The 571,983-nt window shown below is 43.3% G+C and overlaps 7 protein-coding genes, 2 long non-coding RNA genes and 2 other non-coding genes across 29 annotated transcripts; 8 read left to right on the top strand and 3 right to left on the bottom strand.

The window, feature by feature from the left end:
* The first annotated feature begins 33,899 nt into the window (after nucleotides 1-33,899).
* RGS10 (regulator of G protein signaling 10) lies at nucleotides 33,900-61,216 on the top strand. 3 transcript variants are annotated; one of them, XM_039482070.1, is made up of 5 exons: nucleotides 33,900-34,574; nucleotides 42,559-42,677; nucleotides 44,174-44,260; nucleotides 54,879-55,022; nucleotides 59,412-61,216. In XM_039482070.1, exons 1-5 carry the CDS (start codon nucleotides 34,526-34,528, stop codon nucleotides 59,556-59,558), a joined length of 546 nt encoding a protein of 181 aa, XP_039338004.1. In that variant the 5' UTR covers nucleotides 33,900-34,525; the 3' UTR covers nucleotides 59,559-61,216. The 3 variants fall into 3 exon arrangements, with proteins under 3 accessions (XP_039338004.1, XP_039338005.1, XP_039338006.1); XM_039482071.1 differs by lacking the exon at nucleotides 33,900-34,574 and adding an exon at nucleotides 35,001-35,025; XM_039482072.1 differs by lacking the exon at nucleotides 33,900-34,574 and adding an exon at nucleotides 36,803-36,824.
* A 40,763-nt stretch (nucleotides 61,217-101,979) lies between these two features.
* GRK5 (G protein-coupled receptor kinase 5) lies at nucleotides 101,980-330,468 on the bottom strand. Of its 3 annotated transcripts, XM_039547923.1 has the most exons (17): nucleotides 329,297-330,468; nucleotides 236,626-236,721; nucleotides 182,063-182,175; nucleotides 168,985-169,062; nucleotides 144,586-144,686; nucleotides 141,200-141,292; nucleotides 137,468-137,531; nucleotides 136,140-136,280; nucleotides 134,251-134,441; nucleotides 125,814-125,851; nucleotides 124,050-124,139; nucleotides 122,225-122,433; nucleotides 116,195-116,332; nucleotides 113,108-113,245; nucleotides 111,638-111,769; nucleotides 109,802-109,870; nucleotides 101,980-102,851 (listed from the first exon to the last, which is right to left on the bottom strand). In XM_039547923.1, exons 1-17 carry the CDS (start codon nucleotides 329,346-329,348, stop codon nucleotides 102,756-102,758), a joined length of 1,839 nt encoding a protein of 612 aa, XP_039403857.1. In that variant the 5' UTR covers nucleotides 329,349-330,468; the 3' UTR covers nucleotides 101,980-102,755. The 3 variants fall into 3 exon arrangements, with proteins under 3 accessions (XP_039403857.1, XP_039403855.1, XP_039403856.1); XM_039547921.1 differs by lacking the exon at nucleotides 101,980-102,851 and having other exon boundaries at nucleotides 107,713-109,870; XM_039547922.1 differs by lacking the exons at nucleotides 101,980-102,851; nucleotides 236,626-236,721; nucleotides 329,297-330,468 and having other exon boundaries at nucleotides 107,713-109,870; nucleotides 141,200-141,296; nucleotides 182,063-182,115.
* Nucleotides 330,469-343,062: 12,594 nt separating this feature from the next.
* PRDX3 (peroxiredoxin 3) lies at nucleotides 343,063-353,087 on the top strand. The gene is made up of 7 exons (XM_039482803.1): nucleotides 343,063-343,206; nucleotides 343,432-343,567; nucleotides 344,703-344,844; nucleotides 345,735-345,870; nucleotides 348,149-348,252; nucleotides 349,413-349,578; nucleotides 352,096-353,087. The coding sequence occupies exons 1-7, from the start codon at nucleotides 343,171-343,173 to the stop codon at nucleotides 352,147-352,149; spliced, it is 774 nt and encodes a 257-aa protein (XP_039338737.1). The 5' UTR covers nucleotides 343,063-343,170; the 3' UTR covers nucleotides 352,150-353,087.
* Nucleotides 353,088-357,802: 4,715 nt separating this feature from the next.
* SFXN4 (sideroflexin 4) lies at nucleotides 357,803-374,909 on the top strand. Its single transcript, XM_039482516.1, has 14 exons — nucleotides 357,803-358,050; nucleotides 358,981-359,046; nucleotides 362,328-362,402; nucleotides 364,346-364,372; nucleotides 364,465-364,519; nucleotides 365,307-365,332; nucleotides 366,473-366,526; nucleotides 366,612-366,677; nucleotides 366,784-366,864; nucleotides 367,947-368,034; nucleotides 369,579-369,694; nucleotides 370,439-370,524; nucleotides 372,416-372,533; nucleotides 374,459-374,909. Exons 1-14 carry the CDS (start codon nucleotides 358,012-358,014, stop codon nucleotides 374,534-374,536), a joined length of 975 nt encoding a protein of 324 aa, XP_039338450.1. The 5' UTR covers nucleotides 357,803-358,011; the 3' UTR covers nucleotides 374,537-374,909.
* A 5,455-nt stretch (nucleotides 374,910-380,364) lies between these two features.
* DENND10 (DENN domain containing 10) lies at nucleotides 380,365-395,496 on the bottom strand. Of its 4 annotated transcripts, none has more exons than XM_039482308.1 (9): nucleotides 395,016-395,496; nucleotides 391,955-392,151; nucleotides 389,552-389,631; nucleotides 388,261-388,397; nucleotides 387,885-387,996; nucleotides 387,421-387,521; nucleotides 384,478-384,585; nucleotides 382,933-383,027; nucleotides 380,365-382,176 (listed from the first exon to the last, which is right to left on the bottom strand). In XM_039482308.1, the coding sequence occupies exons 1-9, from the start codon at nucleotides 395,269-395,271 to the stop codon at nucleotides 382,000-382,002; spliced, it is 1,263 nt and encodes a 420-aa protein (XP_039338242.1). In that variant the 5' UTR covers nucleotides 395,272-395,496; the 3' UTR covers nucleotides 380,365-381,999. The 4 variants fall into 4 exon arrangements, with proteins under 4 accessions (XP_039338242.1, XP_039338241.1, XP_039338243.1 ...); XM_039482307.1 differs by having other exon boundaries at nucleotides 388,249-388,397; nucleotides 395,016-395,491; XM_039482309.1 differs by having other exon boundaries at nucleotides 388,249-388,397; nucleotides 391,955-392,171; nucleotides 395,016-395,490.
* Nucleotides 395,497-401,655: 6,159 nt separating this feature from the next.
* Nucleotides 401,656-454,874, top strand: EIF3A (eukaryotic translation initiation factor 3 subunit A). Of its 11 annotated transcripts, XM_039547727.1 has the most exons (24): nucleotides 401,656-401,804; nucleotides 416,708-416,898; nucleotides 417,292-417,428; nucleotides 419,056-419,219; nucleotides 420,675-420,874; nucleotides 422,555-422,763; nucleotides 423,938-424,109; nucleotides 425,279-425,383; nucleotides 425,920-426,018; nucleotides 426,749-426,865; nucleotides 428,639-428,824; nucleotides 433,279-433,626; nucleotides 434,455-434,559; nucleotides 434,959-435,072; nucleotides 435,413-435,535; nucleotides 437,224-437,377; nucleotides 438,481-438,665; nucleotides 441,682-441,770; nucleotides 447,792-448,232; nucleotides 448,263-448,315; nucleotides 448,346-448,810; nucleotides 449,550-449,724; nucleotides 450,956-451,143; nucleotides 453,591-454,874. In XM_039547727.1, exons 1-24 carry the CDS (start codon nucleotides 401,756-401,758, stop codon nucleotides 453,848-453,850), a joined length of 4,329 nt encoding a protein of 1,442 aa, XP_039403661.1. In that variant the 5' UTR covers nucleotides 401,656-401,755; the 3' UTR covers nucleotides 453,851-454,874. The 11 variants fall into 11 exon arrangements, with proteins under 11 accessions (XP_039403661.1, XP_039403655.1, XP_039403665.1 ...); XM_039547721.1 differs by having other exon boundaries at nucleotides 447,792-448,133; nucleotides 448,164-448,810; XM_039547731.1 differs by lacking the exon at nucleotides 448,263-448,315 and having other exon boundaries at nucleotides 448,473-448,810.
* Nucleotides 426,394-426,524, top strand: LOC120369590. Its single transcript, XR_005583262.1, has one exon. It is a non-coding gene; the product is annotated as a small nucleolar RNA SNORA19 (small nucleolar RNA).
* On the top strand, nucleotides 428,934-429,065 carry LOC120369588. Its single transcript, XR_005583261.1, has one exon. It is a non-coding gene; the product is annotated as a small nucleolar RNA SNORA19 (small nucleolar RNA).
* Nucleotides 454,875-457,812: 2,938 nt separating the features above from the next.
* NANOS1 (nanos C2HC-type zinc finger 1) lies at nucleotides 457,813-461,580 on the bottom strand. Its single transcript, XM_039546031.1, has one exon. It carries the CDS (start codon nucleotides 461,303-461,305, stop codon nucleotides 460,538-460,540), a length of 768 nt encoding a protein of 255 aa, XP_039401965.1. The 5' UTR covers nucleotides 461,306-461,580; the 3' UTR covers nucleotides 457,813-460,537.
* Nucleotides 461,581-463,907: 2,327 nt separating this feature from the next.
* On the top strand, nucleotides 463,908-480,315 carry LOC120368918. Of its 2 annotated transcripts, none has more exons than XR_005582846.1 (4): nucleotides 463,908-463,953; nucleotides 474,878-475,016; nucleotides 475,760-475,839; nucleotides 478,958-480,315. It is a non-coding gene; the product is annotated as an uncharacterized LOC120368918 (long non-coding RNA). The 2 variants fall into 2 exon arrangements; XR_005582845.1 differs by having other exon boundaries at nucleotides 478,900-480,315.
* Nucleotides 480,316-498,646: 18,331 nt separating this feature from the next.
* On the top strand, nucleotides 498,647-507,732 carry LOC120368919. Its single transcript, XR_005582847.1, has 3 exons — nucleotides 498,647-498,834; nucleotides 499,837-499,945; nucleotides 506,893-507,732. It is a non-coding gene; the product is annotated as an uncharacterized LOC120368919 (long non-coding RNA).
* The last annotated feature ends 64,251 nt before the right edge of the window (nucleotides 507,733-571,983 follow it).

Here is a 571,983-nt window from a genome sequence, read left to right as displayed (position 1 = left end):
GCCTCCTTGAGCATATGAATTCCAATAGTCTTCAGTTACTGTCTTTTTCTGCAGGACCAGCCATTCCTCGTTCGTTGTGAAAGATTGATGAGATCGTTGTGTTGAAACCACTTCACTCATTTCATATATCAACTAACTTTTGCAGTGAATGAAGCTGGGTCCTGCATAAAAAGTAGTATGATTGACTAATAAAAGGCTGTCCTGTGTCTACATAAGGGGCAGAGTTAAGATTCAGTGGGGAACATAACCTTCTGGCATTTTGAGTTTTCAGTGCTTCATGTGTTAACAGTGATAAATTTCTTTTATCATGTAGAACTGTTTTGTGGATAGCATTGAAATGCTCTGTCCTGCACAGTATGTGTATTCCAATGAAGCAAATAAGGGCTCTCTGTTCGCTGTAATTTATTTTACAGTAGATTAGACAAGGTTCTTTCAAAACCCTGCTTCATGCCATTTGAACCTTCACAAATCTCCCTGCATCTACATAGGATATAAATTATAGTTTCCTGCTAGTATGACATCAGTAGGAAGCTATTACATTGTAAGTTGACTGCAAATTTATACCATGTTTATATTCATGTGCAGTACCTTTCCAACATTAGCAGATTGTTACTGTTTTTACTGCATAACTGTGCTCATATACACGTCTTTTTTAAACCTTCTTCTCAGCCAAATCAAAACAGATTATTCCCAGATTGCTGAAAGTCACATTTAAAACCTAGAGATTTAGGTCCTGTCAAATTTCACATCAACCAATTCCTGGTGAACCTAATCAATCAGTTCCAAAAAGAAGACTTGATTTTTTTTTAATTGCAAGTGTTTTTTCACCACACATCAAAATGATGGAACCATTTTTCCTTTGACTTCTCAAAAAAATCACTTAGAACCTGAAAACAAATGTAGAAAATTTCATCCTCAAAGGTAAGTTTGACAAATAAATAAGCGACTGAAGAAGACCCTCCAGAATGGAAATACTTGTGTATTCCTAACTACTTCTTCAAGTAGTGCCCCTGTGGTGCTCCACTGTAGGTGTGTCTGTGTCCCTGCACCTCTGATCGGAGATTTTAGGTAGCAGTATCTGTCCCACACATGTGCTTTGCCTCAAGGCTAACTAGCATTGTGCAGGCAAACCCCTCTTAGGCTGGGGCGGTCAAGAAGGAACTGAGACCAAATAACAGTCTTTCTCTTTACCTTACAGTATAGAGTTAGCTTGATTTTTTTTTTTTAGTTGTGTTTCCGTTTTTTTCACCATGTTTAAATTTTTTTCCCCTCTTATCCCTGTTCTCCCCCCCCCTCCCTTCTTCCTGCCTGGGGATCGCCCCCAGTAAGGGGTATGCTTGGCTCCCCCAGGTTTAAATGGTGCCTCTCCTGCAGTGAGGACACTCCTGCTGCATCTGGTCCCTTGGAGAGGCTCACATTCTGCAGAAGAGTACCCTTTGCCAACAATTGAAGGTTGGATCCTGAAAGAACCGGGAGTTAAAAATGAAACTTCTCTTCATGGAGGGGGGTACTCTTAAACCGGTGTCCAACCCCGGTCCTGAATCCCATCCATAGCAAAGATCATCCCAGATCCTTCCACTTTTAAGGAGGGAGAGCCAAGGAGGAAATCAAACTGACCCCTGACCAGCCAGAGGAGATTGCCATTGCAATTGGTCATCTTTGGACCGATGACTCCAAAACATAGTACCCACAGGATGTATCGCTCCCCCAGTGCAGACACTGCATGTAAGCATAAAGACCTGAAGGGTTCAGGCTCTGAGGTGGTGGCACCAGCTGTCAAAGGCAAGAGCAAAGACCATACTATCTCTGCGAAGGTGGTACTGACAGGGAAACTTTTGGAACCAACTACTTCCAAACAATCCTTGTCGGACCAACCATTTCACGTAAGATCTCTACTGATTTCCTTGGTACTGGCAAGTCTGCACCAACAAGCCCTGATGGTACTGATCACCACGGTACCACAGGACTTCAGTTTTTCCTGAGATCTCATAGTGAATGAGACACCAGAGTCCCTGTTGCTTGGTACCAGCACATCTTGATCCCCAGAATCACCACGGGCACTGTGGTGTATGCCTCCAGTCTCCTTGTCAGCTCCACCACTATCCAACAAGAACTCAGATAGTGACAAGGATGATATCTTCTCACTACATTCACACCATGGTCTATCTCTACATCAACCAGGGCCCTCCTAGTCGCATGCTCAGTCTGAGCCTCAACCTTCTTGGTATGACCACCTGTGGGTACCACCACCCATGCCCTTTCCCCCACCCCAGTGGCCATACTGGGACCCGTGGGAAGCCTACAGGCACCATAATTCTTGGGCATTTAGTGTCTTCTACCGAGACTCAATAAGATGGTCTCCTTAAGCCTCTCTATTTAGAGCCCCAGAACCTCAAGAGGAAACTCTTGAGGAAGAGGAGGCCAGACTAGAAGAGGAGGCTATACCACCAATGAATATTGCCCCCCGGCGAGGCGGTGATGCTCCCTCTGCCACCCAGGGTGGATGATTTTAAACTGTTTTCAGGATCTCACAAAAAGGGTGGCAGATACAGTACAAATTCCTCTTGAGGTGAAAGAAGCCCACCACAAGTTGATAGATATATTGCACACCTCCTCTGCCACCTCCTCGAGAATTGCTCTCCCTGTCAACAAGGTACTTCTGGATCCCGCTAAGGTCTTTTGGCAAACGCCAACCTCTATCACTCCAACATGTAAAAAGGTTGATTAAAAAGTACTATGTGCCCTCCAAGGATGCAAATTTCCTTTTTTCGCATCCTCCACATAACTCCATCGTTATGGACGCTGTGAATTCCTATGGCCAATGCCCTTATGGCAGAAATTGGAAGAGACATGATTTATTTGATAGGAAGGCATACTCCTTGGTGACTTTTCAATTCAGGATTGCTAATTACGAAGCATTAATGGTGACGTACGACCACATGAACTGTGCTAAATGTAATGCATTTATTGTTCATCTGCCAGAAGCACAACAGGAAGTTTCAAGCCATCATACAAGAGGGACAGTTAGTAGCGAGAACAGCACTCCAGACCACACTAGATGTCATGGATACAGCAGCCCACTCACTATCTCTGATAGTGATGCAACAGGTGTTGGTTACATGTCTCAGGACTGCTGAAGGAGGTGCCAATGACAGTCGTAGACCTCCTTTTTGAGGACTCCAAACTTTTTGCAGACTAGACCAACTCATCACTCCATACTTAAGGACTCCAGGGCCACACTACGCTTGCTAGGGATCGACACACCAGGACAGAAAAGGAAATTCAGTCCTCAGTCATCCCATTGATCCCAACCACCCCAGTACCCACCACCATCGTGTTAATATGAGCCATAGCAAAAGAGGCCTAGGATTCAAAAGTGAAAATTATCAGACCCTCAGTCCTCAATATCTCAGCCCTCGTCCTCGAAATACCAGTTTTGATGCCTTGGTCGAGGCCCCAGGGGCCACTCCTCACAACTTCAAATACGACCTACAGATCTTCTACATCCCTTTTGGATGTCACCTCACTCTTTTCCTCCAAAATTGGGAAAATGTAACTTCCAACAGATGGATCTTGGAGATCATTTCCAATGGGTACTCTATCTACTTCACTACCCTCCCTCTTCAGGTACCCTTCTCATGAGAGACTTAAGACAAGAAATGGATCACCTGCTATGCATAGAACTTGTTCCTGTATACCTTGGAGGCAACCACTTTTATTTCCAATATTTTCCAATTCCCAAGAAAAAAGGTTGGAGACCCATACTAGATCTAAGAGCACTGAGCAAATACATGAAGGCACAAAAATATCACACTAGTAGTGATTATTCCATTTCTTGAGCAGGGATATTGGTTGTGAGCCCTGGACCTCCAGGATGCCTACTTCCATATATCAATCTAGCCATCCCACAGTCAATTCCTCAGGTTTGCCTTCAGTCAGGACCATTACCAGTACAGAATACTTCTCTTCAGACTCTCATCCGCACCCAGATTATTCTCCAGGGTCCTCTGTAGAAGTTGCTCATCTGTGTATATCAGGGATCATGGTTTACCCTTACTTGGACGACTGTCTCCCGAGAGCCCACTCCTTCAGCGATGCCCTACAGACCACCCAAAGGACTATGGATCTATTCACACAATTGGCTTTGCAAATCAATGCCTAAAAATCTACCTTGATTCCAGTAGAGTGCTTGGAGTTTATAGGGGCCAATTTCAACTCAGTACAAGCTAGAGCACTCCTCGGGTGACACAGATTTCACACCTTCATAGAGACGGTTCAAGCCAACTATGCCTATGCATGGATCAGGTTGGTCTACACTCCAGATAAGCAGACTAGACAAATCTCTGTTGATACTCTCCAGGGTTAAACACTCCCAGAAATGGTGGAAAGACCCTATGAACATCTGTGCAATGGTCTCATTCACACAGCACCATCCTCCCCACATTGCTTCTAACAATGGATGCATCCCTAATAAGCTGGGGAGCCTCACAGGTTCAGGGCAAATGGTCCCCCCACAGTTGACTCTTCATATCAACCTCTTAGAATTAAGAGCAGTCGGAAATCCTAGTGCACACTTTCTTCCACTAATCAAGGACACTCATACGAAAATCATGACAGACAAGATAGTGTGCATGTTTTATATAAATCAACAAGGTGGCGCCAGATCATCCTCTCTGTGCACAGAGCCGCTAAAGTTATGGAATTGGTGTATTTGCCACAATGTTCTCATATCAGCCACTTATTTGCTGGGAGTACAGAATATAAGTAGCAGACAGTTTTAGCTGCAAGTTCTCACATGGTCATGAATGGGAAATAAACCCAGCAGTGCTTCACTGCATATTTTATCACTGGGGAACCCTAGTGATAGCCTTGTTTGCCATTTACCTGAACAGGAAACGCCCACTCTATTGCTGCAGAGCCAGCCTCGGGAAACACTCATTAGGCGATGCTCTCCTTCTCCCATGGGACAGAAGCCTTTTCTGCGCTTTTCCTCTGTTCCTTCCGATGCTGAAGGTTCTGATAAAAATAGAGAAAAAGCAAAAATTATACTAATTTCTTCCACCTGGCTGAGACAGACTGTGGCACCCATACCTGTCACAGCAATCAATGTGTCCATCAGTCCCTCTTCAGCCCACTCCTCACCTCCTCTCTCAGAATGACAGACAAACCCTCCATCCCAACCTACAGATCCTCCAGCTCAAGGCTTGGCTCCTTCATGGTTCCAGCACAGAAAGCTGCTGCTCCAAATAGGTGCAAGAAGTATTATTACATTGTAGAAAATCAGCCACCGACCGCACTTACCTGAAAAAATGGAAAAGATTCCAGGTTTGTTGTAATTCCAAACTAATTCCACCGGTATCTTCCTCCGTCCCCTTCATGCTAGACTACATACTAGACCTGAAGAGGACGGGGATATCTCTTAGCTCCCTCAAGGTACATCTTGTGGCCATAACAGTCTTCTGCCAAGTGATAGAGGGATATTCTATTTTTACCCATCCACCAACAGAGATTCCTCAAGGGCATAGAAAACCTCTTTCCATAAACCAGGAACCCTGCTCCAACCTAAATGGGCCCTAAATCTGGTTCTAAAGAGCCTAACTAGAACGTATGGTCACTCAGTTCTCTTAGCATCTATCAATGAAGACCATGTTCTTAGTAGCCCTCACCTTGGCACAAAGACTAGAGGAAATAGCGGTATTAATGGCGCACACCCCTTCACAATTTTCTTTAAAGAGAAAGTCACTCGGAGGTTGCACCCAAAGTTCATTCCCAAAGTGACCTTGTCTTTTCACATGACCAGCACATTCACCTTCCCACCTAAAGTCTCATCATGGCAACAGGGAGACTATATACTACATATGCTTGATGTTAGGAGAGCCTTGGTCTTTTATTTGGACAGGACAAAGCTCTTTAGGCAATCTGCTAAGCTCTTCCTCTGTGTTGCAGACAGGTCAAAAGGTACAGCAATATCCATTCAGAGATTTTTCCAAATAGATCTCCAGTGATATTAACTGGTTTCAGAGTAGCAGCCGTGTTAGTCTGTATCCGCAAAAAAAACAGGAGTACTTGTGGCACCTTAAAGACTAACAAATTTATTTAAGCATGAGCTTTCGTGAGCTAAAGCTCACTTCTTCGGATGATATTAACTATTACTCTCATGCTTGTAATTTGCTACCTGCATTCAGAATCAGTATACATGCCATGAGATTGGTTTCCACCTCACTAAAAATGTTCCCATACTAGAAATCTGTCTGACAGTGACTTGAGTGTCTGCTCATACTTTCGCAGAATACTATGCGATTACTAGAGACTCAGCTTCTGGTGCTATCTTTGGCTTATTGTCATCAATAACGGACTTGACTCCAAAGTCCCAATCCTCCATTGGGGATACTGCTCGGGAGTCACCTACAGTGGAGCACCCATAGGGACACTACTCAAAGAAGAGGAAATTACTCACTTTGTGCAGTAACCATGGTTCTTTGAGATGTGTGTCCCTATGGGTGCTCCACAACCCACCCTCCTCCCCTCTACTTCAGAGTTCTCAATAGGGGCTCTGCAGTAGAGAAGGAACTGAGGGTGGTTTGCCAATGCAGCACTAGTAAGCCTTGACAAAGAGCATGAGGGAGGAATAGTGTATGTGTAGGCCGAACTGATACTGCTAGGTAAAATCTCCAATCAGGCGCAGGGACGCAGAAACACCTACACTGGAGCACCGATAGGGGGACATCTTGAAGAACCATTATTATTGCACAAGGTAAGTAGCTCCCTCTTGCAGTCATTACTAAGCATTTTTCCTGTAATAAAATAGGTACAGCTCTTGTACTATTCCTTGTGTCTACAGGCAATCTCTGCTGTAGCTGCTCAGTTTGAGCTCAAATTGTGTAAAGAGATGCCTACAATTTCCATCAGCTGAAACATAAATATAGAATTCAGCTTGTCTAAAGAGTAAGTTGAATTTCTCGTCATTTTAACTATGCATCCGGCAATTGATCTCCTAAGTACACAGGCATTAAAGCAGCAGTCTACAAACGATTATGCAAAAATGAATAATTAAACACAATGGAAAAATTAACTGATGCTTTGGTTATAAATTGTGAAATGGAAAGGCATTGTTTACATTTGGAAACAGTAACTGCAGCTATGATGCTGTTTTAAGATTAATTCTGCACTTCCCCGCTTTAAATAGCTTATGGTAGTGCATGTTTGTTTCTTTGTTTTTTAAAAAGAGTTCAGATATGGTTAGTACCATGAGCAGGGCCCCATGCGTTCCACAATCTTGTGCTGTAATGAGTTTTCATTTAAAACAAATTCTCTAGTTATTGAGTGTAAACTGATGGCAGATTCAGAAAGAGAGCACTAGCAATCTCAGATGATGACTCTGGGAGGCTTACTCTGCCTCATTTCACTTTGATAACCCTGAAGTCTAATGATGGCAACTTTAATGTCAGTATTAACTATTTGACAACTGATCACTTTAGCTACATTATCCAGCAAATGAGTTTACTCATCCACCACCTACCTAGCACATTGTGGGGTTTTTTGTTTTGTTTTTGTTTTTTAAAGACCTTTATGTGTACGTAGCATGGGAAGAAAGGTTACTGCATCAGTCTACCAGGGTTCTGCCTGTATTCATAAACACTTAAAATTCCACTAAAACTTCTTATTCTTGTGTATCAGAGTAAACATAAAAAGTTTTGCAGTAGGGTGGCTTTAAAGGATTAGAAGTTAGTATTGATCTGATTGGATTGATAGATTTCAAATAGAAATTTTTATCCATATCTTGCAGACATTTTAAAAACAAAACTAATTAAACATTACAAAAGAAATCCAAGATTAAATTTCACTAGCAGCTAACTATAGATTCTTTGGGTTTTTTTCTTCTGGAAAAATTTGTAACTAATGTTTGGAAGCCAAGCTGGAATGCCTGAGGAGTTAATGAAACATGAAAGAAACAAATGCTTTTGGACAGCTGTTTTTAAAAACAAACAAACATGGTATTAAGTGGTCATGGTAGTAGATCCAGCTGCAGTTGTGTGTTGGTGTCTGTGTGCCTTCTTGCACCTATCTCTTATGTTCCTAGTCACTGGTAGAAGTTTGAAATATACAGGAATGTCTATTTGTTGAAGCAACAAAGAATCCTGTGGCACCTTATAGACTAACAGACGTTCTGCAGCATGAGCTTTCGTGGGTGAATACCCACTTCTTCAGATGCAAGAGCATCTATTTGTTGAATGCCTCAGAGCAGGATTCTTATAAAATATAGCATTCTCTTTGGAGCAGAGTAGGGGTAAAGTCATGTAAAATAACCAGAGCAGCACCACTGCTAACCTGTTTGGTTTTTTGGAGGGTGTAAGAGAGGCGGGGGGAGGCGAAGTAAGGGATGAAGCTGGCATCTTCTAGATGAAAACTGGCCTGTTAATGCCACATGTACAGCTGTTTAAATAGCACACAGAGATGTTACTTACAAGCTGTTGTATAAACATATAGCTTATGTTCCTGTGGCTAGTTCTTGGTTCCCACAAGGAGAAAGCTAGTTTCTAGGAGCTCTGCTCCCTTGTATCTATTCATGCTTCTCTATTTCTTTTTTTATTGTAGCTCATCTTTAAAATGGGTGAAGTTTTAATCTCCCGTAAATTAAGCCCTTTGTCTAACTAGAGTATTAAAGGGCCAAATTAAAGTAATTGGTTGTGGGCCAAAGCTCCATATACCGGCCACAATCTGTAATTGATATCCTACACCTGAAAGGAGGAGGTTGTAGACTGATCCTTTCTGTAGTAACTAGACTTTTAGTTGTGAAAGATATTGTTACATTCAGCATCACTCAGCGGGGTATGCACTTCTGAGTGCATTTTGCCATTTTTGGCTGCATTTTGCATATGAAAGTACTAGATGTGGGTACACAATTGCCCCTGATGCTGTCAACACTAATCTTAGGAGTCAGCCATTTCTCTGAGGCCATGTCTACAGCACCAGAGCTATGGTGGCATAACTCTGTAGTGTAGACTTAGCCTACAGTGATGGAAGGGGTTTTTCCATGAGCAACTCTAGTTAGATCAGTCTAGCTGTATTAACACATGGGTTTAGGATTTTTCACACCTTTGAGTACCATAGCAATGTTAACTGAAATTTTAAGCATGTACCAGGCCTGAGCTGGTGAAGACCACTGCAGTGGTTCCTATTCAGACATTTATCTTTGCAATCATAAGGGCCATAAGTTTGGTATTTTAATGAAACACAGCATTCTGCAGAATGCTATGAAGGGTGTGTAAATACATATAGGGGATAGATGTTTAGGAGTTAGAAAAGTGGTGTCAAATATATAAGTTTCAGTTAAGGATAGGGAGAAGGCAGAAATCAAAAGCCATGCTTCTGTAGAGGAAACCCCTTCTACAGGTAAATAAAAGGTCAATGAAACCTTTTCAGGCCTGTTAGAAGACTTCGTAGCTATTTTCAAATAGACATTATAAAAAATATGAACAAGTCTAGTTAAGTTCTCTTAAAACTTCCACTTGAAAACACCAGTTTTTTAAAGTCAAGTCCTTTTGGCAAAACTAGGCACTATTTTGATATCCATAATACATTACAGGTCCCTGTTTCCACCACAATAGATAACAGCACCAACGGCTGGTGGTTGTAACAGTGTGATAGCATTATATTTGCGATTTTTGTATTTTAGCTTTCAATTTTTAAGGACAGAGAAACTTTTTGTCGAGGAATTTGAGGACGGTATGAAAAATGACATTTTTATAGCAGCCCATTCAATATTTGGCCATATGGTGTTAAAATAACTGCAGAGCCTGTTGATGAGAAGGCATGTACTTGATTGCTCAGGGCCACCAAATGTGGATAGCTGCAGAACTTTAACCTCATATTGAACTTATTTTACAAGGTCCAAGCATTTTACAACAGATCTAGTGTATCGTTATTTCTGTCTTTTTCTGACAATGTACATGTGGTCAATGTATTGAGGAATCTTATTCAGATGTTTGTGCAGTTATCCTCCCAATTGTCACATCCTCCTGTATTCACTTCTGTCCTGTATTAAGTGACTTTTCGAATTCGATCACTTTTCTTTTTTTTAACAACAATTGAAAAGGCAATATACCATATTAGATACAAGTATAATAGCTGTCATTTTTAATCTTCAATTTGCACATTGTGTATTAAAAGACCAGAGCTTAGAATTTTACAAATACCACTTAATCCATTACCAACCAAGTAAATTTCCCTTTATAGGGAATTTTTGCTGATATTTTCTTGATTAGCATTCTAATAAATGTGAACACTTATGCTTGCATGGCTCCCTTGGCTATAATTCAATGAGAAATTTCTCACTATAGTTTACCAGATAGTATATAGCCTATTCCATTTATACTATATTGTTCCCAGGGGCGGCTCCAGGCCCCAGCACGCCAAGCGCGTGCTTGGGGTGGCATGCTGCGGGGGGCACTCTGCCGGTTACCGGGAGGGCGGCAGGCAGGGCTCCGGTGGACCTCGGCTTTGGTGGAGCCGCGGGACCGGCGACTGGCAGAGCGCCCCCCGCAGCATGCCGCCGTGCTTGGGGCAGCAAAACGTCTAGAGTTGCCCCTGATTGTTCCTCTTCATTACTAATATATTTCCCAACACAGTTAAACTTAACATTTGTCCACAAAAAAGGACAGTCTTGATGCACTAATATGTCCTTAGCAGCCATTATTGACTGCTTGTGTTGAGATATCATTTGTAATGTTTCCAGTATAGGCCTAGGGCAAGTGAAGACCATGCTGTCCCTTCCACCCTGGCCCACAAATATATGCATTCCTATCCCTATGGCTGCTCTGTATGCATGTAAATTTATTTTAAAAGGGGAAGTGGAATGCCTCATGTCTTCAGCTTTGAATCAGTCTGGATATGATTAATCCATGAATTCTGAAACACATTTGAGATGGTTCTGTCATCAGTCCTATAGCTAATTGAAAGGCCTTTAGAGTGTGTGTAAGCATTTAAAGTAATTCATTTACAGTTGACTCACTGTTGCACTGAGGTTTCTGTTGACTCTTTGAAGCGTTATCAATACTATGAAAATAGCTGATTAGCAAAGCTCTCCGCTATCCCTTCGTTCTTCCCCACCCTGTTTGTAGTGCATTGTGCTACTTTGAGTTTTTTAAAAGGTTGCTTTGAAGTCTTGCAGGTATGTTGGAGGAGATGAAACAGACCAGCCTTGCAAGGACATTGTTGATCCTTGGAGAGATGTCTAATATTACTCCATCTGTAATTCAAAAGTAATGGAAAAGAAACACAAAGCGCTTTCCTCTCAACCTTTTTCCCTCTGTTTAGTCAGGATATAGATGAAGGCCCATTGGTGTTAATGAGAGAAGCTACGGAAAAGTAAAGGTTGCTGTTATTTTTAGTAGTGAAGCATTTAATGAGCATGACTAATTAGTATTTAACTAGCCAATAGAGGTTTTTCATTTCCCTCATTGGCAGGCACAAAAAAGAGCCACCAAACTTTGCTCTAAAAAATGCTTGTTCCTCCCATTATTATTCATAATGATAAGCATGTTTATGGAATTGTCTGTTACCCAAACCAGATGTGTGCTGAAAGTAAACGCAAAATTAAAATGAGTGGAGGGTGCTTTTTATCAAACTGTGTCTGACAACTTATACATGTGGATTTGAATAACTTTTCAAAACCATTCTGCACGCAAAGGATTTTCAGACTGGCAGGCCATGTAGTACTCTAGGTGCTTCTGCAGGCTACTGCTGCATCTGAGGGGAAGGCACAAGAACCTTATAAAAAACTAAAGCCAAAAAGAGGGACTAGCTTTGCCAGCCACTAGTGGGATTTGCCAGAAAAGGGTCCAGGAACGGGTGGAATACAAGTGGAGGAAGAGATGGATGGTTAAAGTAGTTAGTTTACAAGAACAGGTAAAGGATCGAAGCAACAAGGGTTCTGGGCAAGGAAATGAGGAAAAACAAGAGTACTGTACCATCTGCAGGGGAATGAAGAGTTAGCTCGCAAGGAAGCATTTGGAGGAGAGCAAAACTAGATGGCAGGGAACTGTGCTAAGGAGCAGGGGCAGAAAGTGGGGAACAAAACTGCTGCAGTATGATTTTTGTTTTGGAAAGGACAAAATCTGTATCATTAAATACTTTCCTCATATTTTACTTTTCTCTGTAAACAGTGATGTATGCTTGTGAATGAATGCTGGAGGGAGTGGGGGCACAGTTCACGTGATCAGAGAGGAGAAAGGGCCGGACAACAATCTCTGCTCCACACTGGAAAAAATCCAGACACTTTCTGAACTAGAGATTCCTAGAACCTTGAGCATGTTCAGTGTGAGTTAAGTGCTGATAGAGTGAATAGTAATCCTGTGCCTGCTCCCTATCATGCTGCTCTCATGAGGGCAAAACCAAGTATTTATTGTTTGAGAATTTGAGCCTCATAGTCATTAGAAAGATCGTTTCCCTTCAGTTTGCCATGAGGTTGATCTCTATGTGGGCATAAGATGCAGGCTGTGACTGGGGTCCCCAGGGGGAGCCAGCCGAGGTCACTCACTTAAGGTGAACTGCAAAGAATGGGGCAGACAAATCCCAAAGCTGGTGGATATTCAATACTTAGATTTACCAAGCCAGCACTAAACAGCTTCTATTATACCTTACTCGTTACTCAGAAGTGCAAACAGTTTCCTCGGAGTAACCCAGCCTCCATCCAGGTACCCAAGTCAAATATGATGAAGATTTGAAATCTTATTTCATCATATAAAAGAAAAGGCTCTACCAGTCCCAAAGGATCGGGCACATTACCTTACAGGTAATACATGCATACAGCCAATTCTTATTAACTAAACTAAAATTTATTTAAAAAGAAAAGGGAGGAGAGTATGATTTAAAAGATCAATATACATAGACATGAGTTCAATTTGTGAGGTTCGGATACATAGCCGAAAGGGTGAGCTTTGTAGTTGCAAAGAGTTCCTTTAGAATTTAGTCCATAGGTTATAGTCCAATGTTTATATTTTAGGCAGTAGAGTCAGAACTGGGATCTCGGTCCTTGTGGATTAGGCTTCCCCTGCATGAAACCTCAAGCAAATTTGAGATAAACAGGATCAAGACCCAAGGGTCTTTTTATATGGTGTTCTTGCATCCACTTGACTTGACAGTCCTGGGTAAACAATAGGCTTTTGATGTAACCGTCTCTTTTCTAAACACCACCAGTAATTTGTTACACAAATTAACATAGGACAATTTATCCATTAGGCAGTCTATCACAACTTCAAAGAGACATATAGACAATGACATTATTTTACCCAAGATTCATCTAAATGTTAATATTAGTAGCTATAGTGACAGACAGGAACTGTCTCTTTACAGGAGTAGTATCTTAGATACACACAGTTACTATCACTTCTAACAATATAGGTTTACATTTCAAAGTTCTAGCCTACCTAGCCATGGAATGGCTTTAATTACCATTTCTAACATGTCTTTAAAGGCCAACTTTGGATTAGTTAGCCAGCAAACTGTTTAACCCTTTCTGGCCATGAGTTATATTTTGTATAAGATTCGTTGCAATTCTATAACAGTGGTAGCAATAATAATTTGTATGGTTATATTTTAATTAGACCATGTCACACAGGCCAAACAAATGTGCGTGTAATTTCTGTAACTTTATCAGTATACCAGGATAAACTCTGTGGCCCAGCATACTCACTTATAAAAGTAATTTACTAACATTGCAAACTCAGTTTTCAAACGTGTGTTTGAGGGCAAGTACACAGTCCTTCCAACACCAGCACAATGCTAAAATGATCAAGCTTTGTGGGGAACGCCTGTAGGGATTAGATCCCTACCCCAAGCTACAGGATCTGTATCAAGATGTCTTCACTGCCCCCCCCCAAGAAAATGTTAGCTAAGCTAATTCGGGTTAAAATAGCAGTGAAGACCCAGGAACTCGGGTGAGCAGCATGAGTTAAAGCCTATAGGGGAGGCTGGAGTTGAACTCGAGCTGCTAACCTAAGTTAAAGGTTGAGTTGCCATGTCTTCTGCTATTTTAACCTGAGTTAAGAACACTCCCTCCCCTTCCCCCTCACCCCTGTAAAGCCATACTTCGTGTGGCTCTGAACAAGTAAGCTCTTCTCAACCGTGTTCTGAGCAGCCCTGTCAGTCAGCCTGTTTGATATTGGTGTGACTCGCCCCTTCTCATTGCCCAAACTCTTGCATGGTAGAACTATCATCGTGTTGCTCTCCTAGGAGCCTTGTCTGACTCATATTACCCTGCCTGAATTTCACCCACTGTGTAGGTGGCTTCACGTTGCAAACAGGGAACTCTCTCAGACTCAGGTCAGGGTGTTTTGCATTTTTGCCCATACCCCTGCAAATACTTGAAGCACACAAGTAGCCCTCTTAACTTCAAGGAGATTCTTCCATGTTTAAGATTGCTTAAGTGTTTGCAGAAGCTGCACCTTTGTCTTGATACCCAGTTGTGGAGGTCTTTGAAATATATAAACAGCCGTGTCCAATGGGTATAAGCAGAGAAGGAAAATGGAGAAAGGAAAGAAGGGTAAGCATGAACAGAACTCCTTTTAGATGCCTCAAGCAGGGTATGGAGGAAAAGCAGCAAGGGAGTGAGTGCAGTTCTTTTTCTAACCCATGTGTTGTGTAGAGGGAGGGCTGCCAAAAACAAAGGGGAAGGAAGGGAAACAAATGAGCAACATTTCTAACTAGCCCCTGAGCTGTGCTCTTCCGCGGGGGAAGGAAGATCCCCATAGCAGCTCCTTCCCAGCCCCGCCTTCTGTGACCGGAGCCCAGGGTCTCCCTGGGGCTGAGTTCCGTGCTGTGCAGAGTCACATTCCCCACATAATTCAGAATTGACAGCCCCAAGCATTCAAAAAATCATCGTGAGGCAGGTCTCCATAAATCATGAATTTGACTAAATTTGAAAATTGATTAATGGAATTTTTAAAATAAGTGATTGTTTTTCTTTGTCTTCTGGGTTCTAAAACTTTTAGGGTGCATGTGGATCACACATTAAAGCTTTCTTCCACAACCCTGGGGGCTGGAAAGTCTTAAAAAATGAAATGTGAGCATTTTCCATGATGGTTTGATTCCTGGAGCTGGGACCTTCTGCAAAACACCAAATATTGCCATGGTTTGCAATGTTGATGTCTCCTTGTCCTCTGCCTCCCTAGTCCCACTGCATGGGGAACTTCCACACCCTCAGGAGAAGGGATTGACCCCCCCCAAGAATAATTTAGAGTATCCCAAGGAGGGCCCTGAAATCCTAGGCACTGGTCCTACAAAACCCTCTGTGTACTGCTCTCCCATTTGAGTCACTGGGAGCTGAACACCAAGCACTTGCAAAATTAGGCTCTTAATGACCCCATAGAGAAGAGGGAGTTCACAACAACTATCCCCCATTTTCCAGCCACCTTTTTTTGTCCTTTTGCAAGTGGGACTCCTGACTAACTTCTCAGTAGCAGATTCGGTCACCACCATTTGTATGGTACAGTACAGGAAGAAGGACAGCTTTGTGGTTAAGGCTCTGGACTATGACTGGAGATCTAGGTTGCAATTCTCAGCTCTGCTACAGTCCTCCTGTGTGACCTTGGGCAAGTCACTTAATCTCTGTGCCTCAGTCTCCAGTCTTCTCTGTTATGACCCTTTCCCCTCATCCTTTGCCTGTCTAGTTAGATTGTAAGCTCTTCAGGACGGGGACTGTCTCTCATGCTGTGTGTTTGCACAGTATCAAGCACAATAGAGTCCTGATCTTGGCTGCAGTCAGGGCCAGCTTTAGGAAGCGTGGGGCCCAATTCGAACAGTTTTGACGGGGCCCCAGCAAGGATGATTTAAAAAAAAAAAAAACATGTAAAAAAAACACGTGGGGCTTGTACTCACCAGGCAGTGATCTGAATCTTCGGCACCACTTTGGCGGTGGGTCCTTCACTTGCTCCGGGTCTTTGGCGACACTGAAGGACCTGCTGCCGAAGTGCCGCCGAAGACCCGGAGTGCTGCCAGGTGAGTAAAAATTAAAAAGGCGCCTCTAGCCAGGGAAGGGATTCTCACTGGGTGTGGGGCCCTCTTAGGCACGGGGCCTGATTCAGGGGAATTGGTGGAATAGGCCTAAAGCCGGCCCTGGCTGCAGTCTAGGCACTTCTATAATACAAACCATAAACAATACTAAAACCTGCTTAAACTGTAATTAAATTCCTGCAAATTAACATTTCATTTAGTTTTATATCACATATTTAGTATATGTAACGTCATTAAAGTATGAAGTGAATATAATTTTATGCCTCAAACCCATATGACAAGTCCAACTGTAATGATAGTGTAGTGGATAAGATAATGCTGTTCATCTTTAAGACTGTTTTAAAATTAAGAAATTTTGTATCAACTACTCCTTTTCTGTTATAGTTTTGTGTATAACTACATAAGCATCTCAAAGGAGTGGATGTATTTAACTGAGACCTACAATATGAAACTGTTACCATCAGAGGTTAACATTTCCAAAGAATGGCTCTTGGGCCTTGAACATTGATACTTGAAAATGAGCAACGCACAGGGTTGTGGCATATGCTGCTTTCTTCAAGAGGAGTAGGCTTTACAAACCCACACTCTATAGTGTATTCAAACCATGAGCCAGCAGTGATCTGTCACTGATTCCTCTGTGTGTAAACTGAGAATATACAGGAGGGATTTTTTACTCTAAATATTTTTAAAGTCTCACTGGATACAGGGACTCTATGTATATATTTCAAGATTTACTTTCCTGGAAGACAAAATGTTTTAAAGGATGTTTGCCAAAACAACAATAAATAGAAAGATACATTTGATGCTTTGAAGCAAGCCAATAAAAATAACATGTCTAGATTTAGGGCCAGAAGCATATTTGATATAACTAAACCTTTATGTCTCCAAGATCTAATTATGCTGTGATATCAGTGTTTTGGTTAAATAAAACAAATACTAAGATTGTTCTTTTATATCATGGATTAAAATGACATTAATCTCTGGTCAAGATATATATATATTTGGTACCACATAAACTGATTATCGTACCCCTTCTCTCTTTTTGGTGACCAGTAATCATATCGGTTATGACACAATTGCTGTTTCACTTTACCTCTCTGTAAAATGGGTGTAAATGGTATCTAGTTTGCATATTAATTCAAGTTCAGCAGTTTCTCCTTGGAGTCTGTTTCTGAAGCTTTTGAAAAACTGCTGAACTTGAATTAGATACCATCAATTTAGGTATCAATGGAACCTAAAACTAGATACCATCAATTTAGGTTTGAATAGAGACTGGGAACGGCTGAGCCATTACACACACTTAATCTATTTCCCCATGTTAAGTATCCTCATATCTTCTCGTCAAACTCTGAAATGGGCCATCTTGATTATCACTACAAAAGTTTTTTTTCTCCTGCTGATAATTGCTCATCTTAATTAACCTCTTAGAGTTAGTAGGATAACTCCCACCTTTTAATGTTCTCTGTATGTGTATATATATCTCCTTGCTATATGCTCCATTCTATGCATCTGATGAAGTGGGCTGTAGCCCATGAAAGCTTATGCTCAAATAAATTTGTTAGTCTCTAAGGTGCCACAAGTACTCTTGTTCCTTTTGTGGATACAGACTAACACGGCTGCTAGTCTGAAACCTGTCATAGGCCCCGGCAGTGAAAGCGGTGCCAGGGGACAAGCTGTCAAGGGACAGTTCCAGCTGGGAAGGTAGTATGGCAAAGCAGCCAGAAAATGTGCTGATTCAGCAGCTTCTGTCAAGGGTGCTCTGGTGGGAGTTAAAGCAACCTTCCCTGGCAGGCACCTGAAGGAAAGTTGGCATCAGAAACACCTACTGGTATGAGCATCTCCTGCAGAACAGATAACGTAGGTGTAATACAAACCAGTTAATGCTCCTATCGTGCATTCCATCCTGTGTTCTCAGCGTGCTGTACAAACCCATAGGGTGTGCCATGTGTGTCTTCAAACCCACTTCTCATTTACCCACTAGAGTCCCTGTTCCATGTCACAGCAGAATTTGGCTCTAAAGGATTTTCTATATAGTCTAGAAAGGAAGTCTTTATCTCAGGACTCGTTGTGCCACAATGCGATTCCAGCCCTTGTCTGGGGAGCTGGAATGGTGCTCCACTATTTCTGGTACTATCACTGTAATAGGGAGGTGGCAGGTCATGGACGGGATGGTTTACACCTGCCTCTCCCCCACCTCAGTGGGTCTTGGAGCCATTTCCCACCCCCAAGCCAAGAGCTCCCTGCTTTGAACCAGCTGCCAGGAGCTGCTGGCTGTGAGCGTGGTTCCTGCTGGCTCTGGCCAGAGACTTCTGGCAGCTCACCAAGGGGGGGTGCCTCTCGCTCACTTGCTCTGTCCCAAGCCGAAGGAAGGAGAGGGTGCTTCAAGCTGCTGGGACACACTGCTGCCAGTGCTAGAAGGGAGCCTGAGTGGGTGTTGGATTGTGATGTAGGCCAGGGGCTGGCTCCAGGCCCCAGCAAAGGAAGCCCATGCCTGGGGCGGCCAATAGAAAGGGGCGGCAGTCTGTCCGTTATTGGGGTGGCACGTCCGGGTCTTCAGGGGAAATTCGGCAGTGGGCCCTTCACTCCCTCTCTTCCTCTTCAGAGGCACTTCGGCAGCAGCTCAATTGTTTTTGTTGTTTTTTTTGCTGCTTGGGGCAGCAAAAAAGCTGTAGCCAGCCCTGTGTAGGCCCCTTTTGGTGGCGGGAGGGTGCCATGTGGAACCCAGTGCCTTGGGCTTCTTTGGCCTGAGCAAGCTGCCCTAGTCTGCATTATTATCACTTATGAGAAGGGTGTTCTGGCATGCTTTTTTTTATTTTAAAGGACTCAAGCACTGGGCTACTGAATCCTTTCAAAGACCTGTTTTCATTTGAAAAGAAAACCAAACTGTTTCTGACTCTAAATGTAGGTCCTGATTCTGCTCTCACACTGGTGTAAATCAGGGCGTAGCTTCACAGAAACCAATGGTGTTACATTGGTGTAATACATGTATAATTGAGATCAGGCCCTTAAACCGACATCTCCAATCGCTGATATTACATGTTGCTCCAGTTGCCACTGAATCCTATAAAATTTTCTGAATCCTCCAGTTGGAATTTGGCCTTTAAATCAACCATCAACCATCTGCTGTTATGTAAATTTTATGTAAGTTTACTCATGGTAAATATTGCCACAATAGATTTTATATGAAAGACAACTAAGCAGAAGTACTTTTATTTCTTTCCAATAAAGAAAGTATTTAAACTCAAATCCAGGACACGAGTAGCATTTTTAAATAATAAAATCTGCTTACATGATAGCACAAATGAACTGAACACATGCCCTATCTTGTGGATGTTTTGCACATTTTCATTTTTTCTCTTTGTTAGTAGAGAAGCTATATTTTTATTGTTCAGATTATGTACTTCATTTTGATTTGAGAACCTTGGAGCCACTCAGGAGTGCTGGCAGTCTTTTTGGCACCCTAGGCAGCAGAAGGTCCCGCCCCCAAAATGGCTCCCCCGACAGAGGCGGCGGAAGGTCCTGCCCCCGAAATACCACCGACGATCGCGGTGGCCGGATGTTTGGCCGCTGCAGTCGCCGTCCCCCAAATGTCAGCACTCTAGGCGACCGCCTAGGTCACCTAATGGGTTGCGCCGGCCCTGGAGCCACTGCCTGGTCTCATTGATGTCAATAGGAATTTTGGCATTGATGTCAGTGAGACAAGGAATGGGTCCAAGGTTTCATGTCTTACAATATTTTCATGTACTGTATTGGTTCAATGGATGCTGTCAAGTACTCTATACCCAAAATGTGGGGGGGAATTTGGTTTACAAAACCTAATACAAATATACAGTTTTAAATGAAATAGTAAAATGCGAACAATCCTAAGGAGTGGGTGTTTATTTTTTTAGATCATTTGTAAACATTCCCCAGGAGTGCTGCAAATGTACATTGTACATGATAAAAGAAATTCAGACCAACTGGTCTGATTTCACTGTGTAAGCTGAGTTAAGTGCAGAAAATTAAATTTTCATGCTTTGTTTTAATCATCTGCAATGCTTCCAGTAGCATAAGGAAAGAAGGATAATGACTTAAATATGGGGCCAGCTCCTCACGTGGTGTAAATTGGAACAGATGTGCTCATGAAACAGAGAAGCAATAAAGGAGAAAGAAAGGGCACAACACTCCAGCCAACTGCTGTCTCCTTCAAGATCACACCTGTCACTTCTGTAGGGAAAATCTGCAGGGCAAGAATTGGGCTCCTCAGCCACTTAAAACCTCACCAGTGAACCCCCTTGGCAGACATCCTCGCATCAAGGGCTAGCCGAAGAAGAAGAAACAGGCATAGTAGCTCCATTGACTTCAATGGAGCTAGGTTTAGCTATGTTTTTGTTGTTGTTGTAGCTATGAGGGTCTGATCTTGCGAACACAGACGTGATATTCTTTCATTAGTAGTTCTGTTGGCTTCAGTGAGACCACTTACAGGAGTAAAGTTGCTTCTGTGCATTTGTGTGTTCAGGACAAGGCCCTAAATTTTTAATCTGTAAAATCCATAGCACAAAGATGCACCTATCAAGTTGTTTTGTCAATGGCAGTTGAGATTTCTCAGTGTAAAATTGGGAAATCCTGGCTGCTGGAGTCCAGAGGGTCTGTGAAGACTAGCTCCATTTCAGTTTGACAGCTGAGGATTATCAAACATATTGCTTTGGGATTGCTTTAGCTTGGTTTTTGTTTGTTTGTTTGTTTGGGGTTTTTTAGGGGTGAGTTCAGCACTACAAAACTTAGTGAGGGGGCTTGAGAGGATTTATTATCTGCACTCGGAAAAAATGTGATTGATTTAACTTAAAAATGTGTGAACTCTGTTAATGTACTGTAAGCTAAAGCACATGTAAAACGGAACATAGACAATATAATTCCATTATACTTTTATATGTACACAAGTGCCAGATTGTAAGGACCAAGTACCTCAGCACTTTAGTCCCAAAACACTGGCAGAATAAGGCACAAACTGACATGAGTTTTGTAAATACTGATCAGAATGGCACCGAATGTCTGCCTGGATTGTTTTCCCAGCATTGTCACTGACTGTTTGCCTTGTGCAACGTTGGAGCCTGATTCTCAAAGGGGCTGAGCATTCACTTCTGGAAATCAGTAATTCACAAATGTGAAAAATGGGCATACCGATGCTTATCCATGTAAAGTGCTTCGAGATCTACAACTGAAAAGTGCTGTATTTAGATGGTGGTGTGTCCATAACTCACCTGAAATCTCTGTACATAATTTAGAATACAGTACAATTAAGCTACAGGCTTCTACAGCTTTACATTGTGTAGCGTGACTACAGCATATTGCTACAGGAAAAGAAGTAAAAATTAGAACCTGGATTATTTTAAGTGAACTTAAGTTGCTGCACTGCAACAAAATATTTACAAAAGTCTTCAGATGTGCTATTTTTCTCAAGAATTTAGAAGATTTTTTAAATAAAACTTGCCCTTCTGTACTTTTTCAGTATCTTCATGTGCTTTACATAAACTTAATTAAACCTCACAACCCTACCATTGAGAAAGACGATGATATACCTGTTTTACAGATAGAAGATCAAACAAAAATACAGCAAGTAATGAACTGTAATATGAAAAAAACCTTATAAATTAGGTGTATGTTTATTGCAAACATATAAATATATTATACAACCTCCCTGCCTCCCTTTTCCTCTTCTTTTTGGTTGAACAGCACTGCATCTGACTCTCCTCTCTCGGTTCATGTTGCTGTCATCTACAATCTGACCAATGCTTCCCTATCAGCCACCTTCTCTGATTTCAGTTCCTCCCTCTTTTCCTCCCCTCCCCTCTTCATTCGCCCGGTGACACTGGGTGAACTCTCCTACTCACCAAAAGAGCTGTTCACTGGACTTGGTCTTCACCAAGTCCTGCTCTCTCTCTCTCTTCCTCTGTGTTACAGAGTTTCCCTTCTCAGACTGTCACCTGGTTTCTTTCAGCATTGCCCATCACCCGCCCCACCCCCTTTCCACTCATGTCCTGTTACTCAGCATTTCTGTGACTTCTAATCCATCAGCATTGATGACTTCTCTGCTCTCAGTCCATTCCTTCCTGCTCTCTTCCCATTCTTTCATCTATATGGTTGTTTCTCTCCATCCTTCACTCTCCTCCACCCTTGACTCTTTTGCCTCTCTCCAACTGCAAGGTCCACTGGCTCACCCAGCCCTGGCTCACCCCCAACATCTGCTTCCTCCACTCCACCTCTTACTCTCTAGCAAAAGTCCTGTGCCCAGACTGCCTTCCTCCACTACAAATTCAGTCTCCTCTCCTTCACTTCTGCCATTTTTTGAACTACACAACTCTACATTTCCAATTTAATTAAATCCCATGCCCTCAATCCCAGCCACCTTTTTGCCATATTTCACTCACTCCTCAGCCTTTCCCCTCCTCCTGCCTCCACACCTCTCTCTGCAAAGGATCTCACAATTTCTTCCATGAGAGAACAAACTATATGACCTTCCCCCTCCCCACCCACCACTCTCTCCTTTCTCCCATCACAGACAAGTCTCTTGTCAGTTGTCCTGCTCTAAACCCTCCAATTGGCCCAGTGACCCCCATCCCATCCTGATCTCCCTTGTGTCCACTCTCATGCCCTCCCTCTTCTCCTCAACCTCTCATTCTCCTCTGGTTCTTCCCCCCTCATAAACATGATCTAACCTCTCCCATCTTAAAAAAACTCAGCCCTCTACCACACTTGCCTCTCCCACTACTGCTCTGTCTCCCTTCTCACTTCCTTTTCTGAGCTCACTGAACATGCTGTTTACAATTGCTGTCTGGAGGTCCTCTTTTCCAGTTCCATCCTGGACCCTCTTCAATCTGTATTCCGACCCTTGTCTCACTAAAGTCACTAATGATCTCTTCCTAGCCAAAGCTCAGAACCAGTACTCCGTGCTCAGCCTCCTTGAGCTGTTAGCCACCTTTTACATCACTGTCCATGTTTTTCTTCTTGAAATCTTGTCCTCACTTGGCTTCCATGACTCTGTCCTCTCCTAGTTTTCCTTCTACCTCTCTAATCACTCCTTCAGTGTGGCCTTCAGAGGGTTTTCCTCACCTCCCTCTAACTTTCTCTGGGGGTTCCACAGGGCTCTGTCCTTGGTCCCCTTCCCTTCTCCCTCTACATCATATCACTGAGTAATCTCATTTGCATACACATTCAACAATCTCTGCCCTAGCAATTCAGTTATTTACCTCTCTGCTCCAGAGCTGTCTTGTTGTGTCCAACTAAAATCTCTGCCTGTCTCTCTGACATCTGCTTGCGGATGTCTAGCTGTCAGCTCAAGCTTGATATGGCTAAAACACAGCTCCTGCTCACCATCCCCAACCCCTCCCATCTCCAATTTCTTCCTACTACCTTCTTTCCCAGTCGCTGTGGATAACACCACCATCCTGTCTGTGTCACGGAAGCCTGTAACCTGGGCATTGTCTTTGACTCACCCCTCTCCATATCCTCACATCCAGGTTCTGTCTAAATCTTTCTGCATAGCATCTGTTAAAATGCGGCCTTGCCTATCTATCAACACAGCTGAGACTCATCTAAGCTCTCATAACCTCATGTCTTGATTAGTGCAACATCCTTTTCTCTGGCCTTTATAAATAGTCTTGCCCTGCTCATATCCATTCCCAATGCTGCTGCAAAGATCATATTTCTATCTCAATACTTTGACTGCCTCACCCCTCTATTTGTGTCCCTGCATTGTCTCCCCCTTCACTATTGCATCACATATAAGCTACTTATCTTCACTTTCAAGGCCTTTCACAGCCTATTCCCACCCTACCTATCATCTCTCATTCACAATCATGATGTTGACTCTTGCCTTTGACTGTCCAATGATGCAGCCTCCATTGCCCGCTTGTTAAATTTTCCAACAAGCACTTTTGTGTTTTCTCCCATGCTGCTCCCCATGCTTGGGAGGCACTCCTCATTAACAGTACAGAGGATCCTAATTATCTTCCTCCTAAACCCTCCTTAAAATTCTCCTTTGCCATGATGCCTATAAGCAATTTGACCATGCTTCGGTTGCTGGAGTGCTCAGATCACTGCTGATCATGCTAATCAATATTGAATCATTGTTTCCTTGTACTCTCCAGTCACTGTCCATCTGTCTCTTATTTTATACTTAGATTGCAAGCTCCTTGGGGCAGGAATCATCTTTTTGTTCTGTGTTTGCCCAGCACCTAGCACAGTGGAGTCCTGGTCCATGACTGGGGCTCCTAGGCACTACATTAAGACAAGTAATAAATATGATTGTATTCGGTTTATGGAGACATGTATTAACCCCTCTTCACTCTTAGGGCTTGTCTTCACTATGGGGCTAAATTGGCACCATTGTGATCGATGCAGCAGTGTCAATTTAGTGGGTCTGGTGGTGGTGAAGATGCGATAAGTCAGTGGGAGAGTGCTTTCCTGTTGACTTCAGTACACCACCTCAATGAGAGGCAGAAGCTATGTCGATGGGAGCACAGTGTAGACACTGCGTTAAATCAATGTAAGTTACTTCGCTCAGGGGGGTGGGGTTTTTTACACCCCGGAGTGATGTAACTTATATTGACTTAAGTGGTAGTGTAGACAAGCATACATCTATAAAGCCAGTAGAAACCCTTGTTAAAACTACTGACCTTTCATACTGTTTGATGTAGTTAATGCTATGCATACACAATTAACATGTACAACCCTAAAAATTAAACCTTCTTACAGTCCTGTTTGTCACATTGATTATAAGAATACTCCCCGGCTCTTATTGAGTGCTTCTCAAAAGTAGGTCTCAAAGTGCTTTGCCAAGGAGGTCAGTATGATTATCAATAAATTGGGGAAACTGAGGCACAGAAGTGACATGATGAGATTCAATGTTACAAAAATGACATTTCTAATGATCCTCTTTCAACAGTCACAGATGCTATCCTTAGCACTCTCATTTTTAATTATACTGCAAGGGGGCAGAAGTATGTCCTCAAAACCACGTAAACTAAATCCTTTGTTCAAAATCAAAGCTGTATGAAAGTTAGGCCCTCAAATCTGTGTTTAGGCACCTATACAGAAGGCCTGGTTTTCAAAAAGCTCCCGTTGATTTCAGTGGGAACTGCAGATGCACTGTCATTCTGCATTTAGAGGCACAGAGGCACAAGTTCCAATCTTGCAAGATCAGCATATGGATTGTGAACATGTTCTAGACCTGTGGAAGGTCTAAACTATCATTGTTTTCTTTGTTAAAAACTATAAATGTTAAAAATATTTTAAAATTAGCTTTGTCTTTTTAACTACTCTTTTTTTTATTACTGAAGCTTTAAAAAATTCCTGGACTATGTCTATTTCTGTACTGGCTCTTGCCCAAGCACAAAAGATTGCGCAATAACTAGCTGTGATATGGTACACCACTGAAATGCTGACCTAGGGAAATAAAACACAAAAGGAGATTTCTCTAAACCATAAGATTTCTCTAAACCCATAAAGGGAAGATCTTGGAGGCAAGGTGGTACAATGTATTAGTACACAAAGCTTTTTGTTCCATAGACTTTAGTTCAATTTTGACATTAGACCATATCTAAAATATGTTTTACAGCCTCAAACTAGTTTCTAATGCATGCAGCACCAGTTCCATGCCACTGCCAGTCTCTATTCAGGAAAGATGTAGGGCTGGAAATTACAAGAGTTGCATGCTCAGTTTACAAGAAAATGATTTTTTGTAACTGCTCATCCTGCAAAACCCATCTGTGCTCTGGAAATCAAGCTATGTTCATTCTTAATCATCATCACTAAAAGGAAAGTTTCTGCTGGCATAAAACTGCCATCAGTTACAGCGGAGCAACCTGGTGCACCTCAGAGGGTTTGCAGAGTTGTCAAGGATGATGGAATTTGGACCTGCATTCTGATCAGGGGACGTAAGACTGCTTGACTACTGACTACAAAGGGAATGAGATTGTGTTCTTAGTTGATATTTCTGCTGAATCCAATGCCCAAATATCTCCATTGATTACAATGGACTTTGTTCCTGCTCAAGGGCCAGATCCATAATCAAGCTCGCTCTTTGATAACTGTGTTGGCTCTGAATGCTCACAGGAGTAAAAAGTAGTAAGATACTCCCCCACCCTTTTTTTTTTTTTTTTTTTTTTTTGGTAACTCAAGTGGATCAGATGTGTGATGTGATGAGTAAGAAAGTGCTATTGATATATGGTCACTTTTCTAAGTAGAGTTTCACTTTATGGCTATGAATATCTTACAAGAGGAAAGTTTTTAATGGACGAAAAGAGTGCTTCATTGTTGAGATGATGTGCCAGGCAAGTGCTGAGGCAAAGCATTTGGGTTTTGCCACCTGAATTGTTTAGAAAAATACCATCAGAGCTGATAGGCAGGAAGCAAGGCCCTTGGTGTTTTGGACCATAGACTATCAGGGTTGGAAGGGACCTCAGAAGTCATCTAGTCCAACCCCCTGCTTAAAGCAGGATCAATCCCCAGACAGATTTTTATCCCAGTTCCCTAAATGGCCCCTTCAAGGACTGAACTCACAACCCTGGGTTTAGTAGGCCAATGCTCAAACCACTGAGCTATCCCCCCCTCCATCTGGCATATCTTTAGGGATAGATATAGCTGGAAAATGCCCCAGGCCATGTCTCCAAATGGTTGGCTCCTAAACATTGGTACGATGCACATTTCCTCTTCCTTTTTTCTCCTCTGGATGTAACTCTACTCTGGGCCTACGGGCACTGTTTGTACCTTATTGTTCTGGGTAAGTACCCGTCTCACACAGTAGGCTGACAGTTGCACAGAAGCTGCAATTATATTCTAATTATATGTGCCAGGGTCAATCTTACATCTGCTTGGAAATGCCGCTGTGTAGCTCTTCTGCAGTTGTACATAGCTGTTTGTTCATATTCCTCTCCCCCCGCAATTTGTTTTCAATCCATTTTGAGGGGCTAAGAAATCACCAGTACTGCTGTTGGACCTGGTACTCAAGGCAAAAGTCCAGTATTGTACAGGCAAATCATTTCAGATAGCAGGCAAAGTGCTATGATTTGTGTGGCCAAAGAGAGACATAAAATATAATCTATTTACGGAGTCAGCATTCTGGTATCTCCAAACTCCCAGGGTGACATTCCTGCCCCAATCAAGTCGATGGAAAAACTGTCATTGATTTCAGTGGGACGAGGATTTCACCTCCAATGCTCATGCTGAATGGAAACTGTCCATTAATTATTACATTTTGAAGGTAGGGTTTGAAATTTGGCCGGGGGGCTGCCCTGGTACCAGCTTTTTGCGATTCCCATGAAAAATTGCTGAAATTTGGCCAAATCATAATCCTCCAAAAAGTCTCAGCTTATACGTGCTTAGTAGAGACTTTAAGTAGAGTCTGGCAGGTGAATTCTCTGAAGAGTCTGGCCGTGCTAAGAATGCTCCAGCCATGCACTCAGTGCTCCTCCTGTTCGTGCAGAAGCAATGTCAAGGAGGAAGTTGCCTGACTCAAATGCAGAGGGAACAAGAGCTGGACAGGGGCAGGGCGGGGCTGGGGCAGTAGAGTGGGACAAGGAGCCTAAAGGACTGAGTCCAGTGGGAGGGAGATGGGGTTGGAGATAAATTGGATGAGGAGCCTGGGGGTGAGAGACTGGGACCGCTTGGGCAAAAAGACTGGGATGGAAGAGCAAGGGGGGAGACTGGGCAGAGACAGGCTGTAGAGGACAGGGGCAGAAGGGTTAGGCGTGGGAGGGAACCGGGACAGAAGGGGGACGACTAGATACACTCTTCCAGAGCCTGACATGGAACCCAAGATTTTGGTGTCTTACCCATTCCTGTGCTGTCAACAAATATCTGTGAAACCCATGGGCAAACTGTGTGTCTCATCCCCCCCCTCTAGCTCCTGGTCTGCATAAAGGATGGCAACATACTACTGCTATCAGTTACTCCATTAGCTAAGATGGCAGAGGTCTGTGCAGTGGATTTAAAGGTTCCAACTGTTGTGCCGATGCCCCTTGTGGGTGTCCGTATGGTTCCATGTGTTGAATATGTTTTTTTCAGTTTGCTTTTTAAAAAAAAAACATAGGAAATTACATACACAAATGTCATTAAATGAATTTTAAAATTGCAAAGTCAAGCACTCAGAAGTTAGGCAATACCAGAATTAAGGCTGCCTGTGCAACCTTAATTGGCCCCCTTTGCGTGTATGCATTGTGATAGTTTAATTACATGCTATTTTCCCCACAGAACCCTGCTTCATTCAGTGCCCAGGGTGGATGGTGCTCTGGGGTGAATCCGTGTATGAAGGAGGCTATTGGCTGTAGGACTCTGCTGAAGTTGGAAGGTGTGTAGTGAATGAGGCAAGGGACAGCAGGAAGACAAAGGAGGGTGTCACAGTTAAGGCAGTTAAATGCTCTCCTGGGAAACTGGATTCTATCCTTGCTGCTGCCACATAGTCCCTGTGAGAGGCTGGGCAAAGTCATTTAAACCAAACCTTTCATAGGTGGACATTAATCCTGTGTTCCTTATTTTCTGGGTACTTGATCTAAGACCCTAGCATCTGAGCTGCAGAAGTGCAGAGAACTCACAACTATGGTCAATGGGAGCTGTGCTTTGAACATGTAAAGTGATCATAAGCTAAGTCCTCTGAAAAACCAGGCCCCAGGTGTCTCAAATTTGGCTCCCAAAATTAGTGGACACTTGTGACCTTAATGTCTCCGTGTCTCAATTTCCGAGGTGTAAAATGGGATAAAAATATCAACTGATCTCACAGGGCTGTTGTGTAAATAAAATCATTAGTGTTTGTGAACCACTCAGGCATGATAGTGATGAGCACCACAGGAAAGCCCACGAGGAAATGAATCATTCCGGCTTGGGGATAGTGTGCTGTAACGAAGGCATGGGGCTGCACACTGAACAACAGGGACAACACAGAATACTGAACAACTGCTTGCTCAGTGAGCACCATCCAGCCTGTGCACTGAATGAGGGTGAGGACCAGTGGAAAAAACAGTATGTGATCATGTATTTAAAGACTGTCATCGTGCATACACACAAAGGAGCTGGATTAAGGCCTCACAGGCAACCTTAATTATGGCATTTCCTAATTGACACATGCAAGACTTTGCAACCTGAACATTCTTTGAACATAGTTTCTGTGTATAATTATAGTTAAGCCAATAGAGACTTTTTGTTCTTTCTCTGCCCTATATTACACACAGAGGTAATGAAGACTGGGTGCAGGCAGGGTCAAATCTGTCCTGAAAGTACTGCTGGTTAGCATGGGCTAGAAAATGAATTTGTCTTGACTGTTTCTGCAACAGCAGCATGCACCATCAAGGAGGGTTTTCAGACTCCCCCTCTGCAGCCTGAGCCCAGACAACATATGACTCAAATCCAAACTGCCACAGACTGTGATCTAAAATGTGCGAGGGTGAAACAGCTTAGCAGTTCCAAAGTTTGCAGGGACAAGGAGACAACGAGGGAGAGGGGAAAAAAAGAGGAAGTGTGGGAGAGATGAGCAGAATGATTCAGTAACATGCGGTAAGCATCCCGGGCAGGCCTGGCGCTCAGAGAGCTGATGGGGGCAGGGGAGGGTGGTTATAGCTTGGGATAGCGCTGTGATAAATGAAATGCTGTGACACAGGCACATTTTCTGTGGGTTGTAAGTAATCGTGGCTGCAACTGGGCTGGATCCATCGGGGCTGAACGTAGACGAGCTTTTCTCAGCCTCTTGCAGAATCGTGCCCATTTTATTAGATTTAACTCATGTTTTTAAATCATCACACAAATTAAAGTTGGCTATACAAGCCTACTATGAAGCACTATATCTACATTCTTCTTGGTTTCTTGTAATTTTGCTGTTAATGAACTTCTCGAATGCAGTACATTCATTTTTGGTGGCTTCTCATGTGTCTGGTACCTCCAGTCCTTCATGATATGCTCATGGTCACGCAGAAGGCAACTTCTTTCAGAACTCAAAATTCTATTCAATGAGAAAAAAGAATGCTCAACTATAGCTGTTGTGACTGGGACTAGAAAGAGATGAATTCCTCCTTTCATCCCAGGAAACATAGCACAAAAATTGGGTCGAACCTCCGGTGATGATAAAGAAGAAGTTGAAGTTAAATCTTCATTTGTTCATAGTATGATATTCCACTCTGTGTTCTAATTCTCTATTCTGTCCTGACCACAAGGCAACTCCATTGCAGGTAGTGCCTCACTCACTTTATAAGACAGGCATCTGTAAAAGCTATGTAGAGGCTGATAGAATCCAGAAGTTGGTGGTGTAGAGATGTAAGAATCAAGTCCGTGTACTTTACTTTTTCAGCTGGCTTAACAAACACTTTTTGTACTCTTAATTTAAGGAGTCAATATAAGTGCCCTAATTAGTCAGCCTCTGGACTGAAGTCTTTGCTTCTTCCAGTACTTTTTCAATGGATATCTCTCTGATTGATCCAAGTGTAGCTTCTATTGCTGGACAAAGACCTACTACTGTTGTAGCAGATGCCTGGATGGCATTGTTTAATGACCCAAGTGGTTTCAAAGGTAGACTTACAAGAAAGAATGGCAATAGTCTTTTCTGATCTTAGTAACAAAAGTAGTCCACTAGCCTCACTACTTAGATCCATCCCATCTCAGTAGATACTTTTCAAAGCCAGTAATAATGGTTGTAGTAATTTTAAGACAACAGCCAAGGATCACTCATGAGAAAGCGAGTGGGTTTTCCCAGGTTGGAATAATTTGAACTTCAGTCCCGGTGTATCTTCAACTTGTTTCCAAGACGTTCAGTCCCTTTGGACTCTTGCTGAAAAAAAAAAAGAGTATAACAAGCCATTAAATTTATAGCTTGTTAAATGCTTTTGGAGATTCTGCAGCTCGTTCTAGTGCTAGTTGGAGTAGATGGCATCTGCATTGTGTACAGGAGAATTTAGAGTTACACTTTTCTCTGAGCAAAGATTGTACTTTACTATGTCTCCCAGAGAAGTTTGCAGTGCCATCAAATGCACAAGCAGCCATCTCTTTGGGGTTCAATTTACAAACATTTAATTCTTCTAAGATGCAGCTGATGTGTCTTCTATAAACTGAACATCTAGAAATGCATCTACTAGCTTTCCACTGACATCAGGGTAATGTAAGCAGTGACTTAATACTTGACACCCATTTTCATCGGTGCATTCATCAGCCATGTATGCACATTTTCTGAATATGGTGAGAGAATTCTTCACTTTTTCAACTGCTGAGTTCACTGTTGCACTGCATGCTTCTAACCAGTCAGTTGAGTTTCTTGCAGAAAGACAGTGAGCATTTGCTGGTCTTAGTCAGCACCAGTGTCCAACTTCAGGATTAACAAATGACAATGCACTTAACATTGGCCTCCAGTTTGTAGTGTTGTAGTGGTATCTCTTGCTTAAAGAGAAAGTATGATGTGACAGTCATGGTTGTTCGAATAAACTGTCTCCAGCATTTTTAACAGCCTTGGTTAGTACTTCTAAAATTGGCTTTGACAACAACTGGCTTATAAAGCTTTCTGCATGTCGATGCAGTCCAGAGGATTGGTGTTTTGTAGCCTTTTCACATAGTTTGTCAGCTTTGGCTTTTCAGCTCAGTCTGGTAAACCAAGCTTCTCCACTTTTATTATATAAATCCATAGTATGCTCACATCTTGTATACTGCATGCAGTTCTGATTGCCCCATCTCAAAAAAGATATATTGGAACTGGAAAAGGTACAGAGTAGGGAAACTAAAATGGTTAAGGGTATGGAACGGTTTCCATATGAGGAGAGATTAAAAAGACTGGGACTTTTCAGCTTGGAAAAGAAAGGACTAAGACAGGATATGACTCGACTGGTGTGGAGAAAGTAAATAATAGGCAGCAGGTTTAAATCAAACAAAAGGAAGTACTTCTTCACACAACACACAGTCAACCTGTGGAACTTTTTGCCAGAGGATGTTGTGAAGGCCAAACCTATAACATGGTTCAAAAAAGAACTAGAAAAGTTCATGGAGGATAGGTCCAGCAATGGTTATTAGCCAGGATGGGCAGGGATGCAACACCATGCTCTGAGAGCCTCTGCTTTTCAGAAGCTGGGAGTGGACTACAGAGGATGGATCACTCAATAATTGCCCTGTTCTGTTAATTCCATTTGAAGCACCTGACACTGGCCACTGTCAGAAGACAGGGTACTGGGCTAGATGGACCATTGGTCTGACCCAGTATATCCATTCTTATGTTCATATGTAAAATTAATTATAATATAATAAAAATGTTAAGTACAGAAATTCCCCAAGACAATGACCTCTCAAGATAGCAACAATGTAAGATAATGACCTTGGTAAATAATGTATTTTTTAAAAAATCTTGGCCTACTAGGAAATGTATATTTATATAAGTTTCTTAGTCACAAATCTAGCATTCTGGAGCAAAGTCACTAAAACGTAGTCCAACAAACAAATGTTCCTTTAGCATGCCCCTCCCTTCTCCCTCTACTGCACCCCACTCATGGTTGTTGTCCTTAGTCAGTGAAGACCCAGAATATAGAGGTGCTTTCGCATGAGTTCACCTCCGACCCTGGGAGGGTTTGGGGGAGAAGCCACCTTGCTTGTTCCTCTAGCTGCTCACCACTCGCTCCGGCCACTCACTCTGGCCACTGTTGTTGGTCATGCACCATTCACGCCACTACTCCATTGTCAATAGCCATGTGCCATCACCTTCTGCCGCCACCTGCCACTGTGGCCTCTGCAAGTTGGTCTCTTCAGCTTCCACCCAGCTCTCTGTGATTTCAGCTCTCAGTGGGGGAACCTCACAGCAAGTGCAGGCTGAGCTGTTTTTTCCACAGAAAAGGTGTCCTGCAGCAGGTCTAAGCACTTAGATGTGATTATTAGTGATTTCAGCTCTAGTGACCACATAACAAAACCAAAAAGACTCTCTATGGAGCCTAATAAGCTCTATCTTTAAATAGGGGAGAGAGGCAATTCAAATAATGCCTGTGACTCTTAGGCAGAGCCCACACCACCAAGCATAACCGCTGTCCCCTCCTTTCCTCCACTGGGATCTGCTATCCAAACCCTTTGCTTAGCGAGTGAAGTTCAGCTGAGGGTGACCAGTGCTTAATTTATAATTAAGAGGTGCCAGGGCTCAAGCAAGTTTTTTACTTTCATAATTGATGTGGCAAGTCCGGGGCTATGAACTGCCAAGCCCTGGCAAAAATTAAGCATTGAGTGTGACCCCCCTCCTTCAGGCAGGCTAAGCACAGTTCTGCTGCCCTTTACTCAGACAATAAGGATAAGGTCATTTTATGACCCCCACATGGAATATTAAAGTGATTTGTAACCCAGGACCAGCCAAAACGGATCACTTGGGCAGCACAGCTCTGTCTGCCGGATACCTAGGTAGAGTAGGTGAGTTCATGTAACTACCATCTGGTCCTGAAGCCTCCCCTTCCCGGGTTCATCACTAGCTGGCAGGCAGAGATCATTCACCCCTTGCTTACCAATCATAACTATAAATTATTCTGCTGGCCAACATTGCTGAAACAAATGTGCCGACATTGTCAGAAAAAACAACAGCTGTGTGAAGACGTTTGTCTTTGTTCATACTTTTCAAACCGATTATACTTTTCCAGGTACAAGTATTTTATCATACACTGTATATGCTTTTAAAGTGCGTATTAATGTTGCAATTTCAATTCAAATTTCCAACCAATGACTACCTTGGCAACACTGATGTAACTAGTTGACCACTGGGGGTGGTGAGGAGGGTGTTGGGGAAATTCAGGAGGGGTGTAGGGAAATCCCTGATTGGTCCCCATCACCCAGCTCAGGCTCCTTGGAGGAGGAGGGGGGAGGCGTCTGGAGGGGTGGGTGCCCGCTGCACAGCTGGGGAGCCGGGAAGGGGGCCCCGCTTGCAGACGCCCCTGGCGGCTCCTTGGTGCTTTTCCTGCCCTTGCTCAACCCCTTTGCTGGGCTCGATTTTTTTTTTTTTTTTGAAACTGGAGGAGGAAAAGGCGGCAGCTGCGCTTCGCATGCGGCTCCTAACCGCAGGGAGCCCGGCGGCAGCGGCTGTGCGCGGGCGGAGGGAGGAGGATGCGCCCAGCCCCTGAGTCAGCGCCCAGAGTCCGCCGGGCAACTGCAGAGCGCGGGCGCCCGGGCCGCGCGCGCCAGGGCGCCTCCTAGGGCAGCTGGGGGGAGCGCACGGGGGGCGCAGGAGCCTGGCAGCCCGAGGCGGAGGGCGCGGAGCGAACGCACCTCAGGCGCTTCCGCGGGATGGCCGCGCACGGGGCGCGCGCCCCGCCGGAGGTCTCCTAGGAGCAGCGGGGAGCGGCCACGTGGGGCGCCTCCTAGGGGTGTCCCAGCCAAGGGAGGGCGCTCACCGCAGGCCCGTCTCATTTGGCTGGGGACGTGCCGGGAGCGCCCGGCCCCCGCCGCGGGACCAGAGGGCGCGCAACCGGAGGCGCCTCCTGGGGCGCAGGGAGCTCCCGTCGCGGGCACCTCCTCCCGCTCCCGGCCGGCCGGAGCCGGGCAGCCCCCGGCGATGTTCACCCGGGCGGTGAGCAGGCTCAGCAGGAAGCGGCCGCCGTCAGGTAAGGGGAGCTTCGGGCGGGCGAGCCGGGGTCCGGAGCGGGACCGCGCGCTGGGGGCTCGGGGCGAGCGAACCCCGGGACGGGAACCCACACCCCCAGCCTCCTGCCGCTGGGGCCAGACTGGAGGGGAAGCTCCCCCGGCACCTTTGGCTCGGTCCCGATTATAGGATTTGCCCTCGGAGGTGTTTTTTAAACCAACGATTAACCCAAAGCAGGAGCCAGAGGTGCTGATGCCTCTCCAGACTCTTCTGGTTTGCAGGCGCCTTTCGGCCCAGGAAGCTTTGGCTTGGTGTTGAGAAGATACAACCACTTCTCGCTTGCGGCCGCAAGCGGCTTCAAGACGAAGAGGAAGTTTAGCTGAAAGAGGAAGGATGGAGTTTTCTTTTTAGTGTGTCTGAAAAATAAAGCACGCCGAAGTGGAATCCGGAGCCCAGCTTCCAGATGTGCTTTGGTTTGTTAACTGTCTTTTCTTTCTCTGCACATGAGTCATAGCTGCTGTGTGACAGAGGGGAGGCTACATTATAAGAAACTGTAACAAACACCAGTGAAAGTAACAGTGCCAAATGACATTAGGTTCAAATAGGGCCTGAGTCTCGGAAGTGATGAACCCCCACAGCTCCACTGAGTTCAACTGGAGTTGTGGGTGCGCAGCACCTCTACAAATCAAGTAGATAAAGTCTCATTCAGGTGCTTTAACTAGCTGGATGGTACAGAGGAATAGAAAGAAGGTATGCATGTATGGGTTCATTGTATCAACCTGCAGATTTTACTGCCTTTCCTCTGAGTTATGCATGAACTACAGCTTTTTATGAGGTTTAGTATGATTGTAAAAGTCCACTATAATTTCTCAAAGTATGCAATTGTGCAGGGCTGCCCGGGGTGGGGGGACGCTGGTCCTGCAGGGCCCCCCACAAGAATATAGTATTCTATAGTATTGCAACTTTTTTTTATGGAAGGGGCCCCCAAAATTGCTTTGCCCCAGGCCCCCTGAATCCTCTGGGCAGCCCTGCAATTGTGCAGTTCTAAAATAGCAAATACATAGCTTTAGCTATCTAATTCTCATGTAATGGACTTGGTAATAGTTATAAAGCGAATCAAAATATGCAGTGGCCGAAAGCAGTGGTGGCAAGTTTCAGACCTGAAACATCAGTGTATCTGGATTTTTACAATATTCAGATATAATGATGTTAATTAGATGCAAACTAACTGAGTACAGGGCATTATTGATGATTCATATGGCTGTAGAGCTGTCCATTGCTTTTAAGATGCTTAAAGTGAACTTTGGTGGGAGGGGGGCAGACATACTTCTGACGCTTGTGTTTGCCTTCACTGATGCAGATGGACACAGTCCATGTAGCATTTTCTGTCTTTATGCACCTTTTAATGCTTTGTATGCTTCTGGGGCTATAATATAAAACTGGTAGGTTATGTTTTAAGCACAAGATTCAGAAACTATAATTTAGGTGTAGCATAGTTTTTTCCATTGTAGAGGCTCTACAGGAGGGAGCTGGATTCTGTTGTAGCTCATACATCAACTAAAATTTTAATTAAATTCTGATTAGATAATCTGTGTTACTGGTGGTGACTTCCTAACTAGAAAGAACCTAGTTTGACTTTCAGATCCCAAATTGACTTTGGAGAGCTGTCATCTAGAAAGACCATCTTCTTACATTTGATATGGACGTCATTGACATGGAACCCCAGAATGTCATTTTTAAAGACACTTTTAGAATATTACAGCACTTCAATACAGAACATTTTACAACAGAATTTCACTGACCCAGCAGGTGCAGTGGCTCGAGGAAACTAACATAACATATATTATTCTTTGTGAAATAATTTGGATAAAAATAACAAACTAAGAATCCTCAGTAGCAGCATTACTTCTGGAATGTACAATAAGATTACGAATTTGCAAGTTCCTCATTAAAGCCTTCCAAAGAAAAATTGAGCGTGGCTTTTAGTCTAGGGTTTGTTTGTTTTTTTTTTTTAGTTATGTGCTTGGTGAATGCTTCCAGAGATGCTACAAATGCAGAACATACTTTTAATTTCCTTCCGTATAGTTAAAACTAGAATCCCGTTGCCATCTGTTGTTGGAGACACTCAAAAGAGGATGTTAAGGCTTATGCTTTGAACAAACCAAAACGGCAAAGGACAACTCTTTGTAGCCCATAGATCCTTTAAAATACAGCAGCTACTAGAAAAAGTTGATCTATTGGACTCATCAAGTGGCACTTGGATATATGGAAAGTAAGGGGATTTTCCCTTGTTAAGGAGAACAGTTAAGAACAATTTCTCATTGTTTCATAACCTTGGTTTATTAATTCAGGACTGTTGCTTGTGAGTGGAATGGCATTCTTATGATCACAGAGAAATGCAATGGGCTAAGTGCACTTTTAAAAATAAAAAGCCCATCTGTCAGTATTCACAGCTTTCCAAAGGACTCAGGCCTGATTCAGGGTGAAGAAGGAGCAAATGCATGTGGTGCAATTAAAGTTCTCTCAAGATAAGTTTATAGGAGAAGGGGAAGGATTTTGTTAATTGTTCTGTGAATTGATGCTATTTGTTTAAACACTGGGAACAAAGGAAAAAATGCTATATCGGTACATACTTGGCTGATTAACTGGTCATGTCTGTTGTCTTTTGTTAATAACTTTGCAGAAAACATATATGGAAAAGGATAAGCAAAGAACAGGCATTAAATGGCTGATGTAACAAAGTTTTGTAAGATGCATGAATTTTTGCTGTGTGATATGTTGCCGCAAGGCACAGTTTATTAAAAATTTGTTATATGTCTGTAGTTGCAATGCTTCAGAATTATGGGTAGGGTATTCCAAAGTGCCTATCTAACAGGTGCACAAGTTTCCACTGAAATTCAAAGCGGACTTGTGCTGCTAAATCACTTAGGAGTGTGTGAACATCTCACCCCAGGTACTGAATCGCCTGATTATTTGAAACAGTAAGCATGTAATGCTAACGTTTGGTGGTTTCGTCTGTTTTTTAACACTATTCTTTCAAAGCAAGGTCCGGAGCCCGGAGTTCTGATTTGCTAGTTAATGTTAGCATGGAACTTCTTGTTTGTATAATACAGATATTTGCTGTTTCAGATACTGATAGTGTCAAGTGTGGTAGTTAGAACATTTTAAAAAATTACCGTTGCCTTTTCATTTATCACTTTTATAAAAATATTTATTTACAAGGTGTTTTTGTGTCTTGTGTAATAGTATTTTGTGATGGTCAAAAACAGATAATATAGGATTGCTCCCTAAAATAATGCTGCAACTAGTGTAAGTGCCAAACATTAGCTTTGTTTGTACAAGCAACTGGCCACTGCACATAATATAAGAAAATGTACTGTGATCCTGTAGTCAGTGGAAGTTTTGTTGAAGTAAAGACTGTATGGTGGGGTCCCGTGTACAACTATGTTGTGAATGTTTATAATAGTATTTTCTCCACTTATTGGTTTCCTTGTCTGTTGATAAGATAGTGAGTGTTTTTCCACCAAAACAAGAAAGATCCGTTATTTTACATCTTTATCTACTACTGTACATTTTTATCTTCTACAAAAGTTCAGATAGAAAAGCTCCCTTTTTCTGTAGTTCCTTTGCATTCTTCTTATTGGTGCACATAATTATCTGCTGTTTAAAAAAGAAATGAATTACTCTATCATTTGGATATTAGGTATTGCTGGCACTGGCAAGCATGCAGTTTGTATGTAAACTACATGTCAACATAATTGCAGGGCTTCTGATGGAATAAGATGATCTTATTAATGACAAGAAGAGGGATAGCTAAGGATCAGAGAGCATATTTCATATACTAAAATAAACTTCACCGTTACATTCTAAAAATAAATTAGTTGTGAAGAATTGTATATAAATTCCATTATAAGTGTGATTTTTTTTCAAGAGAGTTCAGTAGAACTTTAATAGATAGAAATGTAGAGATTAGTTCCTTGAGTAAGGTCCAGGCAAACCTTTTGCCTATTTTAAGACATAAAGAACTATTCTCTGTATGGAACACATGAACCTGTTGAATCAGACGGATTTAAGCAATTGTGCATAGAGTGGAGAGCTATGATCCTATTGGGGGCAATTCTTATACTAGAAATATGTATGTGAGTGCTCAGTAACTGAGATGAGGGGTGCCTCAGAACTGTATATAGTGAAAATGCAGAGCTACAACGATGTTAATATTATCAGAAGTATTTTGGGCCTGTTTCCCCACGGCCTTGTACCTTGTGTAGACGTTTACACTTGTGCAGAAGGGGAAAGGGCCTATTATTTATTATGTGTATTATGGAAGTGACCATCTGAAAATGGGGCCCCATTGTGCTAAACTCTGTGCAACACAGTATTGGATCGCTCCTGCCCCGAAGAGTTTCTGTGGAAGTAGACAGGAAAGACAAAAGGTAGGGGGAAAGGGAAGTAACATGCAAGCAGAGTGAACAGTGGTGGTCTGCAAACATCCTGTTAGTGCCACAGTATTTTTGGGAGAGGTGGGGGGAATGGAGAAGTGGGTATATCTCATTTACATTTTTAAAATTCTTTGAGTATGGTTTAAGGAGGAGGAGAATAGCTAAATGAAAAGACAAGAGAGGGGCTAGTGAAGGGTAGGGCAGGGGAAAAGGAGGAGGGTAGGAAGCAGGGGAACTTAGGGGATAAATAGAGTAAGACTGAAATGAAGAGACTGTGAAGGAGGGGTTGGAGTGAATGGCCAGTGAGCACAGGGGAGAGAAATTGTAGAAAGCAGTCTGATGATATTGCCTGTGCGTGCTGCAGTTGCTCCTTCTGGCTAGATAATTTCTCTGGCCCGGGCGGGCTGGGTCCTCCCTTGAATTTCTTTTTGCCCAAGCCCTCGAGGCTTGTTGGGGAAGGTGGCTGCCACATCGGACCATAGCCCTACCACTCCATGACCACTTGGGGGAAGTTAGCATTGCCAGTGTCACCCGACCGGCATGATCCTTGTGCCCTGTCCTTGCAGAGAGGCATCAGGTGGGGAGGAAGCTCTTTGCCCTTCCTCATCCCCAAGGCAGGCCACAACGTGGTCTGTCGTCTAGTGTTCTAGAGATATCATGGAAAAAAGAAAAGCACAGGTCTATCTTGGGATTCTAAAGTCAGTCTGCTTCAGAGTCCTCTCCGAAGTAAATATCCATATTGCCACTCATCTCTCAAGTTATGTGCTTCTGCCATGCTTTTTAAAAAACAACGGATGAGTAACCATTACAATCCATTTTGCTTGGTAGAGCAAAAGAAGACTAGACATAAAATCCAACTCCCGTAAAGGGTATATCTAATAGGTCTGGTTCGCCACTGCTCTGCCCATGGGGTAGTTGTTTACACTTGTGGGTGGAAAACACTGCCATTCTGATTTGGTCACTGTGTACAGACAGTGGATATTTGCAGAACATGAGAATCTGACTCTATACAAGTAACAATATTTTGCACATTCTACCTCAGGATCCCAACATGCCTTGTAGACACATTAATTAAACCTCACAACTCCCTTTTGAGGAGAGAAGGGGAAACTGAGGCATGGAGCAGTTAAAGTGCCGTGTTCAAGTTCACACATCAAGTCAGTGGCAGCTGCCAGGAAACAATCTAAATGTTCTGATTCCCAGTCCTGTGCTTTCACCACTAGACCACAGTTCATCTCAGGGGAAACTTTTTTCTTTTTATTTATATGTACAACATCATAGATGTTCCTGGTGCTTTACAGACAAATAAGTTACAGTCCTGGTCTGAAGAAGTTACAAGGTCCAGATCCTTCTTATGCATGGACTTCTGCATCTCTATGAAAGAAGTGCAGGATTGGGGGCTTACTTAGAGATGACAAAAAGAGAGATCACAACAGATGAAGGAGGGACATGCTAATGAAATGGCTTGTGTATTATAGTATACTCTTAGTATGTGTCCCATTTGCTTGTTAATTTAAAATATCTTCCTTTTATTCTCTTTATATTTGATTGATTTGGTGCATGAGGGTGAGTGTCTCCTCCTTACGCAGCGATACGTGAATGGAGTCTATGCAACTTGAGATGCTTTGACCCTCTTGCCGAGTTTTATTCCCCATGGAAAGAGGAACTCCTATGAAAGATGTCCATCTGACTGTTATCAGAGAAAACTCATCAAAAGACCTCAAAAAAGCCTCCAACAACCAAAAGCTACTTAGCACAATAGGCTTTTCTGGAATGCCAGTTTTCCATAGGTTTTCAGTTTTGGCATTTATCATTCTAGCTATCTGCTGATGTTTGAATCTCTACTCTGTATAATGCTTTTTCATTTTCTTCTTCTTTTTTTCTTTTTGGACAACTGCTATAATAGTTTTAGCTCCACACTTGAGGAAGAGCCCTAACCTGGGTCCAAATATGTATTGAGAAGATCCATATTTTTGAACAGTGGCTTTGTTAAGGTGAAATGAAGGACTTATAAAAATAAACATGCCAATAAATAGAAATGAGATACCAAACTGTTAATAGAATAGGGGTCTGATCCTGTTCAAATTCCTTACATGAATAGTCCCATTGACTTCAATGGACTACTTTGGTGAGAAAAGTGAGCAGGATTGGTCGCTACTTGCGTAGCTTTCAATTACAAATGCCCTTTTGTATTTATTATTAATAAGGTGACCTAAGTAAGAGCGTTATTGATTACAGTGGGGTTTTGAGTGTGCAAGGAATGTGTAATTAGACTCCCAGTCTTATAATGTCTAGCAATCTTAGATAGGATTTTAGGCCTGACCCTGAATGGCCAAGACTCCCGCTGTTTTTATTGGAAGTTTTGGGCATGCAGCGAATGGAAGATCACACTCGCTCTGTGTTTATTATAAAGCTTTTCAATTCAGCAGTAAAATACTCGGAGCCCTTCCAAGAAGAAGGACTGCAGAATGGTAGCCAGTGAAGAATTTGTTTCTATCTGGCCTCAGCAGCCTGCGGTTTAATAAACCCATCTCTTGTTAGTCAGTCAGATGTAGATTCAGCAGTTAGACCATCTCTTCCTTCTCCTCAGACTTCGGAACATTTGTGAGAATGCTGTCTGGCATATTAGTCGGATACAACCCTGCACTCTTTATTCAGGCAAAACTCCAGTTGACTTTAGAAAATCAAAAGTAAACTGCCCAATAGTATGTGTCTTCCAAGACTGCACGAGACAATTCCACTACCTGTCTAGCTGCCCTCCCAGTAAAATGGTTTGATCTGTAGGCCTCATCACCTCCTAAACAAATCATCACTTTTCTTTCTCCATCTGTGGCCCCCACTCTATCATGAGAGTGTTCATTTCTAAAAGAAATCTCATCTAGGCAGCTTACCAAGATTTGTCTCATAACTTCGGTGTGGGTGATCTAAACCAGCCAATAGCACTGACAGTGCCAGAAACAAGCTCACAGCCCTTTTACAACTGAGGCCCTGGTAGTAATGTTCCATGTCCATAAGGCAAATTAACTCAGATAAGACAATGACATTATCTGCTCTTGAGTTCCCTGATTGTAAAGCAGCTTTTACATTTCTTAGGCTTTGCCTTCACTGCAGGGTTAGCTTGAGGTTTTGCCCCCAGCCCGACCCTCATCCACACAAAACAATTTCTATTCTAGCTCATTAACTGGGTTGTCAGGGTGGGCTGAACCTTGACTGCTGCTGATGCTTGAACTTGTAAAGCTGTGGGGATGCCGCAGCAGGAGTTACAAGAGCGCATCAGCTGCTAATCAAATCACTCTTTTTAGCCTGAGTGTTGTTTGCAGTGTGGTCGCTCCACTCGAATCAGGTTGGTGTGAGTGGAGTAACTGGATTGTACTAACTCTGAGCAAACTGTAGCAGCGAAGACAAGCTCTTCGAGACGATGCAGAATGGAAAAATACATGTTTCTTTTCAGTGCTATCACATCTCCTTTTAAGAAAGCAGCTATGACTTGAAGGGGTTGAGGAGGGTAGTGATGGGATCAGAGAAATGCATGTTCATTATTTTAAAGCTGGTGTATTTATTTTTCAGAGATAAATGACAGCGATGGCAAACCAGGCAGCAGCCAACAAACCCTAAAAGGAACCTCAAGATGGACTACATCACTAGAGAACCTCCTAGAAGATCCAGAAGGAGTGAAACGATTTAGGGTTGTTATCTTAACTATTAATGTTTGCTTAGACTTTAAACAGCATTTGAAGCTTAATATGTATCTGCATTAAATAATGGTGGTGTACCAATGGCATAAGGGTATACATTTGTATATAACTAGATGTGTGAATTAAGCACTGGTGACAGAATAGTTGAGTTGGGGCATTTGCTATGCTTTTCACATGGTATCCTCTGCCAACAGCCTATCCTTGGGCACAGGGAAAAAGATTGGTTGAACCTTTCTAACCAGAGAACAGATGACAGGCAATTTCATGGGTACGACAGGAGTAAGGGTTAGAAAGCCACAGTGGGCTAAATAATGGAGCAGAAGGAAACTTGGTCTTTTCTGAAATATTACTGTCTCCTGTCATGTAATATCCACTACTGGGGCCTGATCCTGTAACCCTTATCCATATAAAATATTCCAATGACTGCAACTGAGCAAGAGTAATTGAGTACGGGCCCGATCCTGCATTGTGACCCGGGCAGGTGAACTGAGCAGAGCTCCTTTAATTTCAGTAGGGCTCCATGTGGGAGCAGCAGTCTGCCCACACCGATCACAATGCAGAATTGTGACTCAAGTATGTTGGGGGTGGCCTATCAGCCCTCAGTCTTGCAAGCCTTTTATCATGCTAGTAATCAGTGTAACAGTTTTTATTTATGCAGATAATTTGCTTGAGTAATGATTTGCACAATCAAACCCAGGGGCTGCGGTGAAGTGATTTTATACATGACCACTGTGGAAAGTGCTACTACTATTACTAGACTGATCCAAATGCTTTTAGAATTCCCGGTGCCAGCAAATAATTTAATCTTCCTTTTTTCACATTTGACAGTGAAAATTGAACATCCCAGAACTATAAATATTTCAGTCGTTGTTTTTATACACATGTTAAATATATATATATATTTTCCATTTTAAAAAATGCTTTGCTTTAGGAGGAATGTGGTTTGTTTAAACACTGTCTGGCAAGTGCAAATACATCTTTTGATTTAATTTACTTTAAGATAATTTATTGTTACTGATGATCATGTTTAGAAGCACTTTCATTTGCAGTTTTTGCCGGTAAAGAATGTCAAATGAAAATAGACTAGAATCCCAAGTGATCTATGAAGCTCATTAAAACAGATCTTTATGCTTATTAGTTTGTGTATTTCCTGTGTTCTTTCTGAATAACAATTTTAAATTGATCAGGTTATTTAATGATGATAGATACATTCCTCTCATTAGCTGATTGACAGAATTTAAGACTAGAATTTAGCTAGGCTAGTTCTTATGGATTGTATTTTTTAAAACATTGAATATGTTGTTTGTTTATAATCCAGTAGCACCTGTTGCTCCCTAGGTGGTGGCTTCATTTTGTGCTGTACAAAAAATAATAAAAGACAATCCTGGGCCCAAAGAGCATCTAGTTTCTACAGACTAATAGTGGGAGGGGAAATAAACATCTGAAAAATCAGACCCTAACATTTTACTTTTTTTTTCTTTCCCCAGGAATTTTTAAAGAAAGAATTTAGTGAAGAAAATGTTTTGTTCTGGTTAGCATGTGAAGAATTTAAGAAAACGCAAGACAAGAAACAGGTATTTCCTTCAAAATTAAACTTTACCTGTCAAAAAAGATTCCATGGTAGCATTAGGGGTTATAACCTGTCTCCTACTTACATAGTTAGCTGTATTTCATGTACGTGCAAACAAATATATTGAAGGAATGTATCAGAAATCATCAAAACTAGATCTCGTTGTAGCTAGCTAGTAAAACAAATTTTATTCTGAATCAGAATGAAAAGCCAAAATTGATATTTCCTGTGAAATCAAAATTCCAAAAGAATTCAATTTGGAACTACTGAAATGTTTTGTTTTAATAATGTCTAATCATTGTTCTTTGATAAAGCTAAACATGTTTTGTTTCAATAATGGTGTAACTTTACAATATAGACTCTATTATAATATATTTAATATTTGATATATAATACATATAATTAATTATTTTACCAAATACAAATTTAAATAAAATGAATAAAAACAAGAAAGTTGAAACATTTTTACTGTATCAAAATGAGATGTTTTGACATTATGGAACCAAAACAGTGGAAATCATTTATTTAGACTTTTCCCCCTCTCAAAAATTTCTTCAAAATTAGCATATTCCTGTGATTTGTTTAGATTTTGACTGAATTACATTTTCGACAGAAAACTGTTCTGTTGAATATATTTTGGTCAGCTCTAATCATGACCTCTTTATGCTGCATAGGTGCCAATCCTGCAATTGGATTCACATGAGCACAGGGGTCTAATTGCATTTTCTGATTGTGAGATCAGAAGCATGTTATGTGGAATCAGGCCTGAAATGTTTACTGGTTTTCTGTTTGTTTGCTCCTGCAAATATTGGAGAATGTTTCGACAATTAACACATGTAATTTGATTAATGTTTTAGGCTGAGACGTCCAAAGGAAGTTAAATGCCAAAATGCTATTGAATGTCAGTGGGAGGTGGGTGACTAATTCCCCTAGGCCTCTTTGAGAATCCCAGCTTTAGACTTTCTATGTGGACATCAAGGGCTAAATTATGGCCTTTGTTGCTGGATGAGCACTTTGCAGCTGGATAGTCCAAGTGATGGTACTCTGCGGGGAGATAGCGCTAGGGAGTTTGCTGAGCAGAACTCTTTACACCTGCTCTAGAAAGGTGCATTGTACACTCCCCAGTGTGCCGGCAACCATCAGAAATAGGAGGGATGGTACCCTTAGTACCATTAAATTGTTAGCCTTCAGAGGGAGTCTTGCAGGTGTAAGTCAAGGTTGGATCTAGACTATGATGTTCGCTCCCACAAGACACAGGAATGACTATGGATCAAGGCTGGTTGAAAATTTTCCCTTAGAACTGTTTTTAGAGGAAAATTGGGTTTTCAGCAAAATTAAGTGTTTTGTGCAAACTTTTTCTGTTTGCCAGAAGCTGGGAATGGGTGACCGGGGATGGATCACTTGATGATTACCTGTTCTGTTCATTCCCTCTGGGGCACCTGGCACTGGCCACTGTTGGAAGACAGGGTACTGGGCTAGATGGACCTTTGGTCTGACCCAGTATGGCTGTTCTTATGTCTGCTTTCCACAGGAAATTTTGATTTGTCATAAAAAGAAAAAATTTACAACTGAAAACCAAAATATTTTTAAGTATTCAAATTTCTGCCAACAAAAATTCTGCAGCAAAGGAAACACATTTTTCAACCAACTCAACAACAAACCTCACTATGCCTAGAACTACACAGAAGTAATGTCTTGGGCTTGGTTTTCCCTCAGTAAGGTCTATGCATACACATATAGATGGACATACTCAAAATGGAAACAACTAATCAGGTTGTTTTTCCTACCGTCTGGAAAGGAGAGAGATTGGGATGAGGGGGGAATGATTTTTGTTTCTATTTTAAATATTTCTGTTCTGTATTTGGGGAAAAACAGATGATATAGTCTCATCATATGGTGATGATAACACTCTTTCCATTCTGCTAGTATCTCTGCAGGATGTGAAACAAGCTACTAAAGTTTGACATTGTAAAATCAGAAGGTCCCAAAAACTTGCATCCAAGAGCTTGCTGGATCATTAATGTTGATCTTCAGTAAGTCTTGGAGCACTGGGAAGTTCCAGAAGACTGGGAAAAAACTAATGTTGTGCTAATTTTTAAAAAGAGTCAGTGGTAATTATATGCCTGTTAGTCTGACCAAGATAAAGGAGTGGTTGATATGGGACTTGATTAATAAAGAATTAAAGGAGGGCAATGTAATTAATGCAAATCAACATGGGTTTATGGAAAATATATCCTACCAAACTAACTTGATATCTTTCTTTGATGAGATTATAAGTTTGTTAAAGTAATAGTGTTGATGTTATATTTAGACTTCTGCAAAGGATTTGACCTAATACTGCACAACATTTTGATTAAAAAACTACACTAATATAAAATTAACATGGTACGTGTTAAATGGATTAAAAACTGACTGATAGGACTCAAAATTTAACTGTAAAAAGAGACTCATCATCATGTGGGTGTGTTTCCAGTGGGGTCCACGGGTATTGGTTTTTGGCCCTATGCTATTTAACATTTTTATCAATGACCTGGAAGAAAACATAAAATAATCATTGATAAAGTTTGCAGATGATACAAAAATAGGGGGAGAGGCAAATAATGAAGAGGACAGGTCACTTAGCAAACTGTTTGCAACCAAACGATATGCAGTTTAAGATGGCTAAATGTATACATCTAGGAACAAAGAATGTAGGTCAGACTTACAGGATGGGGGACACTATCCTGGGAAGCAGTGACCCTGAAAAAGATTTGGAGGTGGTGGTGGATAATGAGCCGAACATGAGCTCTCAATGTGACACTGTGAAGAAAAGAGCTAATGCTGTCCCAGGAAGGATGCATAAACAGGAGAATCTCAAGAAGGAGTAGAAAGGTTATTTTACCTCTTCGTTTGGCACTGGTGCAACTGCTGCTGTTTTACCATGTCCAGTTCTAGGGTCCACAATTCAAGAAGGATGTTGATAAATTGGAGAGGGTTCAGAGAAGGGCAATCAGAATGATTAAAGGATAAGAAAACATACGTAGCCATAGACTCAAAGAGCTCCATCTATTTAGCTTAACAAAGAGAAAGTTAAGGAGTGATTTGATTATAGTTTATAAATACTTACATGGAGAACAAATATTGAATAATGGACTCTTCAGTCTTTCGGAAAGATATACAGGCGAGTCTCATCTTACGCCCATTTAACGTGCACGAATTCAGCTTTGTGCGGTCGGCAAAAACAAAAACAAAAAAAAAGAGAGAAAAATAACAATTTTAATACTGTTCCTGTAGTGTGGGCGATTCCGCCCATCATTACACTCAGTGTAATTTTGACTAGAAGCGATTTTCGCTTTATGCGCTGACAGCGGAACGTAGCCCCAGCGTAAGATGAGACTCGCTTGTAACACCATACAATGGCTGTAAGTTGAAACTAGACAAATTCAGAATGGAAATAAGGTGTACATTTTTGATAGTGAGAATAATTAACCATTAGAACAATTTAGCAGGGGTCGTGGTGGAGTCTCCATTACTGACAACTTTGAAATAACGATTGGTTGTGTTTCTAACAGATCTGCTCTAGGAATTATTTTGGGGAAGTTCTCTGTGTTATACAGGAGACCAGACTAGATGACCACAATGATCTCTTCAGGACTTGGAAGCTATGAATATATAGGAGCTGCTCAGATATTACCATGATGGCAGCTGTTTAAGTTAGATAGACTGGCACTGGGTACATTAATTAGCTCTCACTTCAAGCCCTCCTAACACAAGTGGCAGCATTCTGCCTGGCTGTTGTCCACATGGTTGAGAAGCTGTCTGTGCCCTGTCTTCATCTCAGCATGTTAACTGCAAGACAAGACTCACGGGGCCTAATTTAGCCTTGGCACAAAAGCCATTACACATAGCACCTGTTCAGTCCTTGTTATTACAAATCACTGCTGAAAGTAACCCACTGTGCACAATATCACCTTGGTATGGTATGTGCAGTATGTAAGGCCTGGTGTCTAGATATGCCTGTTCCCTTCCCTCTTCTTCCAAGAGAACTTACTTTCTTCACTGGTGGATGTGGATCTGGCATTGCAGCTGGTTCGCAAATAGGGAGTATCTTTTTCGTCACACAGGCTAGATGTTTTCTGTCTGTATGATGCACAGTGGCCCAGGCCCTGCTCGGGAGTTAGATAGCCTCCATTGTTGCTTAAACAGGTACCAAATTGTATTCTAAGATGGATACTGCACGAAAAGTCCTTCTGTAGGATTGTGCAGTGGGATGATGACACTTTTTTCCTTTATAAAATAATCTGCATAGTTTTTTCATTGTTTCTATTTTAGGATTGTGCACACAGACACAGGAAATGGTAAACAGACATACAGAGATAATAGTGCAATGAATCCTCAGATGAATTGCCATATTGAATGGACAATGATTAACTAGTTCCCATTTACCTTCAATTATTCAGTACCAGTTTTTATGTAATATATGCAGTCAGCAGTCTAACACTAACAAAGCTTCTGGAGGCTAGAAGAATTATAATACATTATGGATTTTCAGTAGGGTTTAAAAGTTATTGCGGATCTATCTATCTATCTGCTTTACAGAATTAAACAGAAACTTTAAAGATAGAAATCATTCTGTACAGTATTTATTATAGCATGAAACACTAATTTGTCTCCTGAAGGTTATTTCTGCAGCAATCACTGAAATTCTACATCAGTGAGGGAGTTAATTTGTATATTATGCTAACGTGATGCTTCCCAGGGATACCCAGGGTTGTGAGGCACCTTGCAACAATGTGGCCTTAGTGTGAGGAGGCCTTATCTGTCTCTGCTGGGGCCCTCACTGTCACTCTGCAGGTTAGCAATAGGCCCACTCCAACCCTGAGCCCTCCGAGTGCCTCCCTGGAGTGTCAAGGCCTTGGTATTCACAGATTTGCTGCTTCCAAGAAGCAGTACACCCAGCTTACCAGTTCGCCTCAGATCACCACTCCGCTTAACACACAACACTTAGGGTATGTGTACACATTCCGTGCTGTAGGGCCACAGCTGTGCTGTTACAGCGTGTCTGGTGAAGACGCTCTAAGCTGATCGGAGAGAGGGCAGAAACTATCTTGGTGGGAGAAGCTCTCTCACCGACATAGCACTGTGCACACAAGCGCTTATGTCGGTGTAACATATGTCACTCAGGGGTGATTTATTCACACCCCTGTGTGACATAAGTTATGCCGACATAGGCTGTAGGGTAGCCGTAGGCTGTGTTGTGTTTACAGTGAAATCAAACATAGGGTTATTTAACAAGGCATACAGATTCAAGTAACAGTAAGTAGAACTATTGGAAATAAATTGTTACATATGAAATAAAATCATAACATGCATTCTAGAACTTAGGTTTAATTAACAAGATACTCTCATGTCTAATAAAATATTGCAGATCAGTGCTTTACTGTCGGGCTGTGACTCTCTTTTCACGAGACAGCCACACCATCAGCTTGCTTCCTCAGTGGAGGATAAAATCTTGTCCCTCCTGCTGTTTTTTTTTTTAACACAGTTGCAGACTATTGTCTCTTACCCAAGGAGGTCTCCTCTTCACAGAATTATTTTAGGTTTCTTTTTAATTTGTAAATCCTTAGGCCAACACCTGGCCCATACAGTAAACACACCCGGTTTCCATGGATGTCCATTATTCTATATGCTGATTGAGGTAGCCCTGAGTCCTAAGCCTTTTGGGCCTATTTTCTTGTTAAATGGGGCCTGTCCTGCGGTCCTAGGGGTCAGAGGCAGGTTTGAGGAGGTGTACTGCCTTACTAGCAACAGCTACTGGAGACATTATGCCTGCAGAGACCAGGAGCCGGCATGGTACCTCCAGGCATACTGTGGAAAGTATGCTCACGAGCAACAGTTACTACCATCTATAACAAATACTATACATGCTCCTGCATCGTAACCTTGCCTATTCTTATCAGTGTGTCTAGTGGGCGAGGACAGTGTGTCTAGCTGGCAATACCGGAGCCTCCTATCCTGTACCGGAAGGATGCCAGCTGCTAAATTAGTGCACAGCAGTGTCTTTTGCCTTCCTCTTCTAGTGCCCTGCCACAGACACTGGAGCAGCCATAATTTGACCCTGTATAATTTGCAGTGTTTTCTCTCACAACAAATACTATTCACAGGCAAAAACGTTTAGGACAGAATGAAAGTTGCAAATAAGTGCCACTGGCTTACAATGTTAAAATTCGAAGAGAACACAACAAGCTGGTGGCAGAACCAGGAACAGGACTCCTGGCACTCAGCCCAGGGCTTTAACTGCTAGCCTGATCTGCTCCTTCATGTGGATTAAAATGCCTGATGTGGCAGGATGGTACCTTGCATTCTCTACCCCTTGGGCAGTAGTTTTCACTATAAATTCAGAAGTCCAGTTCACACTCTTATAGGGCCGGATCCAGAGCCCATTAGTGAGAAGGGGAAAGACTTCCATGGGCTTTGGATCAGTCCCACATCTGTTAAAAAAAATCAAAGAATGAGACTTTCCTGCTCTTTCCTTCTTTAGCCACCTAAGTCTTTTGTCCCTATTTTTCTATATCTGTGTATTCAAAATTTATTAAAGTAATCTCCCACCACATTTTACATATTTGTCTTTTCCGACGGCTTCTCTACACACACCTGCACTGATTTAACTTATGGTGTCATTTTTAAACCAGTTTAAACTGGCACAGAAGGCTGTGTGGACACTCTTATTTTGGTTTAAACCAGACTTATTTCGATTTAGATTAAACCCATTCTTTATCAAATTAAGCTAAAGCGGAATAATGGTTGGGTTTTTTTGTTTTGTTTTTTGTTTTGGTTAAAGAGTTCACACACACAGGCTGGTTAACAAAACTGTTGCAAATTCGTGCACAGACACCCTCCAGGTGAGTTCAGACCCCCCTAGTAGCCTAAATGGCTTAAAAGCATCTCTCTATGACACAATATTATTGTGACCTCTTGTGTCAATCTGTAGCATAATTTGGCTTTGCACAAGTCTGAATAACGTCAGGATGAGGATTACATAAATGTGCTGGTAAAAAGTTTTTTAAATACCTTTACTGCTTATATTCATTAATTGAGGGTCATGCTACCTCTCCCCAGCTTGTCACCATCAGTGCCCTCCACAATTGGGCTGATGACTCATGCAATGTCATTTTCAGTACCTCTTCCACATTAACTCTTTTTTTTTTATAGTCACCCCTCTGTTAATTAGTTAATGTCAGTAAAGCTGATCACCGGACGTACTATGTAAATGCTGATTAGTGTTCTTAAGTAGAAGTATTGTTATGTTCAGTAGCCAGCTTTCAAACAACTCAACAGTTTTAAAAATATGTTTAAAACAATAACAAAAAGCCCCACCACTAGTGCCTGGTACACTTCTTCTAGCACCTGGACACTATTATTTTATAGAGCAAAACTGATTCTTGTTTAATTAACAACATGGTTTTTTTTAATTAAAAATAATGGTGAGCATTTCATTAGAATTGGTTGTGTGCAGTTGCTGTGTGTTCATGATTTAAAAACAAACAAACATCAAGACCTTTTGTATCTGCTCATAACGTTAAAATATTTCTTCCTTTTCAAATGCACTTTAAAACTAAACACAGATAGGGACTAAGAACTATCCAATCATATGGAATCTTTTTTACTTTTCAATCATGGGAAAAATTTAGGAAAATGCTACAGTGAAGATTCTCCTGTTGCATATGGTAGCAGAAATATATATAGTACCTTTCATTTCAATATAGCACTTTTCATTTCAAAGGATCTCAAAGCACCTTGCAAACTTCATATGTTCAGGAATTTCTGCTGCCACTTCTAGGCTGGAACGTGCCAATGGTTAAACAGAGCTCAGCAATGCTAAATAACAGTTTAAATACCAGAGTCTAGCTTCTGATGAACATCTGGGGTTCCCCAGTTTTTTCTTCTGGGAACCGTTTATGTGTCTGAGAGCAGAACTTGACTCTGGGAAAGGAAGTAAAGAGGAATATTATATCCATTTGAAACAGCAAGGGGGATTTCTGTAGACAGAACCTTATTGTCCAAATTGGAATTTGGCCAGGACAGTGGGGCGAGCACATGTATACTAATGAAAAGTTCCAAGGGATCTTTAATGACCACACATGAGTAAGATCTCAGTTTTAAATCTTATTTATAAGAAAACACAGTCCTTTTTTATCACCCAGCTGACACAGAAGGAAGGAAGAGTGCCATCTACTGAATCACTGACATGGCTTCCCTACTTCCTGCTCAGCAGTGGGTTTTCCTGGAAGGTCTCTGAGGGCATGTCTGCAGCTGGGTGCTGTGATTCTCAGCCCAGATAGACAGACTCACAGTAACTTTACTCGAGCTTGCATGCTAAAAATAGCAGTGTAGGTGTTGCAGTTGGGCTAGCCACCTAAGCTGGGATCCAAGGAGTCAGGTGAGCTTGGACTTGGATGGCTAGCCTGGATTGCTGCCTGTGCCACAACATCCACACTGCCATTTTAGTGCACTAGATCAAGTGAAGGTAGCCTGAATCTGTCTACTCGCACTGGGAATCACACCTCCCAGCTGCAGCGTAGGTATACCCTGAAGCAGGGGGTCGTCAATAGGCAGACCATGGGTCAAATCCGGATCACCAGACACTTCTCAACGGACTCTGAAATCTTTTTAGTTACTTATTATCACCATTATTGTTATTTATTATTATTATTTTCTCCGGAGTCTGGACCTTGACTATACCTTGACTAAGAAATTTGGACTTTGATAAAAAATAATTGACTGCCCCTGTCTTGAAGGCTCCTCTACATTAGAAAATATTGCTGATTTAACTATACCGATATTATTAAAGTTATCTACCCTTCTTGCCCCAGTGTGGATGAGGTTTTACTGATATAAAAGTGCTTATATTGGTATAGCTTATTCTGGTTGAGGAAGTGAAATAAGTATTTATCCTCATAAAAGGCACCTTTATACCAGTATAACTGCATTTCCAGTAGGGTTTGTATCAATATAATTGTATTGATTAAAAAACCACATCTAATGGACATAGTTATATCAGTAAAAGCAATGAGGAGTCCAGTGGCACCTTAAAAACTAACAGATTTATTTGGGCATAAGCTTTCGTGGGTAAAAAACCCACTTCTTCAGATGCATGGAAAGCAGGCCTGAGTGACCCTACCCTCTTTAGTGTGAAATTGACAAAGATCACAGCCCTGGGCAGTATGGGTCCCAAAAATACTCCTTCAGTATGAGTTACTGTATCTGTTATATCCTAATGTTTCGTGCTCCTGAATGAATATTCTCTTTTAAAAAGAAATGCTGCCGCATAACATGTGTGTGCTATCAGCTGTGAGAGGGTTAATTCTTTAGACCTTAGGAATACACTAATATAGTCAGACTTGTATAGGTTTTTTTTTTAATTATCCCCACATGTCTATTCTGAACTGTAAAACATAAAAGTATTTCTGTGATTTGTTCCTGGCCAAGGGTTTAAGTGCTTTCCTCTTCAGTCTCACTTCCCATCACAGATGCAGTCTTCTGGCTTGTGCTGCTCTGTGAATACTGTTCCTCATTAAATATACAATACAGAATATTTATGGTTACCCATTGCTAATTATCTAAATATCTGGTATGCAGCTCTAAGCATGAAACATTTAGAACACCAGTTTGAGATTTACATCTCAGGTGGCTTTAAAATAAATATAGTCTCCCACTGTGCTCATTCTTTTATCTGCTTCCATGAACTTCCTAAGCAAGGAGAGTTTTGTAATTGATTTCAGTGGAAGCAGGATTGGGGTCCTTAATAAAGTGCTTTGAAGTTGAAGAGTGCTGTATGAGTGCTAAGCATTATAATTATTATTCCTGCGTTATGAAGAGAAAGGCCACTGAAACAGAACATACGTTGCAGTCAGAGCAAATGATGAAAAATAAATTACCTCAAATAAGCCACAACTAACCTCTTCAGCTACAGTGATAAGCCCTCTCTGTGCAGTTACATAATTGCATGATCAGGGGCTGACTTCTTGAATGAAGTGCTGAGCTCTGTCAGCCCCCATTAAAGTCAATGAATACTCAGCATGTTGCAGGATTGGGCCTTTCATTAAGGAGTATCTCTTTCCTAAATGATGAATGAAATGATGTATATGTCAGTATTAGATATAGTGTGGCCACAAGTACTGTATATGATTTCTGTTTGGTTGCTCTCTTTGCCTGTTTGTTTCTACAATACAAAAGAGGAAAGAGAATTTACTGCATGATGTAGCATTCTGGGGCCTGATTGTCCTCTCCTGCCAGTTTTATTCCTGATTTACACCTGTGTAAGTGAGAGGAGAATCCAGTCCTTTGTATTTAATCATAAATGTTTCAGAACAGAAGTCAGGAGCTGGGATAGTCAAAGGAACCTAAAGGAGTTAGGTCCCCAAATACGATCTGGGTAACTAACTCCCTTGTGACCCTTTGGAAATCCCAGCCAGAATGTACATGAAAAGACTGACTTACTGCACACTTTCCTTCTTCTGACTAAATACCTTATTTCTAAGATGTTGCCCCTGATAGAGGCATCTCCCATGCTGTTAGCATGTCTTGAAGGAGGACTCTGGCAAAGTTACATGTTCCCATTGTAAATATTTGACCTTTCACAGATGCAAGAAAAAGCTAAAGAAATTTACATGACTTTCCTGTCCAGTAAAGCTTCTTGCCAAGTCAATGTTGAAGGGCAATCCCGTTTGAATGAGACAATATTGGAAGTACCTCACCCACTAATGTTTCAAAAGCTGCAGGACCAGGTAAAGTTATTACATTTACCCTGCTCACTTGAGGACATATTTTATGGTTGGTGTGGAAGGATGCAATGAAGGTGGCAGGGATAGGGAGGTGGCGGGACTATAGGGCCTGGGCTGTTGTTGTATATAGTGTTGGTTCTGCCAGAGCATGCACGTTGCCAGCTAACTGGTAAAATGAGCTCCCATGTATGTATGAAAGCAAATGATCTTACAAGATACACAGTGATGCACGCTCGCTGGACTTAGGGCAGAATGAAGGGTTGGATGCCATGTGCTGTGCTCTGTGGTGGCTTGCTGAGTTGGGCACTTCAAAGGACAGAATTGAATCTGAGGGAAGGTGAATTAGGCAAAGTGGGGCAGAGGACCCTAAAGGGAACATTATACATTGTGCACTCTTTACAGAGTGCCTGCTGCTGCAACCCTCGCTCAGGGAAAACTCATAAGCCATCTGTGATAGCATAAGGTTCCTTAATAAAGTTGGGAGCTGGTGACTGCATGCCACTCTGCATTTGTTATGGATCAAATCCTCAGTCCAGCTCCTGGGCTGGGCACTTAGCAGATGCATGGAAGGTGGAAGTGGAGGAGTCCCATCCCCATCAGGCATGGAGAGGTGCTTCCGTGGAGGTTACTTCTGCTGAAATAATTATCATGCAGGAGTGAGTATCTGAGGATGTGTGAAGTGTCACATCCTTTCTCCCCACCTCTGCCACAGACCCCTAATGTGATGCCCCCACCTGTTCCGCTGAAGGGGCTTTCAGTGGAAACTCAGTAGGATTTGCCTCTGTGTTTTTTGTCAGTATCTGGAGAACCCATCAGTTGACTGATTTCATGCCCATGTTTTGCTGTGCACTCACTTGGACTGAGACACTAGTGATGCTGATTTCAGTAACACTGAATTCTGTTACTGGCTGCCTTGTGGTCGCTGGAGTCTGCTTCAGGACTTTTCTCCTTGGTTGATTTCAGCTGCTCATTGACTCAAAATGGGACAGATGTCCTGGAATACCCCCTCTCATCTCCTTGTGCTTTAGAGAGGGGGGCTGAGCTGGGAAGTGAGCCTCTATATCCCAATCCAAAAATCTCTATAGCTCGAGGAAGGGTTTGGATCTGCTAGTGCAGATTTGAACTTCCTCAGAGCTTGAGAGGGCTCGTTCCTAGGATTCCAATCCCAGCTCATCTGGCAATGCAAAACTTTGGGTTGAATTTTGTAGATGTCCACTTTGGAGACAGGTTCTCTTCATTTTTTAACCTACTTTGCTATCATAGACTATGGAGTCACTGACTCTCATCTGCAGCTTCCAAAGAGTATGGCCATTGCCACTTCCAGTTGCACCCTCCTCAGGACTTTAGAGTATTTGTATTTTCCCCTTGGCTCATGTCTTTTACAGCAAAGCAGTTCTTTGATTTAAACAGCATATTTAACAGAGTTAACATCACATGCTGAATGCATCTGTCAGATATTGAAGTGGGCTGATGAGCAAAGGTTCAGCTCCCCTTGAAGTGGATTCCAAATGATTAACAGTGGAAATGTCTAAAGCCCAATTTCAATGTGACAAAGCAAAATCTTTCATGGAAGAATCTGTTTGACTTGGGGGAGATGGGAAAGAAAATGTCCTTGTAAACCCCGACGTTACTATACATAGTAGGTGATTACATGACTGTAACAATGAAATTGGAGAGAGTACAAAAGACTTTAACTGTTCTCCATTTCAGCAGAGGGATCCATGCATAGATGGGAACAGCCAAAGAAGTATGAATTAGAGACATATACTAAACCAGTTCGAGGAGAGTCCCATTAATGTGCTACTCAAGAATGTCTGTAAATGTTTTAAAACTAAACATGGGACATCTGGGGATTGCTGCAGATTTCCGCTGTATGGAATGCAGCCTTTGTCTGATCCTGCTACGTAGTATTCCAGCAGCAATTATGCTCTTCTCTGTCTTGAATCCTTATTAAGACACAAGGAGTGGTATAATTTGCTCCCACAAGGACAATCTGAGATATGACTGTGTTTATAAAGTATAAAAGGGCATAGCTTGAAGGCCAGATTCTGAAGCCTATTCATGGCAAGTAGCAATTTACTTCTCAAGTAGATCGATTGATTTCACTGGGACTTCTTGTGGGGGTAAGGTTTTATTAAATATTAGTAAGAGTATCAGTATTTGGCCCTGTGTATGTAGTTATTTGGATACAGCTTCAGCACAAAGGCTGCTATTCAGTATGGGGAAGTGGGACTTCAGTGGTTCATAGAACCCTTGTGAATTTCAAACTCTTTGCCCAGGTACATGCACCTGTACTGTGCAGAGATGCCAACGAATCTCATCCATTCAGTTTAAAGAGAGAGAAAACTCCCTTTCTGCACGTCTATAAAAAAACCTCAGCAATCTGCGTAGTTGTCATATTCCAGGACTGTTACCAACTTGGTTTTGATCTTTACAATATTTGCCCACCATGAGAGGTGCCCTGTTGTCACCATGAAAAGGAGGGGTCTGTTAATGTAAGTCCCAAACTATGGCTCATGAACCTCTGATGGGCTGTGTCTTCACTGCAAAAAAAAAAAAGGTGTATTTTACATTCAGATTGCTCTCTCGATGTAGAATGCTAGTGGACACGCGACACAGGTAATTTTTATCTTGATGTAGCTAGTCAAGGTCAACTGCAGGTGGGAGGTATAGGGTTAACCTCAACTAGCCACATCAAAATAAAAACTACCTTGTCACTGCTAGCATTCTACCTTGAGGTAGCTAACTTGAGTTAAAATTCATTTAAATCCATTTAGCATTTAAATTAAAGCAGAGAGGTTTCATATGGTTTACATATAAAAATGAACAACAGTTAGTATGAAAGCCCCTGTGTCATTTATTTTACAAGCAGGATATTACAGCTCATACACACACATGTTTTATGTGATTGAGGGTTTTAAGTAGCTAAGATTACTGCAGAGGTGAAAAGAACAAGCTTTCTCTCTACAAGGCAGTAAGCTACAGTTGCACTAACAGTTTGAAACATTTTAGAAATGAGACCCATAAAGCTACAGTTTCAATTATCCACACATGGAATTTGTAACCCTACTTATTGAAGCAGCTGAGAATCCAAAAATTCCTCTTGGAAGCTTAACTTAGTGACTTTGGGCACCATCAAATGTAATCAGTCACAAAGCGTGACTCAGAGAGGCTACTCTGGTGCACTCATTGCCAGAGGGTGATGTATGCTTTTGTTTTGTTTCAATTATGGTTTGCAGTTATGGTTTGCAGTATTTTTTTCCTCCCCTAGCTTTTCTAGCCCAAGCAAAATAGTCACGACCTAGACAATTGAGAACACTAGAGACTTTTTGGGGGTGGTGGTAAAAATCCAAGTAAGTTGTAGGAGTTTGCTTAGAAATAGATGGAAATAGGAAGGGAGAAAACAACGGAGTTGGAGGATGAAGCTGAGTTCAAGAGCGGCAGGGAACTAGAAGTCCTGGAAGAGAAAAGACAATGTGACCAGCTCCCAAAAATAGCTAAAAAAGGGTAGTGGGGAAACAAAAAGCATGAAGAATTTTCAGGTGAAATATTTTTTATTATATAGTGCCTTGTGCCCCTGTACACACTGTGGGTCAAATCTTGGTCTCCCTGAAGTCAATGGCAAAATTCTATTGTCTTGAATGGAACCAGGGAATCATCCCTCGTGTGAGTAACAAGTGTTGGCTAAGCCAGTTATAAGTGTGCGCTAAGCTACAGGAGTGTTGGACAAGCCAGCTATTTCAATCAGTGACACATTTGCACCTGCAACCATTTGTCTGCTTAAATTATTTAGAGGCTCTTTTGTTAATATCTCAGTGCTGTGTGTGTGCACTCAGGCTCTACTGTGATATTCAAGTGTGGTTATGATCAGAAAGGTGAATGTATCCAGTTCTGCCCCCTCTGTGCATTCTGAGTCACATCTTTTTACTGTACCGACCGAATGCCATCTTCATTACGTTTTCTCTCCTGGGGGCCCTGCAGAACCGACCTTGCTATGGGTGGGAGCTGGGTTACGTTCTCACTTGTACATAATATACAATTAGTAACTAAGTGCCAGCTGCAGACCCTTTACTACAGGTGGTGATGTAAGAGTCCAGCTTTCAAATGTCAGGTTACATTTGCCGTGTTCTCAGGCAGGAAAACCATCATTTGGCCCATAGGCTGATCAAATTTGATATGGACATTAATGAACACGGAACCTTATAATACTGTTTGTTATACACAATCACTTTTAGAGTCTATAAGATTTATTTTAATGTCATGCTTTCTAGCCAATACATTTTAGTGTATGCATTTGCTGACAGAACAAAATTTTAGAACTTTCCTATTATCTTTCTGGTTTAGGATCTATTTTATTTGAGTCATTGTTTTTGTTTCATTTCCCTCTCCCAGATATTCAATCTCATGAAGTACGACAGCTACAGCCGTTTCTTAAAGTCAGACATATTTTTAAAACATAAGAGGGCCGAGGAACAAGAAGAGAATTCATCGGAAGCTCAATCCGTAGCTAAAAGAGCTTCAAGGATTTACAACACATGATCCAAAGAAACCCATTTAGACAAGCAACAAAAAATAACCTAACTCTCAGGAACAGACTTTCAGTCTATAACTGTTGCATTTAAGGCTTGAAAAGCACAAAACCCTTTTAGGGGATATTTACCTTCTTAATTGCTTGAACAACTAATTGTTTTTGCATGATGGCTAATACCAAACACTCTTGAAAAGACCATTTCCTAGGCTAAAATGCTGAGGTATCCATATGTAGCATGAATTACATTCCATATTTCACAAATTAAAATGTTTTCCAATCACTGTATTTGTGAGGCATCATGTACATGAGAAAAGGAAGATAGGGTTGCTTTTGCCTTCTGTTTTTATAGCTATCCTGTGTGTACATTTGTGAATTGTTATGAGCCAATGCAGAGTAGCATTTCCGATAACTGTGGATGAGTCATACATTGATTACCATTAGGGGGCAGTATCTTGTAGGGTTAATCCTAATAAAACCCAGTTTCAGTCCTGCCAAACGTAAATCTCTTCTTTGAAACTAATCTGTCTGTGAGACTTTGAAAGGCAATTTCAATTTTGACTTTGAGAAGTGTGGGTTTGCCTTTATTATTGAAGCAGAAGGCTGGTTTTTTTTCCCTTTGGTTTCACAATGTTTCCCACAACAGCCAATTAGCTTCTTCAGATGACAGAGGCTAATCGCCAGCTTTGACAGAAACATGTCAACTTTAAAAATGCAATAAAACCTCTTGGGCTTTCATAGCACCTAAACTATAATGGAACAAAAGCACCAAAATAGGAAGGAGCCCTTCAAAGCACTCAAAAAGCCATAGGAGAACTGACACCCGTTGCCCACTTCTGGGCATCACATCTTCAGGTGGGCTGAGCACTTCAGCCAGCTAGCACACTTATTCCGAAGTCACATGCAAGTACTAGTAAGCATTAGGTCTTCCTCAGGCTTCCTGAGGAATTGTGCCCTGGCTGCCAGGAGTCCTTCTGCAGAGGCACAAAACAACAGTTTTCATTTTCAGGCTGGCTTTGCTAAAATCGATTGGTCACATACTACCTGATTTTGTTTTCCCCCAAGAAGTGTTTCAGGGTTTCCTATGCACAGATGTTGGGAAGTCCAACAGAGCTGTGAATTCGCATTGTGATTTTAGCCATTCCCACTCCATGCTTGAGATGAAGGGCAGTTTATGTCTGCCCTGAGAAGATCAATGTGCAGTGATGAAATGTTAGGATAATAAAGGAACATGCTGGTGGAAATCTCCACCAAAGAGTTCTCTTTGTCTGTCTGGAACGGTTTTGGAATGAAAAGCATTTTTGGCATAAATGTTTAATGTGTTTATATTTTTTGAATTCATTAATTCAATGCCAAACTAAATTGCCGTTTAGAATTGGGAGAACATATTGGCTGGCATATTTTATTTACAAGCTTCACCATGTGTAGGCTAGCTCTGACTCACATTCACTCACTATTTACTCTTTTTTTCGTGTTAGTGCAGGCTTTTCTTGAGTTTGTATTTATGGGCTGTCTAGTCAGATTGCACAATTAGCTTTTGATTATTTTAAAATTCTCTTTCTCAGGAAGGTCAGTTATATATTATACATTACTGTTGCTATCAACATCTTAAAAGCCAGGACTAGGTTGTAATTTTCTAGGAGGAAAACTCTCTATATAGCCTTATGACATATGACACTGTCTTTCTCTAAGCCACCTTTACAGCCTATGACTAAAGAAAATGGCTGCTGTGGTCTCTTCTCCCACTTAATCCATTCATATAATGGTAGTGGGAGTTCTGAAAACTTATCAAGGGATAAAGAGATTTGTTAATTTTTAGGGAATTGAGCAGGAGGGCAGTCTTTCAATTTGCACTTTCTGAGCTGTAGGTCAGATGCACTGAGTACATTTTCCCATCATATTTACAAAGGAGTAAATGGCAGAACCAAAGGTTTAGGACCATGATTCATCAGTTTTCAGTGGGACGTGGGCACATGCTGACAGTAAAGCACGTATTTAAATGCTTTGTTGAATAAGAATTCACTTAAGCACATGCTTAAATGCTTGGCTGCATTGGGGATTGGGTGAGTAGTTATAATCCCCCTCTGCAGCCAGTTGTTATCATATTAGATCTTTTAATTAAAATCATTTTGGTTATGTAACCACCACATCCTGTCAAATCTTTTGAGTGATGGGCCCAAACCAAGCCCCTGGAACTCAGGAAAGATGAAATCTGCCAACATTTACAGTTTGGACTTTGGTTTATAATTCTCGTTATTATTATTATTATTTACATTAGAGTAGTGCTGAAAGGTCCCAAGTTGGGGGGAACCCCTCCCATCATGCTAAGTGGTACAAAGTCCCTGCCCCAAGAGCTTGCAGTCTAGAAGACAAGACAGATAAGTAATAATAGACAACAAAGAAGCAAAACATTAAAGGTGATGTTAGATACATCTCTTGGGAATAGCTAAGTTAGGCCCTGATCCTACAAACATTTATGCACAGCTGTAACTTTAGTCATGTGAAATTTCCATCAATAGAACTTTTCACGTGAGGAAAGTTACAGATGCAACATCCAGGCTACCCTGGCTACATTGCTATATTTAGGCCACTAGCTCAAGCATTGCAGAGCGGGTGTCTGTCTTCCCACACTTGTGGGGCCTTGTCTTCATTACGGGGTAAGTCGATCTAAGTACGCTACTCCAGCTATGTGAATAACATAGCTGGAGTCAACAGCTTAGGTTGACTTACCCAGAGTCTTCACTGCGCTGCATCGTTGGGAGACGCTCTCCAGTCGACTTCCCTTACTCTTCTTGGAGAGCTGGAGTACCGGGGTTGATGGGAGAGCGCTCTGCCATTGATTTAGCGGATCTTCCCTAGACCCCTGCTGGTGCTGGAAAGGGGGTTGGCGGGGCCAGCAGGCTCCCTACCTGGCTCCGTGCCTCCCTGGACAATCCCCCTCACTCAGCTCCTAGGCAGAGATGTGGCCAGGCAGCTCTGCATGCTGCCTCCGCCCACAGCGCTGGCTTCACAGCTCCCATTGCTCGGGAACTGCAGCCAATGGGAGCTGCACGGGTGGTGCCTGCAGGCAGAGGCAGCACACAGAGCTGCCTGGCTATGCCTCTGCCTGGGAGCTGAGCAAGGGGGATGTCGGTGCTTCCAGCAAGCCCCCCGAGATAAGCATCCCCCAGAGCTCACCTTACCCTGTCCCGTGCCCCTGCCCCCTCCCACACCCAAACTCCTGCTGCTGCTGGGGAGAGGGTGCAATGGCCTGAGACTGCCCCAGCAGCAGCTGGTGTGACTGGTGCAGGGACTGCCTGAGGTGCCCCCGAGCCAGGCGCACTGGCTGCTGCAGAAGTCATGGAGCTCATGGAAACTCACGGAATCCATGACCTCCATGACAAACTCACAACCTTAATAATTACACATATGTGATATATTTATGATTACTCATATAGTTTTCAAATAGATGGGCAAGGTAGAGAAGTCTTCAACTACAGTTTTTCTTAAAATGAAAGAAAAAAAATTCAAGTAGAAAACTTAAATATGAATCTAGGCATTATGAGAAGAAGTCAGAGTAGTAGAAATGTATTTATTTGTGTCTAATTTTTTTAAAAAAAGTAACATATCTAAAACTTCACAGTTCTGTTGTCTTAAAAATATCTTTCTCCATTCTACCTTTGAAGTTTGTGGTCCTGTTCTCTGTCTCATCAAGGTCTGAAAGATTCCAAAATCTTTGCAAGATTCAGAACTCGAGCTTTTTCACCTCTAAGAGAACCTGTAATTAGCCCAGGAGTAATCAAAGTGCAGCATTGCAAACAGGTGAATATTAGCAGGGATGTGGATTCAGGAGGGGTTATCTTGTTTGGGTTAGTGCTGCGTATTACTTACCATATTAATTTTGTAACATGTACAGATCCCTTCTATTCAGTAAGAGGCTGATACAAATTGCATGGATCTAAAACAACGTAAATTTCCATTTGCATAAAACCTTAATTCTGACTGACTGCAAGCTTCACATCTCCATCCCAATTCTCTAAGTGACACACTTTGAAATACATGGGAATCATAAGAGCTAACTCTTTCCAACCTGCCCAGTGGCTACCCTCACCTATGTTTCTGAACTAAAAATGAGACTCATTTACAAATAAGCAAGAGCTGTGTGTTGAAACTTGTTTGATGTTTTAAATACCAGTTGGGAGGATGCTGCAGTGTATGATGTGCCCCTCTGCCCATTTTCTAGATTCAGGCCTTCAGAGCCTGTGTCCTCTCACTTTCCCCTCACCAACATTTCTGTGATGGAGGAGGACTGGGGCCAAGATACTACTGTGATGGGGACATTTTAGATTTGCAGATAGCTAGATTGGGACTCCCCTCAGAGGTAGTGAACACTTTTCATTAAATAGCAATAGGGGTCACTGATGAACCCCACGAGGCACTTCTTGCGCCTCACCTTCTTTGTCTCTGTTCCTTTCCTTGATTCCACTGCATTCCTCCTGCATCCTTTTGTTTCAAACACACTACCTGGCTACCACATTAAACTGGGGAATTGGGGGTGAGAGGCAGGGACCATTTTGTTTATGTGCTTTTAAAGCAACTAGCATGATGGGGCCTTGTCCATAACTGGGACTCCTCTGTGCTACAGTAATACTACTAATAATTAATACAATGTCTTGACAGCAGGTTCAGGAATGTTCATTGCTGCAGCATAGAAACTATAACTATTTTATTAAGATAAAGTCAAAGAGCCTTTAAATCAGAGGTGGGCAAACTATGTCCTGCGGGCCACATCTGGCCCATGGGACGGTCCTGCTGGCCCCCGAGCTCCTGGCCCAAACTAGCCCCTAGCCCCTCCCCTGATTTCCCCCCTCCGCTGCAGCCTCAGCTCGCTCACTCTGCCGCCGGCACAATGCTCTGGGCGGTGGGGCTGTGAGCTCCTGGGTAGCGCAGCTGCAGAGCCAGGCCTGACCTGAGGGGTGGGAACAGGGGGTTGAATGGGGGCAGAGGTTCCAGGGGGCCGTCAGGAATGAGAGGAGAGGTTGGATGGGGCAGCGAGGGTCCGGGGGCAGTCAGGAGACAGGGAGTGGGGGTGTGTGGAAAGGGCAGAGATCCCGGGGAGGCCATCAGGGAACAGCAGGGGTTGGATGGGGCAGGAGTCCTGGGGGGGGGGCAGATAGAAGGGTGGGGGCCGGGCCATGACTCCCCTCCCCTAACCGGCCCTCTATACAATGTATGAAACCCGATGCAGCCCTCAGGCCAAAAAGTTTGCCCACCCCTGCTTTAAATCAATAGTAGATAATACTTTTGTTTCCGCTGACCTTGCAGATGAGCAGCTGCCATGTCAAAGCTAGAAGTTGCAGATTAGCTCAAATCCCATGCCCTTTAGGGTATGAGGGAAGAAATAGAGAGAGGTATATTGCAGGGTTTGTTTGGCCTCTGGGAAAGGAAATCATTGCCAAATTTAACACCCCCCTCTACTGGCTGCTGAAAGAATAAAATAGATAACTTTGGGGAATATTGATAAGGTTATAGCACATGAAGAGAGATCATAGCTGTGTTTTGTTTGTTTCTTAAAGGTGATGAAAATATCAATATATTTATTGCTTAGTTAGAATTCACCTTGTCCAGGTACAATAAGGCTGCTCAGTTCATTATTGAAAGGTAATGGATAATAATAATAATAATAACATGTACATTGGGTTGACATTTTTCTGTACTTTGCTATTTCCAGTGTATCTCCTAATATATGAAAACTGAAATAAAAACTTTTTTTTGAAGCTGACAATGTAACGTGTATAATTTAGACCTACATAGAATACTATAGAACAAATGCCAACCCAAGTCTAAGGTTAGACTTGGGTTGGCATTTGTTTTTCCACTGTTGTTCTCTCCTTGCCTGTGTTTGTGTGTTTATATTTGACATTATCTATGAATGACAGTACATTTCCTAAAGTAAAGAGTGACTGGCATGCTGATTTCTGTTAACCACAGAAATTATACAATTAACCCGTTAAATGCTATTAAATACTTATTTCTCCTAGCTGCACTTTTTCATTGCTTTCCCTGTTTTGGATGTAAAATATTTAAGAGCGAAAATATAGCTATCTGCATGTTTGTGATCCAATCTGGTCTCCGGAGGCTTTTTTAATTGGCTGTCTAATCATGATAATCAGAATTTTATGTTACAAAAATCTAGCTGAGAAATGTAACTCCATGTTGGTAAGAAATAGGGAAGTATTACCCAGTAATGTGTACTGAATTGAATCTATTTCAAAGAGACTCTATTATGGAAATTTATGTGACCAATAGGGATGTACCAGGGCCACAAAACTTCTGCTCCTCTCTAATGAATATGAATGATCCTGATGCTCTATATGCTGAAGGTGTAAATGGAATGTCATAAGATCAGATGTCCCTTTATTTAAAAAAAGGCACCTGTTCATTTCTGGAATAAATTTCCTGCAGCATCAGGATGGTCATTTACTCCAGCATTACTTGCAGAACTGTAGCGATCTCTCTGCACGTGTGACCCAGCGTTAAGACCACAGTCTAAAGATGTTTCTACAATAGCAAATGTAATCCCCACTTTTCAGCACGAGTGCCGCTGGAGTGAATTACCAGCCTATACACTGTAGGAGTGTGCTATGCAATCCATGGAATGTAGGGACATTCTGATGAACAAGGTTTTTCACTGTTCACTTTCTATGCTTTTAACTTTTACTTTTTGCAAGGTGTGGATGCTGTGTTTAGACAATCAACAGACAATGGTCAGCATTACATATACCAGCTATTTTTGGTCAGCAAAATTCGAGGAATTAGTTTTGTGTATTTCTGAAATGCTTTCGAGGTATGCAAGATAATAAATGGGGTAACTGAGAAGGGAAATTGGGTGCTCCTATTTTCCCTCTCACTTAATACACAAAACAAGGGGACATTAAATGAAATCGAAAAGCAGCATATTTAAAAGTGCAAAAGGAAATGGTTTGTACACAGCATACATTAACCTGTGGAACTCATTGCCACAAGATATCATTGAGACCAAGAGCTCAGCAGGATAAACCCTTATACGTTAAAGTACGAACAACCCATTTCGTGACAGGGTTAGGAAGAAACTTCCCCTGTGGGCAAGTCATTCCATAATGGTCCACTACAGCATTTCTTGTGCCCTTCTCTGATACATTTCATTACTGGCCACTGTCAAGAAACAGCATACTGGGCTAGCTAGACCACTGGTCTGATCAAAAATGGCAAATCCTATATTCTTATCTCTAAAGTCACTTTTTACCTATGAAGGCAATCAGCAGCTGTCTCACTCTGAAAGGAAGTGCAATTCTTTCACCCCTGAAACTGAAACAGCATGCATTGTATGTTTCTTTCTTCCTTTCTTTCTCGTCCCCATCTCCCTTCACATTTCCTAGTCTATTAGAGAGAAATCAATGAACTGTCTGTGATCTGTGCTTTCATAGAATTCCATCTCCCAAGTTAGTCATAGATTATCAGTGAAGTCTTTGCAAAGAGCTGCCTGAAAATGACAGCAGCACTGCAAAGAATTAAGTAAATTATTTCCATCTTAGTGTTGGTCTTGTTCACTACCTCATGTTTAAACCTTTTAAGTGTTTTCCATTCACTTGGATGAATATTTGTGTATCGTTTACAAAAACGCGAACAAAATCCCTCTGAACTGAAGTTTCCAGCCTCAGGGAGTTTTGTTATTTTTGGAGTCAGCATTAGGCCCTGGGCAAATGCTTAAGGGAAAGTTTATCCTTTGTAGTTGGGCCAATAATGCTTTAAACTTAAAGATGTCTTTCTCTGAGTCCAAGATTAGGCAATGAACCAAGATCTCACTAGGCCATACACACGAGTCACATAAACTACTGTATGTGCCATCATTTTTTATTGTTTGTGTTTGTTATTTTGACTCTGCTCTGGATTGCTAAAAATCCCTTTAATGTGAAGGCGAGGAATGCTATTCTGTGAGAGGAGAGATGCTTATGACTAAATCGGTCTTTTTTCTAGTTTGGAAGGGGAGCAAATAGCTGGAAAAATGGAAATTGGAAGTGGTGAGCTTTTTAAGGTTTCAACATTCTAGAACAGGGATGCCTGTGGCGTTCTTGCATCCCATCATGCAGAAGTGGAATGCCAGGGAAGGGGATTCTGAGTGAATGACCACAGCTGAACCCTGCCAACAATAGAGTTTGTTTAAAGTGTTATACTGTTAAACGCTCAATTGCCTTTGCACTGCTTCATGGGGTGGGGAGGGAAAAAATCAGCCGATATATAAAAAGTTTCAAGATCCATCACATGGTACTGAGACAGCTTTTGCAGTGGGGTATGTGATCTTGTACTTCCTGCAGATCTGAGTTCAAATGTCACGAGTGAAATAAAAATTGGTGGGATTCCACTGGGATCTGTGACTTCAGTGTAAAAGCCGCTACTCAATTGGGCATTGTTGGTGGCTTTGGCTGATGATGCAGGTGATTTGGGAACTGAAGCCTCATTGCAAAGGGGAGCTTTAAAATAAAATAAGAGACCCTTTCTAGCTAGTGTCCTCAGTACAGTTGGGACCATGGCTGTCATGCTTAGCTCTGAAGCCAAGGACTGAATAGGCACGGAGACTGCACCTAATCCTAGAGCTGGCTTGCCTTGATGCAAGGCCGCGTGGAGGAGGCTTGCACCACTATACCTCACAACTTGCCAAGGCCTGGGAACCGGTTGCAATGTGTGACAGAGACACACAGTGAGGAGGCTCAAAACTGATTCAGGTAAGAGACTAATGCTGTGGGCTTCATTCCTTTAGTATAAATAACTCAGTACACTCGTTATATGAGTGCAATTTGGAGGTAAATCATTTTCATCAGTCTAAGTGCTGGGAACTTTGTGATTAGAATGAGTGAGGTGCCACCAGATGGTTGAGAGGTATATGTACTGCTCGGTCCCGTGCTATTTCTTTTCTGTGGGGAGAGGACTTCGGTCTCCAGGCCTGTCAAGAAGGTACCGTTCATTAGCAGTAGAGTCATGAAAAAATCCTATATTTAGAAAGCTGCTTTTCTGTGCTCTTCAAAGACATGAGAGGAGGATAAGGTGTGATCAAGCCTGAGGACTTGAAGGTGTCCCTCCTTCCCCATAATTTCAGGGCCAAATTTTTTCCCTAGTAGTAACTCCCTCCTTCCTGCCTCACAGAGACCATCTTCCATCAAACTGGGCCATGCTGAACCTTAGTCATCCCTGAGAGAATCACTGAAACAGAGGGAGGGCACCAAGCTACCTCCTGGCTAAGCCTACCCCTGGGAGACAGAGGCACCATTAAACAGGCCTCTGGTCAATCTCCAGCTTCACATCACAACACAAGAGGAACACTGTCTGTTCCACAGAGCGGAAGACACTAGTCACAGTTTCAACAACAAGGGAGGTTTTACAGAGTATGTGTGATTCATTATTTGTGTTGGTGAGCTTCTCTGGAACATTAAGGGAGTGAGGACAGAGCAAACGCTGGGGACTGATAAAGTGATTTGCCTCTGAGAAGAGAGTTTCTCTGAATAAGAGAGGCCTTTGCTTGTGCTTTTTTTTTTTTTATTTTCTAGGGTGGTTGGAGACTGAAGGTTGAATTTACTCCTGGCATAACTGTGTTGACTTTGATGGAATTACAGCAGAGATACATTTTCCCTTAGCTTGCATGTCAGTTATCCTGCTGTGAATCATGCATGCAGAAAACTGATCTGCACACTGATAAACACTGCCATTTCTAAATTCACTATGAATGGATTCTAAATACCTTCTCTACTGAGGTGAGTACTATATTTAGTCCCATAAACAACTGCTCAGATTTTAATTTGATTTTTGAGTGGTTAATGGGCTTTTTTCAGTTGTGTGTTTTATTACATTAACACTTCTACCAGCCATTGCCCTATGGAAACAAAAGGATCCAGATTCACATTCCAGTGGCTTGAGAAGCCCTTTTCATGATGCAATGGGTTTGAATTTCCAGGGCCTAGGTATACAACTTCCATCATTACACTGAAGCTGGGATTTTCAGAGGTGTCTAAGGGACAGATTTTCAAAGGTATTTAGGAGCCTAATGATTCAGATAGGCACCTAGTAAGATTTTCAAAAGCCCTTAGGTCCCTAACGCCATTAACTTTGGTGGGAGTTAGGCACTGCAGAGCTTTTCAAAATCACATGAGGTGCCTATCTGTATCTATAGGTGCCTAAAAAATCTTTGACAATCTGGTCTTAAGGGACGTAGGTGCCCTCATCTCATCCAAATTCAATGGGAGCTGGGTGCCTAACTCTCTTCAGCTCCTTTGACAATCCAGCCTGGTTGACAGGCAATGAAAGAAAGTAACAAATCACTCACTTTTTAATGTCCTTCCTACAGGTCCCTAGGGCTGACAGATGAAATCAGTGGAGTATTGGATTTCCTTGCTGCTGTTTCTTCAGTGAATCCTGCTTCACCTATTAATAACTGCAACAAATTTCAAGGCTGGAAGCAGCCACTGAAAGGAGATTAAAAAGCTGGAGTAGACTCATAGACTTTAAAGCCAAAAGAGTCCACCAAAACATCTAGTCTGACTTCCTGTGTATCACAGGCCTGCACCACCACCCAGCATCCCCACACTAAACCCAGCAACTGAAATTAGACTGAAGTGTCACAGCCTACAGGTGACGAGACTATTCTGTGCCACAGGCAGAGAACAGGAAGGCCTGAGGTGCACCAACACCTGATGACAGGGGAATGATTAAGTGAGAAATAGCCAGGTAATCCTGGCAAGTGACCTACACCCACATGCTGCAGAAGAAGGTAAAAAGCCCCCAAAGTCACTGCCAATCTGACCTGGGGAAAAATTCCTTCCTGACCTCACATGTGGGAAGCTGTTAGACCCTGAGGAAGAACCAGCCAGCCAAGCACCTCAGAGAGAGAATGCTCAGTGCCACCTCAGAGCCCACTCAATGTTGGCGCACTGCTCGGGCTCCAGCTCTGGCCCTCGCTCATGCTTCAGAGGAAGGAGAAAGGGGAAAAAAACAACCCATCTCAGAATACAGTGGGGTAGGGGTAGGGGAATCTCTTCCTGAGCCCTGCAGGTGGCTGACTGAAATCCTGAAGCATGAGCTTTCAGAACATCAGATATAAACTAGAAGTGAGTCCAGGTCTGTAGGGCTCTACCCCGCCACCCCCGCCATCATAAGCAATCCTGTAATGCAACTGAGATTATGGTTAAACTGTCCGAAAGTGCCCTGTAGGAGAAAATCTTCACACCTAAAAAGTCTAGTCAAAAAGACAAGTGAAACAACATTTTACAAGTACCATCCGATTTTTAACTGATAAGTAACTAAATAAAACTTCTCTACTTAGGTTAAACACTAGTTTGAATGTCTAGTCTTTTCGGTATGGAGTGGAATATCTAACACTTGAGGAGAAGGATGATCTTGGGATAAAGTCTAGCACTCAGGAGAATTGGGTTCTATTTTTGGCTCTGACAATTTACCGTGTGACCTTTGGCAAGTCACTTGGACTGGAAATTTCAGAGCTTAAGGAAACTAAGTACCCAAATCTTAATGCTATTAAATGGGAGTTGGATGTCAAACTCCCTTACACCTCTTTGGAAATACCAGACTTAGTATCTTTGTGCCTCAATTCCCCATCTGTAAAATGGGGATAATAATACTTCCTGCCAGCCTGGTCTGTCATGTCTATTTGAACTGTGAGCTCTTCAAGGCAGGGGCTGTCTATCAGTATTTGTTTGTACAATGCTTAATAAAATGTGGCCCCAATCTTTGCTGGCACCTGTAGACATCACTGCAATGCAAATAACAACATGCCTGGCCAGTGTCTAGGGTAGAGCAGCTGTGTATGAGACTGTACTCTCATAAGCAGAACTTGTAGTTTTATACTACGGCACAAACTGCATTAATAGAGGGCATTTAGGATGGGTAATAGCAATAGATATTGGTTTCCGGATGGTCTGCTAGTCAAGGAAGGAGTGTTGATAAAGCTATTAGTCACCAGTAATGTCAAAGGAAGCCGGTAAAGTTTATTCATTTAACTGGGCTAAATTAATTTACTCTATCTTGGATCTTATGCAGTTTCTGTTGCATGAGGACTGATGATAAAATGCTGGGCTTGGGCAGAAGAAAGGTTTAAAGGGAGATGCAGACTTTATTAGCGCCATGGTAGGGGAAGCACAGGTACCATTTTTGTTAAAGATGCCAGATTGATTGTGAGATTCCTGTTAAGCAAAATGAAGTAGTTTTGCACAAGCCTTAATCACTGCCTCTGATTCAACCTCCAGCACAGAAAAGGTTTATTCATGGCAGTCTCTTGGCGCCTCCTATAGTTTTTCCTCCATCTGCTTTGCTTTTCTCCTGTTCTATTACTCAGCACCTCAGAGGAATGAGTCTCCTGATCCTGCCTCACAAGTTCAGGCTCCTGCTCCCCTCCCCGAGCCTCCCCAGTTCTCACCCTCAGGCTATAGTAGCACTTGATAACACTAAGGTGTTATCTTGTTTCCTTTTCCCTATGAAAGTGCTCTTGCCTTGAAGTTATTCCCTGCATCGTCCTGAGGGCATTGTATTGGCAAGGCAGAGTGAAGGACAACTAGCCAGTAGTAAAAGTTAGCAAAGGCCTGAGGTGAGGATTTGCTGGGAGCTGGACAGCCAGGAGTTTCAGGTGCTCCAAAGTGCAATTGGAATCATTTCCTTGGCTCTTTTACTGCCCTGACAAACGTGAACTGGTTTGGCCATTTTTACGAAATCCTTTTCCAAGCTCCCATACAATACATTTAGCCCAAAGAGCTTCACTATCAGCTCAGACTTTTACAGGTACTTACCTGGTGTCTATTGTCTTAGACTGTAACCTTGCAGGGGCAAGGGCTGTCTTTTTGTTTTGTGTTTGTACCATGCTGAGCACAACGGGGTCCTGGCCCATAACGTGGGCTCCTAGGCAGTTACTGCAATACAAATAAAAGAATAGACTTATGCTATTATATAGATTGAAAAACCCCCCAACACCCCAGCATACATAGGATGGCAGCATGGTCCAACAGATGTAACCAACTGGACTGGGGTCAGGAGACCTGAATTATGTCCTGGTCTCTTCCACGGATGTGCCACGTAACCATGGGCAAATAATTTCACCACTCCTGGATTCTCTTCCCCTTTATCTCTCTTGTCTAATACTGGACCGTTTTCAAGGTGGAGTCTGGCTGTTACTATGTGTTTATGCAGTGCCTAGCACAACAGTGTCTTGGTCTTGGTAGGGGCCAGCCGCAAGGGAATGATAATACACAAACAAGAATTTGGATTGCAGCTATCAAAGCTACTGCCATGCTTTAGCAGAGGCAGCACTGCAGTCAGCAGGTGGCACTCTAGTCCCGTACAGTCAGCAAAGATTTGCAATACTACTCATGACATGCTGTCAACTGACCTTGGGAAAAGGGGGTACTTGACTATATTTGGATCTCTGCAACTTGTGTTGCCTTGACGTGTTCTTAGTCAACAGTCAATGCAGGGTATGATATAGAGCTGTTTGGCTACTGGTTGTGTATTAAATTCACGCTGGGAATTGTAAGTGCATTTCTTAGCAGCTGAAAGTTCTTGCATTTTTTTTCAGGGTGGTCCTGGGTTTATTTCAAGGGGACTACATCATAGGCACACATGTTGAGTCAACTACCACGTTAGTTATCCTTCCCTGCACTCAGAATTGCATAGCCTGGTGTCAGCTGGATCACTGCTAGCCCTACGTGCTCGTAGCAGGGTGGCGTTCTGATTAAGGCACTGCGCTAGGTTTCAATTCCTGGGCAGTGTGGTGGATGACTGCCTGCCTGCCTGCCTGCCTGCCTAGAGGAAGACCTGGCTTGAATTCCTGCTTCAAACTCCCTTTGTGACCTTGGACAAGTCATTTAATGTGCTTCATTTCCTCCTCTGTAAAATGGGGATAATTGTACTTCCCTTGTCTGTGTTGTCGCTTTCGATGGTAAGCTTTCTAAGTCAGGCACTGCCTTGGACAATATTTTTGCACAGTGCCTACTGCAAATGAGTTAGCCTTTGCTGGGGCCTTTAGGTGATACTCTAGTCAAAATAATAAATAATAATAAACTGAGGCTGGTAACACTTCCAGAGCCCAGTGTTAGGTAACTAGCATTAAATGCAAGAAGCTCTACTAATTACTAACATTAGGGGCTAGGAGTGTTCCCAGCATTAGATATCTAACACACGTCCTGAGAACAATTATCCGGATAGGACAGTGTACTGTGCAACTGAAAGGGGAGAGGGATAAACATCATGTGATAGCTGCTTGACCTTGTGCACTCATCATGCAGTCTCATGGCCAGCATCTGCCCCAACACTGATGCCATGTCTAGTATTAGAGAGTAGCTCATTTGCTATCATCTAATGTTAGAAGCTCAGCCAGAGGAAGGCTCAGAGCATTTTAGTGGCTCAGACCTGTTCAGACTGGCTCTCAGCAAGCCAGTTGCAGTGCATGACACCTACAAACTTATGAGCAATGCTACATATTTGTATAAGGCAGCAGATGATCTTTGTTATCTATCAACATACACATATATTCAGAGATACATATCCTTCATATCGACCTCATGTAATAAACATGCTATTTATTCAATGATGCTGTGGCAGGGCCCACTTGCTCCTGCCTCTGCTCAAGTTCACAAACAGCTCAGAGACCTTTACGTTGGTAAAACACCCAATGCAGTTTATTTACAACGTTGGTTGCCACCAATGCAGCCTGAGTCCTATAGTCTTGGGGAGCTCTCAGCTCCTGAGGCAAGAGCAATCAAGCAAGCTAGCGTGCTTGCGTTCTTGCTCACTCACTCTCCCCCTGCTTCCTCCCCCAACCTCCTTCCTGTGCCTTTTAATATTCTCTGCCTAATGGCTTACTTAGCCTTCCAATTCACCTCCATTCACCAATTAGGCACAGCTCTTCCGTTCTGCAGTGTTGAATTGGAGCTGCAGTAACCAGAGTGCTGGCTCAGCTAGTGTTGCCCAGCACTCTGTCACAGTGCCTCTCATGTGGAGTGTCCTGAAATCCCAGTGACTACCCATCACATTCAGTCCCACAAGATTCCTGAGCCACCTGACCAGAAAAACCCCTGTACAACCAGAAGCAGAGCCATACTGCAGGTCACCCATTAATGCTGTTTTGTAGGTCTGCCATGCATTTTTGTCATAGACGCCAGAGGCCTGATGTTTCAGACATGCTGGACACCCATGACTCCAGTTGAAGTTAATGGGCACTCAGCACCTCTGAAAACTGGGCCCCGTGATCATAAATTAGTGCCTGCAGTGCCACAGTGCTTGGGGACCAAAGAGTCCAGAAGGAACCATTGGCTAGCAGTGAGAAATAGAACTAAATGAGTCTCCAGCCAGGGTCCACCCCTGCCTCTGGCTGTCCTGTGGGGAGGTGGGGCTACGCAGGCTGTTGGTCAGGACAGGAGCAGAACGGTATGAATTTAGTAGCTCCATTGCCACCAGAAGCAGAGAAGCATGTCACTTGCTCCCCACCTCCAGCTGTTCCCTGGGAACTGACTGTGGGAGCCAGGCCTGACACCAGCATGGGGCATGGCTGGATGGGGCAAAACAAGAAAGCAGATGCCTCGTGTAGTGGAGCAGTATGGTGGATGACTGCCTGCCTGGAGGAAGAGCGAGGCAGAGGTGCTGGAACTAGGGGTGGTGGGGGTGCTGCTGCAGCCCCTGGTTTGAAGTGGCTTCCATTATATACAGGGTTTGCAGTTCAGTTCAATGGCTCTCAGCGCTCCTACTATAAAAATTGTACCCGCATCCCTGGAGCGAGGTGCTAAAACCGACTATTTTTGATGGCTCCTCTGTGTTAAAATGCTACTAACAGAGCCTCACAGGCTTCTCAGTAGAGATGTGCGGCCCTGTAAAGCCACTTGACTTTAATGGTAGCTCCCTTACAAACTTCAACTCAGCATGCTCAGTACTACTGACACCCCCTGCCCTAGGTAAAGGATCTGGTGGCATTGAAGACAATAGGAATTTGCCTGCAGTAGTCATGGAGGACTGCACCCATCATGAAAAGGGAGAGAGCTAACAATTCTGTTGCCTTTCCTCCTACCTCTTCTGAGCCACACCAGCCAGAGGAAGCAAACTTTTTAAATGTCCTTTCAGGATGATTGTGAGGCTCCTACATCTAGTTCTATAAGGCCAGTGATGGAATTGTTCTGAATGCAGAGAGCAATGGCCCAGGGAACAAGAACTTGGGCTTTACCTCTCTGCTAATCCTCTCTTGCCCCGGTATCTCTGCCAATGATCTCTTCAGTAGCACTCATAAAGGTGCCATCATTGAGGGGGTGTTTCAAAAACTGCTTTGATACTGTAGATCACAATGTGTTCGTTTCTATGTAGGGAAAAATACCATCACTGTGGTATGAAGATGATTGGAATCCCAGTCACCCACTGGGCTTGGCATTGGCAGGCCCGCCGACAGCAATTCCGGGCCCCAGGACAGAACAGTCAATGATCTGCCTGACATTTGGGGGGTGCTGCGCCTGTGCTGGCTGGGTGCAGGCTCTGGGATGGAGTTTGGGTGTGGGAGAGGGTGAGGTATCAGGCTTTAGGAGGGAGTTTGGGTAGAGGAGAGGGTGCGGGCTCTGGGATGGAGTTTGGGTGTGGGAGGGGGTGAGGGATCAAGCTCTGGGAGGGAGTTTGGGTGGAGGGAGTGCAGGGTGCAGGCTCTGGGAGGGAATTTGGGTGGAGGGAGTGCAGGGTGCAGGCTCTGGGATGGAGTTTGGGTGTGGGAGGGGGTGAGGGATCAGGCTCTGGGAGGGAGTTTGGGTGAAGGGAGTGCAGGGTGCAGGCTCTGGGAGGGAGTTTGGGTGGAGGGAGTGCAGGGTGCAGGCTCTGGGAGGGAGTTTGGGCGGAGGAGAGGGTGCAGGCTCTGGGAGGGAGTTTGGGTGGGGGTGGGGGGAGGGATCAAGCTCTGGGAGGGAGTTTGGGCGGAGGAGAGGGTGCAGGCTCTGGGAGGGAGTTTGGGTGGAGGGAGTGCAGGGTGCAGGCTCTGGGAGGGAGTTTGGGTGGGGGAGGGGGGAGGGCTCCAGCTCTGGGAGGGAGTTTGGGTGGAGGGAGTGCAGGGTGCAGGCTCTGGGAGGGTGTTTGGGTGGAGGGAGTGCAGGGTGCGGGCTCTGGGAAGGAGTTTGGGTGCAGGGTGGGGGCGGGCTCCGGGAGTAAGGTTGGGTGCGGGCTCTAGGCTGGGGCAGGGGGTGAGGGATGCAGGAGGGTGTGCGTGGGGGGGGTGCAGTGCTTACATCGGGCAGCTCCCAAAAGCGACCAGCACACCCCTCTGGCAGCAGCTCCTAGGTGGAGGGCCTGGGGGGGTGTCTCCGCACACCGCTGCCCACAGGTATTGCCGCCGCAGCTCCCATTGGCTGCAGTTGCTGACCAATGGGAGCTGCAGAGTTGGCGCTCAGGGTGGGGCCAGCACCACACGCAGGGACATGCCAGCCACTTCCAGGAGTGGCGCAGAGCGAGGGCAGGCAGGAAGCCTGCCTTAGTCCTGCTGTGATGGCGGCAGCGGCCGGGGCCCCCTGGGCAATTGCCCCTTCCCCCCCCATCAGTGGGCCTGGGTGTTGAAGCAGAGAACAGTCTATTATCATGGAGATAACCAAGAATCCACGCGTGGTTCCATTGGTTTCCCCTCTTTACAAGCAACTTCTGGTGAAAGTCACTCGAGCAGCAGTTCACAAGTTGTGGCCACAGGGAGCTGGCCAGCCCCACGGTGTTGCCTCCTTTTCCCTGGGAACGACTTCTACAGGTGTCTGGACGCCTCAGTGCAAGGACAAGCATGGACGGTTGCAAAAGCAGCTGGCAACAAGGAAGAGCAGCCAGCCCCGCTGCCTCCACTCAGGGCTGTTACTGCATAACAGGAGAGGGAAAAAGGGCCATGTGCAAGGACCAGCAGGGGAGGAGCCAGGAGCAGCAGAACTGCAAGTGGGAAGAGAACGTCGCGCCTAGCAGGGGAGAAGAGAACCTGTCACCAGGGGAACAGGTGCAGGGCAACAGGTGAGAAGGGAACTAGGTGACACCAAAAGAAAAGGCAGAGAGAGCAACAGACCTGATGTGAGAGGAGAACAACCAAAGAGCAAAAGTAAGCTGTGTAATCCCGGGTTTCTGGTTTCAAGAGGAAAAATACAGCTAAGAATACATAGATACTTGCAAGTAGATTTTGCTTGTCTCCTTTATAGTTCACTTGGCTCAGTTTAAATATACACTGTTTTCCCCCCTGCCCCCACCTTGATTGTATACAGCTGACAGCTGCTCTTTGAAGGGCCGATAAGTTTGTCAAGGCAACATTGCTTTTCGATGTTACCGGCAGCTTCATTTGTCCCTGGGAAGCAGCATAGTCTATGGGTGAATGCAAGGGATTGGAAGTCAGGGGACTTGACTCTGCTACTGCTTCTTGTATCACTGTGGGAAAGTCACTTGGCAGTTCAATGCTGCAGTTACTGTGGTGGAGCAGGAGGGAAATGCTGGGGTGGCTTCATTTCAGTTAGATCCTAGAGGTTTTAATTAATATAATTTAATTAAATAGAAACATGAATACTACAATCAGTACAGTAGCCCCATGTTAGCTATTTTGAGAGAAAATGAATTTTCTCTACATTTTCATTTTTAATATGCCACAGAGTTCATCCTAGAAGTTGTTGGAATAGTTGGGGGCAGCTGGCGATGGGTGGGAGGCAATTTGGGATTGTGGAATAAGCATATTACCTGGCTGCTTCTGTTAAACTGACCAGCAGTCAAAGCACTGACATTTCAATTGTCACCTTTTCGTTTTCAGGGTTAAAACCCGATTGAGTGAATAGGGCCACTTGTACCTTTCAGTGCCATTTGCCTGCTGAGTCAGGGGCCAGCAGTAAAACACCCGCTGCTATGGACAGGTGCAGCTGAACTAGTTCTGAACACAGGTTAGCAGCAAACACAGACAAGGACAACCCATGTCCAGCACCATTGCAGAAGCCACAGTCCAGCTGCACCTGTTGTCAGCAAGGGGTAATTTTATGCGGAATAGAAAAGAGGAAATACATGTCAGTGCACGCTCGCGTCATGTTTTTCAGGGGCCTCTTCCCAGTCAGGAGGTCTAGAAACATATATTAAAAAAACAAAAAAACCAAATCCAAGCATCATTCTGGCACAAAGGTCAGATTCTGTGGCAAATGTCACAGCTGTGGAATCCCAGGATAGCTAGATCCCAGCTAAGCCTACTCACCTCATCATTTGACATGCTCAGAGGGCAGGTTCTATAGATGTATTAATAACTAATATTCATAGACTGGAGACAAACAGTCTCATACCATGGTGAAAATGTCACTTGTATCTCTTCAGGGATTGTATCACTCACAGCCCCTTTGAGTACAGAGGACTGTGGCTTGAAGAGCCTTCTCTCAGTGTAAAGAAATTCCATATAAAAGTATAAACCTGCGATGGGTCCTGTTTTTAAAGGCAGCAAAGGCAGGTATCATCTGTACCAAGAGATGCATCTCTTCTCCCCTGGTATCGCTAGTGCTCCTGTGGTGTAGCTCCTTTCCCAGGAAAGCAGAGATTAAGGGTGGGATCCACGAAAGTACCTAGGCACCTAAATCCCAATTATGGCTCCACTGCAAGCCACAAAACTCCAGCTGTAGGTACCTAAACTCACTTGGCTTCTAAGATTTCAGGGTAAAAGTTCCCTCTTTGCCTAAATTTCTGCCTCTAGGCATCAGGCTCGGCTGCCTATCTCCCTGCCTAAGCCCCAGAATGATTCACAACCTGGGACAAGACAGGCATCTGGATGCTTATCTTGCAGGTGGGACCCACTGCTGAAGGCGGCCTTGGCGCATGCCCCCCAGATCGGGTGCCATTCAAAACGTGGCTGAAGAAGGAGGACGTGGTGGTGGTAGTGATTTCCGCCTCATAACTTTTGGCTCAATCGTTAGCTCACTTACCTGGGATGTAGGAGATGCAGCTTCAATTCCCCCTTCTCTGCCTGTGGAGCTTTAGCCACTGGACTACAGAGTTGTTCCTATTCTCTCTCTCTCTTGCCCAATGACTGCTTAGTGTTGTCTCCACCTTGGAACAGCTTCCCCAGGCGAGGCTTGAGGAAGCCCCACCCCAGAATGTCCCTAGCTCAGTGATTTGAGCATGCTCCTGAGAGGTGGGGATGGGGCCCTGTTCAAAAATCCTTTCTCCCCCTCTGGCAGCAAGGGGAGAATTGAACTTTAGCTGAAAGTTATAAGGTGTGGGGCTCACTCTCCCCTGGTTTGAAGGGAGCAAGGCAGACACCTAACTGTGTGGTGGGTCGCTTAGCCTCCCCCCGCACCCACGACATCTTAGGCAGCTCCCCATCTAGAGTGCTGGCTTTTGTGAATCAGAGTCTTAGGTACCTATTTCTCCCCATATGTTGTATAGGGAGCCTAGGCACCAAACTCAGGCTTTGGGGATTGCAGTGTTGTTCCTATGATTTTCTAGGAGCCTAAAAAAGTTAGGCGCCATGACACACAGCATTGCGATGCCTAAGTCCCTTTGTGGCTCCCACCCCACGATTCTCTTCCTTGCTGGTGCTTTATTTAACATCCTTACTGGATGTTACAGTACTTACTGGACTGTAAGCATCTCTAATCCCTTTCCTGTACTCCAGTGTACGAGCTTTTCAAAACACACAAACACTGAGAAATATAAGCGATAGTGTGGCTCATTGTGATCAGTGAATGTTTGCTTCAGTTTTTCAGCAGGTGATTACAGCAGAGGTATAACCTTCTGGGCTCAGACTCTCCAGTGGAAATCCAGTAGTAAACATGCCACGTGAGATGTGTTCTCGACATTGGCAAATAAGTGCCATCTGTTTCTCCCCGTAAGACTATTAGCAGTCTAATAAAGGCAAAGCGATGCATGAAAGTTGGTATGAGGTAAAAAAGAGTCTGAGATTAAAGGTTTGATTGCAAAGTGAGATGCTTGTGTGTGTGTGTGTGTGTGTGTGTAAGTAAATCCCTTTCCCTAAAAGCACACTTTCATGCACAGGAGAAAGGACAATTCCACTGGAGAGAGGAATGAAGCAAAAGCGCCCCAGACTTTTCAGAAGTTTGGACACAGAACCCACTGATGTAAACAGGGGCGGCTCCAGGCCCCAGCACGCCAAGGACCAAAGCCGCGGGTCCTGCGGACCGCGGGACCAGCGGACCCTCCGCAGGCACGCCTGCAGGAGGTCCACCGGAGCCGCCTGCCGCCCTCCTGGCAGCCAGCATAGTGCCCCCTGCGGCATGCCGCCGTGCTTGGGGCGCTGAAATGTCTAGAGCCGCCCCTGGATGTAAAATACATACAACTAGATCAAAACCTCACAATCTGCCCTGAATGAGGGGCAGCACAAAGCTACACAGGATCAGGAGCAGACCAGAGGATGACTTTTGACTCAGAGTCATTCCTCCCATGCGTCCCTCATTGCTTTGGATAGGGAATAAATTACGGCGCCACTTTGAGTTCCTGTTCCATTACTGTGGCTGGTAAGGGGGGGCGGGAACTGGACCCATAGGTCTTATTACTCCCAGCCTCTCTTCACCGGTATGCCCACTTGCTTGCAAGGGAAGTTTCACGTGAGTAGCACTTCGTCATCCTCTTGCAGCCGGAGCAAGGCCCAGCATGGAAGTGAGGGGGGAGCCTTGCTTCCTTTCGTGGCCAAGTAAGCTGTGACTGTAACAGCTGTGACAGAGAAAAGCTCAGCCAGTTTTTGATACTTTGTCACTCTTCCTGCACTCCCAAACGACTGCAGCTTAGCTCCATTATATAGCATTCAAAGCCCGATTATGGGTTTCTCATCACATATTGTAAAAGATTCTAAATCAATATCTCACTTCTCCATGGAAAGAAGAAAACATCCAACTTAAAAAGCTATCTAGCCAAGCGAAGGGTTTTATATGGCCACCTGTCGCCAAGGTGTTCGATCACCTTCCATGTAAAATCAGTAGCAGTAGCAGAGGCCCCAGTAGGCTTCTTGGAGTATCTGGGATTTCTCCCTTTTCAGGGCAAAAACTGTTTGGGGTAAGTTGTTTGGTTTTGAGGTTTATATTTTATTCATTTCCTCTTCTCCTCCCCTCCCTTTTTTTTTGGTTAGTTGGCGTTTATTGGGTAGCAGGGGTACCAGTACTGTGCGTGTCACTCTGAGCATGGACAGGCTTTTCCAAAGAGAGAGGGTCGGATCACCTCGACAGCGAATATTTTGTGCCCGCAGCCCGCCTCTCCCATGCGTCACCCGAGCTTTGCACTCTGGACTGTCCCAGGGGGGCGCAGCTGTCATGGAGGTTCATAGATTGAAATTCAGTCCTTGGTGTAGCTGAGGCTTGGTCTGTTAAAATTAGGACCCAGGGCTTAAACGGGCAACAGCAGCTATCTGGAGCCAGAAGAGAGACTTGAGCTCTGACGTGGTGTGCTCAGGGTAGCCTAAGTCATGGAGAAGGCAGGCAGGCAGCCACACTCTGTACCTGCTGGAGCCTGTGCATCAGCTTCAGATACAGCAATTTACAGCAATCCAGTCCAGAGGCAATGGATCAGTGTGCCTCAGCCCTCATCATAGAGGAAAGGACAACATTTCCTAGCAAGCTGGAGGTAAAACAAGGTAGTTTTAGATACTGATGCTACCTGGTCAGCCAAGCTTAGTGAAGGATCGAACAGGACCCCAAGGCTTTGCATCATTTCTGAATGCAGGCTGTATGCCTTTGATGGAAGGTAGGGATGTCTTCAGAGCATTTCCTCTTTCCACCAGCATCACCTGGGTTCAGCATGAGCCAGCTTAAAAATACAAGCAGCCTGATTTTCCCAGGTGATGAGCAGCCTCTCCCCCTGAGCCGCCCATTGAAATCATTGACACCTGTGGCAGCTGCAAATCGTTGAAAATCAGGCCACTTATTTAGGTGGATGTAGAGGCCTAACCTGAAGCATCCAAGTTTGAACATTTTGGCCTAAGAAAAAGGACATATACTTCATCCCAAATCTCATGCTTTATCTTACCCCCTTGGTACACTTCCCTTCCCCCTCAATAACAAATTTCTTTAAAGGTGCAATGACAAAAGGAACCAGCAGGACATCCTTCAGCGCTACTGAGGCCAGGGCACATTTGTCTCAAGGCCTGTTCCACAGTTCTGCAGCAAACAGAAGTGGTGTCAGTTTCCTAGCCACAAGTGAGCTAAGAAAGAATACTATACCATCGTACGAGGATATGGCAGAGCCCTAGCTGGAGTACTGGTTAGGGCTCCTTACCGCTACAGGGCTATATATTCTGGATCTGACACAGAGAGAAGCGCTGAAATGCTCAGAGATATAAAGGGCCTTCACTATGGGCTTGAAAAGCTTCTGTCACATTGATCATGGCCTTGATCCTAGGCAGGGGAAAAGGGTTTGGTCTGAAGGGCAAAGTATGAAGTAGTGAGGGGACTGCAGGGGACTGTGGCCTGGCATTAGTGAGTGCCATTACTCTGCCAATAGATTACTCTTGCCTAGTAGCAGAAATAAGGCCGGAGGAAGAGGCATAGCTGTGCATTTCGTTGTCATGATGATGAGTGCAGTTAAGCTGCTATTTCCTCAGACTTGCACTTTGTCTGCCCACATCAAACCCTAGCCTCTTTTCTAGCTAGTCCGCCTCTAATTTTTTTTCCCAGAGGCACCTCCCGCTATGTTGTTTTGAAAGTAAGAGGACTGACGCGGAAGGTGCTTGACACTTAGTACCACTCAGTCATGTTGCTTGTGCCCACTTATTAAGTTAACTTGTGCTCACAAATTCGCTGCAGAGCAACAACAGTATTGATCACTCTCATGATTTCATTGCAAGTCTAACAATATTTGGTGTTTTTCCTTAAAGCCCCAGGTCCAGGATTCACAGCATTAGGAGACCCTCAGCTTTCATTAAAAAAAAAATAGTATATTGCTGGTCCTCATGGTTGCTGAAAGAAGCAGGAAAATGTGAACCATAAGGGCTGCAACACCAAAATGTATTAATTTTAAAATCTCAAGATGTTTTAGGACCTGACATGATTTTTGAACCTTTGGAGGTTGGCAACACACAACCGCCCTTTATTTTAAGAGACATTTGGGGCCCCAAACTCCCTATGTTCCACACTCCCTGTTGTCCCTTTGCTTTTATTGTTGGAAATGATTTACATTGGACATATAGAATCATGAAATGGAGGTTACAGAAAGATGTTGAGGAAGGAAGCCCATAGCCTTTAACACAGCTGCATGAAAAATATTTTGCTGCCCCCTAATCTGGGTTTTTGTCACACTACACAGCCCACATTCAGGTATGGCAAAGTGAATGATATGGCAACAGCCTTGTCCTCCCTGCTGTGTGCCAGGCAAAGAGGAGCAGAAATCTAAGCCAGGTGTTGAATGTTGTGTGCTGTTGAGCGTTGTGTCCTCTCCTGTTGTTACATAGACTTGACTCTCCCACACTGTCAGTCCAGTGCCTGTCACAACCACTAAATTAACTTAAAGAGTTTAAAACACCCCCAAAAGACCCCTACTAATAAAAGGTCACCTTTCCCAGCACTGTAACACAAATGTCTAGGAACAGCAGGATAGCCTGATATACAGGGTTTTCTCAATGTCACATTGTGCCTGACATTGGGCACTATTTGGATTTCCTTGCTTCAGTACCGCCTTACCATTCTCTATGCTTCCCCAAGACTAGGCTCTGTCATTATAGGCTCCTGATGAATTAATTCACCCCAGCATTGCAAGATCTGGTTTGAGAAACAAACATCTGGCATAAGCAGATAGTGGTTGTGACTGATGGTTTCAGCCTAAGACACTGGAGAAAGCATGCAGGAACAGTTCAGTCTTACAGGAAGCTCATCCCTCTGGTGCTGCCAAGGACAATGTCAAGTCAGGATACTGGCTGCATTAATGTTGGATGTACGGGCAAAAGGTGCATTGAAGCATCTCAGATTCACTCACAATCTGCAGGTTGAAATGGAAAGAGGAAAAACTCTTCACAATTGTTACTATAAGTTGTTAAGCACAAGGGAGGTGCTTGGTGCTGCACAAGATGCAAAAGGACTGCAGGCTTTGCTCACTCTTACAATCTAACAGCTAGAAACAGAAAAGAAAGTGCAACGGGAAACCCAAAGACATGAGTAAAAGATTGGGAAAGGCGGAAAGGGGTCGCCCTCATACTTCCCTCTCCTCTCCATGCCCTGTTGCCCCAGAATTCAACACATGAAATTGGTCATGCTTCATTTCCAAGTCCCCCTATCTTCCATGCTGGCAGAATAGTATGGGAATCTCGTTGTAGCCACACATTGTTACCCCCGCTACTGTCGGGAACACTTGCCCTTGGGTGACATGAGGCCCTCTCTGTACAGTAGAAGCTGAGTGCTGTGTGCTGTCTTTGTGAAATATGTTTTTAAATGTTGATCCAGCTTTAGGGCAGGTCTACACTAAGGGCGGGGGTTGAACTAGGGTACGCAAGTTCAGCTATGTGAATAGCGTAGCTGAACTCGAAGTACCCTAGTTCGAACTACTTACCCGTCCAGACGCCGCGGGATCGAAGTCCGCGGCTCCAAGGTCGACTCCGCCACCGCCGTTTGCAGTGGTGGAGTACCGGAGTCGACCGGAGCGCGCAGGGAGTTCAAACGATCGCATCCAGATTAGACGCGATAGTTCGAACTCCGAGAAGTCGACCCGGCAGGTAAGTGTAGACTAGCCCTGAGATACACATTGCTCATTTACGCCCCTTTTTTAGACTTGCACCATTTCCTGTCTCCTGTGCCCTGGCGACAAGTTCTACGGCATGGTTCATTGCATCTACAATAGGGTGGTGACCACCGGTGACGCTGACATTGACTAGGAAGGCCATGTCTTCTTGATTTTGTGTGCAAACTGCATAAATACTGACCTGTATTTGATGTAGGTCTGCACTGAATCTAGTCCCTAGCCCAGGTGCCTTCAACCTGTAAAGGGAGACATGTCTTATTCTGCTCAGCATCAGCTGAGAGTGGTGTGAGAGGAAGCCAGGAACTCCTCCCTCTGTTCTCATGCTGGTTCTGCCATAGACCCCTGTGGGTTTTAGGCAAGTCATTTGACATTTCTGGACACCAGTTTCTTGATCTTCAAAATAGGGGAGTTGCAAATGTTACCTAATGGGTTAAATGAGTGGTAGGGTGGTCCACTGGTTAGGAAGCTATCCAGGGTCCTAAGAAACTCAGGTCAAGTCTCTCTTTGGCCACAGATTTCCTGTGTGACGTTGGGCAAGTCATTTAGTCTCTCTGAGCCTTAGTTCTCCCTCTGTAAAATGAGGAAAATAGCCCTTACTTTGCAGGCCTATTGGGAAGATAAATACATTAGAGGTTGTGCTGAGGTACTCAGATACTGTGGTAATGGTGGATAGGAAAGCACCTGAGAGAGATAGTCACCTCTGGGTTGCTGATGGTGGAAGCCAAATGGCAGAAAGTCTGCTAGAAGTTGGGTAAAGTGCCTTCAATCTCTACTTTTCCAGCCCTAGAGCTGGCTAGTGCAACTAACAAATTACTACCCCCTGCATGCGTAGGAGTTAATCCGACCCTTTGTTTCCAGTGCTTTGAAGATGAAAAATGCGGTATAAACTAAGCACATGCTACTTAGCGATGTGACAAACATCTTACCTGGATTTGATTTGTACATGAATCTGCCTCCATGTCAAAAATGGACTGTTTACTGTGCCCTGAGAGCCAGATTCTGCTCACACCTACACTGGTGTAAATCAGGCATAATTCTACTGAAGTTATGGGAGCTGCACTGGTGTAAATGATAAAAGAATCAGTCTTTTCCTGGTTTATTGCACTACTAGACTAAAATAATTAGTCTTGATAGCTTAACACTGCTGGCATTTTAAAAATGAAACGGTACCTTCATAATACTGTATGGAAATATCTAACCAGTAAATATTTATCACAGCTGTGGTGTGCAATGGTCTGTTAAATAAATATTGCTCTGAGTTTGCTTTTCTTATCACTAATCTGAGCTTTTATACAAATTACGTGACATGGTTTACCTGTTTCAGATTTGGTACTGAAACATTTTTATTAACATATTTGGCATCCAGTGATTCCATAAAAAGTAAATAACTCACTGCTCTAGCGCAGAGTATGATTTATTATTAATTATAATCACGGTTATTACAATCCTTCTCTCTGATTGAGTGGTGATATCAAAAAGCTCCAACATGTTCTTATGGCTCAGAAGGATAGTGGAGGTAACACAGACTTTTAAAGGGATGGGAACCTGAAATGTTTTGTTTATTTCTTTATATTGCTTTTTACTGCTGTTTAAAAGGCAAAAATAAGGAGACAGGTCAAATCTTGCTTGCCTCATTCCTGGTACTAGGGCTATTGACAATTAAGTGCAACTCATACAAGTAAGGAAATAAGAACATGGTGCTCTGTTTGGGGGGAAAAAAACCTTTCTTGTTAATAAAGTGCAGAAGTTGAAATATAAGTAAACTAACTAATGAGGCCTACACATTGCAGAAATCCATGTGTCTTTTCACCTGAGGACAAAAGAATAATAGAAAACTTCATATTAAATCGGATTGAGAGCTACTGTAGAGGGAGGTACATTGGCCCCTCTGTATGCAGTAATGATATGGTACAGGAAAGAGCATGAGATTAAAGGAGAACAGTCAGTGTGGGCTTGGGTTTTAATCTACAGGGAGCAGAATCAGAACCTCAGATTAAAAGGGGAATTTGTAATTTTTTTTAAGCCCCATGCAAGTGACACAGTGTGTGTGGCTCTATCATATTCATTAAGTACAGTGAGCAATTACAGATAAAAGCTGCTGGTGTCTCACTAACAGCCAGGCAAATGCTTTTGGTGAAGGATGGGGAATGAATTTTGATGATAAAATGCTTTCAGGCTGCAGGTTGAAATGGAAAGAGGAAAAACTCTTTTCTATGTCTACAGTAACTGTTACATTTGTGGAGGCTCCTTTGAAGCCTCTAGACTTACAATAGGACACCATTCATATAGCATCTCTGTCAACTACTGCTATTTTGTATAGCAATTAATTATTCCTGGGAAACAGATGACAACTGTGAGCAGTATCATTAGTACCACAAGCTCCTGCTTTACAGTGGAGAAATAACAACTCCCCGTGTCACATGTGTAAGTAGCTCCTGCTGCTCCTCTTTTTTTCACCTTTGCTGCGTAAAGCACCTTCTGTCACGAAAGAGATTTCACTCGACTTGTCCCTAGTGGCTGATGCAATTCAGATGTGTTTGTTGTGACCCAGCACGAAGCCTCCTGCCCACCCACATAGATATGGTCAATCCTGGTCTGGCTGGAACATATTCAGAGAATTACATGGGCTCTGAAAATGTATAAATACAAAGCTTAGAGTAGATATGGGGAGGCGAGGAGAAAAATAAGGACACATTTCGTAAGTGAGTTGAACTAGGAGAGACTTATGCAAGGATAATTGTCCAAAAGAAATTCAGTGCTAGGAGGCCTTCATTAATGCACTCTTAAGGTTCCGACTGTAATTCTAATGAGGTCACAGTGTATTTATATATGAAGGCACACCTTGCAGCACACAACAATAATACAGAATACTAGCTATGCACCAGAGATGAGTCATGATTATATCACTTTCTTTGAACATCCTGGGGACGTCTGCACAGTGATAAAAGACCCCTGGCCTGGCCGCGGCTGGCCGAGGTCAGCTGACTCAGGCTCGGGCTGCAGGGCTCTACAATTGCAATGTAGGTGTTCAGGCTTGGGCTGGAGCCCGACTCTGACACCCCGCAAGGGGGGGCGGGTCTCCAATCCCAGGCTCCAACCCGAGCCCGAACGTCTACCTGCAGTTTTTAGCCCCAGAACCCAAGCCCTGGGAACCCGAGTAAGCACAAGCTCTGAGACTCAGTACTGCTGGTCTTTTTAATCACAGTGTAGATGTATGTACCCCCCAACTTCTGTAAATGTAAATTGTTAATTCATATAGTCTTTGCCAATGATTTCCTGTGTGCCTCAAACACAGATACAGAGCCAGACCCTCAGCTGGACTAAACCAGACCATGCTGATTTACCCCAGCTGAGGACCTGTCTCATCTTTTTTCTCTATATTAAATGTACATTTCTAACAAGCCTTAAGTGCATGAACTTATTTAAAATACCAAACCTAAATACACACCCAACCTGAGGTAGCTAGGTAATCACATTCCCCCAAAGCAAAAACCCGAGGGCTAGAAACCTTAGCTGGTGTAAAACGGTGTAGCTTCACTGACTTTTGACATTGAGGTGCTGGCCACAAGCGTTCAGAGGAGACTGGAAGGTCCAACATGGGCTCTGACCAACAGTGAGATTGAATTTCATTGTTCAGGGCTCTCCAAGGAGACTGCTGGGCCTTTAGCTACCAAACGCCAAGCTGAACTCAACTAGCGCCTGTGCCATGGGAGCAAGACGGTCTTTCAGGGGGTTTATTATAGAGCAAGATCAACACCTTGCGTTGAACAGGTGCACATACATATCCACAGCTACAGTGTATGTATCCACACACACACATATAGGCACAGTTCTACAGGAGGCTATTAACATGCAAATTTGTTGGGGGTTTAATCAAACCGAAATCCCAGATCTGTTTCCTCTCCTGCTTTTTGTCTATTTAGATTGTAAATTCTTCAGGGAAAGGACTATCGGTTACTATGAGTATGGACAGGGCCCAGCTTCACGGGCCTCCATCTTGCTTGAGGGCTCTAGCTACTAGTGTAATAATGCTAATTTATTGGCACTCTTTCCCTCCATGCACGCACAGTGATCCAGCCCCACAAACAATGGGGAAGTTTGGATTCAGATCAGAATTCTAGGACCTACGTCTACTCTTAATGAGGAGCCCCAATGGCCCTTGATTTCTTGGGAGGAACTTTACATTACAACTATTTATACTCTACTTCTTGACCTCTTGGTTAATAGGACTCCCATTCTTGCATGATCTCTCTTAGCAAAAGCTCTTAATGTTTTGCTAATCTGGAGGTAAAGAGTCCAAAAGGCAGCGATCTGTCTGCACTGATGTCATGCAAGTGCATCAGCACCCTCCTTGCGCGTGCTGTCTGTTGAGTCCCTCTAATTGCTCTCACGTCCGCAGTCACATCAGGTTATATGATGTGACAGCAAGGGGACTTTAATGCCAGAAGGCAGAGCTTTCATAATCCCTGCAAATTCCCCAACACCTAAACCCCTCCTGCATTGGTTTTACTGACCTACCACGGACAGCTTTCAGCTGATAAATACAGCATCTGCGGCTGGGGTGGGTTTCAAAGCTCAGAGAGCACCAAAGACACTGCTTGTCTGTGACCTCTAAGAGTTCAGTCCAGCGAATGCTCTACTACTTCACTTTAGCCATTCACTGGAGCTCAGCATTACAGCTTGTCAGGGACTTATCAGTGCTTTTAAATGATTACGAGTTAGGTGAACGCTAGGGAAATAATTTATTTCAGAATACAAACCAGGGCAAGCTGAAATGGCGCTGTCTGACTCAGGAACATGCCTGAGATCTTGTCCAGTTAAAGACTGCAGAGTATTACATTTCAGTGAAAAGCCACCCGATCCAGGACAATTCCATCTGTCCAGGAGCCGCTCTCGAAGGATGATGGCACGGAGACGCTCTAATAGTATCAGCATGTGCACCTTACCCAGTATTCCAGAGTACCCCGGCTTCCAGGACACTAAGGTCTGTATGCAACAAGTCTTTTTGCAATATACAGTACCTATTGTTAAGAAGCCAGCTATGTTTCTATTACAATTGCTTTTGAACATGCTGGGGAGTTTATATTATACTGTGATCTGGGATGAATCTTGATATGGAAGTGCTGAACCTGCAAGGTTTCCCCCCCATATCTCATACTCCAGTTAGCCATTTTTAAAAAGTCAGAATGAGGGGGAAAGATGTCATGTGCTTTTAAACATTCTCATTTGAGACCTAATGTGATCCATGCAGGCATCATTATTTCGATTGCCCTCTTCCAGAAAAAAAATGGTGAATTATTAGCTGTCAAAAACTGGCTGACTTGCATAGACCACAAGTATTTCCCCCTATATTTCAGTTTGCATTACATAATGCTGAATACACTTCACCCATCACCATACATTGGGATGACTCCAAAGAGCAATAAGCCACATATGGAGGCAGAAAGTGCAGCAAAGAGAGCCTTACAACAGGGGGTAATGTAATGATTCCTGAATTCTGGTCTCAACTCAGACACTGACTTCCTGTGCAATCTTGCACAAGTCACTTAACCTCTCTGTGCCCTTTTTGCACCACTGTAAGATGGGTTTAAATAATATGTTCCTAGACCACAGGGATGTTGCAAAGCCTAATTCACAATTGCAAAATACTTTGTCATCCTTGACAGAAAGGGTGATTTTACCTGTATAATGGTCACATTATTAGTAGTCAGATTGGTTAAAAGCTATAGCATTCTGCCGTGCAATTCAAACCAGTGAGGAGCTGTGTCACCACTTGCCCTGCAACCTGAGGCACCTCCCAATACTTTGTGAGTAGCCCAGATTCGGAGCTATAGCCGCAAACAGGTCACACCTTGACTGTCTGTCCATAGCCACAGCCCAGGTACAACACCTGTGACTCCAACAGCCTGTCAGCAACCCACCAGCCACACTGTCATGTCCAGCAGCCTTTGTTACTATTTGCAAAGTGACCCCAACACACTCCCAGTCCTGAATTTCCCCCATAAAACTTGTTTTGAACTATCTAGTCCTCACCTGAACAGTCCAGATATATTAGGTCCTGTGCACCTCTAAGGGGATCAATAAACCACAGTGCTACCTTAAATGCAGTTACCCAAACAATTCACAACACTGGATGAGTTTTAATTAAAGAATAAAACACATTTGTTTAGATATAAAGAGAGAGCTTTTAAGTGAGTACAAGTAATGAGGCATTAAAATCAGAAAAATTACAAGAAAAATAAAGATAAAACACTTTCTAAACTTAACAAACTAGAGTTGGTTCAAGGTGAAGTTTTTACCACCTGTTTTCAGTACATTGCTGACCAAAATCTCAGGCCACACTCTGCTCCCAAAGCCCATATGCTGTTTCTTTTGGCTTCTGAGGTTAAAAAGAGAGATGGAAAAGGAGAGATAACTTGGGGTGTTTTCTAGTTGAGATAAAGTGGGTTTTAGCCCATAAAAGCTCATGCCCAAATAAATTTGTTAGTTTCTAAGGTGCCACAAGTACGCCTCGTTCATTTTTCTGAGAGTGATCCCTAGATAAAGCTCTTTGCAGCTGAGAGCAAAGAGGCATGGAGTCTGGTGCGGGAGAGGTGTTATGCTATTGCTTGCTGAGATGCAGAGCTGTTTGTTTCTGTCCTGGTTTCTTGCCAAAGAGTGGCCACTTGATCGGTGATGGCCCATCAGCTTTGATGACACCTGGCTAGAGGTGTCAACTTGTCCTTTGGTTACCAGCTGCTTGACCAGTTTTGCCTAAATGGGGCTATATTAGTTTGAACATGTGCCACCCACATCATCCAGGTGGGGTGGAATTCATAACTTTACGTATAATGTTGCTACATACATTTTATTATGACATTATTGACCAGCAAGTTATTATTTTTCAAATGTATACCTTCCGAGGCATATTTTGTACAAAGATTATTACAATAGTCCATGGATATGAATGCAGGGTTCATTCCATCACAAAAGCAAAACTCAATAAAGAAACCAAAGAAAAATAAAGTTCTCTGTTCAAGCCAAACGGCAAAGCTACTTACCAGAAAAAGCTCAACCAAATGCTAATTTGATCAATTAAAGGAGCTAGTGCTCTATGCTGGGCTGGTGCATGCTAGGATGTCTTGGGGCTGATGGCAGGAAGTTAGCAATTGCAGAGCAGTAACTTTGGGAACCCACGATACAATAAATAAGTAAATGACACATTAAACATTGGTGAAATCTCAGCTAATACTCTTTGGCCCTAATCCAGTTCCCGCTAAATCAATAGAAAGACTCCCACTAAAGTCAACGGGGGTTGGATCAGGCCCTTTGTTTGTCTATTCAGCAGCTCAGATAGCAAATTGTTTAGTTACCAAGGTGATAGGCACCTTAGAAATACCTATGATAGGGAAGGAAGAAAAAGCTCCATGCACAACTATGAGGCTATATAAAATAATAATAATTAACATGGTAGTTTTGGATCATGTAATTAAATTGCAACGTGCAAACTGTAATTCTTGTTATAATAAACCTCAATTCATTGCTAAGGTACTTTGTGAAAAATAATAAAAAAAGAGTTCTTAGACGAGGCATCCATTTTACTGCAGTCATGGAAAACTGCAGCAGCTATAAGCTATGGACATGTGAACAAGGTAAAACTGATGGAGCTAGATTGGTACAAGAAGGAAAAGGGTAAAAAAAAATAAAAAAATTAGGAATGGATGTAATGAATGTCATCGATGGATAAAGAATCATTGCCAAAACTAAAGCATCTTTTGTGATTCTTTTCATATCTTGTACTGTTTTATAAAATATCTAACTTACAAATAGTCAACCAGCTGTTAGAGAGAAAAGGGAGGGAAGAGGATGACAATGACTAAGTAAAAGTATTACAGCTAACCCAATACGATTCAGAATCCCTTCACCCTTTCTCATTCTACAATGTGATATTTAAAGGATTCATGTAGAACAGGTATACACAGATATAAATAGCTTTTGATCCGTAGTGGCCTGCTTTTCAAAGGAAGCCAATGACTGTGATTTCCAATGTCACTTAGGAGATTTAGATGCTCAAATCCCATTAAAGGGGAATTGTGCATCTAAATCACAACCCACGGGAGGCACAGATGCTCAGTACTTCCAAACTTCAGACAAATAGACAAGTTCTAGGTGTGGACCTGACCAAAAAGCCTAGATCCAAACAACCCTGATCTTTAGGGAAACCACCATTTCTGTTGTAGGCTGAACCAAAACCCCAGAACCAAGCACCCTTGGAACTTAGGAGTCCTCAGGGTAGTTTGGATCAGGCCTACCTGTGCTATATTATTTCATATTTGTTTTTCAATAGCATCCAGAGGTCCCAGTCAGAATCACGGCCCCATTGTGCCAGTTGTTGTAGAAATATGAAGACATAGACCCTGCCACAAAAAGACTGTTCCCAAGTATTTATGTTGTTGACATTTTGAAATGCGTATTGCTTTTGCTGGCATGGTTTTAATTCAGATTTTATTTGCCCATGTTTTAAATAGTTATCCAGGAGCTATTCTAGAACTTCGGATTTCAGCATGGCTTTCCAGGATCTAGGAAAAAAGAGAAATAGCTCAGTGCTAAGGCTTGAAAACCCTACAAATATAAAATCTTTGGGACAAAACAGCTTCCAGGTCCACGGCATGGGCAACTCTTCAGGAAACTACTGCATCAAAGGTTACCGCAAAACCAACAGCAGTTCCTATGACAAGACTTTGCAAGAGTACTTCAATGAGAGGCTCATGGAGCTCAGGAACTATGAAACCAAGAGGTCTAATAGACTGGCAAAAGGCTATCCTGATGAGAATGAGCAACCCAACATCAGCAACAGAGGATTACGGCGTAGAAGTAGCTGCAGTGCGGTGATACTGACCAGTCACATGAAGGAGATTGAAGAATCCTGCAATTTGGCAAATCAAGCCAATGAACCAGTGATAGAGTGTGAGGACCAGGGGAAAACCCAGAATGTCCTGGATTTCTACAAGAGTGACTACTTGGATATTTTGACTATGACTATTAATGCTCCGCTAGAAATGTTTGTGCGGAGGAAGTGACATTGGAGCTGATAGCAGCTACTACTGCAACAGTGAAAAGCAAAAAGAATTTCTATTGTTCATCACTACTCTGATCAGCGTAGCTTTCTTGTACCAATCAGTACCCTGAATATGTTTGTTTGTAGATAAGTGTTATACTGTATTGTGTTTTTGCTCGATCTTGTATGTCTTCACTGTCAGTTACTGGCGGCAGGGGGCTAGGAGGACTACAAGAGGCTCAGCAGCCCCCCCCTTCTCCTCATGCACCGGGGCTGCTTCTGCCTCCCCCCTCCCACCCGAGTGATGCCCCTTTGGTAACCAGAGCACGTTAGGGGAAGGAGCCAGGGACCCTCAGGCCAACCATGCACCCCCCTCCACAAGTCAGACTCATGCCCCATCTGGGGGCCAGGGATCCAGTGTCCCAGGCTACCGGGCTGTCCCCATCCTCTACATGGACCTGGGTGAGTGCTGGCAAGAGTGCCATGTCCTGCTGGGTCTATTAGCACCAGCCCCACTTGGACAGCTCCCCAGAGCTGACCAAACTGGGGAGGGTCCCTGGCACCGCGGAGCAGAGGGTGGGTCTCCTGCACCACTCCCTGCTAGACCAGGAGGTCGGTGGCCCAGCTCCTGAGGAGGAGCACAGGGTTGGAGGCCCAGGCCTGCGCCAAAGGGGGCTGGATAGAGCGATTGCAATATTGCTGCCCATGGATGGGGCCCAGCAGGAGCAGAGCAGGGTCCCTGCATCCAGCAGGGTGCAGCTCCACCCGCTCTGCCCTTCCTGGTGTGCTCCCTTGTCACTAAAGGAGAAAGTGGGGGAGGAAATCCAGGGAGTTCGGGCTTCCTAGGGAAACCCTGAGGAGAGGCCTGGCCAACCCATGCCCAGTGCCCAGCTGGTGGCCCCTTTACTCCTGTCTCCCTCTCTCTCCACGAGGCCATCAGGCTGCAGGGACCTGCCCCAGCGCTGTCCCTGGCCGCAGGCCTCAGCACACTGGGCTGATCCCCGTTACCGTAGCATATTGTTTATATTAGTTAACTGTATAAAAACAGCAACAGTCAAATTTTTTTGGTTATGCAAAACTTCAATAACGTTTTCTATGATGCACTGAACAAGTGTCCCATCCAAAAGCAAAGTAATTATTGCAGACCTACAATATGTATGTCTGATTTTGGTGACTCTGGCAATAAATTTCTTATTACACTTTTGATTTGGTTCAGTGTTTCTCTGCTTTCTTTTTATCTTTTGAATGTTGCAGTGAATTTACAAGTAAGTGGAACTGGTGGAATTAAATAACGACAGGACCAAAATGAAAATTTACCTTTGAGAAAAGATCAGTAGTTAGACTAGCCTACATCTTCGGCCAAAACCCCTGCACAGACATGTGTGTGTATTTACATCACCTGGAATTTGAGCATTTGCTGATGGTTTTCATATTATAACATGGAGGAGAAAAAGGAGGGAAATTGGCCTGGTGAAAAGACAGGGGGCAGGCTAGGCCAGAAGCAGAAAGAGAAGCTGGAGTGGGAAATGGTGAGAGAGTTCTAGGTGCGAGAGATTGTGGGGAAGGAGGAAGGAGCAAGTTCTTCTCTCTTTATCACGCTCCCATATCTGTCTCGCCTTCTCCCTCCATCACCCCAATCAGCACTGCTTAATTCTGCTGCACCAAACAGTAATAATGCCCCCTCCCCTGCACTCCTGATGATTCCTGCCCTGTCTCTGCCCCAATCCCACCCACCCCCATATCCCAATAAATCCTGCCCCCCAATGAATCCACCCTTCATACTCCAGTGAAGCCTACCCTACCTCCCACTGAAGGCCTCCTTTCATAGCCCAGTGACCCCTGCCCCAGTCTAGGCTTCCCGTCCCAGCCACACACCTGTCTGACGACTTGCTGCCCCGGTCTTGTTGCTTTCTGGGCACTGGGCCTTGGTGATCCAGCTGCGGCTGCTCTGCTCCCTCACACCGCCGCTGAGGCTGACTGAGGTCAGAGGGGGTAAGGGATGGTGCAGGAGGTTAGTCCCCTTCCTCCTGCCAGCACAGCATGGGGACAACCAGAGGCTATTCTTCCCCCACAGCTCAGGCTTGTGGAGGGGAAGCAGCCACAAAGTCTCACCTCACCCCATGGCAAAGCTGGGAGACGCGCTGCCCAGTCAGTGCTAATCTTCCCCTCCGTTCTTGCTATCCCAGTTCCAGGCTCCCCCAACTCCCTCGGCCTGCCCAGTCACAGGCTTGTTGCCCAACCAATCCCAGTTCCACGCCAAGTTCTTGTCTCCAGTCTCTTTGGCCATCCAGTCCCAGGTCTTCCCATCCAACTCCTTCTATCTAAACTTCCCCTCCCCACCCACTAGTGTCCAGCCCTGGTCTCCCTGGCAGGCTTCCCATCTAACCTGAGTCTCTCTCAACCACTCCCTGGTTTCTTGTCCAAATCTCTTTACTCAGCTGGTCTCAGTTTGTCCCTTGCACCCCACGTCCATGTCGACTCCATAGCCCCTCTCCCTCACCGTGGTCCAGCCAGGCCCCAGTTTCCCCTGGCTCCTGGTCTGATTTCACTGTTCCCCCTCCTTGTCAAGTGGCTTCCATGCCTTTCCCTTTACTGGCTCCCAGTATCCTTGCCCAAATAGTCCCCCAACCTCCTGCCTACTTCCCACTCCCAGTTTCTTTGCCAAGCAGTCCCAGCCTCCCCTCCAGCTCAAAGTCTCCTTGCACAGAAGGTTACAGCTTAGCCCCCATTTTCCCCACCCCTGAAGTCCCAGTCTCATCAGTCTCCTTTTTTTCCAAGTCTGTGCCTTTTCCTTTCCTTTGTCTGGCTCGTCTCCCCGCTGCATTTGACTGAGCTCTCCTCCTCCATGCACCGGGGGTGCTAGCATAGGGCTCTAGACCAGACATGACAGGGAAAGCTTGGCGTCCATTGTCCTGAGTGGGCACATGCTCAGTCACTCGGTGAGGCTGGTGCATTTGCAGCCTGGGCAGCTTTAGGAGCGATGATGGCTGGAATATGCTCCATGCGGATGGACACTGGCTATTTTAGCTATTAAAAGCAAAGGTGGCTCTGCTGCACATGTACCAACTATGATTGTTCAAAGGCATATAACTTGGCAAAATGTAGGTGGATTTTCATGGGAGAAGCAAAAAGCACATGCCTGACACAAAGCCTGCCCCCTGCCAAGTTTAAAGTCCCTGTGCCAAAGCATGGAGGGGACTAGAACGGTTCAAAGAAAAAGTCACCAGAATTTTTTAACATGGGACCAATTACATTATTTTGTCATAGCCTCAGTCTCAGAAACAACAGAGCCATTTTGGACTGAAATTTTTCCAGTGTGTGATGTGGTTTCTACCCTTCACAGGTGAGCAAAGGGGGTAACAGGCATTAGGGAGGTCAATTAGCGTACCTGGCTGCACCTGCTGGGAGACTCAGGCCCAAGTAATGATGAAACCTGGCTGGGAAGGGGCTTGGTGGTGTTACAAACAGAGGACATTTGGAGCAAAAGGAGGTGGTTCTGCAATCACTCTTGTGGTAGCGACAAGCCTTGTAAGGAACAGGTGGGCTCTTGCAGGGTGAGGCAACAGCCCAGGGAAGGGCTGCATAGGAAGAAGTTCAGAGAGGTATTAATAAGGCATCTAGTGAAGTGAATCTTGGCAACATCTCCTAGGATCACTGGACTGGAACCCAATGTAGTGGCTGGGCTTGGGTTCCTTTACTAGCCACTAGTAAAGGGGCGTGAAGACCCTGAGAAGGGGTTATGGACTACTGGAAGCTCTGCGATAATATGAGATCATGCCCAGCTGGGGGTGGGGAAGGGACTCCACTGCACACCTTCTCCACTGGCATCTGGTGTGGAAAACTTCAGCCTGAAAGGTTAACGATTGGCCAAGTTTAGACACTATTTTCAGGCATATATATATATATGGGGTGTGTCAGGCAACCGTAATAGTGTACAGTACTACCAGCCCTGTCTATAATATGCAGGTCTTTATTGTGTTCTTCATCAATAGATCGCAAAGTGCTTTACAAAGCGGTGCAGTATCATCACCCCCATTTTACACATGAGGAAACTATTTGCTCAGCTCCTTCTTAGAATCCAGTAGTTCGCTCAAGGGCCACCTGCACCAGTGACTACATATTGTGTGAAGAGATATTTCCTTTTCTTTGTTCTAAATTTATTGGCCATTTCTCTCACTGAATGACTCGCCGAGTGAGCTGAACACTAGCATACCTTTGCAGCAGGCACTGACTACCACTACTTCTCTTGAATTTGAAATGTAATTTCCTAGTGTTTTGCTTGAATTAAAAAGCAGAAATTCTGCAAAGGTCAAAAAAGTTTTTAAAAAAACCCATAATTTGCAAGGAAGCACTGTTATTTTGCGGACTGGATCAATTCTGCAGGCTTACTTCACCATCTTTAGCCTATTGAATGCTTCCAAGCTAAGACTTGTGGCATTTCTCTTTCGAGTTTGTCAGGTAAAGCATAGTACAATGGTGAATGTTACTAATAAATATTATTCTCGTGAGGGGAAAATGAGTTAAAACCCTTAGGCCATTAAAAATTATTTTGAACTTACTCATGTGCCACCTATAAAAAAAAATAAGCAGAATAATGTAGTCTCCAAGCTTGTGACTGACTCCATCTGGGCAGCCCCTTGTGCCTGCACAGAGCCCCATGGATTTCGGATGCAGGAGCTGGGCCTTATGTAATACTTTCCGCCTCCAAAGCTCTTTCTGGGCATTAAACATTTTAATTTAATTCTTTTTAAATCATGTGAGTGATGAGGGTATTCTGCCAATGGTCTGTACATAACTTGAGAGAAACTTGCCTGGTATATTAGGAAAATTCCAGGAAAGGTTAACAGAGGGAAAACAAAACAACCCAAGGAATTTACTGAAAAGATCAAATGACACATGACCTGTAAACTTTTTATAATTGCAGGAAAATTGGTTGAATGTATGTTAGCAGGTCAGTGTCAATGTAAATCGGCCGGACCTGAATTCACACAGATGAGCACCTTAAATTTTACTGAGCTTGGCAGTTTGACAAGGCTGCCACTTTTACCCAGTTTCATAGACTCCAAGGCCAGAAGGGACCACTGTGATCATCTAGCGTGACCTCTTGTACAACACAGGCCACAGAACGTCTCCAAAATCTGTCCTAGAGCAGGGCTTTTTTTAAAATAGCTTCCAATCTTGATTAAAAATTTGTCTGTAATGGAGACTCCGCCACGCCCACTGGTAAATTGTTTCAGTGGTTACTTAATCTCACTGTTCATATGCGTCTTATTTCCAATGTGAATGTATCTAGCTTCACCGTCTGGCCATGGGATCATGTTATACTTTTCTCTGCTAGATAAACTGCTCTTGAGGAGTTCTTTCCTGGTATTTGGTGCAAACACTGTTTGCCATCAGCAGGCTCTCAGTTTTTCCTTTACACCTTTTTACAATTTTTTTTTTTTGGTTAAGAAAAGAAGTTGGAAAATACAAGAAAAAAACCACTCTGCTGGGTGGCAACGTGTTTGCAAAGTTTACTGGTAAAGATGCAGCTGAATGCAAAATTCCACTTTAGATGCACGACGTGCATGCCAGTGAAGTGTATTTTGATTTTTCTGCCTGCAAACAATCTCTCCCCAATCAATGGGCATTTAAGCAAGGCCAGAGATTTGTAGGTCTCATAAAACACATCATGATGAAGCTTAAATAAAATTTTTCTCTGTGGGCCCCTTTATCACCCACACTGTCCCCTCCTCTGGGAACTACCATGCCCATTTTAAGGTCCCCTAAGCCTGTGAGGTTGCAGCAGTGGTGTTTGCTGGGAGTTTGTATTGCAGCATACATCAAGAGGGATAGCTCAGTGTTTTGAGCATTGGCCTACTTAACCCAGGGTTGTGAGTTCAATCCTTGAGGGCACCACTTAGGGCTCTGGGGCAAAAATCTGTTTGGGATTGGTGCTGCTTTGAGCAGGGGGTTGGACTAGATGACCTCCTGAGGTCCCTTCCAACCTGCCTATTATATGAAAAGGAAGTGGGTATCATGGGAAACAAATTTGGCCAGCTCTCTCTGTGAGAGTGGGAAATTTCATGAAGCAAATCAGAATGTCCCTTCATTTTTGAACGCAACCACTGTCCTTTTTGTATCTTTGGCCAGTCATGCAATTTAACGTGGGCTCTTGTTCCATGACAGGGTGACCAGATGTCCCGATTTTATAGGGACAGTCCTGATTTTGGGGTCTTTTTTCTTATATAGGCTCCTCTTACCCCCCACCCCATCGCAATTTTTCACACTTGCTGTCTGGTCGCCCTATTCCACGATCCTTTTCCTTTTAAACCTTTTAGTACCATAGAGCATCTGGTAGTTTTTATATTTCACCTCAGAAAGTGTGTATGAGATGTACTGTGGGGAGAATGAGGTCAGTTTTTGTCATCTTCGCAGTAGACTATAAAGGGCCAGTTTTTCCGCCTTGTGTAGGTTACACCAGTGCAAAGTTGATATTAATTGCAGACCATTCTGATAGCGTGTTCCACCCACTTTGCAGTCAGTTGGGACAGTTGCAATTGACTACACAAGGTGTAAAGCAGTGGTGAATCAGCACAAGAGGGTCTGAATCTTTTCTCACTCACAAAAGAGTAAATCAGAAAGTGAGAGTACAATCAAGTCCAGAAAATTCTCTTGAAAAAGCACTTGCAGCAAAGGTTGTCAAGGTAACAGCTTTTCAGGGTGCTTAATAATATAAAATAATAAGCACTCACTCAACTCTTTGCAGCTCCAAAGCACATTAATTCTCACAATATTCCTATGAGATATGTGAATAGCATCATGCCCATCTCACAAATATGGTGAACCCAGAGTAGAGAGGTTAAATGACTTGTCCATGGCCACACAGTGAGCCAGTGTCAGAACTGATAGGGGAATTTAAGAATTCCTGGCTCCTGATCTGATTTAAGAATCCTGGTTCCATCCAGAGGGAGATTCATTTGGAGGGCAGACTTTTCTTCACTGCAGTGTAGCTGGAGGGATAGCTTGAGATTTGGCCCTAACCTGATGCCTGTGTTCAAGTGCTGCTGATGCTTAAGCTACTCAAGAGGAGTTAACTCAAGTGTTGATACCCTGAGCTAACACTGCAGTGAAGAAAAGCTCTTGATGACTGTCATGATGCCTTCTCTAAAGTCTTTGAATCTAGTCTCCTGCCTTGTTACACGCTGGCCGTGTCACTGTAATTGTTTGGAGGCTTTGTGAATACGAGCCTGATTGAGGAGTTGTTAGTCACTGGGTAGCAACACTGGCCTTGCCAGACCAGTGCAAACCTCTAGTACAGACATGCCCCACTTGTTCAAGCCCTGGTTTACACCATGGGGTCAGTTGAACTAGTGCAAGTCATGGTTCAATCAGTGCTGCATGGTCACACTGATGCAGCTGCCCATGGCTAATAACCTCAGTGTAGACAAGGCCTAAGATTCTGACCTATGGTAGATCTACTGGCTGGAGAGGTGATGTGACAGAAAAATATGATAATAAAACATAAAGGCAGCAGATGTCCCAGCAATGTCTGAACTTGATTCTTCTCCCATTGAAAGCAATGATAACACTCCCATGGACTTCAGCTGAAGCATTATCTGGCGCAATATGGGCTTATGTCCAATAAAAAAAAAGAGGAAAAATGGATCAGAATGAGTAATTTTAATGTATTTAAATTAAAGATTTTATTTTTCTAAAAAAATCCCCAAACAAAACCAAAACAAAACAGTGGTTTGATCTAGATACAGCAGCACTGTGACATTATTAGACATTATGTACGAAGAATTCAAGCAGCCATAGAACACAGAAGCCATTATCCTCAGTAACAACCTCAAAATGAAACTAGTTTCATAAAGCAATGTTAGAATCTCCCTGTAATAAAACAACAAAAAACCCTTTGGATACTAGGATGATTTTTTGTGTGTACACAATGCCAACAGCCACTAGTTCTTCTAATTGAGAACATTTGCTTTAATTTATTACAAAACTGATTTGTTGACTGAATTATGAAAGACAACTTTAACATTTCTTTAGAAGGGTCTGTTCCTCTTAGAGAGACTACAGTATTAGCAGTGCTTAAAAACATTTACTTCTGGATACGCTTTTCAAATTAGATCAGAAGAATACTGTGTGTGTGTTAATACCAAATGTGAATTTTAATTTTCAAAGCAAGTGAATAGACTAGTCTTAATATGAAACTCTGCAGTTTTACAATTTAATCATTAGTCAGATATGAGCAAATACAAGATGAAATTTTTAGATCTATCTACATTGCTTGGAAATGCAAAATGAAGTTTTTACATCCTCCACCTTCAAAGTAAAGGCAAAAAGTTGAGTCTTTTAGACGAGTGTCCAGTATTTAAAAGAAGTGCAATCAAAGGAGATTGCACTCAACACATACAATATAACTCACATGGACTGGTTAATAAACACACGGAACAGCTGTGGAATGACAAGAATGGAAAATACATTTATAATCCAGGCACTATCTGACATGTTTCTTCTTTCCTGGTAGTGATGGATCCTTGGGGGCCATTTGATTTCCAGAAGGCCTGGGATTCCCTTTTGAAGTCCTTTGATCCTAGAAATGTGATAATCTCTTTAGTTTTCATAGATGGGCCAGTGAGTTTTCCCAAGGTTTGTCCAACATGCATCATTCTGACGTAACACAGCATTTCAATTATTCAGTATCTAGGAATTCTGTCACATGTGGAACAACTGTTCAGCAGGCAAAGAGAGATTTTGAAGTTTAACTGGTGATTATTTTTTGTCCTCTCCTTCATAGATATTTGTTTTTAATATAAAAAGAGGAGGATCCTGAATGATTGCTAGTACTGATTAGCTCTGAAACAAGGAAACGAACACTTCAAAGTCTATACTGTTAGCTCTGCAGGAGGTCTCGCTGCTAAAGCGAAGTGCATAAAATCTCAGCATCTCAAAGGAACTAGGACAAACTATTCAAAAAAACATGAACCCTTATTTACGTGAGTTGTCTCATTGAAGTTACATAGGTAAGAACTGCTGGATGAGGCTCAATTCATTCAAATAAAAAACAATTAATATTGATACTTTGCTTTTTTTTTTTGTCTAGAGACTTCCAAGTGCTTTACAAAGGTGGCTATGTTTCATCACTCCTTTTATAAGCCCAGGGAAACTGAGATGCACATAGGTTAATTTTTTTGCCACGGGCAAGTCAGAGAATCAATGGCCAAGCTAGGGATAGAATCCAGCACTCCTGACTCCAAATATAAACAAACAAACAGGGGAAACCTGAGCTAGACACAAGGAGATCATCTGAAATCAAAAATCACCCTGCCACTGCCAATGTAAGTAATACACTGTCTCAGCGTATGGCTCTTCCCTCATAAAAACATTTGACAGTATTCTGCCGTAACAGACCCCAACATGGCAGCTGATATTTGTATTACTGCAGAGTAGAAGGGGCTATTAGTACAGAATGCTGTTGGGTGGCAGACTCCTTTTTTTTTAAGCATCTTCTCTCAGCACTGCATAAAAGCTATTAGTTGTTATCTCTAAAGGAGGTTGCAGTCCTCCTGACACCTGGAAGCTGGGAATCTGGAATGAACAGGATTTAAGCCTGTTTGCTCAGCTTTACCCTAAGGACACTCATCGCTATCATTATTTTTTAAAGGATATGTGGAGTTAGTGCCAGCTCTGGAAAAGGGTGTTCTCTGTTTAGCCACAGCTTCTCTTGCGCTTCCCCGCTAATGGTTCTCAACCCAGCCTGGGATAGACCAGGACCACCTCCCAGGATGAGGGCAGGTCAATCTCTGCATCCATTCACCCCTTGGCCTCCCAGTTTTAACTGCCTTCAACTGTGCCAGTGATGTTTTGGTGAAATGGGCACCTGTGCACTAGGCACTTATTAATGTTGTTATTTAAAGTAGCAGCCCAAGGCCCCAGTCAGGACCGGGTCCCATTGTGCTAGGTGCGGTTCAAACACACACGAAGACATGATCCCTGCCTGGAAAAGCAGACTAGCCCCAAGCATTCTTTCAAAGCAAAGAGAACTCCAACTTTTCCAGTGCTGTTTAGAGAATGCTCAGGAGCAGCTGATGAGCCATCTCATTTTGATCAATATATTTAACATGTGGAAGGGGGCCTTACAAACTTTGAACAACAAGAATTTGTGAACTTAAAGAAGAGAACCTTTCACATGTACACACCCACACACTAACCTCAAACTGTACTTGCGAGTTCATAGATACTGTATCTCCCTGTGTCTGCTTATTTTGTTTGTACTACAGAAGTTTGTTTATCTGAGGCTTCTCTACTGAAAAGAATAATAGCAACTGGCTTTGAAATGTGAGACTTGGGTGGAAAAAGTAAAGATGCCAGTTGGATCTAGCTTGGAAACATGAAAGTTGGCTTAACAAAAATAGTCCCTGCTGAATTTTGTGTGTTCTATTCTACGTATACTCTGAAGAAGAAAAAAAACACATCTATATCCGGTAAGACACCAATCAATCAGCAAAGTTTGGCTACATGTTTCTTACAATGAAATTGGACATAGTTACCCAGGGAGGGGAATGATCACAAGTGACTTCAAATATTTCTTAAAGACATTCCAAATTTTCTATGAAAAAGAGTGTCAATTGAACAAATTCCTCTTAATATCTATATTAAGTAGATCTGATTCAGTACTGCAAGAACAGTGTTCACTAACGTTCATTTGCTTGGTTTGACCAGCTTTGTGCGTTTTTTCATTTGCATGAACAGGTTCCTGTTCACACATGTCTTAGGAATGTCTGTTTGTGCAGAAACACCCTTATTTTCACACGAACAAGGTTATATGTGCAGACTCAAAAAATATTTATTTGCTATTATTTTCATGTTTTAGAAGTTTCAATCATCCAAGCAGAAAGCAGAAAAAATGCCATGTGACTCCTTCACACACCACTCAAAGAATCATTGAACTGGGAAATTAATGAAGAACCCATAGACTGATGAATAATTTTCAGTCTATCTGGAGAAGACTTAAAAATGTATCCAGTTGCAGAATTCAGAATCAGTTTGTAAATGATTTCCAAACATTTAAAGAGCTCAATTTGCTCAACAGTCTATTCATACAAATAATTCAGCCAGCTCTAACTTGTGCACTTCCCAAAAGGATCTTTGCTCTAACTGGAAAGCTAATAGATTAAATGAATCTTGTGCTGGAAAACTATGAAATAACTATTTCTTTCTACTCTTTTTTCCATGTGCAAACCCATCTCAAAACTATTCATTATGATTCAGAGTACTAAACAGTCTCTTGCTAGCAGTATGCTCTCTCCAAAGTAGTATAAAGAAATTATAGGCCTGGTTTTCAGAGGTGCTGAACACCCACCGCTCCCATTGACTTCAGATTGAATTGTGAGTATTCACCACCTCTGAGAATCAGGCTCCATGTGTCTGGGGGAGTTAGGTTGTGCAACACATTGATTCACTAGAGTTCCACCCATAGCAATCTGTGTTCCAATTTTTACTGGATCACACAAGTGAATGTGAGCACAATGTGTTCTTAGCCTCGCCTCCAGTGGGATATATAACAAAAAATACTGCTCAGTTTAACATAGTAGGCAAGCCCTGTTCAGGAGAATCCCAGGACTGGCAGTCAAGACTGGTATTGACTGGCAGTGTTGTGGCTACCCATGATGTTCCTTCTAGCCAGGGTTATCAATTGGTCATTTAGCCTTAAACAGCCTTCAAGGGAGGATTCACTGTAATTAGGTTTTTCATATCTAATCTAAATGTGAAGTGTTAAAACAACAAAAAAAGAGAACAGAGTCTTCATGGACCAAATGGTTAAAAATGTAGGGAATGAGCTCCTCATGCATACGTTCTGCACTCCCCCACATTTAATGATGAATATTAATATGTGACTCTTATTATGACTTTTATCCAACAACCTCATCACACTTTACAAACATTCCTGATTTAAGCCTCACAACCCCACCTCCCCACCCCCCAAGCCTGGGCGACAGGCAAACATTATTATACACATTATTCTAATGGGAGGTAGGTGCCTCTATAATGCCACAAAGTGAGGAAGTGGCAGAATTGAAAACACAACCTAGGACCATGCTCAATCTACCACTCAGTGCTCCCTTTGCTTTGCATTTGTGCTTATGAATTAACCGGTTTGAGAGAGCACTGACATACTGTGCACGCAGATGAATCTGAGTGTTGTTCTGGCACGTGGACATCAGCCTCTCTCTTTGAAAAAATGTGTCCCGTAAGGATATTCTAGGCAAAGCAAGTAAAGTTCTACATACGAAGCCTCTCATACACACTGGTACTGAAATACTGAGCCCTCCATTAAGCCCCAAAGATACTGAGGTTCCCCTTAGAGCTGCACTTCGAATTGTCACCTACATTTCTTGAAATCTGGGTGAAATCCACCCTGATGCAGAGGGCCCATGCAAGGCCATCCACAGAATGCAAACTTTGCATTAAGGGCCTAACACAAGCCCCCTACAGTCAGCGCATAGATCCCTGCTGACTTCAGTGGGCTTGCATCAGAACAGAAATGGAGAATTTCACTCACACAGTACTTCTCTCTTCTCATGTCTCATGCCTACTCGCGAGTTGGAACGATTCCAACTAAACTGGAGACATCATTAGTCCAAATTCTCAGCAGTCACTTCTCCACATTCTTTCACCTCTGCTCAAATCTGCAGTGGCATCGCTGACACAGGTGAAAGTGCTGGCACTCTGCCTGTTCGATCTTTGCATTGATAAAGTGAGGGATAAACACCCTCTGCACCACCATGTCTTCCCGGAACATCAGTCAGAAGGAAAAGGGAGACAAATTTTCATTGCTGTTTTGGATTGTCTTAGTTACCTGTATCTCTACAAGTGATCGGGAGAGCCCACAACCTTATTAGTTGCCCTACGGGGTGTCTTGGCTTCTTGCCATACTGTACTCCATGACAAACGCACGTCAGCCCAATACATACATACATAGCCCAATATTTCCATCAGCTAATTTACAAAAACACTGACTCTGGTCTGTCCCTTACTGACTTTAAGTTGTTCTAGAACTTACTTTATTTTGAGTCCTTATCATTCATGACTTTGCCTGGAAAAAACTCATACATTCTCTTGCTCTTTCTGTGTTGGCCACGGAAACCAGTTTCACACCAGCATAGGTGCTGACTTCACGGGTGCTCCGGGGCTGGAGCACCCACAGGGAAAAAATGGTGGGTGCTGAGCATCTACCGGCAGGCCCCCATCAGCCCCTGGCCCCCTGCCCCCCGTGTTTGCTGCACATCGGCAGGCCTCACTGATCAGTCCCTCCCCAGTCCTTCCTGTGCCTCCCGCCCACCGCGATCAGCTATTTCGCAGTGTGCAGGAGGCTGGGGGGACAGGGAGGAGGAGTGAGGGTGCGGCGCACTGGGGGGAAGGAGGTGGAAAGGGGCAGGAAGAGGTGGGGTGGGGGTAGCAGAGGGGCAGGAAGAGGCAGGACAGGGCCTTGGAGGAAGGGGTGGACTAGGGGCAGGGCCTGGGGGGTCAAACACCCCCGGCACATTAGAAAGTCGGCTCCTGTGCACACCAGTCTAATCATAGAAATGCAGGGCTGGAAGGGACTTCAAGAAGTCATCTAGTTTATCCTCCCATACTGAGACAGGATTCAATATATCTAGGCCATCCCTGACAGGTGTTTGTCTCACCTGTTCTTAAAAGCCTCCAATGATGCGGATTCCAGAACCCCCTTAAGTAACCTGTTCCTTGTGATTAATTAAACATACATGTAGTTCTTGCAAGAAAGACGCTAACCCAGTTTCCCTGGGCAGCACAGACATGGCCTAACCTTAGTGTAATCGTTTAATTCTTAGACATGACATGTCGGACATCAGTTCTCCCAAAAGTTTAGGAAAACTCAATCAATTCAGCAAGTGTTGTAAAAAAGCATGGTCAACCAAACTATTTTACAGCAAATGTTGAATGCAGCAGATTCTGGGGCAAATGTTTCCCAACATCAGTTGAAATGGGGTGAAGCTGTGTTTGGCACCTGATGTCCTACATGGCATGTTTGAGAACAGATACACTCCTAGCACATAGTATGCTTTTGTTAACTGGTTCATAGTATGGATATTGAACCTGACTGAGCCCATCTATACCAGTGGGACGATTGTTTTAAACAATGCTATGGAGTACCTGAGATGAAGCATTGTGAAATCAAAAAAGGCAAACTATACTGTTTTACAATGGGCACTGAACTCAGCTAACTGTACTGGAACAGCTATTTCATCACTGGTTCAGGGGGCCAGAAAAGAAGCCATGCAGCCCAAGGGCTCTAGAACAGCTCACTTGAAAGTAGACACGGGCCGGAATGGATATAATGGATGTAGAAAAGTTGAGATCCAGAGCCGAACCTTCCTGGCTTGGTTCTGTCCCCTATAGCTTCCCTGGCCAGCACAGACAGGGCTATTGAGTCAATCTCCTGGTAGCTGTGTGACATAAGCAACTGCCATAAAAGCCTCTCACTTGTGGCCTGATCCTGTATCACTGAAATCAATGGGAGCTTTGCTGTTAATTTCAATGGGTAAAGGATTTCAGGTCTTTGAAGAACTGATGACAACTTGTCTTTCTTATCTCCCCTTGCTAACATTTGTTCTCTCTCTCATTAGCAATAGTAAAAAAAAGTTTGAAAAGGAGGAGGACTTAAAACAGGGTTCCATTAAAAACAATAAATATTGTGATGATCTAACAACAAAAATAAGTGCAAATCTTAACAGTGCTGGTCCCATGACATTACGAACCTCAGACATAGCAAATAGTATTCTTAGATGCGGCAAAGTCTTGACTACGTATTATAGCATTTAATACAAGACTTTACAAACCAACAAAGAGGAAAAATGTATGCAGTGTTGCTGTAAGCCAAATATACACATGTAAAATAATTAAGAATAAACTGTGCCATAAAAATGCATGTCAGTAAAACCAACTTGATAAAGTGAAATATGAATAATTTTCTACACTTACTAAAAAGAATGATTTCTCATTTGAGGCTCTGGAAGTCTTGAGTCACATTTCTTTTAAAAAAAAGTCTTAAAACACATGGCTTTACAGCTGCTGCTCAGAAAATATACACCCCAAAGTCTGACTTTCATTTAAATACAAATGTACAAAATGTAAACTGAGACAATAGAGAAATTTACAAAACTTTTCTTTAAAAATAATAAAGACAAAATTCAGTTCTAGTATGATGCTATTTAAATACGTGCAAGTAGTCATGTTCGTTGAATTTCTATTGCAATGTTCTAAATAGACAAATCTGATTCACACCATCTTGAGTGCCACCTCCAAAAACAGACCTGAGTGGAAATTTCTTCATAAAATGTGAGGCTCCACTGGAAGGAATGGATAGAATATCTCCATTGCTGGGAGATCATTTATTTTTTAACTCAACGGTGGATGCTCTCTCATCCTTAGAAGCTCCATAGATTATAGTGGAAGGATGCAACACGTTGTTTCATGAAAGTTGAGTTCCAACTAGCTGCTTCCGGTGGAGTTTGAACTTACATGGTTTGAATTTATGTGGTGATTTAAACTCGCCTTTGAATTCGGTGAACTCTTTGAATTGTTTTGATGCTGGAGAAAGGAGAAAACAATTATATTTATATCCCCATAACATCCCATACCTCCTCTAAACTTATTTAGCATGCTTGTCCTTATTTTCCATGGGTCAGAAGAACCATGGGAGCTCTCCAGAGCAACAGAGAAGAGGATACAGATTAGAGGAGTCAATTCAATACAGCACAAACAGTTCTGGCCTCCTAGGCTTTGCCTTCCTCAGAGCATACCTGCTATCATTTAGGGAGACATGCCTTGTAACTCCAGTGTAATATGCTGGGTTTGAAATGTTATGTGGAAAAATGGTCAATATTTTTCTAAAAAATAAGGCCTGTCAGTCTTAAATAGGGATGGTGGGTAGGTATGTCAGAGCTAACACAGCAAGGAGTGTTAGGAATAGCACATGGGGACCCAGCATACACCAGTGCAAAGAGGACACAGTGCTGTGCATGCAACACAGTAAAATAAGAAAACCATATCTCAGTCGTGAGCACCACTCATGCAGTAGGGAGGCCAGGTGGAGAGAGACAGAGGAGGTGCTTGTTTTGGGAGGGAGGCAGCAGGGTTTGGGTTCATTAGCATGACTAGTTCTTCCAGCCTGGCAGCCAGCATTGCTAATGTATCATTCCTAGCACGTGTTCTTTTCATGGACAGTCCCCAGTAGCCCTGGACACAAAGGAATCATTAGGGGTGGCAGAGCGGCCCTTCGTCGGATATAGGTGCTGGGCCAGGGGTTACTAAGAGCCTCTGAGGGTGGGACTTAGACCAGTGTCCGGAGTAGAAGGTGCCCTTGCAAAATTCCAGCCTAAACTACTTGCAGCTTGTTCAGGGGAACACGATAAATAACAGAGCTGGTCAGGAAATGGGATTATTTTCTGCAGAAAATTCAGATTTTTCAGCAAAATATCAAAAACTGAAGTATTTCAGCCAAATCCCAAAATACTTTGATTTGGAAATGTTGCTGTGGTGCCTCTTGTGAGAGTCACATTTCAGATGCCTCATGCTCCCATTCTCCTCTATGGGCCGGACTCCCTGGTCGGACAACATCTCCTATGTTTTGGGCGTTCGTTTATTTAATGAAAAATTGATGTTTTCCATGAAAAGCAGACAATTTTCTCTCTCATCCACAAAATCATGCAACTTACAAACTCAATTTCCCATTAAGAAACAGCTTAGATGGAACCATTTCAACCAGCCCTGATAAATATGAGACTAGTGATGGCCAGGTCTTGGAATGTTGAAAGTACTGAATCAAATAAGAACTCCTAGGTGCAGACACTTATTTGAACCACCTGAACATACAGAATCTGCAACACCAAGCAGAAACTCACAAGGAAACTGTGAGAACAAACCCTGCCTGATATTTCATGTCTCTCTCATGATGGACATACCATAAGGGTAGCATACATATCATACAGGAAAGTTCATTGGGACTCAGAGACACAGGTGCCGACTTTCCAAAGTGCCAGTGGGTGCTCGACTCCCGGCTCTGCCCCAAACCCCACCCCTGCCCCACCTCTTCCCGCGCACTTCCGCCCCCTCCTCTGAGTGCGCCGTGTCCTCGCTCCTCCCGCTCACCGTGAAATAGCTAATTGCGGTGGGCGGGAGGAGATGATCAGCAGGGCCTGTTGGTGGGCAGGAGGGATGGAGGAGAGGTTGATAGGGGGCTGCCGGTGGATGCGCAGCACCCACCATTTTTTCCCCATGGGTGCTTCAGCCCCGGAGCACCCACGGAGTCAGCGCCTATGCTCAGAGAGGCTGTGTGTGTTACATTTAAGGTCTCACCTGACGTTTAAATATTCTATGTAGTAATCCTTTCTTGGGTGGCTCTGGGGGGTAGCTTTTGTTTAGGTCCGGTGAAATAGTACCATTTGGTCCAAACACATTTAGCTCTTTAAAACACTCTGTTTCTATCATCTGTTAAAACACAGAAGGAATAAAAAGAGATGATGCATTATTACTATTGTTTATTAATATTACAAGAGACTCCAGATGCCCCAATCAGGATCAGGGGCCCCATTATACGAAGTGTTGTATAAACATGAAATAAAAGACAGTTCCTTCCTTAAAGAGCTTATAGACGAGAGAGGGACAAGATGTGACAGGAGGGTGTAGGACGCAACAAGGGCCAATCAGCAGCAGGACACGTCTCTGGCTATTATTGTTAGGCAGTTTACTGTGGATGTAGTAGCAGAGATCGGTCTGAAGATGTACAGTCTTCTGATGGCTTTTTAAATTGAACTGAATAACTCTCAGGCCCTAGAGTGGGAAAATCAGAGTTAACGTCCCAACCTAAACACCAGATTCAGTTTCACTGGGAGCTTCCGTAATGAAGCAGTTCTGACCGCTGATGCTGTCAGCCCAAGACGACCTGACCTTAGCCACCTCGAGGAAAAGTCTCGCTGTTCAAAACAGCCAGGCAGTTTAGTCAGTTTTCCCACCATATTCATCACCGCCCATGAGGTGCTGTCAGCATGCCAAGGAATCAATACAGTGTAAAAAGCATCTTTCGCCATCAAGGGTTTGAATGGGGAAAGTATATTGTGTTAGAACAATAGCTGAGCCCCTACCTGTACTGGCAGTATAACCTAACAGATGGCTTCAATTTCTAATGTATATGATTCTGCACTATTCCAGTAAGTCTTATTAAGGGAATGCCCCATTAAATTTTGCATTGTTTTTCTTTTCTATGTTGGAGAATACAGAATACGGATTGGCCTGAACCCAAAAGGCCAGTTATCAGGCCCCCCCCCTAAACTATGGGGAAGTTTATACTTGGATCTGAACTTTACTGCTGGCTCTGTTTCTACAGCAGGCAGAACAAATCCCCCAATCAAAAACCCTGGCACTTCAGAAAAGTTCAGATCCAAATTCAAATGCCGCAGCTGGGGCCCATCAGATACAAAATAATGAATGAGAGGAGTGTCACAAATAGAGCGTCACATTAAGGCAGCAATCCATTCTGCGGAAGTTCTTTAAAGCCGTTATCAGAACATCTCTATGGAGACCAGCAGGAGGAAGTACAGGAGGACCCTTGCCAATTTACACAAATATGCAGAATCAGCAGAAACAGTCACCTGAACCTGAACATCCATGGTACTTTATAGATCTTGAAAGAGTGCATTTGTAACTTATGAATGCATTAGAGTCTGGCACGTTACCCAGTGGGTATATATTACTGGAAGCGTACAACTGCTCTTAAGCAGCCTGGGTTAGAGATTGCATTGGGGCGATATGATCATTATGTACCCTTACCTCATTCTGCCATGGAATAGATACGGATCCTGTGGAAAACTTGGAATAGAAATCATCATCTGTTTGGTCCAGATTAACCCCTTTCACTGTGGAGAATTGCTCGATGTCCAACACATCCTTGCAGTACACTGCTCTGGGCTGTCTCGGCAGAAAAAGCAGGAGAGAAAATATCTTTGAGTCTGGACACGTGACTTGATTCTCACACTCATTCAAGTGAGAATGTCTGACCACAAATGACTAGCTACATCCTGCCTTCCTATACTTGCTCTGCCCATGTGTTTATCGTCAAAGGCTGACTTGCTTTAAGCATTTAAAGCTTCCACTTTGAAGTTCTTACAGCATCGGCAGAACCACCGTGGGTTTTAGTCATCCATGTAGCACATGGCTAAGAGGTGAGGTGAGAAGGACAGAAAAAATAAGATAAGATAAAAAGAGGATAAAAAAGTAGAAGCACTGCTTTCTTTTAGAGAGGGACAAACACACAAGCCATTCAAAGACTAAAAAATCTGTACAAAATGCACATCTGGGATGGCTCTGTCTGCCCCAAATGGAAGTCTCATTCTGCTCAGCCAGCTGTGGTGTTTGCAAGCTTGAAGCTTTAAAGGAATTTGTACTAAATGCTAAAGAACACAGAAGAGGTTTGGTGTTTTTCCGTTGTTTGTATTAATAGCTCAGGTCTTTCTCAGCCGTTGGAAACTCTCTGGAGCCATTCCTATTAACTGCTACAATTTCCACTTCTGTATTTCTACAGATGCAAAGTCACATACCTTTAACTATTTTAATATAGTTCTTAGCTCTCTGGAACGACTGCTACGTCACTTTGAAGAGACATTTTCCTCAGCTAACAGACCAATAGTCAGCCATATTGAACAGCAAACAGAAATACTCCCTAGTGGTTACTTAACATGGACTCAAAGTTACCCTTTAACACAGACATTACCAAGATGCAGCTTGCAGGACTAGTGTAGCCCACAGAATTCTACAACATGATCCACTTCCATATTAAGGAAGATAGTGTAAGTGTGGCTTGCAAAGCCTAGAGATCCCAGAATGCAATGAGTTATCTAGAACTGAGCAGTCTGGTGCTACATGCTAGAATCTATATTCTGTGTGTGCTGTGCCTTCTTATTAAAGATGAGGACTGCGATAGTCTATTTAATTCTCTGTGGAGATAGTGTGGTCCAGTGGCAGACTGGGAGACATGGGTTCTCTTCCCACCATCATTCCTGACGGTGTGACTTTGAGCAAGTCAATTAACCTCTCTGTGCTTCAGTTACCCTCTCTGTCAAATGGCTATAGCAATACTATACCTCTCTTTGTAAAGTGCTTTGAGATCTACGAATGAAGAGACTTCTGTGAGTGCTGAATTATCTAGCTTAGGTGCAGCTCTTGAGTTACCAATAAATTGCCAGGCTGCCCTTAATGGGGCAAAAAATTATGTGCCTCTACTTTAGCAAACACATGGATAATAGATGCCCTCTAGCCATTACAGACCACAATTAAGCTTTTAGTAGGCTCGAGCTGATCCCATATTTGAGTCCAGAATTTTCTAATTTTCTTCATGAGAAAGAAACACTAGTTTGTCTCCTATTTCTTCCCACTGCAGCAGGTCATAACACCCGGGGCTAATTGGAAGGAATAACGAGGCTACATAGTAAATTGCAAAGCCAACCAGAGCAGCTAAAGTAAACTTTTGTAGCTTTTAAACCACTTTGGTTTGATTGAGTTTGCAGCAATGCAAACCAGAGCTGCCAAACTGTTACTTTCCCCAATATGTTAAAACTTCAGTGTTTACTTAGAGCCATATGGGGACTTTAAGGCTAGAAGGCTAGCCAGACAGGCTTGGAAGAGGAAAATAACCCTGGAACTCTGTGCATGGGGAAGGAGATATATACTGCAAAGGGCTTTGAAACTTTTATTACTGTCACTGCAATACTGACCTTCAGTATGTGCAATAGTGATGGGCAAACCTCAAGGGGAGGGTCAGAGTTGGGATCTATTTCAAATAAGCACTAGAGAAACACAGTCCTTGGGGGAGGGGGGGGGAGGGTGTTTGATACCTGAACCTGAATTTTTTCAAACAACAGATTTTTTTTTATAATGGGCCAGACTTATTCCCCTGTTTGAATTCCGGATCCAGATTTTGTGGTTTAAGCTAAAAGCGTATCTAGGTAAGGTACTTAAATAGCCTTCATTACTGTCATATCTGAGCAGCTCACAATCTAGAATATATTTATCCTCACATCACCCCTCTGATGTAGGGCAGAGCTACTATTCCCATTTTACAGGTGGAAACAGAGGCCCACAGAATATAAGTGACCTGCCCCAGGTCAACCTGGAAGTCTCTGGCGGAGTAGAGCAGCGGTTCTCAAACTGTGGGTTGAAACCCCAAAATGGGTTGTGACCCTGTTTTAATGGGGTCACCAGGGCTGTTAAACTTGCTGGGGCCCAGGGCTGAAGCCAAAGCCCCACTGCCAGGGGCCGAAGCTGAAGCCCGAGGGCAGCGGGGTTCAGTTTACAGGCCCCCTGCCTGGGGCTGAAGCGCTTGGGTTTCAGCTTTGACCCCCTCCGGGGGTCATGTAGTAATTTTTGTTATCTGAAGAGGGCAGCAGTGCAATGAAGTTTGAGAACCCCTGGAGTAGAGCATTGAACTTACCTCGCCTAAGACTGGACCATTCTCCCTCTCTGTACAAATATACATACATGCTTGGCTGAGCTCTCAATCTCTTCCGTCTCCAAAAATGGAGTGGGAATTCTGTGAAAATATGCTTCCCTATGAACTGACCGCTACTTGCAGGAGGCCTGGTGCCAGTTGGATGAGCTCACAAGGCACAAAAACAGGGGAGAAATAAAAGGAGTTCTTTTGGAACCTGAGAAAAGGTTGAGTTTAAGTTTAGGGCTCGGGAAAGGGTTTTATTTAAACCCAGTTCACCATCCTTATCCAAAAAAGAAATGAAACCAGGCATTGCCAGCTATGGGAAATATAAGGGAGCAGCCATTTTAGAAAGACATCTAAAGAAGGGGTGTGTGCAATATATTCTCTCTAGATCCAGTCAGGCGGGGTTTTCGCTACCATATGCTACTCACATCAGGGACAAAGGGGGGGTCCAACATTCCTGCCTCTAATCGTTTGAAGTTCATGCTCTTGAAGAATGGGTGCTTCTTCACTTCCACTGCACCTTCCCCCTGACATCCGAGCCTCTGCTTCACGTCTTTGGTTAGTAGCTGAAACAGACCAAGAAAGATTGTAAGAAAGCCTGAAAAGCAATAGTCCTATGATATTTTTCCTCCTGTTTGTGCTTGAATAGGGGCATGGGAACAGGAGAATTATCATCATGACTTAACATTTACATTGTGGTAGAGCCTAGAGGCTAAACAGGTCAGGACTCCATTGTTCTAGGCATTATTCAAACCTATAGACAAAGATCTGCCCCAAAGAGCTTACAATCTGAATAGTGTTGTCCTCTATCCCATAGGCTCCTCCCATTTATTTTCAATGGGTAGCTGAGAGAAGAGGAGGTTTGACATATGTTCTATAGTCCCACATGTTCTCTGAACACTCGTTCTCAAGCTACTGTTGTCGGAATGATGCTCCTTTGTCACTTTGGCCTATTTACCCCTGCCCAGTGTAATACTTTCCAGCATAGCATGTAATACTGAACTTTTAAATCACATTTTTTTCTTTACTAAGCCTACTGGGCCCATTCCTGCTCCCGCTGAAGTCAACAGGAGTTTTGTCAACAGAGCTACATTGATTCACACCAGCTGAAGATCCAATATGCGTCAGTATCAGCAATGTATCCAACCTCCATCAGCCCAAGCCTAGATTTTCACAGGGCACCAGAAGACACCGTCTCTGCACTGCTACATCTGTTCCTAGATCCTGAATTCAGGTGTCTTGTGATGGGCTGAGGAAAGCTCACTTGCAGCTTTGGAGGAGATCTGGAGAAGTCGACAGAAGAATCAGTTTGACTGCAGAGATTTCCTCTCGCTCACAGGGATCCTTTATAGGGCAATGGGGATTAACTGAACTCAGCATAATTGATAAATTAGATAAACACACAGGAAGATAACCACAGAGAGATGTGTGTTAGAACCGGAGCCCATTGGGAGGCCTCTATGTTTCTGATAATTGGTCTGGGAGAGCCCAGTTAGTTCAATGAGTGAGATATTTTGGTGCCTAATCCTTTTAAATCAAGTACCCGTAATCAATTAGAACAAGCCAATGACTTATTACATGGTGTTTACTCAGTCTAATTATTATTTTTTTTAGCACTGAAAGAAAGGCAGAGCTATGTATGTAATGACTACCTTTGTGCATCAGCCTATGCCAGTTACAGGTGGCCTTTTTTATATGTCGCTGCTGCATCACAAATTTCTGACATTCTCCCGAACCGTGAAACTGACAGTGGCCTGAAAGGTTTGTGGGGGAGGGGTTGTCTTCATTCAGTTTAAGTGGCTTTTTTGTGCATGCATTTTTAGCCAAAGCAGTGAAACATGAGCCTCAATTCAAAAACTGACTCTGCCTAGGAAACTGCAGTTGTCTAACATAGTGAAAAATACTTCCACTTGATAAGTCAGAGGCAAATAAATATGCAATAAAAGCAACTGATTCTACAAAAAGATGAAAGTTAGCTCTGTTAGCGTATCCTCTCTAGCGAATGCTGACTTCTAATGCTGAAAGACTGCGAAGAGAATAAAAAACCTACTTACTAGAGTCAGGGGAATACCATATGGGGAATATCCGACAGGAGAGTTTTAACTAAAGACTCTCCTGTGGCACTCTGATTCCAAAAAGGCAGCCAAAGACATATGCTACACGGACAAGTCAGGCTAGCAAAAACCTTAGGTTAAAAAGGACTTAATCATGCATTGGCAGCAAGACGTATAAGGGGTAGTCCCTCCTTCTCTCCAAGCATTGAGAAAAGGAAGAAAAAACGTAAGATGCGGGAGAAAAAAATACTGCTTCATTCTCAATCTAGAGGGAAATCATTACACAGGAGGGTACAGCTGATAGTTCACACAGCTCAGCTGTTTTTTACTTACAACATCTCAATCCACCAGGAGGCAGCAGAGGAAAAGCTAATTGCAGCAACTACATTGCAAACATCTAGTATTTGAGCGGCATTACACTTTCAAAAGCATCAGAAAAACATGGCTGAGTAAGTAGACCACCTCCCCCAGACAAACAGATGCACTAGCACCATGTGATTTATTTGCCTCTTCTGAGTATTCAAGCTGACCATTCCTAGTGGGTTCTGCCCCTTGCGGAAGCAGATAATCAGCAGGGACAACAAGGCTCCTTGTTTGAGAACCTCTCTGGGGAGACTGCTTCCAAAGATGAAACAAGGAGTAGTTTCACCTGGAAAATGTTTTACTGATGTCCAGAAGCTTTCAGAGCCAGCGCTGCTGACAACTGAGATGCAGTGGGCAGGGGTGGACTTGGAGCAGCCTGTGTTAGATAGAAGATGCCTGCAGCTCTTGCTCAGGATGGAAGGAAGACAAACGGACCCCACTGCCTTGTTATAGTTTCCAATAGTCCTTGCAGAGCTTCGAGCTGTGGGCCGGCTGGGGATATTAACTCAATCTGGGAATTGATCCTTGTCTGGCTGAAAATGCTGGCTGCTGTTTGGTACCTGCGGTCACAGGGTGTGGTGGTTGAGGCTGGGTGGGGCTGGCAGGGGAGACCTGAGTCCCTCAGCGGTGTCCAGCAGCCAAATTGCAACCACCTTTGATGCAGAAACCAGTCTTTGGAGCATGAATGGAGTTGGCCACTGGTGTATTGCTGCTTCTGGCTGCAGAGGCATAGGTGGAGCAGGCAGCTGGGAGTTGGCTGAAACCACTGGTCACTGCACAACTGTCTGGCCACTGCTGAGACGCTGCCTCAAAAGACCCACTGAGCCTGGATCCAAAGTGCCAACAATTGTTCCTCCAGCTGGGGCCACTGCCTGGAAGCTGCTCCTGCTGGTGCAGTGGGGTCTGTTTGAGAGGAGAGCGCGCTTGCTGGGGGAAACTCCACCTGAACACAGAAAAGGCAAGATTCTCCTGCCGGGCACAGCTACAGGGAACCAGCACTCATCTCTCTGCCTTTGCCTGAGGCAGTAAAGAAAAGCTGCTATATGCTGCTGAGCAATCTCCTTAAAGAGGCCGCGAGTCCCAGCAGGGACAAACCTGGAGCCATATGGAAGTTCTATAAGGACTTCCCAATGCTCTGTAGCTCAGGCGAGGTAGGAGACTGCTTATCTGCTGCTGCTGGCAGGAAGCAGAGTGGACTGGGGAGTTTTGTAGAAGGAGGTGGCCCACCAATCCACAGGCATTGACGGGTCCTCCTGCTTGCTGAAGCTCCAGAGGGCGTTAGCAATAGTCATGGATACGAGACTGAAATGTCCATCCCATGTAGACATGACCAGGAACAGAGATGACGATTGTGTATTTTGAGCTGTCTCTATAGTTTGCAGAGGGTTTTCTTTTTAAATGTTAAATTTGCAAAAGAGGCATTTAATATGAATAAAGGTACAACAAAAGCAAATGCATCACTACTGATGGCAAGGCCTCTTGGGGTATTAGCCAAATGACCGGAGCAATCGTACTTTAATATAGTTCAGAGTCTATAGTCTACGAATAGAGCCATAAATCAGAAGATCTCCTAGAGACCCTAACGCCAACCAGTGAAGTTGATCCTAAGCAGCAATACTTTCCATCAGGATGACACAAGCACAAAGTGGGATGGCAAGGGTATAAGTGAGGGCAGAATTTAATCCACAGTGATTTACAATCACCAGCATAGGGCTATCACAAAATGGTCTGAAATGGCAATGTCACACTAATGCTAATGCTCTATACTTTGGTACAAAGGATTCTCTGATCCTTTGATGTCACAAATTCAGATCTCAGGAGGGGATTCCAACTCTGTAATGTCAGAGACATTTTCTGTGTAGTTTTCTCCCTCTACAGGAAAAGAAACAACTGGAGCAGGGATTGTTAAATAAATCAATCCACAATCCTCTTATACATTTATAGATTAAATATGTGTTAGGAGATTCAGTCTGTCAGATTCATATCATACGATATGACAAAAAAAGCCTTTCAATTCTAAAATGATAGGAATAAGGGAAGCAATTTTTGGGGTAATATGGAAAATGCTGGGCAGGGGGAAAAAACAGCATAAGGAGAGTCACAACACCCGTTAAGTCAATTAATATAAGGGGGCCCATTAGATTAATTCTGCTCTCAAAATAGAAACAAGCACCCAAAGGAGAGACTTTGTTTTAACTAACTTTTTTAAGGTTAGAAAAATAAGACCCCATGTGCATGGTCAACAGTCAGTGAATGAACCATAATGATACTGAATGAGTTAGGTAACAAAAAGGCAGGAATAAAATAAAACATTGGATATTACACTAACCGATGTGCATGACGTCCCAGGTCCCATCAACCTGCAGGAGAGTCAAAAGTCTCTCTGACAGAGTTAAAGGGGAGGTTTTGTGATATCTGAGAGTTCAAGATCTCATTGTTAGGTATTATTATTAATTTTGAAGAGTGCCCTAAAATGTGTGAGTTGCTTCCCCTGATGGATAAAAGAGATTATCACTGACACTTGCTATGTCCAACTTTGACCTATTCTAGATTTATTGGCTGATTTCTGATCGGCATGACATCAGGGATGGGACAATTCCACCACCATTCCACTAACCCTCACCTAGCTCTCCTCAGCTTTAACTTTTCATGGACAGTGGATACATTATTTTACTCTGAATGACACTTTTCCCCACCATGCTTCCAGCCCTATAAATAGGTGCAGAAACAGAAGTAAAAATCATGTTTGTCTCCTGTCCATTTCTTTATAACATGCTGGAGGTTTCCGTTTGGTGTGTAATGCAAACTTAATGCTGGCATGGCTCATGAACACCAAGTTGCCACCAGAAGGCTTTCCCCCGGGCCTGTCATTAGTTGAAATGGGGCTTGTCAGGAGAATCAGGCTGTTTGAGTGCATGAAACCATCATTAAGAAACCGCATACTGTTCTTTATCCTTGCATTCAACTCCCGCTGACATCAGTGGGGAGTTCTACATGCAGACCAAGAACAGCATATGGCCTAAAGAATCTATCAGGAATGATGCCAGTTAATTACCACTCCATGAGATGTGGCATTGGGTTAGTGTACTGTGTGTTAATGACTTGCACTCATGATGCTTGGCGGTGATGCTGTTCTTCGTTTGCTAAGAGACCTCAGTAGCTCCTATCCAGTCCACCAACCAGAACGATATTAATATGCCGCTTGCCTGTGTGTTGCGCGAGGTATTGGTGAAGCTCGCGCTATTTATTCACTAACCTTTCCTTTTCCTTCTGTTTCTCTGCTAGTTTGCAGTACCCCGCAGGACACCACACTAGAAAAATCAAGACTCAGACAACACCCCTTTCCAAATTAAAATTTGGCCTTTCAAAAACATATGCTGGAATGGCATTGATTAACTCTTACATGGTTTGGGGACTTCCTGTGTGGTATGGGGATTTCCCTTACCAGCAATGGCCATGGTTTTAGAAAAGAGCACTCCCAGCTGAAAGGGTAACAGAAGACATTTTAAAGGACAGCCCAACAGTGATTTAACAAGCCGGTCAGCATAGCAGACCTGGGAATAAGTGATAGTAAAGGTAGCAGGTTGGGGGGCGGGGAGAAGGGGTTTACAACACTTTCATAATGTAATCTAGGTCTTGGGTACTCTCAACTCCCATGGAAGACAATGGCAGTGAAGAGTGCTCAGGTCTTACATGAGACACTCAAGAGTCCTACAGCATCAGGCCTTTCTTCCCACAAGGTTAATAAAAGCCACAAGGTGCATTTTTGGCTAAAATCTGCTGTTCAAAGTCTCCTGAATCCAGGAAAATATAGATACTGCTCCCCCATCCAAAAAAGGTTAGATAAAATCAAGCTGATCATCAAGAAACTCAGACCAGTCCAGATAAAGCCACTCAACACAATCTGGACACACAGTGGATGCAAATCTCCTGGTAATGGACTAGTGACGTTAACCCTGGGTTCTGCAGCCCTCTGAATTGTAGTTTGTGGTCTACAGCCTGATAATGAATCTACCACAGTAAGTTGTCAAATCCCCTTACCATTTTACAGACAGACTTGGCCTCCTCAGAAAATTTATGGGAGTACACCTCTTCTGTCTCCAGGACTCTCCTGTCCACCTCTTCTCTCTTTACCTTCTCTTTCCTGCCACGAAATGGTGATTGTCCAGCAATCATTTCATAAATGAGGCAACCTAACCCCCAGTAGTCAGGGCTGAGGGTGTATCTCTGATTGTTCAAGACTTCTGGAGCTGTGAAGGACAAAGACACATCTTGTGAAAACACTTAACATTTCTACAGAAAAATAACTAAAATCCCTAACCCTCTTATTTCAATGACTGAATACACAGCTGCAGAGAACTGTGGGAAAAATACGAGAGTCCCTCCTGGCTTCTACTAGCTGAGCTACAGAAAATACAGAATGCAGCTATTCATGCAGAAGCATATATAAAAACACAGCTGGGATTAAAAAACAACAACAAAAATCAGTGGAAGCCAAACATTTTTGACTGGCCCAATCTTGAAAGTTTGTCAAGACTTTAAATTTAAAAAAGAAATGACAAACAAACAATTATTTAAACAAAAATGAAATTTCCTAAAAAGCAAATTCTGTCCTTTGGATCAGTTTGTGTAGATATTTTTATTTAAAAAACAAACATCTACTGTGTGCTGTATATACACTCACTCTACATACAGTCACTTTCCAACATGCATGTTTACTCTCTGAACACAAACACATGGTCCTGATCTACACACACATTTGCACCAGGATAGCTAAAGATGTGCTTTATAACTTATTCAGTTACATGCAAGTCTACATAGGGAAGAAAAGTGGCTAAAGTCAGTTTGTTATCAACTTTAGCCCAAACATTTTAAACCACTTTTATTCCAAAATGAGTGTCCGCCTACAGGTTTACATTGAAAGAACTCAGTTGGTTTTAGGACACTGGGTTAGTTATATCAGTGCATGTTTGTGTGTAGACTAGCACACCGACTCTCTCCTTTTCACACAAAGTCTCTCTCTGTCTGAAACACACAGAGATACACAAAGACTTGCTCACTATCACAAACAGAGAGAAAACCTCTCTCTCTCTCACACACACACTTTTTCTAACAGATACACACAGAGTCTCACAGTGTAAGTCTGTACTCAGTGGATATGTGATTGTAGCAAGGGCAGGCACACGCATGCTAATTTTAATCCAGCTGGCACAGGTAACAATAGTAGCGAGAGGTGGTGGAATAGGCTTCAGCACAAGCTAGCAAGCCACGTACAAGCCCACTAGGGATCCTGGGTATGTACTTTGGTTGCTAGCCTGTGCTGACATGTCTTCATGACCATGGATATGCCTACTCATGCTACAATCACACCTTCACTTGCAGGGTAGATGTCCCCTCACACTCTAATACACACACATACAGTTCTCCCCCCTCTAGTACACATAAGCACACACATACACACACACACGGTAGTTAACACTAGCATAACGCCACTGACTGCAAGGTTCAATTTAACCCACTCACACTTTTGAAGAGTTCTGCATTTGTAACATGCTAACTGAATTCTGACTTGTTTTGTGTTCTAAAATAGGAGAGAATTAATACCACACTCATTTGAAGAGCATTGCAAAACTTGAAACCCCTCTGGCAATCACCAGGAACTGGACTCAAGCTGGAGGAAGAAACAGCCATCCCTTAATACAGCCCCTTAAAAGTACCGGAAAGCTCACAGACATCTCTTCTGGTTTGATGCTCTGGTCTTGTAGAACAGTTTCCTATAGATTTAGTTAATCTGCACTCCAGACAGAACTCCAAAGTCACAATAATAGAGTAAACTATCAATAAAATGAGCTACTGAGGTACTTACCCATATACCCTACTGTTCCTACCCTTCCACGGATTGAGTCACCCTCTGGGATTTTAACAGCTAGACCCAGGTCAGATATTCTAATATGGCCTAAGGGGCGGAAAAGCAAATATTAAAGTGCAATCCTCAAATGGCTAAAAACACAAAAGTTATACTCAATGGACCACTTTTGAAATTCATCTAAAATACTGTGAGAAGAAAAATGCCACTAGCACTGAATTTGAAAAAATATCATCATTCAGGAAGGGAGAAATGATTTGGGGTAATACTAGGGGTTTTACCGAAGAGTAATGCAATGAAATTTTAAAAAGGAAGGTTTAGGCTGAATGGCAGTGAAAAAATCCAAACAGTGAGGTCTAGTACACTGTGGACTAGTCTTCATTGCTTGACATATTTAAAACTGGACTGGAAAAAAGCAATGGTAGGTATATTGTCAGGAAATAGCTTGCATTGACCTAAGTGGATGGCCAGGTTGACCTAATTGGTCTTTTCTATCTCTAACTTGTATCACTTTGTGATAGTTCACCTTGTAAAAGTAACGAAATATGGTCCTGAATCTATAACTAAAGCTCAACTTTCAGGTCTTGTTTGCAACGTAAGGGTCGGTTCCTTGAGAAATACTATTTAAGAGCCCTAAAAACCTGAAGGTTATTACTACTTATATCCAGATTTTGGAAAGTCAAAAACTGGGGAGCATGTGAGTAAAGGAACAGATTCTGAAATTATATGAGCCCACCTCCCCCACACCCCGACCATATTTTTAACTTAAATCAAATTATCTCAGAAAGGAAACCACTCAACAACTCTGGAGCGTATTTAACATAGAAATCAGCTCAAGTACACTGCATTCCACAACAGTGTTTTCATTAAAATGTCCAATAACTTTACAGATCCCGAGTCTATTGTGTATCATTCCTTTAGAAAGGTGGGAGAGTCAAGACTGAGATAACTTGGGCAACTTAATCTATTCTGTCCATTTTGGTCCCTACTGCAATCCCATCTCTGTGGTATCAGAGGACCCATGTAGGTAGCAATTTGATAGTTCACTAAATTATAAATGGCCTAATGATTTAGCAATGGTCCAAAGGCTGCTCACGCTTGAAAGCCCCAGTTCAAATGGAAACACATCATATATGTGATAGTTGTCACTCATGTCCTGCACCAGGAAACCTGGCACTGGCATGGTCAGTGCTGAGCCAGAGTCATAGGAACACAGGATTTGCCATAGACTTGCTGCCTCAAAGAAAGATATACCTGCCCTTTGACCAATTCTGGACTGCTGTAAATGGGGGTGGGGTGGGGTTGGGTGGGGTTCCTTCCCGACCATAGCAGTGATTAGTTTATGCACTGAAGCATGAGAGTTGATCATGGCAGGTTGTAGCTAGCAATGGGCTCACCAGTGTGAATAAAATGACAGCTGACAAACAGGGGGTAAGGTACCTCTGAAAAGGGAGTTGGGGGCATAGATTTCACAACTTCCTTCCTATTGTGGAAGTAATGTAGAGAAGACAGTGGAAAAGGCAGACCTATTGCTAGGTAAGCAACTGTCCAAAGGAACATACTCTGCTATTCAGCCTAGTTTCCTCAGCTGTGTAGCAGCCCTTGTGTAAAGTTCTATCACTTTATTCATCCCAAGACACAAGCATTAGTATATGATGAGCCCCTTATTCACTTCAGAGCATTATCTGCTTTATTACAATGTGTCCTAAAACTAACTTAAGCTACTTTACTGTGAAAAAATCTCTCTAAACCTCTGAGACTTACCATAATCATCTAACAAGATATTTTCTGGCTTCAAATCTCTGAAAATGAAAGATAGCAGTTATTTGTGTGAAAGCGGTTGACAAGTCCAGTGCAGGTTATGAATACATAGCCTACTGGCGATAAACCAGTTGGGAGTCAACTGAAACAGTAAAGAACTTGTAAAACCAATATAAGACTCTAGTACTTATTGCACAGCAAGACTGGCTCCAGATATGTCTTTTTCTTAACTGTAGTTAAATTGTTTCCCCAAGCAAAGACATCACTTCATAATTTGCTTTCTAATGGATTCACCCTGCCTTCTGATAGTTGGCCTGGCACATGTTGTAGGCGGAGATGGCAGCTACCCCGCCTGTAGTTAAGGTTGCCTGACAATTCCCATTATAAAATCCCATTTTCAGTTGCTTATAACTGTGGTCAATTATAACCATTCGGGCTGAAACTTTCCAAGCCTGGGGTCTGCATCAGCCTGATTTTTTTTTTTAAAGAAAGTTTCAGCAAAAATGGTTCAGAACAAAATTAGGGAAAAATATGTTGTTTTACCCATGGTAAAATTTTTCTTACAACCATGTCATTGAGAAGCTCTAGTACCTCCATGGTTGGGAGCAAGGGCTTGAAAGTTGACAAAAAGGCTGCCCTGATGTCAGAGACGAGTCTTTTGCTCTTCCTGTTATAAAATGCCCAAAGATATAAGCCTTTGAAAAACCTTGGTTCACACAAACGCAGTAGAGACTTGTTAGAATTTGTCATCTTAATTTTCTGAGCAGTGGTTCTCAACCAGGAGTCCAGAGCCTCCTGTGGGGCCACAAGCAGGTTTCAGGGAGTCCGCCAAGCATGGCTGGCACTAGACTCTCTAGGGCCCAGGGCAGAAAGCTGAAGTTCCGCCTTGTGGGACTGCAGCCCCAAGCCCCACCACCCAGGACTGAAGCTGAAGCCAGAGCAAAACCCTCTGTGGTGTGGGATCCCAGGCAATGGCTACCCCCTAACAACAGCCCTGGCTTTTATATGCAGAAAAACAGTTGTTGTGGCACAGCTGGTTCATGGAATTTTTATAGCATGTTGAGGGGTCTCAGAAAGAAAAAGTTTGAGGACCCCTCTCTTAGAGGATTCCATCTGCACTGAGCATGCACCATCCCGCACAGCTCCTATATGCTGACCAGACTCATTCCAGGGCTGCAGGGGCTGAGCAGAATTTTTCCTGCAATGCTGCTTCCAGCGGCAATGGGCTGCTCTCATGCCAGGCTCTAGAAATGAGAGTAGGGAGACTGTCTCCTGTATTTCTAATCTCCTTGCTGATGCCCAGGCATAAAGAAGAAGGAAAAGCCTGAGTCAAATGCAGAGGGCACATAGGATGGACTTGAATGGAGAGGAAGGAAGTAAATTGGGACAAAAAGAGTCTGGGCATACGTGCAGAGGCTGGGCTTGGGAGCAATGGGGATGTGACTGGGACTGGTTGGGCAAGGAGCCTGGGATGGGGAGCAGTGGCCGGCAGGATGACTGAGATTGGATGAGGATCCTGAGGATGAGGGAGACTGGGACTATCTGGGGAATACAGGTTTGGGAAGAGGCACCATATTGCTTGCAATAGACCAAGTTCTTCCCCCTGTAACTCTGTTAAAGTAATGGGGTTAAACAGAGTGTAAATTAAGGTAGAATTTGGATCACTGTTTTTTACAGGCCACCTGGATTTATGAATGTATTAGATTCCCTAGTAAGAAAGATTTCTTTTCAAAGTGTGTGCGTGCGCACGCACATTGTGTGTGTGGGCAGTGGGTGTTAGGAGAGAAATCTGCATTGCAGGAGGCCCACCCAGCATACAGAGTACATGCAGGAGTGCTCCCTGATATTTCAAACTGTGCTACTGGAATATTTGCTATCATTGGATAGGGGTATTTTATAATCTGACAGTGCCGAGGGCACATTTTCAAAACCTATCTTGCTCTTGTTTTATTATTTTAAGCAGAAACACACGGTGCCACACACATTCTTCTCCTCCTTTTGCTAGTTTAAAACCCTCTTGACCTCACAAGATAAACTTCACTGAGTGCCCAGTGGTACCAAGCCTACTTTTCAAACAAACAGCACTCAAATATGTGAAGGGGAGAAGAATGCTGTGGAGAAAGTATGACTTTATTTTACATACTACTGTGTGCTTCTCTCTCAATGTTAACAAAAGGCTCCCGGTGTTGGAGTCATGTAATAAAGGTCATTTCCCACATATTTTTTTCAATCTAATTTTAAACTCTTAGGAGTAGGGTGACCAGATGTCCCGATTTTATAGGGACAGTACAGATTTTTGGGTCTTTTTCTTATATGGGCTCCTATTACCCCCCAACCCCTATCCCGATTTTTCACACTTGCTGTCTGGTCACCCTACTTAGGAGCCATTTCCTTGAGGAGCCTAGATTCCATCCTTTACTTTCATTTTCAGTGCTGTCAGCAATCAGTCACATTTCATGCTGCAGCAACAGCCAAGTGAAGTAAGAAAAAATAATTCCGGCATGTCCAGGCGAATTCAGAAATTAATTTTGATTTGAATAGGAGCAAAGATGGTGTTGTGATTTACACTCTGGGCTGGGACTCAGGAGAAAGTGATTCAAGTCTCAGCTCTGTCATTAGCTCCATGTATGTCAAGGCACATCATCTTTTGGTGCCCCAGTGCCCTATATGTAAAATAGAGGTAAAAATACTTCTGTTCTCCCGGCCTTTATTTGCCTTTTAGATTGTAAGCACCTCCAGGGCAGAGACCGTCTCTTATGCATGGTCTAAACATGAATATTTTAATGGTATAACTATGAATTTTTAGAGTGGTGTCATTTTTTACTGAAATAGTAATACTAATAAAAGCCCTACTGTGTATGCAGTTATAGAATCATAGAAATGTAGAACTGGAAGGGACCTCGATAGGTCATTTAGTCCAGTCCCCTGCACTCATGGCAGGACTATGTATTATCTAGACCGGGGGGTGGGGGGGCAAAATTTTTGGCGTGAGGGCCACATGGGGGTTCCAAAACTGTATGGAGGGCTGGGTAGGGAAGGCTGCGCCTCCCCAAACAGCCTGGCTCCCATGCCCTGACTGCCCCCCTCAGAGCCCCACCATCCAACCCCCCCGCTACTTGTCCCCTAACCACCCCCTACCGGGAACCCCCACCCCTGACTGCCCCTTCCCAGGACCTCACCCCCATCCAATCCCCCCTGCTCCGTGTCCCCTGACTGTCCCAACCCCTATCGACACCCCCACCCCCCTGACAGGTCTCCTGGGACTCCCACCCTATCCAACCTGCCCTGTTCCTTGTCCCCTGACTGCTCCCCCATCATGACCTCTGCCCCATCCAACTGCCCCCTGCTCCCTGTCCCCTGACTGCTCCCGGGACCTCCTGCCCCTTACCCAACCCCCCTCTCCCTGCCCCCTTACCATGCCACTCAGAGCAGCAGGACTGGCAGCCGTGCCGCCCCACCAGAGCCAGCCATGCCGCCACGCTGCCCAGCAGGAGATCGCAGTGCTGCCGCCCAGAGCGCTGGCGGCACGGCGAGCTGAGGCTGTGGGGGAGGGGGGACAGCCTCCCAGGGCAGGAACTCAAGGGCCGGGCAGGACGGTCCCACTGGCTGGATGTGGCCCACAGGCTGTAGTTTGCCCACCTCTGATCTAGACCATCCCTGACATGCGTCTGTCTAACCTGTTCTTAAAAATCTCCAATGATGGAGATTCCGCAAGCTCCCTAGGTCATTTGTTCTGGTGCTTAACTACCCTGACAGTTAGGACGTTTTTCCTAATGTCTAACCTAAATCTCCCTTGCTGCAATTTAAGCCCATTGCTCCTTGTCCTGTCCTCAGTGGTTAAGGAGGACAACTTATCACCCTCCTCCTTATAACAACCTTTTACATACTTGAAGACTGTTATGTCCCCCCTCAGCCTTCTCTTCTCCAGACTAAATAAACCCAAGTTTTTCAATATTTCATCCAGGTCATGTTTTCTAGACCAAGGGCGGCCAACCTGAGCCTGAGAAGGAGCCAGAGTTTACCAATGTACATTGCCAAAGAGCCACAGATATATGTCAGCATCCCCACATCAGCTCCCCCACCCCCGCTCCCAGCACCTCCCGCCCACTGGCAGCCCCACCGATCAGCACCTCCCCCTCCTCCTGATCAGCTGTTTTGTGGCATGCAGGAGGCTCGGACAGGGAGGAGCGAGGGCATGGCAGGCTCAGGAGGGGGCGGGAAGGGGTGGAGTGGGGGCAGGACCTGTGGCAGAGCCAGGGTTTGAGTAGTGAGCACCCCCCCAGCAAATTGGAAAGTTGGCGCCTGTAGCTCCAGACCTGGAGTCGGTGCCTATACAAGGAGACGCACATTAACTTCTGAAGAGCTGCATGTGGCTCCGGAGCCACAGGTTGGCCACCCCTGTTCTAGACCGTTAATAATTTTTGTTGCTCTCCTCTAGACTTCCTCCAGTTTGTCTACGTTTTTCTCTAAGTGTGGTGCCCAGAACCAGACACAGTATTCCAGTTGAGGCCTTATCAGGGCTCAGTAAAGTGGAAGAATTACTTCTTGTGTCTTGCTTACAACACCCCTACTAATACATCCCAGAATGACGCTAGCTTTTCTTGCAACAGTATTACATTGTTGACTCATATTTAGTTTGTGATCCATTATTAACCCCAGATCCTTTTCTGCAGTACTCCTCCGCAGGCAGTCATCTACCATTTTGTATTTGTGCAACTGATTATTCCTTCCTAAGTGTAGTGCTTTGCACTTCTCTTTATTGAATTTTATCCTATTTATTTCAGATCATTTCTCCATTTTGTCAAGATTATTTTGAATTCTAATGCTGTTCTCCAAAGCACTTGTAACTCCTCCAAGCCTGGTATCATCTGCAAACTTTATAAGTGTACTCTCTATGCCATTATCTAAATCATTTATGGAGATATTGAATAGAAATGGACCCCGGACAGATCCCTACAGACTCCACTCAATATGCCCTTCCAGCTTGACTGTGAACCATTGATAACTACTCTCTGAATATGGTTTTCCAACCAGTTGTGCGCCCACCTTATAATAGGTTTGTCTAGACTATGTTTCCCTAGTTTATTTATGAAAAGGTCACGTGAGACAGTATTAAAAGCCTTATTAAAGTTGAGATATATCACAGTGGCTGCTTCTCCCCCATCCATGAGGCTTGTTACCCAGTCAAAGAAGGATATTAGGTTGGTTTGACATGACAAATCCATGTTGACTATTATTTATCACCTTATTATCTTCTACGTCCCTACAAATTAATTGTTTAATTATTTGCTCCACAACCTTTCTGGATACAGAAGTTAAGATGACTGGTCTATAATTCTCTGGGTTGTCCTTATTCCCCTTTTTATAGATAGGTGCAATATTTGCCCTTTTCCAGTCCCCTGGGATCTCGCCCCATTGTGACACTGCACCCCATATTCTTCATAGATATATTATTATATGATATGATTATGGCATAATTATGATGTATTTTATGCAAGATAAGTCAAGTGAAGTGTCATTGGAAAAGTTATGATTTACTGAATATGATTATCCTGTTTGTATGTATGTATTATATTTGTATCTGAAGTTGGGGATATTGACTATACATCTATATTACAAATCTGTTTACACCTGGAGAATGCCCACTAAGCAAAAGGCTCTCAGTATAGATGGTTGGCTGAGAAGGGCTCATTCAGGTTAATGAGCCATTAGCAGGGGCGGCTCTAGGCACCAGCAAAACAAGCTGGTGCCTAGGGCAAAAAAATCTGGGCGCCCCTGCGGCGGGGGGGCGCTGGGCTGCTGACCTGCCGCAGTCATGGCTGGCTGAGAGGTCCAGGAGAGCCCGGGGAGGAGGACCCGACCGCAGCATGAGGCGCGGGGGCGGGCGGCTCTGCGCTCGGCTGGACCTCGCGCGCATGACGCACGCGGCGCTCAGGCGGAGCTGCGGCTGCCGGAACCGCCGCCGCGGGCGCGGGCGAGCCGCAGCAGCCAGCGCCAGCGTCCTCTGCAGTCATGCCGCCATTAGCAGAGAACAGGCCTTAGAATAAGCTTCTCTCTCACCCAGGAGCCTTCCTGAGGACCCTACAGACAGTCTCCGAGTTATGGCTGCTGTGACACTAAAGGTACATGTGACCAGGTCACTTGGTGCTGGACTCCATCTTGGGATATCAGTGTTTTTCCACTGACTGGTGTGGGAACCAAGCTTTGAAACAAAGGGTTCCTGCCATATACAAAATCTATTTAAGGCAGGGGAGAGACATCATCATGGTTCTTCACTGACTCCCCACCCAAAGAGACTCCTGGATATACCTGAGGAACAAAGGCTGAATTGGGGGAAGTGCTGGATCCAGGCTAAAGGGATTTTTAGCTTGTGAATGAAACACCTGCGGATGCCAAGCTGTAAGCCAGTGCAGCTTGCCACTTAAGAATCTGCAGTCTGCTTGTATCATCACTAACACGGCTACCCCCTGATACTTGATGTGTAGGAATGTAATGTCACCCATCACCATCATTCCTCTTGGAAGTGTCGGAGAAACTTAAAATACAAAGTGTTTAAATAAAAAAAATGTAATATACTAAAGTCTAATACATTTGCTTAAGTCCCAGATGAGTCCCCAAATTGTCGGAGAAAAACTTAGTTTTTCTCCGACAGAGGTTTCCTCTTCCAAAATACTCCCTGACCCTTCTTGTGAGAGCTAACAAGATCAGAGCCACAGCTGGTATAAAATTGCAATGAATGCTCCATTCCTTATGGCCTATTCCTCACAATAAAGATAGCACCAGAAGCGGCATGATATGTATGGCCACATTAATGATTTAAATTGCGGTTTCATGTCAAAACACATTATTTTCCTGGAAGTAATGCCCCTTGGATGGTACCTTATCAATACACAGGACCTCTGCAGTATAGAATGCCAGTAATAATGATTTCACAAGCCAGGCACAGGAAAACAAACATCATATATTATTTTAAACTATATTAGAGCGCCATTTGAAAAAAAAATTCCTGGCATCCATGGAAATTGACTCTGCATCCAGCTTGCTGATTCAGCAAGAAATCCTTGAGCTCTCCTGCAAAAGCATTTGTACATGGTGTCCTGGTGCAATGAGATGCTCAACCAATATGGAGGTGGAGAGCTCACACACATTATCTGTCCTTCTGCTCTGCACCCAATGTGCTATAAAGGAGTGTTTAACCCCCATCAAGAACCGCATGCTGAGTTTTTTCAGACTTGGGGTCTTTTTTTGCCTACTAGCTGCACATTCGACATCCATTCAACTTGAAGCTGCACACATGGATCAAGGTTATGACATGGGTTATAGCGTGCCTCACTTGCATGACTTCTCTGAAGCTCAAATCAGTGCCCTTTCATTCAGACACCTATTGTTTTATTCACCCTACTGGAAGGAAGAGGAATAAATCCCTCACCTACTGAAGGACCACATGCCTTCTAATGTCATTATTCTTTTCTTTTCCCTGCTTATAAATCTCCCTGTTGACTCACCTATCCATTTCCAACAACAATGTTGCTTCTTGAGGGAAAGAAAGAGAAAGAAAGCGAACGAGAAACCCACAGAGAATGCCTAATGTGTCATTCTGTAGGAGCCAAAGAGGGGAAGGTTGGATGGGGAAGGGAATTTAGTCTGTAATTATCTCATGTTGCTGCACATTCTGAGTACACCTGTGGTGTTGCTGAAGACAGCGTGAGGGGAGTGAAATACACAGATTCTCATGTCTCACCGTGTTTAAACCCCTCTGGTTGTTAAGAAAAAAAACCTATTTGGCTACCATGATGGAAGGAAGAGGGATGATCCCCCTATCCACAACTCCTTTTGACTTTAGTAGAGTTACTCCTGAGTTACACCAGCATTCATGCAGGAGAATTACGCCCAGTGTGTTAACTTAAAAAACAACAATAAGCTCAACCATGTAGTTAACAAACTATGTGTCCACAATCACGCTGATCATTTTGCTTGTATGTAATATCCCTTCCCATCATCCTTTGCCTTTGTATTTTTAATCTGTACCCTTCTGTCTTCCTTTCTGTCTGGGGAATACATAGCACATTACAGTCACTACCACAATCTAACTAGTAAAAACGGAAGTTTCATGTCCTAGGATGATCTCTGTGTAACACTGACTAAGAAGTAGCTTAGGAGAAATAACTCCTAAAGAATTGATCTAGGTTTTATACATGCAAGTTGAGACAGGATTTTGGGAGCTTTAGTCAGTTCTATATAGTACGTTTTATATCATCTAGACAGAATGTGTTCAGTAAAGCTATTGCTTCCTTCCATTATTACTGAGTCTTATTGTATTCCTCCAAAGCTCTGAGAAATCGGAGACACCGCATAAGCTTCTGGGATGTATTGCACTGAAATAGGCCCTACAATTCAAGCTTCACCTGATGAATATCCCAAGACACTGAGGAAACCTTACCTGTATACAGTGTTTTCTCTATGCAGGTCTTCCAAGCCACAAAGAATCTCTGCTGCATAAAACAAAGCTCTCTCCTCCTCAAAGCCTGGGTTTCCCATGTTGTAGATGTGGAACTTCAAGTCACCCCCATTCATTATGGTCAGAACTAAACACAGTGCATCCTTTGTTTCATAGGCATAGGCTAAGTTAACCTAGAAAGATATTTAAATAGTACTCGCAGTTCTGTCATAAGGTGTGTTGAAGTCATTGCTAACTTTTGTACATTAAAAGTGACAAAATTTGACAACAGTGTGTCATAAGCAAAGCAAAGTGAGGAGAAGATATGAGCCTTCTTGCAACATCAGGATTGTTTTACAAAACCACAAAAAAACCCCAGCAATTAGAATATGATGGACTGATGTTTTGAATCCTCTGGGGCTAAAGCTGGTGCTTTAAAAATAGCTGTGTAGGCCGTACTTTGCAGTTGTGGCTCTGGCTGGAGCTCTGGCTCTGAGGCCCAATTCCCTCCTTACGGTTCAGAGCCTTAGTCACAACTTCAAAACACTGTCTCTACAGCTAATTTTAGAGCACTAGCAAGAGCCCTGCTGGCCTGAGTCTGTCAACCCATGCTGGGAGGCTTGCTCCAAAATCTAGGTAGACATACCTCAGTCACAGGATGGTAGGGTTGCTGACTGTTGAATCGCACAAACTCAAACACCCTTGCCCCTCCCCCTCCCCGAGGCCACGCCCTAGTCCCACTACTTATCCGAGGCCCCGACTCTGCTCACTCCATCCCCCCTCCCTCTGTCGCTGACTCTCCCCCAGCCTCACTCACTTTCACCGGGCTGGGGCAGGGGGTTGAGGTGCGGGAGGGGGTGTGGGCTCTGGGCTGGGGCCGAGGGGTTCAGAGTGTGGGAGGGGACTCCAGGCAGAGCCTGGGGCAGGGGGTTGGGGTGCAGGAGGACATTTAGGGTTTGGGATCTGGGAGGGAGTTTGGGTGCGAGAGGGGGCTCAGGGCTGGAGCATGGGGTTGGGATGTGGGAGGGGGTGAGGGCTCTGGCGGTGCTCACCTCAGGCGGCTCCTTGAAGTGGCAGCATGTCCCTGCAGCTCCTAGGCTCAGGGGCGGCCAAGTGGCTCTGTGTGCTTCCCCTCCCTTCAGGCACCGCCCCTGCAGCTCCCATTGGTTGCGGTTCCCAAGTGGCTGGGAACCGCAACCAATGGGAGCTGCAGAGCTGGCACGTGGGATGAGGGCAGCGCACAGAGACCTCCTGGCTGCCCCTGAGCCTAGGAGCCAGACATGCTGGCCGTTTCTGGGAGCTGTGTGGAGCCAGGGCAGGTAGGGAGCTTGCCTAAGCCTCACTGCACTGCTGACCAGACTTTTGGCCTATTAAAATCTCCCGGATTGCTTTCAATAGCAACCGGGAGATTGAGGCCGATTCCGGGAGACTCCTGGCCAATCTGGGAGGGTTGGCAACCCTACAGAACACACCAGGCCCATCATATTGACTAGATGCTTCCTGCTAATCAAGCCCCATCATCTCAGTCTTACTGGGTTGAGCCTCAGCCAGCTCGTTCTCATCCAAATCCCTCTCTCACCCAGGTACTGGGAAATCAGGTAATCACTGGGGATAAAAATAGCTCAGCCTGACGCAACCCCAAATCAACTGGAGGCTGCAAAGAGTAAACATTTTAAATTCCCTAAATAGAAGTAGCCACCACATTTGGCGCACACCTTTCACATACTGCAACTAAATCTGGAGTCAGTTGAATGGAAAAGAGAAGGGCTCAGGTAAACTGAGTAAGCATTATACAGTGGGCCAGCTTCCACTGCCACTACATGTACCATGAAGCCAATTGGAGGTACTGAAGTCAACAAGAATTATGCACAGGGACTCAATTCAATACTCACTACAAATTGACTATTGACTTTTTCTAAAATCTGCTTTTCATTTAATGCCATGGATTCGCCTTTCCTCTTTTTTATTCTCTTCTTCTCTAATCTTTTGCAGGCATACATTTTCCCTGTTGCTCGGACTTGGCAAGCACAGACCTAAAAATTAAAGAGAAGGGAAAAATGATTACTTGGGTAGCTTAAAGAAAATACCCTTTATCTATAAAGTTTAGTACCTCGCTGTCTGATTTGTCTGCAGGCTTTTTTAAGGGCTTGCTAATGGTGTGAGAGGCAGTGTGGAGCACTGCGTAGGGCACAGGTCAGGGCATCCAGAGTTGGGTATGGGTTCTCGCTCTGATTCTGAAAATGACCTGCTGGGTAAATTTAGTGTAGTCACTTCACCTTTCTATGCCTGTTTTCACTCCCACCCTTTGTCTCTTTCGTCTACTTAGGCCATGACTACACTACCTGCCGATCGGCGGTAGTAATCGATCTATCGGAGATTGATTTATTGAGTCTTGTCTAGATCCCCGAATCAACGCCCTTACTCCACCTCAGCACGAGGAGTAAGCAGAGTCAACGGGGGAGCCGTGGCAGTCGACTTGCCGCCATGAGGACGGCCAGGTAAGTCAAACTAAGGTAAGTCAAACTAAGATACTTTGACTTCAGCTACGCGAATAGCATAGCTGAAGTTGCGTATCTTAGATCGACAACCCCCTCCCCCCCACACCGCAGTGTAGACCAGCCCATAGGGTATGTCTACACAGCAGAAAAATTAACCTGGCAGCAAGCTTCAGAGCCTGGGTTAACTGACTTGGGCTCACACTGCAAGGCTAAAAAGAGCAGTGTAAACGTTCAAGCTTGGAGCCCAGGCTCTGAAACCCTTGCTGGGTTTCAGAGCCCAGGCTCCAGCCAGAGCTGGACATCTGCACGGCTATTTTTAGCACCACCGTGTGAACCCGAGTCAGTTGACCTGGGCTCTAAGACTCACTGACGCAGGGTTTTTTTGCTGTGTAGATGGACCCTTAGATTAGACACTCTCAGGGCAGGGCCCTGTTTCATACTGTGCATTTAGACTGTGCCCTGATCTAAGCAGAGGCCTCTAGTTGCTATTGTGATACAGATAATAACGGTGTGAGCATGATTCAAAAGTAACTAACAGACTAAACAAAAGAGTCATTTCTGTAGGTGATCCTTGAGGGTTATAATCTTATGAAATGTTAACAGAAAACTGTCAGCAATTGAGTGGTTAAAACCATCCTCTTTCTTACGAAAAAGATTTCTTTTAACCTGCAGTGCCTGTGAGGTGAGAAACATTCTTAACAGAAACTTTCAGAATTACTCACCTCCCCAAAACCACCTTTTCCTAGTACCCTGTACTGCCTAAATGTGTTTTTCGTTACTGGTTGCCTGAAAGAAAAGGAAATATAAAAAAAACCTCTACATTTAATGCACGCTCTAAGATTTATTTATTTCAGATCATACTTTCGAAAGAGCAAAATAGCTAAATATTGTAGAATCACATTATGTCAAGGTAATCACATTATCTAATAGACTATACAATTAGGTAATCACATTACTGCAATACTATGTATGGCTTGAACTTTTCAATTCCAACATATTAAGCTGTAATAAAATACAACACATTAGTGAGTCACTGGTGTGCAGCACAATTTCTGACAGAGTCTTAGGACTAAATGGGGACCTGACTTTCCATCATATGGGATTTTTTTTTAAAAAAAATCAGGAGTCAGAAGAGTTTGAAAAGACATAATCATGCTATGAACCATCTGATAATTCACAGGTATCTATTAAGGGTCAAATCTTGCCCCTTCCTTCATGGGCACAGAGTGCCTTACCTCAGGTGGAAATCCTTCAGGCTCACTGGACTGATAGGAAGCCTGTGTCCCATTTGTGTCATGCAGCCAAGCTTCTCAGGGACTTCTTCTGTGTCCCATTGCAGTGGGGTTTGGTGAGGGAAGGCAGGAATGGAATGGGCAAGGAAGAGGGAATTGAGCAGCCGTATTTGTAATTTACTTTCCCACTGGCCCAACTCAGTCTCGTGTAGTTGTCATGAAAGCCTGTTGTTATTTATTATTTGTATCACCACAGCACCTAGGTCACAGACCAGGACCCCACTGTGCTAGGCGCTGTGCAAACACAGGCCAAAAAATTAGTCCCTGCCCCAAGGAGCTTACAATCTGCAGACCGGTTTTCCATTCAGGCCTGTTTCTATAATTATTTTAGAATGACGTCTATAGACCTTCATCTCTATTAAATGTTATACAATTTTTCCACGAAAGTCAGGCCTCCAATCCTAATTCTAACATTTACCTCCCTTACATTTTTATAATTTGCTGGAGAATATTTGATTTCAAATATCTTACTTTTTAAACCACCACTCTGTCGCTAGGGCATGAAATAAAACTATATTAAAAGCGACTGCTAATGAATATTCATATGAACCCTACAGTAGCTTTGTTTTGCTGCTGAAGGGCAGTCAAGTGAGCACAAGTTAAATAGCATAGCTGTGAGACCAACACAAGGATGTGGCTGAGGATAACAAAGGAAGTAAACATTAAGGTGAGCCATGTTCATTTGTGCTCTATTTAAAAAAAACAACCAGGGTGAGGGAGGGAGAAGGAAATCTTATATAAATGAAATGGGAATGGACCAACCTGGATGGGGAAAATGTTCTTTTCAAGTTTCTAAGAAAAGATTGCAAACACTAGTAGGGTTGAAAGCCAATTAACCGTGATAACTACGTACTTGCCAGTGTCCCTGGAATAAACTGAGCGTTTAACTGTTCTGTTGAAGCCAACAGGCTGTCAGAACGAGCTGTTAATCATTCCATGCTAGTGAAGTTGTCTTTGTTTAATGCTGGAAAGTGCTCTTCAGCTTCCTAAGCTGAGTGGGCTCATCTGATGTCTTGTCAAGTTTATTTTTAAGGGGGGTGGGGGGACTGAAGGGTGGAATAAAAATCTTCAATGCATTTGACAAAATTCCAAATCCTAGATGTGACAGTAGACTGAAAAAGGTCAGACTTGATAGGAAACATCTGATCTTTTTCAATTTAAGTGGAAGAAAGAAAATACAGCATAACAGTGAACACTGGATGCTCTGGTTTTCATATGGAATATGGCATGTACTGACCTGAAATGACTGACCATCAGCCAAATGGTATTTAATTTTACGAGCTAGCTATTTAGCTGGTGCCATTGACACAGCTCTGTTGATTTCATCTGAATTATGTTGATTTATACAAGCTGAGACTCTGGCCCTAAATCTTCTCTTGTAATTCAGTTTGTGGAAAGTGTGGAATTCCTTTAACTCAGAGTGACAGTCACCATTAGCCAGCAGCACCAATCCGCCGTGGCACCAGCCAACAAAGAATACACGTTTCTTTGTCTTGGCAGGTCAAAGCCCCTAAAAATTCCTGAAAATGAAGTGTGCCTGGAAATGTGTACCTAATAATTCTGGCTCTAGGACAAACATGCTGTATTTTCCTTTGTTTTATAAAAACAGAAATAGCGGGTCCTCCAAAACGTTATCATAGCTCTGTCTTGGTCATGAGCATTCAAAAGGTTAGCTATGCAAAAGGACAGCTCAAATTGCAGTGTTTTGTTTTTTTTTTAAATAGTACCCAGTGTACTGGAAGTTAAACACTACAACACACTAGCCATATCTCGGTTGTTTTTCTGTTTTATTATTAACTTTTCTAGCAAGCAGAATCTGGTTTAGCATTGCTTATCATGCTCTTTGCAAATGTGAAAACTGGAAACTCGATGCACATCTAAATCTTCACATCACAGACACATGCAGGTGGGATGTAACTGCTAAAGTGGGTCATTTAAACATATTTGTAACAGGATGCAAACATCTATTTGCCTGCAATGAATAACTTTTAGTGACAGGGAGCACAGTAACTATTAGGGCAGAGATTTTTTAAGCCACATAAGTAAATTTGGATACCCAGTTCCCATTAATTGGGAATTGGATGCCCAAATTCCTCAAGCAGCTTTGAAAATCTCATCCTATAGGTCTATGGTGCACAACCCACATTCTAAAATGTAGCTTCCTAAGGTGTTATCTGTGGCCTATGACTTCTCTATATCCTGGTCTACACCTAAATATTAAATAAACCTAGCTACATCACTCAGGGCTGTGAAAAATTACATACCCTGAGCAAAATACTTGGGTCAGCCTACTGTGGATGCAGCAAGATCAGCAGAAGAATTGTTCCACAGACCTAGCTACAGTCTCTCGGAGAGGTGGCTTACCTTCATCAATGGAGAAACCCCTTCCGTCAACGTAAGAAGCGTCTACACTACAGCGCCACAGCGGCATGGCTACAGTGCTGCAGCTGTGCCACAGTATCACTGTAGTGTAGACATAGCCTCACAATCTTGAGGAAAGTGGTATTCTAGAAAGTTGAGGGAAGAGGAGGAGATTATTCCTGAGTCTGTGCACGTACAAGGAGGACCACTGCTATCTTGGCTATAGTTGGTGTAGACTGGTTCATGGTTGGTGGGCTCAGCTAGTGGGTGAAATGGGATCTACCACCGAGGTAAGTTTGATTCTTATCTGGTTTCGTTCTGCAGAACAAAGCCTCAATCTGCTTTTTGACCCTTCTAACAATGGGCACTTATGACCAAATACGAAGCTTGGGGAAGCCTTTCTGAGAAGAATGGAAATCCTGAAGCACAGCTCAGGGGAGCAGAGAGCATGGCACTATGGGTCTTTGTGAAGGGGAACAGGGAGAACGGAGAAGAGCAAAATCTGAGAGCTGTTATATGGAGTCTAGGAGGCAAGAGGGAAAGCCGATGGGAGGGGAGGTCTATTAAATGTCTGGTTGGTCAGGTAAATTCTCACTACAATAATTTATTTCACTTTCCCCATTCCTCTTCTCATCTCTTGTAATTTTACATTCTAAGATAGTTCGTAACTCAAAGATAGGGCCAAATTCTGCCTTTGATTTAAAAACCAGTGGGAGCAACGCATGCTTTTTTGACAGACTGCATTGTTTTGCATAGAAACTGAATATATATATATATATATTTAAAAAGAGCAGTGCTTACCTTTCCAACCACTTCCACTGCAGAAACCTATCAAAGTACATGCTGTCTAGGTATTCTTGAAATGGATCTCCACTTAGGTAGTCAAGGACAGATCTGTCTCAGATGAAAAAGATATATAAGCATTTTATAATCCTGAACTTGAAAAAAAAAAAAAAAAAGGAATTCCAGTCTTGCTCTAAAGCAGTGTTGCTTCATTTATTTCCACCTTGTTTTATTCGTGGTATTAAACAGTAGGAGCTACATTGAAACAATGTGCCATGTCCACTGTACCTCACCATGTGTGGTACTAGTGTGGCACCATGTGTGTTGACAGTGGCACTAGTTCTGAAACTCTTCAGCTGGCTGACATCAAGAGCCAGTAATAATGGTGGCTAACAGTGAGGTCACATCTAGGGGGCACGTAGGTCTTGATCCGAAGTCTGTTGAAGGCAATGGAAAGGCTCCCATTAACTTTAATGGACTTTGGATTAGGCACTTAGCCACTAGGACAGTTAATAAGTTGAGGAGGGGGCCAAACCAACCCCCTTCGGAGTCAGTCTTCCTGAACTTTGGGGAATGTTCAGATCTTTCTCGCATGACATCTCAGTTATCGAGTGACCATCAGGGATGCTGTTAGCTAAAGCAAAGGAGTCAGTCATCATTCATGCTTTTGGTCCAAAGAAAGCAAAACGTTACTGAATTAAGCCAAAGGACCCTGCCCAACAGCTATGTTGCTAGTGGAATGAAACAAAGGAAGAAAGTAAGGATGGCCCTGTGGATATGGGCCTGTGTCAGGAAGGGGCCTGTGGATGGTCGTGTTGTGGATGCAAGGCTTTGGTAGAAAGGCAGCGAAAACGTGCCAAGGAATTATTGTGTGATAGGCAGCAAGTGGCCAGAGGCAGAGAGAAGTCCTTTCAGACTGGCTGAGGGGCAGGGCTGAGAGAAATAAGATGAAACAGGCCTCAGGCATTGATGTGCAGGGTCTGCTGCTGTATAGCTGGTTGCTGATCTGTCTTTTCAGGTCACTGCTGATTGGTGTGCTAGTGCCTCTGCTGGCATGCCATGGGGGGAGGGGAGGTAGTATTGCTTAGCCCAGAGTGGAAGAGACACAGCATAGGGAATGAGAGTTGCTCTCCCCTGGCCTCAGAGTCACATCACAGTGGCCCAGAGTTACTTGAGGGAAAAGGAGGCATCTAACCATATACAGTCTAAAGATTAGTCAATCAGGGCTCCTCTGAGAGCTCGTGGTCTCCTGATTGGCTAGCCTGCTGGAACTAGTCTTACCTTGTGACCAACCAGTGCAATGGAAGGTACTGCAGGCTTTCTAGCCCAATACACTTTAATTTAGAAACGCATTTCAGAGACAAAACATGACATCCAGACAAGTATTGGTATAAACCTGCCAGCGATGAAGACATCACACAAGCACCTCTCTAAGTAGAACGCAGTTCTGAGAGAAAGGAAACATTTCTGTGGCATTTCCCATTGAGGAACAATTGTGCTTTGGGACTAGGTCTTTTCATTATCTAACCGATATGGTTCTAGTGCTGAGCAAATAATTCATTGTTAATAAAAATGTATCTCCTGAATTTAGATTTTCTCCATTCGTTAATTGCCCAGAGGCCATTTTTAATTTTCTGGAATCTATTGATTGTTTGAAATTATTTCCTAGTAATTCTTGTTCTGTGGATTGTGAATGAGCAGTTAATTGTCAGTATTTGACATTCAAAATTCCAATTCAAGTTGTCTTGGTTAGTTTTGATAGGACACACAGGTCATGTGGTATATGTCTCAATGACAGGAAATAGTTTTCTCAGAAGTGTAGTTTACAGAAGAAAATCTCAACATAAGCGGGTTACTACCAAAAAAGAAAAAAAAACCCAAAACCACACCTAGACCCAACAAGATAACAGTGGTACGTGCCACAGTAGCTATTAAAAAACAAAACAAAGGAAACACATGCAAACATATATATTTCTCCTGCGGATCTGTCTTATTCATGGAGCTGTATTTGAAATAAATCCTTGCTACAGCACATAAAGGCAGGCAAACATCCCATTTGTATGTGTCCTTTCCCTGTCTGGGTTTGACTATGCACGCTTCCAAAATTAACATGGTGCAATACATTTAGCAAACACCAACAGCAAGTTTTTAAAATTTCCCTTTGAGCCCATTCCAGTTCATGTGAAATGATCAGCATTTTTATGAATAAGGTTTCATAACCATTTATGAACTGAAACAGATAAATTAGCCAGTTATCTCAAACTCTTCTGAATACAGAACTCAGCTCAGTGGCGTCCACAGCTAGCCATCTAGTAATTAAAAGCTTCACGCATTGTAACAAACAATGGCTGCCTTTCACCAGTTATTTGCTTTTTCATTCCCCTTGTAAGCATCAACAAAATACATTTGACAGTAAAATTGATTTCAGAAACGGAAACTGACATCAGGTTTTTTATGTCAAGCACAGCTCTGCCTTTGTCATCGTCAGGACTCGTGCACTCAACTGGGATAAGTTGATATCAATATCCCAATGGACACGAGACCAGTGCAAGTAAACCAGTTTGTTCTAGCGGAGGGCCAGAAGTAATCCACACTTTTCCCCAATGCAAAGCAAAGCTGAAAGCAGAAAAGGTCAATAACAGGAGCCAAATCAGTGAATGACAGCAGAGCACATTTTACAAATCCCCATTACATCATCTAGGGAAAACAAAATGTGCTCAGCCAAAGACCACATGGGCCTGTTTTAGATGTTTCCCCTCTTTGTATTTTTGTTGGTTTCTGATCTACTGGCATTAAACATACTAGGATCAGTGTTTGCGAATGCAAATTGCATACTGGGAACTTTAGGACACAATAGCACAATTGCTTCACCTCTGCAAAACTGATAAGCCTTTTCCCCGACAAAAGGATTAAATCGTGCACATACATTTCAACTCCATAGACAGACTGGTGGTATTTTTTTTTTAAAAGCCCCATCCTTTTGTTGAAGGTTTTCAGGAAAAGCCATGCAGGCAACGTTTGCACATTCCTCTGTCTAAATGGACTGCATAACCACTTAATTTTTATTCACTTTGAAACAGAGATGTTTTCTTTGGATTCATTATCATTGTACCTCTTTTCACACAGCATGAAGTCTAGGGCTGGTTCACTTGGCTAGAACATTCTGTCAAATACCTGAAACACTAAGTTCCTGTATGTAGTCTGCATAGTGGAAGGGAAATATTTACTATATTTTATACAGATGAAGCAATTTCATCACTTGTCAGTTATTTGAGAGTATGAATGTAAATTTAAGAAAATGCAAGCTGCAGATTCAAATTAAAATTTCTCCCCTTGTCTGACATGGTCTTTTACAAGTCTGACCACTGCAACTGTGTGATCTTTGGAAGTCAAGTTATACTTACTTTGCACAGTGAGAAAACAGCTCTTTGCAGGGGCTGATTTCGAGTTTTTCCTCAGTCTGCTGGACAAGATCTTGACTGACTTCGGCAACATAAACTGGGGACTAGGGAAAGACGAAAGGAGCAATGTTATCTTTGTTCTAAGGCACAGCCGATTCCCTGCTAGCACATTAAACCACGTTCATTAGCCAAGCTCTTGACCACTCTAATTCAGCTCCAAGGGTTGTGTAAGAGCAATCGAGAACTGAGTCGTGCTGCAGAAAAGTATGATACTGTAGTAATTTGCTCTGTGCTTCACTGTACCGCCACACGAATGCGATAACCTTTCATGTACTCTTCTGTACCTTCACCTCTTCTTGATCTCCATGATATGCAAAAGATGCTGGCCTGACAACTCTATCAGTTCACAGACTACACTTTACACCCCATGAACAATCTGCCATACTGAACTGCGTAGGGACTAGTCCTTCATTCTTTAAAACAAAAGAGAATTCTCCCAGTGTTTTCATCTCATTGATGTTTCTTTGTGTTGTCTAAAAGAATCCATTTTTTTCCCAGCAGAAGCTCAACACAAACCAAGAGCAGAGAGAATGTATTTTATTTATTTATTTATTCAGATTTACATAATATTAAAAAGACACCTATACGTGGCTCTGGGCACCCTAACATAATTAGTAGTACAATGAAATCTCAGCAGCATTAAAATAATCATTTCAGACAGGAATTCTCTCAGCCAACTACCTACAAAAACTCCTGTCCACCCCTTCATTGCTATAGGAAACATACCTTCAGCGCTCTGCAAAATCCCTGTCAAACAGATGTCTTTTGCAATGTGCCTGGAAGATCACCAAATTGGTCTATTTCGGACCACTTGACAGCAGGGACTTGTTTTTAGAGACATTTCATACATGTTCACATTCCTAAGAAAACTGTGTAATTATAACATTTGAATGAAATCTATCCATCGATCTATAGCTATTACGATAGCTATATTTCATTCACATTCTTATTGGGGTCTTATGCTTATTTACACAAAGACCGCCCCTTCCCTGTTCAAATCAGTGGGATTTGAGCACCTACCTTTCTTCGGCTCCTTTGAGAGCCCAGCCATATGAATCAATCAAACCCTCTCAATATACGTGCAGGAGGAGCCGTAACACTTTGTAAAGAAAAACTTTTCATTCATGAGCATGACCACCAGATGGTGCTGAGTGGGAGGATCACAGCAGTTAATCACTCACTTCTGACCAGATGGTCTAGGTAGCTCACGCTTGGTTTGTGATATCCTGGCAAATATTGTAATAAATTGCAGTGATAATTGAGCAAATGATGGGGGCAAAGGAGAAGGGGACAGGAGTAAGTAGGAGCAAATCCCCAGCTTGGTGGAAGCTGAATGAAATCTTTCTTTTTTTCTCTGCTGAAATGAGAATACGTTCCTGATTACAACAGGGAAGCATATTCTGTGCTCTGCTGGAGTATTTTTAAACAGGGCTGAAGTCTACAGTATTGGGCAATGGAGGCTCAGAGCTTAGCATTTTAATAAAATCAGTAGAACATGCTTGATGTTTTTGTCCTCGGTGGAAGATTTCCTCCTTCCCTCCATATCTCTAGCCCAAGAAGGTTGGGTGGAATGCCCTGTAAAGGTCATTATCACCACTCAACTCAGTCACAGGGTTTCTCTGGAGAGCAACATGAGGTGCATTTTCACCTGAGCTGGAGCTTACTGTCTCTACAACATTTCCAGCACTGCCAACCTGAGGGACAAAAGACAAGGCCTGTGAGGCGACACCGAATAGGACCAAATGCTACAAGGAGGGCCCATTGACGTGATATGAACATTTTATCTTAACAAAAGAACTTCTAAATAATGACATCAGACTTCATCAAAGGACCTCAAAGTGCACTGCAACCAACTAATTAAGCCTCATGACACCCTGGGAGGTAGGCAGTACTACTGTACTCATTGAATAGATCAGGAAACTGAGGTACAAGGAGGCTAAGGCCAAATTTTCTCATCATGGTTGCTCACTGGAGGCAATGGGAACTGAGGGGTGCAGAGCACCGTGAGAAATCAAGCCACTTATTTAGGTGACTAAATACGGATTGTGTGTGTGTGACTGACCTGAGGCATGACAGTGAACGAACTGGAAACAAAACATAATATAAATTCTAAGGCATTTAAGAATATTCGTACAGGCCTGATCCAAGACTACTGAAGTTAACAGGAGTCTTTTCATTGAGTTGGGTTAGAAAACATGTTAACTTACATGTTTTAATTAACATGTGGTTAACCCCCACTTAGTACCTAGTGTAGACAAAGACAGCAGTGTTTAAAAATGTTGGATGTGGTTAGCAGAGCTGAAGGGAGAGGTAATGATCTAACACCTTAAAACATTCCTGTCCATAATTAGACAGCTAATAAAAATGGCCTGATTCTTAGAGGTGTTGAGCATCTGCATCTCCCATGGGTTTTCGTGGGACCTACAGGTGCTCAGTATTTCATGCGACCTGCAGGCATTCAGCATCGGAAAACAAAGCCTTTATTTAAGTGCCAAAATATAGATGTAGCTGCCTAGCTTTAAGCATTCATTAGAACACTTTGGCTCCATTTCCATCCCCATTCATGCGCTCCATTTCTCCTCCTCCATCTGGGATCCAGTTAATGTTATGGCACTAAACACATCACATTTTGTCTGAGACCAAAGTGCATGACAAAATGGGGCCCTGCTGGGGCCACCATTCCCCCCCCCACACACACACGCACACATGGACGCAAAAGTGTGCAGGGGAGACCCCTCACACACTCTAGTGAAAGTAGGACCCAGGTGCACCTTCTCCACCCTCACCTTCCTTGGAGAAAAACTGCAGATAGCAACCAGCCAGTAGGAACAGCCACAGAGGCAGCCAAGGCAGGGATCTTTGCACATTCAAAGAACTTACTGCAGTTTTGAGTGGCCATTCTCTGCTCTGTGCCGATTGGCTGTTTGCTGCAACCCTCCCTTTTCTTTTGCCTCCCAATTTCTTCATCTCCGCTTCACTCCACACCTGCCTCTTGCCCTTCCGTGCTCTCTCTTCCTCACACCCTTCCCGTTAACATCTTCTCTCCCTTCATTTCTCTTTCCATTTAGCTCACCTCCTCTGAACTAACCCTCCCCCCCAAAAAAAAGAATTGGAACTAACAATGTTTGCTGCCATCACATTGTTCATGCTGCTTGTGTGTCATAACTCTTCCCCCCCACCCTGTCTCTGATTGCAAGCACTTAGGAGAACGGACTGTTTGCTACCATGTTTGTACAGCGCCTAGCCCAGTAGGACCCCACTGTTGCTTGGCCCTTAGGCACTACTGTAATAAACATGATAAACAGTAATGATATTAGGCTATTACACTTTCCAAAAAATCATAAGCACAATTTTAAGAACCATTTTAATACGTGAGGAGACTGAATTTGGGATAAAGTGAGGGGAGAAGGAAGGGAAGAAAAAAGAATGTGAGAACTATTTACAACTACAGTTAATCGCCCTTTCCCAGCCCAAGTTCATGAGAGACACGGTCAGTGCTTAATTTTTCAAAACCACTCGCAACTGACCTTTGAATCGCTCTTCTCCTTCCTCTCCTCTTAACAAATCAACAGCAAACGAACAATATTAATGGGAGTAAAGGCATCTAAGAACACTAACATTCTGCACTTTTTAAAAGGAAACATATGGATGGACCGGAGCCCAGTATGTAGTGCAAACAGTTTTACTAGACCATTTAATTTTCTTTAACAAAATACATTATTTTTTCATGTGCAGTTCATTTTCCAAGGAATTGTATGTCTATGAAAACAAGTTGTGTAATTGTGCAGCCCTTGAAACCATTCAAAACCAGAGGCTTAAAGCCAAAGGGACCATTCCAACTCAATTAGTGTAGCCTACCCTGCTGTACACCTTATAATCCCAACGAGTCTTCTCTATACAATATAGACTGACATAATTTCTTAGATTTTTCTTATGATTTCATACCTCCCAATGACAGACCGAACATGTCCATCAGAATTTTTAAACAATCCTGTCATTTTTCTTAGCTCTTGCAATTCAGCACATATTCACATTGACTGGATTTAAAAATAAACAAAACACCGCTTCCAACCCTGCCCCCAAAAGCCCACCAACAACCCACACAATCTTACTTTTGCTTTGGAGATCAACAAATAGGTAGCAACTCTTATGAAGAGAAGAAACAAGAATTTGGGTCCTAGCAACTGAAAGTTTACAAGACTAGCACCTTGGCTGACTAAAGAAGACAGTTGATTCTTCCCTGGATGAGGAGGAGCACAAACAACTTGCGTGATTTCTATGAAAAGTGCTCAGTGGCACTTATTTCATGCCACTCTGCCAGTATTCCATGGGCAAAGACTGTAAAAGCAGATTTGGCTTTCATCCGACTCTCCAATGCACCACTTCTGCATACATGAAACGTTCTTAAGCAGCCATGAGATTAATTTATCAAAAACAAATCTAGACTGTATAGATTAATACCATACATCTTGAATCTTGTGATTCAAGCTCTTCTGTTAACTCTCTAAGCTCTTATGTTTTTCTTGTATTTAAAAAAAAACAACTCAAAAAACCCCCACAACCCCGAACAGACATAACCAGGGCATAGGGTTGCCAACTTTCTAATCACACAAAACCAAATTCCCTAGCCCTGCCCCTTTCCCGAGGCCATCCCCCGTTCACTACATTCCCCCTCCATTAGTGGCTCGCTCTCCCGCACCCTCACTCACTTTCACTGGGCTGGGACAGGGGTTGAGGTGCGGGAGGGGGTGAAGGCTCTCACTGGAGGTGCGGGCTCTGGGGTGGGGCTGGGGATGAGGAATCCAGGGGGCAGCAAGGGGCTGTGGGTTGAGGAAGGGGTTTACCTCTGGCAGCTCCTGGTCAGCGGCACAGTGGAGGGGTCTAAGGCAGGCTTCCTGCCTGTCTTTGCACTGTGGGCCACGCTGCACCCCGAAAGTGGACAGCAGGTCTGGCTCCTAGGCAGAGGCACGGCAGGCGGCTCTGTGCACTGCTCTTGCCCATCGGCACTGCCCCCACAGCTCCCATTGGCTGCAGTTCCCGGCCAATGGGAGTGCAGAGCTGGTGCTTGGGGTGGAGGCAGTGCACGGAGCCCCGTGGCCCCCCACCTAGGAGTCGGACCTGCTGGATGCTTCTGGGGCGCAGTGCGGAGCCAAGAAAGGTAAGGACTAGCCTGCCTTAGCTTTGCAGCACCATCAACTGGACTTTTAATGACCCGATTGGTGGTGCTGACCAGAACCACCAATGTCCCTTTTCGACCAGGTGTTCTGGTCAAAAACTGGACACCTACCCTACCAGTGCACAGAACTGCATTTTCCCTAATGACTATTACATTTTCTCAAATGCTAAAAGACTGATTTTGATCTCACTTGCACCAATGTAAATCAGGAGTAACTACACTGAAACAGGTGTAATTCAGATCAGAATCATTTCCTAAGACGCTAGCAGTGCATGAAGCTATTGAGTTAATCCAATAAAAATGAAACTCATCAAACTACACCTGTTTACTTGATGGTTTAATCAAAGTCGAAAGGGTAACTGCTTTTACCAGACTTTTAACCAAAATAAAAAGCATTATATACTGCTGTGTTTGTGTACGTATGCATAAGTAATGATGAAGGTCAACAGGCACAGAGATACCTCACTGTGCAAATACTGAAGGGAAGGTCAGACTCCAATGAAAGCTTCCAAGAAGATTCTGAAGTCCCCATTATCTGTTATTTTAAATGTTACCTTGTATCATTGTGCTCTAAAATGTAAACTTGCCTTTTATGACTGTGCCATACATTCTGCTACTGGGTGCTTCACTCAGCCATTTAAGACTCATTATTTGTTGTCTACTGAACAAAAAGGGAAACAAATTCATCTCTATATGTTTTGTCAGAACATCTGTAACATTTCTATGAGGAGGAGATATTTTCCATGGGAACCTGTGCAATACACATGGCATCTTGTCATTCTGCCAACTGGTCAAACCCTTCAGAAGTATTGGGTAAGGCACTTCAGCAGTAAATGGTTGTGATTGGAGTATTCATTTCTCTAGCAATTATATTACTTTGTTAAAATGTGTTAAATGTGCTACTGCTCATTTAAGATAGGCAACTGCTAAATGTGGTACTACTTTTCGTTTAAAACATGGAAACTTTGGTCAGGATGTAGTGAGCCGGAAGGACATGTCTGGAAGTTTCTAATTAGCGAGGCTTGGGTCCTAAACCTGTTCTGTGAATAACAGAAGTTTCTTGTCCACCGGGGTCAGACTGACTTTTTAACCAACAACAATTTCTTAGTCCATAAATAGTCATCATTACTACTTTGCAGTTGTGCAGTGCTTCTCAGCTAAGAACCTCAAAGCACTTAAGATGCACTAAGTAATTAAGCCACACCCTGCAGAGGCAATGTTGCCTAGAGGGTAGAGTCCCAGACTGGGACTCAGGAGACCTGCATTCTATTTGTGGCTCTGCCACCGGCCCACTGGATGAAACTGGGCAAGTCACTTTACCTTTCTTTGCCTCGCATTTCCTATCTATAAAATGCGGATAATGACACTGAGCTCCTTTGCAAAACACTTGGAGATCTACTGATGAAAAGCGCTATATCAGAGCTAGTTGTTGTTCTTATTACAGCCATTTTACAGATGGATAAACTGAGCATAGAGAAGTTAATAACCCCCATTTTTCAGAGGGGCTGAGCATCCACAACTCCTAGTAAAATAAAGAAGTACCACCGAAGTAAGACGAAGCTGCGGGTGCTCAAGACCTCTGAAAATCAGACTACACATGGCTTGCCATTGTCACATAGTATGGTAGTGGCAGCGCAGGGAATTGAACCGAGGAATACAGGCTCCATCCCATACTCGCTCTACGGCAGTGGATGCCACTCCTTAGAGAGCCTTAAAACATGAATGCTGAGACAGAAGCAAAGCTAGACATGAACAAGAATATCTTTTTTTAATAGTATTGATTGCCTGCAAGCTCTCTGATCATAAATATGACTGCATTGCTGGCAAGTTTCAGACATGCTGCAATGATGTGATGTTGAATCATTATGTGTTATTTTAAATGTTGCTTGTATAAAACAAATAACGTTCGGCATATGTTACGTTTCAGTTTCTGAAAACATTCCACAACAAACTAGTCTAAAATTAATTAAAAATGGTTCAGTCCATGGACAAAAGGTCAAGCCATAACTTTTCCTAAGCTGTCTCCAGATCCAAGCACTTATGTCTCAATGATGTGTATATTTTCAGATGTGGGCAACCGACATTCCATGTGTAAATGATTTGCAAATTCTCTACGTGGACTAAAAATTAGAAGAGGTATGAAAGCTCTGAAAGGAACAGTTTCAGATGAAAAGCAGATGTCCTATAGTATGAGGTGATCATAATGGTCGTGTGTCTAAGAGAACCTGGAAAAAATAACTGTCCAGCTGTCCTGCAGCTTCATTTGATCTGCATATTTGCATATCTCTCACCGCTCTGCAGCACCGAAAGCAACAGACTGTGTCAATACTAGCAAACCTTTGGCATGCAATACCAATTCTGCTGCTGCTGGGTCCATCCCATATCCACTTCCAGATGTTTCTGGAAGGTGCAGCCATTACAGGATGCAGTTAATGATGCCTAGTGGTGCTTAAGTTTGCCCACACTGTAAGTCAGATGAATGTGGTGATGAGAGGTCCTGCAATCAGGGAAGGGATTGGAAAGAAAATGGACTGAGTGTGACTGCTTCTTAGATGAATGCAAGGTCTCTGATGGCTGCAGAGGGGGAGCACCACTGTATGTGATAGTATAGGAGGGTGGGAGAAAGCGCATTAGATGAATATGTCTGGAATTGGGGAGTGGAGATAGTGGGCTGGTTTCACCCTGCTGCACAGGGAGGTGCCACCAAGGCCAGCCTTCTGCTTGCCAATGGGGACTCACTCCAGGAGAGGCAGATGGTATTTCCACTAGAGGCTCCACTGGTGCCCCTGCAATGGGGATATGCTGACTCTCCATAACCCAGGCTACACAGGGACCCTCGCTGGGGGAGGGGGGGCACAACCACTTTCCACCACTGCAATCTCCACTCCCACCCCAGTGGGCAGGGAAAGGCCAGCACAAGCCAAGATTTAATCTAACCCAGAGACTGAGGGGGTAGGAAGAGGTAAGCAGGGCTTGTGGAGTGGGTGAGCTAGTGAGGGACAGATTGAGGGGAATGAGGTGAGAAAGGCGAAAGAGGGGAGGAGAGTGCTGTCGGAGAGAAGGCAGAAGGGAGGTATCCTAGAGATTGTGATCCGTTAGGGCACGGATCAGATATATGTCAACCCCATGAGAGAAGAGGCCACAGTACTGTCCCATCGCACACCCATTTCATTAGTCACTTTGGTAAGGCACAAAGTTGTTTGAAAATATATCTTTTTTTCCCCCTGATCTTCAGAGCAAGTTGCATTTGTAGAAAACAGCCAGTTCCAGATCATGAGCAACGGCATCAGTTTAAGTAATTGACAGCTGGGTTTTCTTTTCCTACCACAGAGTCATCTGGGTCTGGCTGAGGCAAGCCCGCTGAGCACAAGGCTTCATAGTTCCAGAATATTTTTGTTTGATATCACAGATATAGGAATTGACATTGGGAGTGCATAAGAGCATAAGCAGCAGCTGTGTTATTATTAGTATTAATTCTTTATATTGCAGATAATACTTGGGATAACTTCCTCAGACACTGAAAACCTCTCTCCTGCCCCTCCGGCCCTGGGGACCCGTTGCTTTCAGTTAGGCAGAGGCCTGACTCCGCCTTTCCCTCAATTGGAAGCATGCTGCCACCCTGCACTGCAGTGCCAATGGAACCCTGACCCATCTCCTCTGTGGATTCTAAGGTTCCAACACTGTTCCCTGGGCTCCTCTCTGAGACACACCCTTCGGTGCTCCCTAGGGCAAGATCTGTTACTGGTTTGGCTGCATCAGACCTGCAGCTACCAGCTGGAACAGCCTTCTCACTGGCAGGCAACACCCTCTCCTCCCCCTTTGGGGACCCTACACAACACTCCTTCATGCTGTGAGTTACCACACCAACAGTCCTGGCCTTGTGGAAAAAACTGTTCCCTACCAACATGTCCACTGGGATGTCCTCTAGCATCCCCACAAGTAAATCGCCTTCCAAACCTTCCCACTCCACACAAACCTTCACTAGTGGTACAGGGAACCTTTCCGGCCCCATCCCCTTAATGCTAGCCATTTGCCCTGGTAAAATACTAACCACTGGGACCACACTTGGTCAAACCAGAGAGAGCTGGGCCCCAGTATCTCTCCAACCCAGGCACTCTGTGCCATCAATTTGGACAATCTTAATGTGTTCCTTGTCTGGTTCACCAGACCCAATGTTCACCAAGCAGGTCTGATAAGTTATGGGGGTACCCTCCGGTGTCTCGGGGCTGAGGACAACCAAGCCAACAGGGGAGGCTTATTCTCCTTCAATCTGGGGCAGTTATACATCAGGTGCTCTGTAGAATTACAGTGGAAGCACCTTCTAAGGTCTCCTGTTTTTAAGGGCGGTTTGGGACAGGAATGGGAGGTAGGAATCTGGGAGGGTGAGTGCCTCACCTCCTGGCCACCCACCCTTTCCCAGGGATAAAGCGGTGACCTGGCTTCCCACCAAACTTAAACCCTTCTGCCTGTGACTTATTCCTAATAGGTGCCTGGGATTGTTCAAAATTATCTGCAAAAGCTGCAAGTTCTTTGACTGTTTCTACCTTTTTATCCCATAAACACTGTTTTACGTCATCATTAGACATATTCAGGAACTGTTCCTGAGCAACCAAATCACACATTGCTTCAAAGCTTGTAATACCTTTTCCTCTTATCCACTAAATCTCTCATTTGGTTCACATAAACCACATTACTTAATCCAGCCCCTCTCTTAAGGCTTCTAAATTTTACTCTATAAATTTCAGGTGTAATAAAAACCAATTCCTTAAATTTACCATAATTGGAAGCATCACCAACTGGCATCTTATTGAATATGTCCAGAGCTCTCCCAGTCAATTTTGCAACCGAAGTGGTCATCCGTTGATCCTCAAGAATTGCACAGAGCATACACAGCCTCTCAAATGTGATAAAATATTCATCAGTGTCCCCAGACTCATTGTACGCTGGGCACAACCGCTTCCACTTGTGGATTTTTGGAGAGGGGGGTCCCCTAATGTGGGGTTCTGACTTTTCCACTCCATTACGGCCAGTTGATGCTTCCTCTCGTTTTCTTTTTCCTCCAGTTGTTTGTCTTTCAGTTCCAGGGCTAACTTCTGCCTGGCTGCTTCTGCTTCCATTTCTTTGTCAGCCTCCAGTTTTCTCCATTCTCGGGCTTCCTCAGCCTCTAGCTGTCTCAGTTCCATGGCCCTCTGATGTGCAGCCTTTTGCTCATCCATTTCCATCTGTTTCAATTCTGTCTCTTATGCATCTTTTCATTTTCTTCTACTTGTAACCAGTAGAGCTCCAACTTTTTGGTAGCTTCACTTTCACTCATTTTCCTGGCTTTCTTGTCCCTACTTCCCTTTCCCAAAATAAGCAAACAGAAAATAACAAAACAGTAACCACTTTGTCTGTTCTCTGGCCAACACACTTAAAACTCACTTAAAATCACAACCAGTGTTTCAGAGCAATAAGCTGTGCACATGACCCTGTTCGCTGGGCCACTGTGATGGCTGGACGCCCCATCCGGGATGCCACCTGATGTCCTGGGGTTTCACTGAGCCTCTCCTGATCCACCTGCCTGGATTCCCTCTCCCTGTTTTGCTGAATTATGCTTTCCAGCATCTTGCAGCGCGCGCGCCCACACACACACACACGTAGGGTCACACCCAGCTGCAGACACTACCTGAAGTCAGCTCTGTGTGAAAGGACTCACCCAGCACTCACACCCCTTTTGGGAGATAAACCCAAAATAACACAGTCTTGCACTGTATAAAAGATCTGCACTGCGCAAGCTCATAAAAATTCACCCTCTCCCCTCAATGTGGAGAGAGATGTGCACAGCTTCCTGCCACCCTCCCACCCAGTATTAATTGCACAAACTGGGTTATGTTATAAACAAGAAATAAATGTATTAACTACAAAAGATCACAGATTACCTTAGTCAATAAACAAAAACCGCAAACTGAGCTTAACACACTAGATAGGTAAGATATAAACTAGCAAATTCTCACCCTGAGTGATAAACATGCTGGCAGATTCTTAAGGCACAAGTTGCCTTGGCTTTCCCAGGTTTTCATACACAGGCTAAAAATCCTTCTAGCCTAGGACCACCACTTCCCACAGTTCAGCCTTTGTTTCTCAGGTGCTTCCAGCTGTGTTGTTGTAGGGAGAGTGAAGTCCCCCTATGATGTCATTTCCCCCCTTTTATATCTTCTCCCCACTTGCTGGAAAGCTCTTTTGCTGTGACCTGGGTCAAACGTTCCCAGTGTGTAGTGCTATCTCTGAGAGGTTTCTATTATACACAGTTCCTGGGGTAATCCTTATGCTTATGTGCATTTCCTCAATTAACTATAAACATTGTTTGGCCTTTTTACTGTTGTACGTGAACACCATGCCTGTGGGTGTTTTCAATCTCACAACATGTTTCAGTAACACATAACCTAGCTAAACCTCATAACTTCACATACTATGACAGCATATACAATCCAATGAGATATTAATGTCTCGCAGTTTAAGACTTTTAGAATGACATCTCACAAGGCATACTTTGTATAAGAAATATCCTAATTACACAACAGTGGTGAATACTGGGGTATCAGGGTGTAACAAGCACAATTACTACTAGCAGCATGATGCGTGATACCTCATTATTGGAAAAGGACAGATTTCTCAACATTAATTGAGAAATAAAGTATGAGAAATCCATTCAATGGGAAAAAAATGACAATCTTTTGTTCAGGATCAAGTAGATTTTACAATATGTGGTTACCATTTTTGGAATCTGAATAAAATACATATTAGATAATGATAAGATTCATTAAACACAAACAGGTCTTTTAAAAGGTAACAATTGAGATTATGAATGAGATTTGTTAATACTTATATGGAAAGCTCATGTGTGTTAATAATGAAAAAATAAGAAGTTAAACAAGAGACTAGAATAGAAAGTTCTCTTTCAAAAGCCTCGTTTTCCAGGAACATGTTAAAGCTTTCAGCCAAAAATCAAACATCTGTGAGAAGAAGTTACAGTATACCTCACTTAGTTTGAAGAAAATCAGAACCAATCTACATTTTCCTGCTTTTGCTACATTTTGGCCTGATCGCAGCACAAACCCCAGAATCAAATACCATTAGGAAAGTCTGGATTTTAGAATCCCGGTTTGTCATCTGACCCTCCTACATATCATAAAATAGGCCAACCCAAACCCCAGATCTGAAGGCTGTGACACTTGTGGAAAGTTCAAACCTGACCTGTCTATCTCTAGTTCAACTGAACATATTTTTCTGGTTAAAAAAAAATGTAGATAACTGCTGTCAACAATCATTTTTTTCTTTTATGCCTGGCTCAGATTTCTGTTCCCGTACAAGACCTGGCAACAGGAGTGACAAGATAATATGAGCAAGTCTGTTCTAACAAGCTTTCCTATACAGTTTAACATGCTCAATAGTTTTGGAAAAGCACCCAGCTGCTCAGCTGGTTATTGGAACTTCTCTACCTTTTGACGTTCTCCCATCACTGTTGAGTTGTCTAAACATTAGCAAGCAACCTTATGTTGCAATAGTCATAGCTTGGCTTGCTCTGGTAAACCAAATGTCATTTGTTCCATTAAAAAAAAAAGTCCCTACATCTATAAAAACTCATTAACAACCTCACCATTATTTAATGGCTTTCGAAGGGGAAAACAGACAGACCACTGCCCAAATTACCTTACCCCAGACATAGGACCCAATTCTGCAAATTTTATGCATGTGAGTAATTCTTCCCTTACAAGCTGCATCACTGAAGTCATTGGAGCTGCTTGCGCTGAGTAAGGTTTGCTCACATGCATTAGAGGCCTGATCCAGCTTCAACTGAAGTCAGAGGGTTTCTTGCTCCCAACTGCAATGGGAGTTGGATTGGGCACAAAGTTTGCAGGCTCTGGCCCTCTTTAATAATGAGCTTCACTACTTAATAGGTCAAAATCCTGAGAGGGAGGGAGTGAGTGTGTGTGTGTGAAATGAAACCCTAACAGGCAGCTAGCTATTTGAGGGTATTAAAAACAATTTGGAAATGAGTAAAATTAATATAAAACAGGAAGCTGGGCGCCACTTTTACTGAAAGACTAGAAACACCCACATGAGAGTAGAACAAAAAGTCACACAAACACCGACCCCTTTTAAGAAGGGAGTCCCCTGATCACGTGTCCCATGTGAACGGTCAGTTAGATAACACGCAGTAACTGCCATCAGAAGAGAACAGGGAAGAAAGATGTTTATTGTTCAGGATGACATGCTGTTTACAGTGGCATATTCTGCTCTTCCTCAGTTTTGTCTGTTGGACAAACAACAGCTGTGTTAGGATATTTAAATTATGATGCTAGGATTTTGAATTGGGTCCAGGCTTTAGCCTGATTAAATGATATTAAGTTAATTTACAAGCAGAGGCTTGGCATGCAGGTCAAGTGCTTTTAACATGTGTAGTTCCCTTTAAAAAAAAATTCAAGTTGAGCGCTTTGAAAGCCAACTTTCCACAGTATGAATAAGCTAGTTATATTTTAAACCCACCTGCCATCAATGGAATTTTTGGAAGCTCATATTTTTTTAAGAGATTTTTCTCCAGTGAGGTTTTGATGCATTTAAATACATTTTGTGTTTTTATTACTTGTGAGACAAAAATGGTGTCTTAAGAGGCTGCTGTGATTTTTGGATCTGTTAAAACAAAACACTCTAATGTTATTAGCAAACTGATTTTCCTACTCAAATTTTACCAGATAAGAGCATAACTCTCATGTCTCACATTGTAAATCTGCCAAGTCCATTCATAAAAGGCTAGTTCGTTAATGTAGCTTTTAGATGGAGAAATCAGGAGGCAGGCATCATATTTAACCTCACTTTAACAGTCACTTTTAAGGGAGATACTGATGGGCAGGTAGCAGCACAAACAGGCTAATAGTAATCTGCATTATCCCCGTGTGAGTCTTTGTCTCCTTCTACTGGCTGCACCATGTATGAGAGTTGATCAGTCTGCTACTGCTTTTAAGCTACCACAGATGCTCCTTTAACTCAAGAAGTGGAATGCCCCCAAATCCCTGCATGCTTTTGGATCCAGAGATTCCAGGTTCAAGTCCCATAGATGATCCCCACCAGCAATGTTATAAGTGCTAGCGCCTATATGGAGATTTGAACTGCTGTGGACTTCTGATGTTCAGGACAAGCTTCCCTGGTCAGTGTGTGACCCATATATACCAATCTAGGTTATGTGGGTTATATAAGCATGGCGGGAAACTTGCTTCTCCTCTCCATCCAGCACCATAAGAAATAAGCAAGCTGTAATAAGAGACATACTTATGCTTTGATTCCCCTGCCAGACAGTACACTATTATTAGTATTAATAATAATTGGCTACTTCAGTCACTGGCATCATAGTGCTTTGACCAACTTTATAAACTTTCCCCAGTATGTAGGAATCTCTTCTTCACCCAGCTAATTCTGAAAGAAACAATGTCATGTGTATAACATCTGCAGCAAAATTTTCAGGAGGGAAGTGAAGATTATCTTCCCCCAATGGAACAGCAGGGGGGATTGGCAAAGCCAGGAGTGGTTTTAGATTTTGTAAGTCCTTGTCAGTTGGGTTTGGGTTTTGAAAAACAAATCCAGGGGGTTTTTTTGGAGTTGGATCCAATTTTTTCCAAAGTGCAGCAGTTCAGGGTTTGGGTGTGAGGTAGAAACTCAGACAAATGATTAGTTTTAGCCCATTGCTACAATGTAGATAGGCACACTAGAATTGCCTTCCACCTAAGCTGCAGTTTGGCCAGTTACGACTGCCGTGGGATAATGGCTTAGGAACAGAGTGGACATACTGCCCTCCTAGCTAATAAGGGAAAGGTTGCTGCAGCAGAGATTATTTCAGGTAAATGTTGTGTATCTATAAAATTCAGCTTTACAAATTGTTGTTGGTTAAACATCCAACACATGCAGATTGAATGCTGACATCTCGAGAAAGCAACATCATCTAACTTCTCGGATACACTGGCTAGAACACAGGCTCCATGACGCTGTGAGGCCTGCCCAGATCGAATGACTCACATGCTGTCCAGTTGTACACATTTTGCTGATGTGATTCAGCCGGCACAAGTTTCCATTTTTCAAAGGGTCAAACCAGAGTAATTCTGTCGAACCTGAACCAGATAAATGGCCCTTGCCCATGAACCAAGTCATCTCAGTGATTTTCCTGACCACACGTGACAAACTGTTGAGAAATGCCTGCTCAGCAATAAACATATGGACCTGAGAATTTAACCCCGCCACAAAGACAAGACAAGCGGCATTTCCATTTAAAATGTGATCAATGCAGTTATTGTACCTGGCCTAACCTTTCAGCCACATGAAAAAGTGTTCTACCAGCATAGCCCTGTGTAAGTCAAATGAGCACAGAGGAGTGCCCACAGGTTTATTCTAGGACAGTGGACTAGAACAGACTCCATATCATTTTCAATAGGATATCCAGCAGTTTGGCATCATTGCAAGAACCAGAAGTCCTAAGTGCTTAACTAGCTACAGTATATATTATAAACAGTGGGTAAGGTATTAGGGAACAGGGCTTGAATAAACCGTGGGAAAATGTCATTTACTCTGAGACCACAGCAAAGAAACTCCTCATCAAACCAGTTGCACGATTTTTTTTGTTTAGATTCCACTAACACGGTATTACAGCTTGTCCCCTGTAATTAGAAGAATGCTTATTAATAATAAAGCCTGATTATAAAGCACTAATTTGAGGAGCAAGGTCACTGGACTGCTGTTCAGAACCTTTGCCAAAATGGGAACATCCATGTGAATCTATGGAGATCTGCTTGTACAGAAAGCACACTGCAAAGTTTATTTCCCAACTTCCTTAGGACTGAGACACTCGGATCGCCAGAGACATTGATTATGCTGTCTCTGGAACAACAACAATTGCATATTGATTTCTCTGGAGACTGGATTATATATTATGCTAGATACTAGGTGGAGGCTCAAGTTACGCACTCACCACTGGACAGTCACTACATAGTAGTGAAGTCAATAAAAGGAGGAATGGCAAATTCATCGAGTCAGAGGGTGAAATCCTGGCCCCACTGAAGTTAATGACAAAACTCTCATTAACTTCATTCAAGTCACGATTTCACCTAAAGCCTTTGGCATCCTAAAAGTCTTCTGATAGTTGTAAAAGCTGCTGTGAATAACATTCGGAGCTGGTAAATACCCATGGCCAGTCTTAGAACCCTGCAGCATGTTGTGTTCACATGGCACACCACATTGCACGCCCCTTGTGTGTCAAAAATCAAGTGCCCACTGCTTTGTCAGTAATCTAACTAGGAGACGCTTGTGCAGCCTCTGCAGATAGCCACTCCCCTTCACACAGGCTCCCATTTCCACCATGACATGCATCAGGTATGTTCTGTGCAAACACTGCAGGGAGCACACACAGTGTCCAGTGGAAGAGAATGTACTGTACTGTATGGTGTTGCTCTCTTGTTACCGTTGAGACGTATAACTGGAAAGAGAAAGGCCAGCTGGGTATATGACCAACTGGCTGGATTTGCTTGAGAATGCAGCATTCTAGAAAGCAATCCCAGAAAATTTGTCTCTCAGAACACTAAGCCTCTGACTCACACTAAGCTTTCTAGATTGTTTTTATTGGAACTTTAATTTCTTCTTTCTGAGCATCATTTCCAGTGACTTTCAACTTCGGTCCCTGGCTGCTCCAAAAAGTAATTATAGAATCTTTCCTACAAGGCATTTAGCATAACTTAAACAGACAGATAGCAAGAGGTCTCAGAACGATAGTGCAGTTCTCAGTATGATGTGACCTGCCCTTTCATAAATGGGATATAGCCAATACCATTAAAAAGTGATACAGTGGGTCTTCCTCATGGGAGATGGAAGGCAGCCGTGATCCGAGAAGATGATTAATCCAGCAAGATGAGTGCCTTGATTTTGCATTTATGTCACCAGTGGAGAAAACAAGAAGGGAAAAGAAATCTCAAGGAGACGACAATAGATGTGTTTGATAGTGGAAAATAAAATCCTCAATAGCAGGATTAAAATGATGCCGTGCAACAAGAAGTTTATTCTACGGCAGTGCACGACCGATACAAACGCTGGGAGCACTAGACTCATGTGGGAGAAGTTTGCCCAGCAGAAAAGGTTAACATGCAACTGTAATTTCCTCCCGTCCACATTAAAAAAAAGTTGATATCATTGACAGAGCCTAATGTGAATGCACAGCACTCGTTAGCTGGTACACAAATGCAAGGCCAGACACTGCTGATCAGCCAATTTCCCCTTCACAAGACTAAGCCCTCCCTTCCTTATCCTATAATTGTTTGTAAAAACAAAGGGCACATTTTTTTAAACAAAATACTCATTGCTTTCCCCTCACTGGAATACAAGGAACTATATCCTTGTCCTATTCACCTCCTGAAGAAAAGGGAAAAAATGGCAAACATGGCCTTTATTCAGTGCATTTCCTGAAGGAAAGGTGAATGAATAGGAATTCAGATAAGAAAACGACTGCAGTTACTGTTCTGTGATTCTGTAAAGTATATTAATGGGAATAACAATGCACATTAGCCATCCCATTCAGTAACATTTTTAGTACCCAGCTGAGTCCAAATATAAACTGTAATGGCATATGGAGAATGTCTTAAGAGCCATTTCAAATCAATTTGCTTTTATATAGCATCTCTCAGACAAAGTATCTCAAGACACTGCAGAGAGAGAGAGAGAAAATAACGAGCTAATGATTTAGTAGAGTTGGGTACAGTGGGTCTCACAAAGACAGCAAGACAAAAATGATGCAGAGAGATGGACTGCAAAGCGCTAATTTAAAAGCAGTACTAATGTAAGTATACCTCTTTGCCAGCTATTACAGTGGGGAGGGCGGAGTGGGAGTCAGGTACAATAGGAAGCCAGGCAGTGAAGTAAAGCTGTGTTGGGTTTAGTTATAACTGTTCTATGACTACTCTTGGGGACTTTCTATCCATAGATATGGTGGATAGAATCTCAACCATTCCCATTATATCAATGAGTTTATGAAAAGCCAAAACACAACCTGCCAGTGAAACCAGGAAAATAATGTTTGTGAAAATTCATATGAACATTTTTATCAACCCATGTCACAGCCTCAGAAATTTGCTTTCCTTTTAGGCTTCCAGTGTGCTTCAGATGGTGCCCGTGAGCTGGACCCATCTCTCTCATGGCTAGTTCTATCAAAGAGAAAGGTGTTGAGTAAAACCAGTTCGGAATTTTTAGACAAAATATTTTGTGTTGAAAAATGCCAGTTCGACAAAACCAAAAAACTTTCCATGGAAATATTTTGGGTTTTGACAAAACTTTCATTAAAATGGTTTCTGAGGTCCAGGGTGGACTTTCTGGTCAAAACCTGAATGAGAAAGAGAGGTCTCGATTTTGTTCCAACGAGAAGCGAAAGGAAATTCTGAAACCTCAACATCTTTCATGAATCAGAATTCTTGTTTTCTGGCCCACCCTAGAGTTGAGTACATTGCTTGTGGAGATTGTTAAAGCTTCCCTAAAGGAGGTAAGGTGCCAGCCTCCCTCAAACAAGCCCCTAGTGAAGAAACTCTTTCAATGCTAATTTTGCAGAGAGTTATTGCCCAGCCCTTAGCCTTTCCTTTTTGGTGAGGATTATTGAGAAGGCTGTGCTGAGGCAACTTTGAAGCCATCTGGAGTCTTCAGATTTTCTAGTTCCTTTCAGACGGACATTCTGTCTGGGTATGGCACTGAGATGGCATTCATCTTGTTGGATAAAGGTCTCTTCTTAGTGATGAACAAAGGCCTTGTCCATGCCGAATGGGCTGTCTCTGTCACCAGCCTTTGATACAGTAGCACATGAAATTTTGTTGACTCACCAGTGGCGCCTATCTGGGGAAAAGGATATAATCCTGAGGTGATTCTGTTATTTCCTCTTCCATGTATCCCCTAGAGAGGTTTAGGGTAATTGCTCCTTTGCCACAACAGATCTCATATGGAGATCCCAAAAGAATTTATTTGATCTCCTCTTCTGCTCAACATTCATGTGAAACCACTAATGAAGACAGCAAATCAGCTTATATTGAGGCAGCATTAGTATGTAGATACAGTTCTAGGTCTCATTTCCATCAGAGCCAGATAGTGCAATGCCTGTATTTTCCCAGTTTTGGGCTGGGACTGGGACTTTGGATGTGAGTATGCTGGCTTCAGCTTAGTCCAAACAAGACAGAGGGAATGTTAATGCATCAGAGTAAGGTGGAAGAATGGAGGATCCCTACTTGGAATTACGCTTGAAATTATGGCTGCTTCTGTGGCCAAAGCACTTGTTTTTATCCGCATTTGGTTATGCAGCTCTGCAGTTTGTCATGGTGAAACATGCTTGTAATAATCCAATCCACAAGCCACAAAGTGTCCTCTAAATGGGGCTGTACATGGAGACTATCTGGTGGCTACAGCCGGTACAGAATGAGGCTACTTACTTTATTTGTTGTATCAGCCATGGCAAACATATGAGCACTTTTCTCCATGAACTGCACTGGTTACCTATTTGCTTCCAAGTTCAGTTCAAGATGTGGACTTTGATCATAGTCTGAGTCATGGTTATTTGAGGCATTGCCTCTCTCCACAACGCCCGATGGGAAGTGCTGAGCTAGCACACCCTAGATTTGATTGTCTGGGGGCTAGTGTTGAATAGTCTCAACAGAGGGTATTTTACTCTGGAATTCACTTTCTCTAGTGGTCTGAGGACACAATGCAGGGCCCATCTCCTTCCAGGCTACCAGCTGTGTGAGTCACATGAGGATTTTGGAGGTAGTGAGGTGTGGTCTATTTATTTGGGGGACATTTTTTCTTCCTGTTGTTTCTATGGCCTGTGTAACTGAGCATATTTTAAAGTGAGGATATTTTTATTTTGTTATACGTGTAACTCTTTCTATCTTCATTCCTTATACTTGAACTCACTTAATCCTATGTATATTTTGTTCATAAATTTGTTTTATTTTTACTATATACCAGCTCAGTGCTGTGTTTGAAGGGAAGGGTGTTTTTACCCCAGTTAAGTAAATAAGCTGTAATGTGCTTTTGTCTCCTTAAAGGAGCAACAAACGTTAGTATAACTCTAAGTGGCCCTGGTAAGGGCTGGACACTCAGGGCACACAGTTGTAGAGAAATTTGAAACTGGGAGTGTGTTGGGGTCACCTTGCTGGTTGTAACCAAGGCTGGTGGAAGCCAGAGTGGGGCAGTATACAGGCTCCTGGGGCAGAGCTGCTGAACCAGGGCTGTCTAGCACACAGACACTCAGGCATGTCTGAAAACTGGCTATGAGCATCCCATGAATAATGATGATCTATTACACATATTGCACCCTAATGGGCATGACCCAGCTGCAACACTACAAACTACTTAGAAATCTAAATAAAAACAATAATAATTAATAGCCAGAATATGGAGTCAACGTTTTAGTTTGATTTTGCTTCTGATCCTGCATTCCAAACAGCAGCAGCAGCAACAAATTTACTCTGATTTTAAATTTGAACCATTATTCCAAGAAATAAATCAAGAACATCTACAATTTTCTTCCATCAATCAAGCTTTATGCCAAACTATTTTTATACCAAGACAGTGAGGTTCTTTGAAGTACAGACATAAACCTGCTGAAGAGAAACGTTCATCTGAAAGCAGAAGGTGTTTGAATCTGAGGTTACTTGTCTATTTTAATGGGCAGGTAATTAAACAGAGAAATGCAAACCCCTAATGAAAAAGAGCTCTTCTTTGCCGGCGTAGATGGTACTCCATCAGGGCATCTGCTCTATATACTTAGGCTATGTCTACATTGCCTCGCAGTTCGGACTATGGGGGTGTGTGTGTGTGTGGGGGGGTGAATAGCAGTGCACACTCTCCCACTGTAATGCCGCCATGTAAACTCTAAAGGTGTGAACAAAAAAATAGTTCCTAGTTAGCATTAATTAAATACCATTTGTGGGATAGTGTAGACAAGCCCGTAGAGTCTTTGGGAAAGGAGGAGATTTGGATTAGTAAATCTAGTAACCAATCTGCAGAGGTGGCACAATTAGTCTAGCCTCTGGGAAATATTTTCTCCTCCATATGGAGCTGCACTGACGTCATTTCCAGAAAGAAACAAAAATGACACAGTATCTTCTTCCAGTAATAACAAAGCGAAGGGCTGAGGCTAGTGCAGGTACTAATCTCCCACCTCTGGAGACCTGGAGTTAGGTTACAAAAGAAATACCGGTAATATAACTTTGCATTTCTATAACCCCTTCTACCTATGAATCTTAAAGGAATGAAGCCTCACAACACAATCAGGTGAGTAAATATTATGACAGGATACAGTGTGGAAACCCCAACTCCTGAGTCTTAATATAATTAATAAATCTTGATATATCTTGATCTTAGTAAGGCTTTTGACATATTCCCACATGGCATTCTCATAAGCAAACTAGAGAAATGTGGTCTAGATGAAATTACTACTAGGTGGGTGCACAATGGTTGAAAGACAGCACTCAAAGAGTAGTTATCAATGGTTCGCTGTCAAACTGGGAGAGCGTATCTAGTGGGGTCCCTCATGGTCAGTCCTGGGTCCAGTTCTATTCAGTATTTTCATTAATGACTTGGATAATGGAGTGGAGAGTATGCTTATAAAATACACAAATGACACAAAGCTGGGAGGGCTTGCAAGCACTTTAGAGGACAGGGTTGTAATTCAAAACGACCTTGACAAATTGGAGAATTGGTCTGAATTCAACAAGATGAAATTCCGTAAAGACAAGTGATAAGTATTTCATTTAGGAAGGAAAAATCAAATGAATAACTTCAAAATGAGGAATAACTAGCTAAGCAGTAAAGGATCTGGAGGTTATAGTGGATCACAAATTGAACATGAGTCTATGATGCGATTCAGCTGAGAAAAAGGCTAATATCATGCTGGGGTGCATTAACAGGAATGTTGCATGTAAGACATGGGAGGTAATTGTCCCAGTCTACTTGACACTGGTGAGGCCTCGGCTGGAGTACTGTGTCCAGTTCTAGGCACCACACCTCAGTAAGGATGTGGACAAACACGTCAGTGATGGTGGTTTACTTGGTCCTGCCACAGTGCAGGGGGCTGGACTTGATGACTTCTTGAGGTCCCTTCCAGCCCTACATTTCTGTAATTCTATGATTCTCCTTTGACCTCAAGACCATCCTTCCTTTTGAGGAGAAAGAAATGAATTGGCTACGAGGTGGTTACTGCTCAGGAGACTGTAGGTTTGTCTACACAGCAATCAGAGGTGTGACGGCAGCACATGTAGACAAACCTGAGCTCGCTGAGAGCTAGCTAACTCAAATTACAAGAGCAGCAAAGCCATAGCAGAAGAGGCAGCAACATGGGCTGCTCACGTCTGCCAAGGACCAGGAATATGTACTCAAGCAGCTAGCCAATGTTGCTGCAGCTTTACTGCTGCTGTAATTCAAGCTAGCTAGTTCAAAGCTAGCTTGAGTATGTCTACAAGTGCTGCAGTCAGTCACAACGGATTGTGATGCAGACATACCCTAGGATTGCAGCGGTGCTGTTGGTCAGCACTGAGGTGGATTGTCAGCGATGTTTTGGGAAACTGCACAGTTCCTTGTCGTGCTTAACTCAAGTCAGTGAGCACTGACCTTCTCTCGCTTTGATTAGGGGTAAAATGTCACTAGCATCACCAACACTCACTTCTCTACTGCAAAGAAAAGCAAAACAGGTCTTTCTGGGGCAAGAGGAGAATGATGGCCTTTAAATATTCAACCCACATCCCTCATTACTCTGCAGCAGAGACTTTACCCTAAACTACCATCTTGGAAAAATAAAACCCAGTGGTAAACTTAGGGTCTATAATGAATGGGTAGCAGCAATTCATACCAGCAGGATCTGTTCTTTATATTCTTAAAACTAATCAGGCTCATCAAATGAAACTAGGTTGCAGATAACTCCCTGAGAGAACTTAAAGGGGGGAGGGATCACTCAGTGGTTTGAGCATTGGCCTTCTAAACCCAGGTTTGTGAGTTCAATCCTTGAGGGGGCCACTTAGGGATCTGGGGCAAAATCAGTACTTGGTCCTGCTAGTGAAGGCAGGGGGCTGGACTCAATGACCTTTCAGGGTTCCTTCCAGCTCTATGAGATAGGTATATCTCCATATATTAAAGTATACAATCAATTTTATCGTAGGAAAATGATTGACTAGAAAAAAAAAAGGTGGTCTGCGCCCTGCCCCGCCCCTCCACCTCCAAATCACACTGTATCATTTAAATGTTTTAAATGCATTTACTACAACATGTAATACATTATCCTTGGGGTTAAACGTGTTCCTCTTGTAAAATCCTCTAAGCGGTGGTTGTGGGACTCAGTTACTCTTAGAAAGCTTGCAGCAGCTGAAAGCCTACGATAATTCATGTGTTTGAAGCTCAGCATTTGTTGCTTACTGGCACAGACTTCTGCAAAAGGTTAAATGAGGTCAGCAAATGAACAAAAAACAAAAAAGAACTGGTCCCAGCTGCAGCGTGCCCAAAATTCTTGCAGCAGCCTCGTGGTCCAGTTCGTAATGCCACCCAGTGGACACAATGTTCACATGAGCTTTTCTCCTTCATGAATACTGAAGATTTAACAGTGAGGACTTGATAGGGAGAAAATAATATGATTTCTGAGTATGAACCTATCCTTAAGAAAGCAGCTGAAGAACAGCGTTCCATGTCTTATGAGACACACAGCTCCGTAAAGTATTTACAAGGGATAGAGAGACAACATTAAGGAGTCTAATTCACCAACTGATATACAGCAATTGCCACTAAAAATTCACCACTCACCAACGCTTACCACATAATCGTGTCTGGATTGTCACTGTTTTTCATACTGCATATGTGTAACTTCTGCATAAAGAGAAGAGACCAGAGAAACCCTCTTATGCATCAATGGATGCATAAGGCCCCCAAAAAGTTCATTATCTTTCAAAGTGAATTTTTGGACCTAAATGTGACTCCACTTATACCTGGCAGTTTTACTTAACAGATTAAGTTTTGTTCCCCAGAGGATATTACCACTAAACTGCACAACATTGGTTTAAGAGCTTGTAACATCCTCTGTGTAGCAGAGGAGTGCCCTGCATTCCTTCAGTGATATCATTTTGGCAGCCTCTTACCTCTGGGGTGAGGTATTTCATCATGATTTCCTTTCCTTTCTCTCCCAGTTTTTCATCTGGAGCAATTTCATACTCTGCCTGGAAAAGAAATAAAGAAACCATCAATATTTGTACTCACACTTCATCATTATAACTTCATTTTGGAGAGAGCCTTAACTGAACATTCCACTTGAATAATTTGGAAGGCAAATATAATCTTCTGATGGAGGTAAACCTGTACAGTTGATCTAATTGAAAAGAAAAACACTGGCATCAAGATATTTTGACCAAGACCAAGAAAACGGTTCTTTGAAACCAGCCCTCTTTGATTAGGCCACATATGAGTAAATTTCATTAATTTATACTTGATAGATATGCCAAGCCCCAATGTTTTGAAAATGTTTCTGGTAATTAAGAACCCCTCTCACGGAGCTTTATTTGTTTTCACTCACTTAGACATAGGGAGTAGAAATTAATTTTTTCCAAATGATAAAGGAGGATTATTTGTTTTGTTAATCTCTATGACAGAAAAAACCTACCTTCTTTAGGCATAAGGAGAGCTCTCTCAGGAGGTAGGGCTTTTGGAAGCTTGGGTCCTCCTGTGGATTTTAATTTTTTCTCTTGGTAGAACACTCATTTCTCAAGCTCTTTCCCCTCTGCAGAAATTTTGCCAATCACCTTTAGTGCTTTCTGATGCACTTTTGAAACGGGAGAGCTCAAAAACCTGGGATATTTCAGGGCTTAGAAAAATAAAAGGGACTAAACGAAGAGTGATGTTCAGTATATACTGGAATCTTGTTTGATTTCTACTGTGCATTACAAAAGAGAGCACACACGTTGCATTTTTAAATATTATTCTAAGGATTCTGCATATTGTACCAGCACTGATCTATGATAAATCTTAGGATTACCTTTATTTAGGAAACAAAATATTACTTAGGCATCACTGAGACATTAATCATTTTACTTAAAATTCTTCAGCAATGCAAGTAATTAAAAGACAAGGGGGAAAAAACCCATTTAAAGCTTGTGACCCCAAGTGAGACAATAACTAAATTATAATGACAAATTCTTAGAGACATTCTAATTTGTCATTGCGTGGGGTACAAGATTTCAGTCTTATGATCAAAAGGGCTTTCTGGAAAAAAGTCAGTTCAACGTGTTTTTATGAATGCTCATATTAGAAAAAGGATCCCAGACCCTCTTGCCAACCCAATTAAGTAAGTTAGTCCAATACAAGCTGTCTGAGATGATAAATGAGGAGGAAATAAAAGACAACATACGGTAGATCAGTCTGAACTGGCATTTGGAAGAATGCACTTCAGAACTGTTGCACACGTTAGGACATATACGTTGTTCTCAGTTTGATACAATAAATCAGAAGGGAGGCTGTAATAAATACTCTAGCTAACCAGACCAAGGAATAACATGAAAACCACAAAAGTAATAATAATGCTATTAACCATGTATCCAGCCAATGCTGATTTAGCCATTGTAGCTTAAGCTTAAGGCTTTATACAGCAGGTTGTTCAAACAATCAGATTTTGTTTGGTAAATGACAATGACCACAAATAAAAGAAAACAGTACTGCTGATGAGAAATACACTGATGAATAAAATCCACAAGTACAATACTTCCTTCTTAGTAACTACGTCGGGGATGAACCGATTATGTTCTCATAAAACTTAATACAAGGGGCTTTTTTGGGAATCTTTCATTCAATTTCCTGCCCATTTAGATGGTATCTGACTATAGGTCATTTCAGCTCTTGAAAGCATGAACACTCCAGAGTGTTTATAGAATCTTAACAGCATTTTTTTCTCCCACAAGGTCGAAGAAGTTGCATTTTATCTATGCACTTATGATAAGTTCAAAGACAGGCTAGGGGATTTTTAATTTAAAGTAAAGATTTAAATACAAAATGTCTTTTAAGAAGAGAAAATATTTGTATTTAAATTTAACTCTCTGCGCAGAAGATTGCCAAACACAAAAGCCAGAATTTATTGGTAATGTCTCAATGGAGAAGGATTTGGGAGCATAACTAAGCCCTCAATTCAGCACAACTCATAAATCATCTAATAATTATCATTCATTGTTCCCTCAGCAGCTTTGAGATGCTAAATATTTTGCCGTATAAGAGGTTTAGCAAACAGATCCTTTAAGCAATTTTAGTGGAAGTGCATTCATATCAAATGTTGGTCACATAGTTCATATGGTTTGAATTAATATGGCATTTGCTTCTATAAAACAGAGATCAGGAATTCAGGTGGTATTCTCAATGTATGTATCATATATTGTGATTGACTGGCAAGTACCACTGCTCTCTACTGGATGTAGTTAGACTTGGGTACATGTGTGACTGTCTTGCTTTATGGCTTAAACAGAGATTTTAGTTCATTTCAAGTGGAAGAAGCCTGAGTTTCTGAAACAGATTACAAATTTGAATATATATGGCATAGAGATCCAATTTATTTTAAGATGTTAGTGTCTGTCCATAGCTATGGACTGATGCCAGAGTGTTTCATGGGATTCCTGTCAATCCTAGATGCCTAAAGATAAGCTTTGCATTGACTAAACTTTGGTAGTGAAAGTAGTAAAAGAAATTATGTCATGTATCTGTTGGGGGTGGATGTAAACCACTGCCCTTCTCAAGACAAAAGCAAACCTTCTCAAACAGCTGTGATTAACTATCCGCATAGTGTGATTATTGCAAATTATTAGATCTAGCAATGAAGACTCCCCCCCTCATCCCTCGAGAAAGCTACATCTGGTACAAAACACAGCAGCTTGTCTACTTAACAGCTTAGGATGCTGTGAACATGTCACCTCAGTGCTTTACTCTCTTAACTGGCTCCTGACTAACTAGAGTCTAGTTCAAAGTCTCTGTTCAGATATTCAAAGTCCACCAGGGAATTGTCTCTAGCTGCCATGAGAACGACTCTCCCTTTGCAACCATGACATCCCATTATAGTTACCACAACAATGAAACTGTTGGCCAGTAGGCGAAGCAGAGAGGAAGACAGAACTTTAACAGGAGCAGGACATATGCTAGGAAACTCCCTCCCGCAAGAGATAGGAATGACCATGGACCTCATTACATAACGGAACGAAATACAAAACTCATTTCTTTGACTAGCTTTCCTGCAGCAAGTTACACACACACACTCGACACTAGGCCTATTTCTCCTACAGATGGGAACAACTAAAGAGATTTTCACAGTTATTTCTATTTTAAGTTCTCAGGAGGTGCTCAAAGACTAAGGGGACAGACAGACAGATAAATATGAGAGTGAAGATCTGAAATGGCCTATAAACCCTAACACTGGTGAGTGTTTAAGATTCTCCTTTAGCTCAAACGTTAGAAGCTGGGTTTTGATTTTTGGAAGAAAATCAAGAGTTTTATCTCCAATGTCACTTGCATGCTATTCAGCTCTCCATGGGCACCTGTGCATATTCTGCCATAGACTGTTACAAGAGGAAGAATTATACAAATACAGACAGATTAAGCTAGTAGCCCAAGGCCACTGAAAGTTTGCTCCGGAGCCCGGACGAGTAATCAGGTTTGTTGACACACAATCTTGTGCTTTAACCACAAGACCCCTCCCCTTCTTCCTCAGCACTAGAAAGACTGGTTACAGTCTGAAAGTACATAATTAATAGGAATAGCATTATTACAATTGCAACATGATGCATACCCAAAGTTCCCTAGGGTGCTTTAACATTCATTAAAGTCCACTAGGGAACTTTTAGTGCACCCAGCAGGGTCAGCATGGGCCACTTAGTGCACAACACGTTAGTGCGCTTTAGAAATCACACCTCCGTAGCACACCATGGAGACACGGGGTACTGTACGAGCAATCTTAATTCTGGCATTTCCTCATTTGAGTGCTTGCCTTTGTAACCTTAATAACATTCTTTTAACTTAGGTTTTTTATTGTGTGCAATTTCCTAGCTTGAAAAAGACACCAAAACTTAAATGTCATGTGGAGCCATGTAGATCCCCCACATGGGTCATCAGCAGAGTAGGAATCTAGTAACTAGCAGCAGTAAAAGACTTATCTTCCAGGTGGACATACCAATACAGCAGGATGGAGACACACACTTTGCCCATGGGTTTCACAGCTACTTGCCAGATAGCAAAGGAATGTGGTGACTCAGGAGTAATAGGTTCAATTTCAGGTTCTGTGGACCCTACTACCCCATCCCTGTAGTCTCTTCCCATCCTCATCTGCTCCTATCCCCCCTCCACAGTCCCTACCCTGGTCCTGCTCCTGTCCTCTGACCTGGCCCTTCCCCCAGTCCATGCCTGTGTTCCCCCCTGATTCTATCCTCCCACATCCTTGGTTCCTGCCAATCTACCCACCTCCTTCTGCTCTTGGCCCTTCCTCCCCCCTACCCCGAGCACCTGCTCCTAATCCCTCTCCTGCAAGTTTTCTACCCTCCTCATCATCTGCCATGCATCTCTTCCCTCTCCCCCATTTGTTCCTTGCCTCTCTGCATTCAGGTCAGGCCGCTTTCGCCTTCTCCTCCATGTCACCTGGACACCAGCTGGGGGAACATTGAGAGAAAATTTCCCTGCCCACAGTTTTCATACTTGGCACCACAAGCAGCCCACAGCAAACTGGAGGAGCAACTGCAGTGAAAGTCCTGCTCAGCCTCTGCAGCCCAAAAATGGAGCATGCTCAGGCCCTCTGTTGGGATGGCACAAGAGCGGTGTGGTCAGCAGACAGGCACTGGGAGGGGATGGAGCATGCTGGGAGCTGCCTGCAGGAGACTGCAAGCCTGGAGCAGGCTTGCTAAATGAGCTAACCAGAGATGGCTGGTGCTGGGAGGGAACCAGAATCTGCTAGTTCCTTATAAAAGAGAGCTGAAGCCGTTGTCTGAGGAAGTTGACCCTGGGAAGTCTACAGGGGAGTCAGATCTGAGCAGGACAGCTGCAATCCAAACCCCCAGGTGGGTCACGCCTTGAGAACTCACAAAAAAGAAAAAGGACTAGATGAAGGAGCCCTTTCACTCACCCAGGCTCTGAGGTAAGAGCCACGCCTTGGACAGATTATTTGCAGGACTCTAAGTATTACTTTTGAGTTATTGCCTGAATAAACCCAGGCCCCTATAAAGGTAGCAATTGGACAAACAAGCCATGTGGAGTCTCTGTAAAAGGGCTTGGAAGAAGGAAGAATAATGGGCAGAGCAGAAGCACCCCACCCACAAGGGGACACATGGGGGCAGCCTATTCTTCCACAGAGAATTTAGTTGCTTAAGTCTAACTAGTCTCTATTGAGTGTGTGCAAAATGAGATTTTTTTTTTAGAGGTTTATAACTTGACCGAATTTGGGTGGATTTTCACAAAGACAACAAAAGCCCCATCTCTGTTAGCAAGGCAACCCCCCTGCCAAATTTCAAGTCACTAATCCACAGCATAGAGGTACTACAACTTTTCAGCTACATGGTTGTAACAATTTTTGTAACATGGGCAAAACAACATATTTCCCTGTGAACATGTTCTATGAAATGACTTAACCTGAGGCAGACATCCAGCATGGAAAACTTCAGCCAAAATGGTTAAAGTTTGGCAAAGTGATAAAGCAACTAAAGCTAGGATCTTATAACGGGAAGTGTTGGGTAACCTTAATGGTAGACATCACTACCTGTGCTGTTTACCCCTCCCGCCATCCCTCATATACACACACACTGCTGTTTGTATACCATGTGCAGGAATCAAACTAAACAAATGAAAACAGTCTAGACTAAAGGGTAACTTTTAATAACTGGTATTAAAGTGGATGCTTGTTCATCATTTTTACCCCCCTTCCACATGTATGTCTAGTGAAGCATTCAGCTAAAAAATTCCACATGAGGTAATTGTACCCCCACTGCCAGCCCCTGGCTCCAGCAGAAACAACCTAGACAGGCACTTGAGCTGTTCTCTATTCTTAAATTGTGCACCTTACATTTCTTCAGGATGCTCTTTTTGTTTAGTACAGTGTAAGAAAGTACAATGTACCTCTGCTTGTCGGTGGGTGAAATGATATGGAACCTATTTTCCTCTTGGCCTGAGTCAGCCAGTCTGTTCATGACTCCCTCCACTCAGACCCACTCTGGCTCATGTTATAAACCGAAAAGCCTCCCCCCCCACCTCCCGAAATGATTAAGAATCTTTAATGCAAAGTGAGTAGAGGAAGCAGGGGAGGGAACTGAGGGAGGCTGCAAGATAGGCAGTAGACCAGTTCAAAGGGAAATCATGACACAGCAGAGACCTGCTGAAAGTTGGAGCACCTGTGTATGTGTATTATTTTATGAAATATTCATGTTGAAATCCTGCACTGGATTATCATATTCTAGTTCTGCAGTTACTGGCTTGGAGAACAGGAAATGTATACAGCTAACAGGGCAGCTACTTACTGATCCCCTCTCCATTACAGGAAATGTGCCCTAAAAAACTTTATTTTAAGGATTTTCTTTCAAAAGGTACAAAGAGATATTTCTTTGCTACAATATTTGTAAGCATGCTACTACAATACCCGGTAGGGCAGCCTGTGAATAACTTGTAAGGGTTTGCAAGAGAGTTAATTTAATCATAAGCCAGCTACAGCGTGCTGCAGTAATAACAGCTTTCATTTGGAACAATGCCTTCCTCTGGAAGTCTACCAAAGAGTTTGGCAAACGACTGTTTTACACACAGGAGATATTATGTACGTATGTATGAGGATACAGGTGTGTGTGTGGTGGTGGTGAGGAAATGGTGATGTGATGTGGAATAAAGACTTCTCAGCAGGAGGGTGGGAATGCCTGCAATTCAAGGCTGGGGGGGTCTCCTCTCTCATTTAGGGGAGGGACCTATTTTGATGGAGCAGCTAAGGAGGCCAAGGGAAGTGAACAGATTTCAGATGACCGGAGGGGCGTACTTTGTTGTCAGCTGACCACCACATTTTAGCAATCTTGCCATGCCTGTTGATACAGTAGCATCTGAGTGCTGTGTCCCTTGGCTTTGGCAGCCCTGAGCACTGGTTTACAGGTGATTTGGGATGGATGAGGTGAGAGGGAGAGCTGGTTAGAGTGCAGGTGAGATAGGGCATCTCCTGATTTTCAGGGCTGGTTCTGGGCTCGCTGTTGGGTTCACACAATTTAGTCAACTTCTCTCTTTGGAGTTTCAGCAAGTTTCACTCGCCAAAGGTCTGGCAATGTTGGGGCACTCTGGGCTACCACATACACATTGACCCAGAGACAATGTGTATGACACTCTTGTGATTTATATTACTATATTACTTAGCCAGGAGCATGGCCCCATTGCCCTAAGTGCTGTTTGTACACATAGCAGAAACAGTCCTGCCCCATAGAGCTTACAACATAAATAGACAGGACAGACAAAGGGTGGGAGAAAGGAAGCCCTATTATCCCCATTGCACAGATGGGAAACTGAGGCACAGAGAAATTGAGCGACTTGCCTGCGGCCATACAGGGAGTCTACAGCAGCTCTCCCAAGTGTTAGCCCAGTTCTTCAGCCACAGGATCATCCTTTTTCTGTGCATATTAAACCCACCGGTTTTATTACAAATGTAGGGCATTGCTACTTGCAAGCCAGCCACCCCTACAAATCCTTTGTTCGTTTTAAGGGCTGCCTATTTCACTGTAAACAGCTCGGAGAACATATCTAATCTTTCTCCACATACGTGCCTTCCTTACCGAGAAGCACTTGGAAGCGGGGCTGTAATTCTGCGTGGTGGGACAGATTGACACATTCCTGCACATTCTGTCCTACAGCACACCTAGCCCCCAATGTGTAACAGCATCACAATCTCAACACCTTGCAACGCATTGCTAGGAAACATTTAAAACACAGGGCGACCAGTTTTAACCTTCTGGTAGTTTATTCTGTTTGAGAAAGGCTGATTTACAAAATTGTGGCATGGTTTTTGGTTCAGAGTCACAGCTTCCCTTTTGGCAGATGCCCTTCTTAGCAATGGGCTCTAGTGTGACACTCCTCTCCGTTTGTTTCTTCTCTTCTTATGTTGAACTGACCCTTCTGGGAACTGCTCCTCTGTATTTGGCACTGGTGTAACCACTGCTGGAATAATGTATCCAGTTCTGGTGCCCACAATTCAAGAAGGATGTTGATAAATTGGAGAGGGCTCAGAGAAGAGCCATGAGAACGTTTAAAGGATTAGAAAGCCTGCCTTATAGTGATAGATTCAGAGACTTCAATCTATTTAACTTAATAAAGAGAAGGTTAAGGGTGACTTGATTATAGTCTCTAAGTAGCTACACGGGGAACAAATATTTAATACTGATCTCTTCAGTCTAGCAGAGAAAGGAATAACATGATCCAATGGCTGGAAGTTGAAGCTAGACAAATTCAGATTGGAAATAAGGTGTAAATTTTTGACTATGAGGATACTAAACCACTGACAATTTACCAATGGCCGTGGTGGATTCTCCATCACTGATCATTTTTAAATCAAGACTAATGCTAATGTTAGGGCCCTAGCTTCATGTTTAAAAATAAAGGCAGTTCAATTGGAAATTTTGGCCTGTATGCACATCTGTGACTGAAACACATTGTTTGGCAGAGGGGACATCGTGTACAAAGGAGACAAGTGTTGGAATCTTTACATTTCATCTCCATTTAATGCTAAGTCCAACAAGTTGTTAATTTCAATAAAATATTGTATTCATTTTTGCAGGGTGGGATTTTCAAAAGAGCTCAGTGTTGACCTAACTCTGCCCTTATTGAAGAGGTGGGGAAGGGACGTTTGCCCTGGATTTCAATGGGAGAAGAGGTAAGCCAAAGTTGAGTGCTTTTGAAAATCTTATCCATGGTCATAGATTCAATCTTGTTTTCTTATCACTCCGTCATTCATGTCTTCCCCTCCATTCCCCACCCCTGCATTGGTCTCTACCCACACTGACACAACTTGCCCCAACTGACTTCAAAGGGCTTTGCATCAGGCCCTGAATTGGTAACACAGATAAATCAATTTGAAAATGTAGGCCCTGATTCTCCTCTGCCTTGCGCCTTGTGTAGTCAGTTACACCTGGGCAAAGTGAGTGTATAATGCTACGATTGTGGTTCAGCAGCATTTCATACCCATGCAGCGCTCGCTTGGCAGAGATGTAAATCACTGTGCAGAGTGCAAGGCAATGGGGAATCAGGCCTGCGATTTTTATCTGGTCAACGTCCCTTGTCACACGCTAACTGAAACAACCCGACAATTGTATCAGCAAGAGGAATCCGTTTCCTGGGCTAACTTCAGTGATTGTGGAACGTGCTTTATTATAAAAATGAACACTTAAAAAAATCCAAATTTATAATATACCCTATAAGCAATCTCCCCAAGAGATCACGTTGGGTGCTCGTGACAGCTGAAATAAATGCCATGTAAAGGAGGCACTTTTCTCAATATGTAATGCAGGTTGATACTACTGACGTTTGAAATCAGAGGAGTGAGAAAGTTCTCTCTAAACTGGGTCTGACTTGCATATGGAAAAGACAGATTATGGGTAGGCTGGTGACTGTCTGACAGAACTCCTCAGCTTGCAGTTTCCACTCCAACCTGTGCTTGTAAATCACACACAGCATTTATTGTTGCCTGCTTTTGGAAGCAGTATGGTCTAGTGGTTAAAGAAGGGGACCGGGAGAGGAGATATAGGTGTATTCTGGGCTGTGCCACTGATTTGCTGTGCAACCTTGGGCAAGTCACTTAACCTCTCTGTGCTTCAGTTCCTCTCTCTCCATAAAACAGGGATAAAAATACTTGCAATCCTGCAGAGTGCTCCGAGATCTTCCAATGAAGAGCTGAGTATTTTTAATTATTTTTCATCTTTGGTACTAAGTAAAAACAATGTTTTGTTGTGTTTCCTGTTTTAGACAGAAGAGTTAAGGTTGGATAATATAGAAAATTTCACCCGTAGCCAGCAAACTTTTAAAGAAGTTGAAATCAATAAACAAACGCCATCAAAGACGTTCAAAGATAAGAGAGTGACTATTCAGACCTCCATATAGCTCAGTCACTTTGTTCAACCAATCACTGGTGATCTCAGCTGGACTGTGAATACAGATCTCTTGGCTAAACTGAATATTGCAATAGTATACAAGACAGGTAAGGGCCAGAGCAGCAAGCAAAGGGTGTTTGCCAAGGACATCCCTGCAGAAGGGTCTTGGGATGTTTGTCTTGGGTTGTTGGGGCTTGGAGGTTTTAGACACAACCATTTCCCTTACCAGCCCCCTCTCAACCTTTCACGGTATTCTTGTCTAAGTCTACGTCTCCCCTGCACTAAAACACCCGCGGCTGGCCTGCGTCAGCTCACTCGGGCTCGTGGGGCTGTAAAATTGCACTGTAGATGTCTGGACTCGGGCTGGACCAGCAGGGGATGGTCCCAAAGCCCACACTCCAGCTGGAGCCCAGACACCTACACTGCAGGTTTATAGCCCCACAGCCTGAGCCCTGTGAACCTGAGTCAGCTGACCCTGGCCAACGGCAGGGGTTTTATTGCAATGTAGACATACCCACAAATGCTGCACTACACCTGGGGGCATACTGAAATGCCATAGCTGGTTTCACACTCAGGATCTCAGGCTAAGGGCTGCAGAAGGGCAAGGCAGTTTGTTGCCCTGAACTCTAAGAATGACTTCAGCAATACTCCCAGTACTTTGTGTGAAGAAAGGTTATCGTGTTGTATTGTAAAGCTGATTGTGTTGTTGTGACAGGATGATATACACCCTAGTGGGGATAATAATACTTCTTTTCGCCCAGCCTTTGTCTCTCTTATCTATTTAGACTGTAAGCTGTTCAAGGCCTAGACATTCTCTTACTATGTGCCTGTACAGGACTAGCAGAAGGGGACCCTGATCTCTGAGGCCTCTAGGCATTCCTGGAATACAAATACTGCAAATACAGAATTTGGTTTTTAAAAAACAATTCTGACCGACAAGATCCATGTTTCATTTTAAGCATAAGTGTTTTTATCAATTTTTTATAATTGCAAGAAATGTTTTTTTGGGGGGGTCAGACAATTATTTAATGACACTACAACACATTGAGATTCAAAAAGTTAAAGCTTTATAACCATTAAAACACAATTAGTCAACATCACATGTCAAAATACACAAAGCAAACATCCTTAAATTAAACTCAAGTAAATTCCCTAGTAGCACTTTTCTTACTTTGCCTAGCTGTAAAGTTCAATTATCATCAATGGAAATATTTTTTCTGTTGGTTTTTGACATTGACATTTATTGATAAAAATCAGAGGGGGAGCCGTGTTAGTCTGGATCTGTAAAAAGCAACAGAGAGTCCTGTGGCACCTTATAGACTAACAGATGTATTGGAGCATGAGCTTTTGTGGGTGAATACCCACTTCGTCAGACACATGCTTATGCTCCAATACATCTGTTAGTCTATAAGGTGCCACAGGACTCTTTGTTGCTTTTTATTGATAAAAATTTAATCCTTCTAAGCCTATTAATAATATATAATGTGGTACACAAAGCCCCTAAATTTTGTAACCACTCTGAATTTCGAAAACTTCCTGTTTTCTTTTAAATGGAAGACACACAGAAACCAAAGATCATTCTTTCTTGTTGTTGTCTCCCAAACCAAAAGGTAAGAAATAATTTTCACACATTTTAAATGGATGACTAAAGGCACTTTCATCAGGCAGGCAAAGACCACTGTTCATGTCTGTCCCCATTTCCTGAACTAAACTGTTGGGTAGAGGCCAAAATCCATCCCATCTCAAAGATGGCTTGGGTTTCAATGGAGGATGAACAGAGTCATTCTATGACAGCAGCTTTTGACTGCCCTCCCGCTGCTGCCCAGAGGTTTTCTAGCAGGCACCTGTGTGCAATAGCTAATAAATGTAGCTATATGCACACAATTGGCTACACAGTTGCACTGCCAGCGGGAGTTCAAGATGGAAGCTGTCTGGCTATCCTACAGAATCTATTCCATAGCTACTCTATGACAACTACATGATGGCTACTGTCACAGAATGTTTAGAGGTAGGCACTACACTTTCCACTGAAAAATAATGATTTTGGATCCTTCACTGTCCTGCTATGACAGAGGTACAGCATAACAGTGCAATCTTGGATATATTCTTAAAGGAAGTAGTAACCTTTTCGCTCTACTCAGCAGTCTGAAAGTTCAGACATGTGAGCACCCACCATAGCATGAGGAAACTGTGAAACGTATTTGCAAGTTGTGAAGCCAGAGATCAAAGGGACTGCAATCTGACCTCTAAAACTGCACCCACCGCCCTTCAAATCTAAGAGTCAGAGTGTGCAATTCCCTGATGCATGTGCAAATGCACTGATGCATGCAAATCCACACTGGTGCATCTGCAAAAGCAAAGACATAAAAAGTGGTGGATGCAACTGTAAGGCCATTTTTACATGTGGGTCTCTGTTCCAGGCAGAGTGTAGAGCATTTCCAAGCCTGCTTATGAAAGAAGGTATATTGCTAAAAGTTGCTTTATTGTTTGTTACAGAGGCAAGGCAGCATGGTAGTCTAACACACGACACTTAGAACCAATTGCCATCCCGTTTAATATTGGATAAACAATCCAAAGAAAGAGTCAGTCTTTAATGAGATACATTGCATGAACTCAGCAGTCTGTTTGTGCCACCAAATCACATGATCAGAGTCTACATAAAGATTTTGGTCAAATAGCATTAAAATTCTTTTTATGATTTCTATCAAGCTAAAAACACTCTCTTACACTGAGTTCACAGATAGCCAGTACAAATTGTTCCTTTTTAAGTATGATGGGATCAGAAATGTCAATTAAATAATATTAAAACCCCTGTATTTTCCAATACATTTTATAGTCAAGATTTACAATGATTGCTGGATGTCAGGAAGAAGCTTTTGGAGTGGAGAAAAAAATGTTTTGACTGTTGACCTGATAGAGATATTAATGGTGACAAAATATTCTGCAGGAGCCGAATACATGGAAGGCTCACATCTTTGTACTCATGTAGAGAATGTTACTCTTTAAGAACAATGGTTTATTTTTTGTACTCCTACATTGATGGTCTTAAGTTCATTACCAAGGAACAGAGTGCAATAAAGCACTGCAAATATCAGAAGAATTAACTTACCACCGAGTCAAGGAACCTAATGCAACACTCAAGCTCCGGTCGAGTTTCACAGAACTGCCGAAAGAGAAGCCTTCCAATTGGCTGCTTGTCGCATAAACTGTAATAATCTCTCTCTAGAGGCAATAAAAGAAGAAGAAAAAAAGAGAGTGTAAAAACCTGAAGATCCTCTTTGTGTGTTTTGGGCTGGCTACAATTTTAACACACCACAAGTGAGCGCAGTAAAAACACTCCAAACCATAACCCCCCCTTGGAAAATCAAAGCCAAAAACACTAGACCCATGAGGCTACCACGCGCTCAATTCTACAGTCCTAGTGCAGCCAAAAAGGCCCGCTCATGCCATTCAGCCATGGTAAGACGACAATTTTTGACCTTTCATTTCTGGAGTTATATAGAATCAGAGAAGGCAAATCCCATATTGGTTACCATTGTGGGGAAAAGGGAGGGGGGGAACCTTAAGGGGAGAGTTACCAGAAGCCTTGAAGAAATGAATTTGCAGATGTAGTTGCGTCAAAGTTTAGATTTAACGGGAACTTCAATAGCCCTATCCCCAGTTCCTCATATATTTAAATGCAGGTCAGAATGCTGCAAAACTCTGGGAAAATATGGGTTTGACTTTGTGGCTAAAGCCCTTCTCTAATATACATGTATTTATAGGTATATATATTTTAAAAGTATTTAAAAATCAGTGCTATCTGTTCAATGGGCAGTAACCAGGGCTTTGGACATACAACATCTTACTGATGAGATTGAGTTTCACATGACGTCCTCCTTTAGAAGTTTATTTCACCTACTGCTTTATGGTATTTGTTATTGTTGTTCCATCATTGTGCAGCACTGAACAGCAATCTGACTACAGTGAAAAGCACTTTATGAATCAATATTTAAAAGGAAAATGAGGAAAAAGAAAAAGAGTAGCACAAATGGACATGGCACAAGTATAAACCAGCTGGTATCACACGTTCGCTTTGCAAGATCAGCATTAAACACTAGTCAGCGTGGAGCTGCTGCACACACTTAAGATATATTATTCCTTTAAAAATACACAAAATGTCAAACAACATATTGTGTTGCCTGAAGCGTTCTTCTCACCGCCTTCCTCGTTGCCATATGGCAGACACTGTTATTATGGAAACAACTCGCTTCCCAACACATAACATAACACTGCAAACAGACATACAAAACCCACACAAGTTGTCAGCGCCTGGGTTACTTCTATCTTACAGCTGTACTAGCTTGTGCATTTATTCCCTCCCGTCTCCCCTCCACTAGTAGGAAAAACATAGGTGAACACAGGAATCTGTGAATGAACTGTCCATTTACTGGAGATTCTACATACCCAGAATAGGGTTTTTACCCACTAGAGCTGATTTCGTCATGCTCATCCCCTGCAATAACTGGATGTAAGCCCCAGCACCTCACATGTGGCCAGATTATAGCCAGCTTTTGCATGGGTTGTAAAGGAGAAGGGAGCCTCCACCTCCTACGTAGGGGCTGATCACAAGTCTAGTGATTGCATACACCCAGGCACATTGTTAGACAAAAGGGCCAGATATATGCTTAAGCCAAATAAGGCCAGATATATGCTTAAGCCAAATAAGGCCAGATATATGCTTAAGCCAAATATATCCTCAGGCATTTGTCATTTTCCCCGCTTGTTTTTCCATTTGCTACCCCCGTCCAAAATTACATGGACACAAGATATATATGTATTGTATACCAAAAATGGGAATGAGTTAAACAAATGTGCCTGCCCATGGGAGAGGATGTTAAGAAAGGGGGGAGGCGAACAGGTGGTCCCTAATTTCTACCAGACACAAATGTAAAGAATGCATGGGTTAGCAGAATTTGACATGCTAAGTCGTTTGTTCGTAGGTATAAAAGAACATGCTTCGTGCCTGTATAGTGTGCTCCTTCTCAGGCACGAGCCGAGAAAGACACCCGCTCAGCTGACCGAATAAAGAATCTGGTAACCGTCCCCCTGTCTCTCCGTGCCTCCTTGGGGTAATTGGGAACGCTCCAGGGGGAACGAGCCTATTTGGCTAACAATGGCGACCACGGGACTTCTCTCCCTGTAGGGGCGCTGACCTAGGAGAGTGGCCACCTCGGGCTGTGGTTTGCTCGAGCTCCAGGTCGCCTCAATCGGCCGGGACGATAGAGAACTCCAGAGGTCACGGAAGCAGGCGGACGGCAGAGGAGTCCAACTGCCGGACGCGCCACTCCAGGCGGTAAGTGCGTTTGCCTGTCGGGTTTGAGGTATAATACCTAACAGGAGCGCCTGCAGTGTAGGTTGGACACGGAACCCTCTAGGTAGCACGTGCATGGGATAGTGGACTGCAGTATGCTATGTTGTTATATCAAATGTGTAATGTTCCTTGTTAAATGATTACGTGCCAATGACTAACTCCACCAGTTCGTGGGCTGTTCTGGGCAATTACTGGGACTTGGAACAACCCCAGGGATTGATCCTGTTTTTGACAACAGTTTTCTTGTTCTTTCTATTAATGTTTTGTTGGAAACCAAAATTATAATCATTTGAGTAGGCAGTTAGGGAACCTGTGTGTGTATGAAAGGAGTGAATGCCGCTGACCAGGTCTGGGACTTAAGCTGATCCTAGCCGCCCCAAGATTTCTGAGGAAACTCGATGACCAGAAAATCTTGATCGCAAGGGGGGTCAGCCGAACCTCGTGACCCAGTGGAACCCTGAATGAATGATACTCCTCTTCTTCTTTCCCTCTAATAGATCAGGTCAAAATATAATGGGGTCCTCTCAAAGCACCTTTCTTGGGACACCCCTAGGGTGTATGTTGAATAATTGGAAAGCGTTTAGACGCCAGGCTGACTATGGCATTGTATTATGTAAGGACAATCTTATAAAGTTCTGTACTCTGGAATGGGCATCACTCGGGGTGGAATGGCCCGAGGGGGGAACACTCAAACCAGAGATCGTACAAGCTGTGCATAGCACTGTGACCCGGAATGGCAATTGGGATCAATATCCTTATATAGATATTTGGCAGGATCTCGTGGCCAACCCTCCCCATGGTTGAAAAAATTTATAACACAAAATCATAAAACACTAATGGCCCGTGCCCCCGATAAAAATCCCGGTCCCCCCGTTAAGAAATCTTGTCCGCCAACTATAATTCCTTCTGCCCCTGATTATATGCCTCCTCCCCCTTTGTATCCTGGCCTCCCGGTCATAGCAGACAGCCCACCCCCTGCGAGTAATTCCCTAGACACAGGAGAGGATACCAACTCTGATCAGGACTTTTCCGATCAGGAGCCCTCCCCAATTGCCAGCCGCCTTAGGAACAAGCCTAAGAGTGGAGCTGACTCTGGAGAAATCCAGGTGAAGAGGACGGAGCTCAGCTCCCGATTGTAACCCTGAAAACAAGGTTACGGTTTACCCTGGTCCCACAATGACCCCAAAAAGAGGGTGCGAAAATGGCACCCAATTATACACCTGGGGACACTCAAGTAACCCTTACTGCCCTTAAGGGAGACTTTGACCTCAAACGGTCAACTTACTATGCTTTATGTCCCCTTCACTAGCAGTGATTTATATAATTGGAAGCACCAGAATCCCCCGTTTTCGGAGGATCCAGCCCCGCTAACAACAGTATTCGAGACCTTGATCTCGGCCCATAATCCTACCTGGGGCGATATGAGAGTAGCTCTAAATACCCTACTCACTGCCGAGGAAAGGCGTTTAGTCTTCTTAAAAGCCCGTGAACAGCTAGAAGAGACAGAAAAAAACGCAGCCAAGCTGGCAGAACTATTGCCAGAAAGCCCTCCTGATTGGGGGCATGGTAGCAGTGACTTAGATAAGCACCGCAACTATGCCGCCGCTGTAGTACAGGGCATGAAGCGCTGTATTAGAAAAACACCAAATTGGGCTAAGCTGTATAATGTTCGACAGGAAAAGAGTGAGAATCCAGCTGCCTTTTATGAACGTCTGTGTAACACTTGTAAGAAATACACAGACATTGATCCGGACAGTGCTAATGGAAAGCAGGTGTTGATTCCCCTCTTCATTGGACAATCTTATGAGGACATCAGGAAAAAGTTGCAAAAATTGGAGGGGGCATCGGGTAAAAATATAAGGGAGCTTTTAGAGATTGCAATAAAGGTTTATGATCGCAGAGACGATGAGGAACGAAAGAAAGGGGCCCGCGTTTTGGCACTGGCCCTAAGGGAGGGAAATGAGGAGAAGGGGGGCAAGGCTAAAGGACGACCGGGGCCACCGAGTAAGAGTAGGGGAAAGGGTCCCCGTTTAGGGCGAAATCAATGTGCTATCTGTAAGGAGGAGGGACATTGGAAAAACGAATGCCCCCGGCGACATGCCAAAGGAAAAGAGTACACGGACAGGGTTTTTCCCTCCCCCGTTTACTACAACGGTACAGAACTTTCAGGAGAGAGATCTTCCCATAGGGGGCCGGGGACCCAGCGGCCCTCCTGGCAGCACAAGCTGCCAGCTTGGATCCCACGGTAAAAATTAAAGTGGAGGGGGCCGCCCAATTGAAGCCCTAATCGATACTGGGGCTACCCTTAGTCTACTCCTCAATAAGGCTCCCGGGTAGAACACAGGAAGTGCAATTGTTCAAGGGATTGAGGGGCAGATCACAGTTTTGGAAAAAACTCTCCCTCTCCTAGTAAAAGTCGGGGATCAACAAATCTCTCACCAGTTTGTTTGCAGTCCCTCTTGCCCCATAGCATTGCTCGGACGAGACATCCTCACTAAATTACAGGCGGAGATCTCGTTCGAGAACGGGAAAATGGAAGTTAGAATCCCGAAGCAACAAGCCTCTAACTACCAGATGGCTCTCATAAGTGCTGGAAATCACTCCTCGGAATGTCAGGAGAGTGACGAGAGCCAGCTGCCGGGGGTTAACTCTGAGGTTTGGGCGGAGGAGGGGGACTGCCCGAGCTAAGAATGCTGCACCAGTGCGAATCTCCTTAAGGCGGGAAGTAGCCCGGCCCGAATTCGACAGTACCCTTGTTAACCATTCGAATCGGGCTGAAACCTCTGATTCAAAAATTCCTGCAGTGTGGATGGCTAAGAGAAGGCACATCCCCATACAACACTCCGATAATGGGAGTGCCTAAGCCTAATGGACAGTATCGATTGGTCCAGGACCTGAGACAAATTAACAAACTAATAGAGGCCCCCTACCCAGTTGTCCCAAATCCCCATACGATTTTAGGCCAAGTACCTAAAGACCACGGCTGGTTCTCGGTAATAGATTTAAAAGACGCCTTCTTTTCCATTCCCCTTGATTTAGAATCTCAAAAGTTGTTTGCTTTTGAATGGGAGGATCCGGACACCCACTACAAGGCCCAATATCTCTGGACCGTTGTCCCACAGGGGCTTACCTGTGCGCCTGAGATTTTTGGTAGCCAGCTAAAAAGGGACCTGGCCCCATTCCTAGCTAACCACCCTGCATGTAACATAGTTCAATATTGTGATGATCTACTCTTAAGTACTGAAACAGAGGCAGCATGTAAAGAACACACAATAGAGCTCCTTAATTACCTTGGGGAACAAGGATATAAAGTTTCACGGGAGAAAGCTCAATTAGTTAAGCAACAGGTCACCTTCCTCGGGTATCACCTCTGCCAAGGGAGCCGCAGTTTGGGGAAAGAAAGAATTCAGGTTATACTCGACAGCCCTCAGCCCCGAACCCCGAGAATTAAGAGCATTTCTGGGACTGACCGGCTTTGTCGACTCTGGATTCCTGACTATGGGGAAAAGCTAAACCATTATATGAGTCCCTAACTAAGGAAGGTTTGCTTCACTGGGTATGGACCAAGGAAATGGAAAAAGCATTTCGAGAGCTTAAAGAAGCCTTGGTTCAGCCTCCTGCTCTGGCTCTCCCAGATTCCCGAAAGCCATTCACCCTATACGTTCATGAAAGGAGAGGGTGGCAGCTGGAGTCCTGTGCCAGAGGTCAGGGCCAACCTGGCGACCCATTGGGTACTATTCAAAAGTCTTGGACCCGCCAAGGGATGGCCTGCCTGTTTACGCAACCGCCTCCTCGTACAGGAAGCCGAAAAATTAACCCTGGGTGGAGATACTGAAGTTGTGGTCCCACGGGTGCCTCAGATACTGGGAACTGGTGCTGGGGAAAAGCATCTAAACCCCAGTCGACATACTAGATATGAAGTGGGGCTCCTGTTGGCCCCCAATCTGACCTTTAAGACAGTCAGTTCCTTAACCCGGCCACTCTACTGCCCGACCTCAGGCCTCCTCTGAGGCCGGTCCTATTCATGACTGTATTGAAGTCTTACAACAAGAGACCAAACCCCGATCTGATCTCTCAGACCTGCCCTGGCCCAATCCGATGTTGAGGGATATGTTGACGGGTCTAGTTATGTGGTAAATGGCAAGCGATTTACTGGGGCGGCAGTAGTGATTAAGGATAAAGGGATACACAAATTTAAACTCAGCCCCAACTTATCTGCTCAGGCAGCAGAACTAGTGGCTCTCATTGAAGCTCTCCGCTTGGGAGCCGGGAAAACCCTTAACTTGTATACTGACAGTCGGTATGCCTATATGGTAGTGCATGCACATGGGACCCTGTGGAGAGAAAGAGGATTCATTACGGCCTCAGGCCAAAAGATTGCACATGGGAGCCTCATTAAAATGTTGCTTGAGGCCCTAATGCTCCTCTCCAGGTTGCCGTGATACATGTGCGTGCCCATGGGAAAGCCCCAGAGGCCGAACAACGGAGGTATAACCAGCTAGCTGATCAGGCCGCGAAGGAGGCCGCCGAGACGGGCCTTATGGCTTCTCATGGTTCAGGATACCGAGGCTAAAACCCCTCCTCCCCAATACACGGCCGAGGAGATAGGTCAAGCCCAGGCTGCGGGAGGCCGGCAGGTTTCCTCTGGATGGTGGAGACTGCCTGGGGGAGAGGTTTTTGTCCCCAGGCCAGTACTCCAGGAAATCTTCCGGCTCTTGCATAAAGAGGGACATTTGGGGTCTGGGGCAATGGTTGATTTAGCCGCCAGATCCCTCAAGGGGCTGGGTATGCACATGGAGGCCCAGAGAATTGTTAATAACTGTGCCGTCTGTCAGCAAACAAACCAGAAGGGATGTGGCCCTCCTGCCCCGATGGGAGGCCGACCATGGGCTATGTTCCCTTTTCAAAGGTGGCAAGTTGACTTCGCTGAGGTGCCTTGCAGGGGCTATAAATACCTGCTTGGATTTGTTGATCAACATACCGGATGGGTGGAATGTTACCCCACCCGGCATTGTCAGGCCCGGGCTGTCACCAAGGCCCTGGTACAAGAAATACTTCCTCGTTTCCATCTCCCCGAGGTAATTGAATCTGATAGGGGAAGCCACTTTGTTTCACAAGTGGTCCAGCAGGTGTCCCAGGCTCTCGGCATACAGTGGAAACTACATACACCCTGGAGGCCGCAGAGCTCGGGTCAAGTGGAAAGGATGAATAGAACTCTCAAAGATACTCTTACTAAAATATGCACAGAATCTAACTTAAAGTGGCTCGATGCTTTGCCACTCGCCTCACCCGCATTCGGAGGGCCCCGCGAAGGGTCTTAAACTTTCACCCTTTGAGCTGGTCTTTGGGTTTCCTCGAGTACTCATCCCAGGGTTCCGGGAGGACGAACCTGGGAAGTGGGAAATGACTTACTATGGAAACAGGTTTCCGGTTGCAATCTGTTTTGTTACAGCTGCATCGCGCCTTTCCAGGCTCCTTCCCTTGACCAGACCGTGCATCCATTCCGGATCGGTGACCAGGTCCTTATCAAAAGTGGAAGCGTGACCTCTCACGCCGAGGTGGGACGGTCCACACACTGTTTCGCTCATCAGCCAAGCCGCGTTAAAGTCCTCGGAGCGACAAATGGACACACCACACACGGGTTAAGCGGTTCCTGAACCCAAACCTGAAACCGACTCAACAGAAGAGGACATCAGCCCTCTGTCCGCCTCCGAGGCCCGGGGTGGCACGGGCGAAGACACCGTCTGGGAATATCAAGGACTAGATGGACTAAAAGGATTGTTTAAGAGAAAACGAGAATGCATTTACTATTGATACTATTGTTTGTATATTCGCACTGTTACTCTGATTGGGAAAATAGGTTTGTGCAACTAGGGGAGACAATAGCTAATTCCTTTAATCTTAGCAGCTGCTGGGTTTGTGGGGTCCAGGGGATTGGAATGAGTGGCCTTGGGTAGCCCAGCCGGTACAAGCTAAATGGTGGATCAGTAACTTGAGTATAGTCCATGATGGAACGGGACATTGGACTGAGGATAGCAGTCCTTGGCGCCTCTATTCTTCTGGAACAGGGATCCTCTGTCTCAATCGTACTCGACAAGAGGGAGTGTATGTGGGAGAAAGCCAATGTGACTGGACCTTATCTCTAGGGTTTGACTGCCACGATCACCCTAGTTGCCACACGTATGACTGTTCTAAATATCAAGGGCGATGGAACGACACCCACGCATAACTCACTAATCATAGCTGGGTACAATGTTCCTACCAACAGCATACTGGCGAGGGTTGTAAGGCCGTAGGACTGGATGGGTTCTTTGATGCCCTCTTTATAAGTTGCCAGCGCGACAACACCATCAGTAAGGACCATGTGGTACGCTGGTACCAGTGGGCATGGCAACACTCTAATGGAACTCGGGTAACCCATTTTAACCATTTCTGGTCTACAACCAATAGCCCTAAATTCGGTTGTAATTGTGGTTGGAGGGAAGGGGCTGGGGCGTGGAAATGTGAATATTGCAATCCCGAAGGTACGTCCATCGTACTAGGGGGTCCCCTAGAGATGGGTAACTCTTTATACTATGAAGAGCCGGGCCCCGAGGACTACCCCGAGACTTGGGAGGGCCCTTTGCAAAAGGAAATTGGGCCCTAAAGGGTCACTATTGGATATGTGGGCAATACGCTTATCGAAGACTGCCCCCAAATTGGTCAGGAATATGTTACGTCGGCTACATTAGGCCCTTGTTCTTCCTGCTACCCCAGGTACAGGGAGGCAAATTGGGAGTCAAGGTGTACGATGATCTGATTAGGAGAGGCGGTCTGTGGATTCCTCATTGACCGTTGGAAGCTCCCAAACGTGGGGAGCTCAGGAATGGCCCCCTGAGAGAATTATAAAACATTATGGGCCAGCTACATGGAATCCAAATGAATGGATCGCAGGGGCAAGAGAGCCCATTTACAACTTAAATCGGATAATCAGGCTGCAAGCTATCTTGGAAATAATAACTAATCAGACGGCTGAGGCTCTTGATCTCTTAGCCGATCAGTCCACTCAGATGAGAAATGTGATCTATCAGCATCATCTAGCTCTTGATTATTTGTTGGCAGAGGAAGGAGGAATCTGTGCAAAGTTAAACGAGTCTAACTGCTGCTTACAAATAGATGACAATGGAAAAGCAGTAAAACAAATAACAAAGGAATTGAGGAAGTTAGCCCACGTCCCGGTCCAAACCTGGGGTGGGTGGAATACAGATTGGTTTACATCCTGGTTGCCGCAACTAGGATGGCTCCGAGAAGGTTTTCTTCTCTTTGTATTCTTTATTACAACCCTATTAACCCTAGCTTGCTTCGCTCCCTGTGTAGTTACCTTGGTCCGACGAGTGGTGAATCGAATGATACATCAACGGATGATGGCAATGTATCAGCCAGTAAAAGCTGAAGACTGTAAGGCTCTCAAATTGCTTTTAGGGGGGAATTGTTAGACAAAAGGGCCAGATATATGCTTAAGCCAAATAAGGCCAGATATATGCTTAAGCCAAATAAGGCCAGATATATGCTTAAGCCAAATATATCCTCAGGCATTTGTCATTTTCCCCGCTTGTTTTTCCATTTGCTACCCCCGTCCAAAATTACATGGACACAAGATATATATGTATTGTATACCAAAAATGGGAATGAGTTAAACAAATGTGCCTGCCCATGGGAGAGGATGTTAAGAAAGGGGGGAGGCGAACAGGTGGTCCCTAATTTCTACCAGACACAAATGTAAAGAATGCATGGGTTAGCAGAATTTGACATGCTAAGTCGTTTGTTCGTAGGTATAAAAGAACATGCTTCGTGCCTGTATAGTGTGCTCCTTCTCAGGCACGAGCCGAGAAAGACACCCGCTCAGCTGACCGAATAAAGAATCTGGTAACCGTCCCCCTGTCTCTCCGTGCCTCCTTGGGGTAATTGGGAACGCTCCAGGGGGAACGAGCCTATTTGGCTAACAACATGGATTGTAAGTTTTCTTGCTTCATCCTCTGATGCGCAAGTGCCGACTCCCTGGGTGCTCTGGGGCTCAAGCACCCACTGAAAAGTAAGAGTGTGTGCACAGCACCCGCAAGGCTCGATTAATCTTTTGTGGGTCCCGGCGCCCAGACAGAGGTCCTACCCCCTACTCTGCCGCAGCACCCCGCCCCTGCTCAGTGTCTTTCCCCAGAGGGGATGGGGCAGAAAGGGGGACCCACTGGCAAAAACAAAAGTCAGTGCCTGTGATCTGATGCGTCGGGTACCGATGGCTGTCAGAGACAGGATACTGGACAAGTTGGACCACAGTCATATATTTGCCAAGCACCCAAAAATGAATGGCGTATCGTTATTTTAATCATGGGCAGCGCGTGACTCCTCCATTTGGGGAGGCTGAGCCTGCTCAGACCCCGGCCCCACTCCAAGGCCTGCCCCTGCTTGGCCTCCTCCCCCCGAAGCCCCGCCCATTCTCCACCACCACCCACCTCTCGTGCCTCTTTGCCCCCTTCAGCCCACCTGCCAGCAGCCGCTCACCACTCACACATGCCTCTTCAGCCCCTCCCCTCAGGCCCCCGTGTGGGTGGTGTGGGGACGGGAAGAGCGGGAGCAAGGGCGGGGCTTCAGGCAGAAGAGGACGAGCAGGAGCAGGGCCTCGGGGCACAGGGTGGGCGGGGCCATGGCCGGGGTGCCCTTTTGGCGGTGGTGGCACGTTCCAAAGGCGGCAGGCCAGCTGTTAGGGGAGGCTTAGCCTCTCCTGGCCTCTTATATGGGCCGCCCATGATTTTAATCTTAACTTGTCCTCTGGACCACCCACTAACAACAACTTGTGGTGCTGGTGTGTTTGTATTGGCTGGGGCATGCAGCACGGAACAGCATGACACAGCCATGTACTGAGAGAAAGTCAGAATGCTGAATTTTAGGCCTCACTGCCTTGATGGTGGCCCTTTCAAGCACTGCATGGTTATGCAGCTTGAACCTGTAGGTTTCTAGAGAGAAGACATGTGCAGAGCAATGGCAATCAAAGGAGAACTTGCTCAATTCAAGTGAGGACATAAAAATGAGAATCCTTTGACCTGGAAAACAATGATGCTGAAAGAGGCCTGGCACAAGCCTTTATCCATCAAAGCATTTAAGTAAGTGCTTAACTTTAAATATGTGCATGCACTTTAAGCATGTGCTTAAATTCTTTCCTGGACCAGGATCAGAGTGGGCAGCAAATTCAATAGGAGTTTGCAATGCAATAGGGGAGCAGAAACAGAAACCTGTGGCAAACTAAATGTGCTGAGCCTCAGATGAGGTTTAGTTGGAGTTCTGAAGGTGGAATTACAGAGAAACCTTTTGCTGCATTTGCTGTCTCAGTTCAAGGTTAACAGTAATTGTGTGCTTACTGTGCATAATGTACACTCAGAAATAAACATCCTGAGTCTCTGTGTCACTCAGTTTTCCCCCAAATTAGGAATCAAGCCCTTCTAAAAGTCCCAAACTCTATTATGATCGCTCTGAAGCCAAGACACTATAAAGTTAACAGTACAAAAGATAATATTTCTTAATATAGGTTAAATGTGTGAATCGATGTAGTAAAATGCAGCATAAATGTACGCACATGTAAACATTTGATGCATTTTAAATGTTTCTTCTTGTATAGCCGTATTTTATGTATAGCATAATTATTTATAGTACAAAAATATATGCAGCTTTTTAAAATTTGTGAAAATAGGAGAGTATGGGAAACATTCACCCTAGAACACTTATAATATCATTAAAGACTAGTATTTGAGCATATAGATTGTCTGAATAATCTATGAGATTTATGCATCAACAGACTGACATTATGGCATACAAAATACAGGAAACATTATGAAGCAAGTTAAACATTATTTTTATGGATAATATAAAATGGAGAATAAATGAACACACACCTGCTACTATAGCTATATAACATGGCCAGCCCATGAAAATGTTAACCCATTCTTAAGGAGGAAAAAGGAAATACCAGTAATAACACCAGCTAAACACAAGACTCAAGTCCAGTTGCCTGGAGCCAGCCTGTCTTTGATTAAAAAATGGGATATATTTGATAGGTAACATACATAAATGGCGTAATTGTTTTCATTCCTTTTAGGTGACATAATTTTTCCCCCCTAGGCCCTGATCTTGCAATTGACCCTGCTCAGTCAGTTGCAGGATTCTGGCCTGCATTAATATTTTGGGATATATGGACCATGTTCTGGACTAAAAAGTAAAACCATATGTCTCAGCTCAAGCCCAGAAGGTGACAATTTTGTTATATTAAACAAGTACAAAACCAATGCAAGCTGTGTTGTAATTGCATGCCCAGATTCTTGACAACAGACTAGCAGCCAGGAAGGGAAAAGAGAGATCGCTGGGCAGATCATATGATCAGAAGCCTATCTCGGACTGGGTTTAATTATTGTGTCATTTTCTGTATGTCTGCCAATAAAGATATCCATCCAGTTGCAAAAGTTTAAAAAACAGAAAGAATGATTTCCTGAGGAAATGGAAGGAAATGTTAAACATTTGGAAGTGAAACCATATGTTTGTGATGACGCAGTGTAACTAAAACAATTCTGAGAGCAATAACTCTAGCAGACTGCCTCTCCCATTTTGGAAGACTTTCGCTTTAACACCTGCAAGGTCGCACGCAGACAGAATGGATCTTTAAAAAGGGAAGGGTGAAAACGATAGGAGGTCAGTTAGTTTTAACCTTTCAGTTTCTTTATTTAGAATTGGCAAATACAGTAGACCTGCCAGTGAACTGTTTATCATCCCAATTAAGCAACTGTCCCGATCAATAGAGGAGGCTATTAAAAAGTCGGCAGAAAAGATTTAAATAAAATATAGTAAAAATTCTAGGTGATAAAATTATATTCACTCTAGGTTTATTGTATATTTATTTGGTAACTTCTATATTAAGAGATCAGAGTTCCACACTTTAACCACCACTTGAACATTTGGAATTGGCCAACAGCGTTTTCATTGAGCGAATTATGTCTTGAAAAGCGGAGGTCACTACTGTTCACTGTAATAAGGCTAAGCTTGTTCCCTGGGAGATGTTTCTATAAAATAGGTCTTTTGATTAAGGCCCTAATTCAGCAAAGTACTTAACAGTATATTCAAGCATGTGAATAGTCCCATTTCCAAAATTTCATTTTGATCAACCTTTTTTGAGATAAATAAATTCAATGGTTTCCATTAATATTGTTTTACTTTTGGTAAAACTTTTTTTGTGGGGTGGGGTGGGGTGAGGTGGGAAGGGGGATTAAACTGTTTCCAAACACTGAAAAAAATTACCAGAAAAGTTTTTTGAAAACTGATTAAAATAAATGGGTTTTGATTTTGGGTAAAAGAAAATGTATTTCCCCTCCTCCCCCAAATCTCATGCAACATAGTTAGCATTTTCTACCAGCTCTAAAGCGGGCCTAAACATCTTTGGAGGCAGATGGTTTTTTTTTTAAATCTTTGCAATATAGATTTTATTATTTTTTCGGGAAGGACTAAAAAATTGGAGAGGGATAATGACATTAGGCTGACAAAATTATTCTGATGTTTTCAGGTCTAGTGTAAATTGCAAGATCACACTAGGGTGACCAGACAGCAAATGTGAAAAATCAGGACAGGGGATGGTGGGTAATAAGAGCCTATATAAGAAAAAGACCCAAAAATCAAGACTGTCCCTATAAAATCGGGACATCTGGTCACCCTAGATCACACCAAATTTGCAAATTTTTCCCAAGGTGTTGAAACATGTCAGAACAATGTGCAGCTTCTGAACCAGCTTAGGCATGCGTTGAACTTTTTTCTAGAGATGGGGTAAAACCAGAACCATTCAGCCAACATCTCTGTCCCCTACTCAAAGTTAGGATAGTTCTGATAAAATAGATCCTAACTGCCCTTTGTTTTGGTTTTGCAAACCTAAACCCCAAACAGGTTTTGCAAAACAAAAATCACCTCCGTTTTTTGCCCATCTTTGCTTACAAAATGGAATCTCTCCAAAGCACAAAAATGACAAAAGCAGGAAATAAATCAAATATTAAAGGAATATACTATTTGCTTATCCAAAAAAGAACACTGGTGCTTTAAAATGTAAACATAATTGTTACGTGTGCCATCAGCATCATAATGGAAAGTACCTTTTACAACACTGAATAACCCCACTGAGAGACACTTTTAAAAGGAATATGTTTTTCCTTTTAAAACCAGTAACTCTAACACTAGTGCTTACCTGCTATAATTTATTCTTGCCCTTCTCCAGTCGAATGTGAAATTACACCTACCTACATATAAACATAATAAACAGAGCATACTAATCCACCCAGTCTTTGAGGGTGATGAAAGTTGCTTCCTATCAAAGGCTTCTTTGTGCATGATTTAAAAGGGCCTAAAATGTTTTGATTGCATTATTAACAGTGTCTGTGCTGCTGTTATATTGTAGAATAAGGTGCAAAGTTGGAACGCCAGCTATTACAGTCTATAAAATATGGGTTTTCATCTCCTATAAGAAATGTGTTTCGCTACAAAAGACCAGCCTTGTGTTCAAAATTAAAGGGCCAACTTCAGCTTCATTTACACCAGGGCTCCCCCAATTATTCTCTTCTCTTCTATTCTGGTCTTTATCACCATAGATCTGAGAGCCAACAAGAGCTACCTAAGGCTTACCGGGGACCCGGGTATTTGCAATCTGCAATAAGAAAAGCACCATACAAGAGTTCAGCATTGTCATCTCTGAAAAACCCCAAATACAGTTCCACGGCTCATAGCGTATTTCATTCTTAATGGGGAAGCGGGGCATTGTTGCCCCAGCTCCGGCTGCTGGAAAAGTATTTACAGTGGGAGGAGAGTCATTTGCTTGGTGACTTAGGAGGGCTACTGCAGGCAAGTTGGTGGGTGTGCAACATAGGTCTCACCTGTTTTACCATCAGGTGAATGTGGCAGTCTATGGGTTCAACCAGTGCTGAGAACTCGCTCTCTGAAAAGCAGGCCCCTTTAAGATGTCTCAAGCTGGGTACTCAAAATCACTAGTCACTTTTGAAAATCGTGGCCTAAAAGTTAACCAAGCGAATCAGAATATAAGATCTAAACAAGGGTGACCAGTCGTCCCAATAATAGTGGCTTTGTCTTATATATGCAATTATACTCTCCCTCCCCCTCGAAAAAAAAAACCTGTCCAGATTTTTCATATTTGCTTTCTGGTCACCCTAATCTAGACATTTTTAAGAGCGAACACAAGAGGAAGAAAAAGTTATAACTCAGTTCACCCAAGAGATCCCCAGAAACTATGATACTAGTCACATTATAATTGTTGAATATAGACAGACTCCATTCACCACTACAGATAAAGCCGCACACACTGCTCAGTGGCGCACAATATTTCCATCTGCAAAATAGCACTTCCCTGCCTCACAGGCTTGTTGTGAGGATAAATATGTTAGAGGTTGTGAGCCGATACTATGGTAATAGGCCCACATAACTATGATAGATTAGATTAGATTATCTATCAGTCAACTTCTTCAGGAGTGATTGACTTAATATTGTTTCAATTGCTAGTGTCTCTCAGAGAAAACCCTCCTATAAGCATGCTGCTTTTGGCTAGTCTGAAACCAACATAGACAGTGGTGATTACCTAGGAATTCAGCCCCAGCTCACCCAGTTCTAAGGAATACTTTGGGGTATGAGCGAATGTCCCTGAGTTGAGATGCACATCACTCAGAGTGGCTAGTGCCGGGGATTTAAGGCCCAGTATAATAAGACCTGAACAAGAACAACAGGTGCAGCACAAGGAGGAAAACGTGTTTATTCTCTGAAGAATTGAAACCTCAGAACTCACCCTTCCATACAGCACAAAGTGCTACTAGATAGTCTTAAACTTCCTTGCTAATTACTTGCAATCCAAATCCATGGAGCAGACATTGAGCCCAACAGATCACAACAGATTCTCTTTTTATATTAAACACCTACACATAGGCTTGGAAGGATTACAGTTTTATTGGTAAATGCTGATTTCATCATACACACACAAACTGACGACAAACCATTTCCATCAATAATAATTAAAACTGGCAAAAATAGGAAAAATAAGAAAAATTCTGCTTGAAGATATTTATTTTGTATATTTTGACATGTGATGCTGACAGTTTGTGTTTTAACAGATATAAACTGTTATTTTGAATCTCAATGTCTACTGCTATTCAATAATTATTGTCTGACCCGCCCCACACCCAACATTTCCTGCAACTGTGATCATTTAAATTGATAAAATTAGAAAAAAAACATCTCTTAAAACCCATCATTTTGCACAACTGTGAAAATTTAAAATCGATAAAAATTTTAAAATGCTTAAAAATAAACATCTGATATTCTTCATTACAATTATAAAAAAACTGAATTCTGACAAGCCTATCTATACTGCACCATCATTTTGCATGCACTTTAAGGAGATTAAAAACAAAGACATGGACCAAGATGCTCAAAAGTGCTAGTTTCCTTTGATTTCCTAAGGGAGTTAGGCACCCAAATACTTTAAGGATCTGGGCGATGGTTCCTGTCTTAACGAGTGCATATATTAGCACAATGTCTGTACTGCATAGGTGCATAATACCAATCCTAAAAACTAAGGTTTGCGAAGGAGTTACTTTACCAGTAACAAAAGCACACATTTTCTAAAATTCAATACTTCACCCATTTATTATTTTTATTTACACTAAATACTAAAATAGATTAGACCATGCTACAGTTGAGAGGCTTGCAACATTTTTTATTTTAAACTGCCATCATTTTCAGTTTGCTATTCACTCTTATTTTTTTTCCACAGTTGTATAACTTGAAAATGTCCAGACAACACATAGTACATTCCAGCCTGGAGCACATTTTTACACCTGAGTTATTTCCCCCTTTTTATGTGGGATTTTATAACTCTGACAGACCTACAACCAACCCCATTGGAGTGGCTGTTGCTTTGATGCCGACTACACTAATTAATTAAAAATACAAATATAAACAAGATTATTTGTGACAATGGAATTACTTCAAACTGGTTTCAAGTCCCGCCAATTTCATTTTCTCTGCTTGTCAACTGTCTCTTTTAAAGCAAACAAAAATAATCTTCTGATGTTTAATCATCTCATTTATTCAGATTCAGACAATGCTTTGTATACCTTCCTTTCCTTCCCCCGCAACCCCAGCTTTCACAGTGTTAGACTACATGGGTAGACTCCGTGCATCAGAGAAGAACTACACTAAGGATGAAATTTTCTAAACATTAGACCTATGCTGATGTTGCCCCCCCCAAAAAAAATGGTTAGGAGAATACTTCAGAAAATTCCCACAATTTAATTTGCTCCAGCGGTACATGGGGTCCCTTTTATTTGTTTCCTGTGAACAGACGTGGTGAAGTTTTCCCCAGGGAAATGTCTGTGGAAAGTGGAATCCCACAAACAGCTGCATGAATATGTTTGCACGAGCATCTGCAGCAGCAATGTTTATGTGGGCCATCTTAGAATCTCTTTGTTGATTTTGGAGAAAGGCTCTGGATGAACAGCAGGAGGGATGACTAACCCCTCCTCACTTTTTTGTAATGTGCAGCAGCAGCAGAAGCAGCAAAGCAAATGACGTGTTGGGGGAGCCACCACCACCAGAAACATCATTGGGGTTGAGAGTGTGGTAGCATTTCACTAGCAGGAAGGCATCTCGTAATCCAGCCCTGTGTCAGGACTACAGCCAAGTGGTGTGGCAGGGGAATATAGCCCCTGGGATCCAGCACTTGTGTGGTAGCATGTATCTTTCAACTTAATGAAGCCCGTCCGTCTATATTGGCTGTGGACATGGACAGACAAGTACATCTGTCAATGGCAGTGCTAGAAATCCCACTGAGTTATTCCAGCCCTCCTCCGCTCTATAAAACCCTTTTTTCCCTGATTGGATGACCATAAATATTACCATGTGACTTAGGTGACTAATCACAGAGCTCAAATAATGAATTGCAGATACTGTATAGTCAAAGTAATTGTTGCAGATAAAGTAATGTGAAATTTTGTTCATATGAAATATTCAAACCATTTTGAATCATGAATTTAAAAAAATGCTTGCCAACTACAGTGAAACCCTGCTATAACACGATGATTGGGATCCAAAAAATTCGATCGCGATAAATGCGGGGTCACGGCATAGCGAGGTTTACCATTTCAAGCCGGTCAGTTTCAGGCCGGTCAATTTCTCTTGGGCAGAAAACGACTTGCGTTTGCGAACTGCCCATAACAGTAACTGAAAGGGTGCAGCTCCAGCGATGGGGGCTCTCAGCCATGCAGCGAGAGAGGGAAACACTTGGGGAGAGCAGGGGAGACGTGCAAGGGGCAGAGGAAGAGTGAGGAGCACCTGGGGAGGAGAATGGCTCTTCTCACCAAAAGAAGAAGTGGGGGTGGGGGGGGGAAGAGGCAGTGGGGAAGACACATTCCATTTTTGGGTTCTTTTTTTTCTTTGGCAGCGCTCCAGCCTCTTTTTTTTTCTTTTTTTCCTTTTTTGCACTTCGGCGGCACTCTGGCGTTTTTTTTCTTTTTTGTGCTTCTGCAGCACTCCGGCAGCATTTTTTTTGCGCTTCGGCGGTGCTCTGGCCATTTTTTTCTTTTTAGTGCTTCTGCGTCACTCCGGCTGCTTTTATATATATATATATTTTTTTTGCACTTGGGGCGACCAGAGCCACCTTATGATCATGTTATATCCGAATTCGCGTTATAGCGGGGCGCGTTATAGTGGGGTTTCCCTGTATTTGTGAACAGGAAAAGGGGGTGTACCAGCTGAATAAATTGTGAGTTACAAAAATGAGCCTGATGCCAAGCCCATGGAAGACCATAGAAAGACTTTCATTGATTTCAAAGGGCTTTGAATCAAGCCCAGTTTGTCCATCTCTGGCAAGCACATTTTAAATCAGTGGTGCCCAATCTTTCCAGACTACTATACCTCTTTCAGGAGTCTGATTTGTGTTGTGTGCCCCCAAATTTCACCTCACTTAAAAATGACTTGCTTACAAAATCAGCCATAAAAATACAAAAGTGTCACAGCCACACTATTACTGAAAAATGGCTTGCTTTCTCATTTTTACCATGTAATTATAAAACAAATCAATTGGAATATAAATATTTACTTACATTTCAGTGTATAGTATATGGAGCAGTGTAAACAAATCATTGTCTGTATGAAATTTTAATTTGTACTGACTTCTCTAGTAATTTTTATGTAGCCTGTTGTAAAACTAGGCAAATATCTAGATGAGTTGATGTACCCCCTGGAAGACCTCTGCATAACCCTGGTTGAGAACCACAGCTTTACATGAATGAAACACTCTGTACCTCTCCCAGCTCTGCATTAACTGTGATGAGAATGTATGGGAGGTGACCTGTAATTGGGTATCCATATTCTGAGTAAGCAATGTTTATTTGGCTTTTTTTTTAACCTTTCATCTAATGGTTATCTATGCGATTCTTAAACTAATCCTATACTTTTAAGAATACATTTGGTTACAAATTAGAATTTAGGGCATTTAATGGAGTCAATGAACTTGAGAAGAGCTGGTATATTTTTGCACATCTTTGTTAGCTCAAAAGTCCAAGCGACTAATAAAGAAGTGGCTACTCTTCCTGTAAATGACACCCTTTATAAACATATGTCACTGAATCCATGCCTTGGGGGGGCAGGGAAGGGAGGGTTCTCATTAAAGCTTCAAGAATGGGTCCTCTGTGATTGGTTGGGACACTACTGAATGGCGAACTGACATTTGCATTTCCTTCGTGTATCCCCATAGCAGGCCATAACACCAACCGCCTTGGCATAGAATACCTCCCTCCAATCTGGTTAACATAAACATAGTTAATGTTTTATAGCCTTTGTGAAACAATTAGCAGTTACCTGATAACTATGTCTGATATACACACTTAAGTTTGGCTAGGAAAACAATTTTTGTCTTCTTAAACAACGCCCAACAATGTCTGAGCCACAAAGACGGATTGAAAAATTCCCCCAAAGAAATACAAAAGGTCACCTCAGACTCTAGAAGTGCCCCTTGGAGTAAGGTACACGAAGGGGCACTTCTAGAAGGTTTGGTTATCCCTATTTTGTAGTAGTTAAAGCAGCTAGCGAGTTTATCTTTTACCTTGGGGCTTTTTTGTCTGGTTCTAGAGATAATGACTGAAATACCCAACTTATTTTCTGTCTAGTACTTTTATTTAGTTGTCGCCCTGGTTATATCCTGAGTAATACGTGCTGAAAGAATATTTTAGTAAATGTTGTAACTTGAATGTTTAAGGCCGTGAATTCTACAGAACTGTTTCTGTTGTACACAGCACAAAATAAACATCCCAGTTCCAGGAAACTAAAGGAGACATCTTGTGAATCGTTTTCTTAACACTAAAAAGAATTCTGTAAAACCACTCTATGCCTTCTGAATCAGTCTAGACTAAACCTTCATCAGATCTATACAATGGTACAATGGGCAAAGTAATATGCCAGTGCATATATATAAGGAATACAAGTTTCTACTGTGCATATAATAAAATTCCTTATGCAAAATAGTTACTGAGCATAATATCCAGGAGCCACTTCAAGTTTTAAACATCTTAGCCATTTTATTAATGATTCTTTTAACAAAATAGTAGATTCTGATAGTTGTTCCCTGGTTGCTAGATTTCTTGCTTGCTTGCTGGTTTTGAAATACACACTCAAAATCCCCAAATAAACTAATGAAACCCCACAGTCTTAAGATGATAAATTATTTTTTAAACATTTGTCTCCCCCCATTTTTTTAAGTAAACTAAAACTATTGAAAAACAAACCCAATAATGATATTAATCAAACCACCAGTAACACACTGTGCAATATTTTTAAACAAAAATCAATCCCTTCCACCAGTTCTGAAGAAATGATATAATTTTCACTCTTTAACAGATACCTATCTTAACAAGTTAACACCAATGCTAATTTTATGGCTAACATATCAGCTTTTGAAAAACAAGGTCTCTCTCTGTAATCGGAACACTGACATAAGCTTAATTTATGTTCTCTCTCTGCTTCAACTTCCTGCTGAGCGATAACCCCAGCTGAGTGGGTGTGAAGGCACTGGTATGCTGGGTAAAATTGGTATTAACAGTGGAAAAGCTATTTAAAAGTCATTTGGAAACTCAGAAGAAACTAAGAGGAACTTGTGCTAACGGGGACTGTTTAACGGAAAGTATGTTGATTTCCTTTTTAACAGACGTATGCAGTACCAAGCTCCTCTCTTCACTGAACAGCGTGATGGATTGAGAGGGCTCAGTGGCTGGTGTCCAAATACGTAAAAACCTTGAACAATATTAAAGAGAGCTAAAAAGAGAGGGTATTTTGATGAGGAACCTCTTTCATGTGTTTATGAAAGCTGATTTGTCTCAGGAAACGGACAATGGTTTCCTGCTCAGTTATCATCCATACATTCTCTAAGCTGATCTTAACATTCTTATTCTTCATTTTATCTCCTTTCATTCTTTTCTTCCATTCCCTGGTTTAGTTTCATATTGTAATATGAATCTCTTGCACTTATATAGTGCCTCTCATCCCCAAACACCTCAACATGCTGTGCATTCTTATGCTACAGCATTTACAGGGATCGCTGAAAAGCAGTCACTGTTTAGCAGCACACATGAAGACTACACAGTGGCGTACAGCACTGAGCAAAACAACCACGGGAATTTCAGTAGACAGACTATAATTACCCCCCCACCCCCAGGAACTGACAAGAACTCCGGGCTTAACTAACACCCCCACCTCTGTAAATTGTGCTATGAAATGTTTAACTCACCACAAGTGGTCAAGTGCTTTGATTTGCTTCCCATTTGAAAGACAACACCTGAATGCCCCATGCCGTACTACTGATTCTAAGGGACGTACCACTTAGTGAATCACCAACCTTATACCTCCTGCAGCCCCTAAACATCCCTGGAAGGCCTCCCATCCAAGTGCTGACCCAGCCTGACTTCACATAGCTTGGCAACGGTAACAGGATCACTGCACAAAGGGGCATGGCTATTTGCAAACCATCTCAACGGTTCAGAATATCTGATGTTCCCTGAAGTGTAGTGTGCCCATTTATGTGTTTATATTGTTCATGTAAACTGTTGAGTTTCACTGAGCAAGGAGAGATGTGGGATTATCTCACTGTTACAGTATATCTACATTTTCACATACACATAAAGTTTGACTTTAATGAGGAGTTGGGTGGCTAAATTACATACATTTCTTTGAAAATGTGAGGCTGTGGAGTGCACAGTACTGCTCATGAAAACAGGCATGCTGTGTGCCAGGCTACCCCCACGCATATGATAGAGCAGCCAGAAGTCTGCTCTAAATTTGTCTGCAGGCAGGCAAGGATCAGTCGGATATAAGAGAGACGTGGGCGTAACAAAGTCACGGGCATAACAGAGTCATGGGCATGCCCCCTTTGCTGCCAACACAGCACTTATACGAGTAGTAGGGAGTAGAGTGAGATAGGAGACACCAGGCCTGGTCTGTGGCTGGGGAGGGTCACCCTCCAATGATCAGTTATGCCACCTTTGTGCCAGCAACTCAGCGCAGATTCTAGATTATAGGTTGTTTTTTTAATTTGGTTTGGGGTTGGGGGGGGAGGGGCGGGTAGTGTGTTTACACTGTACTTCATTATCCTGGTTTCCTTACTGGTGATAAGAGGCCATTGCACGAATTTATGGAATTAAGGAGCTCAAGCTGAAGGAAATTGTACACACGCACAAACCTACAACAACATATCCCTATCAAGGATAGTCAAAATTTACAGACAGGCAAGGTAAGAAAAATTCTGCTTGAGAACTTACAGTCAAAATCTAGTAATTTAGACTTTTGAATTAGGCTTTTTTACAAATCAGGGTTTCTCAAACAAGGGTCACCGCTTGTGTAAGGACCTGGCTGGTGTGTTTACCTGCCCCGTCCGCAGGTCCGGCCGATTGCGGGTCCCACTGGTCATGGTTCTCTGCTCCAGGCCAATGGGAGCTGCTGGAAGTGGCAGCTGGGCTGCTTCCAGCAGCTCCCATTGGCCTGGAGCAGCAAACCGTGGCCACGGGGAGCCGTGATTGGCCGGACCTGCGGACGGGACAGGTAAACACACCAGCCCGGCCCGCCAGGTCCCTACACAAGCGGTGACCCCTGTTTGAGAAACTCTGCTCTAGATAGCTAGAATTTGTTGAATGCCTTTAAAAACAAACAAACAAAAAAATCTTCCTACCATAGATATAACCATGCTGTTTATAAACAGTTGTTGCTAGCATGGTTTTACTGTGGGTTTCCAGACCAGTATGGGTTGGGCTGGGCGGGGGCAGTAGGGTTAAAAAATTATGCTAGAGATTTAGAACAAGCAGTCTCCTCTTAATCAGTTAAGAGGCTGCATGAAATCAGGCTGCAGATTCCACAGCAGGGAGGTGGAACAATCCAAATAGAACAGAATAGAATGGAACATGAACATCACTCCAAGATCCATTTAGGAGCAAGAATCCAGGAGCCGATTTGTGCTATCTTCTTAGCCACCAAGCAAGTCCCTGAACTTGAATGAAAACTAGGATTTCCTTTTCACTGGCCACATTAAATATGTTTGTGCAAGGGGAAGAAAAAAATGGAGGTGGAAAAAGAAGAACCGCATGCCTGATCTGAAAGGAAAGCATATTTGTGCCAACACTGAAACATTAGAGACATTGTTCAAGAGCAGTTCATCCTTGCAAAAATATTATCCTCGTAATGCTGCCAAGGTCAGTGAAAGTATGGGATACCTGCCATGGAAGTATTGGGTATGCATGCTTATTTGCACTCTCCACCTAACTTTTCAGACACTCTCAAGTTTAGCGTTCGTGTGCTGGCATGACCTGTTCATTCATGCATTTTCTCCCCTTCCCTTTATTTGCCCTTTGGGGAATCTTTGGGCCCCTGACCGTGCAGTGGTTGAAAATTCCATTGCTTGCCAGAGAAACCCACATTGATTAATTTCATCCCACTTGCATGGAAGAGGCAAGGTATGCAGCTCTCCAACTAGGGACAAGGAAATCCCTGCTGCTTACATGCCACATCAAATAAAGTAGCTCCTGGATAAAGCCATTGGATTTCAGAATTCACTCCACCCGCTGGAAAAATGCAAACTGCCACTGCAACATGAAAACAGACAACAAACATTACAAAACTGCTCACCGAAGGGTAGGGAACAGCAATGGTTTTCTTGGTAACAGTTTAAGCAAGAAAGAATTCAGCTATTGCCCTAGATGTATGTCACTTCTCTAGATTATTCAGTTATTTTAGTTGCAATTACACACCAAATATGTAAGTTAAAATAACATTATGAAGGTTGCAAGTCAAGAACTCCAAAATTAGGACATGCCTACATTCCGGCTGCTGGTGAAACTTGATTTGGGCCCTTGTGCTTATGCATTAGAACATGGTTTTTACTTACATGATCTCATACTATTTTTTCCATAGGACCCCTGCCTCATTCATTGCACAGGGTGAATGGTGCTCACTAAATGAGCAGCTATTCAATATTTTGTTTTCTCCTTGTTGTTCAATGGGCGGCCCTGGGCTTTATTTCCAGCACACTATTCAAACCCTGCTCTGAAGACAGAATTTATAACTTTCCTGATAGTCTTTTCAATGGGCTCATCACTATTGTGTCTAGGGTGACCAGATGTCCCAATTTTATAAGGACAGTCCCGATTTTAGGGTCTTTTTCTTATATTGGCTCCTATTACCCCTCAACCCCATCCCGATTTTTCACACTTGCTGTTGGGTCACCCTAATTGTATCTGAGTGCTGCACAAATGTTAATGTGCCCCATCTCACAAAACCCCTGTGAGGTAAGGGGGTATCTACCCATTTTACAGATGGGGAACTGAGGCACAGTGAGATTAAGCTCAAAAGTATCCAGTAATTTTGGGTGCCCAATTTCCGATGCCTAGGACCTGATTTTTCACTCTGCTTAGCATGTTGTATGTTCAAAGCACAGCTCCCATTGACTTCATTTGCAGCTGTGAGTGCTCAGCACTTCTGCTACTGAAGTCCCCAGCGTCCCAAGTGAGGCACAGAAAATGAGGCACACACAATTAATGACCACATTAGAAGTCAGGCACACATTTGAATTCGACCACATCTGAAACAGGCAGTTTCCTCCTCCATACTGTCTTGGCCAGTCAAGTGTCTGCCTCAGGCTGGATATTTTGGAAAAATTTCAGCCAAAACAGTGCAACTGTTACAAGAATGAGGCTAGAGGAAAGGACATTCTTTTGCCCATGTTAAAGAATGCTGATGACCTTCTCTTTCAAAAGCGTTAGCACCCCCATGCTTTGAGCAGTTGGCAGGGCGTGGTATTTGCAGTAGAAATCTTCCCATGTTTGGCTAAGTTCAAAAAAAATCACAATTTGGTACATGCCCAGTGAGATTTCTTATGTAAGCAGAGTCAGGTTGAGATCTCTACCTGACATCTGGGTACATTATATGAGGGAGTGGGCAGGAATTTTTTAGATGCATTTGCATTTATTGGTAAACCCACACTAGCATAACACACACAGCAGCATGGGATGGTTATTTTCTGTGGAATCAATTTCATTTCTTTGTTATTGGGGGGAAAAAGGAAAAAAAAATGTTATTATTAATGATGAGAAATGAGAGGAATGAGACTGCTTTGCTTTGAAATGACCTACATTAAATAGTACTTGCTAGACAAGGGACAGACACACACAAACCAAACCCAAACCCAAGAGAGGGGACTGGGGGGGTGGTGTGTACTGTATGGTATGGGCCCCTTTTTGGGCCTGGAACACTCATCCATCCTCCTCTCTCCTGCCACTGTTAAAAGCTAATTTTGAATCCTTTTAGAGTCCATCTGGAGGCTGCTGACTGAATTCATGTTGGGCCAAGGTGGCACTGGGGCTCAAGCTGAAACCACTAAAAAGAACTGAAATCACTAAAAAGCTAAGCTTAGAGCAGAGAGATCACTGAGTGGAGGCTGAAAGAAGCTAAGCAGCTGGCAGGCAGAGCAGCGAGCAGTCTGCGTTGCAGCAGCAATGTGGAGCTGAGCAGTGAGTGGTGTGTGGTGAGCGGGGGCGGGGGCGGGCTGATGCGGTTCTCAGGGCGGCACAGCTGAGCTGATGGGCTGGAGGAATGGTGCAGAACTCAGCAGAAGAAGCTGCAGCCCACGGAGAAGTGGGGCAGTCGGGCCCCCCTGCCCCTAAGGTGTGTCCCCCACCCCTGTTGGCCCCCCATCTGGGGTAAAACTGGTAAAAAAACTCTGCAAACTTTTGAACTCTACTGTGGCACAGACGAGACTGGACAGAGACTCTTGGGTGGGGTGATTGGACTGATTGGACCCAGTGAATAAGGGGAAAAGGACATTGCCAAAGCGGTGATGTTTGGAGGTGGTTTTTGGTTTTGTTTGTGTGTGTGTGTCTTGTCTGTCTCTCCTGTGCATTGTTTCATTCCTTTTATTGCCTTTTAAAAGGATTTTGCTACACTCCGCGAGTGGGAGTATTGCCTGTAGGGAAGCCAGTCCTAGGTGTGGTGGTGGGGGTCACTGGGTGGGGGGTGGGTGGGTGGTGGGTGGGTGGTTTGTTTTGCATTGGGTTATTGAAGAGGAACTCCCTGATACTTAGATATCAGAAGCTAAATTCTCTGAAGACTCCATCAGCACTGAGAGCAAGCTCCAGCCTGGGGCTGAGCAGGACTTTCCCTGCAATTGTAGCTCAGGGCTGCTGCAGGCTGTGGAAGATCCAGCTCTGGGCACCTGAACTGAGATCCCAGAGACCATCCCGGCTGCCTCCTCACTGCCCCACTGGGGCAACTGAAAACAGGATTTTATAATGGGAAGGGTTGAACAACCTTAATAATACACAGTGCTACCAGCCCCACCTATAACAACCATTCTGCAGAGATTTTGGCTTTTGGAATAACAGCTATGATGTCTTATCTGTGAAGGGCCCAATTCTGCCCAGCCCTCCTTACGCTGAGTAGCACATTATTCTGTAAGGTTTCACTGACTGCTTGCAAAATAAGGTGCCACTGAATGTGTGTAATGGAGGCAGAATCGGGCACTAAAATGGCAGTTACAGACAGTGTTTGCCCCACTGACCATATCATAAAAATTAGACAGATATGGGGTAGGCAGGATTCAGTGAGGAGCTCAGAAGAGAGAACGACTAGGATGTTCTAAAATATTCTAATATTACGGGTTTATAATAATTATTAATCCTCATTTATTAATGCTGAAAATTATTTCACACTCTTCTATCTAAGAAATTCATTCAATCCCTACACTACGGATATTCCATATTAAGCTGTTCTTTTCTCTCAATATTACTTACACATTGGTAAGGACTCGATATGTTATAAAAATCTGGCCCTGGACCCTGACTTAAGAAAAGCCATTTGGGGCTGAACCATTGACCACTGCTGAAATTTGCCAACAAGAATAAAGTATAAGATGTCAGTAAGGAACTAGCGCGTTTTCTTTCTAAGTCATGAAAAGTCACTGGTATAGATGTGTAGTAAAAGTTATAGATAATATTTTGACAGATTTTTTTTGAGTAACTTCTGGTTTAAAATATTGTACAAAATCTTGCATTGTGGCCTCAAAAGAGATTGAATTGTGAGTTATTGCTATCGAGGGGGGAGGGATAGCTCAGTGGTTTGAGCATTGGCCTGCTAAAAACTCAGGGTTGTGAGTTCAATCCTTGAGGGGGCCACTTAGGGATCTGGGGCAAAAATCTGTCTGGGGATTGGTCCTGCTTCCAGCAGGGAGTTGGACTAGATGACTTCCTGAGGTCCCTTCCAACCTTGATATTCTATGATTGACCCCACTTCAGTCAATGGAAAGTTTTATTGGCATCTGGATTTGTTGCTTTGGGTAGCTGCCTGGCTACCAGCACAACCTGGCATATAATACTGTCATCGGATAAAGAGGAATGTACTGTCCAGCAAGCAAGCAAATACATGGAAAAGTCCATTCCCCCCAGCATGTTTTGCAATTTCCATGGTATTCCTCTCCCCATCTTGCTTAACACTCATCTCATTTGTGGAGAGAGGAGAGGAGGGAATGCAGGAAGTAGCACATGCTGACCAAGAATATTTTACTACCTGCGGAATGACCAAACACAAGGCCTTGCATCACATAATTCCTTACTAGATGGTGTGTTGACACAGGAATGAATTTCACCTCATTAAACAGGAAGCAGGCTTCTCTGCAGCGGTTGTGAGGTAGGATGACAGAATCCTTCCACAACATGGGAAATGTCAGCAAAGTTGCTCCTTGCCCTGGTCATCTTCCTACAGAACGATTTTGTTCAGTGGATCCATGTTGTCACTCTTCATTCGCTAATCCCCTCTTCTCCACAATTCCCTGGCCCCTGTCTTCCTCTGAGCTATTGTGGAAAAAGAACCTTTGCAGCACAGTCTCTGGAGAGCAGAACCCCCTATTTATACTCTCCACATCCTGCCCCAAACACAGCAGGACTATACCCTTTTCATATTTGGAGCTTTTTTCTTATATGGGTGCCTATTACCCCCCCCCAACCCCTGTCCTGATTTTTCACACTTTCTATCTGGTCACCCTACCCTTTTCACTGTCAGTCAAGCCCTATGTACTTGCAGTGGGGACAAGAGGAGGCAGGATTATGACCTCTGTGTGTTGGTAAATTGGGACAATCTGCAGTTTATCTATTTAGATTTCTAAAACCAAAAAATGCATCCATAGCTGTAGGCATTGTGACATCAATTCAAATATCAACCCTAGCCCCTTGGTGCCTATTAGCTATGGAACTGGAGGCAGTTTTTCCCTCCTGTCCCCTGCCTCCCCCACATATACCCCTTGCCCTACTTCCCATCAAGGAAATTCATAGAATCATAGATTATTAGGGTTGGAAGGGACCTCAAGAGATCATCTAGTCCAACCCCCTGCTCAAAGCAGGACCAATCCCCAAATGGCCCCCTCAAGGATTGAACTCACAACCCTGGGTTTAGCAGGCCAATGCTCAAACCACTGAGCTATCCCTCCTCCCCCAATAAGTTAAAAATAATGCTCCTAAAACATTTGAAGTTGCACAGTCAAAATGCTAAAGTTGGAAATGCAAAAATTACAGATCCTAGAGCAATGCTAATTCTCCCCCTTGTACATATCCCAATTCTTCTTAAATGCATGGCTACGTCTAATACTCATTCTGCTAAATCTATTTAAAACAAATATAAAAGATGTGCAAAGGTGGCTATAATCACAAGGCTGCAGGAGTCTTATTTGTTGCATTCACTGTTTAGTGTTGCTTGAAAGTAGGATTTTTGCATTAGGTGTGATCCTCTACATACACTCCAGGTGTGTGATGGGGATAGACACATGAAAAACGGCATCTTGCACTTTCTATCTTGCACTTTGATCTCTCATTTACCCTCTGCCCGAACTGCTATGTTTATTCCAAATTTAGAAAGGCTCAGTCAGTGATTCATAAAAGCACTTAACCCCATGGACATCAGCGGTACTTAAGTGATTGTCTAAAGTTAAGCACATGCTTGGCTGAATTAGGGCCACAAACAGCTGCCATTTAAAAACAAAAACAAACCACCCCTAAGAATATTTTCCCCCACAAATGTGTAATCACCCCTGCAAATAAGATTAGCCTGAGGTGCTGGACTGACAATATTCAGTTCCAATATCTTGCAGCCCCAGCAGCAATAGCAAAAAGGGCATTGCTCCCCCTACATATCTGGGAATGACCTCTGTGTAATGGGGACAGAACATCTGTTTCTAGCTCCGGCACGATAACAGAGCTGAAAATTGCAACATTATGGTTTATATCAACGTTATTTTCAGTAATGTTTAGCAGTACTTCTAATGGGCTAGTTATTAGTTTCCTCTCTCTTTGAGGTAAATGCTGTTGGCTTCACGGTAGTAACCCAACCTGGAAGAGGCATGCCATAATTCCAGTGTCTGATGTTGTCATTTTAGTTGGACCACTTGCAAAGTGAGGTGCTACTCCATATTAGTAAGGGGCACAGAATTAGATGCACAATAAACAGTCCACTAAAATCACGTCAGACATTGTGCTTCTCCACTTGACTACCTGTTCTATCTGTGCTGTAAATCCAGTCTCAAACATAGGCAACCTATGGCACGTGTGCCGAAGGCGGCACGCAAGCTGATTTTCAGTGGCACTCACACTGCCCAGGTCCTGGCCACCGGTCGGGGGGGCTCTGCATTTTAATTTAAATTGTAAATAAAGCTTCTTAAACATTTTTAAAACCTTATTTACTTTACATACAACAATAGTTATATATTATAGACTTGTAGAAAGAGACCTAAAAACGTTAAATTGTATTACTGGCATGCAAAACCTTAAATTAGAGTGAATAAATGAAGACTCGGCACACCACTCCTGAAAGGTTGCCGACCCCTGCTCAAACATGTCATTGCATCTTGTTTAGTGACTAAATATACTAAATTCATGGGAAATGGTGGTACCTGTTATGCAAGTGCCAATACAACACTTCTGTTGTGTAGCTTGAGGAATACAGAGAACAAGTTCCACAGGCATGAACTCTAACCTCCGATATGTTTGGTAAGAATGTGCGTTTCTGAGACTCAGTACTGTGTCTAAAAACATATCATTTATTTCACTTTTGCCCCTAAAAGACCATTATTCTTGTTCTTTTCATTAGGATCCGAGTATGAGGAAGTAATAAGGTTTTCCTTATTTAACTGACCAGAGTGCTATCTAAAAATATAACAAGTGGAACCAGCTTCTTGAATTAATTATGTCTGTTAAAAATAAACCTGACGTATAAAATGACATTCACGGACACCTGGAGATGCGCTGAATAAATCTACAATTTCTTCCTACCATCATGCCAACTTTCAAGGTTTCTTTTATGAGGAATCCCAGAATCTGGCCACCAACCACTGGGTCATCAGGTCTTGCCTGTCTGACTGTAGCTGTTATTCCTACACCTTCTTATATAGTTCTGGGCATTTAGAAGGAAGATCACTTCATTTTTACAATGTTGATTAAATTAGGTTTGTTCTTTTTGGCGCTTTGGGCTGCAAAGAAAAAACGTGTCTGCAAAGATGCTCCTTAGAGGTTTGGCACCCTTTTACCTCTACCTAATGAGAGTCAGTGAGATTTCTCTGGGGACATTCACATACGTTTTGTAGAATTTAAAGCAGAGAGACAAGTGGGCCCAACAATAAGAGGTTACTGGGTCTCCTTGCAGAGGAACTGCAGAGTGGGCAAAAGCCAGCCACCTCCCAGAAAAGAGACCCAACAGAGAGCGCGGAAGCACGGCTATTCCCTGGAGACCTACTGAAGGGGTTATGATCTACCTGACCAATCCCCCATAGAGCAGCAAAGCACTGAGAGAGAGGCAGAGCATGCTATTATTAATTATTATTATTATTCATTATTTGTATTGTGGTAACACCAAGGAGCCCCAGTCATGGAGCAGGACCCCATTGTGCTAGGCACCGTACAAACACAAAACAAAAATGCAGTCCCTGCTCCAAGGGACTTAAAGATTTGGAAAACATGAATAAATGTCCCTCCCTTTGGATGCCTGTTTCAATCACCTTCCAAACCTTTTGAGGTTCAACAACTACGATTAATTTACCAAGAGAAACTACCATCATGATTTACTTGGGTAATGGAAGAGACACCTAAAATCACGTCCTGGTGATTAAGTAAAAACAAACAACAAATGAGCCTCTTAAATAAATACATATTCAGAGAACCACCCTGATGTAAAAGATGTATTTTTTCCCTTCAGACCCGGGTTATGGACCAGCTCTAAATAATGTACAATAGCTACTGGGTCTTACGGTGCTCTGACCCTATGGTGTTAGCAGCTATAGAAAAACCTAAGAAAAGTAGATATGCTACAAGGTAAACAAATGAATCCAAGGTCTTGGAGAAAAAGGAGAAAACATAGGGATGAGTTATTTTATGTAAGTGTATGTGTAGTTCTTATTAACATTAATCACAGATGCATGTTCCTGAGGGGTGAAGAGACCCCACAGAAAGCAGAGTTGGGGGAATGTGAGGAGTGATTCATTATTAGCAATGGGTGATCTTCAAAAGTTTGGTTGCTTGTTTTACTTAAGTATCCAACAGGGATATTTAGGTGGGCAGAATGTAAACACCCAAGATGGAATTTGGCCAGAACACTAGGTTTAACACCCTATTCCTAACAGGGAGTGAGATGCAGACTGTAATTTCCAAGCAAAGCAGACACAAGCTCAATGTTAAGGTCTCCTTTGGAAGACCCACACACAGCAAACTGCAGAGACCTCAATTTATATGCTCGGGAAGTATGAACGGTTGACCTGGCTCACAGCTGGCAAAGTGGTATAGTATTTTGAGCAACATCTGTTATACATAAAAGCAAGTAAGGCAAGTGAGCTTTCCCTAGGGGAGTCTAGGGTGCGCTCCACAGAAAAGAACATTATCTACTGAAGGCCCCATCTCCTCTCCTTGTACTGTTGACTTGCCTCTCTTCTTTGCACCATGGTGCTCTCATTTAAACTTGCTCACAAAGTAACGACAGCCTCCCTGCCCCCTGGACACCAGATTCTCAACTAAAGGAAATGAGGTGTCGGGAGTGTTTTCACCTTCTCCTCTGCCAGGAACATTTTCTTCCCTTTCCTATTTCTTTCTTTCTAGGAGCAGTCAGGACACTGTTAAAACAGAAACTTTCAGTAAAATACAATTAAAAACATTTACTGCTGGGCTTCTTCCTCTTTCCTTATCCTTTTCATACCCATCACTTCTCTTTTATTCTCCTGTGTCATCTCTTTACTTTTTCCCCCACCGTATTTTTCCTCAGACTAAATTTTTCTCCATTTTCCCCAGCTTTTTAAGAGGGCTTACTTGTTCACTAAATGGCTGTCTTTTCCAAAAATGCCTCTTTCTTCTGGTCTGGTCTGCCTTCCCTGCTCTAATATTAACTTCTGTATGTTCTACCCTCCTTCCCTCTCCCCCATCTTCCTTCTACTTTCTCCTATTCAACTCCTGCCCCCCAGGTCCTTTCTTCTCCCTTCCAAATGTCAGAGTTATGACATCCGTTTATTTTAAGGCAATTTACTGGAATTTGGGAGAATGTCATTGACCCCAGTAAGTGCTTTTACAATTCCTTACATGGTGTGCTGTCAACATGTTAGAGATAATAATGTCATGCCTTAAGAAGATAAAGACCACACACCAAATTCACCACAGTATTACTGAAGTTTTGCTGGTATGACTCCATTGAAATCAATGGAGTTGCACTGACATAAACTGGAGTAATGCGGTGATGAAACAGGCCCAGAGGTCTTAATTTATTTCCTATATGCTCCAGTATTTCAGACGAGACCACATTGGCATGTGGGAACTAGTGAAGACATGCCTTCTGGATGTCTGTTTTTACTCACATCATGTTCTTCCCAAACTGCTCTATCTATAAACTAGCAGTAACTAGCCAAGCTGTTTATATTCTATTGATAACAGTTGGAGGACTGCTTTTATAACAAGAATTCTACTATATTCAGGCTGCTTCCTTCCAAAATTACTCTTTGAGTTTAAGCAGCGCAGAAGGCAAAGTTTGTTGATCTTGGATTTTGGTACTCAGACAACATATTCTTCCTCATATAACCTGTCTACGGAGATCTGAACAGAAAGGACACGTAATGGCAAAGACTCTCTAAGCAAGTTCAGTGGAGTCTGTCATATCATCTACTTAACATCTTTCATCCTAGGATCTGAAAGTGTGTTAGAGTATTAATTAAGCATGACAAAAACCCTATGAAGTAAGTATTTATTAGCAAAGAGACGTTTTCATTTGTATCTGTCATAACCGATACAATGGTCTCAGCAAAATATATAGATAGGTATGTTATACAGGAGCTGGTGCAAGTTATCAGTGACAGGGCATCTGCTAAAATTAATACTTTATATTTTATGATGTTACATTATGTAACATTCAGGTGGAAACTTTAAACAAATATATTTAGCTTTTACCTTTTACAATAACAGCACTTGTAATTTAAACTTGCTATTTTAAATGTTTAAACCAATGAAATACTCCTGTAAGTAAGTGCTTAGCAATGAGAGTAAGGGGGCGCAATCTGGCTCTGTGTGACATGCTCAAGGTCAAATGAAAAAATCAGCGACTAAGTCAAGACTGGAACCCAAGAATTTTGACTCCCAGTTTCCTTCTAAGACAGTGTTTACCAAACTTGTGTAGGGAAAGCCCCTGGTGGGCCGAGCTGGTTTGTTTATCTGCCACATCTGCAGGTTCGGCTGATTGCGGCTCCCACTGGCCACGGTTCGCTGTCCCAGGCCAAACATCATTTCTACTGGCCACATTCCACATAACACAATGGCCTCAAGACTGGAAGGTGTGTGTGAGCCTGTGCAAATGGAAGTAAGTGTAGGGCATTCAGCAAGGTGACAGATTCTCCAAGCCGCGTGCCATGGAAATTGAAAAGGCCTGAATCATGGATTAGGTTTGATAGGTGCCAAAGTGCAGAAACCTGCATGTCCACCACCCACAACATTAAGCCTTTCAGAGGACTGGCACTTCGAGAAAGCAGCGTTTTCTATCACGATAGTTTAATAGGACTATTCCAAAACAAAATCTGTATCTTGAGCAACACTTTACTGATTATACATTTCTGAAAAGAATCCTGTGGCACCTTATAGACTAACAGACGTTTTGCAGCATGAGCTTTCGTGAGTCTCTTGCATCCGACGAAGTGGGCATTCACCCACGAAAGCTCATCCTGCAAAACGTCTGTTAGTCTATAAGGTGCCACAGGATTCTTTGCTGCTTTTACAGAACCAGACTAACACGGCTACCTCTCTGATACATTTCTGAAGACTTCTTTTCAACCACAATCAGTCTGTGGTACAGTAGCAAATATCATAACAGGGGGACTCTGAAGAAACATGAAGTGCAGCATTTTTTTATTTAGACCCTTAAATCTGTTCCTGTTAAAATAAAGTGTATAAATAAAATAAATAAAAATGTTTCATTTAAGGTTAGATTAGTAGAAAAAAAGTATGTTGCCCATCATTTCATCCATCAACCCAATAAGACCAACAATGACCAACAGGACTATTAATATCCAAACATCGCAGTTCCATCTGCCCTTTGATCTTTTCAAAAGCAGGTGGCCATTACACGCCTTATAGTGACAGACTAAGGAGCTCAATCTATTTACCTTAACAAATAGAACGTTAAGGGGTGACTTGATCATAGTCTGTAAGTCCCAACATGGGGAACAAATATTTAATAATGGGCTCTTCAGTCTAGCAGAGAAAGGTACAACACCACCCAAGGGCTGGAAGTTGAAACTAGAGAAATTCAGACTGGAAACAAGGTGTACATTTTTAATGGGGTGAGTAATTAACCAAGGGAATAACTTACCACGGGTTACGGTGGATTCTCCATCACTGCCAATTTTTAAATGAAGATGGGTTGTTTTTCTAAAAGCTCTGCTCTAGGAATGATTTTGGGGAAGTTCTATGGCCTGTATTACAAAGGAGGTCAGACTAGAGATGATCCCAATGGTCCCTTCTGGCCTTGGCATCTACGACTCTATGACTCATAGTCTGTGATGAAGCTTGATGTGCAATTTTCTACATTATTATGTTGAAACCAGCAAGATGTGTTATTTCTATGGAGGAGTTTTATATAGCTGCAGCAATTATGAACTTAATCAAACCCTGCTTTCTGGCACACATTAAACTGCCAAGTAAAATCTGTTTGAAAAGGGTAAACAGAAAACAACAATGGGCATAGTGAGATGCTCCCCAGTACGGATTTTACATTCAGTCATCAGTATATATTGTTTGTGCACCTAGTTAACTGAACTGGAAATAAGCAGATCTACATTTTAGACCTTATTAGAGCTCAGAGCATAAGCTTTAATGAGCACAAATTACTGCGTAGGAAACTTTTAAAAGCCAGTTTAATATTTCACTGTTCCTAATTACACCTTAAAGGTATAAGAGAGCTGGCCTCAGAGTCAGTGACCAGCAAAACATTTAAATATGCAAACTGCTATTAAACTTTTGCTTTGGTTTCCTTTTACAGTGAGAAATAGGTGGTGCTTGACCTGCATAAACTTGCTAGTTTGCTTCAAATAAACAGTCCAATTAGACCAAATGTGCATATATTAAATGGCTGTTGAAATTGTTATATTATTTTTATTTAAAACCAATAAGGCTCCCATAAAAGTTAAGGTAATGATTCATCACCTGGCTGCTGCCAAATGTTCCAGGTAAGGCAAGGTGGAATGCACCCGCTGAGTTGTTAAATGTGTCAAGTACCCAATCATGCCCATTACATGATATTGATTTCACTGGTTAATGGAGGACTGCTGCACAGCTGATACACTTAGGAACAATTTGCTTTTCTGTAGTGCCCCGCTGAACTCCAAAGGCACTCCAAAGGCACTCAGGGGCAAGGAAGCCATGCCAGTGGCCAGGCTCCAATGTTGCCAAGGCAGGCAGAGCTCCCATCACCAATACAGATGCAGAAGACATCGGTGCAGATGGCCCTGTGCTTCTGGCGAATCTCTGAGCTCCGCAAGGAATTTGGGGGAAGCTTGGAGTATGTGGATCACAATCCGATTTTTTTCCACTGGGGTGGGATTGGGCAACCTCTCAGAGTTTTCCTTCCTGCACAACCTCCTTTTATAGGGTTTTTTTCCTGTCGGAGGATGTAATCTGCACCTTAACTTGGTATTTGTCAATTAGGTCTCCCCTCTGTGTTGTTTTCCCCAGACTCCACGTAGCCACTTCTCATATATGCTACAAAGAAAGCTCACGAGAACTGCAGGTGACAAGTCCAGAGAAGAAAAGACAGAGAGGAGACTTAAGACCTAACTAACTGAGACTACTGGGGTCAATAGTTCTCCTTAGTCAAGGGAATTAGTCACATGAGTGAGGATGGCAGGAATTGGCTTTTGAGTGAAATAATCACCTGGCTTATTTTATACAAAACTCTTATTAATAGGACCTCGTATAGTGTTTATCTTGTTTTGGTTAATGTCACACTGTTGACATGCTCAGTTTTTCACCCACTATAATCTCCAAATCCTCCCCTTGGTATCACCACCTAAATTATTATTACCACATCTATATTTCCAAATTCAAATTATTCCTTCCTTCATTTACATATCTTTATGAGTGCTGAGCACATGCAATTCCCATTGACTTCAGGGGCAGCTGCAGAAATTCAGTACCTCTTGGGACCAGACAACTAATCTGATTTAATTGAGCTCAGACCTGTTTTCCAATTCATCCTGATCATGCTGTATTTTAACCCTATCTTCCAATGTCTTTTGTAATCCCTCTCCATTTGATGTAGGCCTCAGATGTGATTAGTTTGTTCCCCACTCCATCCTCCAAGTGCCTGATTAAATCGTTGAGTAGTATTGAACCCAAAAGAAGCTCAGCAGGATCCTACTGGATACCTTGCAACTCAACACAACTACTAATTATTTCCTCATTGTGTGTTGCATTTATTGTATTCAGCTTTGCATCAAATCTGTATTTCTCTAGTTTCTCTTTGAGAGTGCCATATGGAACCATATCACATACCTCTATGTAAGTCAGGCCTACTATATTGACTGCATTTTTTTTTTGTTACACACATGGCTCCCACTCTTTCCCTATGTACATGAATAGGTAACAAGTGGGTTTTGGGGAGGGGAACTTCTACAGTGCACCATTACTAACAAGGAAGTGTCTGACACTATGTCTTCAGTGCCTTTTAAGAGTTTTCTCTAATATCTGTTCTGAAGTCTATAGGGGCACATGCTACAGTTTAATATGACACTAGAGGATTGTAATTCCAGAGATGACCTACATAGTCATTCATAATGATGTAGTGCTGGTGAAGGGCACTCCTTGTAAATGAAGTCTTTTGTTTATCCAAAGAGCAAGTACAGCACAGCTAAAAACAGTGCATGCCTCCCATTCTGCTCTGCTAATACGCCTGCCTTTCATTTTCTAGGTGTGAGAAAATGGCTCTGCTCCTGAGGAACATGCAGTCCTAGGCCCCTACTGAGACTGATGCTAAGGGACCACTTCTGTGTCAGTTGTGATGGTGCTTTGGATTTTGTCTATTTCACGCCAGGCTTACATGATGGCCCTCATTGTTAATACTACCACAACCTAAGCCAGATTCAACCTAGTGACTGAGAAGTGAAAGTTGAAATGTTTTGTTTCCCATTACCAATCCACTGAGCCATCCAGTAGTTGGGACTGTGACATTTTACTACAGTCATAGCTTGGTACCTGGAGTCCCCAGGCTTCTTTGACCCCACTCAGTTTGGTTCTAGTCCAAACTGTACTATGGAGGCTCCATCCTTTGGGATACAACCCAGAGGATAGTACTGGGCAATTACTCTTCGAAGCTGAGGGTTCCACTGAGCTATGTCTTGGCACCATTCCTATGCATTATACGCATTCTGGTTAGTTAATGGTACGGCCTATGGTGTCTTCAGCATGCGCATGGCTCAGAGCTCTAAATTTTCACTTCATCCAATAAATTCAGAGTGGCCTAGTGACATACCTAGTGCCTATCAGAGACTAGGACATGGATGAAAGCTGGCTTATTCAACATACATAAAACAGAGAAAATATTACCAGTGTGGCAGAAACAACTGGAAAAAAAATCACAGTGTTTGTCATTGCCCCCCGAAAGAGGTAAAAGTTTGTCACTCCGATTCATGAGCTGTGAGTCCTGTTGGATCTCCAGCTGTTCTTGGAGGTCCAGGAAGAAGAGGTTACTAGGAGTCCTTTTTACCATATGCAATTGACAAAGTTATGACTTTGGGGTTTGTTTGTTTTTATATGGACCTTGCCATGGTGACCCATTCCCTTGTCACCTTCAGACTAGATTACAGGAATGCTCTCTACATGGGATGCCACTTTCAAACCATTGAGAACTGGTAGCTGGTGTAGAATGGAGCACTCTTGCTGGGTTTCCGCCTCAGCACATTACATAGGGCTCTGCAATCTGTACTAGCTAACATGTGACTTCCAGGTGGAGTTTCAGCCACTGACAGATAAAACCCTAAATGATTTGAGATTTTTGGCTACCTTCTCCCTGCATCATCCCATGTCAGCTGCAATCATCTGAAGTGCTCCAGCTAATAAGCCCAGTGGTTTAAACAGGAGGGGAATAGTTGTAGAGTATTCTCAGTGAAAAGGTCCTCAGCTCTGGAATGTTCTTCCTCACTTGATCCACCAGAGTCTGGATTCTGTGACCTTCAGATCATGGTGCAAGGCCCATCTGTTTTTCCAGGCTTTGTGGAGTGGAGATGTTTGTGAGGTTGTGAAGCTGCAGTGGGAAATTCTTAGCTGCAGAGAGGCTGGAAGATTTTCAGTTTGGGCACATTGGTGCAATGCGTATAGATTTGACCAATATTGTGTAAATGCACCCAGTGTGCGGGATGGACATATTTTAATCAATCTAAAGACAAAAACTCTTTTTGACTTTGTTGATGGGCTAGATGACAGAGTATTTCAATAGCCTGATAAGCAAAGTAGCACTGATTCAATCTTAAATCTCTGTGAATAAAGCACAGTTCAAATTAAAAAAAAAAAATACATGCCACCAAGAAACGTAGATCTTGGAACTGTAAAGAAAGAACAGGAAAAGAGAAAAATAATTTCTTTAAAAGCTTGTTCCAAAGAGATTAGTTAAAAATACTTAATGTTGCTCCCTTTGCCTTCTAACTCCTTTAAAGAAATCACCATTTTGTGTTGATGCCATTTAAAGTAAATTATACTTTCAGTTTTGTCTGTTTCCTGCTATATTTTTATATTAAACTATTACCATGTACCAGAATCCAGAGAAAACAGCTCGTCTTACTGGATGTTGCCGGGAATGGTTTTTTTCAGATGACTTTAACATAGAAGGCTTTTAACACAAGTCAGCAGATTACCCCAAACAGAATATTGGAATTTAATCTCTGTGTGTATGAGCTGCTCACTTACATGGCCTTCACAGTGTTCTTTAATTACATTCCTACTGTAAACGAGGGCTAAAAAAAATCCCTTTAAAAAGGCAGCTCAGTTTTCCCTGAGAGACTTTAACTATGAATACTGTAGTAGGGAGCTGCCAAATTGCTTGCTGAGGTCCTATACCATTTTACCTCTTTCAGGGACACATGTTTAATTAAAGCATTCCACAAGCTTTGAAACTGATTTCAGCTGGAAAATGAATTTGGTGTAGTGGGTTCTGGTCCCCCCGCCAGCGCATAATAAACCCTTTCCTTCTGTATCCACAAATAATAGATTCAACTCATGAGAACTAGGAAAGTAAATGTCAGCTCTACTGCAGAACTTTACCTTCCGGACTGCTAGGGCAGCCTGAAAATTCATCTTTCTGGGTTTCATTTTCTATTTAAAAATGTGTTCCTTACATGAGTTTATTGGGGTTGAGGGACAGAAACAGCTGGAAAACTGTATTATTTAAGAGACTGGGAGATTAAAAAAAAGAATATGAACAACATACTGGCATGGCACTTCTGTAGCAACTTGGGCAGGCAATTGGCAAGTATACTGCACAAAAATCACCGTCACAACTGCCACCTTGCAATCTCAGACAAGAGGCCAACAACTGAATGGTCATGGGAGCTGAAATATTCTCTCTCTCTCTCTCTAAGATATGGGCTTTCCAGGGCTGAGAAACAATGGCATGGCAGTGAAGCTGGGCTGTACCTGTTTAGTGGATAAATAGAGGATTTCTGTTCCCAGGGCTGTCAGTTCACCATCTGTCACTGGAACTTAAATTTACATACATTAAGAAAAAAAGGAGAAGTGGTATATTTGCTTTCTAGTTTTATAGTCTAGATGTTCCGTGTCTTACGCATGGAAGCTGGATTTGAACTCTCAGTAGCATCTGACTGCAAGAATTCAAACAAGGAGGTTTTTGGTTCTTCCCAGAGTCCACGTTTGGGCCGCATGTTGTGAGTGGGTGGTTAAGTGTGACTTTTTTGCTTTATTCCTACGCCTCAACAAGTGAAACCTTGGGAGCAGCCAGGTCTGAGGACTTGTTAGAGAGATGCTAGCTGGCTGCAGGAAGGGAAAATGCTATGGCAGAATACCACCTATTACTTTCAGATAAGGCAATATTTGGATCTGAATCAGTCTAAGGACACCTGCAGCTACTTTTGACACAGGAAATAGCTTTCTGTATGATTTTAACCAGTCATTACCTAACATTGAGCAAGAGAGTTGGTGAAAATCGTTAGTAAAGCACAGAGGAATTACCAACCTAGATCTCTTTTCATGGACAGTGATGTGTTTACAACTGCTGACAAATTGAACGAGAAGAGAAGCTAGTGTCTTCCAGATATCACCACTTACGCTGAGCATTTATAAAGCCTTTTACAAGTTCAAAGCACTGTGCAGATGCTTAGTAATTAATTATATGGATGGTAGTCGCTTTTCCTGCACAGAGCCCAAGTATCAGCTGAGCTAAGGAGCAAAGGGTGAAATTCATCCCCTGTTCTCAGCTCAGGACACCCTGCCCCAGGAGGGCCAGGCATGGACCTTGAATAATGGATAGAAGGTTTGGCCCTAAAGCCTTGTGCAAGTGGGGCTCTGGCTCAGTGTAATGGTGAATGTCTTGGCCTGAATCCCTCCACCCTGGCCAGTCCTTTCCCAAATCTCTATGATTACATGGGCCTGGAGCAGCAAACAGAGGGAGCAAAGGCCTCCCTCTGTGACCCTTCCACCATCAGCTTCCCTGCAGGGCCTGAGTGCTATACAGGGCTTTGAGCAGTCTCTCTCCTCTCACATGGATTTCAGCCTAAATGGGCATCTTTTAACCTGCAGGAAAGGCTCTGGCTCTGGCCTAACTTCTGCTGACACCTTGAAACAGACAGTTTTGTACCCACCTTATAGTAGCTCCATCTAGGTTGCATTTCCCTAGTTTGTTTATGAGACGGTCATGCAAGACGGTATCAAAAGCTTTACTAAAGTCAAGATATACCACGTCTACCACTTCCCCCCTATTCAAAAGGCTTGTTACCTTGTCAAAGAAAGATATCAGGTTGTTTTGCCACAATTTGTTTTTGACAAATCCATGCTGAAACTTACCTTATTATCTTCTAGATATTTGCAAATTGATTGCTTAATTATTTGCTTCATTACCTTTCCGGGTACAGAAGTTAAGTGTACTGGTCTGTAATTCCCCGGGTTGTCCTTATTTTCCTTTTTATAGATGGGCACTATATTTGCCCTTTTCCAGTCTTCTGGAATGTCTCCCGTCTTCCATGACTTTTCAAAGATAAATCGCTAATGGCTCAGATATCTCCTCAGTCAGCTCCTTGAGTATTCTAGGATGCATTTCATCAGGCCCTGGTAACTTGAAGATATCTAACTAGTCTAAGTAATTTTTAACTTCTTGTAATTTGTGTTATCACAGCTTCGTTCTGCTTGTGTGCTTCAGTAGCCTGGCCCCCCTCCATATATCCTTCCGTTTTCATCTTCACTTGTCTTGTTATGTCTTTATCTAAACTGTAAGCAAGTTGAGGCAGGGAACATGTTTATTGTACATGTCTCAGAAGCTATAAAACATGAAATAATTGGTGTAACCAACAGCTATTAGTCAGAAAAGTATTGGTGTAATCAGGAATGCTATCAAGAAGCGATATTTGGATCTGATCCTCCTTTTACTTGACCCACACTCTACTACTGAGAGTGCCTTTTAATTCCAATTCTCATGTTTTAATCTAAAGTGCATTAAAAGCAGTATCTTTATTATTAGTTCAAAGAAGTTTTCAAAATAGCATCTTAAATTACTATTTGAAAAATAAGTAGAATCGGTGAATAATTGTCCTGACTGAGGTAGATGTAGTCTCATTCCACAAAAATTCTTTAGTACAGTTAGGCCAAATAATGGAAAAATCCAGTATTTAATATTCCCCAAATCAGTTTGTTTTCATCACTTCTTCAAAACGGGATCATAGCAAGGAACTGAAGAGCACGTCGTTGTAGGTTCACCATACAAATCTCATACTTCTCTTCCCCTTGTAAGGCTAGAAATTGGGAACCATCAGAACATAATGGGCCAGATTTTTATTTACACTAAGGTCCCTTTACCCTCCTTTTTGCATTGTGAAGAGGCCTCAAAGTAGGTATACATTATTTTTATTATTTACAAATTTTTAATTTTAAATGGCTGTATATTTAATAATATGTATTATATTTATATTCACTTTAAGGTCCCTTACCCCTTTACGCCATCCTGCCAGGGTAAAGTGTAATTGAAAATTCAATCCAGTTTGTGCCCAATAGAGAGCTCAGAGTCAGGAAGTGTTACAAGTTTAATAATAAAATGTTAATATCATTTATTATATATTAAAGATGCTCAAAACTGTTATATTTTCAAAAATAAATTTCAACCAAAACAAACACACTCTGTACAGTTTGACAAAACTGTCAGTTTTTGTTTCACTAAAAAAACTGAAAAATTCTGTAAAAAAATTTCAGTTTTTGAAAAACTAAACAACACATTGGTTGGGTTTCTTTTCTCCTTTCTCTTCCCATTCTTCCCTTTTTCCCCACTGGAAAAGGGGGCGGGGGGAAGGGGCGGAATGAAAAATCTTTCAGTTTTCAGCTTTTTATCAAAAAAGGAACAATTCGACTGAAATGTATGTTTTCTATGAAAATATACATATCAAATGAAAAGGCATTTTTTAATGAAAAAGTGTTTCAACACAGTTCTAAGCAGTTCTATTATCTCTTATATCTACATTTGTGTGTGTATGTAAAATAGGAGAGTATTTCAGAGAGATGAATTAGATAATACTAATAAAAATAATAATCAGCATCTATTCCAGAGTAAGGTGGTGCATGAGTATAAAACAGAACAGCTATTCTGGAATATCTCCCTATGTGTAGACACTTATTCTGGAATAAAATTGTCTTTTTCTGGTTTAACTTAATCCACTTCTAAAGTGAAACTAATGGAGTTATTCCAGAAGAGCTACCCTGAATAGAACTGGGCAAAACTTTTCAGACAAAACTTTTCCATCAAAAAAAGTTGCAGGTTTGGGTCTATGACATTTTGCAAATGTGTGTCAAATTCACCAAATTGTTCCAGTCAGGTAAAAAAAAAAAAAAATCCAGAAAAGCTAAAAAGTTTTGTTTTGACTTTTCAATTCACAATGACTTCTCATAACTGAACTGTACTTCAATTTTATTTTTAAAAATGATGAGTCTGATCCAGCACGATTTAAGGGAAAGGGGATTTTGCCATTGACCTCAGTGGAGCTGGAAGAGGCCCTCACTGCTCACAGTTGGCTTCCTCTGTCCTGCTACTTTCCTTGGTATCAATGGCAAAATTCCGCTTGACTTCAGTGGGCACAAGAGTAGGATTTCAGCATAAATTCAGCCCCCCTTCGCTCTCCCTAAAACCAGCATATGCTAACTCAATTTTAAAGAAATTTTTCTTACCAATTAGGTAATAATACTTAACATTAACACTGAGAACTTAGATAGCACTTTACAATTTCAAAGCTCTGCACAAGTATTAATTAGTGTTAATGACTCATATTACCTAATAAGATAATGACAAACCCTGCAGCTCACAATATCTAATTTCTATTTTCAGTGATAGATAAGAGGCATCTCTTAAAGGATATATTTTCTTCTAGATCCCTTTCTGCCTATTACTCTGATAGTTTTGGGAAACTGAGTGTGAATTGTGGCATTTTTCTTTTTAATTTGAGGGCAAGAATTCATTGCACAAAACACACTTTTGTCCACAAAAAGGGGTTTTAGCAATAGTATCTCTGGGTTTGGGGGTTTTATATAGAATGACACTGGGTCAATGGGGTCTCCTAAGCATTACTGGATGAGGAGCAGGGGATTCATTGCTGCCCTTTAGGGGAAACAGCAAAGGCTTTCTTGGTTTCTTGATGGGTTGCCATTGCCAAGGTAATGCTTAATGGATTAAGTCTTGTGAAATAAATTCTGTAAACAGAATGTGGGCTGAGATCATTTAAACTCATTTCCCCTGTGTCCCTTTACAGTCCTGGAAGCTGTCAAGTGCAGGCAGCCTGCAAGCAGACTGTTCTCCCAGTGTTAGTCTTGAGTCTCAATAGATGCATAAAACAGCTTGTTTTTCACATACTTTCTGTGATGGTATTAAAAAAATTACAAAAAAACGCTTCACAGTTTCACCCATTGCCTTAAGCTGCATCCAGCTAATCCTGCAAGGGCACCAAACATTGCTCTGTTTGTCCGTCATTAGAACATTAAAGACGTATGTTTATGGAAGAATGATGTGCGAGTCTGAAGGATTTTAAATAAAGGAACTGCACCAGAGATGGGTTTATGAACAAACAATAACATCCAGGGTAAAGCAGTATCATTTCAAGTGCTGGAAGCATAGAGAGCACAAGGCAAGGCTCTTGCCCTGAAGAGTTTATAAACCAAAGTGGGCGAGTGCACGACATGGAATTACATGTCAAACCTGAGAAAGTGCTACGGGGATAGTGCTGGGGGCAAGACCCACGTAGGAAGGATTGTGAAAGAAGTGGGGCAGAACATTCAACTCATGGAAGGGGTGAGGCTGTTCTGAGTGTAGAAGAAGGAATAAACCTGATGGTGGGGATTGAAGGAAAGGGCCGATCTTCATTTCTTATTTAGAAGTAAATCAGTTTCACTTTTTGGTATTAATGAAATCCATAAATCTACATAACTTTTTCCAGAGCAATAAATCCTTTCAGAGGCTTTTAGCAGTTTCTCCAATTTTGATTCACTCATCCACAGACTCCTCTTTTTCCATGCTGAGTGTTGCAGTGGAAACCTTCTCATGCAAGCTGGGGGAGGTAGGGCAGGATTTCAATTCGAGCAGGAAGTGAACAAGAGTAAGATTCATACCCATGGCACTAGATGCAGTTGCCATGAGAATGTCGTCACCAGCTGGGTTAAGAGAAGCAGTAAATCTCCAAGGACGCTACCAGCAAGTAAACAAGAGTTGTTCTAAGCAAACCTTCGAAGACGGGGAGTTGGGCATAACTGGCTGCCTCGCCTTCACCACCGTATTATCTTGCCATGCAAAACTCTTAGCCCAGACATTCAGCCTTTTGGATGTGGTTCTTCCAGAAAGGACAACTCAACATGGTAGATCATTGTGTGGGATTCTCAATTACCTATCATGACAGGCAGGAAGTTCACAGTATGTTCATTGCCAGGGCCGGATTTCCCAGTAAGCACAGTAGGCTCATGCCTAGGAGCACCAGCATTCTAGGGGTGCCTAAAAATCCAAATTTTGCCACTCCTGGGTCCCCGGCAGGGGCAGGGAAATGGCGCCATGCAGGGGAAACCAGCTGAGGGGGAAACGGCGCCATGCAGCCCTGCCGCTCCTCGCTCAGCCTGGCGGACAAAGTCACCTCCCAGCGAGGCCAGTGACTGCAGCCGGGGCAGGGCTTGGGAGAGTGGGTTTCTGGGGGGGGAGGGTCCTGGAGGGGGGCTCTGGGCAGTGAGGGGGTGTGGGGACCTGGCCAGTGCAGTGTTTGTGGGGGTGCTGGGCGGTGGGGGAGGTCTGTGTGTTGGGGCACTGGGAAGTTGTAGTGGGGCTGTGTGTGTCGGTATTGGGAGGTCTGTGGGGGTGCCTAAAAGTTAAAAGTGGTGGGGTACCCCCACCACCTGCAGCAGTTAGGAGCTCCAAGCTGCCGCAGGTGGCAGGGGGACCCCGGAGCTCTGTGCCGAGGGGTGCTCCAGGTGTAAGTCCAGCCCTCTTCATTGATTATATCACGGCTGAGTAAAACACATCCTGTAGCTACCTCAGGGCCTGAGTCTACACATACTTCCACATGGGGCATAGTGCTACTAATATGAAGTCCCAGTTGATGTCAACTGAATTCAATGGGACTACTCATGGGAGTAAAATTACACATGTTTATAAGTGTTTGCAACCAGGGCCGGCTCTAGACCCCAGCGCGCCAAGCGCACGCTTGGGGCGGCATTTTCCCAGGAGGGCGGCAGGCGGGTCCGGCGGACCTTCCGCAGTCATGCCTGCAGGAGGTCCACCGGAGCCGCGGGACAGCGGACCTCCTGCAGGCATAACTGCGGAGGGTCCGTTGGTCCCGCGGCTCAGGTGGACCTCCCGCAGGCATGCCTGCGGAAGCTCCACCAGAGCCGTGGACCAGCTGCAAGAGGTCCCGCGGAGGCGCGGGACCGGCGCCCGGCAGCGCGCCCCCTGCGGCGTGCTGCCCTGCTTGGGGCGGCCGAATTCGTAGAGCCACCCCTGTTTGCAACTTAGGCCTGAAGTGATGTGGAGGAAAGTCATTGTTTTCTTGAAATTCTTTGGGTATAGATATTTCAGTGAATTCAATAATTGTCTGATTATTCTGTAATATTTATTTCCTACATAGCACCTTTTATCCAAAGAGCTTCACCAACTCCAGTGGAAACCAAATCACGCCTAGAAGTATCTGAGGCCTCAATCCTGCAAGCACTTACCATCATGCTCAAATATAAGCACATGAGGAAACCACTGCCATCAAAGGGATTGGTCATGTGTGAAGTTAAGTGTATGCCTACAGGCCTGGGGCAGAGCTAGTGTAAAAGTTACAATATTTTCTGGTTTGTCTTGTTTATCACAAAACTTAAATCTTATAATCAGAGCTGGTCAGAAAATATTCCTCCCCATTCCACAGCCCCTATGAAACGTTTTGATGAAAATAAAAAAGAAGATCATAGACACTGTCAATGGAAAATTTTGATTTGCTGAAAAAAGAAAGAAAAAACTGAAAAATTTCAAGCAAAGCAGAACCTTACTCGGAAAAATTTTGTTTAGTCAAAAACTCAATTTTCCATCAAAATATAGTTTTGATGGAAAATTGTTAGGCTAGCCCTACTTATAATATTTGATCGCTAATTTTATAAAATGATCATAAAAATCAGACATTCCCTAAGGCAGGGGTCCCCAATGCGGTGCCCACGGGTGCCATGGTGCCCGCGGGGGCATCTAAATGCGCCCACGTCCTGGCCGGCGGTGGAGCATCCGCCGAAATGCTGCCGACTTTCTGCGGCATTTCAGCGGCGACGCCTCTCGATGACGCCACTTTCGGCGGGTGCTCCACTGCCGCCACAGTCCTTCGTCTGGCACCCGCCAGACAAAAAGGTTGGGGACCACTGCCCTAAGGATTCAAAATGGAAAGACAGTTGCGACTCTTTACCTTTGTCTTCAGTCATTATGAACATTTGAATTAAAGAAATAGTTGAGAGGGAAAAAATTGACATGGCTATGATTAGATTTGAAAGTGATCTTTGATTACTATTTATTTCTATTACCATCGTGCCTAGGAGCCCATGTTATGGACCAGGACCTCTGTACAACCACAGAACAAAAAGCCAGTTCCAGATTGCTACCTTTTTGTACACTATTTCTGTGACCATTTCAGTATTTGAGCTCTGTGAACACCAATGCTCACAAAGAGTTAATTTTACACTCAAATGCTCAGTTTCTGAATTCTGTGTTTGATTGTAAAATGTGCAGTTTTCACAATGTTGGTTGTTTACTTAAGTCATTCAATCTGGGAACAGAAAGTGTCTGAGGTAACTAACTAAGGCTCTGGTCCTGCAATTTGATCTGCATGGAACCTTACACCCAAGCCGGAGCAGGGGCCTGGGGTCTCCCCATGTGGATCGGATTGCAGGACTCAGGCCATGAACTGTAGTGACTGAAAGTGGGTACTATCTTGTAGCTGGTTAGTAGCTTATACAAAATGAGTTGCTGGGCTCAGTGCAGTTCCCAGAGGGGAACTGATCTTTGATTATTAGCGGTAAATATGGCCTGTGATGGGACACTAGATAGCGGTAAATATGGCCTGTGATGGGACACTAGATAGGGTGGGATCTAAGTTACTACAGAGAATTCTTTCCTGGGTGCTGGCTGGTGAGTCTTGCCCACATGCTCAGGGTTTAGCTGATGGCCATATTTGGGGCCGGGAAGGAATTTTCCTCCAGGGCAGATTGGCAGAGGCCCTGGAGGTTTTTCGCCTTCCTCTGCAGCATGGGGCACGGGTCACTTGCTGGAGGATTCTCTGCACCTTGAGGTCCTTAAACCACAATTTGAGGACTTCAATAACTCAGAGACTTAGGTTAGGGGTTTGTTACAGGAGTGGATGTGAGAGATTCTGTGGCCTGCGTCATGCAGGAGGTCAGACTAGATGATCATAATGGTCCCTTCTGACCTTAAAGTCTATGAGTTGTCCACATTGCTAAATATCTACACAATTGCTATTAACCGGCAGAGGTGGCCAATGGTAACATTGACCATGCAGACTAAATTGCCCTTTCATCCTTAAAGACCCACAAAACCAGGTTGAAGGTGCACAGTGGGCAGGAGAGTGGGGGGTAGGAAGTGATGTAGGGACACTTGCATTTCTTTTGCCTGTGCAGTACCTGATCTGTGGATTATCCGTGAACTTCAGTCTGTGAGCCAGATACCTTAAACAATTCAATTTAAAAAGGTAAGGAAATAATGCAGATTTTCTGCAGGCTTGGAAGCCTCTGTACAGAGACCAGTTCTTTCGGGCGAATGCTCTGCACCAAGGCATGATTCTTATGACAGCAAAAACCAGAAGGATGGTGTGGTAGTTGAAGCATATGTGATGTGGATTCTATTCCTGCCTCTGCACTGATTTATTGCTCAGCAACCTTGGGCAAGCCTCTCTACCACAGGTTCCCCATCTGTAAAGAGGGTGTAATAATACTGCCCTTCCTCACAGAGTTTAATGAGGTTTCATTCATGAATAGATTTCTAAAGTGCTTTGAGATCTTTGGAGTGAAGGCATCACAGAATTGTTAATGGGACTTCATTAAGACTCATAAAAGCCAAAATATCTGAAAAGGTCACTCATCTGAAGGTCTTGATCATGTTTAAAAAAATCACGGCCTTTTTTTTTAAAAACTAACTTTCACAAAAAAGCCAGCCTGTGAATGATATGGTTTGAATATGGACCAACTTACTCTATTCATCCTGCCTACAAAATCTCTTACGCAGAGAAGAGTATTTTTAACAACACTGAACTCATCCCTGCCAAAAAAAAAAGTTCAAAGTTAATTTTACCCTGACCAAGACGGACACTTATGACTTGCAACAGGTTAACTGGAAGGGGAAGAATTATAATTATTGTTTAAAACAAGCATGACAAGTGGTAAAGCAAAGTTAGTGTTGATCCTTTTGATTACAAACCTCTCTAAGGGTACGTCTTCACTACCCACCATATCGGCGGGTAGCAATCGATTTCTCGGAGTTCGATATATCGCGTCTCATCTAGACACGATATATCGAACCCCGAACGCGCTCCTGTCAACTCTGGAACTCCACCACCGCGAACGGCGGTGGCGGAGTCGACGGGGGAGCCGCGGACGTTGATCCCGCGCCGTGAGGATGGGTAAGTAATTCGAACTAAGGTACTTCGACTTCAGCTACGCCATTCGCGTAGCTGAAGTTGCGTACCTTAGATCGAACCCCCCCCCCCCCAGTGTAGACCAGGCCTAAGTCTAAAGCTGAAACAAGATAAAAACACCAGAGTTAGGCTTCTTATTGCCTATAATACATGACAAGAATCCTCTTTACTGAAGGAGTTAAAGTTTTTGCAATAAATCTAGTATGCCACAAGCTAAATTTTTTGACAGCCAATCTGGTGTAATGCAACAAATCAGTGTAACATAACAAACAGCAGACGCATTCTGTGGCACAGCGTCCCCATAAACTTCAATCTCTGGGTAAAAATCTTGATTTATTATATAGCTTTTGGACAGTTACGAAAGAAAATTTGCCAAAGATCAGAATAATCAACTCTTTCACCCAAGCAGGTTTTTATGAAAGAATAAAGCACAGAATGGGTCTGAGCAAAATAAATAAAAATTCCACACTTTTAACCCACAGAAGCTTTTGCGTCATTCAGAAATATTTGCAGACATTAACAATCTTTTATCATCAAAAAGGCACTCCAGCCTTGAAAATTAGGGCTTTTTCTGAAATTTCCTTGTATTTGTAGCCGTCTAACTACCCTGTTAGTGCCATTACTAACTTGTAAATACTTACTGAGGTTACATTTGTCAAAGCAGGGCTTTTTAAAGATGCATGTAGCTAATTTCCCCTAAAAACTCCTCTGTTTTGCTAAGCTATTCTCTGCAGGTTATAAAAATAGTAGTATATAATTTACAAATAGTATCTGTAATAGGATTCATTGTTGTGAATGTCTGAACTACATGTTTTCATCCACGGAAAGGGAAATAATACTTCAGACTCCTCTTGGAAATGCTAGTTGTTTTAATGCAATTTGCTTCTCCTTATTTTGGACTCATGAAGAGGGTTGCAAACAGAAACATACATTAGCCATTCATACTAAATATACTAGCCCCATTCAGAGCATGTAAAGGCATTATTGTTGCATCATTCTGAACAGCGCTGCTGTTCCACTTGCCCGTGTAATTAGCACACAATACAGGCCAGACAGTTTCCTGGTGAGAGGCGCTGTGTGCTTAGGACGAAATAAAATAGTAACGGTAAATAAATAAGTACGTAAATAAATAAATAAATAAATGCTGTTTTGACATCTGACCCAAGAAATGGCTTCTTGGCTAAATGGCACTTTCGTGAAGATGTTCCCATTGTTCGTTGATTTATCAAAAAAAAATTGCTACTCACTGAAATTTAGATATTTGTATCTGAGAAGAAGTGGGGGAGGGAGGAGTTATTAAGCAAGTCTTTCAGTAAGACACCTGATGATGGATAGTCAAACACAGAGTCTCCTGTAAACACAGAGAGAACCAAAAGGTATGAACTGACTCATAATTGTGTCAACACAGGTTGCAGACCCTTGGTTTATTTCAGCCTTCCTGTTTTTCCACAGATTTCTTTTCACACTGCACTTTTTAGACACAGTTTCTTTTTAATACATCTTAGTGGGGTGCAGAAGAATAGAAGTTTTCAGATTGAGAGGTAGACATTTTTACACACACACACACACACACACACACACACAGTGATGGGTTTGGTCACAGAGACCCCCTTTGGGACTGTCCCCTGACATGCTGGAATTACCTCTGAGCCCATTTTCCCTGCCAGCTTCGGACTCCAGAACCCTGCCTTGTTGAGCCAGACATGCTTAAAACTCACTTAAAATCACTACCAGTATCTCAAAGCAATCAGCTGTGCACAGACCCTGTTCGACTACGCCACTGTGACAGAACCTGTCACAGTGGCCCATCACATGTACGGTTGTTTTTTCCGCCCCCACCATCTCAAGAGCCTGACCCTGCAACTGATCCTCATGCAATTAGACCCACTAAAGTCAATGAGGTTTTTCACCTGTGGAAAGGTTGCAGGATTGGACCTGTGATTTGGAAATATCTAGCAGTCCACATGACAACCTCTTTTCCAAAAATCCAGTTTAAAGATCTCACAAAATTGTATAAAACTAAGCAGTACAGAGCCAAAAGAACTGCTCCATCCAATCTTCATCCTCAGTAACTTAAACAGTCATATATTAGGCTTAGGGCCAGACTGTGATATACCAGTACTCACGCTGAGTAGTGCCCAAGTCCTTCTGTAGTCTTATTAAAGTCAATGTGTAAAGTGCTACTCAACGGGAATAAGGGTGGCAGGATTTGGACTTTTTATTTCCATCTGTACAAAAAAAATGCATCAATCACTATAATTTTTAATCAACAAATAATCTTTGCAGCAAAGCCACATCTGACCACTTTGCCCCAAGGGAAACTTTCTGCCTGCATTTTTTTTCTGGTCCATTAATAAAAAGATACAAAGAAAACAAATTTTAGGAGGGAACTGCCACAAATAAATGTCAGAAATGACACCCATACAGTATTTCAGAAACAATAAAAGTTGAGACAGATTGAATTTTTTAACGATCTTCCTTGAAGGTTATTGTGTGTTTCATTGCAGCAGGAAGTCTCATGCTGAACAGTTTTCCCCTTTAGGAGCCAAGATTAATTGAATAGCAGAGATAATTCCATATGCAAATGACAATATATTAAGTCCCCCTTGCTCCCAGCAGGTTCTGTACCTTCAGAAATTGTTCCAAAGTTTGCGTGAATATAGAGTACGCAAGTGTCCATGAACTGGAAGAGGGGCTGTTTCTTTTTTTTTTTTTTTAAATGTCCATTGCCCTGCTTTAGCTCCCTTCAACCACATAGCAAGGGAAGTGAAATTTGCTGGAGGAGACCATGAAAACAGTTTAATAACTTTCCACATATTTTCCCTGCATAAATACTCGGCAAATCTGGAGTATAAATCATGCTATAGCACATTGGTCAAGTCCCATGAGTGCCACTGAAGTCAGACGAATTATGGTATTTGCTATCTCAGTTGTTACAATTTCTCGCCTTTCACTTATTCATTGCCAGTGTCTGGATTTACGTCAGAGGGGAAAAATAGGAGTTTCGCTAGCTAAAGTTAACCCCTTATTGCAGGAATGGTAACATCATGCTTTCCAGCAGCAATTTACAAGGATATACTTATTAACATTGCTCAGTAATGATGCAGTCAAGAAAATTTCCAGACGTGAGCAGGAGAGATTATACTCTGTGGAAACAGCAACAGGAAACTCCAATGCCAAACCTTTGTTTTATTGATGTGAAACAAATATTAAAGTAATTTAAAAAAAAGTTTTACAAGACCTATATAAAAGTGCATAAAGACAGTGCTGTGACATGTATGCTGGATGGCTACTGCTGAGCGAGTCTGCTTGGCTGTACGAAGTGTTTACTATTTGCATATTACCTCCAGAATACACTAAATTATTAATGTCGAGCCACACGGAAAGGCTCTCTGCTTTTGCCAGGTCTCCCTGATATAGGGCTACTTCTTTCAAGGCAATGTTGGGTGATGCAGAAAAGGATCCATTGCCACTCGGTAGAGCCTGTTATGCACAATGTTGGCCCTCGTATGAACCAACCAAAGAATCCGTTACGTGTATCCTAAATTGTATAATGGAGATACACCTTGTAAACGCAAGTCCACTTTGGCTGCCAGGGCCTGAACACACAACCAGAGGGGCTTGGCCTTTGTCCTCTGCCTTGCAAAGGCATCTGTTGTCATGGTCAGTGCATCTTATGCCCATAACACCAATGTTAGTTTATAATGCCTCCTTCAGACACAGAAAAATGCATCGTTTGCGCAATGAAGTTACAGGAGCTAAATGGAAGCTGCTCAGGTGTGGAGAATATGTACTTTGTTTCTGCAATGTTTCTAAAAGAGAATAGGCCTCTTACCTATTGTTCTTCGGAGTTCTTCACACAGGCTAATGTGAGGGAATTTCAAGATTTCCTTCCACTTTTTGCTTTTGCCTTTGCGCTTTCCTCCACCCCCTGCAGAAGAAGGAGAAGAGATGTCAGGATTATAATTTTTTTCAGTGCCATGCCCAATCCGCACCTGGGCTGTCCTCTCACTCAGACCTATTAGGCCAGTCACAGCCCCCATAAACACCTTTTGAGTATCGCAGCTCTGTGAGAGTGGTAGTCAGAGTCAGTGTTCTGTTAGAAAAAGGCCCAGGCTACACTGATATTTGAAAATTGTATTGGCAGAGATAGGTCAAGGAGGCAATGTTTGGATCCAGACCTGGATTACTGAAGCCTAGAGTTCAGTCTGAGCCCCAGACAAGACCAACCAGTTTGAGAGTGCTGAACTGAGCTGTTTGCACGGCATTGCAACCCAAAGTGAATTCATGAAAATTAGACATTTCGTCTGACGTTTCCACCACCTTAGACTTCATCTGAGGCACATCTGAATAACAGGCCCCTTCCGATTTTGAATCTGACCCAAGCCCCAAACCTAAGGAAGGCTTGGATCTGGAGGTCAAAATTCAACACCTCCTGTCCCCCACCTCATCCAGCCATCATCTCAAAGTGGCATTGCCTTTAGGAGCTACACTCATGGATCACTGCTTACTGAGTAGGGTTAGTATTCATTTGAAAACAAAACAAAAACAAAAAAACAAGAGAAAATTCAGTCAATTCACCCAAGTATACAAAGAAGAGATTCTTTTCTTATCTTTTTTGTCTTTCTTTCCTTTGCCCCTCCCTCCATCCCCCTCACCTTTCCTTTGGGCCCGATTGTTCTCATTGCAAAAAATAAGAGGCAGTTTGGAATTAATCTGAAGCCTGTATTGTGCTAAATACCATTTTAAAATGTCGATTGCAAGCCAATAACAATAAATGTTTTCATCAGAGGGTCTCAAAAGTGAGCGACAACCGTTTATATAGAAAATAATGCAATATTTTTTCATACATCACTTCACCACAAAAAAAAAATAGTTCCCCACTGAGGATGAAGAGCCAGGACTCTGCGGGCGAGTGTGGGCTGCTTCGTGGCACTCCCCACACTGAGCTGCCTGGAGTCTGCGAAGTTCCTAAAGCCCTGAGCCCATGGGGTACAAGTTGTGCAGAATTCTGCCTCTGCGACCCCAGCCGGAGTCAAGGCACCATGGATCTATGCAGGCTGCTGCCTCTGCTCCCACTGAGACCAGTCTTGGGTGAGTTACAAAGCCTCCCGAGCACTGCTGCTGAAGCTCCAGGTCCAACGAAGTCACCCGGGGTTTCTCCACTCCGGGAGGCAAGACAAATTAGGGAAAGTTGTGATGTTAATTCCCTCCTGTGTGGATGCTCTCATTCAGAAGTAGAGAGATCTTTGTTCACTGAAAGGCCACTTTGCTTCGGAATGAGTGCATCCACACGGGGATTTAATGCGCTATGTGCTTTCACTTCACGGCTTTAGTTAACTCGCCTTAACTTGCCTGAATGTCCCCGTGCAGACAAGCCCTAGGGGTGAGAGTGGGCCACTCTCTCTCCCACATCCCCACCAGAGACTCCACTGCTGGCATCACTGCCTTCTCTGAACAATCTCTCTCGTGAGCATGTTTAACAACATCACCTCCCATCTCTCTAGTTTCTGTTCTCCCCTCCCCTTTTCATCTCTTTTCCCCCACAACTCCACCTAATTATATTATCCTCCACACTCCTCCTGCCTTTCCCTCCACCTCCTGCCTTCCTACATTCCCCGCGCACCTCATTTTTCAGTTCTGACACAGTAGTAACAATATCTGATCCTCCTGAGCATTCTCTACACTACAGATTCCACCAACGGACCTGCACTGGAATGATGTCTACAGATTTTTTTGAACGCAAGATCTGGAGACAAAGGATGCATGGGCTGGGGAAACAGAGTCCTACCAGAATTTAGGGCGAGGCAGAATGGCAAGTGGGCCATCTGTCCAGGAATCAATCAGATGAGGTTTTGGACAATCAGTACCCAAATGATTTTAGGTCACATTCTCTCTCAGGCGCTAGCGTCTTCTCGAGCATCTTTAGTAGAGCTCTGCTTCTTACTGGGATCTCCAGAGTTCTAGTACCTATGGGCTCACTCATTTCAGAGCAGGGACACAGCCAAATGCACTGTAATTATTGTCTTGCAGTGTAATGCTAAATGATTTCTCACATCTAGACTAGCTCAGTCTACTGAAGGTATTTTAATAGTCTCTCTTTTTCTTTCTCTGTCCCGGCATTTTTAATTCTAACTTTTCTTTCTCTCTCTCTTTTTCACCTTCTTCTTTTCCCATGATTACACCCCACCACAGGAAACAACGGGTGTAAAAAAAAGGTGTAAATAAAAGTTTCCACATCAGCAATAATAAAGGGTATAGGAATGTGACGAGGAGGGTTTCACTCTCATCACAGTTCCTGCCACGTGTCTATCCCAATTAGACAGGCTGTGCAATCACAGAGAATGAATATTCTTCTAAATCTGAAACCCCAGCTGTTTTTTCTGAGATTTCCCTCAGTGCTGTATTTACTGTGATTCAGTCTCTGCTCACAAAATCTGATTCACATAATTCTACTTTAGATGCCATGACACGTTGAGTGACTAATTCAGAGCCAAGTTCATTGTTAGTGAGCTGGGAGAGACGCAATCGTAGATTGAGAGTATGGTGGATACTACATGATTTTGCAGACTAAATAAGGGGTGTTGATTCAACAGGTAACAGAATATTACATGGGAAGCTTGAAAGCTTTGGAAGTTTTGCAAAAATCATGGAGTTTTTGGGGCACTTCTGATCATGTAAATACAACCTTTCCACAATATGAGATAGAGGGGAGTTCTTTCTGAATCATGACTAGCTCACTTCTCTATTCTCTTGCCTCTGTGACTAACGGCTTTGTCGTTTAAGGGCTTGGTACGCCCACATCCTGAATACCGTGTGTAGATCTGGTCGCCCCATCCAGAGGTGAAAGTAACTTAAAGGATTTACCAAGGTCGCTGGAGTCCTAAGCAGGGGCGATGCCTCAACCAGAAGGGGTGAGGCCTTTCAAGATTTAAAGGCCCTGGGGCTCCAGCTGTGGCTGGGAGCTCCAGAGCCTTTAAATCACCCCAGAGCTACCAGCTGCAGAGGTCCTCTTCAGACCCCATTGTAAAAATCACTTATTCCAGGAATGTTTTCTTCCTTCTAACCCAGGGGTAGGCAACCTATGGCACGCGTGCCGAAATCAGCACGCAAGCTGATTTTCAGTGGCACTCACACTGCCCAGGTCCTGGCCACCAGCCCAGGGGGCTCTGCATTTTAATTTAATTTTAAATGAAGCTTCTTAAACATTTTTAAAACCTTATTTACTTTACATACAACAATTGTTCAGTTATATATTATAGACTTATAGAAAGAAAGAGACCTTCTAAAAATGTTAAAATGTATGACTGGCACCCAAAACCTTAAATTAGAGTAAATAAATGAAGACTCGGCACACCACTTCTGAAAGGTTGCCGACCCCTGTTCTAACCACTGATAACTTTGATTTTACTCTCTTTCCTGAACTACTGCCTCATGCCTTGTCTTGTGTTCATTTGCCTTGTTTACTGTAGATTGTAAACTTTTGAGTGTCCAACACTATGATGATATAGCTCCATGGGAATTTACTGCATTATATAAATATTTATTAACTAGTTGTGGGGGCAGATCCTCAGGTTGTGTAAACAATGGAGCTATGATAAAATACACCAGATTAGGAACTGCCCCACTGAGAATAAATGGGCCAAAGATTTTAGGATCAATCATTCTTTTTTTTCCTTTTTAAAGCCACCCTCACAGAAATTCTCAAGATGTGCTTTCAACTGTAGCAGCACAAATCAGTGCAGTACATTATAAAGCAACTCTTCACCTGAAATGTCAGTTTCAATATTGTGGGTGGGGGAACCTGACCACGATGAGGCAGAAGGACTTTTAAAATGCATTTGATTTAAAATATATATTGATACAGACAAAATGGATGATGCATTTTTGACATTAATTTGCATCACAATCTGGGAAGGGCTCCTAGGTCCCTAGTTACAACTGTGACTGATGCATGGTATAGCCAGTGAGTTCTTTTCTCTTCCGTGCCCCATCCTATAAAAAGCAACAGCCTTCTCTGATGAATGATTTGCTCTTAGCTAAATGCAACGTGGTGTTACTATTTTGCCTGTGACGTCTTTATGTTAAAAGATGCTGATCAACTGCTTTAATCTACCTGACCTTTCGGCTCTCAGCCTCTCTCATGGAGCCAGCAGCACTTGCTGGCTCCAAATGTAATTCTAGGGTGTTTGAAGGACATAATGCATTGAGACAGCTGAGACAGGGTAGATTGTCTGGCAGAGTTAAAAGCTAAAAGGGAAGGTTTCTCTGAATAGTTTGGTAATTGTGCAGGTTGCACAAGTAAAGGCTTTTCACTTGCCTTGATTCCTGTCTTTATGCTGTCTACCCAGGCCAGGACAATCTGCAAAACCAGGATGAACAGCAAAACCTGACAAACCTGCTAGTTTTATCATGAGGGGGTGAGGTGGCTGATTTGAAACCTCAGTTTGATTATGGCAATACAAGGTGAAATGCCAACAACAGTGTGAAATCTCAGTGCTGTTACTGGGCATTCACGTAATGACTGGCATACTGAGGAGTGAAGATAATTTTTCATTATGCCATCCAGTCCTACAGGCAAAAGTATTTTCTCTATGCAGAAGTTACTGAAAAAATACATGGCCTTTTTAGTGTCAAGTATTCAGATCCCTTGTGGCAAATCTCTCTCTTTTCTCTGTACGTATGTTAAATAAAAACATGCATACAAAACATTTAGGAGTAAGAACTGCCCTTAATCCAACCTGGCTAATTATATGGTCCCCACCACTGTAGTACATGGACATTTACCATCACACAAGAAGATACATCTAGTGCAGCACATGTCTTCATGCCCATTTAATCATTGGCCTTTCTTCTGTCATTGGCCTTTCTTCTGTCACTGACAATTGGGGTACTACCAGTGATGTAGACACCTTTCAACTTGGCAACAGACTGGACTGATGCAATCAACTTGTTTCACATGAGCTGCTGAACAGCCGCTACATAGCAACGATTTCTAGTTGTGACAGAGATGGGTTGGTTTGAACCAGCGGCCTAGCAGATTTTATCTATTTTGAGGTAATGAATAAATAGACCAAAAAAAACAAAAAAGACTGAACTTTGGGTGGTATTGTGGTCTGATTTGTTAAGACCTTGTGATTTATTCCATCAGGGTGTAAATATTTACTTAGTGCACTTTATATACACTCATTTGTATTTCATAGAATCACAGAAGATTAGGGTTGGAAGAGACCTCAGGAGGTCATCTAGTCCAACTCCCTGCTCAAAGCAGGACCAACCCCAACTAAATCATCCCAGCCAGGGCTTTCTCAAACCAGGCCTTAAAAACCCCGAAGGATGGAGATTCCACCACCTCTCTAGGTAACCCATTCCAGCGCTTCACCACCCTCCTAGTGAAATAGTGTTTCCTAATATCCAACCTAGATCTCCCCCACTGCAACTTGAGACCATTGCTCCTTGTTTGGTTTGACCTCTCCAGTGTACTCAGGGCGGAGGTGGGGCGGGGAGCTGCCGCAGGGCTGGGGGAAGGGGGGGGCGCAAGGTAGAAGTTTCACGCCCTAGGCGAAACTTCCTTGCACCGACCCTGCACAGCACCATATAAGAATCTCTCTGAAGAGCTGAATATAGTGCCTACTCAGCTGCAATTAAACACCACACATTTAAAATACAAAACATTAAAGAACAACCTGCCCAAGCAGACATCAACTGAAACCCTCAAAGGCTCTGGCAACCCTGCCCTCAGGCAAACCACACACTCCAGTTAACACACTCTACAGGGAAAAATGTATTCAGAACAACTTAATGGCCCCAAAAGTGGTGAAAGAAAAATTGGCTGCAATGAATGGACCTCATATATGGATTAAAAGCAGCCAATGAGGGATTCTGACAGACTTCATGTGACAGAGAGTTCCACAGCTCAGGTCCCCCAACAAAGCAAGATCTGCTGCTGAGCTGATCATGACCAACACTAAAAATTCAGGACCTGCGAGGAAGCAAAGAAATTGCTGTCTGGCATAGCAGGGGTTAAAGAAACCTTTGGGTTTAGCTCGCCCGGCCCCTCTATACCTGCAGCCAATGCCAGGCCTGGAGTGGGGAGAAAAGAAAGGAGACTGGCTCGGTTTGGGGCTGACTAGCGAGGAGGCAGGAGCTCTCTGTCTGCCTGCCCAAACCTGCCAGCCAGCACAGCCACTTGAGGCAAGTAAGGGCTCCCCTGCCAAGAGGGATCTGCAAATAAGCCTCACGGGCGGGGCAACTGGACTACTGGGGGGCCATGCCCCAAACTAAAGAGACTTGAAGGAAAAAGCCCAGGGAAGAGGGTCTCAACAACCCCCACCACCACCACCAGGAGGGAGACCCATCTCCCCTGTTTAGGGGTTGACATACACAGGGCCCTGGGCTGAAACCCAGTGGAGAGGGAGGGTCTAGGTCTCCTTACCACCCCTCGTAGCCTTACAGAGTGAAAAACAAGTGATCTAGCCACTAGGCCACAGAAGACCCTAATCACAGGACCTGATTCTCATTTATACTTGGGTTCATAGAATCATAGAATTCAAGATCAGAAGGGACCATTATGATCATCTAGTCTGACCTCCTGCAAGATGCAGGCCACATAAGCCGATCCACCCACTCCTTAGCAAGTGAACCCTGCCCCATGCTTCAGAGGAAGGCGAAAAACCTCCAGGGCCATAGCCAATCTTCCCTGGAGGAAAATTCCTTCCCGACCCCAAATATGGCAGTCAGCTGAACCCCGAGCATGCGGGCAAGACTCTCCAGCCAAACCCTCTGGAAAAGGTTATATCATACCAGGCACATAATTGACCTATTGACTAAGCCCGTTATCCTATCATACCATCCTCCATAAACTTATCTAGCTTAATCTTAAAGTCATGGAGGTCCTTCGCCCCACTGTTTCCCTCGGTAGACTGTTCCAGTATTGCACTCCCCTGATGGTTAGAAACCTTCGTCTAATTTCAAGCCTGAATTTCCTGACTGACAGTTTATATCCGTTCGTCCTCGTGTCCACATTAGCACTGAGCTGAAATAATTCTTCTCCTTCCCTGGTATTTATCCCTCTGATATATTTAAAGAGTGTAATCATATCTCCTCTCATCCTTCTTTTGGTTAAGGAAAACAAACCGAGCTCCTCAAGTCTCCTTTCATACGAAAGGCCTTCCATTCCTCGGATCATTCTAGAGGCCCTTCTTTGTACCTGTTCTAGTTTGAATTCATCCTTCTTAAACATGGGAGACCAAAACTGCACACAATACTCCAAATGAGGTCTCACCAGCGCCTTATATAACGGGACTAGCACCTCCTTATCCCTACTAGAAATACCTCGCCTAATGCAACCCAAGACCGCATTAGCTTTTTTAACGGCCACATCACATTGCCTACTCATAGTCATCTTGCGATCAACCAGGACTCCTAGGTCCTTCTCCTCCTCCATTACTTGCAACTGGTGTGTCCCCAGCTTATAACTAAAGTTCTTGTTAGACATCCCTAAATGCATAACCTTACACTTCTCACTATTGAATTTCATCCTGTTACTAATACTCCAGTTTACAAGGTCATCTAAATCTCCCTGGAGAATATCCCGATCCTCTTCCGAATTGACAATACCCCCCAACTTGGTGTCATCCGCAAACTTTATCAGCCCACTCCTACTCTTGGTTCCCAGGTCAGCAATAAATAGATTGAATAAAATCGGACCCAAAACCGAGCCTTGAGGAACTCCACTGGTAACCCCCCTCCAACCGGACAGTTCCCCCTTCAATACTACCCTCTGCAGTCTCCCCTTTAACCAGCTCCTTATCCACCTCTGGATTTTCACTTCGATCCCCATCTTTTCCAATTTAACCAGTAATTCTTCATGCGGTACCGTATCAAACGCCTTACTGAAATCCAGATATATGAGATCCACCGCATTTCCCTTGTCTAAAAAATCTGTTACTCTCTCAAAGAAGGAGATCAAGTTGGTTTGGCACGATCTACCTTTCGTAAATCTATGCTGTAATCTATCCCAGTTGCCATCGGCCTCATGCTCTGGAACCACTCTCTCTTTTAAGATTTTTTCCATGACTTTGCATACTACAGATGTTAGACTAACAGGCCTATAATTCCCTGGGTCACTTTTTTTCCCCTTCTTGAATATAGGAACTACATTAGCTAATCTCCAGTCCGTCGGTACAATCCCCGAATTTAGGGATTTATTAAAGATTATCGCTAACGGGCTTCCTTGACTCTGGCAAGGAAAAGAGGCCTTAAAGTGGGAGTAAATGTAGGTTACATTATGGCCACTTTTGGTGCTGGAGTGGTATCAAGGGCCTTCAGTGTAAATGAGAATCAAGCCCCAGGAGTCAATCTGCTATGGCTGATTAGACTTGTGGGCAAGAGAAATGGTTGAGTGGCAGTCACGCAGGTAAAGTGATTGTTATTAAAGACTCATCTTTTACCCTGTTATTTCTTTTCTAGATATAAGGATTTTTATTCTGTGGGTAAATGTTTAGTTTTTAACAGTGACTACTGTGGGACAGAATTATGAAGGGCTTTAAATAACAGTAGTAAGATTGTGATGTGTCTTTGGTCCTCTAACAGCCTGTGTAGACGATGGAGAGCCACCATCAAACAACTGTAAGCGCCTAGACTCCAATTAGGATGTTATTCATGAAATTCACACCTCTCTGGGTCTGGAGGACTGAACGTGAGTTGCATCTGCCATTAATTCTCAAATAAACAGTGATGGGATGCTTTCCAAACTGAAGCTGTCAAGCATGTATATCTATAGCAACATGCAGATGGATTTGTGTGGAAATGTGCCGTGATATTCACAACCACAATTAACAAAATCTTGGACTAGTCTGAGAGCCATGCTCAGCTTTTGCATTTTGATATATGATGGTAACTACAGAATTTGATTCTCTTTGGAGAGCGTATTTTGGGCTTTTGATGGTATTTCGTAAGTCACAGACACTAACTTTCTTCATTGTACTGGGAGTAGTAAATTAGGAGATTATTTTGGAGATTCCAATGATTCTATGAAGTTTTCCAAAAACAGATTAGCTACGGGGATCCCCTAATATGTTGTCTGGCTAAAATAAGCTTCCTATTTTATTTTCCCCAGGGTGAAGGGATGGGATTGTGTGAGAAAAAACTCCTTTCATGTTTGTAATAGGAACCATTTTTATTTTTTATAATACATTTCTATTGGAGAATAGGCAGGGTAGATGGGCAACAAGAATGATTAGAGGCATGGACAAACCTCTGTATGAAAAGGGTCTAAAATACTGGGATTATTTACTTTAGCGAGGAGATAAATAAGAAGTGGACATGTAAAAGATGCACAAAATAATGAATGCGATAAAAAAAGGTGGCTTGGCAACTTCTCTCACCATCTCTTATAATACAAGCAAAAGGGGACGTTCGGTGTAATGAAAGGTAGCTCATTGGAAATGGATAAAAGAACCATTCCTTTTTAACAAAATGTGCAGTTAGCTTGTGGAACTCCTTGACGCAAGATATCATTAACGCCAAAATGTTAGTGGGATTAAAGAAAGGACTGAACGTTTATATGGATAACGACAGCAGCCAGAATTACAGTTGAATGGATTTACAATTTATTTTTTTTAAAAGAGTGCTTTGGAAGATATATAAACCCTCCTGAGTCTGGAAATAAACCACACATAATTAATGAGGCTGAGAGGAAACTTTCCCTGAAACAGTAGCTGCTTATTGCAGGGTTACTTACACTTTCCTCTGATGCCCCTGGTACTGACCACTCTCAGATACAGAATACTGGACTGGATTGGTAATTCTATTGTTCCTATGGCAATGGAAACATCTAGGGTGGTGCTCATATAAATCAGACCCCAGTTTCAATAGGACCACTCATTTCTAAAGCCATAATGTCTGGGCTTTGCATCAGAGGTCATTTTACACCTCCAGAGAAGCATAAAGCAGCCATGGTGTCTGATGCAAAACCCACTGAACTCAACAGGGGCCTTTCTGTTGATTCCAGTGGGCTTCAGATCAGGCCTTTATTGAGAGACAGGATCTGCCTTGAAGCCTTAACAATTTTTCTACCCCTACAGGTGGCCTCACCAGATCAGAGATTGATTAAAGCTGGCTAGAAACCAGAAATTCTGTTGCATGGGAAATACTGGCATTTCCAAATTTGTTTACATTCTGAATCACAACAAAAAGTTGACATTTCATAATTTTTTGTGGAACAAAAATGTCACAAAATTTAGATTTGGGAATAATGAAATATTTTCTTTTGAAAATGTAAAATAATTTCATTTCAAGAAGGTGAAATGTCCCATTTCTCTACTGTTGAAACATACAATATATAATATTAAATATTAAAATTATTGTAATATAATTCAGTAGCGAAAACACGAGAGAATTATTTGTTTTCAACAGTTTTCCCTCAAAATATCATCAAAATCAAAATGTTTTGATTTAAATGAAACTGTGTTTTCTGACAGAAAACTGTGCCGTTTAAAATGTTCTGACTAGTTCTAGTTTTGATACATTTGCTGGACAGCATAGTGGGAGCCTTAGTTGTGCCTGTTTTGAGAGTGTGTGGGGGAGGAGAAACCAGTCTTAGTTCTTCAGGGCTGGCAACTTTCTCCAGCATTAAAATCATATGAAAAGTAAAGAACTCAAAGAATGTTCTCCCGGGACCTACACCCAATTTCCTACTTTCACCACCACTTCCTTTAACCTAAATGACTTGCACAACTAGAATATATATTGAACATAAAGGTCCAGCTTTCTCTTCCTAACAGTTCTCCAAAGAGTGAGCACAACCTTGCGCTCCACACAGCTTGCTTGTAAAGAGCTTGATAACATCTCTTCAGGAAGGAACCATTTTTAACAACAGCTTTTTCAACTTATGACCTGCCTTATAAATGTATTACCCTGTTTTAGTAACGCATCCAAAGCTGCTGGCTACAGTTTAAGAACTTGATCCTGAAAATACTTCAGCAGGTGAGTGACTTCACTCAGGTATGCACGGAACTCTTGTGACACAACTCACATGAATAAAGGCACTCATGTGCTTAAGTGTTTGCAGGGCTAGCCTTGAAATCCAGAATTCCCAGAAGAGCTCTGGTCCCATTTAGATACCAAAAAGAAGTGGCTAGATTTTTGAATGCGCTCAGCCCATTGGGTGCAAAACTCTCTTGGAAATCTGGCTTTTCAGGTCACAATGGGAGCTGTGGGGGACAGAGCGCTTGTGAAAATCTGGCCCTTGTGCGGATACCCAAATAGGAGTTCAGCTCTCTTGAAAACCTGGGCCCCACTGGTAGATGCTGAGCACTTGAAAATTTGGCCCTGAACTCTAGAAATTCTGGCTCCCATGTCCATGTCAGAAAGAGCTGTGTGGGCTTTTTCTCCTGCAGAAATCTGTCGTGCATGGTCTCCAAAAAGAACTTGGGTTCCCATTTTATCCTTGTTCATGTGATAGTTGTTTTTTACTGCGGGTATTTCTGAGCCATGGAGATCAGACCCAAATCCAAAATTTCCCACAGTGTGGGAGGAAGTTCCATTTAGGAACCATCCCGCCTTTAACCAACTGCTTCAAAATTAATTTCCTATTGACTTGATTATGGGGTGGGGAGGTCTTAATAAATGTGATGAAAAGTTAATGATCTGGGACAGAAAATATCTTCCCTAATCTGACTGATTATTAGTTCCAGCTAATTGCTGGGAGCCTGCAGATGTTCTGATAAGTACCCCAGAAATCCAGCTGTTATTTGTTCATAAACAAACAACAACGTGTGCATTACTTATTTCAGCGTCAGGAAAACAACAAGAAAGAACCAATGTCAAGTCTCCATGAAGGAGGCATCAGAGTGAATCTCTCAAGCTGCAAGATCCTCCATCTTGAATCCCCTCATAGCCCTGCTTCCTAGCACACAGAGAGGCAGACTAAACATTTAAAGATGCAGTACACCCCATCATAACTTTACAGAGCCTGATTCCTGGTTATCTTACAGCCCTTTTTTCACCATCTCTGGCAGCACAAAGATGTTGTAAAGCAACTTCCCAGGGCCCGCAGGGAATATCCTTGCCATTGCATCCCCCTATCTCCTGCAACAGGCCTCAGCATATGGGATGCTCCAGCATGGGATAGGCATGTATGAGAAAGTGGGTGTTGTGGGAGTGAGACAGAGTGGCTGGTGCATTTTTATGCTGTGGTGTGTCTGCACCACTGCAGTGGTCCATAGGAGCCATTGGATCCATTGCATAGTGCCAGGCCTAGAATTGTCCCTGCTCTGGCGCTGGGATAAATCCCCGATACTCCACAGAAGGCTTGTACAAACTATGTGAGCCTCTTGGGTTGCAAACTTGGGCTGAGAGTCTTATGAGAATGGGTTGACTTGCAGAATGTCCTGTACTTCCTGCTCAGAGTAGCTTCAGAACATTCTCTTTTCAGGCCGTTCAGCACTTCCAGAGCCAACCAGAAATACAACCCACCATTCTAGTATCAGTAGTTTCTATTTGAGTTCAGAGCCTACCAAGCTTAGGGGTTAGGGGGGTAGTGTCTTATTGTTCAAAATCCCCTGCCCATTGCTAATCACTGATCTCTAATTTGTTAGTCTCGAAGGTGCCACAAGTACTCCTGTTCTTTTTGCGGATACAGATTAACACGGCTGCTGCTCTGAAACCTGATCTCCGATACACATTTGTGTTATCTGGGGAGCAGGCTAAGTGTGGGAGACAAGGTGTCAAGCTGCTTTACAATCAGAAGAGGTGGCCGGTAGAGAACAACACAGCATTCCACGCAAGAGCTGTGTCCGGACCCCAGCTTGTTAGCCCTGTGACGACTGAAGGCTACCCATGCCTGAACTTAAAGGAGCCTTGTCAGGACACAGAAGCAGCGTGAATTGAAGAACTGGCTTCCCCTCTCTTCACATCAAAAATAGATCATTTCATTGTACGTGTGCTGCAGAACTCTCCTGCAGAACTCCAAGTCCTTAGCCAGTAAACATTCGACAGCACTGCTGCACCCACACAGCACCCTGGTGGGGAACATTCCCATGCACAGGTCCATTTGTTCAAAGTGGGTTCCCCCCACCAATATGTAACTTAATTCCACAGCCACAGGAAGAATTCACAGGCAATATTCAAAGATACGAAGGGGAGTGTCTCCATGAAAATCAGTTTGAAATGCCAGTTAAGATCAAGCATATGGAAACTGCAGTTAATTGGCTGGCCCAGACACGCCACATGCCATGCACAGTGGATTAAAGATAGATAGGCTGGCTGGCTAGCTAGCTGGGCAAGGATGGAGTAGCTGCTGATCTGCATGGAGAGAGACATCTTTGTAAACAGAAAGGCAGCATTCTGGGATCTCAAGTGGCCCCTTGATACTAAAGGGTTAATAACACAGGCAGCAAAAACAATTTATGGGCAGTTACTGGGTTGACTGGGCATTGCCCATGACTGCCATCTCTTAATTTATTATGCAGCCTGACTTCCTTTACTACCCGGCAACAAGATACCCAATAGCTCCTTTTACTGGATCACAGCAATATATCAGGCTAAATCAAAAATACTACAGCGTCGGAAACGCGGCCCTTAAAAACAATGAAGAAACTGCCCAAAAGACTACAGTAACACGATTTTATGCTGCAGAATTTAGGCTCATTATTGTCAAAGGTTGGAGAAAAGATTCTGAGGTAATTTGCAAAAGCTAAGTGATTATCTATTGTAACAGACTGCAGTGCCCGTGGTTCACTTAATTCTGTCACAGCATTCTGCAGGTTGCAATTGCAAATAACGAGCAGAACGTATCCAGTTCTCTAGGATCTCGGAGTACCCCAGGCTGTATGAAAAGATCAGGCAGAGCTTTGGTAAGCGAAGTTAGTAGTAGCAATGTACTATTTTCACTCATTCATGAGTGTTTCCATAGTTACCAGTGCAGAAGGGCTCAACAAGAAAGGCTGAAAAGAAAAGAGAAAATTAGGAGGGACAGGGAAATAAATAAGAGGAGCCTTATTACAGATCAGGCTGGTCAGATGGTTTAGCTGCTTTGTTAATGGAGTGCCAGAAAGCAGTGAATAAAAAGAGATGGGATTTAATACTGTGTTGGTTATGCTTTAATTTCAGATGACGCTGGCAAGTGCTGTCTGCTCAGCCTCCCTCTCGCAAACACCCACCTGAAAAATTCGCTGCAACTAGCACCATTTTAATGAACTGAACACATAAGCCTCGTGCCAGTGATGGATTAACCCTTTTCCTATTGCTGTAGGGAATCATAGAAAGGTAGGGCTGGGAAGGGACCTCGATAAAGTATTGCCTTCCACCTCGGACTCACTGCACCCAAAAGGGATTTACAAACTGGGTACTGATTCCAAAACTGGCAAAGCTCCATTTATACACACAAACGCATGGGACCCAGCACCAAGTTACCAGAGACCCAGCCAATGGGAAAAACACAATGGAAACAGGAACAATTACTGAAAAGAAGAGGGACAGGGCATCCTCCATGAGGGGGCCCCCATATTGGAATATATCCCCTCCATGGTCACAAATAGCCCATCCTTCAGGGCCCAGTTTGTTACCCAGGTGTTGGGAATGGGATGGGCACAGTCGTCCCAAGCTGGTATTTATGGGGATGAAGAGACAGTGTGGCCTAATGGATAGGACAATGGCATAGGAGCCAGGAGACCTGGCTTCTAGTACCAGCTCTGTCACCCAGGTTCAGACCAAATGGTGCATATATTGGGCTGAGGAGCCAGTGAGGCAAGGCTACCATTATGACTGGACGCCCCTAAGACTGAATTCCCCCTAAATATATTTAAGAGGGGGTAGTGTTTACCTTTTGATTTTATTTCCAGTTGGTTATTTTCCGATTTCAGAGTGAGTGGATGCTGCTAGGTTATTTTTATGGGCTAAATCACAGCTTCAAAGACTACATGCCCAAGCACGGGAATAAACAAGAGTTACACCCTTGCACAAGCTACCCAAACCTTGTGTCCCGGTGCAGAGAGGCAAGCCCCTGCTCCCTCCCCACTTACTCCCCAACTCCAGAGTAGGTGGGCAGGGAATGGGTGGCAAATGAGTGAAGCTTTTCCGCTATCACCATGCTCCCTGGCCTGCACAAGGGGTATCGTTGTTTACTGCCAGGAGAGGCTAAAAGCTACTTACTACCCCATCCCAGAGCAAGGAGGCAGCAGGGAAGGAACTGGGACTCAGAAGGGTGTCTGTCACAATACGCCCTGGAGCTACTCCTGAGGGAACGCAGTTCACTCTTTGCTGCTTGCTCAGGGCTGGCCTAAAGTGACAATCCAGGCCAATGGGAGTGTATTTATAAGAGCGTCAAAAGCACCTAGAATCAGGGATAGGCACTTCTGAGACATATTATAAATCTAAATAAATAAACCACGTACACCATCTCTCTCTTTTGCCAGCTGGAGGTTGCTCCTTGTTTGCGGTTACCCTTGGCCCTAGCCCATAGGGATGGCTCACTTGATGATTACCTGTTCTATTCATTCCCGCTGAAGCACCTGGCATTGGCCACTCTTGGAAGACAGGATACTGGGCTAGGTGGACCATTGGTCTGACCCAGTATAGCCGTTCTTATAGGTCAGTGTGTCATGATCTGAGACAGCCTGTTACCAACTTCCATTACAAAGCATATGTCTTGCCCTGGTGATGGGTAAAGGCTAAGGCTCTGAGTAAAGAAAACTGTAGGACAGCTTGTGGGGAATGTCAGTGAGCAGATATTCACAGGAATCTGTCCCCTCTACCCAAAAATCAGTGACATGTCAGAGGCCACCAGCTTAATTGACCAATGAGTTACTGTTGATGAGATGAAAACAAAATTATTTGAGGAGGGTCTTAGATTGCTGACATCATCAATATAGGCCAAATCCTGCTCCCACTGAAGTTAGTTGAAGGGAGCTTTCCCACTGACTTCAGTGGAAGCAAGATCAAGTCCTGTGGGCCTGATCCAGCACTCATTAAGTATCCTTTTAAAAAAAATTACAACACAAACATAGTCCTTAAATACATTAGAAAATAAATAAATACATTCGGGGGGTGGGACTTGTACTCCTATAATCTGGCACGGCTGGTTTCATCTTGTTTTGAAAAGAAAATACAGAGATTGACAAAAATAATTGTCTATGGAAATGCTTTTTAAAAAAATGTAATTGTCTGTGGAAATGCTTTTTAAAAAAATGTAATTTAGAAAGTAAAAGCTTTCCTTTGGGATTTCCTTCCTCCAGAAAATGCTTCTCTTTCATTGTCCCATGTAAGCCTAGTTTTTCGACGTTGCATTTTTGAGAAGCAAATGGCATCATGAGAGAAATAACAAAAATGGGAAATACCAGGAGCACATTTTTATCCTGTTAATGACATTTTGTGAACTCTGTTAACAATTTGCCATTGTAATGAACTTTCACGGCAAGAATGAGGCCTGCTCACTTTGTTTGCAGGTTTATTAATCTCATTTCAATTCAGATTTTAATGTGGAAAACGGAGCTTTAAAAATAACGTGAAAGCTTCTCTTTGTTTTAAGGTTCTAATTTAAAGCTAGTCATGTTAGTTCTGAGCTATGTTGTGTAATAAATTGAAGGGCACATCTTTCCTTTTCATCTGAGAACATGTGAACCCATCTAGCACTTAATTTAAACCACAAATGCAAAGGAGGAGGTTTTTCTGGGTTATAAAAGACACAGTATCAGTGTATGTCACGGAGTATGGGGGAGTCCGGCCCTGCACCCCTCTTCCTGGACTCACAGTGACTCTCAGCCAGCCAGTAAAACAGAAGGTTTATTGAACAACAGGAACACAGGATACAGCCCAGCTCGTGTTCAGAGCCAGGACCCCTCAATCTGACCTTTCGGGGGGGTTCAGGGTGCTTGAATCCCAGCCTAGGATCCCCTGAAAACCCACCACCCAGTTCCCCAACCGAAGACTGACTCAACCCTTCCCCTCCACCCCTTTTCTTTGTCTAGCTCCTGGGCAGCGGTGTCACCTCCCCTCCCCCAGGCCTAGCTCATGTTACAGTCTGCATACCTGCCTCTCACCTAAAATCCTCCCTGCTCTCCCATCCCCCACACAGACAGTCCCTACTCCACCACAGTGTATCTGATCATTTCCAGTACCTTTAAAATAACTCCTTGCATCATAAATCATTCCTCTTAACATGGGACATGTTGATGTCTTCAATTAATAATTGTAATATAGAACACTGCCAACAAGGATACGCAACACTGAATTAGGTAACTAAACACTATACGCACGCACACATATAGTTTTAACAGTGTATTTCTGAAGCGATTAAGTCAACCAGGGAACAGACACATTTGTTTTTTAAAGTAAATCTGTGTAGTCCCTAACTGAGCTAATTATAATGGCAACTTTTACACTGCTGTATTTAAGAGAGTCATACCAATACGTCCATGACAAACCATTATGTTCATGTGCTTCTAACTCAGATATAAAAGTTTGCTTTATACGGTCATATTCTATCCTAACTCCAACAAAAGAGAAGTTAGCAGTAGGTGGAGTTTACTGTTTATTTGGGGGTTTTTTGGTCTCAATATACTTTAAAAAACAAAAAGACTTGTTTTATGACATATTTTTCCAGAATTGGTGAATTAATCATTTTTGCCATTTAAACAAATAAAATCTGGAAATAACTGAGAATTGGCATTAACGTACAATTGTATACATGCTAGCGTTCATGCAGCACCTTTGTCACTCATCAGACAGTATACAGTTTCATCTCTGAAGGAAGCCCAGTACATTTGCAGACTAAACAATCTCCACTAAGTCTTGACGTATTCCTTTACAGGGAGGAGAGGTGGGTTAGGATCATGAATTAAACATTTGCCCAATTCATTCCATATTGCACAGTTTAAAAACTGACTTGACAGTTTGCTGCCATGAACTGAATAGTATGTGCATCACTGCCCTCTGCTGATGGAATCAGAAATGTTTCACTGTGTGTCATAGTTCCTATGCTGCTATCAGTGAACCTAAACTAATGGAAGATATTTTCAGAGTAGGAGGATGTCAGATTTCTCCTCTGTGCTGTTGTAAAGTTGACAAATGGGTATGATGGCACATAGTGACAAATATGAAGACCTAAGTGGCCACAAGTTACATTACATGGTCCATTAAGCCCCTCTGTAACAATGTAATGCCATTCATTTAAATGGTATTCATTAAAAAAAATAATTCATTTTAAATGGTTTTAATTCTCTGATTTTTACACTCACAAAAGCCAAGAAATTCAGAGTTTACATGGAAACTCCAAGCTGTCTTATCTGGCAACTCAGCCTGCACAGCAGCACACAGAATGTAACATAACAGAACTGACCTAAGACTCCTGCGGTATCTAGACACAGCTCTACAAGGCACGAATGGCACATCAGTCTGAACTCTGGATCTCCTTGGATTTGTTAGCTCAGTTTCTTAAGGGCACTTAAATTAACTTTTATTTATTTATTTTGCAGTTGATATTTAGCCTGCCCTACCGGGAAACAGACTATTCCCGCTCATGGACATTAAACTCTATTAAATCCGACTTCCTGCCAGCTTCAGGTGTCTTCCAGTTTAAGGCTATGTTTACAGATAAAACAGGGCAGTTGCTCTTCACGGCCGGCCAAATAGCATCCTAATCACTTGTGTTTAATAGGAAACAAATGACTGAGCACTGATAAAGTTCACCATTATGCTTTTGAGGAAAAGAAAAATTACCACAGAACAATCTGATAACAAGGGAATTTGCTTCCTGTGTAACATGATATTTATAACCTCCTGAATAAGAACATAAAAAGGGCGGGGGGAATCATTTCAATTGGCTGGCATTAATATTTTAAACTTTAAAAACATCGTTTAAGGGCGAGATACACAAAAACAACAAAAAGACAGGAAACTCAAAGTTCAGGCTGCCCTTTGCTCCTTAGACTGTAAACTCTTCAGTGCAAGGACTGTCTCTCACATGTGGTTGTACATGCCTAGCATAATGGGGCCATGATCAAAACAGGGGCCTCCAGGTGTTACTGTAATACACCTAAATACTAAGGGACACATTCTATCAGCACATTTTCCGCAAATCTGAACATTTCTTGCTATCTTCAAATGAAGAGACAGCCCATACCGTGATTTTCAATTACTTTCTTGACTTTTATGTATTTACCTCTTTCCTGAAATTTGAGAAATCAGGCAATGGTTGCCCAAGATCCTAGGAATTCTCGCACATGCAGCAATATTTATGAGCCATAATGACCCAAAGCCCTGTTGTGCTGATCACCTACAACTCCACTTGATGTAAATTGGAACTGTGGGTGCCCAGCATCTCTGAAAATCAGGCCCTAAGAGAACAACAACAAAGAACAAAACAAACAGAGAGCAAGAGAGAGGGTGCGAGCATACAAACCCCAGTCTACATATCCACCACCCAGATACGACAAAAAAAAAAATCTTCAGGAATAAGCCTTTGGCTGTCACTGTGGGGAAACTTTCTACGGGTGAATGATAATCCCCTGAAAATTAAGACGTGGAAGAGCATCTATACTGACAGAAGAAAACAAAATGATTTTATGCATGAGAAAGGCAAAGGTTTCCATTCAAAAATATCAGTGAAATGTGTTTATTGGTTCAATATATTCAAAGGTAGAAAGGAACAAAAAGCCTATATATATATATGGCAGATCTTGCTTCATTTCACATTCTTCATAACAGGTGACAAAGCAGCTTGCACTTAGCTGTCTTGACTTCACATTCCAAATGAAAAATGTTTCTGAATCTGTTTTTAAAGTGCATTAATAAAAAGAATAAAATCAACATTATACTTGGCATTTCTATAGTGCCTTCCAGCTACAGACCTCAAAGTGCTTTACAGACAAAAGAGACTAGGCAATTATTTACCAGATTCAAGATGAGTTCTGTCCTCAGATGTGTTAGCATGACTTTAACTGATCTATAGAGTTGTTCCACATGCACATCTGGGATGAGAAATTGGCACAACATATTTAAATAGACACCATCAACGTTAACCACCACCAAAAACCGCTTCTGTCTGACTTGTTTTTAGATAACACTGTTACAAGCTCCCAGATTACCAAAACTGAAGGAGATTAGAGGGAAAAATGTGTTTGCCTATTTGGTTTGTTTTCTTTGTTATTATTAACATTTGTACAGTAGTAATTTCTAGAGGCCAACCAAACTGAGGCACCATTGTGCTAGGATTGTATATACAAGGCCTGCCCCATTGAGGCTGCAACCTGAATGCACTGCACCTGGAAGCACTCTGCGCGAAATCTTGGCTCCACTGAAGTCATTGAGAGTTTTACCATTTTTTTCAATGGGGCCACGATTTCATTCGCTGTAACTGTTTCCTTTCTGTAATCAGTCAGTTCCCCCATTTTTTGTGAGCATTTCACACAATGAACGGAGAGAGAAAAAAACCCCCACTGTTAAAAACAGGTAAGTATTATTGGGAAAAAATGTGAAATTGGCAAGGGAAATTTCAAATTGATGGTGTGATGTTGCACTCCATATATTTTATGGAAATATGCTAATGAGTGTAAATATAATGCAACTGGAATACGCTTCATGCAAAATGTGTCTTGTAAGGTATCATTACAAAGCTTACAATCTACGCAGTGTGTTCATCCTGTTTGCATGTATGTATCATTCTTGTATCTAAAACTAGAAATATGAAGTACAACTCTGAAGTCCTATTGTAACTATGCAAATGTGGGCCATTAATGGTGGCTTGGAATCTTGATGGCTCCCATTAAGTAGGATAATTGGTTGTAAATGGCTCTGTTTATTTGTAAACCTTCCTGTATACGTGTGTGCCAGCCAGTGAGTAATGAAGTCTCACAGGACATGTGAACATGTCACATGACACTGGAATCCATCTTAAATCTGATGTTTTTCCATTTAGAAGGAGAGGTGGGGACTCAGAGAGACAAAAGATTCCTGCCTCGGGCCAAAGCTATAAAAGGAGGTGAAAAAGAACAAAGGGGGCTGCCAGTCATGAGAAATCCCCTAGTTACCACCTGAGCTGGAACTAACAAGAACTGTTCCAGGGGAAACGATTGGGCCCAGACTAAGAAGGAGTCCAGTCTGTGAAAGAAACTCATTGGAACATCTCTGAGGGTGAGATTTACCTGTATTCAGTTTCTTAAATGTATTAGGCTTAGACTTGCATGTTTTGTTTTATTTTGCTTGGTAACTTACTTTGTTCGGTCTGTTATTACTTGAAACCACCTAAATCCAACTTTTTATACGTAATAAAATCACTTTTGTTTATTAACAACCCAGAATAAGTGATTAATACCAGGGGGAGCAAACAGCTGTGCATCTCTCTCTATCACTGTTATAGAGGGCAGACAATTCATGAGTTTTCCTTGTATAAGCTTTATACAGAGTAAAACAGATTTATTTGAGGTTTGGATCCCATTGGAAACTGGGTGCTGGAGACAGGAGTATTTGCTGAGCTGTTTTCAGTTAAGTCTGCAGCTTTGGGGCATGGTTCAGACCCTGGGTCTGTGTTGCAGCAGGCTTGCGTGTCTAGCTCAACAGGACAGGGTGTTGGAGTCCCAAGCATCAGGGAAAATGGGCTCAGAGGTAATTTCAGCACATCAGGTGACAGTCCCAAGAGGTCTCTGTGACCAAACCCATCACAGATGATGTCCCTTTAATGCAAAAACAGTGATCCAAAGTGGATAGTGGAACGAAAGGATGTCAGTCTAACATTGGGAAGCTAAAGTTTCAGTGGAATACTTTACTTTGGCACAAAAGTGTATGCACTGAATGGTATCCTGACCAGTATATGCTGTCTTTAGGAAAATAAAGCAAGACAGAAAGTGGGAAAGTAGAACTTCAAATCAAATGGCAGCTTTGGGCCAAGATTTTCAGAAGTGACTAGTGATTTTTAGGTGCCTAAATTACTTGTACTACAAAAATAAAAGGATTGATATTAATCTCTCTTCACTGATGTAAATCTGGAGTTACCCCAATGAAGTCAAAAGCAGGTATTTAAAAGTTTTTTAAAACCTGCTATTCTATCAAGTGCAGCAGAACTGGGGTGGGAGTGAGGGCTAGCACTTTCGCAATGGAAATACTGTGGGGGCTGATCTACGTTTCTGCCCCCGTACAACATTCCCCAAAAACTGTGCTCATGCATGGGGGGGCAAAGGAGGACACGCTTCAAAGAAGACAAAAGGCTCCGGAGGGTCTGGAGAGGCCACCCCAGTGCCTGGGATTGGGTCCAGGAACAGGTAGGAAACACACACACCCCCAAGTCTCAGCAGCCTCCCTCCCTTGCTCAGCACCCACCCTCAACTGTCCTCCTATCTCTGACACCCCCACATTCCTCCCACCCTCAGCACCTCTGTCCCCCCTCCATTCAAAGCGAGCTTCCATCACCTCTGTGTTCTATTACAGACTCACGGATCAACACCCTCTCCTCCTCCAACAGCCAATGGTTAAGATTCCAGACTTATCTGTGTTGGATTTCAGTATGTGATTGAAATTGAGCTATCTGGTTAGTTAGTGTTGGTGGCTCTTTGTTAGTAGCACTATTATTAATTAATGTTTGTACAACACTTGGAAAGCAAGGTGCCGTAAGTGAATCAATATTATTTCCATGGATGTGGGAATTCATGTTTATTACATTACACCTTGCATTAAGTCTACAGGAGCACCTCAGCTGAACATCACTTTTCCTTTCTTTGACTATATTCGGTGCAGGGCTTTGGACTGCTTTATAGGCACCCAGAATTTATAGAGTCTGATTCTGAATTACAAACCTTTTGATGTTCTCATCTCATATGATGTGCTTCATGCCTGACCTGCAATAGATTTGCAATTCCAAGTCTTGGACCATTAGTCAACAAACCCAATTTTTGTGTGTGATTTGTGTGTGTGACTAAGAGTGAAATCCTAGTTTCATTGAAATCAATGGCAAAACTCCCATTGACTTTACAGGAGGTCAGGAGTTGACCCTAATAGTTTCCACTAGGAACTTTGCTTTGGCCAGCAAATTCAGCTGACTGTTATGAACTCAATCTTATCCATACCTATATCCCCTACAACTGACAGATTATTGCATTTAATTCATTGTGCAAACATAACCCTATGAAAATTAATGTATGAGGAATGCAGCTTTCCACCTGAATCTCTGAGGTTTCAGAGCATTTGCCATAAGGATTTTTTTCACCCCCTACTTCTGGGCATATCAACAACCCCTGAATATTAAATGGAAGAAATCCATGGCAAAATGTTTATTCTAAAAGGAGAGAATAATCAGGACTTCTATCCTTGTCCTCAAGGACTAAAGAGTTTCTAAAGCGGATGTCTTTCACAGTGCATGCTCTCTTTTACTGAAAGAAACAATGAAGACAGGACATATCATAGTGTAGGATTTTCATGACTTTTGGCAGTAATTTCTCATATTATAGGGTTTGGGGGGTTGTCTGTTTTTTGCACATTTCATGGAGGTTTTGAGTAAATACCATATATGTGGACTTGACATGAAGCTCTTTCCTTTTATTTACACTTTCAGAGCCACATTCTGACTTCACTGACAACTCACAAAGCGCGGACCAGATTGTTCTATAAACTAGAAAATCCTCTGACATGAAGATAGCAATCTGTCTTCTACACAGCCATGGAAAATCTTGAAGACACATCCAGTTACACTACAGGGAGAGCAAACCTTCCAATGGCTAGATCAGTCAGAGAATGTATAGAAAAAAATGAGACATGCTTAATGGGTATATTGTGACTTCAGACTTCATGCAAATTGACACCAATGGTAATTACAGACACAGATTTACAGCAGTATAAGAAAAGGTGTGACTATCGCTGCATTAATCTCATTGGTTTCTTTATACTCCTAATTAGAAAGAAGCACTTTCCTTTTGAGTTAGTTTTACCTTACCGTCCTAATGAGAGGATAGAATTAAAAGCATGATACTAGGCCCACGTCTACACTACAAAAATTAAGTCACCCTAACTTACATCGGCACACAGCCACCATAGTAATTACATCACTAGTGCATGTCAACACCTTAATTCTTGTATTGTCAGTATGCGTCCTCCTCACCAGGAGCACTTGTATTGATTGTACTGTCAGTGTGGGGCATTGTGAGTCAGCTTCTGAAGGCCAGTAACAGTCCAAATTAGCAATGCAGCAACTACACTGACAGTGCATCAACCTAACTACGTCGACCTTGACTCTACGTAGCTCATGGAGGTGCAGTTATTGAGTTGGCACAGCAAGGCAGTTCTGTCAGTGGGAACAAAATGTAAGTGTAGATACTTCCATAGTTAGGTCGACGTTAGCTGCTTTGCATCGACCTCACTCTATAGTACAGACCAGAGGTTCTCAATCATTTTCTTTCAAAGGCCCCTCCGCAACATGCTACAAAAAGTCCACAGCCCGCCTGTGTCACAACTGTTTTTCTGCATATAAAAGCCAGGACTGGTAGCAAACAGGGCAGTTGCCCCAGGTCCCCCGAAGCTCAGTTGCTCAGGCTTTTATATAAAGAAAACATTTGTTTTCTGTGGCTTCAGTGTTCTTCGGGTTCAGTCCAGGCGGTGGGACAGCAGGGCTCTGAGCTTCAGCCCCGATGGAGCGGCAGGGCTGTGGGGTGCCAGGGCTTCAGCCCCAGGTAGCAGAGCTCCAGGGATTCAGCCCAAGGTGACAGAGCTCTGGGGCTTTAGCCCCAACGGGATTTCAAGGCTCCAGTCCCTGTGCGGTGGCAGAGCTCTGGGGTGGTCGGGTTTCAGCTCCAGTCAGCAGGGCTCTGGGGCTTCAGCCCTGGTAGACTGGCAGGGCAGTGAGCCTTCAGCTCCAGGTGGCGGGGCTCTGGGGCTTGGCAGGCCCCCTGAAACCTGTTCGTGAACCCCCAGTTGAGAACCACTGGTATAGACCAAACCTAGGAAAGATGATCTAGTGGTTAGTGCTGACATGGAACTCTGGAGACCCAGGTTCAGTTCCCAGCTTTACTTCCTGTGTGACCTTGGGCAAGTCACGTAGTCTGTCTGTGCCTCAGTTCTCTCTCTGTAAAATGGGGATGATGGCACTTCCCTACTCCACAGGATGCTGCGAGGGCAAATCCATTAAAGACTGGGAAGCATGAGAGCTAGTTGGAAATTTTCCAGCAAAACATTCCAATTCATCTCAAGTGAAGTGTTTTGAGGAAACCTGTCAATCTGGATGAAAACTTCATTTTGAACACACACAAAAAAATGGGGAAAAGATTTTGTTTCAACACAGCTTTTCATTTATTTTTTTATAGTATATAATATAAAATAAAGAAGACAAACATTGGAATGATACATATGGGATAAAACATTTTGATTTTATCAAACTCAAAACATTTCAATTGGCCCTAAAATGTTTTTTTTCCAGAATTTTGGTTTGCAGGAAATTTCAATTTTTTTTAAAAATCACAGATTTTTCCTCACAAAACAAAAAATCTGGTTCTTACCCAGCAATACGAGGCACTCAGATGCTATAAGACTATGTGTATCCTAGCACTTTTGTCTGTAAAACTTATGTTGCTCAGGAGTATTGGGGGGGTGGGAGGGGGAACCCACCCCTGACTAACATAAGTTACACCAGCAGAAACACCAGTATGTACGGCATTATGTTGGCCGGAAATGCTCTCCCGCTGACATAGCTACTGCCGCTCATTGGGGTGGTTTAATTATGTTAATGGGAGAGCTCTCTCCCATCAGCATAGAGCGGCTACACGCAAGATCTTACAGCAGCGCAGCTGTATTAGTACAGCTGTACCGCTGTAAGGTCTCTAGTGTAGACATAGCCTAAGAGAACTAGGCTAGACTAACGCACTAAGCAGGGCAGACTAACACACTAACACTCTCTAGAGTGATTAAGCAGGATACTAGCTAAATACCATCACGCAGATGGTTCCAGGATGGGATCACATAGGGCCTGAGGCTTTTGAAAGATCTAATTCTGCTTCCATTGACTTCAGTGGGAGCAGAGTTCAGCCAATGCAGAGCACTTTTGAAGAACCTGGTCCTAGTGTTCAAATCCTAGCGTGCACCAATGATAGCCCTATCCATGCAGATTATTCTTACCATCTGGAGGAGTTGTATATACTTGGGAGGGGCTATACAGTTGCCATTGTTAAATTAGGGAGTGACAAAAAGGGTAACATAGTGCAGATGATCACTTCTAACTCAGCCCCATCCTGATTCCTGTCCAATAAAGGAGAAATTACCTGGAGGAAGGGAATTGAAATTGCAAAGTTGTTTCTGTTTCACAGGGTCCAAAACAGACCCATTTTCTGGAGACATGTTCTGTGCTTTTTTTAAATGAAAATGTTTCTCTTACTGTACACTGGGTTTTAGATTAAAAAAAAAGTGTTTCCAACATGTTTTTGTCTAATCAAGAACCCAGTGTACAGTAAGAAAAGGCACCAAAAAAAAAAAAGCCAAAAATGATTTTGATACAAATTTGTATGAAAATGTTAGTAAAGTAAATCACAAAATTTCACAATAAATGAGTCCATTTAGAACCTGGTGCAAAAGAAGCCAAATGTATTAAAAAAAAATTTTCTTCCAATGTTAACAAATTTTTGTGAAAAGTTTCAGTTTTTATAAGAGGTCACTTTTTGGACAAAAGTACCACGTGGGAGAAAAATTTCAACTAGCTCTACTTCCTGTTACAGAATCTGCAAGGCCACCTCCTCAGGAATTTTTGGGGACCCAGCATCCGAACAGAAGGCTTCTGTCTATACATCTCTGGCCCCACGTCCCTGGGGTTTCAAGCAGGGCCCTATGTCCAGCACCTTGCCAGAATTTGATCCCCTGTCCAGTCTCTTCTATCAAAGAGCAAGCAATTTTGAAAAACAGGGGCACATGCATTGAAACAGATCACAGACAGCAACTGTGCATGGAGACTGCAACCCACTCGAATCATCTACATCACATGACCTTAATCCCCAAATCCAGGCGTGAGCTATTAGGAAATCCCTCTAATCAATAGTAGAGATAAGAACACAATTTATTCTTTACTGTGAAGCACAGGAGACACTGGAGCACCAGCTCCATCCCTCTATTTCTTTTAGACAGCCCAGCAATACCAGTTATCAAATGTAAATCTGTACATAAAATAGGGAATATACGAACCAGCAAAGCCATGAGAAGGTTGTTGGGACCTCAGTAAAGTCAACAAAAATCAGTGGGCTGCGCTGCTTGCTAAATAGAGTTTTTAAAATGCCATTGTGTAAAATGAAGTATAGCAGCTCCACTGATTCTTAATCCTTCCACATTAAGGGCCAGATTCCCCATTGTCTTGTGCAGCGTGCAATCACTCGCACCGGGGCAACGTAGGAGTTAAAATGTTGCTAAGTCAAAATGGTAGCAATTTACACCCACTTTGCACGGAGGCAAATGACTGCACAAGGTATAACCAAAGTCTCTATTAACAAACAGATTTGATGGGAAGTTATAAATATACACAACAGTAAATGAACCTAATTAAAAATCATTCATCGCAGTGCACAGCCTAGACTGGAAAGTCACTAATGGAAACCTGTGCATTTGTTCAGAAGGGGGGAAATTGACTCATATACAAAGGGCAGTAAAAGGTGTATGCACCAAGAAAGCCTTATTTTGAGGGCTTGCGTGGAATTTAAGTTGGGCATAATGCTTGCACCAGCCCTCTGCGCAAGGCTGAAGTTCAATCGCTCTTGGCAGACAACGTACAGTATTATAAGCAGCCCAAAACACACACGGATATCTAAATTTGTTTATATAAATACAAAGATCTGATGCATTACTGTATGTTAAATTGATAGCAAAATTTATTCTGGCTAAACCAGAACAATCAATGCTCAGGGCACATAAGCACAATGTATACACTTCATGTCAAGATACGCAATAAATACCCAAAACAGAAAAGAATGGGATGACGTATTAATCCTACATCTATAGATAGAGAAACTTTATCGCAAAATGTTTTATAAATTCCTCTCTCTCATACACTGCATTTGACTATCTCACCTCATTCACCACTGAAAAGCACCTTCCTCTGGGGCTGAACATGGAAGGTGTTAAACAGCACACAGTGACGCTATACTACTGAGTTTAGGAGAGGGACTAGAAATGAAAACATAATCCAACTGAAATAGAAGGGGGAAATTGAGGTAGGCAACATGTAATCACCCAAGATGGCTCTATTCATGAAAAAAGAAAAAAAAAGGTTTTGAGATTTTTAGGCGTTAGATTTACCAGGGGTAGGCAACCTATGGCACGCGTGCCAAAGGCGGCACGCGAGCTGATTTTCAGTGGCACTCACACGCTCGGGTCCTGACCACCGGTCCGGGGGTCTCTGCATTTTAATTTAATTTTAAATGAAGCTTCTTAAACATTTTAAAAACCTTATTTACTTTACAAACAACAATAGTTTAGTTATATATTATAGACTTAGAGAAAGGGACCTTCTAAAAATGTTAAAATGTATTACTGGCACGCGAAACCTTAAATCAGAGTGAATAAATGAAGACTCGGCACGGCACTGCTGAAAGGTTGCTGACCCCTGGATTTACAGTGCATTTAATTTGAAAGATGTTGCCTCCTACAGTACAGCACCCTCAATTATTCTTCTTCAAGTGCTCCACCTCTGCACATGACTCTGAGACAAACGAACAGTCAAGTCCTTGCTCAGATCTAACATTGTAAATGTCAGTAACTAGTGCAAATACCACACTAGCACTTTACTAGTACAATTCAGAGGTGGGTGAAATTATTCAGTGGGAACCTTTTTGTTGAAAAAAAAATGCAGATTTGGGTCAGCCAAAACATTTAGCGAATTCTTATTGATTTCAGCAAATTGTATGGCTTGAAACAAAAACAGGAATGTTTTTGGAAAGGTCAAAATGAACTATTTCAATGTTTCTAAAAGGAAATGTTTTGATTTTTCGGGCTAGATTCACAAGGGATTTAGGTGCCATAGCAGGAGGCAGTGCCTCCTCCAACCCTGTCTTTAACCCAGTGACCAGGGCACTCAGCTGGGATGTAGCAGACCAAGATTTGAGTCCCCACTCGGGAGCAAGGACTTGAACCTGGGTCTCCCACATGCCAAATGACCATTGGGCTAAAAGTTATAGGGGGCAGGGCAGCAGCACCACCCCCACCCTTTATTTCCTTTGTTTTTATTAAAAAGGTTAAAAATGCCCAAAATGTTTTGTTTGGCCCAAAACAATTTTTTTCCTAATGTTTTTGATTAGCCAAGAATTAAAAATAATTTTTTTTTCAGTTCAACCCAAATGGAACCATTTTTCTGCTGTTTGGAATTGCCAGCGAACTGAAAAAAAATCAGTTATTCGCACAGCTCCACTGTATGGGACACCTCCCATCATGCTGGGGGCACAGATTTGCTATCAACCCAGAGGGAAGAGTTCCACCTACTGGATTTCTTCCACCTCTTCCCACAGCTCCTGGCTTTCTTTGACTGCCAGCCAAGTACTGAGCAGGGAAAGGACATATGAGGCTTGTGAAATATGACAAAAATTGCAGCTTAAGGAGGTTTCCTGAGCATATAATGTATTAAAAATAGGATTTGCCTTTGCATAGCTGAGGTACCACAAAGCACTTAGTCATGATGGCAGTGGCTAGAGCTTGTACAAAGCACTAACCACTAAAAATTGTCCTTGTGGGTCAATTCCCCCCCACTCCGCCTTATCAGCTCACATATTTTTCATGAAGTAAAAGCAGTTTAATGAGGTGAACAACAACAACAGCTTCTGCAGCTATATTAGGGAGGCGAAAGTGGTAAAAGGGCTGTTGGTTCACATGCTTTCTGGCAAACTCTGATCAACTGCCAAAATCAGAAAGGAATCTTTTCCCCCCCACATAGTGCCTCCATTGCTAAGTGCTTTGGAGCAAGGTTTTGTTTCTTTGTCCGAAAAACCCAGCATTGGCCACTATCAAAGACACAATGCACACCTCAATGAGCCATGGTGTCTTCCTGTATTCCTTGTTTTCACAGTTAAAATTCCCCATAGAGTAGAAGGTCACTGTTTTTTTCCTGCCAAAGACAGACAAACAGATCTCAGATGGAAATGACAGTGCTCCACTTGCAATAGCTTAAAGTAGAAATATTGAAAAAGATATTAGGTAAGGTATCAATCCCTGCAATACATTTCTTCCGCAAAGCCAGATTTATAAACTGCATTTGATAGTAAAAGGCAAAATCTGAATATTTTCCAAGACGCTTACACATGCTAATCAGATCATCTCAAATACAACAAAAGACTCTGAATCCTATGACATATCGTTGTGGTACAATACAACCAACCAAATTTAACCTCTAGCAATTCAGTCACACAGGGTACCTTTTATTAATGAAAACTTCCATAAATATAATACAATCTATAAATATAACCAAATCCTCTGATAGTTGAACTGAATGAAGTCTGACCTTTGGGGTTCAGATTTAAATGTCATGGGTTATGAGCACAGTATGATGCAGCTACTGACTGCAGTCTAGGGCTCAGTGCTGACAGATGTCCCTTTAAAAATCAGTAACATGGAATGAATGGAATGCCTCCGTACAGTTCCTGACTGCCAAATAGCACATTTTAAATGAACTTGAAAGAGTCCATGTCCTTTTAAAACCCGCTGATACAGCTACAAATACATTATATCTCACCCAAGTAGCCCATTGTACTTATTTTTTTAAAGCACATAATTGTTCTAAGCAAACACTTTTTTCCTGCTCTACAGCACATATATTCTTGTCTCAGAATTAAGGACAAAATTCTCCTCAGATCTGCAGGGTGGATCGTGACTCCAATCTTCTGCTTTCCCTGCAAGAGCCTATCTCCCATTGACGTCAAAAGGAGTTCTGCACACGTAGGGAGATAAGCATATCGGAGGCAAGATCCGCCATACGGATCTGAGTGGAGAATTTTGCTCTAAGAATTCACAAGCCTTTGGACGGCAAACAGTTTTCTCTCTTGATTAAAGCAAGAAAGAACGTTACACAAACATGACTGCTGACTCCTGGCTATCTTAAGTCTGCCTCACTCAGGGCTGTCTGCTGTTAACCCATCTCAGTTTATTTTAGGGAGGGAAAACACGCCTTTATTTTTTAAATAAGCCAGATGTAAAAATTAAAAACAAAAACCAAAGTAACAAAACCTTGGTTTGTTATATAGTGTATCAAAGCAATGAACTGTTAAGATACCTTTAAAAGCCTAGCAAATATTTGTGGTGCAGATTTTAAGCAATGTGCGTGTGTATTTTCCCCCATTATTAATCATTCTGCTCTTGAAAGAAAATGTCAGTTAAGGGAAAATTTATCAATTTGCTGATTTGTCTCTCTTTGTGCTGGAGTCTCTCAGCCTCGCTTTCTGAGCTGAGAATACATTAGCAGCTCTTCTTTCTGTCGAGCCAGAATATAAACTCTTGGGGGCAGGGACTGTATCTTCATTTCATGTAGCTACAGCCCCTGGTACAATAGGGCCATGACTCTGATGGGAGATTCCACTACAATACAAATAAATCATCGTCATCTCAAAATAATCTGGAAAATGTAAAATCTCAACATGTAAAGCTAAACACACCGATCCCAAGGCGGGGATGAGTGAGGCCACACTGAGTATATCTAACTTTTAGAGTAAGAGAACTACAAAGCTGAATACAATGGTTCTGTCACCTCAACGATTCACAAAGATGCTTAGAAGGACACCTGAAGAATACCACACTGATAAAAGTAAGTGCTTTGAGATCTGTTGATATAAAGCACTATATAAGAGAAATTTATTGTAATAGTAATAAATACCTATCATCATGGCAATTACAGATATATGGCAGACACCTGGTGTACTATCAGCCAGGGGTACATGTACCGCTGGGTGCACTCAGAGGCCTTCCAGGGAGTACTCAACTCATCTAGATCAGTGTTTCTCAACCTGGGGGTTGCAGCCCCCCAAGGGGGTCTTGGGATGGGTTTAGGGGGGGGTGACAAGTGCAGGGCCGGCATTAGGGGGTGGCAAGCAAGGCAACTGCCCGGGGGTCCCACGCCACAAGGAGCCATGTGAAGCTAAGTTACATGCTTCAGCCCCGGGTGACGGGACTTGGGCTTCAGACAAGGTTCACAAGTGAAAAACGGGCTCTAGTATCACACTGAAATGTAAGTACAATATTTATATTCCAGTCGATTTAGTCTATAATTATATGGTAAAAATGAGAAAGCAAGGAGTGTTTCAGTGATAGTGTGGCTGTGACACGTCTGTATTTCTAGGTCTGATTTTGTAAGCAAGTAGTTTTTAAGTGAGGTGAAACTGGGGGATACGCAAGACAAATCTGTACCCCCTTTCAGGAATCTGTAGTCTGGAAAGGTTGAGAGCCACTGGACAATTCAGTTCATTTAGGCTGAGAGTCTCTTTTTGCTTTGAAGACACCTCTGATTAATATTTTATGATAGTATCTCACAAGCTGCTTTTCAGCAGACTACATCTGTAGAGTTGTATTAGGGTGACCAGACGTCCCAATAAAATCGATGTTTGGTCGAGACGCAATTTGTCCCGATATTTCACACTCCTGTTGGGTTTTTTTGTTGTTTTGTTTTGTTCCACCGGTGGGACTCCGGGGTTTCTCTCTCTCTCTCTGCCCTCGGGACTCCATTTTATTTATTTATTTATTTATTTCCCCCCCTCTCTCTCTGCTGGCGGGACTCCCCGACTACACTCTTTTTTTTTTTTTTTTTTTTTTTTTTTTTGCTGTGCCAGTGGGACTCCACTCCCCCACCCACCCTTGCCGGCAGGACTCCAGGACTCTGTTATTTATTTTTTTCTCTCTGCCGGCAGGACTCCGGGACACCGCGCTTTTTTTTTTTTTTTTGCTCCGCCAGCGGGACTCCCCCCCCCCCCCCACCATGTGTCCCGATATTTTCTTCATCCCATCTGGTCACCCTAAGTTGTATTGACAGCTCATATTACACTTCTTACCATGTGCATACTATCTTATTCAGTCTCTTTCTGAAGAGGGGTTTGTAGCATTAGGCCCAGAGTTAATTCTGTATTTTAAGTGTAAGTCTTTACATACACTAGCACAATGTTTTTCCTGTTTTCTGTTTTCTTATATGACTTCTGTAGTATGCCATTTAAGTACATTTTACTTCATACTTTTCATATAAAGTGACTGTCATGGACTGTCTGCCATACACAGAGGACAAGGTGGGTGAAGTAATGTCTATGATTCTATGGATATCTTTTATTGGACAAATTTCTCTTTGTGAGAGAGACAAGCTTTTGAGAGGTTGGTCCAATAAAGGATATTACCTCATCCATCTTGTCTCTCTAATATCCTGGGACCAACACGGATACAACAGTGCATACACACAGGAGTCCTACACAGTAGTACAAAAGATTGCACTCCAAACCCCTATCCAGAGTGATAGAAAAAAATTGTATACTATGTTGTCCTATTGAAGAAATAGTATGTGGTCAAACAAGTAAACACTAAATCATAATGCACACACATAAGGGGGCAGAGTGAAGGTTGCATGTTGAACTTTCCCCATTTCATGATTTTTAAGCATTTACATTTCTAACCCTAACATTCCATTGCTAATATCTATTGTTATGTATTATAAAGATTGTGTGTTTGGAGTCTGGCTTTGAGCTCTTGCATATGGATGAGACGTTCATCAAAGCGAAAAATCCTCACTTGGACAAAATGTAAATTTTGTGAATGAAGTGCAGACGGAATTTAGAATGGCCATTTCAGAAGCACAGAATACTCTGGAGTGCAGCGTCACGTAATAACTTGCCATCAGACTGAGGCACAGTCCCAGTTTACAACTGGCACAAAGGTTATTTATATGTCAGAGAAGCTTTTTCCTGCCATTTTTTCCTCCACTGCCTGATTACGTGTTGAGGAAAGAGTGAGATTCTCATCTACAGTCAATGGGCTCCTTCTTTCCTCTTGTCCTTCAATCTGGTCAGAACAAGGTAGAGCAATGTAAGAATGGAGGTAGAGAAACGCTCAGCTACTGTAAATAATACAGGTTCATTCCATCTTCACCATTGTGGAACTGCTCTATGGCATATTTTTATAGTTTATAAATAGCGTTGCAAGATGCCACTTAGGAGTTGTCATTCTGGATGACACCAATGTCCATCAAGTCTACTTGATGCTTTAGAAGAAGGCACTTCTGGTACCTTGTGCAGTGCTTTACACGAGGTTGGAGAAAGGGAGAGAAGAAAGATTATTTATTGCCTCTCCCCTTATGATTGATGAGACCATTTCCTAAAGCATGAGATTCAATTATCTTTCTCTTATGAGGCACAACTACAAATATTATTAGTCATAGAATTATCCAGCCCTTTAAAAAGTCTCCCCAAGGAATTTGACTCAACGGCCTTCTGCAGCAGGGAGTTCCACACTCTGACCATCCATGGCATGCAATAATAGTTAGCTTTATTTGTTCTCTATAGGGTTATTACCTTGGTAGCACATATTTTTTACTATGTTATGCAATATCCTATTGAAATCTGTTTGGTAAACTAGGGCAACATGGAAAATATGGACAAATGAGGCCTAACAGAGTGATATACAACTATTTATTGCTGTTCTACCTTCAAACTATAATGATTTAAAAATCAACTTGCAACTATTTGCAAAAACTAAAATAAAATTGAACTGAGGCAGAAAAAGGTCATTTCATTATTTTTTGCTGGTTGTCTAGATGCCAGAGGAAATCAGGAATTAAAATACAGAGCTGCCCAAGACAGCCTTGGGACTGTAGTTTGACACAGTGGTTTCTACTGGTGACCACACTTTCATCTCATTGGGATGCCCTTGAAAAATTCCTACTGCAGTCGGAAGCAAAAGTTTCCCCAATTCCTGGAATGCATGAATGCAATATGAATCGTCACAGGCCAAGAAATTCCACAAAACCCACATGGATTAGCTGCGATAACATCTCTTCCCATAATATTAAATACTGACAGAAATAAAAGATGAACCATTTTAATATTGAGAAATTCAGGGCTACATGCTCTCTGTGTTAGGGCAACTATGCATGACTCCACAGGAACAAAGTTGCCCTATCACTGGCTTACCTCATTGTGGGAGGATCTCCCTTGCATATGGAGATCCTTGGAAGGCACAGAGCCTCTGTAACACTCCTGTGCCATCTCTCCTCCTGTGGTCGGTGGTGGGAGCATGGCTGTGGAAAAGAGATGTGGCCAGGGTGTTCCTACACCTCAGCACCATACCAGCCCTTAGTGACATAGGCAGCTGACATAAGTTAGAGAAGTCTTCACACTGCTTAATTTGTACCTCAGGACCAGACCAATGAGAGTAGCTGCAGGATCGGGGATAGCAAAGGGGGCTTCAAGGCACATTTGTACCCAAACCCTCAAGTCCCCAGTAGTTCTATTGACTTTAAGGATGCAAGTAGTGCTAGCTAGAGCAGTGTGACATTAATGGGATTGCTCACATGCTTAAAGCTAGGCTCTTGCTGAATTAGGGCCGAAGTTTCATATTACTTTTTCTCCTGTATGTATGACCCAACCCTGGATCTTCTACCAGTCCAGTACATTTCCCAAAAAGCTTTGTAAGTTTGGTTTCTCTCATTGCTCAATGACTAGTGACAGCAGCCATTCCCATCGCTGAATAAAGTTCAAGAGCAGCAATATTGCGGGACACTGCATGGAATTGGATTTCCCGTGAGAGAGCAGGTGAGTCACAGACACATCAGCAACTAATATCCAGAGATCTAGCAGTTCATATGATGGATGTGCCGGAGTTTTTCAGAACCCTCACAGTCAAGAGTTCGGATTAAGAATCGTAAGTCTCCGTAGGCATCATTTCTGAGTCAAGGGGTGGCCTGGTATAGTCAAATTTAAGGAGGGCTTTTCCTTCTTCCCCTGTATGCCAACTAGTGTACCTCTTTCTTATAGTGCACCCGGAAATTCCTCAACCCACCTCATCCAAGCAACCCATCTAACCTGACAATCTTTGCTCTTGGGTTGAGCAACTCTGGCTTTCCCTTACTCTTTTGTTAATCTTCCAGCTGCCAGTAGAGCTGGGTGAATAATGGATGTTTTGGATCGCTGGCAGTGCCGGAAATCAAAACATATTTCAGTGCGGGTCAAGCTGAATCCAAAAAAATGTTGATTTTTTTTTTAAATTGAAATGGTTATTTCAGGTTGCATGAAACACATTGTTCGACCCAAAACATTTTATTTTCAGGCATTTTTAAAGGGCTAGACTGACAACATTGCTGGAGAAGGAGGTGGTGCCAGTGCCTCCCACCATATCACTTTTAACCCAGTGCGTAGGGTTCTCACTTTGGATGTGGAAGATGAAGGCTCAGTTCTCTGCTCTGCCAGGTGCGCAGAAGGGATTTGAACAAGAGTCTGCCACACTGCAGGGGAGTGCACTAGCCACTGAGCTCTGGGGTATTCTGGAATGGGGCCAGAATAAAATGCATGTGTGCATGTGTGTGTGCGCTCGCAAGAGAGAAAGCATGAATGACTCTAAATCCCAGTGATTAGAGCACTCACATGGGAGGTGGGAAAACCAAGTTCAAGTCCCTGCACCAATCCCTGTACAAGTATTTTATACAAGGTGGAACAGCTTCAGCAGGAGAAACTGAGAAAGAAAAGACCTGCCCCAGAATAGCCCAATGACTTGGGCACTCTCCTACAACATGAGAGATCTACGCTCAAATTGCTTGTCCACATCAGGCACAGGGGTAACTGAACCTGAGTTTCCCACATCCCGGGTGGGGGGAGGGGGGGTGCTCTAACCAAGTGGTCCCCAAACTGTGGGGGGTATCCCCTAGGGCAGGGGTGGCCAACCTGTGGCTCCGAAGCCACATGCAGCTCTTCAGAAGTTAATATTCGGCTCCTTGTATAGGCACCGACTCCGGGGCTGGAGCTACAGGCTCCAACTTTCCAATGCGCCGGGGGGTGCTGACTGCTCAACCTCTGGCTCTGCACAGGCCCTGCCCCCTCCCCTAAGCCTAGCATGCCCTCGCTCCTCCCCAGAGCCTCCTGCACACCACTAAACAGCTGACCGGGAGGCGCTGATCGGCGGGGCTGCTGGGGGAAGCTGATGGGGGGCTGCTGACATATTACTGTGGATCTTTGGCAATATATATTGGTAAATTCTGGGTCCTTCTCAGGCTCAGGTTGGCCACCCCTGCCCTCAGGGCCCCCCAGCTCAGCCCCAGCTCCACTCCGTCCCCTACCAGTTCTGCACTCATTCTACTCTCCTCTCCTTTAGCGCTAACTCCTCTCCCCATCCCCCATTTAGCCACCTGCTTCACCTACAGCCCAAGCTCCTCTGCTGAGCCAGCTGTGCAGTAACGGGCAGGGGGTGCAGACAGATTCCATTACTGGTGGGGCGGGGGGGGGCAACAGAAAAGTTTGGGCACCACTGCTCCAACTACTAGGCTAAAAGTCATAAGGTGGGCAGCAGCGCTGTCTCTTCTTCCAGCCATTTTGTGAATGGTGCCTAAATCCTTGTGAATCCAGCCTAATATTATACATGTTGGCTAAAGCGATTTGGCAAATTCATGTCAAATTTGCCACTAGTTTCAAGGTCAACTGAACCTTCATTTTTTGGTGAATAAACTATTTGCCTCCCAAAAAATTGCCCAGCTGTAGCTGCCAGCATCTGGATGGAGTCTCTATATTCCATCACAGTGCCCGCTCACTGCGTGCTCCTAACCAGGCACAGAGAGACAACATAATACAGATATTCCAGTGTGGAATGTACAGACTGGCAGTGTTATTCAATCATATATTGCATGAGAGCATAGATTCCAAATGGGAGCATCTAGTATCTTCCACATGCATCCTATGCATTTCCTGTTCGTTACTAGCACTCTCTGACTAGCTCATCTTTTACCTGCATCTGTAGCAGGCTTTTCATCTCCTGTCAGCAGGATGCTGGTCAGACGAACGAGGAAGCTCTGGTTACCAGACTCCTGGATGTCCTAACGTGAAACCAGCAAGGGCTATTTCAAGCATGGAACTTGTGTGGTCTTATTTGTTATTGAACCTGGAGATGAAAGTGTGGGTCAGATTCATCTCTGGAGTCACTCCGTCGACTTTGGCAGTGATGATGTTGGCCCAGCATGTCCTGGGCTGTGAGAACAGAATACCAGCCAGGCAAGAAACAAAACCTGAAAGCTCTTTAGGGCTCTTAAGTTTGGCAATGGCACCCTTTCCATGCCCAGAAGCGCTAAGGAGAATGTGAAACAGTTTTCCACACTTTGCTGATGTGTTCGCACAACATTCAGCCAGGTCACATCAGCTCATTTTGGCCAGATGCTAGGGAAGCTTCCCACAAAGAGCCCAAAGAGTGCTGAGGAGAGTTTATTATAATGCCCCTCTGTGGTCTTGCTTGAACCAAATGGAAAAATATTGCCTAGCCTGGTCACTTTTAAAATATAATTAAGTTCAAACAGATAAGCCATAGGCCATGTCCCCTTAATCATAGTCATATAAGATCAAGAGGAGCATCCATACCAGTGTTCCCTTGTGGAAATTCTGTCCACAGAAAACAGAGTTCATGTGCATCCATAGTTTGTTGGCTGCCTCTCCTCATGCCCATCTGTTTGTATGGCAAGGTGCCTGGTCACAAAGAGGCTGGAGGCTTGCCCTAGAACATAGGTGCCAAGTCAGCTTGGGTTTAAATAGGCAGCTCCTTTACCATGCGTAGCACAGCTTCGTGCAGCAATGGTGCTGCATTCTGCTGTACAGCTGTGCCAAAAATAAATAAATAGACGGAGATGGAAAGGACGACATATCTTACAAGTGTTTCTGGCTGATTCTTGCAGTGGGTGTTTGTTCAAACATAACAAGAAAAAAAACAAACAGCATAAAGTCCCATGTCTGACAATGGCACCAGAAGTGAAGCTGAATCCAGGTGAAGTTAAGTCCATATCAGAGGTGTACAAGTGATTTGGAAGAGTGGGCAGCCACCCCAAGGAAGATCTAACCCTGCCTGGTCAGCTACATGGTAGTACAGATGAATCCCTCCTTTGTGGTTCATTGAAAACCAGAGAGATTGCACAAATTTGTTTCGAAAGGGAAACACCCCCTGGTTCATGAAGGATTTAAACAAATAATCAAATGTGAGATTACAAAGACAGGGCATTTTTCTCCTGAGCACAGCTAGCCTGTAGAAGGTGCTGCAGCAAATCAACATGGAAAACATAAGAAAAAACTGGTGTTTCCACGTAAATAGCAGAAGTGTGATCGGTTTGCATTCCGGAGACCTCTCCTGCATTCCGATGCTATTGTCCTCTCCAGGCATGCTTTCCAGCCATGGCCACGTGGGGGAAAAGGACAGCTTGCATGGTGTTAGACCAGGCCTATGCATGCTACTAAATCAAAGATTCAAGAAAAGTATTTGGCTACTGATCCAGGGTTCAATTACGTTGCACTGTGAAAGGCCCACAGTTCAAGGAAGCTGAATTCTTCCCATTTAGTTAATATCTGTGGATATTTTAGTCTCAACTTTCTGAAGCAAATATACTCTTAAATTGTAACTACAAAAATAAAATATAATAATAGATAAAGGGTAACATTTTCAAGAGTTAGGTGCTGAAGTGACTCATGCACTTAGGAGGCCAAAGTTTCATTGAAAGTCACTGGAAATGTTAGCCAAAGGCTCCAAGATGTTCACTTTAAGGGGACTAGATGGTCCAGGGGCTTGGTCATGAGCTATGGAGCTTTCACCACTTTAAATCCAGCCCAGTTTGGTAGTGACTAACCATTATTGTAATCTGATAGACCACCATGTAAGGCCTAACTCATAAAAAGACTGCGTCACAGAAAACTAGTGCAATTGGCACAAACCTGGAGATCTCACCAGAGGGCCTAAGGATGGTTCATTGAAATGGATCCAATGGTACTCACTGTTGCCTAGGCTATATCTTTTCCATGCACAGCCCTGTCAGGTCCAGTACCTTTCATGAGCACTAAACTTAATCCAATGCCCAGTGTAAGCACTTCCAATATAAGAGGAAGGATTTTTAAAAGGAATTGATTCAATTTTAAAGAATTTCTATGGAGTAACAAAAAAGGAAATTCAAGCAAGTAAGCCAGTCAAACACTGACGGACATGGTCAAACATGAATCTTTGATTGTAGGAACAAAGATGGATGGAGAGAGAAAAAGAAAGGTTTAGAAGACAAGGAGACAGTGCCAGGGAAAGGAGATGGAGACTCCATGAAGACAGAAGCAGGAGAATTAGAGAAAAAACACAGAACCAGATGTTAGGAAAATACAGTGTTCCCACAGGGGTATCGCTTATCAGCCATTCTTGCACATAACACACATTTTTTCCAACATTAAGCTAAGAAACCTGTTGATTAATCATAATTAACAGAAATAAAACCCTGGTCCAGATCCTAACGTGGAATAATATTCTTGCAAAAGTGAATGCCATGGAAGGTTCTAGGCACCTACATTAGATATGGAGAAGTCTCAGGAATAGGACAAACCAATATATTTAGAGCAGATGGGTGTCCTCAATGAGCTGGCCAATCAGAGAGACATTGAACACTGTGGGCATGTCCTACTACCAAGCAAATGTTTACCTGTTTCCTTCTTCCCTGGACTCTCAGGAACTCCACTACTTGAGGGAGGGTCACTTTAGAGGGCTTATGGCATAGTCATGTATATGGAGATTGTGTGGGAGGACTGGGAATTTAAAATGGGAAGCTCCTCGACTTCCTCCTCAGACTCACCAGGGCACAGTTCAAACCACTTTAGCGAACAGACACTCTGCATACCCTTCAGCCGTCATATCTCCGCCATTTCCTTAGTAGCCCGTAGCTTCACCCTCCTCTTCAGGGACAAGCCATGAAACTCGCTCTTACTTCCATGCTGTACCTGTGATACCACCCTGCCCTGAGACCGCAGACTCTGAAATGCAAGCAATTACCCTGGCACACATGGCCTATTTTCACACTGCAACCAAGTGGGTTTCTCTCCCTTTGTGCTTCAACAGTGCACCTTCCAAAGCACCTCTACAGTCAATGTGTCTACCCTACCTCTCCTTCACTGAGTCATCCACTCCACCCCAACCTATGCCAGCCAACACAAGGCAACGGGACATGGGCAACGCTGCAACCTCCACGCATGGACCGCTCCTTCCAAAGGAACAAAAGATAAAGAGCAGTAATTTATCAGCTGTCAAGAAAAGAAAACACAAATAATTTCTCCCCGGTTCTTTTGCTGATTGCCACATGGTTATTTTGTTGATTTCCACAGCTGGATGCTGCATTCTGCATTCAGAGCAATGCTGGAATAACTTGAGTAAAGTGAAACCGATTTCATCAGCTGCCTGCGTGTGCGTGCCTGATATGGACACGCAGCCCTCTTTCCTCCTCTTCAATTACCCATCTATTATGTTCCCCAGCAACAAAGCTGGTCGAAGTTTTTCCGATGGAAAATGCTGATTTGACTAAATCAAAATATACCACAGGCATGAATTGATGTTAATTTTTTCTAGGATAAATTACCAAAACATTTTGTTTTGACTTTGTTATAATTTAGAAGGTAAACATTGAAATGTTTTGACATTATAATTTAGAATGCAAAACAAAAGTTGTCAGTTGAAATGAAATATTTTGACTTTATCAGAATGAAATGTTTTGATAAAGTCAAAATGAAATGTCATTTTGATTTGCTCTCTCAATGAAATTTCAGAATTCCAGTTCAATGGGAAATTTAAAAAAAATTATTCTGATGCTGATTCAGAATGAAAAAATACCTGAAATGTCAGATTTTCACATGGATCAGAAATTCCATGTTCTGACCAGCCTCACCCAAACAGTCTTGTGGTCCTGGGGAGGCTACCACTTGTTGGTGGCTCTTGAATACGAAGAGGCAGCAATGCTTGCTGAAACATCTGTTCACCCTTCCCTTCCTCCTTCCTGTCCCTACACCATTTTAAAGCAGTGGTATGATGGATGGCTGCATTGTTTACTCCTGGGGGAATTCTGCACCACTGCATGTGCACAGAATCCATGTCCCATACAGATTTCTTTGCTTCCCTGCAGAAAAAAGACTTTCTGGCAGGGAAGCAAAGGGAAGCTGCAAAAGCAGTCACGCACCACTCCCTAGCTGCGCAGGTACGTTGCTACACACCCAGAAGATACCTTCCCCCCACCCAAAAAAAAAAATACATTTCGTTTCCCTAACAGCTGTACAAGCTTTGGACAATTCTGGCCCTTATATAAGCGTAGGCGTCCTGCCACTAAAACAAAAGGTAGATTTTGCCTGGGAAAGGGTAGCCAGGCCAGGAAACCGGTTACCATTACTACCTGCTCTCTTCACCTATTAGTTCTCCCGCCTCCCTCACTGTTTTGTGCTAGTGCACAAGCTCATTTGTTATTGTTCAGATGTGCCAGTCTGCTAGTACCACACTGTGGTAAGGTACCGGGCAGCTGAAGCGCTTGTTTCGGACAAGAATAGCCACACGTGCAAAGAATGACATGAAAGTCTTTCTTACAGGAGCAGCAACTATTGTTCGCCCTTTCCCCCTACTTTCTGAAGGCAACTTGATAGATTTCAAACAAAAGAGACGCTATAGAAAACTTCCTCCCAAGTGTGCGGGTAGCTCTAAGGATGGTCTAGTTCAGCGGTTCTCAAACTGTGGCTCGGGACCCCAAAGTGGGTCGCGATCCTGTTTTAATGGGGTCGCCAGGGTCAGCTTAGACTTGCTGGGGCCCGGGACCAAAGCCCGAGCCTCACCAACCGGGGCCAAAGTCCAAGGGCTCCAGCCCTGGGGAGCAAGGCTCAAGTTACAGGACCTTGCCTCAGGCTGAAGCCCTTCGCCTTCAATCCACCCCTTCCTGCCACCCAGGGTGGTGGGACTCGGGCAGGCTCAGGCTTCGGCCCCCCCCGGGGGGGTGTAGTAATTTATGTTGTCAGAAGGGGTTAGCAGTGCAATGACATTTGAGACCCCCTGGTCTAGTTGGTGGAGGACACAGAGGAGTAGAACTCAGGAATGCCGGGTTCACCTTCCCGTTCAACCACAGACCTTGGGCAAGTCACTTAATCTGCCGTGTGCCTCAGTGTCTGTAAAAAAGGGAATAATACCACCATAGCCCAGAGGGGCACCGTGAGGAGACAATCCATTAACAATTGCAAGGTGCTTAGATACCACAGTGCTGAGAGCCATATATGAACCTAGAAGGTCCTTTAAAGATTATTCTCAGTCACAGGGGGGGAAAACCCCTCAAACCCCTCTTACATGTTGAAATGTCAAATTTGAGTTCTTTTCATAGCTGCAGTCCAACAACAAGCAAACAAGATTGTATTATATTGATGTGCTTGAGTAAACAATTTAGTGTGATCTAAATCAGAAATATTTAATTGCGGTATTAAAAAAGCCATTATCAACTGAATACAGTGACTAGAAAAATTACAGCTCATGAATATGCAAATTGCTCGACAAAACACATTCTGTGAACACTTCAGCAATTTTCCAGAGATAAACCTTGAACAAGCTGCCTATTTCAATTGCATTTTTACTTGTAGATAAGTAGCTGGTGCTCAATAATGCAGGTTTAGGAAATACGTCTTTACGATGCAGTCATGTAGAGGAGTTTCTAGCTGGTCAAATGCGTTTTAAACATTCGTCCGTTTTACCCTACGATTCTCTTTTCTGTGCTATTTAGGAACATTAAAGCTTGAGGTCCAACTGTTTCTAACCACTTTCTCCAACCAATTTCACATGGTAGGTGAGACAATATTGGAAATATTGAGCCACAGTAGTGCCTACCAATACATGAAGGAGCACAAGTCATAAAGCCAACCACAAAGCCAAGATGTTGAATTGCTATAGCCATGTTCCCTCTGGCCTTGACCTGTCAAGATGCTGAGAACTGTGGCCTGATTAAGCAAAGCACTTGGGGCCAAACTGACAAAGGGATTTCGGTACCTAAAGATGAAGACAGGCACCTGAGAGAGATGCTTTGGAAAATCTCACTTGGTGCCTAGATGCTTTTGAGAATCCCCTAAATACCTAGGTAAATTAGGCCCTTAGCCCTGATCTTGCCCCAGTCAGTGGGGACTTTACTATCAATGGGGCTACTCAAATGCTTAAAGTTAGCAATGTGCTTAAGGGCAGGGCCAGCTCCAGGCACCAGCTTATCAAGCAGGTGCTTGGGAAGGCAACTCCGGAGCGGGGCGGCACTTTCAGGTATTCGGCGGCAATTCGGCAGAGGGTCCCTCACTCCCGCTCGGAGCGAAGGACCTCCCGCTGAATTGCCGCAGATCACGATCGCGGCTTTTGGGGGGGGGGGCTGCTTGGGGCGGCAAAACCCCTGGAGCCGGCCCTGCTTAAGTGCTCTGCTGGGTTGAGCCTGAGCACTCGGCACCTTGAAGGATTGAGTCTTTCCTCAGAGACCAAGGAAGTGTTCTCTGTGAGCCCACTCCAACACCCCAAGTCAATAGGAATCTTTCCACTGGCTTCCATGAGCAATGCATCAAACCTTATGTGCCTACCTGTGGAGTCACAAAATTGCAGCCAAGAGCTGTACATAACTGTACTATTATCTTCCTAGGATCCAGGCCATCACCCTGAAACCAAATGCACGTGGGGGAGCGGGCAGACTTTTTCTTTTTCATCCATAACAATAATCAAATCATTACAAATATTAATATGACAAGATTTAGAGGAGAAACATTTACAGTAGATTTAGCCAATTTATCAAATATTCTAAAGTGACAAATTTACGTTCACTCCTCTGCAATTAACTGGGTGCAAGCAAAAGGGTTCACAATTTAAAAAAATAAATGTTTTCCTTATTGGCTGTAATGTAGCCGTGAAATGGTTCGCAGACGCATGCGTGTACACCATTCCCATCAGCCTCAGAACTGTTCTACTGTGTATCATAAGATTTATACTATCAGGAGGTAAATCACCTTTAGGCTTGAGTGGCCTGAGGATCTGAGTTCTAGCTTCACTATCCCTGTGAAATTCAGTATGGCCATTGTGTGCAGCACACTGACAACCACAACGTCCTACATTTGTTACATCCACACGTTGTCAACAAACCAACAGTCAGCCTTGCTCAGCAAACTGCCTCTGAGAATGCAAAAATCCTAAAGCTGAAGATCCCCATGCCTTAATTTGGGAGGGAATGTTATCTGATTATTTTATTCTGCAGAGTGTAATACATTCAGAAAATATGTATTTATAGTCCAACCACAGTAAAATTGCATACTCTTTACTTCTTAATGCTCTAAAATTTTCTTTGGATCTAGTACAAATTTTTCACAAAGCATTTACAGAATGAACACCATATTCTTTGCAGCTGTTCATTTTACCACTTAGTCTGGATGAGTTTTAACCCCCTTTCTGGTGGGTTTATACATGCTGCATAAACATGAATAGTAAAGAGAGAATTAACAACATACAACAGAGATACGGTCAAGGAAGCATTTAAACAAATTGGCACAGGGATTTCTCTCACCTAGTGCCCATTCAAATGCTAATGGGTATCAAGGTTAGGTCAGGGATTCACGAATGTTTTTTATAGGCTAGATCACATTTTCATTCAGAAATTGTCTTGTGGACACTTCCCTGGCCATTCATAGTCGCTTGGCTCACCTCTTCCTATATGCAACTGCAGAGTAACCCCCTCACTATGCCCAATTCTTACATGGTAAAGTAATAGTAGGAATTTGTCATGTATACATTAACCCCATCTTTCATGCAAGTTAGCATCTGGAAACAACAGCTTTGCTGACCATCAATGGCCCACAGATCAGATCGAAGACGACTGCATTAGGGTGATGTGGAACTGAAGTTAGGAGTGGACTGCAGATAAGTTACCTTGATTTCTGAAAAACGTGTTTTTTTACATTGTTTCCATATGCAACCATTATACACCCCAAAACCTCAGAACATATCGATTTATTCAAGTTGCTCTTCTCAAACAGACATCAAATACGAACTCTGACCAGAAAGATACAAAGCCAGATATTAGCCCTGTTGCCGCTAGTACAGATGTGGTCTGGGCAGATGTGCAGAAGCACTAGCACCCTGAGGTGCCCTGAGAGCTGCATGTTCATCTGGGGAGCTGCTCCCACTGCCTGTTTTGGGGAACTGTAACCCCATTCTTTCAATACAGAATGAACGGACAGGCTCCTTTATGTAAAATAGCAAAAGGAAAAGGGCCCCACCCCAAATCTGAACTCCATTGTAATAAGTTGGATGAGGGGTGCTTTACTGAATGATGGAGTGGAAAGCAGTGGATGATTTTATTTAAAAACACAGGGTCAGTCTTTTATACCCACCTACACACCAATATCCCTTTCCTCCACCTTTTGGGTTTTGCTTGTTGTCTTAGACTGTAAACTATTTGGACCAGGATTGTGTCTTCCTACATTTTAGCATATACCACCCAGGATCAAGGTCCTGTGCTATTTGGGATTTCAAGTGCTACTGTGATACAAACAGTTTATTAAAATAAAAGAAGTTAGTAAAAAGTTATATGTATAACAAAATATACATTCTAATGCCTATACACCCAGAGGATATAGGTATATTTGAAAGTCAGGCACAACCTGTGATCATCATATCAACAGAACTAGATGACAAAGTGGGTATTCACCCACGAAAGCTCATACTCCGATACGTTTGTTAATCTATAAGGTACCACAGAACTCTTTGCCGCTTTTCCTGCTATGACTGCCAGGCAACTGTAGGATCAAGGGACTGAGATGCATTTGCTCAAGTTTCAATCAGTCCAGCCTGCCTTCACCCACAGTTATTTGTAATTACTTTTCTCTTCTCTTCAAGATGGCATATTTTCCCCTAGAATTGTAGTCAGTTGCATTTGTTCTTTAACAGGAACAGGAGATAATTTTCATAACTCAGATGTTTATATTATTTTACAACAAAAATAATTAATTTATTTTCAAGTTCTGAGGGAGATCAAATGACCTCATGCTTTAGTTAAAAGATACCATGGGGAATGAAATGAATACAATATGAAGTTCAAAGAACTTGAGCAATAAATAACTAACCTATTTAAGTTTCTTGTAATTTTTTTAGCATCTCAAGACAGTGTTTGATGCACATCTAGAGATGCATGCGACAATTACCAAGACGTAAAGCTTTGTACTTGTAAGTGTCACATGCCTGCGATTCCTGGTTTCAGACCTGAGGTGACTGATCCTGCTTCTCAATAAATATGTTCTGCACTTGGGACAGGATGGAAGGAGGGGTAGGGGCACAGGTCTCTTTAAGCCATCTTTTACTCCTCTCCTTCCAGGACTGTTCAGCCCTGTGTAAATTAAAGCAACCTGGAAGCTGTTCTAACTTATGCTCTGCTTCCTATGGCCCCCTCTAGGAAACAGCTGTAGTGCAGTGCATCTGGTCATGCCTCTGACACAGAGTCAATCCACTCCCTCCTAGGTCAGATTGCAGGGCTGGTGTGGAGCCCTTATGCAAGCTCTGCACGGGTCAGGGAAACTCCTTTCATGAGCAGTATTCTTAAGGCCCCTCCTTGTTGCCAGACTGGTGTAAAAGGGCTTTAGCATAAATAAGAATCAGGCCCAGTGAGTAAATTTCTCCTTGGCTATTTCTGAACAGGCCAAAGCCACAAAGTTTTGTTCTCACGATATTTTTAAATGTTGTGCTTTCGGCGCCGTCTCCCTTCCAGGAAGGGAAGGGGAATGGGAGATTAGAGTTCTTTGGGAGCTGGGCTGAAAAGTGTTAAGCCAGCAAGGTGTATTGTTTTGTTCTGCTGGCAGTGTAGCAAGCCTAGAAAGCGACAGCTATAGCCACCACCACAGAATGAGGAAGGTAATGAAGAAAGGAAATAAATCACTAAGCCTGCCTGAGTAGCTTCTCAAAGAACCAGCATCAGGCAATGCAGGCCAGGGTTATTCTTGCAATAACTTGGTGGGGAGAAGGGAAATGGGAATTCTGTTTCTGCATCGGGGGGGAGGGAGGGGAAGTGTTAAACAGGACACCGAATCGCTGTCTCTCAGAGGTGGGAGCAACTGCATGACTTCCTACCAGCCATTCCAGCAAATGTGGACAACTTTTTATTTGTGCAATGAATATTCAAAAGTTCAGATGCAGAGATACCAGGCAGCTTCACAGAGATGGGTTGAGCTCACTCCAGGTATGCCAAGAGATGCCCCCACAACTTATTGTGAGCATATTAGGCTGAATCCTGAGAGACTCTGAGCATCTTTAACCCCCACTGAGTTCATTGGGACAAGCAGGTGCTCAGTATCTCTCAGGATCTGGTGCTTGTTGAGGAAAGGCAGCATGTCCTCATTTTCTATATTTCTCTGTATTTCTAATGAAAGCCAGACAAGCCCCTTAACTCTATGAATGTCCCCTGGACCTAAAGCTAAATATAATATACTGATATGTCATCATTAGCAAAGGAATCATCAGCATCCACAAACTCAGACTCCCTCCCATTTAAGAATCAGAGTCACTAGAAGGTGACAGCATTTCCAGAGGGAAGAACAGAAACTGAAATCCCTGTTGGTCTCTCCTGAGTGTGCTGATGAGGTAGAGGAGCTGGAAGAAGAAATACCTTCCTCTCTACAAAATGTGCAACAAAGGAACTAAAGGCCTTGTGACGGGGCAGGTCAGCCCCGCACTGGTACAGCAGGGGTTAACCCTTCTCTACTAGCAGAGGAAGCCACGCCCAGGAAGTTCTGCTGGGCATGCTCCAACTGGCAGACCAGTATAAAAACCTGCAGGTCTGCTCAGTCTGGGGGGCTGGGGGGGGCCAGAGCGGAGAGCCTCAGCCAGAGCAGAGGAGAACCCAGGAGGGGGACGGACCGCCGCCCGAGCGGGGCCCAACCGGGGGCGGGGGAGGAGAGGAGCAGGGCGGGACCTATGGAGCCCGGCCAGCCGCCCGCCAGTCCGGCCAGGCAGGCAGGGAAGCCAGGCAGGGGCATTGTAGAGACCAGCCGCGCTGCAGCAGTACCGCTCGGCGTGTGGCGGGCGGATCGCGGCGGCGGGAGAGAGGCAGGGAGAACTGGGGAAGAGGGTGGGGTGGGGGCCCTGGAGAGAGGGGCCCCCCCCCCCACCCCGCCACCCCCCCCCTCCCACCCGAGAATGGACCCCCCGCAGGGGTGGCCACCACACCCTGGCCCCCGAGACCCACCCTGAAGGGGGGGGGGGCCGGGCTACCCCACCCGGCGGGTTGGCCCACCCGCGAAGGGGGGCCCTACCGCCGCTAGCCGCGGCCTCCCGAGGGCTATGAAGCCGGCCCGCGCCGGCGCTCGGCGCCCCCCGGCTCGGCGCTCGGCGCGCCCCGCCCGCGCTCCGGGCCGCCCCGCGCCCCGCTTATGCGGGCGGCCACGCGCCCGCCGCTAGGCGCCCGCGCTCGCTGCGCGCGCCCGCCGCGCTGGGCCGCATCCCCGCCTCGGGCGCGGCGCGGCTCGGCCTCCGCCGCGCGGGCGCCTCCCGCCCCGGCCGGCGACGGTCCGGCCGCGCGCTTGCCCACCGCGCTGCCTGGGGCTGGGGTGGCACGCAGGCCTGAAAAGAAACTTGCCATTCCTTCCATCTATCGAGAAAACTAAAAGCTGAATATTAATACTTAAAACAGATGGATGGCCCCTGCCCCAAGAAGTGGCGCTCCTCTGTGTTCTACAGACACTCTTAAGATATTTTCACAAGCAGAGATTTTTTGCAAGTTCCCTAAAATCCTGTAGTATTACTGAGGGAAGGGATAAAGCAAAGGACATTGAGAGCAAGGCTGAGATTGGGGAGGATGCTAATGGCACTCTACCACCATACCCCTGGGTAGGCCAGCAGGAGCAGGAACCGAACCTGAGATCTCTGGTTCTAAATACATGAGCCTCTATTGCCCACCCTAAAAGCTACAGCTTTGGCTTCCAGAGCTGTGTCAGCAGGCTCCTCGAGTTCTGTGGCCCAGCCGCCACGAGAGGGGGACAGAGGGCCCCTCGAGTGGGGTACACTACCTCAGCATGAGGCAAAAGTTCAGTTGTTTTTTTTTAAGCTTCCTCAGGATACACCCGTGGCTCTCAGACTTGTGTACTGGTGACCCCTTTCACACAGCAAGCCTCTGAGTGCGACCTCCCCCCCACCACCCTTATACATTAAAAACACTTTTTTATATATTTAACACCATTATAAATGCTGGAGGCCAAGCGGGGTTTAGGGTGGAGATTGACAGCTCGCGACCCCCATGTAATAACCTTGCGACCCCCTGAGGGGTCCTGACCCCCAGTTTGAGAACCCCTGGGGTACATGGACCTGAAAGGTTCAGATTATTCAGGTAACTTTCAGAAAGGGGTTTAAATGTTTTATCTGAATCAAATCAAATGGATCTAAACCTTTTAGTTCACTCATCACTGGATGCAACATAAAAGTATCACATGGCACTTTAGGAAAGGGTCCATGGCACAACGAAATGCCTTTTGTAAAGAAATATCAGCAGGTCTTGATGAGGAGAAAGGTCGAGAGATGTTCTGAATGACTTGTTACCAACACACGTATTACTTCCTTTCTCAAGGGGATGATCTGTTCACATGTTCATTTTTGTCTGTTTCTCCCCACCAGGCTACATAAATCACATCACATTTATTTTTTAAAGTCTGTGATAGAATTGGTGGTAGGCTAGATGATCTTTATGTGACATGGGATTTTGTTATGGCAATATAGGCTGCTCCCAGCAGCTTAAACATAGACAGAATTATTTCATACCTGTGTCAGAGCTATAAACTTGATTACAAAGCTACTGTATAATTACGCTACAGAACACTTGTGATGTCATTAACCAACATTCCACTACCTCCGTTCCCTTCCCTTCCTTCCCAGACACTATTCACCAACAGTTCCACAAAAGAAGGCGCAAACAAACATTAACTGACGTCAGAGTCATTTCTTGTCACACCCTGGCTTTTCAGGAAATCCCAGGAATTTGCTGCCTACTGTGTTCACATACCAGTGGGAATTCCCAATTCAGTCTTCATTAATTTAAAGAAACACTTATGTGATGCTCTGGGACTTTCTGCAGTTCTCAGTGACTTTCTCCGAGACTTGAAATTCTGAACTATGTTAAAGCATCAGCAGCACCAAAAGTGCACCAATTCTTAGATTTTTAAATCTATGCCTATGATTTTCACAATGCCACATACTGATGTATCTTCTTCCTGTTAGAAACTGTTTTTATTCTACTTTATTATGAGGTATCCAACATTAAAGCACAGTAAGCAATATACAGGAGAAAGACATGACCTCGAGGTCGAGATCCAGGAACTCCTCTGATTCCTAATACCAGTGTTCATGCTGCAATTTATGGCAAGTCACTCATTTGTTGTGCCTCTGCTGCTCAGTCTGTACAATGGGTATAATACTAGTCTCCCGCACAGTGGATTGGTCAGGTGTAGTTAAGGATTGCGAAGTGCTTTGAAAAAAACCTAATTCACTATATAAAGTAGAGAGTGCTGTAACATGAGCCTTTGCTCTTAGAGCACTTTTGATCCGAAGATCTCAAAACACTTCAAAAATGCCAACACGCTATTAAGCCTCGCAGCACTTAGTGAGGTAGGGAAGCATTAGCTTAATTTTACAACTGGAAAAACTGAGACAGAGGTAGGTCATATCGCTATAGCAGATTAGGCAATTACTCTCCCCCTCATTAAAAATGTTCAGAAAAACAAATGAATCAATAAATGTGTGGTTGGTTTGTTTTCATTGAAATATTTCAAGTTTTCATTGAAATTCTACAAACCTTTTTAGGTAGTTATATATTTAGGAAGAATTTTCAAAAGTCCAGAATTAATTAAAGTCCAATCCTTCAGTTTAGACTTCAGAAACCTGAAGACATTCAGTTGTCAACTGAAAAATTCTGACAAGAACCTGAACATTTTTGTTGAAAACCACTAACTTCCTGTGAGGCGCCCAGATGCTACGGAAACGGGGGGCCATACATTCATGAGCTATGCAATACAAAGCAGAAACAGATCTTGTTTTCTGTGCAGTCTAAACAGAGGAGAACCCACAAGCTTTTAGTCTTGCAATGGACTTGGCCTGGCCCTTAGAGAATATGACAGTATTCTATAGTACTACCCCCAAACACTGTAACATCACAATATGGAGGGGGGAGATGGAATACTCTGATGAGCTGCAGAAGAGCTCTCATTCTGGAGACTCGGATAACTTTTCAAGCAGACTTGACAGAAGATGTTTCTTGGAAAGAAACAAAAACAAACAAGACTTCTACAGGTGGACTCTGAATGCTGCATGCAATGGTGGCAACACAATAAACAGGATCAAAATTATATGCTACTATGTACAAAGTGACCTTTTCTAATACCACAGCAAATTACCACACTAGCTGCAGTCAGTTCAGTGGCTTTATGCCACTCCCTAATAAACATGCCTGCATATGCCACGAAAGTACTGCTTGTACACTGCAGGACATTCTGCACATGAACTCGAGATCATATTTCTGAGGAAGAATTTTCAAAAGTCCAGAATTAATTAAAGTCCAATCCTTCAGTTTTAGATGGAGACAACTAAGAGTTCACATGGGTGATGGATCAAAACCCTCAGCATATCAAAGCTTCAAGGTGGCCCTTTGGATCCAAGCAATGGGAGGATGGAGAACGCTCCCTGGCTATCAAAGTGATGTTTCAAGGCCTATTAGATGGGACCTTTGCTGAAGTGCCTGTCCCCACTGCAGAAAGTCATTAGCCTCCTGAACTGCAAGGACTCCTTTCTTGAGGAGGATATAACAGAGAACCCAGCTATGCTGCAAGGAGCTTGGCCTGGGATATTGCACTTTGAAAAATCCGCAAGCAGATCTCACATCAAGTCATTATCCTTCCCAATGCCATACAGGTAAGTACAGTGCGTCGACTGGTCATCATCTGTACACTTGCAGACCATGTCTCTATTCTTGTAAGAGAAAACATAAAGGACACTACCCAGGCAGAAACCACAAATAAAAAAAGGGGGACCCAAGCCTAAACATACTTACCCAAAGAGACCAGCCAGGACATTGTCAAAACAAGTCACCAAAAGTGATTAGCTAAGTCTTGTGTCCACCAACTGATCCCAACCAATGCCAAATACTTAAGAAAACGTTTATTTAAAAGAATAGAAGTACATTCAGGTCATGCCAGCAGTTAGCCGCAGGAACCAAATGCCTGGAACAAAATGCAGTTGTGTAAACTGTCCAGAAACAGGATATCCATGGGGCAGGCCCAATTGAGCCACTGTTGGAGTACTTCGTGAAGAGAAAGGAACAGAGCCGTTGAGAGTTACTGCCCATTGGAACACTCAGGCAGGCATTAAGGTGCCCCCAGCTGGTGAGATGACTCGGCAGCTCAGAGCTCTGAAATTCCAAGTGATGCCTCTGATGCATGACAAGTTCCAAAGAGTGAAAATTAATTACAGCTGACATCTTTAGATGAAAATAATTTACCTTCGTCTTTTAATTGTAAGCTCTATGTACCTAGCTAGTTAAAATACCAAACTGACATGAATTATTGAAGTATTAGCTTTAGGAGAAGATTAGTTTTCTGAGGCCCTGGCAGTTTTGTTCAAACCAGAAGATTTGAATGATACATTAGGAAATGCACTTTGGACATTATTTCTCTTCAAAGATGAAATCAAAGCAATGTTGGGAATGTGTCTATGTGAAGGTCTACCACTCTCATTTTATCAATGTAAAGTACCAACCTCTGACTTTTTTTTTTCTTGCTTTTAACATTCTTCTTCATATTTTTCAGTAGTTTGAATGTCATAAATACAGCAGAGTTTTGGTATTGATCTACAAGAATAACCATGAGGCTAAGGCCTTTTTAAGCTTATCTGAGTCTGTGCTGTTACTCCTCTTAAATTAAAAAAAAAAAGTTATAAATATCCAAACTAAAATTGAGAGAAAATAAAATTGAGGGACCCACGATGTAAAGATTGAATATGGATCCACATTTCAACAAAGTTCAGGAATGTTTTTGATTTATTCAAAATACAGAGGGCCAGATCTTCAGCTGGTGTCAATAAACAGAGCTCCACTGAAGCTGGTCAATGGAGCTACGCTGGTTTGTGACAGCTGAGGATCTGGTCCAATATTTAGTGGTCAAGGTACTGAAACCCTACAATTCCCATTGCAATTAATGAGAAGTGTAGGTGCTCAGCTCCTTTGAAAAATCAGGCCATCAATGCAAGTAGGTAATTAATAGTTGAGCAGGGAATACAACCCAGGAGTCTCAAATTCTAGTCTTCCTGTCTAATCATCAGACAGTACTCATTCCCTTAAAATGTAGATCTCAGAACACCTCATGGATTCCAGCCTTTAAAGGAGCAAGTCTGTCAAAAAAAAAAGTTCAATGATATAAATTTCTCCTTCAGATGATGCATCAGAGGGACTCACAACTTGTTTGTATGCAAAACTTGACTACTTTAAAATAAAATAACATCTGGAGAACATGTTCACCATACTATAAAAAGCCACTCTGGCAATGAAAAGCAGGAAAAAATAACAACCATCATATCTGTGTGGCACAAACACAAATCCACCTCCTGCTGCTTTGTATCCAATATTTAACCAACAAAAACTACGCTCAGAGCTGTATTAATCCTGCCTCACACCATATACGTGTAAAACACAAGGAAACAAACAAAAGGGAAGTATATTGGCTTCCTCTCTATTAGAAGTGTATAAAACTAATCTGTGTTTACTAATGGATTTGGAAAACAATCCATAGGGAAATCTGTCTTGCATTTTCAGGTTACTAAGTAGTAGTGTAAACAATGAAAATAAACAAAAATGTTAAACTGTCAAAAAGAAAAAAAATAATTTTTGAAATTATTTTTAATCCCAGGCAGTTCCGTTTTATTCTGCTTAAAGTCTGAGCCAAGCCACAAAATTTGGATCTGAACATTCCCCAAATTTAGGCCGTTTAGTTCCAGATATTTTGATTTGGATCCAACTCTAAATCTGTTACTGTACGGGTGAAAAATCTTAAGATAATGATAGTAAACAGCAAGGGAAAGTTCATAGAATGGCCAGTACTCTGTCCGTTAAGAACATCTCAGAAAACATTAATAACAGTGCAATGTGAGATGATGCTGTGGATGTCAGAAAGGTCCACATCATCCTAGGTTAAGTACGCTCAAGGACTGACTGACTATTAAGTTCAGAATATAGTTACTTGTTAGGGAGTTAACAGAAAGGATCCTGAAGTCATTGTTTTACCGAAATCTGCTCCCATTCTCTCGCCATTGTGCTGCTGGCTATTGCCTCAGAATTCGTCATCCATATACCCACAAAAACCATGGCCACCTCAGTTTCTGACCTGCCCCACCTCAGCACTGTCACCCATCTAGTCTGGGTCTCAACATCTGCCATTTCCTCACAAGCTCCCTTAATTCTTCTTATTCTTATTATTTGTGTTACCATAGTATCTCAGAGTCCTAGGCATGGACCAGAACCCCACTCTGCTGGGTGATGGTCCTTGCCCCAAGAAGACTTACCAGAGAAGACTGTGTCAAGCCCCAGTTTAAACGAATTAAAAACTGGTCTAAATTAGAGCAACAGGGTGGGGCACAGGGACTGTAAATCGAAATGGTAATTTGTTACGGGTATATGAATGGGTAGTTCCAGGGCCGGTGCAAGGATATTTTGCGCCCTAGGCGAAACTTCCACCTTGCGCCCTCCCCTCCCCCCAGAGCCCTTGGGAAGCAGCCGCTGCTGCGGCAAGGGGGCCAGGACTGCCAGAGCTGGAGGGAGCAGGCTAGGGAGCGATGCGGCAGCCCGGGGAGGAGGCGGCTCCGGGCTGGCAGTGGGCAGGCAGTGATATGGGACCCAGCAGAGGGAGACAGCAGGGCCCGTGGTTGCAGAGGACACCCGCAGAGGTAGGTGCTAACGTGGCTGCGAGCGGCCCATCCCCCCACCGGGAGCAATAGTGTAAAAAAAATTGGGGGGCACCGTTTTTTGGTGCCCCAAGTGGCCGCCTAGTGGTTACACCAGCCCTGGGTAGTTCCGAGTACAGAAACCAAACTGAGGGCAGGGATTGCCATAATAAACATGGGGTTACCCAAGTTTGAGGCATGCATCATCATCATCTACACAGAAATAATGTAACATTTTGTTCTTCTGTAGAGACGTTCACTTGAGAATCTCAAAGCACTTTATAAAAAAATTATTACGCCTCATAAGACTTCTTCAGGCAGCAGGAAAGTACTTTTCACCCCATTTTACAGAGGGAGAAGTGCAGGCAAAGAGTGACCAAGTAACTTGCTATAGATCACAATGTGAGCCAACGGTAGATCTTGGGAATGAGATAAAACTCTTATCTCCCAGGTAGACATCCTGCCCTAGACATGGTCTAACCACTAGACAGGCAAGCCATGCAGCTTTCAGTTTTCCTAAACTTTACTTAGCCAGCAAGCCAAACCCCTTATTTTTAAAACCTAACCAATTTTTAGAGATTAACAGACTTCACATTGGATTTAGGTGTAAAACTTCCCCTGAAGTCTATTGCCTGAAATGCCTACACCCGAGGAGAGAATTTGCTTGCTGGTTTCATTTGTGGGAACAAGTTGTTATGATTTTCTTAAAAGCCCTGCAGGAGGTAGAGTATGTCTAAGAAAAACAGACAGTAGGGTTGTGTAAATGGAACATCAATTTCCATGAGAGAAGACATCCTACTTGAACACTTTGCTCTGTTTGTATTTTTGATTCCCAACGTGGTTTCTTCATTCCAGGATAGTTAGAGTCCTGCCAGATTCAGGCACAGACTTTCACAATGAACTGGCTCTAAGCGTGAAATGAACTCAGTTTTCTCTCTCTCTCTTTGTAACCCCAGTCAAACCCTGAAGAGGCTGAAAGACGGTTTAGTTACTGTTTGTTCCTAGAAAAAACTCTGGAACAGAAACACTTGGTCACCAAAGGAGTAACCCCAAAACAGCCAATAAACTGCATCTAGTTTGAACCAATGAGGAGGAGAGGGCTGCCATCCATGGTATTGACATCCATTAACAAAAGACCTGGCATTGTACGTACATAGCAGCAGCGGCTAGGTGCTGTGCATACAGAAGGAACCAATACCTGTCCAGTGAGTTCATCTACTTTGCCGCTGCACTGAACTCACCTTTAAAAAAAAAAAAAAAAACCCTACATTTTCATGGTGAAGTGGGCAAGGATTTGGCATCTACACTTCTGAATACTTGCTTAAGCCACCGTGTATCCCCAGGAAAGCACCAAAAGGTGACACTTAGCTGACACACACCCACAGCAATTAGTTTCCATTTTATACTTATCCCCAAAGAGCGTCCCTCCTCCTAAGGCAGTGACTAATGATCTCTGGCTGGCTTGGGCCAATAGCATCAATGCGTCAGCCCCCTCTCAATTTCAGGCTGATTTCCCCCCAAACTTCAGTATGTCATCCCACTGCTCACACAGTGTCCCGTGTCCTGTACCAACACTGCAGGTGAAAAAGACCACAGCTGCTATGCAAACATCTCTCTTCTAGGGGGTGCAAGCTGCACAGGCCTTCCACCAGAATAGAAAGCATTAACACAGAGATGCTGTCAGATCCAAGATCCCTCCCAGAGGCCTTCAAATTAGCACTTGATGCTACAGGCCTAGACTTAATGTTGGCAAAGAATCAATGCTGGAATAAATTATATGCCACCTAAGACTCCACATTTGTCACCAGAGCTACTCAAAACTCCATGGTGATAGCTGGGACAGAACTCAGATCTTTCTGCTTCCCTCTAAAGCCAAGGAAAAATCCTGATCAGTTTAGGACCCAGAGTACATAGGGTAGCAGCTCCGATTGCATCCAGTAGAGCAGAGGTGGGCAAACTACGGCCCGCGGGACCCTCCTGCCTGGCCCCAGAGCTCCTGGCCCGGGAGGCTAGCCCCTGGCCCCTGCACCGCTGTTCCCCCTCCCCCACAGTCTCAGCTCACTGCACCACCGGTGCAATGCTCTGGGAGGTGGGGCTGCAAGCTCCTGGGGCAGCACAGCTGCAGAGCCCAGCCTGACCCAGTGCTCTGTGCTGCGCAGTGGTGTGGCTGGCTCCTGCCGGGTGGCGTAGCTGTAGCGCCGCCAGCCACCAGTGCTCCAGGCAGAGTGGTAAAGGAGCAGGGGGAGTGGATAGAGGGCAGGGGAGTTTGGGGTTGTGGTCAGGGCGGTCAGAGGGCGGGGAACAGGTTAATGGGAGCAGGGGTCCCAGGGTGGCAGTCAGGGTGGCAGTCAGGGATGGGGGTTCCAGGGACAGTCAGGGGACAGGGAGAAGGGGTGGTTGGATGGGGCAGGGGTTCTGGGGGGGGCGTCACGAATGAGAGGAGGGGTTGGATGGGGTGGCGGGGGGCAGTCAGGGGCAGGGAGTGGGGGTCGGACAGGGGGTGAGGCCAGGCCACGCCTGGCTGTTTGGGGAGTTACAGGCTCCCCTAACCAGCCCTCCATACAATTTCCGAAACCCGATGTGGACCCTCGGGCCAAAAAGTTTGCCTGCCCTTGCAGTAGAGGACAGTTGTTTGCCTGTTATTGCAATAGCCCAGTGGTTTGCAACCTTTTTCATTTGCGGACCCCTAACAAATTTCACACGGAGGCGTGGACCTCTTTGGACATCTTAGACGCAGTCTGCGGACCCCCTGAGGTCCATGGACCACAGGTTAAAAACCACTGCAATAGCCCTAAAATCACTGGTTTGCCTTTTCTTCCGGGCTGTACTGACAGCTTAAGTTACATAAAGAGCATCACACGCAGTGCTGGTAGACAGCCACCCTCTTGTCTGACACAGCAGGGATTGAACTGGGAATCTCCAGAGATAAAAGCATCAGCTGACACAGTTTGAGCCAAAGGGTTAAAAGCTCCTCAGATGGAGGCAACAGAATCATATCCTCTGCACAGAGGGAACCCTGTAACACACACTGGCCAGTGGGTGACACACACACAGTCTGAACTGCTGCAACGTAGTCAAACACAAGCACCAGAATGTTTAACCTGCACAAAGGCCTTTAAGTTTAACATGAAATGTAATCAAAACAGCATTTAACAGCACATGAAGCTTGCCTACCAGGTCTGGTGGCCAAGCCAAAAGTATTAGGTAGAGTTAACTTTGGCTGACACTACAGCTTTTACTGTTTAATTTCCTGATACTTAAAAAATAAATTTAAAAAAATAGCTGTATCTTGAATGTATCTGTGTTTGGGAACCGCTCCTTATTTCTTTAACAAGGGCTGTGTTTTTGCACGCATATTTTGCAGAATTTTTGTTCTTACTGTGCTCAATACAACAGCAGCCACAGCATCTTGGCTTAAGCCTCCCTTTGACAAATATGTCACCAAACATTTCTGGCAGGATATCCTTTTGCAGATAACTGAAATGCCAAGCTCAAAACAGTCTTTGCTGCTTCCACAGTCCCTTTGCCCAGAATGAAAGATATTGTTTTGCACTGTTGTTTGACTTGGGCTCAGTCTGGCTGTATAGGCATCATCAGGTTAGATGAGGGCGTTGGCATCCCCTGGGTTTGGGGTTCAGAGAACACCAAAATCTTAAAGCAAAGCCTAGTCCAACTAATCAAGTTTCACCTGCTCTGTCACTTCCTGTTTGGGTGAGGAAGAAACTTCCCCATAGATATGTTATTGCAGAACTGTCCTTTATGGAGGTACACCTCTATCCCGATATAACGCGATCCGATATAACACAAATTCGGATACAATGTGGTAAAGCAGAGCTCGGGGAGGGGGGGGGCTGCGCACTCTGGAGGATCAAAGCAAGTTCGATATAACGCGGTTTCACCTATAATGAGGTAAGATTTTTTGGCTCCTGAGGACAGCGTTATATCAGGGTAGAGCTGTTTCTGAGGAAGGCATAATACATTTGGTACTGCTCACTGTCAGAGAGAGACTATTGGTCTGATCCAATATGGTAATTCCTATATGGACCCAATACTATCCAAAAAATGACCAAAGTCCACCCACCCCAAAGTAACTATTTATGGCTTCAATGAAGAACCAGGTGCAGTCCAGGTGAGCTTGAAAGGTTCACAAATAGCATTTATTATAAAGCATTTGAGAGTGCCCATAACCTACAAGGGGCTTTGCAGAACACCTGCAAAGATGTTCCCTGCCCCAAGAGCTTACAATAGGAACAGCACCAGAACACTACAATGGGATTGGAGACAACAGTGCCGGTAAAGGCGAGACTGGGGATTGCTGAGAAGAAAGGAGGAGAGACTATAGGTGTGTTTGAAGGAGATAAGAGAGGGTGCTTGGCAGAGTCTGAGACAACAGGAAATCTCTGTCAGGCACAAGAACAATGAGGGGGAGGGATAGCTCAGTGGTTTGAGCATTGGCCTGATAAACCCAGGGTTGTGAGTTCAATCCTTGAGGGAGGGATTTGAGGATTGGTCCTGCTTTGAGCAGGGGGTTGGATTAGATGATCTCCTGAGGTCCCTTCCAACTCTATGATTCTATGACACAAGGTACAAAGCAGGCAGTGGGAGAAGGATACACATGAGCACAGAGGTAACAGAGCAGAGACATAGGGAGGGGCAAGATTACATTGGATCTCATGGAGAAGAATGAAGAACGTGAGTCTGAAGCAGTAGGAGAGAAGGCGGCAGCGGAGAGACTCAAGGAGTGAGTGGGGGTCAGAGCAGCTGCAGAGGAATTGTGGAGGAGGATACACTTCATGCTGAAGGACAAACCTACTTTGCAAGTTTCAAGTGGTTTCAGGCATTGTTTGCAACCACTATTTAAATAATATTCCACAGTAATATTATATTGTGTGTACACGTAATATGGTGGTGTTATTGTTCAGTGTTTATTCACTTCGAGTTTGTATTTCTCTACAATTTCACTTCCCTGCCCTATCCCTCACCCCCACCACCCAGTATCTCTTCAACTATGTTCATTGGAAAGTCTGGAACAAAATATCACTTTGTACATCGTCTCACTGACTGGGCACCTCATCTCTCTACTCACGTGTCTGTCTGGAGGTGTGTGACTCCCATCTCACTTAGGCTTTGGACAGTTATTGCCCAAAACTACACTCTGATTAGCTGGTTGGGTATTTCTAACTATGTGCTGGGTATGCACCAGCTCACAAAGCATGCACAGTTAAGACCTCACCACTGACTAACCCACACCTTAGAACCGATCTTCCCCTAATTTCAGGATGTTCTGATCGGGCCATGAGCAGCTAACTCACAACTGGATTTTAGATCTAAGGTTTTAGTGGAGGCACATGCCTACTGAAGGTATGTCACAGAACTGAAGATCATTACACTGCCAGCAAGATAATCTTTCACCAACCTTCTTTTTCTCCATGAATTTACTGGTAATGATATGCTACCGTACAACAAACATGGCAGAAAGCATTTTTCATCCTTGTTGCTAGGCCACACAGGACTTCCTAGTGACATCAGGTATAGAAAAACTCCTACTGCCAGAGGCGAAAATAAGCCGGTCCGGTCCAGTACAGCGTACCGGCAAGAGCTGGTACAGCATGCCGGACTGGACCAGCTTCCCGGGCAGTGATTTAAAGGCCCCAGAGCTCCAGACGCTGCGGGAAGCCCCAGGCCCTTTAAAGCACCGCCTCCAGAGCTTCGGCAGCGGGGCTTGGGCAGCGCTTTAAAGGGCCCAGGGATCCCCACAGCAGCCACAGCCTCTGGCCCTTTAAATCCCCACCAGAGCCCAGCAGCCAGGCTCAGGCAGCGCTTTAAAGGGCCCGGAGCTCTGCGGTGGCCAGAGCCCTGGGCCCTTTATTTCACCCCTGAGCTCCCAGCCACCCCTGCAGCTGGGAGCTCTGGGGTGATTTAAAGGCCCGGGGGCTCCCAGCCACAGCCGGAGCCCCAGGGCCTTTAAACGACTCTTCCAGTTGAGGCCACGCCCCCACTCAGGACTCCGACGTACTGGTAAGTCCTGTCAGTTACTTTCACCCCTGCCTACTGCCCAGACATCTTGAGCTCAAGGAGAATGTCTATTAGCAGTGCTCTGTAGGGACTAGGAAACACAGCTGAGCAGATCTGTTTCCAGAAGGTAGAAGGAAGTGATACAAAAAATGACTTTTACTCTTGAGAGGAATACATTTGTTTTCTTTCCCAGGAAGTTATTTTTTTCTGGCCGAGTGACATTTAAAACACTCTGAATTTTCTAAGGAAAATATTGTTAAAGCCCCAACCTTTATCAGTAGAGTGTATTTAAAAAACAGAACAATCAGACACATGAGAGTGCAGGTAACTTGGCCACTGGTGCCTTTGTGAGTCATTTGTCACACACAGCTAAATGCATTAAGGCCCATCATGTATATTCAGGTGTGGCTTATTTCTTAATTAATGTGCATGACTCCTCTTCACACAGATTGGTAGGACCTCCCCCCCTCCCAAAGAATCCATCATTATTTGGTGACCTTCTCTCCATTTCCCCTGTTGCAATCTAGTGGTACATGTACTGAGAGGAGAAGCATTCCAAAACAAGGACACTTCGTCTATGCATCAAAACCCAAAACCTTGAGGGCTGCAATGGGAGCCGTCCCGCAGAGCTAGGAATCCAATAACATCAGATACTGAAAGAGCCAAAGGCCCCATGTATTAGCCCAGCTCACACGTTGAGACACAACACTGGCAAACATCTGTTTAAATTGTGGGCTGCCTAGGAAAGGGGTTCGAGGTTCATTGTTTTGGTGTAGACTGATAGTTAGCTAAAATGCACCATTTAAAACAGGCAGTGTTGTGGTAGCTGTGTTGGTCCCAGGATATTAGAGCTACAAAGTGGTCCTATAAAAAGATATTACCTCACCCACCTTGTCCCCCATTTAAAACAGAATTTTTACCAAGCTTCCCAGGATAATGTCACCCAGTCTTTGCCAATATTTAAACATCTCCAAATCTAAGGCAGCAAAGGAAGTTCCATGCAGCACACTTAGTTGGAAGGAGGTTTTCCTGCTAAATAATGGGAAAGGAGAAGAGATTTTCTGAGCTCTAGTTCGTTCTCACTTGCACACCATGCAAAGATACTTTTCAGAATCAGTGAGAGAGAGAGTGCTCCGCATTAAATCGCCTCTCCAATTTAGCTTTTCATTAATGTGTGCTGTAGAGTCCATTATCTGAAATGCTACTATCACAGCCTTTGTGACTTTGTCTTGACTAACACATCAACAGATGCAGATTTCAGTAATCATGGGCCTGATTCAAAACCCACAGTTAACATACCTAGCCTGCCATCCTTGGAACATGAGGCATCCCTGACTAGAAACGCTATGGAGGGGGAGAAAGAGGTCATTTGTAGAAACAAATTGCATGATTAAATTATACCTTTTGTTACTGGCTCAGAATAGTATAGCCAAGGAAGCGGGACAAAGGACAGAATATGAAGGGACAGCCATACAGTTATTTTCCACAGAGAAGCAAAAAGGAATGGAACAGCCGTAATTGCAAATGACCTTGGTCTTGCGTATAGCCGAGCCCCTAAGTAAGTGGAGGGTTATTTTAGGCTGAGAGAGAAAGGAGGTGAGTGAGTTGTAAAGGAATGTGTGTGTGAAAGTCTGGTGCTGAAAGGCACAGCTCTGAACCCGCCAGGAAAGGGCTCCGTGGTGACATGCTGGTCTTTAGAAGGAAAGGCAAGGGAAGTATTAATGAGGGACAACAAAAACTCCCTGAGCCAGCAGCTGGAAACAACTGAGACATACTGCAGAGTGCTCCTCTAGCCTTGCTTCCATGAGTCAGCATTTCAGGGGTCACCGGGAAGCAAGAGAGGGAGTGGTCAAGGCGTGTGCAGGAGGAAGGGGCCATCTGGATCCCAAATATGTAAGTGGTACGTGTGAGAGGTCTGCTGAAAGGCATGCCAGGGAACATTGGCTTGGAAAGTGTCTGAGGGCATATGGAGTTAGCAAAATAATGCACAACAGGCTATTTAAGCAGCAAGGTCAAGAAAGAAGAGGAAAAAGGCCTTCCTGGATTTTCATGGCATCCTTTTGTAGAGGAAAAGCATGTTCTCTTTGCACAGCACTTGTACCTGTAGAGAAATGGGATAAAGCTTCTCTATCCTTCAACTGAAAGATACAAAAATCCACCACTAGAGGGAGTCCATCCCTTTTCCCCACAGCCATAGACAGGCACTTCTGTTGACCGAGTCTTCATGGGAAATACCAGAGGACCAGAGCTTCTCATTGGGGGTAGAACAGTACAGGCTCAACTGGCTTCTGTGCAGCTAAGCTCATTTACATGAGCTGAGGATGGTCTGGCCCAGTGGATCTGTAATGCAGTGCATCTAGGCCGTGGGGTGTAAGGCAAAGGGGAAGTCACTGGAAGACTCGATACTGCTTCAACAGACGTGGAGAAAACACACTATTTCTCTCACACACACACACACACACAAAGGTATGTTTGAAACTGCAAGGAACCAGTGTAATTTTCATATCCCCCTCCCCCCATATCAACTTCTCTCCTTAATAAACATTATTTTCTTCTCCTAAATCCTGGCCTCTGGATTCCACAGCATTCCTGTGTAGAAAACTGGAGATTCTGTGGCAGCTACAGATTTTTTTCCCCCTGAAATGGAGATCTATATTGAATTAAATATGAAAATGAATAATGCATGGAATCAGAGAAATGTAGGTCTGGAAGAGACCTTAAGGTCATCTAGTCCGGCCCCCTGCACTGAGGCAAAACCAAGTAAACATGGACCAGCCCTGCCAGCTGTTTGTCTAACCTGTTCTTAAAAACCACCAGTGACGGGGATTTCACAATCTCCCTTGGAAGCCTATTCCAGAGCTTAACTATCTTTTATAGTTGGAAAGTTTTTCCTAATATCTAACTTAAACTTCCCTTGCTGTAGATTAAGCCCATTACTTCTTTTCCTACCTTCAGTGGACATGGAAAACAAAAGATCCCTGTCTTCTTTGTAAGAGTCCTTAACATATTTGAAGACTATTATCAAGTTCCCCCTCAAGAAGTTTTTTTAACCTTTCCTCACAGCTTGGGTTTTCTAAGCCTTTTATCGTGTTTGTTACTCTCCTCTGGACTCTCTCTAATTTGTCCATATCTTCCCTAAAGTGTGGCATCCAGAATTAGACACACTACTTCAGCTGAGGCCTCACCAGTGCCAAGTTCAGCAGAACAATTACTTCCCGTGACACTCCTGTTAATACACTGCAGAATGTAATTAGCTTTTTTTGCAACTTTATCACACTGTTGATTCATATTCGGTTTGTGATCCACTATAACTCCCAGATGGTTTTCAGCAGTTATTCCCCATTTGATTTCCTGTCTTCCTAAGTGAAGTTCTTTGCACTTATCTTTATTTAATTTTATCTTGTTGATTTCTGACCAATTCGTCAAGGTTGTTTTAAATTCTAATTCTCTCCTCCAAAGTGACCTCTCCCACCATGGTGTCATCCACAGATTTTATAAACACACTCTCCACTCTGTTATCTAAGTCATTAAAATATTGACTAGTACTGGACCCAGGACTGACCCCTGCAGGTTCCCACTAGATAACCCCTACTAGTTTGACAGCAAACCATTGATAATTACTCTTTGAGTAAAATCTTTCAACCAGTTATGCACCCACTTTATAGTAATTTCATCCAGACCATATTTCCCTAGTTTGCTTATAAGACTATCATGTGGGACTGTGTCAAAAGCCTTACTAAAAATCAAGATCTCTCACATTTACTGCTCCCTCCCCGCATCCACTAGGCCAGTGACCCTGTCAAGGAAGGAAATTAGGTTGGTTTGGCATGATTTGTTCTTGACAAATCCACGATGGCTGTTCCTTATAACACTATTATCTTCTAGCTGCTTACAAATATCCAGTGTTCTTCCAGGTATCCAAGTTAGGCTGACTGTTCTATAATTCCCCAGGTCCTCTTGGTTTCTCTTTTTAAAGGAAGGTAACGTGTTTGCCCTTCTCCAGTCCCTTCACCTGTCCTGCATGTGTTCTTGAAGATAATTGCTAACTGTTCTGAGATTGTTTCAGCTACTTCCTTAAGAACCCTAGAATTAATTTCATTGGGCCCTGCCAAATTGAATACATCTAAGGCTATGTCTACACTTATCCAAGTGTTCTTTAACCTGTTCTTTCCCTATTTTGTCTTTTTTTTCTTCCTTGTTGTTAATCTTGTGTTAAGTATCTGGTCAGAATTAACCATTTTAGTGAAGACTGAAGCAAAATAGGCATTAAACACTTCAGCCTTCTTGATGTCATCTATTATTAGCTTTCCTTTCCCACCTGGTAGAGGACCTACGCTTTCCTTTGTCTTTCTCTTGTTTCTAATGTATTTATAGACCCTTTTCTTATTGCCTTTTATGTACCTTGCTAGGCATAGCTCATTTTGTGCCTTAGCCTTTACGCTTTTGTCCCTACATGCTTGTGCTATTCTTTTGTACTCATCTTTGTCTACGTTTCCACTTTTTGTAAGATTCCTTTTTGATTTTCAGGTCATTAAAGAACTCCTGATGGAGCCATATTGGCCTCTTACTATTCTTCCTATCCTTCCTTCACATTGGGATAGTTTGCTGTTGTGCCTTTAATACTGTCTCTGAAAAACTGACAGGTCTCCTGAACTCCTTTATCCCTTAGATTTTCTTCCCATGGAGTCTTACCTTCAAGTTTTCCAAGTTTGTTAAAGTCTGTATTTTTGAAGTCCATTGTCCTTATTCTGCTCCCCTCACTCCTTCCTTTCCTTAGAATCATCAAATCTATCATTTCATGGTCATTTGCACCTAATTGCCTTCAGCTCTGCAACCAATTCCTCCTTGTTGGTCAGAATCAAGTCTAAAATGGCTGTCCCACCTCCCCCGGCCCCCATTACTTCCTGCACCTTCTGAAACAAAGAGCTGTCCCCAACACATTCCAAGAACTTTCTAGGGATTCTATGTTTTGCCACATTACTTCTCCACCCACACAGGGCCGGCTCTAGGCACCAGCACACCAAGCACGTGCTTGGGGCGGCACATTTTCAGGGGTGGCATTCATAAGAACATAAGAAAGGCCGTACCGGGTCAGACTAAAGGTCCATCTAGCCCAGTATTCTGTCTACCGACAGTGGCCAATGCCAGGTGCCCAGAGGGAGTGAACCTAAGAGGTAATGATCAAGTGATCTCTCTCCTGCCATCCATCTCCACCCTCTGACAAACAAAGGCTAGGGACACCATTCCCTACCCATCCCGGCTAATAGCCATTAATGGACTTAACCTCCATGAATTTGTCCAGTTCTCTTTTAAACGCTGTTATAGTCCTAGCCTTCACAACCTCCTCAGGTAAGAAGTTCCACAAGTTGACTGTGTGCTGCGTGAAGAAGAACTTCCTTTTATTTGTTTTAAACCTGCTGCCTATTAATTTCATTTGGTGACCCCTAGTTCTTGTATTATGGGAATAAGTAAATAACTTTTCCTTATCCACTTTCTCAACATCACTCATGATTTTATATACCTCTATCATATCCCCCCTTAGTCTTCTCTTTTCCAAGCTGAAGAGTCCTAGCCTCTTTAATCTTTCCTCGTATGGGACCCTCTCTAAACCCCTAATCATTTTAGTTGCCCTTTTCTGAACCTTTTCTAGTGCTAGAATATCTTTTTTGAGGTGAGGAGACCACATCTGTACACAGTATTCGAGATGTGGGCGTACCATGGATTTATATAAGGGCAATAATATGTTCTCAGTCTTATTTTCTATCCCCTTTTTAATGATTCCTAACATCCTGTTTGCATTTTAACTGACATCAGTAGATTTCAAAGTTAAGTCTCTGTTGGGATGAATGGGGAGCAATTAACATGTCTCAGACCTATTATTTCAGGCTCTATGAAAACTCAGGCAGAATACACTGCATCAGGTGCCCCCCTTTTCAGGTTTGGAAAGTTTCTTTCATAACCATATATGATTAGAAATTTATAGTTTTTAAATGCAATCTTATATCCTGCACCATCTTCATGAATTTCGGAATGCACAGGCCCCTGATTAAAACAAAAACCAAAAACTCACTATAGAGATATTTATCTATTAAATTCCACAGATTTTTAGAATAATTGCTATAAAACACTATCATTAAATTCTATAAGACCTTTTCCTTTATGGAGAAAAATGTTTATATTTCACTAGTGTCAGTTGTGTATATATACCAATGCACTGTGTGTATAGAGGAGAAAAGGGAGTGGCCCAGGCAGCTCTGAGCTTTCTTGGCTATTTGCTTGTTTTCTCTATGTCATCAAATAAACACTACAACTAAATTCAACAGGGCATAACAGCACATCTATTACAGCTGCACATTTCCCATCAGACTACCATTTTTAGGCACATTTGGGATTAGAAGCAGAGTCTGTGGGATCATTTATAAACAGGTGGGTTAAGGAGCTTCAAAAATGTGTACACTGAATGAAAAACAGACTGTTTCCTCTGAGTGGGATGGGACACTGATGCCCGAATTCTTGTTAACAAGATGCTACATTATGTAGGAACCAGGCCTTCATTCATGGAAAATGTTCACTTTCAACATCATCATCTAAACAATTTATGTCACAAATAAAGAAGCCTGTTTAACACACCTCCTCATGGCGGATTTCATGGCAAACCATAATTTGAGATTGGTTGTCTTGTTCAAACAAATTATTTCATCCTCAGTTTTATCATATGAGAAATTTTCAATGTATGAGGGGAAAAAAAACACATTTGGTTTTGATAATATCGAACTTCCATGTAAAAATGATTTTAACAAAACCACCAAGCTTAACATTCTCCAGTTTCATGCTCTTCATACCACCTGCAGAATTACAAAGAACCAACAACTTACAAGAACTTCTCGCTCGGTGCCCCTTGAAAGTGAATTACAAAAATGACTCTTCCGAATCCCTCATCAGTAACAGAATGGGTTTGCACTTAGACGTGATGACAAATGCTTTAGGTCCTTTCTTGCCCAGAAGTGAAAGCCAATGGGAGTTTTGCCATTGACTTTACTGGGGCCAGGATTTTACCTCAGATGAGCAAGGTCTGGGAGGATTGAAGAGGCACCAATCAAGTGCTCAGCCAGTACTCTGCGTAGCAATGAATGGCTTTGTCGGACACCACATCCCACTCTCAGGCAAAGAAAAGCCTGTGGCTGGACAGGGAGAGGATGGCTCAGTGGTTAGGGTGTTAGCTTGGGACTTGGGTGCAATTCCTTACTCTGCCACAGATATTCTACATGATCCATAGCAAGTCACTTAGCCTCTCTGAGCCTTGGTGCCCCCGATCTAAAAAATGTAGAGAATAGCACTTCCCTACCTCACAGGGGTGCTGCGAGGATGAACAGATTACAGACTGTTAGGTGCTCAGACACTCTGGTGATAGTGACCAGATAAGTACCTAAAATAGGAAGAATTATGGATCATTCCCTCAATGAAATTACAGCTATAGGGCCTTTTCATAAAGCACCTACACACACACGATTTGTCCCTTTGAGGTTGATGGTGACATCCCATTTGCACCATTGTGAAGTCCGTGGGACGACTCATGTAATAAAGTTAAGAGCTACAGGAGCGGGCTCATATTCTCAGGTTAAAACCAAGCATCCTTTACTTACCTGTCCATACTTGATCTTCAGATTATTTTCCCCTGCAGGAAATGTCCTCATCACCAAATGCCTAAAGAAATGCAGGAAAATGCTCTGGGCTTTAAAGGGTCAATGGAATCATGAACTCAGGCTTTGGCTGGAAAGTATGAGAGGAAATAGTTTTGCACATACTTACCTTTTAATTTGTACTTTTTTACCATATCAATCTAGATATACATCCTGTTGCTCATATGGGAATTTAAAAAATATTCTTCGGATTATTACAAATATGCTTTTCCATTCACCTTTAACTAAAGACATTTATGAGTTCCACATTTCACTAACATTAATTACTGCTGGGAGCCATACATTCATGACTCGTATGCACTAGAAATAGGCACTTGTGTAAACTTAAAATTCAGTCTGTCTTGATGTTGTTATAATCTGCTTGAAACTATTCCCTTTATTCAAAATAAATAAAGCCGATTACTACTACTTTCTCAGAGAATTTTTTGTAAGAAATCATTGCCATTTTGGTCAGTCATACAGAAATCAACATATAAGGAGCTCCCCCTTCTAGTCTGATGCAGCAGTTTCTTAAAAAGGAGAAAACCCAATGCTCTCAGAGCAGCTTACATTAGTGATAAGGTTAAAAATACAAAGAAGATTAATGAATCATGAAACCATGAGATTACAAACCATGAAGAGAAAAACAATGGAAGGAAAAGTTAACAGTGTCTCCTTAAATCTTCCTGGGGATGTGCATGGATATGATATTTCGGAAGGATTTATTCTTTAATTTGGGAATTAATTTAGGGCTAGGTGATAGTGAGGAACTCATTATTATGGCTTAAATTGATTATGCTACAGGCAGTTGATGTTTGTCCAAAGACTTTCTATCTTGATTTGCAACACCTTTGTTACTTCTAGCATGACCTCTTATCAGAAGAACCAAACTGCAGCTTTTGTTTACCTGGATTAGAATGAGACCATCAAATTTATTCTCACTTACATCCTACAGCAGGATCATAAGCCAAATCTCTGGAGGTTATAGACTCTTCACTGGGTATAGTCAATGGAAGTCTTTCTACTAACTCCAATGAAATTCGCTTCAGGCCCTAACATGCTGACTAACAGCTGGTATGAATAAATAGGAGGAGTGGTGAAAGTCAAGTTTCACTGATAGGATTCATTTCTGCTATGTAAGGTTTATCCTTCTTGCTGCCATATGTTTTGCTTTCCATAAAAGTGAACAATATTAGAAATTCCACTTCATACAGGAGGAATCTGATCCCCAAAAGTGCAAAGCTTAAGTTGACCATTGGCTAAAAGCCAGGGCAATGTTTTGCTGTCTGGATCTACAGCTGACTGAATTCAAGCTCTCCGAGTCAAATCGCGAAGTGTTGCTTTTGCAGACATTTGCTTTAAATGAGCTATTTGTTGACATTTTTTCTTTTAATGCAGGGTATGGAGATAATTCAACTAGTCTACCAAGTTACAATAACATATTCCTAACGCAGCACTCAAATAACGTTTCTGCTGCTTATTATAAAGACCTAAGACAACATTTTAAACATACATTTTTCAAAGTCCAAAGTATTTGACCCTATTTGGAGGGGAGGAAGGGTTGAACAGTTTGAAATACAATACTGCTCGTAATAAGAGATGTAGCATGAGCACCTACTTTGGAATTTGTTCTGTCACTATGTAATACCTTGGGGAGCTGTGGGCCCCTATTTAGTGTACCTTGTATGCCTAGAACTTATTTCTTTACTATTATCCAGTAAAAATCCTTTCATCTCCATATAATTAAATTTCTTCTGTTTTCTTGGCCACCAAGAGGCCTTAGGCAACCTCCCTCTATCATATGGCAGATTCTATTCCATGGATAGTTACAGTAGCATGAGTTTATGCCAGTGGTGCACAAACTGGGGAGCATGCAAGAGATTCTCTGGGAGGCACAAAGAAACTGGGATCCCATAGGTCCCACAGGCCCCTCAGGATAATAGCGGGAGCAGGATAAAAATAGAATGGGTATTGCAGAGCAGGACAGGAGTGGGATGGGGGGAAAAAATATAGTCTCCCCCACGCCACAACCAACAGCCAGCAGTTCTCTGGCCACCCAGCTCTAAAGGCAGCACTGCCGCCAGCAGCAGCACAGAAGTAAGGATTACTTCAGGTTACAAGTAAGGGGGGGTGGTAAGGGGGATGTGACTGGAAAAGGTAAGGGGGATGTGACTGCTTTATGCTGTACTTTGCCATGCTTCTACTCTAATCTCTTGCATTAGAAAGAAAAGAAGATGTGCTTCATGCATACGTACAAGACAGTGGACTAAAACAGGAGTTGTCGGGAAGTTAGCCACAAAGCTGTATGTAAGAATTGCCAATGAAAGCTTTTCTCTGCTACTGTGGGGACTAATTAAAAATGACAAGATTTGAGGATACATGGCATGTGACGAGAGCCTTCCACCTTCCTTCAAGCCAGAAAATTAAGTGCGACATCAAACTGAGACTGAAGGACAAGCAAACAGTCTGAGAGTTTAAGGCAGTGTAAAAATCTGCAAGACCTTTTTATGATTCACAAAAAATGGTTTATCAAGACTACAATACCCTAAATTAGATGGGACGGAAACCTCAGCTATCATCTTTTTTTATCATTAACTATTTAGTTAGTTATAACTTTAAGATGGTAGCTTAAAAGGAAGCCATGAATATTCTTATACACTTAAAGTATCATCAAACACACACAAAAAGATCAGCAAGATTTGCTAAATATGCAGTTAGTGTTCACTTTACAACACCTGATTAAGGACCAAATTAGCATTGCATAGCTATAACTCTATTAGCATTGCCCTTGAGTTCAGTGGGATCATTCATGGAGAAAAGGTCTGAATAAGTGTGTCAGAACCTGGTCCCAAATTGACAGCTGTGTTTGCATATTCTTTAGGGTGCTGCCTATTTTGAACCAGTGAATCACTGAGATAAACCTGCCTTTATTTGTAAAAGGTATTTTTGGCAAAATATGTAGCCCTCATCAAAAAATTGCTCTGCTTACATGCAACAAAGAGTCCTGTGGCACCTTATAGACTAACAGACGTATTGGAGCATAAGCTTTAGTGGGTGAATACCCACTTCGTCAGACGCATGAGCATCTGCTTACGTGCCACACCTGAAGCTTTAAATCCAAATCATTTTTAAAATTACTCAGGCAAAAAAAGGGGCAGGCTGAAGTGTCTTCACTGGTGAAAACCACCAGTCTCTCACGCACTGTTAAGTAAAAACAACCAATGTTTGTCATATTTTCCAAAACAAAACAATAATAAATCGCATGGAGCAAAATTTATCCCTGGGCAGATGATAAGCACAAGGTACCACCACCTACATCCCACTTCATTTCTCCACTGAACTTCGCACACAGTGAGTAAATGAAATTGCAGCCTCACAGAGAATTTGGGGGAGAAATGTGTACACCGATACAGAAAGAGTCACCTTCATACTAAACTCCTAATCAGCCACTTGGTTAAAAAAAATACAATGCTATCAAAATCTTTGTTACTGAACACTATAATTACGTACAAATCTACTTGCCCTCATGTAATACTGTAAATGAATGAGATTACATATTGCACATTTAATGAAAACAAACAATGCCATTATAAAAGACATTTTTCTTGTAAGCAGCTTGTAAGCCCTCGGTATTATTTGCCAGAATTAGTGCCTGATCCTGCAAACAAGTAACTTTACTCATATGGACAGGCAATAGGCCAGGTTGAGAGCCCTTTTCTCCGCTGATGAGTGGCTGCTCCCACAAATCGTCCCACTGAATACTCACCACTGAGAGTAAGGGACTCACCGCAAGGCCCACTGGGACTTCATGTCAGTAAATTACTCAGGTGCCTAAGGCCTGGTCTACACTAGGGGGAAGGGGGGTGGAAATCAATCTAAGTTATGCAACTTCAGCTACGTGAATAATGTAGCTGAAGTCGACGTACATAGATCTACTTACCACGGTGTCTTCACTGCAGTAAGTCGACTGCTGATGCTCCCCGTCAACTCCGCCTCTCGCTCCGGTGGACTACTGGTGTCTACGGGAGAGCGCGCGGCAGTCGATTTATCGCATCTTCACTAGATGCGATAAATCGACCCCTGCTGGATCGATCGCTCCGGAGGTAAGTGTACACATGCCCTAAGTGTTTGCAGGATGGAGCCCTTAGCTTTCTGATTGTTACTGAACTAACATGGGATAATATGGACAATATAACGTGCTTTCACACTCAACATTACTTCGTAAGCTATAGTATATTTTGAGGTCTGAAAGGTCACCTGCACCATCACTACCACCAACCTGCCAAGATCAAGCTGTCAGGTATATAGGCCTCGATCCTTGCAGCTACTTTGCACAGGTGGAGTGTTATGCTTGAAGTCCACGGGGCTCTGTGGGGATGAGCTTCAAGGTACCTATGGAAAGTTGCAGGCCTCTTACTCTGGACCTCATTCACTTCAAGAGACACGCGTTACTTGGCTTGTTTAGCTGAATTAACCAACATGCTTTTTAAAAAACCCACAGCTCTCATTTCTAAGGTGGTAGCACGGAGAGAAGATTGAAGTACAAAGATAGGAGGAGTTAAGTACTAAAATATGATGTTAATGCTTCCTAAATGATCCAAGAGAGGTATTGGGACATAGATCCTTTCACCAATGGATCATTCATTCAAATCAGGTCCAGGTCATTAGAAACCAAATGTTCTCACCACCTGATGGCTGTTTAATAGCCCATTTGAAAGGAGCTGAGTTTCTCTGTCCACTTTTAGTGGACTGGTCGGCATCCCAAAACTCACCATCACAGTTAGTGTAACCCAGCCTCTCCCCCACCCCTCCACCCGCTTTCTCTCTCTCCCCCCCTGCTGAGAGGTAGAGTCCAGCCAGTGGGGGTATCTGGAAAATTATCAGGCTTAGCAAAGTGATGTTAAAGATGGAATAAGCAAAAGGCAAAGTAATTAGGCCATAACCAGGGCATGGCGAACGGTGCAGCTGCCCAAGGCACAAAGTGGGTTGGGGGACAGAAAAATGACATAAAAGACTGTAGGGGGGTAGAGCCCTGCAGTGGGGCTGGGATCCCGCTGGCCTCCTAGGACTCACTGCCATAATAGTGGGAGCAGGATAAAAAAAAAATAATCAACCAAAAATGCTGGAGTGGGTGGGAGTGGGAATTGTTGGGTGGGATGCGAGCAGGATAAAAAAAATAATTCCGCACTGGGCTCTAGTAGGGGGTGCAAATAGGCCTGCTTGCCCCACGCATTAAAATGCTTAGTTACAGTAGAAACCAGTGCTGTAATTACCACACACACAAATAATGAAATGATAGAGCAAAGAAGTTACAAATTTCATGCATCTACTGACTTTAAAAGGTGGGGCTACATTTTCAGATACAGAAGCACTCTCTCTCTCTGAATATCAGGCCCCTTGAATGCGTCTCCCAGAGGGCACACAAAAACTGAAACACCCAAAATCACTCATCACTTTTGAAAGTTTAGCCGTAGCTTCAGAATGGAGCCTGATCCAGCCTTCCCTTGTAAGACAGTTCAGTTTATTTTGGGCTTCTGAACAGCCTAAATGCCATCACCCAACTGATAAATGTTCAATTAAAACAATATTTTCAAACCCTCCTATTCCAAAAAATTTGTAACACGTAGATCTAATCTACAAATAGCACATTTGGTTTCATCTTGGAGAGTTAATTTACATAGCACTTGATGTGTTGTTTTAAAAAGTTCCCTTCTATTTACTTTAACATTTCCAATTACCATTTTGTTTATACAACCTACAACATGGGGTCTTACAGAAATCACTGTCAAATATAATATAGTGTTTCTTTAGCTACTTCTACTATTGTGTTCTTAGGGCCAGATTCTGATACTCTAAAGTAACACTTTAGTAGTCCATGAGTAATCCCATTGGCACAGGACTATTTGAGAAGTAAACTGCCATGCAGTGGGAACAAAGTGTTAGAACCTGATCTTTAAATACTAACAAATTATTCTATAGTCACATATTGCCACTGGTTTTTAGACAAACTGATTTCAATGGGGATTACTACTGAGAGTATAACATGACCCACTGCAACCTGTGCTGCACAAGTTTCGTAGCTGTTCTAATCTTGCAGGAATTAAAATATCTGGAAAAATATAGATGTATTTCCCCACATTAGGGTTAAGGCAAATGTACACATTATAGCAACCCAAAAATAAAAGAGAGGGGAGAAACCCACTAAACACATCAAAGAACATTTCACTACCTCACAGCACTTCCATGTCTGGATATGGCAACGAAATACTCTACAGCAAGAAGTCTGTATTAACCAAAATAAAAAATGCACCTGAAAATTGCCAGAGGTCACAGAACCAACCATCTGACTGAGGGTTTTATTACTGTTTTGTAAATCAGACCTGCTTGGTTGTAGACAGGCATACATACGCTACAGAGCAGTTTCTTGAGGGCAGCATTTCTCATGGGCACTGGCAGGTGTTCTGTTCGTCGAGGCTATTACCACAAACTGGGCTTGTAGCATGGGGGCATGTGTCACAGAGCCCTTTCTGGGCAGCACCGGACATTGGCCCCACAGATTACCATAGACAGGCTGTAGGTGGTCTGATTGGCAGGCTTGAATTATGTCTCTTTGTGGAGTGTCCAGCTGGAGAGCTGCTGTGGTGATTCCCGCTACCTTCTGTTGCCGGCAGATGGCAATCTACTCATCCAACCTTTTTTTGTTCTGATTTGTGTATTTTTTTTCCAGGCTGGAATTCTTTGGTTCTGGTCCAAGAGAGTTGGTTAGGGAGGTGGTTCTGCATGGCTTGGAGCTAGTCAATTTGGTAGTCATTCCATTGTACCATATCTGGGATCAGGAAGGAATTCTTCTTAGGGCAGATTTGCCAAGCCTTGTGCTTGATGTGGTACACAAATAAAGGCTAAATTCGACATTTGCAGGCTCCCACTGACAGCAGTGGAAATCCTGAATGCACAGCCCAGGGCAGAATTTGTCTCTAAAAGCCTAATTCTTCTCACCCTCCCACAGGTAGTGCCAAAAAAAATGAATATTTTTAATGTATGAGTGGCTAAGAGCAGCCAACTCTCTGCCACACTATTGCTCTGAAGAGAGGGAAGCTGCCATTTGCATACTTTGTGGAAGACAAGAACTGATTAGAACACTTTGCACTTAAAGATCCTCCTGTTGGAAGCACTCAAGTGGTTTCCATGTATGAATGAATTCAAACTCACCAACACCCTTATGAGGAATAGCCCATGATTCCTATTTTACAGATGAGGAAGCTGAATCACCAAATTGTTAAATGACTTTTCTGTGGCACATCTGGAAGAGGGTCCAGGTCTCATGACTCTCAGTTCTGTGGTTTACCATTCTCTCTCGTAAGACCAGAAGTTAAGGGAGATATATACCAGTTTAATATTCCTAGGCACAAAGATCATGAAAACAAGGTCCATTGTAACCATGAGAGGGAAATTTAAGTCCTAAACTCCAGTAATCCACATACTTCTTTCTACATATGTGTGTCTGAAAAGCTAGTTTCAGGAGCAAACTGTGGTTTAGTCTCTTGGTGAAATAAACAAAGCAGATGAGCCTCCCCAGACATGTACTCCACAGAGAATCATTTGTTCGCCTGTGCTTATATCTCAGCACCCTCAGAAAACATAAAATCTTGTCTCAGAGACATGATGCGGATCTGAGACATTCACAGCAGAAGAAAAGAGGGGTTTGTGCTCACAAGTCAGTTATGGGACTACATCACTGTGCCTGCAAGTTATTCCATCTGTAACAGATAAAATATTGGAAAGCATTCTTCCGTGAATATTACAAAGGCTTAACCTTCAGCGTAAAACTACCTTCAGTTTACTTTACTCAGCTAACACAACTGAACTGCTTTTGAAAAACTTGCAGGGAAGGGGACTGTCCATCTTCTCCTAAAGGTATGGAATCCTTTGCACTGGCTGCAATGCTGTTTGTAGGAAATGATTGGTCAACTGCCACTGCAAAATGCAAAATGAAACTGACTATACTAGTGTTCCTGAGCTTCTCTTTGCTCTCCTGCCTTTGATGTAACACACTAGTTGGTCACCTGTGCAGTCTGTTCATTTGTTGAAATGATGCTACACAAACCTGATCACTGTTTGATCTCTAAAACATTTAGTGGATGAAGGGACTCCAGTAGATCCTTTATGGACTTTTTAAAGCATGTTCTCATAGCTTTACAAAACTAGTTCGGATAGGATGGAGCACTGTCATAGTATCTGCAAACTCACCAAACAACAAAGGGCAATAAAAAGAGAAAATGTGTGAAGCCAAAGGTGTGCCCCTAGGGACTGACATTTGCCCCAATCTTATTTAAAATAAAAGTAACTCGCATTTTAATTAAATCCGTGAATGCTGCGGAATTGGGACGTGTTGCAAACACCAGTGAGGGCAGAGAAATAATAGGTTAGACATATGGAGAAAAAAAATAATTAAAGGAGATTCAGTGCAGACCAATACAGCTGGGGAAAAACAATCCAATAGGAGGAAGATTCTGGGAAAACAGGAATGGCCCAGGAGGATTGGGGATAAACAGGGCAAAACAGATCTTGTACTTTGGGGTTGCATACACAGAAAAAAATCAGGTCACAGGCCAGGGATGTGCCAGTCCCCCTGTATAGGCCTGCAAAATCATGCAGGAACCTCAATGTATCAGAAAATTCTAGGCTTGATTCACCCTGGTGCTACAAAGAGGAGAATCTTGCGTCTGGAGCACAACATTCAGCCCCAAGGCAGGTGGCAGGGCCTTCCTCACAGGGTTCCACTGGGGAGTGGCACAGGTCTGGGTAGAGCCCCATAGTAAGCCTACTGATGGAGGCTACCCAGGTTCATATGCAGGTTCATCTCATCAGCCCTGGTGCCATCCCTTCCCTAGGGATGCCCCACCCACTGTCAACTGCATTGGCTCCACTATGAATTCTAGGGCACCTGGAGGATCAGAATCGCTGACTGTTTGCGCTGCTGCACCCAGCCCTGGACAGAGTTCCTGCTGCTGGGAATGAACTGGGTCCAATGACTAAATGAAAGGACCCAGTTCATTCCCAGAACATAAAAAATGACTGGAGGGACAAGCTGAGCAGGAGAAAAAACTAAACCTGTTAAAGTTGGTTAGATAATAGCTAAAGGTAAACATAATGACAAGTATCTGGAGGGTGTGAACACCAAGGAGCAAGAGGAACCGGTTAGGATGGCCATTAGGAGTAAAGAGAATGAGTAAAGGAAATTTTAAGCAGAATAGTCAAGGAAAAATGAGATGTCTCAGACTGTGAAAGAGTCTCCCATTGGAGGCAGCAAAATCCCCATATCCTGAATCATTTAAATCAACACTGGATAAAGCACTGGAGAATATACAGTAGAATGTATTCCTGTGCTGGGGGGGGGGGAAGGGATGATGGCCAAATTCACTCCCAGCCACATCTGGGTAAGCCCGTTGACTTCAGTGGAATTGCACCAGTGCAAACGAGAACAGACATTTACTCAGGCACTTAATTTTAAACATGTCAGTAGTCCCAATGAAGTCAGTGAGACTACACACATGCTTAAAATTAAGCACATTCATAAGCGTTTGTAGGATTAGGGCCTAAAATGATTTTGCAAGGAAACCTCACCCACAGCTCTGTCACAAAAGAGAAATTAATTATGAATAAATAAATTGTGCTTATCCTAGAGCCCACAGAGATATCCCTCCTTTATTATTATTATTATTATCAGCATTATTGTACTCTTAGTACTTGTGTATAGCTGTATCCTTTCAGGCTGGCATTTCTTCTTTGAATAAGTGTTCTTGTCAGTTTCTTCAAATATATATGAAAAGACATTTCATGAAACAGAAGCAGCTGGGTTATTACTACACGAATTCTGCAGCCATTCCCAGGCTCATCCATCTTTCCCATCAGTCTTGTTACGTTTTGTCCTTTCAGTTTAACTAGTATCCTTGCAGAATTTCCAAGAAATGCTCTACTATGCTTGTGGGATTTTCTTCTTAAGAATATTTACTTAAATTCTTGCTCCCTGTCTAATCTTTCCGACAAAGCAATGTGGATTTTTAAATCCTTCAAGCAAAATCATTACAAAGATAATCCAGCATAGTGTAATCAAACTGCAGGGTTCTTTATTTTCCTAGACTTTTAATTTAATTTCGTATCCTGTGGTCTCTTTAAAAAAAATTAGGATATCATCTTTTTATTGTTTAGATCACATGCCTGTATGAAATGAAGAGTGGCTGGTTTTCTTCCCATTCACTGTTACACCACCTACAACACTGCTTAATTTTAAATGACTCTCGCAGGGGTAGGTCTCACTTTCATGAGCAGGAATTTTATCCTTAACTCCCATTGGCAGTAGTGGGTGTAAAGTCTCCTGCCCAGCAATGATAAAAGAGGCTCCATAGACTTTTATGGAGGAAAACAATTTCATCAAAGGGTTTGGTTTGGATTTTTTTTTAAAATGCATTCATGGGACCAGATGTTATCTGGCTTGGGCTTGCAAGAATTCCCATTCACTTCAGTGGAACTACACGTGCTTAAAGTTGGGCACGTGGTTAAGTACCTGGCTTTACGCCAGTCTAAATCAGGAGTAACTCCAATGAAGTTAAAGGAGTTACACTAGTGTACAAAGAGTGCGAGAAGAGAATCAGCTCCACATTCAGCTGGATAATGTTACCCCGAGTTGACAAACTAAATGCTGAGTCTGCAGTACATCCTAAAGAACAAATTCAAGCCCCATTCTGACTCCAGGATCTGCATGCTCCTATATTAGCAAGTCCAGTGCAGGCCTGGAGCCTCGAGTCTTCCATTAAAAACATCCTGCCCTCAGCACCTAGATGTTTTTTGTTGGTTAGCGTGAACAGGAGTTCATTGGTGGATCTCAACTATCATAGTAATTCATGGAGATAGATGATCTCTCAAACAGCTAAGCCTCAGCTCTTACAGGGCTTAAGATCACGACCAACACTTCATACTGCAGTCAGGAGCAAATAGACTAGATCAGTCTTTGGAGCAGCGGTGTAGCAATGCTTACCCCAGGGAGCATGTTAAGTAGATGAGCCATTATATTTTTCACTAGCTGTAGCTTCTGAGTGGCGTTCAACATGTATGAGCGCAGGGAAATAATGCAATTTCTAGGTGACACGAGCCTGGATCTGGATCAGACACAGACTGCTGTTCATTTTCTCTATTCTTGAGTTATCAGAGTGGCTGATCTCTCTCCCACAAGCACATGCACTGTAGTTAGGTTGGGGTACCGGTGGAATGATAAAACACAAATTCAGATGGGAAATAAGGTGCACATTTTTAAAAGTGAGGATAATTTACCATGGGAACAACATACCAAGGGTTGTGATAGTCTCTCCATCACTGGCAATTTTTAAATCAAGGCTGGATGCTTTTCTAAAAGATATGCTCTAGTTCAGAAGGAATTAATTCAGGGACATCCCATAGCCTCTGTTATGCAAGAGATTAGACTAGATGATCACAGTGGTCTCTTCTGGCTTTACAATCTATGAACAATGAGTAGGGCCCTACCAAATTCACCGGCCATGAAAAAACACGTCACGGACTGTGAAATCTGGTCTTTTGTGCTTTTACCCTATACTGTTCAGATTTCACAGGGGGAGACCAGCATTTCAAATTGGGGGTCCTGACCCAAAAGGGAGTTGCAGGGGGGGGGAGGTCACAAGGTTGTTTTGGGGGTGGGGGTCGCAGTATTGCCACTCTTACTTCTGCACTGCCTTCAGAGCTGGGTGGCTGGAGCGTGGCGGCTGCTGACCGAGGGCCCAGCTCTGCAGGCAGCAGTGCAGAAGTAAGGGTGGCAATACCATACCATGCCATCCTTACTTCTGCGCTGCTGCTGGCAGCAGCTCTGCCTTCAGAGCAGAGATCCTGGCCGGCAGCCACCACTCTCCAGCTATCCAGCTCTGAAGGCAGTGCAGAAGTAAGGGTGGCATAAAAAAAGCAACCTTGCGACCCCCCCTCCCCTGCAACACAGAAGTCAGGGTAGCAGTACCGCAATCCCCCCTACAATAACCTTGTGACCCTCCCCAACTCCTTTTTGGGTCAGGACCCCTACAATTACAAGACTGTGAAATTAAATAGCTGAAAGGATGAAAATTATTTTTTAAATCCTATGACTGTAAAATTTACCAAAACGGACCGTGAATTTGGTAGGGCCCTAACAATGAGTATGTGCCTATGGTCTCCGATGGATACGTACTCGGGGCAGCTCCCACTGCCATGGATACACTATTTTTAATGTGCTAGTTAGATCAAGAGCTAGTGTGAGTACATCTGTTTGCTTAATCTGGGAATCACACCCCCAACTCTGGGTGTTGACATACCCTCAGAAATCTTTAACCCAAATTCTTTACTCTAATACAGAAAAGCAAAATCCTACCACAAACCTTGTTGGCTTCCTGTAAATTCCATTTTGACTGATTTTTTTTTTTTAGTGAAGATAATTGACTATCTTTTCAGAACAGGACCATGTGAAGACACCAGTAAAGGCATTCTCTGCATAAGTAAAAGATTTATTATTTTCCATTTGAGGAAAATAATCCCATTGGGTTAATGGAGCAGATAAAAGTAGCTCTATTCAAGTCACTGTCGTTAATGTTTGCTCCAGAAATTCCCATATACATCAGGACTTAATAGCTTCCAATATATTATCAGGTTAATAACACGACAGACTATCACAATGTTAATAATTTTTACCAGGAAGGCAAACCAAACAAGCAGAGTGGCTATTAGGCCATAGTATGCTAATTATAAAGGCCAATTCCTAAGCCATGTCATATGTCAACAGATCAAGAAGAACACGGTCCTAACCTCTTTTTTAAAAAAAAGCCCAAATCCTACTCTCCTGGGCAGAACAGAACCTGAAATGCCAGAGGATTTGACATATCAAGGGCAAACTATACACCACAATAGACTGACTCAGTTAACAACAGATACATCCACAGGGGGCTGCGGGAAGTGGAGTGTAAGGCTGAGCAGCATCAGCGTTGTTCTGACTTGTACCAGGTGTCAGGCAGGCCTCTGCACACCCCCAATAGACAAGAAGTGGAAAACAAACTGAAAGTAGCTTAAAGCAAAGTTTGCCTCCTTCCCTGCTCCAAGAACAAGAACGGAATAACCAAGAATGAAGCCCCCTATGAATACTGTATCAATCTCATTTTATGTAATGGTTTTTGCTGTTACCCACAGGCTCTTTAGCATAATCTTTCTGGGAAGGCCAGAAAACTGATTTTTAATGGTTTTCCTGATTCATTTAAGTTGGATCATCATGAAAACAGCCTAAACTCTTGAGACAGATTTTTCAAGAAGAAATGGTTACATGCTTTAAAGTGAATTCTCTAGTTTTTAATCCTTTGTTTATTTAAAAGTAGACTGTCATTCATACTGATTTACTATATTTGAGGCAACAATTTCTATCGTGACTCCCAATTCCATTCTTGGAATGTATCTATGTCTTGGTCTCCACGGGAGACTCAAAAGAGTTGACCTATTTTGGCGTTATCATGTGTTGATTTCCTGTATTTTTATGGAAACAACTGACATCTTCCTTACAATAGGTTTATTTTTTGAAAAAAAAATATCACCTCTGACGGGCTGCAGAACATGAAATCAGATGCTGCACTCAGCTGTAATAGTTTATGAACCTTGCTAAAGTCAAATTACAATAATCATATGCATGTTAATGTTCCATTAGGAGATGAGTTACACGAGTCATTGCCACCAGATATAGTCTGTCACTACAGTGAATCTCTCTTTCTTTCTAAACAGGCTCTGTCCACTTCTATTGCCCTTTTTAAAATTCTTGTCCTACAGCTGAGTTCTCAGATACTGAATGTTTGTCATGTGTAAGACGAATTGCTAATCTATTACCAATGAGGACATGCTCTAATCTGTATTGGTATCTTCTGGAAAGGGAAGTTAAAAATATGGTAATTTGAGGACTGGCTCATTTCACATTTTTGTTTTTTATATGGTGACAGGGTGCACCCATTACAAAAACATTATGAGAGCCATAAAAATAGAGCATCCCATTTGGTTAGAGCCATCAAAGGACCTGCTTGGGTGGCATAAGTATATGTTTCTTTTAGTATCGCCGTCATCACTAAAAAGGAAAAAAAATCGTATTTGTGTTGTGTTTTTAGTGGGTTGTGCATTTTTCGTTTTGTTTTGTTTTTTGCTTTGATTGGGTTTTTGTGTAACCATTCTTCTGAAACCCAATATCGGAGAAAATTAATAGTTTCTCTTCCAAACTGGCCCTTCTTTAAAGCTAATTACCATGATGACCAATTCAGTTATTTCTAAAACTTTTTAACAAGTTTGTAAAGAACCTAGCAATATATTTTAGGATTATGTTGTCTAAAGAAAACTTCTGTGCATAAATGCAGTACCTTAAACCTTGTCTTTCAGGCTTTGAAACTGTCAAGCTTCAACTAAGTCTACACAATTATCGCTGTGTGTGTGTGTGTGTGTGTGTGTGTGTGTGTGTGTGTGTGTGTGTGTGTGTGTGTGTGTGTGTGTGTGTGTGTGTGTGTGTGTGTGTTATTTAATCAAATTGTTAGTACTATACATAAGATTTAGTCTTATCATTGGTCTGTATAGGACAAAGCACTCTTTGAAAGATAGTGGATTCCAGACTAGAACATGCCCTCTAGCAAATCCATCATTATTTTTAAACATGCAGTGTTATGGAACCATGACTGCCTGGATCAGTTTTACATCTTGTATTTCCTATGTAATTTATTGTTCTGATTATTGTTTTTATTCACTCTCCCTAATATTCTGTAACCACCACCTTTTTTATAATAAAAAAATCTTATTCAATACTGTTACAGCCAAACTTTGGCAGCAGGGTTGTTTGTCTATTCAGTATTGCCAACTTGTGTTTTCATTGTAAGTCTTGCAATATTCTGTTTTTTTTGAAAAGCCTCAATTCATGGAATCGTGCAATTATGTAAGAATCTCAGCATTCTCTCTCATTCCTTGCAAGTTCCTAGCTCTCATGATTGAGAACTTCCTGAAAACATGAACCCCAAAGGCTCAATACCCAAAGGCAAATAAAATAACCCTCAGCTGATTGCTTTTTTTAAAAAAAAAAATCTCATTTTTAATCTAATCTCATAATTTTTGGGGAGGTGGGATGAGGGGTGATTCAAGATTGTTAAGTACTGAACGTTGGTAATACTAATGTATCCAAATATCTTTTAAAAGTACCTATCCAAGCCCTGAAAAGGAGGACAAAAGTGTAATAATTTGCCCATTGCCTGCTCTCCATCACACAAGGTGTGTGACGTTTTAAACAGTTGAGACAAAGGCACTATCCAGATAATCAGATTTAACAAAAAATTCTTACTATGTTATTTATGGCACCTTAGAGTTATACAACTGGTATAGCTAGTACAATCTAATTTACTCTTCACTCTTTATACCAATTGTCTAAGGGGACTGAAATGAACAGAGAAAACAAAATTAATCTGATCTTGGTCATTCACTAGCACAAAGTAGCTTTCACCTTCAGCCAGGATATGAGGATGCTTTTATTTTTTTAAGAGACAGTTTTCAGGGATATTTAAGAAGAAACGTGAAAATATTTATATTAGGTTTTGTATATTTTTATCTTCAATAAAATCTGTGAATTTTGAGACTAAATCAACGAATGTACATATATCTTCTGATTTCCCCTTGCCACTATATACGTATGTTCAGAGGTGAAAGTAAGCAGGTATGGTCCGGTATGGTGTACCAGCCAGAGCTGGTACGCTGTGCTGGACTGGCTTCCCCAGGCTGGTGATTTAAAGGGCTCAGGGCTCCCCGCAGCGGCCAGAGCCCCTGGCCCTTTAAATACCCAAGGAGCCTTGCTGCCACTACCCTGGGGCTCTGGCAGTGGGGCTCAGGCAGTGATTTAAAGAGATGGGGCTCCCCACAGCAGTAGGAGCCTGGGCCCTTTAAATCACCGCCCGAGCCCAGCTGCCGGAACCCCTTTAAATTGCCCCTGAGCCACACCCCTGCTCAGGCCTCCAGCGTCCCGGTAAGCAGAGGCGAAAGTAAGCCGGTACGCCCCGGTACGCCGTAGCAGCAAGAGCCTGTGCGCTGTACTGGGGCAAATCGGCTTCCCCTGGCAGCAATTTAAAGGGCCTGGGGCTCCCAGCAGCGGCTGGAGCCCTGGGCCCTTTAAATTGCCGCAAGAGCCCTGCTGCCAGAGCCCTGGGGAAGCAGAGGGGCTCGGGCAGCGATATAAAGGGCCCGGGGCACCTGCCGCAGCTACCGCCCCAGGCCCTTTAAATCGTCCCCGGAGCCCTGAGGTAGCAGTGGCGGAGCTCCGGTAGCTATTTAAAGGATCCGGGGCTGCGGCAACCGCTACCGCCCCAGCCCTTAAAACAGCCGCCGGAGCCCCGCCGCCACCTCCCCAGGGCTCCGGGGACGATTTAAAGGGTCAGGGGCTCCAATAGCCACTACTGCCCCGGGCCCTTTAATTCATAGAATATTTGCCACCGGAGCACCGTCGCCGCTACCCCAGGGCTCCGGAAGCAGGGCTCTCGGTGGTAGCGGCAGCCGGAGCCCCCGGCCCTTTAAATCACCGCCCGAGCCCCCAGCTGCCGCTGCTACCCCGGGGCTTTCACCCCTGCCGGTAAGTCCTTTAACTTACTTTCACCCCTTCCTATGTTTAATATGAGCTTTCATTATAACCCTCTGGTTTGCATTTACAGGTTGGATATCTTCTTGATTGAGGTTTACTTAGATAGTTTCGAGTTGTTTTCATTTTGGTAAGGACTGTAGCATACGGTAGCGCTGCAATACTTGCACTGTGGAAAGAAAGCTCTTTCCCCCCACTATGTTCCCTTTTTGCAAGAGAATTTGACATCACAATCCATACTCCTATTTCCCAATTTCTTGTGACTCTTGTTATCCATACACAGTAAACTTCCTAGTGGTTCATGCAGTGTAGTTGTAGCCATGTTGGTCCCACATTACCTCACCTACCTTGTTTTCCTAATGTTTTGGCATGTTATATATATTTAGCGTGACCTATTCTGGGCCCAATCTGCCCACAATAGGAATTTTGCCTGAACAGGGAAATCAGGATTAGGCTCTTCATGGCAAACTCTGCTCACCTCCAAGCAAACTATGATTTTGCTACTTCAGGGCTTCTATCATAATAATGGAATTTGCCAGAGGAAAAGTTGCTTTTGTGCACATCATGGTTGAATGAGTGTTTAAACAAGTCAGTTTATCAACTACTTTGTCTGAGATCACGGAAATGGATGCATTATATCAAAACTGAAAGTAATATTCATTTCATTTACTTTAATGGACAAATATATAGGGGTATTCCCCTCCCCATTCTCTTTCATGATAAGTACTTAACCTGGGAGGGAGAGACAAGTATTAAAAAGAGCGAGATCTGTCCCTTAATGGTAGTCACCCTCTAGTCTATTTCCTTGCTGCTTTACAGTCATTGTTTTTTACCTATATCTTGTGTTTTTCAAACATCAAGGCCTCTTTGTTGTGCTTTTATCTTAAGTGTCTGGGCAAGTGTGTATTACATATCCTGATTTTCCAAAATCATGACATGACTGGATGACTACACTTGTTATTATTTAGCTATCTAGTTTATCTTCATATGCTCCTTACCCTTGGTGTCTGTTCTTTTTCATATTAATAAAAGATGGTCCAACATATCTGTTTTGTTCCTAATTACTTTTTCCTTTTAGTTGAACCTGATATAATTTCTACTGAAACCTCATAATTGTGTTACACAAACTACCAAGCTTTGTGTACTGAGAAAAGAAATATGAAAAAAATAAAATGAGAGTGAGAGAGAAACAAACCTTCACACTCAAACACACCATTTAAAACACAGATTTCTGAGTACAACTTATAACTCAATTAATCATTTACATGATTAATATTGCCTATAAAATCATGAACATTCTGCAAAAAGGTCAAATTTTTCTTGCGTTTATTCATTACTTGCAATTATTGAATTAAGGTTTTTTTGCGTGCAAATTGTTTATTCCATGACTTGCAATTTGAGCTGCGTTGTTCAGTTATGACTGGTCATATAAGTCACAGTGCATTGGTTCTGTTCATTGTTTGGATGAGTGCAATTCTTTATTATAACCATCAGGTTTCTGGCATGACTGTTTTATACAAACAATTTAAAGTTTGCCTTCCAGGTCAATTTCAGCTTAAAAATCCACTTTCCACTGATGGTTGTGCTCCTATAACAATCACAAAACGAGCTTGCATAAAGGGAGCACAAGCAAAGCCAAAGTAAATGTTCTAAAAACCAATATTTGCTGGAAAATATTTATCTAGCTCTACTTCCAAGTCTTTGACATAGTTCTCCTTACTGGATTTAGTGTTGCAGGCTTGTTGAAACCTTGATTTAAAACCATTTTGTAGCCTCGCCCTAGTACAGTGACTTTGGGCCTCATGCTCCCATTGAAATAAAAGGCAAAACTTTCATTGACTTCAGGGGGAGCAGAATAGGCCCCTTTGCTATAATGTTTTGCTTGTCAGAAAACGTCAAGCCATAGCCATTGATTGAACCTCACTATTTAGTTTAATTATTTTCTTCATTGCCATCTCTTTGAGCGACTCCCGGGCTGGTGGAGCTCCTGTCATTTTCAGAACGTCCCTATTGTTTCAGGGCAGTGTTGTTGCAGCCACGTTAGTGCCTTGAAAGCTTGGCTCTCTCACCAACAGAAGTTAGCCCAATAAAAGATATTACCTCACCTCCATCATCTCCCCCTATTGTTTCAGCTAATATAAACCTTCACTCTTGGTAAAACAGCAACCAGTAAAGGCCCGAATCCTGCCAATACCTATGCGTGTGCTTAACTGAACTGGAAGTACAGTTAAGAACATACACAAAAGAGTTTTCAGGAAAAGGGCCAAAGTTTTTGCAAATTCAATTTCAGATGCAATTACTCTTGAGTTATTTAAGTAATTTTTTTTTAAAGTCTTGGTACTCAGTACAAGCGGGTGTTTCATTCATCTACAATTGCTTCAGAGAACAGATTATTTTTAGGAATATTTTCCTTGTTGCAGTTTGTAATAACATCTTGAAAACCTCAAGACAATCTGTTATGCATCTCTTTCCTTTAGTATTGTGGGGTCATCCAGGCATACTAGGCTTTTATTTTTAACGACCCCCCGCCCCCCAATGCTATGAAGCATTTGCTTTAAAAATAAACAAAACCACCTCCAACAAATTTCACAAACTTTGCAGCCATGGAACAAAAGGCATATGGGTAAATTTGAGGGCTACAAACCTAGAAGTTTTACTGCACCTTTAGCTTTCAATTCCAGCTAATGGATTTGTTATACAAATTCTTTCAATATTACTGGAACTTCCTTGACGATCAAGGGTAGCAAAAGGCCATGCAGTATATAGCCATATTTAAAATTCTTGCAATACATCTAGGGTTGCCAATTTTGGTTGGATGTATTCTTGGAGATTTCATCACATAACAATCTTTAATTAAAGATTAACCTTTAATTCCTGGGGACTCCAGGCCAATCCTGGAGAGTTGGCAACCCAACTGATTCTCTGCAAATGACGCATAAACTGTATTTCTTAAGAACATTAATACTGGTGCTTTAAAGTATTACTAGAGATCTTAAATCTGAAAGAGCCTATACTGATGATGCCCAATCATATTCCAAGGGTACTGCAAAAAAAAGGACCCACAGCGAGCGAGTCTCAAAGCCTGGGTCAGCTGATTCGTGCTACAAGGCTACAAATGGCAACATAGATGTTCAACTCTGAGGGGAGATGGGACTCAGACCAGGTTCCAGCCTGAGCATCTACACTGCTATTTTTAGACCTGTAGCATGAGCCCTGTGAGACTGAGTCAATTGACCTGGGCTCCGAGACTTGCTTCCGTGGGTCCTTTATTTTTACTTATTGCCACGTAGACATATCCTAGGCCATACTATAAAAAACCCAGCAGAAAACAAGAATGCTCCAGTTTGAAGTCAGAAAAGAATAAGCCACTGATCTATAGCTAGTATTCTTTGAATATATATATCAATCACATATTTTATTCTGAGGATCTCACGGCTTTACTCTGTAGGTAAATCTCAAAATACCCTTCTGAGTTATATAAATGTTGTTATGCAAATCTGACTATTTTGTCTCAGGCGTTCATGTGCTAGTATAATGCTGGGTGTAATAGTTGAAATTATCTCATTTATTACACTAATATTCCTTTATTTGTGTTCCTGTAAGAAAATAGGAATTGCCAGACTGGATCAGACTTGAGATCCAATTCTGGGCCAGTGTCCTGTCTCTGGCAGGGGCCAGTACCAGTTGCTTCAGAGGAAAGTGCACGAAACCCTGCTGTTTATATCACATCTAGAACAGTTTTCTCTAGTAACTGTTTTCAGTATATTGAAGTTTAAGCAATGTTGGATCCACATATTATTTTAACCAATCAAAAATCAGGACTGCAATTCTTGCATGAAGTAATTCCATATTGGGGTTTCAGAGAAATTTTAACCTCTATGAGCAAAAAGTCCCTCCACGTGGACTTGTTTCCTTATAAATCACACCAACCCCGCTCTCATTCATCATGAAATGTTCTCTCTGCGTTGTATGCCTCTGTACATAATAAATCTCTGTTGAAATGGTTTCTGTGGAGAGGGGATCCCCAAGGTAAAATTGCTTCCTGGTTTAGGTACCAAAGTTTGGGGACAAATTGGACATAAGGAGAAGGAATGAAATAAGAAGCTTAAACTTTCATTCTTGAGCTGTTTGTCACTGAGATCTCCAGCTGGGTGCTGGTGGACTTCTGACAGTATGAACAAATAAATATCCTGTACGATCATCTCAGAAATCCCTTTCTGAGGCTTCCCAGGAAAATCTAATTCCTTAGCCCAATAAATAAAGGTTAACCACCCCTAACTCAATACGACTAAGAATAAATTAATCTGCAATAATCTAAAGCTTCACAAATTCACTTTATAAATAATATAGGGTCTGTTCCTCCAACGGAAGAAAGAGAGAGGAATATCAGAAGGAGATAGAAGCCTATGTCAGAACTGGCTCCACACTAAAGATTTTGCAGTATATTTACCGGAAATCTGAAATAGTCTCACAAAGAGGAATTAACTTTCTATCTCTCTACAGCAGTGGCACTCGGAATGGCCTGCTGCCTGCCTATACACATGTAGTGATCTCAAAAGTAATAATTTTGACTGCCAAGAGATTTGTTTCCCCAAGCCATGCAAGGTATAATAATTTTCAACCACCAGGTGGCTCCTCACAGATGTTTTCGCTAGTGTTCCCCCCTCCTTCCCCCCAGCTCTTAGCCATCAGTGGAATACAATGTCTTGCACACAGGTGTTCACACTATCCTTACCACACAGAAGAATTCTAATACCATCAGGATTAGACAGTGGAAGGAAGCTACCTCTACATTAAAACACTGGAGACCCATAAAAGTGATGTTTTCAAATTCAAAGGATCAAATGCGTTACTATCGAAGGGGTGCGGGGGACGGGACACCGCAAACAATGAAGACTGCTATTGTTGATGGAAACTTCCATCCCCCCCCCCCCCCAGGAAGAAAAAAAAGGGGGGGTGACCATTTGAAATAAGGATCAGATGTTTTTTCTAGTGAATGGAACCTTCCAAGGAGCGATTTAATTTCCACAAGTTTAACAGCTAAAAGATACCCTGCTGCATTATCTAATGAAAGTCCCGCTGAGATCCGTGCGTGCCATATAAACACAGGGCTGAGCCTGAGAATGGGAAAGATGTGCGAGATAATGAAGACATGGGAGTCATTATGTTTTTGGCAAGGGGTTCTTCATTCATCAAACGCAGTGAATGAAAATATTAAATACTGCAAGCCAGGTTAATGAGCTGTTCCGTTATGATCCTCTCAAGATGTGAGAGCTTCGCACAGGGTACCCTCTCAGCCAGGCTCAGTAGAAACCTGATCATTCAAACCAGAAAACCACTTCCCCCTCTGAAAACATGCTGTACACACCAGGGTGTTTTTTTTAAGAGTCATCTTCGGCAATGCAGCTAGCTCTGTAGTTCGCCCGGATATTTTTAACGTATATGTTGCGTTTTTAAAAGGATGAGCACCAATAATTTTTAGCGAGGGTTTTCTGTTAGCCTCTCTCCCCAACCCCCCCCCCTCCTTCAAGCATCAACCACCTCTCACAAATCTAACCAGATCTGCCTTTCAAACCAGAACGTTCAATAGCAGTTTCATACAATCATCTGTTGGTAACACAGCAAGCAAAGAAACAGCCGCCAGTTCAGCTATTCACACACAAAATCCCCTCCGAAACCGTGCATTATTTTGCAGATCGAGGTCCCTTTTCATATGCACCGTAGGAGCTAATTACATGTCACCTCGCTCCATTTGCATTTACTCGATTTTCCACATAAAACTGGATTAGGATTTAAAAAATTATTTAAAATGGATAGTTACCAGCAACATTATATCACCTGATAATGCCGAATAAGGCAACGGCAGTATTCTGCCAGTCACACCATACAGAATAAAAGGCTATTTGCATATTTGCTAACCCTTTTGAATGAATGCATCTGCAGCTGACCTTTAACAATAGACTCTGAGATAGCACAATCTGTGGGATCAGATTGGAGAGAAGCGGTGAATATTTTACCATTATAATCTCTGCGATCTCAAAAATATCCTCACACGGAACCTCCTCACAGCTAGAGATAAACATTCTTTTGTTTCAAATACGCATTTTAAACGCAGGTTCAACCACATGCAACCTCGAGAGGGAACAGGATCGGGATCAGCACGGGGTCTAAAAATCCCCAGTGTGCATTTCCCCCTTCCTCCGGCAATGCATTGCCCACCACTACCAAGAGGGTAAATGCGACAGGGATGCTCCATCTCCCTTGCTGTTTCTTTCTCTTACCTTCTCTGGCTTTCAGCAAGACCGTATTGGCAACAATATTTTCCAGCTCCATTGACAGTATCAGTCAGCGAAGGTAGCGGCACTGCAGCAGGATGTCAATTGCTAGAGGTGCTGCTGGTTCTCTGTAACGACTATCAGCCTCCTTTCTCTAGTGCATTATTCCTCCTTATTTCCCCCTCCTGGAGTTTCCTTTAAGAAAGTCACTGCTAGCTCTCCCCTCACTAATATTTTCTCCCCTCTCTATTGCTCTGCTACTCCATTCTCCTCCCCCCAGGCTCTCTCTGATGGTTTAATGTTTCAGATGCTGCTGCCTCCCTCCCTCCCCGGGGGTGTGGTACTATGAAGCTGGTTTCGCAGCAATGCGCAGGCGCCATCCTCAACAGCTGGTTCAATCCTCAACGCTACGGGGCCGGGAATGCTGGGATTTGTAGGCTGAGCGCCTGCTCTTGGTTTTGGCTTGCACCTTGAGGAGACCTCCATTATGTAAACCCAGAGGACGGGGAGTTGCCAGGGCCGTACAGGGGCTATGACACATTACATCTAACTGTTTTGGGAGGATACAAATGCAGCAGATCATCTGCATAACATAGGCAAGCAACCAACAGCCCAAGCAATTGAGGGGGTGGGGAGTATGTTTAATCCCCTGCAAAGTATTTCAGAGTTCCTGGAAGCAGGACACTAGTGGTTGCTCGTTGCTTTTCTGGTGGGGGAAAATGAGCGACAGAGGAGAGCGGTGGGGAAATCACCATTAACAGGAGACTTCCATCACCCAAGTTCAATGAAATGCTCGCATTACTTCGAAACCGCTGAAGCTTGGTGGAAGGCTGGGAGAGAGCCATGCCCCACGCGTCGTGCAAAAACGCTTCCACGCTCCCTGGGTTTGCACGAAGTTATGAATTTACTGCCGACGTCTGCGCAATGGAGATAAAGCCAGGCAGTCGTGTATTAGTCTTCTCATGTGTTTTCTTTACGGTATGCTGCGGGGGAGGTGGGGTGGGGAGAAAGATGCTTTGCGCACCATATACTGTTAACGATTGTTTCCAGAGACCCTTGCTGAGTTGCATAAACCGAGCCGCAAAGGACGCTTGGTTTCCTGTAGGTCTCACTTCTTCAGAGTTTACAGACCCACGAGCAACGCGATTCAAGCGGGTAGGGGTTGGGGGCAGGCGCTTCGTGCATTTCTCTGTTCTCAGTAGTGATTTATAACGCTACTTTACCAGCAGCAGCTGGGCTAGCTCCGCGGAGTTAATCAGCCACAGCCCCACTGCAGAGTTCAGCTTGTACTGGGGCGCCATCCAGTGGCTCCTGGTAGGCAGTGTCTAATGGAGGTAGAGTCACCAGGACACGAAGCGAAATCCTGTCTCCATTCCAAGCAATGGGAGTTTTGCCATTGACTTTATTAAGGCCAAGATTTCGCCTCCTCAGCTTAAAAAAGTCGCTCCCAGCGACTTGAACTGAAAGGAAGTGTGCTCAGCAACTGCAACAGTCAGGCCACCGTTTTTAAAACAAAAGTGTCCTTACCTGTATTATGAACAACTGCATTATTACTTACTTTATAGGACATGTGCTTACTGTGTGCCTTTTATAGCTAATGAAAACAGGCTGATCAATTTCACTTTTGGATTTGGGTAGTTTCATTTCAAGTTGGTTAGATGCTCATCTATCAGCATAGCCACAGAATAGTTAGTTTGCAAACTAGGGAATGTTTATCCAAACCCAAACATCTTTAAAAACAAACAAATCTTCCTAACCAGCAGTGGCTTTTTAAATGTTGTTGACATCTTAAAATTGTGGGTTAGGAAGCATAAGGAGATCTTGTCAGTCTGACTGCACTTTTTTCCTTCTTATACAGCCATCCCTAAATAACACCACTAACTTCAGTGGGAACCTTGCTTTCAGCTATGTTCATGTAAGACCATTAATTTCGAGGGGGGGGGTCATACATGTGTAACTGAAAGGAACATTTAGCCCAGGGGGAAATTTTCAAGACTAGACAACTTGAATCCTACCTCTATTCCTGTATTTGAATGTCTGCTATATAGAACAGGTGCCATCTATTAGCAGGATTCTGATTTTATTTACACCTCTGTGAATCGAGTAACTCCACAGAAGCCAAGGTAATGACAGCCACATAAACAAGATCAGACTCATTACATTCAATGAACCCCCTTCTTATCTGCATTAATTAAATCCTTGTGAAGCGACCCAGATTACAGTGCTCAGCATCTTCTTGCAAGTATGATATAATCACCATGTCTTCCTATCTTTGTGTGCATGCTGATTATACCCCAAGCTAAAGTTATATTCCTTTCTGACAGCCAGACAAAACTGTCTGGGGAAAAATGATACTCAGACCTCCTACTACATTGTGATTTCTGAACCTAGGGAAATGGCATTTTTTATCACAATATTAAATGCTCTTTTGCACATGATGTCAGCAGGGGCTGCTACTATACTGTCTTCCAAGTCATCTTAACATGTGAGCAAGTGCTCAGTTTGTGGGAGACATGCTATGTTTCGGTTAGTTATTTTTTGTGTCAGAGATGCAAGGTTCTGGAGCTAGAGTTGCTTCCTGGGAAGCAGGCATTGGTGTTGGACTAAGACTCCTGAAAGAGATTACCCCATATGCTGTTTGACCACCTCTGTCCGAGGTCTAATGTTTATGTGTAAGTAAAAGACATTTAGACTATAGCCAAATTCTACATCAAATTTTTCCATTACTGGGGGGATGATATATAAGACCCCAAACATCTGCTACCCCTCAACAGAGGGATGATGATGAGGTCAGAACAGGACATTGGTGTCAGAAGACAGGGCAACTATTTTAAATAACATTTTTCATATTCAAACAAATGAAATACAAGTGCAACCATTTTCTTTCCTTACCTCATGGTGCAGCTTCTTTCTTGAATTCATCCTATTCACCCTCCCCGCAACAGGATACTTGAGCAGAAGCAAGTTTACAATAAGCAGTCACTTGGAAGTAGGTCTTCCATAAGCTGAAGTGGTCATGTAAGCCCTGATCTTGCCAGATGATGTACAGTCCTATGCCCACACGTCAGTGAGGTAGGGGCAGGGGTTCACTTGTGAGGAACAGCTTGCAGGATTAGTGCCTTGGGCTCCCACCCCCTGAAGTTCTCACTGCAGCCCACAACATGCCAAACAACCTTAACTCCTGTTAATACTAATAGAAGGCATGTGCACTCAGCACTGTCCAAGAGCAGACTCTTAATCAATAGGAAATATTTTTTTCCTAGGAACTTGGGGCCTGCTCAGGCATCCATTGAAGTTGATGGAAATTTCACTCTTGCTTGTTGCAGAAGGCACCACAGACTGAACTTTTAGGACCAGATTTTCAAAATAGCGCAGCACCAACCATCAAACCCTTATTTAGGTGCCTAAATGAAAAGAAAGCTCTTTTGAAAACCTAGCCCCAGTTTGTGGATGCTGAGCACTTAAAAACAGACCTACATGCACCTGCTGAATCAAATATTGGTTTTGCCACTATATACCCAAGGAAGTTTCATTTCACACATGGCAGAAGAATCTAAAGCTGCTCTAGGGGATGGAGAGATGGATTGAGGGCTACCTACTTTGTGAATGTGTATTTTTATTGTACTTCATGGGGAAAAACACTGCAGCTTTCATCACATATGCAACAGATGCACCATCTTCTGAAGTCCTATCGCATGTGTTGTTTGCCCACACTTTGAGCTTGTTGGGGAAGTGAATGCTGAGGTCATCTTCACATTCCTGGTAATTGAAATGCTTAGCCCACCTATTGCTGTTAAAAATAATGGGGAGGGGGGTTTTAAATGATGAAAAAAGATGCCTAGGGTGATGGTTTTTAGTCATTGTACAAAAAATAAAATGGAGACAACCCCTTCTAATTAAAACGTTTTTAAATAATGCAGCTCAGTGCAATGCTTTGGTGCTTGATAGAGTTACATTCATCACTTTTTAAAAAAAGTGTCCTGTAGGCTTTCCCCTCCATCCTCTTTCCTACATTAGTCTACTAGGCTCCACTTCCACCATCAAGTCCCCAGTGGGGCTCTGCATGGGCACAAGAAAGTCTGTCCTTCAGATCTATCTCCACAGTGGAAGTGCAAGAGTGAGCCTGCAGCAATCTAATGGCAGGAAGAGGCCTCTGGCTCTGTGGACGGGCCCCTGCATCTGTGCAGAGCTTGTTACTATACGGGGGCCTTACGTTGTAAGCTCTTGTAGCAAGGACTTTCTTCATCTTTGTGCCTTCTCAGCAAAGTCATAGACAATTAAATTACAAACAATAGTAGCAAAGGGCACCCAGAAACAGATATCTTCCATCCTGTGTTAAATGGACCATGTACAGAGAGGAGGGGGTAGTTCAGTTTCCCTGTTTTCTACTAAGGTGAGGAAAGTGCTCACACAAAACAGGTCAGTGTTAAGATATAATCACTCTTGGAGCTGGGGGTACGATTCCAGGCTCATTGAGCTAGTGTGCTAAAAACAGCACAAGCAGCAAGATAGGCTAGCTGCCCTGAATACATACACTCTGAGACCCTAGGCATTCACTCAAGGCACCTAGCTCGCACCACCATGTCTACACTTTAATGTTAGCATACAAGCTGGATGAGTACTAGTTGTCTCCTCAAGCTGGGAATCATACCCCAGCTCAGTGTAGACATACCCTCAAGCTCACAGGCAATTGCATAGTGCATGCAGTCATCCTGCACTGATGGACAATGCCACATTCTACAGCTATATTTCGAAAGTATACTTCTCTCCTCACCCTCCCTCCTGGCTACGGAAAGATCTCCTTGCAGAGAGACGAGGTGGGTAAACTTTAGTAATATCTTTTATTGGACCAGGTTCTGTTGGTGAGGTACAAGTTTCAAGCCACACAGACCTGAAGACCTCTGTATAGCTCAAAAGTTTCTCTCTATCACCAGCAGAAGCTGGTCCAATAAAAGATATTGCCTCACCCAGCTGGTCTCTCTAATATCCTGGGATCAAAACAGCTGTAACACTGCAATCCTTGCAGAGAGGCAACCACAAAGCACCTCTCTATAGTTCACCTCCACAGAGCTGGGGGGAGGGTGGAAGAGGTTCTTTTTTAAAAGGTTACCATGTGTTACCCAATCATCCAACTGAGGAATCCCTATGAAGCCATGCATTCCCTCTTGGAGTAGCCAGGTTATTGAGGAAGTATCAAGTATCAAGCACAGTTTGGATTATTTCACCCATTAGTCTCTGCTAGGGAGGGAAGTAGACACAAGTGTAGTATCTTCTTTTCATAATAGCATTGCTGAGAGGAGGTGGGCAAAATGCACGGCCTTAAATGGGGATAGATCTGGAGGATCCAGGTTGAATCTAGGCTCCAATGCCTTTCCAGAGAGGTACCCTGTCCCACAGCAGCATGGCTAGCTCAGTGGCCAACCTCTCAGTGATCCCCCTGCTATGCAGTTTTCTCCCCTCCTCCACACATCTAAAGGAGAAAGTTGGGGGAACCCAGTAGAAACCAAGGATTAGATGCCAACACTGTTCTGAGCAGCATTCACTGTTGAGGAGATTTTCATCTGAAAATCCCTGGTTCTGTTCCCAGCTAGGGGAGGACACTGCCTAGAGTAATCTAATCATTCTGCTCCCCTTCTGTTACTGCTCTGAAATCCCATGCCTCAAGTGCATGTGTTACATTGCCCTGGAATTCCAGTTCATGCAGATAGATTAGGAGGCAGGAGGAGAACGGGTGTCAAGGCTCCACTTCTTCCTTTGTCAATTATCTGCCTACTTCCATGAACTGAGGCCTGATTCTTCTCACAAGTGTGGTAGAGGATCAGGCCCCTAGCACAACTGTGCTTCCCTTTGTAGCAAGGAAATGGGGGCAGGAGGAAGAGAGTAGCCTAATGTTTGTGGGGGGGGGGGGGGATATTGAAGCTCAGATGAATAAAGGTATAAATAAAGGAGATCTATTTAAACTCTTACAAATTAAGGTATTTTTCATTTAAAGCAGCTCAGAAAAGCCTCACACATCCCCTTAAAACCTTTAAGGACTGCTGGACATCAGGAAAAGCAGGGCTGGCAGCCCTTTCGTTTATAGGAAAACAGGGGTTTATAAATAAAATGCTGACAGCCTGAACTATAAAGGCACAAATGCATCACTGTAACAATAAAAGGAGGGCAGCTAAGCAGAGCGCTATGAGCCATTATAACAGATGAGTCATCAGCAGGGTGGGCTCACAGATCTAGAGCCATGAATGCTGCAGCAACACCCAACTTTAGCCTGCCTCTAGAGCAGCAGCCTCCTGGCCTGAGGACTGTACATTGAAAGTGTCAGGATAAGGCACCATTCTTACCAGGTGCCTTTGCCTATGTTATCTGGAGGAAACATCTCTCTCTCTCTGAAGTCCATTCATCATCATCTCTAAGCTGGCCTATGTTTGAAAGTGAGTTAGGTCCAGCCCCGCAAATTGCTGAATCCCGCACCCCCCCATGAGCTCCCACTGATGTTCCATGGCAGTAGGTTGAAACCGGGCCCACCCGGGGGGGCAATTTGCCCCAGGCCCTGCAGGGATTCCCACGAGAGTTTTTTGGGGCCCCTGGAGCAGGGTCCTTCACTCACTCCAGGGGCCCCAGAAAACTCTCACGGGGCCCGGGCCCTTGGAGCTTCTTCTACTCTGGGTCTTCGGTGGCAATTCGGCTGCGGGGAGCCCCACCGTGGGTCTTTGGGGCACTTCGGCGGTGGGTCCCAGAGCGGAAGGACCCCCTGCCGCCAAATTACCGCCAAAGCGGGGCCCCCCCACTGCCGAAGACCCCAGGCCCCTGAATCCTCTGGGCGGCCCTGGTTGAGACTAGGCTGGCCTATGCAACAGCCTTTGCAGACAGTGTACCATATAATGTTTACAGAGTCCTTTGCATAAGGAGAGAGGCTGCCACATAGCAACAGCACTGGGGTGATGCAGCACATCCTCAACATGAATGACTGCCAACCCATCTCTTTGTTTTGGTTTACATCTATGAAATATGGAATTTGCAGGTCCCTGTAACTTCTCCCACGGTTTCTAAATCCCTTGTGTGATCATGTTGTCTTGAAGCAGAGAAGTGACTAATAGCAATTTAAGTACTTTGAGTGCACTGACTGTCAAGAAGACAGCCAGAAGGAAACAAAAATAAAAATGGAGTTGTTATTCAGAAAGTGGCTGCATCAGAATCAGCAAGAAGTCAGACGTTAGCTTCACCACGGCAGTGGGAGATGGGAAGGGGGGGGAAAAAGAGCCCTTGCCCCTGTCCCTTTCTCTTCCTTTCAGGATCTATCAAATTTGGAGTGTGGAAATAGTTTGTTCACTGGTAGTGATCCTTTCAGATGCTAAGGTGCTTTAAACCCTCAACTCTCACAGAATCATATAGCGATTTTCATCAAGAGATCTTGAAGTGCTTTACAAAAGGAGGCAAGTATCATTCTGTGCCTCCATTTCCCCATCTATAAAATGGAGATAAAGGGTAGATATTTGCTAATGGTCACCTAGCAGGCTAGTAGCAGAGCCCAAGTCCCAGTCCAGTGCCCACTACATCACTTGGCTCAGCATCTTGTCTGATTAGGCCCAAATGCCTGATCCAAAGTCCCTTGCAGACAGTCAATGGGAAGTCTCCCCTTGACTTAAGTGGGGTTTCTATCAGGCTCGAAGGCCTCAGTCCAGCAATTTGTTAATATGTAGCTGGACTACCATGCCCACTGAAGTTAGTGAGGCTCTACCTGGGGCCAGTAGTCTGCCTACCCACGATCAGTTGTGGGACGTTCTGACCAGAGAACTGTTTCTCAGATGTTTCTCTTTCTCCTAGGATTTCAGATGTCAACCACATCATGTACCCTGGTGTCAAACTTGCAAAGTGAAGCACAAGAGCTGAAAGCCAGCAGAACAGTAATCAAGGCCACAGTTGGAAAAAAAAATATGGAGCTTTAAATACCTTAATTTTAGTACCTTTTTACCAGCAAATATTGATTTAAATCAGAACCTTGGATTAGAGGCAATAAAAATAATGTAAAACCTTTTAAATATACTGAAATAATTAGAAATAGGACTCCTAGGCTATGCATGAGAACCAAAGAGCCAGAATTTGGGGAAGATACAATGGGGAAGGAGAATGCCATCTTTGAGGATATGTTTAAAACATGGTTAAAATACCCCCCAAAACACATATATTCTGATTACCATCAAGATAGCCTCCAATGACTAGAAGTGGGACAAGTCTCCAGGGTAGACAAAGCCTTGAAGTCAAAGTCAGTAGAATTATTTACCTTACCACTCCCCCTTGCCCCTCAGTCTAGCAGTGCTTTTTTTGTGAGGGTGGAGTAGGGACCTGAATCTCTCAATCCAGGGCCCTCAGACCAGCATCATTTCCAATCCCTGCATTCTCTTGAGGAAAATCAACAGAAGAGTGCTTCCCCTCCTACCAGCCTAATTCTAGTTAACAAGTTATTTGTGTATATATTTTTTTTCAGTTAGGTGAACAGCTGCTATGATTTTAAGTTTAATCATTAGAACACCTAGAGCTTTTTAGAGGCTGTAGAAGAGCAACTCACCAACCACTGCAGAGCGTAACAGCATCTTTCCCTCGTCTGGTACCTCCTCTTGACAGCTGCTCCAGCCCTGTCTGCTCCTTCTTGAAACTCAGCCCTCCAACTAGGGCACGTTCTCAGATCCACCCCACATCTGGGTAACAAAGTCCCACAAAACAATAGTTCAGTGGCCTTACACCAGATCTTTGGCCCAGCTCTAGACTCCTTACATTACACACTCGACATCAGGGGGCTTTCACCCTACCTTTCTTGGCATAGGAGAACCCAGGTCCCTAAGCTCCAGTACAGGGATCCTGTAACAAGCAGCTATGGTCAGTTCCCTCAAACTTAACTACCTCTCTAGCCTCCTTCCTACCTAAGCCGGTCTAGGGCCTAGGCCCTTTTCCTCAGGCCCCTCCCAGGCTCACACCTCTGCAGAGTTCTTTCTAGCTCCTGTACCAAGCAATACCTCCTATAGTTTTTTTCCCCATGGAGGCCTAGCTCCTCCTATGACTGTGTTTTTATTACTCTTTTCTCTGGAAATCCAATACCCTAGGCTACCTCCTTACAACCTTACCTTTTTGTCAAGGCTCAGCCTACGAACTCACACCTCTCTCCTATACCTTTGCTAAAAGATCCTCCTCCAGAGAAAGTCCAAAAAACTACTCTCCCCCTAAACCACCTTCTTAGTGCCCTCAAGTCCTTCCTTTATTAGGAACTCAGCTCCCTTCTAGCTGGGACTCATCTTTAATTCAGCCTTGCAGACTCTCCATGACTGGGCCTACTACTAAATTGGACCTGGCCCATCCTACAGGTACAACCATATGCACTAATTGCACTCTAGATCCAGTTAACCCTTTCTGTGCCAGTGTGGGATATACACCCTGTGATGTTTTACTCCATATTCTTTATGAAAATATGCTTCTAAGATGGCTATGACATAACTGAGATAGACTTTATGCAAGATGGCTCATGTAAGATATCATTGGAAAGGTTATGATTTACTGAATGTGATTATCCAATTTGTGTGCCTGTATCATTTCTGTATCTGAAGTTAGGAATATTGACTATGTATCTGTATTTCAAATGTGTTACTTTGGGTGTAACCCCCAACTAGCCCTTCACGTACAACATGGAAAAGCCAGACAGGGCTAATGGCCCTTTAGCAAAGACAATGGACTGTGAAAGAGCTTAGTATTCCTGTGGAGGCTCCAGACAGCCTACGAGTAATGGCTGCCACAGCCCTGCAAAGACATGGGTCTGAATCACCTGGTACTGGACCCATCCCTTGGAATGCCAGTGCTCTTCCACTGGGAGACAAAGGGTTCCCCCACCATACACAAGAGCTATATAAGGTAGGGGTGTGACATCATTATGGTTCTCCTCTGCTTTCCTACACAAAGAGATACTGAAAGACTCCAGGAAGCAAGAACTGAACTGAGGGGAGAAGGGTTGAATGGAACCCAGGCTAGGAGAGTGTCCAGTCTGTGAGTGGAAATACCTGAAATCTCCAGCTTCACATCAGTGCAGCTGCCTTTCAAGACTTTTTATAATCTACCTGTGAAAATATTTAGAGTGAGAAATTAAATTTTTCAGAGTAGTAGCCATGTTAGTCTGTATCTGCAAAAAGAACAGGAGTACTTGTGGCACCTTAGAGACTAACAAATTTATTTGAGCATAAGCTTTCATGGGCTACAGCCCACTTCATCGGATACATAGAATGGAACACACAGAAAGAAGATATTTATACATACAGAGAGTATGAAAGGTGGGAGTAGCCATACCAACTGTAAGAGATCAATCAATTGAGATGAGCTATCATCAGCAGAAGAGAGAAAAAAATCTTTGAAGTGATAATCGAGATGACTCATAGAAGGCGTGAGGATATTTTAACAGGGGAAATAGATTCAATTAGTGTAATGATCCAACCATTCCCAGTCTCTGTTCAAACCTAAGTTAATTGTATCTAATTTGCATATTAATTCAAGTTCAGCAGTCTCTCTTTGGAATCTGTTTTTGAAGTTAAATTTAATTTTGTAACCTGTTTCTTAAGTATATTGAGCTTAGATTGCATATTTTGTTTTATTTGCTCAGTAATCTGCTTTGTTCTGTCTTTTATATTCACTTAAAATTCACTTTTTTTAGTTAATGAACTTATTTCTTGTTTATAATATAACCCTGTTTGTATAATTCACAATTGGGGGGTGGGGAGGGGATAAGAGGCAGTGCAGACCTTCCTCCACATTGAGGGAGGAGGCGGATTTCATAATATGTCTTTAGGTCTGCATTCTAAGGGAGGCGGACACCTGAGTGCTGGGGCAAGTCCCTTAAGCTGAGCCTTCCCAGAACTGATCTCAGGGTCTGTTTTGTTCATCAGTTGGGTATGGCCCTGCCTGTGTGCTGAAGAAAGCTTAATAGCCTGGCTCTGCAAGGGTACATCCAGACTACCCGCCAGATCGGCGGGTAGCGATCAATCTATCAGGGATTGATATATCGCGTCTCGTCTAGACGCGATATATCGATCCCCGAACGCGCTCCTGTCAACTCCGGAACTCCACCAGAGCGAGCGGCGGAAGCGGAGTCAACGGCGGAGCCACGGCCGTCAATCCCGCGCCGTGAGGATGGGAGGTAAATTGAAATAAGATATGTTGACTTCAGCTACACTATTCCCGTAGCTGAAGTTACGTATCTTACATCAACCCCCACTCCCCCCCAGTGTAGACCAGGGCCAAGACAGGTAAGAAGGGTGCCCAGGCTGGCTCAGTGGTATCTCAGCACATGAGGTGGTATGGGGGAGGGATAGCTCAGCGTTTTGAGCATTACCCTGTTAAACCCAGGGTTGTGAGTTCAGTCCTTGAGGGGGCCATTTAGGGATCTAGGGTAAAAAATCTGTCTGAGGATTGGTCCTGCTTTGAGCAGGGGGTTGGACTAGATGACCTCCTCAGGTCCCTTCCAACCCTGACATTCTATGATTGTAAGAAGGGTAACCCATCACAAGAGGCCATATTTTACAGTTGTTTAAATCTAATGCAATATGGAGTTTTAAAAGTGCAGGGTGATGGTGAAAACTCCCATATTACAGGCAGGGGTGAAAGTAAGCCAGTACATGGCCAACCATACTGGCAGGGGCAGCTTCCCTGGGGCCCTGCAATTTAAAAGGGCCCAGGGCTCCCAGCAACTGCTCTGGCAGTGATTTAAAGGGCCTGGGGCTCCTGGCTGCAGCTGCTGCCACAGCCAGAGCCCCAGGCCCTTTAAATTGCTGCTGGAGCCCCGGGGTTGTGGTGGTGGCCAGGAGCCTGGGCCATTTAAATTGCCGCCGGGCCACACTAAAGGGTTGCCTGGGGGAGTCTGGCCCCAGCCTCGCCCCCTTCCACCCAACGCCCCACCCCTTTTGTTTGACCTCCCCCCCCCCCCCACCTTTCTCAGGACCTCGGCCGCCCTGTGTATCAGTAAGTCCCTTAAGTTACTTTCACCCCTAATTACAGGTGACTATATTGGCCACCTAACCCACCCATTATTTTATCATCTTCCTGCATGTGCTATTTTCACAGCTACAGCAGGTAGCAAATTGTGATGATTGTCAGCCCCTTACTAGAATTTCTTTCCTATACAACTTCCCCACATATGAAACAGAGGCTAACTAAAGAGGGTCTAATGAGCAGAACACTCACATCACCATATATTACTAAAAAAAACCGAGACCATATCCTTCCCCCAGAAGGTTTTTATACAGCCCTTAGTGTCAGAGTGCCTCAAATATTTGGGAATACAGTGATAATAAATGGTACAAGGAACATATTTAGGAAGCCCAACTGTGACAGGCAGCCATCCCTTTGTGGCACAACCTGCCTCTGCACGTATTGTTCCCTTAGTTCCTCCTTGATTCTTACAAGAAATCATTTCTAGGCCAGAACCCTTCAACCATCATCTCCCCTTTTTGAGGTTTCATTTATTAGATCTCTGACAGCATATCCAATTCATTTTTATTACTTGGAGTCCAACCTTTGTTCCCTCTTGACTCAGGGTTACCACAGCCCTCCTTCTGGACCTGTGCAATATTTCAGGTAGGTAGTTTTCCCTCTTTGAGCCTGGAGTCACAGAGCCCTTTTTCTGGAGTGTATCTGATGCTTCCCATCACCTCTTCCCCTTATGTGAGGCATCTGTTTCTGGGATGTGTGCTGATAACTCAAGTGGGTTTTCCTTCCTTGGGTCAGGAATCCCACAGTGCTGCTTCTAAGGTCTGTGTGGGATAATTCAGGCTGGCTAAAGCCCTTAATCAGCCTTTTCGGCGCTTTTCCTCCTCTTTGCCTTTGCCACCCAGCAGGCAGGCCACAAGCAAACTCCCCCTTTAGATCTCTGGAGGCTTCTCTCTTATTACTAGGCCAGGCCTAATTTAGCCACATGTGGCTACAGTACTGTAATCCCTCCCCTCTCCCCAAGTAGGAGAGATGAGTCACAGCAGCTAGTCACCACATTATATTTTTGTGTCCCTTTTGTACACTCTTCCCACTCTCAGGTCTTTTTTCATCCCCCTTTGCTTATGATCTGAACTGCCTTCCCACCCAGGTTTGGCAAGTGTGGATTTTCCAAGGCAGGGAGCTGTGGCAGTCCAGGCTTTCCATACAGCAAGGGTGGCCAGCTTGAGGTGGGGTGTAGTGATTGCATCTAGGTCTTGTCCAGGATGTGGTGTGGTTGAATCAATGGTTTCTTTGCAGCATGGGGGAGTTAGGGTGGAAGGGTCAAATTCAGGCTCTCCCCCCAGGATGGGGCATTAGATGTGGGGTGGGTTCAGGCCTTCCACAGTGTGAAGAGGAGCTGGATTCCCTGGGTGAGTTTGGGATGGGTGAAACCAGGATGCAGTGGGGCTCAGTCTTCCCCAGGGTGCAGTAAGGTGGCTCTCCCATAGTGGGGGTTGCGTTTGGGCTTTTTCAGCGTGCAGGGGAAAGGGGGATACTCTGGAGTTAGGTGCTGGTGGATCCCCTGTGAGTAAGAGCTGGGCAGGTGGATCCTCCTAAGTTCAGACTCGGGGTGCGGGTGGGTGGCTCCCAGGCTCGGCACATCTTAGGGTGCGGAGCGGGTGGGTGGCTCCCCAGGGGCACTGCGGGGAGCCAGGGACCCACCCGCTAAGCTCTGGCTCAGGGCTCCCTCTGGGCTCTCTCCCCATCGCTCTCTGAGAAACCTGCCGCCCTGGGCGATCTGATTCACACAGCCCGGCTGCGCCAGCCCGCCCCGCAGCGGTAGCCAGGCCGGTTCCGCCCCCTGCGCGGCGGCCCCGCCCCGCTCCGCTCCCGGCTTTGCAGCGCCGCCGGCCGGGCCCGCCTGTCACTCAGCCACCCCGAAGATGGCTGCTGCCCTGCGAAGGTTGCTGAGGCCCTCGGTGAGTGTGTGGGCTCCGCTCCCGCCCTGCCGGGCCCGGGGGGGCCTGGCTGCAGGGCGCTCGGGAGGCCAGTGTCTGGGGCACTGAGCCCCTTTGGTTGCAGGGCTCCGGGATGGGTAGGTCACCCCGCCCCCAATCCTGGGGGCACGGGGCTCCCCCCCACCCCGTGCCCGCTGCACCCCCCTGCTCCTGCACGTGCCGAATCTCTGCCCTCTCTCCTTCCAGGTAGCCCGAGCAACTCCCTTGTCCTGGGGGGCCTGCGCGGCTGCCCTGCGACCCCAGGTTCCTGCTGCCGCCGCCGGCGGGAGGAAATGCACCGCTCAGGCAGAACTGCCCCTTCCCCGGCTCCATTTCAGCACCAGTAAGTCCGAGCCGCCCCTCGCCGCCGCCCCGCCAAGGAGAGTCAGCCGCCCTAGCGCGTGGCGGGCAAGCGGGTGCTTCTGCCGGGGCCCCCACGTGGGTGGGACTGAACAGCCGCAGGGGTTACAGTGTAGCTCGGAGCAGCTCCCTGGGGCTTGTGGGTCAATCAGTCACACGCCTGCAAAATCCATTCCTCTCCGGCTTCCGCCTCTCGCTAACTTCTTCACTTGTAAAGGAGCCCTTCATCCTAAACTGATGTGGGGATGCTGCTAAAAAGGTGACCTCTTGCTGGAGACTATGAGCAGGGCAGGGTTGGACTGTATATTCTTGGAATGGTAACGTCCCCTGCAGAGCTGCAAAAAAAATCTGCAGTTCCACAGTTGTGAAATGTTGATCTTTTTTCTCTTTACAGGATTGAGTTGGAAAGCATACACTTCTAAAATGTCACGTTTGTACACTGAGTATCTTTGCTTCTCAAACATGTAACCTCCCCCCCATTGCTATAACATAAAAAGGCAAAAAAGTTCCTAACATAATATGATGAGCACAAATAAATATATTCCTACTACAATACAGTGGATCTTGAGCCATTAAATGATAGTTGATTCAAAATTGACTAACACGGCTACCCCTCTGATACTCAAAATTGTCAGGCATTCCTATATACTACTCTGGTTGATTAACTTATTTAATAGTTTAAAAGTCTCTGTTTAATAGTTTAAAAGTACAGCAGTGGCTCTCAACCTTTCCAGACTATGTTACCCCTTTCAAGAGTCTGTCTTGTGTACCCCCAAGTTTCACCTCACTTAAAAACTTGCGCAATCAGACATAAAAATACAAGTGTCACAGCACACTATTGCTGAAAAATTGCTGACTTTCTCATTTTTTTACCATATAATTATAAAATAAATCAATTGGCATATAAATATTGTACTTACATTTCAGTGTATAGTATACAAAGTAGTATAAACAAATCATTGTCCATAAAATTTTAGTTTGTACTGACTTTGCTAGTGCTTTTTATGTAGCTTGTTCTAAAACTAGGCAAATATCTAGATGAGTTGATATACCCCCAGGAAGACTCCTCTGAGTATAGTTGAGAGCCACTGACATACAATATGATTTATTCTTTCTAGGTTCTTCAAGGTTTGTTCCTGCCGTTACCCAGCATGCCCCATATTTTAAAGGAACAGCTGTTGTCAATGGAGAGTTCAAAGAATTGAGCCTAGATGACTTTAAGGGAAAATATCTGGTATTTTTCTTCTACCCTTTGGATTTGTGAGTATAACATTTTTTTTTAAATATTATCTAGACTCCTGCTCAATCAGACAGAAACAGCATGTTGTGGGTTTCTATCTCTACCAACATTTCATTTGACCTTGTCCTGGGTAGCCTTGTCAAGCAGAAAGCATGTCTGTTTCTAAAGTGTGAATGATAACAGTCGGGGAGGAGATAAGTTTCATACTGCAACAATAGTTCTGTTGGCTCATTTTAAGTGTAAAGCTGGGAACAAATCCTGTTGCCTCTGGAGGACCTCCAGTGCTTCAGAACAGAATTGGGTCCCCTGCATAGGGGGATCCTGGTTGCAGAGAACTCCTCTGCCTGTGCGCCTTGGAGCTCTGAGTCACCATGAAGGCATTTACTTAGGGGTGGGCTATGGCAAAGCTGGTAGATCTGTGATTAAGCAGCTCCAGTAAACAAAAGCTGTTCAGAATGGGAGTTGTGGGTTGCCACTCACATGAAGTCCTGAGCCCACAATAGTAGCTGTGGAGTGGCTCTGCTGGTGGGGTAGCTGGGAGAGGATTCCATTTTTAATCCCTCCATCCACGTTCCTCGAATGTAGAACTTTTCTGCCAACAATATTCACTAAGAGCTAGCAGAATGAGAACTCATGAAAATGTCTTGCTTGTTGAAAATGTAGACACAAAAAATCAGTGTACTATTTGCTGTTTTTCTGAGACTTGTTGAAACTGATTCAGCTACTTGAAAACTTGAATCAATGATGAAATAGAACTGTAAAATATGCTACATAAGTAATACAGCAGTGTGTTTTGTGCCTGGAAACCAATGTTTCCTCATTCTTTTAAAACTTTTTTGTGAAGCTTAGATCTGGAATAATTACAATTTACTTTCTTTCTTTTATTTACTACCCTTCTCTTCCCACCCAGCACTTTTGTATGCCCGACAGAAATTGTGGCTTTCAGTGACAAAGCTAATGAATTTCGTGATGTGAACTGTGAGGTCGTTGCTGTATCTGTGGATTCTCATTTTTGTCATCTGGCCTGGACAAAGACACCACGAAAGGTATGAGTCACATGGCTGTTTTCTCACTAACAGCACTTTGGAGAGTGCTATTGAGAAGTTGTGTAAAATCCTGTATTTGCTCATGCAAAGATGCTGATTGCCTTCAAAAGAGCACTTCAGCTAGGATTCAACTCTGCAAACTCTTACTATCAAGCATAAATTTCCACTATACTTTTTGAATAATCTTTCTCTAATTGAACGCAAGTGCATAGAGAGGCATTTCCTAAATATTCAACGTGCATACGTTTACAGTAGTTTATTTTAGGACAGGCCTAAAAAAAAAGCAAACAAGAAGAAAGAATTACCTGACTGTAGCATTTGACAGCTTTTCTGTGTGTATATTTAATATGAGATCTAATTTTAAGTATTAAACTTCGAAGCACTATCTTCCTCATCTGGTTCTTTTAAAATAAAAAATGTGGAGACAGATAATAGTTCAAGAGTATAAGGCTCAAAAACTTCTTTGCCATATTTAGCTAATACTACTTCAAACACAGAAGTTAGCTAACACAACCAGATACTTTGCTTTCCTGTCCAGTGTATGTCTGAGTACTCTTGAAGCTTACACAGTGTAATTAAATGTTAATTTCTGAGTAAAACTTATAATGCATATTCTATTTATGAGATGCCTTAAATTAAGGCAGTTATTACTTGTGATCTTGTACATAAAATTTAGTAGTTACTACATACCTCTGCTGTGTATGTGTAATTAGTAAGTAGTTAATCAGTAGCTAACTTCTTTCTGATTTAATTGAAACAAAGAATAATAGGCTTGTTAGGAGATTTATAGCATCAGCTGAAAGCTACTGAAATTCCTAACAACCTTGTTTAAGACACAAAAACGCTTAAAACTTCTTGTGTGATAAGATGGTGCACCTAACTCCTTGAGAGAAGGAGGAAGTGCTAGGGAGGATTTGTTCTTACTGTCGGGTCTCTCTACATTCAGTAATGCCAAAATGATGTTGGTCTTCTGCCAGTAACCAAACTAGAAAACCTAATGGGGCAGTTCAAAAAAAGCTCATATCTGATGTCTTCAGTTGTTGCTAATATGGTTATATGGAAATGCTTCATTGTGTTTATACTTCCTAGCAAAAGTGTACCTAGGTCAGGACCAGTCTGAAGCTATGTGTAATTGCAGATTCATGTGAAGGCCCACAAGCTGATGTTGCGCGCTCTCTCTCTCTGTGTTATTTTGTAATATGCAGGCAGAAGAGAGAGCTAATTTTGTTAAAGTCTGTCATGCCTAATATACTTGAACAAAGCTTTGCCTTGGGCAAATCAGTTTGTATTCATATTAAACAAAGTTGGACCAAAACTCTAAAATGGGAATATTGGCTTTGATTTATAAGTTTACATGTGCAGTAGTACTTGGCACCTGTTTCATCCAGAGGTCTCAAAGCACTCTATAAAGGTGGGAAAGTATTCTTCCCATGGTGCCTTTGCAAGAAACGGAGGTTCTGAGAAACAAAGGCCTTGATTTCTTTAACGCTTATGTGAGTAAAGTTATGCACATGTATGAGTAGTTCTGTTGTGGATATGTATGTGCAGAATCAGGGTCTATGTGATTGCCTAAGGTTGCACACTGGTTCATTGACAGTGCCAGGAATAGAAAAGCTAACATTCATCAGTCTCATTTCAAGGATAGGTTATCCTTTGGCGGTCAAAATGTTGCACAATTCAGTACACTCTCTCACTCGACTGCCCAAATATAGGAAAATATGTGCTTGAAATACTGAATGTATTTACATACAGAAAACAGAATATCTTTGACATCATATAACGGTTCAGAAATAAACATTAGTAGCATGAAAAAAATGCAAACATCTGTACTTATATGGATATTCAATTTCTGTAATAAAGTGACATCTCTCTTAGTAGATCATGTGCAATAGATGCTCTTTTATGTAATTAAAGTGATCACCTAGTGCATAAGGGGAAATAATTTTCCCCAAAATCTTCCCATTGCTGTTATGGGTGGTCTAGTACCAGCTGTGTCAGCAGTCTGAAAATCATCCGTGTAGAAGGGCTTCGTGCTCAGGGAGCTGGACTTTTTTTTAAAAAAATCAACAATTAAGTTTGCTCAAAGCATGTGAACTAATTATACCATGTTAAGAACCTAGTTTAATAAAGGCTCAAGAATGAATGTTTTATCAGTGCTGTGACTCCTGAAGGGAACTCCTAGTAGGCAGTGATGCAATGAATATAAAAAACTAAACAGACATTCAGTCTTCACTCTTATTACACTCAAACTTACCCTTCTGTTATTTATTTCTACTAGAGTGGTGGCTTGGGCCATATGAATATCCCGCTTCTGTCAGACCTGACAAAACAAATCTCCCGAGATTATGGTGTGCTATTGGAAGGACCTGGTCTAGCACTAAGGTAGGACCTTGTTCTCTGGTAACCTCTACTGTTCCCTAGTTATGACTGTGCCAAGTTTAAAACTGCATGGGCCATATTGTACGCCCTTTCCCCTCAAAAATCTGGATAAGAGTGAAACACAGCTTGTCAAACTGGCTCGTTTTGCAGTTTCTGTAGAGTGTTATAGAAGGTGGAGGAAGGGTTTATGGCCTTATGGAGAGGTCAGGGTGTGACGCCTCTGGAACTTATCTGTCCAGGAACACTTGTGAGGAAAGAATGTTCTGTTCTGTTCTTGAGACTCTCCTAATCCAATGCTTGCTCTCTTCCCTATCTCTCTGAGGGGGGGAGGGAAGGATAGGTTAGAGTAGTACTAATATTTATGCAGCGCTCCATGCAATTTTGAGGAGGTCAAGCAGCACAGAGGCTCAAATCTGCCCCTTCTTGATTGCCGATGGATTCCTACCTGCACATTTATGGCACAGCGAGATTTGCCACATGATGGCAAGGAAGAAAGCATGCTTGGCTCTGCTTTGTACTTTCTCCACTCTGAGGACCCTTTCTGACCCTCTGTATTTGAGGACGCATGAGTTCTGTTTCTCGTTGCTATATAGTAATAGAGAACACTAGTGATCCCAGAGCTCTCTTTAACTCTGCTTCATAACCCCTTTGTTAAAAAACCCCTCAACTTTTTGTCTAAATTATTGGCTAGGAAGGAACTTCAATATTTATTGCCAAATCTAATTAATTCCACCACTTTAGTTTACGGGTGAAATTGAGACATTCTTTTAAATGCATAACCAGCTATCCTTGTAACTAGGAATTAGACTAAATCCTGTATTCTATATGCAAACAACACTCAAAGTAGCATCTTAAATGGATTTTGGGGTGCCTTAAAATAATAGGGAGAAGTGCTTTCAGTACCTGGAAAGCATGGGTGGGATTAATGCTCTGATTATACTTTTGTAATCAGCATCTTTAGTTCTGACTATTGTCGTTACTTCTTCTTAGCTATCTTATTGTGCAAAAAGTACACCTTAGCAAGTATTGTACAAATGTTCCATACACTGTTGTATGAGTGATTTAGAATAACTTCACCTCTATGAAATAGATTTCAGCATGCACAAGAAACAAGATACAGAATTAATATTGCAAAGGTTCAAAACATCTTTGTTCATATACAGAGGTCTCTTCATCATTGATCCTAATGGAATCATCAAGCATCTGAGCATCAATGATCTCCCTGTTGGCCGCAGTGTGGAAGAGACCCTTCGCTTGGTGAAGGCATTCCAGTACGTGGACACTCATGGAGAGGTTTGCCCAGCAAACTGGACTCCAGAGTCCCCTACGGTATGTGTTGGTTAAGTATCACCATCCAAAATATGGACCCAATCCTGGAAAATGTCCCACCTTTTTGCATGGAAAGTCTGAAGACTGGGCACTATAATATGAAAGAACTCATTAACTTAAAAGTCTTTTAAGTTTTCATTGTATGAATTGATGCCCTCACTCTGAACCATTAAAGTGCATTCACAATATACCTCTACTCCGATAGAACGCGGGTCCGCATACAACACAGTAAAGCTCTGACATGCTGCTCTGAGCAGTGTGTTAAGGGTGTCGGGTCAGGCCGTTGCTGAGGGGTTTGATGAGGGGCAGAGGGTCTCGGGGGCGGTCAGGGGCTCCCGCCCCAGGGTCTGGGGGAAAGGAGCTGTGTGAGGGCACTTTTGGGGGCCCCGCAGTCTCAGAGTGGCCCGGGGGATTAGCGGGGGGCCGGGAGAAGCCCACTCTGCTTCCCTCGCCTTGGCCTCAGCTGTGTCGCTCGGAGGAGGAGGCTTGGAGGAAGGGATCCCCCCCCGCACTCACCAGCAGTGGTGGAAGCGGAGCAGCCCGGCCCCAGCCCGCTCCACTCCGCCAGCTCCCAGCCGCAGCACTCCGTTTCCTGCCGCTGGTGAGTGCAAGGGGCGTCCTTTCCCCAAGCTCCTCGCACTCACCTGCGTCGGGAAGCGGAGCGCTGCGGCTGGGAGGTGGCAGAGTGGAGCGGGCTGGGGCCGCGTCGCTCTGCTTCCTGCCGCCGGTGAGTGCGGGGGGCGTCCTTTCCCCAACCTCCCCACACTCACTGGCGGCAGAAAGCAGAGCTGCCCAGCCCCAGCAAGCTCCACTCTGCCAGCTTCCAGCCGTGGCACTCCACTTCCCGCCGCAGGTGAGTGCAGGGCCTTTCCCCAGCCGCGCCCCAGCGACACAGCTGGGGCCAGGGCAAGGAAAGCAGAGCAGGCTGGGTCCACGACACTCCACTTCCCGCTGCAGGTGAGTGCGAGGGGGCTTCCTTTCCCTAACCTCTCCGCACTCACGGCAGGAAGTGGAGCGCCATGGCTGGGAGCTGGCAGGGTGGAGCAGACTGGGGCTGGGCTGCTCTGCTTCCTGCCGCTGCCGGTGGGTGCCTGTCAGGGGGCAGAGAGGGGTGGATAAGGGTCGGAGCAGTCAGGGGACAGGGGGGTTGGGTATGGGGTGGGATCTTGGGGGGTGATTAGGGATGACGGTCTCTGGAGGGGCGGTCAGGGAACAAAGAACGGCGGGTGGTGGGAGTGGGGGCAAAGCAAGTTTGATATAACGCGGTCTCACCTATAACGCGGTCTCACCTATAACGCAGTGAGATTTTTTTTCGACCCGAGGACCACGTTATATCAGGGTAGAGGTGTACTAGAAGTTACATATGGAGAAAACATTCACATTTTGTATTCTTTTGAGAGTACAAAATCCCTCCACCCACCCAACACGTATGAGTACATGCAGTCTTCACTTGCTTCCCGTGTTAATTGTCATGACAGTCTGCCTGGATTGTCTTGATTTGCCTTGTGTTTTGTATCAGTTTAAATTAGGGCTGTCAGATGATTTTTTAAAATCGCAATTAATCGCGAGATTAAAAAAGATTGTTGTGATTAATCACAGTTTTAATCGCACTGTCAAACAATAATAGAATACCAATTTACATGTATTATAAATATTTTGGATGTCTTTCTACATTTTCAAATATAGTGATTTCAATTACAACACAGAATAGCAAGTATACAGAGCTCACTTTATATTTTGTTACAAATATTTGCACTGTAAAAAATGTGCAATCTACAAGTTGAAGAATGAAGGGCTATACAAACGTTTAGCATATCTGGCATGTAAATACCTTGCAATGCCAGCTACAACAGTGCCAATGCGAATGCTTGTTCTCATTTTCAAGTGACTTTATAAATAAGAAGTGGGGGCATTATCTCCTGTAAATGTAAAAAAAACTTGTTTGTCTTAGTGATTGACTGAACAAGAAGTAGGCTGAGTGGACTTTGTTTTGTTTTTTAGTGCAGTTATATGGGGAAAATACCTACATTTGTAAGTTGTACTTTCACAATAAAGAGATTGCACTACAATACTTGTATGTGGTGAATTGAAAAATACTATTTTTTGTTTCTCTTCTACAGGGCAAATATTTTAAATAAAAAAGTGAGCATTGTACACTTTGTTCTGTATTGTAATTGAAATAAATATACTTGAAAATGTAGAAAAATATCAAAAATATTCAGAATAAATTTAAATTGGTATTCTATTATTAACAGTGTGATTAAAACTGATTGATGGTCCTAATTTACATTTTTTAAATGTCTTGCAGTTAAATATTTTTCAGTTTTCTTTTTGCAGCTGAGAAGCCTGCACTTCTGTTAAAATACCTTTGTACATTGCTTCTCATGAGTGAGTGGACGTACAGAAATAACTGTGTGGTTTATTAAAGCATAAACAGTATTCTTAAATGGACTCTTAACTATAAAGTCATAATTTTTATCTCCTACACTTTGTGTAAAACTATCTCTTTGTTTACAGATCAAGCCAAGTCCAGAAGCTTCGAAGGAGTACTTTGAGAAAGTGCATAAATAGATCATCAAATACAGCTAGGTGGCAATGAAAGAGTCCTTATTACTGTTACTTAGAAACCATATGCTGGATTTCCTAAGGAAGCAACCATGATTGCATTTAAGTGCAAATTATTTTTTTTGGTGTTTAAGAAAAATTGTTAAATGCTGAAACATTATATAGTTACATAATCAACAAGTTTTAAATCATATTCTTGGAGCTGTTTTTCCCCCCGAGAGTGTGCACTGCAGTCCCATATATCTCTGTATTCAGCCATTCTCTTCTTTATCTCCCCTGTGTATATGTGTCTGTGACTGAGGGGGGGAGGAGGAGTACTGGCCTTTCCTCCTTCCTTTTAAGCAGTCTTAGAATAGAAATGGTGCCAGGCTTTCTGTGCACACATGAAAATTGGACGATAGACTCTTGTTTCTGAGAGCTGGAAATACTGAGCTGTAGAGTGGATGATACAGAGAAATATCTAGAACATGGTTCCCTTTAATTTGCCAATAGCTCTTTAAGCAGGGATGGAAGAATTCCTTGTACAGATTATGCTCATGTTTTTTTCCAAACTGCGTCCACATGCAAACTTGATTTGGAGGTCGAAGTAACAAATATCTACAATCGTTCAGCTAAGAAGTATTGGAATATAGAACATTAAATGAAGAATAACTGCATTCGGTTTAGGAACTGGTGGAGATGTGAACTTAACTCTAATTGTGATACATTTACTGGCGCTTAATAATTACTGTTTTTGCCTTTTGAAATAGTTGGTCATGCACTTAAATTGTCTGTTGCACTAAATGCAGATTTCCAAATATTGTAGTGCTTGATGTGTAATTATGTAGGAAGATTCACTAAGTCTGTTTAAGATTTAATATGGCTTCCTCCTGAAATGATTTTGAGCATATATTTTTTTCTTAAACTATGAAATCATCAATAAATTAATCTTAAAGCAGACTGTCTACAGTGTTGTTCTAAGTACCATCTAAGTTGGATGTTCTTTCTCCTCTGCTTACCAGAGACTGGGTGTGGTGTTGCATAAAGTTTTATCTCCCACAGCCCCACCTACTACCACTTATAAGCTGCTAGAGGCTACAGATAACTGTAGAAGAAACTGGACCATATGTGTGGCAAAGGGAGCAAAGGAATAGCTGCTGAAGAACTGGATAAGTGAAAACTCCTGAAAATCCTGGATAAACAAAATGAATTTATTCAGCAGGGGTACAGAAGAAATAATGTGAAAGAATGAAGGTGGAAGCCTATAAGAGAGACCAAGTTGGAGCAGTGGATAGCTGGACTAGCTAGTTCTTTGCTAAGAGAATATTGCTCTAAACTGTAATTGACTAATCTGTCAAAATGCTACAGTTACCAATGAAAAAGGCTTCTCTGGTATCATGCAAGAGCATGTGGAGTGTTCATTTAGGCACATTGACCGGAAGAGAGTGATAGTCAGGGTATGTCTACACTATGGGATTATTCCGATTTTACAGAAACTGGTTTTTTAAAACAGATTGTATAAAGTTGAGTGCACGCAGCCACACTAAGCACATTAATGCGGTGGTGTGCGTCCATGTACCAAGGCTAGCGTCTATTTCCAGAGCGTTGCACTGTGGGTAGCTATCCCGTAGCTATCGCATAGTTCCCGCAGTCTCCCCCGCCCATTGGAATTCTGGGTTGAGATCCCAATGCATGATGGGGCAAAAACAGTGTCGCGGGTGATTCTGGGTAAATGTCGTCACTCAATCCTTCCTCCATGAAAGCAACGGCAGACAATCATTTCGTGCCCTTTTTCACCTGTATTTCCCTGGCAGCCGCCATAGCATGGCAACCATAGAGCCTGTTTTGCCTTTTGTCACTATCACCCTATGTGTACTGGATGCTGCTGACAGAGGCAGTACTGCAGTGCTACACAGCAGCATTCATTTACCTTTGCAAGGTAGCAGAGACGATTACCATCCCTATTGCACCGTCTGCCATTGTAAATTGGCAATGAGATGATGGTTATCAGTCATTTTGTACCATCTGCTGCTGTCATGGGTGCTCCTGGCTGGCCTCGCTGAGGTCGGCCGGGGGCACATAGACAAAAATGGGAATGACTCCCCGGGTCATTCCCTTCTTTGTTTTGTCTACAAATAGTCCTGCCTAGAATATGGGGCAAGTGTACTAGAGAACCAGAGAGCACAGCCGCTCCGTGTCAGAGCCCCAGAGATCCCGCAGAAATGATGAGCTTCATACCATTCTAGGGGGTGCCCCTGCAACAACCCCACCCGTTGCTTCCCTCCTCTCCCAACCTTCCTGGTCTACCATGGCAGTGTCCCCCCATTTGTGTGATGAAGTAATAAAGAATGCAGGAATAAGAAACACTGACTTTTAGTGAGATAAAATGAGGGGGAGGCAGCCTCCAGCTGCTATGATAGTCCAGGCAGGACATTAAAGGGTGGGCAGGAGAGGTGCGCAGCCTCCCGCTGCTATGATAGTCCAGGCAGTACAGAACCTTTTCTTTAGACATGAAAGGGGGGGCTGATGGAGCTCAGCCTCCAGCTGCTATGATGAGGATGGTTACCAAGCCTTCTGTACCGTCTGCCGGGAGTCATTCCCATTTTTACCCAGGCGCCGCCAGCCAGGAGCACTCATGGGCTGATGATGACAATGGATAGCAGTCATATTGTATCATCTGCCACCGGGAAGGGGATGCTGGTGTTCAGCGCTGCAGCACCCCGTCTACCAGCAGCATGCAGTAGACATAGGGTGACATTGAAAAAAGGCGAGAAACTATTTTTTTCCCTTTTCTTTCGGGGTGGGGGGAAGGGTGTAAATTGACAACATACACCCTGAAACACCCGGGAAAATGTTTTTGACCCTTCAGGCATTTGGAGCTCAGCCAAGAATGCAAATGCTTTTCGGAGACTGTGGGGACCGTGGGATAGCTGGAGTCCTCAGTACCCCCGCCCCCCTCCATGAGTGTCCATTTGATTCTTTGGCTTTCCATTACGCTTCTCAAGCAGCACTGTGTTGAGTCCCTGCTGTGGCCTCTGTCTATCATAGCCTGGAGATTTTTTCAAATGTTTTGTCGTTTCGTCTTCTGGAACGGAGCTCTGATAGAACAGATTTGTCTCCCCATACAGTGATCAGATCCAGTATCTCCCGTACAGTCCACGCTGGAGCTCTTTTTGGATTTGGGACTGCATCGCCACCCGTGCTGATCAGAGCTCCACGCTGGGCAAACAGGAAATGAAATTCAAAAGTTTGCGGGGCTTTTCCTGTCTACCTGGCCAGTGCATCCGAGTTCAGATTGCTTTCCAGAGCGGTCACAATGGTGCACTGTGGGATACCGCCCGGAGGCCAATACCGTCGATTTGCGGCCACACTAACCCTAATCCGACATGGCAATACCGATTTCAGCACTACTCCTCTCATCGAGGAGTACAGAAATCGGTTTAAAGAACCCTTTATATCGATATAAAGGGCCTCATTGTGTGGACGGGTGCAGGGTTAAATCGGTTTAATGCTGCTAAATTCGGTTTAAACGCGTAGTGTAGACCAGGCCTCAGTGACTGAGCTCTTAGCTCTATATACCTACCAAGAATCTTTTTGATCCTGTCAAACTTCATATTAGTTTAGTTTTTCATAAGTGTAGCATTAACCAGATATTTGTCAAAATTTAAGATCCTCCAAAGACTTGCACATGCTTCCTCTATGCATTGTGTGCAATCCCATTGAATTCAAATCAGTGCTCTTTGTTTAAATATCAAACATTTCAAGATAGGAAATATCTCTACTTCGGGTGCATTTTCAGTTGCTAGAACTGAACAGGCATATGGTGAGTCACAGCTGGGTCTCACTGCTAGGTAAATTGGAAGTAATTATGTCTTATCTAGTTCAACTGTAAACCCTTTGTGGCAAGGACTTTCTTACTATGTGTTTCTACAAAACCTGCAATGGGCCCTGATAGTGTTGGGTCTTTTGGGCACTACTGTAATGCAAATACTAAATAATCCTTAGTTCTTGATTATACTGTACATTTTACATATACTGTATGTGTTCTCTCCCCTGCTTTTTTATGACCACCAATTTGGCTATCATTGCTTCGGGCTTGTCTACACTACAGCGTGTGGTCAATCTAAGATATGCAACTTCAGCTACGTGAATAACATAGCTGAAGTCGACGTACTTAGATCTACTTACTGCGGTGTCTTCGCTGCGGTAAATCGACAGCTGACGCTCTCTTATCGATTCCTCTTGTGCGTCTCGTTCTGGTGGAGTACCGGAGTCGACGGGAGAGCGCTCGGCTGTCGATTTATCGCGGCTATACTAGATGTGATAAATTAACCCCCCGGCTGGATCAATTGCTGCCCGCTGATCCGGCAGGTAGTGTAGACAAGCCCTTCATTTTTTTTTTCTTCCAGAAATTCTGTCTGCTGTAGGATAGTGGACACTTGTTTCTAGTGGTCTTAAGAGCTGTGTGAACAGATACCATGACAGGAGCAGTAACTTTTGTTTATAACCACAAAAAAAAAAAAATGTCCTCCATGGAAGGGATTTTCTTTAAATTAGTCCATTATTCTCCCCACCACATTCTGCTGTCTCCCTAAAATCAATTAATATTAGACCACAAAATTAGTGAAGAACAGGGGCGGCTCTAGGCACCAGCAAAACAAGCTGGTGCCTAGGGCGGCAAAAAAAGGGGGGGGGGGGGGGGGGAGGGCGCGCCGCTCTGGGCGGCGCGCCTGCCATGGGCTGCGCCGGGGCTGGCCGCGGCTCTGCTCTGGAGCTCCGCCAGGCAGGGGCGGCGGAACGCCGGGAACACGGCACGCCGCCCCCATGCAGCCGGTCCGCCGGCGCGAACGGACCGAGGAGGGGGAGGGACCGCAGGGGAAGGGGGAAGCGCGCGCAGCGCGCGGCTGGGGAGCGTGAGCCGCGTGAGCCGCCCCTGGTGAAGAAACTGAAAAGTAATTTCAGCAATTCCTGGGCCAAGGTGGTGAACCTTTAATCCATAGCAGAAGCTAAAGGATTAAAATTGCTGGCATGAAGAGTACTGGCAGCCCCTCACGTAACAGGGAAGTTCACAGCACAAAAGGACACTTATAGAGTATTAGTTTAATCCAAAATTTAAACCTTAACGGACTAATTTAACTTAAAGGCAGCAGACATGAACAACGCAAATAAGTTCAGTATAAAAAAACAAGCAGACTTGAATCTGGTATTTTGCTGTAAGTTTTTCAACTTTGTCTATTTAAAAATAAATAGAAGGCATTTGTGTATAAACAATGAATAAGATAGAGCCAGTTATCACTAGGTTCCCTAATCAGGAATCGTTGTACCCAGGGGTTCAGTGCAAGGGCCATCTCGTAAGCATTGGGGAGGGCAGTTGGTTATGTTTTGGGAGTGTTCTATTATTTTTGTAAAAGGGGCAATGATTTTTTTTTAATTAAATGGTGCAAGAGTCAGGTTTTTCTTCTTCTTCCCCAAATGGGTTTAGGAGACCTAAGCATCCAAATTCCTTTATAATTCAGAATGAATGAGGTGCCCACCTCCGCATGGTCCTTTTGAAAATCCCACGCTGTCTGTGTAGCTTGGGGGTGGGGGGTATCCCTGGGCACAGAGACTTAACGTAGGGCTGGGGTGGGAGAAAGGGGCCATTGCTGGCCGCGCAGCTCCTGGAGCGGCGGCTTTCCCTGGTTTCAGGGGCGCTGGCCCTTTCTGTCAAGGGTTCTGCGGTGAAAGGCAGCGCAGGAGCCCGAGCGGCGGCGACCACCACCCAGCGGGACTCTCTCAGCGGCCTGCGCTCGCCCACGGACGGGGAAAGGAAAGCGGCTGCCGGGAGTGTGCAGCAGCCGGAGCCTCCCCCCGGCAGGACCTTTTCCGGCGCGGCTGCTGCTCAGCCTCATGGATGTGAACTTGCAGTTCTGGAGCGCGGAGGGCAAAGTAGGGAGCGGGGCAGCCGCGCCCGGGGAGCGGGGCCGCAGGGGGCAGCGCAGCGAAGGGGGCGGCTCCGGGAGCAGGAGATTGAGCGTATCGGGTCATGCCAGAGCCCGTGGCTGGGAGTGCGGGGTCAGCCGTGGGCCCTGCGGGAAGGAGACTTTCCCCTGCGATGACCCTGGTCTGCTCCCTCCGCCGCTGAAGGCCGCAGGCCGCCCCAGACATGCCCCCTCGCCCTCGGACAGGGGAAGGGGCCGCCCTGAGATGTGGGGGCAGGCTGGGTGCACATCCTTCCCTGCGCACCCCGATCTGCCTGTGCAACCAGCCGGGTTTACAGCTGTGCTTTAGGGTGACCAGCCCTCCCCATACCTAGTAGGGGCTTTGTCTTATGTATGTAACTGTTGTACCCCGTTAAAAAGTGTCCCGGTTTTTCACAGTTGCTGTCTGGTCACCCTAGCTTTAGATTATGAGGTTCGTTGGTGGCGTTTGCCTCCTTTTTGGTTTATACAGCAGTGCTAACCTGTGATGTCACTCCACATGGAACTGCTAGAGATGCCATACCTACTGCTTCCCAAAGGAAGTGGGAAGGAACATAACCATTGCCAAGTTATGGTGCATTCCCCCCCAGGGCCTTAGCAAGCAGACTTGCTTTGTTGCAAGTTTTATGAGCTCAAAGGCAACCCCAGTTTGCTCACAGATAAGTTTTTCTCCCTATGGCTAAAATGAAAGGTGGCGCTTAGCTTGTGAATGTCATTCTGGCTATCAGATTATAACAAAAAATAGGGGATTGCTATTGCTAGTGGAAATTAAACAAGAGTTGACGAAACAAAGAAGTAGACAGAGATTCTTGGCTTCTTTCTGCCAGCTACAGAAAAGAGTTAATTAAGCTGAACTGCAAAATATTTGCACAGTTTTCTTAATGTATATTTTTATTAGTCTTTTTTCCAAAGATTTCTTCACTGGACAGATCTTTTAGACCCTACAGTCTTACTGAAATCTAATGTAAGTACTTTACCTCTTTTTACAAAACTACAGCACATGACTTGAATGTGTGGGTGATGTGAAGTGAGAAGTGTAAGCACAGGCTGTTCTGCACTAGACTCAAAGGATCCGCAGGAGCAAATCCCAACAGTGTTGACTCATCTCTTCCTTACTCTAACGTAGATCAAATGCATTTCATAAGGTTTACTGCGATAAGCCCTTACAATTAGGGTGTCCACGTTAGATCTTCAATGTCCCATAACAGTTATTGTAGGAAACTAGGAGTTTCTTTGCTGTCCAGCATACTTCTATCCCCTCCTCAGTGTTGCAGCTGCACTGACGTTCAGGGTCTTGCATGGCAGCCATATAATCTGAAAAATTCCAATTAAAAATATACTGTGTTGCGCCTTCCTACAAATTCTGCCTTTAGTATTATCTGTTAGAATCTACTTAACTTTGGCAGTGTAATATGGCAGTTCATGTTTCTGTGAAATTTACGAGGCCTGAATTTAGGGGCCACAAAAATGAAAGAATACTAGCCCTGCCCCATGCTAGGAGCAGTACAAGAAGGTGCACTTTAAACTTCTGTGCACCTCTGCAGTTCGTTTTCACTACGGGCCTGTCTGAGTTAGGGCAATCTCCCCCGCCTGCTCTTTGAGCTGTTCCACTGCCTGGAATCTCTGAAGTGCTGCCTGCTGCAGCCCTGCCCCTGACAGGCTTCTGAAGAGGTCTTCAGAGACCACCCCCCCTCGCCCCATGGCTGTCCTACACAATGTCTGCAATGGGGGAATTCTTACCCAGCTGGTTTTTAGGGCCCAGTCAGCGGGGCCAGTGGATGGTCAAGGTGCTAAAGGAGCATTGGAGGAAGATAAGGCCAATGTAGAGGAACTAAGTGAATTCTTTGCATCGGTCTTCACTGCAGAGAGTGTAAGGAAAGTTCCCAAACCTGAGCCATTATTTTTAGGTGACAAATCTCAGGAAGTGTCCCAGATTCAGGTGTTCATTAGAGGAGGTTTTGGAAAAAAATAATAAACAATAATAATCCTCAGGACCAAATGGTATTCACTCAAGAATTCTGAAAGAACTCCAAATGTTAAATTGCAGAACTATTAACTGCAGTATGTAACCTATAATTTAAATCAGCTTCTGTACCAGATGACTGGAGGATAGCTAATGTGATGCCAATTTCTTAAAAAGCCTCCAGAGGTGATCCTGGCAAACACAGGCCAATAAGCCTAACTTCAGGACCAGGCAAATTGCTTGAAACTATTGTAAAGAACAGAATTATCAGATACATAGATGAACACGATTTGTTGGGGAAGAGTCAACACGGCTTTTCTAAAGGGAAATCATGCCTCACCAATCTATTAGAATTCTTTGAGGAGATCAACAAACGTGGACAAGGGTGATTAATTTGATAGTGTACTTGGACTTTCAGAAAGCCTTTGACAAGGTCCCTCACTAACGGCTCTTTAGCAAAGTAAGCAGTCATGGGGTAAGAAGTAAAGGTTCTCGCATGGATCAGTAATTGGTTAAAAGATAGGAAACAGAGGGTAGCAAAAATGGTCAGTTTTCAGAATGGAGAGAGGTAAATAGTGGTGTCCCCCAGTGATCAGTACTTGGACTAATGCTGTTCAACATATTCATAAATGATCTGGGAAAAGGGGTAAACAGTGAGATGGCAAAATTTGCAGACGATACAAAAGTACTCAAGCTAGTTAACTCTTTGTAGTCTGCTTTCTCCTTACAAAAGGATCCCACAAAACTGGGTGACTGGGCACCAAAATGGCAGATGAAATTAAATGTTGGTAAATGCAAAGTAATGCACATTAGAAAACATAATCACAACTATACATACAAAATGATGGGATCTAAATTAGCTGTTACCATTCAAGAAAGAGATCTTGGAGTCATTGTGGATAGTTCTCTGAAAACATCGGCTCAATGTGCAGCGGCAGTCAAAAAAGCTAACAGAATGCTAGGAATCATTAGGAGAGCAATAGATAATAAGACAGAAATTATCATAACGCCCCTATATAAAGCCATGGTACACTCACATCTTGAATACTGCATGCAAATCAGGTTGCCCCATCTCAAAAAAGATAGAATAGAATTGGAAAAGGTACAGCAAAGGAGAGCCAAATTGATTAGGGGACTGGCATAGCTTCCGTATGAGGACAGATTAAAAAGACTGGGACTTTTCAGCTTAGAAAATAGATGATTAAGAGGGGATATGATAGACGTCTATTAAATTCTTGACTGGTGTGCAGAAAGTGAATAAGCAATTGTTATTTACTCCTTCACATTACAAAAGAACTAGGGGTCACCAAATGAAATTAATAGACAACAGGTTTAAAACAAACAAAAGGAAGTACTTCTTCACACAACGCACAGTCAGCGTGTGGAATTCATTGCCAGGGGATGTTGTGACGGCCAAAACTATAACAGGGTTTAAAAAAAAGAGCTAAGTAAGTTCACGGAGAATAGATCCATTAATAATTATTAGCCAGGATGGTCAGGGATGCAACCCCATGCTCTTAGTGTCCCTAGCCTGTGTTTGCCAGAAGCTGGGAGTGGACGATAGGGGATGGATCGTGCGATGATTGCCTGTTCTGTTCATTCCCTTTGAAGCACTTGACATTGGCCACTGTTGGAACACAGGATACTGGGCTAGATGGACCATTGGTCTGACCTAGTACGGTCGTTCTTATGTTGTTCTAATGTTAAGTTAAAAGTTCAACGGTAAGGAAAAGCTGTAAGGTCCAATACTTCATTTTAAACTTATTAAAGTTAAGATGCTGGAGGATCTGATGATATAATGACTTGTATTTCCTTGGCTAACTGATTTATGTTATGTTTTAATTTAAAATTAGAGATTCAGCTGCTTGTGAGGGAAAACAAAACAATGTATCTGGTGTGCAAGTTACTCAAGCCAGCAAAAATGCACGTGCATAATTTTAACCAAGTAGTTCCATTGATTTCAGTGGGACTGTTCACAAGCTTAAACTTAGGCACACGCGTGTTTGCAGGTTTGCCGCCTAAAATAACAAACTGGATCTGATAACGCTATAGATGGAGGGGTTGACATAAATATGTGTGTGCACGTAATCTTGAGGCCATTGAACTGGTGTAGTTCAGATCAGCGTGTATGTGTAAATGAGCGTGATGGTCTGTCTAATTTTGTATTTGCAAACACCAGGCCAGCACAGAAGGGCTGTTACAACAGAAGTTTTGGATGGAGGAGTGGGGATGGGAGGAATGTATTGGAAAAGAATGACTGGTCTTTGGTTTTGTTTTTTTAGGAAGAAATAGAAAAATCCAGATTACTCTTACAAGCCAGTGCTCAGACTCTTCAAGAGCCTTTACGGGACAAAAAGGTATCTAACACATATCCTCTAATAAACTGTTGTTATGTATATGTTTGTACATATCCCATTTGAAGTATTTGACTTTTCTTTTAGCAGCCTTATTTAGCTCTTGGAGCTTGGGGGTTTTGCCTGAGTGATGAATGAGGGTCCTTCTTGCTGGACTTCTAAAATGACTTCTTAGGAGCAGTTTATATATAAGAAGATTTTAGGAATGTCACTTTGTGTGTCACTCTGAAGCCTAAAATGCCTGAGTTGGTGTGAAGCGCTAGAAACAGCTACACTCCCCCACCCCCCTCAAAAAAAGCAAATACAGTACTGTGTTAAATGTAAACTACTAAAACAAGGAAAGTTTAAAAAAAAAAAAGATTTGACAAGGTAAAGAAAGTGTTTTTGTGCTTGTTTCATTTAAATTAAGATGGTTAAAAGCAGCATTTTTCTTCTACATAGTGAAGTTTCAAAGCTGTATTAAGTCAAGATTCAGTTGTAAACTTTTGAAAGTAAAACCATAACGTTTTGTTAAGAGTCATGAACGCTTCAGCGTTATGAACAACCTCCATTCCCAAGGTGTTCATAACTCTGAGGTTCTACTGTAATTAATTTGGACAGACTGTTTGCTGGACCCTAATGAAGAGTTATACCTGTGTGTCTGTCTATTTGAGTACTTTATAGTATTGCTTATGGAAAATAGAGGCTACATACTTCATGAATGAAACAGCTGTCATGACTGTATTAGAAAAGGCAGGTGCACAGAGAGTCTGAGGTACATACAGGGTGCACACACAAAAAAAGCTTCAAAAAATCTGTGTTACCACCAAGATTTTCAGTCTCTTATAAGTTGCTAGAAGAATCCCTAGGGTGGCTGCTGACCTTAATTTTGGACTCCAGTTCCATCATCCAAGAAAGTATCATTCATTTGTGCATCTTATTACATCAGTTCTCTTAAAAACTGCCGGAGAATCATAGGAATCAGTCCTCTTGATAACTTAACACTTCTGCTCTCTCCCACAGCTCAGACATAGAGTCTGTACATTCCTGTCTGATGTGAACTATGCAAAATCTTTATTACATTTATTTTAAATCGTCAATGCTTCATCGTCACACGGGCTGCAGATAAACTGCCACTATTCCAGCTTGGTCTGTCCATCAGTTCTCATAAACTAAACAGTGGCAGGCTTGGTCAATACTTGGATGGAAAACCTCCACAGAGAATCTTTCTGCAGGAAGTACACCTCTACCTCAATATAACGTGACCCGATATAACACAAATTCAGATGTAACGCGGTAAAGCAGCGCTCCAGGAGGGCGGGGCTGCGCACTCTGGTGGATCAAAGCAAGTTTGATATAACGCGGTTTCACGTATAACGCGGTAAGATTTTTTGGCTCCCGAGGACAGCGTTATATCTAGGTGGAGGTGTAGTACTGAACTGGTGATTCATTAGGTGGGATTCTTTGGTTCATCGCTGAATCACATGTCCCAGTCTGGTGTTAGATAGCGCTGTGTTGCTAGAGGTGCTGTCTTTGGGATGAGATGTAAAATTAAGTCATGACCACTTGTAATTATTAAGATTTTCCTGGCCCTTTTTTGGAAGAGCTGATGTGTTTAGACTTTATGCCAAATTAAGAGCTGGTTGCATTCTATCCTAAAATTCTGTTGCTATTTCAGCTGTATTTTTACTCGCTTTCTGACCTGATGGTTTTGTATGTTCTAATGCTGCTAGACAACAATACACAACATGTCAGGACAGAAAACAAATAAAATATTGTATTCAGTAGAAACTAGGGGGGAATTTTAGGGAGAATATAATCAAACAGATGTGTGTGTGACATGCTATATATAAATGTCAGTTATCGTTACAGAAAGATTATATAGAATAAACATAGTTAAAATAAGATTTTAGCCATTAAACCTCTTCTGAAGTGCCAGTGCTAATCTTACTTTCAAATCACGCTAGGTAAACGAAGCCTGGAAGCTAAGTCTGGTGAGTTTATAAAAGATGTTGGAATTTGCTTCTCATATTTTTCATTTAGGTGGAGAGAGAGACGTGCTAACTTTCTTTTCTTTTTCTTTAAGTCCTCTGTGAACCCTGGTACTGGCGAGATAATTCCCCTTGTGTTTAGACCACCAGGTCAGTTGCTATAATAGAAGTTTGCTGCACTTTTTTGACAGGTTTCCAATGACTGAAACTCTTGGGGGCCCTTCTAGTTACAGAAAAATGAGGCCACTGTTATTCATGTTGGTTATATTTACCTCAGTTGAAGACTATTCCCATAATCCTTTAAAGAAAATTCATTTGTATACACCTTTCACATAGTTCATCTGCTCTGAGCAGTGACTGCTCTCCGACACTCTAGTGGGAAATATACAGACCAGTCACTCGTGTTTGGCACCATATGAACAGTACCCGAATCTTTTAATGTATATTATAGTGCACTGGGTTTTCCCTTGATTCGCACAGCTGTGGTCTGACACAACCTGCTTTGCTCCAGACTGGTTGGAGTCCATCTTGTGGGTAGAATCTGGTTGGGGTCAGGAAGTATTAAGCCAGGATTGCACAGCGTCTGGGTGAGACACAGATATACTTTCATGAAGGCTATTTATTTATTACCTAATGTAACCTCTCACTTTTCTTGTGCAAACCTTGTCACCACAGCTGGCTTTTGGGAGGGGTGAAATGAATTCCCTATGGAGCTCTGTTGCGTAGCTTCCCATTAGCACTGTTGATGTGGACTGTTGCATTTTATGAGAGCAGTATTTTGGCGATGCTTCTTCCTCCTGGTTGGGGAATGAGAGACAAAGGTCAAACCCCAGTGCTTTCTTTTGGACTAGTCATATGTGTTTCCTCTCCCCTCATCCCCAAGCCAACTACCTAGACCACAAGTTGATTTACTAAAATATGTTGTTTTTTCTTTTAGCTTTCCTGCCCGTAGTCACCCCACTGGTGAGTAATGATGGAAGATTGCAATGGGTCTATGTGTGTATTTATAATTATCTACATTTTCAGAAGTGATGAGTCACTTTAGGCATCTCAGTTTTTGGGTGCCAGATGTCAAGTTGGATACCCAGAAATCGAGACACACCAAACCACTGGTCGCTTTGCTTTCCAAACAATCAAGAACGTTGTTCACACGTGAAAGTCAATCATTCAAATGTCCTCTGTCGAAATTCATGAGCCAGTTAGAACAAGGCCTGACTTTCCTATATTTACTCAGAATTGGATTTAGGAGAGAGACAGACAGCCTCATACTCTGCTGCTTGGAACCAGAATGTTATCTACTTGTAAATAAATTGCAGGGTGCCAGTGAAAATACACATGGGTGGAAAATAGTTCTTGTAATAATGCCCCAAAGTGTACGTACTTGGTATATATGTCACAATCTGGGGAGCTTTAGTAGATAGGGCTGGGCATAAGCAAGTACTGCTCCTCATTGACAAGAGTTGTGTATTAAACCAAGTGTGTGTTGCATATCTCTCTCCCTGGATTTGGACTCCACTCATTTGATAACGGCTACATCTTGGTCAACATCATGGATTGAACTACAGATCTCCAGAACTAAAAACATGACTCCTGACAACTTGAGCCAAAGAGTCGAGCTCTGTAGCTGAGAGCTGTAACAGTCACAGACCCATAGCCACGAACACTGAGTACCTGACTCTTGTTCTTCCTTGTTTCTAATATTTCTATGATCTGACTTCATTTGTTTCTCTTTGTATCCCACAGCTGTGAAGGTGTCTGCTGTTCCTGGTGTGAGAGTGTATCACTCAGCTAGTCTCATACCCACTGTTTGAATGACTGTATTTCTCTTTTCTATTAAATGGGAAAGTAAATATGCATCGAGATATGGAAGGGATATATGGCTTGTTGGGCCACTAAGGGCAAATGAGGGGTCCACAGCAAGAAACTACTGGTGTCTTTGCACAGCAGCTCCCCTAATAAGCCCCTGTCTTTTCTGAGGCCTTTGGTGCTATTGTAAATAATAATTAATAATAAATCAGTCTCCTTCATACTTAAATCAGCCACTGCTGTTCATAGGTCCCTGGATTCATTGAGACTAACTTTCCCTTGGTGTTTTCCTTTTAGTTTTTTGCTAGTTTACTACCGCACAGAGGAGCAAAGAAAGCATTTATTTGCCAGGTAACAACCATTTTCATTCTACAGTTATAAGCCTGTTACCCAAGATCCAAAAATACACTGTTGTTTACTATCTCCTTTTCTGCAGTTCATATTTCATGCTTACACTGCTGGATTCACCATAGCAAATGGAAACGCTACAGCTAAAGCTGAAGTATGTGGTTTTTTAAAAATGATTATTATTTTTTAGTTGCATGATACCACTTTGAACATGAGCCAATGAAATTGAACTTATGTAGTGTGTGTGTTCTGACTTTTAGGAAACTGCATTGCCACAAAAGATACCACAAAAGCAACTCCTTGTGTGTACAGGTGCCGTCTCTTATGCAGCATTTATGGGAGTACGTATTTGCGTTATCTCAATAATTACTTTCTGATGCTCTGGTGTGGGAGACTGATAATGGGATTGTCGCAAGGCCTAGTACCCTCCAAGTCAGTTCTTCCAGAGCCCAAAGTCACCCTTGCTAGTCTCCTGAGTCCTGTTGGGTATAGAAGATTGCAACCTCTGTTGCTCTTGATCAGAAATGTACTATTTACTCATCTTCCTCTGAGGTTAGAATTTAGTAGCTTTTTTCCTGCCAAAATTCTGTTTTTATCATTCTCTGTCTCTGTTAGTCTAGAAAATAGAGAAGAAACCACAAAACACAAACTAATTTAGCAGGTCATGGTGAATTATTGCTAGTTAGGTTCTAGATCCAAGTTTTTAGCTCACACCTTCCTTTATAGCTGACTAAATTTAAATGCCCCAAGCCATGGTAAAGTTTTGGATTTGAAGCTACGAACTCTGGGAATGTTCAGTTTGGGAGTTTTGGCCTCAGTCTATCATCAGATTCAAGGTTTTAGATTTATTAGGATTTCAGACTCCAGGGCTGTTCAATCACCACTAAATTCAAGAACACAACAAGTATATCTAAGATTTGTTGAATTACACTATAATGGGCAAAACTTCATGTTTGCATGGTGATATGTATTGCTAAGAAAACTTAAATGGTTTTTAGTTCATTTTCTACACCTAGATATTCATAGTGTTCGGGTGCTTCATAAATATCTAGACAGATTGATCATGTATTTTTATTCCCACTCATAAGCTCTTTTAGTATCTGTTAATTTCACAGTTGACATTTTTATAGCAGATGTGCTGATACTAGGTAGTACAGACTACTGTCCAGAATGTAATTATTAAATACTATTTTTCTTTGATAAAGGTTTCATTTTCCTTTTTTTCTGTAAAACGAGTAATCACAAAAAAACCCAGTTATTAGAGAAAATTTCTTCTCCTTTAAATTGTTTTTTTAACAGTCTAGTTTTATCAAAAGCATTTGAAATACAAAGTCACAGGTTGTTTTCTTTTTCCAGTCTGTGGCCCAAATTTCATTATTGGTTTAATTATTAACAGAAGATGTGTTTCTTCCAAATTTCTTAGGCAGTTCCTCACTTATTCATGTCACAAAATAGACTGAGTGGTCCCTTGCAAGTGTTCTTCAGAAAAATTTTACCCATTCCACTTCTTGGTGAGTAAAGGTAAATTGAAAACAAATAGCTGTGGATTTGTTCTTGTATCTGTTAAAGCTCATGTGCTGCCGTCAATCTGCCTTTAGAACGTCTATATCTTTACATAGAACCAAACCAGGATATAAACCTTAGTCTTCACCTGCCGCCTTCATGGGTACTTTATTTTCTGCATGAAAGTTATATCTAGCTATTTTGAATTCTCTGTTTAAAGGTCAGTGCTATGAACGATCATAAAATCCTAGGGCATTCTCCTTACTTCCAAATACAGGACATGCAACCATATCTCTTGAGGAAATAATTTCCTGTGCATGGATATGTCACCATTTTTCTCCAGTGTGTGACCTCTTTGTCAGTGAAGACATTATCTCTGTAGCCACTGTTGTGGAAAAAGTGAGACTCGTTACAGCAGGTTCTTGTCAACTTTATAAGGCTATCAAGCTAAATTTGTCACTGGCGTAACTCCATTGAGGTCAGTGAAATTTCACCAGGGATGAACTTGGCCTGTAATTTAATGGCTGAAAGTTGCGTTCATTACTGGCATGTTATTTCCCACCGCTATTAAAAGGAAGTGGCAACCTTTTTGAACTGAAATTTATAAGGTACAATAAATGTCATCCTGTCTGTTACATGGAATGTAACAGGGCATGTGGCTTCCCGAATGTGCTCTTCGGATCTGCTTAGAAGCCCACTTTTGATGGAATAGAAATGAAAATACTGAGAGTCTGGATCTCCTGAGTTCTACGTCAAGTGCTGACACTGACTCTCCTCCCTTGGACTGGTCACTTAGACCTGTGTCTCCTCATCTGAAAACTTACTTAATGATAGGAATGTTGAAGGTAATTGGTGACTATTGGTCTTCGTGTTTGAAACAAATTGTGCTGACAACTTTATTGAACAGCTCTTCAAAAAGTTAATGAAAAGATAAACTTAACATTTCAAAAAGGGCTAACTCCCTAGCACTTCCCTGGTACGTTTGGCCCATGCTGCTGTTCACAGTTCTTCAGTCACCTTCAGAGTTGAGAGCTTATTTTTGGTAAGACTTTTATTATGACAGCTGAGGCAGGAAACCTATTGGACTCTCAACTCCTCAGATTCTGTATCCCCTTGTGTCATTAGCCTAAGATCACAAATTTTTTTTCAGTGATTGAAACTACACTGGATATTTTAAGACAATGGACTGCTAAGTCCAGAAGGGAAATGAAATATTCTTGTTGTGTACCAGGTGAATGGGGTTGCTCTGAATTAAAGCATCAAGGAACATTATTTGAGGTATGCGGCTGGGGAGCGAAGTACATAATTGAGTTCTGTGGATCTTATCACTGAGCAGTGTGCAGCTTAGTGCAGAGGGCAGCGGACTGAGACTTGGGATACCTAGGTTCAATTCCTATCAAGTATGACTTGCGGAGTTCATCCCAGAATATCACTGGAATTTTAAAATGTGCATTAATTATAAATGTCCTAATAATGAATTGGTAAAATCTAATTGTGGCAAAACAACTTTAAAAAACAAACAAACAAACCCAAAACCTTTTTACTTTTACAGCCTCCCTGAGTGCATTTACTGTGATGCTTGTCCGAGGAACTGAGTATGAGAATGGAATCGAAGTTATGGACAAGAATGGCAAGGTCATAGGAGTGTCACAAAAAGCTGGGAATAAGGTAGGCAAATCAAGATACGTTCATGCTGGTTTGTTTTCCCTCCCAACAAAAAGCTGGACTTAATATTGAGAATAGAGTGAATTAACTGTACTGGAACCAGGAACTTCTGTGTTTTAATCTAAGCTTATCCACTAATTTGATCTATGGACTTGGACAAATTCCTTTAAACCAGGTTGGGCCATGGCTTTGTGCAGGTTTACAGGGGATAGAAGCCCCCTTGATTCCAATGCATCTGGTGCAATGGCCAGCCTCAGTGGCACAAGCACAGGCATTTCTTCCTTCCTGCTAACCCTAGTGGTGCAAACCACCACAAAAGAAGGGAGAAGGCTGCATGTGGGTTGGGGATGCAGGGGGAAATGGGTCACTTTGAGTCGATGAGAGCAGATGAAGCTCAGTACCTTTAAAAGGCTACTTTTGTGAGGCTGAACTAGTTTAAAATAACTTCCATGTCAGATGAGCTGTATAATGCATCAGTGGGAACTTCCCCATTTTTAGAGAACACAGAATCCACAACTGGTATACTTACCACTTGAAAGAGTTTAGTTTCCATTTTAGAAAGAAATCCTACCAAAAATTTTGAACCTTCACTTAACGGTTGCACAAAATCCTAGCGTGGTATAGCACCTAAGAAAATGGGGTCCTGCTCCATGACTAGCTATGGTAATACCGATAATAAGTTACCAAGACTAAAAGCAAAGCTGCATGAGCGTCAGGTAGCTCTAACTTGAATCACGTTTTTCTTAGGCAGTACGAGACACAGCTTTATCAAGAGCAGCCTTGTTTGGGACAGCAGTAATTATTCCAGATTCTCTTCTCTACTTCATGCAACGGTAAGAGGTTCTGCTACTGGGGGGTGTGGCTGTCAAGTTCTGGGGTGCAGCCCAGACCAGTGAGAGGTTGTGTCACCGCCTGCCCTGTAACCTGGGGCGCCTCACAATGCTTTGCTGCTGCAGCTCCCAACCTGGGGCACTCACATCCAGGCTACAGGTCATAGGAGTCTGTCTATAGCTGTAGCGCTGGTCTAACAGTTCTGTCCCCAGCAGCCTGTCAGCAACACACTATTCACGGTCTGGCTTCCACCAGCCTTGGTTACTATTTGCAGCGTGACCCCAACAAACTCTCAGTCCCAGATTTTCCCCCAAACATGTGTTCTGTACTGTCCAGCCCTCTCCTGTATAGTTCAGATATTAACGGTCCGTTGCCTCTGTAAAGGGTCAATATTCAACAGTTTGCTGCTTTAACTGGAGTCACCAAACAGATCAGTTTAAACACAACACTGGATTGGTTTAGATTAATAATAAAACAGTTTATTAACAAAAGGAAATAGAATTTTAAGTGAATTCAAGTATCCGGTATTAAAGTCAGAAATGGTTACAAGAGAAATAAAGATAAAAGGCTTTCTAGTAGCTAAAACTTGACAAGCTAGACTTGGCTCAAGGTAAAATCCTTACCACGTGTTCCCAGCAATACGGCCGACCAAATTATCAGGTCAGGATCTCTTTTCCCCCTCCCCATCCCCAAAGTCCAAGGGATGGTTCCTTTGTCTTCTTAGGTGAAGAGAATAGAGATCCCTTGGGGTTTTCTGCCTCTTTCTTTTATAGTCCAGTTAACCTTTGAAGTGGATTCTTCTGAGGGGTGCCCCTCAAAGCAAAGTTTATTCAAAAAGTAAAGAAGCCAACATGGAGTCTGGTGGTGAAGGAGGCTCCGTGCTCTTTCTTCTCACCTGTGGTTGCTGAAATGCAAATTTGGTTTGTCTGTTGCCATCTCCTCTCTCAAGGACCCTGTTTACTACTTATCTGTACATTGAGGTAAACACACATTTCTTTGTCCAAGATACTTCTTCCTGAGCGGGGCTGTGTGGTTTTGACAATGTTCTAAAAACATTATACAGGGGGGATTTCATAATTTTACATATAATGTTGCTACTTACATTTCACCATGATATTAATGACCAGTAAGTTGTTAGTTTTCAAATGATACCTCACAAGACACATTTTTGTATGAAGATTATTACAATAGGGTGTGAATACCTATGTGCTTTCAGTCACAGCGGAGAGGGCACTAGAATCCTTATTGACTATTCTGACTTCATTGCTTGCTTCTATTTTTCTGCTTAAGTTTTATTTGTATTGCTACAGTGTAGACTTGCAGTATAGACTATGCCAAGGAAAGAATTTAAGTGAACCGAGAAGCTATATCAGAAGGGTCGTTGGGTGGGGTTCCTACACGCTAATGTAACATAATTAATAAAAACATCCTGCTGTTTAATAACTGTGCACAATGTGAAAGTATCATGCTTCCAAGAACTGGCTAAACAGAACAGCAACAGACAAAATGATCCAAGAAAAAAATTTGAATTAAAGGACTGAGGCATTTCAAACCCATAATGGTACCTTCTGTTTTCTCTTTAAGTGTTGTTGCTTATGTCCCAATCCTGCATTGTCATCTATATGTGGACAATAATGCAGGATCTGGGCTCAAAATAAAAGTAAAGAAGACCACGCACACAGGTAGGGAGCAAGGGAATAGCAAGAACCTAAGTTATAAAGAAAACACTAGCAAGGAATGTAAAATTATTTCACTTACTACAGCACGATAGCTTTAATTTTCCCCTGTAAAATAGTATTTAACGTCCTTTGTTTCACTAGCGATTCTGGTTTGACAGTTAAGCATGTCAGGTCTGCCTTGAACAATAACTTATCTTCCCAACTCTGTTGACAGCACAAACTTTTTACTCAGAAATCCACATGTGTTGACCCCACTGAGACTGCTTATGACTTTTTCAACATTGGGTGCGTTGCTACCGGTTTCATTCAGTGTATTCCCGCAGTTGGGAGAGGTATGTCATTTTATCCAAACTGTGTTCTTCCTGTTCTCTAGATAACTTTTTAGGATTGATTGCTATGTGGAACATCTGCCATGTGTCTACTGCCAACACTTTAAGATGAGATAGCAATAATCAGCAGGATTAAAATTACTAAAAGTGGATCCGTGGTTTTAAATTGTGCTGCTGCTTGTCAGATTCCGTGGGGCACAGACTCAGTGTACAATTAATTTGTGTTGAGAGTAGTTACCATATGTACCTCATTCAAATTAATCGTCTCAGTGCACCATGGTAAGCTAAAGCAAACAAGAAGCTGCACTCCTGGAGTTCTCTGTGATTGGGGGGGGAAACCCTAGGAGGGGAGTTTGGGTTTTTCCAGTCTTGGAGTTGGCAAGGATCCTCTTGAGAGGTTTTACGTATCATGACAGTCCTTTTTTCCTCAAACTGAAAGCCAGTATATCAAACAAGCAACTCAAAGGGTGGGTTACATTCTCTTCCTTAGAACTCCCTGAGTTTCCTCTGTTCCAAACAAAGGGAGATGTTTCAATCAGTACCTCACTCTCCTCCCAGCATGCCTTCCCAGACCCTTAACTAGTCCCAGCAACCCTGGAAACTAGACGCCCAGCAGTCCCTGAGAGGGAGTTTCAGTTGAGTACCTTGGAACTCCGGTCTTAAGCCCTAAACAACGAGAGGAGTCTGGGATTCCTTCCAAGATCATTTTCTCTCCCTCAGCAACCCTGTTTGAGGAACTCTTCCAGAAAACCCTAACATGGGATGATACAGATCCAGGAAGAGTCCCTTACTAATGTTAAAGGTCTAGTGTACCCTGTTACATCTTTTACAGTGACACAGATAGACTAGAGTTGATGGAATTTCTGAAGTCATGTGATGAAAGTACAAGTGGCTTGTTCCTTTTTCCTCTTTATGATTTGCTCACTACATAGAGGAAGTTTTCACTTATAGTATAAGAGCCACCCAAAGTATATCAAATGGCAACTGCCTGATACTCAAAGTTGGAGATTATACTGTGGTCTAGATCAGGGGTGGGCAAACTTTTTGGCCCAAGTGCCATATCTGGATGGGGAAATTGCTTGCAGGGCCATGAATGTAGGGCTGGAGCAGGGGGTTGGGGTGCAGGAGGGAGTGTGGGGTGTGAGAGGGGGTGCGGTGTGCAGGAAGGGGCTCAGGGCAAGGGGCTGGGGCAGAGAAGGGGAGCTGGGTATATGAGGGGACTCAGGGAAGGGGGTTGGGGTGCAGGAGGGGTATGGGGTGCAGGCAGGGGACTCAGGGCAGAGAGTTGGGGTGCAGGAGGAGTTCGGGCTCTGGCCCGGCGCTGTTTACCTGGAGCGGCTCCCTGCCTGCCTGTCCTGGGCCCTGTCCCTGTGCTACTCCAGGAAGCGGCTGGCACCGCACCACGTCCCTGCGGCCCCTGGCGGGTGGGGGAGCAGAGAGCTTTGTGCACTGCCCTTGCCTGTGGGTACCTCCCCCGAAGCCACCATTGGCTGTGGTTCCCCGTTTCCAGCCAATGGGAGCTTCGGGGGAGGTACCCACAGGCAAGGGCAGCCACGATGCTCTCTGCCGCCGCTCCCCTACGGGTTGCAGGGACATGGTGCCGGCTGCTTCCTGGAGTGGTGCGGGGCACGCGGTGCCACAGGAGTGGCAATCTCGCGGGCCGGATCCAAAGCCCTGAGGGGCTGGATTCGGCCCATGGGCCATAGTTTGCCCACCCCTGGTCTAGGTAATGCATTTCTTTAAATGTGGGGAAGATAACTAAAAAAAAACAGCCAAAAACTACACCTCATTCAGTCTTGTTTTTAATTGCACTTTATTACATGTTTTAAGTTATGTAAAGTTTGGTGTAGATATAGCTTTGACTTCTATGTGTTAGGACCCAAAGTAACACTAGTGACGTAAGTCTAATCCTCTTGTTTATCTTTCAGATAAAACGAGATGACCTTGAAAAAGAGATTTTGTCATCCACAGAAGAAACTGAGCTTTTTTACAACAGGGGACTTTAGGAAATGGCTTTAACTTTTAAGTGTGCTTTTGATCAAACTGAATTTGTACGTCCATACAAGGCTTCAAACCTAAATCAATGTGTCTAGTGTATTTTTGAATAATGAAGTCATGGGGGGAGGGGCAGGGGAATGCTTTAGACTGGGCTTGGAACAGTACATTTTTAAATGGACAGACTAATCTAAACCATCTGCAAGATCCCCCCCATCCAATCCTGTGTGTGAAAATAGCTTAATAATGCCTATACTTTACATGTGATTAACTCTAGAAAGAGAAAAATACTGTGTAACTGTACCCGTCAGAAACATCCAGTGTTCTGTACTTTCTCCCAAGGCACTGTGGTTGATTTCCTACTTATTAAAACCTATAACTACATATTACTTACAAGGCTTTATTTTCCCATTGTTCCCTCTTTTGAAATACAACACAGGGGAAGATGACTTCATTTGGGGGAAGGAAGGTGTTTTCCCTTCTTACAAAGTTTTTAATGCTGCTTCACACTTATTAGTGACTGAGGTAGCAATGAAGTATTAATATTTTCATCTGGGGAGCTGACTTTGAGCCCAGGATGTAAGGTGAGAACAAGATTATCCCCACAAAAAGTAGAAGTCAATAGACTTGATCAAGGGATTAAAAAATAAGTGACATATGGGAGTCAAGTTGGGTTTACTGGTTATTGAAATGATTTGAAAACAGTACAACCCTGATGGTAACAAAACGTTGCTAAAACTTAATTGGGAAGATGTTCCGGTAGAGGGTGTCTAGAAACAAACTACAGAACCAACCTCAGGGACTTCCCCTGAAATTCACTCTTCAGATGAAAGTTTTGAGGCCTGATTCAAAAGCCACTGAAACCAAAAGGCGTCTTTTCCCTTGACTTCCGTGTGCTTTGGGTCAGACCTGAAGAAGACAGCAACTGTGTGGTTTTCTGATCCTATGGTCAGATGGGGTTAGAAATAAATCGTTGTTGCTACAGAGTGACTGTATTCATCCAAATTAGCTTGCATGTGAAAACCGCTCCAGAGAAGAGAATGAAAGCACATTTCCTGCATTGTTATCGCTTCAAGCAACTTCAGCATGTGTATCTACAGTAGGGAGAAAAGGTGACAATGCGAACAGCTCCTCTAAGTCTGTGGAGGAGTTTCTATGGCCTGGTCTACACTGGGGGGGTCGATGTAAGATATGCAACTTCAGCTACAGGAATAATGTAGCTGAAGTCAACATAGGGGGGGAGGAATAGCTCAGTGGTTTGAGCATTGGCCTGCTAAACCCAGGGTTGTGAGTTCAATCCTTGAGGGGGCCACTTAGGGATCTAGGGCAAAAATTGGTCCTGCTAGTGAAGGCAGGGGGCTGGACTCAATAACCCTTCAAGGTCCCTTCCAGTTCTAGGAGATTGGTATATCTCCAACTATTACCTTTTTTATATCTTATTTCAACTTACATCCTGTCCCCACAGCATGGGATCAACGACTGAAGAGCCTGTTTCCCAGGCAGATGTAATCAAGCCATCCCCTTAACCTTTTTGTTAAGCTAATCTGTATAAGGCATGTTTTCTAATAATTCTCATGGCTCTTCCCTGAACCCTTTCCAGTTTATGAATATCTTTCCTAAATTGTGGGCACCAAAACTGGACACAGCATTCCAGCCACCAATGCCAAATGCAGAGGTAAAATAACCTCTCTACTCCTATTTGAGATGCCCCTGTTTATGCATCCCCAGGATTACACTAGCTCTTTTGGCTGCAGTGTCACACTGGAAGCTCATTTTCAGCTGATTATCCATCACGTCCTCAAATCTTTTTCAGAGTCACTGAGTTCCCCATCCGGTAAGTATGATCTTCATTCTTTGTTCCTAGATGTATACATTTACATTTAGCTGTATTAAAGAACAGTTTGCTTCTGCCCAGTTTTCCCAGTGATCCAGATTGTTGTGAATCTGTGACCCATCCTCTTCACCATTCACCACTTCCCCAATTTTTGTGTCATCTGCAAACTTTATCAGTGAAGATTTTTTCTTCCAGATCATTGATCAAGATGTTGAATAGCAAAGGGCTAAGAATCAACCCCTGCAGGACCCCACTGGAAACACACCCACACAAAGATGAAGACAACACATCAATTTAGTTACTCATGGCGATTCTAAACAGACTAAAATCCTCTGGCATCACACATTAATATGTTACAGTCCGTAGTAATTTAAGCTAAATGATACAATTGCAGCTCCATGTGTGGAAAGTTACTCTCATAATATTAGCAGAGCTGGAAGAACCACCTATTATTTAAGTTGCCCAATACATCGCAAACCCTGTTTTCAGTTGCCTATTACTGTGCCAAACTTTAATCATTCAGGCTAAAATCTTCCGTGCCAGGTGTTACATCAGACTATTGGAAAATTTTGGCCAAAACAACTAAGCCATTGCCAAGAACGAGGGAAAAATTGATTGACTTGCAATGTTAAAAAATTCTGGCAACCTTTTCTTTGAAAAGCTCTAATGCCCCCAGGCTTGGGAGCAAGGACTAGAAATCTGGCAGGGAATGCCATTTGTGTCAAGGATGTGTCCTTTTGTCATCTCCATGAAAATCTCCCTAAATTTAGCCAACATATGTCTTTGAAAAATTGCATTTGTACACACTCACTAGAGACTCACATTTTAGCAGCAAAAATTCCCTGAAGATTCTGTCCCTCCTGGGCATGCTCCAGGTTGGGGCTGAGCAGGATGTAGCCAACAAATGCAGCTCTAGGCTGCTATGACATGTTGGTCTCAAGACCTCAACAACCAGGGACACTGTCTCTACTGTGTTCTCAGTGGCCCGCTGGGGGACCCAGACAGCATGCGGGGAGAAAGGTTCCTGATTCATGTGCAGAGGGGTCAAGAGATGGACCTGCTTTTGGTGGGGGGGGGGGAGGAGTTGGGAACTGGAGGTTGGTGGGGGAGAGGTAAATTGAGACCAGGAGTTGGGGTGGGAGACTGGGATTGGTAGGCAAAGTAACTGGGAGCAGGAGTGACTGTGACAAACTTGGCAAGAAGTCTAGGACTGAGAGGAGAGGGATTGTGACAAGCTGGCATTCAAAGCCAATTAATGTATGAATAAACATGGTGGGGGAAACTGGGAGCCAGCTGGTGAGGGGAGGAGACTGAAATCAGATCAGTCAGGGGGACGAGACAGTGAGAACCAGTGAGGTGATGGAAGAAGGTGATGAGGAGGGAGATAGATATGATGAGCTGAGGTGGAGGTGGAAAAACTGGGACCTGCTGGGTAGAGACTGGAACAAGACATGGGGCAGGGGAGAGACGCATCGAGATTGGACAAAGAGCTGGGGAGGAGATTGGGAGTCAAGGGGAGCAGGCAACATGGGCAGGTATGACTGGAGACCACAGTGAGGGGGTGGGGACTGGCTGGCCAATGAAACGAGTACAGGGGGGAACTGAGAATCCAGAAGCTTGAGGCTAGAATTTACTGGGCAAGGAGACTGGGATGAGACGCCTAAGCAGTGGAGATGGGCTGGATAGATGAGGAGAATGTGACAGGAAGGAGGAGCTGGGGTGAAGAAAAAACACAGGACTGGTATGGGTAGGACAGAAGGCATTGTGCTTGAGAAGAAATGGGCAGAAGCATCTGGGTCCACTGGGGGACACTTTCCTCCAGAGCCTGGATTGGAACCAAGATTCCTGAGTCTCATCATTCCTTTGCGATCAGCCAATATCTGTGAAATCCACTAGCAGAAGTGTCACATCCCCGCTCTTATGTTGGTCTGAATGCACGATGCCAACCTACTACTGCTATCCTTTACTTTGTTAGCTCAAATGGCAGAGGTCTGTATGATGAATCTAAAGGTTCCAACCCTGCTGATGAACCATATGAATGTCAATATGATGCCAGAGGATGGAAATTGTTTTTTTAGGTTGCTTTTTTTAAAAGCCTATGGAATTATACACACAAACATTTAAAGAACATTAACGTTGCAAAGTCAAACACTCGAAAGTTAGAAAATACCAGTATAAAGCCCCCTTGGGCATATGCATCATGAGACACTCACATTACATGATCCTAAACTATTTACCCCCTTCTTCACACAGGATGAACCTGCTCTGGAGATGGAACAGGGTTGCGTAGTGAAGGAGATTTTTGTCTGTAGGATACCAGGTTGGAAGGTATGTAGTGGATAAGGCAGAAGATGGCAGGGGGTTACAGGAAGACAAAAGGATGGTTTCATGGTTAAGGCAGCTGAATACTGCCCTGGAGAGCTGGAGTCTATCCCTGCCTCTGCCAGAGCTCCTAGGTGATGCTACTCGAGTCACTCACAAACTTTTCTCAGGTATTCACTAATTGTACATTCTTCATTTTCTGGGTGTCCAACTTGATAGCCTGGATTCTGATTTACAGAAGTGCTGAGTGCTCACAGTTACAGCTGAAGACAAAGGGAACTGTACTTTGAACCTATAAAGTGCTATTTAATATGAAGTACTCCGAAAAACCAGGCATCTCCCATTAGGCATCCAAAATTAGTGGATATTTTGACCTTACTCTTTCTGTTCCTCAGCTCCCCATCTTTAAAAAGGGGAAAATGTCCCCTCACCTGAGATGGGTGTGGTGAAAAGAAATTAATATTTGTGAAGCACTCAAATATTATATTGTTTGGCACCACAGAAAAGCCCATGAGGAAATTAATTCTTCAGAGCAGGGTTTGAATAGTGTGCAGTAAATAAGACATGGGGCCACAAATTGAACAATGAGGAGGAAATAAAATATTCAATAGCTGCTCCTTAAGTTCTGTGCATTGAATGAGGCAAGGGTCCTGTAGAAAAAACAGCACGTCTTGTAAAGACAGTATTATGCATACAAAGAAGGGGGCATTATGCACAGGCAACCTTAATAATGACATTTCCTAACTTTGGAGTGCTTGACTTGGCAACCTTAATAATGTTTTTAATACAGTTTTTTGTATAGGTAATTAACAAATTGGCGGGCCGGGACGGTTTGTTTACCTGACGCGTCCGCAGGTTCGGCCAATCACAGCTCCCAGTGGCCGCGGTTCGCTGCTCCAGGCCAATGGGAGCTGCTGGAAGTGGCGCAGGCCGAGGGACGTACTGGCCGCCACTTCCAGCAGCTCCCATTGGCCTGGAGCAGTGAACCGTGGCCACTGGGAGCCACAATCGGCCAAACCTGCGGACGTGTCAGATAAACAAACTGGCCCAGCCCGCCAGGGACTTTCCCTGCACAAGCAGCGGAACAAGTTTGGGAACCACTGCACTATGGAAATCAGAACTAACCTGGAGTCTCATACTGTCACTTCTCAGCACAGAACCACACTTGGTTAACAAAGGGTTGTTGATTTTACCAGTTACACTCAAACTCTCCTTTTAACCCTTGTGAAATCTGTACATGTCAAAAAAACACTACGAAGAAAGATACTGCTCTAGCGGAACACCGTTCACTGACTTCTGGAGACAGAAAGAATAAGTTAAATTTCAACAAGGACATTACCATCTGTCCCTTTGAAAGTTAGCAAAACAAACCGGTTATGATCTACATTGGTTCTGTTTTGTTATGTATGGAATCAAGGTTGTGGTAGTGTAGGTGATGCACTACTTCATACAAGTGCAAATGGCCCAATTTTCTCCTCACAGGATAAGTGTATCACCTGGGGGCTGGAGGGAATTTAAACCTAATTTTGCACACCTTCCGTTGAAATTCTGTCTCCCATCTATTACAAGAGTTTGCTTATACCACCTTGCTGTACAGTCAATATAAATAAAAAGGCAACACAATTCTTTTTAAATTAGACACTGTGGTTGAAATATTGTAAATGTTTTAAGTTACCATGTTACTAAATATTTCTATTATTTTATTGTAATTAAAGAGCTGAAGCCTGTGACTTGATGACCATGACTATTCAAGCACAATTTACATGAAATACACAGGGCAAGGGGTTCAGGAAAAAAAATCATAATTTTTTTATAGGCATAACTTTGCTATGTGTATAATTCCTGAAGTGCAAAATTAAGTTTCATTTGTTTTCATACAAAAACATTAGAATGAAAGGTCTGAGACAAACAACAAGGAAATTTGCAACTAAAGAGTCTCCCAGACTGAACGTAAAAGAAAACAAATATCAAATATTTAGTTGGCAAATGAGAACTCTGCTTTTTTGTGAGTTATCCTAAACCATGCATGTTATTTCAACGACATGTTATTTTAATAAAGCTTGCTTTTTTCTGAAGAATCCATGGAAAGAAATTTTCACTCTAACCCTGCAGTTATAGAGATGCTCAAGACCTGATCCAAAACATGTTGAACTCAATGGAAAGACTAACTTCAATGGACATAAGGCTCAGGCCCAAACTGTGTTTCTTTCTATATGATCTTTAAACTTATCTGGACTATTAAAAACACCCCTTAAGTTATACAAATGGAAAAAAGTCAGAGAGCTCTGATATTCAAAACACAGTCAATATGCCATTCATTTAAAAAATGCTTCTGTGTCTAAACTAACTGCAAAGTTTCTGTCTCGAGTAAATATCTGAAGTAGGATTATACACCCCTGAAAATAGGGGATTGTAGCAGTAGTTCTCTCGGACTAACTGCAATAAGTAGTTATTTTATATATAGATACCTAATTCCTTATCCATATTCTAAAATAGTCTTCCTTACTTTACAATACATAAACAAAAATCTTTCTCAAATTAATATTGCTTGTACATAGTTAATTATGAGTTCTTACAGCTTCAAGATACCAAACATTCAATTTTTAATAGTATAAATATGGATTACTAAATTTTTGATCTTAAGTATAAAATCTCTATGTAAAACCACATGCTACACCCATCTGTGCAAAGGTCAGGAAAAAAAAGTTCGATTTTTCATATAACAAAAGTGCTACTGCAGAACCTTTTGACTGGTTTCATGGACATTTCTGCAGAAACATTGGATGTTTGGCTCAAAAAGTAGGTTTCCTTACAAAGAATTCAAGTTCTTCCCAGAAGATTACAAAGCAAAGTTAGTTTCAGACTGCTTACTGAAAACCTGTTACTTTATGGCTATGCAACAAGACAAACAGGTATAGTTTTACTGCTCTAACCATTTTCCAGTTTTCAGTGTTACTTTCAGTGTATCTGATTTCAATTTGTTTATACCAGTATGTCCAGTTCTATAATGTTATAGAGTAAGGGGGAAGATTTCAAAGGCACAAACACAAGTCAGGTGCCCAACTCAGGCTGTGTTTTTGAGTATCTGCCCTTGTGTGTATAAAGTCGGAGTCAAGGAAAAGTAAAAAGACTAGAAATATGTCCTAATGTGTAGCCGCATGTTCCGGGTCGTATGTCTATATTTTGCATTACATCATTAAAATGTAACATTTTCTTTGCTACCTTTAGTTTTTTTTATATAAGTAGCAGATAGTCATAGTTTTATGGCAAAGATAATAGTTTCATATTGGACCACAACAGTGAAGTATATCAAGAAAGTCAGATCTTAAGCATTTGTTCAGCAGCTGCTAGATGATAAAGAAAGTTTTCTGTAGCTGGTGGATATCGCCTTTGTTTTAGGGCTTCAAAGTTAAGTGTCGGTTTCTCACCATCATCAGAAACTTCAGTAAATGATGCCAGATTAGTCAAAATTTCTTTTGTCTTCAGTGAAATATCCTTAAAATAAGAATAGATAAATAAGCAAGCATGAATAGAGTACTAGGAAAATTATTTAACATTATTAACACCTCTGTATAAGATACTAACACAAATAGTATACAGGGGAAATAATTGGTCAGAACGCATCAATATGCCACTGAACAAAAAAAGGAATTTTGGAATATTCTTTCTTCAGATCTGATCATGTGAGATGCTGAACATTTAATTCAGGGGTAGCTGGGAGTTCTCAGCATTTCACAGGGTCTAACACCTTTATTTCAAAATTATTACTGCAATGCAATTGTGTAATAGCTAACAGACTCTACTGGTGTGGGAATGGGAAAAAACAGCATTTTGAAGCCCAATCTTAAATCTGAAGAAACATATTTCAGGGTTTAAAATGTTAGCTATGAATTTTTCCAAGAAGTTATAGTACAAGTGAAGCAAATAACTGATTATAAAATCTTATACCATTGTAAAATCATTTTATTTTAATATGAGTGAAATATATTCAAAGGAATGCCTGGAATTTTTTCAGCAACATGAAGTGCCTACACACTCTTTTAGTTACTTTATTTATATATTCTTATAACCAGGTCATGATAGCAGAACTATTTTAACAATTTCAATGTATAGTGGTATGTATAAACTGGAGATTGCAACAGATCAACAGACTTTGGGGGAAGCAGGGCCTGAACTTTCATTATGGTATTTCTTTCTTTTTTTAAATAAAATGTTAATGAAAGGAGAAATTTAAACATAAAAGAGACTAACCTTAATTACTTGACTATCTGATTTATCTGGATCTTCTGCAGCCTGAACAATGAGTTGACCAATTTCTTTGTGCAATTTTCCCATTGTCATTGCCTCTGGGGAGTAGAGAAAATATATCATGCATTCATTCTGATCATCTAACCCAGTGTTTCTCAAAGCCAGTATGGGCCAGTTTGTTTACCTGCCGCGTCCTCAGGTTTGGCCGATCGCGGCTCCCAATGGCCACGGTTCGCTGTCCCAGGCCAATGGGGGCTGCGGGAAGTGGCGCGGGCCAAGGGATGTGCTAGCCGCACTTCCTGCAGCCCCCGCTGGCCTGGAGCGGCAAACCACGGCCAGTGGGAGCCACGATCGGCCAAACCTGCAGATGCAGCAGGTAAACAAACTGGCCCAGACCGCCAGGGGCTTTCACTGAACAAGCGGCAGCCTGACTTTGAGAAGTACTGATCTAACCCATCTAGAATATAATATTTTGCACATATAGCACCCTTCATTCAAAAACAGTAGTAGCAGGTCACTAGCATTTGTAACAATGGCACCTCTCACCTTTACTCATATGCTCTCTTTAATGGAGCTTCCTGAAAATATTTATGTAGGAGGCAGAATAATAGGACTGCCTACAAGAACTTTTCACTAAAATGTACTTTGAACTTTATCATATTTTCATGTATTCCCATCACATCTTCTTTCTTGCTTTTGCTGGGATAAAATTAATATGCAGAGGTACAATTAGACAAAATATTGTAGATCCTACAACGGCGTTACAGATAAGTTGATTGCTAGTTTCCAGAAAGTATGCTGAAGTTTTTATATAAAGAACTAAAAAGTAAAGCTAAATCAAGGTTAACCAAGATCAGGCTTTTTTCTTTATACTTTAAAAATAAGAGCTGATAAATATTTTAAAGAATTGTTATGAATTTTTAGTAGTGAAATGTGCAAATGCATTTAAGTGACAAACTACCATGTGGTAAATTGATGGCAAGCCAAATTATGAGTTCTCCTCATGACCTTTATCTGTTGTTTGACATCCATGGACGAATTAATTTGTGCATTTTTAATAAAACCAAGTTAAGATTTCCTTCTGCTCTAAAGGTTTTATCCTCCATGCACTGAGAGTTTTGCAAGCAGCATTTCCCCTTGATCATTGGTAGGAGATACAAAACCCAAAGTTCAGTGGGTATGAAAATGGGAATTGTCATTTATAAGGGCTTAGTTCTGGGCTGGATCCCTAACCCACTTGTGGTTCAGAATGTAACTTTATGAAAATATAAAATGTTTCAGTCACATGTTTTAAATTAAGACTTGTGTATTATACACAAGACCACCCTTCTCCAATTCCATTACACATGATGACATTATGGCCCAGATTCACCAAACATCTTCCAGGCTCCAGCTGAGAAGGGCTATGAAAGCTCTAAAATTGCTCTCTCAGAACTAGCCTGAAAACAGGACCAATATTTTGTTGAATCTGGCTCTATGTTCAGAGTTACAAAGCAAATACCACCACCTCTCGCCAAAACAAAACAAAAACAAATGCTGCCAACCAACCTTTCGCTTGCTGGGAAATGGTAATTTCACTGTCTGCCAAATTCACATACACATCATATAGATCCAGTCTATTGCTCACTTTGGAGTCTATAAATCCAGCAATGTAACCTAGGTGGTAGAGATTTACCAAGACAAATTCTGATTAAAAACTGAAAACCAAAAGAGATGTAGTGTAAACTAAAATCTGTTTTAAAATTAAGGACTTGATCAAGCACCCATTGAAGTTAACAGACTTCTTTGGGCATTTGAATAGGCACCTAGTATATATTTTGACTTCCGGAGTTTAAAATTAAGAACAAAACAGTATACATAGTAAGGAAGATTACGTTTTCAGTTTCAAAGCTTTCTTGCTACTCAAAATATTCCAAAAAAACAAAACAAAAAAATGTGACTGTGTTCACTTTCCAAAGGTGAAATACACGAAGGTCTATAGCAGCAGTCACTATACTGGAGACTCGCCAGTCAATCGTGATCTCCGGCCACTGTGGTGTAGAGGGGCTGCTGCTAAGGCAGGCTCCTTGCCTGCTACAGCCCCACACTGCTCCCAGAAGCAGCCAGCACGCCACCGCAGCCGGGGGAAGGGGTCTCCACGCGCTGCTCGTGCCTGCAAACACTGCCTCTGTATCTCCCAATGGCTGGGAACGGGGAGCTGTGGCCAATGGGAGCTGCAGGGGCAGTGCCTGCAGAGAGGGGCAGTGCACGGAGTCACGTTCCCCTCCCAAGGGGCCGCAGGGGCGTGTTGGCCCCTTCCGGGAGTGGTGTGGCCACGTGGTGCACTACTGGCTGGCAGGGTGCGGGGGAATTGGACCGGCTCGTGATGGGGAGGAGGTGCCGACGTGCCTGAGTGGGGCCGGGGCAGGCAGGGAGTCTGCCTTAGCCCCGCTGTGCCGCCAACTGGGAGCCACCTGAGGTAAGTGCCCCCCGGCGGGAGCCTGCAGCCCAGTCCCCAGCCCTGAGCCCCCTCCCAGAGCCAGCACTCCATACCCCATTCTTCACGCCAAGCCCCTGCCCCAGGCTCAGCCCGGAGCCCCCTCCCACACTCTAAACCCCTCAGCCCCAGCCCAGAGCCCGCACACCCTTCTGAACCCCAACCCCCTGCCCCAGCCCGGTGACCGTGAGTGAGGGTTGGGGAGAGCAAGTGACGGCGGAGGAGGAGGGGAAGAGATGGAGTGAGTGGGGCAGGGCTTTGGAGAAGATCCTCAGTTGAACTTAAATTCTGAAAGTGATTTTGTGCCTAAAAAGGTTGGAGACCACTGGTCTATACACTAAGAGACTCCATTAAAGTGCACTTAGCGGCTATTTGAGTCAGGAATATAATGGTAATGGCAGCAGAACGTTTTCTGATTTACAACATGCCAGCTAGGTTTATCTCAGTATGCCCTCCCTTATAGCAGCTGTTTCCTGTTGAAGTGTGGTTTGGTGATTTTGATGAGCTGAGGTATACACTAGTGGTCAAATAGTCAAACAAACATTAAAAATACTTGTTAACTACAAAACTGATTATCTGAAAGAGAGAAGAGTGAGGAAATTCAGGGTTAAGAATACTGCTAAATCCTTCATTCACTCTGTTGTGTCCAGTTTGGGAGGGAAGGTAGAAGCTTACAGTCTTTTGATGTATTATATAACATATACACTCAATAGAAATCACATATCAGACTCTTACAGCATGGGGAGGCCATTTGTGACTATAATAAACAGCCACCAACTGACCCAGTGGAGCACATTCAGGATAGAATTCCAACCTTTAAAGTGAATTACTTCTTGTTAATTTAAGTGAAATACCTACTATTACTTTGAGTTACTTTTTTGTAGTTAAAGAATAAGAAAAATGAATCATTAACCACATACGTGCTTTGAAGATAATCTTATTTGGGTTGAAGGCATGTTATCAACCCCTCCTGTAAAACTGCATTAAGTCCTTCATTCCATCTGTCCCAAAACAACATCAAAAGGAAACAAGCTTACTTCCCTACCTCCTCCCCCACCCGCCCCTATTTATTTAGGAAGTTAATAAGTTTACAAATCCCTGCCATGTAAATATCAGAAATAAAATAATCATTACAACAATTAGTTTTTGTTTAAAGAGACATTATACGGGAATCTGGTCTATTTAGCAGGATGTTACCATATTACAGAGTGAGCATCATTACAACACCTATGCCATTCCTAGTGATTTTATTAAACTGAGTGAAATCTCTATGTAGAGGTATGTTAAATATGTGTATCAAATGCTACTATTCAAAAAAATTGAACAGGTATGCTGAGTTTTTTGAAGAATTTAATTTGAGTACTGAATATAAAGTAACTAACTATCTACATATCTATCCATCCTCTGTCTATTTTCCTGGATACATAATTGGTGTATTAAAAATTTTTCTGTAACCACAACTTCCCATATTTTTTCAACCATCTCCCAGTGGTTGGGCTATTTTTCTTTTCCCAATAGGAGGCTACAAATAGCCGAGCAGCTTCTAGCAGATGAGAGATTAATTCTTCATTTCCTTTTGTGTGACCATTTCCACTAGGAGGCCCCAGAAAGTTTACCAAAAGATTATTTGGTAATAACTATCCCACAATTTGTGATATTTGGTTCCAGATTACATTCCAATACTCTCTAATGACTGGCTCGATCTTCTTAGCAACTACAGGAATTCATTTATAGTAGCTTGGAGGGAGGGAGGAAGTACAATCCATCTGCATGGAACCACCAATAAAACTATTTATCTGATCTTTAATGTAATGTAAAACGCATGCTTTTTTAAAAAAAAAGAAAAAAACATACAGTCTAACTTCTATGACAGATTTAAAGAATTAAAAATCCTCAAAATGAATTTATGATGGAAATAGCAACAGATTTTTCATGACATTATTGCTAAAGGATGTTGCTCCAATGCAGATGAAATTAACATTATGAACAAAGTTTGACTGATAATTTATTACTACCTGTGCAGGTCTTTAATGCTTCCAGTTCATCATCATTTAGATGAACATACGAATGAAGAATTGACCAGTCCTGTCGATGCCACACTAAAGCAGGTAGAGTCCTAAGGAAGTGAAGTTAGCATTTGAAACTAAGTATATTTTTCTTGTACTAATCGGTGACTTAGCACTTCATACTGTAAAGCTTTCGAGAGAAATATAAATTTTGTGACATTAAGAATCTCTTGTACATGAGAGCATGCATGCAGACATATACAGAGAATTGGGGGTCCTTATATTATTGGTATTCATTCTATTTTTAAGGCCCTTGTCCAGGAAAGCACTTAAACACATACTTTGGTTCCACTGAAATCAATGGGACCTAAGAACATGTTTAACTATAAGCATTTACTTTAGTGCTTTCCTGAATATAGATACTTTCCAGAATCAGGGCCTAATGCATTTTTATTTACAGGTATGTGCTGTACCTGGTAAACTCCTGGATGACTTCTATTCTTGGGTGATATACAACAATTCTTTTCTTTAACATCAGTGCAGTGAATAGGATAACCGTTTCCATACCAAACTGAGATACTATATCTACGAGACAGGAAAGAAAGACTTTATGGTATCACAAGAGTATCTCTGGCAATATTTCTTTTAAAATTATTGACAAGTCACCAGACATCACTGTACTCAGAACATATATAAAACAGTTCATATTAGTTACTTATCTGAACAGAATTTGGAACTTGATATATAAATCTATTTTATATGGCTGCAGAATGGCATTGTAGATTTCATATTTAAATAAGATAGAAGTAATCAGTTGACTATAGATTTATTTTTAACCTTTGATTGAACCTGCAAGGTAAGCCTTTCGGGCATCAAAATCTTTGCTGAGGAAAGATCCATTTTCTTCACTCTGGCAGATCCCCTTTGTAAGAACTGCAATGTAACTCTCCATCATTTTAACTGGACTCCCATGTTTCAGGTAGATTCTGCATTAAAAAAGTGAAAATATTTTGTTTTTTTTCTATGATGGTGTGAACAGTACAGCTAGGCATATGAAAAGGTCATGGTATCACCAAAACACTGATTTGGAAGAATTCTGATTTTAAGACACATGATTGGGTCAGGATGAGCACAAAAACTTGTCTGGTTTTTGGATCTATGGTCAACTCATGTGCTTATTAGGATTTCCTATTTCATAAGTGAATGGGAGCTATAGATTCAGTATAAAACAAGTAAAGAAACCAAAACCAAAATATTTGTGGATTTATAAAAGATTTGTTTTGTGAAGGGCAAAACTCCTCATATTCTTCATCTGATTTTTAAATACCGATCATATGATCAGTTACCTCATAATTATCAAAGAAACATTAGCAAAAAAGGTACAGCTGACAGGAGACCTGCTGTACGTGAGACAAATGCAAAGACTCTCAGTCTGTCCCTTGTACATAGAAAAAAGAAACTCTCCCCCCTCTTAATATCCATTTGTTAATCATCTCTCTTCCTCTGAGCTTTAACTACTGGTAAGTTTCCCCTGGGAAAGGAGAAAAGAATTCAGATGTAGGAACACTGTACTTAAAGCTTCAAAACAGATTATTTCAAAAATAGTGTTGTAGATGTTTCTAAGCTGCCATCTTCCCTTTTAGTTTCCCTACAAAGCTACTGTCACATTTATTTTTAAATTCAACTATAATTTTCAGATCATTTAGAAAGATTATCAGTTTATAAATCAACCGTTATAACCTCTACCTTATAAGATCCACACACACAAAAAGAAAACAAGTCACAACCAACCTAAATAGTTTATGCAACAGTGAAACAGAAAGATCACAGAGGCTCTTTCAGTATTTATTACATTTTTAAAACATGTTCTTGGGGAAAAAAAGCTGTGAAAAATGAAGAATTTTATTTTTATGGTAACATATGTTGAACATTTGACTATGTTATTAATTTTAACACATGGACACAAAATAGCCAGTTGTACTTAATCACAGACCTAGATTTTATAGAGTTGGAATAACGAATCATAATACAGAATCCCAGCAAACATTCATATTGTTAGACAACATGTATCGTTCAGCCTCCCAGTTTGGCAAGACCTAAGTATTTAAACATTTGCACTAAATACAGCTTTTATACAGACCTACACAATATCCTAGTGAAGGCAGCATATTTCTCCGGGTTAAAATCTTTGGCAGTCAGAACAATAGAAAAGTGAGTCACCTGTCCAAAACACACAAAAAAACATGCAGGTTGTTTTATATACTTCCATTTTAATTCAGGTAATGCTTACATTACTGAATTTAATGCAACACTCATACAAGACATTACAGTACCAGGAGAGTGCAAGACAGCTGCAAATCTCATTTATATACAGGAAAAAAGACACAGCTAATGGCTTCTGACTTGACCCACTTTCACTGAGTCGGAATTATCAATATTTGGTGGATTAAACAAACAACAACAAAACCCCACCCTAAACATGAGACAGTTACCTGCCCCCACCCCATTCACCTCCTACTGCAGATATGATAGATTACAATGGTGTGAGGAGAAGGACAGAACCATGGTGGGGGGTTCTAAGGTGGAGGTGGAGAGGGTGGGAGGAGGACAGGAGGAACCACCACATTGGAATGCTTTTTACTTAATATGGAATGCCACAATGCTACTACTCTTACAACAACTTATTAATGTCAGAGTACAGAAGAAATGAAAGTGCATCTGCAATATTTCAATTATCAGTAATAAAGATGAATACGCATACAATTCAATCCTTCAGAAAAGCACAATAAATCATGTACCAAAATAGAGACTTTGAATGCTAAGATACATTTTAAAATAGACATATATTTTAGCAGAAATTTAGAGAATGCAACAACGAAAAACCTATTTTAGTTATAAATAATGAGTGAGATATAACAATGCTGTTCAAAGACTAATTTTACAGCCTGGGTCCCAAGCATTATGTCTGCATTTTTGTAATATCTAACAAACTGTCCAAAACCCTTTCCACTGGACATATTAGAGATAGCATAAGATGGTCAGAAAACTGGGTGTAAGTGGCATTCTGTAAGTGTGCAAAATTAATCTCTTAAACTCTGAGGAGAAAAGAAGGGGGTGGGAGGATGTAACAGGAAAGGTGGTATTTATAGCCAAAAAAATAGACAAGGGAAGTTCTACAAAGTCTATCCTGCAGTGATAAAAACTGCTTAAAAACAAAACAGAATGTAAGATAAAGCAAGGATATGCGCACACTTCCTTTCTGCCTATATCTTTTACTAATATCAGCCTATTATCCATTCAGCCTATTCCTTTCCAAAGCTTCCTATGTAACTTCTTTCCTCTACATTGCCTGGAGTAGCCTCCCTGTTCTCATACACCAAACAACTACTCTCTTCTGATCCAAATAATCAGTCCAAATCTGCCAGGTCTATCATCTTTAATCTTCCATTCTAACAAAATGTATGCCATCATAAATTCTATTAAAACACCCCCAAAATTAAAATCCATGATGCACCTAACTTTCTCCTTTTCATCATTACATGGAAATTCCTCCTCTCACCTTTTATCCTCCTCCATTTCTTTACTACTTCTCTCCCCACAATGACCCATGTCCGTTATTCTTTTGTTATTTCTTGGGTCTAACTCCAAATTGTAAGCGCAGGGAAGCTATTACTAAACATATCTAGGATTAACAAGAATAATAATAAAGTTCTCCTTGTCATTACTTTAACTTTTAACCATGCCACAGAAGATATCCTTAATGCTTTAGGAGTCAAATTCACCCTTAAGTGGAAACTGATGCAATCCTGTTGATTTCAAAGGGAGTTGCATCTGCTTACTCAAGGGCTGCATATATACCCCTTTCTTTTTACCCAGCCACACCCCCTTTTTTGCTGCTCATAGAGAGACCAAAGAGAGAGTGTAATATTACACTTGTTTTGCATACGCACAGAATACCAAACTGGTATAAAGTACATTAATCTGCTACTCACAAAATTTTTGCCCAATGACTTCAGCAGGAAAGGACTACCAAGAATCAAGCCCTATTGTGCTAGGAACTCTACAGACTTCTTTCAACCTCTATTGCCAAGATTTCGCGTCATACTACACATGTGATTTTTAGGCAAAAATCTTCATTGTTTTCAATGAGAATTCATGCTTAAAAGCTTGTGCCAGGAAGAGACCCTTAGCTTTTCCTCCTCTCAAATATTTTTAATTTATATGAAAAACAGTGAGCTTTGTACTTATTTTCCAGAAGCAAGTGGTTACAGTGTATTTCAACCCCAAAAATAATCTGCAAAAAATAATTTAAAAAAGTTCACAACTGTAGAAGACCATAAAACATACTCAGGGAATTTCAAAACTGCAAAATATGGATCCATTCCTGTAAACGCTCTTGAGCATGTGCTTGTTCCTGAGAACAACCCCATTCCTTCCATTAGAACTATTACCACTAGTAAGTACCCCAGCTAGTAGTAAAGCATTTGCAGAACTAGGCCCCAGAACACTGCTTTAGACAGCTTTATTGGTGATTCAATCCCACCTTTTTCAAGACTGAAGAATCTTGAACTTCCACTGTTGTGATATAGAACCATGATCTTCTATACTGGCCAAATACAAAGGTGTGAAGCAGTTTATTTTCATCTGTAAGGCAGCATTTTCTCAGCAATAGATCCCTCATTTCAGCTGTCGTGGAAGGATAACACCATACCCACAGAGCATCTCCATTGGTGTCTTTTTCTATGGTGGAAAGATGTTCACTGTGAGAATGCCAAACAGCAGCAAGGAAGTAAATTGATTGGTTAATCAGATCTGTTTACTGGAATCAGCTTAACATCCATCCCATTTTACACTAACTATATCAGTACCCACTCATTCCAGTTGTCTGTTTGCAGTTCTGTTATTAACTTTTATTTTCAGGTATTTATAACATTTTGTTGTAAAAGTCTGCCTTTGGCATACAAAGTCCCAGCCAGGTAAGGCTTTTGAGTATGTGGAAAAATAAGAATTGTAGTTTTCAAAGGTGCTGTCTCCAGTTATGCAAACTCTTGTGCACTTACTTAACTTTAAGCATATACGTAGTCCCATTGACTCCAATGGAATTATTTTGGTGATCAAAAATAAGCATGCTCTTAAGTATTTATAGAACCCTTAATTGCATCATTTAAAATCTCCATCAAAGTGTCACAATGCTTTGAAGTGGTAAAGCATCATTATTAACTGTTTATTGTTAAACTAACAGACTTATTTGAACTATGAAATTATCAGTTAACTCTCTCAATTAACAATACTTTCACTTTGTATTTCAATAAGTAATAACTAAAATAATGGCATCTTATATTTATGTGGCATCTATATGCTATAGAAGGGGTACATTATGTGTCTGAGCATTTATAGGCTTCATTCCCAAATGCTGTACCAACCACATGCCAAATGTTGCCTTCAGATACACACCATTGGAAATATGTGGGGGTATCAGAGGGCAGGTTCTGGCTCTTTTGCATGCAGGAATCATTTAAAATAAACTGGCATAATTAACAAAAACAAGCAACACTTGGACACTTATATGATGCTGTCCATCTCCAAATGCATTTTATACCAAGAGGCAGAGATATGTTGTTAGCCGCATTTTTATGGATGGGCAGAGGGCCACCTGTTGCTGGGCGGTTCTGGGGTTCACACCTCCATTACAGAATCACAGAAATATATGGCAGGAAGGGACCTCAAGAAATATCAAGTCCTGCCCCCTGCGCTGTGGCAGGACCAAGTAAACCTAGACTATACCTGACAGATGTTTGTCCAACTTGTTTTTAAAAGTTTCCAGTTATGGGGACTCCACAACCTCCCTTGGAAGCCTATTCCAGAGCTTAATTACTCTTATAATTAGGTTTTCTTAATATCTAACATAAAACTCCCTTGATGCAGATTAAGAACATTACCTCTTGTCATACCTTCAGTGGACATAAGAAAATTGATCACTGTGCTCTTTATAAACAGCCCTATTGGAAGACTTATCAGGTTGTGTCTCCGTCTTCTTTTCTCAAGACTAGTTTCTCATGTCTAGTTTTTCGAACCTTTCCTCATAATTCAGATTTTCTAAACCTTTCATCATTTGTGTTTAGGGCAGTGGTTCTCAGACTTTTGTACTGGTGACCCCTTTCACAGAGCAAGCCTCTGAGTGCGACCCCCCTCTTATACATTAAAAACACTTTTTTATATATTTAACACCATTATAAATGCTGGAGGCAAAGCAGGGTTTGGTGTGGAGGCTGACAGCTTGCGACCCCCAGTTTGAGAACCCCCGGTATAGAGTGACCAGACATTCCGATAAAAACCTGATAAAAGTTGTTTGTCCCACGTCCCGACAGATGTATGGTCAGGATGCCATTTGTCCCGATATTCTGGCTCAGGGTTTTGGGTTTTTTTTTGCTTTGGACCTGCCCGCCCACCCAATGTGTCCCGATATTTTGTTCATGTAATCTGGTCACCCTATTTGTGTTACTCTCCTCTGAACTCTTTCCAATTTGTCTCCATCTTTCCTAAATTGTATTGCCCAGAATTGGACACAGTACTCCAGGTGTGGCTTCACCAATGTCAAGTAGAGCAAGACATTTACCTCCTGTGTCTAATATACAACACTCCTGTTAATACACCCTGAATCATATTAGTCTTTTTTGCAGTTGTGTCACATTGATGACTCATTTCATTTTGTGGTCCACTATACCCTCCAGAGTCTTTCAGCAGTATTACCACCAGTTATTCCCCATTTTGCTGCTGTGCATTTGATTTTTCCTTCCTAAGTCAATTACTTTGCAGTTGTCTTTATTGAATTTCATCTTGTTGAATTCAGACCAATCCTCTGATTTTTCAAAGTCATTTTGAATTTAAAACCCATCCTCCAAAGTGCTTGCAACCCCTCCCAGCTTGATGACATCTTCAACTTTTATAAGCATGCTCTCCACTCCATTATCCAAGCCATTAATGAAAACATTGAATAATACTGGACCCAGGACCTGTGCGGCCCCACTAAATACACTCTCCCAATTTAACAGCAAACCACTGATAATTACTTTTCGAGTATGGTCTTTCAACCAGTTGAGCCGCCCACCTTATCATAATTTCATCTGGACCACATTTCCCTAATTTACTTAGGGGAACTTCATGCAGAACTGTGTCAAAAGCCACGCTAAAGGTATGTAAGGTGGCCAAAAGAGGAAAAGTTCCCTCGGTAGGTTACTGCCCGGCCCAGGCCCCACATGTGAAGGAAAAAGGTTGGGGTGGTGCCTCAAAGAGTGAGAACTGTTTGATGGGTGCTGTCCCCCTACCCAGGAGTGCTGAGAGCCACTGAACTCAACTGTAAACCCTGTATATGATGGAAACCACTTCAAGCCAGGGGGTGCAGCAGTATCCCCAGTTCCAGCACCTCTGCCCCCACACCACCACAAGAGCCCCACCCTCTGTTGAAGGGGCAGAGGGTCCTGTCAAGGAGCTGGGAGTCTGGGGCTGGGCAGGGGGCTCTGCCCTTTAGCCAGCCCGCGGATCTGCCCCTCCCCAGCACAGAGGGGTAGATACACCAGGGGCAAAGGGCCCAGGGGTGTCCTTACCAATCAGCCCCACGCCTAGCAGCTGCTGAATCTCCGGCTCTGCCATCTTCCTGCTGCCCGGCTCTGCTCGCTTCCCTGCCCGGCCGCAGCGCACCAGGCCCGGCCCAGCCCCCTGGCCCTCTTCCTGGGTCCCCCGCAGCGGCTGCCGCCTGAGCACCCAGGCCCTGCCCCGCCTCAGACCGGCTCCGCCCGCTGTCCTGGCACCGCCTTCGGCCCTAGGCCCGGCCCCGCTGCTGCCCCGCCTCCCAAGCTCCATGCAGGGCGCAGACGCGGCCTCGGCCGTTGGCGCCCCCGTGCAGAAGCCTGGAGGATCAATGGGTCGGGGCGCAGCGGCTGCCCGGGCAAGGGCTGGGCTTTTCCCCCGCTCGCTTGGCCGGGGCCGTCTGAACCCGTGTGCGCTGACCGGGGCCCCTCCAGCAAGCCGGGCCTGGCCTGGTCTCCCCGGGCTCCCCTCGCCCCCGCGGGGCTCCTCCGGCGGGTCTGGCTTCTCCCAAGCCCGCGGGTCCGACCTCTCCCCCAACGCGCCCCCGGTGCCACGCTGAGTGGCCTGGTCTCCCCACCTCTTGGGTCGCTTCCCTGGGACGCCTCCGTTCGGCCTCCCCACATGCCCCTAGTGCTGCATCCCGGGCCCCCTCTGGGGGAACCTCCCCACCCCCTTTCTGCCTACACCTCCGGCTCTCTCCTCTGTGTGATTTCTCCACTGTGGCTCAGTAAATAATGTTTGGGTTTGGGGGCTGAACTGAACAATCTGAATAAATAAATAAAGTCGGTTAGTTTCTACGTGAAACTTTTCCCCCCCCCCCCCCCCCCAGTTGCCAAAACACAGAACTGAAAACGTTTCATTCAGGTTGAATTGAAACTTTTCGAATGTCCTTCTGAAACAATATTTCAAAACAAAACAGTAAGGGTTGAAGCAAAATGTTGATCTGAAGCAACATTGTGAAATGAAATGGTTCATTTAAAAATAATGTCAAAATGGTTTATTTAAAAAATGTCAAAATGAACCGGTTTTACTTTTCTTAAAAAAAATCCTAATGTTGTTTAAAACTGCATTTTCCAACTAATTTACTGCATAATCGAAAAGTTTTGTCCTGCTCTATTCCGCACCCTTAGGCTGCACCAATGTGAACACTTGAACTCCATCCATGTTTATTGGTGAATTGTAAATGTATTTTGATGTTTACTTAGGGTTGGTTGCTTTGATAAATTACACTTCTGGTGTGTGTGTGTGAGCGGTGGAGCATTTCCCATTCTTAAATGTGTATCACTGATTATAATTATGCATGTGGATCTCTATTGTTTGTTGATGTGTATTATTCCTATATGCCTACCTGAAGAATGTCAGTGTCTCCTCTTAAATATATACCTGTTTGCAGGATCAGGCCATAGTCTGAAGGCATCTCTTTCTGCTTATTTAGATTTTTGTCTGTCCCTTAAAGCCTTCTCCTTTGCAACCATGTGAAACAGCTTTCTCCATATCACTACCTTTCCAAAATATATTCTAATAGGAGATGAAAACTATCTTTTTTACTTTTGTTCATCACTGAATTTTTCTCTTCCTTTGCTATTAATTTTCTATTTTAACGTTGTAACTATTTGTATTATTTAACTTTGAGTTATTTAATTCTGTAAATCATTGATGGGTACAGTTTACATGCAAGCTGTTGTACAAAATACAATTATATTGCTTAGAAGTCTTATTTTATTATCAGTTGTTTTTATTATGGTTATGTCCAGAGGTTCCAAACAGAATTTGGACCTGGGAATGTTTGGCACTATACAAATACATACAAAATACAGGTACCCATAGCAGTGCCATAGCTATGGGTACCCGCATGGCCCCACAGTATGCCAACATCTTTATGGCTGACTTAGGGAATGAGAGCTAAGGAAGCGTTGTTCTAACGCCCCTACTCTACTTGCGCTACATTGATGACATCTTCATCATCTGGACTCATGGAAAAGAAGCCCTTGAGGAATTCCACCATGATTTTAACAATTTCCATCCCACCATCAACCTCACCCTAGACCAATCCACCCAAGCGGTCCATTTCCTAGACACTACTGTGCTAATAAGCGATGGTCACAGAAACACCACCCTATACCGGAAACTCATTGACCGCTATACTTACCTACATGCCTCCAGCTTCCATCCAGGACACACCACATGATCCATTGTCTACAGCCAAGCTCTAAGATACAACCGTATTTGCTCCAATCCCTCAGACAGAGATAAACACCTACAAGATCTCTATCAAGCATTCTTAAAACTACAATACCCACCTGCTGAAGTGAAAAAACAGATTGACAGAGCCAGAAGAGTACCCAGAAGCCACCTACTATAGGACAGGCCCAACAAAGAAAATAACAGAACACCATTAGCCATCACTTACAGCCCCCAACTAAGACCTCTCCAGCGCATCATCGAAGATCTACAACCTATCCTTAAAGATGATCCCTCACTCTCACAAATCTTGGGAGACAGGCCAGTCCTCGCTTATAGATAGCCTCCCAACCCGAAGCAAATACTCACCAGCAACCGCACACCATACAACACAAACACTAACCCAGGAACCTATCCTTGCAACAAAGCCCGATGCTAGCTCAGTCGACATTGCTATTAAAGTGACACCATCATAGGACCTAATCACATCAGCCAGGCCATCAGGGGCTCGTTCACCTGCACATCTACCAACGTAATATATGCCATCATGTGCCAGCAATGTCCCTCTGCCATGTACATTGGCCAAACCAGACAGTCTCTATGCAAAAGAATAAATGGACACAAATCTGACATCAGGAATCATAACATTCAAAAACCAGTGGGAGAACACTTCAACCTCTATAACCACTCAGTGACAGACTTGAAGGTGGCAATTTTGCAACAAAAAACCCTCAAAAACAGATTCCAAAGAGAGACTGCTGAACTTGAATTAATATGCAAATTAGACACAATTAACTCAGGCCTAAACAGAGACTGGGAATGGTTGGGTCATTACACTAATTGAATCTATTTCCCTATGTTAAGTTCTCCTCACACCTTCTATGGGTCATCTTAATTATCACTTCAAAAGTTTTTTTTCTCCTGCTGTCGGAGAAAATTGTCGGAGAAAAACTCAGTTCTCGCTTTTTGTTTGGGTGCAGCAAAATCAAATACTTTATTATTTCTCCAGTAATTACAATGGAGGGAGAGAGTGCCATAGGACACAGGGTCGCCCCAGTCCGGACAGTCTCTCTCTGGTAAACAATTACATCAAGCCTTTATACCTTTATTTACAGACAATTTCTAGCAATCATGGAGACAGTAAAGAAAAAAAATGCATTTTTTTTATACATAAAAGCCTTGCTGCTATATTATTCTCACTACTAAGAAAAAGCAAGCCTGCATATTTGTTAGACTGTTTCAGGTCATAAAAAACTTTTTTTTCACACAGTTCACTCTGTCTCACATCTTCTTTCTACTAATCTCATCTCATTTCAGGTCACCAGCTAGCTAACTCATGCTAAAAAACTATTATTAAGATCCCTTCAAATCCTTATTAATTATTATTATTTACCCCCCTTTTCCCTGTCTTTTGTACTTAACAAACAACAACAAATCAAAATTTTAAATTTCACCATATTTTTTTAAGATTTTTCAGATCAATATACCAGTTTCATGGGATTTCATGGGATGTGACATGCATGATGAAACATGAAATGATATATTTATTATTATTTACTATCATTTATAACAACAAACAAACAAACATAAAACAAAACAAAAAACAAACACTAACAAAACAATAAACAAAAATAATATATAAATATGGGGGTTGTTAAATGTTTAACACATAACACAACACATCATACTTAGTACAGTACATACATACTATACTCTGTAAGCTGTATGATAAGGCATCAGCATATATATATATATTATGCATGCATATATTATCTTTTGCATTCAGATTCTGCAGACCTCTGGTAACAAAAACAAAAAAACCTGAAAAACACCTCAGGCACTACTCTAATAATCTAAAAAAAATATACAAATCAAACAAATATGCAACATTCTAATCTATGGCCAGGATATGAAGCAGATGAGCAGCAGCAGTAGCAGATATATGCATCATGTATAATGTGTAAATCATATGGCACATAGCTATCATTATCATTAGTGGTGAAAGTGGGTGTCCTGTCAAGGGTCCTTCTCCCACCTCTACCCTCACCCTGCAATATCCTATTAAAACAGTGACAACTTCAGTTCTTCTGTACTGTGGCTCACTGTGGTGATGGTTAACACAAAAAATGTCCAATATCCTCCCAAAATCATCACCAATCCCCAAATATCCCATCCAAAATCAGAAAAAATAAATTAAAAATCACTAAAGGAGAATCTCCCAGATCTCTCGGTCCCATCCCCCTCCCCCAATCACCCAATCCCATGGGACCCGGCCACCAACCGGGGGGATCCACTATGCACCCACCCCCACCTAACTGGTCCATATGAAGGAGCAGAAATGTCCCATGTCACCATCCATCACCCATCCAAGTGTGTGTGTGTATGTCAGAATGAGATCAGATCTGATGATGTGTCTGTGGGGCAGTGGGTCTCAGGGCAGTGGGTCTCATCTAGTCTAGATCCCGCCAGTGCCTTCTCATTCAATCAGTGTGTCAGTATGGAACCTCAGTCACTACACTGGGCCTTACTCGGAAACTCAACTACTCACAAACTCTCCTTAAGGCTAGTGAAGAAGGCTAGTAAAATAAATAAAGTGCCCTTTTATTAGTTTTACCCAATTTCTTTCTTATTTCAGTCTTGGCCTTTAAGAAACTATTAACCAATACTTCCCTATTGCCCAGAGGAAATAATTTGTTCCTTTTTGTCAGAGGAGATAACCTTGCCTTTTTGTTGTGCTTCTTTAATGGCAGCCCCCTTGTTGTGAATGGGTATGTAGTGTATATGAAAAAAAAATTAGAAAATAATGTAAAGATTTCATTTAAAATCCAATGAGGGGGCGAAGGATTTAGGATTTATCAAAACACAAAACACAAATCAGCCAAATCATCCAATCCCAAAAATTAATACCACATTCCCAATGTGTTTCAAATTTCTTCCTCTCATTGTAGTGTTCTTCTCTATTCTTTCTTATAGTCATCTCTCTCTCTATTATTGTAATTGTCAGTTCTTTCTGGGGCTATGTCAGTGGAGTGAGTGTGTCTTCTTCGAGCATACTGCAGCAGCATCCAGGATCCTCATCAGGAAGACAGATTCCATCAATGGAACAGTAGTTTGTTTTTGCTTTTCTAGAAAAGTGGAAAGGCAAGTGCGTGTGTCAGGTTGACCTTTGAGGTTGTCCTCACGTCAGTTTGTCCTTCCCAGAAAGTCCAGAAGCACAAGAAAAAAAAAAAAAAAAATTGAAAAGGAGGAAAATTCTTCTGTGATGATAGCTCATCTCAATTGATTAGACTCTTCCTGTTGGTATGCATACTTCCACCTTTTCATGTTCTCTGTATGTATAAATATCTCCTGTCTGTGTGTTCCATTCTATGCATCCGAAGAAATGAGCTGTAGCTCACAAAAGCTCATGCTGAAATAAATTTGTTAGTCTCTAAGGTGCCACAAGTACTCCTGTTCTTTTTGCGGATACAGACTAACATGGCTGCTACTCTGAAACCTATTCTTTGAATATATCAATAAAGTAGTGGCTAAAGGAGAATCATATCAATGAATGTAACTTATTTAGACTTCCAAAAGGCCTTTAACCAGGTCCTTGACTAGAAGCTACTAAAGAAGCCAGCAGTCATGGGGTAAGAGGCAAAGTATTGTCATAGATCAAAAACTGGCTAGGAGGCAGAAAGCAAAGAGTACGATCAAGTGGTCAGTTTTCATCAGGAGCCTCAAGGTTCCATATGAGGTCTTGTTTAATATATTTATTAATGATCTAGGAAGGGAGGTGAGTGCTGAAGTAGCAACATTTGCAGATGTCACAAAGTTATTCAGGTTAGTCAGGACCATGTGAGGACTGTGAGGAACTTCAGAGAGACCTAAAGGAAAGTGAATAGGGAAACACAATGGTAAATTAAACCCACTGTTGATTAATGCCAAGTAAAGCACACTGGAGAAAAAATACATGGGTGGGGTGAGCTGTCAATCTCCACCCCAAAATCTGCTTGCCTCCAGTATTTATAATGGCGTTAAACAAATTAAAAAGTGTGTTTATTGGGGGGGGGGGGAAGAATACTCAAAGGCTTGCTGTGTGAAACGGGTATCCAGTAAAAAAAGTTTGAGACCCATGGTTCTATAGGCAGCCCCTATTATCTCCCATCCCCATTTTCCCCCACACGTGCTATCTGGTCAGCTTATGGATGCAGCTTTTTATACATTATAGCCTCTCGCAGCACACACTCCCTATCACGCAAGGAGGCCTACCCCTACGGGTACCCACGCTATGATCACAACCATCTCATTACTACTGGGGGGAAGCAGCGGCTTCGAACCTGTGACCCGAGCGAGCTTCCCCTCCAGCGCGCTACCCTCTCCGCTAGGGGGAATTCTCGACGGGGCAGTTGCTCCGCGCCGGACTGTACCACCCCGCGCAGCTGCACGGGGGGAGGAGGGGTTTCCGCTTCTGGACACGTCGGGGCGTGTGGGTCACGTGGTGCGCTCCCTTTCCGGCCCAGCAGGCTGCCTGGCTGGGCGCACGGAGCGATCCGCCGCCGCCCTGTGAGGAGAAGCTGCTGCCCCCGCCGCCATCATGCCGGTGTATTTCCAGCGGCCCGAGAATGCCCTGAAGCGGGCGAACGGTGAGTGCGGGCGGGGCTCAGGGCCTGCCCCCCCCGCCCCGCCGCGGCCCAGTGTAGCTGGGCGGTGAAGGCCCCGGCCTAGGCCTGGCCGCGGCGCAGGGATCAGCACCCTGGGAGGCCCAGGCAGGACCCGTCCCGGGGGCAGGAAGCCTGGGGGGCGGGGGACACATTGACCATTTTCCCGCGTTGGGCCTCGCGCCCGCCCGAGCGGCAGCGGACGGCGCCGCCGGGCTCCTCCCCCCCCTCCCGTGTGGGGAATCGCCGCCTCAGCGGGGCCCTGCTCGGCCATGTGGCGCGGGCGGGACATGTGTGACAATAAACCCTCACGGCTGCCCGGCGCTGCCTGGGTCCGATTCCGAGCGGAGGCGCCTGGGGACGGCAACTGCCCCGGTTTTGTGCCGCGCCGAATACGCTGCTGGCCCTCGGCCGATCTCATGTAAAAGCCGCCTCTCACACGGCCGCGTTTCCTAGATTGTATCTCCCAGTACTGCCGCAACAGCCACTGCCTCTGATGAAACGAAGGGAAGCCGTCAGCTATTGTACAGCACACTGCGTGGCACCAGGGGGAAGGAGGTCAAGGGCACACTCCACTCAGTGTGCCTGTTTGTATTGGAGCTGCATCTTGGCACCTCAATCCACAATCAGACTCTGCAGACACTCAGTAAAAGGACAGCCCTTGACTCTAAATATGCACAAATTAGGGCGTGACAAAACGCTGCCAGATGGATGAGATGAAACCAGTGGGATGAGGGAAGACAGAGTTACAGTAAAATGAGCAAAGACAGACCTGCCTAGCCAGTTGACAAACTCTTGTGTATGACACACTTCATTTACACATGCTAGTCACTGAGCAACTGCCATGGTATTTTTAATATTGATGCAGAGTGAACAGAACTTTGTTTATTAAAGATTTTATATGAGAGACCTCTGCAAAATACACTGTGTAGAACTCTGTTTCTTTCTCAGTACATTTAGCTGAATCAGTCCTGCTGGAATTTGAGATATGTATAGGTGGTCAACTACTGTCCCCATATTGTTCTTTACAGGCCCCATGTTTAACAGCTCCACTCCTAGTTAACTGATCTTATTTTATAGACAACAAAAATATCAGTTATGAAACTCACTGTATAAACAGTAGTATGCTGGAACATATGCACACCCGGTTTTAAGGCTATCACTAAGGGCTGCTGCCAAAGTATCCTTTACCAGCTTCCAAGAAGAAAGCCTGACTGGCTGTGGTTATCAACAGACTCCTACCAAATTGAATATACAAATTTAATGCTTTTTATATTCAGTGTAACCTGTTTTAAATAGCCAGCAAAAACCATCTAGAAGAGGTGGTTGGTATTTGCCTAAGGTTCTGACCCTGCTAGGTGCCCCCAGCTTCAAAACAGATCTGGACCTAAAGGTTGCACAGAGTTATATTGGATGATACATGGGGTTTGACGTGGCACCTTAGGAGGTGGGAGTTGTGTTTTGAAGATGGTCCTGCATGCAGGTTTCTCTGTCACCTTAATAATGAAGGTTGGAATTGTCAAAGGTGCCTAAGGGAGTAGGGGACCTAACACTCCAAGGTCCTTTGAAAATCCTGTCCAAAAAGACCATCTGCCCTCCAAAACAACGATTACAGTAATCTTTTTAAATAACATCTGTCTGAATGACAGACAAACTACCCAGGTTCTGTATTTCCTGCATACAAGATGCAGGTCAGTCTTCAGTCATTCATCTGATGGCAAAGTGCATAGGCACCTGCCAAGATTTTGATTAATTAAACTTCACAATTTTGTTATTTTGATTTTTATGGTACTTCACACAAATAATATTTAACATTGAGATTTAAATCAACATTTATAGGACTTCCATGGTGAAATAAGCCCCAGAAATGATCTTTGTAACTCCAGGATATGGGGGAAAGGAAGATCTGGTGTTTGTATTTTTTTTATGTGATGTATTGAAAAGTGGGTGGTTGCATTTTGCATTTGCTTCAGTCTCTGAATGGGCTCTACATATAGCCATATGTAGAGCATGTTCCAGTAATCTTATCTTAAAGAAACAAAGGCGTAGATAATTGTAGCAAAGTCTATGTCAAAAAAGTATCAGAGGGGTAGTCGTGTTAGTCTGGTTCTGTAAAAGCAGCAAAGAGTCCTGTGGCACCTTATAGACTAACAGACGTTTTGGAGCATGAACTTTCGTGGGTGAATTCCCACTTCGTCGGATGCATGTCAAAAAAGGATATTTTTCCTGTCTAATAACAGATGGGGTAAAACTCGCAGTTGGCCACTGCCACTGATATGGTTTTTCCTGTCCACCCACACAGCTAAAACTCTCATTCAAGCTCTCATCATATCACATCTTAGTTATGGCAACATCCTTTTTTCTCGTCTTAACAAATATGGTCTTTCCCCATTCAGAATGTTGTGCAAATATCATTTTCCCAGCCTGTTTCTTAGACCATATCACCCTCTCTTTGAATCCCTCTAATTGCACCCCTTTATCAAATGTAAGCTGCTTATCTTAATTTTCAAGGCCCTTCACAACCTATGCCGTGTCTCATTCACTAGCACAGGGGCGAGCAAACTTTTTGGCCTGAGGGCCGCATTGGGTTTCAGAAATTGTATGGAGGGCCGGTTAGGGGAGCCTGTGCCTCCCCAAACAGCCAGACGTGGCATGGTCCCCACCCCCTATCCCTCCCTGCTTCTCGCCCCCTGAGAGGCCCCCCCCGACTCCTGCCCCAGCTGACTCCCCGTTCCCTGACAGCCCCCCCCCCCCGACCCCTGCCTCATCCACCCCTCTGTCCCCTGACTGTCCCTGGAACCCTGCCCCTGATGGCCCCCTGACACCCCATCCAGCCCCCTCATCCTTCCTGACTGCTCCCCCAGGACCCCTGCCCCGATTCAACCCCGTTCCCGTCCCTGACCACCTCGATCCCTATCCACACCCCGTCACCTGACCACCACCCCAAACTCTCCTGCCCTCTATCCACACACACACACACCCACATGCACACCCCGCTCTCCGCCCCCTTACCGCGCTGGCTGGAGCACTGGTGGCTGGCAGCGCTAGAGCTGCACTGCCCAGAACACCAGAACAGGCGCCCGGCTGGAGCCATCCACGCCACCGTGCAGCACAGCACGGGGTCAGGCTGGGCTCTGCAGCTGCGCTGCCCCAGGAGCTTGCAGCCCCACCGCCCACAGCGTTGCGCCAGTGGTGGGGCGAGCTGAGGCTGTGGGGGAGGGGGAACAGCAGGGGAGAGTCCAGGGGCCAGCCTCCCCAGGTCAGGAGCTCAGGGGCCATGCAGGAGGGTCCCGTGGGCCACATCCGTAGTTTGCTCACCTCTGCACTAGCAAAATGACAACTCCCAGTTCTGATTATGCCAGGCTCCATCACCCACTTGTTAAATATTCAAACAGTCACCTTTGTACTTTCTCCCATGCTCCCCCTTATGCTGTGGAACAGCTTTCTGTATACATCCTCAAAACGATCCCATTATCCTTCTTCAGATCTCTCCTTAAAACTCTCCTCTGTTGTAGTGCCTACAAAAAAACTTGACCACAGTTAGGCCACTGGTGTGTCAAGACTACCACCAATCATGCTGACTAATACTGTTTCATAGTATCCTTGTATTCCCTTGTCTGTCCACCTGTTGTCTTTTGTCTCCCATTTAGATTCTAAATTCTTTTGGGCAGGGATTGTCTTTTTGCTCTGTTTATACAGTGCCTAGCACAATGGACTCCTGGTCCATGTCTGGGAGCCCTAGTCACTATGTAATATAAATATTTAATAATAAAACCTGAGAACTGAGAAATTAGAGAATTTAATATGGTTTCTAATGAGAACTTATGTTGCAAATAGTGGACATGCTCCCTCAGGCAAGGGTGTTGCCCAGCTTTTAAGAACACAAGAATGGCCATACTGGGTCAAACCAAACCCAGTATGTTCTCTTCTGATAGTGGCTAACGCCAAATGCTTCAGAAGGAATGAACAGAACAGGCAGTCATCAAGTGATCCATCCTCTATCATCCACTCCAAGCTCTGGCACTCAGAGCATGGGGTTACATCAACATTTATAGGATCTGCTCATCTTGGCTAATAGCCTTTGATGGACCTATCCCCCATAAATTTACCTAATTCTTTTTTTAACCCAGTTATACTTTTGGCTTTCACAACATCCCTGGCAATGAATTCCACAAGTTGACTGAGCGGTGTGTGAAGAAATACTTCTGTTTGTTTAAAACTTGCTGCCTATTAATTTAATTGGGTGACCCCTGGTTCTTGTTTTATGTAGAAGAGTAAATAACACTCACTTTTTCCACACCATTCATGATTTTGTAGACCTCTATCATATCCCCCCTCAGTCATCTCTTTTCCAAGCTAAAAAAATCCCAGTCTTTTAAATCCCTTCTACTATGCAAGCTGTTCCATACCCTTAATCATTTGTGTTGTCTGTCTCTATAACTTTTCCGGTTGTAATATATCTTTTTTTTGGGATTGGGCGATCAAACTGCAGCTTTAAGGTGTGAATGTGGGATGGATTTATATAGTGGCATTATGATATTTTCAGTCTTATTATCTGTCCCTTTCAAATGGTTCCTAACGTTAGCTTTTTTGACTGCCGCTGCGCATTGAGTGGATGTTTTCAAAGAATTATCCACAATGACTCCAAGATCCCTTTCTTGAGTGGTAAAAGCTAATTTAGACCCCATCATTTTACATGTATAGTTGGGATTATGTTTTCCAATGTGCATTACTTTGCCTTTATCAACATTGAATTCCATCTGCCATTTTGTTGCCCAGTCACCCAATTTTCTAAGATGCCTCTGTAACTCTTTGCAGTCTACTTTGGACTTTACTACCTTGAGTAATTTTGTATCATCTACAGATTTTGCCACCTCAGTGTTAACCTCTTTTTCCAGATCATTTATGAATATGTTGAACAGCACTAGTCCCAGTATAGATCCCTGGGGGACGCTGCTATTTACCTCTCCATTGTGAAAATTGACCATTTATTTCTACCCTTTGTTTCCTATCTTTAAATCAGTTACTGATCCATGAGAGGACCTTACCTCTTATCCTATGATTGTATACTTTGCTTAAGAGCCTTTGGTGAGGGACTTTATCAAAGGCTTTCTGAAAGTCCAAGTACACTATATCCACTGGATTATCCTTGTCCATGTGTTTGTTGACACCCTGAAAGAATTCTCATAGATTGGTGAGACTTGATGCTCCTTTACAAAAGCTGTGTTGACGGTTCCACAACAAATCATGTTCATTTATGTGTCTGATAATTCTGTTCTTTGCTACTTTTCAACCAGTTTGCCTGGTCCTGAAGTTAGGCTTACTGGCCTGTGATTGCTAGGATCGCCTCTGGAGGCTTTTTAAAACATTGGTGTCACATTAGCTATCCTCCAGTCATCTGGTACAGAAGCTGATATGGCTACATACTTAAGTAGTTCTGCAACACATTTGAGTTCCTTCAGCACTCTTGGGTGAATACTCGTGACTTATTACTGTTAAATTAAACAGTTTGTTCCAAAACCTCCTCTGACACCTCAATCTGGTACAGTTCCTCAGATTTGTCACCTAAAAGGAATGACGTAGGTATGGGAATCTCCTTCACATCCTCTGCAGTGAAGATCAATGCAAAGAATTTATTTAGCTTCTACACAATTATCTTATCTTCTTTAAATACTCCTTTAGCACCATCATCGTGCAGTGGCCCCACTAATTGTTTGGCAGGCTTCCTGTTTCTGATGTACCTAAAACAAAATATTTTTTGCTGTTTAGTTTTTGAGTCTTTTGCTAGTTTTCTAACATTATCTTTGTCTTGTCAGGATTGAGCCTCAACCAACTCCCAGACTTGTATAGAAACTGGATCATTTGTTCCAGTCTACCAGCTCAGTCATATCCTATGAGAGGAGATAGTTCAGGCTTTGTCTTGGACAGCTGATAGCTTCTTCATTTAGGTGATATAGATTTAAGGGCTATGGGATAGAAAACAATAACACAAAGTAGGGTGTTTTGCATAGCCATTGAAGGATGAATAATTTAAATTTGGCTACGTTTAGAATTATTAATCTTCCACATCTCTGAGATAGTGACATAGAAGGGCTGTGTTGCAATTTGGCCCTTCAGGAACTTTTTGGGTGCTCCTGCTTTTGTTAAAGTTTCTGCTAAATTACCATTAATTACTTGATCTACTGCAAGTACTTGTCCTACATGAGCTTAAAAATTAAAAGCCCCAAAATTATAGGCATTAATTGTATGCTATAGTCAGCACTGAGAATCATGACAGGACAGACTAGCATTCTCGCTGCAAGACTGAACTAGTCTGTCATGTTTATTCTCATAGGTTAAAACCTCCAAAGCCGAGTGGTAATTGACTCATATGCTGTGTTCAGCAGTAAGAACAACCTAAATTATAAACTGTCTGTAGTTTTATTTAAAAACATCATGGTGAATTTAAAATGATGCTGAATGTCATGGGATGTCCAGTTTTTGTAACGCTAATTTATATACTGTTTTACCTACAGAGGGAGGAGTCAGTTCCTCTTGCGCAAAAAGGACTGCTCACATAAACTAGCCTAGCATTTAGTAGTATGGTTCCAGAACTGAAATGCCACTTTTGTTCTTCTTGATTTATATTGTGGAAACCATTAGCAATATTATAAGTTTTTTTCCGTTTTAAAGTTCTGATCTCTTAAAAGATAAATACAGGTCTGTCGCGTCTTACGTGCATTTAACATGTGCGTTTTCAGCTTTATGAGGTCGGCAAAAACCAAAAAAAAGAGAAAAATAACAATTTTAATACTGTACCTGTAGTGTGGGTGACTTCGCCCGCCATTCAACTCAATGTAAATTTGACTATATGTGGTTTTCGCTTTAAGCGCTAACCGCGGAACGGAACCCCCGCGTAAAATGAGACTCACCTGTACTGAATACACATGTAACTTTCCCATATAATTGCTAGCTCGTTCACCACTTTCTGACAACTTAGATGTTGTTTTTTGAAGGTAACCCTGACTGTTAGACTGATACAGCAGGTGGTGTGCTGCTCTGGCAGCTAGGATTTTCTTCTGCTCTTGTGTTACCACTTTGTCATTGCTTTGTTTCTCTGATCCCCTCCTCCATTGCCTCTTTCCTCACTTGTTGTGGAGAATACCACCAGTTTTTAAGGATTTTGGAAAATACTGGCCCCTTTACCCACCTGTTTTCCTCTACCTTTTATCTGAGCTGTATTTCTTCCTCCTCTTTTCTGTCATAATTTTTTCTATCCTCTTCATCCTCTCATCTTTTACCTCCCTTTTCTAATTTTTTTAATTGCTGTTGCATAGTTTAAAAATGCCTTTTGTTAGTGCCTGTATATATCTTGGGAGTTCTGTGTGCTGCTCCAGTGTAGTTTGCTCCTGAATGGCTTGGTGTATTTCATGCTCCACTTTATACATGCTACAGGGAGGACAGAATTGAGCCATGATTACAATGTGAGGTCCTGTTAATAACTGCAACTACTCAGCCTCTGCACTTGAGGGCTGGTAAAAGGGTTAGCAGTCTTCCTTGATGGAATGATCCTTAAAACTGGGTGTACATATTTCCCTGTATATTATTATTAATATTGATATAGACTCTGATCCTGCATTTATAGCCACAGAGGTAGACCTTTTCTTTGTGCCTGCATGGAAGTGTGACTTCCCTGATGTCACTGTAGGATCAGAGCCATAGGGTATGTCTACACTGCAGTGTAAGCCAGGGTCTCATAGACTTTAAGGTCAGAAGGGACCATTATGATCATCTAGTCTGACCTCCTGCACAATGCAGGCCACAGAATCCCACCCATCCACTTCTATAACAAACCCCTAGCCTATGTCTGAGTTATCGAAGTCCCCAAATTGCGGTTTGAAGACCTCAAGCTGCAGAGAATCCTCCAGAAAGTGACCCGTGCCCCATGCTGCAGAGGAAGGCGAAAAACCTCCAGGGCCTCTGCCAATCTGCCCTGGAGGAAAATTCCTTCCCTATCCCAAATATGGCGATCAGTTAAACCCTGAGCATGTGGGCAAGACTCACCAGCCAGCACCCAGGAAAGAATTCTCTGTAGTAACTCAGATCCCAACCCATCTAACATCCCATCACAGACCACGGTCTGTGGGACTCAAATCCACAGACTAGACGTTTCAAAGCCCATGCTTGACTGTCCACACTTATTAGTAACCATGGGTTTAGAATTTCTGGACTTGGGTCTCACACCAGCATTCAAGTGTCCACATAGTACTGCACAGACCCGAGTCAAACCAGCCTATCCCAGGTTTCCTAGTGCCCTCCCCAGCTGTAGCCCTTGGTTCATAGTGCAGTGTGGGAAAACTTGACTCTCCATCCAGCAGCACATTACCAGAAGTTGCCTCTGCCTGCCAACACATCCAACTGAGCCGTCTTTGGGTCTGCACAGACGTCTGGAGGTACCTTTTGAAGAACTTCTGCTTGCACTTTCACTTCAGGAAACGGGAAGAGCATCCATGAGATACCGATGGACATTTGGGCAGCATTTTCTGTCCTACTGAAGCACATCTAGGAGGAGGAGAACGATACATGGCAGAGTCTAACTGGGAGGTGCTGTTTGTGGCTCTGGGTATAGCTGTTGATGCTCCTTGTCAAGACTGGTGCTTCTGAAACTGGTGGGATCTCCTCTTACGCACCTGGGATGACCAGCAGTTTGTCCAGAAGTTGTGCGTGAAGAAAGTAACATTTCTAGAGCTTTGTGAACAGTTTGTCCTGACCTTCCAGTATCAGGACACACACATGAGGGAGGCCATGCTGGTCCAGAAGTAGTTTGCTATAACCATGTGGAAGGTTGCTATTCATGATGGAGGTCTGTTGCTAACCAGCTTGGTGTTGGCAAGTTGACTGTGGTAGCAGAAGTATCTGAGGCAGTATTGCATGTGACTTATCCAAAGGTTGTGGGCATAAACAATGTCCCTGAAATAATTGCTGATTTTGAGAGAATAGTGTTTCCAAACTGCACCAGGGCCATTGATGGGGCTAATGTTCCCATAGTTTTCCCTCCTCAAGGAGCACAAGAATATGTAAACTGCAAAAGAGTATTATGCCATTGTTGTTCAGGCTCTTTTGGACCACAGAGACTGATTTGAGGAAAAGTGCATGATAATAGGGTTTGCTGCTGATTGGGAGTTTACCTTCATGGGCAGACTGGGATCTACCAAATGACATTGTCATAATGGAGTAACTCTCCTCACTGTTGTTCTAGGGGACTTGTGGTATCCTCTTTTGCCTAGAGTTATGAAACAGAATGCTGATCACAGAGACCCTGGCCAAAGGTTTAATTACACGCTCAGTAGGTGTAGAATGGTGGTTGAATGTGCATTTGGTGCTGTTTACAGAATCGTTTGGAATCCTCTGCATTATTGTGGCTTGCTGTGCTCTTCACAAAGTTTGTGAAGCCATAGGTGAGCCATTTCATCTGGAGTGGACGTATGATAGTGATGGATTGCTGGGCCAATAAACTCAAGCAGAAAGTGCACCTATCACAACTGGAGCAGGATTCACTCATGCAACAGAAATCAGGGATGCTTTTTGCACTCACATTATGAACTTGCATGGACCAATGGATGAAGAAGATGATGATGTTTCTAAATGCATCTGAACAGCAATATCAACAGTAAACTAAGTACTGTCACTGGGGGAGGGGCAGTAAATATGAATTTTTAATTGTGGATGAAATAACTTCTTACAATGTGGTAGTGGGGATGGTGATTTTTATGCATTTTTACATATGGATAAGATGAACTGTGTTTTTTACTTATGGATTCAAAAAGATATATTGAGACATTTTTGTTGTATACGACTTCCCAGTTATGCCTCATCATGTTTTTATCTTTATTCTTTTAAATATATGTTTTATGCAGTTCATCTGTAGTGATAGTAATAAACTTTGTTAATGAAGCCGAAGCCTTTGTCATTCTGCAATACAATCCTGTTAACAATAGTAAAAGCCTTATAGGCAGGCCAGCTGCCATGAAATGACCAAAAGAGAAATTAAATAAAATCAAGTGCATACACAAAGAGTGAACAGTGCAAAACCATGAAACCAGTGCACACACACAAAAAAAAGAGAAACTCTCACACTTATGAGTGTCCCCAGCCTCCCTGTTCTTTGCCCTTCTGGGGCATTTGGTGTGGAATAGGAGATGCTGCATAGGGGTGTGGGACTGCACTGGGTACATTTTCCTAGTCCAGCTAGCGTTCAGTCCTGGTTATATGGGTCACAGAACCGTAGAATTGTCCAGAGAGTTTCTGGTTTTCAGGATATGGTGGCATGGAAGAGACTCGGGACATGGTGTTGGCTCAGCAGGTGTGGGTAGAGCCAGGAGCCTCACTCTCGCAGCTGTTAGCAAGCAGCCTCTCAAATAGGTCTTTCTCTCAAGTGACATTCCTGCTCAAAGAGCTGCACTGCAAGTCTCTCCTCGCACTCTTTGCCTCTAACTTTGTCATGAATTCTTCTCCCTCTGGTACTGGTGGCTGCCCCTGTCCAGGATGTCTACCATGAGGTCGTCTCAGACAAACATCCTCTCTGACTGCATTTTGACAGTGCGACACCCCAGCTTCCTGCTGGACTGTGTCTGGCATGCAGAAGTAGAACAGCTTGAAAACAGAAATGAAACAGGATTGTTTCAGTATTACAGAAGTCTACATCATCGCAGAAGTGTCTTTGGAATCTCCAGGCCAAAAAATGATACTTTGTAAAACTCCTTCAGTGTATTTGGAGAGCTAAATTTTAGTTCCCTGATGCTCTGTGAACAATAAGAGCTAGTATATGTAAAGCTTTCACATACAACAGAAATATCATTTGTATATTTCACCTATCTTTAAAAATTGCTGACCACTTTAGCTTGGGGGGCAGGGGTATAAACCATGGAAGTAAACTTGCTGTGGTTTACTGCCTATAGTTTCACAATCCTTTTAGGCAATCAGTATTCTGGAGATTCCTGAATGTCAAAGGGATATTCTGTTCCAGGCTACTGGTGGGCAAGCCAGCCATTTATGCTAAAGGGGTTTTCAATTTGCAGTGAGTGTGCAACACATCTATGAGTGGAATGGGCTGGTGACCTGCAGAAGAGGGCCTAGAAAAATAACCCTGCTCTGAAATGTTTGTACTATGGGAAAAGTTTGCAGCTATCAGCACCCAAGATTGGATCAGAATTCATAGGGAAACGAACAGGGCTCCCACTGTTAGTTTCCCTCCTTCCCCTTAGGATATTTAGTAAAAGTTGCAGGTTCCCATGAATTTTTGTTTGCCTGTGACCTGTCTGTAACTTTTGCTAAAAATACCTGTGACAAAATATTAACCTTAGTTATAAACCAGAAATCTCTCATTTGTATTAATAACAAACATGGATGCAGAAAGTTACCAGGCCTCAGGCTACTTCTGTTTTTTCTGTTTCTGCTGCTCGTTCTGTGGCGGGTTGCTTCTCTGGGAAGTCATCAAACAGCTCCTGTGAGTATGGCCCCAGGATGTGCTATAGCTGCTCTGAAGGCAAAGCGTCCTCAGCGACTGGCATGAGCACTGAGTACTTTGTAACAGTGATCCAGTGGCTGCTGTCTTCCTTCGGGTGCTGTAGTAGATTCAGGGGTCAGAAGGTCACCATCTTGGCTGATTGGTTGTCTTAGTGCTTTGTGCAGTTCCCAGCACCTGGTCAAAGTCCTCACAAAAGAGGCAGGATGAGTTCCCAGAGGTGCAGTTCTCATTCCTGGCTTTCTGATAGTCTGTCTGGATCTGCTCTGCATTGATCATCTAACCATTGAATCCCCAGTGCTCGCAGCTTCTCTGATATTTCTTGATAAACGTCGTTTCTAGTATTCTTACTGGAGTCAAGTGTCTTGTTCACCTCACACCAGAGATGTACCAGAATCTGACTGTGGTCCTGTGACCAGGTGTGCCAGCATGCTTGGAAAGGGACTTCCTATTGTTGGCCACAGCTAACGCAGGAGGTGGTTCAATCTGTTTTCAATTCCCCAGACAGAATAAAATGGAAGGATTAAACACAGAGTATACTTGAACCAGGGGGATTGCTTCAATTTCCTGTGGTCAATTCGCCAGATGATAGTTTGACTGCTTCTTGGAGCAGCTGGTACGGGAACTCACAAGGGGAGAGGCAACTCTAGATTTAGTCCTGAGTGGAGCGCAAGAGTGGTCCAAGAGGTAACTATAACAGGACCACTTGGAAATAGTGACCATAATATAATAACATTTAACATCCCTGTGGTGGGAAGAACATCTCAACAGCCCAACACTGTGGCATTTAATTTCAAAAAGGGGAACTATGTAAAAATGAGGGGTTTAGTTAAACAGAAATTAAAAGGTACAGTGACTAAAGTGCAATCCCTGCAAGCTGCATGGGTGCTTTTTAAAGACACCATAATAGAGGCCCAATTTAAATGTATACCCCAAATTAAGAAACACAGTAAAAGAACTGAAAAAGAGCCACCATGGCTTAACAAGCATGTAAAAGAAGCAGTGAGAGATAAAGACTTCCTTTAAAAAGTGGAAGTCAAATTCTAGTGAGGCAAATAGAAAGGAGCATAAACACTGCCAAATTAAGTGTAAAAATGTAATAAGAAAAGCCAAAGAGGAGTTTGAAGAATGGCTAGCCAAATAAGTACATCAGAAGCAGGAAGCCTGCTAAACAACAAGTGGGGGCCCTCGATGATCGAGATACAAAAGGAGTGCTTAAAGATGATAAAGCCATTGTGGAGAAACTAAATGGATTCTTTGCTTCAGTCTTCACGACTGAGGATGTTAGGGAGATTCCCAAACCTGAGCCGGCTTTTGTAGGTGACAAATCTGAGGAACTGTCACAGATTGAAGTGTCACTAGAGGAGGTTTTGGAATTAATTGATAAACAACATTAACAAGTCACCGGGACCGGATGGCATTCACCCAAGAGTTCTGAAAGAACTCTGTGAAGTTGCGGAACTATTAACTAGGATTTGTAACCTGTCCATTAAATCAGCCTCTGTACCCAGCAACTGGAAGATAACTAATGTAAAGCCAATATTTAAAAAAGACTCTAAAGGTGATCCTGGCAATTACAGACCAGTAAGTCTAACGTCAGTACTGGGCAAATTAGTCGAAACAATAGTAAAGAATAAAATTGTCAGAGACATAGAAGAACATAAATTGTTGGGCAAAAGACAACCTGGTTTCTGTAAAGGGAAATCGTGTCTTACTAATCTATTAAGAGTTCTTTGAAGGGGTCAACAAACATGTGGACAAGGGGGATCCAGTGGACATAGTGTACTTAGATTTCCAGAAAGCCTTTGACAAGGTCCCTCACCAAAGGCTCTTACGTAAATTAAGTTGTCATGGGATAAGAGGGAAGGTCCTTTAATGGATTCAGAACTGGTTAAAAGACAGGGAACAAAGGGTAGGAATTAATGGTAAATCCTTAGAATGGAGAGGGGTAACTAGTGGTGTTCCCCAAGGGTCAGTCCTAGGACCCTCAATCCTATTCAACTTATTCATAAATGATCTAGAGAAAGGGGTAAAAAGTGAGGTGGCAAAGTCTGCAGATGATACTAAACTGCTCAAAATAGTTAAGACCAAAGCAGACTGTGAAGAACTTCAAAAAGATCTCTCAAAACTAAGTGATTGGGCAACAAAATGGCAAATGAAATTTAATGTGGATAAATGTAAAGTAATACACATTGGAAAAATAACCCCAACAACATGATGGGGGCTAATTTAGCTATAACAAATCAGGAAAAAGGTCTTGGAGTCATCATGGATAGTTCTCTGAAGACGTCCACTCAGTGTGCAGAGGCGGTCAAAAGAGCAAACAGGATGTTAGGAATCATTAAAAAGGGGATAGAGAATCAGAAGGAGAATATATTATTGCCCTTATATAAATCGATGGTATGCCCACATCTTGGATACTGCATACAGATGTGGTGTCCTCATCTCAAAAAAGATATACTGGCACTAGAAAAGGTTCAGTGAAGGGCAACTAAAATGATTAGGGGTTTGGAACGGGTCCCATATGAGGAGAGATTAGAGGCTAGGACTTTTCAGCTTGGAAAAGAGGAGACTAAGGGGGGATCTGATAGAGGTATATAAAATCATGAGTGATGTGGAGAAAGTAGATATAGGAAAACGTAAATAATTTTTCCTTAATACAAGAACTAGGGATCACCAAATGAAATTAATGGGCAACAGGTTTAAAACAAATAAAAGGAAGTTCTTCACACAACGCACAGTCAACTTGTGGAACTTCTTACCTGAGGAGGTTGTGAAAGCTAGGACTATAACAGCGTTTAAAAGAGAACTGGACAAATTCATGGAGGTTAAGTCCATTAATGGCTATTAGCCGGGATGGGTAGGGAATGGTGTCCCTAGCCTCTGTTTGTCAGAGGGTGGAGATGGATGGCAGGAGAGAGAGCACTTGATCATTACCTCTTAGGTTCACTCCCTCTGGGCACCTGGCATTGGCCACTGTCGGTAGACAGGATACTGGGCTAGATGGACCTTTGGTCTGCCCCAGTATGGCCGTTCTTATGGACTCGAGTCCCAGTGGGCCTTGGGCACAGACTCCACCCCAGTGCTGGGCTATAGGGCCTGGGTCATGAAGGCATACTGACCCAAGTCAGGCTGATTGGTGTGTGGACAAAAGGCAGGCTTGGGCTTGAACCTGAGTCTAAGCCCAGGCATATGTTGTAGTGTAGACATCATTACATCAACTGATATTTTCACTTTGTTCAGTAAAATAAGATCAGCCAATTAATGTGACAATTATTAATTAATTCTAAATTACAATGTGAAGTATAGAAAAATGTGTATCTTAAGTGGAAGAACTTTTAGTTTGCATATGTAACTGGTCTAAAGAAGAGTTTTTTATTTTCAGAATTTCTTGAGGTTGGCAAGAAACAACCTGCCCTCGATGTTCTTTATGATGTTATGAAAAGCAAAAAACATCGAACATGGCAAAAAATCCACGAGCCGATTATGCTGAAGTATCTGGAGCTCTGCGTGGACCTCCGCAAGAGCCACCTGGCAAAGGAAGGATTGTATCAGTACAAGAACATTTGCCAGCAGGTAGGAATTGTGAAATGTTCATTCTTTACCAACCGCAGCATGATGTACGTTAGAGTAGTTGTATATTTAAAACTTTTATTACTTCTAAAACATAGAATTGTTTTGTATCCAGGGCCCCAGTCCTGCAAGTTGCAGAGGCCTGCCGAACTGCTTGCAGGGGTGGAGTCTAGATAGCAGAGCACCCAATATAATAGGTCTCCAGGTTTGATTGGTATATCTAGGCACTATTTATAAATTTAATACAAGTAATAAATAATAACTTGATCTTACATTTATGGACTTACTCTATATAAGCCTGCTTTAGATTTTACCACCATAATTAGAATATATGCTTACAATATTTGCTTCCCATTGCCGGAGAAAGCCACTTCAAATGTTCTGCCTTTGATCTAGGTGAACATCAAATCCTTAGAGGATGTTGTTCGAGCCTATTTGAAACTAGCTGAAGAAAAAACGGAAGCTGCCAAGGAAGAGTCCCAGCAGATGGTGCTAGATATAGAAGACTTGGATAATATTCAAACTCCAGAGAGGTAGGAGGTCTTTCTTTCAATTGTAAACCCTTGTAAGGGTTTGTCTCTTCTGTGTATTTACAGCACCCCGGTATCTTAATCCCCTATGGAGCCTCTGGGTGCTATCATAATATAAATACTTTCTACTGCTGCTGAAGGCTGTGCTTCTGCTGTCTTTTTAGATAAGACTTAATGTAGCTCTTACCAGTTGTACATTTTAAAAATAGATTTTTCTATTTAATATACAGGTCCTGGTTTTGGATTTGTGATTAGGTTTGAGATAAGAGGTTTGGAGTAAAATTAAACCATCAGTATTAGAAAAAGTGGCTTTATTGTATAAATAACATATCTGACTTGTAGAGTAAATGTAAATTTTGCTCAATTAATATCCAGATATTCTTTATGATGTAACTTTATTAAGGCAGATTATGTATTTAATAATTTAAATGGTTCTGAGAGTGTCTGAGAGTTGGTGGAACCCAGTTCAAGCTGTCTAAACATTAAAGTGCTTTGACCATGCTGTCAAATCTTAACTTCTTGACATTTTAAATCTGTAATTAGGCAGTTCTCCAAAATCATATTTTAAGAAGGGATGTTTCTGGGGTGTGTTTGTGTTTGAAGTTTCAATTAATGCCTCCTTTAGGAAAACAAACTACCTGGTGATTTGAAGGGATTTGTCTGTTGGCTGGGTGGTGGGGAAGAAATTATCTTAACAGCCTGTGACAAATGTAACCTTAACAAAAATGATTATTTAATCAAGCATCATCCTGTTCAGTACCATAGAATATGTAGTTGGTCAGATACGGGCAAATCAGTAATTATTTGGTCTAGTTCATAGGCAAGTACGTTCATAAATAATTTAAAATTTGTTAGGATATTCCTGAAAGTGTAAATTTTACCTTGTATTTGTAGACGACTTGGTATCTTGCAGACTAAGAGATGGGTGGATTTAGTTAGAAGTAGAAAAACAGACATTTTAAATAAGTAGGATGTTAAGCAAGTACACATGGAAGCTGTCACTATCTGCATATCTTCTAGACTTTTAGAAAATGTATCCTTTCATATTGCTTAGGCATATCGCTTTAAGGCTGGTAGTCTGTTGTGAAGGTTATAGAAATCAGTGACTGTGTGACTGTACCTGTTTTCCAAACAGTGTCCAAGCATAAACTTCTGCTTTGTCACATGTCAATAGATACAAGAAAGCACCTGAATCGGCTGCTGCTCCCTCTGGTGTAGCATTGCAGGACAATTGGGGAGGAAGTCTGGGCCAGTAGAGGAGTCTACTGCTCTCTTGGTGGAAGGGGGAAAGACTTTGTAGATGAGGTGTTCCCAAAACAGTCTTTTTGTCTGGTGTTGTGAGGAATACCAGAAGCAAGGAAACCTGGGCTTTTCAGGGATGCCACTCAGTACCATCAGCTATCTACATAGGATGCAGTTTGAGCTGGAACTAGCTTTGAAATTCACTGACAAGCGTATGACTTCTTTTTAAATTCTTCATAACAGCCAAAGTCTTGGGAACATGTAAAAATATACAGTAAACTGCTGTTCAAGTTTGACTGGGCTATTTTGTAGGTCTTAATAAGAAAAAGGTAAGTGAGCGGATGAGGGTGAGAATCGTGGGGACTAACTGTCATTTTCTCAATAATAGTGTTCTCTTAAGTGCTGTAAGTGGGGAAGACACTCAAGATCGTACAGATCGGCTGCTTTTGACTCCCTGGGTTAAATTTCTATGGGAATCATACAGACAGTGTTTGGACCTTCTTCGAAACAATTCTAGAGTGGAACGCCTCTACCATGATATTGCACAGCAAGGTAAAATGAAAGCATGAAATGTAAATTACAGTGTGATTTAGCACATCTGTGTGTGCACACCCTCAGCTGAAAAATTATAGGTTACTTTTGCTTGAATAAAGCTATTGGTGAAAAACACATTAATCTCTCAGGCTTGTGTGCATGCACACAATATTTTAGAAACTCCTGAGGCCCCTTGACTCCAGGATGGCTGGTCTGTAGTTAATATCTTACTTGATGCAAGTAGTTTCTTATAACAGATCTTTCAAGAGCAGTTTTATTTTTTCCAGGAGTTTCCTCTACTAAGAATATTTAGTAGTGTTGTACCTGTGTTAATCTCTAACCTATTTTCTTAATAACAAGTAGAAGGCACATTTCCCCCTTGTTATCTATTATGGCAAATGTTGTCCCCCCCAATGAGGTATGACATGTAACCAATTTTAGGTGCAATAGCGGACTGTCTGAAATAGTTGTTCTTTCAATCACAAATTATTGGACTCCATGCGGGAATACCTGGATGAACTATTATGGGCTGTGCTGAGGAGAAGGAAAGATGAGAAAGTCAGGGTTGTCCTTCTGACCTTAATATCTGAGTTTTGAAAGAAGAGAAGTGGGCATATAAAGAATCTCCTTTGGGGCTTTTTTGAGTGGGATTGTGGAAGAAATAATCTAGATTTATTTTCTTCCATTTTCATAACAACATGGATATTTGTATCCTTTGTTGAAAGAAACAACTCCAAGTTACTAGATTTTTTTTCCTAGATTTTTTTTTTCTGTGTCCCAAAATTGTGCATATTGTGGGTGGGTTCCTTTGTTCCTTGGAGGGATCTTCCTATCATTCATCCAGTGTTCCCTGCCACACTGATTTTTCTCATCCAGAATCGGTCTCCTGTCTATCACTGGGAGAGAAAGGGCTATTTCATCAGTAGAAGTGTCCCAATGCAGGCACTCTTATTTTATTTTAAAAAGAGCCTTAAAAAGAGAGTGAAGTAGAAAACTAGAATTTACCCCCTTTTTGTGAATGTTGAAGTAACTTGCCACAGTGGACTAATCTGAATTTCAGCAGTAAGGGCTTGATGAGAATCTTTTTTTCTGCTTTTCACAAAACCAGAAACTTTTAGATTCTACCACCCAGACAGTTTTATTCAGAATTATTTTGGACACTTTGTGAAAGGCTGGTACAACATAAAAGCAAGGAACCGTGTTTCCTGTCAAACATTTTAAAAACAGTCTAATAAAGTGATCTTGTCAGGTTTTTAATTGAGTAATTCTGCAAAAACACTCAAGGTAGTATTATCTGGCATAGTCTCTGGTTCGTCTCTTGAGAGGCTTTCAGTGGACTTCTCCAAATCAAGAATCTTTAGGCAACTTGATTTTCATATCATGCAGTTTGAAGCCATAGCTAATTTTATAGTTATTTAATAGTTAACATTTAATAGTTAATATTGCTAACATGAACATCATTCAATTTCACAGCTTTTAAGTTCTGCTTGCAGTACACTCGTAAGGCTGAGTTCCGTAAACTCTGCGATAACCTGAGGATGCATTTAGGGCAGATCCAACGCCACCATAACCAAAGTACAGCAATTAACCTCAGTAATCCTGAGAGCCAGTCTATGCACTTGGAGACAAGGCTTGTGCAGCTGGACAGTGCTATTAGCATGGAATTGTGGCAGGTATGTATTAAACTTTATGCTTATTAACAGGACCCACAGTACTTTACTGCACCAAGATCCATAGACCCTCAGTCCCAAACTGGCATCAAATTTTGAATTCTGTAGTGTGTTCTCCAAGATCTAAAATACATACAGGGATGCGAAGATTTAGAGTGAAATTTTAATGTGTTGAATTTATACTGTAGTCATACGTGTATTAAGTATCAAACAGCTTTGATCCTGGTGCTGTCTAGAAGCAGAACTTCAAGATAAGCCACTATTTGCAATGGAAAATGAATTTTTGTGGGCGTTGATATAGTTGCCAAAGACTGCTTGGAGTATAAGTGAAGGAAATCAGTTAGTTGACCCTCCTCATCTCTGAAAATTTGCTTTCTCAAGGGAGAGATCAGATTTTCTGGAGGCATTCAGCAGGGACCTAAATCTGTGATGAGAGTCCCCATTCTCTAATTCAGGGTTCGGCAACCTTTCAGAAGTGCTGTGCCAGGTTTATTCACTCTAATGTAAGGTTTTGCGTGCCAGTAATACATTTTAACGTTTTTAGAAGGTCTGTTTCTCTAAGTCTATAATATATAACTAAACTATTGTTGTATGTAAAGTAAATAAGGTTTTTAAAATGTTTAAGAAGCTTCTTTTAAAAACTAAATTAAAATGCAGAGCTCCCCTGACTGGTGGCCAGGACCTGGGCAGTGTGTGTGCGCTGCTGAAAATCAGCTCACGTGCCGCCTTTGGCACGCGTGCCATAGGTTGCCTACCCCTGCTCTAACTGTTTTCAGGGTCCCAAAATTGTGGAATATGACCGTCCATGATTTAGATACTAATTTATTTTTGTTATTTCTACTCAGTCTTTTTCCTTTAGAGAAATGCCAAAGTCAAAATTACAGTTATTAATGCAAGTTTTGTTAATTTGTTTTACATTAATCTTTAAAAATATTTCCATTATGTTCCTTTATCAGGTGTAGATTTGTCATGCTTCTAATATAATAAATCTGAGGCAGTTCTGGTCACTATTGATTAGATGGGAGATAGAGAGAAGGGCAAATAGAGCTTTTTGAAAAAATTCTGAGGAGACATTTTGTCATTGGAATTTGCCAGTTTGTCGAAATCAAAATGTTTTTCAAAGATCATTCCATTTTGATGAAGTTCCGATGGAAACCAGGCAGGCTTCTGACTACCTTGTGTGCTTGATTTCTTGTCAGCTCACCCACCTGGCTCCTTTGTATCCTGCCTGGTGGGCTGACAGAGAGAGCTGAGAGCCTCGCTGGGAGTCCAGGCTCACTGATCTTTTGTAGCCTTTGGCTTCCAGGGTCTGTGGCTCCAAAGCAGCCCACCAGGCAGACTGCCTCAGATTGGGGGTTTATTCCCTTTTATAGAGAATTTTGAAATCTTCTAGTTTTGTGCCAAATTGGAATGAAACCAAATTTTTCCATGAAACAGAATTCCCTTCACTGCCCAGCTCTAGCAAATAGTTTTAAAGTATTTGCAATATATGGAAATCATTTCTTTGTTAGAAAGGAATGTATTTATTTATGGGTAACTGATCAAGTTGAAAATTATAGATAGATATATATTCAAATGATAAAGCTGTGTATATTAAATATGCTCGTAAAAGCTTTAGCTTTTAGTTTTCTAATTTTCTTACAAGTAATATACTGAAAATAATTCTTTTGTTCATTATTTTAGGAAGCTTTCAAAGCAGTGGAGGATATTCATGGACTATTCTCCTTGTCTAAGAAACCACCCAAACCCCAGCTGATGGCAAATTACTATCACAAAGTTTCCACTGTCTTCTGGAAATCAGGAAATGCTCTTTTCCATGCATCCACACTTCACCGACTGTACCACCTCTCAAGAGAAATGCGAAAGAATCTCACACAAGAGGAGATGCAGAGGTGGGGAGAGATGCTTTTCATCTAGCTTCTGGTTTTAATCACTTATGTACAAATGAATTAAATTTAGCGTGTAATAAGAAGCAGATGGAATGTTTATTTGAGAGGGTGGCATCAGATACTAAACAGCTTTGCTTAAAGGGATAAATAAAGAATGTCCCAATAATAAGGGCAAGAAGGACATTCAACGAATCTTGTAATGAAGGTGAGCATTGGGACCTCCTGGGTGTTGTTACCATATTTGCCACAGACAGAGACCCTGAGCAAGTCACCAAACCTCTGTCTTGCCTCCATTTTGTGAAATGGTGAAATACTTACTTCACCTGACTTAATTATTGTTAGTAAAGTGCTCTGAGATCTTTGAATGAAAGATATTATGCAAATGTACATTATTAAGGCAGACAATAGACTCCATTCACCTCAGTGCTGAGTGTGACCTTGAAAAGGCTTTTGAGGCATGCTGGTGCACTCAGTGAGCAGCAGTTGGCTATCCATGGCTGATCTCTGGAGTTTGTAAACCGGTAACGTTCACCTACAAACCCTTGTAAATTCAAAAATGGTGGGAAGGTACAATTTAAGGAAGATGTTCACATTCCACTTAAACTCACTTATCTGGGCATTCAGCACATATTTCAGATTTTATTTAATGTCACCTTCTACAGTAACATATTTAAGTTAGACTTATTTTTAATTGATTTTTTTTAAATTATCGCATGAAATTAATCAATTTTATGGAGATGTCAGTAGCTGTTATTCCACAGCTAAGGGGCCTTGTGATTGTACTGAAAGCAGGTCTAAGATGGCTCTGGCTACCATCCCTTCCTTGGATATTCTTTAATTTTTTTTGTATTTGGAGAGAAGGTTGTTTTTTTTTTCCTCCCCCCCAAGGATCTGAGTAATAAAGGGCTGATATCGACTAAGTTATCCCTGCTAGAAATTAAGAAGCACTCAGAATTAGTCTGAACACTGAAATACTAAGATGTCTTGTTTTCTGGTGTTGCTTGTATTTTGACATGGCGTAGTTTTCGAAAGAATAAATCATTCACCCCTTAGCTCTTATTCTGATTAGATGCTTCTGTTTTACAACTGAAATATATGTGTAAAAAAACCCAACAAAACACACACTCTAAGATTTCTGTTTTATAATTCATCTTTTGTGATTATACTTTAACAACAGGATGTCAACCCGAGTCCTTTTGGCTACTCTGTCAATTCCTATAACTCCTGAGCGAACTGATATTGCTCGTCTTCTGGATATGGATGGTATCATTGTTGAAAAGCAGCGACGTCTGGCCACTCTGCTGGGCCTCCAGGCCCCACCTACACGCATCAGTCTTATTAATGATATGGTAAATAATGGTGTTTGAGTGCAAGGTTTTATATTGAATCTGTAGTTTCCCGCAAAAGCTGCTATAGTTAGATGTGGAGCTGCAATTCAAAATATTCCAGTAAATTTAAAAAGTCCATTAAAGTAAAAGAATTCAACATGATCAACTGTAAAGATGTTTATAATTTAACTGTCTAGTAATATACTTTCTTCTGATGTGCTAGAAAGTCAGGCTAAAGTTAGTCCCTCTCTTTGGTCTGTATTTCTTTCTCCATTTGAAAAACAACATGGATAGACTAATCCTAACTCTGTGTCTTTGTACCCAGTGAAATTTAATGTTCCAATATAGTGATAAATATTGTCCATTTTGTGATAAAAGCAAACCAGAAGGCTGCTGTGAATGATCCTGCAATGGCTTTGGAGGGGTTGGAGACCAGGAACTTTCATTTTTTTTTCTTTTGACTTACCATATTGAAATTGGAGGGTGGTTATTTAGATTAGATGTTTTAATATTATATTTTTCAATGTGTATCAAGGTAAGATTAGTACATTAAGATGAATGAAGGTTTACAAGGATCTAGGCAGTTAGGAAAACTTACCCTTGTTTGATTTGAGAGAAGGTTAGTGAGATACAAATTGTCTTCTGGTGATACCTTCCAAGTCTTCATGAAAAAAATACCTTTCCTTGAAATCAGTTACATGCATTGAAAACTGAACTCTTGTTAGCTCTCACAATTAAAGCATTATTGTTTTTGCGTCAAGCAATTTTTTTTGCCACTTTTAATTTTAGAACTTTGGGAATTTACTAATAAGCTGTAATATGTACATCAGTAGTTCAGATGCACTCATAAATATACTCATGCAGGGACTGTTTTCATTTGTGTCTGGGAAGTGCCTAACATGCTGTGCATGCCAACCCAATCAAAATACTTTTCATAGACTAAATTTTTGTTTTTCTCTGTTCTGACATTTGCAGCTGAAAACTACATTCCACAAATTCTGTGCTCTAATTTAAATAATGTATCACATGTTTGATTAATCAAAATGGTTTTAATTAAAGCATAATGAATTAAGCATTTCATTAGCTGTATGTTTAATTTCTTAGGTACAAAGTTGCTGAGTGTAATTACTACAATATTGAGTTATTGTTATCCTAAGCAAATATTTTTTCTTCCATTATGTTGACTTTAGGTGAGGTTCAATGTAGTGCAGCATGTTGTTCCAGAGGTGAAGGACCTTTACAATTGGCTTGAAGTAGATTTCCACCCACTAAAGCTATGTGATCGTGTAACCAAGGTGAGTCCTGTAGGAGCATTTAGAGAAACATGAGTCTGGGCAGATGATATTAGCAGTTAGTGAGGTTGGATTGTCAGGTCTTTGGGTCAGGGACTTCATTTGGCCCATTTTCATTATTGCTGTATGTTTACATTATACACTGCTGTGTATGCCTATGTTGCTATATAAATAGCATATAAAGTTGTTTTCAAAAGCATTTTTAACCTGCCATATCTCTTGGCACCACTTAAAGTGCTCCTACAAGGAAACATAGTTTTGGGAGCAACCTTGAAATTCTAGCTCTCTGGGCTGGTGAAGGTGATATTGGGGAGGCAGTTGAGCTAAGCTTTTGGTAGTTGACACAGCCTCAGTCTCTCACTCTTCTGGAAAGCTACTGAAATGATTGTATGGGAGAGGGAAAAACTGAAAATGTCATCTGGCATTTACCTTTAGGTGGAGTTCAAGCCACAGTGAGAGTTTGTTTAACTTGAAATTTGAAGAGTGTTTTGGGGCTCTCAGATGCAATAGATATTGTAACTTTCTGGGCATTGTGACAGGTTCTAAACTGGGTGAGAGATCAAGTTGAAAAGGAACCTGAATTGCAGCTGTATGTCCCACATCTGCAAAACAACACCATCCTTCGTCTTCTGCAGCAGGTATGATTATAAAAAAATAAAATAAAAAATTGAATGTGCACAGGGGTGTCTGAGTTTGAGAATGATTTGGAAGATTCTGAAGCCAAAAACGTTACATTTTATTTTCTGTCCTAAGTAAAAAATTGCCATTGAATCTAATGCTCTTAGTATGACTTTGAGACAGTCTTTTTTCCCCATCCATATAACACATCCTTCCTGTTTTATACTGCTTTGTTAAACACAACTCAGCTGCTATCTATTTTAAATAACTGTATACACTGGTGTAGAATTTTATCTAGACTTATTTGTTCCTTTATTTAACTTTTCAGTCTTGTCTTATGTCTGTTCAATCCTTTGTTTCCTTGTAGTTAATTTGAAAAAGGCTTATTTTGTCAAACGCACATTTCATTGACCTGAACCCATTGCAGTGGTGAGCAGTGTTATTTCTGATGTGCCAGACAACAGCTGAAGGTTAATTAGCAGCATTGCTGTATATAGTTACTGCTGCCAGTCTCCTTCAGACAAAGAACCTAGTCAGGAAAGTCACTTGATCCTAGATTAAGATTAAATAAAATGTTGGAAGAAAATGTTGAAATGGTGGTAAAATATGCATAATAATTAAACACATCTTGGTTAACCTGTTGCCCAACTGTCAATTAATCAGGCTAACTTTACAGCATGTGCAACAGTTTTAGCTTCTGTTAACCTGATTTTTAATGGGAAGAAAACTGAATATTCATATATTGTGCAGGTGGCGCAGATTTATCAGACCATCGACTTTTCTCGTTTAACTACCTTGGTTCCTTTTGTTGATGCTTTCCAATTAGAACGTGCTATTGTCGATGCAGCCAGACATTGTGACTTGCAAGTAAGTGCCATAAAAAGACTACTGTAAAAGTGTGTGTGTGTATTTTTATATTTATAGCTTCCCAATATCTGGCCAAACTCAAGGGTCAGATAAAAAGTAGCAGGTTGAAACTCAACCCAGATAATACAGAGTTGATGCTGATGAACAGGGAAGAAGCAAATTGAGGATGTGATCTCTTTTTGATACATTAATTTGTTAATGTTTTTATGTTCTTAAATTGTGTAGCCCTCCTGCAGTAGTGAAGAGGAGTTCAGTACGTAAATACAATAAATAAATTTCAGCGAAACTTGTTTGTGACTGCCCAAGGGATCAGCAAAAACAGATTTTCTAATACAGGATGTCCTTAATCAAAAGTCTAACAAAACAGTTCTGGAAACTTTGGGCACGCTCCAAAGTAATCACTTAGGACCAGTTCCAAAAAGCTATACTTGGTGCACACTTTGTCCAGCTGTAGGCATGATATAAACCAGCAAATGTCTTGAGACATTTTAACGTCTGCTATAGATAACAGATGTATTGCCAGTGGAAGTCAAGTATATATTTATGTATTAAACATTAACCTGAGCTGTAGCCTACACTACCATATTTTTGCATATGATCATGAAGAAACAAACTGTTCTTATTTCAGAGCACTTCACATCTGTTAATTTGATTTAGGGAAGACATTGAGTCTAGTTAGTACCTAAAATAAAACACTTGCAAGTGAAGGCCTCATTGAAGTCAAAGCTTCGAGTGGCTACGTTGGGATCAGGCTTTCACTCTTGGTGTCTACTGTCAAGTTTAAGTGGAATGAAGTAGGGCAAGTTATCTGTCAGTAATGAAAGGGTAGTAGCAAGAACTATTCATGTAGTTGCATGAGGTGAAAACCAATGTTCCTTACATAGAATCATTGAATGATTCTGTCTTACAGCCATGCTTCTGTACTTATCTTTATTCAGACTTTGGAGAGTCACTTCTTTATGGGGGTGAGCTTTTTACAAGCCATTTTGTTCTGTTGAATATAAGCCAGATGTAGCAACAGTTTTGTTCTTTAATTGTTCAAACATCATTTCCAATATCTAGGACAGTTGTTTTTTTAAAAAGTAATTTATGCTTAGAGCTTGTCTACATGCTGAAGTTGCACCATTTTTTAACTTAGCTTGGTTTAAAACAAATTTAGTTAAACTTGTGCAAACCCCTTTGTGGACAAACTTCTGTTTAAAATTGGTTACATTGTTTCACCTTGCACCTGTAAATTTAAGCCGAATTTAAACCTGTTTAAGAAGGGTCACATGCATTTGCACCACATTAACTGAATAAGTTTAAAATCCCACAACCAGTGAAATTGGTCCATCTTTGTGTGTTGACCTGGCCTCGGAGACACGGTCAACTTAAAATCACCCTTCCGACAATGCAGTGGTTATTTATGGCAGTAGAATTGTATTTACCTGTTGTTACGAGTACTACTTAAGTTACTATAGCTGAAAGAAATAATAATTTTTTCAGTTTATTTTGTATATTTGATAGTATTTTGTGTGTAGTCAATTTTACTGTTTCATGTGTGTTGTCATTTGCCCAGCTATGGATCACTGTTACAACAATGAAGAGAGAGACATTATTTAAATGTAATAATTAAAAAAAAAAGATTTTTTTAAAACCACAATGAGGAAGCACAAGTCACTACTTTTAACTCACTTTTTGACAGTCTATATTTCAAATTGATGTCTCATTTTAAATATTCAGTGGTGCCCTAATCCTGATCTTCTGAATCGTTTTTCAATATATTTTGTAAAGGTTCGCCTTGATCATACTTCTCGAACGCTGAGCTTTGGATCAGATTTAAATTATTCAACTCGGGAAGATGCCCCGCTTGGCCCTCAGCTGCAAAGTATGCCTTCTGAGCAAATTAGAAATCAGCTGACTGCTATGTCCTCTGCTCTCGCTAAGGCTCTTGAAGTCATTAAACCGCCAAACATAGTGGTAAGTATTTTTAAGTTTCTGAAATTTTTGTTGGGGAAAAAAAAAAAATCTCAACATTCCATGAAGTGAATTGTGTCTCTGTCTGCTCAACCTTTTCTTGCCTAGTCAAATGCACATTTCATTGACCTGCTCTCATTGCATTGCTGAGCAGTGTTATTTCTGATGTGCTAAACAAACAGGTGAAGGTTAATTAGCAGCATGACTATATGTAGTTACTGTTGCCAGTCCCCTTCAGACAAAACAACTGATCAGGAAGGTCAGTGTGTACAAATTTAATGTAGTAGTAAAATGATTATTAGCAGCAGACAGCTAAATGCGTCTTAGCATCCTTTTGCCCTCTCAATTACATGAACCCCACCCTTCTAATTCCACTAGCTTTTTTGGATTAGTTAGATATACTTGTTTTGAAGCTGTTGGTGTCTTTGTAAATATTAATTGTTTGTTTGATTTACTTTCCTATGGCACAGGAAAACCATTTAGAATAATAGAATCTCAGGGTTGGAAGGGACCTCAGGAGGTCATCTAGTCCAACCCCCTGCTCAAAGCAGGACCAATCCCCAACTAGATCATCCCAGCCAGGGCTTTGTCAAGCCTGACCTTCAAAACCTCTAAGGAAGGAGATTCCACCACCTCCCTAGGTAACCCATTCCAGTGCTTCACCAACCTCCTAGTGAGAGAGTTTTTCCTAATATCCAACCTAAACCTCCCCCACTGCAGTTTGAGACCGTTACTCCTTGTTCTGTCATCTTCTACCACTGAGAACAGTATAGATCCCTCCTCTTTGGAACCTCCTTTCAGGTAGTTGAAAGATTTGACTGTCTATAGATAGTTAAATAAATTAATGGGCACTGCTGGGGTTTGAGTGGCCCAAAGCTTGGTTGTTACATTTTTTTTGCAGTAATATGTTGCTCCATCTTTCTCTATTTTATTGATGATATTACTGTTCTAGAGCATTGTGCCAACTGTTGTTTTACAACCCTCAAGTTGTAATGATGAGCTGTATTCATGTACTTTTGAATTAAGTAAAAACATAAGCTAATAAAGATATTTTGTCAATTTTATGTTTTGTAAATTTCAGAATTTAAGGAATAGGTGGTTTGTCAGATTGAATTAGATTATTGGTCCATCTGGTAATGTCTTCATCTGGCAGTAGTAAGTTATTGACACTTCTGAGGGAAGCCAAAAATTCCATGATGCATCTAACCAGTTAGTATGTGGCCATGTAATTAAAGACTGTATCACCAGGTACACATATGAGAGGGTGAAATTAGGATTGCCTGGGCAACCTTTATTCTGTGGCAACTCCCTCTCAGTTGAGGCTGATAGTTGCATGTTGGATTTCAACCTCCATCTGTTATGTCACTCTTCAGGTTCTCCAGTTCTCCAGGAAAAAGTGGTGTTTCAGAGTCTGATCTTTCAAATACTTTTTTTGGTGGAGTGAGATCTTTGAGTTAATCTTTACCTATCAAAGAAACAAAAAAGGGCAAACTTTTTTTTGTTTTGCAGATGCATTTTGAGAGTGGACATTTAGAATAATAAAAATATAGGGATGGAAGGGACCTCAGGAGGTCATCTAGTCCAGCCCTCTGCACTGGGGCAGGACCAAGTATACCTAGACTAGCCCCGAAAGGTATTTGTCCAGCCTGTTCTTAAAAGCCTTCAGTGAAGGGGATTCCACATTGGAATGCTTCCATGTTCCAGTGCTTAACTATCCTTATAGTCAGAAAGTTTCTCCTAATATCTAATGTAAATCTCACTTGCTGCAGATTAAGCTTTCATCTTCAGTGGACATGGAGAACAGTTGATCACCATCCTCTTTATAACAGTCCTAATCATCTTTTAAGACTATCGTCAGTCTCCTTTTTATCTTCTTTTCTCAAGACAACATACCCAATTTTTTAACCCGTCTTTATACGTTTAGAAAACATAACCTTTTACAATTTTTTATTTCTGTCATCTGGACTCTCTCTAATTTGTTCACATCTTTCCTAAAGTGTGGTGCCCAAAGGTGGGGACACTACTCTAGCTGAGGCCACACCAGTAGGGACAGTTACCTCCTGTATCTTTCATACGACACTCCTGTTAATACACTCCAGAATATTAGCTTTTTTTGCAACTGTATTACATTGCTGAATCATATTCAATTTGTGATCCACTATAACCCAAGATCATCTTTGGTAGTAGGACTAGTGCTTAGCCAGTTTTCCCCATTTTTTTAGTTGTCCATTTGATTTTTTCCCTTCCCAAGTGTAGTATTTTGCACTTGTCTTTGTGGAATTTCCTCTTGTTGATTTTGGACCAATTCTCTAATTTGTGGAGGTTGTTTTGAATTCTAATCCTGTTCTTCAAAGTACTTGCAGCCCCTCTCACTTTGGTGTCATCTGCAGATTTTATGAGCACAAACTCTGCTCTACTATTTAAGTAATTAATGAAAATATTGAATAGTACTGGCCCAGGACAGACCCCTGCAGAACCTCACTAGATAATTCCCCTCCCCCCCCCATTTTACTGCAAACCACTGATAACTACTCTTCGAGTACTGTCTTTCATCAAGTGTTGTACCCACCTTATTGTAATTTCATCTAGACCCTGTTTCCCCAGTTGGCTTCTCAGTACGTAAAGTAACTATGTATTGAATGAGCTCTGTCGTCTTTAGATTTTTTTACGTTGTGTTCAGAGTAATCATTTTGTACGTGCAGTGTTTCAGTCTTGAGTTGACTGCTAGATAAATTATTTAAAGGTGACTACCTGCATGATTAAGCACTACTATTGATTGTCATAATGGCTGTTATGGTTGTACACAATACCTGAGGCCATGCTCATATATATTTTTATATATAATTATTCACCGTGTTTGACCCAAATATAGGCATATTACACAGTCAGTATTTTTAAAGAGACCCAAGTATTATAACCCACTAGCTAGACCCATATTTATATAGTGGAGCTTAAAATAACTTTTCAATTTATAATAGTGTTTAATATGTACTTCTATTTTTAGCAGTCTCAAAAGGTTGGCGATCTTTATCAAATAATAAATGTTTTCTCCATAGCGACAGAAGTCCTTTAACAATGTGTACAAGTTACAGTATTACTCCCTTTTTTAGAGTAATCTTAATATTTCAACCACGATTTATCAAGAATTTCCATCTATATAAGTATAAAGTAGGCAATAACACAGTATTCCACGGTATATGCTCATCAGTCTTATGAGTGCATATTGTGTAATGCAAGTTACCCAGTACTTGTGTTGGCTGAACATATCCTGAAATGTTGTGCTTAAACCATTTCTTTATAGTCCTTTAAATGTTTTCCAAATAATATAGTTTTGTTATGATGTTGGGACAGCAGACTTTGGCCAGTTTCTATTAATTGGCCTAAGCTGGCCCACAGTTTAAACATCTGCTTGACTTGCAGGTGCAGTCAGCTAATTAGATATGTAAATGCTTGCAGTTGTACCTGCAAAGAAATTCAGAAACTCAAGAGTTCTGATTTTAAAATCAAACCCCCTTTGTGGTTACAGTTGCAAGCTGTAAATCAAGTAGGTTTTTTTTTATGTTACTTCCAGAACTTTGCTACTATATCAACACACTCTGTAACTGTGTCAGATTCACTACAGTGCATATGGGTGACATTTTTAAAGTTCTCGTTAAGCCTTTCCTCCCTCCCCACTTTCTTCCTATTCCCCTTCTCCCCCAGTAGCAGGACTCCTCTTTGTAGTCAAAGAAATGTACATGCTGCTTCTCTTTGTTCTCTTTGTAAAACTCTGCAGTGGCTGATTAGCTAAGGTGTGATGGTGGGGGACGGGTGGTGAGTAAAGAAGAAATGGCAGAAGATACTTAAAAATCTATGTGAAACCTAGTTATTTTTTATAAATGAATTTAAAATAGTCTCAGATAATGCATTTGCTTCTGAGTCATCCTGTCAGTTTTTGTGATCCTACAACTTTCTCTCCCCTGTTGCTGTATAAAAGATCCATAGAAACATGGAAAACACATTAAATGATTGTACAAGTGAAACTGGCTATACATAAAGTGCTATTTAGTGGGTAAAAACAAACTGAAAAAAGTGTTTTTTCATCTCTCAGTTGTAGAATCATAGCTATTATTGTTACAATGGTATGTAAAATATTTTCAGACCAAATGGATTTTTTTTAAGGAAGTTCAAAAATTTCACAGCTAGGACACACTTCATAGAGTGTTGATTGAATACTGGAATGCTTAACATGTTTAACTTTTTTGCATGTGAGTATTCCCTTTGAGACTGCTACTTGTATATGTTTACAGGATTGGGAACCATGAGTTTAGTTTCAGTAAAGTTTTTCATGCAGTTACCAAATATAGGAAATAAGATGACTTTGAGTTGTCTGGTTTATAATGTTTCACTTTCTTATGACTTGGGAATTTTAAAGGGATACCAACCAATTTTCTGTCTTGTTCTTAATTTGCATTCAGCAAGAGAAGGAAGAACAACATCAGTTAGCTGTCACTGCTTACTTAAAAAATTCAAGGAAAGAGCATCAGCGTATCCTTGCTCGTCGTCAAACTATAGAGGAGAGAAAGGAGCGTCTTGAAAGTCTAAACATTCAGCGTGAGAAAGAAGAGTTGGAACAGCGTGAAGCTGAACTTCAAAAAGTTCGTAAAGCTGAAGAAGAGAGACTGCGCCAGGAGGCAAAAGAGAGAGAGAAGGAGCGTATTCTGCAAGAACATGAGCAAATAAAAAAGAAAACTGTTCGTGAACGCTTGGAGCAGATTAAGAAGACTGAACTGGGAGCCAAGGCATTCAAAGATATTGATATTGAGGTAAGCAACTTATTACTGGAATATTGAATTTATTCTAGATTCTTGTACTGTTATTCAGCTGCCTAAGTTTCATATTCTCCACCTGTTTTGTTTTTATGTCAGTAAGACATTCCTAAAAATATGAGACTACCAATTTGGGCAATTTAAATATTTGATCAATCATTGGGATAGGAGCTATTTACATGTAGGAAAGAAGTCCAGCCATTTGAGAGGGGGCTGAAGATTTCTACCATCTAGATACCTACCTAGTAATAAAACATGAAATAGATATCCAAATCGTACCGTGACAACGGGACTATATCTTAGGGTACGTCTTCATGACCTGCCATATCGGCGGGTAGCAATCGATTTCTCGGAGTTCAATATATCACGTCTCATCTAGACGCGATATATCGAACTCCAAACGTGCTCCCGTCGACTCCGGAACTCCACCACCGCAAACGGCGGTGGCGGAGTCGACGGGGGAGCCGCGGACGTCGATCCCGCGCCGTGAGGACGGGTAAGTAATTCGAACTAAGGTACTTCGACTTCAGCTACGCTATTCGCGTAGCTGAAGTTGCGTACCTTAGATCGAACCCCCCCCACACACCCAGTGTAGACCAGGCCTTAGTTAGAATTCAGATTAAAAATCCATGACGTCTTCAAAGAAGAATGCAAGTTACACAACAGACACTAACAGGAGCCTAAAAATATTCAGAAAGTCAACTAGTTTGAAAGTTAAATGAGAAATTGCAAAAAAAAAGAAAGTAAACATAGGAGACTGCATTCATGCCAGGAAACAACTGTTTGCTTTCTGTACTGTTTATTAACTTTAATATCTGATTGTAGGATCTTGAAGAATTGGACCCTGACTTCATCATGGCTAAACAGGTTGAACAGCTGGAGAAAGAAAAGAAGGAACTCCAAGAACGTCTGAAGAATCAGGAAAAGAAGGTATATAAAGCAACAAGAATATGGGCGTGGCTGTATAGAAACGTACACAGGTTTAGTTAAACCATTGTGAACCCCTGTTTGGATACACTTTTATACTGATTTTAAAACAGTATCAGTTTACCTTGCTGCTTTAGAGATACAGGAGCAAGCTGGATTCATACAAGCCAGGTTTTAATTGATTTGAGTCTCTACACATATATCTGCACCAATTTAACTAAATTGGTTTAAAATCACACCTTGGATTAAACTGGTGCAATTTTGCATGTTTCAAAGACGAATATGCTGGGAATACTGAGGCAGCAAATATATTGGGTGAAATAGAAATATTTTTTTAGCATACCAGATTTGGTCTTTATTTTATACATTATAGGTATAATATGTTTGGTTTTCTATATTTAGATTGACTATTTTGAAAGAGCAAAGCGCTTGGAAGAAATTCCTCTGATAAAGACTGCCTATGAAGAACAAAGAATCCGAGATATGGACCTGTGGGAACAGCAAGAAGAAGAAAGGGTAAGGATATTTTGATTTCATATAGCAGCATCATTTGGTGTTCAATATAAAAACTAGGTCTGTGCCATATGTATGCTTTCCCTTGTCCAGCTCAGTCCAAGAAGGGGAGATGTGATTTAGTTCATAGGGGATTATTTCGGTTTCTCATTATTTTTTTCCCACTCATGGATAGCAATGTCTTTTGTGTCAGTCCAGCTAGAGAAAGTGGCAGCTGTCTGATAAGCTGCCTCTGGTTGTGGGCTCTGAGAGTTAAACATCCTTAGGGGATTTGTTGTGTGTTATAAAGACAAATATGTAATTTTAAAAAATTGTTAATATTTTTACTTTTGCATATTTGTAGATCAGCACAATGCAGCTGGAACGCGAAAAAGCCTTGGAGCATAAGAACAGGATGTCAAGGATGGTGGAGGATAAAGACTTATTTGTATCTAGGCTCAAGGCAGCACGACAGTCCATTTATCAGGTAAACATCATGTGTTCTTGTTGGAAAAGCATTTCTATAAAGTACTTAATTTGTGAGTTCAGTGTTCCACTTGAAAAATACAAATGAATTAATAAATGGAGCTAGACAAGATAATGTCTGTTTAAACTAAAAAGATGTTGCCCTGCTATTTTTCTGAAACTCTGGGGGAAAAACCCTTTCTGGCAATCTAGAAGAATTCAAATTTAGACAGTTGACCCTTTAAAAGACAAACGGTGATGGCCACAATGTGACATTGAGCCACAGAACAATTTTGTAATTCCAGAGAGGCCTCGTTCTTTCATTGAGAGTTATATTAATGAAGTGTGCATGGGAGCGGAGATGTCCACTTGATGATCTGGCAGACCCTGACACTTCCCAGGCACTGCCATTTAAAATTGCTGTGGCATCTACCACAGTTGCTTACATGGAAAAGTAATTATTAAAACATTAGATGTATTTTAGCTGCCTTTCAATGTGGTTTAGCAGATGGAAATGAGGGAGAGCCAGCAGCATGTGACCAGTCAGCTCTTCTAGACCACAAATAATCCACAGACCACAATTTGGAGTTGCTCATCTGGTTAGAGTAATCACGAAAATGTTTCTAATCTAAAGAACAGACTTAATTTAACACTATTCTTGTGTTTCAGTTCTGTCTTTTTAGTTGATTCAGCAGATCACTTATATGTTACCCAGGTATCTCTGGTATTTTAGATATGAGACTAGGTTCCTGACCTGAACAGGTCATACCTAAATTAGATAAATGAAAGGGGAGGAGAGATGCAATTGAAATTGTGTGACTTAGTTTCCTGTTCTAGCACTTTGAAAACTTCATAAGAACATACATAAGAACATAAGAAAGGCCGTACCGGGTCAGACCAAAGGTCCATCTAGCCCAGTATCTGTCTACCGACAGTGGCCAATGCCAGGTGCCCCTGAGGGAGTGAACCTAACAGGCAATGATCAAATGATCTCTCTCCTGCCATCCATCTCCATCCTCTGATGAACAGAGGCTAGGGACACCATTCTTACCCATCCTGGCTAATAGCCATTTATGGACTTAGCCACCATGAATTTATCCAGTCCCCTTTTAAACATTGTTCACTGAATTTCTCTGCAGTGTATTGGAGATTTAGCAGTATTCCTCCCATAAATATTATGGAATTTAGAAGGGAAAATTATCATCTTAAAAATGTATCTATTGTCTTTAGGGGTTACCTCTTCAGAGTTTTTCCTGAGATTTTTAGGAATATGAGAAACTGTCAAAATCAATATTCCGCAAAAGTAGGAATTTAAATTATCTTGTTAAAGAGGGAAGAGGTTTTAGCAGCTTTCTGGTAGCTATGTACAACTCTTTTTGGGGCACTACCTGTGATTTCTGAGAGATTGGGCATCTGTTTATCATACTTGGGTTTCTGAGGAAACAAAGCACTAGCATTGCGGATGCTGATTCCGTTTCTCAGAGGTAGACCATTGCATCCCTTTATTCTTAACTTCCCAGAAGGGGGTTGGCAGGAGGAAAGTTTAACCATCACCCCGTAAAATTGCTAGTGGATGGGAAGATGACTACTGCAAAATTTGTTGACATTACTATTTTGTAGTTCTTTGCATCTTTGTTCAGTGACCTAAATAATTCTCTGGCTGTTGGATTGAGTTCTGAAGGTTTTACTTGTAGTCTTGCTATTTTTCAGGAAAAACTCAAACAGTTCGAAGAAAGGTTAGCAGAAGAAAGACATAATCGTTTGGAGGAACGTAAGAGACAACGCAAAGAGGAGAGGCGTATTTCTTATTACAGAGAAAAGGAGGAGGAAGAGCAGAGATTGCAAGAAGAAAAAATGCTTAAAGGTAAAATTTAAGAGACATGCACTGAATAAACTGATATTGTATTTCATTCCTTCTTGAAGCGTCCCAAAATCTTTCAAAGTCAAGTATAGGTCACTGTGTTCCATTGGATAGTAGGAAATTTTTCTGTTCCTTTCCATTCGCAGGGAAGTTCTCTATTCATTGCAACCAGACAGTGCATCTTGTGAGATGCATGCTTGTGCAGCCACCCAGGTTGCTGGCAGTCTCTCTCTGTGTACAGACAGACACACTAAGGGCAGAGGTGTGTGGAATGAAGAGGCAATAATGAATGAAGGAGGGGATAGAGTAAGAATGGGAGTTGGAGAGTCTGTATTCAGAGGTTTCAGATTAGAGTTCTTACATTCTTTCTTTCTGTACATGAGGAGAAAAAAAATAGAGGGAACATTTTTGCCAGACTGAGAACACAAGAATTACCATATCGGATAATTGGAGTATTCTCTCTAGTCCAGTATCTTCTGTCTGTGGTGGCTAGTACCCGAGACTTTAGAAGATGATGCTTGGAAATCCTTAGATTGGACAAATATGAAATAACTTTCCATAGGGCAAATATTTTCCCAACCTGCTGTTAATGGATGACTGAAGCCCTGAAGTGTCTGGTCTGTATTCTTTATAAAACATCTTAAAATCTTATCTTCATTCGGGATTTTTGTATCTGGCTTATGAAATAATTAGTTGCGTTTTTTGACACATCCTTAAGAAGAACTAATTGCCCATGCCTGAGGTACATCAAAGTTGTTTTGGTGTTAACTAGTATTTCACACTTTTAGTATTAATAAATTTGATTTGTGCAGCAATAAATAGATACCTGCATGGTTTCTTTATTGAATATCCAACAGCTGTTGTGCCAGATATCAAGTTGATCAATTTTTTTGTTTTTTTCTGTCACGTAGGCGTTAATTACTTTCAAAAGAAGAATGCTGCTGTTCACAAATACTACAATAGTTACTTAGATGTTTGTGGGTGGGAGGAGGACTATTGTGTACCCTTTCTTTTTTTCCTCCAGTTATAAACTGCTCTCAGAGAGGATTTGCTCTATTGGTAGTTTATTTTATTTTTTTTCAAAAGAATACAAATTCTTGTTGCAGAGCTCGAAGAGAAGGAACGTATTGAGCGTGAAAAACGTGAGGAGGAACAGCGTGAATACCAGGAGCGTGTCAGAAAACTAGAAGAAGTAGAGAGGAAAAAACGTCAGAGAGAGCAGGAAATTGAAGAGAGGGAGCGTCGCAGAGAGGAGGAGCGGAGGGGTCTTGATGACCCACTTTCAAGAAGGGTATTGTGATTTGTTTTTGTTTTTTAATTGGCTGATTGCTCTTCCTCTCTCTCTCTATTTTGTAAGGAGTTGAAAATGCAGTTTAGGTGGGCTAATGAAAGTCGTGTAGAGGTGTACAACCTGTAAGGAAAAGTTTACTTAAATTCTGTGTGCTTATTTGCTTGTCTAGTTCAGAAGTTAATATTTGGGTGCTAGCAATTGACAATTTATTCATTGGCCACAGAAAATTAGTTATCAACAAATTGAACCAATATGTTTAAAGGGGTGGAGAATAGATTTAATTGTGGTCAGCGCAGATGAATTGGGAGGGACCAATGAGGAACAAAATTGTAATGACTTATGCTAAAGTTGTGAATTAGAATAGCCATTAAAGGGAAACTCCAGTCTAAACATAAAAATAAACCTGCTCACTATATTAGATTAGAAGAGTGAAGGACTAAAAAATATCTTTACAAAATCAGAAGCTATCATTTTGAAAATATACTATAAAATAGGACTGAAATAATGCAATTTCCCAGTAGAGTACACTAGAAATAACAATTTAAAAAAAATCCAAACTCATAAGTTAAATTGTGTCATTATTTTGGGGATTGGCATAATAATAATAAAGTCATTCCAAAAATGTGTGTTACATCCTGCAACTTACCTATGAAAAACTTTGAAATTTTCTAATTTTTAATGCTTGCTAATGGGAAAGCTTGTTTTAGGTCCTCCTTTTGATGTGTCATTCAAGGAGATACTGAAACAAGTAGAAGTACTTGTAGAAGTACTCTTCTACAAATATTTTTGGAAAAGTGGTTGTTCTTAGCAAACATTTGTTTGGCTATCTAAAACCACCAGCTCATTTAATACCAGGTGATACTCTTGTCCATTACTAATTTGCCTATGTGAAAAAGTTGATTTCCAGCTCCTAGGGAACAGGTATCCATATCACCCAAAAAATGCCTTCACAACTGGCAGACTCACTGAAAGCAAGGATTGCATGATCCTAGGTAGTTAACTGTGATCTTTTGTGCAGAGAGAACTTTATCTACGGGGCTCTCAATTTAGTACTGCTTACTAGCACTACTACATGTACATATTCTAGTACAGGGAAAACTTTTCAGTCAGAAACTGAATGTTTAATCACAACTGTTGCAAAAGGGCCTACTCTCTCACTGACTGTCTTTTTTCTGTTTGAGTCATTGTAATGAATGTGTGAAAAGTTATTTCTATAACAAACAGGTTGTATAAAAACTTACATATATCCCTTCTGGAGGAGGAGCTAGGCTTTGTAGGGCATAAAGCCCATATTGAAATACAAATTTAGGGGCTTGGAAACACCATTGACCAAGTAGCTTTAAATGTCTTTCTATGTTGGATCCAATTTTGAAGGTCACTGTTCTAAGTGAGTGGATGGCTATATGAAAATCAGTCATTCATATGACTAATCTGTAAGCAAATCTATCGTCTTCTATATCTCGTACAGAGTAAATGAAACTGTTTCAGGATTAGATAAAAATGGTCTATTTTTGTTTGCTAGTAGGAGAAAATTTGCTTTGTAAAATGGATCATTGATTATTGCTATGCCTAATATTCACTTCCAGGGATTTAACTATAAAAATATCATATGCTAAATAGCTTCTGTGTAAAATGGAGTGTCTGTGAATCACAAAAAAACTGTGTTAAGTGCTTTACAAACACAGAACAAAAAGATGGTCCCTGCCTCCAGAGGGCTTATAATCATAATTATAAAATGAGAGAGACAACAGATTGATATTGATAGGGGAATATAAGGAAACATTAAGGCAGTATTAGTCAGCATGATCAACAGTATCAGTGCCCCAGCTGCTTAACCGTTGTCAAATCTTTTTGTAGGCATCACAACAACAGAGAGTTTGAAGGAGGATAATAAGGTAGCTTTGCAGATGATTATGGAGAGCTCCTCCCAAGCATAATGCATAGCAGGGGAGAAAGCACAAAGGTGCTTGTTTGAAAATTGAGCATGTGGGTAATGGACGCTGGCATCAGTGGCCAATCGAAGGCAAGAGTCAACATTTCAGTAGCAAATAGGAGGTGAAAGGCTGTAGAGGGCTTTTCTTTGAAAGTGAAGACAAGCAGGTTATATTTGCGATAGAGGAGGGGTTGCTACGGGAGGGATTCAAAGAGGGGTAGGTGACATGATGAAAGCGATAGACTAGAAGAATGATCTTTGCATCAGTATTCTGAATGGATATGAATGGGGCACAACTGCATTTGTCAAGGCTAGAGAAAAGGAGGTTGTATTTGAGATATGAGGTTGGATGAGAGAGAATTTGCAAGATTTAAACATAGCCTGAATGTAGGGATCTAGAGAGAGATCCAAGTCAAAGATGATGCACAGATTACAGGTCTGAGTGACAGGCAGGACGGTGGTGATGTTCACAGTGATTGAAAAAGGAGGTGATTTGGGAAGATTAGGAGCTCTGGTTTAGCCATCTTGAGCTTGTGCTTGATATCTAGACATCTAGATAGACTTCATAGACACACAAATGTGTAAAGGTACTCTGTATCCATAGTACCTGTAAACACTTACAACCAAGTAAAACCTTATAACAATAGTGGGTCATATCATGTAATGAATGAAGAACACTTTTTAAAAAGTTGGATTGAAGTGACTGGACATCTGCTGCTGTTTATGGTAGTGCATTCATTTAAACTGTCTTTGAGTTGAGTTCTAATATATTTCTTAGCTAAAAAAGCTAGCTGCTGCTTAAAGTCACACCACACTATTACTCATGTACTTAATTAGCTCTAGTAAACTTTTTGTTGTATTAATCTAGAATTTAAACCTAAAGAAATATTACTTGTATCATATTATCTGATAGGTCTGTTCCTTAGCTCAGCCAATTTACAGTTATTCAAGCATTACATTGTAGAGAACATCAGCTTAATTGATGCCAGAGCATGATGTTAAGTGAATGGATTGCAAATATTAGAAGTTCTGTATTTTTGTGCTACCAAAGCTGATGCTACTGTTGACTTGTGGTGAATATAGGAATCTCGTTGGGGTGATAGAGATGCTGACAACACCTGGAGACGAACAGCTGAGCCAGAATCAGAATGGAGACGAGCACCACCAGAGAGGTAAGTAGAGGGAAATCCAGCATCATGGTTGTTGGGCCCCTAATTTGTAGGCACTCTTCCTGTTGTCAGTCTGAATAGCCTTTGCCTCTATTATGGCCAGCATTTGCATCTTTGAAAGTTCTTCTTCGAGTGATTGCTCCAATGCATCCAGGGAGGTCCAGGAGGATGAGGACCCGATCAATGGTAATGCGCGGACGCGCTCCGTCGAGTGGCATTGCGCCCCTTGTGCGGGACAAAAAAAAAAAAAAAATGCTGGCTCCCCGCTTCTCTTCTTCAGCACAGCCTGTGGCGGTCGGCGCGTAAGTACTGCACCCCCGACTGGCTATTCCCACCCTGCTCCACTCTCTCCGGCGTTGGTCCTCCCAACACGCCCCGGCGACCCGAGAGAACTGCACCCAACCTGCCCCAGCGCCCCCCGCAAGCGCCGCCTGCCGGCGTGCCTCTACTCGGCTCCGTCTACTATGCAGCTTAACATTAGCTCCTGCCATCAACATCTCGTCAGGAGTTCTTTCCGGCCTTTGGGAGAGGGAAAGAGGTCCTCCAGATCCTCTATCACGGCTGCCCTCGGCGCGCTCAGGAGGGGGCTCGGACCTTGGCATCGGCGCATGCGCGCATCTCTCTTACGGATCCTTCCCCGTTATTTACAACCGCCTTTCCATTTTTTTCGGCGTGGTCCATTTGACATCGGACAGCTGGGTGTTGCAAAGTCAGTCCAGCAGGATACGCCTTTTCATTTTTGTCCCGCCCCCCCACCCACCCTCCCTGTCCTTCTCAGGGACCTCTCTCCCTCAGCAAAGTGTCTCTTGCAAGAGGTCCAGACGTGGGCTGAGGTGTGCCAGAAGCAGTGCTAACAGGCTCGCATGGTCACCTTGGGGACCATCATTCCCCTCTATCCGGGGGAGAGATTGGTTTGCCCTATGACATGCAGGCTTACTTCATGTCATCTCATTCTCTCATAGAATCACCTAACTGGAATGCATTGGGCAATCACTCGAAGAAAAAAAAGTTTTCACACCTGTAGTAACTGGTGTGGTGTTCTTGTTGCTTATCCTCAAGGATTTTTTAAAACTCCTTTGTAAGGATTCCAAAGTAAGACAGAAGGAGTATAGCTATTTAAAAATGCAAATAGGGAAGAGGGGACTTGTGATAAGATATGATAAACACCCATCCAAACTCTATCCTGCTTTTATCCAAGCATCCTTTTATCTAGAACACTGAATACAATTAAACTTCCTGGTTTATTTAAACCTTTACATTAAATCCAGTGGATGCCACCAAACCTCTAATAGACCAGCAGCTGCTTATATGATTTTTCCTTTGCTAAATCTGCAGCCTAATCAACCATCATCTTTACTTAAATGATTTTCTGCAGAGCTCAAAATGAGGGAAAGAGAGTGACTAGATATAGACTTTGTGATGACCTGTCATATTAGGAATTCTCCATTAAGAAATTGAGAGAGAAGAACTTTGTAACAAAAATTCAAAGCCTTGCAAGAAATTCAAAATCCAGGATATCTAAGGGCTGGTCTACATTCGGGGGGGGATCGGGATCGATCTAAGATATGCAACTAGTGTAGCTGAAGTCAAAGTATCTTAGTTCGACTTACCTGGCCGTCCTCACAGCGGCAAGTCGACCGCCGCAGCTCCCCCATCGACTCCGCTTACTCCTCCCGCCGAGGTGGAGTACGGGCATCAATTCGGGGATCGATTTATCACATCTAGACGAGATGCGATAAATCGATCCCCGATAGACCAATTACTATCCGCCAATCCACCGGATAGTGTAGATGTGGCCTTACAGAAGTTGAAAATATATGCTGCAAGCTGAAACTAAGAGCTAAAGAAATGTCATGAATTGAGAAGGGAAACAAACTGAAAAGGGAGAGTTTAAGGACTCAGTATTTTGAGACTGTTCTTTTGCTAAAATGCTTATCCTGGGTCTGAATATTTTAGGATATTTGGGTACGTTCACTGATAACTGAGAGGATTTTGAGAATGACTGCACAGAAGGAGAAATATAGGTCTTTGGGAACTCTGCATCGGTTAGAACTTTTTTCTTTCTCTTCCATGCAGTTACAATGTTGAGAGAGGAATCAAAATCAGTACAGGCTAATATGCAAGGCTATTGAACGTTTTCTTGACCAATTCTTTTAATTTGTCCCAAGAGAGTAATTAAAGTCAAATCCAGCCATAATACTTTCTGACATTGCTTAAGATGAAGGCTAGGGGTCCTGTATTATCTGTGCACCCAAAAGTCTCATTGGTTTTAGTGGTAGTCTGGGTGTACAAGGAATGTGTTAATCTATATAGGACTCTAGTGTAGTAATGTAGATTTGACTGCAACTGAATAAAATGTTCAGAAATCTATTTCTGAATTAAGGCAGAGGCAGTGAGATAGAGGGCAGAACACAGAGCAGCAGCAGGAACACATATTTAGTTTATGCCTACAGCTCCTAGCACAAATAGTGTCATGTTGGAATCGTCCCATGGACACTAGTAAAGGTAAGGAAATTCAGAGATTGTCTTGCAAACGTAGATTTTTCATTTGAAACCATTTAATTCATCACTCAAATGCCAAGAGCCATATGACAGTCCATAATCGTGGAACTACTTGAAGAGTGCAGGCAGGCCTCACACTGATTACCCAGGACTTCAGGGTGGTCATCTTAGCTGTCAATTTGTCCCAGTTGTCCTCAACCTTTTCTGGACCATGACCCTGTGTTACAACAAGAAAAAATTGCAGATTTCCCCCTCCCTAGCCATAAGGAGAGGGTAGTCCTGACACATGCTGGGTGTGTTTGCAAACCCCTGGTTGAGAACCTGTGTCTAGTCAATGGAGAGTCAACCTTCACCATACAAGGAAGATAGTGAACATAAGAAACAAAAGAAAGCATAAATCTCTTAGAATCTGGGCAACAAAATTAGTAATCTTCCAGATAATATCTGCAATTTGCCAAAACAGCCAAGGAAAATAAGTTTATAACTGAATAGAGGCTGTGCAGTGTGTGTCACAGAGTGAGGAACTTATCACCCCTAAAAACATTATATAAAATATTACCTCTCCATCAAAAAAGTAGATTGATCTTAGAAGGATGGCAGTTGCTCTAGAATGCACCCTTAACAGGAGTGTCTGTTTCCAGATCACCCATTTTAGGGAAAATAGAGATTGTTCACAATAAGCACTTCTAATTCCTGAGAGGGACCAGAAGACGACCCTGGAATTCATCACAGGGGATGATATTATTTCAGCTATCATAGAAATGTAGGGCTGGACAGGACCTTAATAGGTCCTGTAGTGTATTCCCTCTGTGCCAAAGCAGGAATAAGTATATCTAGACCATCCTTGATAGATGTTTGTCTAACTTGTTCTTAAAAAAATATCAGTGATGGTGATCCATTGCTTTTGCATGACTCGTATTGCTCCCCAGAGGAGCCCCAAATAGTTTTTTATGTGCTTCTGATAATGGAAAAAAAGGCCTGACGTGTATTTCATGTGTGTATCTTATGTACTTTTTGAGTTATGAGTGAGCATAAGAATTCTTAAACTACTGTCATCCACCAGGATTGGGGAAAAGTTAGAGATCCTAGTACCAGATCCTCCCCCCGTTTGATTAGCATGAAACTTGGTAGAAAAATTCTACCTGAATTGCAAAGGCATCCTACTTTAAGCCTCATAAACCTTATAACGGAAATTGGGTTGCGGTCTTGAGTGTGGACTGGCTGCTGCCATTCTGTAATGAACTGAATAATAATCTTGTCTGATCATTAGTTTTTGCTGCAAGATATCCTCCTATAGAACATTCTGTATGTTAGCCTCCTACAAGTGTGCACGTCATTCCCTATATGTTAGTATGTTTGACTGAGATTACAATTCGCTTTCTAATGTCAATAAACATATTTAATTTCTAAAGGGAATTTAAGTAGAGAGCCATATTCACAGTTGACAGAGCTCCCAGTTGCCCCTAATCAGTACCTATCTCCTGACTTTTCTTTCCATCTGAAGAATTATTTCACAGTCATGTACAAAGATTAGCAGAAGTAATTGGCACAGTATTTTACTATTACCTTCTTAAGACCCTGAGGAATCTGAGTTGTAGACTTTCTTTTGCTATGGTTATAGGTATCACAACTTCTGTCAGCTTAGAGCACCCATACAGCTAATTTTGTTAGTGTTCCTAAACAGTCACCTTTCACCAGAGACTGAGTAAGAAAAACTTTAGCTTGAAAGAGAATTCTCCAATTTGAGTGCAAATAGGAGTCTAGAATAGAATTGCCGTCTCATTGTTAAAGGTAATTGTACTCTCCCTCATTCTGGAAGCAGAAACAGGAAGCTGTAGCTCAGATTCCTCAAGATTGTTGAGGTATGGGTTGTGTCAAATTAACAGTGGCATACTCTTCCCCTCTTGTTGGAATCCCACAGTATTATTTTTTTTAACCAAATCTTTGTGGTTTACCTCTAAGCAGTCCAATAATGTGCATTTCTACTGTTTCATTTCTTTTCCAATTCATCAGACATTCAAATCCAGGTTAACACCTCAATTTGTAATTCCTAAAAGACACAAACCACCCTCCATCTGCATAAGAGCAGCAAAGACTCCTGTGGCACCTTATAGACTAACAGACGTTTTGCAGCATGAGCTTTCGTGGGTGAATGCCCACTTCATCGGATGCCATCTTCATAGTAAACTGCCCCTCGTTCCCCACAAATAGTTTAATTAATTTCCTAAAATTGGGAGGAAACCTTCACCTCTTGACAGAACCATGGCATATGACCTGTATAAATATGTAAAATAGATGCCATCCTTACTGTATTCAGTGCTGTTGTGAATGAAGAGGTCAAATGTATATAGAGCACTTGGTGAAGCATTAAAATAAACAATATATCTTGAGTAATGACAAGGAAGAAAGCTCACACTCGTATCCAGTGGTATCCAATCTTTTCAGCTTTGAGGACGAAACATATTTCAAAAGATCAGGGAGCCACAATAAGTATTATGGCGCAGATTCTGCCATTGCTGTGCTCCCTTTGCATCACTTCAGAAGGGGGTAGTCCCCAGAGGGCATAGTCTGTCAATATCCTGTACCTCCCTACTTGCAGCCACCTAGCACAGAGGGTGAGGAAGATGAGAGGCCAGGAGCGCATTGTCTTCCGACCATTCCAAGTTAGATTATGATCCCTATGGGACTGTTGCCAGTTAAAGCATTCCAAGGCTGCTGTGATGGACCTGTATGTGATTGTTGGTTACCAACTTCTGGACTGCGCTGTGTGAGGAAGAGATGGGAGCAATCCATCCCTTAGACCAGTGGTCCCCAAACTTTTTACCTCATGGCCCCCCTCCCATTCCTGTCCGCGCCCCCCAGAGCTGGGGCCTGGAGTGGGGCTGCGGCTCTGGGAGGGGGGGATGCGGATGGGGTAAGGCCCCTCCCCCCAACTCCTGTACTCCACCGGGCCAAGAGGCACAGGCGGAGTCGATGGGGGCGCGTCAGCAGCCGACTCACCGCAGTGAGGACACCGTGGTGAGTAGATCTAAGTACGTTGACTTCAGCTACGTTATTCACATAGCTGAAGTTGTGTAACTTAGATCGATCTCTTCCCCCCCCCCCCCCCGACCCCCAGTGTAGGCCAGGGCTTAGACTCTGGCAGAGCCCCTCAAATGCCTTTCCTGCTCTTCTTGGATTCCCACAAATCAGCAGGGAAGAGTCAGTGGAGCAGCCAGACTTATTCTCTTTGCAGTTCAGCAGGTAGCCATTAGGGGAGCAGCTGTAGCCTAGAAGGGACAACAGCTGCTCAGAGCAGTTTCTGGGGCAACGGGGGAGGTGATGCCTCCTACCTCCTTTTGACAGTGATGAGGCTGATTTAGACACTTCCAGTTAGAAATAGCGAGGGGACTGGTTGGGGAACATATTTTCAACTTGCAGTCAATTACACACTTTCTTCATAACGTGCACCTTCAAGGGCCACAGGTTGGACCCACTGCTCTAATACATAAACCTTTCTTCACTTTCCACATGATTTAATAGGGAATGGCGCCGTGGAGAAGGGCGTGATGATGAAAGACCTTTCCGAAGAGGAGATGATCTGCTTAGACGTGGTGGTGTTGAAGAGAAAGAGCCTTCTTCCCGGGAAGCAAATGAAGACAGAGCCCCCAAGCAGGATGTGGACCAAGACAGGGAACCCATGCGGGGCGTGGACGAGGATGGGGAACCCAGGCGGGACGAGGATAGGGAACCCAGGCGGGACGAGGATGGGGAACCCAAGCGGGATGAGGACGGGGGACCCAGGCGGGGTGTGGACGAGGATGGGGGACCTAGGCGGGGTGTAGATCAGGACAGAGGGAGTTGGCGCACTGCAGATGACGACAGGGGGCCGAGGCGGGGCCTGGATGACGACAGGGGGCCGAGGCGGGGCCTGGATGACGACAGGGGGCCCAGGCGGGGCCTGGATGACGACAGGGGGCCCAGGCGGGGCCTGGATGACGACAGGGGGCCCAGGCGGGGCCTGGATGACGACAGGGGGAGTTGGCGTACTGCAGATGAGGATAGGGGTCCCAGGCGCGGGCTGGATGAGGATAGGGGTCCCAGGCGCGGGCTGGATGAGGATAGGGGTCCCAGGCGCGGGCTGGATGAGGATAGGGGTCCCAGGCGCGGGCTGGATGAGGATAGGGGGAGTTGGCGCACTGCAGATGACGACAGGGGGCCCAGGCGGGGCCTGGATGACGACAGGGGGCCCAGGCGGGGCCTGGATGACGACAGGGGGCCCAGGCGGGGCCTGGATGACGACAGGGGGCCCAGGCGGGGCCTGGATGACGACAGGGGGAGTTGGCGCACTGCAGATGATGACAGGGGACCTAGGCGGGGCCTGGATGATGACAGAATTTCTAGACGAGATGAGGACAGAGGCCCCTGGCGTAGTGCAGATGAGGATCGACTCTCAAGACGTGATGACGACAGGGGTCCATGGCGTGGTGGGGATGATGACAGAGGGCCCAGGCGTAGTGATGATTCAAGACCTGGTCCTTGGAGACCATTTGGTAAACCAGGTAAAATAATTTTGTAATTAAACTATGGATTTTTTCATAATTCTATCCCTCTTCCAAAAATGAAATTTTCTGAGTTTAAGATGTATATTAAGTACTAGATACTTGAGATAGCAGAAATAACTGGAGCTAGCTCTGTGTGTTATTTTTAAACCAAGATTAGGTGTGTTTCTGAAAGATACGCTCTAATTCAAACTAGGAATCAGTATGAGTCTATTAATTTTCTGTTGCAAATGGCTGGATCAATCTGGCTAATTTGGATGTCCCTCATTCTAAATGATCCTTTTCATTTTACTGTGGATTTTTTTTTAAATCAATATTTATTACTTCTGTAGCAAATATTTAAAGGTCAAATATTAATGCTGGGAATTTGTCTTGTGAACTGCGAAGTGCCACTGTAGACAGTGCACCAGCGCTGGGAGCTATTCCCTTCGTGGAGGTGGTTTTTTACACAGCCACGTTAAAGCTCTGCTAGTGAAGACATGCCCTAAAAAATACAGATTTTTATTCTGCCCTGTGCTGAACTACTATGGGGAGTATGGATTTCTTCCCGTGATTGAGGCACCTGACCTACATTAAACATAGGTTCTTCTTCAAGTCTTTGTGGATCCCACTCAAGGTGGGAGCCAAATGGACAAAAGCTTGAAGCAGAATCACAGTTGCCGTGAAGGCAAGTAAACCCTTCTCTCTCGACTACTCCAAGTTAGTCAGAAAAAAATTGGATTCCTTTTGTTCCTAACAGGCGGATGGAGAGAACGAGAGAAAGCTCGCGAAGACAGCTGGGGACCCCCGCGAGACTCCAGACCTTCGGAAGACCGTGAGTTGGATAGAGATAAAGATATTGATGAAAATGAAAAGGATCGTGAGTTTGACAAAGATCGTGACCTTGATCGGGATGATCGCTTCAGACGTCCAAGGTTTGATTTTTCTATTGTTAACAATATTGATAGGAGTTTTTTAAAAGCCATCAGCTTTTTTCCTCTTTCGTGAAATTAGTCACATCTTTAAAGCAATAAACAAATTATATTGATTATTCATATTGTGAAGAAAACACTAATTGTTCCCAAAAGCAGCCACAAAATGTTTTACTGCTCACTTTCAAACACACCTCTACCCCGATATAACACGGTAAAGCAGCTCTCCCGCGGATCAGTGCGTCAGCTGCCAGCCGGGGTGCTCCGCTTTCCACCGCTGGTGAGTGTGGGGAGGTTGGGGAAAGGATGCCCCGCTGCTGGTGAGTACGGGGGAAGTGGAGAGCCGCGGCTGGGAGCTGGCGAAGTGGAGCGGGCCAGGGCCGGGTTGCTCCGCTTCCGGTGAGCGCGTGGAGGTTGGGGAAAGGATGCCCTCCGTACTCACCTGCGGTGGGAGGTGGAGCACCGTGGCTGGGAGCTGGTAGAGTGGAGCGGGCTGGGGCCGGGCTGCTCCGCTTCCTGCTGCCGGTGAGTGTGGGACCTTCCCCACCCCTCAGCGAGGGCTGCGTCGCTCCGCTTCCCGCTGCAGTTGAGTGTGTGTGTGTGTGGGGGGGGGTACAGGGGGCATCCTTTCCCCAATCTCCCCGCATTTACCCGCAGCAGTGGAAGCGGAGCGCCACAGCTGGGAGCTAGTAGAGTGTAGCGGGCTGGGGCCGGACTGCTCCGCTTCCCGCCACTGCCGGTGAGTGCCTGTCAGGGGGCTGCGGGTTGTGGATAGGGGTTGGGGCAGTCAGGGAACAGCGAGCAGGGGGGTTGGGTAGGGGGTGGAGTCCTAGGGGTGATTAGGGACAGGAGTCTCTGGAGGGGGTGCTCAGGGGACAAGGAGCAGGGGGGCTAAAGCAAGTTCGATGATATGTGGTCTCACCTATAGTGCGGTAAGATTTTTTTTTTTTTTTTTTAACTCCGGAGGACTGCATTATATCGGGGTAGAGGTGTATGATTGCAGTCCTTTTCTTAGTCAGAATTGAGCGTTGACCCTAGGTTTCACTAAAATGAAATCTTAACTTTAAACTCCAATAATGTTTTCTCATAAATGGTGCCATGTGTGCCTGGTACAGCATCAGGTTGAAACTGTCTGTTTCAAATAACTTGCCATTTTAACACTGCTGTGTTCACTGCAGCAGAAGCCAGAGTATAAAGGTTAGTCTTACTTTTATTTATTTTTAAATGGCAAAAGGGATGAGGCTGGCTGGAGAAGAGGACCAGCTGAGGAAGTTTCCAGCTGGAGAGATTCAAGTCGTCGAGACGAATGGGATAGAGGTGGTCGTGACATGAGAGATGACCGGGGTGTTCGTGACCTGAGAGATCGTCGTGGTGATGATAGAGATAGAAGAGGACCTCCAATCAGAACAGACCGTGAAGAAAGTATGTTTGTTTCCCCATAGCAGTTGAAATATTTGTCGCTGGGGATCATTTAGGGTATGTCTACGCTACCCGCCGGATTGGTGGGCAGCGATTTATCGTGTCTAGTCTAGAGGCGATAAATTGACCCCCGAGCCCTCTCCCGTTGGCTCCTGTACTCCAGCGCAGTGAGAGGCACAGGCAGAGATGACTGGGGAGCGGCAGCAGTCGATTCACCGCGGTGAAGAAACCATGGTAAGTCAATCTAAGTACATCAACTTCGGCTACATTATTCACGTAGCTGAAGTTGCGTAACTTAGATTGATTTCCCCCCCCAGTGTAGACCAGGGCTTACATTAATGGCCCCTTTACATCGCTCTGGTAATGTAAAAGGACCTTGAAGTGGAGTAAATTACATATATACCCATTTAAATTACATATATACCCTTTTACTGTCAGTCCCTACTGTCGGAATGGTATAAAGGGAAGGGGCCCTGGTGTAAATGCGAATCTGGCTCTGAATTTTTTTTTTTATTTTTTTTTAAATTTTTATCCCAGTAGATTGTCATTTGGGATACAGATCAGAAATGAAAGAATGAGACTATTAAAAATGTCACTAGGAGAGCAGGGTGAAATGTTTTGGGGCAAATAGTTTATTCACCAAAACATGCACCATTGGCTGGCCTGAGGCTATTCACGAATTTGACCCGATCATGTTGACCAGGGAAAAGTTTTCAGGCCAGCAAACTGTCAGTCCATCCCACTTTACTATCTTTAGCCCTGTGGTTAGGGCATTTGCCTGGGATGCAGGAGACCTAGGTTTAAATCCCCATTCTGGAGCAGAGACTTGTCTCCACCACTGCACCCATGCGAGCACCCTAATCACGTTGCAAGCTGTTCTGGGGTGGGTTGCTCTTCATCTTTCCTATTGAAGCAATTCCATTTTGTAGAAAAACTTAAATATTAATTGAGCCAAAGAGAGAGTTGGAGATGTGGATTCAAATCATCTCTCTTCCTGATTTAGAGGAGGGATTTGAATCCACATCTGACTTACCAGGTGCGTACACGCTCTCATTACACCCACAGTGCATGTGCTTAAGTCCCATTTGCTTCAATCCAGAATAGGGAGGCTGCTCTGAAACTGGTCCTAACTGATAAAAATGGTGCAGAAAATGCAGCACAAGACCTCTTGGCAAGTGAAAGGAAGGGGAACTGGTTTTCAGCGCTGAGTTTTTTTTTTTTAAACTATGTTAAGTTTGGTATTTGAAAGTGTTTTCAATTTATCATTTATTCATTCATGCCCGTCACCCCAACCGGGGTATGGGCCGCCAACCACAGATCTCCATAGTCTTCTATCCTGGGCCATTTGCTCTAGCTGGTTCCAGGTATAGCCCATTTTTTTGCTATCAACCTGAAGGTCGCGTCGCCAGGTATTTCTTGGGCGGCCTCTTTTCCTAGTAGGGTCAGGTTGTTGCTCCTCATCTCTGCTGCAACCTGCGCCGTCTTTCCTGACTCGTACATGGTCCTCACATTCCATGTGCCGATGGTAATCCTCCTGGTTGTAAGAAGGGTGATCGGCTTAGTGGCTTCCTCGTGGCTTTCACCACCCAGCGTCTTGCATCTTCGAGTTGAAGACCCTTCTTTTTCTAGGCTAAAAGTCTCTGTTAACTCTATTGTTGGCGTTTCTGTAGCAAGCTGATTTTTACAGGGTGGAGTTGCTAGCCCCACGCCCAACCCTCCTCCTTTACCCTGACTTGGGACAGGCAGATGGCCCCAAAGGACCTCTCTGGTGGAGTTGTTTTCAATTTAGCTTCCACATTATTGTAAAACTGATTGTTCTTCAACTTCTTATCTCTACTGTGAAATAAGTAGTTTCCTATACCGTAGCATTCCAGAGCACTCTTATGTGCAGGATGAGGTGTTAATAACCCAGTGAAACTTCTGTTACTTGTAAACTTTGCCAACAAGCTGATAGAATTTGCAGGGTTTTTTTGAGACAGAGCATACCTAAAACCTTCTCCCCATTTACACAAAATTTGGGGGTTTTCAGTTTTTAGGATTCATTTTGTTATGAAACTCAACTGTTTTCTAGCCAGATATTTTAAGTTCTCAACATTTGATACTTATGGGCTAATAATTTGTTTGTTTTTTAGCTACAAAAACAGTGAATTTATTATAATGTACATTAGACAGAGCTCTCGCCAGATAAAGGCTAGTTCTGAGCAACTGAAAAAATAACGGGTTACTATTGGCAGGCTTTCATTACAATACTGTAAAATAAAACCATGAGCTCTGAACATGGGTGTCACCACCATCTTGCTGTATTGTTACATGGGAGCAGTGGTTCCAGTATGTTAAAGTTTGAGAACCACTGAATTAAACTATCAGTGCTGGGCTTGTTGATTTAAACTCTTGTAAGGGACTGTAGTAATACCAAAAAAGTGGTTTCTAATGATCTTGCACGTTTTTAGCGAGTTCATGGCGGCGTGGTGACGACAGAAAAGAAGAACGTGGAGAAGAACGTGAAACTATCCGGCGAGCTGCTCCGGCTCCAGCTCCGACTCCTGTTCCTGCTGCTGCTCCCGCTGCTGCTCCTCCTCCTATTTCAAAAGATAGGGAGAGGGATGCAGAGAGCGAGAAGGGGTCCTGGAGAACAGAAAAAGAACGCGAATCTCTTCGTCGCACTAAACATGAAACAGATGAAGATGGATGGACCACTGTACGACGTTAATTCAAAAACTAAACAGTTTAAACAGGTGTTTTAGGGTTGATTTGATCAAATCCACAGATTATTATATTTGTGCTTTATAAACATTCGGAATTGGTATTCTTTGACAAATGTTTTGAGATAACATGAAAGCATGAGCCTGTATTACTTACTCATATATAGATTGATCATGCACAAAACTAGCAGCAGAAGGTTGGAAATTGAATGCCCGTTTCTGAAATGACAAATGTTGCATATTTCACAGATCACTTGTTGCTAAAATAAAAATGTGAACTCTGTAGCTATCTTGAGCAACACTTATCTCAAACTAAAACAGACCTTTTTAAAAAATATAATTCTTAATTTGGAATGGGGTATGATTTACATCACAGAACATGCAGTTGAAAACAAATCTCCCATAAAATGGTCACATTATTGAAAAGATGGAGCTGGATTAATTTCCATAATTGGCCAAGATGAACTATAAAAACCCCTCCCCTACTGAGGTATTTTTGAGGGCAAGAGGTTTTTGTGAGGTATTTTATCATCTGAATTCAGTAAGTTGTTTAAATTTAAATTACAGTAAACATTCTGAACATTAGCTACACGGGGATATTTTCTATGATTTTACTTGAATGCCTATGAAATCATTTTGCAGTCGTTCTAATAAGGAATATTGCTGCAGTAAACAAAACATCTTTAGACCTCAAGCGTTATGGTCCACATACTGCTGAGTATTTTGTTTTGCCAACAGCAGAACTGCTTTTTCCATTACTGGATAATTCATGCCTTTCAAGCATTTATAAATATTGTCATATTTAAAATGTGTGGTTTTGGAGGAATTGTTCAGATTTATTTCCCCAACTTTGTCTTCAGGGTAAATGGTTTCCTTTTCAACAAGTGCTTTGTAGTAATGGCTGTGTTGACTGACTTCAATTCTGGGGTGCAGTAACGATGTTAATCATTAACTATCTGGTCTTATTGAAGCCAACACAGAACATGCTGCTGTGTTTCTCTTCAATGGTAAATAAACAACTTATAGAATTAGCTTCTACCGTGTATTGACTTTTTAATTAACATTACTGATGTATTTTTATATGAAAAAGGCAAGCTGCTTAATTTACTCCCTTCCGCCATACCTACCCTTTTCTGTCCCAAATGAAAGAGCATAACTTTCCTCTTGTATGGTGTTCTGACGGGAAATGCGATGATTCATTTATGACAAACATGAACTTAAGTTATGCTCCTTCTCTTGTCCCTTCACCTCCACAGCCATCTTCCTTTGAGGGTTGGATGGGTGTGTCTTTGGAGTTGTCAGCTCTTCTCCGTGCTTGGCATAGCAATTGCTGCAAAGCAATACCCTGGACTACCTCTGTATCCTCTTACTATTCTGTGAGAGATGGAACTAGACAATAGGACCCAAGTCTCTCAGTGATAACATAGTACACTACCCACCAGTACTCATTGGACAGTCTTTTGATGATACTTGCAGTTGTCCCTAAAGTGCACTCAGTCTGAAAAATGACTATACAAACCAATTTTTCCCCAGAGTAAAACTACTTATTTGGGATACATGATGTGTATAGTCATGATTCTCTTTTCTAAGATTCTGCCACTGTGGAAATCCTTCCCTTGCAGCAGATATCAATTCCAGAATCTGAAGTTTACATTTAAAAAAAATAATAATTTGATCCCTTGTGACAACTTTGAGAATCTGAATAAAGTACACACAGACATGTCTTTGGGTCTGCTCACAACCTAAAGGAGTCAGAGATGTGACCTGCTCCCATTCATCTTAGTGGCCTGTTAACTCAAAGATGGCAACTTTACAATCGTAATGTTTACTGATCATTTTAGTAGAAATATCCTCTGATGTGCCTCCTATGCCTCTCCAGGTGCCAAAAGCCACAAATGACCAGCTCCAGTTGCTGAAACCTCCCCCACAGCTGATGATGCAACTATGCATTAATACATAATTGGATATTTAAAAAAACCTGTGATCAAATTGTTTAATGCAAATTAAAAGCTACTGTACTTTAATAATAACCCTCATTTTTTTAAATTATCAGTTGAACTGCTAGAGTGTAGGTTCAGCTTGCTCATTTTTAGGGGTGTACAATATTTGTTGTTGCAGTTCACTGTTAAATTACTCCCTTTGCATCTTAATTTGTGTGATGAGAGGGTAGAGGAGAGGTAATTATTTAATTCTGATTTTTGCATTTCCCATGTCTGTTGTCTATAAGTACATGGGACTACTACATATACATGAACTGCTACCGGTAGTTGTGTGTTCATTAAGTCCCTCTGTAGTTTGTCATCTTGGATTTGCAAGTTACATAGATTTAATGTCACCAAAGAAGGTATCAACTAGAGGAACATTTATAGTGAAGTAATAATAAATTGGAGATATACCTATTTCCTAGAACTGGAAGGGACCTCAAAAGGTCATTGAGTCCAGCCCCCCTGCCTTCACTAGCAGGACCAAGTACTGATTTTTGCCCCAGATCCCCAAGTGGCCCCCTAAAGGACTGAACTCACAACCCTGGGCTCAGCAGGCTAATGCTCAAACCACTGAGCTATCCCTGCCCCCATGTATTGCATATACATATTTTCTGATGAGCCTGTGGTGGACTATCTAGCCAGCAGGGAGAAAGCTATCACTTTGTTTCCAATTTAAGTGAAAAGCAGAGTAAACTAGGCTACTTTCATAGTAATGGAATGTTTGGGTTGCAGATACTGTAAAACATTCCCCTACATCTAGACAAGATTTACCATTGCATTAAAAAGATATGGCTAAATTATGTGAACTCTTAAAACAAAAAGCTAAAATTTAAGCTTAATTTGAATTACACTTCAGTAATGCACTGCTACTACATGGCTGAGTCATCCTCTTGTAATATACTTCAGACACGTGGCTGTACAAGCATCCCTGTAAAATGTTACTGTGGTGTTATGGCTGTCAGGCTAGCTCACTATTCACCTTATATGAATCCCTCTGTGCCATGAGCCATCTTGAGATTGTCATTTTAAATGCAGTTCCATTTACTAGGTTGTGTGCCAAAATTGCTTCTGTACCCCCCCCCCACACATTACTTCTAGAAGATGAAGCAATTCTTAAAAGACAAGCTCTTTGCTTAACCCTCCTATGATTCCTAGGGTTTAGATTACTATTTATTCAGGTATTTACAGGTAATTTAAGAAACCTAAATAAAACCACTTGCTGAAGGAAATACATACCTTTTTGGAACACACCTAAGTTTGATTTTAGAAGTTTAGTCTTAATTTTATATAAAAAAGCTGTGGTTCAGTTTAGTTTTAAAGGGAGTCATTCTACAGCAGATGAAGTAATATTAGTGCTCATAAGAGGAAATATCCTAGTTGTTAGGGTCAAAGGTTTACAAGTCTTAACTGATCTTCCCAGAGTTGGTCTTCTGGGTCAATTTATTAAACCACAGTTTAATCTCACCTGGCAGCTCCCTAATTACTATGGCAAGCTAGTACATGTGGTGGGTTCTTCAAGCAACTCCGGCCCCTTCAACTGCCAGGCTTGTGTGTTGCAGGATGAGTAAAGTGTCAAGAACTGGCATGTAGGTGTAATGGTGCTTAGATCACAGTCAACTGATTTTTCTCTTAGAACAGGAGGAATTTGTGAAGCAACAGCTCCATTAAGAGGGAGGTTATTTTGATTCCTTGAAAGATTCCAGTCATGCTAACAATTGTTGGCATAAAGCAGTATGTTCTATATACCCCACCATATCATATGTAGGCACCTCTGCCTACACATTTGACAGCACTGTCCTAAATTCTCTTTAGGGGGGAATGTAAAACCAAGAATGCTTTTCATGTGGTCTTTTTGCTCCCTTTAATGTTTACAGCAGGGCAGTGGGTAACTTGCACTAAACTCGATAGATAAAACATTGCTGAAGGAAATACTGTTAAGTTACAACAACATTCATTGGGCATATAGGTAGTAAGAACACATCCAGTTCTCAGACATGAGACTTTATTCTTCCTATAGAATAAAGACAGCAGCTTAAATTCTAGCATTGGATGCACTGTATCTAGACTTAGTGTACATTAAGTGTACTGACACTTTCCACATGATATATATGCTAGGTAATACCCAAATTTAAATGGACATTGAAAAGCTGGGTACTCTAGATATTCCAGTAAAACTGCCATGGGCAAGTTTGTACACTGGTCTATCAATTTAGATTAGCATGTAGCCCCTTAGAGGGGACATTCCCCTGGTCATGTTTGCTATTGTAAGTAAAGTTTTTGCATTACAACTCAGTTTACTAAATTCTCACCTACATATTAATGCAAATTCTCATAGACCAATGAGCATTCTGCTGGGGAGGTGCTCTTACAAAGATCACCTGTGAAATACCACAGAAAACAAGCAGTTTCAGGGGTCTAAATACAGCTTTGAGATAGGTAAATAGGGATGTAACTATGAGCCAAAACACAGTACATGAATGGATATTGGGAGTGAGAAAAGTATAGACAGCATATTGTTTAGTAAGTTGTATTGATTTTAAGTGTTATACTTAATGAGAGTCTCCCTTTAATAAAACAAACCCAACACTAGCTTTGGGGTTAAGTGAAGAATTAGCAGACTACACTACTCTCCCCTTAGAAACAAGTAGTAGCTTGATCACTGTTGAGTTTCCTAGCTTTTAGGAATTTTAGAAAGTTGTTCATATGTACTGCATACATCAGAATGTAGAGATTTTTACATAATTGTCCTGATAGCATTTGGTCATACAAGATGGTATGCAGCCTTAAAACAATTGTATATGCAGTCCAGTTGCAACTGTTAAATTAGCCACATACACATGTATGTAATTTAAATGCAGTTATGCGCTGCAATACTCTAGAGTATCATCAACTATCTACCTATATAAGAGAAATGAAGTGTGCACAGTATATTACTAAAAGAAGAGAGGGATTCACTGCATGGAACATTAGCAAGTCTTTCCCCCATTCTTTTACATTGTAAGTAGTGAAGGGGAAAAACGCTTTGGTGGAATCTACATTTGCTATGCTGAGAAAATCTACTCAGGATGGAAGTTTAAACTTGAACCTTTTGGATCATGTTGTCCAAACCTGTTACACAACGTGACTAAATACAGTACATGAGTCAGAATATAGTTTGGCCTTGCTCTGTAGAGAGCAGCTATTTTCTAGCTGAGGCCTCCATTGTAAACCGTACCTCAGCACAGGCCTGAGATAGTTTCAAAGAAGTCTTGCACAGAGAAAGCAGCAGGGGGCATATTCTCATTTGTTTTATACATGATTTCTTGCAAGAGCCCTCAAGCTGCTTTTGCATTTTAAAAAAAAAACCAAACAAACTAGGGCTCTTTCCTCCATCCACATTAAAAGGCGCTTTGTTTTCTTCACACTAGAAGAGCATGGTAGGTAGCTATTAGAATCCACCTTACAAGACAGAGGAAGAACTTCTTCCTACTAATTATGCATTAGACAGGGATGCAATACATTGCAGCTACTATAAAATGGTCCAACAAACCCAAGACTGTTGGGTGATAATCTATAAATAGCTACAGGGTAGCAAAACAACCTGGAAAACAGGGTTGTCCATTGTTTAAAATACCTTGCTGTACATTACCACCTTGTAGTAGGTCTAGGGACACATATGGGGGGGGAAAGAAGAGAGAACAGGCTTAAGTCAAATTTGTGATGCCTTTACTTCACTCTATAAAACAAAAATTCAAATTTAAACAGCACCATTGCCACCTGTGGCCAGTATGGGGCTTTACAATCTCGACAGTGTTTATTTTTGGCTAGGGGGTGGGAGGGAGGGAAAGGGAATTTAGAGGAATAAAAGTTAATTTCTAGACTAATGGAAGGGGGGGGGGAGTAAAACAAGAACCCTAGATCAATACAAAAGAACTTGTGAACACAAAGGGGCGCTCCCCCAACACTAAATAGTGTCACATGATCATTCCTGATCTCAAAATCCCCACAAATATCAGTAACTAACAATTCATACGACCTACTGACAACCAACGTTGTTTTGTTAGACAGTGCAAACACACAACCACAGAGCAGCCAAATACAGCATAATTCCCCTCCCTACCCTGTCGAGCTCCCCCTTAAAACATAAAATTTAAAAACGTCAATTCTTCATGTGGCTAGGATACTGCAAGAACAGAAATTCATTTGCTTAGCAGTACAGAGGCCTTTTCTTCAGAGATCCTGTAAAATATTTTTTTTAAAATGCATTCTCTCCAATAAACCAACATAAGCGTCCCCATGGGAGCTCCCTGCCATTCAATTTCATCATCTCCCCCTTTTAAAAATTAGATATATATATTATACAATAAACAAATACAGTGCAGCTAAACTGCATATTTATAATTATATAGTTAACTTCAGAGCCCAGCTTCCCTGGATGCTAAGTATACAAACTAGAAACTATCATTATAGTACAGAAGCCAAGGAGCTTTTTACATTCTAGTCTCCCACGTTGAATATATTAATGTGTTAAAGAGAACAAAACGCAATCCGCTTTAAGACACTCTTAAAAAAACTGGGAAGGTGTGTTTTTTTTTTTTGGTGGGCCACACAAAAAATTGCTGTCGGGTCACTTGCAACTGAAGCGGCCTTAGTCAAAAGGAAAAAAAGAAAAACCCAAGAAATCCATCGCCAAGCAACCAAGCGGTGCCGAGGCGGGGAGGCTGCAGCCCCCTAGCGGAGTTTCTTGCCCAAGGCGGTCCTGGCGCTCCGGAGCTGCTGCTTGGCGGCGCTGGCCTGCATTTTGGAGAGCGGGCAGTACTTGATGGTGTGGGCATTGTCCCCACTGGCCCCGCACAGGGGGCACGTGTATCTCCGCAGCACGGGGCACAGGACCCGGCCGTCGGGTCCCTTGAGGATGTGAGTGGTGTAGAGGGCGACGGCTTCTTTGTTATTCCGGCAGAAGACGCAGACCTGCAGCTCCGGCTTGAGCAGGCGGGAGCTGGGCTTCGGGGGCGCGGGGAGCCGCCCGCCGCCCCACGCGTGAGGGGAGCGGTCCCGCGGCAGGCGAGCCGGGGAGCAGTCGAACAGCAGCGCGGCGGGGCTGGCGCGGCCGGAGAAGGGGCTGAAGTCGGCGAACCGCTCCTCCAGGAAGCTCTCGCCGTGGTGGTGGTGGTGGCGGCCGCACAGGTCGAAGTCGTGCAAGTGCAACGCGCCTTCGAAATAGGGGGGCCCCGCGTCTTCCTCCTCCTCGTCCTCCTCCTCCTCGTCCTCCTCCGGGGCCGGCTGCACGGCGGCGGCCACCACCACGGAGGGGGGCTCGGCCCCGAAGCCCTTCTCCTCGCCCACGGCCTTGGTGATCAGCGTGGCCAGCCCCAGATAGTCATTCCACGAGTTAAACGCGTTCCCGCAGGCGGGGTGGCTCTTGGCCCCGTAGCGGGCGCCCGGCAGGAACTCCACGGGCGGGTGCTGCTCCAGCTTGCCGGGGGGGAACGTCTCCATCGGCGGCTCCACGCCACGGGGCCGGGGGGGACCCGAGTCCCAGCCGCCGCCTCCTGCGCGCTGCAGCCGCGACTCCGGGGCTCGCCCCGCACGCACCCAGCCGAGCCCGCCCGCAGCCAACGCAGCTCTGCGCGGCGGTGGCGGCTTCGCTCGCTGGCCGCGGCTGCTCTAGCTACATCGGGGGAGGGGAGAGAGGAGGCGGCTCAGCCCAGGGGCAGCGGCAATTGGCCACCAGCCAAAGCCCCCCCCCCGCCCGGCTCCACCGCTCGGGCCGCCGATTGGTTGATGCGTTAAGCTGCGTTCTGTCTCCTGCAGCTGTGTGTGCACGGGCGGGGCCGCCCCTCGCCTTTGATTCGGAGCAGGTGAGAGGCCTCCAGCCCCCTGCTAGGGTGTCTTGGGGAATGCGCGCACACACACTGCGTCACACGGGGTAGCTGGGGATGGGCCCAGCCCTTCACCACCCGCAGCTGGGCATTAGGATATGCAAAAAGCAGCATCCTCGTGCCAGGTTGTGGCTGGAGCTCAGAGCTAGGACGTTGCACTAGGTATCGCCCTTCCTACAGAGGGGTGGTTGGGGTCTTTTTCTGTAGTTCATGTCCTGTGCATTCCACGTAAGACGGATGCAGCGATACTGGCCTATCTCAAAGGGGTGACACTTAATGAAGCCCTGATCCTGCAGAGCCGTGCTGCCTGGGGGACTCTTATACCCACGCTGAGCCCCTTGTTGTCAGTGGGGTTCTAAGCAGGTACCAGGGTCCTCTTGCATGGAAAAGTTTGCAGGAGCAGGGCCATAATTAACATTTGCAAAACACTTGCTGGTTTTTAGATATAAAAAGCCTGTAGTGAAATGCTAAGTAGCACTATATACAAACCCAGGGGTGGCTCCAGGCACCAGCACGCCAAGCGCGTGCCTGGGGCGCAAGCCACGGGTGGCGCTTTGCTGGTCGCCGCGAGGGCAGCAGGCAGGTTGCCTTCGGTGGCATGCCTGCAGAGGGTCTGCTGGTCCCGCAGCTTTGGCAGACCTCCTGCAGGCGTGCCGCCGAATCCGCAGGACCGGGGACCTCCCGCAGGCAAGCCTCCGAAGGCAGCCTGCCTGCCGTGCTTGGGGTGGCAAAATACCTAGAGCCGCCCCTGTACAAACCTTCAAAAAAAAATCATCCCAAGAAGCCATCTCACAAGGACCCCCAAACAGAATTTTCCTAGCCCACATACTAATGTGAGTAGCAATACAACAACATCAACCTCAGGCAGACTACTAAGTACTTGGCAGAGCAAGCTGAGCTTTCCAAATGTAGAAAAATATGGGGTCTGATTCTATCACAAACTGAGATATTACCCCAGAAAAGGAGAAGTGCTAGAGACTCCATGAAATCTGCCAAGGACTCCACTATTCAGGGCCGGCTCCAGGCACCAGCCCAGCAAGCAGGTGGCTGGGGGCGGCCACAGAGACGGGGCAGCATGTCCAGCTCTTCAGCGGCAATTTGGCTGCGGGTCCCTCACTCCCTCTTGGAGTGAAGGACCAGCCGCTGAATTGCCACCGAAGACTCAAGCGGCAGCAGTAGTGCTGCAGATCGTGATCGTGACTTTTTTTTTTTTTTTTTTGCTGCTTGGGGCGGCAAAAACCCTGGAGCCGGCCCTGCCACTATTGCAGGGGGTTGCACTAGATGACCTCCTGAGGTCCCTTCCAACCCTGATATTCTATGATTCTGTGGTGATGGGTGGCAGTATAAAACTAGCTAGCTTCTGACTTACACTTGTGCAAACTAGGATCAGTTCCCCTGTACTCCACAGTATCACACTGGTTTTAATTCAAGATCACTGTTTATTTCCCCCCTTTCGTGGGCCCACTGTCTCTGAGCAGCTGAAAGGTACATTCCTGTTTTTTAAACAAAACCTATAAACAGTGCTAGAGCCTGTGTCTGTGTTATATAAACTATAAGAAAGACAGGCAAAGGCAATAAGAAGTTTGTAGAACTGAGAAACTCATCCTCCCAGATTATGTAGCATAGCTTTCTGCAAATTCAGAATGGTCAGGAGCCCATCTGACCATGAAGAAACTGAAATGCTTTTGAAAATAAAGTTTTTAATTACAAATGGCCTTTTCCTGTCTGCCTGCTGCTGATAGCCATCTAGCAGAAGAGACATCGCTTCCAACACTGAACTCTAGTTCGTTTCTAACCTTCCTTAATATTAGCATAACAAAGGAAAAAGCTCATGTTAAAAATAACATTTGGTTAAAATATAGAACAATGAAGTTCTTTGTAAGCAGCCTGGGACTTTTATCTATCTATCTGTTTACTCTGAGCTTAATTTGTGCCAGCCTGGACCCTGGCAGAATATGCTGAAGCAGAAGAAAGTCTGCAGGGGGAAGAGATTATGGGATCTGCAGAAAATAGCTGTGATTTTCCTTACCTCAAGAAACCTAAAATCAGTGCAGCTCTGAAAGTGTATGGGACTTCCTGGTCTGGAAAAAAGGTGTCATCACCTGGGCAAGCTGGGGTATATGCAGATTCAGAGCATCTACTTTACAATCTCCAGCTGCATCAGGCTGGTGTAGGGGTGCTATAAAGAAAGCCTAAGAAAGCTAGAAGTTAGGGTCTGGCATAGAACCACTTGAGATCAATAGGGGCTGTTCCCTAGTGATGCTGGTAAGTAAGATTTTTAAGGACTTTTTGTTCTGTGTCTGTAACGTGTCTAGCATGAGGGGGTCCTGGTCCTTGACTGGTGCTGTTACAAGACAGATAAATACTGAATTAATAATATAATACAACAGACTTTGGATCAGGCCCTTATATAGGGAGTGTTCTAGTAGTGCTACAGGGGGAGTGAATCTGGCCCACAGAAGTTAGCTTCTCATACTGGTAGGGCCACACAAGTAATAGATGCAAGAGGGGTTAGCAATGCAGCTGCAACTAAAAATATTCATTTCAAGCTCCTCGTAAGAACTGCTGGGCTGAGCAAAGCAGGGTCTGTTTTCTTTTTAGTGGTAAATCTCTCTTCCCAGCTTCCACCAACACCTTGGTTTCTAGCTGACAGCCATTTACATTCTAATCCTTATTTAATTACCAGGGAGTTTGTTTGCTGTTTAAATACTTGGAATTAACTAAGTTAAATATCAATAACTCAAGTGTCTGATTCTCCTTTAGGCTCAGGCTGCTCTGTGCTGCTCTGGCAGTGCCAAGGTGCCTTGGTGAGGAAGGCTGGCCCAGAGGTTAGAGCACTACTAGCCTTGCACTTGGAGGACTGTCTTCAATTCCCTGCTTTGATGCAGACTTCCCGTGTGAGGTTTGGCAAGCGAGTCATTATGGTTTTAGGCCTCACAATGATGCAAAAGACCTCCCAGTGAATGCTTTAGGCATAGGGTGACCAGACAGCAACTGTGAAAAAATGGGATGGGGGGTAATAGGCGCCTATATAAGAAAGTTCCAAAAAATGGGACTGTCCCTTTAAATAGGGTGACCAGATCACCCATTTTTAGGCACCTAAACTTTCAAGTGCTGTGAAGAGTAGCTGCTGGATGAGGTGCTACAGCTTGAAATAACATGAAACCAAACTGCCAGATTTTCATTTTTATCAAGCAACATTAATAGACCCTAAGGACAAAGGGGCCTTCAAAATTCCATTTTTAAAATGAACCCCCCTCCCTTAAATTTAGGTTGAAGCCTATAGCTGAATCTATAGATCACCCATTTTTAGGCACCTAAGCTTTCAAGTGCTGTGAAGAGTAGCTGCTGGATGAGGTGCTACAGCTTGAAATAACATGAAACCAAACTGCCAGATTTTCATTTTTATCAAGCAACATTAATAGACCCTAAGGACAAAGGGGCCTTCAAAATTCCATTTTTAAAATGAACCCCCCTCCCTTAAATTTAGGTTGAAGCCTATAGCTGAATCTACCCCAAAATGCCCCCCTTAACAGTCCTGGAAAGAGCATGGGGGGAGGAGCATTTTTTTTTGGGAGGTGCCTTGTTTCATCACATGATTTATAGTGGCTGAGTGTATAGAAACACTGGAGACTGCAGAGGAAATGGCCCTTGTCATTTGTGAATATAACACAATGGTCCAAATTCTAACCAGTGCAGAGAAAGGTGGTTTAATCATCCCCTGAAAGCAGTGAGATCTCATGTTCTGGCTCCATGCACAGAGAGTGGATTTATTTCTGCCAGGAGCATGAGTAATGTGCACAGGAAGGTGTGCAGAGAAGCCATTGCTGGATTCAGGAGCGTATGCACATAAATATGTCCTTTGACCTTTAAGCCTCATCCTGGCATACTCTCATCTGGCATGGCTGGGATTGGAATGGAGATACTGCACCACCTGGTAGAATAACATAGTAGGCAAGTACATTTACTGTGCCACACAGCCTGGCTTGTAGTAATAACTAGAACCTGCTAAATACCCCACTACAGGATGGCTGGACTGTTTTTTAGATCCACTGGTGCAGGGCTGCTGTCAATTCCAGCCTGTCTCACTTTTCTATGTACCTCAACTGCCCTTATCGGTTTTGGAAAAGAAAGAGAATACCGTTTATTTGATATGTTCCATTGCTAGTAGTGTGAATATAGTCAACAGGGGGAGGGATAGCTCAGTGGTTTGAGCACTGGCCTGCTAAACCCAGGGTTGTTCAATCCTTGAGGGGGCCATTTAGGGGCAAAAATCTGTCTGGGGATTGGTCCTGCTTTGAGCAGGGGGTTGGACTAGATGACCTCCTGAGGTCCCTTCCAACCCTGATATTCTATGATTCTATGACATGTCCAAGCACCAAGTCACATTTTGTTCTGCCAGAGAGAGAATTCTCTTGGACCAGTGTTTCCCAGCATGCAGTGAGAGAAGACTCCCCATTGCACCATTGGCTGTCCATAAGTTCTTTCCACCCTTTGCAAAGACACAGACTGCAGTATCACTGCCGTTGGTGTGTTGAACACCGCATAACTGGTCTGTGAAATCTTTATATCAGAAAGCAAAAATGATCTAATAATTCTTTTAATTAGAATGACTGAAGGGGAGATATACATATATTGGGAGCACCATCCAGGAGAGTGGTCAAGTTGGAGATTGAGTTGGGAGAGAGATCTTACTCCAAGGGATTGTTTCTCCCTTTTGGCTTGGAAGGATTTAGTGTCTGTATATGGTGATGTATGGTGTATTTTATGAAGCTTGCAGTCCTGGCAACTTTGAATTATGTTCAAGCTTTTCTTTGAAACCTCCATGGATGACGAAGCTGCTTTTTATTTAATGTGGGAGATGCTGACAAGCACGCCCAAGAGACTGGAGATCTCTTGAAAGGATCTTTTAAAATATTAGCTTCACTGACGCGTTTTGATGATTCCACCCAACACCCTAAGGATCAAGGAGTTGTTTGATTCTGTCAGCAGTGAAAAATACATTAGGTGTCCACATAAGAAAGATACTCTCTGTTGATAGGATTGCTGGGGTAGCATTTAGTGACCCTGTCCAAAGCCTTTGGTTTAACAGTTCATTCGTGATTTGGAAATGAAGAAGTTTATAGTACAGTGTTCCCCTTCTGGTTAAGAGATTGGAAACAGCTGGTGAGACAAAAATAGATTAGATTTATTATAAAAGACATAAACAGAAGAGTAATGAAAGCAAGGACTCAATGATTAGAACTGGAGCACTTGAAAATATTCCAATGTTAAATATTTGGGTAAAGTATAGACCCTATTTAATTTTCGCTTTCTCTATGAAGAAAGCAATGTTTAAAAGCTCACTGAAAAACAACTGTCATTCTTGACCAAAATTTCTCTGTGGATTTTTTTTTTTATTATTACCATAGTGCCTGCGATCTCCAGTTATAGACCAGGATCCCATTGTGCTAGGTGCAGTACAAACGCAGAACAAAAGACAGTCCCTGTTCCAGCCAGGGGACTTGCATGTTAAATGTTACATGCCTTGAAGAGTCACTTTCCCATAAAATCAGTCTATTGGAACAGAGGCATCGACAATATTCTTTTAGGCTTTTTCTGACACACTGTTGTGCAACACTGTAATTTCTTTATAGGCAAGGAAGATGATGAAAGATGTCAGATGCTCAGCTATCAACACCAGGGATTCTCAACCTAAATTTCTTAGTGTGGACCATACCTGTCTCACTCAATCATTTGAATCCACCCACACTCCCCCTTGCAACTGCTTAACAACTCTGTGGCACCTGCAGCAATCGCTAATGTGCACAAGCGACAGCAGTCAGGAATTAAATGTATTTTTAGCTGCCTTTTAATTTTATTCAGCAGCTGGAAACATGGAGCAGCACACAGTGCCATCTGACCAGCCAGCTCTCTGCAGAGCACAATCTGAGCACCTTTGCTCTAGAGAGCAAAACAGAAAAGATCAGAGAAAAACGGTGCCTCTGAATATAGGTAACTTGTTTGGAGCAGTGACACCTTCAACTTGAAAATCGCATCTGTGTATGAATTGTTTAGGTTGCAAAGTCAAACACTTGAAAGTGAGTAAATGCCAGAATGTAGGTTGTTCACACCATCCACAGGATTTGAACCTGAGCCTCTAGCAGTGCAGTCCAGCCTGAGCTATGGGAGTGATAGCATTAGCTGGCAGCAGAAGGCTATCACCATGGGGATGGCAGGAATTGGGTTTCTGAGGCTATGTGGTGGGCCCAGGAGGAAAATTTCTTTCTCTCAGGAGGCTGGGGGAGCTCCCTTCCCCACTTGGTGCCCCCAGAGTGGGCATTGATGGAGGAGCCTGGGCTGGCTTTCTCTGAACTCCTTCTGGAGAGGCTGTCTCTTTCTGGGGTTCCCAGTACAGTGTGTTGATGGTGGCATGGGTATGACCTTAAATTAGAATGTTCACCTCCACTTATTATTTTGACATCATGCCAAAATAATTTGTTGGCGACACAACAGAGGGAAATGGCGACTTTTCAAAAGTTTATTGCTCAGCTAAACCAGAATGGAATTTCCTGGGACAAAGAAAAGGCACTTCTCTGCACCCGGGGCTTTCTCCTTACCAAAAGTCAAAGGCCTTCTGCAAACAATGGAGATGGTAGCGCTAGTCAAATAAAAGGTCACAAGAATATTTTATAATGGGAAGTATTAGCCAGGCTAAATGTAGGGGCTATTACCAGGTCTCCAATCAATCACATACATGCACACGCGCTCTCTCTCTCTCTCTCTCTCTCTCTCTAAATGTTTCCCCTTCCTTCATATATATTTAATCTAAAGAAGAAAACATAGGTTATTAAAACTAACAATTTCAGATTTCTACACCTGAGCTACAGCACAACATAAATGGAACCCAGCAAGCTACTGTTTATCATCAGAAGTATACACTCCTGAGGTTATAATAACTCTCATTGATAGCTTGGGTGTGGGGGGAGAATATGAAAGTAGCATAGAAATGCATATATTCTGTTTTAATGAAAATCAAACAGTTTTTATGGAAACTGAAAAGGATCTCTTATTTCAGAGCAATTTGTGCTTATGCATTTTGCAAATATGTCAGAGGAGCAAAACACAACACATTCTGTAAGTATGTCAGTTCTTGAATGTAGAATATGATTTTACTTTTAAAGAAAATGAGTTCAGTTTGAAATTTATAAAACACTCCTTTGTAGAGGTCCCATTAATGGGAAACAGCATAATATAGTTGTATATTTTGCAAGTTTAAAATTAGTGGCATAAAACCATATAGTATTACAATGACCTATTTCTATATGATATAACTGAATGATATAGCAAGGTTTTTTCATTTAATTTTTTTATAGATATCTGGGCTGTAAGCATACAACCACCTTTCCATTATAAAGATGCAAGTTATTACCCCTCTAACACTTGGGGACAGTTCTTTTATCCTACAAATTGGTATGCAAGGTGGGGTCCACAAGGGATATTTTGGGTGAATTGGCCAGGCCAATGTGGAGATACAAGGGCCAGATCCTCAGCTGGTGTAGGTCAGTATAACTCCACAGAAGACCATGTAACTATGACAATTGACACCATCTGGGGATCTGGCTCATGAAAATATAAAAATATCTGGGTGAAATCCTAGCTCTCAGTCAAGTGAGAGTTTTGCCATTGACTTCAGTGAGACCAGGATTTCATCTTCACCGTTTATCGTGGCTGAGTGATTATGATGATCAGCTGCCAGACTGAATTTTGCAACAGGGAACATAAGAACGGCCATACTGGATCAGACCAAAGGTCCATCTAGCCTAGTATCCTGTCTTCCGACAGTGGCCAATACCAGGTACCCCAGAGGGAATGAACACAACAGGTAATCAAGTGATCCATTCCCTGTTGCCCATTCCCAGCTTCTGGCAAATGGAGGCTACGGACACCATTCCTGCCCATCCTGGCTAATAGCCATTGATGGACCTATCCTTCATGAACTTATCTTGTTCTTTTTTGAACCCTGTTCTAGACTTGGCCTTCACAACATCCTCTGGAAAGGAGTTCCATAGGTTGACTGTGCCTTGTGTGAAATAATATTTCCTTTTGTTTGTTTTAAACCTGCTGCCTATTAATGTCATTTGGTGACCCTCTGGTTCTTGTGTTATGAGGAGTAAATAACACTTCCTTATTTGCTTTATCCAAACCAGCCATGATTTTATAGACCTCTATCATATCCCCCCCTTAGTCGTTCCTTTTCCAAACTGAACAGTCCCAGTCTTATTAATCTCTCCCATTCGGAAGCCAGCCGTTCCATACTCTTAATTATTTCTGTTGCCCTTTTCCTTTTTCTTTTTTTTTGAGATGGGGCAACCACATCTGCACGCAGTATTCAAGATGTGGGTGTACCATGGATTTATATAGAGGCAATATGATATTTTCTGTCTTATTATCTATCCCTTTCTTAATGATTCCCAAAATTCTGTTAGCTTCTTATGGAGGCCTAGGAAGTTTTGCTTGTTACATTTTAGCAACCATTAGTGCCTTTTGGAATTTTGAGAAGACATCGCCATGTATTTTGTAAGTTTTACACTTCTGAACTAGGAATGTCAGCATGATTTATCAGCATGTAATGGATGCTTCACTTCTGCTGTTAACTCTGGGATAAGAAGGGAGGACCCCAATTCAGCAAATCATTCTAAGCATGCGCTTAAGTGCGTTACTGAATTGGGGAGAAGTTTGGCAGATTCATAAAGCTGTTTGGTTTCAGAAGTCTGCTGAATTTCTCAGGCATAGAGGGAAACAATGTTGACTTGTGACACTGGGTGAAATCTTGGTTCCATGGAAGTAAATGGAAAAATTCCCATTGATTCCAATGGGGGCCAGGATTTCATCTATTTTCTTCAATGGGACTTAAGCATATGCTTATGCTTTGTTGAATAGGGGCCTAAATGATGATACAAAGTTCGAGGAAATGGCAAATCAGGCCTGATGTGCTTTTTTTTTATTTTGTTAAGGGAGTTAGAAACAAAGGGGGGGGGGGTTCAGTTTTTCAAGTCTTTGGCTGTCTTGTTTGAAAGGAATATTTTAAACTAAGTTTTTAGCCTAGAAACGCCACGTTCCTTTTATTCATCTATCCTCTCTGAAAATTTGTGCCCTGGAGAATTTCTGGGAAGGTCTGATATGTATGCTTGGATTTATCGCTGTTAGTTTCTGAATGTCATTGAATACTAATGCCTATTTCTAATGTCTGTAAGGACTCCTGTAATTTTTCTGAATACTGCATGGCTGCTTAAGTGAAGAGGGCACTCCTGCAGCGTCCCTAAGCAGAACCGGCCAAGTTAAAAGACTTCAGGAAGTCTGCATATTTAGCTTTGAAGAATTTTTGGTGCAAATCTATCTAGCAGATGATCAATATATGCTAATTAACAGCTGTCATGTAAAGAAGCAATCTAACTTAAAATACTGATATAAATTGTTCCTTGACAACTTCCTTAAAATCCTAAGAAAATTCCCACACAAAGTTTTGTTAAATCATTAGCTAAGGGTAAATGTATTATTAAGAGGGGGAAAACATTGAAATTAAAGAAACAAAAACCCAACCTCTCAAACACACTGGAAATCCCAGATAAAGGTAACTTGCAAAGGAAATAAATTTGTGCCTTTTTTTTTTTTTTTTTTGCTTTGAGTGTAAAAAGAAAGTCAGAGTGTTTCTTTGTTTGTTTGTTTATTTTGTGGGGGTTTTTTTTGTGTGTTTTGGGTTTTTTTTTTATATTACAAATTCAGGTCTTCTTTGTTGTGGAAGACTGATGGGGCGGGGGGGGGGGGAACTAGTGGAAAAACAACTTCAAAGATTAATTAACATTTTGGATAAAGGAAGCCTTTGTTAATGATTGAACACTGCCACCCTGAGAGTTCACAGTAAACACAGTCTGTCTGGGCCATCTAAGGGTATGTCTACACAGGAACTAGGCACTTGTGCCAGCTGACTCGGGCTCACAGGGCTTGGGCTGTGGGGCTGTATCATTGCGGTAGAGATGTCTGGGCTCAGGCTGGATCCCAGGCTCTAGGACTCTGTGAGGTGGTAAAGTCCCAGGGCTTGGGCTCCAGCCCAAGCCTAAAGTCTACGCAGCAATGAAACCGCCCTGCAGCCTTAGCCCTGCAAGCCCAAATCAGCTGGTATGGTCTGGGGCAGGCCTGGGAACCCAGGATGCCGGAGCCGCTGGAAGAGGGGACCGCCGGGACTGGGGAAGGGGCGGCGGCCCGCGCGCGCTTGGGGCAGCGTGATTTGTAGAGCCGCCCCTGGTCTGGGGGTGGGGGGTTTCTTTGCTGTGTAGAGGGCCTATTGGGGTATGTCTAGCAAAAAGACCAGCGTACCAGGTCTGTCATCTCCTGCTCTTGTGAAAAGTGAGACTGGCTCTTAACGACCACAGCTTCTCAGAGCTTCAGTTTTGCCTCATTTGAAAGAGTGATATCATCATATCCCAATCTGTCTCTAATCATATATTTTTCTGCTAAGGTTAAATGTATTTTGATTTATGGGAAGATTTTCAAAGGTTCCTAAGGGATTTGAAGCACAAGTTCCTTTAATTCTTTTTGTTTTTCAATAAAATTGTGCTCCTAAATCTCTGAAGTGCTTTTGAAAATTTCCTCCGAAAGACACAAATCACTAATTAAATACCAAAACTGTATCTCAAATTTTGTTCTTAACAATGTAATTGCAATTGAGAAGTGACTGGTAAGATTACCTGCATGACTGCACCTTTCAGCTATTAACCTGCATTTTTGGTTAACGTTGTTAGTACAACCTAGATTGTGATTTCTTGGAATGTTTACAGTGGAATCTCCTTATTACTAGAAACTGTCCATATTGTGGTAATAAGAACATGTAAAATGTGTGGCTGAGAAAGTAGCTGTGTGGTGTGGTGTGTTTTATTTATTTATTTTTTTAAATGGGCAAACTCTGCTCTCAAATATGCATGATAGATTTTGAGATTCTGGACTGCCTCCTGATATTGATTCAGTGTGTATCGGCACCTGCAGCAGGAGCAGAGTATAATGATATTTTTATATAATATATAGGGTCACAGATGTGTCTGGTGCTTTACAAACACAGAGACCAGGTCTGAAACCAGATTCTGCCCAAACAAGTTCCAAAGAGACTGGAACAAATTAGAGCCAAATCTCCAGAACTCTTGATGGAATGAATGGGGAAAAAGGTATGTTTGAAGGGGAGGGGATTGGAAGATGTCCTACTATGTTAGTTTATCCAGGCAGAAAGTTGGAAAGATCTCACTGGCAGGCAACTGATGGAGAAACTGAGAGCTTAGCTTGTAAATTAGGCATTCCTGATTTCACTGTAACTAATGGGTTGCTAGGAAGATGGAAGGATGATATTTTATACAGTTCAAGCAGTAGCATAGCACAAGTACAGATGTGGATGACTGTGTTCCAGAATGTTGGGTTATAGAAGCTCCCCTGGAATTCATGAGTGGGGGGGAAAATTCATCTTTTGGGTCTTGTTTAAGTGCTAGAGGAAAAAGGAATGGACAGATGTCATCTGGGTGGAATATTGAAATATAAATGTTAAGAGGTGGCTCGACTCTTGTGCATAAATAGCTTAAGATAGCAATGCTATGTAGTGAACAAGGATGGGGGGAAATGGATCCCACGGCTATAGGAACAAGTAAGACGTAAAGGTTGTTTTAAGGATGTGATGATACGACTGGTGCTGTAGGAAGCCAGCAAGAATGTACATGTGACAAATATGGAAGAATTGTTTGTATACACTATTAGACAGCTTTCTTCAAAGAGGCAGGAAGTTTGATGTCATGTGTTACCTGCACAGCAAATGCAGATAATAAAAAAAAGTGTACAAACATAAAATTTAATTTACCACCTGCCAAAAGATTCTGTGGAGCACCAACACTTTGAAAAAGCAAGCTGGGTGAAATGCTGGCTCCATGGAAGTCAATGGCAAAACTCCCATTGACTTAAGGTGACATCTGGGCTCTACTTGATGCTTTTTATCAGGCCATCAATGTAATTAATACAAGACAAGGCAAATTGTGGCCATACTGCCGAAACATTTCACTCTTTGTCTTGTTACACGTGCAAAGGGAGAAATGGACCTAACCTGAGCAATAATTGCCAGATGCCATAGAAGGGTTAGCACCACTAAACCCCCACAGCCTGGTAATAGGGGAAGGAAGTCTATGCTCCTCCCGAGATGGCAGAACAGGATCTTGATTGTTCTGAAGAAATTGACAACAGGGGCATTAGGCAGGGAAGAGAAAGGGGACGTATGCTTTATGCTGAGTTATGATCCACGCAAAAGGACGAATCCGTTGAAACTAATAACGAAGCAGAAAATCAGCCACACAGTTTTGTATCAGCATTACAGGCTGTTTCCTCAAATGGTGTGTCTACATAGCCATCAGAGGTGTGATTGCTGCTCAGGTGGGTGTACATGCACTAGCACTAACCTAGATAGCACAGCTACATATAGCCACGAAGACACGGAAGCATGGGCTTCAGTGCAGGCTTTACAAGGCCACCCAGGACCCTTGATATGTATTTATATTGCTAGTCCTTGTTTGACTCCATGCCACTGCATTTTCATTGCTATTTGTAGCTGTGCTAGCTAGTATGGGTATCCTGCCTTAGCTGCGATTACACCTCCAAATCCAGTGCAGACGTACCCAAAGTCTTGTGACAAGCTTGAGGCCTTTCCCAATAGGCTCTTCTGACACACGCTCTCAGGAGTGTGCTGGCAGTGGCAATTCGCTTTCTTGCATACTGTTCAGATGTGGGTGAATGTGGCAAAGAAGCTCTTACGAATATACTTATGAACAGAAACTGTGACTTCATTTTGCTAGTGTATCATGGCCTCCTTTTAGTTGCTTTGGTTAAAATTCATGTGGCCCGTGCACTGCAGAATTTTACTTTCTGTGGAGAATCTGTATTGGGAAATTTTTGGTTTACAGAAATGTTTGCGGAAAGCAAAGATGGTTACTCACACACCTGCACATCTGAGAAGATTCCTTTGCATTTTAAAGTGTCTGGAGAGTCCACTTAAATTTGGCCCCAACGTTACATTTTTGTAAATAAACGTTTATAGCTTTGATAAGACTAATAGAAATATGCCACACACACCCCTTTAAAAAAAACAACAAACTCCAATAAACACTGTTGGTTTTTAAACAAACAGCTCCTGGCCAAGTCTGAAACCCAAAAGTTACAGCACTATCAGCCTGAAAGTGAAACTGGCGATCAATAAAAATGAAGCTGAATTAACTGATTTTCATTTGCCCAAGATCAGAAGAATGTAAGAAGTAAACAAAAAAGAAGTGAGTAAATAGTAAGGGTTTTTTGTTTTTAAATTCCCTTTTTTAACAATCTGTGGTGGTATTGGTACCATAGGTAAAGAAATTTGTTTAATATATGTGATATTTAAGCTCAGCATCCCTTGAAAAGTAATCAAATGTGAAACTGAAAACATTTCCTGGGAACATAACTATTTCATTGAAATGTTGACAAAAATTATCAGTGTTTTGTTTTGAAAAGGTTAAAGCCCTTCTTTTCAACTTGGTTTCAACATATGTATATTACAAACTTTCAAACAATAAAGTCAAACCAACATGCTTTGACATTATTGAAATGAAGCACTTCAGTAAGCTTGCCTCAATATTTCAAAACCAAATATTTTATTTTGTGGGAATTTTGACTTCTGGTATGGGATGAAAGGAATTTGAGTTTCGAGCAGGAATTTTGTGGTGTCACCTGTTAATACATTGCAGCTGAGAATATGGGTTTAATGTAAACTTTTATGAGTTCATCAGTGCAGAATAATATAATAGTATCATTCAGATACTTACATTGTGTCTGAATGCTACGGCTTAAACATCATCTAGATGCAGATGACGCTTGGGGGAATGCTGGGGATGGCAAAGTATGGCCATGATGACAGATTTCATTCAGCTGATAATGAAAGGGAAGTTGAAAATCCATTGTGGAACAAGGATGCCTCACAACTGGTTATGGTGATTTTAATAGTTGCCACAAGCTCTGCTTTTCACTACTGCTGTTTCAGACAGATTAAACTAGCTGTTTGCATTGCTGCTGAAGGCTTGGGAAATGTCACAAACCATCACAGCACAGGAATTCAAAGAGGTGAGATTATTCAGCATGATTTTATAATTGGAAGTATAGTATCTGAGGGTTAGAGTTTCTGTGGAACTAAACAAATAAGAATTTCATTAACACTCCTTAAATCTAGCCCAGTGAATGGAACGCAGTGTCTTATGGTTAGGAAGTCTTTGGGTGGAATTTTGTTACTGTTTTGGGAGTGCTACAGAAAGACTGCTATTCGTATTTTAACGGACAAAGGATCTGCATGCGTTCCGTCTTTTGGCCATCTGATCAATCCGACAGTTTGTGCGTGGGGATGTTTTTGGTCTTTTTGATTTATTAGAGCACTCAGTCGCACATTTTCTGAAACCCTGCCCCATGGGCCCACTTCAGTTTGTTCATTCTCTTCCTGGAATCACACAGATAAAATGTAACTCCTGTGTGTAGGTGTTGTGTTTTGGTAGGACATACTTGGGTAAAAATTCAACTCCTCTCCAATAAGTCATTTGGGAGACTGTTGCCTGTAAATAGTACATATTGTGTCAAATGCTACTGAAATCTTTAGAATTGTATTAAAAGCTACCTGAAACTCAGTCTTGTAAGTAAGACATGTCTGTATAGGGCCAGATTGTTATACCTTTGCTCACGCTGAGTAGCACTTTACTCCACAAGTAGTCCCATTGACTTGAACGGGATTACTGATTTCTGTAAGGTGCTATTCTTAGTGAATAGTACCTTACACTGTCTGGCCCTTGAGTTTGAGCTGTTTTAATGTATTGATTACCTATGCATATCTATTTCTAATTTGGATGCCTATGCAAAGCAGCATGCAAGTGTAAAGATTTCCCCCATATATATCCTGCTACAATTTTCTCTGACTACTTGCTAGGACGCTCAAACTCGTATCAGTGCAGACACATTTTTATCTTATTATAAAGAAATAAAGTTCTATGGAAAGCATTACAGATACTCTAGGGATGCTGCAAACCATGCTCAAAAATTGACCTAAGTTTAGAAAAGAGGAGAAACCCAAAAGTAGGCGTTGGGGAAACTTGGCTTCCTTTGCAGCTGTGTTACAAGCTTCTTCAGTTTCTTTAGGCAAGTCATTTCAGCCACAATTTTCATGTGCCCACTAATGGGGTTTCCAAACTGCACTGGAGCCATAGATGGGACTCGTGTCCATCGTTTTGCTCTCTTCAAGGAACATGAGTACATAAAGCACAAAGGGTGCTACTCCATTGTCATGCAGGCCCTCGTGGGCCACAGAGGCAGATTTATGAATGTCAACGTGGGTTGCACTGGGAAAGTTCACGTTGCCAAGGTTTTCCACCGAGTAGGCGTCTACATTCATGGAGGTGCTGGGAGACTATTCCCACCAACTGGCATTGTCATAAATGGGGTTACTGTCCCCACTATTATTCTGCAGGACTCCACCTATCCCCTTTTGCCTTAGCGTACGAAACCATATCCTGATCTCAGCAGGCCTGGCAAAAGAAGGTTTAATTACCCTCTGAGCAGCTGTAGGATGGTGGCTGAAGGTGCATTTGGCCAATTTTTGTAAACATCACCAGCAGGATTTCAGAATCATTTGGATGCCAGTGTCATCAGTGCTGTCTGTGTGACTCTGCCTTACTGTGCTCTTCGGTCTTTGTGAAGCCAGAGGTGAGCCATTTCCCTGACAGCCCGGGGGCCTTAATTGGTATGCTCAGCCAGAAAGTGCAGCTACTACCGCTGGAGCTGGATGCACCTGGACAACAGAAGTCAGAGATGCATTGTGCTCTTGCACAGCCCAATGGAAGAGGGGGGGAATAATACCTTTTTATGAATGTGTGTTTGGGAAGAGGAGGCGTGATTGCCATGCAGTGTATGTGTGAATGACATGCTGAATTATGAAATGTGGGGTGGGAATGATTAACACTATGGATTCAGAGAAGGAAGTGACTGAAGTGTGGATTGTTGTACCTAACTGGATAGAGGAATAGTGTTTGCTTACTAATTTCTAATTGTTCCTGATGATGCATTTACCTTTATTTCAACTACAGATTGTCTGATGAGATGCAGTGATAGCACCGAGCTTTGATATCCAAAGCTTTATTTATAAACATGTCTTAAAACAGCACAATATTCACCCATTGCCAGGCAGGCCTGCTGCCATTACCACACCAAAACACCAGTTATAACAGAACCTTTCCAAAACAAAAATGCATGAACAAGTGCAAACAGTGAAACCAGGTACATGACACAGTCCCTAGCATTGCATGTCCCCTAGCTCCCTTTTCCAGTTTTCTGTGCACGTGGGGCCAATGGAGGAGGATGGAGGCATCCACAGGGAAGGAGGAGTGAAGGGTCAAGATGGAGGAGTGCATGAGGCTTAGGTGTCCTGCCCAGCCCCTCCTGGGCACCGATTGCATGGGCCACCCAGAAACTGTTTCTGGACTGAGGGTACGTCGCAGGGGACTCGGGCTGTGATGGGGGAGAGGCAGCAGGAGCCAGTACTTTTACAGCCCAGGTTGAGAGGAGCCACTCAGTTCTCTCTGCTGAGCTCTGTCCTCCTCCTTTAGCCACGTTCCTGTTCCAGGAACTGCAAAGTGAGGGCCTGCTCCCACACTGAAACCCTGTCCTCAAACTGTGCAGCCAGCCTTGGCCTGTCGGGGTGTCTCTACTCCAGCCGCAAGGCCCTCTGTTTTGGGTACTGAACCCACTTGGTGTCCCTGTCCAGAACTTCAACCACAAAGTTCGTCACGGAAACACTTCCTCTTGGCATAGTCCATGAAGGTACATTGGCCCAGGCTTGTACTACTACGGTCAAGCTATGGAGGTATAGCAGCCAGTAGAGGTCGAGGGGCCAGGAATAGGATGTGACACAGAAGGTTATTGTCTTACACTCCTCAGTGCAGGAGCACAAAAATAATTCTTGTGGAATGTGTCAAGGACACAAAAAGTTGTTTTACAAAACTGAACTTCAGTATATTGTGACAGGGAGGCTTCAGTCCACAGAAGTTCCCTGGAAACAGCCTGGTTAATTGCACTGAAAGAAGTGCAGAGACAGTTGTAAGTTTTATAAATTCAAGGCTCTTTTTTTTTGTTTTCTAAAAATTGCAGAAATACTTTGGGGGAAGCAGTCAGTGGCCTTCTATCAAAGCCTCTTCTATCATTTCAGGCCTTTCAACTTTTGCAGGGCATAATTGTTTTTGTGGTGCCCAATTGGCAAAAGGAGATGTTGTTCCAGACTGATGGTGGGTAACCTGCAGTGTATACAGCCCAATTGTGACAATGTTTAGTGACTGAACAGCACATCTGTGAGTCGAGGGGGCTGGGGAGCTAACAAGGTGGACCTGGAAAACACGTCCTTTCCAAAAAGGTGACTACCGCTCTGGAGCTCCTGTTTCAGAAAAAGTTTACAGCTATCAGCAACTGGCATTGGGTCAGAATTTATGAGGGAATCAACAGGATGCTGCATTAGCTTCTACATGGCTTACCTTGTTACGGCTGCGTGCAAACATAAAGAACTCCACAGCCGGCACATTTCTGGATTAAAAACTCAAAATACCCATTGTACTTGGGACAAATGATCTTGTCACCTATGGACTGCCAAAATGGACTAGATTTGTAAATGGAACACATTTCTCTCCCCCACCACGGTCACTGTTTCCAGGTGGTTGACAGACTGTGGAGTGGTTACAGAACCACAAACCTAAAGGCATGGCAATGGAAGATTATTTCTAAGAAACAGGAATGGCCCTAGCAAAAATCTGCATCTTTCCAGTAAAAATTCACTTTAAAGCACTTATTTACTGTTTGCATTTGCCAGTCCCCATTTTGAACGACATATGGTGGATGGGAGGGGAAGGAGGGACACCAAAGCACTAGGATACAATCCACCATCAGCAGATACATACTGCTAGCTGGGGCTTCTCGTAACTTTTGCATTGGTTCATAGAGTGGAAATCACTCCCATTACAGTATTATCAAAGTTTATAATGGATCCATAAACTTAGTGGGCTCAGGGGTGGCTTCTGTCCCTTCTGGGTCTGCTGCAGGCTCTGCAGGGGGCTGTTCTTCCAGCGGGGCATCAAACAGCTTCTCTGCAGATGGACCCAGAATGTGCTGCTGTTGCCCCTGTTCCAAAGCCTGCTCTGGAACCAGTTTCAGCAGCCTAGTGATTTCATGGTCCTCCTTCACTGCTGGCTCCCCTCAGTGCCCATGCTGGATTCTGAAGCCAGCAGGGCACCAGCCTGGCTGAGCAGGTCATCATGCACCACGGTTGAACCGTAGGCGCCGGAGCACCCACAGAATTGGCACCTATGGCTTGAAGCCTGGGTCGTGGCTTGGCTCAGGCTCAGACCCTCCACCCCTGCATGGTCCTGGGATCAAGCCATGGATTAGTATGATTTGTGTGTAGATGGAAAGTGAGGCGGGTTAGGCTTGAGGTTGAGCCTGGGATTACACTGCAGCAAACCCTAAGTGAAGGTCTGTAGTACTCTTTGAGCTGCCCTGCTTTGAAACAGGAGGAGATGAAGCACACTAGGAAAACTTCAGTGCATAGTGGCAGGGTCCACACAGAAACTTAGGGTATGTCTACACTGGAAAAAACCCACAAGAAAACATGCAGTGGCAGCAAGTCTCAGAGCCTGGGTCAACTGAGTAGGGCTTGCAGGGTTCATGCTATGGGGCTAAAATGTCAGTGTAGATGTTTCGGCTGAGGCTGGAGCAGAGACTCTGAAACCCAGCCCAAGCCCAAATGCCAAATTACTATATTTAGCCGTATATATGTAGCTCGAGCCCAAGTCAGTTGATTCAAGCTCAGAGACTTGCTGCTGCCTTTTTGTGAATTTGCTGTGAACTAAGTGTTCATGCAGACAAGCCCTAAATGACTTGCCCAAGGTCCCACAAGAAGTCTGTGCCAGAGCAGGGACTTCAACACAGCTCTCCTGAGTTTGAGGCAAGCACCCTACACACTGGGCCATCCTTCCTTTCCTTGGATATACACTGAAGCTCTAATTTCATTTGTAGGGTGATGTCCGGGTCTGTTGTGCAGAGAAGACTGAGATGTCTCAAGATTAGGATTATAAACTGCATCGGAGGACTGAATAGAAGCAGAGAATGGATTGTGCTTTAAAAAATTCTTAATGAAACCCAAATACATTTTAAAAGGACACAGCAAAAGTACTGACATACGTTACTGAAAATGACAGGCGAAGCAATGGATTTAATTCTAAATATGTGATCTTTCCTAGTACTAAGGTCTCCCTTTAAGGAAGGGATAGAGGGAGGGGAGGAGAGAGATTGGAACAGTCTGAGGAAAGTTGGCACTAGATGAGTGGTTATAGGAAAAACACAATGGCCTGCAGACTGTAATCAGCAGATTGGGGAGGAACCCAAGAGTATCTGCTGAAGACCAGAGGGGCTAAAATTCAGTAACTGGAGACATTTATGGTGTCTGATGAAAGACTTAGGCGGTTCCTTTGATTTTCTTGTCCAAAGGGGTATGGAGTAGCCAACCACTGACTTTAGGGAGAGATGGTCTTGTGCAAGGACTACTGGATTGGCCTCTCTTTGGTGGCTAGTGCAAGCCCAGATTCCACGGGCCATAGAGCTGGTAGAGCCTGATCCAAAGTCCATTTTTAATCAATGGAAAGACTCCCACAGACTTCCCACAGTGGGCTTTGGTTCAGGTCCTTAGCCTGGAAAGCACTCACTATGGAGTTTGATCCTACAACGTACGGCGTGTTTTGGCTGGACAAAGCCCTTAGGGGCTTGTTGAAGCCATTGAAGGCAATGGACTACTGAGAGACTTAAAGCTAAGTACTTGCTTAAGTACTTTTCTGTTGAGTGTCAGGGCTCAGCTGGTTCAATTCCCTACTGATATAATACAAAACCATGCTGGGTACATTTGGTAGAAACAATTGAAGGTTAAAATGCATTACAAACAAACAACCCCTCCCCCAACAAACAACTTGGACCTCACCGCTTAATCTCTGGCCAAATACAGTGGAAGCAGCTTGGATATTTTCAGTGCATTGGCATGTACACACAATTCACAGGGTGAAGCCCATAAGAAAATAAGGTGCTGGACTTTGAAAGTGTCTGTTGAAAAATCTCGCTGAGGAGGTCAGTTCCCCCTTTTGGAACCCCTGGTATTTCTCGCTGTTTCCCTGCTGACACAACACTGCTAGTGAATGTGAAGGTGTAATACAGGCTTGTCTGTCCAATTCACTCACCGTCAGGCTGTCCTTAGGGAACTACTCGGGTCAACACGAAACACTCAGAAGACTAGTCGTCAGTGCTGGGTGACACGGCACTTCTTAAGGTGATAGTCTTACTTCACTAACTAGATAGGGCGGGACGGTGCTGGTAGGCACAGCTCTGAGCAAGGAAGGAGCCTAACTGTGCCTCAGAGACCCGCTCTGGTGTACAATGCCCCACATGCTACCCAAAAAAGGATGGTGGCTTGCTGCCCTGGACCAGCTCAGCTGTGCGGGCCAGTGTGCCCGGGGCTGTCTGGAGCCAAGACTGCCCCCATTCTCCACCCCACCTACCTGCTGCACATGGAGTAATGAGCATGAAGCACCTTTTGCTCCTCTTCACCTAGGGCTAAAGTGCAGGTAGCCTGTGCAGGGCTTACTGTCTCTTATGGCCCAGCCTGGAGAGGAAATCCATGTCACAAACCAGCCCTACATGTTTCCCTAACACAGCTGCTATATTTGCAGTAGAGACCACGTGTTCCTCTCCGGTTGTATCAGGCAAACAACTGCTGTTTGTCAGAATGGTGGAGGGTATTGAAATAAACTCCTCAGCGAATTCCTATTTACAATATGATGTGCTGTAATATATTCCCCACAATAACTCTAAATCCCAGCTGTTGCTCCCAGGCATTGAAATCTAGAGCAGCAGGGTATCCCAAGTCTAGGGTATTTATTTGTTATACAGGCCTTGGTATGACATTCACCTCCACATTATCTGAGCACCTCACCATAGCCACATGAGGCAGAAGAGTGTTATCTCCATTTTACAAATGGGGAAAGTGAGCACAGAGTGAGGGGGTAAGTGATTTGCCCCTGATCACATAGTCAGACTGTGGCAGAGTCAAGAATACAGCCCAGATTGGATTCCCCGTCTTGTGCCTTAATCACAAAACCGTCCTACTTCTTTAAAGCAAAAATCATTTGAAATCCCATCAGATAACTGTTTCTGTGACTCATTGCATTGGTCTTCTTGTTCACAGGCCTCCTGCATTAAATAGTCACATGATCCAATTTAAATGCCAGTCCAATTTTCAAGAGTTGTGTTTGTTCACTGGAAAGTGGAATGTTGGCTTAGAAAAACTCAGCTTTCATTGGGAGCTGTTTGAAATTGGATAATCTCAGTGGGATGAATACAGAAACTGTGCTCATGTAAGCAGCCAAAATCCAGTGCTAGAGAGAGATGCTTTGATAGGACATATGCCTTATGTCTTTTGTACAGCAAAGCCTGATCCTGCACTTGTTGAAGTCGGTGGCAAAGCTCCCATGCAGTGCAATGATGCAGGCTCAGGCTGAAAGCTTGAGGAGATTGGGCAAGCAAGTCCACCAGAGAACTGAGATGGATAAATAAGCAGCCATTATCAGCTCATGGATAACAAACCCCTTTGGAAATATGAAATGAATAACCCTAGGCATCTTTAATGCAGGCGTGTGGTACTTGCTGGGGGCTGGGGTTCAGGTGCTCTCAACATGGTGAGGTGAAGGTGAAATAGCCCTTGGAAAATGTCCTCCATTGTGTTTGTTCAATAGCAGGTAAGCAATACCCATGTTTTACTCTCCATCTGTCACTCCTTGCATTAGAGCATCACTGTTGCTTTCTGTTGCATTCTTCGGACTCACTTTTCAAGACCCATAGTGGTAGACTATATTGGGCCCAGTTTTTCACAGCCTTGAATCTTGTGTAGTCATTTGCCTCTGGAGGAACAGGGAGCATCTTCCCATTATGTGTGTGTACAGCACCTAGCACAATGGGGCCCGATCCCTGCCTAGGATCGGCCACAACACAAATAATAATCAACGATCATTTACTCCTGCATAAAGTAGGTGCAAGGAGGGTGTATGATTCTAGCAGTCTGATTTGGTAGTACTCTACTGTACTCTTCACCCACTCCTTTTGCCCAAGTGTAAATAACGACACAAGATGTAGAGCAGTGGAGAATCAGCCCCAGTGCATAATGGGTCCAACTGTATTCTCAGGTACATAGTTGCAGCACTCATTAACTTGGAGTTGTATCCGTGTCTCTGAGGGCAGAATAAGGCCCAATCCATTGAAGTCAATATGAGTCTTTCTGTTCACTTCAGCGGGGTTTGGATCAGACTGTTAGCGGTTATCAGACACATCACCCCAAACAGTATCTAGTCTCACTCTGCCTACCCCATGCTAGTATCTGGCGGTGTGTCTTGGAGGTTCTGTTTGTTTGATATATGTCACTATACATGGAGTTGATCAGTAAGTGGTGGAGAGGAATAGATCAGAAAGATCATTCAATGCCCGAGGTGCAGGGTTGTAATTAAGTTTGGGACGCAGGGGAAAGACAGCTCAAGTGTGAAAAGAACCCTTCTTAAAAATGAGCATTTTGCTAAACGGATTTTGGTCCTCTGATTCAATAATATTGTGCAGGCTTTCAGCCACCCTGGAGTAGCATATTGTTCACTCATTTTTCCCCTATTAATAAACATGCCCAAGCACTTAAATGGAATAATGTGCCATGTGAAAAAAACACAACTTCATGTCCCTATGGGGGAAAAAATATATGTACAGGGAAAGAGTCATACCTGCACATTTTGTTTACTGAAATAGATTGTTGCTTTGTTTCTTAGGGCTTTACTTTGTGTTACAAGAGTAACTTTATTTCTCCTCTTGTTTTGGGTAGGCAGTCATTTTTTAGTGACTCTTTCCTTTTTCAGCCAGTTCATCCATGCAGTACATTTTTTAGTCAAAGCCAATACTGTTTTCGGAGGAGTTTTTACATCCGTGGGGAAGATGCTGTCAGAATTGGAACCATTCAAATCCCATTATGAACTGCAAAATAAGGAACAGTCTCTTAGCGGGGGCAGAAAATGACTTTGAGTTAAAAAAAATAGGAATATAGGAAGCGCAACATAAAACTATATGTGCTGGGTGTATGGAAAGAGAGTATCTTGAATCTTTATTCCCTTAAGTGAGCTTATCTTCTAATCTTGGAATGGCTTCTGAATGCCTACAATTACATCAGCAATTTGAGTGTGTGTGAAGGTACCATACTATCCCCCCCCCTCCATCCCCCAGCAATTGCATAGCCTGCAATGTCAGAAAATGTTATTTCAGTTGGAAAAATCTCACTGTAACTTTAAGATTCCCTCTAAGCTCGAATGAGTTATTACAGCAGGTTTTCACCTGGGCTGATAACAGGTCTCTAGGGGAGCATTCTCCTCTGAGCTCCTGGGTAGAGGTCATATTTTATACTAATATTAGATTATGGTAATAATGTCGCACTCGAGGGGGAGTTTTTCTCTCAAAGTGTGTTTCATTTTGAGGCATTTGTGTGTGAATTGCAGTGGGCATCTCAGCTGCAATCTGTCCTGGACAGGGAGCATGTATTACCCCAGTGACTGCAACTCCTCCGAACCAGGTGCCTAGTGCTCTGCTGACTGGAGGGGAACTATCCACTCTCCATACCCTTTGGAGAGGCTAGCATTGCCATTGATTCACCTCTCCCAGGCCTTGTAATCGGGAAGCACAAGCACTGGCAATTGGGATGGCACCTCCCCAAAGGGAGGAAGGGGACCTCTTTTGCCTTATTCCACAACCTTCTGCCTACCCACTCAAAAAAATGTCTGGGAAGTGTACCACTACGCAGCACACCGGGGACGGTTCAGCTGGGACTTTGACCATAAACACCCCCCAGCTCTGTTGTGAGGAGCTAGCTATCTCCCCATTAGCTCCTTTAAAGGGAACGGCAAACAACTCTGAAAGGAGTCCAGTGTATTTTTGTGCACTAACTGCCCCACTTACTCCTCTTATGTGGGGCAATCAGCACATCCGTAATTGTAAATGAACCCAGCGGGATTTTTTTCATAAGAGGTGTGTTCATTATTTTATATTTGGAAGGTCATAAAAATAACACTTGGCAAAAACAAGCTAGTCGTAGTCATATTATAGCAGCCCTCTGTAGGCCTTATCCAAGATCAGGGCCCCATTGGGCTCAACACTGCTCAGATACCTAGTCTCTGTCTCAACGAGCTTACAATCTAAAGAGAAAAAGACCAGCAGGGGTATAACAGGGCGAGGTGCCCCAGGAATAGGAAGTGACGCTTTTGTTTTGTGTGGCCTTTAATGCGGGAGTTGGAGTTTTATTTGCTGTTTATCTTTATGTTCCTAAACCCAGGAGCCAAGGAGGGGTATATTTTTGGCCCTCAAAAGTCTGCAGGGAGTTCATTTGAGAAACCAAGAGGGGACACTGAAGTGAGGAGCTGCTCGCAGGCCTGCCTGAGGCCACTAGGGGGTTGTAAGGAGGTGGCAACTTGTTCACAAGGGGAGAGAGAGGCCCAAAGGGATGGCAGGTCTATGGCTATATAATAGAGTCTCCTAAGTTCCAGTCCAGAGCCCTAGACTATACTGCCTCTCAGCATACATAATAAGAAGGAAGGTTCCCTTACTTCCTACCCACTGGAAAGATCCATGTTCCAGTAGGACGCCAGTGGTATTTGTGGTTTCTCAGGATCATCACAACAGAGTAGAATTTGTGGCCAGCACAACTTCAGAACAGCTGAAATGAAGGGAAAACAACTCAATGTGAAATGAGTGGTGCACTAAAAGAGCAACCTTCCTAGTCTCTTGGGCATAATTTTTTTTTAGCTTGTTCATTAAAGCACCTGCAGCTCATATTTCAGTTATAACTCTCCATCTCTACTCCCATTTAAATGTGCAAACTAGAAAATTATCCAGAAATAGAAACTGAGAAACAAGTAAAAAAGGCTTAACTCTGGAACCCCTGTACTTCCAAAGCCAGCAGGTCACAAGTGGAGGTGAGGTTCATATGTTAGTACACTGAGCAATGATGGGGTGGGAAGGGAGAATTATTTGCATGTCTGTGTCTCCTTTCACCGGAGGGTCTCAAAGGACTTTAATTAGGCCTCACAACAGCCTCACCAAGAAGGTATCATATTATGGGGAGTTAGGGGGAGGTGGATAAAGGGATCTATCCTGCCAGGGGCTGAGAACCCTGGCCACCCCAAACAAAAGATTGAAGTATATGCTTAACTTTAAGCTGGGGATGCCGAAGTCAACAGAACTACTCATATGCTTTGCTTAATCAGGCCAGAGCACTCAGCATCTTGCAGGATTGAGCTCAAAGTGAGACATACAAGGATTAAAGCCAACAGTTTCAAACATGAAATTTACAATGAAGCACTTATTCCCCTGTCCTGCAAATAATTAATTACATGGGTAATTACTGAGTTCATACCAGACATCACTTTCATTGATTTCCAGGGGGCTTCTCAGATGCCTAAAGTTACTCAGGTTGGTGTGTGACTATTTGCAGGATTGGGGCCCCAGGTTGTCAGATCGTGGGAGAAGGTCTGTCTTGTTACTGAACCAAGGGGCTGTGCTCCCTGACAGCAGCCCTGAGGCACTACTGTAATAACATCCCCATACTGAAGCATGTCAATAAGTAGTCTGATTTTAAAGATGCTGAGCTCCTGAAGCTCCCACTGGAAAACCTGTCCTGTGATGATGATGATGATGATGATTTTTTTGGCCAAAAGCAGAGATTGACACACATTCCTTTTCAAACAATGTTGCAAAATACCAGCTGATAACTGGACAGGAAAAACTGTAGCATCATGTCCTTCCAGGCTATTTTCTTCCCTACATTTGAAAGATAAAACTACAGCTCCTAACTCTAAACTGACAAAGACAAATCTGAGCTGTGATTGATTTTGTTTTGAAGAACTCAATGGAGTGACAATTTGCCCCTGTTTCTTTCTCTTGATATGTTTTGATTTTTGTATTTCCTTTGAAAAAAAAAAAAGAGGCTGTCCTTTTCTGCTGGCAAAGCCCCAGATCTTGATTTCTTTTTGTTTCCTGGATAGCTGATTTGATGGTCATGGTTCCAAAACTCATGGCTTTAAAAAAATAAAATAAATAAATAAAAGTGAAATGAACAGCGCACACCCAGGAGAACCTCCTGCCATTACATGAAGCAGCTGTTAATGATGCCTTTGATAACGTGCCATGCTGAAGGGACTGCTACATGATTTCTTTTCTGTATCCAGACGGCAGTGTTTTTAGCCTGATTGTATTTGCCCGCAGGGGGGTTACAATAGCATGTTTTCAAACAGAGCCACCATGAAGCACCTTGTGTCACAAACAAGGCTCATTAGCATAGCTCAGCAATTAAACCAAAGCTCGGCCTGCCGGCCTGAGATAAAGAACTCCCAATTTATGGCCCAGTTGACTTTTGCTGGAGATTAATTGGCTGACAGCTTGGAGTGGTGACGTTTTGTCTCCTGAGTACAGCTGTTCACAAGGGTGATCTTTCAGAATGTGACTTTTCCCTGGACTAATCAAGGGTATTAACGCTAACTAATTCTAGGGAAAAGCCAAGGGCTATGGTTTTCTAAATGTGGGAACATCACAGGCCCCAAACAGCTGGGATGTGCTAGTGCTTTCCTCTCCTTGAAAACAACAGCCCTGCTGGAGTATGGCTACCCATCTGGCAGGCTCTTCTAATTCACATCATAAATGCAAATGATATTTATGTTGTTTATTTTTACTAGAATTTAATGAAGGTTAAACCGAACTGAATATACATACATGCGTATCTCTCTCCCAACAGCACATATGTATTATAACATTGTACTAATGATGTTATAGTTATAGTGGATGTGCTTCCATTTAAGACTCTGCTTTCAGATGCTTGTGTCTTTCTGAAAATTACTCTTTTGGATGAAATTTTTATGCTTATTCTCAGCCCAGTGGCAAATGGGTTTGTTTGCCTGTAAGTCGGATTCTGATTCATCTGATTTGAGATCTGAGCATGACAGATGCGTGGATTTTTTTGGTTTGGGTTGATTTTTTGGCTGAAAGCTGACATGGTCAATTGTTAATCCAAAAGCATAACGCTCTGTAGTCACAAAAATAAACAGTAATGGGAAAGAAGTGGGGTAGTTCAGACTGTCACCTTCACGAAGGTCATCTTCATGCACAGTAGAAGATACGGACGTCCCCGTGACAGCGCAATGAAAAACTAAAATACAAAACAATATCGATGGGAAAAAAATCATTCCAGTCAGGAATTTATAAAACAAAAAATTTAAAATCTCGAACAACACCCAGTTGACAGCTCCTTTTGCAGTATCGGTGATTGCCTGCTAAATTGGCATGTCTGCTCTCCCTGTCTTGCTTCATCCAGGTACCAGAACTGGCTCTCCTGAAAGCCAGTGACCCTCAGTAAAGGAAAAATACAGAGTGGATTTCTTCTGACCAGGAGAACTAAACTTCAGATTGGAATTCAATGGTCCTTTGTTCGTTTTTGAATAAACAAGAGCCTGGGATCAGTGTCTCCCTCCTGTCTAAAAATGTAAACTGACAAATCTGTGAATAGCAGGAGTGTCACTAACATCCCTTTTGTAACAGCTGTGCAAGCCTGTTACATCCAATACCCTCAGGGCCCACATGGGATTAGAGATATGCTTAACTTTACTACAGTGAGTAGTGCAATTGAAGGCAAGGGAATTACTTATAGTAGTAAATTAAGCATGTGTATAAATTTGTGTAACACCAACAGTGCTGGGTGACAAATCAGGAGGAATAGGAATCAAACCTGGGACCTCTGGCTCTTAAAGCATAAGCCTCTGAACCTAGCATGTTAATCAAAGCTGTCATAGGCTCATCAACATATACATGTGGCCCAGCCCCTACTAAACAGGGGACAGAGTGTCACAATGTGTGTGTGTGTGTCTGTGTGCCATCTGCAGGATCAGGGCCTATGTATGAGCTCCACTCCATCAGAAGGGCAGCTGTATCTGCAGTAATGAGGAAGGTGCCAACTCTGCAGTTGACTCCACTTGGGCAGATCCTTGCATTTGCATGGAGTCTCATTAATGTCAATGAGTTTCCATGTAGGCAGGGGGCTCTGTCCATGCACAGTCCATTTCAGGATCAGGGTCTAAGTGACGCAACATCACTACAGCCTGGCTCGATGACAGGAGCTTTAAAACACACATTCCTGAAGCACCTTTGATGAGGGCGAGCTGATATGGGGAATCTGAACCCTTGACACTAGGGATTCTCTGGCTGTCACCAAATACCAATTTCAAGGGACAGATGATGGCCCAGATGTAGAGCACGGTGTCATTATTCTCTGAAATCAATGGAATAATCTGTTGTTAAAATGACAGGAAATCTATTTTTATCTAAGTTACAAGGGAAGGAATTTCAGGTACAACTGTGAGTATTTAATGTGTATAAAGTATTTTACCATAAATACTACATGGTATAAAATTAAATATCTCCCACCTTTACAGGTCCTCTTCTGGTTTACTCACAGCCTCCATCCCCCTGCTACCCTTTTTCCCCATCAGTATTAAAATTAGGACTTTAGGACAGCCACAGACTTCAGTAGGGTACCAGCTTCTAACTCTCCTTTGCAATTAAAAAGCACTGAATTTTACAGTGCTGGCATTACAACATGGTATCATACAGAGCATCTGGATTAGGCAACAAGGCAGTGAGTTAAGGAGAGAACTTTGTCCTTCAAGTGTCTTGTTTTTGGTGCATATAACCCACACTCTTTGCAATATATTATATATAATATAAGGCCCTGATCCTGCAAGCACCATATATGCTTAACATTGAAGGGTTTGCAGGATTGGGGTTTACGTGTGACTGTATATATAACATACATACGTTTGTGTACATTATGTCAATTATAGAACTGATACTGATGCCTAGATTCATAGATTTTAAAACCAGAAGGGACTGTTATGATTGCCTGTATATCACAGGCCTCAGAACTTCACCCTAATTACTGTGGTTTCATATATCTAAGTACAACTGCTTGTGCAAGAGAGTAATTCCTAGCGCTGTGTCAGACTTCTATAACTGGGATGGGACGCACTATCCATCTCGGGCTCCTGGGACCCTGGCCACTGGGGCAATGAAGACTCAAAAATCCTTCTCGTGCTTGTTGGCAAGAGTTAAGAGTCTGGCAGGAAAGCATTAGGGTCTGGTAGATCGAGGTAGCTGGAGCGGAGCTCATTAGGCTACTAGGCACAGCTGGTATATAATATGCATACATCATGCAGGAGGTGAAAGCTATAGAAGAATCAGACTGTTGATCAGGAGTTATAGAGTTTAAAGCCAGAAGGGGCCACCAGATCGTCTTAGTCCAGGGGGTCTCAAACTCCCTTCTGACAACAAAAATTACTACATGACCCCAGGAGCAGGAAGGGGGAACCAAAGCCGGAACTTACCCGAGCCCCACCATTTTGGGGGGAGCCCAAGCCCCACTGCCTCGGGCTGGGGAAGCCAAAGCCAAGCCCAAGGGCTTCAGTCGCAGGCAGCAGGGCCTGTAACCTGAGCCCCGCCACGCAGGGCTGAAGCCCTCAGGTTCGGGCTTCAGCTTCGGGCCCCAGCAAGTCTAACACCAACTCTGGCAACACCATTAAAATGGGGTCATGACCCTCAGTTTGAGAACTGCTGATCTAGTCTGACCTCCTGTATATCACAGGCCACCAATACCACCCAGCAACTGAAAGTAGACCAAAATATTACAGCCCACAGAAGACTAGAGTGTCATGTGCCACAGGAAGAGAATAGGAGGAACCAAGGTGCAAGAATAGGAGGAACACAAATACAAGAAGCCTGGGAAACAATCCGGGAGAACTGGAAGTCCTGACACAGTTAAAGAATTATGATGTGATTGGAATAACAGAGACTTGGTGGGATAACTCACATGACTGGAGTACTGTCATGGATGGATATAAACTGTTCAGGAAGGACAGACAAGGCAGAAAAGGTGGGAGAGTTGCACTGTATGTAAGAGAGCAGTGTGACTGCTCAGAGTTCCAGTATGAAACTGCAAAAAAACCTGAGAGTATCTGGATTAAGTTTAGAAGTGTGAGCAACAAGGGTGTTGTCGTGGTGGGAGTCTGCTATAGACCACCAGACCAGGGGGATGAGGTGGACAAGGCTTTCTTCTGGCAACTAACAGAAGTTACTAGACCACAGGCCCTGGTTCTCATGGGGGACTTCAATCACCCCGATATCTGCTGGGAGCGCAATACAGCAGTGCACAGACAATCCAGGAAGTTTTTGGAGAGTGTAGGAGACAATTTCCTGGAGCAAGTGCTGGAGGAACCAACTAAGGGCAGAGCTCTTCTTGACCTGCTGCTCACAAACAGGGAAGAATTAGTAGGGGAAGAAAAAGTGGATGGGAACCTGGGAGGCAGTGACCATGAGATGGTCGAGTTCAGGATTCTGACACAAGGAAGAAAGGAGAGCAGCAGAATATGGACCCTGGACTGCAGAAAAGCAGACTTTGACTCCCTCAGGGAACTGATGGGCAGGATCCCCTAGGAGAATAATATGACGGGGAAAGGAGTCCAGGAGAGAAGGCTGTATTTTAAAGAATCTTTATTGAGGTTGCAGGAACAAACCATCCCAATGTGTAGAAAGAATAGTAAATATGGCAGGCGACCAGCTTGGCTTAAGAGTGAAATCCTTGCTGATCTTAAACACAAAAAAGAAGCTTACAAATGACCAGGGAGGTGTATAAAAATATTGCTCAGGCATGCAGGAGTGAAATCAGGAAGGCCAAATCACACTTGGAGTTGCAGCTAGCAAGAGATGTTAAGAGTAACAAGAAGGGTTTCTTCAGGTATGTTAGCAACAAGAAGAAAGTCAAGGAAAGTGTGGGCCCCTTACTGAATGAGGGAGGTAACCTAGTGACAGAGGATGTGGAAAAAGCTAATGTACTCAATGATTTTTTTGCTTCTGTCTTCACGAACAAGGTCAGCTTCCAGACTGCTGCACTGGGCAGCACAGCATGGGGAGGAGGTGACCAGCCCTCTGTGGTGAAAGAAGTGGTTCAGGACTATTTAGAAAAGCTGGATGAGCACAAGTCCATGGGGCTGGATGCACTGCATCCGAGGGTGCTAAAAGATCTGGCGGATGTGATTGCAGAGCCATTGGCCATTATCTTTGAAAACTCATGGCAATCGGGGGAGGTCCCAGATGACTGGAAAAAGGTGAATGTAGTGCCCATCTTTAAAAAAGGGAGGAAGGAGGATCCGGGGAACTACAGGCCAGTCAGCCTCACCTCAGTCCCTGGAAAAATCATGGACCAGGTCCTCAAGGAATCAATTCTGAAGCACTTAGAGGAAAGTGACCAAGAACAGTCAGCATGGATCAGGGCCGGCTCCAGACCCCAGCGCGCCAAGCGCGCGCGTGGGGCGGCATTTTGCCAGCAGGGCGGCAGGCAGCTCTGGCGGACCTTCCGCAGTCATGCCTGCGGGAGGTCGACCGGAGCCGCGGGAACAGCGGACCTCCTGCAGACATGACTGCGGAGGGTGCGCCGGTCCCGCGGCTCGGGTGGACCTCCCGCAGGCATGCCTGCGGATGCTCCACCGAAGCCGCGGGAACAGCGAAACCTCCGCAGGCACATCTGCAGGAGGTCCCGCGGAGCCGCGGGTCCGGCGACCGCCAGAGCGCGCCCCGCGGCGCGCCGCCCTGCTTGGGGCGGCGGGATTTCTAGAGCCGCCCCTGGCATGGATTCACCAAGGGCAAGTCATGCCTGACTAACCTAATTGCCTTCTATGACGAGATAACTGGCTCTGTGGATGACGGGAAATCAGTGGACGTGTTATTCCTTGACTTTAGCAAAGCTTTTGATAGGGTGTCCCACAGTATTCTTGCCAGCAAGTTAAAGAAGTATGGGCTGGATGAATGGCCTATAAGGTGGATAGAAAGCTGGCTAGATCGTTGGGCTCAACGGGTAGTGATCAATGGCTCCATGTCCACTTGGCAGCCGGTATCAAGTGGAGTGCCCCAAGGGTCATTCCTGGAGCCGGTTTTGTTCAATTTCTTCATTAATGATCTGGAGGATGGCGTGGACTGCACCCTCGGCAAGTTTGCAGATGACACTAAACTGGAAGGAGTGGTAGATACCCTGGAGGGTAGGGATAGGATACAGAGGGACCTAGACAAATTAGAGGACTAGGCCAAAAGAAACCTGATGAGGTTCAACAAGGACAAGTGCAGAGTCCTGCATTTAGGACGTAAGAATCCCATGCACTTCTACAGACTAGGGACTGAATGGCTAGGAAGCAGTTCTGCAGAAAAGGACCTAGAGGTTACAATGGAAGAGAAGCTGGATATTAGTCAACAGTATGCCCTTGTGGCCAAGAAGGCTAACAGTGTTTTGGGCAGTATGAGTAGGGGCAGATCGAGGGACGTAATCATTCTCCTCTATTCTGCATTGGTGAGGCCTCATTTGGAGTACTGTGTCCAGTTTTGGGCCCCACACTACAAGAAGGATGTGGAAAAATTGGAAAGAGTCCAGCGGAGGGCAACAAAAATGATTAGGTGACTGGGAGCACATGACTTATGAGGAGATGCTGAGGGAACTGGGATTGTTTAGTCTGCAGAAGAGAAGAATGAGGGGGGATTTGATAGCTGCTTTCAACTACCTGAAAGGGGGTTCCAAAGAGGATGGATCTAGACTGTTCTCAGTGTCCCATCTCTGATGCTTCAGAGCAAGGTCTCTAGTTTATGATTGTTCATTCCTTGGCAGAGGAGGCCTTCTGTTATGAGAGTGCTGTCTATCTGTAAATACTTAAGGTGTTGGTAGATGGTGCTCAAGAATATGTAGCCTAGTTCCTAGATTGTGTAGGAGCAGTAAAATGTGGCATTGCGCGTGTCAAGTGGTTTTCTTTGGGTAGATCGTCACATCGGCTCCTAACAGCTTCCTTTGGAAAGGTGTGTGTTTCCTCTGGAGAAGAGAGGAGGGTTAGTGAGTGCCAGCTTTGAGACCGTATTTCAACTCAAAGCTTGGTGAAACTTGCCTGGCTTAGAGTTTTGTTATGAAACAAATCTTGCTGCAAACTTTACTGGGTATTGTGAGCCTGGGCTAAGCAAACAGCCACCTGGGGTGACCTATGGCCTGAGGAAAGAAACATGAGAAACTCTGTGATTGGTTTTGAACACTGCCACTCTGAAATTGAATAAAGGGTTGCACTAAGTCCATCATGTCTTGAAGCATTTCTGACGGTCCCGTTCCTTAGCTAGCAGATGGTGTTAATTCTCCTAAAGGCAACATAAATGCTAGTTAATTTGAGGCTGACCTACTGTGGAATGTTACTGGTTCCATAGTAGTGGTGAATTGTTACTTGCCTGCATATAAATAGGGAAATGCACTTCTGTAAGCTATTTCCTCATTAATAGGAGGAAAATCTCCAAAATTAATGTTCGTCTGTTTAAGAGCAAGTAGATAATTATTCAAACTACTCCAGACAGAGTTTTAGACTCTTTCAGTGTCTTCTCCAGATTCATGCTCAGTTTCCTCTTTCCCGTTCTCACTCCTACCGGTCAGTGGTTTGAAGTGAGGTTCTTCACACAGTTTGGTGGCGTTTCTCTGTTTGGGTGTAATGTGATAACATTTGAACATTTCAGGGACTGTTCTAGACACCACGGAACACAATCCTATTGACTTGGATGAAAATCAGAATGTCAGGAAATGGGGGACATATAGAATCGCTGGCATCTGGTTAGCAGTCTCAGCAGCTTCAGTCTGGTCTGTAATTGTCTGTGGATCAAAGAACCAGTTGATGGCAGCCATGAATGCCTTCCAACCTAACAACTTCCCCATCTCAGTTCTGCCTATTGTCCCCAAATAGTTTAAAATGTTGGAACACTGAATGACTTCTCCCAGGCAGAAAGAAGAGACATAATAATGTGTGTGTGTGGGGGGGGGGTGTAAGTGGGGGCACACAGAGTCCCTGGTATCATGGGGAATGGGGGCCACCCAGAGCCTCTGCCATAAAAAGGTGGTATGTGGAGTTTCAGGGAGTCCCTACAGTGTGTGGGGGGGCAGGGGGAGGAGGAGGAGGCACACACAGAGCTTTTGTTGTGAGGGATGCATTGTGTGCAATGACCTTGGCCTGCAGAAGCTATGATGTGTGTGACAACCCCCCAGCATATGATTCTGAAAACATCTCTATTGTAACTTCCCTGCCTTCAGTCACCTAAGGCTGCCTGGGCCTGGTCTGTCTAAGATCATCAGAACTAGGCAACTTGCTCAAGTATGAAAATATAGTATTAGTCCATTTGTTTCTCCCATTAATCTTAGAAGCTACTGAGGCAGAGAGAAAGGAACAAAGCAAGCGTCACCTCTCTCTACTAGCCAAATGATCTGAAATAGATTAAAATAACTTAGATACAGGTCAGACCTAAGCCTCGAGAGGGGAAAATAGTGGTGTAGGTCTGAGGATGAGACCTGGGAAGAAGGGACCACGTAAGGGGTGATGGTGGTAAGGATTTGAGGAGGCCACAAATTACTACCAGATTCTGGTACCCTTACTCATAATCCTGGGTAGTGCCTCAGTCTGCAATTAGTCCCGTTGATTTCAAGATTACTATTTGCAGAGTAAACCCAGGTTTACTTGTAAATTTAGATCTTTACTCACTTTGAGTTGTAAATCAGAATTTAGGCCTTAGGCTGATGAGTTAGTAGGGATGAACTGTGGCTAGTCTTGGGGCATGGGTACACGATGCATGGAACAGTGGCAATGCTGCAGCTATGCAGATGCAGTGTAGATGCTTCCTACATTGATGGAAGGGATTTTTCCATTGATTTAGATAATCCACCTCCCCAAGTTGCAGTCACTAGGTTGATGGAAGAATTCTTCCATCGACCTAGCCATGTCTGCACTGGGGGTTAGGCTGGTGTAATTACAGCTCTCAGGGGTGTGAATTTTTCCACACCCTTGAGAGACATAGCTAGGTCAAGCTAAATTTTAAGCATAGACCAGGGCTCAATCTCTCTCTTTAACATGAATGTGAGTTGGAGTGTTTCTACTAGCACAGATAGTGCCTCAAGTTCTGCCAATTAAGCATGTGAAACAGTTAAATAGAAAAAAGTTTAGTACTATTTTTAAGATAGTTACCTGAAGATCACTATGTAGATATGGTCCTGTTCTGCTCTTACTTACACTGTTGTATATCAGGTGTAACTCCACTGAAGTGAACAGTTAGATTAATATAAAAGAAATCAGTATTGGGCCTTATAATCTCTGCAATCACCATCGGTGAAAGGCTTGTACAGACTGAGCAAGGAGGAAGAATACTTTGTGCTAATAGTTATAATTATGCTGAAGTACCAGGGTCAGTAGCAGTATTTGCAAATTGCCTAGCAGTTTGTTTTTCCCAGGATCAGAGGAAACTTGTTGCAATGTAGAAAGGCAAAAAGAAGAAAAAAAACCCTCTCCTTTTCCCTAGTTACATTGCTGAAAGCTTGAACCTTTCCTACAATGCCTCATTATAAGAGCTGCCAAAAGCAAAGCATGTAGTCGGATTCACTTGCTTGTGACTTACAGCTGGAAGTGTGCACTGAAGCTGTGAAATTTCTGCAGAGCCATGACGTTCAAGGGAAGGTGTACATACTCTGTTATAACCAGGCTAGCCGAATACAGAAAAGACAGACCGTTACGAAGGAGCTCTCAAACAGAGAGGCAAAATGGAGAGAAGATCATTACTGATGTGCCCACAAAATGCACAAGAACGATCAGTTCAGGAATGTAACTGTTACTGTGTTTTGCTCTCAGCAAGAGCTCACTGATGAGGGGACTGCTTCTTGAAAGGCTTTTTTGGGTTGTGCCAATAAATAACCCAAGCTTCAGTCAAAAGCCCTTGATTCAGGCTTGACTCGGCATGTACATGAACTGTTTTCTCAGATCAGGTTCAGCTGGTATTTGGTGTTGTGCATGCTTGGCATTCTTAGTTACTGCTTTAGTGATCGGTGAAATTGCTGTCTACAATCCTGCTTTGTAACTTTCACAGGAAGTTCTTATTATGAGAGCATTTCTGGCATGCACTGCCTGATATAGGACCTCTCTGCATGATCAGTGGGGGATCAGGTGAATGAACGTTGCTCACAAAACCACGTTATATGCAGAAAATTCAATTATGTGAATTGTGCTAGCAGCCAAAGGTTCTGACCAGGATTGGATTCCCGTGTGTGTGTGTGTGTGTGTGGAGTATGGCCCCCATTACAACAGTAACTGAGTGCCTCTATCTTTAATGTATAAATTCTCGGATACCCCTGTGGGGCAGGGAAGTGCGATTAGACAAAACTGACAAAGGGTAGTGAGGCAAATATCGTTCCTTATTTGTATTTAGAGTAGTGATCAAGGTGATGGCGAGACCCATACCCAGTGATATCTTATCTATTTAGGGTGACCAGATGAGGAAGAAAATATCAGGACACAAGGGGGGGGGCATCGGTGGAGGAAAAAAAAAAAGCAGACTGCCACCGATGGAGCAAAACAAAAAAAACCCAAACAAACAAAACGGAGTACTGTGAAATATCGGGACAAATTGCATCCCGACCAAACATCGGTCGGGAGGGATGCAGGACAAACGCCTAGATATCGGGATGGTCCCGATTTTATCGGGACGTCTGGTCCCCCCATATCTATTCCAGATTTCAGTGTCGAGATGTGCATGCTGCATTGTAACAACACCAATTCCCGGGTAGCATTGCCTGACTCTGGCTTGAGTTGCCCTGACTCAACAAGGGCTATTATCTGCTTTCATTCTACAGAGACAAATGCTACAAGAGTTAACCCAGAGCAAGATAATGACACATACAAGCAACAGGGGTGCCACAGAATCCACAGACTAATTTTTTCTTCTTCCCCCCACCCCCAAACACACACTGAAGCATGACAACTTCCAACGCAGCTGTATGGATGGGGGAAAAAAGCTGTCAGCAAAGCCTGAAGAAAAAAAGCTACTAGGCTGGATAATGAGGTAACCACCGCAGAGCTAAAGTTAACCTGTGAGAGAAGAATTCTTGGACTTGGACATAGCAGGGGGCAGGGTGAGAGGCTTTCTAAAGGTTTTGCTTTGTACCCTCCTCCCACCCCCCTAAATATTGAATAGCTGCATTTTCCGATGAATATTTGACTTTCAGTTGTGTCTATATCCCTCATAAAATTTTGCTCAAGTGGCAGGTTGCCAGTGCATTTTTCGGCATTGAAGGTGACTGCTACCAGCCGAAGAGAAAGTAGCTGTATAATAATCCTCTGTGCTTTGAGTCTGTGCCTTTGATCCAAGGTCTCAAAGTACTCTGCAAGGACTTTGATGTATAACCTGGCTTTGCACCTCTTTAAAATGGATTCCCCCCTAGACAATGAAAGGAACTTTCAGCAGGGCCTAAGGCGGCCCATGTGACCCATATTTCTTACTCCACTGGGAACTATGCTGTGTGCTCAGCTTCTCTGTGAGAGGCAGGGAGTGGAAAGAATCCTATTGCTGCAGCTGGAGAGTCCATGTGGAGCTGTTCTGTCAGCAGGGCTCTCCGGCAAAATCCAGTTTGTTTTTCCTCAATATATTTGGAAGAGGGGGCGGAGACTGCTTGTTTCAACTCTGGCTTGGGCAATTTGTATACATGGCTGCTGAGGGGCGTCTCCAGAGCATGGCTTCTGGAATGCCTCTCCTTTCCTGAGCTGCAAAACACAGTCTGGTTTAGGGGGGTGGTGTGGGGTGCTCAGTTCCATTGTGTTGAGACTATGTAGAGCATTTTAGATGATGACAAGCCTGCAGATGTAGAGGAGAAAGAAAAGAGTTTTTAGTGCAGCATCTTTATGCAGACCTCTTTCTTTGCTCCATTTTACTCCCCTTTTCTTCTCCTCACCAGCTGTGATGATTGTCATCCCTTTGTTCGGAATAGGAGGGGGGAGAATGACAACTGTTTATTCTGTGTCTCAAAAAGAGATGATCTTCGATCCCACTTATGGGTTTTTCTTTCAGGCCTTTGCCAGGGAAGTCAAAGCTGATGCTGGCACAACTGCTATCAATGTGAAATCCAGTGACAGTGATTTAAACACAAAAGACATGGATTTCTCTCCTTATCTGCAAGGTAAGACACTTACTGTAGTAGTTCTCAGTTAGATGAACTTGGCCAGTAGGAGGAAGGATGATCGTGTGGTGAAGGGACTGGACTGAGACTCATGATAATCTTGGGCAAATCACTTAATCTAGCTGTAACGAGGAGCCCTTGTGTCACCTTAGAGAATAACAAATTTATCTGGGCATAAGCTTTTGTGGGCTAAAATCCACTTCATCAGATGCACGGCATGCAAAATACAGTAGAGAGGTATAAATACAACGCATATGAAAGATGGAAGTTGCCTTACCAAGTGTGGGTTCAGTGCTAACGAGCTAATTCAATTAAGATGGAAATGGGCTATTCTCAACAGTTGACAAGAAGGAAGGGGGGGAAAATCACTTTTGTAGTGCTAATGAGTTCAGCTCATGCATCCGACGAAGTGGGTATTCACCCACGAAAGCTCATGCTCCAAAACGTCTGTTAGTCTATAAGGTGCCACAGGACTCTTTGCTGCTTTTACAGATCCAGACTAACATGGCTACCCCTCTGATAATGAGTTCAGTGTAATCTAGGTGGCCCATTTCAAACAGTTGACAAGAAGGTGTGAGTAACAGCAGGGGGAAAACTAACTTTTGAGAATAGCCCACTTCCACCTTAATTGAATTGGCTTGTTAGCACTGACTCCCCACTTGGTAAGGCAACTCCCATCTTTTCATAATACACAGCATATACCTCTCTACTGTATTTTCCACTCCATGCATCTGATGAAGTGGGCTGTAGCCCACAAAAGCTTATACCCAAATAAATTTGTTAGTCTCTAAGGTGCCACACGGCTACCACTCTGAAACCTTAATCTAGCATGTGTCAGTTTCCCATTTGTTAATGGGGCTATACTTCCTTTGTCAGTCTTATCTATTTAGACTGCAAGCTCTTGGCAGGGCCGCCGTCGTGCTGCGGGGGGCGCTCTGCTGGTTGCCGGTCCCGCGGCTCCGGTGGACCTCCCGCAGGCATGCCGCCGAAGGCACTCTGCCTGCTGCCCTCCCGGCGACCAGCAGAGCACCCCCGGTGGCATACCGCCCCAAGCACGCGCTTGGCTTGCTGGGGCCTGGAGCCACCCCTGGCTCTTGGGGCAAGGATTCTCACTATGTGTATAGCACATGGGGTCCTGGCCTCAGTGGAGGCCTCCTGGTGCTACTGTAATATAAATAACTGAAATATTATGTAAATGTAGAATATAAATTTGGGGGTTGGATCTCTTGTCCCTCATCCCCAAATCTCCACTTACCCTTTCGATAAATATTTTTACACATCAAACACTCAACCAAGCACACGTAACAATCAGGTAGACTATTGTAGAAAATGCAGTAATTTCAAACACGACAGTAAAATGCTCTAACATACTTAATTTTCACTAGAAACAAATCTGTGAAGGAATTTCTTAAGCATTTGAGAGAATAATTGAAAAGATCATCAGATGCTAAATGAAGGGAGAGACTTCCTATCTTCTGCTGGCAGTGTTTAAATGTGGCACAGTCTTGTAAATGGCATGTTGGACAGAAAGAATAATGGGTCAAATTCTCAAAAGTTTCTGTCTGTGAAACAATGGAGGAATGCTCTGCACTAAAAGACAGGCCATAGTCTGGCCTGAAGGCACCAGAAGCTGAGGAGGCATACATGCACCAGAATAGGGGCAGGGCTGGTTACGGGTGGATAGTGAAAGAAATGCCTGGTTCAACATGCTTGTGGCAGGGGGTACAAGAGACAGACTCAGTATTACAGTGAGTTCTCCTGATCATGCTGGCAAAAAGAGGAGAGGTACCACTTCCTCCCTTTCCTGGCTGAACTATAATGAGCAAAGATACCTTGTGTACTCTATCTCTGCCAGCCAGAAGAGAATCAAAGGCACCCTATCTGCTGGCTTATTGCCTGAATAAGTTCTGCACTTGCATTAATATGTTTCCATTAGAGTTGTGTGGAGGCTGGGAATGTTGTTTTGTGAAGAATGGTCTCAAGTTGCAGTGGGGGGAGGTTTAGGTTGGATATTAGGAAAAACTTTTTCACTAGGAGGATGGTGAAGCACTGGAATAGGTTACCTAGGGAGGTGGTGGAATCTCCCTCCTTAGAGGTTTTTAAGGCCTGGCTTGACAAAATCCTGTCTGGGATGATTTTGTTGGGGTTGGTCCTGCTTTGAGCAGGGGGTTGGACTAGATTAGTGGTTTTCAAAGTTTGAGTTGCGACCCAGTACCTGGTCGCGGAATGCAAGGCACTGGGGTCGCCTTGCTCAGCACCCAGAGACCCTGGCAGCTGGCCAGTAAAAACTAGGAGTCAAATTAGAGTCCCTACCCAGAAGGGGCCAGCAGCAGGTCCGGCTCATAGGCAGGGGGCCACGGAGCTCCATGCGCTGCCCCCGCCCCGAGCACTGGCTCCACACTCCAGTTGGCCGGGAACTGGCCAATGGGAGCTGGGGGTGGTGGTGCGTGCGGGTGAGAGCCACGTGGAGCCACTTGCACACCTCTGCTGAGGATCCGGACCTGCTTCCGGGGCACAGCGTGGTCCACAGTGCCAGGCCAGGCAGGAAGCCTGCCTCTCCACCCCAGCTACGCCACTGACCAGGAGCCACCAGAGGTAAGCCCATGGCCCAACCCTGTCCCCCAATGCTCTGCCCCAGCCCTGAGCCCCCCCAAACTCAGAGCCCCTTTCTGCACCCCAACCCCCTCATCCCTGGCCCCACCCCAGAGTCTGCACCGCCAACCCAGAGCCCTGACCCCCTCCCACATTTAGGGTGAGAAATTACTTCTTGAAACCAGTCGCTTTAAGAACTTATGCTTAGTATGAGTGTTTTGTTTTATTTGCTTAGTAATCGGCTTTGTTCTGCTTGCTATCCCTTATGATCACTTAAAACCTGTCTTTTGTAGTTCATAAACTTATTTCTTGTTTATAACATAACCTTATTTGTGCAATCCATATCTTGGGTGGGGGGAGATGCTGTGCATCTCTCTCTTCACATCGAGATCTTTCTATACAGCGCAAGACAATATACCTTTGGGTCTGCACTGCAAAGGAGGTGGGCACCTGAGTGATGGGGCAAGTCCCTTAAACTGAGTCTTCCCAGAGCTGATCTCAGTGTCTGTGTCATTCTGCATCTGGGCTGTGGCTCTGCCTGTGTGAGTACTAGAGGAGGTTTAATAGCCTGGCTCAGCAAGACAGGGAAAAGGGGGCCCAGGCTGGCGGAACAGGCAGGCTCAGTGGTATCCCAGTACATCAGGTGGCACCTTAAAGGAGGGCAACCCATCACCGTGGGCATAACCCTTTTCAAACTTAATACTGAGTAAATAAACTGCAGGTGTTCAAACTATTTCAGAACTACACTGCAACCAACAAGAACTTTAGACTGCCTGGACGTTGATGGTGGAATATGAAATTAAATTTCATTTTCCATTAGCGTGAATGCGACCAAACACCAGCATATTGATCTGCAACTTGCAAACTACTGGCAGCATGCTATGGAATGTTAGAGGGGCACAACCACCATATCTAGATGTCTGGCTTCTTGGATAAATTGCCATGAAGTCTAGAGGTGGGATTTTCCAAAGTGGCTGACCTTCAGTAACACTTTTGTGCCTGAGTCCCTTATAGTGAGTTTCTCAAAAGCACTTAGATTAAGGGCTTCCATGTTCTGTGCTTTATTTTTATTGAATCTCGGTGCATCAGTGTGGCCATTTAATAGGAGTGAAAATAACTTAACCTTAAGCAAATGATCTCCTTTTACTGAGGCCATCTCATCTCATCTAAAAGTATTCTTATTCCATAAATGAAAGTCATGTTGCCCTAATGACTGGTGTTTCAGTTTATTAACCACTGCATCTCTTTTATTAGCACATTCTGGTGCTAATATAGGGAAAGCTCTAATTATTACACCCTGTCTAAGGTTCTTAACTTCCAGGTGCTCATGAAATTGCTGTCTTTGTACCGGACCCATTACTAACTTTCACTTTATTGGTTTCTTTTGGTTCCACTTTCAAATGTTTTACTGACTTAAGCCAATACAGAAAATCAACTGAATTATATTTCACCTCCCCTACTTCCCTTAACTCTGAGATGAATTCACAGTTGCCTTATATTAGATTTGGGTGGAGATTCTTGATTTAGACATCGGGATCCAATAAGGCCCATAATATAGGAAGAAGTGCAGCTGGAGAAGGAGATACAGTTGTTCAGTCTACACTGCTACCCTACCCAATATAACAGGAATTTGTATATAACGCGGTAAAGCAGTGCTCCGGGAGAGCGGGGCTGCACACTCTGGTGGATCAAAGCAAGTTTGATATAACACGGTTTCACCTATAACGCGGTAAGATTTTTGGCTCCCAAGGACAGCGTTCTATCGAGGTAGAGGTCTACTTACTGCCTGTTTATCTACCAATAATGGTGAGAGTGGGGAGGAAAAGGACAAAAGCTAGACAGCAACAAACACATCTTTGGAGCAAGGGGGATGGAAAGACAAATAGAAACACATAGTAACCGTACAGCCCTTTAGCCCTAAGCATATGACCATGACCAGGTGAATATGGGGTATTGCATAAGAACACAGACTGGAGTTCTCAGAAGGGCCCAAGAGACTTAGGTGTCTTCATTCCATTGACATTCAATAGAAGTTTAATTGCCTTAAGCGCCTCTGAAAATCACAGCCATAGTTATTCTAGATGAGTAAGGGACTTTATACAATAACCTTAACTGTGTTTCTCAAGCTATCAAATGAAAGAGTATTTCAGCTCCTCAGCTTATTACAGGGGTGGCCAAACTAACTGGCCCTCTGAGCTGCATACGACAAGCTTCGGAAGTTCAAGAGGGGGGGCATGCCTGCCATGGTTTGGGGCTTCCCATCCTCACTGGGCAGACGCCACAGGCCCAGCTCGGTCACATGGTGCTGCTGGGCCCCCTCCCTGCATGGCAGCTGCTGGAGCGGGCAAGCTGGGAGCTGTGGTTGTGGGGAGAGGCAGCAGCAAACAGCTGGGAGATGCCAGGAGGGTCGCTGCTTTTACTGCTGCCCCTCCCTGCAGCTCCCAGGTGTTAGCTCCCTGTGAAGAGGCAGCAGCAAACACCTGGGAGCTGCAGGGAGGAGCTGCTGCTGGTAGGAGCTGCTGCAGGTAAAGGGGGGCATGACTCAAGCTGTTGGGGGGGACCTTTAAATTGTGCCCTCCCCACTCTCAGCAGGCACCAGTCATCTCTGGCAGAAGCCCCTAGCCCCACCACTGGGCAGAAGACCGGAGTTCCCTCACCCCTCGCCTCCCTCCCAGTCTGGTAGGCAGAGAATGGGGGAGCCATGGCGGACTCTGCAAGCTGCACTTTAACTATAAAAGAGCTGCATACAGCTCACGAGCTGCAGTTTGGCCACCCCTGGCTTATTATATACTTGGCCTTCCATCCACTGTCTCAAATCCCATTACAAATACTAAGGATCGGAGTCCCAAAAACCTACCTTCCAGGGTTAAAATGTTCCTCCACTTTCACAGACAGAGAGGATAGGTGACTTGTCCAATGCCACACAAGCAAACTGTGGCAGAGCCAGGAAAAGTGCCCCCCGCCCTTTCCCAGTTCTTTGCTTTAGCGACAAGCCTCCTCTTTCCCTTAAAATAAATCAGCCACCTAAATTGCTACATCCACATTACTAGAGCTCAGAACTGGTACCCCAGCTTCAGTGAGTCAAAAATCTTTCCTCCAAAAAAAAAAAAATAATAAAAATGAGTTTTTTAAATGGCTTTACCTCAAAATGGACATTTTTGTTTTTCTGGCAACTAATCCCTGAATCTCTTCGTTTTAAATCAAAACACTTTTGGTTTACAGTTGCTGAAAACAACATTTAGCTTTTGTTTTTTAATAAAAACTCAAAATGCTGACTGTCGGCTGCATGGCCACCTCTCAGTGTGTGTCTCTGAGGGAGGCCGCGCTTCCTCGCTGAGGTGAGCTCAAAGGGGGTGGGGGAGAGTAGCTACACCTAATGTTCTGGTCCTCTGGCCAGGCAGAGCAGTACGGCAGCCTGGGTCCCGGGCCCTCAGCCAGAGCGGGGCAGCAAACAGGGCAGAGCAGCTAAGCAGTCTAGGAGCCCCAGGTAAGGGTGAGCACCAAGCACAGTCTATGGGGCTCAGGCAGGGGTACCCAAGGAGCACAGAGGAAGGGGAGTACTTCCACCCTAGGGGCGGGGTACCAGGGGGGGACACAGGCCCACCCAATTCCACCACATCCCAGCCCAGGGCCCTACAATGGCAGAGTGGTTCACCACTGGGTCAGCAGGTATCTGCCCACAACACACTGACCTTGCATCAAACCAGCTCCCAACCAGACTGGTACCTGGTCTCCCTGGTCTGCTTCCTACTCTCCCCCTTGGGTGTACCTGCATCTGTCATCTCAGGGAGCTCTGGCCAGTCTGCAGGTGGCAGCACTAGCAATTCCTTGGCATCTCAATCAGCTGGCAGCCCAGGGAGATCTGGCCAGTCTTCAGGCAGCAGCCCTGGCAACTCCTCAGCATCTTGGTCAGCCAGCGGTCCTGGGAGTTTTGGCCAGTCCTCAGGAGGCAGCTCCTCTGCAGGCTCCAGCAGCAGGCAGGATGCATCCATCTCCTGTGGTGGGTCCAGTCCAACTGAGCTGCAGGGCCTGCTTTTTGTACTAACCCCTTCCTGTCCTTCCCCTCCGCTTCCGGCGGGGCAGACGTGACTTGGTTTGGCCACCAGGAGGCGTGTTGTGGTCTGTCCCTGTCACTCTCTGAGGGCGGCCACATCTCCTCACTATAATGACAAACAAAACCCTTTTTAATCTCAAAATTTTATGCCGGGGTGGGTGGATGGGTGGGAGGGGCAGGAATCACTTCCCAAGCAGTTCTAGCAATCTAGCCTTTGGATGAAAAGCATATGAACATCTCTTGAGTCTGTCATATGCATACATGTAATAATACTCCATGAAACAATGTTGTTTTTCAACAGAATTCAGATTTCAACAATTCAGAACATAACAGTAACTCCAAAGAAAACAGAAAATGGAACTAATTGGCCAGACAATAGGAAGAGCCACAAACATTACCCGGGATACCACATGCTGTACAAAACTTCAGCCAAAACCTGTTTTTCAGGCCTCATCAGAGGAATGTGAATCTTATTCAACTGGCGAGAAGCCAAAATCCATCATAGTCAGTTTTTTTTTCCTTTTACATAATCCTGAATTTAGGCTAATATATAAACCAGCTGCAGTTGGGTGATTTTTGCAGGATGGTTCACTGAACTCTGGACTGCAGAGCAATGCACAGTTTGGAACAGATCAGTAAATTGTTTTCCTCAACCACTGGGTTTCATGTCTGCTTCTCAGCATCTGTGTTCCTTTTCCTATGGTTGCAGAAATGAAGCCCCATCATCATTTTAAGAGACATTCTAGATTTAAGAGACATTTATGATTTTGAATATGGATCCTCCACCACTCACTCCCCCAAAGGCTGGTTTAGTGCGATCTACCCCTTGCACCATCTTTGAAATAAGCCTTTGGGAGCAATGCAGGGCGTCTGTGGCTTGTTAGAGTTATCACCGTATTCAAATATGTGAAAGGATGGCTTAGAGGCTTTGGGTTCACTGGATCAGGAACCATAGGTTCAACTCCTCAGGTGTGTTGAGCTACAGTTCTTTTAAAGTGGATAAACTGTAAGCAACTGTCTGTCTTCATGATTTGACCTGTGTTCCATCTGTGTTGCACACATAGTAAAGACCCCATGGCATAGTTTATAAGAGAGAGGATCTGCCTGTATGCTGGGCCAAACATTTCCTCTTCCCGTTGGCTTAGTGAAGTGTTCCAGTTGGCTGCTGTACTTCAGTTCCGCATATTCTAGTTTTTGAAGGGCTTCGGGATGAAAGACAACTCCCCTCCCTAGGGAAATGTTTCATAGTTCCACAGTCGCAGGGATACAAACCTGAGAAATCTTCATTACACTGACTTTCCTCTCTCTTTTCAGAGTGTAAAGATTCCCTTAAACTGTACATCAATAGGCTGTCGTTAAAGAATGCCATAAATTGTATTTTAAGTTGGCATACCACGGAGCATCTCTAAAGTGTCTCTAACTAGCTGGCAACGAAGTCATGCTCTCTCTTTTTCTCTTCCCTATTATGAGGTGAGATATACAGTACCATAGACATAACACTTCTAAACCTGTTTAGTGTGTATGTATTTTTTTTCCCTTTCAGATGAAGACAAGTTTCATTACATGGCTACAAACCTGTATTTTTCCATTCACCGGTTGCTACTGGTGTTGCCCTTTTTGTTTTTTGTTTTAGAAAAACCAGATGGCTTTAGTGTTGTTTACTTCAGGAAACATTTTGAGCATTCAATAATAAAGCTGAGAGGAAATCCTTTACTTCCTTTATGCCTCCTAGCTAGTAACCACATCAATATGAAGTGAGGATGCTTTTGGGTACTGACCCAGTGTCACAGTTCAAAACATAACCATAAATACTTTCAAGATGTAGTCTTGAATCAGACTGGTGGTTAAGGAAAAGCCAGTGCTTCTTGGACAAGAATTCTTTCCTTTCTCCAGCCAGTCTCTAAATTGCACTAGCATCTAGCAATTAACATACAAAGGCTTTTGTATCTGCTGGATCATTTTTCATGTCAATAAACACATTCCTTTGCTTTTCAGTGCCATGTTTAATAATTCTCATTTCCTATGGTGGAAAAAAAACTCTTGTGCTGTATTTGCATTACACAAATCACATGGAAGAAATGCCATATCTGATCAAAGTTATTAAATAAATGTTTGCATAAATCCTTTTTAAAAATCTAGTTTGCTGTTGATAAACAGTATTTTCTCTAGAAAGAGCCAGAAGCATTTGGTTCCTAGCTATGCACGGTGGATTCCCCCCCATCCAAGTTTAGCTGGCAGGAAAGGTCTACAGCTTCTCCTAAACTATCTATCATCTTGTGAACTAGAGTCTGCCTTTAAACAGTGAATGAGGTTTGCTTAAGGTTCACGGGTTTAACTGTCAGTCTCACAGCTAATGTTTTTTGCTCTTTGCTCTCATGTGGGGCATATGGTGGAGTCAGAAGAACTGGGTTCTGTTCCTGGTTTTGCCACTGACCTGCTGAGCAAGCTTGGGTAAGACACTTCGGCTCAGATCCTCCAAGGTATCTAGGTTTCTAACGACCACTGATTTCCATAGAAGTTAGGAGCTTAAATACTTTGGCGGATCTGCACCTTGTGTTCCCTTTCCCACCCTATATTTAGTGGAAAGAAGAACCAAAAAAGGAATGAAAGTTCTTTGTGTGTGAAGAGAGGTTCTAGGTCTTCAGAGCCTAATCCAAGTCCCACTAGAGTCAATAGACTCCTGCTGATTTTGGGACTTGGATTGGATCGTTAGTGAGTAAAATAAATAAATCCAACTTTTCTCCTCCTTTTAATCAAAGACAAAATAAAATGGCAGCCTTTTTTCCCCACAGCACAAGGCCTCACTGTTGGTAACATTCTAGAGACTGAAATCCCTGCATTTAACTCTAAAACAAGTTTGCCACAATAACTTCATTACATTTTATTGACTTAAGCGTTTCCGCAAGTGGAGAAAGAGGATTGTTGAGAAATTGGGGTGGTCGTTTGTAACGCCGACAGACTTCAGTGAGATTGAACTGGGGACCTCTGGGGCTTAGTGCATGAGCATCTATCGCATGCGCTAAAAGCCAATTGCCTATTAGCTAAGGCTGTAGAGAAGACTCATTTAACTCTCTCTCTAAGTGGTCTCGGTGCCACTCGATGGGACAGAAAACCACACCCAGGAGATGTGCGGTTACACGTGCACAATGTCACTTCTGAACTGTAATCTGGGTTTGTGGAATATGCAAAACTTGATTAAACTGATGTAACAAATGAACTATGCCTTCATTGTATTAGCCATATAACAGCAGGCATCATAGTGGAAAGCTGTGTGATGAAATATTTTGGAGAGAAACTAAAACATATTAGAGGAAATGCCTTCAAAGTCTCCAAATCAAGATGTGTGTGTTTTTCTTGTCTGCATTACATATCCCTGAGCTCTTTTGATTTAATATTCATTAGACAAAGCTGTCTGGTCTGTGGTTATGATTACAATGTATTTACTGAGAGGTTGTAACTTAACTGTTAACAAAATATTGCTCTTAATATGTAGCAGTTGATGTGCATTTAGTCCCTGTCTCAGATTAAACATCCAGAGAGGTGTGTCACTGCTTTCAAGGCATTTATATCCTTTGTGCAATTTCATTCAACCAGGAGTCTAGCACAACCAGGTGCAAAACATATGGAATAGCTTGCAAAAGCCTTTTCTTTTGCATGCAAATCAGCCAGTAAATTAAAAGGAATATCTTGCAGTCATCAATAAAACTTGTTCCAAGTGAGATATGTAGTAGTTACCTGTGCACAATACAAGTGCCTTCCATACATGTTGTTGTGGAATATATTTTACACCAGAGGTGGGCAAACTATGGCCCGTGGGTCACATCCGGCCGGGGAGGCTAGCCCTCGGCCTCTCCCCCCACCCCCGCAGAGCCACGCCACCGTGTGGGCAGCGCTCTGGGTGGCGGAGCTACACGCTCATGCCGAGCAGAGTGGCAGCGTGTCTGGCTCTGGCTGGTGCGGCAGCCAGACATGCTGCTCTGCATGCTCTGCTCGGCATGGTAAGTGGGCCGTGGCCGGGGGGTTGTATAAGGGGTGGGGGCCCCTGGGGGTAGTCAGGGGACAGGGAGCCGGGGGCGGTTGGATGGGGCAGAGGTTCTGGGGGGGGGTTAGGGGATGGGGAACGGGGGGGGGGGGGTTGGGATAGGCATTGGGTTCCCGGGGGCCTGTCAGGGGGCGGGGGTGTGGATGGGGTCAGGGCAGTCAGGGGACTGGGAGCAGGGGGGTTGGATAGGGAGTGGGATCCCAGGGGGCGGTTAGGGGCAGGGGGTTCTGGGAGGGGGCAGTTAGAGGACAAGGAGCGGGGGGGTTTGATGGGTTGGGGGTTCTGAGAGGGGCAGTCAGGGGGAGGGAAGTGGCAGGGGGCAGTTAGGGGGCAGGGGCCAGGCTGTTTGGGGAGGCACAGCCTTCCCTACGCGGCCCTCCATCTATCCAGTTTTGCAACCCCAACGTGGCCCTTGGGCCAAAAAGTTTGCCCACCCCTGTTTTACACAGATCTTCTTTTCTCAGAATTGGTTTCTGCAACTGATTTCATTTCAACACTTTTGCTTTTAAAAACTTTTATGAGTCTTATGAAAGTGAGTAATATCAAAAGATGAGACAAACTTTAAAATGTGTGTGCCCACATATAAGGATTTAGATGCCTAATTAGGGCCCTAAATATTTCTGAGCATGTATTGCATTCCCAGAGGTACGATAATAAGCAAACAGAGAAAAGTATTGCCACATTGCTTCATGACGTTGTCTGTGCAGATGCAGATTTTCAGAGGTGATGGGCGCAGGTGAAGATGCATTCTGTTTCTTTAAAACTGTAGCAGAACCACCAGATTGGAGGTGGTGGGGAAGAAATATGGGAAGGGTCTAGGCAGAAGCGCTACATTGAAACAGAAAGATAAGAGCAGCATGGCTTTACTGATAATACTATGGTCCTTCTTATGAAAAATGACTCCCTCTCTGATTCATTACTATTGTCACATGACAACAACCTCAGCTCTCAGTAATGTCAATGAGAGTTATGGGGCTCTGCACTAGACCTGAACCACATCTCTCCCATTGCCTTAATTTTGCAAAAAAATTGTCCCATTTCCCCCCAGCAGCACTATTCATCACCTCTGAAAATTAGGACACTTTTGTCTGGGTAGCTACATACCAATTTAGAAGCCCAGCTTTAGGCACCCAAGTTGAATGAGTTGACTTCAGCGGGAGCAGGACTGGAGCCTTCGTGCCTGGGGACCCTTTGGGATGAAAACTGCACTATAAATAAATGACCATTAGAAATGCTCGCGAAACTTGGTTCTGGGGACAGACCCGGGCCACGAAGTTGAGGGGTAACCTGATCTTGCCATTTGTGCCGGGTTTAGCTCCAGTTGTGATTAATTGTGGCAGCAGGCTTGTGGAAGGGCTTACAACTGAAGAAACCAAATTGCTCCTGTTTCCTTTGCACTCATAGCTAACTTGTACAAGCTAAACATCACCTGAGACCTAAAATCAGTTTCCACCACCTTCCCCAGCATGTGCTCTTCAGCCAGCATTGAAATGGGGCTCTTTATACTTCTTCCATGTAGGTGTTCATGCTGTGGGACTATGTCTTTGCTTCCCCTTCCTTTTCTGGTGCTAATCATGACTGAATTTGCACTTTTGAGTTTAGCTCGGCTATCCTGTCTGGCCCATGTGGGTTTGTTTGTGTTACTGCACTGACCATACACCCCTAATCCATATTCACAGCAGGAAATTGCATATCTTCCAAACTGAGATTTCATCTAGTCCATTTCTGAGTTTAATTAATTTCTTTGATTGAAATTCTATTTTCAAGAGGTAATAAAAGAATAAAAGAATCTGCCCAGAAGCTGTGGTTTGGGTTTTATTTATTGTACTTTTTAAACTGTAAACAGTCAAATGTCTTTGAATTATCGCTCAACCTCATTTGGTTTTGTTCTGACCTTGAGCAATACATTTTTAGAGCTCCTGCTAATGGATCTTTTAAAAATGATGACAATGAAAATATTTTAGCTTCTTTGATAAGGAGACCGATCCTACACTGCATATTATTTTAATGTTATTCTACAAAATAACCATTATAATATCATTATTTTTTACTTGGTCTTTTTTTTGGTCAATCAACATTACATCAATCTATATCTAAAATATTTCCCCATTTGCACAAAGCACATTTCTCTGCCAGAGGTAATGTAATGACCAGGCAATGACCCTCATTTTTATGTTTCTCCTACTGTGAGGAGGAATTGAAGACAAAATGTAGAGTGCTAATAGCTGTGGCTCTAGTCAATCTAGCAAATCTAAAGAACTCAGCCATGGGACACATTTAAATATTACAACAGTTTTATGTGCTCTAACCAATATTTGATGCAACTCCTCAGTATGCCTTTATCCATCTAAACAGTTAGTACATTATATGTCCTAATCTTAAAGCTCCCTGTCTCATCATATGGAGTGGATACCTTCCCCTATTTGCATTTAGGTTGGAAATGGATAATCACAAAGGACCATCCTCTAAAACAGAGGTTCTGAAACTTTTCTTATTGCATATCCCCTTCCAGATTTACCAGCACACCCCAACCCTTCTTGTCACTGATACGTTGTGTGTTCTCAACACGACCCATCTTTAGCCCTCTGTCCATATTTCACTGTTATGTACAGATACATAGTGCGACATAGACAACTGAGCTCCCCCCGCCCCCACCCACTAAGTTCTGAGCTCAGTTAGACTGGACAGTTGCCGGGCAACTGAACCTGGGCTCTACAGTGATTGGAGGTGAGGGCTCTGCACATCCGCGTCTCTGTGTATCTATGTCCTCATGGGTACATCTTGAAGTAAATTAACTACCGTATTTTATATAACAAATTCCCACGGAGTTTTAAAGCTTTGTCTGAGTAGCCTATTATGAAAATGCAATAAGTAAAATAATAATACAACATTATGTAATTTCCCCCCCATGTACACCTACCCTCCCCCACCTCCCCCGAGATGTCTCGTGTACCCCAGGGCATGTGTACTACAGGTTGGGAACCCCGACTCTAAAACAATGTCTGCTATTGATACTGCTGTTATTTTATGGGCTAATCCTGCAGGATTCTGAGTGCAATTAGCTAAAACCCAGGTCTGCAGAGCCTGGGATGGCTGATGTTCCCACAGTGCCATGTAGAGCTACAACCAGGAAGTACTGTGGAGAGTACACACCTACCGCACAAGGGACCCAAGGTGCCAGTACTCTGTGGCCCTCTGATTGGCCAATGACTCTATTTAACCCTGGAAGGTGCCCCAAGATGTTGTCTGGGCAGCAAAACAGATTCTGGGCCTGCTGTGACCTCCATACCTGTCCCTGAACGGGTACTATCTTTGGTCTGACTCCAACTCTGCCTCCTGATTCCAGCCTGGAAGTACCTCCGATCTCTAGTCTCTGACCCCGATTCTTGCTTATTGAACGTGGCTCTAGCAATTCCTCTGACCCCCGCTCACCAACTATGGACCTGGATGTGTGGACTCCAGCTCAGCTATGATCGCTGGGCAAGACTGCCTGTGCCCTGGTTCCTTACCCTCTGCATAATTGGGCCCCCTAGTGATCTCATTTGTGCTTGCAAAAATAACTATTATTAAAATGAGTTTATGGGAAAAGCCTGACAGGACCCAACCCTGTAAGAAAATGAGCATCTCATGTCATGCGCTCAGTGCCCAAAAGTTCCACTGGCTTCACGATTTGAGGGTGCTTAGCATGTTATCAGTAGTTTCCAACCAGTTCAAGTGCACCAAAAAAACAAAATAAAACAGTGCCCCCCCCACCCCAGAAAATAGCTTTTTGTGATTACCCACAATCTCTTCTTTTCTTTGAAATTTTCTGACCAGCATCTTGGAAGACAGATCCCATAGACTCCAGATTTGGGTTTTCATTTGCTGGCCCAGTTACTCAACTTGTGTCAACAGTGGTAGGTCCATTGGCACTATGACTATTTATGCCACCTGAGTAACTGTCTCTAGCAAAGAAACAGGTAATGCTTGGGGTGAAAACAAAGAACTGTGTGGCAGGAAAACCCGGGGTTATACATAGTGTGTTCTGAGGTACTAATTTAATGTATAACCTTGGGCAAGTTTCTCATCCCCTTTTGTGCTTCAGTCAGCTTGGCTGGAAAATTGGTTTAAAAAGAAAAACCTTACTGAAAACCAGCTGCTTCAGTGGAGCGAAGCTTTCCTAGGTAAATACATTTAAAAAACAAACAAACAAACAAACTACACACCATCCCACTCTTGTCTAGTTATTCTATTTTCTAAAGCACAATTATAGTCTGCAGCTGTAATAGTTGCTAGTATAACTGCTTTGAGAGTGTGGGTACACACACCACTGCCTGACAACCCCTGGGACTGGGATTTCAGCATTATCTTGAAGTCTTCACAGAAATTACTTCAGTGATCTACATTTAATCCCTAGTGGGCAGCGATCTATACTGGAAACCCTTCCTGCATCGTTTGACACAATTAACAATTTCTGATTCCGAGAGTATCTTCTGACTGAGAAGAGGGGGCTGAAAAATTTCTCCTATAGAAGTTTGCCCAAGTCTGGGTGGAACTAAATGGTAAACTGTGTGGGAAAGCTTGAACTGTGCAGCTGGCTTTGAGCCAGGCCTAGGGGGATTAAGGAAAGTTTAGTTTATCCTCCCTGGGAGGAAATGTTCACCCACCTATCTGCCAAAAATAAAACAGAATATTGGGCATAACTCCAGCACAGGCCCTTTCTGGACCAGCTGCATTAGATCTAACTTGCATTCCTTAAAAAACCACCCCAACCCCAAAGCATGCAATTTACCCACTCCTGTAAGCAACTGACCTTCCTGTCACTAAGTCAAATGATCTCTGTCAGTATGACTCTTTTATGATCTTGCTAATGAACTCCACAGTTTATGCTTCTTGTCTGATTAGTAATGCCAGAGAATTAACCAAGCAGAGATAATTCATTAGTCTGAGCCACAGTTCTGGGTGAATATATTGTCCCTTTCCCACTCCTGCTCCTCCGCCCTCCCTCCCCCCACCCCCCCAGCTCCCACCCACACTTGTTTCTAAATTCTGAGATTTTCTAGAATTTTTTTCCAAGGAAAAGTCTCACAGGATTTCCTGTACATATACGTGTTTCCTCCCCACCCGACTTCCCTGACCCTCTGCAATCAAAATACTTAATAGGGCCACCATGGAAAGTACTACCAATTTAGGGGAAGACACAGAGTTTTTTGAAGGTGTAATTTCCAGTGTCTGGGCAGACAGCTTTTGTCACTGTGTAAGGCTCATACAAACCAATGAAAATAGAAAACTTCAGCTCCATCACTCGCTCTGACTTGCAGTACTATGGCACGGAAAGACATGCTGAACAGCCTCTGGGCACCACTGTAACAATATTTACTTTACAATATTTTGTAAATTGGAAAAAACTCCAACTTTCCAGAAATTAAGTTTAGTTTAATCTCTTTGCTGATTTCAATGTGTATTTATGATATAGAAACAGTACACTCCTGATTATCCAAATAGCATGGTGGGCCTGGATTTTATTCAGCTAATCGGGAGCTTGGATAATCCAGGGGGCAGGAGTGGCAGTGCAGGGAGTCCTCTGGAGCTCTGCTGTCACAGCCTCACGCACCCACTCATGTGACAACAGGGCTGCAGAAGGCTCTCTGCATTGCCACTCCTGCCCTCTCAGTTACTGCAGGCAGGGGCGGCTCTAGAAAATAGGCTGCCCCAGGCAGCGCGGTGTGCTGCGCCGCCCTTCCTTGGTCCCGCGGCGGGTCCCTTCTCCCCGCCCCGCTCGGGAGCTCCCCAGCAGGGGTCCACCGACCGCCGGCGGACGCGGACTGCCGCAGGCATGCGGAGCGGAGCGGAGCGACCGGGCGGGCGGGCGCACGGCGGCGGACGGGGGGCGGGTCCGGGCGTCCGCGGCTGCTACCGCAGTCATGCCCGCGGCCGCGGGAGCCCCGCCGCGGCGCGCAGCGCCCGCAGCCATGCCCGCAGGTCCGTCCGTCGCCGGTCCCGTGGCCCGCCGCCCCCCCCCCCCCCGCCCCCCCCCCGCCCCCCCCCAGGCAGGCAACAGCTTGGTTTGCTGGTGCCTAGAGCCGCCCCTGACTGCAGGTGTAAGGTGTAGTGTGGACAGTGTGGTCCTGGCAGAGCAGAGACCCCCACCAGGACTCTGCCCTGCCAGGACCACAGCCTTCCCTGGACCTTGTGCTGGCAGGGATTGAGTATTGCGGGCCCCGCAGCAACACAGGAAGCCCTCTGCAGCTCCGCTGTCATGGCCCTACTCACTCACTCACTCACGTGACAACAGGGCTGCAGAGGGCTTCGTGTGGGAGCCATTCAGCAGCAAGATGGCTTCCCCCGCAGCTGGGGTCTCTGCTCTATTATCTGAACCTCCACATTATCTGAATCCCATGGGAGACAAGGAAGGGATTCGGATAATGCCGAGGTTTGGATAAAAGGTTTTTGGAAAACCGGGAGGACTCTGTAATAAAAAGGCCCTGAAAAAATACATTGTACCAGTCAACAGGACAATTTCACCATTGGTATGATGGTGTGTACAAACCACACACGAGGCAGGAAGGGGTTAATGAGAGCCTTTGGGCTCAGTCAGGCCTGCCCTGTTTCATCTGTGAGAAGTGTCACAGATGGAGGGAGGGGTTAAAAGGGGAAAAGCCTAGGTCAGTAGGAGCTGATCAAAATCTTGAATGATGGTGTGGCTGAGGCCAGGACCATTCTGGGACTGCTTGAAGGGAGACCTAGCTGGGGCCAGAGGATAACCACAGACTGTTAGAGCCTCTTTAGGCGTGGGAGGGTAAGTAGGTCTGGCAAGGGACCTTTACTTGTGCTTTTGGAACCCAGAGTAGAGAGAGGGCTGGTGTTCCCCTACTAATGAAAGTGGCATGGAGGTCTCTGAGCCAAAGGCTGGAAAAGACTATTAAGTATGAAGTTGGTCTGAAGAACTGTCATGGAGCTGCTGGACTAGAATCATAGGACTGGAAAAGACCTTGAGAGGCCATCTAATCCAGTCCCTGGCACTCATGGCAGGACAAAATATTATCCAAACCATCCCTGACAGGCTTTTGTCTAACCTACTCTTAAAATATCTCCAATGATGGAGATTCCACAACCTCCCTAGGCAATTTATTCCAGTGCTTAACTACCCTGACAATTAGGAAGTTTTTCCTAATGTCCAACTTAAACCACCCTTACTGCAATTTAGAGATGTACAGGATTTGGTTTACTTTGGAAGGATGAGAGAACATGTGACCTGGCTAGAGGGCTGAGTCATGAGAAGTAGTCCACAGGACTAGAGTGGCTGTCGGTGGTAGGTGAAGGGGGTTAGGGGGAGGAAGGCTGCTTGAGAAGGAGAGCCTGCTGTGCCACACCCCACCATGAGGGGGCATGCCAGCTGCTGAGTAATGTTAACACAGTGGGCCTGGCCAGACTCAGTAACATCAACAGAGTTGTACCAACTTATGCCAGTGCTGAATTTAAACTGACATTTTGGTGAAAGGGGTGGTGCAAACGTGTGTTCCTTGCGCACCCCAAACTCCCGGAGAAATAGGTATGTGCTATAAAACTGACAAAGATAAAGGTATAACAACGGGCAGTGTGTCTTGGAATCATTAATGTGGTAGACTCTGCCTATGCAACCCAATGCTCATTGGCGCAAAGAATCTTCATGCTGGAGAGTATCATTTCTGCAAATATAATTATATGTCTCCCTTGGTTATGATTCTTGTTTACAATGACTGCGTAGAATGCTTGGCACATGAGTTCTATCAGGATCTCTCTGTGACGACTTTTCCCCTGCCTAACACATGCTCTTCCTACACAAAGCCCTGTTTCTCTAGAAAAGTGGCCAGGATCTAATTAAGGGGAAGAAGGGATATTTATGCATATACTGGATGGCTCAGAGGAGTAATAATTGGCTACAGGGCCTTCCACCTCTAGTTTGTGGATCTGAATGCAGATCAGCTTGGATAGCGACTTTTAGTGTCATTACCATCTGACAGCTGTTTTCCATATGAAATTAGTTGGTAGTTCTAGTGCAGTTTCTAGTGCACAAGAAAGCAATATCAATAATTACTACCTCAATGGCACTAATTAGTACCCTTTAATATCAATGTAATTTAAAGTTGCTTAATGAATGTGGTTCATGTATAAGTGGTTCATGTAGAAACAACATTGTGATTACTGTGTGTTTTTATCAAAGCTGGCATGTATTTATGTTGGAAATGAACGTGGACATAAGTTTGTAAGAACAGAGATCATTTATCAGCAAAAACTGATCAAGAGTGCAGTAAGAAGGTCTTTGTTGATAAGCTATGCCCAGGATCCACATCGCTCCTAGGTTAAGTTTCCAGACAAGCTCTGGCTGCTGTGATAAGCATTTTGAACCTGCCAGCATAGCCTGTTCCATCACAAAGGTGCAGTAATCAGATGGACCCTGTCACTGGAGTAGTAGTTGTAGTCTGTGCTGGTGGCTGCGGCATATGAAGTTCTAACGCGCAGCCATTAGGTGCCTTTTCTCACCTGTTCTACAGGAAAGAGTGATGCTGTGTGGCTGGAGGGGCACTGGTAAAAGACACAGTGACTGAGGATTCACTGAGAACTCTGGCTGCAGTTCTCTAGATCCCTAATCAGTTGCAGTCTCTGCCACCTCAACAGTGCAATAGCTGCAGGGTGTAGTCTGATTCCTCCTTCTGAGAGGTCACAAAGGTATCAGGACTAGGAAGAGAAACATACTTTGAGGGGCTTTTCCTTTCTTATAACCCCTGCCTTTCCCTTCCATCCATCCAGTTCCCTGGCTGTGCTGCAGATTCTAACAACATAAGAAAAGCCATGTCAGACCAAAGGTCCACCTAGCTCAGCATCCTGTCTTCCGACAGTGGCCAATGCCAGATATCCCAGAGGGAATGAACAGAACAGGTAATCATCAAGTGATCCATCCCCTGTGGCCCATTCCCAGCTTCTGGCAAACAGAGGCTAGGGACACCATCCCTGTCCATCCTGGCTAATAGCCATTGATAGACCTATCCTCCATGAACTTATCTAGTTCCTTTTTGAACCCTGTTATAGTCTTGGCCTTCACAACATCCTCTGGGGAGGAGTTCCATAGGTTGACCATATGTTGTGTGGAAAAAATGCTTTCCTTTGTTTGTTTTAAACTTCTGCCTATTAATTTCATTTGGTGACCCCTTAGTTATTGTGCTATGAGAAGGAGTAAACAACACTTCCTTATTTACTTTCTCCACACCAGTCATGATTTTATAGACCTCTATCATATCCCCCCCTTAGTTGTCTCTTTTCCAAGCTGAAAAGTCCCAGTCTTATTAATCTCTCTTCATATGGCAGCCATTCCATACCGCTAATCATTTTTGTTGCCTTTTTCTGAACCTTTTCCAATTTCAATATATCTTTTTTGAGATGGGGCAACCACATCTGCATGCAGTATTCAAGATGTGGGCGTACCATGGATTTATATAGAGGCAATATGATATTTTCTGTCTTATTATCTATCCCTTTCTTAATGATTCCCAACATTCTGTTAGCTTTTTTGACTGCCGCTGCACATTGAGTGGATGTTTTCAGAGAACTATCAATAGTGACTCCAAGATCTCTTTCTTGAGTGGTAACAGCTAATTTAGACACCATCATTTTATATGTATAGTTGCGATTACGTTTTCCAGTGTGCATTACTTTGCATTTATCAACATTGAATTTCATCTGCCATTTTATTGCCCAGTCACGCAGTTTTGAGAGATCCTTTTGTAGCTCTTCACAGTCTGCCTGGGACATAACTATCTTGAGTAATTTTGTATCATCTGCAAATTTTGCCACCTCACTGTTTACCCCTTTTTCCAGATCATTGATGAATATGTTGAATAGGATTGGGCCCAGTACAGACCCATGTGGGACACCACTATTTACCTCTCTCCATTCTGAAAACTAAACATTTATTCCTACCCTCTGTTTCCTATCTTTTAACCAGTTACCAATGCATGAGAGGACCTTCCCTCTTATCCCATGACTGCTTACTTTGCTTAACAGCCTTTGGTGAGGGACCTTGTTGAAGGCTTTCTGAAAATCTAAATACACTATATCCACTGAATCCCCCTTGTCCACATGCTTGTTGACCCCGTCAAAGAATTCTAGTAAATTGGTGAGGCATGATTTCCCTTTACAAAAACCATGTTGACTATTCCCCAACAAATTATGTTCGTCTATGTGTCTGACAATTTTGTTCTTTACTATAGTTTCTACCAGTTTGCCTGGTACTGAAAGTCTGGCTTACCAGCCTGTAATTGTTGGGGTCACCTCTAAAGCCCTTTTTAAAAATTGGCATTCACATTAGCTATCCTCCAGTTATTTGGTACAGAAACTGATTTAAATGATTGGTTACAGACTACAGTTAGTAGTCCTGCAATTTCACATTTGAGTTCCTTCAGAACTCTTGGGTGAATACCATTTGGTCCTGGTGACTTATTACTGTTTAGTTTATCAATTTGTTCCGGAACCTCCTCTAATGATACCTCAATTTGGGACAGTTCCTCAGATTTGTCACCTAAAAAGAATGGCTCAGGTTTGGGAATCTCCATCACATCCTCAACCGTGAAGATGGATGCAAAGAATTCATTTAGTTTCTTCACAATGGCCTTATCATTCTTGAATGCTTCTTTAGCATCTCAATCATCCAGTGGCCCTGCTGGTTGTTAAGCAGGATTCCTGCTTTTGATGTACTTACAAATTTTTTTGCTATTACTTTTGGAGTCTTTGGCTAGCTATTCTTCAAATTCTTGTTTGGCCTTGCTAATTATATTTTTACACTTCATTTGCCAGAGTTTATGCTCCTTTCTATTTTCCTCACTAGGATTTACCTTCCGCTTTTTAAAGGATGCCTTTTTGCCTCTCACTGCTTGTTCTACTTTGTTTAGCCACAGTGGCTCTTTTTTGGTTCTTTCACTGTGTTTTTTAATTTGAGGTATACATTTAAGTTCAGCCTCAACTATGGTGTCTTTAAAAAGTGTCCATGCAGCTTGTAGGGATTTTACTTTTGGTGCTGTACCTCTTAATTTCTGTTTAACTAACCTCCTCATTTTTGTGTAGTTTCTCTTTCTGAAATTAAATGCTACGGTGTGAGGCCGCTGTGGTGTTTTTCCCGCCACAGGGATGTTAAATTTAATTATATTATGGTCACTATTACCAAGTGGTCCAGCTATATTCACCTCTTGGACCCAATCCTGTGCTCCACTTCGGACTAAATAAAAAATTGCCTGTCCTCTTGTGGGTTCTAGGACTAGCTGCTCCAAGACGCAGTCATTTAAGGTGTCAAGAAACTTTATCTCTGCATCCCGTCCTGAGGTAACATGTACCCCGTCAATATGGGGATAGTTGAAACAAGGAGGACAGTCAGCATAACCACAGTTCCCCTTCCATGAACCTTTTCATATGGCTGTGCTCTCCTCTGTGCTATGGAGCATACATATGGCTAGAACCCTCTAATGCTGGATTCTGTGTTATATTTGGTCACTCTCATTAGCTAATGAGAACCATTAATCAGTAAAAGACTGAACATACAGGACCAAGGTGCTGCCTTGTAACAGGTCTTACAGAAGTTTTCTCTGAGGGATGATTGTCTGTCCAAGACATCACAAACAGGACTGTGTCCCCTTTACATAAAGCAAATGACATTATTGCAATCACAGGAAGATACAGTATTCAAGACAATCTCTCTCTTAACACTGACTGAAAGCATTACCTTTCAGCAAAATCTTGTTGTCAGCCTCCTTGAATAGGCCCAGAACTGAGCAAACACTGGGACTAATTTCATAAGAAAGAGAGGAGGGGAAATTTACTACTTAACAAAAGGTCTAGAAAACAACCAATGTTTCTGACCTGAAGAAGTCATCTGTGTAAGCTTGAAAGCTTATCTTCCTTCCAGGTCCTGAGTGAATAGAATGTTCTTTCCACTTGGGAATTGCTACTCTGAGAGCCCTCTATGCATTCAGTCATTGCTGTCTTTGACATCTTGCGTCAAAATAAATGTTAGACTGGAAGGGCTGTGGTGAAAATAACAAATATGCCCACCCGTTTAGCCCAGACAATGTGCTCAGCAGCAGTTTGCGCTGCATGCAAATATAGTCCTTGATAGAGCAGGTGGACTTCTTATCCTACACTGTGCCCCGTTGATGTAATTTACTGGGGCCTAAAAGGTAGATACACTGGAGACAGGATTCTCTAAGAAAGACAGAGGTGGAGATGAGCTAATGGGTTGATTTATGTTTTTAAAACTCTAATCTCCTGGAAGAAGCATTTTGAAGGGGGGATTGAATGAGGAGGGAGTAATGCCTTAGTGACCTGAAATGGCGACCATGTTCTATGCAGAAGTGGGAGCTTAGAAACATACCAAGATGGGAGTGCGAAGAAAGAAACACAAGGGACATACGCATGCACTACTCAGACACTGAAATCTAAGTCTTAATCAGTGTGAATGTGACCAAGAGTATCTTTCCCTACTGCACTATGAAAGAGACAGTCTGCCTTTATCCACATGTGTCTCTACCTTGATTCCAAACCTCCAGCAGCCTGAAAGGCAATCCTCATACAAAAAACCTCTCATTACCTTGGGGTCATGTCAGAAAGAATCATTAGTGCATTGTTGATGTGGCCAAAACAACTCATGCACTCTTTGACCCTGGCAGCCAGCAGGATTTTTTTATGTGAAGCCCTAATACAAAAAGCATTAGAGTTAATCAAAAAGTTCTGGACCTGCCTGGTGTCAAGGGTCAATAGAAGTTTACAGACACCTTCACCTAACAGTCCAATCATGCCTGGCAGTTTGAAAGCTCCAACTTGTTTTCTGTGGGCTGTATGATGAATAACAACTATGATTCTGAAGTTCTGCTGCAGCTAGGGTGACCAGCTGTCACAATTTTATAGAGACAGTCCTGATTTTTGGGTCTTTTTCTTATATAGGCTCCTATTGCCTCCCACCCCCTGTCCTGATTTTTCACACTTGCTGTCTGGTCACCCTAGCTGCAGCCTTCTCACAAGTCAGGAATATCTACTCCAATCATTTGAAAGTTTGTATGAATAAATGCCATTAGCCATTTTATTATGTTAACTTTATCTGCAAGCAAATAATGAATCTGTTGCATCCAATGAATAACATGCCTGAAAGGAAAGATGGGACACAGCAGATAATGAAGACTCTGAAGAGAAAGCTCAAAACTGAAAAAAACTTTCTTCTGTCCTTTGTTTAAGAATCTCCTCTCTGGAAGAAACAGCTGTTTCCCAGAACTACTCAAATGCTGATGATCAAATACTTTAGAATCTAATACACTTTTCACCAAGAATGGAGTGTTAGATGCCAAACACAATCATTAACTATTCATACTATTTGTTTGGCATCCTTTCAAATCACAGTGGAAACAGAAACTGTTCTGATGAGTATCTTTTTTTTTCTTGCAGCTGCTTTTCCTATGAGTATGTATAGGTTTTTTCTTTAAAATTCAAATAACCTGAAAAATATGACCTGTAAAGGTGGCTTGATTTCATACTGTTGAAATAATCTCTATCTTGCAACTTGCTCCAGTATGCCCTAAATACTACATTAATATAGTTAAAATACATACTGCTTTATCAAATCAGATAGAATTGTAGTATATTTTAATTATCATTTAAAATTAAATTAAATGAATTTTTTATTGTACCTGAACGTTTCACCTTTATTTACTTGCCTGGGGAGTTGGGAGCCAGGACTTCCTGTCTTCCCAGCTCTGCAGCAGCCAGGGAATTATGGAGTTTGACAGCCAGGGTTCCTAGGCTCCTGGGTCCTTGGTAGCCCAGTGACTGGACCAAAGAACTTTCTAGTGATGTGCTCTCAAATTTTTTAACAAGAGGTTTTCCCAAAAGATGTCTGCCTCAGTCAGTAATACACAGGCCTCCCTTCGTTTGGGTTTTCTAGGCTAGCTTCACAAGGAAGAGGGCTAGGAATCCTTGTTTTAAAGTGGAAGCAGAGATTCTTTGTCCAAAGGCCAGCTATATTAACAAAGGACTTTTGAGAGACTGTGTGTGCTTTTGGCTCTGTAATTAATGTCTCTTTCTAGTCTTCTTTTTCACTTTGCCACTTGCTTAGTCTGATCGCTGAATTTATTTACAGCAAGGATTCCCTGTTTTTAATGGAAAAAACAATCACTCTGATTGGATCTGTGATTGTTTTGTCAATCTAACAGAAAACTTGGGAGATGACTAGATAGCAGTAATGTCTCTTGCTGACTCATGGAAATAATTGCCTTTCACACCTGGCAGGGAGAACATTTTTACCTGTCTAGCATTTCAGAAACCCAGTTACATTTCAAAGAATACATATGCAGGGCATAAGAAGACAATTCATTTAAAAGCAAGTGGTGACTCAGTTGTCTGACTTTCAGAAGCAGAGGGTTTTACTTAATTACAGAAAGATGATTGTTGCAGTGAGCATGAGCTTTCAGCATTTTTAAAGACCCAGTTTATTAGGCAGGAGTAATTCACTTAACTACGTTTCTGGGCTTCTCTTTATTATGTAATTGAGCTTCCCCATCACCCCGGCCTTTCCAGAAGTGATAGCAAAAGCTCATGTATGGGCGAGTGAGAGACCCAGGCTGGTAGAGGGATGGAGATCATTGCTCAATGGTAGGAGCTCAGGAAGAGTTGATACATTATGGGGTGGGAGGACCAGGGATCAGAACAAAGCACAGGAAGTAGGATTGTGTTGAGGGTCTTGCTGTTGTGTTTGAGTGGTGTAAGGGAGTGGTTCTCAAACTAGGGCTTCCGCTTGTTCAGGAAAGACCCTGGCGGGCTGGGCTGGTTTGTTTACCTGCTGCATCTGCAGGTTTGGCCGATCGTGGCTCCCACTGACCATGGTTAGCTGCTTCAGGCCAATCGGGGCTGTGGGAAGGGCGGCCAGCACATCCCTCAGCCCGCGCCGCTTCCTGCAGCCCCCATTGGCCTGGAGTGGCGAACCATGGCCAGTGTGAGCCATGATCAGCCAAACCTGCGGATGCGGCTGGTAAACAAACCGGCCCGGCCCGCCAGGGGTTTTCCCTAAACAAGTGGCGGCCTTAGTTTGAGAGCCACTGGTGTAAGGTGTAGATGAAGCCTGCCCTAATGTCTTTTTTTGGGCTCAGGCTACAATTGCTGTGTTCCTTCAATGATCATTGAAAGGAGTTGTGGGGGTAGAAAAGTGCAGCTGATTATGTGGGGACTTGGACCCTTTGATCCCTGTTGTGGTGGACCCAGGAACTCATTTTCTCCAGCCTTGGTGGTAGTGGGTGGAAGGCAGCTGGATGGATAGATGTATGGGGTATTTTTACGCTCTGATCTGGGTGAATAATAACTTCAGTGGGGTTGGGTTTATATCAGACTTTTTTGTGTCTATGGATTTGTTATACTTGGTGTTTTTTGCTGGTTTTAAGTATGTGTACCAGGGGCAAGAGCTGTTAGGACAGGCACCATAAAGAAATGTAAAGTGGGAAGGAATAGTACAAGGAGGAACCAAATCTATTCAGTCTCTGTCCTAACTAAAAACATTAAAAGGGAAATTGAAGAAATATAGTGACAAAGGGAGATATTTACTTCCTGTCTGACGTGGAGAGGTGAGTGTTATGGAAGATACTGGCCTGAGAGAGAAGCTGATGGTGAGATACTATATTTAAATAGCTTTATAACTTATTGTCTTTCCTATCTGGACCAACATTCACTCGCTTATCTTTAGACATACTAGTAGAGGGGAAGTGCTTGCAAAGTTCTGTTTAAACATGTTTTAACTAAGCAATGCTTCTCTTGTATTTTTTGTTTCTCAGAATATGTTAGTTTTAGTAGAGCTCAGTAAAACATATGACAACATTCTAACAAATTGAGTTACAGATAGCTCATGCCATGTAATTCCCTTATGGAATGGTTTCACCAAAGCTAATTTTCATCTGCACAAGATCTTGTGGGGTTAAAGACACTCAATATGGAAGTGCTCAGATGCTACTGTGGTGTGCAGCAATAAAAGAGGTTGGGTAGAAGGATAAGAGGTAATACAGAGTCTATACACTTCCTTTTCTTATATCTTAAATCAGGTCACTGTATTTATTGCAAGTCAAATTCCTATTAGAGAAGGCCTCTAGTTGAGTCAATCCTTCCTATGAGCCTGCTGCAGTGAAAGACATCCCATTGTTGGAATTTATAAAAATTGCTTAGTGCTCGTTGAAAGATGTCCAGTGGACAGCTCTGAAGTTCTCTACGTGTCCTCATAATAGATTCAGCATAGGAGCAACAGTGCAGATTTTCAGAGCCCCTCAACTCTCAGGATTCATCTACACTAAGGAAGTGATCCATTGCTGAGGGTGCCTTACCAAGCAATGAAAACAGTTTAGCTGCCAGTGTGGAAGGCACAAAACCATTCTGAATGGCATTACATTGACAGAGAAATGGTGAAACATGGTGCCTCTCAGGCTTCCTCTAAGAGTGTCAAAAACTGCTTTTGTTCTGTCTGTACTAGTAGTTGAAAATCATTGGGTGGGACATGTTTGCTATCAATCATTACAGCGAGAAGCCATTTTCTAGGATCATCTTGGGGGAATCTGAGGAGTGATAGTTGGCCATTCAGCTTCTGGTCAACCTGAGACTGCCAACAATGTGTGAGTGAGTTTGTTTTTATTTGTGTTGTGATGTGCACACAGTTCACTGGGAACTGAGCTGACACCATCAACTCTTTGTATAGGCCATAGAACAGCAGTCCAATGGTAACTACTTTTGGTCACTGTTGTGTGAGGCCAAATTCAGAATGGTGAGCTACAAAAGAAAGGCTACATATACTGTTGCCAGTCCCCTAGGCCACCAACCCCATTGCCCAAATGTGTATTTCTAATTTGGATTATTGATCAGTGGTCTCTAGGCAGTTGCACTGAAGATAAGTGAGCTGAAATCTCATTCATGAAACTAGAAGTATTTACTGTCCTTTTTTTTTCGTTCATGAATGTTACAGAAAGGAAAATGAAAGGTATGCTACCAAGTGAAGTAAAGGAACAACTTAAGAGCTGGCTAGCCTCTTAAGACCCATGTGACTCTTACTAACTCTTATGGGAATCTCCATGCATGTGCCAAGCCCTCTAAAGTAGCAACATTTTGTAAATTGATGCAGTCTCTAGTATGAGTGCTAATGAATTTTACTTGCCTATTGAAAGCCTCCTGAAACTTGCAGCAGTGACACTAAATTCAAAGGGAGCCAAGGCAGTTTCATATCACTCAGTCCTACCCAAAGCAGTCTCCCGCTGCGCGAAGCAGTGTGTCTGCTTTATCTTCTTGCAGCCTTATAGATGGGTGAACTGCTGTTTGGTGAATAACACATGCAAATTCTCATCCTATTGAAGCAGACAGATTCCAGCAGAAAGCAAATGATTGAAAGGAGCAGAACGATACAGCCTTCTAGAAATGTATTTGTGAGCATGAGGAAACTATGCCTTCAGGAAATTTCAAAATAGTTCTCATAGCTTTTTTTTTTTTTTTTTTTTTGGCACAATGGTTTTATTTGCTCATCCGTTCTTATTCCCCTGCTAAGAGCAGCAACTGGCGAAAAAAATATCAGAAGCAGCAAGTGTTATTTGAGAACTAGTTAATGTCATTATGTAACATATCTTACAGGATTTGAAAATTGTATCTGGGTAAATCTTAATTTTCAGAGCTTCATGTCTTGGCAAATAGTTTGTTAAAGATTAGCATTGCAGTTAATGTGTGGAGTCCACTCTGCATCATTCCATGCCTTTCCTGTTCATAAGGCACATTATGCTAATCATACTGTATTCCATTTTTCAATAAAAGGTCAACAGTGCACTATTTGTGCAGAATGTGCAATTTAAACTTCATGTCTGTCATTAGAGATAATCTAGGTTTGCTGTATCAAGTGGGGTTGTCATAGAAACTAGACCTGAGATCTCTGTTTACTGCCTTTGGAGAATAAACATTTTGCATTTATTTCACTGAAAAATAGGTGAACAATTTAAATAAGGTTTGAAAACAAAACCATAATAGCCCAGAGAAAGATGTCATTCATCAAAAATCAATATATAAAACACAGTTGGTAAACTCTAAGCATTCAAGCAATTGACTGACAGCAATAGTGAAATATTTCCCATGGGATAAGGAAGTAACTGATAGTGTATCATAATGCCTGGAGCAGAATTAATTTAAATTTGCTAATGGGTTTTGTTCTAGCTATTATAACACTGAAGAATATTTGTTTAAATTTCATTTAATGTCAGATAAGGCTTTTTATGTTATAACTTTAGACATTCATAATAGTACTGAGAGACTTCAGTTTTGTTTCCTGTGATCTTTCATGTCTTCCTATTGAAGCTTGTACTTTTCTTCACATTTTGTAACAAGGCTTACTGAGATCCTAAAATTAGCTCTGCTACCTGTGCTGCTTACTTGGTAATCTTCATCTTTGGGGAAGAAGGCTGTAGGTTCCACCATATTTTGGCTTATCCTTATTGTAATGTATTACTTACCTGTGGATCTTGTTTCCATGAGGTAGTAATATTTTTTTTAAAATGGATTAGAGCAGTATTTGGTTAAAGCTAGCACCTACAGTTTATAGCAGAAGAAAATGATCAGGGCTATTAATTATGACACAGGGCAAAATCATATCACCAGCTGGGTTTATGCAGGATATTTCTCAATGGCATAGAGTTGCACTACTGTTTAAATGCATTATGGGAATTCTATGCCTTCTTCTGAAGCATCTGATGCTGTCTGGTCTCGGAGGAAGAGCACATGTGTTTTAAATGTATAGATGAGTCCTCCAACATGGTAATTGGGTTCCAGAACTGGTGGCTTGATGCAGACTTTTGAGAAAGAGATGAAACAGAAAACTTAACCCAGATTTATGAATTTGTTACAAAAATTTACCAACCTAGGCACAAAGTCTATGGGACCACTCTTTGCCATGATGATACAAAGCATTTTCATATTTTACTTCTACATCAAATAAGTACTCACCCCGGACAAGGATGTTAGTAGAATTTTGCACTAACTCCTTCTGAGGGATGATCACACCCGAGGGTGTAAATGAGATGACAAGGGGCCAAATTCTCTATTGGTGTAAATGTGATCAGCTCATTGGCTGCAGTAGAGTTCTGCCTATATGTAAGTCTGAGAGTCTGTCATGGAGGTGAATTTTTGTTTATTGCCTCTGATCTGTCCATGACTTTTACTAAAAATACCTGTAACACTCCCTCACTCACTCCGGACGCGGGAGGTCGCTGAAGGCTGGTGGTAGCCTGTCTCCACTCTTGTCTCAGGTTAACTGGGCCTGGGCTTGCAGGGCTCAGGCAGCCACCCAAAAGGGGGGGCAGGGGGATGCGGGCCCTCCTTACTCCACTGCGTCCCAGCCCCGGGCCCTGGCAGGGGCAGAATCAGCGGCCCCAAGGTCGGCAGGGATCCAGCCGCAAGACGCCAACGCTGGGGCTCTGGGCTTTGCAGCCAGCCCTACGGCAGCTGCCCCTGGGCCACTTCCTGCCTCCCCTGGGGTGGGTACCTCTGATGTCCAGTCGTTGGCTGGCTCCTCCGGGTAAGTGGCAGCGGGCACTCTAGGCTAGTCATCATCCCCATCCGAGGCTTGGGCCGAGTTAGGCAGGGAATCCGCTCCGTGCTGCTCCAGAACCGGCGGGATGTCCTTCCCCTCTGCAGGCTTCCCCCTGAATGGGCTGTGGGCCTGGTCTTTTATACTTCCGGCCACACCCCTGTCCTTCAGGCAAGGGGGGAAGGGTGGCAGAGGCTCCACCCTCCAAGGGGCTTGTAACACTCCCTCCCTCACTCCGGAGGAGGGAGGCCTGTCCGCCTCACTACAATACCCATCACCAAAATGTAGCCATACCTATTTGTAATAGCAGAGGATACAGTCCAAGTTATTCACCCTAAAGAGATTCAAGTCTCAAATTCTCTGCTGGTAAAAATGGGGAATACTTGACTGAAGTCAGTGGAGCTGTGCACACTTATGTCAACAGAGAATTTGGCCCTTTGTTGTCTTTCATGTCTGTACAGCACCATGCACTCCAGTTGCACTGCGCAAACAATAAGAATGTTATTGCAACCCAGACCAGCTGCAGCACTTGGCCATAACCAGGAATTCCTTGGCTTTTCGTAGGTGTGTATCCAATGCACCAATGATTTTAAATATAATTTAACCACTCTCCCTAAGCAGAAAATGCTTACATGCCTGATTTGTTTGCTCAGCAGCACGAACTTCCCTGCTAATTATCTGCTCTGTGTGTAGCTCTTGACCTCATCTGGATCCGTAACACGGAAGGGGCTGTAAATCAGGTCCCAGCTTGTTGAGCCTCCATTTTGACAAATGTGGTGGTGTGATACAGTCATCCAGTGTTAGCAGCACTAAGGCGAAGCTGACAAACAGCTTTTCACCATACCATGGTTGTAATGTAGGGACTGGCGGCGCTGCCATTGTCGGACTGGGCCATTGCCTCATTCAGGAAAAACAAGAAAAGCATTATAATAAAGATGTATTTAACCCAGTTCTAAGCTCTTTTCACAGCTGCAACTGACATTTTCCAGTTGGGCTCAACTGCCCCAGACACTCCAGGAGGATACACCGGAGCAGCAACAAGAGTTTAAAGAGAGCACCCGCACTTCACTGAACAGTCCTGAAGCCACAGCAGGGCGCTGAGGAATACTTTCAAATGTGACCTCAATTAATGAGCATTCCTGCTTCTCAGGAACAGCAGTCTCCTAGGCCTTCCTACAGCACCCTTCACCATAGTATGTAAATGGTTCTCCAGGTAAATTAGTTCTGTAGGTTGATGTCCATTGTGGATTTCATGGAGTCTTCTCCTCTACACTTTCTCGGGTTCTAGGAAACTCTGCTTGCCGTATTTTATTTTACTATATTGGGGTGGAAAATCTCTGCCAGAAAAGATGGTCATGAAGAGTCCTAAAGATAGTTTAGACTTTGGTGTAGTCTAGTTTCCTCTGGTAGCTCATTCCACAGCCAAAGTGCCTTGAGTGAGGATACATTGTCCCCAGCTCTAGTGGGTGGTGCTAATTGTGTTCTCTCAGAGAAGCACAGCTGTCTTGGCAGCACGCGGCTACAGATTCAACTGCTGATGTAGCTGAGCTCTAACCTATGGACAGCCTTGAAAATCAGGACTAACTCCTTGAATTGGCAACAGGATAGGTTATGAGCCGGGGGAGTTTCAGAACAAAGCAATGATGTGCTTATGGTGGTCAGTGTCATGGAGGAGGAGGAGGAGGAGGACTGCTGGATTCTGCAATAGTTGGAGCCTCTGCACTGTATTCTCCTTCAGCCCCAGATACAGCAAGTTACGGTAATCTAATCTAGAGGTGCTGAACATATGGATCTCTGCGGCCAGATCTACATCTGAGAGCATGGGGTGAAATAACTTTGCAAACTGAAGGTGGATGAAAACTTTTCTTGACATTGCTAGTTATGTCTCCAGGCAGACACCGAGATGTCACATCACTGCAATAGCTCCTTTGGTAGCAAGAGAGGTAAACACTGTGGCTGCTCCTTTGGTCTTGCTAAGGATGGTTATTTGCCCCTACTAACTGTATGATACACACTTAAGTAACCTGGAGTGAAATTGTGGTTCTATTGATGTCAATCATAAAACTTCCATTGACATCCTACTGATTTCCAGGGCTGCCCAGAGGATTCAGGGGGCCTGCGGCAAAGCGGGGGAGCTGCGGTGCTTGTACCTACCCGGCAGTGGTCTGGGTCTTCGGTGGCATTTCGGCGGTGGGGGGCCCATCAGTCGCTCCATGTCTTTGGCAGCACTGAAGGGCCCCCCGCTGCTGAAATGCTGCCGAAGACACGGCGTGACTGAAGGGCCCCCTGCCGCCGAAATGCCAGCTGAAGACCCAGACTGCCGCCGGGCCAGGGCTCACGGGGCCCCTGCAGGGCCCAGGGCCTGGGGCAAATTGCCCCACTTGCCCCCCCCCTCTGGGCGGCCCTGCTGATTTCTGAAGGATATACAGTAAATGCTTTGTTATCTGGCATATTGAGGGAAAGGAGGGTGCCGGATCTGGGCAGCGCTCATCTCGGGCAGCTCCCCGCAAGTGACGACATATCCCTGCTGCTCCCAAGCAGCAGCACTGCTGGGCGGCCCTGCGTGCAGCCTCCACCCGCAGGTGCTGCCCCTGCAGTTCCCAATGGCCACAGTTCCCAGCCAATGGGAGCTGCGGAACCAGCGCTCAGGGTGGGGGCAGCGCACAGAGCCCCCAGGGCTGTTTCTCCACCTGAAGCAGCAGGGACACGTTGCCACTTCAGGGGAGCCACGCGGAGCCAGGTAGGGAGCTTGCCGGCCCCACCAACCAGACTATAAACCCGACTTTCAATGAAGATCTGAAATGCCGCCTAATAGAGCTTTCCGGCTGGTAAAGTGCTGATAATACAGCTTTTACTGCATTTCTGAATGATTAAACATCTACCAAACAAAGAAACTGTCCTAAATATCCTTCCTTTTGGGTATAGGACAAAAATAACTTCAATAAGAAACATTGGGCCAACCTGAAGTCAATGGGAGTTCTGCCTACAGAAGGCTCAATGGATTGGGCCCATTATTTTATCTAAAATACATGCTACAATCATGGGAACTGGCTGTCACTCCACAACGATTCATCCATAGCAATAGATACTTAGTCGTGCTGTTCAGGAGCTGACATTGATTCCAGGAAATAGAAATGTTTCATTCTCATTTGCTTGTGAGAGAAAGGGGAAAAAATAAAGCAATGGGCTTTGAGTAGTTCTGCTCCCTCTTTCGCAGAAAGACCGCCACACTGCCCTATTTGCCCTGGCAAGGAGTGCTCAGCTGTTACTTGGTTCTCCTGACTGGATACTTCCATGCAGCCTTTGCTTGCTCAGCAACTGAAAGATTTGACCCCAGCTGCAGGCCAGATCCTGCAAAGTGCTAATTGGTTCCTGGGAGGTGCTGAGTGCCTTAAGTGCCCACTGGTTGCAGGATCAGGCCCTAAAACTCCCAGTCCTTGCCTTCATACCCACCGCAAGGGCAAACCCTTAGGGTATGTCTACACTGCAATGTAAGCTCTGGGTTAGTAGAACTCGAGTGAGCAGACCCTGGGTTTGCTAACATAGGGTTTGAGCGAGTACACTCATTTGTAACAACAGGTTAGGAATCGTTGAACCCTGGGTCATAACCTGGGATTCCAGGATCTACCTTGCATTATGTGGGCCTGAGTCCAACCACCCATATCCCAGACTTCCTAGCGCTCTCCCAAAATGTCGCTGCTCTGGTCCTTTCTTCATGGTGCAGCGTGGGAAAACTTGACTGTCCATCAAACTTGAGTGTCCAGAGGACAAAGAAAGACAGCCTGTGAGATTGTGGGATAGTTTTGGCAGACTCCCAGTGTATAAATTCAGTGTGACTGTGGCTACACTGCAAACAATAGGGGTTCAACCCAGGGTCTAAGCTTAACTCAGGCTCAGACCCTCCACTCCCTTGGGGTCCTGTGACTAGGGCCAGCTTAACTTTTTGTTGGCCCGGCGCCAAACATATTTGTGGGCCCCCATTGTGGAAATAGGGCATGTGATGGAGGGCAGTCCGCAGAACAAGAGGCCAGGTGGGGGCAATGAGGCACAGCGCAGCGGGAGTGGCCCCACTCAACCCAGCACAAGGGCACTGTTTACAAACCCACAACTGCTAGACGCACACTGGCCCGCCCAGCTCTGCACTGCCAGCGTGCATCTTCCACACTGCCCCCCGATCAGTGCCCTGCCCTTATGCCCAGAACCCCCTCACCCAGAGACTTCCCCCACAGATCCCTATGCCCAGCGCCTCCTCGCCCAGAGACCTCCCCCAAAGATCCCTATGCTCAATGCCCCCAGATCTGCTATGCCCAGCACCCCCTGCCCAGAGACACCTCCTGCTGACCTACCACCACAACTGCACAGCACCCTGCACACCAGTCCCCCCGCCCAGCTCCCCCACCCACAGATCCCCTACTGTCCAGCACCCCCTTCACAGTCCCACCGTCACAGCTGTACAACGCCCCATATTCCTGAGGGAATTCTGCATCAAATTCAGTGCATAGTATTTTAAAATTCTGCAATTATTTTTTTACAATAAATAAACGTGGAAGCTCCACCATGGCAGTGGGGAGCAAAGGCCACTGAGGTGGGAGAATACTCTGAAATCTTCCCCACCCCTCCTGGGACAGCGTCTTGGCAGTGAGGCTGAACCTGACCCTGACACAGCACAAGGGCCAGGCCTGCCCCAGAAACACCCTGGAGACCTGCCCCTTTGGACCAGGCACACCGGATGTGGGGAGGGAGGCTCAGCCTGGCAGCAAGATCCAAGGGCAGAGGGGCGTAGTGCGGGGGGATCCAGATGGGGGTAAGAGGGGTCTGGGGGGGCAGTCTGGGTGCAGGCAGCTAAGTGGGGGATCTGGATGTACAGGGAGGTTCCAGGTGCAGGGGCAATGGCAGTCTGCAGGGGGAACCAAGTGAAAGTGGTTGGAGCTCAGCAGGGAGGGGGGGTTCATTTGGGTGGGGGTCCAGGTGTAGGTGGTTGGGGCTCAGTGGGGAGCTCATCAGGGTGGTACAGATGCAGGGGAGGTGGGGCTTGTCAGGGTGAGGGTTTGATGGGCCTGCTTCACCGGTGAGCCCCAGCTGCTGCCAAGGGGATCCGCATGCTGGGCCCCCGCTTCCGTCATCCCCTTCCCCATCCCATGCCCCCCCATCCCACCCCTTCCTTCCCCCTGCCCCTGCTTCCATCATCCCCTTCTCTTCCCCTCCCATGCCCCTTCCCCACCACTCCATCTCCGCCTCTTCCCCCTACCCCTGCTTCCCCCATCCCCTTCCCCATCCCGTGCACCTTCCCACCACTCCATCTTCTCACCATCCCACCCCCTTCCTTTCCCCTGCCTCTTCCCCCTACCCCTGCTTCCGCCACCCCCTTCTCTTCCTCATCCCATGTCCCTACCCCACCCCTCCATCTCCTCCCCAGGCTTGGGGGGCAGGGGAGAACCGCTCCCCAGCATTCACTGGTGGCACTGAACGGACTGGGGCCGGGTCGCTCCTCCACTTACTGCCTGGTGAGTGCAGGGTTCCTGACCCCTGCTGCATTTCCCATGGCCGGGACCTAGCTCAGGGAAGTGGGTGGAGTGGGGGTGGGGTGGGGCAGAGCAGGGGTGGGAAGAGGCAGGGTGGGGTGGAGCAGGGGCGGGGGCAGCTTTCTTGGCCGGCTGAGCCAGCCAGGGGATAAGGCTGGCCGGGGCCCCTTCTGATTGTAGGATAAGCAGAGAGTGTTTCCCGCTCCCATAAATAGGCTCACATTGAATTTACATCTGGAAGTGAATTGTAGCAAGGGCGTAGATATTGTTCATGTGACAGTTATGAAGTCTGAAGCAGTTATCAATATATTTAAATCTTAGATTGGATTAACTTGCATAGATTGTGTTTTTCATTCAAACATATTTTAGTCCCATAGCCTATGGAGCTCTCAATGTATTGTGGGTGGATGGTGCTTATACGTTGCAGCATCTTTCCTCTTTCTTTATAGCATGTTGTTTGAGAATGTAAGCTCTTAAGGGCTGAGACCATGTTCTTTTATGTGATTGTACAAATGTCCAGCAGAATGGGAGCCCTAATCCTGATTGGGATCTTTCGGTGTGATTACAATCTTTTTCGTCTTCAACACTTAGCCAAACGGTCAGCCGTAGTGATCGTTCACCATTTGGTCTGTTCCTATGCGGCTGCAAGGCCTTCACAAGCCCAGAGTCCAACGTTGGAACAAACTTGATGCACCCATGTGATAGGGGGTCTGCCTCTGGGCTGCCTCCACCCCGTCAGTTGGTGGAATTTTATCTCGGATGTTACAAACCACCCGGAGAACAGCGTTTGCTGGAATGTCTTGCGGCATTCTGGCGACAGGTTTGAAAAATGTAAGATGCCATCTGCGGAGAATGGCCCCCATAGTCTGTAGATCGGATCAACCAAAAATGTCTGCGTTATGAATGAAATCATGCCACTTTATGCCCAATATACGACTTTGGCATTTTGTGTGGGGGAAAACCTCCTGCTTTGTCCAGTCTTAGCCGTACAGTGTCCATGTTTCACAACCGGAGATTGCAATGCAGATAATAAATTCCCTTGAAGGTGAATGTTAGTGAAATTAGTATGGAAGTCTCAAGTCAGCCCTTCCATAACAAGCAGATGATGTGCAGGATGGGTTACTCCAGATCTGAAGGACACACAGTTAATAGATCATTTAATCCAATACAAAGCTATATGGCTAGATGGAGTCAAGTTCATTGTCCTTGTGCAAAGGGAAGGTAAATTCTCTGAAAGTATTTGTGTCCCCTCGTGTCAATTATCTCTTTCCTGTGGTCCTGGTGGAGATGCTTGAAAGCATTAAAAAGGAGGAGGAGTGTGTGTGTGTGGAGGGGGTATGGGAGGAGGAGATATCTGAGGTCAAAGTTTTGCTGTGGGAGTGGTGAAAAACCTGGGATTGTAACAGCCCCCCCCAGCTTTCCTGTTCCAAGCTTTGAATGTTAAACTTATCCTCCTGCTCTTGGACTCCATAGTAACCAATCTGTATTTGCAGCTGCCCTATTCACAGTGTGAGTTTTGGTGGGGAACCTGACTGAGGGGAATGCTACAGGAGAACAAAATGTATATGCATGGGTGACGGACACACATACTTCCCTTTCCCCTCTTCCAGTCCAGAAGTTACACCTTTGGCACGGAGCCTTCTTTAGAAATCGCCATGGTTTAGTTCCTTTATTTCTTATTAATCTTTCAGTTAATCTGCTTTTCAGCACTTTGGATGTGTGAAGGAGGAGAACTTCACAAGAAGTGGACTCTGTCTGCTGGGAGGGTAGGGAAGGGCCTTGGTGTATATCTGACAGTGATTGCTTGGGAAAGTGCTGGGATTTAACAGCACGGAGAATGTATTGTGTATTGGTGGCTAGAGAAGGCAGTCCCCCTTGGAAAGTCAAGGCTGTGGCAATGAGCAGGTCATATGAAAAAACTTGATTACATTCAAATTTCTCCTAAAGACTGTGGTGCCTACAAGAAAATGGCTGATTATAGCTAAATTGTGGGGAATCAGGGATAATTTGTAGATATTACATACACACACAAAATAACTTAAATTACTGGACCATTACATTGCTATGGCCAATTATCACCTCAACCACTTCATTCATATGTTGTATCCTGAGATTTTCTTTGTCTGTCTGTCTGTTTGTCTTTTGATTTGTAAGCTCTTTGGGTCAGGGACTGAGCTTTAGTGTTTGGGAAGCACCTAAAACAGGGTGGGTGCTTCAAAAAATAATAGCTATAGCAATTACCCTATGCAGCGAACACCGCGTTTCCACTTCTAGTGCTGTTAAACCATTTGTGCCAAGATCGAATGAAAATATTGAAATTATATTTATAGTGGTGTTTTTATGAAAGAGCTGCGTGCAAGTTGCAGGTCTCTACTCACTGAAATCAAGTTGACTTCTCTATCGCTTTGAAGGCCTCTGAAACCCGAAGAAAAGTGGGAGCTGAAAATGATTACAGCTGCTGGAAAATGGAAATTCCTTCCTGCGATAAACACCACTTTTTGACAAAAATTTCATCCTGAAGCAGGACACTTTTCACAGGAGGAGATTTCCATAGAAATTCAGTTTTGGGAGAATTGAAATGGAATTTTTTGCCTTGCAGGCTGCAGGCAGAACATGAAATGACAAGAGCTCCAGCCAGGCAGCTGTCCTCTTTGTTTTCCTACCAAAAAAAATTGACATTTTTTGATTAAATTGAAATTTTCCCATGGAAAAGCCTGATTTTACAAAAAGGATCATCAGAAAATCATTCCGATGGAAAATTCCCAACTGGCTCAAGTCATGATTGACACTCACGCACTGAGCTACCGCCAGGAAGCTGAGAGGTGACCCCAGTTAAAAGGCATGGTGCTGATCATAGTTATTAAATGCTTCAGGCTTTAGCTTAGTGCAGAGGACTTTACATGGGAGAAAGGGAGGGAAGGGCAGAAGCTGGTGCTTGAGGTTTTTAATGTCTCTTTTACTTTCCCCTAATATCAGACAACACCATATGGAGCAGGAAAGATGGAATGCGCAGAAGGGAGAGTGGATGGATGGATTTTCTCCCCCAAGGGAAAGTGAATTCTTTGCAGATAGCTTGAACTTGCCCAGAAAACAGCTTCTGTGATGCAGATTCTTCTGATGCTAGTGAGGAATCTTTTTCGGCTGTGGATAGGATGAGTGGCACTGACTCGTGACACACTTGTACCTTCTTATCAGTTCCCTTTTTTTTTTACAGCACCCAGAAGTGTGCTAGGCACTTGACACAATCAAAGATGAATTATTTATTTAGATTGAAGAACGCTGCACTGATGGGATGTTCAGCCAGAGTGCCAACTGCCTTTGCACATTTAAAAACCCCATAAAGAGAAGTTACACAATCAAAGCAATGACAGTACTTTCCGCCCAGACTCCAACTACGTTTCGCACTGACACTTGGCAGACTCAGTGAAAATGGAAACTCCCCCACCCAACGCTTTCTACCCGAACGGAAATCTTCCTCCCCCCAACTACATCAGTCCTCTTCCCGTGCCTGCTCACAGAGGGTGACTTTGCAGTGTGTCCAGACGGGGTCAGGCTGTTTTGAACTGGGGGGTGGGTGGGCATTCTAGAGCAAAGGGGCCCTTACGGAGAACATCCAGCTGGGGCAGCTCTTTTATTCCGAGAGGGGGCAGAATGGTATAGATTGAGTGCTGATCCCGTTTGCCGTGGAATAGGGAGACTGTGGTGTAACGGGGACACAGAAGACTGGAGAAAAATTCCTTCCAGTGCAGGAGCTGTATATGATTGATGGAAACAGCCCTGTTATGCCCGCCTCTTCCTTAAACCTGGGCAGAGGGGACATGTTGGGGACGGGATGATGGGAGGCTGTGTGGTCTTGGAATTCAGTGCTATGAAGATTGTGTAAGGGATTGCTGTAAGGGAGGACAGCTCCTGGGGACTCCTTCAGCCCCTGCAGTAGCCTAGTTTCCAAAGCCACCTCAGGAGCTGAAGTACAGAAGCAGAAGTCTGTGTAACCCAGTCTGTGCCCCTCCTGGCAAAGAGTCCCTCTAGAATGGGGAGTGCTGCAGTGCACAGCACACCCAACTCGTAAAGGGCCCAGAGCTGGTAGACAGAGCCTAGATGGTAGGTGTGGCCCACTGCCCCCAGGAGATGCACTGCCAGGTAGCCTCCCAGGTAGCTTCTGCTATCAGAGCATCTATGGAGCCCCAGAGACCAAATAAACCTGTCCTCTGCTGGCACTAATGCTTAAACTCACCCAAGGGCAGCTACCTTCTGTTTTCAATGACCCCCCCGGGGGGGGGCAGGACAAGGGCACTGGATTGGCACATGCCAAGGTAAAGGAATCAACCTGAATCCCCTCCCAGCCCACTCCTTACAAAAGAAACTGCTGCCAGAGAAGACAAGTGACACTATCACTTGTATTATGGTGCTGAGATCTCCCGACTGCTCATCCTCCCAACTCTCCCAGAAACTCCTGCTGTGAGAAACAAAAATCCGGCATTAAACTAGACATAGCTAGCCAGCACGTCAAGACAAAGTGCTTTGCTTGGTGTTGGACATTATCAATATGTCTACACTAAGAAAATGACCCACTCTTGACAATGGGTCCCCTCTGAACTGGTTTTGAAACAGCTGCTATGGCAGATAGGACGCAATCCTGTTCAGGACCAGTCCCAGCATGATTGAGACCTTATTCCACCAAGTTGCTAACACGCTTTCTGCGATGGTGTCCAAGAACAGTTTTGTCCCATTTGCGCTAGCAGTGACTATTCAATTCCAGTTTGAAAAGAGTCAGCTTTTCACAACCACTATCAGCAAGGAGGTAATTGTTCTAAAGCAGACAGAAGTTTGTGCGTTTGAAGATAAAGTGTGTGTGGGGGGGAAATTAACAATATCAATTGGTCTTTTTTTGCATCTCTCTAGAGACTGTCCTGATAGTATCTAAGCACTGAAGAACACATTGGTGCACAGTATCTTGGCACAGCTATCCAGGGTTAGGTTTCCTATGTGCTTATACAGTACTAGTGCAGAAGGAAGGAGAATTGTGTCTATTGATCCAGGGACTGGGATTCCAGGTTTCTAGCTTCTACTCACATGCCTCAAACTTTACTTACTTCTCTGTGCCTCATTTCCCCCTCTCTCCAAACTGGAGGTTGTACCTTCCTCACAAGGTGCTGTCCGATTGAATTAGTGTTTGTAAAGCCCTTGGAGGTGCACTCTTAGGCGACAAATGCTGTGCATATTACCACTTGTTAATAAAGGTCAGGGGGACCTGAAGTGAATCATTGGATACGTGCCAGTTATGAGTGTTAAAACAGCCTAGGGAGTGCTTTACTGCACACACCCAATGTCTCAAAGCCATCTAAAAATGTGTGGAAGGAATGCTTGCATAGAGTTGTTCTTGTCCTTTCAGAGGTGTTAACTTCCCTTGTGCAGCTGGAAGCTCCCCAAGCTAAGCATCCAATGCTAGAGCGGCAGCAACCACAAACCGTATCGTTTAAAGGGAAAGAGCGACAATGCAGTTTTTGCTACGGAAAATATTCAAGACAGTTGGGGTGAAAGAAAGTTTGGAACAGGGCCTTCAAAGAATTGGCCAGAGTGGGAGATTGGGGACCTTGAAGTGAAAGGTTCTCTAGTCTATCCCATTCCCAGTCTGAATCTGGCTGGGTTGGGACTGACTAACAAGTATTACCACCTGATGGTTGCTCAGTGAGCTATATGAAAATCAGTGTTGCCAAGTCTTGCATACTCCTCGGAGAGGAAGGCCTTGCTAATTTTCCACAGAGATCAGGTAGGCCTGTAACTTTCACATGTGCTGGATGTTAAGGGAATGAATCTGAAGAATGATGTATAACGTGGTTCAAAAGTGATGGTTTTGTTCATCTGATTGCAGGAGAAAGTAATTTCCAGGAAAAGCACTAAGACCCGGTTATTACTTGTTTAGTTACGTTTCTGTTCATTTTCCAGTGAGAGTTTCAAGACTGGAATTGAGCAGCATCCCAAGGGCTTCTTCCCTGGGGACTCCTTGCCTCTACTTGAGTTCTCAATGACCCCAGCCTTCCTGCTGATTCACCCCTCATGGACTCAGTTCACCGACCAGAGCTCCCCACTGAGTCACTCCCAGTAACTATCTGCTTAGTCCCTTACAGTTTCTATAGCCAGCCCTGCTAGCAGCTGCTCTGTCCAACCTTTCAGCTCCTGCAGCGAGCCAGGAGCACCTCTTACCCCCTAGTCCCTGCAAGCAGACTGAATTCGTGCTGGCCCTGCAGCACCTTTTATATGAGCTTGCTGGGCCTTGACTGGCTGCTTCCTGCAGCCCCTCTCATTGGCTGTGTCCCACACAGCTGCTCTATGCAGTTTGGAGGACCTCTCTATTGCTCTTTTCTGGGGTGGGGTGAGGCAGGGCTGCAAGACCTCCAACAGAGGGCCTCTGGACTGAATCCACCTCATCACATGATTGTACAGCATCAGAAAACCCCCTTCCATTGGTGTAGACTGCATCTACGCTAGTAGTCTCCAAACTGTGGGGTATGTCCTCCCAGCTGCAGCTCTGGTCTCGCTTCTGGCCTTGGCTCCTGGAGGAGGCACGGACAGATTACATTTCAGGTAAGGGTGGAGTGACCTAAAAAGTTTGGGGACTACTGGTCTACACTAAGAGGTTATGCTGGCATAATATAGTGTAGAGATACTATTAGTTAGAGACCAAGCAGGCAATACTTACTCCTAGGGTGTAAATTTTCTAAAGAACTTACGTGATTTAGGAGCTTGAATTTCATTTTCCAAAGTGACTTCGGTCTTGTCAACATGGTGTGGTAGTTAGTGTTATGAGGGTGTAAATTCTAAAGCGCACCAATGTATTGCTTATGAACTAGCTCCTGTAGATGTGCTGGTGTGCATTAATAGTTCCTGAATGCACCTGCACATGTAGACAAGCCTTTAGACACTTAGTAGCCTAAAACTCATTGAAATGGGCTTTTGACCATTTTACCCCGGTGTTTGTCTGCCAACATCCCAGGTAAATCCAAAGTGCTGTTTGTGAGCCACCATCTGGTATGCGGTAGCACGAATGACCCAACTCAAATGCCTGTAATGTGTGTGTGTGTATATATCTATATCTATCTATCTATCTATCTATATATATATATATAAAATTCTCCCTAAGGCAAGTGACTAGTAAGTGGACAAGGGGATGGTATGTTTCCACAATGCATGTGGTTATATTTAACTTTAAATTTAGAAAACCATTTTGTCAAATCCCTGGCATCTAAAGCTGTATACAGAGCCCTGAACATTCCCTCCATATGGTCAGGAAAAAAAGGAAAGCCAGAGGCTTCATTAGGGAACTAGTCCATCAATCCTGATTGAGAAAGAACATGTTAGCTTCCTGCAGCTCCTTAGCAGGTTTCCCTGCCTGGTGTCCTCTGCGTTGGCCTAACCTTGGAGTTGTTTCTGCTGACCCTAGAATAACTGTCCTACAAGCATAAATTGGATGAGCGCTAATGAACTGTCAAAACTCAGGGCAAAAGACCATAAACCCTTGCTTCAGTTTCTGGTGGGTTTTAGTCCTTTCTCTTTGATGTGACAGCTTGTCCTCTGTTTCTTTTGCAAACACCTACCATTGCAGAGGAACTGCAATACAGCCAGGCAATCACTTATAATCAATGACAGCAAATAAACATGAAAAATGGGGTTAGAAACACTAAAGGACAATGATCAGAAAGGTTTATTCTTTCATCCTAAATCATGATGTTTAGTAGTCAGCTGTAGTATAATTTATTTACACATGTCTGGGCTTGTTAGGAGATATGTTTTTACATAAAGATAAATAATGGTTTTAATCGGATGATACCTGGGTATATTCTAAAGAAACAAAATCCTAGACTCTGTCATGTAACTATACAGTTTGTGGAAAGGCAGATAACAAATGAAAACCGACCAAGCTGACATTTACTTCAATGCACATGTAACCCACATGCTTATAGTGCAGTAGAATCGAAATTATATTTTGCAGAACACTTTTGCATTGAAAAATGGAGTTGCCTCAAATTGAAACTTTTTGCAGGAATGTGTCAAGTTCAGTGATAGTTGTGACAGAAAAATGTTCTGACTTTATTTCAGTGCTGTCTGTCAATGTTTAATTTTAATAAAATCAAAGCATTTTGTTTTGACTTTATTGGTTAGTTTTGATTTTTATATTATAGAGTATTTTTAACATTATATGATAGTTAATATATAATATTTTTTACATTATCAAAACATTTCCGCAGTATTGAAATGAAACATTTTGACACATTAAAACCAAAGCTACTTAATGGTTCAGGATTGATATTTTTTCAGCCTTTTCATTTCACAGGAAATGGTAGCTTTGTTTTAATTCCAAATCAAAATAAAAATGTCAGAATCCTTTTCAAAATGTTTCGGGTAGAGATTCGTCACAACTGACACGAAATTTCAGTTTTGACAAATCAGCATTTTCCAATGAAAAAACGTTTAGTCAAAAAGCTCCCGGGCAGCTCTAACTAAGAGATGTATGCGCTGTGAAGGCCTCAGAGAGCGCTCGCCTGTCAACATAGCGCATCTTCACCAGATGCACTACAGCGGTGCCCCTACACCAATGCAGCTGCGCCGATGTAGCGCGGGAGTGAAGACAAGCCCTAAGGAGACCAAAGCTATTTGATTGAGGGGCTATGATGCCTGCAAGGCTCTTTGGACTGGTTAGCTGAGTTGATTCTGGAATGTCTGGAGGGGACTGAGAGGCTGCCAGTCTCCTCAGGTACTGGAGAATACAGGTGACATGTAACTCTATGTATTTTGAGGCCACACTATAGTGAGTGCGGGTCTGTGTACGCTGTAGCTGGAGGTGTAATTTCTATTGTGGGTAGACATACATGCACTAGCTTTGATCAAGCTAGCATGCTAAAAATAGGGTGTAGCTGCGCTGGTGTGGGCGATGGCATGAGCTAGCCACCAGAGTACAATCCCGTCCAAAACCGTAGGTAACTCACTGGACAGCTAGCTTGACCTGCCACCTGAGCCACTATGATTACACTGCTATTTTTAGTGCACAGCTTTATCAAAGTGTAGGGTGACCAGCTGCCCTGATTTTATAGGGACAGTCTCGATATTTTGGGCTTTTTCTTATATAGGCTCCTATTTCCCCCCCCCCCCCCCATCCTCATTTTTCTCACTCACTATCTGTTCACCCTATCAAAGCTCCTGGGCGTACATCTACCTGAGCTGGAAATTATACCCTCAGCTGCAGTGTACACATCCCCTCAGAAAGCATACCTGTGAGACCAAAGTGTGTATAATGGGTCAAACCTTCACACAGAAGGTATCAAGATGGGCAGCTCTGAGAACTCCAATAGGTTTAATGCCTAATAGCCTTTGTTTAAAAGTTATTCCTAAGTATTCCAAATACTATTTGCAATGTGTGTGTGTGTATTAAATGTTTGTTTTGTTTAGTAAGTAATTACAGCTCTCTTTGAAGCTGACTGGGAACTGTTACTCACACCTGCATTCAGGGTTTTGCACATCATTGCTCTGAGGTTTAACTCTGCGTAATACCTTTTTGAAAGGTCCTGAAAAGACAGAACTGTGGCCTGCATTTCAGTAGAGAGGTAAGCTGAAGTGCAGGAAAAGAGGACAGGAATAGGTATCTTATTGCCTCTTGGCTGTTTCAGCCCGTCAGTGTTTGGACAGTTAGGTTGATAAAGTTCTTTAAGAAAAACATAAATAATGTAAAATGTAAAAATATCAAGCTTTCTAAAACATAGTAAAGATGTTTTATTTTACCTCACATAGGATAATTTTGACACTTGTGTATTTTAAATCCAAATGTTTCCAATGGAAGCAAATTCCCTGCACTAAAAAGCTGCAATTAACATTTTTACATCCAGGGGAAAAATTATATACACAGTAGTTTAAGCCAATGCCTCCCCACCCGCCCGCTGGCTCTGGGCCAGATCCTGCTCTGAGTTTCACCACAGTAAATTTGGAGGATCTCCACAGGCTCCAAGGGAACACCTTATATACACTGGTGAAACAGAGAGCTGACTTGGTCCATTGCACATTGATTTGTGGCCAACTGCGTTATCTGTTTGTCAGCCTATCTGCTAATCTAATGTGTCAGAAACAGCCACCTGTGCCGAATAACAACATTTGGGAATGACGGAGAAGGTGCCTTCTTTGAAAATGGACCCACATACCATTTACCTTTAATCTGCAGCTCACATTCATCAGATGTGCTGAAAGGCATCAATAAAGAAGTTTTCCAGCCTTGCCAGCTTCTCACTGCATTGACCTTAGACTTATACCCCATTTACATTATAGAAACTTGCATCAATGTAATGACATAACTGACCTTGCTATAGTTACATGAGTGCAAACTCCCAATTTAGACACGCTGCATCTACTTGAAGTGGGGCCATACACTGATGTGGCTTAATCTGGTAATTTACTTCAGTGCAGTGCATCTACAGTAGGGGTTTGTGTGGGAGTAACTACATTGGTGTATTTGCACTGCTGCATGTGGCTGCAGTGTAGACGGCCATTACTGGGCTATAGGTATCTGCTTCTGTACATGCTCAGGATGTCTTCTTACAATATGTCCATGATAACCATTCCTATTTCATCAGCTCTTTGGAAATCTCTATCCCATGCACCTTGTTGTACTGCTCCTCCTGACTGTTCTCCTGACTGATTATTTTTTATTGGATATTCCTCTATTTGCACCCTCACTGCAGTCTATTGAAACCAAGCCTGGGAAATAAAGAGAGGTCACTGTCCAAATTGATCTTTAGCTGCATGATGTAATTTTGTTACATGGCTTTCAAAATAAATGGGCGCAGAAAGACGAACTCACTCAAATTGCTGACTCAGTCACAATGCATAGAAAATATGGCAAGTTTGTGTGCCTGCACACATGAGGAGGCCCACCTGAAATATACCTGAAAAGCTGGTACATTTTAATATGTAGTTGTATATTGAAATGTAGAGGTAAAACTCAAATCATTTAATGGTGCAAAGCAATGTAATTCCTCTACCATTAACAGGGTTCTTCTTGTGTCACTATATAGTGTTAGAAATCACATGCATTGGTGGTGGTATGTGATGAGGCCAATAGATCCTACATGGTGTCAATTTTCTTGACTCTCCACGCATTCTATTGGCTTATCCAGGGAGCGTGCTGATAGGACACCTGAATTACTCAGAGGGTGTGATGTTAACCCCAGCAGAGAGGACGATAGGAGAAGACATTGGGAATGTGACAGGGGCATGCTGCTGGATGGAAAATTGCAGTTGACTCTGAGTTGTGATAAGTTCATCCCTTTTCTTTGTAGTTGGACCTGGGGTGACACAAGCATTTGATTTATGTTTAGATCCTGGCTGAAGAAAGCTTTCACTTTACATTGTTTGTTTAAAAAGAGGTTGCAAATTACTTTCTCCACCCTCCGTTATCCAACCAGCTGCTCAGTTACAGTAATCAAGAGACATCACAGAGGTGTCTTGTAGTTTAAACCAAACTATCGTTCTATTTCTTGTTTTTTAAATTGGCTGCTGGTGGAAATGTTTATACCTCAAGCCTTTTAAAATTCCAGACACCTCACTATTCCTCTCTACATAGTCTCTTTGTGGACCCAAGCCTCTCTCAATATGTTTCTTTTTGAAGATGTTTTAAGAGATGATTCACACCCTCTTCACTTCACTATCTGGTGACCACGCACTTCTTTCAGCCTCAAAAGCATTATATCAAGAAAGAGTTAAAACTTGCTAATTGCACTAGAATTTGGAGGGCTTGTTTCTTATTTAGATTACATGTCAATCCAGAATTTCTTACCAGCTAATGCTGATGAGGCTCAAGCATTGTTTCTCATTGATGCAAGGAATCATATTTTTAAAAAGTTATCCGATACAATGCTGGTTGCAGCAGGCTATGAAGTGCAAAGTCAGTGTTATCTTAAAATAAAGGATACTAGCCAAGCATAGTCCTTCTTGTTCTCCCTCCACAGAAGGTCTATGCTGGTGCCATCAAACTGCCAAAAAGCCTAATCCTGCTCTTATTTTTTTATTTTAATAAAATTGCCATTTATTATATTGGGAGCAGTAGTGAGCCCTAAATCCCGAATTAAGAAGTTGGCTTTTCTGCCAAGCTGAATATTTGCTGTGGTGTCAAATTATAGCCCAGATTGTCAAAAGTGACCAGTGATTTTTTTTTATTGCCCCTCTTGAGGTACCTTTTAAAGGAGTCCGATTTTCAGAGGATGGGTGCTGAGCCCTTTCTGATAAGCAGGACTGCTTGGGGTGACTGAAGTTCAGCACCTGAAATCACTGGTCACTCTGGAAAATCTTGGTCCATACTCCTGTGCTGCCATGTGCTCCCTTGAAGTCTCTTCTTGATGTCTCTTTGTCAATGGGCTTCTCCTTTGGGAGCCAGCCTCTGCTTATTCTTAGGCTGCTCCAAAATGATTCTGATGATCCAACTCAATCCCAGTGGATGTAATGATGATAAATAACTTAGTAAATAGGAAAGGAAAGACTGAAGCAAATCCTCTCTCTCTCTTTTGTTGTTGATTAAAAATAGACTGAAAAATGAGTGGGTTATTTGCAGGACTTGTTTGTGGCATTAGGTAATCCTAAGTAGCAACTGCATACAGCAAACTGACCACGTTAATTCTTCAGAACTCCTGCCTTGGCATATACACAAGGGTCTCAAACAAGATCCCATTTTCATTGTGCCTTTAGTGTGCTGGCTACTTGCCACTGTGAAATATCCTTCTCTCCTCCACCAGAAAAGAACAGGTAACTCTGTATTACTTTCCATGCTTTTCTTGGCTTCTGCCCTGTCATCCTGGCGTGGCTCTGCTTGCCCTACATATCCCTGATTCATGTTTGTTACACACACACGAGGAGGCATTTGGGTTGCAGACTGTAATGTTAATTGGATAGTTGAACTGAGGTAAAAAGATCTTGCCTTGGATGTGCCAGTACCACATGCCTAATCAAAATGGGGTGGCACATATAACTGGGGGTGTGGTTTTAAATCCATTAAAAAGTACAGAATTCTTAAAACCACTCCCCCTGCCCCCGATCCCTTCTGAGTGCTTTCTATCATCAGCAACGAAGAGATTAACTCTGCCCTCTTCGATCATTACACCCCTGTCATGCATAAATGAGAGAGAATTGCATCTGCACTTAGAAACAAGAGCTTAATATTTGCAAATGATTACAATACGTAGGGAGACAGGATAGAGAACTTCATTCCACAGTTCCCCCACCAGGAATATGACTAACCCATGGGAGTGAGTCAAAGATGAAAGGCTGTGGGCATGGATGCCAGGTTTGTATAATTTTTGGTTGTGCCCAGAATGGGTCCAAGCAGAGCTGTCCCATCCATAGGACAGACTGGGCAGGGGGATGCAGGGTCTAGGGCAGCCTGGGCAGTTAGTGGGGGGCCTGGCGACGGCACCAGTGAGCGACCCGGCCCCAGCCTGCTTGGCCAGCTCCTGGCATCGCTCGGGGGAGGGGGAGGAAGCTGGAAAGAGGCAGGGTGGGGATGTGGGCTTGGGGGAAGGGGTGAAGCGGGGGCAGAGCAGAGGCAGGAAGAGTCAGGGTGGAGTTGGGGGCTTGGGGGAAGGGGTGGAGCGGAGGTGGGAGCGGAGCAGGGCTGGGAAGAGGCGAGGTGCAGCGTGGCAGGCTGGGGCTGGGCCCCCTGCTAACCTCCCAAGCTGCCCTGGACCCCACATCCCCCTGAAGCACAGGGCCCCCCAAGTGCAGGGCCTGGGGCAGTTACCCCAGACTGTCCTATGGATGGGAAAGCTCTGAAAATATAAGCTCAAACATTGGTGGAGCCAGGTCTATGTTCCTGAATATGGGTGGAGGACGGACACCACGGGCCCTTATAAGTCGCCGCCTATGGGTGTGGGATCTGAAAAGTAAACTGAGCTTACATCCAGGTTTGCCAGTGCTGCTCTCCCCTCTTCTTTCTAAAGGAATGTTTTTGCTGCTCAGATGATCTTTCTCCAGACACCCATTTGTGCTGGTTTCTGTTATACCATCAAAAAAGCCTTTGGTGACCTGATCCTGTTTGCTGCTTTTTATTTTGGCAGCAAAGCGAGAATTGGGAGAGACTGCAGCAAAGAAATCCGCTATTCCTTTTTCTTTCTTTGCTCTGTGTGACCAGGCTGGGCTTCTCCCCTGCCACACCCAGTCTTTTCAAGGAGGTTTATTTCTTTAACAGAGGTAAACAAACAGAAAACTGTCTTTTAACTTGCTCCTTATTCTCAGGTTTCAGGGCCACCCCTACTAAGCCTCTCTGCTACTCCTGCTCCTGTCAGCTGCCCAGTTTCAGTCAGCTCAGCCCCCTTCTTGGAGCAGCAGCTGCAGGGCTGCTTCCCTGAGCCCCCGGCCCCTTGCTCTAGGGACCAACCATAGGCGCTAGCTCTACCTCAGTGCGGCATTCATCTCCAGGGCCCAGCTTGTCTCAATCCATTCTCCCCTAGCTGCCCACTAGCAGCCCTTTATCGGCCCAGGTGTATTGGCTGGATTGGGCTCACCTGCTCTGGACCAGGGGTGCTGAGCTGAGTTTACCCACAGGAACCAGCCACCCTGTTTAGCCTGCATGACCTTCCCTTTCTGCTCATCTCGTGTCTCACTTCCACAATAGATCACTGCAATGCAGAGCTAGAGGAACAGAAAGATCTAAGAGGAAAGGTGGAGCTCTTGTTAAAGAGGACAAATATAAATCTTATCCCTATAATGATCATTATGCCCCAGAATAATTTGGGGGGGACTGTGCTCTGCAATGATAACTACCCCCTGTGACAGAACAACACACCAGTCTGCTGGTTTGATGGCTTCCCTGATGGCGTCAATGGCTCCTCTCACTCTCTTGGAAATTATTCTCCCATCTCCATTCAATTGTCTCTCTCTCTAGACTGGCTCTTGCTGCTTCCTAAGTTCTAGTGGGGCTAATGCTTTCTGCATCATTTATTTGTGGTGTGTTCCCTCTTAAATTACCAGCATCGGTGCCATATGGCCCAATAAAAAAGTAAATAAATAGATCCAGCATATGTGATGTAAATGTTTTCTTATGAATTAAATCACAAATGAGGGACTAATTATTTCATCAGGGAAACAGACTAAGTTTTTAAGACAAGATTAAAAAAACCCAACCCTACTTTAAGTCAGTGCTGGGAAATCTATACAGACTCTAATAAAGCATGATTTTAAAATAACCTGAATAGTTGTTTAATTACAGAAGTAGTTTTTAAATCAACTCTTGTCAGATTCTTTCGCATCTATTGAGAAGTTAATAATGTATTCTACAAATGCTTGGCCCAATACCTGCCTCATGCACAACATGGAAAATGTCAGCCCATAAGGTTTAAAGTTTGCCAACGTTATCAGCAATAGATAACAAGTGTAAAGAATAGGAAGTACTAGACAACTTCGATATAGTTGTGGCCACTGCTCTGCCTGTAACATTGTCTTCCTCCAACTTACACCCCTGCACACTCCAATTCTGTGTGTCTCTCAAGGACACACAGGTGTAAAACTCCTATGAGAATAGCACCCAATGATAGGTTTGAAAGTACCTGTAATAATTTATGAATTCTGTATCTTGACCAGGTTACTGTTGATTGCTGTGTGCATATATTGAGTTAATTCACTGGTAGGGTACCTGGGAATTGCACCCAGGAAAAGAGTGGATCCCGATATTCCCTTCTCTGCAAGCCTTTCAGGCATAATACGGATGTCCATTTCTGACACCTTGGTTTGCTGCCTGAGCCAATTTAAGCCAGTTCAGGAAACACAGGAGAGAACACAAACCTTTGCCTGGATTAAAAGAATCCCTAAAGGAGTTAAGCCAGAGAGACTGTCGGGGTGCAGACTGACACCCAGACCCAGAGATCTGGGGTCAGACAGGCCTGCCTGAGCCTTTAGGTAAGAGAGATGTGTACAGACTGTCAATTGTTTTAAACTCCGCCTATGTCTATGCTCTGCCTTGTTCCTACTGTAAGATTAAACAATACTTTGCTTTAAGAAGACTGTTTAGGGACACTGTATCCACTGCTTCTTTCTTCAGCGGCCAGTCCTTCCCTCCGAATTGCTGCCGAAGACCTGGACTTGCCGCCCCAAGCACCCGGTTCCTGCGCTGGTGCCTGGAGCCGGCCCTGCACCCCGTGTCAGGCTGTTAACAGCTTAGTGCATTGAAATATCACTCCAGAAAGGTTGCAGCTCTGATCTGATGGGATATAATGTTACCGGCACTGATGATGGTAGTAAACAGATGGGTTCAAGGGATGTCAGCAGTATACTAGTATGAGATGACATGGCAGGGTACCACTATAGCCACCCCCAGGGGTGCATGCCCAAGGTGTCACCTTAGTAGCTATATCTGAGCATGTTGTTTGTGACACCAGCATTTTTGCTCAGCACTGTTTCATTTCTGAGCAAGAGTATTGAGCGAACTATACTTTGGGTCCCTTTTTTTCCAAAGTGCTACTTCAGTGCTTCAGTCTCAATGAAAGTCGATGGGATTTAGGCTCCTGAGTAAATTGGGCTCTTTTGAGAAATCTACCCTTTGTCTTTAACAGCCAGAGGATGCTCCAGGAATGGAAGCAGGTGCATCAGTGGAGCTCTGAATACATCCAATAATTCTGATTTTTCTTTGCAGGGCAGCTTTACGGCCGCATGTGCTAAGCAGCAGCCAAAACAATAATCAGTCTGTCAATAATCCACACAGAAAGATTACTTTTGAAAGTGCCCCTCACTTTCCATTTATTTCAGAGACCTCGCTGGATGACATTGCAACACCATTATAAACTCAGAAGCTTGATGGGTAATCTGGTCTGGCTGGATTTTGGTTGAAGAGGTAGCGTGGCTGTGCTGGCGGGAATCAGCTCTTAACTATAGAGTATTTTTTCCACTCAGAAACTGGATTGCCAGTAAATCTTGGCAAAACGGAGATCCTCTTGGTGTGCAGGCAGCCATGCTGCACCATGGCATGACTGGCTGATCTTATATAGTTCTTGTCCCATCTGCTGTTAGAATGGTTGAAATTAGTGGCAGCTTGCTGGACCCTCTTCATTTAAGCAGTGCCAATACAAATAGTGTTGGGTTTGGAAAAGAGATGTATAACAGAAATGTTGTTGTGAAATCTAGCCAGGAGCTGTAGTTCGATATGGTGGGCTGGGTGTAGCTTCACTGACATTACACCAGCCGAGAATCTGCCCTCTGTCATAGTCACAACATTGACCTCCAATTCCTGATACCGTTGTTTTGGTTGCAGAACTAAAAGCTTAGCAGTGCACTCTAAGCACACTGTCACTTGAAAGGGGAAAGGTGCTCAGGTTCCCAAAAGGAAATTCTCCCTGTTTGAATCCGGGTGGGGGAGGGTGAGAGGAAGTATGCTATCAAAATACCTGCCACTATGTTCCTCCCAGGCTGATCGATTTTTCTTTTTTTCTCTTGAGTCTTTTAAGAATTTTGAGTAACAAGTTGATGTTCTACATCAGCCGTAACATTTCATTGTAATAATCTACCCTTAGGGCCAGTATAATGCCCGCTCAGATAGGCACCACTGCTGCTACTGGGCTGATTTTTCTTTGGCACCAATTAAATATACTTCACAGAGGCACTGCCAGGAATTTTCTAACCTTTTAAAACTTTTTTTTAAGAGTAAAAATATTTTTTAGGACATTCTATATCTCTCTTTGATCAATCTCAACGTTTCTCTTAAGAGTCCAGATGGCTATTCCGTTGGGTTGCTCTTTGAATCCGTCAGTGCTATTGCTCTCACTACAACATAGAGAACTCCTCATGTCTTTATGTGGAATGAAGTATGTAAAGAAATGAATCCTCTTGAGCTCAGTGCAAGATGGGCTTGGAATGATCTGCTGGCAGAAATTTAATTTTGTTTCCAGTAATTTGGGGTTATAGATAGGATTATATCTCCCAGGCAGAGAAAGACATTAATCAAGAAATAGGCCTCTTAATCCTCCTTTCAATTTTAATGAAAGACTGTAAAAATGCCTTTCACCAGTGGATGTCAAGTATCAGTTGTGCTGTGATTAACATGCTTTTGTGATAGGTTTACTGTGGTACTATGTACCCAGTTATTCAGCAACCTAATTTAAGCTGTCTGTCAAGTGAAAATAGCTACAAAGAGAGCATTATTTTCTCACTGAAGTTACAATAGAAGACTTGTGTTTCTATAAACATTTTATTTCTGAATGCTGGATGCCCCAAACACACTGACATATTCAACCTTCAGAATAAATGGGTAAAGGTTGATGTAACACAAATCACAATGTCCTCTAAATGGCAATTAGGAGATAATCAGAAATGTTGTTGAAGCAGATCTATGCTAAGGGCTTGATTCTCTCAAGATTATTTGGGAATAATTCCACTGCCGTTGTTTGGTGTAAAACTGGTATAAGTGAGAAGAGGAATAGGCCCTACATCTACCGTCTGCTCTCCTTTCCCCTCTGTCTTCTGAAGTCAAAGCCCAACCATTCAATGGAAGCCTCATGGTCTGAATTGCATTCAGCTTCTTTACCTGATTAATGCTTTCTAATGTGAGTTGATTATGTCAGATATGAACCTCCAAGTGGCTTAAAGCCAAGACCAGACAGACCATTCTCTCTCCCGGTCACTGAAACCTGAGCATGAAATGCCAAACTTGTCAGAGCAGTAGGTTTATTTTTAGGTTTTTCTGCTTTTCTAAAAATTAACCTCTTGAAAAATAAAGAACCCAAAGCAGCTAAAAGTACCAGAGACATTTAAAGTAGAGTTCAAGTGATCATAATGGCTAAAATGGCTACCTATTTAAAACCAGGTCTGCACTGGACACAACCAAACACAGGTCATCACCCATTAACCTAAAATGAAGCTTCAATAGCTCAGCTAGTAGAGATAACTATTATACAAAATTTGGAGCAATTACACTAGGTGTCAATGGAACATGTACAAAAGGCAGCATAATGCACTGTCCACATTGGCCATTCCATGGTCAGCCCATCCCTTACAGAAGACAGCTATTGGAGATATTCTGTTAATTTTGCAAAGTTTCTAGACCAAGTATTTCTGGAATGGCAAAGTGGGAACCAATTATCCCTGTCAACAATGGCCCAGTACCTCTTGGTTTGTTTTACTAGCCACCAGAGGCAAGGATGGTATAGTTGTGCAACAACTCCTCAGGGAGCAACACTGGTTGAAGCTCAGAGCTGACATGGCATTTATCCCTTCCAGACACCAGTCTGCCCCCAGGGAAGTGGCTAGTCTGAGTCTGGGCTCTGGAAAAATGTAGACAAGGCAGCTTAGTGATTGTGTTTCCAGTCAGTGAATACTTTGGTGAATCCACTACCTAGCCTAGTTCCACTGCACAGGATTTCACAGGGAAGAAAATAGGTTTCTTTTTGTCCATGACAGCCATAGATTGGGGTTTCACCCACTCTTTCTATATTTTGTACCACTGGCAACAGGGCTCCGACCTCTGGCCCTCGTATATCATCTGTCATGGGTACTCTGTACATCATGGTGACCATTTGTAACCTCTTAATGGCCATATTAACAAGTCTAATTGTAAATGACAGGGCAATTAGTCTCAACATCGCTGCTTGAACAATTATGTTTGTCCTGCTACGGTGACAGAAAATTCAGTAAATGTAATAGGAAAAAAACTCATCTCCTTGGGGTTTGTCCCACTAAGTGACTGTGTTGATTATTTCTCTGCCTCCCATTTAAATGGCTGTTAATGTATGTTAAGTTGAATGGTTTCTAGTACCTCTTTTAAAAAACGGTTGTGAACGGAGCCAAAGGACACTCTAATTGTAGGCAAACTAGGCAGCTGCCTCGGGTGACAGATTTGGCCTGGCCATCCCTTCTTTCTGACAGAGGGGCAGCGGGGCCAAATTTGAGTGGTGTTGGTGGCCCCGTGGGCCATGTATCTCTATTTCAGATTTTCAGGAGCGTAGAAGCTTGCTATCACTGACTGATGATCAGGAAAACCGACTGAATAATCAAAAGGCGGCAGTACCCACTGAATGCGTGCATGCAGGCTTCAGAGTGGTAGCCGTGTTAGTCTATATCAGCAAAACCAACGAGGAGTCCTTGTGGCACTTTAGAGACTAACAGCTTTAAATGTGTTAGTTTCTAAAGTGCCCCAAGGACTCCTCGTTGGTTTTGCATGCAGTCTGTGGCTTGCTCACTGACCTATAGCAGTATCCGGTAGGAGGATCTATTTTCTTCAACCATTCTCAAAGTGTTGAGCACATCTTGGAGGATTTTCCATCGTGGGAAAAATAATCTGTCTTGTATTTGCCATTTGTGAATTGCATATGGATTGAGCAAACCCTTTGGCCTCTGGGAGCAGAAATAGCTACAATCCTGTTACCTATTTTTGGCCAGTCTTCCATTTTGGCCCAAATAATTCTGCATTCAGACAGGTGTACAAAAATCCCATTGATGTATATGAAATGTGTATTCTTTTGAGAGCAGAGACTGGCCTAGCGGGTGTGCCAAGAAAGAGAACTTTTATACTGTGTTAGTCTGTTGCTCCTGTTTATATTACATTAGCTTCTTGAGGTCCCAGCTGAGACCAGAATGCTATTGTGCTGGGCACTGTACTTGGATTTACACTGCCTTGAGGAGCTCACAGCTTAGATGGACATGACAGACAAAGCACAGGAAGAGGAAACAGAGGCCTTGCTCAAGTGGCAGGGCTGGCAAGAGTGCCCTGTCTCATCACTCCTCATCCAGGGCCCTGTTCACTAGCCCATGCTGTCTTTGGAGCAGTGTGCAAGGAAGACTCGTGTGGACTGAGAGGCAGTTTGTCTATCTGCAGGCATTTCCCATGCGAGTAAACTGGCTCATTTTTTCAAGTAATTTGAGGGTTGTTTTCCTACACTCATCTACTCACTTCATGGCAGCATGCAGGGATCCCTCATTCAACCAGGCTCCCATCAGGGGTCACATACCTGCCCTAGAGATCCTGCGCCATCTATGTACACAGCAGAATGGCTCAAAGCTCTCCATACCCCGGGAGAAAAGGACAGGACTGGCTCATACACGGAGAAAGTCTCCTTATACAGCTGTCTTTTTTTATTATTTGTTTTGGACAGGTCTGTGCATTCACCTTTCTCCATCTCACTTTTGGCAAGTTGCCTACAGTAATTTTCCATGTGCTTGAAGTCTGTTTCCCTCTCTGACCTGAGAGATGCTACAGGAGCTCTGTGGAGTTAGAGATTCACAAAAGAATTTGCACCAGGATGGGAGTGGGGGGTAAGCAGGATAGTCATGGAGGTAGAATCATATTCCTCCCTCTCTGCATAACTCTGGTGGACAGATAGACACTGATAGGATTGCTTGTAAACAACTTGGTTTGGGAAGCAAATTGTCTTGCTTAAAATAACCATGACATGTTTTCTTCTTCACACACAAACCTTTAAACCTTCTGAGGGTCTCAAATGATGGGCCATTGGATTTTGTTTATTGATGTATTTGAAATATAGCTAGTGAGGGGATGCCATTTTTGTGAGTGACAGCTGCTTCACTTTTAAGTGGAATCTATAATTGTGGCTCGATATTAGCGCAATTAAAATATAAGGACTACATTTGGGATACAGGCTCACACCATCTTTTTAAGCACAGTGGGGGCGATGTGGCAAAGCTGTCAGCTTGACACAAAGAAACAATAAGAATAAATGAGGTTTTAAAAATAGGACAATTAAATTTGGAGAGAGACATGGGAGAATTCTCCTTCATTCTTATCCTGGTTTTTATACTATGTAAAACATGTTGCAGCATTTTCTTCATTAGTACTGAAGTGACAAACTGGATGGCTTCCAAAATAGCTGGCTCTAAACTGCATTCATATTGACCTGAAATGTCAACTGCTATTATATTCTGCTGACCGCTGATCGCTAGGGTAGCTTCAGAAACAATCTTCTCCTGCAGCTTTTTATTTTGTACATCTCGATGCCTCATAGCGTTTGAGGTATGAAAGTCATAGGAAATGATAGTGCCTTTAATTTAAACCACCTCTCACTCCAAGTGAACTGAATTGTTAATCTCTTAGTTATTCTTAATCTGGTAGTTATTCATGTTGGGAGAGTACTTTCTGTGCAGACACTTTGTATTTGCTGCTTCTAGAAGAATTCCACTTGACCTTTCCCTGTTCTGCCTCACAGACAAAGAAACTGGCTAAGTACCTCTAATTAACTCCCCTTTCATTTTTTAAAGAAAAAGTTAGCCTTTGACAGAACAATGTAAATTGCTATCCTTATAAGCAGCTAAGGAACCTGCTGTTGGGTTATTGGCTTATCCAGTGAAAATGCCTTGTAAACATAAGCATGGAAAGATGAGGTTTTTATAATTGATGGCATGAAGCCTGTTACACCGGATGGACATCTGTTTAATCATGGATCAGATGTGTACACAGAAAAGGAAAGCTTTGGGGTAGTACTCTTACAATTGATATGGAACACTAGGAAACCATGGATAAATTATTTGGTATTATGCACTTTAGGGAACGATCTGATGTAGGCAGGGAGATGGACTTGATGGCTTATAAGGTGTTTTTCATCTCTAAGTTGTGTGACTCTATGCAATAAATTATTCCTATGAGATTTGTATACATCCTTATTCTCCAGGACTCTTCCAACTATATGCAATTTGCTAAACAAGGATACAGGAACTGGGTTCAGTACTTCTGGGTAGAATTTACATAAGATAATTAACCATAAGCGTTTTTTCCATTAAAAAATAAACAGGCCTATTATTCTATTAAAGGCCAGAATGAAACATATAGTAACTCCTCGCTTAACGTTGTAGTTATGTTCCTGAAAAATGTGACTAAGTGAAACAATGTTAAGCGAATCCAATTTCCCCATAAGAATTAATGTAAATAGAGGGGATTAGGTTCCAGGGAAATTTTTTCACCAGACAAAAAAATATATATTATATAGATATACGCACAGTATACATTTTAAACAAACAATTTAATACTGTTCACAACTGTGATGATTGTGAAGCTTGGTTGAGGTGGTAAAGTTAGAGGGTGGAAGAGGGAGGGATATTTCCCAGGGAATGCCTTACTGCTAAATGATGAACTAGCACTCAGCTGAGCCCTCAAGGTTTAACACATTGTTGTTAATGTAGTGTCTCACACAAGGCAGCACGAACATGAGGGAGGGGAGACAGCATAGCAGACAGAGACAGACCCACAGCTTGTGTGTGGGAGAGAGAGATGCACACTGCCCCTTTAAGTAAGCTGACCCACTCTTAAGTGCATTGTCTTTTTAAGTGGATCAGGAAGTTGAGACAGCAGCTGCTGCCCCAGGCTCTCTCTGTCTCTCTTCATCTGTGTCCCCTTCCTGCTCTATGTGAAGAAAGGGTAAGCGGGGTGCAGGAGCAGGGGGGGAGGGAGACACCCTGACATTAGCCTCCCCCTTTTCTCCCCGCACAGCAAGCAGGAGTCTCTGGGAGCAGCTCCAAGGCAGAGGGCAGGAGCAGCACATGGCAGTGGGGGGAGGGACAGCTGAACTGCCTTGATAGCCTGCTGGGTGGCTTCAGTACAGGGAACTTAGGGGAGCAGGGAGCTGATAGGGGGCTGCCAGTCTACCCCGGTTCCAGGCCCCCACCAGCTAGCGGCAACAGGCTGCTCGTCCTGCAAGCAGTGGACAAAGCAGGCAGCTGCCAAACGACATTAGAAGGGAGCATTGCACAACTTTAAACAAGCATGTTCCCTAATTGATCAGCAACGAAACAACGTTAACTGGGATGACTTTAAGTGAGGAGTTACTGTACATCAAAATAAGTTCAGTGAATCTACTCATGAGAAGCGGCCAGGGCTGCCCAGATGATTCAGCGGGCCTGGGGCAAAGCAATTTTGGGGGCCCCTTCCATAAAAAAAGTTGCAATACTATAGAATACTATATTCTCATGGGGGCCGCTGTGGGGCCTGGGGCAAATTGCCCCACTTGCCCCCCCCCTCTGGGCAGCCCTGAAAGCGGCAGTCTTCAAAGGAATGACAGCATTAGGCCATGTCTACATTAAAAGCTTTGGTCAATGGAAGTCACATTGATGTACAGCTGCTGGAGTTTGTACATTGATTGAGCTTGTGCATAGTTGGCTGCTTGCATTGGTGCTGCATGTACTTACTAAGTGTGCTTGTGTTGATGTAAAGTGCAGTGCACCATGGGTAGGTATCCCAGTGTGCCATGCACTACCATCTGGTGAAATGTTTTGTGGGACATTTTTGCAATGTTTTATGGGATATGTGGCAAAGTTCCTCCTCTCCTCTAGTAGGTCCTGCGCTTATTGGCAGATTTCTTCCCCTCAGTGGTTTTCCCCTTGGATGAAACCCATAGTCTGGATCAACTACTCCTATGTCTGATTAGGAGTAGCGGGGCTAGGGGGGAACCCGGGCCCACCCTCTACTCCGGGTTCCAGCCCAGGGCCCTGTGAATTGCAGCAGTCTCTATAGTGCTACTTGTAACTGCTGCTTGACTGCTACAGCTCCCTGGGCTACTTCCCCATAGCCTCCTTCAAACACCTTCTTTATCCTCACCACAGGATCCTCCTGGTGTCTGATGCTGCTTGATTGTATGGTGTTTTCCTCAATCCTCCAGTAGTACCCCCTCTCAGTTCTTAGTTCCTTGTGTCTCTTGCTACCAGCTCCTCATGCACACTTCTTTCCTCTGGCTCCTCCTCCCTTGACTGGAGTGAGCTCCCCTTTTTATATCAGGTGCCCTGATTAGCCTGCCCTGATTGGCTGCAGGTGCTCCAATCAATGTAGCTCTCTCCGGTGCCTTCTAGAAAGTTCTTAATTGGTCCCAGGTGCCTTGATTAACCTGCCCTGATTGGCTGCAGGTGCTCCAATCAATGTAGCTCTCTCCGGTGCCTTCTAGAAAGTTCTTAATTGGCCCCAGGTGCCTTGATTAGCCTGGAGCAACTGCCATTTTGGTTCCCATGGTACTAGGGATTTGCTTAGCCTGGGACTAACATACCTGTTCCTCAGTACTTTCCTGTAGCCATCCGGCCTTGCTCCATCACAGATAGTGCTGACTCACTCAGGAATATCTGGGAGCTAGGTGTCAAGTTCCCAGCATGCAACTCTCCCCCTCCCATAATGCCATTCATATCCTATAATTTTCATGCCTTTTTAAAAAAAACAAAAACACATGGCACTTTTTGGTGTTCACTATTACTGACAAAAGCAAGGAGCCCACAGAGTTCTATTCTGCTCTTGTTAATATTACAAATACAGGATGCACAATTCTCCTATATTTGCAGACTCTTGGGAAGTACCTCAACAACCACAGACATGAGGATTTCTTCCAGGACAGTTTGCTGAGGGACACATCACAAAGCACATCAAGGTTGTTGAAGGTGTTCCTGGAGCAGCTGCAGAGGGTGGAACACTGTTTCTAGGCCTGAGAAACTGGCACGTCATATTACTGATGAGCAGTGGCTGCAGAACTTTTGGATGCAAAGGGCCTTATTCCTGGATTTGTGTGCTGAGCTCACCTCAGCCCTCTGGAATGAGAGCTGCATTGACTCTGGAGAAGCAAGTGGCAATTGCACCGTGGAGGCTTGCAATGCTGCATAACTACTAGCCAGTGGAAAATAATTTTGGAATTGGAAAATCCACGGTGGCAGTAAGTGTTTAGGGGCATTTAATCGTCTCTTGCTGTGCAGGACGGTGACTCGCAGCAGCGTGCAGGCTAGAGTGGATGGATTTGTAGCAATGGGGTTCCTGAACTGTGGTGGGGTGATAGACCGCATGCATAGCCCTATTTTGGCATCAGCCCCCCCTTGCAACAGGGTACATGAAGAGAGAGGGCTACTTTTTCTATGGTTATGCAAGCATTGGTGGATCACTGGGGATGCTCCATCAATTTCAACGTGGACTGGTCAGGGAAGGTACAGATATCTTTAAGAGTACAGGAGTGGGGTTTTTAAGGTCTGACTTGACAAAGCCCTGGCTGGGATAATTTAGTTGGTGTTTGCCCTGCTTTGAGCAGGGGGTTGGACTAGATGACCTCCTGACTGTTTATTTGCTTGGATTAAGGGTGGTGTGTGTGTATGTGAATATTTTAAACTTGGAGTACATTGGTCTGAGGAAAAATGGCTGCAGTTTTCCTTGTCGATTGCTATGCAAAGATGCTGGTAAAGGCTTTGCTATTTTTCACCTCTCTGCAGAGAAGAAATTTGCCTCTGGCAGCTGTTGCTTTTATTGTTGTAATAATCTGTGGAAAGCAGAAACAAAATTGCACTTGAGGCTGGGTCCTGGATGACTGGATTCAGTAGGCATTTTGTTATTGACTTGAATTAGGTGCATAGGGAAGGAACTATGGCAAGTTAAGGAAAGTGAGCCATAAAGGATACTGTGTAGATCATATGGCAAAACTAAAGGAGGGATTGCCTTGCAAAGGACAGAGGTAGGTAAGATGCTTTCCAAGATGAAACTACCCCTGATGGATGAAAGCCCATGATTAATTGGTAACCTTTTGAGAAGGAGAGTGGCTCTTGAAAAGGATCTAAAAATATCTTTGTTTACATAATTTCAAAATAATTGAAATATTAGCAGCATGATTATTTGTCAAACAAAGATGAGACTTTTTTTTTTAGTGCAGCTGTAGTGATGCCTGAAAACCCATGTAGTTTGCCTAGAGAGGTTCATTCCTAGTTGCGTAAATATCAACACTAACCACTAGTAATTTCTTCTTTAATAGAAAGGAATCAAATTGTTTGTAACTTTAGCAAAAAGTAGAGTGTCCTTGATGGGGCTCTTGGGTAAGGGGAGGATCCTGATGCCTGGTGATTTATTATTTGGATTACTGTGGGGCCTAGAGTCTCCAACTACTCCATTTTGCAGGTAGTTGTAGCCAAAGGATGCACCAGGACTGTAACAGTGTCCACATGGGATGTTACTGAGCTGTAAACTCGTGCTCTGTAGATTCCTACCTGGGTTTGCCACGCAGTGATGTCCCATATAAACAAGCTCTAAGGTCCCATTATCCTAGGCCAGTGGTGTAGTGGTTAAAAAAAAAAGTCTGTTAGCTAAGCGAAACTGAACTCAAATGAAACTCAAATTTGCCCACATGAAAAGTGGGTAAACTCTGTTTACTTGCATTTAAATCTTGACTACATTAATATGCCAGGTGCTGCCCCAAACAGCATATCCAAATAGTCAAGACAGCCAAAGTGTAAGAGGGGAAACAGAAGGAGAGAGAGGTGAAGTGGTTTGCCCAAGGTCACACAGCAGGTTGGTAGCAGCATCAGGAATAGGACCCTGGATTCCTGACTCATAGTTCAATTCTCTACCCAGTTTAACTGCCTGCCTTGTTAACCTTCTACCACTCCATTTAAGGCAAGGTTGGGATGAATTCCCTGCCTCTGAGTTCATCCTCTGCTCAGATGCTGTTGACTTATAAAACTTTTCAAGAGCAAATCTGCCTCTAGAATGGACCAAATTGCACCAAATGATACATGTTTTCAAAACCTTTTCCCAGGAAGAGGACATCACCAGCTCTTCTGATCAGGTCTTCACTCCAGCTCCCTACCACTTCAGTGTATGCTAGCAGAATACATTGCAGCATAATCCATATTTTTCAGGGTCCAAGGATAAATATGTAGCAAGTTCATCTTAACAGAAGTTTTGTTTACCTTCCTCTTTGAGTATAAGAGAGTGGCTTTTTTAGGGTGACTGTATGTCCTGTTTTGGCTGGAACAGTCTCTTTTTTAAGCCCTGTCCCGGCTGTCCCAACTTTTTTGGCAAAAGTGGGGTGCGGAGGAACTTGCTGGGGGAGCGAGCGGCAATGCCAGCCCCACGCAGGTGAGCAGGCAGGGCTCCGGCGAGAAGCAACACTAGCCTCAGCCCCACGTGGTGGGGAAGGGCCCTCGTGCAAGTGGCTCGGGTCAGACCTGCGTGAAGAGGGGTGGGGGCCTGGCGCTAGGTCCCCTTTGGGAAACACGGTCACCCTAGGCTTTTTGTTTAAATGGGTCAACAGACTCCGCAGTGTGTCTGTCTCAAGTCCACACCCACAGTTCATGGGGCTTATCACAGACTAAGGAGTAGGTGGTGAGTTCTGCTGGAGCCCTTCGTTACAATATTAGCAGCACATCATTGTAACGCGTAACGTTTTAAATCCAGTTTTTATGACCCCCCGCTCCCTGTGATTGTGGACAAAGGTTTCCACCAAATAAAGGACCTGTAAAGAGAAACATGCTTTTGTATGACACCTTGTTAGCCTTAATGACAGTTTTCTCCCTATAAATGCAGTAAAAGATGGAAATATTGTTGTGCTCTGTGGTGCAATTTTATGACTGTGATTTTCGTTGATAAAAGCCTTTAGAGAGCGCATTTCCCTTCCCACTTATCTCCTGTCAAAAGACAGCAACGTACATGAAAAATTCAGCTGTCACTCTAAACAAAATATACAATTACTGTGGGTTGATGTTTTAACAAAAATGATTGCCATGGCAAAAACCTGGAGCCTCTTTCTAAATGCAATGATGTTTACTTCCAGATCTTTGCATTATGAATGTATCACCTGTTCTAGCTACTTGAATGAGAAGATGAGCTGTCATTAGTTAAAACTTAGTGCTTGGACAAATTAAATATTTGTCGTGCTCTCTCTTGTTTGTTGCTTGACTAATGTTTTGCATGGGGAGGGGGGAAAAGGGGGATCACTTCTAACTAGCCAAAGCCAGTTATTTTAGGAAATTGAGTAAGAAGACAGATGTTGTTCAAGTGGTTGGGTAAGAGAAGGAAACAGAATATGTTAACTCTTCTGGAATGTTCCTGAAACAGACACATTGGTTTGAATAATTCTAAGCAGTAATGAGAGGATTTAAAATTTGGATCTGGATTTTTACCATCTTGAAATGAGAAATGTGGGGATTTCTGTATTTTATGATTTGCAAATCCCCCATATTTCCATACTGGATTGAACCTCACTTCAGGGCATCTCTGAACTTCAGAGGCATTCAAAAATCCAGATCCAAATTTTTGTGACTTAGTCTTATCTCTACCTCTTACAAATAATGTGTGCTAGAGATCATAGAGAATGTAGCCTTAAAAGAAAAAAAAGTATTTGGTACTTATTCCTCATCAGATATTGCTGTTTTTTCACACATCCTATTTTTGCTGATGGTATTTGTAGTAACTGGGAAGCATCACACCGCAGCCTGTTCTGCTTTTATATAAGCAAATATGAAATTAATTCTTGTGTGAATTTTCTTGTTGCAATTTAATCTTGGCTTTGGTAGAGTATAAGAACATAAGAACGGCTGTACCGGGTCAGACCAAAGGTCCATCTAGCCCAGTATCTGTCTACCGACAGTGGCCAATGCCAGGTGCCCCAGAGGGAGTGAACCTAACAGGCAATGATCAAGTGATCTCTCTCCTGCCATCCATCTCCATCCTCTGACGAACAGAGGCTAGGGACACCATTCTTACCCATCCTGGCTAATAGCCATTTATGGACTTAGCCACCATGAATTTATCCAGTTCCCTTTTAAACATTTTTATAGTCCTAGCCTTCACAACATCCTCAGGTAAGGAGTTCCACAAGTTGACTGTGTGCTGCGTGAAGAAGAACTTCCTTTTATTTGTTTTAAACCTGCTGCCTATTAAAGAGTAACGTTTTGCACTGAAGGTTCTTATGAGTTAGCGACATAATCAGATTAGAAGTAAAGAATTTTGGTTTCTTTACAATTTAAGATTCTGGCAGCAAAGGAATGGAGCAAACCTAAATTTGGATAAGTGGCATCTAGCCGTGTTATATTAGTTAATAATCCGAAAATAAGTTTTTGACTTTCCACTCAGAGTGTAGGATTTGCTCAATTTTAGTGACACAATAGTCACTGACATTAGATTTGTAAGTGACATAAATAGTTGCTGTTACAACCTGGGCTGGTCCTGCTCTCTGGAAGAAAACCAGTTTGTTGTGATGGAATCCAACTGCTTAAGCCCGCTGGATCTGGTTAGTGACAGATCACTGTTCCTAGCTCTGGTTCTCTCAAGCTTACTCCCTGGTGCAGACCCTGTGCATGACACTTTTCTTGGGTAGTGGGACTATGTAGTCTGGCTGCCTAGGCCCCAGAACCAGTGCTTCAGTCCTTCTGAGCCTCCTAATTGCTTAGACACAATCCTCAGTGAAGTCCACCTGTCTGTGGACTTCACTGAGGATTGTGTCTGTCCACCTGTCTGTCTCTCATTTCCTAGTTACATCCTTCAGGGACAATATGGCAGTAAAACAAGGAATACAAGCTTAACAAAAGAATTTCTTTATAGAACACACACACACACACACACACACACACACACACACACACACACACACACACACACACACACACACACACACACACACACACACACACACAGCCCCTTCACAGTTAACAAAGTACAAGAGAGTAACTGATCTAGGGAGAACAACAAAACCCTGAATGCAATCCCTGAGTCTGATCATTCATGCCATCCCTGTGAGTCTGGGCTTGGTCCAAGTCCTTAGGCCAGGCAGTCCTTCTGGCCTACTTGGCTTGGCCATCTTGCTTTTGGTGATGGAATGGCCCCTCTTCACAAAGAAGCCACCTGCTTTTAAAAAGAGCCTCTGTTACCTTTCGTTCCCATGTATTTCTATGGAGAAATTTCCAGGCTCCAAACTTCCATCCCTATTGACTGTGGGTAGAGAGTTAATTCAAAGTTAATGACCCTGCCAGGAGAACTCCCATTGTCATAGTATGGAAGAGTTGTTAAATGTTGATGTTCCTTGATTGTCCTGTCACAGCTTCCCAGACATAGCCACAGCTACAAAACTGATACACTAATCCACACAGATGGTTACAATCATAAGACACTCCCAAAACAAGAGGGAGAAGGTGGGTGAGGTAATATCTTTTATTTGACCAACTTCTGTTGGTGAGAGAGACAAGCTTCTGAGCTGCACAAAGCCCTTCTTCAGGTCTGGGGAAAGTACTCTGAAGGTCACAGCTAAATGCATGGTGGAACAGATTGTTTAGCGTAGATAGTTAGGACATATCCTAAGGGACCATTCAAGGAAGAGTGGCCTATTAACAACTCTGCAGTCACAGGACAAAAAGAGGGGGGATTAGTGAACCAATGATACCAAACTCCCTCATAGATATCCACCACAATTTCAATTACACTCTCTGGAACATTCTCACACCAGCATTAACTTCCTGGACATCACAAACAATGGAGCCCTACAGACAACCATATACAAGAATCCACAGATCATCACACCTCCTCCATAGATCTAGTAACCACCCCAAACACACCAAGAAATCTGTTATCTACAGCCAGGCACTTAGATATCACAGCATATGCTCCAAGGAGAAAGTCTGGGATATGCACATAACACACTTATGTTCACCACAAAAGGATGCTCCACCAGAGACCTAGATCACATCCATCATGGAATGGGCCACGCATATACCCTGAGAGAACTTGCTTCAATACAGAAATAAACCCCCCTCCGTCCACACACCACTGGTTGTCACCTATGACCCCACACTGGAACCCATATGGGGTATTGTAGAAGTGTAGGATTGGAAGGGATCTCAATATGTCATCTAGTCCAGTCCCCTGCACTCAAGGCAGGACTATGTAATAACTAGACCATTCCTAACAGGTGTTTGTCTAACCTGTTCTTGAAAACCTCCAGTGATGGAGATTCCACAACCTCCTGAGGCAATTTGTACCTGTGCTTAACCATCCTGACAGTTAGGAAGTTTTTCCTAATGTCCAGCCTAAACCTCTCTTTCTGCAATTTAAGCCCATTGCTTCTTTTCCTATCCTCAGAGGTTAAGGAGAACAGGTTTTCACCCTGCTCCTTGTAATAATCTTTTAAGTTTTTCAATCTTTCCTCATAGGTCATGTTTTCTAGACCTTTAATAATTTTTGTTGCTCTTCTCTGGACTTTTTTCAATTTGTCCACACCTTTCCTGAAATGTGCCACCCAGAACTGGACACAATAGCCCCGCTGAGGTCTTATCAGCATGGAATACAGTGGAAGAATTATTTCTTGTGTGTTGCTTACAACACTCTGCTAATACATACCAGAATGATGGTCATTTTTTTGTTTTTGCAACAATGTTACACGGTTGGCTCATATTAAGCTTGTGATCCACTATGACCCTAAGATCCTTTTCTGCAGTACTCTTTGCTAGGCAATCATTTCCCATTTTGTATGTGTGCAATTGATTGGTCCTTCCTAAATGGAGTATTTTGCATTTGCCCTTATTGAATTTCATCCTATTTACTTCACACCCTTTCTCGAGTTTGTCCAGATCATTTTGAATTTTAATTCTATCCTCCAAAGCACTTGCAACCCCTCCAGCTTGGCATTGTACCCAAACTTTATGTGTTCTCTCTATGCCATTATGTAAATCATTGATGAAGATATTGAACAGAACTAGACTCAGGATCGATCCCTGCAGGACCTCACTTGTTATCAGGGGCGGCTCTAGAGCCCAGCGGGGCAAGCACCCGCCTGGGGCGGCCGTTTCCCAGGGGGCGGCAGGCTGGGCCGGTGGACCTGCCGCAGTCATGCCTGCGGACGGTTCGCTGGTCCCGCGGCTCGGCTGGACCTCCCGCAGGCACGACTGCGGCAGCTCAACCGGAGCCGCCGGACCAGAGAACCGCCCGCAGCTGCGGGAGGTCCAGCTGATCCGCGCGACCAGCGGACCCTCCGCAGTCATGCCCGCGGGAGGTCCGCTGCTCCCGCGGCTCGGGGGCGCCTCCCGGGCATGATTGCTTGGGGCGGCCAAATTTGTAGAGCCGCCCCTGCTTGTTATGCCCTTCCAGCTTCACTGTGAACCACTGATAACTACTCTCTGGGAATAGTTTTCCAACCAATTATGCACCCACCTTATATTAACAGCACCTTGGCTGTATTTCCCTAGTTTGTTTGTCATCAAACAACTACAACCCAATACTCCATGGGGACCACATCTTGAAAGAAATCTTTCCTGAACCTCCACTTCTGGCCTTCAAACAATGCCCCCCAACTCTCATCATCAGAAGCAAGCTCCTCACAGGCCAGGGCACACCAGCCTCAAAGCGGCATCAGGCCCTGCCAGAACAACAGATGCAAAACCTTCAGAAATATCTCCACTGCTACAATGATCAACCACCCCCACACCACACACCTTTCAAGATCCATGGATCCAAACAGAATGAAGAATAGAACCCAGATCTCCTGGCTAATACTCTTTCCATTAGATCACATTGTCTCTACAAATGTATGCAACTGATTTCAAAATGTTCAAATTTCTCATTTGGGGGCAAGGGTGTGTGAAAATATGCTGAAGCCCAAGAAGTCTCAAATATATGAAGTTTCTTTGATTGCATTTAGTCTGAGAAATTGCCAGAATGTAGACTTCATTAGGAGTAGCTTTTTTTATGCATATGACAGAGAAAAATTGTAGCCAGTGGTGTCTTCACTGAAAAGACTCCATTAAATTGCCATTAGTTGCTAATAATACATCATAATTGTTCTTATAGGGTTAAGCTCATCTTTTTCCTCTTCCACCTGCCTTGCAGAGATAACCTCTAAGAATACCTTGAAGGACTGTCAGACTCCAATTCAAAAGCTTTTACCCTAACTGAATTTTCAAAACAATTCATTACCTACAAAAGATTGGTGGGAATGTAAAGATATGGGTCTTTCTTGCTCCAATTTTCATTTTCATATGACTGCACTCAGTGCTTAGTCAGACTCTGGAATAATTTGATTTTTTCTATTATTATTATTAGGCAAGGGTATTCTGTATATTAGCGCAATGTCCATTCATCAGAACTCCTCTCATTTGCAGTTAGTTGCACAAACACTTGACTGTATTTAAAAAATTTGCCAATCCGGGTTATGTGACAGTCTTCTATCTAAAACACTGATTTTTTGTTTAGCAAATAAATCATGGTTTTCAAAGGACTGAATCTAATAAATGTTCATTTATAAAAAAAGATATTTTGAAGAGATGCATTTACTCTAAAGCTGCATCACTCTGACCATCTTTTAAATTCCATAGGTGTTTGCTTGAAAATAGTAACTTGACACATTTAAAACATGTTTATGTTTATTTCTTCCAAGTGTCTTGTGACTACCAACCTCTTGGTCTCATCAGTCAGGTCCAGTGTTAACAGCCAGTGCATGGCTTGAATGCAGGGTTGTTACATTCATTTGAATTATTACATTGCTGGGAAAGTTCAATTGTTTTTGTTGTTGGTATTTATATTGTACTAGTGTTTCAAGGCTGCGGTCATGCCAGGGCCTCATTGTGGCAAAGCACTGTACATACAATAATACACATATTTAGATTTTTACCAAAGTTGGTTGGAGAATGAGACTCTTCCACCCGCCCAAAAAAACTCATGAAAAATGTGTGTGTGTATGTGTGAGTGAGGGAGGGGGGTTGGTTACTTTTTTTTAACCAGCTCTGTGGCTGACTGAAAGACAAGATGAATCCCCCCCCCACCCCGATTGTTACAAAATCTCCCTCATCAATTCAGTGAAAAGTTTCACTGAAATTTGGAAAATTTTGACCAGCTCTAGACTTAAAAAGAATGTCCATAAAATAATCTGACAATAGTTGGTTTTACAATGGCCTAGACAGTCCCTGCCCCAGAGATCCCCAACTGTACCTTTGTGTCTAATATAAAACGTGGGTGGGTGCAGCAAACAAGAAGGTGAAGTGGGAAGGAGGACCAAGTAACAAAAGTACACCTCTACCTCGATATAACGCTGTCCTTGGGAGCCAAAAAATCTTACCGAGTTATAGGTGAAACCGTGTTAAATTGAACTTGCTTTGATCCACTGGAGTGCGCAGCCCCGCCCCCCTGGAGCACTGCTTTACCGCGTTATATCCAAATTCGTGTTATATCGGGTGGCGTTATATCGAGGTAGCGGTGTAATAGGATATTTTAGCAGAGAGATTAGCTGTGGGCACATCTCATAGCCAATCAATAGCAGTAACTGGTATAATTGGAAATTTTTACCTACTTAGCAATTATGTCTGAGCCTCTTAAAATGAGTTCTCTTAATATATTAATTTCCTAACTTAATTGCTCCAGTCTTATCCATCTCCATTTAATTCTACTGATTTTTAAAAGTGGAAATAGATTTTTACTGCTCTTTGTTAGTAATCAGTTTAGAGGACAAGGACTTAGAATCTCGATGTCACATTAAGAACTAGCATCCCACCATCTTATAGAGAAGGTTTTCCTTCTCATATGTTAGTGTTATCAAGTGGATTTTTCATAGAGGAGGCAAGATTTCCTCTCTGACATAATCACTGTTGCTGTCCTGAGTAAGGACAAGTGAGATGATCTTCCCTAAACGACAAAGCGTCTCTCAATTCAGGGCTGTCTTTAGCTCATTGATCTAAGTAACTTGTTACTTAATCCAGGCTCCAAAACTTCAGGATTTAGTAAATTAGCTGATATTAATTTGGTGACTGTAAATGTCACAGAAAAATAATCCCAGATTCAGGATCAAATCAAGAAAAAATTATGGTGCTAATACATGTAATATAAAAACCATCTGAACCAACACAGAGCTTCAAAATCAAATAACTTGTTCCTCTCTCAAAACCAACACTAAGTTCAGGTTGAATCCATCTGACATTGGAGAGACCACGATGGTCAAGGAGGAAGCTCAGGAGCAAAGTTGTCCCCGGACTCTCTCCTAAAACAAGAAGTCTGGTAAGAGGTCAGGAGAGAGACAGAGCAGTCCCAGGGGTGGGGCAGGCTCTGGTGATGTGCCCTAAAAGAAGGGCACAAACTGACTTTCCAGGGAGGAAGTCCTGGGAGGCATTTAACCATGAAATGGAGCAGGGGATACTAGAGAGGGAGGAAAGGTCAAACTCACAGAGGGCAGAAGTGGGTTGAAATCTATACTTGTTGGTTTGTACGTTTGAGGGATTCCAGGGGAGGGCTCTGAGGGTCCTGGCTCTGAAAGTAGGGTGAACCTATAGTGGTTGTGAGGGAGAAGGCCTGAGAGGCTTAGCAGGAAGAAGTCCAGGGAGGTGGGAGCGAGGAATCTGGTGCAGTGAACCTTGACTGCCTGTCCTAGGGTCCCTGGAATGGAGGGGTTGGGTGGGGTGGATGCCCCTACTAGCCACTGGTGGGGTGAATGCAGAGTTCAAGTCCTGATCCTGGGCTCAATGAATGCTTTGGGACAGCATTTGTCCCGGATTCCCTGTGGCGCCATGATGCACCTGCCCCAGGCTCAGGGG

The sequence above is a fragment of the Mauremys reevesii genome, linkage group 7, assembly GCF_016161935.1.
Source record: "Mauremys reevesii isolate NIE-2019 linkage group 7, ASM1616193v1, whole genome shotgun sequence".
Classification (NCBI taxonomy): Eukaryota; Metazoa; Chordata; order Testudines; family Geoemydidae; genus Mauremys; species Mauremys reevesii.
This window is presented reverse-complemented; position numbering and strand designations above follow the sequence as displayed.

Excerpts from the sequence above, each read along its gene's own strand:
- RGS10 (XM_039482070.1), top strand. The coding sequence starts at position 34,526 with ATGTTCACCCGGGCGGTGAGCAGGCTCAGCAGGAAGCGGCCGCCGTCA. Across the intron at positions 42,678-44,173 it reads AAGGAGTGAAACGATTTAGG|GAATTTTTAAAGAAAGAATT; the intron begins GTTGTTATCTTA and ends TTCTTTCCCCAG. Across the intron at positions 55,023-59,411 it reads TTCAAAAGCTGCAGGACCAG|ATATTCAATCTCATGAAGTA; the intron begins GTAAAGTTATTA and ends TCCCTCTCCCAG.
- GRK5 (XM_039547923.1), bottom strand. The coding sequence starts at position 329,348 with ATGGAGCTGGAAAATATTGTTGCCAATACGGTCTTGCTGAAAGCCAGA. Across the intron at positions 144,687-168,984 it reads TGAAATACCTCACCCCAGAG|TCCCCAGTTTATGTTGCCGA; the intron begins GTAAGAGGCTGC and ends GTCTTTCCCTAG. Across the intron at positions 124,140-125,813 it reads TATCTTGTTAGATGATTATG|GCCATATTAGAATATCTGAC; the intron begins GTAAGTCTCAGA and ends TCCGCCCCTTAG.
- PRDX3 (XM_039482803.1), top strand. The coding sequence starts at position 343,171 with ATGGCTGCTGCCCTGCGAAGGTTGCTGAGGCCCTCG. Across the intron at positions 345,871-348,148 it reads GGACAAAGACACCACGAAAG|AGTGGTGGCTTGGGCCATAT; the intron begins GTATGAGTCACA and ends TATTTCTACTAG. Across the intron at positions 348,253-349,412 it reads GGACCTGGTCTAGCACTAAG|AGGTCTCTTCATCATTGATC; the intron begins GTAGGACCTTGT and ends GTTCATATACAG.
- SFXN4 (XM_039482516.1), top strand. The coding sequence starts at position 358,012 with ATGGATGTGAACTTGCAGTTCTGGAGCGCGGAGGGCAAA. Across the intron at positions 364,373-364,464 it reads AAGCCTGGAAGCTAAGTCTG|TCCTCTGTGAACCCTGGTAC; the intron begins GTGAGTTTATAA and ends TTTTTCTTTAAG. Across the intron at positions 364,520-365,306 it reads CCTTGTGTTTAGACCACCAG|CTTTCCTGCCCGTAGTCACC; the intron begins GTCAGTTGCTAT and ends TTTTTCTTTTAG.
- DENND10 (XM_039482307.1), bottom strand. The coding sequence starts at position 395,271 with ATGGAGCTTGGGAGGCGGGGCAGCAGCGGGGCCGGGCCTAGGGCCGAA. Across the intron at positions 392,152-395,015 it reads GCTAGGCGTGGGGCTGATTG|AAAAAGACACCAATGGAGAT; the intron begins GTAAGGACACCC and ends TTTCCACCATAG. Across the intron at positions 387,522-387,884 it reads GTCATCCAGGAGTTTACCAG|GACTCTACCTGCTTTAGTGT; the intron begins GTACAGCACATA and ends TCACTTCCTTAG.
- EIF3A (XM_039547720.1), top strand. The coding sequence starts at position 401,756 with ATGCCGGTGTATTTCCAGCGGCCCGAGAATGCCCTGAAGCGGGCGAAC. Across the intron at positions 417,429-419,055 it reads AATATTCAAACTCCAGAGAG|TGTTCTCTTAAGTGCTGTAA; the intron begins GTAGGAGGTCTT and ends TCTCAATAATAG. Across the intron at positions 424,110-425,278 it reads TCAGTCTTATTAATGATATG|GTGAGGTTCAATGTAGTGCA; the intron begins GTAAATAATGGT and ends TGTTGACTTTAG.
- NANOS1 (XM_039546031.1), bottom strand. The coding sequence starts at position 461,305 with ATGGAGACGTTCCCCCCCGGCAAGCTGGAGCAGCACCCGCCCGTGGAG.